The sequence below is a fragment of the Diabrotica virgifera genome, chromosome 1 (genome assembly GCF_917563875.1).
Source record: "Diabrotica virgifera virgifera chromosome 1, PGI_DIABVI_V3a".
Classification (NCBI taxonomy): domain Eukaryota; kingdom Metazoa; phylum Arthropoda; class Insecta; order Coleoptera; family Chrysomelidae; genus Diabrotica; species Diabrotica virgifera.
The window spans coordinates 143,106,509-143,683,224 of record NC_065443.1 but is presented as its reverse complement, the minus strand read 5'-3'; the positions used below and the strand labels follow the sequence as shown (position 1 = coordinate 143,683,224).

At 33.5% G+C, this 576,716-nt stretch overlaps 1 protein-coding gene and 1 long non-coding RNA gene across 3 annotated transcripts; one reads left to right on the top strand and one right to left on the bottom strand.

The window, feature by feature from the left end:
- Positions 1-145,288: 145,288 nt before the first annotated feature.
- LOC114329203 (alpha-actinin, sarcomeric) lies at positions 145,289-522,600 on the bottom strand. 2 transcript variants are annotated; one of them, XM_028278239.2, is made up of 14 exons: positions 522,293-522,600; positions 233,341-233,575; positions 218,801-219,136; positions 199,595-199,680; positions 194,161-194,253; positions 183,678-183,908; positions 182,869-183,167; positions 178,889-179,168; positions 173,092-173,220; positions 172,493-172,577; positions 161,720-161,951; positions 156,410-156,588; positions 151,058-151,287; positions 145,289-147,300 (listed from the first exon to the last, which is right to left on the bottom strand). In XM_028278239.2, the coding sequence occupies exons 1-14, from the start codon at positions 522,410-522,412 to the stop codon at positions 147,142-147,144; spliced, it is 2,694 nt and encodes an 897-aa protein (XP_028134040.1). In that variant the 5' UTR covers positions 522,413-522,600; the 3' UTR covers positions 145,289-147,141. The 2 variants fall into 2 exon arrangements, with proteins under 2 accessions (XP_028134040.1, XP_028134041.1); XM_028278240.2 differs by lacking the exon at positions 199,595-199,680 and adding an exon at positions 195,454-195,539.
- On the top strand, positions 196,911-255,110 carry LOC114329204 (uncharacterized). Its single transcript, XR_003652283.2, has 2 exons — positions 196,911-197,390; positions 254,820-255,110. It is a non-coding gene; the product is annotated as an uncharacterized LOC114329204 (long non-coding RNA).
- Positions 522,601-576,716: the final 54,116 nt, after the last annotated feature.

Sequence of the window (576,716 nt, the reverse complement as noted above, 5' to 3'; positions counted from 1 at the left end):
ATCTAGAAATACTAGAAAAATAAAACAGAAAAAATGGCATATAAGGTACGAATATAAATAAAAAATCAGAATAAAGTAAAAATAGTACTCACCTTACTGCTATGTTGACTGCAATATACCAAATGTACTTAACTGCCTCGAAATCTCGAATACAATATTTTCACTACTTTTCTCGTTTTTATATCAAAGTCCAGTAATTATATTGATGGGTCTTTAATTACTGTATTTTCTCCATCAATTAGTGTGACGTATTTTTTAAATTACCTTCTAATTGCTTTGCTATTAAGCAAAGTTTCTAATATTTTTCCATATATCATTTAGCTATTAAATAAAGTTAAATAAAGTTTCTAATATATCTTTCCATATTAGCAGTGGCGTATCTACGGAGAGGTAAATTTCATTTTTCTGTGTCAATTTATTCTGTTAAATAATCATGTAGACTAATAGGACTGAAAATACTAAAACCTTTTTACATGCTGTTGTATACAAAATACTGAAATGGAAAAATACTGAAATGGAAAAATACTGAAATGGAAAAATACTGAAATGTAAAAATACTGAAATGGAAAAATACTGAAATGGAAAAATACTGAAATGGAAAAATATTGAAATGGAAAAATACTGAAATGGAATAAAAATGGCGGATTGGTGTCATCTAGTGGAAAATAACTATGGTAGATTCCATCGCTGTGACGTCAGCATCTTTCTCACTCTTACTCATTGGAAAGGTACTTCTCTCTCTAACACATTGATTTCCCTATCTCTGTAGTGAGGGAAACTTTGGTTATCTACTGACGAACATCCTGGCTTAAGAACTTACGGGAATGGTTCCAATGCAGTAGTGCAGAGCTATTTAGAGTGGCAGTCAACAGGATCCGCATTGCCATGATGATTTCCAACCTTCGACAGAAGATGGAACTTAAAGAAGAAGAAAGTACTACATTGAATAATTTGTTAGTTTACTTTTTGTTTATTTAGAATATATATATATATTAAAAAACAGCGGTATAAAGAATCAACAAATTTTAATTAGTTCCTCAATTTCCAGAGATTTTGTTTAATTAGATCCGTAACACCCCCTTGGCTATCTACGTCCTTGACTGCGTTTAATTCATGGGAAGCAGTTGCTGATAGAGTCAGATTACCGATTTTTTCCGGAATGGAGGAAAAAACTTCGAAGGCAATAAAAACTTTATTCACTTGTTTATGAAATCCAACACCATGTTTATTTCATGACTAAATATTTTAATTGTGGAGGGTTTGTTCTCATGCATATTTATAAACAATTAAATTCACTTTAGTTGGAGTTTAATGTTTATTTACTAATCTTTACAGGTTTTTAATGCACTTTAACGAACTGGACTATTAAAAAATGGAAAAGTTACGATTAACTTAAATTAGTTCGATCGTTTTCTTGGTATTTGTCAGGTAGATTAACTTAGACATCAATCGTATTGATTATTAATTCAAGATGACTGTAAGGACAAGTCTAAAAATAATAAATACAATTAAACTCATTTTATAGTTCTGAAAATGTTTTCTTGCGGTATGTCTACTTTAAGTATTATGTTCATATGGGATGGGCCACAACTATTGGTGTTATGAAAATTACATTTTTAATTAACTAATTGTTTGACGTTTCGATTTCTACTCAGTAAATCGTTCTCAAAAAAGATTATTCTAAACATTCGGGGAAGATTATGTAACCTAGATTTGTTGAAACACCTAGTATGTAGATGAAAAAAAAACATATTTGAAAGTGATGCTATTACCCTAAGCCCTAAGTGTATCCAATTCTGAATGTTTTTGTGTCATTTTATGTTAATTTGTTTATGAAATCCGTAACATAGATGTGATTGTAGAAATTAAGTTTTTAAATTTTTGAACATAAAGTGTGTCCGTGTATTGTGTGTTGCATATGTATTGTGTACATAATATAAATTTTGTTATAATAATAGTATATAATTCAACGAGCATGTAATGATGGCTATTACTCACGATGATGAAGTTTGCGACACGAGCCGTAGGCGAGTGTCGTAATTCATCAGAGTGAGTAATAGTCATTACATGCGAGTAGAATACTATACTTTTTCTACGACCCTTTTTTATTTTAAAAAAGTAAAAAATTTAATTATCAACTACTCGAGATTTAAATTATAATAATTTACAAAAATACCTAAATGCTATTTACCCCTAGTACGTTGCTGAATAATTGGTTGCCTACTATTACTAAATTCTTATTTATTGTAAAAATACAACTAGAAATATTCAATATAAGTTCTATTCGTTTCCGAAAAAGTATAAGCTTAAATTTGTACCTGCTGTCAGTGAATCTAATAAATAGGAAATGGCTGTTGTCGGTGGACGTATTTCATTATAGTTATAAAGTATATTTACATTTAACTATACATAATATGTTATAACATATTTAACACAATATAACTTTAAAAACAAACACAATAGTTAGTAGTTATAAATTCCAATTAACATAAACAAAATGCGCTAATATCACTGACAATAAATTAAATGATAAACGTCAAAATTTTTAGTAAACAATATATAAACGTAAAAAATATACTGATATTGTTACAGTTAAAATTCCTTTAAAAATTTTTCGAAGGTAATTATTATTGGTAGAAATTACAATAACTATTGTATTAAATAAATAAGTTTAAGTAATTTTATTTGCAGTTTATATACGATTAATATTAAATTGAATCTAACTTCAGCCCGTGAGTAATGACCCGTGAGTAACTTCAGCCCGTGAGTAATGAATTATTACTCACGGGTACAGTAATGGGTGCTATTATCTATGAAAATATAGCGAATAATGAGCATGTTATTAAACGGTCGTAGAAAAATTAATTTATTATAAAAAAACAAAAGCAACTTTGACATTTAATAATGCGTTAGTTAGATGGCTCTCCTAGAGTTACTTGGGAACTAAAAAAAAGAATGCAAATTTCTCTATGGGAAGCCGAGAAAATGTATATTTTTAACGTATAGGTACCGATTTTGAACTTTGAGATTACATTTTCTCCAACCTGATTTTTTATTGAAATTTTGGTATTTTTGGTATTTTTGACTTATAATACCGATAGTTTTTATTATTATAATATATGTTATGAGTCTTTTAAAGATATGGAAATTTGTGTGGAGAAGGAGGACCGAAATAAAAAGGTGATGGTTTGAAAATTACCATTCTATTGTTTATATCTTCGCCGTACGTGTCGGTCAATTTTGACCAATTGTATCTCAGGAACCACTTATCACAGTTAAACGCTTTTTCTTTTCAAAGAAGTTTCCTGTCGTGTTCTTTTCAATACAGTTTTCACAATTTAATTCAAATTAATAATTCTTGAGATATTATATTTGTTTATAAGTCAAAAAATTGTTTATAATTTCTAAATATTCCTCATGCCGCTTAAATAGTCCAATTTCAATTCTGTAAAGTACATTCGATAGGTATTGTACCTTTTTATACAAAAATGATAATTATTCTTTTGCATCGTAATTATTGTGGTTATTATCGCGACCGTACATTTTTAATTGACAATTTAATTGTTGCTAAACTGTTCATTCAATTTTTATCGGCTTCTGGAAATATAAACTATACTAAAAGAGCTTTTATATCACTAAGTATTTTAATTATTGATAAATAATTACTTACCTAAAATTTTAGTTGAAAATTAAAGATTTTCTTGAAAAGACCCGCATTTTGCGAAGAAAATTTTTGTCAAAATAAATCGGTAAAAACATGTCTCTATGCAGAATTTAATTACGGTAAATGTTTATTTGGATGTTTTTGGTGTAAAGTTAAAATCTTTGGCGTTATGGAGCAAAAATTGAAAAAAACACGATTTTCGGGCGCCATTTTGTTTATAGAAAAAGTAGCACACTATCTGCGGACTTTGCATGCCTATATTATTAATATATAGAATCATAAGATTCGGTTCCCGCAATAAAATTGCTGGTAAATAACTTTTCCCAAAAATGGCCTATTCTCTGATAATCTCCCCAGACTAAAAGTGAAGGATGGCACATTAAAGTGAAGAAAGGGGAAAAATATAGCAGAAGAAAAATTAGCATGAACTGCTACAAAAAAAAATTCTGAAACATACGGGCGAAAATATGCCATGAACAAAACCAAAAGAGTCGACACATATTTTGAAAATCAGACACATTTTTGTATAGATTGTTTTAGTGAGGTTCACGCGTAATTTTTTATGTAGGTATTTTTATGTAAGAGTTTACACATGTATGTAAGAGTTTCTAAATACATTTTACCAAAAATTCAATGTTTTTTTATTTTTATGACTTCCTGGAGAAGTGATATCAGATATCAAATAACTGGGACCACGAGGTACTATACAGGGTGTTTCATTAATAATTGTCCATATAGTAACTGGAGAAACCTTAGCAGAAAATACGAAGATTTAACCCAAAACATCTAAATAAAATGTGGTTCCTTACTGAGTTACAGGGTGTTTTATCTAAAAATTTAAAAATTATTTTTGCTCAACATTTTAAAACTATTCGACGTATCCTTTTCATACTTGGCAGAAAGTAAAGGTACTGCATACACTACTAAATTATGTTAAACAAACGTTTCTGGCTATTACCAGAGGCGTGCGACGGGGGAAAGTGAATGGTTGACCCTTCTCAAATTCTACGCCACTGGCAAAATTGCTATTTTAGTTAAATTTTTGGATTCTCCAATACTTTCTATGAAAATAATATACTCTTCATTCGTAACGATCAAGTCATTACGTTTCGAGAAATTTGAAGTTAAAAATGAAACGGCACGGTTATTTTAATTAATGTATTGTGTCGCTTCATTTTTAATTTCAAATATCTCGAAAACTAATCATTTTATCGTTACGAATGAACAGTATATTATTTACATAAAAAGTATTGCAAAATCAAAAATGTACACTAAAATAGCAATTTCGTCAGTGGCGTAGAATTTGGGAAGGGTCAACCAGTCACTATCCCCTGTCGTACGCCTCTGGTAGTAGCTAGAAAAGTTTATTTATCTTAATTTAGTAGGGTTTACAGTACCTACATTTTCTGCCAAGTATGATAAGGATACGCCAAATAGTTTTAAAGTACTGGGTACAAATAATTTTTAAATTTTAATCATATGAATCATATATCATAAATTAATCAAAATAACTGTGCCGTTTCATATTTAACTTCAAATATCTCGAAAACTAATGACTTTATCGTTACCAATGAAGACTACACTATTTTCGTAGAAAGTATTGGAGAATCTAAAAATGTCACTAAAATAGTGATTCCTCCAGTGGCGTAGAATTTGAGAAGGGTCAACAATTAACCATCCCCTGTCGTACGCCTCTGGTAGTAGCTAGAAACGTTTGTTTATCGTAATTTAGTAGGGTGTCTAGTAGTCGCACTTTTTGCCAAGTATGGAAAGGATACATCGACTAGTTTTAAAATGCTGAGCAAAAATAGTTTTTAAATGTTTAGATAAAACACCCTGTAACTCAGTAACGAACCACATTTTATTTAGGTGTTTTAGGTTAAATCTTCGTATTTTGTGCTAAGGTTTCTCCAGTTACTATATGGACAATTATTAATGAAACACCCTGTATTATTAAAATAATTTAATTGGCCATTCTTACAATATATACCTTCTAGGATACATGGATCTTTTAGTCTGAGATATGAGGCATTATTATGAACCAGCAGCTTACTGAGCATTAAAAAAGGCGTTGTCCCATCGGACCAACTTGGTGCGTTAAGGCAACACTAGTCTTGGTCCCATGGGACCAACGTGGCAGGGAACAAACAAATTTTAAAGGTTAAGAGGATGGGTGCGTATTTTCGGATGCAATGCTATTCAAATGGTGATTAATTTTTTTCGAATCCTGAGAAAACTATAAATATTTTTGAAAAATTTAAACGCAGAATGAAGATTACGTTATTGGCGAGGGCCGAAAGTCCGTGAGAACTTCTATAATGTTTATTTTAATAAGTTACAGGGGTGAAAAACTAAGAGAAAATGTAGTGTGATATTTAATTTAAAATATCTCATTCAAAATAAACTTTTTATTTATTCTAAGGGACTTTCGGCCTTCGGTAATAATATAGTCTTTTCTTTCATTCTGCGTTTAAATTTTTTAAAAATATTTATTGGTTTTTTCAGGATTCTAAAAACATGAACACAATGTGCGTGGTAATATTTCCAAATCTATCTTTGTCATACAACGCACTCAGTCGAATAGAATATTGTCAGCATACTGTCAGTCAGACAGTGACAATCAGTGACAATTTTAAATATTTGACATGGCGTCGGGAATATTTTGAGTTGTTGATTAAATAATATTGATATATAGTGTATTTGATAAATAATTTATTTAAGACGTGAACTTAATAAAAAGTTATTTATTGTGTATTATTTGTGGAAGATCCAAGCAGAGAATACATCAGGATAATATTATATTCTGTGATCCAAGTATTTTGTTGTTAAAGATGTTCAAAATTGTAAGCGTTCCATATTTACAATATATTATTAAAAAATCACTTAAACACTTTTCCTCTTTTCTCGATTGAGTATTAGATTTTGTTGTACATATAAATTATTACAATCACTGAATACATAGTTAGTGAAAAAATTATCACATTTATTAACTGAATTAATAACAAGAATAAAAAACCGCTAAACGCCGTAAAAATGAGTGGCGCATAAAATATTCCAGCTACAAAAGATCTGATATGAATATTACGTGGCGCGAAAATGGATTTTCATTTGATGCAAAACAAAATTCTAGTTTTATTTTAAAAGATTTTTCCATAATATTTGCTAAATTTGAAGTAAACGCGCCACAAAAGAGTAACTTTGATACAGTTTGAATTTTGAAAATCTTTTGTGGCGCGTTTACTTCAAATTTAGCAAATATTATGGAAAAATCTTTTAAAATAAAACTAGAATTTTGTTTTGCATCAAATGAAAATCCATTTTCGCGCCACGTAATATTCATATCAGATCTTTTGTAGCTGGAATATTTTATGCGCCACTCATTTTTACGGCGTTTATCGGTTTTTTATTCTTGTATCAGGAGTTTTTCAAAGTTATTTATAAATTAAATGTATGAAGTTGAATACAATGTTCCTCTATTACACGTCAAGCTTTATAAATGGTCACCTTTGTTGCATTATCTCCCAAATGATCTAGTGTCCATCGAATGTAAAATGGATTTTCATTTGATGCAAAACAAAATTCTAGTTTTATTTTAAAAGATTTTTCCATAATATTTGCTAAATTTGAAGTAAACGCGCCACAAAAGAGTAACTTTGATACAGTTTGAATTTTGAAAATCTTTTGTGGCGCGTTTACTTCAAATTTAGCAAATATTATGGAAAAATCTTTTAAAATAAAACTAGAATTTTGTTTTGCATCAAATGAAAATCCATTTTCGCGCCACGTAATATTCATATCAGATCTTTTGTAGCTGGAATATTTTATGCGCCACTCATTTTTACGGCGTTTATCGGTTTTTTATTCTTGTATCAGGAGTTTTTCAAAGTTATTTATAAATTAAATGTATGAAGTTGAATACAATGTTCCTCTATTACACGTCAAGCTTTATAAATGGTCACCTTTGTTGCATTATCTCCCAAATGATCTAGTGTCCATCGAATGTACACTAGATTTTTTTTTATTCGAAATAGATTGAAAACAAAATATTGAGATGGCCGGTAAATGAAGTAGGATTGCCCGTTGCCAGATCAAATTTAGCGTCGTAACCACTACAACTACATAAATCAATTCGGGAATAATCGTTAATTGGATTATACTTTTGTAGCTTAATAACTTCTAAACGGCTTAACCGATTTTGATTAGTAAACATGAGTTTGAAACGTATTGACCAGTAGTATCTGATGGATCTACGGTCAAGTATGATAACTGAAGCTATTACAGGAATTATTGAGTTTGAGAAACCGTTTTTCTCACAGGAAATAGATTTTATCATACTTATGAAGCCTATAACCTAAAAAATTCAAATTTTCCGGGATATGAGGTATACACCGTTAAATTCGTCTTGAGTCCTTCTTCAAACGCTAAGTTATTGGCGCAATTCGTAGGTTGAAATGTTGAGTAATTGTCGAAAAACCAAAATTTTCAAAGTTTAGTTTTTCAGTTTTTCGGCTATATTGAGCCGTGTGTATGTCTGATCCTGACGGCTTAAACACCATTTGAAAGCTTAAGTCAACACTATTAATTTGATGTATTTGCGGTTCTCCTGACTCTTCTTGATCCGAATATATATACCCCCAAAACATATGCCATTTTGTACCTACCAAGTCCTATAGCTGGCTTATGGGTGGTCAAAAGTCACAAACTACACCGGTTCTAAATCGGCCCTGACCCCCTCTTCAAACACAGAGGAAAAATATCAAATCGGTTTAACTTTCAAACACACATACATATACAGCGTGTCTACTTGAGTTGGAAACATATGGGAAACTTTTTTATTATTAATTTTACGAAAAAAAGTTATTCTTTATAAAAAGTTCTGCATGCCCCAAAACCTAAGATTCCATTATCAGATATTAAATTTTCTCAATATTATACGAGGTATGTCAAAAAATATGAATTTCGGCTAAGGGTAAAGTACCTTTATTTATCTCAATATCGAAAATTCTTATTATGAAAAGTTGTTTGGAAATAAAAACCAAGCTCAAATATGTAATTACATGCTTCTAATTGGAAAAAAATATTTTCCAAATTTTTCTCAAATTTTTGATACTAACTTCGTTTTTATTCATTACACATACGATAACTCTTTTATTATTACTTTTACGAAAAAAAGGTATTCTTTATAAAAATCTCTGTATGTCCTAAGACCGAAGATTCAACCAACAGATATGACATTTTATTAATTTTATACGAGTTATGTCAAAAAATATGAATTTCACTCAAGAGTAAAGTACCTTTATTTTTCACAATATTGAAAACGGTTATTAAAAAAGTTGTTTAGAATTAAAAGTGTCAATATGCAATTACATCCTTCTAATTGAAATACTGTGAAATATAAAGGTGCTATAATATTGAGCGAATTTCATATTTTTTGACACACCTCGTATAAAATTAATAAAAGTTGATATATCATGGTTGTGTCTTAGATTTTAGACCATGCAAAGTTTTTTATGAAGAATAACTTTTTTTCGTAAAATGAATAATAAACGAGTTATGATATTTGTAATAATTAAAAACGATGTTGGGTATCCATAAATTTGAGAAAAATATTTTTTTTTTCAATAAGAAGCATGTAATTGCATATTTCATCTTAGTTTTTAATTCCAAACAACTTTTTATCATAAGAATTTTCGATATTGAGAGAAATAAAGGTACTTTACCCTTAGCCGAAATTCATATTTTTTGACATACCTCGTATAATATTGAGAAAATTTGATATCTGATAATTGAATCTTAGGTTTTGGGGCATGCAGAACTTTTTATAAAGAATAACTTTTTTTCGTAAAATTAATAATAAAAAAGTTTCCCATATGTTTCCAACTCAAGTAGACACGCTGTATATCCACAAACATTTTCCCTTTTTTAAATAAAAATTAAGTCACATTTCTAAGCTCTATAACTTTTGAATGGTATAACCGATTTCCAAAATTAGACATGCGTTGGAAAGGTAATGATCAGTTTTATTAGAAGCCGCAAAGGTTAGACTTAAATTTTTAAAGTTTTTGGGAGTTGTGGGGACGAGAACGAAAAACAGACCCTAAATAGGAAGGGCCGTAAAATCTACACTCTTGGACCAAAATCGATGGTTGACATATAAATGGGTGACTTTTTTTTCTGAATTTTAAGATGGGAGTTGGCCCAATTTTCAATTCAGTCAGATTTAGAAAATCGAAAATTTCGTGTATATATAGTGTCGCGTGTAGGGGGGTGTATTTCTGCGCCACTGGCGAGAACTGCCGTTCTCTGGTAATTTTTTCGATATAAAACTAACAGCTTCGATAACCAATAAATCGAAAACTATTAATTTTATCAAAAAAATGTATAATGAACATTTTTTGCTTATAATTAATATTTTTACCAGCATTTGCGGTCAAAATATAATAAAAAATTTCCACCCTCGAGATGAGGTGGCAACCACCCCATGGTAAAAGCGTCTTTCGGCATCATATAGATTTTGATCCTTGGACTATCCACTACTTGTTGTCAATTTTTCAAGCAAATCTATCCATTCTGTAAAAATTGCGAAGTGAAAAATTTCAGTTCCTGGACTAATTATACTTTTGGAGCTCTATAACTTCTGAACGGTTTACCTGATGTTGATCACTAAACATGAATTTGAAACGTATTGACAAGTAGTATCTGACGCATCCAAGATCTAGTATGATAACTAAACGTATTACAGGAATAATTGAGCTTGAAAAACCGTTTTTCCCATAAGAAATAGATTTGATTATACTTATGAAACCTATAACTTAAAAATTCGAATTTTTCCAGATATAAGGTATACACCGTTAGACGCGTCCTGAGTCCTTCTACAAACGCTCAGTTATTGGCGCAATTCGTAGGTTGAAATTTTGAGTAATTGTCGAAAAGCCAAAATTTTCAAAGTTTAATTTTTCAGTTTTTTGGCTCTGGTTAGCAGTGTGTATATCTCAGCTTGATCGCTTAGGCGCCATTTGAAAGCTTAACTCAACCCTATTGATTTGGTATATTTGCAGTTTTCATGTCTTTTCTTGAACCTAAGATATATACGCCCAAAAAATATGCTATTTTGTATCTACCTAGTCCTCTAGCTGGCTTACGGGTAGTCAGAAGTCAAAAATTAAACCTATTCTGAATCGACCCTCACACCTTCTTGAAACACAGAAAAAAAAATTCAGATCGGTGCAACTTTTCCACACACATACATACATACATACATACATACATATCCACATTTTCCATTTTTTAAATAAAAATTGAGTCATATTTCTGAGCTCGATAACTTTTGAATGGTATAACCGATTTTCAAAATTAAACATGCGTTGGAAAGGTAATGATCTGTGCTATCAGAAGCCGCAAAGGTCGGGCTTAAATTTTTGAAATTTTTGGAAGTTTTGGGGACGAGAACGAAAAACAGGCTTTAAATGGGAAGGGCCGTAAAATCCACACCCTTGGACCAAAATGGAGAGGTAACATATGGATGAACGAGTCTTTTCCTAAACTTTAAGATGGGATTTGACCCAATTTTCAATTCAGTCAGGTTTAGAAAATCGAAAATTTCGTGTATATATAGTGTCGCTTGTAGGGGTGTTGTGCGCCACTGGTGAGAACTGTCGTTCTCTGTGGATTTGCAATTATTAAAGTAACAGTTATCCAAGAACATTCAAAAGCCATCTCTTTAAATTAATAATGACATTTTCAAGTAGAATGACATTCTAGTAATGTTTACATATCCATACCAGTGTAAATTTTACTACACGTAATTTGCCGTGTAAAGACAGAAAAAGTAGGGATACCCGTAAAATATTTGCGAATTATGTACCGATGGCCTTAAAAAATTTTTTTTCTGTGATGTATATATGTAAATATGTAGCTGGCCTAAATTGGGTTTATAACGATAATATTGTTATTTCCTTTGTTTATAACAATATTTGTATATCTTAGGCGAGCTGAGTACGTCATTATACCATTAAGTGTACCTAATGCATAAAAAATTGTAAAAGTAATAAACGGAGAACTCTCAGGAATCACATTATTTTCAATGTTTCAAAAAATATATATTTATCTGGCTTTCATTAATCACATTGTTATCCTTTACGACCACACGAAACAGCTTTTAAACTAACTCGTCAACAATCTCCGGTTAACTAGAATACGCACTCTACCAAAACAAGGATTTATCCTTATTCTTTATTCCCTCTTAAAGAGCTTTACCCTTTTAAGTGGATCACATACCTAATTAAAGAAGCATTTCACCCCGGTGTATAAAAGAGTATTAGATAGAATTTGTTCTAGCAAATGAAAAGGACCCTTGCGTAATCCAGGCTGCCGACCAGCGTCCCTTAGTCGGTCCAGGTCCAGGGCTCAACTAACCAAGATTAACGGCCTGATGCCCAAAGACGATCCATCGTTAGGTGCCCCTGAACTGGCGTATTTTATCATTCCAACCGCATCTTATATAGATGCCTATATATTATTTCCTGACGGTTATCAAACGAAAAGTTCCATCAAATAGAACACAAGGGCTTAGTCAGTTTTAGAGCAGAGTATAGAGAAAATACTCGTAGCCGTTTTTCGGGTTTTCAGCTATTACATTATATCTATAATTAGTCCATTTACTCAGGGTTTTTGCTTCGAATTTTAAAGAACCGCTTGGAGTGACATGAAATTTGGCATACACATAGCTAATGTGAAAATGAACAAAAAATAAAATTGGGCCGATATGTGCTTTTGCCCTAGGGATGAGTTTCAGCCCTTTTCGGGGGTAAAAAGTGTATGTTCAAACTAAGTCCGGATGTAGATAAACTGACTGATTCTAAGCAACTTTTGTTCTACAGAGTTTTTTCACAAGTCAACACTTTCGAATTATTTGCGAATGAAAATGTTCATTTTAATACAAAAAATACACGTTTTTAGACAGTTTTCCGCAAATAACTCAAAAATTAAGTATTCTATCGAAAAAAACATTCGTAGCAAAAATATATCTTATAAAAAGTGAAAAAAAAAACGTTTGTATGAGGTGTATATACCTAGTAGAAGCAGAGTTGTAGCCAATCAAAATAGGTTCTTATTCGTCGAATTCCAAATCGAATATTTCAACGTGAAATAACCAAAAAACTAAGCACTTTTCGGGGAAATATCATCACAAGTCTTTTAGTGTTTAAAAAATGGTTTATTTTTGTTTTTTAATAAAGTTTCTAGCACAAAAGTAAACAGGTTACGCTCAAAATAAGGTTGATTTCTTTTTTTTTTGTAAAAAAAATCGTGAAAATCACCTCCTAATTAGCATTCCAAATGAAATTATTCGTTACTGTACCGCTTCACAGGACGCTTTACTTATGTATTATTTATATAAATATGATCTGCAAATTTCATGGTTCAAAGCGCTTAATTTTGAAAAAATTTGGATTCAAAGTAAATTTTTATTTTTTGTAATTTAATTTTTAATAAAAATGTCTTATTTTCAAAATAACTTAAAAATTATTAGTGATACCAAAAATCTCAAAAAGTAAAAAAAAAGTAGGTTTTGCTTTTGTGAATATTTTGGCTATTTTGTTGTTCTGTAAGACAAAAATTGGTTAAGATATGGCTGTTTAAAATTTGCTACTCGAGATTAGTGAATCGTGCAAGTCCTTTCAACTACAGCCCTTTCAAAAATAAACATTTTTTACCGATGAAACTTACAGATCATAATATAAACAATACATAAGTAAAGTATCTTGTGAAGGGATCCATGATAACTATAGGGTGATTTTCAAGATTTTTTTTTTCAAGAAAAAAGGGAACAACTTGATTCTAAAAACTTCTTTTTCTTCTTGATCTGCCTATCCGTGACGAATGTTGGCGATCATCACGGCAATCTTCACTTAATCTGCAGCAACGCGGAAAAGCTGCACAGATGTTGTGTTGAACCAGGTTCTGAGGTTCTTTAATCAGGATGTTCTTCTTCTTCCTGGACCTCGCTTTCCAAACATTTTTCGCTGCAGGATACTTGTAGGAGGGTATATCTAAATTCATTTCGCATAATGTGTCCAAAGTATTCCACCTTTCGAGATTTGATGGTGGATAGTACCTCTCGGTTCTTCCCCATTCTACCAAGGACCTCCTCATTTGCGACCCGATCAGTCTACGGGATTTTAAGAGTTCTCCGATATAGCAATATCTTAAATACTTTCAATTTTCCGAACACATCTTCTTTCAAGGTCCGTAATTCAACACCATAAAAAAGGACAGAGCATCTCAGCATTCTTACTTTTATACTAAGAGAAAGGTTGTGGCTCTTGAAAAAGGCCCCCATGGCCCCATACGACTAGAAACTTAAAAAATAAATAAAACTTTTTTAAACACTTTACAAAAGTTATGGCAAGTTGGTTATTTCACGTTGAAATATTCGATTTGGAATTTGACAATAAAGAACCTATTTTTCATTAGCTACAAATCAGCTTCTAGTGGGTCTACACACTTCATGTATACACTTTTTCACATGTATACACTGTTTACATTTTTTCACTTTTATATAAGCTATATTTTTGCTAAGAGTTTTTTCGATAAAACATTTACTTTTTGAGTTATTTGTGAAAAATTGTCTAAAAACGTATTTTTTTTTTGTTGAAAGACTAACATATTCACTCGTAAATAACTTAAAAGCTATTGACTTAGTGAAAAAACTCTATAAAACAAAAGTTGCTTAGAATTGTTTATTCTCTTCGGGACTTATTTTGAAAGTATATTTTTTCAGGTTTTCACCCCCGAGAAGTGATGAAACTCACCTCCAGGGCAAAAGCACACATCGGCACAATATCACTTTTTTTGTTTGACTTGTTAGCTGTGTGTATGCCAAATTTCATGTCAATCCAAGCGGTTCTTTAAAACTTGTAGGTTTTGCATAATTTTACCGTGAGTGAACGACTAAATATAAACATAACATTTATACAGTAATGAGTGCGCTAATAACCAGCAAAATAACGCAAAAGACGGAAAACATAATACGTTGAGCAATAAAAAGAGAGAAACTAGTAGAGGTGTGAAATTATCAATAGAAACCTATAAATTTACATTAGGTATATTGATAGTTTCACACCTCTAGACGTATTGGAGAAGTTTGGCAACTGCCACTTTGACAGGAGAATTTTATAAAATTAGTAGTCAGGGCCTAGTACTCAGCACTCAGGAACTAATTTTAGATCTGTATTTTTCTTCTGTTGAGTCTCGAAGTTTTCTTTGGTTAGAGTTTCTTTGTAACTTCCGCCCTCTATGGTATTCAAATGCAGAATCTGGCCTTCTGGATTCTTTATTGATTCTTTTAAATTTTAAAATCTTCTACAATATTTCAATCTTGGTGGATGCCTTGGCTATCCAAATATGGGACGGCGAAGGCCACTCCCTGATTTCTTTATTTCTTGTTTTTAATTTTAGAAACCACTTTCCTTTTTTTGGATAAGCAATAAGCTATTATAAAAAATGTCGTGTGCACTAGGGCCACCTAGATATTATTCGGCCAGTCTTTATATAGAGTGATCAACCTGTTGAGACTGTATTAGAGCAGCTTTGAGTGAGGATGTATGAGGATCCTCAACGTAACTCTGTAGTAAAAGTTGACCTGTTCGAATGTCATCTTTTACTCGTCTAGATTTCTAAAAGCGTTTGACAATTTTTTGTGCTGTTGCCTGTTGGATAAGAGAATGGTTTGGAAAAGTGACGTTCAACAAGTTGGCTGCTTCACTATAAGATCTTTTTCTATCGTGATAGTCCCATATCATTAAAACAGTATTTCGCTCTATTTCATTAAAAACCATCCTTAGTGTAGAAATTTTAAAAGGAAAAACTAATGGCTTAAGTTATTAACACAATTTATATTACAAAATTTTCAATAAATGTCAAGCTATTGTTAGTTTTATGAATTAATGCTGAAATCCCAGCTGAAATTACTGAATTACTTCAAATTCAAAACTGTATGGCACGGCAAAGTTTTATTCATTTAAGAGCTTCGTGACTAGACAAATTCAAATTCAAATTCTTTAATTTTTTTCTGACAAACACAGTTTGTATAGAATTAGTCATAAATACACATTGCTAAAAACTAAACACTAAACTAGACTAAACAAGACATAAAATAAAATGAATTTAAAAGTTAAATGAAATAGAGCTAATCTAAGATCTAAAAAATTCTTCGACTTTATAAAACACTTTTTCACATAAAAATTGCTTAAGATTCCTCTTAAATACATTTATTGAACTGGTGGACTTTACAACTGTGGGCAAATGATTAAGGTGAAACAGTAGCGATCAACAGGTAGCTAAAACGCGTTCCAAGATTGCGGCTGTAATTTTGAATATTTTTTCGAGATATTTGGCACGCGTATTCGTAATATAATAAAGAATGGCGGTACAGAGCCCAATTTGAAAAATATATTAATATGTGGAAATTACTCTGTAATTAAATACAATATTAAAAAAACGAGCCTGTACCGCCATTAAGAAGAACAAAAAAATACACTTTCTTCAAATAAACTTTTTTATCCGATGCCTAGATTTTGTGTCATTTTGGAACTACTAAGGCATCTTAAGGCAGAAATCTAGGCATCGGATAAAAAAGTTTATTTGAAGAAAGTGTATTTTTTTGTTCTTCTTAATGGCGGTACAGGCTCGTTTTTTTAATATTGTATTTAATTACAGAGTCATTTTCACATATTAATATATTTTTCAAATTGGGCTCTGTACCGTTATTCTTTATTATATTACGAATATGTGTGCCAAATATCTCGAAAAAATATTCAAAATTACAGCCGCAATCTTGGAACGCGTTTTTGCTACCTGTTGATCGCTACTGTTTCCTCTTAAATACGTATACCCTGGGCGATTTAAATTTAATGTTAACTTTTGAAAATGGTATATACAGAGTTTATTACAATATCTATAGTATTTAAATTATGCATATCACCACTCGTTTTAAACTGATGTAAGTTATAAAAAATAAATACACATAATTCAAAAATGTATAGACACTTCAATGTTAAAATTTTATATTGCTTAAAATATTCTCTACAACTTATTATTCGGGAGACACCAGCGACAAAACGCAATATTTTCTTTTGTATGACGAAAATACCATTTGTATAACCAGACATACCCCAAAAACATATCCCGTATCTTAGCCTGGAGCCCACAAGAGCATAATATATCATAATTAGCTGATTTTATGTCAACACATATTTTAAATTTCTCATTAAATAGTTAATGGAACTCAACTTCGAAACAACCGCTCCACAATGCAACTTCCAATCAAAACTTTCGTCAATCGTTATTCCCAAAAACTTGACTGACGATGACGACACCGTAGCTATTTGCATGTTGTTAAAAATAAACTGAAAATTTTCCAGGTATTTTTGTTTATTGTGAAAATGTATAACTTGCGTTTTTCTGCATTAAGATGCAACAAATTATCGCAAAACCAAGAATATAAAGATGAAAGAAAATCATGACATTGATGTTGTAGGATTACGTTGAATTTGTTTGATAGAATAATTGACGTAACATTCGCATATATAGTGAAATTTACCGCTCTATCCACTTGTACGATGTCGTTAATGTAGACTACAAAGAGAATTGGTCCCATAGATCTTTGGGGAACACCCATATTTCTAGTAACAAGACTAGATCTACAACTGGTCACACAATCCTCGCTCCGGATCTGTAGGCTTATATAAATTACCAAGTGTTAGATATATTTTCGTCACAGTATAAAGAGGGAACCTCTATATACTGTGGTTTCGTATTGAAGTGAGGATTCCAATACTTACTTATATGTATACTGCTATTGCTCTTTATTTCTTTCTGTTATGAGATTGATCAGCAAATTCTGATTTTGATTAATTACTTAATTCTTTTAATTATTACTTATGTAAAACAAAACCAAAATTAAATTAAATTTTCTGATAAATTTTATTCTCAGGGCTATTTTAATTTTAATGCACTACCTTCAGTTTGTGGCTTCTAGAATCTCTAGATGCTTACTTCATCCAGGGACAAAACAGGGAAATTAAACACTCTCGATGTCATATAAATGTTAAAAATATTTTTTATTTATCCAATATACCAATTAAATTATACTAAAATTTAATTCTGTTGCAACTATTTCTCATCTAATAAAATTAAGCTTTAATTCTGGTATCTCCTTTATTTTAACAACAATTTTATTTAAATAATTCGTTAGATTATTCTTACAAAAAAATACTAAAATTTATTTTCTCCTTTTGAATATATTACTTATTTGTTCTTTAAATTTTGGAATGACTAAATTATGCTCTAGAACTGTTCAATACAAAAAAACAAATATGGTGTGGATATAAAACAAACTCTCTCCGTTTCACAAAAATTCTGACTAACTTTTTTGTTTCTTCTTTACTTCTTCTTCCTGGATTGCGTAGTCCTCGATTCTCCCACACGTACTCCTAGGATGTAGCGAAAGGTCCTTCTCGTCCAAACTGCTTTACAAACAAACACACATATTCTCCTCGAATGTTCACATCAATCAGTAAATATAAACAAATTTTATGATAATCTTAATATATTAAAAATTCCACTTCCCGTCTACCTGAACAATTTGATATTTTCTGAAGATATTAATATATTAAAAACAATTTACGAGCATATCAAAAACTGTAAATATAGATTGTAGCAATAAAATTTACCCTGCATTTAAGAAATTTTGTTAAAACAAAGCAGGCATGTTTGTTAAAACATAACAAACATGTTTGTTTTGTTCTTATTTTGTTTTAAACCCTGTAGATTCAAGTAATTATTGTATATTATAATTGAAAAAAGAAAAGAACAAAAAAAGAGAAAAGAAAAGAAAAAAAACAGAAAAAATAAAAAAGCAAAAAAAAAAAACTAAGATGTAAACCTCCGCGAGGATGAATCGGGTTTACGTCTTAGCGTAGTAAAAAAAAACAATTTATAACAATAAAAAAATAATAAAAAAACAAATTAACAATATAAAAAAATGCAACAAAAAATACAAAAAAAAAATTTACAAAAAAAAATGAACAACCAAAACAGAGTATTATTTAGATAATAATTGTAGATAATAATGTTAGTTTGTTATGTATTTAGAGTTAGAAATACAGAAAAAATTCCTCTGATTGAAAAATCAAATTTGTTTGTTTTTAAAATAACAAAATATCTGGCTAATTGGCTCGGCCAAGGCCATCAAATTCACTCAAAAAAAAAACAAACACACAACGGGACTCGCTCGAAATCTCTATTCAGTTTTCTCTTAGCTCGATATATTGTGCAAATTGATACCCACCGGCTACTCGTTCTAGACAAAAAAACAGGAATCTCCTCGGCCACAAGGAAAATTAACTTCTCAACTCGGTCAACGATTTCGCAACCACGATTCTGCTCGCAAAGCCCAATTTCACCACTTTACACCGACTTCTCACTTTTTAAAAAACTGGACTGTACTCTCCAGATATTCATTACACAGTGTTTATTTTTTCTCTCCTCAAAATCAGACTCAACACTCTCATCCCCACCATCTATCTTTCTCCGCCAATCACTAACATCCACTCTACCCACTACATCCATATTTTTATTTTTTAAGAACCAATTTATTTTGTATACAACTTTTCCATTTTGTTAAATTCTAGGAGACACCAAATTACTTTCGTTGTTTCAAAATGCTAAACAAAAAACCTTATATTCTAAACTCAATAAATTTGCTAACTGCCTATCCTTCTAAGAAACATTTATAAAACGTCATTGTTCATTTCAAAGCGAAATAAATGTACTTTCTAATTTTTATTGCACCATTGTTTGAGTCCGCTCCGAGATCCATTAAAAACCACCTTAACGATTTCACTTTCCGCGAAAACACTGTCTACTAACCAAATTATAATATTTACAATTTTTGGTCATATACAGGCGATGAAAATCTATGATCTAGTGGTCTCTGATATAAAATTATTTTCTAAAATTTTCCCATAAAAATTATACAACAATACAGAGTATCATATTTAAAAACCCAAAGTGACTAATGATAACAGAAAAATGGTAAATCTGGCAACATTGCAGGGATCAAATTTAAAATGTCCATATTGCAGAATAGTCGTATCCCGATTTTTGTACAATTCGGACCATCCACGAGATAATTACCCACTACCAGACTGTTGGTCCCCTCTATATAAACATAATATCTGGAAGAGATTGAAGATAGACCCATAAATGAGGGGAACTGAGAATGATCGAGCAAGATGGAGAAAGAAATGCAGATTGCGGCAAAATATGTAGGACCGCCGCTCATACATACAATATAAAAATCTATACCAGAATTTTCAGCACCACCCTATGGCAAGAGTCCATCAAGATGCATTTTTAACTTTACGACTTGCAATATGCAAAACAGTCATATAAATCAAACATATCACTAAGATTTTAATTATTTTTCATTTCATACTGCTACATACAGAAGACTTACAACCCACATTTAATATTTATGGGTTTAATCCTTATTAACTAGGCAATAAAGATGATTGAGAGATCCTTCTAATGCTAGACGAGGATAAAAAACACGGTACGTAATTAATTTCAATATGCAAATCGGTAGCGAAACGTCGGAGAAATAACAAAATGTAATAACCGTATTAATTTGTTTAAAAGTGAAAAGCGGCATAAAAAAATTAGATGCTAGTTAAAGTACATCGCATCACTAAGTAATAAAGGCATAAGCGTATCTAAAGGGATTAGTCGTTAATATATTATTAACAGTGAAAGAAACCACACTTTGCATTACCTAATAGTAGAGGATCCGATATACAGGGTGTAACAAAAAGGCAGGTCATAAATTAAATTACATATTCTGGGACCAAAAATAGTTCGATTGAACCTAACTTACCTTAGTACAAAAATGTGCACACAAAAAAGTTACAGCCCTGTGAAGTTACAAAATGAAAATCGATTTTTTCCAATATACCGAAAACTATTAGTGATTTTTTTATTTTAAATTGACATGGCCCATTCTTATGGCAGCAACATCTTAAAAAAATAACAGTGACATTTGTGCACCCCATAAAAATTTTATGAGGGTTTTGTTCCATTAAACCGCCCCAAATATTTGTGTATGTTCCAGTTAAATTATTATTGTGGTACCATTAGTTAAACATAATATTGTAAAAACTTTTTTGCCTCATAGTACCACCCTCGTTTCTGTCCATCTCGATATCTCTATCTCAAATGTGGTGGGAGAATTTAACATTTATTCTTATTTAAGGAGATGTCTCTTTGTTAATTTTTTTATTTTCAAACAGACGTTCAAATTGGGTTTTGGGAATAAATTAACTGAGCAACCCCTCGCCTTTCGGGAGGAATCCTGAAGTCTCCTCAATCGCTGGCGATACTACAACCACGATGAGTTCAAGATGCAACTGAACATCAACCACCGACTGCAACTGCACCAATAGACCTGAGGCCATATCGGAGCCAGGTCAAGAACATCAAGAACCAGCTGTCACCGTCATCAAGAAGCTACCGCTGTACAAAATGCCATAAGTATAATCGATTGAATTTAATACAGTATTTTATTATATCTTTAATGAAGAATAAAAATAATTAGTTAAGTTATTTTTTTATTTTCCTCCATCTAGATCTTCATCATTCGTATTTTTGATTAAGACAAGACGTACTACCTGAGAGACTGAGCTAGGCCAACATAAACAATGACTCATAGTTAATTGAAATAATATTTTACGGTAGTATGGTGTATTCCACGAATATACGACTGTTTTGGATTATCGAGACAACGAATATTTTGTGTGCAACATAAGAAGTACGAAGGTATTTTGCTCTAATAATTTCTCCAATAAACAACAATATAATTTTCAATTTACTTTCGTTCATCATATTTTGCACAGTAAAATATTCGTTACCGCGATAATCCAAGAGGGTCGTATATTCGTGGAATGGGGTATATTTTCTGTGGTAGTTCATCGTTACACAAATGGTGCCCCAACGTTACTTGTCTTATTCAAAGATTTGAGCTTTGAATTTTTAGTTTGGTGGCGAATATACAAGCATTAATAAAACCTATTTTAATTTTATATTCAGATTTTGTCGTAAATGTAGATATTTGTACAATTTTTTACACAAATACACAAATTTTTTTGCTGTTTTTTAACTTTTATATATTAAACCCTAGTTTTCATATTATGTTGCGTTAAGAAATATTACCATTTTCATATATTTAATAAATATTTCAGCATATTTGAGTTACACTTAATGAGTTGATTTTTTGCATAATTTTTTGGCTCATTTTTATTATGGTACTTTTATAGTGATTTAAATGGTCTGTTCTCTTTTTTTTAACTTAACCAGTTTTTATGGATAGCGTACTTTAAATACTTTCTTGTTTTTTTAAGAATTTTTCTTTAAGATGAAAGCTAAACATCTAAACACAGATGAATTAGCATATGAAATTCTAAATAGGAATGTATCTGTTCCTGATACAGTTGATGAAAAACGAAAAATTCTTACGGGTCTTCTTTCTCAGGAAACTAGTAACCGTAGTTTTCAAGAAATTTCGGTCCTTTTGTATTTTGACCATAAGCAAGCTTCAGCCTCTTATACTGACCTTCAGACTCTTATAATATCAGATTTTTCGGGAACGAAATCTGACTGCATATATTAAAGCCTTCAATTCTCGTCTAAAATATTTATCTGGTATTTCTGGAGGAAGCAAGAAACATTAGGAAGAAGGAAGAAGGAAAAGAAGAAAAGGAAGAAAATTTAAAGAAAGCTATTCAGTAATAGCTATATTCAATTTTGTTTTTATGTTATGTGAAGTAAATGTTGTTCTGAAGCTATTTCCTTGTGGCATTTTTATAACTATTTAGATGGGAAATAAGCCAGAATTAAATTGAAAAAATTAATGTATTAACGTTTCGACGCCCAAATCGGGTGTCGTTGTCAAAATACAAAACACTACTAAATTAGACAAAAATTTTGTTGCTAAGTAACAAAATTTTTCTAATAATTTATTTAATCTGACTCATTTATATTGGCAATATGGCAATTCAGACGTATATTATACATTTTAAAGTAGAAGACTTTAAAATGATATCTCCAATATTTATGAGTTGCGTTCCTGGGACGACTTTACTAAAAGATAGTTCCTTCGATTACATGAAATCAATCCCAACTCAAGAATATCCGTCACAAAAATTGAGATTGAGATCTATTCTATCTAAAACTAAACCTAACAATGAACAAGAAAGAACAAAGAATTGCATTTATAAAATACCTTGTGAATGCGAAGAATTTTATTTAGGTGAAACATCAAGACCATTAAACGTTAGAATAAGTGAACATCAGTCTTATATTAGAGAATTTGATAGATCTCAAATATGTCAACACGCATGGGATAATGAACATAGAGTTCAGTGGAGAGATTCAAGTATAGTCCTGAAAGAATCAGATAGTAAAAAGAGAAAAATCAAAGAAGCGGCTCTAATTATGCTAAATGAAACCAATTGTGTCGCAAATCCCTCGGTAGAATGCAGTAGGATGTGGTTACCCATACTGAAAGAGGAAGTCAACAGAAAGAAAATACCACGATTAGTGAGTCAATAACATAGAATTAGTAAATATTTTATATTTTATTATTACTTATTATATATCTATCTCCTTCTTGATGTACCTATCCGTGACGAATGTTGGCGATCATCATGGCAATCTTCACTTTATCTGCAGCAACGCGGAAAAGCTGCACAGATGTTGTGTTGAACCAGGTCCTGACGTTCTTTAGCCAGGATGTTCTTCTTCTTCCTGGACCTCGCTTTCTAAATATTTTTCCTTTCAGGATGGCTTGTAGGAGAGCATATCTGGATTCATTTCGCCTAATGTGTCCAAAGTATTCCAACTTTCGAGATTTGATGGTGGTTAGTACTTCTCGGTTCTTCCCCATTCTTCTAAGAACCTCCTCATTTGTGATCCGATCAGTCCATGGGATTTTAAGAATTCTCCGATATAGCCACATCTCAAATGCTTCCAATTTCCGGCACATATCCTCGTTCAAGGTCCTGTATATCTATGTATTATTAATATTATTTATAACTTAAACATATTAAAGTCAGAATTTGGTATTAGTTTTTTGAAAGTAAATTAAATGTATGACCAAATTCTTACGATGTCGGAAAAGTATCACAAGGTTTTTTCCTGGTTTTCCTTCGTGATTGACTATGGAATCTCTAACGCGAGAATTTTACTGTCATCATTGCATTTGGTTGTCTTTTTAAAGACAGATCACATGCTATGATTTTTTTGTGACGGATATTCTTGAGTTGGTATTGATTTTATGTAATCGAATGAACTATCTTTTAGTAAAGTCGTCCCAGAAACGAAACTCATAAATATTGGCGACATCATTTTAAAGTCTTCTACTTTAAAATGTATAATGTACGTCTGAATTGCCAATATAAATGAGCCAGATTATAGTTATTTATGTACCAAGTCAGTAAAGTTACTCTTTGTCGAACGAGTCTGATATTATGAGCAGAGCGAGCGTTAGTGAGCGAGGCAAATAACAGACGAGTACGATAAAGAGTCTTTACTGACGTGGTGCATACAAATTTTTATCGCTAACAATTTGATATTGGTTTTAACAGTTACTTACAATTTACAATTTAAGAACGTTTTTAAATTGTAGACGTAATAAAAATTGCATGACAGTAATGACAGATGACTTTTGCATGATGGCCGCTCTCGATTTTTAATCGATTGTTATCAATATTGAATAATTACTAAATCGGTAAAATTTTGATTTATTTTGTATGAATATAATTACAAAATACTACAGAATTTCACTTTTTGACATAAATTTAATTAACAATGTCGTAAATTTTGTACAATATTTTTACTAATTAAAGTATATAAATTGTAAGTTAACTCAAATACATAATTGATTACTGCCATCGACCACTTACATCGAATCTCGATTAATCGCGGCAGGTAAAGTAAAATTCTTCTTTCAGTACAATAAAGTGTTACTTTACTGCCGCAAATGAGGGCAAATGAGTACAATAATGAATGACTTTAGTGACGGTTGGCGATAAAATAAATTATTAGAAGAATTTTTTTACTTAGCAACAACATTTTTGCTTAATTTAGTAGTATTTTGTATTTTGACAACGACACCGGATTTGGGCGTGGAAACGTTAATAAAATTATTTTTTCAATTTATTTGTGGCTTATTTGCCATCTAAATAGTTAATCATGTGAAGTAAAATATGAAATCTTGTATCACTGATGTTACATATGATTACGCCCATCGAAACATCCATCCCTCGGGTCAGAGGCCCTCTGGCTGGATAATCATCTTAAGAATACCATTGGTTCATAAATAGCTATTTAACGAATCAAAATATACTATTATGATTATGTTTCATTTATTTTTATTTATATTTGTATTTCATTTTTAAACAGATTCACGATACAATCTAACTTATTAAAATACACTGAAGGTAACATTTATCATTCCCTTTAAATGTTTTTCCAATAAAATTCAATAATCTTTTAATGCATTACGTAGTCTATTTATTAGATATTTTGTTACGACATGTCAATTCTGGAGAATTTATGTTCTGCAATAACTCTCTATTAATAATTCATAGCTCAAAATCTATTTCTGAAACATCAGGCTCGGGAAATGGAGCTCATAATTATTGATAAGTTTCTTTACACACGTAACACGATCAACTTGAATTCTACATATATGGCAACACTAAAGATAACAAGATAAACTTCTTCGGAAAGAATTATTGAACGAAAAAAATATAATTTCTTCATATTCTGCTATACCACATGTCATTATGAAAGTATATGACATTTCTTTGATTTCGCTTTAATAGGTTTATATTATACAAGGTGAAGAACTTTATAATAAATATTTAGTAGGTACATTTTATTGATATTGTTGGTTCATTCGTTTATTGTAGTCGGAGAGATAGAAGCGGATTTTGTGCGTGATAAGTAATATGGAAAAATTATACGGGGATATGTTGAATTAGTTGTGTACATGACTTTTCATAACGGGCGGAAACCAGAGTTAGGGATGTGGGTAGTTTTAAGGGGTCAAATTCGCAGTTTGTATTATTTTTTTTGTGATGCAGCACAACATTTGTCCCTCACGCAGCGTTCCCCCCTGGAGATTTTACTTAGTTATGTCATGAGCTATCTATATACTTATTCATAATTTTTGGTATACTATGTGGATCACGAACGGCAATAAAAAACCCTTATATTTTTATACTCACCCCTGCCTACCACCCCTTAGAAGATAGAAGCGGATTTTGTAAGTGATAAGTAATATGGAAAAATTATACGGGGATATGTTAAATTAGTTGTGTACATGACTTTCCATAACGGGCGGAAACCAGAGTTAGGGATGTGGGTAGTTTTAAGGGGCCAAATTCGCAGTTTGTATTATTTTTTTTGTGATGCAGCACAACATTTGTCCCCCACGCAACGTTCCGCCCCTAGAGATTTAACTTAGTTACGCCATGACCTACTTATTCCCAAATTTTGGTGCATTATTTCCATATTATATTTCCATATGACGCTCACATATACAGGGTGTTTGGTAAAGAATGGGCCATAGCTTAACCTCTGGTTCCTGAGGTTAAAATAGGCCGCTTTAAGCTAACTTACCTTAGTATAAAGTTTATAATATCTGAGATGCAGAGTGTCAAAGTTAAACTTTTTTTTATTTATTATTGAATATTTCCTGACAGGTATGGGATAACAACATGAAATTTGGTATGTGGGGGTTTTTTGGGTCGAGAAAACGAAATTTCCTACCAAAAATTATGTGTTGCCAAGAGGGCGCCACATACGCCTTTCAGCACACATTTATTACGTTCCATTTTTTTTATCCCTCACTCTGTATAATTTTGACATTAAAATTTTTATTCGCCTATTAGTTTTACTTAAAAAAGTATACTTCTTTCATCTCCCTAAACTCAACTGTTTTCGAGATAAACGCATTTTAAATCTGCGATACACCATCATTTTTAGCATATATCATTGTAGTTACACCCGAAAAATAACTTATAACCAAACTATAATAATTTTGCCAGTTCTCAAATTTATGTAATTGTATCCCAAATTCCATTTGAAGAAATTTGCGATACATTTTTGGATAATTTTATGGTTTTAAGTTATTTTTCTGGTGTAACTACAATGATATTATGCTAAAAATGATGTTGCACCGCAGATTTAAAATGCGTTTATCTCGAAAACGGTTGAGTTTAGGGAGATGAAAGAGGTATACCTTTTTAAGGTAAAACTAATAGGGGAATATAAATTTTAATGTCAAAATTATACGGAGTGACGGATAAAAAAAAATTGAACGTATTAAATGAGTGCTGAAAGGCGTATGTGGCGTCCTCTTAATGATAATTATGACGCCTGTGGCGTCATAATTTTTGGAAGGGAATTTACTTTTCTCGTCATAAATATTCAATCATAAATAATAAAAAAAAGTTTAACTTTGACACCCTGTATCTCGGTTATTATAAACTTTGTACTAAGGTTAAATCGGCCTATTTTAACCTCAGGAACCTGAGGTTAAGCTGTGGCCCATTCTTTACCAAACACCCTGTATATGTGAGCGTCACAAAAAAAATAATAAAAACCGCGACTTTTACCCCTTATAACTACCCTCTTCCACCACTCTGATTTCCGGCTCTGGGGATTTTACTTAGTTATGTCATGTCTACTTATTCCCAAATTTTGGTGCACTATCTAGACTAGGAACGTCACAAAAACCCCTTATAATTTTTATATTCACCCTTCCTTCACCCCTGCCCTCACCCCCTTGTTCTCCAATGTTCTAAGTTCTACAATGTTGTATTGTTGCGTTCCAACGTTGGTCTTTTTGTCTAGCAGTGTGGCCTGCGAAGCCCCATTTAAGTTTGGCCTTAAGTTTTAAGCTTTTGTTGTTATGTCCTCGACTTTTGTTTTTGTTCTTACCCAGTCGTTCCTCTTTTTATCTGACATTCGTATACCTAACATTGCTCTTTCTGTTGTGGCTAGTTTATTTATATTTTCCTTGGTTAGGCTCCAGGTTTGACATCCATATGTCGTGATAGGAAGGATGCACTGGTTGAACACTTTGCTCCTTAAGTATTAAGGTATTTTGCGGTTCTTAAGTATCCAACTAAGTTTTCCAAATCCTGTCCATGCTAGTCTTGATCTAGTAATTTCCGCACTTTGGTTATCTTTGTCAAGTTTTAGGATTTGGCGTAGGTAGATATATTCCTGGACTTTTTCTATCTCACTGCCATTTATAGTTATACGTCTGGGGTCATCTGTGTTTGTCATTATTTTTGTTTTTCTCATGTTCCTTTTTAGGCCGACGTATTGGGAGCTGCCTGCGAGTTCCTCCATCATAATTTGCAGTTCTTCGAATGAGCTCGCTATAATGACAATGTCGTCAGCGAATCTGAGGTGGTTTAACTTCTTGCCATTAAGGTTAATACCATAGGTTGACCAATTTGTCGTTTTGAACACGTATTTAAACACGTGTCATATGTATATGTTACACGTATATGTTATGTATTATTTGTCTATATCTCGAATCTATTCTACAATTATTAATAGCTTGTTCTATGGCCCACATCTCGATACTATCAAACGCCTTTTCATAGTCTACGAAGGCAAGAAATACGGGTAGTTGGTATTAATTTGCTTTCTCTATCAATGTTCTCATTGTAAGCAGATGGTCTGATGTACTATATCCTTTGCGGAAACCAGCCTGTTCCACCACTGTCTATTTTGTAAGTCAACCGGTTGTTAACATTTCTTATAAATAGTTTGTATACTTGACTGAGCAATGATATAGGTCTATAATTCTGTAGGTCACATTTGTCCACTTTTTTGTGTAAGAGTATTACTAGACTTTCGTCCCAGTCTTTAGGGATCTTGCTATTATGGAGACATTTATTAAATAGCTCTGTCAGTATAGGGATTGTTACTGTTTTGCTTGTTTTCAAGAGCTCAGCAATTATACTGTCGTGTCCTGGAGCGATATACCAGACATTTATTAAATAGCTCTGTCAGTATAGGGATTGTTACTGTTTTGCTTGTTTTCAAGAGCTCAGCAATTATACTGTCGTGTCCTGGAGCGATATACCAGATATTCCAGATTAGTATTTATCCCCATGCATCGCTCCCTCAGGGATATTCCGGGTTTTAGTTGGTAGGCGGCGAGTCATGTGGGGCATGCTGGACGCATGGACTATACTGTGGTTGGGACTAGGGACTCCTGCCCTAGTCTGCTAAGAGCATTCCACCTCAGTCCAAAAAAAAAGATTAGTATACCATAGTTATATAAATGCGACAAATGTAACAAAGATACATGAAAACAATCATCATCATCATCATCATTGGCTCTACATACAACCCATAGTTGAGGTCTTGGCCTGTTCTAGGACCAGCTTCCATTCCTTCCTATCCTTCACCGTGATTTAACAATTTCGTACTCTTAAGACTCGTAAGTCGTCTTCCACCTGGTTCTTAAATAGCGCTATGGGCCTGGCTTTTCTCCTCACTCAATTCAGTCTTTTTTAAAAAGGTGTCTCGATGGCTCCGTCTTGTTCATTCATTTTAAGTGGCCTAGCCACCATAGTCTGTTCATTTTTATGGACCTAGCAATACTAGGTTCACTATAAAGGCGGTAAAGTTCAAAATTCTAGCGTCTAAGCCATCATCCGATTTCTTACTTGCCTTCACTGAAAAAAATATTGTAGTACATAGTACCAATGAACGCCAATCATAGACTTTTTTTACGTTGATTTAATGAAATTTTTGTTAATACAATAAACACGTAGTCATTAAGTAATGACCATATTCATTATCACAATGCAATTCTATTCATTAAAAAATAAATAATGGAATCATTAATTCAATTAATCGTTTTATCGATCCAATGACTTTTTCCGTAATACTATGTAATATTTTGTTCATTGTATATATGAAACTATACATCAGGATTATGCGGTTAAATTGATGAATATAAAACGTTGCACTAATGTACAGTGTTCTTCAAATTATGACCTCGTTTATTGAATCAATGAACGCATTTCTTGATTTAATGTTTAAAATAAAATATAATTCTGTTAAAGTAAACCGAACTGATGTAAAAGTGCATCAATTTAATGAAGCGAGATAATTGTTTTAATGTAATATACCTGAAGCAGTAATCAATACATTGTAGCAATAATCTTGTACATAAACCTGTACATTTTTTGAAATGTTTTAAGTGTTTCTACTGGTGCAAAAAAGTCACGTGACAACAGTGAATCAACCCTGTAGACTCCTAAAACTGGTTTGGCACTAGAAATTGGTCGGCTCAACGTGCACAGACCACATTAATAGAGAAGAAAAGTTCTGCGATTTGGTTGATTTTTCTAAGGTATGTATTTACATAATATATTGTTAACAATTAATAAATTATTAAGCTGAATTTCTGTAAAAAAAGTTGTATTTCTATTTTTACTTTTGCAGATTGATATGGATTTTGGAGTGGCATTTGGAAATGGAAATTGACTTATTGATGGATGGGACAGCAATTTCGAAAGAATTATTTCCTTTCTTCAGTGTGAAAGTCATATCAAGAAAAAACAAATAAATTTTATTTGAAAAGGCTACCCAAGAAGACATTACGGAAGGTAAATATTTCATTATTCAATCCCACTTATCTAGTATTAATTAATTTTTGTTCTATGTAAATTTTTTGAAAAGCTAATTCGACACATAGGTAGAAGACAATAGGAACCATTTGAAAATATTTATAAATGTATAATCCTATAAAAGATTTGTAAATTAAATTTTTATGTGATTAAACCGTAAATAATTGATAAATATTATTAACTCCTGCAGTCGCAGTCGGTAGTATCAAAATAAATTTTTTTCAAGATAAACTAAAATATTTCTGTAATAAAAATGACACCCTAAAATACAACTATTTACCTACATTATTTAGATTTATGTTTTTATAATAATTATAATTATTAATTGTAGATGGCAAACATGCAGTTCTTCTTTGGGTTATACATGGATCTTTTGTGCCAACTAATAAAATGGTTAAAAAGAGATATTAATGGACAAACAAATATAATAAAGTATTCCATCAGAGATTCCCAGGAATCATTGTTATACGTCGGGAAGACCCAGCAAGAAGTGTAAGACCATATTACATTTTTGAAATCAAAGAAAAATGACATTCAACCATTAATTACTGCCAGAGGGATGTGTGTATATTTTGACAATATCAGGTATACATTTTTTATTTATTTAATCCGGATTTTCCTTCCGAGTCAGAAATGTTCTGGAATTTTATTGAATATTATATATTTTTTAATACAAGGTAATTGCTCTTTTTCTAAAGTCTATATAAGATCTGAAGCTTTGACAGAAAATCCAGAAAAATAGTTTAGATAATCTAATAACAAATAAAGTCTGAAATTATCTGCAATAAATATTGATTCTAGATATTTATAATTTTTTATATTGTTCATTATTATTAAAAAATAACACAAGATATATACAATATACCATTTATAGAGGATAAAAAATTTGCTGAAGTTTCAGAACTTTTTAGATATTTTTATCCTGTTTGATTTTTGTATTAAATAAGAAGAATCAGTTTATGCTACATTTATTTAGTTATTCAGTTTTTTCCAAATTAAATTATAAAAAGTTCTGTATTAATTAAAAATATATGTTCTTTTTTCTTTAAACTTATAGATACTTAATTATAATTTGAGAATCTGCATAAAATCGTTGCTTCAACCTATATTATTTGTAATACTTATGTAGATATTAAGTCGTCACTTTGTTTACTTATTAAATATTTGTATGTTACTCAGTGTACCTGTTTATAGTTATATTAAAACTTCTAAACCTTATTTTGAACATTATTTTCATCAAATCTATTTCCTACGTTCCGTTTCCTATTTATTATGGCTTGACAGTAATCACATGTGATCATATCGATGTCTTAACATATTTAATCACTGTAAACGTCCATTATTTTACTGTAAATATTTTATTATATCTACGTACTCATACGACGAAACAATGTAAAAGAGCATTTAATTCAATAATTACATTCATTAATTTAATACATATATTTCACTGTATCATGTACCGATACATTGATTTTTAACTAGAAAATACATTGAATATACCGGCAGGGCCGGCGATAACGGGCCTGCAAGGGATGCATTGCAGGCGGGCGCCCCTGTTTGGGGGGCGCCAGAATGAGTTTTTTTTCTGCTGGTATTATGTAAAATACTAAAATAGAAAAATTCATATTTTAAATGTGAAATTCGTCATAATATTACCCTAATCTGTGTTAGTTTGTTAGTTTTGCTTATCACATACTCGTAATATACAAAAATATGCAATGCCGCATAGAATTCTACCATGTAGTAGGTATTTAATATAATTTATTGGTCAAAGATATCATATTTCAACCAAACAACTTTGCTCTGAGAATGATTTGTTTATGTTCTTCAAATTTCTTGCAAGTTGTTAGTTTTGTATCAGCAGTTATAAGAGGAAATGAATATAGTAAAATAAACAAGATTGTGATAGTGTTTTCTTGCCGCCTGCGTCTATCTAATTTAAGTATTATGTTCCTATTAATAGGTATCAAGTTAAGTATTAATATAATCCCATAAAAACATAATATTTAAAATAAACATTTTACATAAAATTTAGTTTAGAGCTCTTTAGATTTAGCATTATTTCATGTGATTATAATACAGAATAGTTTGTCAGTTGTACTCTGCAGTTAAAGAATCTAGCATTCAATTAATATGAAATTATATTTGTTTAATACTCAGTACTATTATTAATTTACGGTTAAGTTATTATTTTTATTTAGTTAAATAAAAATGGATTCAAAAAAACTTATCTGGGGCACAAATCGAAAAGGAAAAGCCGAAAAAGAAGAAATGACACAAAAAAATCTTAGTTCTCTTAGCCAATATCTTAAAAAAGTTAAAGTGAAGATGTTTTGTCAGATAATAGGTCCAATAAAACTGTAACCAAACTTTATTTACCGGGGACATTTGCGGATAGCGGGACACCGACTTAAGTCGGTGCCTCGCTGCCCGGAACACACATTTTTTAGGACACAAGTCCAAAATCAAGTCGTTAATAGGGAGAAAGCTCTTCTAGCTACCCCTAAAATCAGGTGGTTTAACCACGTACAGTAATACAGAGGATATTCTATAACCCAGGGCATCCAAGGTAACGTTCAGCACAAAGCCTCCTTATTCGTTATGTACTGCGATGGGGAGGGGTGGTGATACAGCTTGGGGGTCAGATAGATACGGGGTCAGGTTACGCAGTGTGACTGGTTTGATCTTCGGACATGTGGATCTCATTGTTTCATTTGAACACACATAATTTTCCCGAGGCTGGGGTTGTACGAGTATCTGTGTGTATGTGTGTGGGGTGGGGGCGCCTGTGCTAGTTTTGCAGGCGGGCACCTCATACCCTAGCGCCGGCACTATATACGTACAAATTCATTAAATTAAAAAATATTGTTCATAGAATTAGTGAACTAATTCGTTAATCTAACGAACATCATTATTTGGGTTAATTTATCCAATACGTAACATTAACGAACTTTTTATTGGTTAATGTTTTTAAGCATTAGTTAATGTATCTATGTACTTGCATTGGACCAATGATACTGATCTTTGGACGAAAATTAATGCTCACCGTTTTTGAATCAATGTTTTTTTTTCATTATACAGGGTGAGTCATGAGGAACTGTACATACTCCTACCTCGTATAGAGGCTCCTATGGGGAATAACAAATGACCATTAAAAAGTGTCTGCTCCCATTGTTTAATAATATACAGGGTGAGTTTCGCATTTTGACAGAAAATTGTATTCGTCATAATTTTTGAACGGTCAGATCGATGTGTCTCTTATTTTGGCCAATCGTTACACTATTACCACATAATCAATTAATTTATTCAAACTAGAAAAAAATCAGGTCCGGCTTTAAAAAAATTAGTTCGTTTGGGTCTTAGAAAAAATTTCACCCTGTATAACCTTTTTGAAAACTCTAATATGAATTTTACAAATTAGACAAATAGGCAATTAAAATGGCATATTTGTTTTTTTTTTTCGCACACGATTACTTAATTTTTTATAAAAAAATAAAATTTCACCATGAATTAAAAGTTTGGTAAAGTGAACCATAGATTTAAAAAAAAAACTTTTATTACAAAAATTAATTTTTTTTGCACAAATAAGTAATTTATGTTACCATCCAATCAACTGATTTATTCAAACTAGAGAAAAATCAGGTTCGGATTTAAAAAATTAGTTTGTTTTGGTCTTAGAAAAAAATTCACCCTGTATACGCTTTTTGAAAACTCTAATATAAATTTTACAAATAAGACAAATAGGCAATTAAAATGGCATATTTATTTTTTTCTCCACACGATTACTTAATTTTTTATTAAAAAATCAAATTTGTTAAAATCGGAATTTTAACCTAAAAATGAAAAAAAAATGAAATCACGGTTTAACTCGCTACAACTCTGTTCCATTTTAATATTTTTTTTCTGAAATTTTTACAGCACATACCTCTTACCATTGTGAAGACTATGAAAATTGTTGTAGACTTTCAGTCTTCTTCTTGTAAAAGCTGCAAACTTGTAAATCGCAAAAATTAGGTGGAAAAATTTAAAATTTATCAATTTGATCACGTCTGTGTTAAACTATAGAGTCCAAAAGAAGTGTTATGGGAAGTTTTAGATCTAGACGTGTTATAGAAAAAAAAAATGGTAAAACTTTTAATTTTAAGAAAAACGTTGTTTTTGTAAATTAATTTTTGTAAAAAAAGTTAATTTTTTTAAATCTATGCAAAAACTTTGCCAAACTTTTTATGCATAGTCAAATTTGATTTTTTAATAAAAAAATAAGTAATCGTGTGGGGAAAAAATAAATATGCCATTTTAATTGCCTATTTGTCTTATTTGTAAAATTCATATTAGAGTTTTCAAAAAACGTATACAAGGTGACATTTTTTCTAAGACCAAACAAACTAATTTTTTAAATCCGGGTCTGATTTTTTGCTAGTTTGAATAAATCAGTTGATTGGGTGATAAAATAAATTAAATATTTGTTCAAAAAAAATTCATTTTTGTAATAAAAGTTATTTTTTTTAATCTATGGTTCACTTTACCAAACTTTTAATTATTCATAGTCAAATTTGATTTTTTTTATAAAAAATTAAGTAATCGTGTGGGGAAAAAATAAATACGCCATTTTAATTGCCTATTTGTCTAATTTGTAAAAATCATATTAGAGTTTTCAAAAAGTGTATACAGGGTGAAATTTTTTTCTAAGACCAAAACGAACTTATTTTTTAAATCCGGGCCTGATTTTTTTCTTGTTTGAATAAATCAGTTGATTGGTGGTAACATAAATTAAATATTTGTTCAAAAAAAATTAATTTTGAAAATAAAAGTTAATTTTGTTAAATCTATGGTTCACTTTACCAAACTTTTAATTCATAATCAAATTTGATTTTTTTATAAAAAATTAAGCAATCGTGTGCGGAAAAAAATAAATATGTTATTTAATTGCCAATTTGTCTAATTTGTAAAATTCATATTAGAGTTTTCAAAAAGCTTATACAGGGTGAAATTTTTTCTAAGACCCAAACGAACTAATTTTTTTAAAGCCGGACCTGATTTTTTCTAGTTTGAATAAATCAGTTGATTAGGTGGTAATAGTGTAACGATTGGTCAAAATAAGAGACACATCGATCTGACCGTTCAAAAATTATGACGAATACAAATTTCTGTCAAAATGCGAAACTCGCCCTGTATATTATTAAACAATGGGAGCAGACACTTTTTAATGGTCATTTGTTATTCCCCATAGGTAGGGTTACCATACGTCCGGATTTCGTCCGGACAGTCCGGATTTGAAAGGCATGTCCGGATTGGCGTCCGGATATGAGAAATGTCCGGATTTTTTGCTTTACTAAAAAAAATGGAAAACACTTGGCCCAACGGTGGGAAATTTCATTCTGCGCAGCACCTAGTTAAGTTCTAGGTCTAAAGTATGTTAAAACATAGGTGTACATATATGTATTTTAAACTGGCAAAGATTTTCGATGTTAGTTGCATATTGTAGCGAAACAGCTGTACTTTTAATATTGTGCCATATGCAGTTCGCATATACAGTCTGTTCCATCGAAAATCTGACCACCCCAGAAACTCAGAAACCAAGAGCTTCTTCAAAATTTAAAGAAATGCGTCAATTTATAATGGGACGGGAACGAATTTTCCTGCAAAATTCATGTCCTCAAATGTAACCCTCCACTGCCCGGCATCAACCCCCACTTTTTTTTTAAATAGCAAGTGTGATCGAATGGCACATCATTTGAAAGGTAATTTTTTTCTCTACACGACACTCTATTTTTTTTTAATTTACATAACAAGTTTGAAGATAATTTTGAACTTAACAAATGTATTATAAATTAGTTAAATCCAAAACTGTCTTTAAAGTTATTTAGCAAATTAAAAAATAGAGGGTCGTGTAGAGAAAGAAAACTACCTTTCAAATGATGTGCAACTCGACTACACTTGCTAATTAAAAAACACTGGGGTTCAGTAGGGGGTTCACTGGGTATGCTAAATAACCCAAAAACGGAGCACTTTTCGGGGAAAATTCATTTCGACTTTTTTAAAGTGTTTAAAAAAAGGTTTATTTTTGTTTTTTAAAAAAACTTTTAGCATTAAAAGTAAGTGAGTTACGCTCAAAATATTGTTGGTCCCTTTTATTTTTTGGTAAAAAAATCGCGAAAATCAGCCCCTAATTAGCAACACAAATAAATTTTATCATTACCACTTCACAAGTTACTTTTCTTATGTATTTTTTTTATATCATCTGTAAGTTTCATCGGTTCAAAGTGCTTATTTTTTAAAAAGCTGCAGTTAAAATTGCTTGAAGAGTAACTAATCACGAGTTTAGGCAAATTTTGAACAGCCATAGCACAACCAATTTTGGTCTAACAAGAAAACAAAAAAGCACATATATTCAAAAAAGCAAAAAGTACATTTTATTACTTTTTAAGATTTTTGATATTACTTATAATTTTTAAGTTAATTTCATGAACAATTCCATTTATTTTCAAAATTAAAAAAATGTTTTATTTTAAACCCAATTCTTTTCAACAATAAGCACTTTGAACCAATGAAACTTACAGATAATATAAAAAATACATAAGTAAAGTAACTTGTGAAGCGGTAATGATTAATTTTATTTTGGAAAGCTAATTAAGGAGTGATTTTCGTGATTTTTGTACCAAAAAATGAAAGGGGCCAACAATATTTTGAGCGTAACTCACTTATTTTTAATATTAAAAGTTTTTTTAAAAAACAGAAATAAACCATTTTTTAAATACTTTAAAAAAGTTTTAATGAATTTTCCCCGAAAAGTGCTCTGTTTTTTGGTTATTTCACATTGAAATATTCGATTTGGAATTTGACGAAGAAGAACCTACTTTTCATTAGCTACAACTCTCCTTCTGCTAGGTCTGCAGACCTCAAGCGTACACCATTTGTTTTCAATTTTTTATAAGCTATATTTTTATTAAGAATTTTTTTTCGCTAGTATACTTACTTTTTGAGTTATCTGCGAAAAACCGTCGAAAAACATGTGTTTTTTTTTGTTAAAAATGAATATACTCACTCGTAAATAACTCTAAAAGTATTGACTTGGTGAAAAATATCTATAGAACAAAAGTTGCTTAGAATTAGTCATTTTATCCAATTCCGAACTTATTTTGAACGTATATTTTTTTACTCCCGAGAAAATATTTTTCACCCCGTATTTTCCAATTTTTGCAAAATGGAGTGGATGTAGAATTGTAAACTTTTTCTTATATAATAATAGACAATTTCAACTACCTGTTCCCAAATTTTCATCCTTCCTTTATTTTTTTGGAGGTTTTCGTAAAATTTTGTGTTCCCTGATCGGGTTATTCTGTATATCAATAATTTCGTTCTTTTTGTGACTGTGTTTGATGTTCTTTAATCCATAGAATGCTCTATTTGCTCCTTCAATAGAATGGTAAGGTGACTCTTGAATTGGTATTGGTAGACCCTCAATAACATGGTGAGTGTTAAAACAAGCAGAATGGTAAACAAGATGGATAGGATAAACATATCCAAGTTCCATAGAATAGATAGTGTCAGTCCCCTGGATTCCGTTGTGGAGACAAAAATTCACTAGCAATGCGTAAGATGAAGACTACACAACACAGATCGCCTACATGTAAGAACGAGGACGAACTATCTTCTATCAAATAGGATATTTTGGGTCTATTAGAAACTAGAATGGACGATAAAAAAACTATAATACTTAAATCAGGACACCTTCTTTATCAATAATATAATATCATACAAGTGGCGTAGCTTTTTGGTCAATGGAAAGATTAAAGATTTACTAAATAAATTAAATGTTCTTTCATTTTACACCTGTAGAATGGTTCTAACATTATTTTTTTCTGACTTATGTTATTGCAAAAAAAGCTCTGTGGGATAAACAATTTGAATAAAATTTAAACAATTGAATGAATCGCTTTGAAATTTTTGTTACATATTAAGCACCAAAGAACCCCCATTTGATAAAAATTTTAAACTATATTTCCGACCGACATTTCCTAGTCAAGCAGGATAATGAATACACAAGCCTAAGACCAATAAAAGCCGAAGTACCACAAGGAAGTGTCTTGGGACCGATATTGTACTTGCTCTACACTGCTGACCTACCCACAAGTAACAGAACAACGTTTGCAACTTTTGCTGATGACACTGCGGTACTAGCCTCTCACCATGATCCAAATGCAGCATCCAGAACCCTTCAGAAAGACCTTAATAATACACAAGGATGGCTTAAAAAATGGAAGATAAAGGCGAATGTGAGTAAATCCACCCATGTAACATTCACCATGAAAAGACAAACATGTCCATCTGTAACACTCAATGAAACGCAACTCCCACAAACCGATACTGTGAAGTACCTAGGAATCCATCTTGATAGGGGATTAACTTGGCAAAAGCATATTTTTACAAAAAGAAAACAACTACTAGGAATAAAATTCCGAGAAATGTACTGGATCATCGGTCGTAAATCTCAACTATCTCTTGAAAACAAACTGCTGATATATAAAACTATATTAAAACCAGTGTGGACCTATGGTATCCAACTTTGGGGGACAGACAGTCAAACTAACCTAGAAATACTGCAGAGATTCCAGAACAAAGTCCTTAGAACAATGCTGAATGCCCCTTGGTACGTGCCAAACTATGTGATAGAGCGAGACCTCAATGTGCCATCCATAAAACAGTAATAACAGAATATTACAAAAAATATTCTAAAAGACTAGAATCTCATCCAAACGAGTTAGCCAGCAACCTCACTGATGACCACAATGATGTACGACGCCTGAAGAGATTCAAAGTAGTGGGCCTAGCAAGAAGATTCAAATAATCTGTGATAACTAAACTTATTTTAACTTGTTTTAATTTAATTTATGTAACGAGGGTGATCACTGAATCTCCCTCTACAGGTCAAATGTTCAATTTTTGTCAAATAATTTACTTGTTGTTCTTGGTTAAGGACAGATTATAAATATTACAACATTAAAAAAATAAAAATTTCGAACTTTTTCTCAATTATATTAACAATAAATGAGTATATTAAACTTTATAATACGCCATTTTAAAGCTTTTTCCATTCTCTCGAAGATTTTTGTACTAAGAAAATCATAAGTCTTACTGTTTTCCATTAAAATGAAAAAAAAAGGAAAAAGGGCCGTTTTTGACACTAAATTGTTTATAAATAAAAATGGCCGCCAGATCCTACGCAGGAAATAATAAATAGTTACAATTGTTTCTTATAGGTTTTACCTGTCGGAAAAACGCTTCAGTACTGTTGAAGTGTCATGAACCTTATTACCTACCCTGGACTACATTTCGCTTCGAACCGATTGTAGTACATTAAAGCTGCAAATAATAAATATCACTCTGGGCTAATTAGCAAAATTCATGGAAAAGTTATTTACCAGCAATTTTATTGCTGGAATCGAATTATAAGATCCTATATATTAATAATATAGGTATGCAAAGTCCGCAGATAGTGTGCTACTTTTTTTATAAACAAAATGGCGCCGACAAATCGTATTTTTTTCAATTATTGCTCTATAACTCCGAAGATTTTAACTTTACAACAAAAACACTCGAATAAAAATTCACCGCAATTAAATTCTGCATAGAGATATGTTTTTCCCGCTTTGCTCCGACGAAAATTTTCCTCGGAAAATGCGGGTTTTCCCAACAAAATCTTCAATTTTCAAATAAAGTTTTAGGTAAGTATTTATTAATCAATAATTAAATAACTTAGTGACATCAAAGCTTTCTTGGTATAGATTGTAATCCCAGAAGCCTGTGAAAATTAAACGAATATTTTAGCAACAATTCAATTGTTAATTAACAATTTACGATCGCAATATTAACCAAAATAATCATGATACATTGATCAAACTTATAAATATTATAAAGATGAGATGCTTATTTAATATTTTATCGACAAAATATAAATTTTTCGTTTTTTTGCATAATCTTTAAATTTTGAAAAAAAAAATATAGTTATAATAAGCTGGTCTAATTAGTAAAGTACAAAGAAAGATTATTTACCAGCAATTTTATTGCTGGAATCGAATATTATGATCCTATATATTAATAACATAGGTATGCAAAGTCCGCAGATAGTGTGCTACTTTTTTTATTAACAAAATGGCGCCCCCAAATCGTGTTTTTTTTTCAATTATTGGTCTATAACTCCGAAGATTTTAACTTTACACCAAAAACATTCAAATAAAAATTCGCCCCAATTTAATTCTACATAGAGGCATGTCTTTTCCGATTTGCTCCGACGAAACTTTCCTCGGAAAATGCGGGTTTTCCCAACAAAATCTCTAATTTTCAAATAAATTTTTTGGGCAAGTAATTATTTATCAATAATTAAATAACTTGGTAAAATAAAAGCTTTCTTAGTATAGATTATAACTGCAGAAGCCGGTGAAAATTAAACGAATATTTTAGCAACAATTCAACTGTTAATTAACAATTTACAGTCGCAATAACAACCAAAATAATCATGAAACATTGATCAAACTTAGAAAGATTATAAAGATGTGATGCCTATTTAATATTTTGTCGACAAAATATAAATTTTTCATTTTTTGCATAATCTTTAAATGTTTAAAAAAATAGTTATAAACAAATTAACATTTCTCAAGAAATTGTTTATTATATTATAATTTTAAGAAATACTTAAAATGCGTACTTCAAAGGTCTTGAAAATGAATGCTTTAAAATATTTTTCCAACCATTTGCAAAAAAGTTATGAAACAGCAAAGTAAACATACGATTATTCCGTTGTTTATAATTTGTTTTAATTGTTTCAAAGCTTAAAAGTGAGTTTATGTTACAAACTAATTACTCTCAAAAAATATCAAACATTAGTTTAATGGTTATAATATAATCCAAGATTAAAAATGTTTTTTTGTAATTTTTAGCGCGAAAATAGGCTTGATACAGAGCAGGAGATAAAATGTTCACTCGAAACGACTGACACGATTTAAACTCGCGCGAGTTGTGTATGTGGACGGGTAGCTACGGTACTGTACTAGTCTACTTTCGCGCGTGTAAATTACAAAAAAATATATTTATACTATTTAATTAAAATATAACCATTAAACTAATAATTAATATTTTTTGTAATTAGCTTGTACTTTAAACTCACTTTTACGCTTTGAAAGAATTAAAAAAATTATAAACAACGTAGTGATCGTATGTTTACTTTGTTATTTCATAACTTTTTTGCAAATGGCTGCAAAAAAGTTCTAAAGCATTCATTTTAAAGATCTTTGAAATACGCATTTTACCTATTTTTTAAAATTAGAATATGATAAAAACTTTCTGAGAAACGTTAATTTGTTTATAATTATTTTCTTTTTAAACATTTAAAGATTATTCAAAAAAATTAAAAATTTATATTTTGTCGACAAAATATTAAATAGGCATCTCATCTTTATAAGATTTCAAAGCTTGATCAGTGTATCATAATTATTTTGGTTATTATTGCGACCGTAAATTATTAATTTACAATTGAATTGTTGCTAAAATATTCGTTTAATTTTCACCGGCTTCTGAAACTATAATCTAAACCAAGAAAGCTTTTATGTCACCGAGTTATTTAATTATTGGTGGAATTTATCTAAAACTTTATTTGAAATTTAATGATTTTGTTGGAAAAACCCGCATTTTCCGAGGAAAATTTTCGTCGGAGCAGATCGGGAAAACATGTGTTTATGCAGAATTTAATTTCCGTGAATTTTTATTTGAGCGTTTTTGGTGTAAATTTAAAATCTTTTGAGTTATAGAGCAAAAATTAAAAAAAAAACACGATTTTCGGGCGCCATTTTGTTTATAAAAAAAGATAGCACACTATCTGCGGACTTTGCATACCTATATTATTAATATATATAATCATAAGCTTCGATTCCAGCAATAAAATTGCTGGTAAATAACTTTTCCCGAAAATGGCCTATTCTCCGATAATCAGCCCAGACTATAAGTATAGTACATTATTCAACGAGCATGTAATGATGGCTATTAAGCCGGCCACTCTCAATACTGCGGCTTCGTTCAATTTTGTCGAAATCGCCTAATTGACAAAAATTTTGATCAAGTGTGGTGCAGTCAGGAAAATCGGTAAAATTTTACCACAGAGAGACTGGGCCTCGATTTTTGACCCTTCGCTTCGTTATCGAACGTATTCGTTTCGTATCTGTTTAGTATACGAAGCAAATACGTTCGTAACGAAGCGAAGGGTGAAAAATCGAGGCCCTGGACCTCGATGTTTGACCCGTCGCTTCGTTATCGATCATTCGCTATCTGTACACTGAACAGATACGAAGCGAATACGTTCGATAACGAAGCGAAGGGTCAAAAATCGAGGTCCTGCCTCTGTGCTGCAGTACTGCAGAATTGATATCATCGAGGATTTTGTCGAACGACACCGCAACCGCAGTACCGGCCAGCTCTACTCCCGATGATGAAGTTTGCGACACGAGTCGAAGGCGAATGTCGTAATTCATCAGAGTAAGTAATAGCCATTACATGCGAGTAGAACTACACTTTTTCTACGAACTTCTATTTTTATTAGTAGAAAAATATAATTATCAACTACTTACGATTAAAATTAAAATTTACAACAACAAATGTAATTCACCAATAGTACGCGGCTGTGAGTAATGAACTATTCCTCACAGGTAATGTAATGGGTGTTATTATCTATTCAAAAATAATGAGTAATGAGAATGTTATTAAACGGTGAAAAATGAAATGAAAGGAAACGGTGAGAAATGAAAACGAAAAAACATAGATTTTTGGGATTTTGATTGACTTGTCCAGTTATGTACGTCTTTTTTTATTAACTAGAAAACATAATAAACTAGAGTATTGAATAATAACTTGTTTAAATTTTATTATTTTTATAACTAATACTTTTACCGCTTCATAGTTCAGAGTGCAAACCACTCAATAATAAAAGTTATGTAACGTCAAAATGCATACCTGCAAGACTCCAGTAGTTTGAGCTTTCATATTTACATTAATACGATCCATTTCTACTCCTGAATATTACATTAAAGACACAGACACTAACTAGTCTTAAATTCTATACCTTAGTGGGATAAATGCTCCATTACGTTTGACTCTATAATGGCTACTAGCCGTATCCCGGTGATATAAAATGTTATGTTTGTTTTATTTACCTATCAAAAAGGAAATCAGTCGCGTATTTTTATACTTTCGGATAAATAAATATCTGATGTTAAATATTTATTTGAAACGTAAGGTTAGGTCAGTTTTGTTTGAACTTTCTAGTAAAGGAATAGGAAAGTAATAGGCCTGTATCCCGCGTACCAAAAAAGAGTTTATTGATAATTCAATAAAATTGTGTTTTGTCTAGGAAAGTTTTGGGGTAGTTCTGATTTTTTCCATTATATATGTATTTTGGGCTGCTGAATCCGAATATGAAGTTTGCGGACAAAATTTTGTGACGGAACATTAAAAAAATAGCGAAAAAAGTGTAAAATTTCTGTTTTTTCTCGCTTTTTTTGCTTAAATCTGGAAAATATTAACTTTTAGTTAATGATCTGTTAACTGAAATTAAAGTACTTAAAATTCTCTACAAATATAACTATTTACTTTTATTTTGAGACGAACCGTTTGTCTAAAATGCAAGTTGAAAATTGCCAATTTTTAACGGTCTCGGAAAACCCCACTTTTTATATTCCAAAACTTTATTTTTGAAGTTACACTTCTTTACGATCGAGGGTGAAATTTTATAATTCCCTGGAGCATGCGCAGACAGACAGTATGTAGTTCGTTGCTAATCTTTCAAATTATGTATGTATCAGCGCAAATAAGTCATTAAAAGAATATATTAGTGTTCTTAGTAAATGTATTATTTATTATAATTTTTGTGTCTTTGGATTTGTCTTCCTCGGGCGTAAGATAATAAAATATCTATTTTTATACTTCACTTTGATCTATTTGTCACCGTGATGTGTAATTATATCCGACACGTCAATAGCACGGGGCTTGATAGCACGGTTGGTATAGCATTGGACCAGAGATCGAGAGATCGCGGGTTCAAATCCCGGACGATTCATATTAATTTTTTTATTTTTGGTATTGTTAAGTTTTGGTTAATTTTTGGTAATTATTGTTAATTTTTGGTATTCTAACTGTTAAGTATATTTATTTCGTTGAAATTATATAATAGAAGTATAACTTCTTACGTGCATACAAAGTACACACACATTCTTTTTTTTTTATTAGAATGCTGTCATCTGATAAATTTGTCCTAGTTTTCTGCACAAATAATAAATGATAGTTGATTTGGTATGTTTCTTGTGAAAGCTTCCATGAATCCATTCCATCCTAAGGCTACGGCTCCACGGGCTGGAAATTGACGCTAGCAGTAGCCGCAAAACGAACTTAAGGTTCCGCGGAACGGAATAGGAATAGCCGAACTGTACCGACTACAGGACTTGTGCGTAGTCGGTTCAGTTAGGCTATTCCTATTCCGTTCTGCGGAACCTTAAGTTCGTTTTACGGCTACTGCTAGCGTGAATTTCTCGCCCGTGGAGCCTTAGCCTAAGAAGCCGGGAATGTCTCTGCTTTTCTCTTAGAGCCACAGAAGATCAGGCACAGATGGAGTCACAGTTTCAGTTGGTGTGAACATTTCCTTCGGATCTGTTATCTTGATTTCTGATAAACCTTGAGGTTTTGTCCTTTTAAAATGAATTATTTGAACAGCTCCCTGACTTCCATAAACCTCAGGCGCGGGTTTCGTTTTTAACCGAGGAATGGATTGGTTAGGAGCTACTGCCCGTTTTAGTGCAATACAAGAAATGCCACTTGAAAAGTGTGGTATCCGTCAATTTTATGTACGTTAAAATCAGTGTTAGCTTACACCTGCTGTGTAAAGCACGGCAGGTCAATTTTCTGCGGATCGCCTGCAAATGCTGACACTTCCAGGCGAACAGCTTCTGTATAGGATGAACAAAACCCCAAAGAGGAAACTAAATCAACCTATTTTCTTGAGCCGTACTTTTTGTAGAGAAAACGTCCAACCCTGCAAGGAATGGTGAGACGAATTATCTGGGCCTTACTGCCGCTACAAGACTTTGAGCAAGCGCGTTGCTTGTCTGGAGGTGTCAGCAATCGCAGGCGATCCGCAGAAAATTGACCAGCCGTGCTTTACACAACAGGTATACGATAACGCTGATTTTAACGTACATTAAATCGACGGATACCACACTTTTCACGTCATGGGTGGTATTTCTTGTTTTGCACCAAAACGGGCAGTAGCTCCTAATCAGTCCATTCCTCGGTTAAAAACTAAACCCGCACCTGAGGTTCATGGAAGTCAGGGATCTGTTCAACTAATACATTTTGAAAGGACAAAAGACAAAACCTCAAGGTTTATCAGAAACCTAGATAACATATCCGAAGGGAATGTTCACACCAACCGAAACTGTGACTCCATCTGTGCCTGATCTTCTGTGGCTCTAAGGGAAAAGCAGAGACATTCCCGGCCTCTTAGGATGGAATGGATTTGTTGAAGCTTTCACAAGAGACATACCATATTCATATTATGAACTAACATTTATTATTTGTACAGAAAACTGGGAGAAATTTACCAAATGACAGCATTCTAATAAAAAATAAAGTTTTGAAATGTAAAAAGTGGGTTTTGCCGAGACCGTTAAAAATTGGTAATATTCAACTTGTACTTTAGACCGAACGGTTCGTCTGCAAAAAAAAGTAAATAGTGATATTTGTAGAGAATTTTAAGTACTTTAATTTCTGTTGACAGACCATTTACTAAAAGTTAATAAATGTCCATATTTTAGCAAAAAAGAGGAAAAAAGTAGAAATTTTTCGTTTTTTCCCCATTTTTTAAATGTTCCGTCAAGAAATTTTATCCGCAAACCTCATATTCGGATTCAGCAGCCCAAAATACATATAAAATGAAAGAAATCAGAACTACCCCAAAACTTTCCCACTAGGGAGCTCGTAGAGTACAAATTGACTGAATTATGAGGGGATCGGAGCAAAATGAAAAATTTTGACGCGTGTCAAAATTTTCAATGAGTTTTAAATGTATTCATTTTTTTCGAATCCTGAGAAATCTAATAAGAATTTTGAAAAATTTAAACGCAGAATAAAAGAAAACCTACATTATTACCTAGGGCCGAAAGTCCCTGAAAACTTCTATAATGTTTATTTTAATAAGGGATGAAAATAACAGAGAAAATATAGTGTGATTTTTAATTGCAAATGTTTCATTCAAAATAATCTTTTTATTTATTCTAAGGGACTTTCTTCCCTTGATAATAAAGTAGTCTTTCATTCTGCGTTTTAATTTTTCAAAAATATTTATTAGTTTTCTCAGGATTCGAAAAAAATAAATACATTTAAAATATATTGAAAATTTTGACTCATGTCAATTTTTGCTCTGTTCCTCTTAATAGCAAGCCGAAAGTTTGTTAATAATTTAAAGGTGTCTAGTCGGACAAACTTTGATGGACGGTAACAGTGGAACAGAAGAAGTTTTAATTGTGGAACAGGTTACAGGTTTTGCGCGTCAGACTACGAGAACATCCCATGTATTTTGTAGTACAGAACTTCCAATTGATTTGTTACCTTTTCATTCAACTCACATGCAAACATCAGACTGCTATTTATCTCTAACATAATGCCTGTCATTTGACATGTTCTACGTGTCGGACTTTTTAAAATGCCCAACATATTTGTCGGACAAACATTTTTCATATATTATATAAAGTTTGTTATTGAATAAACTTAAAAACAACCTGCTAGTTTTCACAATCATAATCTTGTCAGGATGACAAGTTCCACAATTAAAATCACGTTCCACAATTAAAACTTCCCCTGTTCCCGTGTTCGTAAGAATTCGTAAAAAAGGTTTTATGGTGTCTTGTAAATATGTTTTTTATAGGTTTGTTCGTAGTACGATCCAATCGATCAGCAACCGTTGCCAACCATCAGACGCATGCGCAGTTAACAGTTAGCGCTGCGCAGTTAACAGTTCGAGTTCGTAGACTACGAACGCGCTTGCGTCTGACTATTTATTAATTAATTAATTAATTAATTTATTTATTTATTTATTTATTTATTTATTTATTTATTTATTTATTTATTTATTTATTTATTTATTTATTTATTTATTTATTTATTTATTTACTTATTTATTTATTTATTTATTTATTTATTTATTTATTTTACAATAATTTAATGTATTTTACCTAACAAATTTAAACATTGCATCACCAACATGGCAGAGAAGAGGTGTCTATCTTCCTATTTTATACGCCTTCTGCTGACGTAGTTTTTTTTTCATTTCATCCGCGATTATTACGAGAAAAAATGGTCTTGTATTCGGTTTTAATTAACTCAGATTTCGTAATATTTTTCCGAATCGAGCACCCTGTGAGATTGAACTCGCATGTAGATTCGTCACGGTGAGCTTGAAATATGCTATTATCTAATTTACGGTATCTTCAACTTTTTTTGTTGGACTATCTTCTAAAACTCAAAAGTAAACAATACAAAACAAAATTTAAATTAGCTAAGCGTCCTTTGTTTAAACAAAAAACGATTGTTTCTAAAAAAATATAAATTTCGGAAAAGTAACATTGTACATAAATGGTTTGCAATCACTATTGTTATAATCGTCTGCAAAGTGGGGAGAATACAGCAATGTATAAATATAAATAAATAAATATATTACATCTAATTTTTTTCTTTTGTCCACTAGTTTGAAAATTTATAAAGAAACGCAGCGGCTGGAGCACATGCGGGAGGGTTCAAGACTCGATTATAATATATTATTATACGGTGTAATATAAAGTGGCCTTGACCTGATTAAGGGGCGCCAAAATAAGCTTGTTTCTTCTGGTGCTATACAAAATACTAATTTAAAAAAGGACCCGAGGCCGCGTATGCTAGGTTTACAGGCCGACTCCTTATACCCTAACACCGGGACGGCAGAACAACATAAAAAAATCGAAAGTTTCGAGATGTGGTGCTACCATCGAATGCTGAAGATAAGTTGGGTTGAACAACTTTGAAGTAATATGAAGGATAGGAAAAGAAATATTGTTCATTGTCAGGTCGTTTCCTTATGGGATTACAGTAGTTTATCTTTACATTATTATTACTTTAAGAATTTTCTATATTTGACTAATTAACAATAGCCCTAATCTACTACTAATTATGAAAACTACAAATTGTAAATAATTCTAATGAACAATTATAATGAACAAATAATAACAACTAAACAAAAACTAATAAACAAAAGATAAAGTTTTTTGAACATATAATTTTTATAAAAGTGCTCCCATTTCTCATTCTCAGATGAGCAGCACTATTCATCTAAAAATAGTTACGAATAATTTTAAGTGCAGGTCTAATCGACTTTTATGATATTCTCAATGGTATTTCGGTGAGCCTCGGACCACTGAGTTTTAAAATTTCAGGTTTTTAGTTTAATTTTTTTTTATTAATAATTTTTTGATTTTTGATTTATTTTATTTTATTTTATATTTTATATTAATTTTTATATTTTTTAATTAATTTTTTATATTTTTCGTCAGGCCATGATGTCGGGAATGTGTGGGCTCCAAAATTATATGGGAGTGCATGCATTTCGTTGCATCATGCTATGGTACGATGGACAAGCCATACAGTCTGTGTCAACACCCCGATGTATGAGCGGGAACAAAAGGTGAAAAATACTCATACTCTCATGAGTCGCATCTGGCGAGTCATGACGGCCTTCACATTTTACTCTCTTTCAACTTGTCTTGAGTAAAATTTCTTTAATCTTTCCTATCGGCCTCACTTGGCCAATTCTTACTTTTTCCGACCCCGAATCAGGGGCGGCCCGTCGGGGTAGGCAAGGTAGGCGCCGCCTACCCTCTTCAAATGTAGTACAGTAATATAAATTATTAATATAAATTACTTATTTCAAAATTGCAATTTATAAATTTTGACACAATACCTACAATAAAAAAGCAAAAATTATCCAAATTATTTTTAAAAATATCCAAAAAAAATTTATCCGAAGTTATAATTATTGTACGCTCCTTGTAGTATCAGTAAGTGCATTATTATTCCTTGGTCAGGCACTCGTGAACGTAGCCTGAAATAGAACGACGCCAACATCGAATTGACGTGCGATCTCTCTTTGTTTACACGAACTAAAGGCCTGGTACGGGCCCGATTTCTACGAATTTTGAAAGTGGATAGGCACAGAATCTTGTAGCCGAACCTACAAAACTTTATCAGTTGCTTCCATGGTGTGTTGTGAAACTGTTTTAAAAAATTGTTTTTTTAATTTGGCTGTTATTAGTAGGTTAACAAAAATAGGTAGGACAATTTAAATTTGTTTATGAAAACTGAATAATAAACAGGTAAATTTGAGATCGGTCTATTGAAGGGCATTTTAATTTTATATTAATATATTAACGACAAATAAATATGTGAATAGTTATTTGTCAGTCATCCATTATATTTGTATTGTGTTTCAATACAATTTGGATAATTTAAAGTTAAACTGACGAATTGTGTTATTAGATTATATAGATAATTAAAAATTTAAAGCGAGGTTAATTGTTAACTTATCAATTTATTCGAAGAGTAAATTATTATTTCATACATAAATAAAATAAGTAATATTTGACGTTGTGGAAACGTAGGTGTGTTAGTTTTATTGGTGGAATAACATTAGTCATCGAATATGAATATTTTAAACGATGTAATATGCAGTTTGATCGAGACGCCTTTTTCAAGGCGCCAAAATCAAGAAAGATCAGAAATTATTTCAATGGGCCGGCCTTTACCAAATTTAACAATTTTATCAACAGATAAGACAAAAGACAATCGACCATTTTCGAGATCGTATAAAACAATATGGTATGAAAACCATAAATGGCTAAGCGGAAGTTATTTTAAAAATTCACTTTTTTGTTGGCCTTGTCTGTTGCTCTCAAATATGAAGCAAAATGTTTGAGTGAGTCAGGGATATTCAGATCTGAAAAATTTATCAGCTAGTGTAAAAAAACATGAATCTTCGAAAGAACATTTAAACAATTGCTTAGGTTTAAAACGGTTAGAAAAAAATAAACAAACTATTGACAGTGCTTTAGCTGGACATATTTCTCTATCTAATGAGATATATAATGAAGAAGTTAGAAAAAATAGAATTTTATTAACATATTTAATTGATGTTACAATTCTGTTAGCAAAACAAGAACTTGCATTTCGCGGTCGTGATGAGAGCCATAATTCTTCAAACATGGGTAATTTTAAAGAAATTTTTAATTTAGTAGTTAAACGCGATCAGGAAATCCAGGATCATGTTAAAAAAATAGAAGGGGCGTTCACGGGTTTGTCAAAAACAATACAAAATGATTTAATAGATTGTCTTGCCGATTACGTAAAAAATGATATTTCAAGAGAAATTAATGAAAGTCAATTTTTTTCTATACTAGCGGACGATACTACTGATATAACCGAAAAATCACAGTGTACTTTAACAATCCGTTTTGTTAACAAAGTTGGTCAGGTAACAAAAAGATTTTTAGGGTTTTTTGTTATTAGCGAGAATAGACCTGCAGGCGCTCTATATAGTTTAATTTCAAACGTGCTTGAGCCATATGATTACAAAAATAAATTAATTGCTCAATGTTACGATGGTATCAGTGTAATGGCCGGCTCTTTAAACGGATTACAATCAAAAATTAAAGTAGATGCTCCAAAAGCAATTTTTACACATTGTTGCGCTCATAGATTAAATTTAGTATTGCAAGACGGCTCAAAATGTATTAGAAATTGTAGGATATTTTTTGCAACGGTTACATCAATTCCTGGTTTTTTTAATCATTCGGCGAAGAGAACCTTTATTCTGAATTCAATTCTAAATCGAAGTATTCCAACAAACTCTGAAACTAGATGGACTTCAAAGTCGAAAATTGTAAACGTTCTTAATTCAAAATGGAATGAGTTAATTTCAGTGTTTAATAAAATTATCGAAGACGAAAATTCGGGAGCCGAATCTATAAATGGTGCTCGAGGATATTTGCAAAATTTAAAAAATTTTGAGTTTGCTTTTCTTCTGTGCCTTTATAATAAAATATTTAATATAACTGACATATTGTACAAAATTTTACAACTGAAATGCTTAGATATAAATTTCTGTCAAAAAGAAATAGATATAGCCTTGGGAAGAATAAGACAACTTCGTAATGATCAGGATTTTAATAATTTATTTTCTGTGGCTGAAACAAGGGTATCAGAATTTAACTTAAACCCGCCTAAAAGAATAAAACAGTCGTCCGATGTTGACCGGACGACAAAATATAGAGCTTTATATTTTGAAATTATAGATAATATTATTATGCAACTTGAAGTTCGCTTTAGAGATTTAAAAGAATTACATTTTTTTAGCCTTGCAAATTCTTCACATTTTCAAAATTTTTCAAAAAGTTTTCCACATAATTTAATAAATAGTTTAATAACACAATATTTTGGAATATTTAATAAACAAAAACTAATTAATGAGCTATGAGACTTCAACTCAAAAGTTGGTGCCGAAATCACACAAGATATAACCGGAAAGTATGGACTTGGAGAAAGGAACGAAAGAGGGCAAAGACTAATACAGTTCTGCCAAGAAGAGAAATGCATTATAGCAAATACTTTGTTTCAGCAACCTAAAAGACGACTATATACCTGGAAATCTCCAACTGATCAAGAGGGAAAGATAGTCAGAAATCAAATTGACTACATTATCATTAATAGAAGGTTTAGAAACAGTATTACATCTGCAAAAACATACCCAAGTGCAGACGCAGCAACTAACCATAATCTGCTCTGTGCTGGATTCAAACTAAAACTAAAAAGAATAAAAGCCCCCACAACGCAGAAGAAACCTAATACTCGACTCCTAAGAAATGCCGTAATAGCAGATGAGTTCGGAAATAGGATAAATCGTGAGATTAAAAAACAGTTAGAAAGATATGAACAAGAAAATATCGGTCAAAATCTAGATATCATGAATTCAGCCATGGTCACCATAGCAAACGAAGTTTTGAAACCAGAAAAAGACCCAATAAAGAAAAAGGATTGGATGACCGATAAAATACTAGACCTTATTCAACAAAGAAGAAATGGGAAAAACAAAGACGAGATTCGGTATAGAGAGATATATCGACAAATAAGATATGAGGTTAAGCGAGCAAAAGAGGACTGGATGGAACAAAGATGTCGTGAAATGGAAGAACTACAAAGAAAACATGACGAGTTTAATATACATAAAAAGCTTAAAGAAATTACCTACACTCAGAGAAAAAGAACTCCTCACTTTATGAGAAACTCCAAAGGTAACATAATTCTCGACTTGGATGAAAAAAAGGAAGAATGGACTAACTATATAAAAGAGCTCTTCCTGGATACGAGGCCACCACTTAACACCACAAAGTATACGAATACTGGTCCTAGTATTTTAAAAGCGGAAGTAGAGAAAGCCATCAAACAGAGCAAAAATGGGAAATCTCCAGGCCCTGATCAAATACCATCAGACTGGCTCAAACTTCTGGATGACGATAATGTCTCACAATTAACAAACATTTATAACCATATATACGAGACTGGAATGATACCACAGATATGGTTGGAGTCTACATTTATTCCACTCCCAAAAAAACCTAATACGTCATCATGTAAAGACTTTAGACTAATTAGTCTCATGAGCCACTCTCTCAAGCTACTTCTTAAGATAATTCTTAATAGAATCAAGCAGAAATGTGAAGAGACAATGGGAAACAAACAATTCGGTTTCAGAGAAGGATTGGGAACAAGGGAAGCTTTGTTCTCAATGTTAACATTACTTCAACGATCATGGGAAGTACAGAAACCAATTTACGTCTGCTTTATAGATTTTGAGAAGGCGTTTAATAGAGTTCAACATGATAGGTTGTTTGAATATCTAGAAATGATTGGAATAGATGATAAAGATCTGAGACTTTTACAACATCTATATTGGAATCAAGAAGCTTCTATTCTGGTAGACGGCAAAGAAACAGACAAAATTTGCATTCAAAGAGGTGTCAGACAGGGTTGTGTGTTATCCCCAACTTTGTTTAACGTATACTCAGAAATAATTTTTAATGAAGCCTTGGAAGGACAATGTGGAGTTCGAATCGGGGGAGAAACTATTAACAACATCAGATATGCAGACGACACCGCGATCATGGCTGAAAATATCGAAGATCTTCAATTCCTTATTGATCGAGTCACTAGAGAATGCTCCAATAACGGACTTAACATAAATGCAACAAAGACAAAATTACTTGTGGTTAGTAAACAAGACGTCGGCCCTATGCAACTAATTGTCAGTGATGAATCAATAACAAAAGTTAACCATTTTAAATACCTAGGATGTTGGATAAACGAGACACTAAATCCGGATGAAGAAATTAAAACTCGTATAGAAATTGCAAGAGGAGCATTTATGAAACTTAGATCTATTCTGAGCAACTCTCAGCTGAATTTACAACTAAGAATCAAGTTCCTAAAATGTTATGTGTATCCTGTATTACTATATGGATGTGAAACCTGGATCATGAAGGTTAACATGATGAACAAATTAGAAGCCTTTGAGATGTGGTCGTATCGTAGAATGCTCAGAATATCTTGGGTTCAACGCATTTCAAACAGAGAAGTCTTAAACAGAGTAGGTCAAGGCGAAGGTGACTTAATGAAGATGATAAAAAAGAGAAAACTTGAATATCTGGGGCATATAATGAGAGGTAGCAGATACAGGATGCTGCAGTTAATACTCAATGGAAAGATCGACGGAAAAAGAGGAATTGGTCGAGAGAAATATTCATGGCTCCGAAACCTTCGTCAATGGACTGGCTTATCAGCAGATCAATTGTTACATGCCGCACAAGATCGAGAACGATATCGGCAAATTGTTATGGAAGCTACCCACGCCTAAAAATTTGGGCACGGTACTTAAAGAAGAAGATTAATTTTTAATTTTTTATTATCTAAATAATTATTTAATTATTCCAATAATTTATTTTATATTTTTATTTGTAATTTTAACTTTCTTTTGAAGTTATACTTCTTTACGCGCGATATGAGGGTGAATTTTTATATGTTAAAACCTACGATCCCGGTACATTATAACTTTGTTCTGATTGGATGTTCAAATGACATGTCAAAAATTATCCAATATGGCAGCTGTAGCGCAGCTGTGGTTTGGACGGTTGACGGTTTGTTTATGTATGGTTGTTGCGTTTTAAAATTTGTGGGAAGAGAAACAACAAAGGTTAGTTAATAGTTATCCTGCCTTTTTAAATAGATTTCATATTATATTTTTGAAGTTATACTTCAAAATGTTTTAATTTATGTATGTATCAGTCCAGAAAAGGTGTGGCAAGAATATATTAGTGTTTTTAAATATATTTTTCTACAAACGTGTTAAAAATGCAATTTTTAGGACTCCATAGGAGCGTTAAAAATGCTACTTTAAGGCACTAGTGCTTTAAAAATTTTTAGGCACTGCAGTTAAAAGTGAATTGTCAAATTGTGAAACGTCAAAATATTTATATTTCATTTATTAACATTAATATTAATAATACAACTTGCGCAATTTGAAAAAGGTAGTTTAAAAGGTTTTTTATTATAATTTTGTGTCTTTGGATTTGTCTTCCTTGGGCGTAAAATAAGAAAACATCTATTTTTATATTTCACTTGTCACCGTGATGTATAATTATGTATATCTGAAAGGTAAGTAGCATGCGGCTTGATGGCCTTGTTGGTAGAGCATTGGACCAGAGATAAAAAAATCGCGAGATTGCGGGTTCAAATCCCGGACGATTCATATTTTTTTTCTTTTTTTTTTAATATTTGGCATTGTTAAGTTCTGGTTAATATTTGGTAATTATTGTTAATTTTTTGTATTGTAACTGTTAAGTAGGTATATTTATTTCGTTGAAATTATATTATAATAGAAGTATAACTTCTTACGTGCGTACAAATTACACACACATTCTTTTTTTTTTGTATAATTTCTTATTCAAATTCATTGAGGTTGGATATTATTTACTTGATTTCTTCTTCGTCTAATATTATATAATTCTAATTGTTTCTCTGATATTATGTCCGCTAAATTATTTAGTGTATTAAATAATTCTTCATCATGGTCTTTTAAGTTAAATTTATGTATACTCCATCTAATTTACTTACCGTTGCATGTCATCCGCGTTATAGCCCAAGACGTCACATGATACCAACGCGAAATATTTAGGCGGTAGGTGTGTTCTTTTTTTTTTTAGAATCACTTTGCCGAGTACACTGGCACAGCCACTAGACATATTTTATTATATACGCGTAGAAATTATATTTAAAGATTTATATTAATGCTAAATTAAATAAATACACAATAATATGTTTCATTTAATTTGTATAAATGGATTGATTATAAAGCGTTTTTATGAAGCACATTTGTTCGGAATACACTGTAACTATAATCGAACGCAGGTGATATTTTGGCATAAATTGGTAACATTTATTTGATAGTTGCGGTGATGACACTTCATATTTATTTATATTATTTACTAAAGTATTTGTTTCATTATATTTACTGTTTTTATTATGTACTTTAACGTAAGACTATAACAACTATTATTTTCTATTTCTAAAGTTTTTATTTATTTACATTGAATATTAATTTGTTTTGCTGTATTGTATAATCCACCTCCGCAAAAATTGTGTGATGTATTTGATTTAAAATGAATTCAAGAATTTTTTGTAATTAGGCAAGAATGTCAACTTAGATCTCTAACGTAGATACTGACGTGCAACGGTAAGTAAATTAGATGGACTGTAGGTTTGTAGGGTACGGACCGTGCCCTGTAATAAAATGTATTAATCCTTTTTTGGGTTAAAATAATTTGGTATATTATTTAAATTTGTAATAAAATTATGGAGACGTCTTGCTTTAGGGGAATTATCCCATTCGTTTTGCCATTTTCTATTTAATATTTCTTCTAATTCTCTTTTTGTTCTGATTTCTATTCCCATTAATTGTATTATTTTTTCATAATTTTCTTTTCTTTGCCAATATCTACATGCAAGTTTTTGTGCTTCCAAGTGCATGGGCATTACACCAGCCAATACTGTTAAAGCTGATGTTGCTGTAGTACTGAAGGCTCCTGTCATTCTAACAAGGAAACCTCTTTGTGCTTTATTCAGTTTTTCAATATTTGTATTATTTGTTAGTCTGTGTGCCTATACACTTGCACCGTACCCTACAATTGAGGCAAGTATCGTATATATAGCATATCTTATCTGATAAGATATGCTACTCTGTCTGATATGGGCTTGAATTCTTCGATACACTGTGTGAGGTTTTGTTTTACCAAGAATCCCACTCCAGTGTATTCGCCACCTTTATACATAAAATGTGTGCCATTTTTTAGTATTACATACTCATCACATTTTCTTCTGGTTTCGCATATACCCAGGATATCCCATTTTATATCCTTTAGTTCATTTTCTATTTCTGGGAATCTATTGTCGTCCGTCAATGTTCGAATATTGTAAGAACATGGCCAAATTGTCATCTTGTGACAGCCGGGTCCTGCCCAGGACATCTTGGCACCCCTCTTCTGTCTGTTGTTTGATCGCTGTCTTGATCTAGACTTTGGGAAGTGCTGGGGACTGGGGGCCTTTTCTTTTTTGTGCTATCCATTGACTTGAAGGTTTGGACCGTTATCTCCTCACGCTGGTCTAGTGCGGGTTGAGAAGGGAAGGATTTGGCTAGGTTTGGGTTGGTGGGTAGGATATAGGGGCAAGGATCCGCTTCTCTCCCGGAAGAGGAATGGAAGAAAAAGTCGAGCTCGCGTAGCAAGGGCAGGGGCGCATCCCTGAAGCAGACCTGTCTTTACTGGGATCGTAAAGAGAGTCTACCCGCTACCCCACATCGAAAATTTAGCCAGACTAAAATGGAGGTAGGCAGGACACATAGCTAGAATGGCAGATAAGTGGGGGACAAAGAGGTTGTTGAGATGTAGACCAAGGGAAGACAACAGAAGTGTCAGGCGACCATCTACACGATAAACTGACGATTTGAGCAGGCATAATAAAAACTGGATGAGAGTGGTGTAGGATAGACTGGGTTGGAAACACGAGCAAGATGCCTATATTTAGCAGTGCGATTTTAGAGGCTGGATAATGAATAAATCTACAAATAAAAATATGGCACTGCCCTCAAAGTAGAGACTTTACTAAAACGGACAGAAAAAGAAGACAGTGATTTCAGCGATGTTAATAGTGATAGTGAATTTGCACTACGTAAGCACGATAAAAAATATACAGACGATATAAAAAAGAATTTTAGCCTGAACAAGAACCTCAACCTGAAGAAAAACCAGAATAACGTTTTTACGGTAAAAATCGCTTTAGATGGTCTAAAACACCTATAAAGGCTAGAGCAATTCGCACTTTACAACATAATCATCATCATCATTATAATATCATCTACACTCCTAGCGGAGTGATTGCCGCCCTTTTTGGGCTCTTCTTTTTCGTTTTTCGCGGTGAATCAATCCGTATTAACATTTTGGTTTTACAATTGATTGTGTAACTTGGCATCTTCTACAATTTTTCTCCATTCATTCCTGTTTTTACTTATGGTTACCCATTCTCTGATTCCCATCTTCTAAAGGTCCTCGACTAACTGGTTCTACCATCTAGTTTTGGGTCTTCCTCGGGGTCTGCTTGATACAGGGCTCCATTTGGTCATTTTCATTATACCGGCTTCTGGATTTCTACTTTCTCTATGTCCCATCCATCGGAGTCTCTGTGCCTTGATAAATCTAACGATGTCTTCCCCTTTCAGAAATTCTCTTACTTCGTGGTTCATGAGTTTTCTAAATTCATTATTACCTAAGTTTAGTGGGCCTGCTATCCTACGAATTATATTCCTCTCTAGGATCCTCAATCTCTCTTCCTCTTTCTGTGTCAGACACATTACTTCAGCATCATATGTGATTACTGGTCTGATTGTTGCTTTGTAAATTTTCAGGTTAGTATTCTCAGTAAGCTTCTTATCTTTGAGGAAGTTATTGTATTTCCAGTAGGTTCTGTTTAATGCCTGGATTCTTTCATTAATTACAATGCTTCTATCATTAGTAACATTAACTGCGACACCAAGATATTTAAAGTGTTCTACCTTTTCAAATTTATATTCATCAATATTTAAACTTGTCACATTAATTGAATCTTTTCTTAAGCTTATTAGGTATTTTGTTTTGTTTTGATTTATTTCTAAACCCTTTTGGATACTTCCTTGCATAACTTCGCAAATTCTTCCTTTAAACTGTTTACAACATAATATTGTAGTAAAATATCCTGTACTAAAAAATGTTCCAAGAACTGATTTTTCTAATCCTGAGAAAGTTTGGAATATTTTGTTTGACAGCGAAATTCTTGCAGTTTTTTTAAATGGACAAGTATACGTATTTCTACTCAAAGAGAAAGATTTCACAACAGACTGTCCAGTATTTTATTAATGTCTGATTTTTTGCTGAATTTTTCTAGCTTGTTTAAAGAAACTTTCTAACCGTTCTGTACACCGCTTCGACCTTCGTTTTAGAATCTTCTTTTTCCATCCAGTCGCTCATAAATGAGTGTGAACAAAAACTATGAAAAATGTCTCTTATACAAAAACAGGCCTGCTGGCAGGCTGACTGATATAAATGCCCCGTCTTACTTATAGAACTCGATTCAACATTTTTAAATCTTACCAATTAACATGGACAAAAAGATGTAAAGAAATGGTTCTCATGCAATAAATTTTTGTTGGACGTAAATAAGACAGGGCATATTAATCTCTGGTGACAATTTTTGGAACGCGCCCGGGATGGACCGTTGGGAATTTCGTACCGTGAAAAATGAAAATTAATAAGCGAGATAATTATTTGCTTCTTAGTTTCGTCTTTTTTTATTTTATTTTGAAATATGTGTGGCCGAATTGCGTTACAAATATGCAGGTGTACGAATACTTATAATCTAGTCAATGTAGACTTTATCAGTTTTACTGTTTTACTGTTTTTTACTACGATACCTATTGAAAGGAAAAATTAAATTTATGCATGTGTAATAAAATACTTCAAACTAGAACTTATAAACATATTTCTTATTAAAAAAGTGAAAATTCATCTAAATGGAAATGGGTTCATCCAAAGTTCTTCAGAACAATTTTGATCCGGTCGGACCATCATCAGTGAAAAATTCTATTAGTAGTTGAAACTAGCCGACATTTTGGTTAATAAAACCTTTAAATTACATGGTAATAATAACAAATTGTAAAATTGATATGACATTTTAATTCTACAATTGGATAAATTTTAAATATTTTAATAAAATATGCCATCATACATTCGAAGTTTATTACTTCATTGTATGTAATGGTCCGAGAGCTGTTAGACATTTTTGAGTAGGTATTTTAGGCAAACTGAAAATTTTTCAGGTGACTCTTCCATGATAGCTTGATATAAAAATGCCGATCTGGCAGGAGGGTAGCGGTTATTTTTCCAAAAAATCCCCCCCCCCAGGGTAAAAACTGTTATTACATAAAATATCATTGACGTGACTTTAAAGTAAATTTAAATATTCAAATATAAAGAAAATAAACAGGCCAAGCGATTTGTGGGAGATTTTAACTCTGCAAGTTGCTTGCATGGGCGCCCCAGAATTATTTTCAGGGGGAGCATCCGAACTTCTGAAGATTGCATCTGAATTTGTACATACTATTAACCAGTATATAATATACAACTATACATGCATAGCTATGTATTTTCTTTCCGGACAGGGGGGTGCAATTGTTATTTTGACAGGGTATTTTTTAATATTAAAAATAAATATTCTAAAAAGACAGGTTTTTTGGTGAAATTTTCTAAATGCCAAGTGATCAAACAAATTATGCGTGCATGTGAATGAAAAGCGCTATCGGTAAGCAGCCGTGTGAGAAAGAGCGTACAGCGACAGCTGTTTGCGTCCTCTATCGCAGCGAGTATGTTCGCTCGAGCAAAATATTTTCTGTGGAAAGATAGGAAGGGGAAAATATTGAGACGTTTATTAAGAGGAGAAAAGACAGAGCACGGGTAGGAGGGAAGAACCAACAACGAACTAATTATTAGTACAACGAACCGATTATCACCATCACCACGTTCGTCAAGTCACAAAGAATCAGATGGTTGAGACATGTAGAAAAAATGGCAATGAACATACTGCCTAAACTACTGATGACCAGAAAACTAATCGGTCCCAAAAGAAAAGTACGAACCCGGTATGAACTGACTAGAAAGGAAAGCACAAATCAGAAGTGAATGAAGAAATGTTCATCACAACCTTCAGATAGACAAGGCGAAAACGGCGGGTTCGTTGGGAAAAATATTCCCATGAGGTTTTTTTTGCATAATCAAATTCGTGAGACACCCCAGAATAAGGTTCAAGACGTCGCCCACGTGAAAAGTGGTCCAAATTTTTTTTTAACATTTTTTTAATCAAATTTTAAAAATCAATATTTTTGGACCAGACATTTTTTTTATAGGTTTTTTGGACCATTTTGGAGAAAAACGGTCTCTTATAATTTTTCTCTAAAGTTGATCGTTTTCGAGTTATAAGCAATTTAAAATTAAAAAAAAAAACGAAAAATGGCGATTTTCAAGGCTTACTCGGTTAAAAGTTATTATTAGGAAAGTCAGAAAGTGACTAAATCAAAGTTTGATGCACCCCCTACAAGATCCCGAAGAAATTTTGTCATTATTTTATTACTAAGCTGTTATTTTTAAGTAATAGTAAGTAGTTGTCATTATTTTGAACATAGGCTTCCCCCAGTTTCCTCCATTCGCTTCTGTTTAGTGCTTTCTGTTTCCAGTGCGTTCCTCCTATCTTTTTAATGTCGGGTCCCCATTCATCTGGGATCGTCCTCTTGCTCTCTTTCCTGTCCATGGTCTGCATTGTTGTATCGTGCTATTCCACCTATTGTCCGTTTGTCTAGCGTTATGACCTGCGAAGCTCCATTTTAGTCTGGCTATATGTTGTCCTGCGTCTTTGACTTTTGTTCTATTTCTTACCCAGTTGTTTTGCTTTTTGTCTGTCAATTTTACTCCTAACATTGCTCTCTCCATGGCTCTTTTTGTCTTCATTATTTATCCATGTTTGCCTTGGTCAAGGTCCATGTTTGGCATGCGTATGTGAGAATTGGGAGTATGCACTGGTCAAACACTCTTGTTTTTAAATATTGTTGTATTTTTTTATTCTTTAGGACCCATTTTAATTTTCCAAATCCTGCCCAGGCTAATCTGACCCTTCTTTTTACCTCCGCTGTTTGGTTTTCCTTATTTATTTTTATCATCTGTCCCAAATATAATATATTATGTATATAATCATTAACCGCTTCTATTGTGGTGTCGTTTAGTATTACGTTTCTATTATCTTGTGTGTTTGTCATTGTTTTTGTTTGTTTCAATGTCATTGTTTAAGTAATAATAATGAGCGCCATGTACGTGTTAGGCAGCCGTAAATGCTGAGTACGAGAGAGATGCCATTCCGGCAGTCCAATTGTGCATCTTACTTGCACTCACATTTACAGCCGCGTCAATACGATCTAACCGCCCATTGTTATTAATTAAAAATAACAGCTTAGTAATAAATTTATAACACAGATTTCCTCAGGATCATATTAGCGGAGGCTTTAAATTTTGATTTAGTCACTTTCTAACTTTCATAATAATAATTTTTAACCGAGTTATTAAGTCTTAAAACGGGTCATTTCGCGTTTTTCAAATTTTAAATTGCTTATAACTCGAAAAATATCAATTTTAGAGAAAAATTAAAAGAGACCTTTTTTGTCCAGAATTGTACAAAACACCTAAAAAAATTTTTCAAGACAAAAATAACGATTTTTACAATTTTATTAAAAAAATTTTTTTAAAAAAAAGTTGAACCACTTTTTACGTGGGCGACTTCTTGAACCTTATTCTGGGATGTCTCACGAATGTGATTATGCAAAAAAATCTCATGGGAATATTTTTCCTAACGGACCCGCCGTTTTCGCCTTGTCTAAGAGTAGTTATGAATATTGTGTAAGTACTTAAGTTTCAGTTTTGTTTAAAATAATTGTAATTAGTAAATCTTATGTTTTATGTTTTAAATTATGTTTTAATTTATGTTTTTAATTATGTGTTAAAATAAAGACCTAGGTCTTAATGGTCTGTTGTGCGTATCATAAAAATATTAATCTCTGGTGACAATTTTTGGAACGCGCCCGGGATAGACCGTTGGGAATTTGGTACCGTGAAAAATGAAAATTAATAAGCGAGATAATTATTTTGCTTCTTAGTTTCGTCTTCTTTTTATTTTATTTTGAAAGATGTGCGGCCGAATTGCGTTAAAAATATGCAGGTGCATGAATATTTATAATCTAGGCAATGTACCTAAGCTAATTCAGGCTTTGTTAAACAATTTTAGTTTGTTTAATTGATGTTTGTTTTAGTTTGTAAAAACAATTGTTTAATTGTTTTTTAGGTTTCTTAGTATTTAGAGATTCTTTTAATAAATGTTTTAAGAGTTACAAATGTTAATATATTAAATGTTTTAAAACATAATATGACATTGCACAGGTTTAACACTTTCCACTTTCAATTGAACTTAATTTCTAAGCAACTTTATCAAATAGCGATTTTCACTTGAAACTTCGAATATCGACAGTAACAAAATGGATTAGTGTCTTCGAAAAAATGTCTGTTTAGACGTGTATCTTGTAGAAATATTAAGACAAAAAATTTTTCTTAGAGAAATTGAATAAAGAAGCTCCTTTGGAAAATTAAGCACAACAAAATGCACTTACCTATCAACCAAGACTAAGTTACAGATTCCTGGATGAATAGAAAAACATCAACTTATTTCATGAATATGCAGTAAGCAGTCCCTCTTACTTTATGACACATAGAAGTTTTATAACAGTGTTCATTGTTATAATTTCATATTATTGGCTGATTTTTTGTTATACCTCTACATTCATTCTTCTATCTGATATCCACCTTTCGCTAAATATGTTCTAAGTATTTATATGTTATTACTTTTTATATTTACATTTTGACTGAGTCAAAGCATAAACCTTGTTTTACGGTATTTGTTTACACTTGCTGACCAGCGCCTGTTCTAAAGCCGGACTCAAACGACTTGTGTACTTGGCGAATAATCGTTACTTGCGTTACTTACTATGTCTTTGGGAGGGTTACTAGAACAATTCTTTGACAATTAATAGTATAGTAGTAGTAGTAGATTAATAGTATAGTAGTAGTAGACAATTGATAGTAGTATTAACATTATTATTATTAGTGTTTGACAAATAGTACAATAATTGTACTAGTAACCCACTCACACAGCATTGCCAGTATACGCAAGTGACGATTATTCGCCAAGTACACGAGTCGTTTGAGTCCGGCGTAACACTACCACTATTTGAAACTCGCCATAAAGTTTTCCTGCAAATGTTTTATAGGGTTAACTTCTGAACTTTTAAAAGTCCAGGCTAGTAGGTACCTAAATAACAACATCTGTAAAGTTACTCTGGCTATGTGCGACAAAGTATTATCCGGCATCAGGAGAAAATTTCATTTGCAAAATGCATAAAGTACCACATAATCTTACAGACATTTCATAATGTACGCGTTAGTATAAAGGTCACCTCCATTTAACAAGATTTGTATGTGCTTTCAAAGATATGCCGACCCATACCATTTAAACTCCACCAAACTATACTTACTCTAGGTAAGAAGTAATATGGGGCATAGCATTCCACAGACCTCCTCCACACTCTTTATCGATCATCAAGTAATCAAGATCAAGTAATACCATGGACAGAAAGAGTAACAAATCAAGATGTTTTGCTTTGCTCAAGATGGGGAAGGAATGCGAAGTCATAAAAACCATACAAACGAAAAAACTGGAGTATCTAGTAAAAGTACTCTAGAAAGAGAAAGGTAGGAGGATTTCCTGGTTGCGAAATTTAAGAGAGTGGTATGGGTGCAGTTCAAGACAGTTGTTCAGAGCTACAGCCAACAAAGTTAAGATTGCTGTGATGGTAGCCAACCTTCGATAGGAGACGGTACTGCAAGAAGAAGAAGTAATCAAGTGAACATCTCGTAAAATGACACACGTCTATAAACAGAACCTTTCTCTAATATTCCATATCCCAATCTGTATCTTCCTCTTTAGCCCATTTCGATCCAACTTTGGACACAGGCCTTCCCCAAATTGTTTCATATCTGTCTTTGGCTGCGCTTTTCCAGTAAGTTCCTGCAGCTTTTACAATATCGTTCTTCCATCACCTCTGAGGTCTTCCTCTTCTTCCTGTCCACGATCTCCAATTTTGTATTTCAGCATGCCATCTTTTATCTTCCTGTCTCGAATTGTGGCCCGAAAATCTCCACTTTAACCCTTATATATGTTCAGTTACATTTTTTTACTTTTGTTTTCTCTCTTATCCATTTGTTTGATTTTCTGTGTTGCAGTTTTATTCTCAACATGGATCATTCCATTTTTCTCTAAGTCATTTTCATTTTATTTCTGTTGGACTTTGTTAATGTCCATGTTTCTGGAGCCATACATCAGTACAGGAAGGATGATGCACTGATCAAATATACAGGTGTTTAGGTACTGTTGTATTTTTGTGCTTTTTAGTAGGTACCTGTATAAACACAAGATAACCCGAAACCTTGTCTTTGATAAGCTAGGTCCAATAAAGGGCCTGTAACAATGAACATGTACAGGATTATTCACTATACATTTTGACCCCCCCCCCCCCCCCGTAAACCGCTTGATTTACAGAATTAGAAAAAATGTAAAATACATAAATTATTTGATTTTTAAATTATGATTTGTTGACATATATATCGTACTACTGACGTAATCCATCTGGGCGTAATGACGTAATCGACTATTATTTTAAATGAGAATAGGGGTCGTGTGCTAGCTCGTTTGAGAGGTTATTGAATTCTCTTTTCAGTAATATAAACATTAAGATAATTATTTATACAGGGTGTGAAAAAAATTTTTGAATTAAATTAATTGACAAAAAACGAAGAATGAATGTAATTTATTTAATTCAAAATATCTTCTACTGCTGTCAGAAAACAGAAATAAATGTTTATTGAATAAATAAACATTACAAACTTTCATTTCTGTTTTCTAACAGCAGTAGAAGACATTTTAAATTAAATAAATTACATACATTCTTCTTTTTGTGTCAATTAATTTAATAAAAAAAAATTTTTGACACCCGGTATAAATAACTATCTTAATGTTTATATTATTGAATAGAGAATTCAATAACATTTCAAATTATCTAGCACACGACCCCTATTCTTATTTAGAAAAATAGTCGATTACGTCATCACGCCCAGATGGATGACGTCACTAGTATGATATATACGTCAAAAAATCATAATTTAAAAATCGAATAACTTTTGTATTTTACATTTTTTTCTAATTCTGTAAATAAAGCAGTTTAAAGAGGGGTCAAGATATAGTGAACTTATGTACATAAGATCATAAATTTTGTTCGCTTAATCCTCTGCGAACGGTATTAAGTAAAATTATTATGGTACCTGCCATCATCTGCTACGTCTCCTACTTAAAGCTGTAGCAGGAACACTTGAAGTCTAAGAAGATCATCCACCAATATCTAATTATGTGTGGCACTACTACAAAGAACACTACAAATAAGAAGTAAAGAAACAAAAACGAAATTCTATAAAATGGTGGGAGCACAAATATTGACATAGGGAAGTGAAACTTGGACAATTCGAAAGCAAGAGAGTCAACGTATACAACGTTGATAAAATAAAATGTTGAAGAAGAACAAAAGATTGCACTCTGAAGGATTACTAAGAAATAACGATAAAAAGGCGGAATTGAACACCTAAAAGAACGACGGAATATTCTTTAAAATGTAGAGAACACGACATTGTGAAAACGAATGAAGACAGATTAGTCAAACAAGTAGTTAACTATAAACCACTTAGGACAAGAGAGTGGGTAGGCCAAGAAGCAGATGGCTAAAAAGAAGACGGAATAGCTACAAGCTACAAGCCTAGTTCTTGAGGTGTAAAAGAAGAACAAAGTGATAATATGTTACCTGCTTTGTTCTATTAACTAGTTAAATACAGTGCGTCCATAAAGTAACGCATAAATTCATTATTTCGTAAACCAGCGACATTAATGAAAAATCCTGAAATGGGTCGATTTTTCGATTCGATTCATACTAGTGACGTCATCCATCTGGGCGCGATGACGTAATCGATGATTTTTTAAATGAGAATAGGGGTCATGTGATAGATCATTTGAAAGGGTATTCAATTCTCTATTCACTTATATAAACATTATCCTAATTATTTATACAAGGTGTTCAAAAAAACATTTTTTTAATTAAAATAATTGAGACAAAAAGAAGAATATACGTAATTTATTTAATTCAAAATACGTTTTACTGTTGTCAGAAAACAGGAAAAAAATGTTTATTTGAGAAATAAATATTGTTTTTTGCTTAAATTCAATGTTAAAGTGCCACCCACCTGTCGCTTGGCAGTTTGAACATTTCGTTTAAGCGAAAATCAATGTTAATTTGTCAAATAAAAATTTTTTCTGTTTACGACAGTAGTAAAATGTATTTTGAATTAAATAATTACATTATATTCTTCTTTACGTCCCACTTATTTTAATTTAAAAAATGTTTTTTGAACACACTGTATAAATAATTATGTTAATGTTTATATTATTGGATAGAGAAATGAATACCCTTTCAAATGAGCTATCATACGACCCCTATTCTCATTGAAAAAAATCATCGATTACGTCATCACGCCCAGATGGATGACGTCACTAGTATGATATATATGGCAAAAAACCGTAATTTAAAAATAAAAATCGACCTGTTTCTGGAATTTTCCTCTTAAAGTAACCGGTTTACGAAATAACGAATTTATGCGTTACTTTATGGACGCACTGTATTAAATACATGAATGATATAGTAATTATTGTATCAGACAACGTTGAATGCATTTTGTTTTATACACGCTTTATAATATACACCTGTATTGGTTTTTTAGTATATTCCCAAATATATTACAAACTTTCCAATATAATATTCGTTCTGATCTTGTTAAATATCGATGTCACATCAATAGGAAGTAGAAATTATATTATCTTTAATTAAAAACTCCATTAAAGTTTCACGTAAGAATAATGAATTTCATAATTTTATAGAAAATGGACCTAAGCTAACTAATAATCTACATCGATAAAAGTGATTTATTGATAATGTCGATCGTTTAATAAGCAAATGGATAGAAGATAACAGCTAGCGATCAGTTTAAACCAGAGCTGAAAGTGTAAAATATAAATTGGCCGTCGAAGATCGAGACAAAACCTATTAAATTGCCATAATGCTTGTAACTAATCAGAAATGGCGAGGTGTTTAGATAGTGGCTTATGTTTGCCAACGAAATGAGAAGATACGTGTATATTTTCCGGTAGTGTCTAACATTACGATAAAGTCCGTCATTAAAAACATTTGCAGGTATTTTTTTCACGTATCTATACTTTAAACAAAATAATATACAGAATAATAAGATATCAAATCCAGGGCCGGATTTAAGGGAGGGCAGGCTCGGCAGCTGCCCTGGGCCCCCATATTCCGGGGGACCCCACAAAGCGCCAAATTTATTAATAACTGTGATGTCTGTGATACTTGTGAATCATTTTTATTAACCAATTAACTGTGATATTTCTTTACATGGAAGGTTTCACTCCCGTTAAAAGGTTTCTCATATTTTTGCCGAATCACGGTCATAGAGCAGAAGATATATTTAATTCTCTAATGACATTCTTGCAAGAGCATGATATCGATTTGAAAAACTGCAGGAGACAGTCCTACGACAACGTGTCAGTTATGAGTTGAAAATACAATGGTGTTCAGGCTAAAATTAAAGAACAAAAGATCTTGGCGTTGTGGATCCGTGTGTCGCCCACTTTTTAATTTAGTTGCAAAAGCTGCAGCTGTTGTCCTGCTGCCATATCATCATTTGATTTCTTAGAAGAACTTTACGAACTATATGTATTTTTCACAACGCCGACCGTGGCAGAAATATTATTCTTCCTAAAAGAGTAAATACTACTAGATGGTCATCTAGAAGTGATGTCGCAAAAACTCTAGTTAAAGGTTATAATCAGCTCCATCCAAAATTTCAGAAGACGATGGGCAACAATTTAAAACTCGTAGCGGTGCAAATGGTTTGTGTAATCGAATGTGTTTATTGGAAACAGGAATATTGGTAATATTTTGGAATGAAATCTTAGAGAGGATAAACAGCAAAAGTCGTATTCTCAAAATCCAAATCTTCTTCTTCTTCTTCGTCTTTCTTTTATAAGCAATTCTGCTTGTTTATTGGCAGATTGATATCTCTGTGGAAGGTTGTCACTCCATCTTTTGCGCGGTCAGCCGATACTTCTTCTACCGATTGATGATTTATCTCTTTCTATTTTGACCACACGTGTCTCCCCCATTCTGGTTATGTGGTTGTTTCATTCTTTTTTTCTATTTAGTGTCCACTCGTCTATACACTGTACGTTACATTGTCTTCTGATATCTTCACTCCTCTTTCGATCTCTCAGTGTATTTCCTGTAATTCTTCTCAGTACTCTCATATCTGCCGTTTCCAGTAGTCTTTGTGTTGTAGCTGTATCGGGTCTTATTTCTGATACATATGTCATTATTCGTCTTACACTGGCTTTATAAATTCTTGACTTCATCTCAGTGTTAATATGTCAGATTCGCCATATAGTGTTATTAAGGCATCCGGCCAGTCTATTTGCTTTTTGGACTTGATTTCTGACTTCTCTGTCTAAGTCTCCGTAACTTGACAATGTAATTCCAAGGTATTTTACTTCCATTACTTGTTCTATACTGATACCATCAATTTCAATTTTACATCTGATTGGTTCTTTACTGATTACTATTGTTTTGGTTTTCTGAGATGAAATTGTCATATTGAAATCTTTTGCTCTTACGTTAAATCTGTGGACTAATCTTTGCAGACTATCTTCATCTTGGGCTATCAATATTGCTAAATCCAAATATTGGACTTAATTCAGGATTGGCTGCACTTAGATCACTTAAAGAATTTATATTCTTTTAGGAAATATTCGACTGACTCGACTGGATTATGGGACATCTCCAGAGACTGAAATGACAACATCAGAGAAATTTAGGAGTCAAAATTTGATCGCTATAATATATCACTTCATTTCCTCTTCAAGATAGATTCTTCTGCATATGAATCCATTCATTCCAATTTTGGATTTATACATCATTTGGAAAATTTAACTTCCAATGAAATTGAAGCTCACTCACTGAAGCTTACCGACATTTACAGCAATGATTTAGATAAAACCTAGGTGTCGAACTGGTACAAATTGTAGAATTTTTAAATTCGTTTAAAGAGGAAATCGGCTCATCAAATATAAGTAAATAACTTCAAATGTACCGACTGCTAAAAGAAAAGAATGGGAATGATGTGTTTCCAAACACTGAGGTGACACTTTATATTTAGTTCTGATGCTAACTAACTGCAGTGGAGAGAGATCATTTTCAAAACTTATGTTAATTAAAAATCGACTTCGGTCTACGATGGGTCAAAAGCGTTTGAATCATCTCTCTGTAATGAGCATTGAACACGATTTGTTAAAGCAACTACACATGTTCGACATAATCAAGGAATTTTCAGTTAAAAAAATCTTGAAATTTACCCTTTAACCATACATCTAACTATGTTTATTTTTAATATTTTAGTGTAACAAATTCTAGTATTTCTTATTATTTAAAAATATATTTATAAAAGTAGATCAACATCTTTTTTTTAATTTCTAAAAGGGAAAACTCTGTAGTTAGCTGTATATCAGTTATAACAACAATTTTTTAATGGTATGAGGTCTCACCAATTCTGCCCAGGGTCTTAAATCCGGCTCTGATCAAATCCCATCAAGATCTTAAAAAAATATCCACAAACAGTAAAAGTGAAAGAAATTTCTGCAATTTCATATAAACTAGCCCTGCATAATAATGTTAACTTTATTATTGTTGTTCTTCTTCTCCTTCTTCCTACTTCCTCGATAGAATTACACCTGTTCCCTTGTGGAATGCCATCTATTTGGTTGTGCAGCCTATGACTCCATTTTCGCTTTCTTCATTTCTTGACTTTGCTGTACTTGTTAGATTGAAAAATACTTATGTTTTTTTACACACTTATGACAAATGAATGAATGGATAAAGAAAAGTGTTTTTAAAGTGTAAAAATAGTTAATTTCTAGCTGAGAGCTTTTGCTTACAAAGCCATCTTTAGAGCTATGGTCAAAAATTATAAAGTTAGAGTACCACCATTAAAGAGAGTTCCAATAAATTGCTTATATAATTCTTCTTCCGACGTTAAAAACTTGGAGGATGGTTGAAAAATTGATTTAAAAATTGAAAAAACATCTACAAAACGGCACATTCGGACTTCACATTTATTTAGCGTATGGCTACAGCACAGTTTTTGTGTATAAGAAGAGAGGACAATATATTACAAACAATAAATAACTATGGTAATAACAACGTATGTAGCACCTAGTAGATCATAGCCAGGAAGTTTTCTTCTTGAGCTCTATTGGACTTCATTTTCTGTATGTTTCTTGTTAGTATCGTTTCTTGTCAATATCGTTTTATCTCTATGCAAAATTTGACATTTTGACACTTGTCCCGAGTTCTTTAGTTAATTGGCACTTAGAAGGTCCATTTTTTAGTATTGTAATCTTTAATAACTTTGAAAACTGTGATTTGTTTCTGCCAGGAGATCTTGTGAAAGATTGTCTGGCGCTTCCTGTGCTAGTTAGTTTAGATTACTCAGGGTGCACGTGCAGTATTCTCCTGCGGACGCGAACTAGCTTTACACCCCCTTTAGAAGTAAAAAGTATGTATATGAATTAGATATAAATAACTAAAATATATTTTAAACGGTTTTTTGACACTGATTTACACATTTTGACGGTAGTTTTGACATTTTGACGGTACGGGTAAAATTTATTGGATAGGGGATTTTTGGAAAGGGGAAAAACATTGAATTCGCGACCGTCATCGCGACCTTCATCGCGACCGTCATTGCGACCGTCATCGCTTATGCTATATATTATTTGTATGTGTATATAAATTGTATAGAAGTATTTAAATTTAAAATAAATGTAAAACCTATTTTTGGATGGGGAAAAAGGATTTATTTCGCGACCGTCGTCACGACCGTCATCTCTTCGGCGAAATAAATTTTGTACGTACCTATATTATGCGATTCTATACATAAAGTGTATAGAAATATTTAAATTTAAAATAAATGTAAAACCTATTTTTGGATAGGGAAAAAGGATTTATTTCGCGACCGTCATCGTGACCGTCATCTCTTCGGCGAAATAAACTTTGTACGTATGTATATGTATTGAAGTGAAATCTTCTTTAGTCTAAAGACTTTAGGGACGTTGTGCACTTTTTGGATGGGGAAAAGTGTTAAATTAGCGGCCGTCATCGCTTCGACGAAATAAATTTTTGAAGTGAAAACTTCTTTAGGTTAGGAACCTTTTGCACTCTTTGGATGGGGAAAAAGTATTAAATTAGCGCCCGTCATCACTTCGACGAAATAAATTTTTGAAGTGAAAACTTCTTCAGGGACGTTGTGCACTTTTTGGATGGGGAAAAAGTAATAAATTAGCGAATGTCATCGCTTCGACGAAATAAGTTTTTGAAATTAAACCTTCTTTAGGGACGTTGTGCACTTTTTGGGTGGGGAAAAAGTATTAAACTAGTGACCGTCATCGCCTCGGCAAAATAAATTTTTGAAGTGAAAACTTTTTAGGGACGTTGTGCACTTTTTGGATGGGGAAAAAGTATTAATCTAGCGACCGTCATCGCTTCGGCGAAATAAATATTTCAAATGAAAACTTCTTTAGGGACGTTGTGCACTTTTTGGATGGGGAAAGAGTATTAAATTAGCGACCGTCATCGCTTCGACGAAATAAATTTTTGAAGTGAAAACTTCTTCAGGGACGTTGTGCACTTTTTGGATGGGGAAAAAGTATTAAATTAGCGACCGTCATCCCTTCGTAATATAAATTTTTGAAGTGAAAACTTCTTTAGGGACGTTGTGCACTTTTTGGATGGAGAAAAAGTATTAAACTAGCGACCGTCGTCGAAAAACTTCTTTAGGGACGTTGTGCACTTTTTATATGGGGAAAAAGTATTGAATTTGCGACCGTCTTCATCTCGCCGAAATAAATTTTGTACGTATATATTTATATTATGTGTATGTATACATAAATAGCATAGGACGTATCTACGCAACGCGTATATAATATGTATATAGGTATATCATTTCTTTTTGGATGGGGGAAAAGCATTGAGCTCGTAATTCGTAATTGATATACTATAAGAAGTTTTCACTTCTGTCGGCACTCCCACGAGTGCCCTAAATTTGACGGTACATTAAACCATCTGGAGTCAAGGTGGCAGACAGATTCTGTAATGTTAACCACAACAATATTTTTTTGTAGTAGGTACATTTAAATAAAAAAAAAATTATCCAAAATAAGTAGGTAAAGCAAACATGTTTGGTCCTATAAGACCATCATCAGTGAATATTCATTATAACATGAAGCTATATACGTATAATTAAAACTTCCCCTGTTCCAGTGTTCTCATACATCAAAGTTTGTCCGGATAGACACCGTTAAGCTATTAACAAATTTTCAGCTTGCTATTAATAAACTTATTTTTGTAGTCGGGATCCAGGTCATAAAAGGATTGTTTCACGAAGACTTGAGCTGCAGACTCTGTTGCAGAGCTGCAAACATTTGTTGGAGATAACCAAGTGACTTCAAAAATATGTGATATAGTCGCGGTAACATATATTGTAGCACGCTTTAAAGGCAGCGACATTAATTTGATACCATCTTGTTTACAATCGACCCGATGCTGTTTTAGTATGATAAGCGTTTAGGTTGAGAAGCAAGAGTAGAGTGTAGGTAGGGTGTTGTTTGGCATTCAGAAACTTTTTTTGTTCAACATAATGTAAAAATAGGAGGAACCCTGTAAGATGAAATATAAATAAAAAACGCTAAAAATTAATTATACAACATTCATATATCCTGCTTTAACGGTATATATCTAAGTAAAACATAAATATTTTTACTCACAATCGGTTAGTAATTTATGGATTTCTAACCTTTGAAGTAATCAGGAAGCGACTTATTACTTACTTTACTTTCCCAGCTAGCCGGGAAAGTACTTTCCCGGTTAGCATCTGTCACTTTTCTACCTGCAAATGTCAATGTCATTTTTGATTAAAAGATGGTTTAGAAAGAATAGAATCCACTCAACATTTATTTAATTAAGAAACAACAACAACAATAACAAAAAGAAAACTATTTGGAATTATAAATATTAATAGTTACATTAGCACACCTTTAGCCACGCACCATTTACTGTATAGTTCATAGGTGTTTTCATACCTCTCCCTGCTTTTTTCAGGAATTATTCCTTCAGTAGCTCTCTCTGCAGCTACCCGCAGTTCTGGTGGCGTACATTCAAATTCACTATCAGACATTTTTGTAAAATAAACACAATTTGATTATATGTACAATTAATGGCGTCGTGTATCGCCTAAATGTCAGATTCAACAAACTTGTTTTGTTACCTAGCAACGATCTCACAGGTTAAAATTACTTAAAATAATTCATCTTATCACATAATGAAAATGGATACAGATATTTGAAACGAAATTATTATTGGTAGATTGTGAGTATTAGAAATCCATAAACTACTAACCGATTGTGAGTAAAATAGTATACAAACCTCGCGGGAACTCATTCTAGCCTCGCGTCTGTAGTTTACCTCGGTGCTTCGCACCTCGGTAAACTACCTTGCCGCTCGGCTGAAATAGAGTACTTTTCCGCTAGGTATGTAATATACTATTAGTTACATATTTAATTACCAGTACAACGAGATAAATCTGATCATTCTACTATATTTCTTACTTCAACTGTATTCATACAATAACCTGAAGGTCAGGTAAAAGCTGCTACAGTGTTGAAATATTCTGGAATGGAAGACATACAATAAGTCAATTGGCCTCAGTACGACCTGTTTATAACGGACGGCTTCCAGGAAAAAAACAATAATAAAACTTATAAACAGAACTTGTAAAAGAGTTTGGAATAAAACTTAAGAATTAATAAAGACGTAGAATACTAAAAACGGAATTACTTACTTAGAACGAGTGGCAAAAATAACGTACCTGATATACAATTTAAATGAAACTTGGGAACACTCAATAGAATTAAAGGCATGTTTTCTATAATATGGCATAGATACATGTTTGTGGCATAGATACTCAGTGGATAGAATGGGTCAGTCGTAAAACAAAAATTGAAATCATCCAAGAATAGATAAAAGGAAGATCTAATCTATATAGCTAAAGAAAAAAAACATTAAATGTGGGTCACCAATATATTTGGTCATTTATACCAATATTCTCATTCTTTGTCACTATCGTAGGACTATTTTTTGTATCGTAGGATTTTATTAATGTTCTTATTATTTTACTTTTTTCTTTGTTTTCGCTTGTGCTTTATAACTACATAGATAATAAATAAATACATAAAAAAACATTGACATATTTGAAAGGAAATGTGATAATGTCCCTATATCGACTTCAGCGCAATACTAGACATTACCGCTTTAAATGCACAGTCTACGATGATACTACGCGAGCTCCAACAGTAGTCCAAGATTTGCCGAACAAACATTGATCAAGATAGCTGTGAGTTGTGTTAGTTGTTCCACGTGTGACGGCCACCTAGGGAGTGCTACGGACTGCCGCACAGTCGCCGTCTTGCAAAAGGCCTTCTTAATCTTAAAAAGATTTATTATCATTTCCTCCGGGCAAATTTTGGCCACATTGGCCCGTTTCCCCCGTGTTAGGATGTCTTGTTTATATTCGTTCTATGCATAAAATTTAAAGGGTTTTCGTATTTCAAATAGTAAAATAAAAGTCGGGTTCAAATTTTATTTAAGGCTTTTAAGGCGGATCCACATCAATAAAAATTTATGTTGTACGTTGTATTTGACACAAACTTTTTGTTGATGTGGCTATGCGCCGCATGGATTTATGCAAAAGTATTTTCGTGACGAACAAAGCACGCTATCCGTCGCCCTGACGGTTTTTCAGTCGGCTTCAAAGAGATTTTCGCCGCACAGCAGTGTTAATGTGGACTTGATTATCCATTTGTCGCTAAGTCAGTGATTCTCAACCATTTGGGGCGCGCCCCCTAGGGGGGCGCGCTTTTAGTAATGGGAGGCGTGAGCATATAAAAAAACACACGTTGACTAAAATCAAAGCAAAACAAATTCTAATAAGCGAAATAAAAAAATAAAATATACAAGAACACTGATAAGGAGCTACGAGGTGTCCCTAAAGTAGCGGAACAGTCGAATATTTCGCGAAATGAACATCGGATCGAAAAACTGAAAAATACGTATTTAATAGTTTTCAAAAATCTATCGAATGACACTAAACACGACCCCCCATTCTACCCCCTGTAGGTGGGGTGGGAGTAACTTCAAAATCTTAAATGGAAACCTCCATTTTTTATTGCAGATTTAGGGCCAGCTCATACGGTGAAACGCAAATGTAACGAAACTGCAACCCTCAGTTACTTTTGAGTTTCTGCCATAGACGCATATGAGAGACCACACATGATGCAACTATTTTGACCGTTTCAAACCGACGGTTTGAAACCGACCGACGGTTTGAAACTCATACAGATCAGTTTAATTGAAACCGGTGTGCAAGAAACTTGTGTTTGCGTTTCATTGAATTTCGCGTCTTTGTGGCTATAACAAAATGGAATATCAACAGGAATCCTATCAAATTCTATAGATTACCCTTCTGTGAACCAAGACATGAATTTTGGAAACTTACTACGAATGCGTTGCATGACAAAAATGACTTAGCTCATTTAATGTTTAATTAATATTAATGTATAAGTAATAATATTGATAAAGATTATTTGATTTTATCACTTCATCGTTCTTATTTAAATCATTGATATAAATAAATATTTTAAAATACAAGTACCTATGTATTATTAAAATACTAAGTTTTATTATTAACCGTTCTTGAGAACTCACACATTCCCTCATATTAGTATTGTGTTTTTACAGCGGGAATGTCATTATTTCACCAAGTTCAAGGTATGTAGTTTTGCGCATACAATAACAATCCATGAATTTTCTATCAGTTTTTTGTTTTTTACATACAACTGATATTCTTCTCAATGTACAATGTAGGGATGTATCCACATTGCTTCTATTTTCTTTGTCGAAGATATAAGTACATAACCACCACTGCTTCATCACTTGAACAAGACATTTTACAGACACCTGTTCACAGAAATCTGAAATGATTGTAAGGTGTGGGGTTGCGGCGTGTGTGGTATTAAACGATTCAAACAAGTTTCAAACTAATAATTTCAAAAGGGTTTCGTTGCAGTTTCGTTTCACCTTTCGTTTCACCTATGTGATGCGCCTTAGATTCCTTACGTAAAAGTAAGCAACTTTTATTCGAGACATTTTTTCGAGTTATAGATAGATGGCGCTATAATCGGTAAAAACGATTTATCGTCATACCAAAGAAGAACCGAGAACATACCGAGAAATACACTTCTAAATAAAAAAACAAAATACACGTTTTTAATATTTTTCAAAAACCTATCGAACGACCTCAAACATGACCCCCACTCCACACCTCAAGGGTGTGGAGTGGGGGTAACTTTAAAATCTTAAATAGGAATCTCCATTTTTTATTACAGATTTGGATTTCTCATATAAAAAAATAAGTAACATTTATTCGAAACATTTTTTAGAATTGTTAATAGATGGCGCTATAATCGGAAAAATGCGATTTATTAGCGCCATCTATCAACAATTCTAAAAAATGTTTTGAAAAAATGTTACTTATTCTTTCATGAGGAATCCAAAATTGCAATAAAAAATGGGTGTTCCTATTTAAGATCTTAAAGTTACCCCCACCCCACCTCCAGTGTGTGGAGGGGGGTCGAGCTTGATGTCTTTCGATAGGCTTTTGAAAAATATTAAATACGTGTTCTTTGGTTTTTCATTTGAAAGTGTATTTCTCGAGATATTAGACCGTTTCTATAATTTACCTATGGTATCACGATAAATCGTTTTCACCGATTATAGCGCCATCTGTCCACAATTCGAAAAAAGGTCTCGAATAACAGTTACTTACTTTTACATAAGGAATCCAAATCTGCAATAAAAATGGGGGTTTCCATTTAAGATTTTAAAGTTACCCCCCACCCCACCTCCAGGGGTGGAGTGAGGGGTTGTGTTTGGTGCCATTCGATAGATTTTTGAAAAATATTGAATACGTATTTTCAGTTTTTCGTTCCGATGTTCATTTCGCGAAATATTCGACCGTTCCGCTACTTTTGGGACACCCTATATAATTATAGAGATCACTGAATACTAAATTAATTATCAACAAGTTTATTGTAAATTAGTGACTTTCTTGGGCATGTTTTACAGAGCAGTTTATCGAAACAGGGTGTAATATTAGAAATAGGCGCTCTCAGTTATTTTTCTATATTTAGCTGCGATCTATAATTTGGTCTTCAAATTAGCCATCGCGGAAAATCCTGTTTCGCAAAGGTAGGATGTTGAAAACGGTAATAGTATACGGAGCGCTCTGGTTTTCAGTGTTGAAAACTCATTATTTATCCCTGCCAAAATTCAAAGAGGGATTTATTGTTCAATTCTTCGGGTGTAACTTAAAACGGATTCCTGATTCGTAATTCCTACTCGTAACTACGTATTAATTGGTCATCGGCAAAAAAATATCTTTTAAAATTTTAAAACATCTCTAAATTATGTGGAATGGTTACAAAAACATTTTTAGTTTGTTTTGCTATAAATTTCTGCTTCACACTTCCAATTTTCTACAGAAAGCGTTAACTTTATCATTCGTATCCAATATACTGTGTATTGGCTCCTTGAAGTTGTAGGTGTAGGTTCAAAATATGTCAACCAAGTAGCTCAAGTTCATCCAAAAATAAATCAACACATTGTAAAAATTTCCCACGTGATAAATACCTTGCCTCACAACGAAGTAATAATGCTAAATGTACTGCATTCATGTCTTTACAAAGTGCAGAAAAGATTCTAGTTTTCAAAGGTTCTAATTTTTCAAAGGTTCTCATTTTTATGTAACTAACTACTGTTACAACCATATTTAGCACTATATTCAGGCCCAGGAGACATTTCTTTGGAAGCCAGAGCTTATCTGTGAATCATACAGTGTGTCTATACACACATTGGAGACTTTTGTTTCACAAGCGCTTGTAGACTTTAAAACTTTCCGGACATTGCACGAGCACAATCGATACATATTCCGACGAAATTCTCCCACTCTATTTTTGCTTCATTTGTGTAATCATTTAAGATTAGTATGGTATAACTAGACCCAAACCCAGACATCCAAAGTGAAAGTTACCCTCCAACACCAAATTGTTGTATATGGTCCACATAATGTTCAGAAAAAAGTCACACCATTTTAAGCGTCGGGTTTGGGGGGGAGAGGGAGGAGAAATCGGTAAATTCGTAGTTTTTTAAGTTTTTCGTCAATATTTCTAAAACTATGCGGTTTAGCATGAACAACCCTCTATACAAAAATTTTCTACATTAAATTTGAAATAAAAAAGGTCCTATGCATAATCCTTCTAAAATGAACGGTACCAAAGTTACGGAGGTAGTATAGTATAATTGGTCCAAAAAAAGGCCTAACCCAAACATCCAAAGTAAAAGTTTTCCTCCAACACCAAATTGTTCTATATGGTCCACATATTGTTCAGTAAAAAGTTACACATCATTTTGAGCGTCCGGTTTGGGGTGAGATGGGAGAGAAGTCGGTAAATTAGTAGTTTTTTTACGTTTTTCGTCAATAGCTCTAAAACTATACTTTAGCGTAAACAATGTTCTATATAAAAATGTTCTACATAAAATATAAAACAAAAAAGGTCCTATTCAAAATTGTTATAAAATCAAGGTTTCCAGAGTTACGGAGGGTGAAAAGTGGAGATTTTCGATTATGTTTTATATTCTTTGGACAATTTATAATATTATTACTGATGAAAGAAATTTTCTTTAACAGGATTTTGTTTTGTAAATAAAATTTGCTATTTCAGTGGCCGATGGTGATAAGCCCTTAAAGAAACGTCAACGTCACCACCCAAAATCATCATCAATTGCCAAAAAAATATAAAAAGTATCGAAAACCTACACTTTTCACCCTCCGTAACTCTGGAACCGTTGATTTTGTAACAATTATGCATAGGATCTTTTTTGTTTTAAATTTTATGTAGAACATTTTTGTATAGAACATTGTTTACGCTAAAGCATACTTTTAGAAATATTGACAAAAAACTTTAAAAAACTACTAATTTACCGACTTCTCCCCCATCTCCCCCCTAAACCGGACGCTCAAAATGGTGTAACTTTTTACTGAACAATGTGGACCATATAGAACAATTTGGCTTTGGAGGAAAAATTTTACTTTGGATGTCTGGGTTTGGCCTCTTTTTGGACCAATTATACTATACTACCTCCGTAACGTTGGAACTGTTCATTTTAGAAGGATTATGCATAGAGCATTTTTTATTTTAAATTTAATGTAGAACATTTTTGTATAGAAGGTTGTTCATGCTAAACCGCATAGTTATAGAAATATTGACGAAAAACGTAAAAAACTACGAATTTGCCGATTTCTTTCTCCTCTCCCCCCCCCCCCCCAAACCCGACGCTCAAAATGGTGTTATATGGACTATATAAAACAATTTAGTGTTGGAGGATAACTTTCACTTTGGATGTCTGTGTTATGCCATCTTTTGAATCAATTGTATCATACTACATATATAACAAATAATGCAAGCGACGCTGTTCTCAATTCTATCGGTTTGCAGAAAAGTAGTTCTTCTACTACTAACGTGTTATCACAAAATCAAACATAGGAGCTGATCTTGTACCTACATCTTCAGCTATATCACCAATTCGACGGGCAACAGTATCATTCGAGAGAGGTATAGACTGCCATTTTTTGTTGTTCTGAAGCTATTTCCTTGTGGCATTTTTATGATTAATTATTTATATGGGAAATAAGCCACAATTAAAATGAAAAAAATAATTTTATTAACGTTTCGACGCCCAAATCGGGTGCCGTTGTCAAAATACAAAATATTACTAAAATAAACTAAAGTGTTGTTGCTAAGCAAAAAAATTCTTCTAATAATTTATTTAATCTCACTCATTTATATTGGCAATTCAGACATATATTATACATTTTAAAGTAGAAGACTTTAAAATGATATTGCCAATATTTATGAGTTGCGTTCCTGGGACGACTTACTGAAAGATAGTTCATTCGATTACATGAAATTAACCCCAACTCAAGAATATCCGTCATAAAAAATTATAGCATGTGATATGTCTTTAAAAAGACAACCAAATGCAACGACAGTAAAATTCTCGCGTTAGAGACTTCATAGTAAATCACAAGGGAAAACCAGGAAAAACCCTGTGATACTATCCCGACATCGTAAGTATTTGGTCTTACATTAATTTACTCTCAAAAAATAATACCAAATTCTGACTTGTAACATGTTTAAATTATAAATAATATTAATAATACTAGATATATAAGTAATACTAAAATATAAAATATGTACTAGCTCGATATTATTGACTTACTAATCTTGGTATTTTCTTTCTATTGACTTCCTCTTTCAGTATGGGTAACCACATCCTACTGCATTCTACCGAGGAATTTGCGACACAATTGGTTTCATTTAGCATAATTAGAGCCGCTTCTTTGATTTTTCTCTTTTTACTATCTGATTCTTTCAGGACTATACTTGAATCTCTCCACTGAACTCTATGTTCATTATCCCATGCGTGTTGACATATTTGAGATCTCTCAAATTCTCTATTTTTAATATAAGATTGATGTTCACTTATTCTAACGTCTAATGGTCTTGATGTCTCACCTAAATAAAATTGTTCGCATTCACAAGGTATTTTATAAATGCAATTCTTTGTTCTTTCTTGATCATTGTTAGGTTTAGTTTTAGATAGAATAGATCTCAATGTGTTTGTTGTTTTGAATGTTGTTGAAATGTTGAATTTATTTCCTATTGTTTTAAGTTTCTCGGATAGTCCTTTTATATATGGTATTGATATTTTCCTCGTATTATTTCTGGTGAATGTTGTAGGATCCCGTTCTAAGTTGTTCTGTTCCATTCGATCCAATCTTGACAATTCCTTATTTAGTTTATTTTAGTAATATTTTGTATTTTGACAACGGCACCCGATTTGGGCGTCGAAACGTTAATAAAATTATTTTTTTCATTTTAATTGTGGCTTATTTGCCATTTTTTGGGAAAATTATCTCCAAACATAGTTTCTACAAATTGCAGGTGGCAAAATAAACTCTTCACCAATAGTGCGAGGCTTTTTAGATCTGTCTATTTCATATGCAGGGCCGCCGAGAGGGCGGTACAGCCGATACATTTTACCGGGGCCCGGCGATGTAAGGGGCCCGGCGTCGACCGGACCAAAGACGTAATTTTTCCCGTTTTTTTTTGCTTTTCACTTTACGTCCATAATTCGTTTGATTTGGTTTAAAATTTTAACAGCAATAAATCACATGAGTCAAATATTACAGTGCAGTCAGATTAAACTATGTTATGGATATGCAGATTAAAAATATATCATTGCTTCTAGGAAATTTACAAAAAATCAGAAGGATCTATGTTGAAGAATCTAAATTAATTACCAGCAACTGTGGAATAAATCCAGAATTTACATCAAATAAAGAAAAACGGCGCAAAAAGCCTGTGAGATTTTTTGATGATTTGCCTGGGTCTAGTAGTGATGCGACTGATAATTTTGAGCTCGACGCAATATTTTGCTGGGAAATATTATTAATATTGTTATATAATAAATAATTTAACCAAAAGATTTAATGCGGAAAATAAAGTTCATTCGCTATTTAACATTTTATGGATATTCCGAGATGAAGGCAACAGAGCCTATTTTACTTCAAATCAGGCCCGAGCGACTACAAAATTTTCGGGCCCCTAAATATAATTTAATAATGATAAACACTTTTTTAAATGTATTAATTACTTATTTAATAGAAATATAGTTAAACCAGAAATTTAAGTTTTTATTAACACATTGTTTAATGATTAGATATAACTTTTATTCTTATCATTTATCATTTCCTGTTCGTAAAATATAAGAATTTTGAAAATTAATTTTGTTATTGTAATACATTTTTTTGGTGTTCTTTCCGGGTCCCAATAAAATGCGGGCCCGAGGCAGATGCCTCACGGGCCTAGTGGTAAAATAGGCCCTGGACGGCAATATTAAGAAGAAAATTGATATATGTATTGCGATAGTTTTATAAAGAAGATATCAGTGAAGAAATGGGAGATGAAATTTTTCATTTGAGAGCGATATACAAGGATAATATTGGTGAATCTCAACTTTATCCAATATATTTGCTTAATAAAATTAAACATCTCAAATTTGAATCGTTATTGTGTTAAGAATATTTTGCACATTACCGGTGACAGTCACAGAAGCAGGAAGATCCTTTAGTTTTCTTTTTCGCATAAAAAATGCTATGAGGTAATGAATGAAACAGGATCGGTTAGCTGCCTTTCAACTTTGTGAATTGAAAATGATTTGGTATAATCATGCGATTTTTGCCAAATCAGAAAACTCGAAAAGCACCTGTATTATAAATATTTTCACTGTTATAAATTGAATAAAATTTTGTATAATCAAAATTTAATAAAATTTATATGTATTTAAAATGTTTCTTATTATTAATAATTTTATTTCTATAAAATTAAACAATTTTTCGCTCTTCACTTTTTGCCGGGGGCCCGCCCTTCACTTTTTACCGGGGCCCGCTCATCCCTCTCGGCGGCCCTGTTCATATGAGACTTTATAGGAGGCAAGTAAAGCTTTTAACACACAATTATCACGCAAACTAGAACACACACGTCCACAATAAATTAATTTAACAGTTACAGAAGGACTGACTGAACTGACTCGACTAACGAAAAGGCTGAAACGACTAACGGTCAGAACTGAGAAGTCTGTTTTAGACTATACCTTTTTTTGTTAACAGAAAATGGTATCACAAAAACTTACATGAAATGATTGTGTACAATATTAATACAAGAAGTTTTGTGTATTACATTGTCTCGTTTTCGTAATAGAATGTTATGTGATTCTGCGCATTACATGCTAAAAAAGTACTTTTTATAGCCCCAGTACACGTTGGGCCAATCAGTTGGCCCAAATAGTTGGGTGCATAGAGCTCACCCTAATGCACCCTGTGCCTAGGAACTAATTCATACCTTTCTCAAAAACTCACCCCTTTAAATGGTAACACTCCGCGGATTTTTCATATTTAGAGGTCCATAGACCATATTATGAAACAATAAAACCGCGTTAACGTTGTAGTTCCTTTCTAAAACATATCATCAATAGCCAATTGGATCTGCGTACATCCTTAATGTAATGCTTATGATCATTCAAAAACAACAATTTCCATAATTTCCTGAGAATGAGTATTTTTCTATTTTCAATGCTGATACCGACGCCACGAAAATATCATGTAGAAGATTTTTATATCGAGTTAGCCGTTGGATTGAACTCAATTCTATGGATGTAACAAAAACTTTTAAACCAACTCACTTCTTTACGCCTGGTCAGACAATTGAAAAGTTTCGGAATGTTTTTGACAATTTGTGGATTGTACCTACCCTTTTGCTTGAAAGTTTTACCACTCTTTCGTTAGATAGATTCGAACTTGTTGGGATATATCTTTCAAATTATGTCGTCTAGACTTTTACAAAACAGAGGCGTGGTTCGGTGAAAATCGTTAGATTGTACATAGTTGCATTTTATTATGTCTCAACATTTTATAACAATATTGCTATTTATTCTTCTTGTAATATTATTTCTGCTATCGATTCTCAACAGAAATGGGTGTCCTGTGATTGGCCTGAAGATTTAATCTAATCTTCAGTCGACTTCGCAATCTTATCCGAATAAATGGTCAAGGAATTTAGACACGAATGGTATTTTGTCCATCTTTAAATTGAAAACTATAAGGCAGGCTAAGATAAGCCTAAGTATATATCAGGTCTTTGACTGAAAATAAGAGAAAATATCTTCGTCTTCTTTAGGTGCCGTGTCCGTATTCAGACGTTGACCGTCATCATGTTTGCAATTTCCTGGAACCGCTCTCTCTCTCTCTCTCGGCTGCTCCGAGAAATAATACTCCTACTGTGGAACCACACCATTGTCTAATATTACGCAGTAATGAAAATTTCATCCGACCAATCAATCTCTTTCCCTCCACTTGTGTATATTTATTGTGGATTATAACGTCCATGTGTCACAACCATACAATAGGATAGACATAGACCACACATAACATTTCTGGACCTTCTTGCAAATATTCATCGACAGGTTTCTGTTTTCTTCAAAAAGAGAAAGCAGACATTGATATATATTAATCTTTCCAACTGCCATCCACTTTGTCTTTGAAATATTGATTTTAAGGCCTCTCCGATAACTTGCTTCAGTGACTAGATTTACTAATGTCTGGAGATCTTGTAAATTTTCTGCAAGAATGGCTGTATCGTCAACGTATCTGATATTGTTGATTACTTCTCCGACTAGTCTTACTCCCTCTTGTCTGTCATCCAAAGCCTCAATAAAGATTAAACAGACTGTGTGACAAACACAACCCTGTCGTAATCCACGTTTCATTGGTAGTTTTTCAGTACGTCTATTTTCAACTTGGATAAAGGTTACTTGATTTTAATATAATATTATATAATATTATAATTCTTCTTCTTCAAGTGCCGTCTCCTAATCGGAGGTTGGATATCATCATCACTATCTTTACTCTATCTACCGCTGCTCTAAAGAGTTCTATAGAACTGCATCTAAACCAGTCCCTTAAATTCTTTAACCATGACACTCTCCTTCTTCCTATACTCCTTCCGCCTCTTATCTTTCCCTGTATTATCAGTCTTAGCATTTCATATCGCGGTCCCCTCATTACGTGTCCCAGATATTGTAACTTTCTTATTTTTTATGTATATTATATATTATATTATAGATAAGTATTTTAGCAGTCTTACATCGTAGTGGTCGAGTTCTGCTGCCCACAGGCAATCGAAAAGTGTATCGTGTTGTATTCGGTCGAATGCCTTCTCGAAGGCATTCTTACACATTCTTAAATATTACACATTCTTTCGGATTTCAACTTTTTTGTAAGATGTAACGTGGTTGTTGTGTTTGTTGCTCCAGGTAACAACATCAGCCGAAGACAAAAGTTCACTTTTTAAGACAATTTTATTTGGAATCAAAACATACAAGGTTTTGTATATTTAAAGGATCGTTTAAACACAGCGATATATCAAACAACTTATCAAGGTCAATCGAGTTGTTGCAACTTATCATTGTGTGTAAACGGTGCATCGCACGACTTATCAAAGTTGGAGTTGGGTTGAGGTTGGTATCAACTTATCACAAGGATCGAGTTGTTTTAATTTATCGTCGTGTCTAAACGGTACAGCGATTTATCATTGGACTTGGGTCGTATCAATTTAGGAGAATCTTACCGTATTAGAATTTATTTACATATAATTAAATAATGTACAGGGTGATTGATTAGTGGGGTAAAGCTACGTAGATCCGTTATAGTAATAGATAGCAATAAAAGTTAATAACAAAAATTGTAGCCAACTTTTAGATTCACATTTATAAAATTAATTAGAATGTTACATAGGGTGTTCGATAACATAGTGGCAGAAATCATAGAGCAAAACAGCGAAACCAAACAAGTTTGATTTCTCCGCTCGCACTCTTTGTTATTTTTCCGAAAAATGAATCTCGATGTCCTGATATCTGAAGTGTTTCAAAGAAAGCTGTTTTTGAATCAGTAAGATTCCCTATTCAGATGACGACGATGGCTTTTTAAATTTATAACTTTATGCAATTTTATAATTAAATAAATATTATGTAACTTAATAATTATTATTAGTTCTACGTTCTACAGTGTGGCAAAACCAAATGGAATAAATTCATTATTTCGTAAACCGACGACTAAAAAATCCGGACATATTTTTAAATTATGATTTTTTGGCATTTACATACTAGTGACGTCATCCATCTCGAAGCTGAAATAAAAAATATACATGCGGACCAATGTAAAAAAGGTCATTTCATTGTTGTCTTCTTACCGGCGTGAGAAATACAAAATAAGATTTACTATTTTATTTGGACATAAGTCACAATTCGAGTTTGAAATCAAGTTTACTTGACGTTTCGAGTTTCACTTCGGAAATCGTTATCAGTATATAAAAAAACATTCATAAATTAAAAATTTAACTTTTGTTTCTGGTGAAGCAACGCAGTTGGAACAAGCAGAATATTATAATTATTGTCACCGGAAAGCGAAAAAGGTAACGCACAACTTGAAAGAACTTATATATTTCTAACTTCGTTTCTGGTGAAGCAACGCAGTTGGAACAAGCTGATATATTATAGTTGTGTCACCGGAAAGCGAAAAAGGTAACGCACAACTTGGGAGAACCTATAGATTTCCAACTTGGTTTCTGGTGAAGGAACGCAGTTGGAACAAGCAGATATATTATAATTGTGTCACCGGAAAGCGAAAAAGGTAACGAATAACTTGGAAGAGCCTATAGTTTTCTAACTTCGTTTCTGGTGAAGCAACGCAGTTGGAACAATCAGATATGTTATAATTGTGTCACCGGAAAGCGAAAAAGGTAGTCCCTGAAAACTATAGGTTTTTCCAAGTTGTGCGTTACCTTTTTCGCTTACCGGTGACACAATTATAATATATCTGCTTGTTCCAACTCGTTGCTTCACCAGAAGCGAAGTTAGAAAACTATAGGGTCTTCCAAGTTGTGAGTTACCTTTTTCACTTTCCGGTGACACAATTATAATATATCTGGTTGTTCCAACCCTGTTGCTTCACCAGAAGTGAAGTTAGAAAACTATAGGTTCTTCCAGGTTGTGCGTTACCTTTTTCGCTTCCCGGTGACACAATTATAATATATCTGCTTGTTCCAACTCCGTTGCTTCACCAGAAGCGAAGTTAGAAAACTATAGGCTCTTCCAAGTTGTGAGTTACCTTTTTCACTTTCCGGTGACACAATTATAATATATCTGGTTGTTCCAACCCTGTTGCTTCACCAGAAGCGAAGTTAGAAAACTATAGGTTCTTCCAAGTTGTGCGTTACCTTTTTTGCTTTCCGGTGACAATTATAATATTATATCAGCTGCTTTTTCCAACTGTGTTGCTTCACCAGAAACAAAGTTAAATTTTTAATGTATGAATGTTTTTTGTTGATATTTTCAACTCAGGCGCTCCAAAACCAACAAACCACTCGCAAACCCGTCCAAATACGTATTGCGAACCATCAAAGCTTTTGTTGAAAAACCGACAGAAGTTGACGTGCCTGATCCCTTGATCACGCATTTTTAATTACTTTTTCTTTTGCGTAGACAGACGAATAGGGAATGTTGTATACAGATTAAAGTACGGTAATGGTACTTTTTAATAGTGATATAAAATACAGGGTATCCCATTTAAATTTTACTGAAAAAATAATGTACCTACCTACTTGAGTTTTAACTCACCCTTTATTAGATATAAAGTAAATTAGCAATATCAATCATTTTTAAAAATTTTGACAATAAATAAAATATGGCATCAATAAACCATTGCCGTTGTGCTTATTTTTATTTATACAGTGAGTTGAACTTGTTACGATTTTCATATAAAATTGGTTATAACTTTGTAAATACCCTGTATAACATACCCAACCTTTATATTTTGAAAGTAACAGGATCTATTTGTTTACGATGAAAACTAGTTATAATTCATTGAAGGGTCTAAAAGGGTCTAATGTACACAATGGTCTCCTCTTCAACTTGTTGTGGTCAACTTATCGCAGCGTCTAAACAGCGTTTCAACCTCAACAAATCACAGCAACTTGTCATCACAACTAGTTGCTGGACTTATCGCTGTGTTTAAACGCCCCTTAAGGATCGTTTAAACACAGCGATAAATCAAACAACTTATTAAGGTCAATCGAGTTGTTGCAACTTATCATTGTGTGTAAACGGTGCATCGCACAACTTATCAAAGTTGGAGTTGGGTTGAAGGTGGTATCGCATTGAATCGCAGCGTCTAAACAGCGTTTCAACTTGTCATCACAACTAGTTGCTGTGACTTGTCGTTGTGTTTAAACGACGCTTAATTCGTAAAAGTATCTTTCGTGCGTGACTCACCATACTGATTAGGCCGCACCTACATTGGATCCGATTTTCTCCGATCAGATCAGATCCGACGTCGGCCGACGTCGGAATAGAAAATAAACCCATAGTATTAAATGGGGGTGCCTACATTGGATCCGTTTTTCTCCGATCCGATCAGATCAGATCAGATCCGACGTCGGCCGACGTCGGAATAAAAAATAAACCCATAGTATTAAATGGGAGTGCCTACATTGGATCCGTTTTTCTCCGATCCGATCAGATCAGATCAGATCCGATATCGGCCGACGTCGGGAGTAGCTTCTCCTATTCTCATCGAGAAGTGTTTGGTTTCATTCCGATTGGTTGCAAGTTGAGTTGCAATTTTAGTTGCAAGTTGGTTGCAAGTTGGTTGCAAGTTGGTTGCAAATTAGTTGCAAATTGGTTGCAAGTTGGTTGCAAACTGGTTGCAAACTGGTTTCAAACTGGTTTCAAACTGGTTGCAAGTTGGGGGGTTGCAAGCTAACATGTTTAAATATATTAAATTCATCATCTCCTTAAGGCCGCACCTACATTGGATCCGATTTTCTCCGATCAGATCAGATCCGACGTCGGCCGACGTCGGAATAGAAAATAAACCCATAGTATTAAATGGGGGTGCCTACATTGGATCCGTTTTTCTCCGATCCGATCAGATCAGATCAGATCCGACGTCGGCCGACGTCGGAATAAAAAATAAACCCATAGTATTAAATGGGAGTGCCTACATTGGATCCGTTTTTCTCCGATCCGATCAGATCAGATCAGATCCGATATCGGCCGACGTCGGGAGTAGCTTCTCCTATTCTCATCGAGAAGTGTTTGGTTTCATTCCGATAGGTTGCAAGTTGAGTTGCAATTTTAGTTGCAAGTTGGTTGCAAGTTGGTTGCAAGTTGGTTGCAAATTAGTTGCAAATTGGTTGCAAGTTGGTTGCAAAATGGTTGCAAACTGGTTGCAAACTGGTTGCAAACTGGTTTCAAACTGGTTGCAAGTTGGGGGTTGCAAGCTAAAGGGGCGTTTAAACACAGCGATAAGTCCAGCAACTAGTTGTGATGACAAGTTGCTGTGATTTGTTGAGGTTGAAACGCTGTTTAGACGCTGCGATAAGTTGACCACAACAAGTTGAAGAGGGGACCATTGTGTACATTAGACACTTTTAGACCCTTCAATGAATTATAACTAGTTTTCATCGTAAACAAATAGATCCTGTTACTTTCAAAATATAAAGGTTGGGTATGTTATACAGGGTATTTACAAAGTTATAACCAATTTTATATGAAAATCGTAACAAGTTCAACTCACTGTATAAATAAAAATAAGCACAACGGCAATGGTTTATTGATGCCATATTTTATTTATTGTCAAAATTTTTAAAAATGATTGATATTGCTAATTTACTTTATATCTAATAAAGGGTGAGTTAAAACTCAAGTAGGTAGGTACATTATTTTTTCAGTAAAATTTAAATGGGATACCCTGTATTTTATATCACTATTAAAAAGTACCATTACCGTACTTTAATTTGTATACAACATTCCCTATTCGTCTGTCTACGCAAAAGAAAAAGTAATTAAAAATGCGTGATCAAGGGATCAGGCACGTCAACTTCTGTCGGTTTTTCAACAAAAGCTTTGATGGTTCGCAATACGTATTTGGACGGGTTTGCGAGTGGTTTGTTGGTTTTGGAGCGCCTGAGTTGAAAATATCAACAAAAAACATTCATACATTAAAAATTTAACTTTGTTTCTGGTGAAGCAACACAGTTGGAAAAAGCAGCTGATATAATATTATAATTGTCACCGGAAAGCAAAAAAGGTAACGCACAACTTGGAAGAACCTATAGTTTTCTAACTTCGCTTCTGGTGAAGCAACAGGGTTGGAACAACCAGATATATTATAATTGTGTCACCGGAAAGTGAAAAAGGTAACTCACAACTTGGAAGAGCCTATAGTTTTCTAACTTCGCTTCTGGTGAAGCAACGGAGTTGGAACAAGCAGATATATTATAATTGTGTCACCGGGAAGCGAAAAAGGTAACGCACAACCTGGAAGAACCTATAGTTTTCTAACTTCACTTCTGGTGAAGCAACAGGGTTGGAACAACCAGATATATTATAATTGTGTCACCGGAAAGTGAAAAAGGTAACTCACAACTTGGAAGAGCCTATACTTTTCTAACTTCGCTTCTGGTGAAGCAACGGAGTTGGAACAAGCAGATATATTATAATTGTGTCACCGGGAAGCAAAAAAGGTAACGCACAACTTGGAAGAACCTATAGTTTTCTAACTTCGCTTCTGGTGAAGCAACAGGGTTGGAACAACCAGATATATTATAATTGTGTCACCGGAAAGTGAAAAAGGTAACTCACAACTTGGAAGAGCCTATAGTTTTCTAACTTCGCTTCTGGTGAAGCAACGGAGTTGGAACAAGCAGATATATTATAATTGTGTCACCGGGAAGCGAAAAAGGTAACGCACAACCTGGAAGAACCTATAGTTTTCTAACTTCACTTCTGGTGAAGCAACAGGGTTGGAACAACCAGATATATTATAATTGTGTCACCGGAAAGTGAAAAAGGTAACTCACAACTTGGAAGAGCCTATACTTTTCTAACTTCGCTTCTGGTGAAGCAACGGAGTTGGAACAAGCAGATATATTATAATTGTGTCACCGGGAAGCAAAAAAGGTAACGCACAACTTGGAAGAACCTATACTTTTCTAACTTCGTTTCTGGTGAAGCAATGGAGTTGGAACAAGCAGATATATTATAATTGTGTCTCCAGAAAGCGAAAAAGGTAACGCACAACTTGGAAGAATCTATAGTTTTCTAACTTCGCTTCTGGTGAAGCAACAGGGTTGGAACAACCAGATATATTATAATTGTGTCACCGGAAAGTGAAAAAGGTAACTCACAACTTGGAAGACCCTATAGTTTTCTAACTTCGCTTCTGGTGAAGCAACGAGTTGGAACAAGCAGATATATTATAATTGTGTCACCGGTAAGCGAAAAAGGTAACGCACAACTTGGAAAAACCTATAGTTTTCAGGGACTACCTTTTTCGCTTTCCGGTGACACAATTATAATATATCTGATTGTTCCAACTGCGTTGCTTCACCAGAAACGAAGTTAGAAAACTATAGGCTCTTCCAAGTTATTCGTTACCTTTTTCGCTTTCCGGTGACACAATTATAATATATCTGCTTGTTCCAACTGCGTTCCTTCACCAGAAACCAAGTTGGAAATCTATAGGTTCTCCCAAGTTGTGCGTTACCTTTTTCGCTTTCCGGTGACACAACTATAATATATCTGCTTGTTCCAACTGCGTTGCTTCACCAGAAACGAAGTTAGAAATATATAAGTTCTTTCAAGTTGTGCGTTACCTTTTTCGCTTTCCGGTGACAATAATTATAATATTCTGCTTGTTCCAACTGCGCTGCTTCACCAGAAACAAAAGTTAAATTTTTAATTTATGAATGTTTTTTTATATACTGATAACGATTTCCGAAGTGAAACTCGTAACGTCAAGTAAACTTGATTTCAAACTCGAATTGTGACTTATGTCCAAATAAAATAGTAAATCTTATTTTGTATTTCTCACGCAGGTAAGAAGACAACAATGAAATGACCTTTTTTACATTGGTCCGCATGTATATTTTTTATTTCAGCTTCGAGATGGATGACGTCACTAGTATGTAAATGCCAAAAAATCATAATTTAAAAATATGTCCGGATTTTTTAGTCGTCGGTTTACGAAATAATGAATTTATTCCATTTGGTTTTGCCACACTGTAGAACGTAGAACTAATAATAATTATTAAGTTACATAATATTTATTTAATTATAAAATTGCATAAAGTTATAAATTTAAAAAGCCATCGTCGTCATCTGAATAGGGAATCTTACTGATTCAAAAACAGCTTTCTTTGAAACACTTCAGATATCAGGACATCGAGATTCATTTTTCGGAAAAATAACAAAGAGTGCGAGCGGAGAAATCAAACTTGTTTGGTTTCGCTGTTTTGCTCTATGATTTCTGCCACTATGTTATCGAACACCCTATGTAACATTCTAATTAATTTTATAAATGTGAATCTAAAAGTTGGCTACAATTTTTGTTATTAACTTTTATTGCTATCTATTACTATAACGGATCTACGTAGCTTTACCCCACTAATCAATCACCCTGTACATTATTTAATTATATATGTAAATAAATTCTAATACGGTAAGATTCTCCTAAATAGATACGACCCAAGTCCAATGATAAATCGCTGTACCGTTTAGACACGACGATAAATTAAAACAACTCGATCCTTGTGATAAGTTGATACCAACCTCAACCCAACTCCAACTTTGATAAGTCGTGCGATGCACCGTTTACACACAATGATAAGTTGCAACAACTCGATTGACCTTGATAAGTTGTTTGATATATCGCTGTGTTTAAACGATCCTAAGCTAACATGTTTAAATATATTAAATTCATCATCTCCTTAACACATCTTCATCGGAACTCATTGTCGGTGGTCGGTGGTCGGAAGATTACTGAACCAATGTAGGCACCCTCGCCGGAAAACCGGTCTGATCGGATCTGATCTGATCGGAGAAAGACGGATCCAATGTAGGCACCGCCTGTCGGATCGGATCGGATCTGATCTGATCTGATCTGATCGGAGAAAATCGGATCCAATGTAGGTGTGCACTTAGTAATGTTATAAACAGTGACTCCAACCAATCATCTGGTATTTTCCTTCGTTGTAGATTTTTTACAGAGGAACAAAAACCAAGATAATTTTTGAAGAATAAGGGTTGCAAAACACCTGGGTGTTGATGAAATAGTGATGCACAAGTAACAGCCTCTTCTAGTCAACTGTCAACCTCGCCCCCTGTCCAGAATATACTTTTAGACCTTCCTAAAACAAACGAGGCACTGAAAAAAATAGAACAATTTTACACTTAACTTGAACAGACACTTACTTACTTACTTACTTATTCCTCTTCACTCCATGCGGAGCATAGGGCGTCAACTGTCTGCCTCCATTCTGTCCTATCCTTTGCACTAATCTGTATTTCTGCCCAGGTTTTCCCAATAGCATTAATTTCTTTGTCCACACTTCTTTTCCACGTTTCTACGGGTCTACCTGGTCTTCTCTTGCCATGTGGTGTGTATTCTAGGGCTTGCCTCGCTATGTCTGTATCAGGTCTTCTTAGTGTGTGCCCCATCCAACTCTATTTCCTTTTGCATATTGTCTTAGATATAGGTACCTGGTTAGTTCTTGTCCATAATTCTTGGTTTGATATGCGGTTTGGCCAGTAAATGTTAAGAATTTTCCTTAGGCATTTATTTATAAACACTTGCATCTGTCCGATACATTTTCTTGACACTTTCCAAGTTTCTGCTCCGTATAATAACACAGTCTTCACGTTGCTGTTGAATAATCTTATCTTGGTTTTACTTGTCATCTGACGTGAAGACCACATTTTTCTTAGCATATTGAATGCGTTTTGAGCTATTCCCATTCTCCGTTTTACGTCCTCCTCCGTTCCTCCTTTGTTGTTCAAAATACTGCCCAAGTAGTTAAATTTCTCTACCGTTTCTAATTCCGTGCCTCCCAGTGATATTCCCATTTCTCTTGGTGTATTTATTTTCATTATCTTAGTTTTTCTGACGTTTATGTTAAGTCCGACCTTCTTCCCTGCCTCTGCTACTTTTTCAGTTTTGCGTTGCATGTGTTGTCTTTTTTCTGTTAAAAGGCATATGTCATCTGCAAATTCCAAGTACTCAAGTTGGTTAAAAACATTCCATCTTATTCCAGTCTTATTACTTGTAGCCTTAGACATGATCCAGTAGATTACTATCAGGAATAAGATTGGAGAGAGCACACAGCCTTGCCTTACTCCTGTACCAATATCTATTTGTTCTGTTATTTTGCCCTCGTGGACTATGCGTGCTGTGGACCCTTCGTAGAACAGTTTTATAATTCTGATATACTTGGGAGGCATTCCGTATTTCTCTAGCAATTTTCATAAGGCTTTGCGATCTACACGATCAAACGCTTTCTCGAAGTCTATAAAGTTCACATATAGCTTATTCTGCCACTCTAATGATTGCTCTATAATCGTTCTCATCGTACAAATAGGGGACATGAAAGGAGCCTCCACGTAGATTGTGATCACTTGTGAATACAATCGGGCGTCCCCTGGAAACGAGTAATGTCTTTATCAAGGCCATTTTTGATGACGACCTCAATTAATATTGAAGGACTATCAGCAGATAAAGAAGACCTATTGTCTAATATGTGCAGAGAACATGGTTCGATGTTCTACTGGTTCAAGAAACCCATAGAGGTACTGCAAGCCGCAGACCAAGGATTCGGGGTATGAAGCTCATACTTTAGAGACCACACGACCAATGTGGTAGCGCAGTCTTCGTCAGACCAGATATCGACGTAGCATCCACATCTCTAACAGATCAAAATGACATCGAGATCCTCACAGTGGAGATAAACTCCTGTACAGTAACGTCAATCTACAAACCACCAAACGCTGACTTTGCTTTTGAGGAACCGAATAACTTTCAATCACAGCAAATCAAATTCGTACTGGGTGACTTCAACTGTCACAGTGTCGCGTGGGGTTACAACGAAACAGATTCCAATGGCGAAGAACTAGAAAAATGGGCTGAAAGCATGAACCTAAAACTTATTCACGATCCAAAGCAGCCTGCGTCGTTCAACAGCGGAAGATGGCGCAGAGGTTACAACCCAGACAATATATTTGTCAGCGACAGAATTGGAGACCAGGTGACAAAAATCGTTGGAAGCGCCCTCCCAAAGACACAGCACAGACCAATAATTTGTCTTTCCAACGCGGCAATCAGATACGAAATTGTTCCTTTCAAGAGAAGGTTCAACTTTACTAAAGCAAAATGGGAAAAATTCTCTGAAACATTGGATCAAGAAGTTTCCCAGCTAGAATCTTGCCCTGATTCATACGATAAATTTGTAGAAATCGTAAAGCAAGTATCACGGAAATTTATCCCTAGAGGTTGTCGAACTGAGTACATAGCGGGGCTCAAAGAAGAATCTAAACCCCTACTTAAAAGATACGAACAGCTATATGAAGAAGACCCTTTCTCGGAAGCGACAATACAGGCTGGGGAGGAAATGTTACATGCGATATCCGCCAACAGAACGGAAAGGTGGTGCAAGCTGGTCACGAGTCTGGACATGAAACAAAACAGCAGACGTGCCTGGAAGCTGATTCGGAATCTTGGCAACGATCCCGCTGCTCCGGCAGTCAACATGACAGACGTCACACCCGATCAGATAGCCCATCATCTTCTAATGAACGGTAAGACGACATCAAGAAAGAACAAGGTGAGAGCTCAACGGAATATCGACGAAGAAAGAGATGTTCTAGGTACCTCTTTTTGTCTAGAGGAGATGAGAGGCGCGATCCATCAAATGAAAGATAATAAAGCGACTGGCCTGGACGACATACGAACAGAGCAAATAAAGAACTTTGGACTAAAAACCGTAGAGTGGCTCGTAAAAATGATGAATTGCTGCATCCGTACATTACAAATCCCCAAAATCTGGAGAAAAGCTAGAGTGGTAGCCCTCTTAAAACCAGGGAAGGATCCGGCGGATACAAAGAGTTTTAGACCTGTATCTCTCTTGTGCCACCTTTTCAAGGCCTTTGAAAGAATGATACTGAACCGGATCGCAGAATATGTGGAGACTAAAATTATTCCAGAACAAGCAGGATTCAGGCCCGGAAAGTGCTGCTGCAGTCAAATTCTTAATCTCACCCAACATATTGAAGATGGTTTTGAACGGAAGGAAATAACAGGAGTAGCGTTCATAGACCTAACTGCCGCCTATGATACAGTTAACAATCAACGGCTACTCGCAAAACTCTACGAAACTACAAAGGATTTCCGACTAACAAGGTTAGTGAAATGTCTCCTCCAGAATAGACGCTTCTACGTAACGCTCCAGTCCAAGAACAGTCGGTGGAGGGACCAAAAAAATGGGCTACCACAAGGAAGTGTCCTCGCGCCGATTCTATACAACATATACACCAACGACCAACCCATACACCAACAAACAAGGCAATTCATTTACGCTGATGATACAGCGGTGGCAGCTCAGGGAAGAACCTTCAATGAAGTCGAAGTGAAACTGACAGATGCCCTGGGAGACTTAGCTCTATACTATGATAAAAACCATCTGAAACCCAATCCCACAAAAACCCAGGTATGTGCTTTCCACCTGAGAAACAAGCATGCCCGAAGGTCGCTGGAGGTGGAATGGCGTGGTCAGATGCTGGAACACAACAAGACGCCAAAATACCTTGGCGTCCGTCTGGATAGAACTCTGTCTTACCGATACCACTGTCAAGATGTCAAGAAGAAAATAAGTGCCAGAAATAATATCCGCAAGCTAACTAATACAAAATGGGGAGCACAACCACACACTCTCCGCACTTCTGCCTTGGCATTATGTTTTTCGGCCGCGGAGTTTGGAGCACCAGTATGGGCAAACTCTGCTCACGCAAAGAACGTCGACGTGGCTCTAAATGAAACGGTTAGTATAATATCGGGTTGCCTGAAACCGACACCTATCGAAGAGGTATACCCCATTGCTGGAATTGCTCCACCACCTATCAGGAGGAAGGTCACGTCAGAGGTAGAACGGAAAAAGCAGGAGACGGACCGAAGACACCCCTTATATGACCACCAAACTCAGCCAAGCAGACTAAGATCTCGGAAAAGCTTCCTGAAAACATCAAGATCCATCCCCGAAGCGCCAGAGACGCGCCGAATACACCTATGGCAAGCGTCAGCTACCGCGACACATTTTCCTTCCTCGGAGGAAATGGCTGCTGGACACAATTTACCGTATCCGACTTGGAAAGCGCTAAACAGACTAAGAACCGGCGTTTCACGTTGTGCTAGTAACCTGAAAAAATGGGGATACCAGGAGGACGATACCTGCGACTGTGGCGCGGTTCAGACCAGCCGGCATTTACTATCATGCACAGAGATGAGAGAGACCTGCACAGAACAAGACTTAATTATAGCAAATAACAGGGCCATCTATGTGGCCAACCATTGGAAATACAGAATTTAAAGTTGTTGGTGTTCCGGACACGGAAAGTAAGTAAGTATCGTACAAATGTGGTCAATGCAGGATCTTCGTGCCCGGAATCCAGCTTGGTTTTCCCTTATAACTTTATCAAATTCCTTCTTCATTCTTTCAAGCATGATTCGGGTCATTATTTTGCTTGTTGTGCATAGCAGGGTGATCGGCCTCCAATTTTCACATTTGGATGTGTCGCCCTTCTTAGGAATTTTTACAATTAAGCCTTGCGTCCATTCTCTGGGTAGCTCTTCGGTTCTCCAAATTTTATTTAAAAGTGTGTACAGTATAGAGGTGGACGTTTCGATGTCAGCTTTGATTAACTCAGCAGGGATATTGTCTATTCCGGCAGCTTTTCCTCTTTTTAATTGATTAATTGCATCTTTTATCTCTTCATGGGTGAATTCTTCGGTGTTCATGTTCATTGGTTGTCTGTTAGGTTCCTCTTCTATTTCGTTTATTATATTCTGTTCTTCATACATTTCTTTGAAATATTCCATCCATCTAGTAAGAATTTGTTGTTCTGTTTTCAGTACGACACCATCTTTATCTTTTATTTTAGTGGTACCATTTCGGCTTGTTCTTGTCAAGGTTCTTGTGATGTCATACAATTTTTTTTAGGTCGTTTTCTCTTGCCGCATTTTCAGCTTCATTAATGAGTTCGTTTTGGTATGATCTTTTGTCATTTCTTGCGCTTCTTTTGACTTCTTTATTTTTTCCCAATATTTCTATTCTAATCGTTGCTTCTCATCGTCGTCTTTCATTCCTAGTAACTTGACTTTAATTTATTTACGTTCTTGTATCTTGTCCCATGTTGTTTTTGTCATCCAGGGTTTGTTACTGTTTTTCTTGTAGCCAACTGTTTCCACTGCCGTTTTCTTTATCGTCTCTTTATACTTGTTCCAGAGTTCCTCAACAGTGGCTTCCTCTATGTTGCCGACCGTTCTCCAATTATTCTGCATTCGCTCTCTGAATTCATTCTGTACGTCATTTCCATCTCTGATCCAGTGAACATTGTATTTTTCTCTATTCGGCGTTCTCTTTGCTGCTGCTCGCAGCTTAACTGTAAATTTCGCTCTCACTAATACATGATCGGACCCTACATCTGCCCCTCTCATAGATCTTACATCCAGTAGTGATTTCCTCCATCGTCTATTTATTGTAATGTGGTCTATTTGGTTTTGTACTTCACCTCCTGGAGAAATCCACGTTATCTTGTGTATGCGCTTGTGTGGAAAGATACTTCCGCCAATCATTAAGTTGTTTTGGGCACAGAAGTCAGTAAACATTTCACCATTTTCATTTATTTCTCCTAAGCCTTCCCTACCCATTACAAACTCTTTTCCCTCATTTTCTCCACCTATTTTGGCGTTCATATCCCCCATCACTATTAAGATATCACTTTTATTATTTGCCTCCATTCTATCATATACAGCTTGCAGTTGCTCGTAAAATTCTTCTTTCACTACCTGTGCTTTGTCGTTGGTGGGAGCATAAACATTTATTATTGAGAGGTTGCGAAATCTTGTTTTAAACCTTGCTACTATAATCCTATCTGTCACACCCTCCCAATCTATCAATGCTCGTGCTGCGTTTTTCCCAGCATTGTGGCCACTCCGCCCTCATGTTTGGCAGTTTACTGTGTATGTCCCGAGAATAAGATTGTTTTTCCATTTTGTAGTCTCGTTTTTCCACATCCTTTCCACCTTACCTCGCTTATTCCTAGGATTTCTATTTTGTTTTTGTCCATCTCAGCAGCTACCTGATTAGTTTTGCCAATCTCATACATAGTTCTTACATTCCAGCAGCCCATATATATAACCTTTCTCGTATCCATTTCCATAGCACTTGTCATCGTTTTATTCAGGCCAGTTCCGAGGCATCTTGACGATTCCATAACAAAATACTTTTTACGTGGTTGGGTTGTTAGCCCAACGCACAACCCTCCTCCTTTCTCATCCTGGACTTGGGACCAGGCAATGGCGGAGTTGAACAGACACTACCACTCACAAAATCTCAAGACATTTATAACACTAATCATGGGAGATTTTAATGCCAAAATCGACGAAGGTAAACGTGGATTTATAATAGTGGACTTGGTTTTCACGAAGACAGAGATGAGCGTTTAATAAAATTATGTCAAGAACATGACCTAGTAGTAATAATACATTGTATACATTACCTAAAAGATACCTATGTATACATGGAAGTCTTCAACAGGAAGGATAGCAACATAGCCGGAAATCATATTGACTATATTACATATACTAATAAAACGTATAGACCTGGATCCCGCGTACCAAAAAAAAGTTGATTAATAGCAAGCTGAGAATTTGTAAATAGCAAGCTGAGAATTTGTTAATAGCTTAACGGTGTCTAGTCGGACAAACTTTGATGTATGGGAACACTGGAACAGGGAAGTTTTAATTGTAGAACAGGTTAAAAATTTGGAACATCAGACTACGAAAAGGTTCCATGTATTTTGTCGGACAAAATGTATACGCGTATACTTACGCGATGTATAGCACCGCTGTCGCTCGTGCTCTAAACATTGCGTCCGTTCGCAAGAAGCATACTCCACGAACTGTTTTGTTTCATAACAGTTATTTAGTGAAGTATGCTTTTTGCGAACGCACGCGATGTTTAGAGCACGAGCGAAAGCGGGGCGAGTTCTATACATCGCGTAAGTTCGCAAAAAGTACTTCACGCATAGTTTCATACAATATTTTATCTACGATAAACAAATAAAAAAAACTGTAACTCCTTGTCAATGGAATTCATTTCTATTCTACAATTTTTAGAACTTTGACATTTAAAAATTCTAACTTTTTTCAAACCACAAAACTGTCAAAACTTTTGTTGTAATTTATTACTCACATGTCATCACCATGACAACGCGAAAGTTAAGGATATTTGATTATATGAAAGTGTGCCAAAAAAACAATCCGAAAAGGTAAATCCCATTTAAAATACTTTGTTACTTCACGCACACTTTAAATCCTTCACGCACTGCTATCTATAATGACAGCTTTCACAAACTAAAAACTGATACATAATATGAGATAAAGTAGATAAAAGTTCTTTCTTAAAGTTCTTATCTCACCTATTTAAATATTGTGTTTACATATTGGATTAGCCACAGTTGATTTTAATGACAATTACATTTTTGTCTAAAAAGATTTGACGTTTCTATAAAGATTCGATTTCCACTCTGGATTTGAAAATGGTTATTAAGAAAATTATGTTGAAAGAGTGTATAACCGCCAAGGTGTTAAGGAGGTTATGTATGATGAGAAGTTGACATACTTGGCCATGTTGTTGTAGGCAACAGCCATGCTTTAGCTGAAAATATCTCTTTAGATATCAAATCTGAAAAATAAACGGAATCTAGGGGAGCTAGAGCAATCTGAGATGAAAATTAGGCTATCATTATCATTATACTCAAGAATATTGAGGTTGATACAATATAATGATTCTAGGTATTCTAAGTATAGTAAGGGCTTTGAAATAGGATAGTGTAATAACTCTGGCAGAAACAGTGACATGTGTAATTTACAGAATGATAAAATAATAAGAATCCGAATTTACACCGTCTCTTGTGTTAGATCACGAAGTCATTGAACAATTTTCGAAAAACAAGCAACTCCCTGCAGATATTCGGTATGTACTTTCATAATAGCACTAATAATCTAGAACATTAAGAAGCGAAACATGGCCATGTAATGAGAAGTTCAAAATAGAATCTCATTCATCATCATTATCATTTAACACGAATCTATCCTCTGCTGGATATATCCCTCAGTCTTTTCCATGTATTCCTGTTTTGTGCTGTTTGCATCCAATTTTTTTAGATCCGTTTGATGGTATCAGACCATCTTATTGGCGGACGAACTCTTACTCCGATATGCTTTTTGTCTTGGTCTCCAGTGTATTACTCGCTGTGTCCATCTGCTGTTATCCGACATTCTAGCTATGTGTTCCACCTAGTTCCACTTAGGGATCATAATTCTTTCTATGGGATCTGTCACTCCTTTTATCCATCTTAGTTCCTTGTTCGTAATCCAATCCCTACGAGAAATGCCTAACATCGAGCGTTCCATGGCTCTTTGTGTAACAAATTTTATTTCTTATTTTCTTGGTTACGGTTAAAGTTTCTGCACCTTATGTAAGTAATGGCAACAAGCACTGATTAAAGATTTTTCTTTTGAGGCAGATAAGTGAGTCCTATGCCACCTAAGTGAGTCCTATGCGGCGGCTTAGTTCTCACGTTTGATTATCTCTTCCTATGCGTATCTCATGTCCTGAGTACTTATAAGAGGTGGTTTCTTCAATATGCATGCCATTTATTGAAATCTTTTCGCTTAACACAAGATTTCTCATGATTTGTGTTTTTGTGTCGTTGATTTTTAATCCAAATGTAGTGAGGCTAGGTATAGTTTCTCCAGTTGCGATACTGCATCATCAATGCTGTCAGCAAAAAGAACAATATGGTCAGCGAACCTCAAATGACTAAGTATTTCTCCGTGACATTAATTCCTTTTTCACTCAGATTTGCGTTCTTAAACATATTATGCTCTAATAATGTTGTAAACAATTTTGACGAAATTGTGTCTCTCTGTCGCACTCCCCGTTTTATTTTAAATGCGTTGGTCGTATTTTCTGCCAGTTTCACGCTTGCTGTCGCATTTTGATATACAGTGAGCACGTAAAGGTTGGAATAAATTTATTTTCTTGAGAATGAACGATTTTGGAAAAAAATCCCGAAACAGGTCAAGTTTGGTTTTTAAATTACGACTTTTTGGCATATATGTCATACTAGTGACGTCACCCATCTGGGCGTGATGACGTCATCGATGATTTTTTTAAATGGGGATAGAGGTCGTGTGATAGCTCATTTGGAAGGTAATTCAGTTCTCTATTTAGTAATATAACCATTAATATAATTATTATTTATACAGGATGTCCAAAAAAATTTTGTTGGATTAAATTTACTGTCATAAAAAGAAGAATGCAAGTAATTTATTTAGTTCAAAATACATTTTACTGCTCTCAGAAAACAGAAAAAAATGTTTATTTGAAAAATAATCCTTGGTTTTCGCTTAAATTAAATGTTCAAACTGTCAAGACGAAGGTAGGTGGCTGCTTTAATACTGAATTTAAGCAAAAAATAATATTTATTTGTCAAATAAATATTATTTCCTGTTTTCTGATAGGAGAAAATGTATTTTAAGTTAAATAAATTACACACAGGTATCACACGACCCCTATTCTCATTTAAAAAAATCGTAGATGACGTCGTCACGCCCAAATGGGTGACGTCACTAGTATAATATATATCCCAAAAAGTCGCAATTTAAAGATAAAAATTGACCTCTTTCGAATCTTTTTTCCAAAATCGTCCATTCTCGAGAAAATTAATTTATTCCAACCTTTACGTGCTCACTGTATATTATAATAAATTCATTTTCTCGAAAATGGACGATTTTGGAAAAAAATCCCGAAACAGGTAAATTTTTATTTTTAAATTACGACTTTTTGGCATATATGTCATACTAGTGACGTCACCCATTTGGGCGTGATGACGTCATGGATGATTTTTTTAAATGAGAATAGGGGTCGTGTGATAGCTCACTTGAAAGATAATTCAATTATCTATTCAGTAATATAAACATTAACATAATTATTTATACAGGGTGTCGAAAAAAATTTTTTTGAATTAAATTTATTGGCATAAAAAGAAGAATATGTGTAGTAATTTATTTAATTCAAAATACATTTTACTGCTCTCAGAAAATAGAAAAAAATGTTTATTTGAAAAAAAAATCATTGCTTTTCGCTTAAATTAAATGCTCAAATTGTCAAGAGGCAGGTGGGTGGCTGCTTTAATATTGAATTTACAAAAAACAATATTTATTTGTCAAATAAACAATTTTTCCTGTTTTATGATAGCGGTATAATATATTTTGAATTAAATAAATTACACAGATTCTTCTTTTTATGCCAATAAATTTAATTAAGAAAAAATTTTTTGGACAGCCTGTATAAATAATTATGTTAATGTTTATATTACTGAATAGAGAATTGAATTACCTTTCAAATGAGCTATAATACGACCCCTATTGTTATTTAAAAAAATCATCGATGACGTCATCACGCCAAAATGGGTGACGTCACTAGTGTGATATATATGCCAAAAAGACGTAATTTAAAAATAAAAATCGGCCTGTTTCGGGATTTTTTTACAAAATTGTCCATTCTCGAGAAAATGAATTTATTCCAACCTTTACGTGCTCTCTGTATGTATCTGATCATGTTTATATAGTGATGACCTATACGACACGCAGTTAAAGCTTTTAACATTTTTTGATGAAATGAATTTCGACTCGATCCAAGTTCTCTGTTTAACCCAGGTATGACAATACCAGAAGGCACCGTTAGGAAAATATTCCAATTTACAGTTCAGAGAACCTGTATGAAACGAGTCTGTGTATTCTAATACAGAGTATGGCAGTAGTAAAATAAGAAAATCTACGGTTTCGTTTTGATTTAAATCTGTCTCCCTCCATCCTCCGATAGTACTATTTCTAGGTCTACCTGTTGTCAAGGAGGCTCTGAGGAAGACAAATTTACACCAACACGACGTAGTTTCTCGATATAAATTAAAACTATTTATATCGCATTATGGTTAGAACGCCCTCTAACGGGGAATAAGTGAAATGAATTTCGACTCGATTCAAGTTCTCTGTTGTTTAACCCAGGTATGACAATACCAAAAAGCACCGTTAGGAAAATATGACAAAGGCACCTAACGGTGCCTTTTGGCATTGTCATACCTGGGTTAACGAGAGGACTTGACTCGAGTCGAAATTCATTTCACTTATTCCCCGTTAGAGGGCGTTCTAACCATATTGCGATATAAATAGTTTTAATTTATATCGAGAAACTACGGTCGTGTTGGTGTAAATTTGTCTTCCTCAGAGCCTCCTTGACAACAGGTAGACCTAGAAATAGTACTATCGGAGGATGGAGGGAGACAGATTTAAATCAAAACGAAACCGTAGATTTTCTTATTTTTTGATGACTTATTGTTTCGAAAGCTTTTTCATAGTCAACAAATATCAGATATTTGTTGATATGATATTTGATATTTGAATCTCATTCAACTGATATTTAATAACAAAAATCCGGAGAAAATCCACACGAAAAATGAATGAGTGTGTGCCGTGTGCGGCGTAAAATAGTAAGGAGTTGCCTTGTGCAGCCAGGGCCGTGCGGTGCTATGATGCGGTGAGGCAGTCGCATCAGGCGGCATCACAAGGAGGGCGGCATAATCAGTAAAATGAAAATATATCAAAATAATCATAGGAATAAGAAAGGGTGTGCAAAATATAATATTTGAAAATATCTGATGGCGTATATCACTCGAGTTTAAAGAGTGGCGCATGCCACTCTGTAAACTTACTTTTAAAAGTGAAAGCGTCTTCTACAGAAACAACAACCTTTTTTTGTATTATACAAGAACTTTGCACTTTTTTTCTGGTTCTACAAAGCGTTGGGAAGTTCTGATAAAACATGTTTCACAACTCTAAAACTGTTAAGCGATACTAGATGGCCAAGTCGAATACGAGTAGATGCATGGAAACCTTGATTTCAATTTTGTGATATATGATGTATTATTCAAAATAATAGGAAGAAGTCAACAAAAATACAGAAACTTAAGTCAAAGTACGAGGATTAGCAAAAAACATTAAAAATTATAAATTTATATGCGGTGTAGTTCTTTGGCATGATATTTTATTTCATATAAATTCAGCCTCGAAGATGTTGTAACATATAACTATAAATTTGTCAGATTGTGTAAAAACGTTGTCAGAAACGATAAAAAATTTAAAAGTTACACACAATTTGGCTATGACATTGAATGAATTCTAGACATTGACATTAATTCTTTGATTGGTCGATTTCCTCTTCTAGAAATTCATAAATAAATAAATTTATGATATTTTTAAATTGAGGGAAATAAATGACTAAACACTAAAAAAATATTGTATGAATCTTCATTCAATACTTTCAATAGAAAAAGAATCTGATATACATGCAAATGATCTTCTAGAAGAATTGCGTGGTATATCCCAAATGATAACATAGTCCATGAAACATTTAGAAGGTTTGAACTATTTCTGTATACCCAAATGTAGTTGTATCGCTAAGAATTTTATTAACACTCCCTGTCTCGGTAGATAGTGAGGAAAGAAGTTTTTCAAAATTAAAAATTATTAAAAACTATTTACGAAGCTCCATAAGACAAACAAAACTAAAAAATATAACACTCATTTCAATAGAGTCCTCACTAGCTGCTACTTTAGACTACACCAGTCTGATTGACGAATTTGCCAAAATTAAAGTCAGAAGGGTAAAATTGTAATTTTTTTAAATGTTATGTAATGTTAATACGATTTCATTTAATTTAAATTATGTTCTGTTTTTAAAATAAAAGTGTGTTCATTTTGCGCAGTTGCATTTAATAAAAATAAAAGTTAAGTTTTAATTATATTTTTCTACAACCGTGTTAAAAATGCAATTTTTAGCACTCCATACGAGCGTTAAAAATGCTACTTTAAGGCACTAGTGCTTTAAAATAGACAATTTTGATGTAATGTCAAAAAATTTAAAAATGGAATGTCAGTCAAGATCAAGTAAAAGTTTTTGTAGATATTGTCCTGTAATTACGTTTGTAGAAAAAATATTATATGATATGCGTGTTAAAAAGTACATTTTTAAGGCACTCATGTGAATTGCAGAACTCGCTATCGCTCATTCTGCAAACTTTCACATGCGTGCTTAAACGTGTACTTTTAACACTTATATCATAAATAACTATTAAGGGGCGGCATTTCGAAGAATGGCATTATATTGAAAAAATGTACCGCACGGCTCTGTGTGCAACTATACTTTGTTTAATGGAAAATTCATGTGGCTAGAGCGCATCGATGCGCCTTTCGCACTCTTTCAGGAATGAACAAAGCGTACCGGTGCGTTTTCCGCATTAAAAGGGATACGACTTTTATTTGACTATTATGGTACTTTTGTAGATACTTCAAAATAGCAAAGCAAAAAAGAAAAACAAAAAAAAATACAAAAAAATTTTTAATGAGAACTTTTCTATTTGTAAAAATTGCCCCTTTTACCGATGCTGCCTGCCCCAGCAATGGTATGTACTCTGAAGAGGTTAAAAGTTTTCAACAAAAAACCACTGTGTAAGCCAGAGAGTTAGTTGCAAGACAAAGAGAAGTTTGTTAAAAGACCCAATGAACTGAATCATAATGGTTTTTATCAACCCAAAAAGAAAATGGGGTTTTCTAGTATTCCTTGTAAAATTAGCCTTTGTCTCGAGTAATTGTAAAACGTTCTTATTCTAAATAAAGACTTCTCTAGACGACTCAAGATATCGTTTGTTTTTAAATAGTATGTTTTTGGCGTTAACATACCTATTTAGGTACAATTTGGAAATAATGCACAGAGTAACTATTATATCGTATTAACGGTAATGTAAAAGCAAATTAATCTATTTTAAAATATTCTGTTAATATTTTCCTAATTTCTAAAAAAAATGGAACAAGATGGACTCAGATAATGCCTCAATAAACTATGCCTATACCTAATGCTCTATGTAAAAATAAAAATTTTAGAATTTGAAATATTGAATTAGAATGAAAGATAGATCCAAAAAAAAAAATTATAGCAATTTATGAAATATATACGAAATAATCGAAAAATAAAAAATAAAAACTATAGAATACAATAGACGGAGAGGCAGCGCTGAAAAATCTCTTTGAATATACTAAAGCTAGATTTTTCACAGTTGATTACTGTGATTGTGTAGAGAAACATACTGCGGTCGGTCAAGCGAAACGTAGAACAGGGGTTACTGAGAGGGTATCAAAGTTGCTTTCCTACGAAGGTAATTAAATCCATTTACTAAGGCTGAAAATCAGTACACACATTCCAAATTAAATATAAATAAAAGTTATTATAGTCGGTCAGCTGTATGACGGGACAGAGCCGGTCGGTCGGCCTCAATAATAGTCGATTGAGGAAATAAACCATTTTGGCTCGCAATTTTTTCGTCCGGCATGGATTTACTTGAAATTTTCACAGAAGGTAGGGAATAGTCCAAGGATCATTTTCTGTATCATGCCGCTATCATACGCTAAAACCTTGGGGGTGGTTGCCACCCCATCTCGGGGGTGGGAATTTTTTATTACATTTTAATCATATCATTCGATGAAACAAGTGATTCTAAGAAAAAAATGTTTTTTACATTTTCTTCGTAAAACTGATATTTTTAGAGTTATTCGCGCTTGAAAATAACAGTTTTTCGACGAAAAAACCGATTTTTTTAGAGGGTTTTTTGAGAATACCTCTCAAAATATGCATTTAATCAAAAAAACTGTAGATATCAAAATTATATCCTTTAGTAACACAAACCAAATTCTTTTCAAATAATATCTTTAAGACCAATACAAACCAAGATACGGCATGTTAAAGGTTAGCTCTTTTCGTCAAATTCATAATTTGAAATATTTAAAGCCAAATAATGGGAAAAATTTGCATTTTTCGAGGAAAACTTAAATAATCTTTTTTCAAGTATACAACTAGACCTTTCAAAAAAATAATAAAAAGTTTCTAGCATGAAAATTAAGCGACTTATAATCAAAAAAATTTCGGTACCTGCTTTTCTCTACGAAAAAATCAGTGAAAACAACCCCCTAACTACCTTCCTAATTCAAAATTGGTCTTCATCTTTCTGTAGTTCCTTTTATATTTATATTATCAATACACTCAAGGAGTTTGACCTATTTAAAATGTCTAATTTTGGAGAAATCCCGTGATACAGCCCGTGTCTGTCCCGTGATACAGCTGACCGACTACAATAACTTTTTTTTATTTTTAATTTAGAATGTGTGTACTGATTTTCAGCCTTAATAAATGGATTTAATTACCTTCGTAGGAAAGCAACTTTGATACCCTCTCAGTAACCCCAGTTCTACGTTTCGCTTGACCGACCGCAGTATGTTTCTCTACACACTCACAGTAATCAACTGTAAAAAATCTAGCTTTAGTAAATTCAAAGAGATTTTTCAGCGCTGCCTCTTGGTCTATAATGACCGTTTTACCTTTTTTGGCCGATTTGATATTGAAAACCACCGAAGTAAGATATTTTTATTGATAATAAGATAAGTAAATAGTCTGTAAGTCAATTAAGGTTAGTTAGGTACCATCCAGTGATGGTTCACTAAGTATTATTGTCATAGGTCTTCTGGCCATACTCTCTTCAGTCTTCTTTCAGCGAGTGGTTGGGTGAATAAATTATTTATTAATTCGTTGTTGTAGTCAGTGGTGCGATCTTTATTTTCTATTGCCCGATTCTTTATTTATTGTGTCCTTGATAAGTGGGATATCCAAATCATAATGAAGTGTCTGGTTAAAAACGGATCATGGAGCTTTACTTATCATACGGGGTATTTTGTATTGGAATGTTTGTAGTTTCTTCGTAGTTGAAGGTTTACTGCATTAAAGTAAGATGAAACTGTCAATAAAATTACTAATAACCAGAGTAATATTTTCTCAATTAAAATTAATCAATCGCAATTTAATTATAAATACGTAGGTCCAGATAACTATCTATATGCCAAAAATCAAGCTATAAAAAATGCAAAAAGTCGATTATAATACCTACCGGAGAGACCGCAGACGAAATTTTTGTCCAACATAATATGAGCATGTTGTCAGTGAGGTTAATTATCTTTCTACAGGGGATAATACTTAGGTCAGGCCATAGAGTGGGGTGCTACATTGTAAATAATGACGTGCACCCTATTATTGATGCTATGGCATGCTGGACGAGCCATACAGTCTGTAGTCAACACCCCGACGTATGAGCGGGAACACAAGGTGTATTAATACTCAGACGCTTATGAACCACACCTAGCGGGTCATAAGGGCCTTCACATTTTACTCTTTTTCATCTGGTCTCCTAGCAGCCTCTTTTGGCTAACTCTTGTTTCTTCCGACCCTGAATGGGTATTAGGTTTACGAGGGCAGACGAGTCACTATACAGGGTGATTGATTAGTAGGGTAAAGCTCAATAGCTTCGCTGTAGTAATAGATAGCAATAAAAGTTAATAACAAAAATTTTAGCCACTTTTGAGCTTCACATTACAAAATTAGTTAGAATGTTACCATCTGCAACTGTGTTCGAGAACACAGTGGCAGACCAAACTTATGTTTTTTTTAAATGGAACACCCTATATTTTATTTTAAATTCGAAATCCTGTTAACTTCTCCATCACAAAAATATAAAGGTTTGTTATGTTATACAGGGTATTTACAAAGTTATAACCAATTTTATATGAAAATCGTAACAAGTTCAACTCCCTGTATAAATAAAAATAAGCAAAATAACAATGATTTATTAATGCCATATTTTTTAACGTATTGTCAAAATTTTCAAGAATGGTCGATATTGCTAATTTTCTTTATATAAATACAGGGTAAGTCAAAAGTTTTTTCAAAAATCCACCATTTTTCTTTTCGTATTTGAAAGCGATATAAAAAATTAAGTCCATTCAGACAAAACTTTTACTAAAATAAAACATTTCAGCGAAAACCGCATATTTCTATCTTGAGCCGTTTAGAAGTTATAGGCAGTTAAAATGGGGGAAAATATAAGTGGACACCCGGTATACTATTACGAATCTGAGAGATATAATACAAGCACCTGTGTGTAAAATAAGGGTGCGAGCAGCGAAATGGTAAAAACTATTTTAATATTAAAAACTTAGTACCTACATATTAGGAATTATCATAAAATTAATAGTAATTACTTTAGACTAGGCTTAAACATAAAAACGTAAAGAAAAATAGTTATTTTCCTAACTAGTGCGGAAAGTGATACTTTCACGCACGAGACTGCCGTTGACCCGAACGACGCGATAGCGGAGTTCGGGCAAGCAGTAGAGTGCGGGGAAGACACTTTCCGCATGAGATAGGAACAATATTTTTTCTGGAGCCGTACGTTTGGAAAAAAGCCACAAAAAATAGAGTTATATTAATTTTTATTTAGAAGTGAAAATACACAAATTAATTCTTTGACAAGGTTGTCAAAACCAAACTTTCAATATAATGGGTTACCACGACGACGATATTGGTTTTCATGACGACGATTCAAAGCCATTGTAATTGTCTACTGATCTGACTTTTAAATATGATGTCAAAATAATTTTATTTGATCGAATTATCGTGTATCATATTATATTTAATTTCATTAAAACATGAACACAATAAGATAAATTTGAAATAAATTAGTAAATATGTAAATATTAGTTTATTGCATGTATTATAATATATTATAATGCCCTATTACAAGGTATATTACTTTCCCGCACGCCGTGCGGCAAAATTTACTTTCACGCACGCCGTGCGGGAAAGTGCAACTTTCGGAAACGAAATGCGTGCGTTAAAGTGGCTCTTTTAGCACGGTCGTAGAAAAATTATATTTTGTATCTTTATATTTGATGCCGCCTTACTAGTTACATTGTGTAAATAATACAAAATAATAAAAGTTTATTCGTAAGAAATAAACAATTTTCTTCCTCTTAAACCAGTATGATATTTCATTGTTTCGCAAATTCTGTTTAAACCGCATACAGATGATCTGCTGATATGTTTATTCCATTAATTAATAACTTTCTGCAATTATCCACCCCAAATAAACCACAGCTCCCCCAGAGAGCGTATCAACGCGAAGAATGTTGACTGAAACGATAAAGAACGATAACATCAAATACTTTTCCATCTCAGAAATGAGCACCATTCACACTTCTCACTTCTGAAATATTGCCACCACATTATTAGGGATCAAATTTCACATACTTGAGGGAACTTTTCGTAATTTACGAGTGATAGCTGATGGTTATTCATAGGCAATTTCTTCCACACACCTCTTAAATCATAGCCAGTTCCTTCTGACCTCTTCCTATAATTCACTGCTGTCAAATTTTATTACCCCGATTATTTTAGCTGTCTTTGCCACATTATAGATATTTTTTCAGATGTTTTAATTACTAGCACACGGAGTGATATTTTAGTTTTGGTCTCTGGGGTTAGAAATAGAAATGTTTACGATTTACTTTAATGGTTTTTTAATGGGATAGGACATAAAAATATGGTAAATTTAAATTATAAGAAGTCTGTTTCGCGGTAGCTAACATTTTACTACATAAATTTTTTATCTGTTACTAACTTAATATAATTCTTGTACTTAAAAAATAAGTCATCACTTTTTGAATAGATGTGTGTATTCAGGGTGTAACAAAAATACAGGTCATAAATTAAATCACATGTTCTGGGACCAACAATAGTTCGATTGAACCTAACTCACCTTAAAATATGCTAATATACACATAAAAAAGTTATAGCCCCTTGAAGTAACAAAATAAAAATCGATTTTTTCCAATATATTGAAAACTATTGAGTTTTTTTATTGAAAATAAACATGTGGCATTCTTCTGGCAGGAACATATTAAAAGAAAATAAAAGTGAAATTTGTGCTTTGTTCCCTTCAAATATTTGTGTACGTTTCAGTTAAATTGTTATTGTGGTAACCTTAGTTAAATAAATTGTTTTTAAAACTTTTTTGTCTCTTTGTAATTTTTCCATAAATCAGTTTTTATCGAGGTATTTTGAACATTTGTAAAATCCAACACAAATTTTTACATGGTAAGTAAAAGACCTGGCAATAATATGAAAATTTATTGTGAATTTACATTTTTTAGGTATATTTTGAAACATATTAATATCCAAATAAAAAATCGTTGTATGGTACCACAATAATAATTTAATTGGAACATACACAAACATTTGGAGCGTTTAAGGAAACAAAACCCCCATAAATTTTTTATGAAAACATATTAAAAAAGAAGCCGCATCTCGATAAAAACTGGCTTATCGAAAAAATACTAAGAGGCAAAAAAGTTTTCAAAATATTGTGTTTAACTAAAAGTTTGGAGGAGTTTAAGGGAACAAAACCCCCATAAAATTTTTATAGGGTGTACAAATTTCAGTGTTATTACTTTTTTGAGATGTCATTTGAGATGTTATTACTTTTTTGAGATGTTTAAATACCACATGACCATTTTCAATAAAAAATCTCTAATAGTTTTCGATATATTGAAAAAAATCAATTTTCATTTTGTAACTTCAAAGGGCTGCAACTTTTTTATGTGCACATTTGTACTAAGATAAGTTAGGTTCAATCGAACTATTTTTGTTCCCAGAATATATAATTTAATTTATGACCTGCATTTTTATTACACCCTGTATATTTGTTCCATTTTATCTTTACCCATGCGTCATGATTCATTTTAAAACAAGTTAAATCAAAACATACAGTGAAACGTACGTCGATGTGTAGTATCATTAATACGTACTATCAGTGGTAATAATAATTAGGAAATGGCTATTATCCCGTTGACGTATTTTATAAAGTTATTTTATTGAAGTGTTTAATATTTTTTCACTATTGAGGAGATTGATGGACTCAACATTAAACAGCTTGTACATAATACCGACTATTCTAGTATAAAGATAAATATAGAACGGTAATAAATAGATTAAAAAAAAAAACAAAAAGTTATACAGTAATCCCGAAAATAAACAAATAAGTTTCCATTCGACAGAACTATTGCCACACTCATAGCGTAAAAAAAATAAATAGGTACTTACCGGAAGTAATGAAATTAAGACAAAACAGTAGTTAGTCGTTCTAATAATAATTATTATGTTTGAAAATAAAAATTACAATAATGTATATAAAGACTAAAAATTAAATAATTTAAAAAACCAAATAAACACTAAATTCAAATAATAACCAACAAATGCGCTAATGTCACTCTCACTTAAATTCATAAACGTTAAAATTCATAGTAAACAAGATATCAACGACATGCCATATTGTTTATCTTTGTTTAACTTAATGTAATTTCTATGGACTAGAGGCCTAATTTTGCGATACTAGTTTCTGTGAGTAAAAAAGAGACCTAGTATAAAAAGTTTTTCGTGAATAATTTCATGCATGGGCAAAGTTAAAGTGAAAGAACAATAAAAGATATCCTAAAACTCTCGGTAATAATTGAATTAAAAGCCATTCGTTAATAAATCATTATCAACAAGAAATACAAGAAAAGCGACAACTAAAATTTAGCAAACAATATACAGGATGATTCATTAAAAATATCCAATCTCTGAGTTGTAAATTATTCTTCTGCTTTGGCTTTTCCCATTATGAGTTCACCGTTTCCATCCTCTACAGCACTCTATTCAGTATATTCTCCTAGTCACCTTCCCTGAGGTCTCTATCTATCGTAGCATTTCCTATGTAAGTTTTCCATCTCATAGCAGATCATCATCTCCGTCTTCTTCTCGGAAGGTCCCTGTCAAATATTCTGTTCGGCTACCTGTGCTCTGGCATTCTTTGTACATGACCGTACCACTGCAGGGCTTTGTTTTTCAACTTTTTTGTAATTGAGCATTCTACTTCTATTCTGTTCAATATTTCCTCTGTTCTTATTCTATCCTCTCTGGTAATTTGTAGCATTGATTGGGATATTCAATCAACGGTTGTACACAGCTTTACATAAAGTGGCGATAATGTCGCTTATATACGCTATGAGCTCGTAGGTAGAGGGGATAATTAAAAATTCGCGAGCGCCAGTAGTAACAAGTCTGTAAGCTTTTAGTGGAAATTTGACATAAATGTCAAAGTGATTAATTTAAAACATTGCAATTAAAAACATTAATAGGAAATAATATTAGTTGGTCAAAGCTGTGGTGTATATTTTTACCTTAAATATACTTACGTTTTAAATAATGAATTTAAGTTTTTTTAATATTTCGTAATATGTAATTATAAATTAATCTAAGCGCCATCTACACGATAATTGTGAAAGTATCCGAAGTAAGAAATTAATATTTCATTAACCTTTCAGTGCTAACGTGAAGTATTTTGACAGAAGTGCTAACGTCCGTCTCTGGGACCGTATGTTTTTACATGCCCTAGTACTGTAAATTTTACAAATTTTTTAAATTTAATTACTTCAAGGGTTTTATTAAATACTTTTTTATTTAAAATAAATGCAGTTTTATTTAAAAATTATATTTATAAACATTTATTTGGACAAAAATAATTCTTTAACAAAAACAAGAAACTATTCTAAAAAGTGAGAAAAAAAACCCTAAAATCTTAATTTAAACAAAAAATTTGCTGAGGTATTTTTAAACTAAAGATGAAATTATCCACTTATAATAACCATACTTAAGCAATTCTAATAATACGAAGTAACTTTACACTTAAAAAAAAGTCAATCTTTTTCTGAACATTCTACACATATACCCTTTATGTGTTCTAAGCACATAAATTTATTACATGAGTAACAACTGTACTTTGTTTTTCGACTTTTCGTAGTTCATTTCTATTTCTAAAAAGTAAAAAATAATAATATTTTATTCACTAAAAATACAACGCTAAAAGTTACAATCCTTACCTTTAGCACAGCCGCAAAAGCTAACATCCGTCTCTGAGACCGAAATCTTGTGTAACGAACGAACTATGTATCTACGTTCAACAATATTTTAATACTATCAACGGTTAGGTAAAATATGAAGCTATTGAATGACCTAGCCCGAATATCGAAATAGATCGTTAATTATCGGTATGAATAGGTTAGCTCCGTCTGTGAGACCATGCGTTAGCACTGAAAGGTTAATAGAACGTTAAAATAATTAGCAAAATCTTTAAAAAATCGATTACAATTTAATTACTTTTTTGCGTTGTAAATATTAAGCGATAACAATTAAATAATAAATTTGAAAATTAGCGGCGAAAGTTGCATTAGTAATCCGCTAGGAGCGACACCAGCGAAGCTCAGAGCGTATAGGGTAATATTCAACACTATTCTCTGAAATATTATTTTTGTTTTCTTTGGTTAGAGTGTTGTTCCACATCACTTCATTGAGTGCTTTTGTAATATTTAAAAGTCTTACAACCCTTAATAGTTGTAGATTCTAGACCTCATAATATGATGATTCTGCCCAACATGCCTTATACTATAGTTTCCGAGATATCGAGGGTTTAAAATTGAAATATGGATTTGTTCCGTGGTGGTGGTGTTGCGTGTAATAACCTTATTGTCCACGGTAACAATTAAATTAAATTAAAATAAATGTAAAAACAACAAACCGTCTGTCAATAATATATTTATTTCAATCGGGAAAAAGAACGTGAAAATGTCTCGAAAGAGGGGTTGTTATTCTAGCGAGAGTGTGAGCGCACGGAGTGCCCGCTATGACTCTACTGAACTAGACCACAAACACTAATCAGTCGTTATGTGGTTCTTCCATATGGCCAGACAGGCGACAATTTATTAGATCTGGTGTTTTAAAAACTGCAAAGGCATTTTACCTGAATTGGGATATATTTCGTTTCTTAAAACTTAACAGGCCCTTCTATGCATATGGTTTGTATATTAAATGTGAATTTTAAATGGGACGTATTATTTCATTTTGAAAAAGTTATTAAAAATTAAAAATTAAAATTAGCATTTAAAAAGTAGTACATAATTAAAACATGTCGCCACAGATTTTAATTTTCAATAGTAATTACACGAGAGCTCTAAAATTATCAATTTGTATCCCGAGTGGCATTTTGACAGATTTAATTTCACGACCCGAAGGGGAGTGAAATTATGTCAAAGTGTCACGAGGGCAAAACAAATCGATAATTTTGAGTTCGATACTTTGATAAGATTATTTCATGAATAAAAATGTTTTTTTAAATAATTTTAACTAATATTTTATTAATATCTTCGCCTGAATATTTGCTAAACCTGTTTCTGGTGTTCTCTTTGACAAGTTGTAAAACATGAATTGTCATTAATGTCACTGAATGTTCACTTTTTCCTAGCAACAAAGGGCATCTGACGTAATACTTGACGACGGGAAATTATCAGTAGTAATTGCACAAGAGCTCTAAAATTATCGAATTTTTCCCGAGTGATACTTTGACAGTTTTAATTTCACAACCCGAAGGGGAGTGAAATTATGTCAAAATTATGTCAAATTTGCTGCGATTATTTCATGAATAAAACTGTTCAAAAACAAAATTTTATTGTAATTTATTTAAGTAAAAATTACTACAATAAACACACAGTTGTTATAAATATTTGACGGTTGAAAGTCATCACTTTTATAACTTCTAAAACAGTAATTGTCATTAATGTCACTGAATGTATTTTTTTCGTAGCAACGAAGGGCATCTGACGTAATATACTTGACGACGGGATATTATCAAAAATTATCACTTTAATTTTTATTTCTGTAGCTTTCTATTGGTCAGAATCTCCTATGAATGAAATAATGAAAAATTTTATTTCTGTAGCTTTCTATTGGTCAGAATCTCTATGAATGATATAATCACAATAATTTTGTATGCTTTTACAAATTCTATTTAAACATTTGCAATTTTACGTTTTTTTGGCGTGAGGATTGCTAATTTAGATTCTAATTTAGTATTGCTAATAGAGTGCGCTAGCTACATTTGGTTGTGTTTAGTAAATTAAAGCAGTTTTTTTCGGGTGAACTATGGGTAAAATAACATTCTACAAAAAAATTACTCGTGTTTGATTCATGTAATTCGGTCGGTTATCGAGTTATCTGTTTGCTTCTAAAAAGTTTAATGAATTTTAATTTTGCAATGAAAAGTTTTATTCTCTAAGCGTATAACTTATGATTCATTGGACTATTTAGAAGCAAATAACTCGAAAACCGATGGAATTACATGAATCAAAAGGAATAACTTCTATTTGTGAAATATAACGCTTTTTCATATTTTTTTCATTATTTTGCCTATAATTCAGCTGAAAAAAGATTGTTTTGATTTACTAAATACGACCAAGTTTAACAGTGCTCTCTTTAAGCAATTAGGTACTAAATTAGAGCAATCTAAATAAGCAATCTTCAGACCAATAAACGAGTAAATACTTATTTGATAAATAAATAAATAAAATATTATTTGACGTTAGTGAAACGTAGATGTGTCAGTTTATTGGTCGAATAACTTTATTCATCGAATAAACTATTTGTCGTTGGTGAAACCGCGGCCATAAACTATTCAAACATGGTTTATCAATAGGCATAAAAATCAGGTGACTACGATGTTATATCTTCCCTATACTGGTGTACGGACTCTCACAGAGACGCCATCTGCAAAAAAATTGAGGCTTTTGAAATGTGGCCTTATCGTCGAATACTGAAGATGTCTTATACCCAGGTACATGAATTTTATTATAATTCTTAATATGTACTTACTAAGTTTTTAATATTAAAATATATCTTCTGAATATTCCCTTACTAATCAGGGTGTTTTATTAAGAATATAAAAAGAAAAAGAGCTCTTAACCCCAATAAAAACAGCCAAAATCGAATATCTCGGTCACATGGACCGCTAAGCTATCACTAAGGACTGCTGCAAATAATTCTACAGGAAGGCGGAAAATTTCTTGACTGAATAATTTACGCATATACGTGGTTTAACACAACAACCACAAGTCTTTTCAGAGCAGCAGTGCGCAAAGTACAGATTGCCATAGTAGTCGCCAACATCCGAAAGAGATAGGTACTACAAGAAAAATAATCTCAAAGTGAAACCACAAATTGTAAGAGAAAATTTATTTAAAAAATTCAGGACGTTTTGGACGTAAGTCATCTTCATCTTTATAAAATTAGGAAAAGTATATGGAGTCTAGTTTAAAAGAGAGTAGCAGGGACGATTTCGAATTCATCATCGATGTAATCACAGGTATAATAAAAGAGAGAGCAGCGCGAGAAAGGGCAGAGCAGGCCGGTTAAAAAACAAAAAAAAAAAAAAAATAAATAAATAATAATAAATAAAAAATTCTACGTTTTTTGGTGGTACATTATACTTACTCTACTGAATTTAGGTATGTAGGTATATGCGTAGGTAGGTAGACAAAGGTAGAAAATTGCATCAACTCTTTGAATTTTGGTATAATTAGGTATGCAGGTAAGCAAGGACAAATGTAGAAAAAAAAAATAAATAAAAAAAACTCTACGTTTTTGGCGGTACATTATATTACTCTATTGAATTTAGGTATGTAGGTATATACGTAGATAGGTAAGTAAAGACAAAGGTAGAACGACCCTCCCGTTGAGGGCCGCCCCCCAGTCCCATGAATTGTCCCAATCGTGTTTTCGATCCCACATAGGGATCAAGTACCTCAATTACGGCCCTATCGTTTCCGGTAGGAGCCTAGGAAACCCCCTCCTTGTAGGGACAGACACTCCAACTCTCCCCCTACCGCTTCTAGGTAGTGGGGAGGATATAGGCCATGTTCAAGAACTAAGAACACTTTACTTTAGACAGCGCGGAATGTCCCCATGTATCGTTCTCTATAGAACACGTCCAGGGACATTCCGGGTCGGAAGAAGGGGTGGTTTTAGTTGGTAGGCGGCTGGTTATGGGGGGCACGCGGGATGCATTGACTACGTGTGGTTGAAGCATCCTAGCGTGTTCTCCTCTCCTGTCCGAGTCCAACAGTACTAGGGACACCTTCCCTAGTCTGCTATGAGCGTTCCCCTCAGTCCAAAAAAAAAAAAAGTTTAAAAGAGAGTGGAAGAGTGGCTGCGTTATCCACATTATAGGGACCTCCCGAACACAAATGGTTGTATAAAAAACATTTAATTAGGTTTATTAGAAACCCAAACCAGTTCAAGCATACTCCACTTATGTACCATTTTAAAAATTCCTCCTGGCAACGACTTTTTCTGAACACATAATATGTGCAGTATTAATTGGGCATTTTCAAAATGGTACCCAATGGAGTACGTTTGAATTTGATTAGGTTTCTAATAATCCTTAATTAAATGTTTTTTATACAACAATAATTGTGTAGTCGGGAGGTCACTATGACGTGGATAACGCAGTCATTCTCCCACCCTCTTTTAAACTAGGCTACATTATACTTATGTAGGTACTTACTTACTTAGTCGTAAGCCTTTCTACCTTTAGGTGTAAGGCTGGTGGAGTTAAGTTTGGCATTGTAGTCTCCATGCTCTCCGATCTTGTGTTAGGTTTCTTGCACTTTCCAATGTCAATCCTTTCTTCTCGACTTCTATCCTGATTTCATCCACCCACATAACTCTTGGTCTTTCTGTTTTGTTTTCCCCTGCACTCTCGTTCGACATTCTACACACGTGCCCGAACCATCTAAATTGTCCCTCTACTATTTTTCATCGATTGGTTCTAGTTTTAGGTTTTGTCTGATTGTTTCGTATTTTGTCTGTTCTCTTTCTGTTTGCTATTTTCCTCAGGAACCCCATTTCCATATCATTGACTCTGGATTTTTGTCTCCTCGTTAATGTCCATGTCTCGCTGCTTTACATGATTGTTGGTCTAACTACTGATCCAATGACTGTCGTTTTTACTTTCTCCGGTATCTCTTTTTTTCCCAAAAATTTTGTTTTCTTAGTGTTAAATAAGTTTCCTGTTCGTCCCATTTTCTCGTTTATTTCCATGTCTTGTTTACCATTTGATTCACATATTACTCCTAGGTATTTAAAATATTCCACTTGCTCTAGTTGTTTCCCGTCTAATTCTATTACGTGTACGTGTGTCTTCCTAGTACATATTTGAAATTACATATCATTGTTTTTGTTTTCTCTATATAAATTTTCATATTTATCAAACTAATACAGAAGTAAAAACTTCAATTTATATATTGTTATAAAAAATTTTATTAAAACTTTTTAAAAGTGTCGCCTAAATGGATTAAACCATAACGTTTTCGATCTAATTCAGATCCTCAGTGCATTCTGTTACGTACATGAAACTAGCACACTAATGAAAGTCGTGACATCAAAATATATGGTTTGTACATGTTATAATTGTAGAAAGTAATGCGACTGTAAGTCGATGGTCATGGATTCTATTCTAATACTTAATAAAGATCAACATGGTTTCTTGCTCGATTGGAACACGTGGTTCTTGCCAGTTCAAAAGACACAGACCAACAATCGAGCAAGGAACCATGTTTCTCTTTAAGTCTTAGAATAGAGTCCATTACCATCGACTTAGAGCCGCATTACTTTCTACAAATATAACATGTAAACCGTATATTTTGATGTCACCACTTTCATTAGTGTGTTAGTGTTAGTTTCATGTACGTAACAGAATACACGGAGGATGATCTGAATCAGATCGAAAACGTTATGCTTTAATCTATTTGGACGACACTTTTAAAAGTTTTAATAAAAAAACTGGTATCTACCTATAACTCGCAGGAAGATTTTCAAAACGTGACTCATCAGACTTATTGTTCGATAATCACTGCAAGCCTTTGGATGATGTTTCTTTGGTATTGTGACAAATGTCGACTTTAACTAATCAGTTGGTAATATCCCAGTGTCAGAAATTCTGTTAAAGAGATCACACAGTGCTTTAACTCCATTTTCTCCCAACAACTTTAGTATTTCAGCACCCACTTCATCGGGACCAAGTGTTTTTCCATTTTTTGTCGTTTGTATTGCACGTGTAATTTAATTTTCTGTTATAGATGGATCTGTTGTAGGAATCGGTGTCTAATGTTCTTCTCTCTCATCTGCAAATAATTCAGAAACGTAGTTTTCCCATTCTTTTAACTCCTCGTTGTGTCCGTTTCTATCTTCTAAATTTTGGGTTTATTGAATATTTTAATTATTTCCATTGGTTTGCGGCGGCCTCTTTTAATTTCTTGAGCAGATGAAATGTATCATGTTTCTTTCATATTGTTAAATTTCATTACATTCTTTATTATGAGATTGTGTTTTGCGTGTGTTCTTATATTCTGTGTGATTATTGCGTGGATTTTCTGTGGTTTAAAAGACCACAAACTCACAAATCACAATACATTCTAATAACTTGTTTGAATAAGTTGTTGAGTAGTCGTTTCATGTATATTATTTTTTTTCTCTGCTAATTTTATACTCGTTGCTTATTTATACTCTGTTAGTTGTTAGTTACCAGATGTCTGCAATATGTTGTAGATGTAAATATTCATACTTGTTTTAATAAGATATTAGTTAGAACAAAGTCTTTTTCGTGACAAAATCGATAGAAACTTTCGATCCTTTCTGATCCAAAAGGGCAGTTTGAATTTGGATTGGAGCTCAGTTTCTCTTGAATATCATGTCATCAGCATTGCAGCATTAAAGGTTTTATTTTACCATTTGTGACTTTGTACTTGTGCGAAACAGGCTTTTCTGCAGTTGTAGCAATATAGGTAGAACAAGTGCAGGTTAAAAATAGATGGAGACAAAGAAATGAGAGTGGCAATTTCAAAATTGGAGCCTTGGTTTTAGAAGCTAAACATCCCTTTTTATTTTTCTGCTTATGTTTTGATTTTCTTCTTATTTTCTAATAACCTGTCACAATGGGGGCTGGGTCGAGGGGCGTCTTAAAAAAATGGCGAAATCCCAAGGACGTCGCAGTACAAATAAGTTTGGGAAGCCCTGAGCTAGTAGGTACATTGCAAACGCCACACTTTGCCAATGTTCAAAGGTCAATTTATAAAAGCTGTGCCTGGATTATTAGAGAGTTATTGCCACCGGCAAATAAAGGACCCTTTATTACAGGATACTTTAATAAAGGACAAATACAGGACGGGTCTAAAAGAGTGGTATTGCAAACGCAGTTAAAGTGTTAAAGAATCTTTTATTTTGACAAATGACATGAAATATTTTTGTAAATATAAAAATAACCTATAAAATTCCATTTGTCGATATAAATTAAAATAAGATAATTGAAGAGTAAAACGTTAAATTTAATTATTTTGTCATTTAAAGATGTTTAGAGAACAACATAATATATCCCATAATACTCATCGTTCAATAATATGGAAGTGCAATAAATTGGAAATACTATTTTAGGAGTTTTTAAATACTTTTGCATTATGGGTATATGTAATGGGGAATTTCTGGAGAATATATTATTAGGGAATAGTGGATATCCATTCCTCAACTACAACTACCGAATGACACCATTCCAGAATTTTCAGACAGAAGTTGTGTTTTTATAATCCATCACAAATCCCTTCAAGAATTGTTATTGAAAGAACATTTGGTATTGTGAAGAGATTTCCCATTTTACCATATGTAATGAGATGCAAGTTACCTTTTATTCAAAGAATAATATCAGCTTGTTCAGTTTTACATATTGCAGTAGTACATAATAGAGAAAACGTTGAAATACTGGCAAATGAGTGTGTTGTTGATATTGATATAGAAGCTGAGGCAGTACATTTTCAACCAGGAGCTAATCTAATGCGACTAAATTGTGTGTGTGTTTGTTTAAAATTATTGTTCGACATTTAAAGCTAGCGCTTAAACTAATTTTATTTTTATTGGACTGCAGTTTGTTAATAAATTTATAAATAAATATAAATATTATATTGGTGACTGATTTTAAGTATTTTATGATCATTAGCAGGTTTTAAATAATAAATTTATAAATATACATGCTATTGGCGTTTGATCTTTTATCCATTTGGCCCTCTCTTTCTTTCTTTTCACCTCTGGATAACTAGTTATCAGGAAGTTTATCTGACAGATTAGATACTAATAGATATCTGACAGAGAAAAACTTCCCGTTAACTAGTTATCCGGAGCTGAAAAGACAGATACTAAGGATACTGTTATATAAACTTCCCAATAATTAGTCATCTGAAAATGAAAAGACCTCTAATCTGTCAGATAAACTTCCGATATACAAAAAGATAATAGAAGAATTAAGCTTTATGCTGGTTTTTATTAATTTTTTTGGCAATGTTTAAATAAACAAATACTGATGGCATGAAATGGATCACGAACAAGGAGGAATGAACCATTAAACGCATAAAACTGCAGTATCTGGGACACATATGATAAATCAGCACCGTTACTCCCTGCTGCAGTACATATTGCAAGGTACAGTCAAAGGTAAGCGAAGACCTGGTAAAGGGAGAATATCAATGGAACTGTTTCGAATCGCAGCTAGCAAGGTTACGATTGCTATATGATTTCCAACATTCGAAACGGATAAGAACCAAAAGAAGAAGATGGCATGAAAATGAAAGTGTATTAATACTTTTAATTAAAAACTTTATAGATTCTAATCTATAAAAGATTAAATTTTCAAAAATAAATACTTGAACCTTTGTTTTATTTTGTTAACCTGTTGTTATATATCTGTTGAATAGAACTCTATTTTGAATCTAGAATTTTAACAAATCCTAACTTTCATTAAAATTTATTGATCTTATATCTTCAATCTCTTATATCTTCAATAAATATTTATTTCTATAGAAAAATGTAAAATATATTGAGTTTAATAAATGAGTTACTGATATTTTAAGTCTGATCATTGTAATTAGTAACAATTTAAAATTATTTATGTAATATTCCTTTTTACAACTTCTTGTAATAACTCAAGCTTCAATAAAATGTTCTTTTCTATATTCGTTTGGGTCAAAACATCAATAATCTATATCTCAGAATATTACTTAGAGTTGTTTTTAATAAATAAAACCCAACATACAACTTTAATGATGAAAGTTTAATCAAATATCAATCCCACAATACACAAATTATCAATCCAAAGAAGCGACAAGATAAATTCAAAATACAAGTGAAGTTAGACCTTTCTTCACATTTTTGACACGTTATGTCAAAATAAAGGAACTTTTATTAAAATAAAGGTGTCCTCTAATTTTCCTTAAATACAGGCGGCCTGTATTTTATTAAAAGACAAAAATAAAAGACGCAATACTGCGCATGCTTGTATGTCAAAATAAAGGATCTTTTATTACAGGTCGACTTAAAAGACGTTGGCAATAACTCTCTAGTAAAACCAAGATTTTGTGCGTTTAACAGAATTGATTATAACTTAAAAAAACAAAGACTAACTGGAACGGGAGATCAACGAAAGAGATCTACTATAGGGCTTTTCATTCACAGTCATTTGTTTCGAGCTTCTGTCATGTGTCACAAAATATAAATACGTCTACGTCATACGTTATTGGTATCTACCAATGATACAATCCAAAGACGTATGCCGTAGCTATATTAATATTATGTGACACATGACAGAAGCTCGAAACAAATGACAATCGATGAAAAGCTTCGCTGGTGTCGCTCCTGGCGGATTACTAATCAACTTTCACTGGTAATTTTTAAATTTATTATTTAATTGTTATCGCTTAATATTTACAACGCAAAAAAGTAATTAAATTATAATCGATTTTTTTAAGATGTTGCTAATCATTTTGACGTTCTATTGATAAAATATGAATTTCTTACTTCGGATACTTTCACAATTATCGTATAGATGGCGGTAAGATTAATATATTAATTTATAATTAGATATTACGGAACATTAAAAAAACTTAAATTCGATATTGAAAACGTATTGTATATTTAAGGTAAAAATATATAACACAGCTTTGACAGACTAATACTTTTTATAATTAATGTTTTTAATTTTAATTTTAAATTAATCACTTTGACATTTATGTCAAATTTCCAGTAATCGTTTACAGACTTGTCACTACTGGCGCTCGAGAATTTGTAACTATCCCTTCTACGTACGAGCTCACAGCGTATACTAAAGATACACTACTCGTGGGCTATCTTTCTGATCGATAGTTGGGATTTTTCTGATCGATTCGTATAGGAGAAGAAATCTTCATCCATCGAGAAGTACACACATGTCCAAAAGTTTGGAATATATGTACAAATAATATATCTACGCCTACGGTGGTTTCAAAACTGTTGTTGATATTCATTCTAGAGAGTTTTAAATGAAAATGATAAAAAAATTGAATCGTTTTTGTATCATTTTAGTCACATTCAACTGATTAGTGTATTTACACATTATTTCAGTTTTTGTTTAAATTTGAATTGAACCGTTTAAAAATTCCTAGAAACGTGATATCTTATTTTGACAGATCTAGAGTACCTAATTGCTTTCTGATAACATAGACAAAGCGAAAACGGCGGGTTCGTGGGAAAAATATTCCCATGAGATTTTTTTGCATAATCACATTCGTGAAACACTCCAGAATAAGGTGTAAGAAGTCGCCCACGCGAAAAGTGGTCCAAATTTTTTTTAACAATTTTTTTAATCAAATCGTAAAGATCAATATTTTTGGTTCGGATAAATTTTTTTTATGTTTTTTGGACAATTCTGGACAAAAAAGATTTTTTAGTAATTTTTTAGTAATTAATAAGTAATTTTTCTCTAAAATTGATCGTTTTCGAGTTAGAAGCAATTTAAAATTTGAAATACGCGAATATTGCCATTACGAAAGTCAGAAAGTGACGAAATCAAAGTTTAAAGCCCTCCCTACGTGATCCTAAAGAAATTTATGTCATTAATTTATTACTAAACTGTTATTTTTAATTATTAATAATGAGCGGTAACATCGCATTGACGCGGCTGTAAATGTGAGTGCGAGTAAGATGCACCATTGACTGCCGGAATGGCATCTCTCTCGCACTCACCTTTGACGGCCGCCCAATACGTGCATGGCGCTCATTATTATTACTTAAAAATAACAGCTTAGTAATAAAAAAATTACAAAAATTTCTTCAGGATCTTGTAGGGGCGGCTATAAACTGTGATTTAGTCACTTTCTAACTTTCATAAAAATAACTTTTAACCGAGTTATTAAGGTTGAAAATCGCCATTTTTCGTTTTTTTCAATTTTAAATTGCGTATAACTCGAAAACGATAAACTTTAGAGAAAAATTATAAGAAACCTTTTTTGTCCAGAATGGTACAAAAAACCTTAAATTTGTCCGGGCCGAAAATATTGATTTTTTCAATTTGATTAAAAAAAATTGTTAAAAAAAATTTGGATTACTTTTTGCGTGGGCGACTTCTTCCACCTTATTATGGGGTGTTTCACGAATGTGATTATGCAAAAAAATCTCATTGGAATATTTTTTCCAACGAACCCGCCGTTTTCGGCTTGTCTAACAGGGCTTTATTTAAAGTGATATCGCGAGTATTGTTGATGTTACTCAGAGTGCTGCATCGAAAATTAAAAAAAAATCCAAGATACAAACAAATGACTTAAAGGATCGGCTCAGAGGTGGTAGAAATAGATGTACAACAGAAGCACGAGACCGGGAGATAACATTGATAGCTCGAAGAAATTGTCTGGAATCTACAAGTGGTATATCCAGAGAATTGCTAGACTTCAAGGACTGAATATTTCAAGGCAAACAATATCACGCAGACTAAATGCGGTAAATTTGTATCGTAGAAGACCCTTACATGTCCCTGAACTAACCTACCAACACAAAATAGTAAGGTTGCAATGGGCTAGAGAAATGGTGCACCATGGTCCTAACTGGAATAACGGGATGTTTTTGATGAATCAAAAATTGGCTTGGTTTCTGATTCGCGAAGAACACTGGTTTGGAGAGCCTTAGGATGAAAAGTCCGACTAGAAACAGTCCAACCGCGAGCCCCATTGGAGGTAGCAGTATTATGATTTCGGGTGGTATTATGGGTGGTACACGGACGCCACTGCTAGTTCTGGAGAGAAGAGTCACTGGTGTTGTGTACATCGAGAAAGTTTTAAATCCTGTCGTGCGTCTATTCCGAGGGGCAGTAGGTGATAGATTTGTGTTTATGCATGACAACGCACCTCCTCATCGAACAGCAGCAGTACATAATTTTCTAGAAAATAAAGGAATATCTACATTACAGTGGCCCACGAATTCCCCCGACATGAACGTCATTGAACATGCTTGGGACATTATCAAAACACGCATCAAGAAGAGAAACAATCCCCCTATTACACTTCGAGAACTAAAAGATGCTGCTCGTGAAGAATGGGAGAACTCAAGCCCAGCTCAACCAGTTAATCAGCAGCATGCCAAATCGACTACAGGCATGCATGCAGGCCAATGGATGAAATACTGATTATTAGTTTTATTAAAAATTATTTTTATCTATATCAACTTATTTTTAAATGTAAGCTGTACGTATAAGTTTTTCGCTCAAAGAGATTAAATCATTTTTTTGCATATCCTTTATCTGGTTTTGGAATTTATTTAGTATTAATGATAATTGAAACAAAATGATGTTTAACTATTAAAAAGAGTTTATATTATATAAAAATCAATAAAAAGATGAAATATTCCAATATTCCAAACTTTTGGACATATTGACGATTTATCTAATTTTAGTAAATTGTAGTTGTTATTTGTTATTGATATATATTTTCCTCCACCGAAAGTATACTTTTCCGGACCTGATTGTAGGGAGCAAAGTTGTACTTTTCCTCCCTAGGGAGGAAAAGTAAAAGTGACGTCATGGTATTTCATTCATGAAATATAACTTATTGACGTCCTGTACAATATCTATTTTCTATTACGTAAGTATCTATACATTTTAACGTTTATTTATAAAACACCCTGTATTTTGCAGAATGGTAAAAAACAGTATAAATTGTTATTTTGATTTAACAATGTTTACATTAATAATTTGACTTACTTTGACAGTTGACAGTTATATTGTACCTACTTGTTAGTTTTAGTTTTAATAAATTTTGTTGGTTAGTTACATAAATAAATTAAGTAAAAATGAAAAAATGACTTGTTATTTGAGGAAGGTGGAAAAACCATATGTATAACATGGGAGTAAAGTGCCTTTTCCTCCCTTGAATGATTGAAATGATTGATGAAGTAAACTTCATTCTCGGGAGGAAAAGTAGCACTTTCCTCCCTTGTTATACAAATAGCTATTCATTTGACTGTATGTAAGCTTTGTCCATAAAATTGTAAAAATTGTCAGTGACAATAAAGCATATTTCTATTCTATTTTATTCTATGTGTGTATAGATTAAACTAATATACGTTGTTTAGTGTACAAACTAAATACAGAAAATCTTCTTCTCCTAAAGGTTCTATTGTTGGTGACCACATTGATCCATCTTATTCTATTCACAGCAGCTCGAAATAGATCAGTTAGCTTTAGACCATTCCACTTCCTAAAATTGTCTAGCCAGAATATACGTCTACGTCCAGGGCCTCTCTTGCCCCTCATTCTTGACTTATAGAATCAACTGTAGAATTCGGTATTTACTATTACGCATAATGTGGCCAAAGTAAGCCAATTTTCTGGTCCTTACGGTGTTAATAATTTCTTTGTTTTTTCTTAGCCTATGGATAATTTTCGTAGTTATGTTAGTTCTTCTTCTTCTTCTTTTTGTATAGACATGGCCAGTGGCGACGCGTGACTTTTTCTGAAGTGTTACCAAAACCAGATGCAAAAAATCTTATTTAAAAAAATGAAGATATGGCTAAATGTATATATACACTCACCGGCACAAAATTCCGCCACCCAAAATTTTTGATTAAGTTTGACAATCTATAACTTTATTATTTGTACTTCAATTTTCAAGATTGTTGCACGAGTTTGTAGGTACATGTATTGATGTCAATTGCTATTATTCCAGTAACAAAAATTTTTTGCTTAGATGGCATTATACGGGGGTGAATGTAAGCGTTGTTTTTCGCCTAACTTTAAAAATTTTTGTGGAAAAATTGGAGAGCTGATTTTGTTTCATACTCTTTTTTTATCATCCTGGAGGTATCACTAAGGTCTTGTTTTTTGAATTATCTAAATATATCTTTTCTTGTAAGAGCTGTAATTAAAAACACTGGTTTGAAGGTTTATTTAATTAAAAATATCAAACGCACTAAAATTAACAAAACAAAACAAATTTAACAACAAAACAAAACAATTCAATAGCGGTTATGTCCACCTCTTGCAGCAACGACTGCTCGCAATCTGTTTAGCATCTAATAAAGATGTGTTTTCCTTGCCTGGGGAATAGCCCGATATTCCTCTACCAGGGCCATAACTGTACCAAATTTTCTGGAGGCCTAGGATGACGGCAAATAGTTTTTTTTATTCATCCCATAAATGATCAATATAATTGAGATCTGTGCTTCATGCGGGCCATTCTAATCTTATCAAGCCAACCTCAATTGTATGAATCAATCAGTGTTTTTATTTACAAAAAATGGTACAGCTCTTACCAGAAAAAAGATATTGGGATAATTCAAAAAACAAAATGTTGTTGATGCATCCGGGAAAATATGACAGGAATATGAAACAAAATCAGCTATTCCATTTTTCCACAGAATTTTTTAAAATTAGGAGAAAATACAACGCTTCCTTTCACCCCTGTACAATGACATGCAAGCAAAATTTTTTGTTACCGGAATAATACCAAACAATATAAATACATGTACTTACAAACTGTTGCAAGAATCTTGAAAATCGGAGCACAAATAATAAAGTTATAAATTGTCAAACTTAATCAAAAATTTTGTGCCGGTGAGTGTAGCTTCAATAATATCATTTTGTATATCACTTGAAACTCTCTAAAAAACAGATGTTTCTAGATGTTAACAAAATTTTTGATCTTTTTTGGCAATTAATGTTAACAATTCCCTGTAATTGCCTGTCAGAGTCGTCGCACTCACAATGACCACGAAACGCTAGTTCTTGTTTGGCCCAAAAACATACAGTATCTATTATAAGTGTGCTAAGGATATACCTATCTATTTTGTTAACAAACTCATTATGTTTAGCAATATTTGCTTTAAAAGCTTGGTAAAGAGAACTTTTGATTTTTGTTTTGCCAAACTCAATCAAATTGGGTATACATCTTAAATGTAGGAAACGGAGAAATTTCATGTTTCCTTTTTAAAAATCTAACCCTAACACTATTTAAATCGTGAACCTGGTCCACCCATTTTTCTGTAGAAACCAGAAGACATGGCCAACAATACAGTATATTTTCTTGCAACCATAATATAACCAAGGATTTTCACTGTACCAACTAAATTTAACATATCGAACTAATTTTGTTGATTCCTTTTTTAAATTGTTTAAAATAGGTCTTTCATTTTTAATCTCATTTTTTTCTTTAAAAGTATACAAGGAGAATTACTTTTCAAGTAGTTGATCGATTAAGAAGCGACACTCATCCATGGTTAACTGCACGCACACTTTTTATAGGTACTGTCACCAATTAAATCTGGTAACAGCGCTACTGATACACAGCGCGCTTATGCCGTCGCTTCTTCAAAATTTTCAGTCACTAGCCGGTCGCGAGCGCCAGCATGGGTATATAACCATTGTAATCAGAAATGAGTCTGGTAACAGAGTACATATAATAAAGTGCAACTGAGTCACATAAACTCGCCAATATTTTCGTGTCTACGAGTAGTTGGCTATTTACTGAGTTCTGTACTATTACCACATAATATAATAATATATTTATGGAGGAAAAAGAGGAATTGGTCGAAAGAAATATTCATGGCTCCGAAACCTTCGTCAATGGACTGGCTTATCAGCAGATCAATTGTTACATGCCGCACAAGATCGAGAACGATATCGGCAAATTGTTATGGAAGCTACCCACGCCTAAAAATTTGGGCACGGTACTTAAAGAAGAAGAAGATATTTATATTGGTAAAAATATTGCTAAATAGAATTATTCATCGTCATAAAATATTTATTTGCAAGATTTTTAACTGTTACCAATGGTAACAGTGGTTACATGGACGCTTCGCCAGTGGACATGACTCTGTTTTTTCAATGTGCCTCTAATAAGTTGTCGTTCCATCGTTTTCGTGGTCTTCCCACTGATCGTCTTCCTATTGGGGAACCGTCTCTCGCTGTCCTGACTACCCTATTTGTTGTCATTCGGCTTATGTGGTCATTCCATTCTATTCTTCTGTTTCTTACCCAGTTATTAATGTTATCCACCTTGCATCTCCTTCGTATATCTGCACTTCTAGCTCTATTCCACATCGTCTTACCATCGATTTTTCGCAATGTTTTCATCTCTGCTGTTTCTAGCATTCTTTTTGTCCTTTCTGTATCAGGTCGTGTTCCTGCCGCGTATGTCATTATTGGTCTGATGACTGTTTTGTAAATTCTGCCTTTCATTTCTTTTCCGATATTTTTATTTCTCCATATTGTGTCATTCAGGCAACCTGCGGCTCTGTTTGCTCTATTCACTTGATCTTCCACTTCTGTTTCGAGCCTTCCGTAGCTAGATAGTGTGATCCCTAGGTATTTAAACTCCATCACTTGTTCTATTATCTGACCTTCCAGCTCCAATTTACATCTTATTGGATCTGCTGTTATAACCATGCATTTTGTCTTTTTTGAGGAAATAACATGTTAAATTTTCTGGCGATTATGTTGAATTGGTGCAGCATACGTTGTAAATCATCTCCACTTTGAGAGATTAGTATTGCATCGTCCGCATAGCAGATTATTTTTAAGTTGTTTTTCTCCCATTTGGTATCCTTTTTTAAGTTGTGTGGCATATATATGAGACCCTCAACATACGTCGGGAGCACCACATTTCAAATGTCTCTAATCGTTTTATGATATCTTCTGTAAGACTCAAGCTTTCTACTCCGTAGAGGACACTAAAGACGTAATATCTAAGAATTCTTATGCGTTTCTTCCTAAGATCTTCTGGCTTTTTAATAATAGTTTTTATTTCGTAGTTATGATCCCAAGTATCGTTAATACTGCAACCCAAATAACATATTTTCTCTGCATTGAGTATATTACTCTCTCTAACGGTGTATTGCTTATTGTAATTTGGGCGTTTGGGTTGGTGATCTTATTAACAACATTATTTTTTTCTTCTTACAATCTAGTTTCATAGGAAACACGCTAAGAGACCCAATAAGCAGTGACGATATCAGAACAAAGCAGTGGCGGCTGGTCAGAGGAGGCAAGGGAGGCTTAGCCTCCCCATAAATTTTTTACACATGCTACACTGTTTTGTTTACTTTGCTATTTTGCTTCGCGTTGGAGATATCGGAAAAAGTTATTTGAACAAGTTGTTCCAAATAATGTTCTAACCCCACATAAAAAATTTCATCACAAAATTCGCACTTTTAGTTTTTTCATTATTTGTAATCAGGATCCTAAAATTGGAGCGGAGGCTGCTGGCCGGAAAGTCTCACTTGCTAATGCTCCACGCAGCCCATCAGCGTTTAAGGAGACCCGGTCTCCTTAGCGCTGCATTATCGCTTACGCACACGCTGCCCGGAGATTTAGCAAGGGCGGCTGATCGGCCAACAGCCAATTTTAGGATCCTGACTACAAATAATGAAAAAACTAAAAGTGCGAATTTTGTGATGAAATTTTGTATGTGGGGTCAGAATAATATTTGGAACAACTTATTCAAATAACTTTTTCCGATATCTGCAATGCAAAGCAAAATATCGGTAATTTACCGTGTTTTTGGATTCGCAGTAGGCCGCTTTTAGAACTAAAAAAATTCAGTCGAGTATCTTAAAAAATCTGAAACTTGGGTCAAAAAAATGGGGCCTTAAATTAGATTTTTTGGCGGATTTTTTTGCTAGTGCAAATTTGTCTAGATATTTTACAATTACTTAGGTATAGCCTCCCCTATTGTAAAAATCACGAGCCGTCACTGGAACAAAGTATATCGTGCAGGGTGTAAGCAAGTGGACACTATAGAGAAAAGAATGGAACAATGTGTCTGTTTTGTGTTTTATTGTCACTGGTTTTCACAACCAACTGGCCAGTCAATTTCATAATTGTTTTTTAGACTATAACTTATCACTAACTCGGGGGAGTAATGTGTAGTGTATGTGATGAGTAAGTGTCTTGTTACTTTGCAAAGTCGACGTCATTGTCTTTGCAAAGAGACGCTAATTGAATGGAACAATCACATTAGAAAAATGGCAAACGACTTAAGCAAGAAAAAAAAATTCAGATATCTTGTTTTTTGTATGAAATGATATAAAAACAATATTAGCTCTGTTGCATATTAAATAGGGCTCATGAAACAATTTGTAAGGACCTTAGACCAGAATGGTCCTTGTTTTGAATACTTGTCCGGCACATTCACTGCTCTGTAGACAAATTGAAATCCGGAATATTTTATGGGCCTCAGATAAGACAACTTATAAAAGATTTGCATTTTACAGACTGAAATTGAGTCTTAATACATAGTGCTCTTTTGTTGTGCAATATTTTCTTGGAAACGATAAATCGGAAAATTACTGATATATAGTGGAAACCATGCTCAACACTTTTAAAAAACGCGGTTGTCATATTCGTCGCCTTAGTACTATAACTTGATAACTCCAAAATTGACGTTTTTGAGATAACTAGTTCACAAGATGTATTTTATTTGCCTCCATATTGTGTAAAACCTTGATAACTCGCTCCAAACGAGTTAAGTATTTATTTATGATTGACGAAAATTGATAAAACTCACATGCCCCTAATATTCAGTGCTAAAACTTGACAATATAAGTTATCAAGCTATTTTTTAATCGAACTAATGGTGAATATGACATACACTGAATGCTACAACTAGCTAACTCTAGTTATCTAGTTGTAGCACGTATTTTTCTGAAACTATTGAGCTTACCACGTAATTGCTATCTGTTTATTCGGTTCATGTTAATGCAAAAATTCGAGAATTGTCAGCAGATCTGCCAACCCCCATGGCAGGGGGCTAATTTTCACCAAAATAATGCTTAAAATATTAGTTTTGTTAAAAAGTTCACTTAGATACAACTTGGCACGACATGCGACATTACCAAATGTTAACATTGTGGTAGTGCTAAAAGTTGATAACTTTAATTTTTCATGTTATTTTCCATATTGGAAAACAAATTTGCACCGTATTCCTAAATAGATCAGTAGCCAAAAAGTTAAGGAACAGTATTTAAAGCTGCAGAGTGAATACCGTATTTACCAACATCATGGTAGCAGCACAAATATCTTTAAAATCTTTAAGCCCGTTTATCTCAGAACTACTAATTTAGAGTTTTTGACTTAAAGTTATAGTATTAAGGCGACGAATATGAGCATTAAAATTTACTACCTCCACAGCCACTTAGACCGTTTCCCACAAAATCTTGGTGACCTTAGTGAAAAACAGGGTGGAACAGATTCAACAAGATACCAAAACGATGGAAAAGAGGTATCACGGAAGATCATTAACAAAATGACCGATTAGTGATGGAGTATTCAAAGGGACAGTCCTTTTAAAACCTGTACAAGAAAATCACCTAAAAGAAGTGTTTAGGTGACGCCAAAGAACAGCTTTGTGCTGCGATGCTGGTTAGGTTAGATACTAAGTTTCAGGTTCTTTTGGCAGACATGTTTGATTATTCTTGTAACTATATTATTGTACAATAAATTCCTTTCTATTTATTCGTGGCTTGTTTCTTTGATGTGTAGCAGTATGTACTACAGAATATGTAGGTAGAGCTGCTTTATGTTACCTGATATATTAAAAATGCGATCTATTGTTGTATTTTGTGAAAATGATCTGACGAAACATACTTTGATTCAACAGACCCAAATTACCTCGAAACAGTGAAAAAATTTCCGGCAACAGATTGTGTGTTTACCAGTGTTATTTTTTATTAGATTTTAGGATTTCTTACTTACTTTCTCGTGGTACGCCCATGAGTTTGGCCGTTAACTGAACAATAATTTGTTTATTATATTTATAAATTCTGGAAATATGCTGTTTATTGAATACTGTTAATAATAATATCCCTCCAATGTTAGCTTATATGCATTATGGACTAGATTGCATTCCATCGGTTTTCAATTTTACAATTTTTCTTCTCACTGTAAGTTTATTGTATACTTTTTCTACTAATACGTTTTCGTAAGTTAATAGTTTTTGGTGTTTTATTGGTTTGTACTCACTAGCTTATTAGGAGAAATAAAATAGAAAATTTTTATTTATTTAAAAGGCGTGTTATGTGATTTTTAGAGATCTCTTTGATTTTGGTATAAATTAGGACGAGGTCTTTCATTAAGGAGATTGTCAGTGGTAAATTTGCTGGCTTCGATTAGAGGGACGTTGGTGCCAAAGGAGTTTTTAAGAAATGCCATAAGAAAGATTATGTTAAGTTGTTACATTATTTCAATAAACAACTTGTTTTTCATGTGTTTTTATAATTTAAATCTGATGAATCTTTAACTTCAATTTCTCTTGAATGAAAACAGTTTATGTAAAATGGTTAATGTTATTGATATTTCATTTCATTTAATTTAAATACGAATATAAATAATTTTATTAAAAATTAATATACAGGGTGATTGATTAGTGGAGTAAAGCTCCGTATATCTTTTATAGTAATAGATCGCAATAAAAATTAATAACAAAAATTGTAGCCACCTTCGAGCTTCACATTTCAAAATTAATTAGAATGTTACAGGGTGTTCGATAACATAGTGGCAGACCAAACTTGTTTTTTTAAATGGAACACCCTGTATTTTATTTGTTCGAAAATATGTTCAAAATCTTCTTAACTTCTCCATTACAAAAATATAATGGTCTGTTATGTTATACATGGTATTTACAAAGTTATAACCAATTTTATATGAAAATCATAACAAGTTCAACTCACTGTATAAATAAAAATAAGCACAAAAGCAATGGATCATTGATGCAATATTTTTTTATTTATTGTCAAAATTTTCATAAATGATTGATATTGCTAATTTTCTTTATATTGAATACAGGGTGAGTCAAACGCAAGTACATTATTTTCCAAGTAATTTTAAATGGAAACACCCTGTATTTTATATCACTATCGAAAAGTACCATTACTGTACTTTAATTTTTATATGACATTCCCTATGTCTAAATTTATTAGTTTTCGAGATATTTTCATTTTTCAGAGCATATTATTAATTACGGGTCTCATTCTTTCAGGTCCATAGATACAGGGCTCATTCAGGTCTTTCCAAATTTTAAGTACTGTCTATCCAAAGTCAACTGAAAATTGAAATTTTATGAGGAGGTTCAAATATATATTAATAATTAACAAATCTATTTTACTACACAAAGCCACAGCATAATAAACGAAACCAGCAAGGACACTCCCTGATGCCGCCTTTGAAGTTGAAAAGTACAGGGTCGCCGTTTTTCGCGTAGTACATCTCAGTGGTGATGTGATGTGTTAGTTCATCAGTGTTGCCGATGTCACCAACTTTATTACTCGTGAGAGATTCTTTTTGAATAATTTCTGGAATTTATGCAAAAGATTAACAATACAATCTCCATTCATCGTCAATATTTTGTGTTATGTCCCAATTATTGACATAATTCTTACAGGCATACGTATAAAATTATGTTAAAAAATATTTAATATTATCAGAATGTCATAAAAGTTCAGTAAATCTGATACTTATGTACAAATCGGCAACACTGTCGATTTTCTACATTGTCTGGTACTACGCACAAAATGGCCGACGATCTGCGCCGTAATAGTGCGCGAACTTTTCCCGCCTACTAGTGTGTCACTGCTGTTGCGTTTTCTATGCTGTGACAAAGCGCTGTACGCAACATAACCAAGCTATTACAAGATATCCTCGTATTACCGTTGTCAAACAGATCTGTTAAATAATATATTTGGCCCTCCTCGTAAAATTTCTATTTTCAATTGACTTTGGATAAACAGTCAGCCATGGCTGAACTGTCTAAAATTGACAATTTACGATTACTGATTATCAATCTGGTAATAAATGTAACAATGTAGCAAATACAGAAAGAAATATAATATATATAATAATGCCTAAAAACAGCCATTGAATGTTACACTACAAAGCATTTGTAAATTAACACTTCAAAATACACTTCGTATTCTATTTTTCATCTCATCTCTTGTTGTTGGAGGCATTTATAACCTTCATTCTTAAAGTAACCCCAAAAAAATGGGCCCAGTTTATTAAACTGCCAGTCTGGGTGACCACGCTACTGGTCCATGGAAAAATGAAAATATCTCGAAAACTAATAAATTTAGACATAGGGAATGTTGTACTTATACAAATTAAAGTACTGTAATGGTACTTTTCGATAGTGATATAAAATACAGGGTGTTCTATTTAAAATTACTGAGAAAATAAGGTACTTGCGTTTTGACTCACCCTATATTCAATATAAAGAAAATTAGCAATATCAATCATTTATGAAAATTTTGACAATAAATAAAAAAATATGACATCAATAAACCATTGCCGTTGTGCTTATTGTTATTTATACAGGGAGTTGAACTTGTTACGATTTTCATATAAAATTGGTTATAACTTTGTAAATACCCTGTATAACATATCAAACCTTTATATTTTTGTAATGGAAAAGTTAATACGATTTCCTGTAACAGTCCAGTTAAGAACACCCTGTAGCATTTTAACTAATTTTGTAATGTGAAGCTCAAAGTTATCTACAGTTACTGTTATTAACTTTTATCGATATCTATTACTCTAACGGATCTACGGAGCTTTACCCCACTAATCAATCACCCTGTATTATATCGTCAATATTTTTACCAAAATAAATCCAAGCACTTACCGTTTATACGAAACAACCGCTACACTATAGGTATTCACTGAACTCGTCATAACTGCGTAATAAACTTAGGTACACTGTTACTAATAAAACACTCGTATTCTAAGGTTATTCCGTATTTATATCTAGAATAATTATCCTAAGTATAAGGTAGATATAGAACGAAAATAATTTGTTACTAATAAACTCGGTATAAGTTAGATATAAGTATTCCCACTTAATTCCGAAATAATAGTTTGGCAACGTTGCAATCTTCTGCACAAATACATAGAACAACGATATATTGTGTCAAATATGTCAATTTTGATTTTTCTCTGTAACTGACAAACCAAATTAACCTAGGCGAAAAGTTTTTTCTGAAAATTCGTTTATATAAAAATACCAACTTTTCAAATCCCAAAGTAGATTTAAGTCTACAGTCAATATTAACAGTTATTCAAATTGTTTATAAGCCAAAATTGACTCTTCTTTTGTAAAATGTTTTCGGAATGATAAAAATGAGTTTTTATTGCAGTATTATGTTTTCATATGGTTTCCACAGAATTACTGTATCATTATTTTTTGAACTCTTGGGAAAAACAAATTTTCTGGGCATTATATGGACTATTTGACTTAACTTTTCATGCAATATCAAAGTCTTAAATTCATTTTTGCAAAAGTTATAGCAAATTTTTAATTTTCGAAATTTTAGTCTTACTTTGCAATTTTCGAAGCAACAAATAATCGGAGCAAAATTCAAAAACTGCCATTTTAAATCTTTGCTCGTCTGCTAAAAGATCAATACCCCAAATAAGATATTTAATTACCCCATTTTTGCCTGTAGCGATTTAAACGAAAAACCTGCCATTTTTGTATTTATATTGTATTAGCCTATATAGTACCCAAAAAACCCACCTGCAACCTGGCTGCTCAAGTTTCCCGACAAAAACCTTATTTCTCTGAACTTAAAAATCTTAGTTTATTCCTCTTTAGAAAAACGATATTTAATTCTGAATTCCTTATCGGTGTTTTGTGAAAAGGGATTTATTCTATCTTTGAAAAGTTTCCTTTTTCGTGTATTTTCTACTATGTTAATTAAATTATCAACTTCTTCGACAGCCGCAATACCTTTTAACACATTTTTTATTATATAATTACTCACAAAACAAATCAAAAGATAATATATTTTTGCCTTTGATGACATTGACAGTCATAAAATAGGTTATACCAGACTTAAACAAGGGTGTGGGTCGGTATAAATTTGGACTAAATTCTTATACCAAGTATAACCTATACATATCTAAGTTATTCCATGTTTATTGGTAGTGATTTTGCCTATACCTGACTTATTCTCAGTATAACTTTTATACTTGGTTTATTAGTAAGTGTATTTTTTTGTGCTATGTTGGTCAAATTTTTATTTCAACTGGAAGTGACTACTATACAACCACACACGTGTGCTCTTAGCCAATATTAATTGTAACATATTATCCACATGCAGTTTCTCAACAAAATAAAATTTATCAAAAAATTTCGTAGTGAAGAAATGGTAATACGTAAATGTCTAAGCATTAGTGGAGTTATTCTTTTACTATGTGCAATATCTGTTGAGGTATGGCGACCACAATGGCAAATTATTTGTTTTGGGATATTGGGACCGTGCAAGTTCGGAAAAGCGACACCTGGTTTCATAGCTCAGCAACATTTTTAGAATTTTTATTCGATCGTTTCTCGTATCCCCTCAGAGTACTTGCACATGGCCAATATGTATAAGGTTGTTTCCGTTTGTTTGTACACTCCTTTAAAATTCTTAAGCATTAATTTTTTAATTTTTTCCGACTCCAGTTTCCAGTCTACGTTTTTTCCAGGTATAATTAGCTGTTTATATTCTGGCTGGCACATTAATGCCTGGCTGCACCAACAAATCCTAAGCTCCAGCACAGCCCAGCTCAGCTTATAGATAGGGCCGGTTTAAGTCTAACGTAGGTTGCACCATAATTTTCGATTCTTATCGATCCAATCCACGTGGCAATCCATCATGACAAGCTGAAAATTGATCCAAGACTGGATGGTACAACGCGTATGTTTTGTAAGTTGAGCTTAAGCCACGTCATAAGCTTAAAATCTGTTGGTGCAACCAGGCATTAGTGCTACTGCTTCATTTAAATTACTAAGCATCTTCCTTGTGTTTAATATTTCATTCATACGATATGTGCGCCTTCTCTTGTAATTATGATGTAATATGATTTAACCAATTAGTCCAGAAAGCCACTGCGCATCCGCTAGGAAAAATATTCTAATTCGGATTTTTTGCACAATCTTACACAAAAAGGACCCCTTTTAACAAATTTGCATGTTGCCAGGACCAAAAGTTGGTCAAAAATTTTTTAATCGTTTTTTTTTTTGTTTTTTTCCTAAAATTATTTTTTTGCATGGAACAAATTTTTTTTAGGTTTTTTGGATCATTCCAAACAGAAAAGGTCTTTAGTAACTTTCCTCTAAAGTTGATAGTTTTTGACATATAAGCGATTAAAAATTGAAAAATTGCGAAATCGGCCATTTTTAACCCTCAAAAACTATGTGAAAAACTGAAAATTTGAATATTGCCAAGGTAGGTAGATATTATTTAAACATTGATTGATGAAATGCCGAAGAGTTTTTTGCAATACAATATCAAAAACCCCTTTGTTTTTTAATTGCCAATCAAGCGTGCGCGAAACTATTTTCCACCGTTGCATGTGTATGCAGTATGGTGCAAATGAAAGGAATAAATTCGTTATTTCGTAAACAGGCGACTTTAAGGAAAAATAGGTCGATTTTTATTTTTAAGTTATGATATTGTGACATATATGGTATACTAGTGACGTCATCAATCTGGGCGTGATGACGTAATCGATGATTTTTTTAAATGAGAATAGGGGTCGTGTGTTAGCTCATTTGAAAGGTTCTTCAATTCTCTATTCAGTAATATAAACATTTGCATAATTATTTATACAGGGTGTCCAATAATTTAATTTTTTTGTCAATTTGCCAAATGATTTAATTTAATAAAAATTTTTTGGACACCCTGTATAAATAATTATGTACATGTTTATATTACTGAATAGAGAATTTAAGAACCTTTCAAATGAGCCAGCACACGACCCGTATTCTCATTTAAAAAAATCATCGATTACGTCATCACGCCCAGATGGATGACGTCACTAGTATACCATATATGTCACAATATCATAACTTAAAAATAAAAATCGACCTGTTTCGGGATTTTTTCTTAAAGTCGCCGGTTTACGAAATAACGAATTTATTCCTTTCATTTGCACCATACTGCATACACATCGATGGCTTAACTTGCACAGCGGCTAACTCCGTTTTTTAAAACTTTACAGGAACACAAAAAACTTCTTAACTCCTCAATTCACACAGTAAATAGTTACGTTAAAAATGGACAACTCCATCATCAATATATTATGTTATAACTAGAATATTTCTCAGAAAAAGTTATATTATTTCATTAAAACTACTTACCGCCACTCTTATACACTGTATCGTTATCAAATCAGCTTTATTTTATTTGTTAATTCACAGTTTTCTAAAAAAGACCGCGCACTTAAAACGTGGCAATTTGTTACTCACCGTCAAGTACAAATAAACTGGCGGTTGACTTTGGAGTTAGCCACGTTTCGGAGTTGTTATGCTAGTGTTAGCAGCTGACCGTTTTACGTGTTCGCCGTTTTCTCCGTAATTTTAAAAACTAGGGAGATATTTTATTGAACATAATGTGAGAGACAACTAGACGCAGTCAACAACGCCAAAACCTGTATTTCGGTAAAAAAATGGAGTTAGCCGATTTGCAAGTTAAGCCATCGACATGCAACGGTGGAAAATAGTGTCGCGCACGCTTGATTGGCAATTAGAAAACAAAGGGGTTTTTGATATTGTATTGCAAAAAACTCTTCGGGATTTCATCAATCGACGTTTAAAGAATATCTATCTAGCTTGACAACATTCAAATTTTCAGTTTTTCACATAGTTTTTGAGGGTTAAAAATGGCCGATTTCGCAATTTTTCACTTTTTAATCGCTTATATGTCAAAAACTGTCAACTTTAGAGAAAAGTCACTAAAGACCTTTTCTGTTTGGAATGATCCAAAAAACCTAAAAAAAATTTGTTCCATGCAAAAAAACTAATTTTAGGAAAGAAACAAAAAAAAACGTTTAAAAAATTTTTGACCAACTTTTGATCCTGGCAACATGCAAATTTGTTAAAAGGGGTCCTTTTTGAGTAAGATTGTGCAAAAACTCTGAATTAGAACATTTTTCCTAGCGGATGCGCAGTGGCTTTCTGGACTAAATGTAATATGATATGAAATAATTAGGTTGCTAATTATTCCACCGTTATTAATCATTTCTACTTTAATATCATATTTTCCTAGTGATTTGTTATTAGCTCCTCTAGATTTATCTCTTTTTTTCTAATTTCCTAATCTCTGATTGTACCTCATATTTCTTATTTTGGTTTTCATGGTTGGTTACTGTTGGTTAATAAAAATACACTGTTTCTTTAACAACTTCATGATCACAATGAAAAGGGAAAAAAGGTGTGAGAGAAGGAATATTAGATTAATTAAAAGGCTATTTAAAGTAAAAGTTTTCATAGTGAGGTTTAGTTCTAATATTAAAAATTCGGTATTAAAAGGGGAAAAGTAGTATGGACATATTAACAGAATGTAAGAAGGAAAAATGGTGACAATCGCTCTAGATAAATTACCAATCGGAGCGTAACACTTTCTCAACAGAGATGGAGCAATGATCTAAGCATTGTGGTGTCGAAGTATGAGGATAAAACACACACTTTTTAACATTCTCAAAATCACTACTCGATAAATCACACAATGTGAGACTCTGAACTTTGTCAATGAGTTTTTTCTATCATCATCAGTGGTACAACATTCCTTACAGGACTTCCACTTTGTTAATGTGCCATACTGTTCTGTTCTTGGATTTTCCAGTTAGGAGTATCCATCTAAGCTTTAACCTACTCCTTTTTCTGATGCCCACCGGTATAGTGTCCTGGCTACATGTCCTGTCCATTCTAGACATATTTGATTATTTGTAGTAATAATGCCCTTTCTACTGAAATTGTGTCTGTATAAATTATATCTGCAACTACTGAAATTGTATCTGTATATATTATTGTCACATTCATATGTTGTCTTTATAAATCGCTCGAAAGACTTTGAGTAGTATCTTCCTTTCAAAGATTGCGAATATTCATTGGATTTGAAGTTATGGCGTTGATTGATAAATACGGATATAGTATACTTATCAGTCAACGTCATATATACTTACCAGTATACTTATCAGTCAACGGTTATGGTCCAATCCTTTACTACTTTGGAATTCGCCAATTGGTGTAGGTGCGGTAGATTTATATTTGCCCTATCTACGATCATTATTTTTCTTTTTCCGGTGTTTTTCGCATTGTCATATTTAGAAATATAGTTTTTTGCGTCTCCTGTAAAATTTAGATAAATGGAGTTACGCAGTTTACACATTAGGTCGATGATTTTTTGCTTATCCGGCTTAGCCGCCCGGTGAAAGTAATTATTTTGATTTCATTCGCTGCTAAAATAAGTGTATCATCGGTTTATTGCAGGTTACTAATTTTTCTGCCTTCTATAGTAATTTCTCCATCCCATGCCTCTAGTGCTGTCCTCATTATACAGTAATGAGCGCGCTAATAACCGGCAAAATAGCACAAAAGATGGAAAATATATTAAGTTGTGAGATAAAAAGAAATAAAACTAGTCGAACTGGGAAATTTAGCGATATTAACCTATTAATTTACATTATATTGATTGTTTTCCACCTTTTACACGTATCGCACCAGTTTGGCAAATACCACTGTCACATTGACAGTTTTAGTTGACATACTCCTCTGATACGTGTAAAGGTGGGAAACAATCAATATAATGTAATTTTAAAGGTTAATATCACTAAATTTCCCAGCTCGACTAGTTTCATTTCTTTTTATCTCACAACTTAATAGGTTTTCCATCTTTTGTGCTCTTTTGCCGGTTATTAGCGTGCTCATCACTGTATATGCAGAATATGTTGTAGGCATTCTAATGGTAATAGTATTCAGCCCTGCCTGGGATGCATAATTCAGATATAAAGTATATTTATTAAAATTATTATTTATTCAGATTAAATTTAGAATTAAAAAGGAAACCGAAAGAAAGAAACCGTTGAGCTGATAAAAATGCATAGCTTGACAAATATAGACAGAGGATTTTTTTCCAGCAGCTAAAGAAACTTCTATCAAACTCGTTGAATGGAAAGACATGAAAGAAATAAGTTGGACTCAATGATTAAGAGTGATTGAATATTGATAATGATTAAGAAAGATTTAGTACTAGAGCATTAGAATAATAATTATCTGTATACTTTTTGCTAAGCACTACAAGAAAAATACCGAAGAAAAATTTAAAATTACATATATTAAGATATAGACGTAAATTAAGAAATACAAAGTTCTCAATATAAGGTATATAGCACTGCATACACATCACAGCATCAGCTGCTCAACTCTAAAAAATACACAATCAAATATACAGGATAGCTGATTTTGTTGGTGTGCTACATTTGCCAATTCTATTCAACTTCAGACAAACACAGAGTACTGTGAAAATAGACTACTTTACGATTGCAAAATAATGGTAGAGACAGATCATTTTTAATTTTTTGTTTTTTTTTAAACTATCAAAATCTAAGAATATCTGCTCTAACTGAGATAATGTCAGCGTTGGCATTAGTTTGGAATTGAAAAAATGTCCATTTTTCTCAGAAAAATAATCTGCATATCTTTTATACTAGTTTATATGTCTGTTCAATAAATTTGAATGTTTATGATGTTTTTCAAGAAACCGCAGATTTCACAAGTTATTTTATACACAGGTTATTACTGCACCCATTTCAATCCAGCTAGAAAGATTCGAATGTACAAGTACTAGCTAACCATCGAACCATAGATAAGTCTACCACCTAACTTATGAAGGTTGAATCATAGAGAAAAACTAACACTCTTTTAAATTTTAAGAGTATATAATTTGATGAAGGTATTATCAATATTTACAAGATAAAAACAAGTATTTTTATTATTGTTTTTAATAATGTACCTAAACGGATTGGATATTTTTTATAATTGAATAAATACCTAAGTTGGATAAAAAATCAGACGCCTAAGAGGGCAAAAAGAGATGAGATGTTATTTACATTTTCAGAATTTTATAAGGCAAAATACACCATATAGCATTAAATTCAATCATGTATTTGTCAGAGACACTATTCTGAAAATAGCTATCGTTCTTGTAGCTAAGGGTGCTTCCTTACATTGCTATTAGGCTGCAGTGATAAAAAGGCAAAGATAGTATTCTAACAAAATCATCGACCCCATAAAATTAAAAATAAATTATTTCGAATCAAATATATTTTATTTCTCATTACTTATATAAGTTAGTATACTTTGGGCAAATACTTTATTTTACATTACATAAACTCCAACCAAAAAATAATATATATAATAGTAAAAGCTCTTTATTACATTCCATGTTTGAACTAAAAGTTATAAGGTTGAGCTTAAAATCTACGATAATAAAGAGCATTTACTCAAAAATAATAAAATCTGTACACTTCAAGCCTAAAAGTAAATAAATAAATATCTGAGCACTTGCAAAAAAAGTACATAATAAAGGTGGTCTATACGGGAGGGAACAATGATGAAACGGTGAACGTGTTTTCAATCTGAAAGAAAAAAAAAGAAGCCAAAACAAAAAAAAATTCGATGAATTCGATTTTCAACTTGATTTTATCAAGTGTCGTTTAGCTGGCAAGCCTGTTTTAAACAAGGGACATCCCACTAAACAAGGTAATATCACAATGCAACAACTATACCGTTTATACCACGCTATATCATAGCAACATCATCTTACGAAGACTTAATTTAACATAGACAATAACAATTTTTGCAAAAATCAAAAAGTATTGGCACAATATCTGATACAGTTGGTATCTATCAACACTAGTTTGTAGAAACTCGTTGGTAGTGTAGTTGTCTCACAGCAATATTACAACATTCAGTAGGTTCTATCACTACAACTGATATGTGTGAAATTTAGCATTACAAATCGATATTTCAATATTTTTTAAGAAAAATAAATATATGTAACATTTTTTGTTAATGTAAGGGATCTTTTGACAACCCTAATATGGCTTTGATAATATCACCGTGAGTACGATGGGTGTTTTTGATATATTTATATTTAAAACAACGTTTAAAGGTCTGATTCTCCATAAAGAGCCGTTGAGAAGGACATGTAGTCAAGAGCTCCGGGAACACCGTTGGGTCCCTTGTATGGGGGCATACGTTGGATGCAGTATTCAGCTTGGTCTGGTGGTAGTTCTCTTCTCAATTCATCGGGCAAGATGTATGGCTAAAAATAAAAACGAAATTAATAATTGACTATCGAAATTAATAATTATTGAATTAAGCAATTTTCATCATCACTAGACTTAGGCAAATATGCAAATTGCATATTTTGCATATAATGCATAAAAAATGCAAAAATTTCCATTTTTGAATTTTTTTATATAAGTGTGCATAAATTACATATAATTTTAAATTTTGGTTGTAAATATACATATATTTTTATATTACTGTAACAAGTAGCTTGGAAATCTCAATATTTAATTTTGTTTTATAATCTCTTGGTACATATTCAAATTTTGGGTACCTGAATGTAGTAACTAATAAAAGAGCGGCTTATTATATGTACACAGTTTTGTCACGTTTTGGTTACAAAGGTTCCAAAATCAGCCAGTTTATATCTCTAGGTAAAAATTTTTATTTTGACGGCCCATTTCGCTTTTGTTGTAAAGTAAGCCGTGAACACGTGTCTTCGTAATTGTGAATAATTATTGTGCTTTGAAAATGCCACAAATAGACAGTTCTGTGTCGTGGTGTCATTCATAAAATCAAACTATAGTTTTGTTCAGAAAACTATTACTCAATTTGAATCCTCCAAATAATTATCATTGTTAGACAGTACATTTTAAATAAAAGAATTTGAATCATTGTTTCAAAACGTTAAAAGTAATACATATTGGATAGGAAATTTTTCAAAAAAATAAAGCAACCATGGAAAAAAACAGTGGTTATTACCAGATTCTTTCTCAAGTGGTTCAAGTACTAGCTGGGACATTTTTCGAAGCACTTAATTTAGAACCAACTATTATCGTAAATTTGAACAATGCCCCAATTACATCAGTTAATATCGAAAAAAGTTTTTCTATGTAATCAGATAGAAGCCATAAGTATTTGTTAGAAAATTTTGAACAGCATTTGATAATTATTTATTGTTACCACAATTCGAAATAATATTAATTATATATTTGTTAAAATACTTAATTACTTAAATATTTCATTAATTAGCTTAGTTAGTAAAATATATACATGTTAATTAATACACCATGTGGAGATATTGTAAATATGTTTGTAAATAAAAAAATACTGTAAATATTTTTTTTATTTACATGCATATTTTCTAGATAAACGTGCATATTTTTGGGTAAAATACTGCATATTTATGCGCATATTTCATACCTTTTTATTTGCATATTTGCCTAAGTCTAATCATCACATTCATACACATCACAGTCTACATCCATTGGGTGTATTTGCCATAGCTCCAGTTATTGAAATAATTTATAATGGGTACTTTTTTGAGTGTTGACCGTCACATTTTGTCACATTTTGTTGACGGTCAACACCTTCAATTTCGAAAGAGTACAACGTTTTAAGTATCTGAGGACCGCAATCACAGCTGACAACGGTGTTACTGAAGAAATAAAAGACAGAATCCAATCGGCAAATCGCTGTCAAAAAATCTTACAATGACCAAATCCATCGTAAGCCCTGTACTAACATATGGATGCGAAACGTGGACCATGAGCAGGCCACGTGCACAGACTTCTTAACGAGAGACTTGTAAGACTGGTATGGGAAGAGATTCCTACAGGCAAAAGACCACTCGGACGTCCCAGAATGCGATGGAGAGATAACATCCAAGCAGATCTCCAGAAAATGAATACTCCATTTGAACCTAGGTTGATGGAAGACCGAACAAATTGGAAAAAAGTTGTACAGTCAGCCAAGACGCACCTAGGGTTGTAGCGCTATGTGATGATGAGTTTTTTGATATATTTTACTTATATAAATAAACACGACAAGGTAGCACATTTTTTGCCAAGTGAATGAGTTCTATTCCCATGAGCTTAACGAGCGAAAAGTTTCTGTAGGGACCCTGCGGATCTGGCAAGTACTCGTATATCAATGTCGTCTGCATATTCAACCACTTGTACGAATTTGTTAAATATTTTACCACTTGTATTAATCTGGGAATTACGAATAACGTTTTCCAGTGCAAGGTTAAAAGGAGGCACGATAGCCTGTCACCTTGTCTTAATCCGTTTTTGCAACCGAAGGACCATAAGGTGTCGTTCTAGACTCTGACTATACTATCTGTACGGATAAGAGTTATCAAACCGTCATTCCGTGAATAAACTGGAATGATATTTGGAATTCCACTATAGCCTGGAACAGCTTCTGTCTATATAATGAGTCATAGGCTGCCTTGAAATCGACGAATATATGAGTGTCGGCGTCAAATTCTGAGGTTTTCTCAAGAATCTGTGTCAATGAAAAAATTTGATTATACTCCACTATTTTTTTTTTCTTTTTTGGCATGGGCTGTCGCCACTCAGCCAGTCACAATAAGTATATTTTAAAAACTAAAAACATTTCAAAAATATAAAACAACACAAAAATAAGAAAGATAAAGAAACGTTACCGTAAAGGTGGTTGTTAATATTGTAATTATTGTATTCAGGAGTTAAGGTAGGAAGAAGACAGGGTCAGTTGCTTCTTCTCGTCTATACTCCACTATTTGTTTGACGTATCGGAGCATTCTGCTGTATCCACCTGTTCAATATATATTTTTGACACTATATAACACACAGCCACCTATATATTATATTTTGTCACTAGTTGTCTTTATTTTTACAGGATGTTATTCTAGGTTTGAATTCCTTACAACACCTGTTACCAGTTGGTAAAATTTTCGTGGATCTTTGATAGTGATGAATAAAGCGCGGAATATCCGCTTTGACAGTTATTCATCACTGATGAATAACTATTTCATTCAGGGCATTTTCGTACTGCTCTTTTTCTTTTTCCTTTGAAAGTTTAATCTTTTCTTCTCGCCTAAGATTTTCATATTCTTCCAGGGTCAATCGCATTCTGTGCTGCTGAAGTCTGTTATACACTTCTTTTTTTGCCGAAATTTGGGGCTGCACTCTTCATCGAATCATTCTTCCATAATTTCTTCTAATCTTATGAGATTTAAAAACACCTTTTGCCGCGGTGCACATTGCCTCTTTACATTTAGCCCAGCATACCTCTATGCATAGATTTTTATCCATCCTTGGTAGGTTTTCGTGTAGATTTTGCACGTAGTTATGCCCAACTGTTACGTATTTTAGAGCATCAGTGTTGTATTTTGTGCTTTTTGTATCGTGGCCTTTTTTTGAACGATACGAGTTTATATTCTTCTTCTGGTAGCACTACAACCCTGGCTGACTGCACAACTCGATTCCATCTCGAACGGTCGTCCATGATAGTTGGGTCAGTGGGTAGCTCCATTGTTCTTAAATCTGACTATATATTGTCTCTCCATCGCATTCGTGGGCGTCCTAAAGTCCTTCTTCCTGTGGGGGCTTCTTCCCAGATCAGTTTGGCCAGGTTATTAGGGAGTCACCGTATTTTTTAAATGAAACTGTATGTAATGTGATAGCATGAAAAATTGAAGATATGGCAACGGTGTCGTATTTCAAATTTAGAACCAGTAACAAGCAAGCCACAGAACACTAATTTCACTTGACAATGTGGGGTTGCCACCCTCTCCTGACCACGTGAAATAGAAATTGCCGATTTCGATTTACCTTTATTTCGATGTGAGTTACAGGATGCCAATCCAAACACGAAAATGACGCGATAGATATCAAACATTCCGATTTCAGGTAATTACGATTCGACTTGATCATTTCTATTCGATTTGATAAAAGTTACAGAATAGGGCTGAATAATATCGACATGACAATATTACATTTTTAATAGTGAGTTGTGTTACTTACCTTGTCTGCAGCTAAAATACGGAAACTATCAATGACTTGTTCAGCTGTATCTGTGTCTGTGCTCTCCCTAGTCATGAAATCTAAGAACGCATCGAAGTGTACATATCCAGTGCTATTTGGATCTACGACGGCTAAAATTCTCTGGAAATCGATGTCTCCTTGTCTGTCTTTTCCAATGGAATAGCCCAAAGAGACTAGGCACGATTTGAATTCTTCGGGTGTCAAGCGACCTGAACGTAAAATAATATAAATAAATATGTATCAACATGTCAAGAATTCATAAGTATTTAGGATAAAGTGAGAAAACTGTATTTACTGTACTATAGAATTTAGTTCTAAAAACAGCATATGATTGTAATCATCAGTTCCTTTGATCAACGACATTGGAGGATAAAAAATATATATATTTTTAACTAAGCTAGCCTGTCATCTATATAAATTTGATGCTCTTATTACTACCTCCATGACTCCTGTCCTGTTGAGTAATCTTTTTTTTCTATAACATTGATTTTTTTAAATACGTTTGAGTTACTTCTAATTTTAAAGCATATGTATCATACGTTGTATCAGCATGCCTACGTGTGCATAATTTTTCATGTTTCTCTAATAATAAAATTAACCCATCATTATACAGGGTGTTTGGTAATAGGTCTGGATCCCGCGTATGAAAAAAAAGTTGATTAATAGCAAGCTGAAAATTTGTTAATAGCTTAAGGGTGTCTAGTCGGATAAACTTTGATATATGGGAACACTGGAACAGGGGCAGTTTTAATTGTGGAACAGGTTAAAAATTTGGAACGGTCACACCACGAAAACGGCACATTTATTTTGTCCGACAGAACAGACTTAAACTCTTCGAACAGAGATTAAACTCTCATGCAAAAATCAGACTGCTATTTATCGCCAAATGGGCGTTTTAATGAGTGGAACATGTAGAATATGTCAAATGACAGGAATTATGCCAGGTGATAAAGAGCAGTCTGATTTTTGCATGAGAGTTTAATCTCTGTTCGGAGAGTTTAAGTCTGTTCTGTCGGACAAAATAAATGTGCCGTTTTCGTAGTGTGACCGTTCCAAATTTTTAACCTGTCCCACAGTTAAAACTGCCCCTGTTCCAGTGTTCCCATATATCAAAGTTTATTCGACTAGACACCCTTAAGCTATTAACAAATTTTTAGCTTGCTATTAATCAACTTTTTTTTCATACGCGGGATCCAGACCTATAAAGAATGGGCCATGGCTTAACTTTAGATTCCTGAGGTTAAAATAAGTCGATTTAAGCTAACTTAACTACCTTAGTACGAAAGTTGATAATAACCGAAATACAGGGTGTCAAAGTTAAACTTTTATTTTATTTATTATTGAATATTTCCTGACAGGCGTGGGGTAAGTGGTGCTGGTATTGTACAATTTACTAAATTATGTTAAAAAACGTTTCTGGCTACTACCAGAGGCGTAAGACGGGGGAACATGAATGGTTGACCCTTCCCAAATTCTACGCCACTGGCAGAATTGTTATTTTAGTGCAATTTTTTAATTCTCCAATACTTTCTATGTAAAAAATGTACTCTTCATTCGTAACGATAAAGACATTAGTTTTGAGATATTTGAAGCTAAAAACGAAGGAGCATAATATATTAATCAAAATAAGTGTGCTTTTTCATTTTTAACTTCAAATATCTCGAAAACTAATGATTTTATCCTTACGAATGAAGAGTATATTATTTGTATAGAAAGTATTGGAGAATCTAAAAATTATGCTAAAATAGCAGTTTCATCAGTGGCGTAGAATTTGGGAAAGGTCAACCATTCACTTTTCCCTGTCGTACGCCTCTGGTAGTAGCCAGAAACCATTATTTAACATAATTTAGTAGGGTGTACGGTGCCTACACTTTCTGCCAAGTATCACACGGATATGTCAAATGATTTTAATGTATTCTTTTTTTTTTTTAATAATTTATTCTTTATTTAAAACTTTAAGAACTATGTGTGCCCGGTACTATAAAACTATTTGACATATCCTTATGGTACTGGGCAGAAAGTGTAGGTACTGTACACGCTACTAAATTATGTTAAATAATCCTTTGTGGTTAATAACAGAGGCGTACGACAGGGGAAAGTGAATGGTTGACCCTTCCCAAATTCTACGCCACTGATGAAACTGCTATTTTAGCATTAATTTTTAGATTCTCCAATACTTTCTATGCTAATAATATACTCTTCATTCGTAACGATAAAGTCATTAGTTTTCGAGATATTTGAAGTTAAAAATGAAAAGGCACACTTATTTTGATTAATGTATTATGCTCCTTCGTTTTCCGCTTCAAATATCTCGAAAACTAATGTCTTTATCGTTACGAATGAAGAGTACGTTTTTTACATAGAAAGTATTGGAGAATGAAAAAATTGCACTAAAATAGCAATTCCGCCAGTGGCCTAGAATTTGGGAAGGGTCAACCATTCATGTTCCCCCGTCGTACGCCCCTGGTAGTAGCCAGAAACGTTTTTTAACATAATTTAGTAAATTGTACAATACCAGCACCACTTACCAAATTTCGTGTTGTTGTCCTATGCATGTAAGGAAATATTCAAAAATAAATAAAATAAAAGTTTTTGACACCGTGTATTTCGGTTATTATCAACTTTCGTACTAAGGTAAGTTAGCTTAAATCGACTTATTTTAACCTCAGGAATCTAAAGTTAAGCTATGGCCCATTCTTTACCAAACATCCTGTATATAGAACAGGCCAACTAAAAACGGAACATACGCAGTTAATACAGTGTATCGGAACTACGTTTGAAATAGTCGACCAATATAAAAGTTCAAAACACATAAATCATAGCAACGTTAAGATCTGCATGTATAAAATATCGTTCAACACGGTTCAACTACCATTCTCCTTTTACGTGCGAGCGCATAAGCCGAGCCGAAAGTAACCGATCGCATGTCGCATATTGCGGATCGCTCGTAAACGAGCTCGCACACCAAAACAATATCCTACATCGCATAAACATTGCGGAAAGATACGGCAAGCTCAGAGGCGGGTCTAGCCCATGTAGCGCCCGTGTGCAGTCGATGCCCTGGCGCCCTTTGGTAGACACACAGTCAAAATGAAATACATAGTTGAATAGGTACCTACCTAGTACTAGTATAGTCGGTTCGCTAAACTCGGACACAACTGGCTAGTGATTTTAGTCGGTAATTTTTTTGTTTTTGGCCAATTTTGCCAAAAATGGCAAAATTACTAACTATTTAGTAATTATTAACTATTTTTAGTAATTATTTTTTTGCCAATTTTACTAAATTGACAAAATTAGTTACTAAATTAACTAGCCAGTTGTGTCTGAGTTTAGCGAACCGACTATACATAGAGTATTAGAGGGTATAAGGTACGCTTATAATGTAAACAACAATCCGGATGCAAATAGTGCAATATTAAATGATGTTGGGTGCCAATAGGTATTCAGGGCATCAGAACAACCTAACCAAATCTGTTAAAAATATTTAATTAAAAATGAACTTTTTTTATCTATGAGGTAAGGTTGAAAATTGGTTGAGGAAATTTGTTGACAGGTTTGAGTACACGAGTAAATAGTATTTATAGGAAGGAATTGGTTAGATGAATTAAAAAGAACAAATTTGTGATTTGTGATTATTTAAAAAAATAATAATTTAGTAACGAATTATTACAGGACTCACATACTGCAACATTGTCACGATAATTGAAATATCATTGAGATACATTACAGAGTAAGAGAATATGAAGTATGTTCAGTATGACTTAGATGTTAGATGAAAAGAGAGATACGAAATAGATTATAATAAAAGAGGGCACCAAACGAGTTTTTAATGGGGAAAACAGGTAAAACCAATAGAGAAGATAATTATTAATGAAATATTAAAGAAAATAAAATAAATTAATTATTTAAAAATAAAATAGCAAAGATGTGACGTTTGTAACATTACAACATATACTTATAAAAAAAGATACCTTTCGTGTTTTTGCATTAGTAAAATCTTGAATAATATCATTTACTTCAATTTTCAGTCCAAGCAATTTGACCTTTATAGGTTCCACAACTGATTTAGGAATCATTGTCGGTAGCCACTCAAAAGATTGCCGCCCGTCCGATGGACGCATAGCCGGGCGGGCGGCAATCTATAAATCGCGCTTAAGGGCCAAATGTAATTTTTCATTAATCGTTTTAAAGCATATTTTATGTTAAAACAAAGTAAAGGACCCGCTCTTTGGCGCTCGGCGCCCCCAATATCCCGGCGCCCGTGTGCACCGCACACCCTGCACAATAGGTAAAGTCGCCTCTGGGCAAGCTTGAGTGTCACATTTGGTTTTCGGTGAACAAAATTCCAGCGAAAACCAGATGTGACACTCAGTGCGTATCATTTCACAATGTATGTTATCGATGTAGGATATTGCTTTGGTATGCGAGCCCCCTAAAGGAAACAGGTAGTTGAATAGTGATTTCTACATACCGATGTTAACATTACTAAGATTTAAGTGTGTCGAACTTTTATATTGGTCGACTATTTAAAATGTAATTTCGATACACTGTATAAACTGCTTATGTCCCATTTTATTTGGCTTATTCTGTAGACATCACCCACAAGATTACTTCCATTTTTATCGTTGTTATAGACAGGTCTTCCTTCGAGACTAGCATCGAGGAACATTTCAGAGGACTTCCGGAGGATCAGTTCAGGTAGTACCAGGACGATCTCGGAGCGAATAACGCGTCATCTGCAAGCACACCTTTGCCGACATACGGTTTCTATGTTTTCTTAATTTCTGGTTTATCTCTTGTTATCAAGATGTCTTTTTAGCTGTCTTTTTGCAGGAGAACGAATTTACGCAGTGTCCCTCTTCGATGGTTTCCGATGGCAAGCTTTAGCCTGGAACCTCTGGAATTACCAGGGTCAGCGATAACGTGTCTGCAAGGGATGTGACGCCCTGTTTGTGGGGTGCCAAAATAAACTTTTTTCTGGTGGTGTTATACAAAATACTAATTTAGAAAAAAAGCCGAAGGGTGCATATGCTAGCTTTGCAAGCAGGTTCGTTATACCCAAGCGCCGGGACTGTGGAAATCAGTTCAATTAGTTTGACCATGTATTCGTCATTAAATAAACTACAGCCACAGTGTATGTTGAAACAACTATAATTTACTGTAAGGCATTTTTATTATTTTTGTTCCATACTAAAGAAGATTAACATAAGCTAAAATTTCTTAAAGTACCCTTTAAAGTATCCAGTGGCCACTAAAGATTTAAAAAACTCTATCAGCAAAAATTAAACTATTAAGAAGAGAAAATTGAAACAATTGAATATCTTGACTTACCAGTTCTGTTCTTATCGAAGTGATTGAAGGAAGATCTGAATTCGTTGAGCTGTTCTTGTGTAATACCCTTAGAATCACGGGTCAAAATTTGGTTTTCGACTTCATTGATATTGCGGTTGATTGAGGTTAGGAGTTGCTCCCATCCGACACGGAGAGTTTCCATTGTGTATTGAGTATATCTGAAAACATTATTTTGATTAGCATACTACAAGCTACAGTCTACAAACAAGTTACACAAAATCGGAACACATTAAAAACCTAGTATGTTAACCATAAATTCTTTACCTTAGATTCATGAGCTTAAAATAGGTCGATTTAAGCTAACTTACCTTAGTACGAAAGTTGATAATAACTGAAATACAGGGTGTCAAAGTTAAACTTTTATTTTATTTATTCTTAAATATTTCCTGGCAGGCATGGGACAACAACACGAAATTTGGTAAGCGGGGGTTTTTTGGGACGAGAAATCTAAATTCGCCACCAAAAATTATGTATTACCCAGAGGGCGCCACATACGTATTTCAGCGCTCATTTAATACGTTCAATTTTTTTTTATCCCCCACTCTACATACTTTTTGAATCGAAACTTTTATTCTCTTAATATTTTTACTTAAAAAAGATATTACTACATTCATCTCGCTAAACTCAACTGTTTTCGAGATAAACGCATTTTAAGTCTGCGATACAACATAATTTTTTGCATAGTATCATTGTAGTTACACCCGAAAAATAGCTTAAAACCATAATAATTGTGCCAGTTCTCATATTTATGTCATTGCATCGCAAATTCGATTTGAAGAAATTTGCGATACATTTTTGGAAATTTTTATGGTTTTAAGTTATTTTTCGGGTGCAACTACAATGATATTATGCAAAAAATTATGTTGCCTCGCAGATTTAAAACGCGTTTATCTCGAAAACGGTTAAGTTTAGCAAGATGAATGTAGTATACCTTTTTAAGTAAAAATATTAAGAGAATAAAATTTTTGATTCAAAAAGTATGTAGAGTGGGTAATAAAAAAAATTGAACATATTAAATGAGCGCTGAAAGGCGTATGTGGCGTCCTCTGGGCAATACATCATTTTTGGTGGCGAATTTAGATTTGACGTCCCAAAAAACCCCCATTTACTAAATTTTGTGTTATTATCCCATGCCTGTTAGGAAATATTCACGAATAAATAAAATAAAAGTTTAACTTTGACACCCTGTATTTCGGTTATTATCAACTTTCGTACTAAGGTAAATTAGCTTAAATCGACCTATTTAACCTCATGAGTCTATTTAACCTCATGAGGTTAAGCTATGGCCCATTCTTTACCAAACACCCTGTATATCTAAGTATTTTGCAGCCAAATAAAACCAGTAGAACTATGATAGCAAATAAATTAAAAGTTGCTTTTAATAAAGCAAAATTGATAATTGGAAACATAAATTGCAGAGGCGAAGATATGTCCAATTTTTGTTATCGAGTCTGTCGGAGTTCTTTATTCATCCAGCAATATGTCATAATAAATAGTTAGTAAGTAACTAGGTACTTGGTACTATTTTTATTTTCTTGATAACCTTCCCTTTTCTTGGACAATAAATAAATATTTCTAATAATTTTTACTAACCAGCTTACTTAACTTAAGGTAAGTGTAATTAAACAAAAGAGAAAAGAAAAAAATTATCTTTTAGCCATAAAAATGCAGTTCTTGGTGACAAATCTGGGCTTATTATAATTTATAAAGCAAACAGACCGATAAATAGCGGGCACGGGAGAATCTACAATTTCCATTCATTACCTGTCCGCTTATCTAGATAAAATCCAACAGAATTATGCTTTCTTAGTACTCAAATATGAGTAAAATCAAATAAGGTGATAGCTTTAGATTTAATTCGATTCAGGGGCCACCAATATCAGTTGACATATGTTTCTTCTTTTTGGAGTCATCGGAACTGCCAGTGGTGTACGCTGAAGTGAAATAAGTCTGACTGTCTACTACGCAAAATAATAAACAATTATTTGCTGCTGGATGCATTAGCGACATCTGTTTAAACAAAAGAGAAAACTCTCTTTTAGGTCGGAATGCAGTGTAATTGTTTCTGTTTCTTTAGATATATACTGGTTAGAAAAAGACTAAACCTATTTGTTAGGCTTTTATATTTTTTACTTTTTTACAAATCATTTAACACCTAGAATACTCGAGTTTTCTTTGTCACTTTTTTAAAACGATACGGTCGAACACTTTTATTTAGTTCAATATTTTTTATCTACTTCCTTTTCAGTTAGTAATATTCTCTTTATTTACTGTCTTTCTGACTTGGTTTTGTATAAACCGCTTCAGTATCTTCAGTGTAGATATGTCGAACCTCCCAACGTTCGCCATTGTGTCCTTTAAAGGACCTGAGAGCCGGTAGCATTGTGGATGTATTTCAACTTCGGTTTCTTCACTTAATCTAAATTCAAAGACAGAACTTCACCTTGTGTTAATTTTTACGTTACCCAGAATAGCGCCCAACTGCTGGGCCACTTTTTTAGTCGTCCAGGTTTATTTTACGTTCAAAGAATATGAATGTCGCTAAATAATACATAAAAAAAGCAGAAACAAAACCTATCAATTTTTTAGCCTATTTACCCGACTTTAAACTTTCTTCAGTGTATCTAATTGTTCGTATTGTTAAGCCTGCTGATAAGTAATTTAACGAAATAAATAAATTATACAAACCTCTCGTCTTGACTGAGAGCATGCAAAAAATATATAAAGTCAGGTAAAGGAAGGATCTACAATTAAAAGTAGTAGACCATGAGTAGGTGGAGAGCTTATCTAACTATTTAGTGAAAATAGAACAACCGAATTCCACTGCAGCTTTAATTTAATACTCCTAGCTTAAAAGTAAAGGTGAAGATTTTAAGAATGATAGCGGGCGAGACTGATATCCGTTATAGTCGTTATACAGTAAGGAACGAAGAAACAATAAGAAATACATGCGGATTTAATGACATAGTTGGATGGAGAAGGTAATAGCATTGTTCGTGATATGAACATAAAAAATTGCGAATATTACTTGAATGATTGGTGCGAATATTACTTGAAGACAAACCAACAAGCCGTAAATTCGAAAGAAGTAACGAGATAGCCATCAAAATCGCAGAAAAGCATGCTCTGAAGAATGAAAAATCCATAATTATAAACGCAAAACAAAAAGAAAAAATCTAAAAGTTATTAAAGAATATGAACATATTGATTAAATACACAGTCAGTTTTATATATGGAACGCCTCGATTATTTCAAAGACGGCTTGCACGATTTATAAAGATTATTGTATGTAAGGGTCCTTTGATGCGGCCGATATTATGGTGGTATTTAAATTTTTGTTAGATCTTCCGTTTTTCTGGACATCTAATGAAATTTCTTATTTCAAATAAAATACCCTGTATATTTTTGCGTTTTGAAGTGCTTAAGAAATACTGACCATTTTTCATGTAATGTTTCCTATACCTAAATTCAATACAGTGGAACCTCGATTACCCGTCAGGGTACCGGACCAAGGGTATGACGGATAATCGAAAAGACGGTTAACAGAACATTAAATAAATTAAAAATTGATAATACAACTCTCAAATTTTATTTGTATGTTTTGTTTGATAATATACTTAAGGGGAATTTGTGTTCGTGTTAATCTTGTCCAATTTAGTTTAAAATATTCTGACATCTTTCTTAATTAATTTCTTAATCGGTGTAAGATCATGCAATCTACTTTATTGAATTCTTCTTGTTGAGAATACCACTCTTTGAATGGTTGCATGTGCGATGCAACTTCTCTAGCGTCTTTAGGCAAATCTTTGTCAGTTGCAAAATCATCATCGACATCGCCACCGTCAAATTCCAAGTTTGTGTCAGCTTCTGAACCTGTTTCGTCAGCCTCTGTTTTGCCATTTCGATAGCCGCTTGCGTAATCATCACAAATTAACCATTCCTGTAAGCTGTAAGTCATCTTTAGGCAACGAAAACAAAACAGTTGATTCAGCCATAACTTCATTTGTTACCGCATTTTACATTTCAGCGAATTTCGTCTGGCTTATCGCAATGCTAAAAAAAATGAATTGATGACTCAAATTTTTTCTTATGTACTCAAGTTCAACTTATGTACGCACCCTGACGGTTAACAGAGGTGACGGTTAATGGAGAGACGGATAATCGAGGTTCCACTGTAATTTCGGAGTTATTGGTACATTTCTTTAAACAATTCTTTTTAAACAAATTATAATACTCAGTTTTTTAGGCCGGGCCAGATATTATTTTAGATTTTTTGGATCCTTCGAAATTCGGAACAAAAAAGGTCTCTAGTAATTTATCTCAGTTGATCGTCTTCGAGATATAAAGAAATTAAAACTGGAAAAAACGATAGAATAAGATATAAACTTTAATTTAGGCAATTTGTAATTTAAAAAATATTTTTTCTTTTTTTTTTGTGAGCCTTGAAAATCGTCATTTTTCATTTTCTTCAGTTTTAAATTGTTTATAACTAGAAAACGATCTACTAAAGAAAAAAAATTAAAACATACTTTTTTGTTCCGAACCAAAAAAATCTAAAATAATATCTGCGTAGACCGAAAAAATTAATTTTTATAATTTGTTAAAAAAGTTTTTTTTAGATAAATGTACCAATAACTCCGAAAGTATGGCATTTAGGTATAGGGAATAGTACAGGAAAAATAATCATTATTTCTTAATGACTTTAAAACGCAAAAAATATACAGGGTATTCCCTTGAAAATAAGTTCATTAGATTTCCAAAAAATGGAAGATCTGACAACAATGCAAATCATTACAAGATCTTTACAGACCAAAATTTATAAAATCATACAAGCCGTTTCCGAGATAATTGAGGCCCATACATAAAACTCACTCTGTATAATTTGAATTCGGAAATTTTTTGAACATTAACATTTTGAAGATACTTCTCTAACAGTGTTGGGAAGAAAGAGATCGTGGTATATTTTTAGATTTCAAACAACTTTAGTAGAATACAACATACTAAATTAATAAAAGTGTCGCGAAAGTAAAAATGCCCACAAAAAGTATATCTTAAAAACAACCAACAGAGATCACGATTCTATGAGGAGTAAGGAAATGCTACAGTCTCACACTCACTTTAACCCTAAAGTGTCAAACACACAGAAATAATGTTTCACACAATCAGATACTTTTATAATATTGGTGATCTACATGAAAGTGCAAAAAATTGTCTCTTAAATTGTAACGGAAGTATGAAAGGTGGTAATATAAGTATTTACAAACTCAACAATAAAATAATATTCCTCACCTGTTTTCAAAGATCATGCTTTCTTGTACGGCTTGATGGATCTTCTCCAATTCCTCAATGTGTGGTTTGTAAGCATATACACCCTGTTCGTATTCCTTAAGTCTATGCAATTGATCTTCTAGTGTACCGTGGAGTCCCATACCGATAGCAGTTACAGCGTCCAATTGACGTTCTATCCATGGTCCAACACCGTTAGCCTTCTCGGCGAATTGACGCCTGAGCATTTCATTATCTGTGTTTCAGAATAGTTAAGGAAAATAATAAGAAAATTTGTAAGGTATGTTAAAATTGTGTGCAGTTTTATAACTGTTAATTTCTGTGACAATCTCAGTCTGCTAGAAAAAAAAAATAGTTGCACTTAAAGATAGGTAAGTACTTCTATGAGTAAGCATATTGGACCACTAACAGGGAATTAAAGCAAACTAGTCCATGAAAAACCTTGTCTTTTACAAACAAACTATTAAAATACCTACACCAAAATCATCCATTTGATTTTTCGGACAGTAAACGCATTATAGAATTCAGTAGAGTATAAAAGAGAACAATAACACAAAATTATAGAGTATAGATTTGTTAGACTGAGAATATAATGTAGAAAACAAGTCAAGTCCGTAATACTTATGCAACTGAAATGAGTACTGAAACGTAGCCAACCGAAAGATTGATATCTGATACGCATAACAAGAAAATGAAAAAAAAAGGAAGGATATAAGAGGATTGGAATAGGAAAAAATCTAAATTGGATTTAAGAAAAAACCAAACCTGAAACAAAAAACTCAGCAGTGAGTCAATTCAGCAGGCGTTGAAATGCTGACACAATGATATTTTATAAGAAAGCATAAAATCCAGAAATTAGTTAAAAGGTTTCATACAACTGACCACGATCATTGCTGTTGATATTCACTTTTCCAATGAAAGATTCAAAAGAAGAAGCTACGGTTTATGAAGGCCTAAAAGTAGCAGGAATTTGATGAGCTAAACTACTTTACAATTACAGCCAGTTGTCTATATTGCGGCTATGCTGGATCAAAAAAACTTTTAAGAGGTTACAGTAGCGATCAACATGTAGCAACAAACGCGGTCCAAGATTGCGGCTGTAATTTTGAATATTTTTTCGAGATATTTGGCACATATATTCGTAATATAATAAAGAATGGCGGTACAGAGCCTAATTTAAGAAATATATTAGTATGTGGAAATTACTCTGTAATTAAATACAATATTAAAAAAACGAGCCCGTACCGCCATTAAGAAGAACAATATAATAAAAAATACACTTTCTTCAAATAAACTTTTTTATCCCATGCCTAGATTTTGTGTCATTTTGGACCTAAAATTTTTTATTTCTAACAAGAAATCGAACATATATTAGACCTAATAACTAATTAGGCAACATAGAGAAATTGTCACTGTCATTTTGACAAACCTGCGTCAGATTTTCTCTTATCTGTTCTGTTATCTTTATCGATATCTCTTCAGTGCAGTAGTGTATTATTTTAAGAATTCGTTATTGTTGTTTCATATTAAAGTAGTGTTTATTTATAGTTTTGTATAATAGAACGAGGTTGTTGGCCTATTTGAAAAAATAGATTTTTGTTAATTGTGAGTTTTACTTATAATATGTAGGTAGGTAAGTATCTTTTATATAAAAATATTTCGAATTCTAATGCGAGTATATAAAGTTAGAGTGCCTTTGGCGCTCTATGAACTAAATAAAATAAGACGACTCTTGTTTCGCTTCACAACGAAATGATTATTTATCCAGATTTAGCCATACGGCTCACACTCCCTCTAAGGGGAAAATTGACTCATCCCAGATACCTACGGTATCAAAAGGATTGAGCTCTGGTGGGACTCTTTCCGTGTTATCGAGCCCTAGGTGACTTGGAATGCAGGTGTATCTCCCAAAAATTTTCGTACACTTCTGGCCGTCGCAAGTAGTACAGCTTTCTGCATGGTCTTATAAAGATGTTCATTGAGACCCAGCTTTTTTATGCTTTCGAGGAGGGTCTTCGGAATGACTCCAGTAGTAGATATAACAATAGGTATCGTCTGGGTACTTTGCATTCTCCACTGTCTCCGTATTTGAATTTCCAGATCTCTATACTTGGCGATCTTTTCAGTAAATTTACTACGTAGATTATTGTTGTTAGGTATCGCCACATCAATTAGTGTTGTTTGTCTTGTTAATTTATTAACTAGTACGAGATCTGGTCTATTATGTGCCACTGTTTGGTCTGTGAGCACACTGCGGTCCCAGTATAGCTTGTAGTTGCCATTCTCAAGCATACTCTCAGGAACGTATTGATAATATGGGAGATGGTCCGTTTGGAGAAGTCCCAACTTGTTAGCTATCTCTTGATGAAGGATTTTTCCCACTGCGTCATGCCGTTCCTTATATTCAGTTGCAGCAAATGCCTGGCAGCCCCCTGTAATATGTTGGATGGTTTCTTGGGCTTGACATCCATATCGGCATCTGTCGTTTTGAACCTGAGGGTCTTTGACGATATATTTCAGGTAATTTCTGGTTGGTATAACCTGATCCTGAATGGCCAGTAATGAACCCTCCGTTTCAGGGAACATCTTTCCTGATGTCAACCAATAGTTCGACGCTATATTGTCGACATAGTCTTGGCTAACTTCATTGGGATGTCGCCCGTGCAGAGGTTTACCCATCCAGGTGCGCAGTTTTTCATCCTTAGTAAGGTGGTTTATGCGCATTTCTGGTTCCCTCAGTTTGATCGGTGTTGTGTCATCTACTGCGCAAATTGCGCGGTGTAGAGTAGATGTCTCAGCCTGCATCTGAAAATAAGTTCTTAAATTAGCAATCTGTTTATCTAATTGCTCACCTATATCCATAAGTCCTCTTCCTCCTAAATACCGGGGTAATGTCGTTCGTTCTACTGCACTTTTAGGGTGGTGTTTTTGTGCCTTTGTGAGGTGTGTTCGTACTTTTCGCTGAAGATTTTCTATATCCGTTTTTGTCCACTTAACAATACCAAATGAATAGCTAAGCGCGGAACAAGCGTAGGTGTTCAGTGCCTTAAACAAATTTTTACTGTTAAGCTGTGAACGAAGCAGCTGTTTAACCCTTCTTATAAACTCAGTAGTTATCTCAGTTTTCATTTGCTTATGGTCAATTTTCCGCGCCTGCTTTACTCCAAGATATTTGTACATATCGTTATCGCCCATGGCCTCGATGTTCTGGCCATTTTGCATATCGAATCCACCGGGCTGTACCTTTCCTTTGACTATATTCAAAACACGGCACTTGTCTAGACCGAACTGCATACTAATATCATTAGAGAATGTTTCTACAGTTTTTAGCATCTCTTCTAGGTGTTCTCGAGTGGAAGCCATTAATTTCAAATCATCCATATACAACAGATGATTGAGCTTCGCTACTACAGTATTATTGCTTTTAATGCTAAAACCTGAGTCTGTGGAGTTTAATAGCTGGGAAAGGGGGTTCAAAGCTAAACAGAACCACAGTGGACTCAACGAGTCTCCTTGAAACAGGCCCCGGTTGATTGCGATATTTTCGGTTTCAATATTGTTTTCACCAGGTATTTGGAGGTGAATTTTAGTCTTCCAATCTCTCATTATATGCCTTAAAAAGGTCACTATGTTATCATCGACCTTGTATATTTTCAAAATATCTATTAGCCATTCATGCGGTACTGAATCAAAGGCCTTTTTATAGTCAATAAAAGCAGTAAAAAGATTCCTTTTTTTAGTGAATGCCTGGTTAGAAATGACTGAGTCGATGATAAGCTGTTCTTTGCAGCCCATGGAACCCTTAGCGCATCCTTTCTGTTGAGGCTCTATGATATTGTTTAGAGCACAGTGTTGGTAGATACGCCGGGTTACACAGGATGTGACCAATTTATACAAAGTTGGAAGACAAGTAATTGGGCGGTACTTGGATGGATCTTGGGTGTTATTTTGATCCTTGGGTATTAAATAAGTAGTTCCCTGAGTTAGAAATGATGGTAATTCCTGCGGATTAGAAATAACATGATTAATTAATGTTGATAAGCACTCATGAATACTCCAAAACTTTTTAAGCCAGAAGTTCTGAACTCCGTCTGGTCCAGGAGATTTCCAGTTATGAAGCTCTTTGATGACATTTGAGACTTCTTCAGTCGTGAATGGTTCGTAGTTAGCAGCGACGTAGTGGTGACAGTTGTGCGTCGTATCTTCTATCCAGCCAGCATTGTTGTTAAAAGCAGCTGGTGTGGAAAGTTGATTTCCCCAAAACTCATGAATTTCTTCTTGGCTTGGGTAAGACTTGTCGACACTTTCTACGGTGGAATTGAGTTTTCGGTAAAACGCCTTCTCAGAGTTCTCAAAAAGTGCATTGTCACATTTTCGGTTGCTACTAACTTTATACCTTCTTAATCGTCCTGAATAGACAGAGAGTTTTTGTTTTAATGTATCCAGACACTGTTGGGCTGTGTTATTTTCTGGATCGTATCTCGAGTGTCTTGCAGTGCTCCGCATTATTTCTTCAGCTCTCTTAATGACTTTTCTACTTGTTACACCTCTTATATATTCTGTGACTTGACCAATATCCCTACGCAGTAATTCAATTTTTCCGAGAAGTCTTTTTTCCCATGGTGCAATTCTGTTACCAGTCCTTCCGTTATTAGTACCCCGTCGTGTTCTGATCTTAACGCCCATTACATTGGCAATTGCTGTTGCTGCACAGTAGATTAGCATATGCAGATATTCCAATGTGTGGGCTTCTACGATATAATTGGGTAGGACTTCGGTGTTCACAATTTGTAACAGCGCACCTAGTTTCTTACAAGAGTTTATTCGTGGTAGCGGTGGTCTGCTAAGTGGATTTGTTCCATTAAACTCTTGTACGGCACGAGCCATTTCGTTTTCTAGACTATCGCGCAACTCGTTGTTTTCCAGCTGTGTATTGTCAGGTTGAGTTTCTGGTATGGGAATCTCAGGAATCTGCTCCTCAAGGATTTCATTAGGGACTTGATCTAAAACTAGCTCTTGGTTATTAATCTCCCGTTCGACTTCGCTTTTGATGGCATCGCGTCTAGTCTCTGGGATAAGATTATTTCTTATGATTACCCGGTATTGATCTGATACTCTTTGCTCCGATACTTGAATATCTGGGTACTCCCTGCAAAATTCGGCATACAGCTGTTGTCTGTAGCCGATCGTTTCTTGACCGAGGTTTGTCACCTTATAATAGAAGCGCAAAATGCTTTCGTTGATGGACACAGTCCATTTCATGCGCTGCCTCGGTCGTCCCGATTATTTATTATTATTATTTAGTGCAAATACCTACGTTAACATAAAATTTTCACCCATTTTGGTTTATTTTTATAAATATTTATTTACTAATAACAAAATTGCTTTCTATTACTTCCATTTAACGCGCCTATAAGTATAATTGTCAAAATATTGATCTTAGATAATGTCAAAGATTACCACTGTTGCCAAAGTTTCGCAGACCGAAAAAAGGTATGATATTATCTCCCGAAGTTATATTGATGACGCGCTACTGTATGCTCTTAATAGTATCCAGAATTACCCCTTAAAGTTTGTCGCACTTATTTAGAAACACCCTGTATTGATGAAGAACATGGCTAGTTGTCAAAGTACCTAACTTGTTTATTATCCAACATAAGTGAATTAGTCAAAAAGCAGAATGTTAAGAAAGCCTAAGGCTACAATTGAGTTTAATTTCAATATTTTTTAAATGTTAGAATATTCCACAGGGTGTTACGAACTTTCAGGAAAAACACAGTATTATTGTTACACCCGGTATACAATGACATTTACCTGTTCAGCAACACTATTACTACATCCATATTCTTAGAGAATAAGGCTATAACATATTAAAAAAATCACTAAAATCGGACAACAGGTTTAGGAGATTCGAAACATCAAAAATGACACATTTTTATGGTGTCCCGTTTTTTTTTTGTCCAGGAGTGTATAAATAAACAGTACTTTCCTATGAAACAACAATAACGAATTTTTAAAATAATACACTACTGCACTCAGGGCCGTCTTAACCATACACGGCGCCGGGGTGCAAGACTCGTCTTTGCGCCCCTTTTTGTCAGAAGATTATATAGGTTATGGGTACGCTAAAATTAAAACTAATTATGTTTGCTTTCTTTATTTTTATATTAAAAAACTTGGTGTTAGTATTAAAAAACATCAATCTTATAACACTATACCTACCATACTTTTTAAAGTATATCAAAGTCAACTTTTCTAGCTTTTAAGTTGGCAAAAAATTTTATTGCTTCGGTGACATCTATTTTTACTTGCTTTTCTCTACTTATTAAAGCCAGGTTTGTTAATCTGTCTTGGTCCATTGTTGAGCGCAGATAATTTTTGATCAATTTAAGTTTAGAAAAAGACCTTTATCCTGCAGCTATTGTTACTGGAAGTGTTAAATAGAAAGATTTGGGAAAACGGAGAGTAAATTATTAGAATATAATATTATATAACTTAAAATATCGAGTGGAGTTGTGTCTATATTATTAAAAAATATTGGTAACAATTCTAACTCATGGAATAGATCTTCGCCATCTATATTAGATATATTTCCATGCGCTAGTTTTTTTTGGTAAATTTAAACACTGTGTTTTTTAAGTTTTCTTCAGAGTTGCTCCAACTCGATATATTTTCCACGAAAGATAAATTTTAATTAGTTCCCTCAACATTTCAAATCTTTCATTTAATTTTGTAACGGCAACGTCCAATACATAATAATAGAATTTAACTTTAAAATTTTGTTTTGGGTCTTAAAAGGCTCATCTGCAGCCTCGTTATTGAAATGTCTTTTTCGGGGACGTGGACGAAGAGTTTCAGAAAATTTAGTTTCTAGCGCAATCTAGCGATAAAGGCCAATATGTTTTCTCTCATATTTGCCCAATTATTATACCCTTGGCCTCGTAAGTCATCTAAATCAATATTCAATAATTTCAAAAATTCTAACAAATAATTTGCTAATCCTTGTCCGGTAGTATCAGTAACCGGTAAAAACCTAGAAAATGCTGTCTAACTTCCGCAAGCTTTGTTGACGAATTGAGATAAACGAACCTAACAACAATAGTACATAAGTTGTTCCTTGTGTGAAATATCAAGTGTGCAATCTAAAAAGAATAGAATAATATTTAGATTGTTTTAAAAGATCAACAATTGTGCATTTAATTTTTTCACCAATTACACTTATCAATTAATTTTGAATATTATGTCCAAGATAATATTCTCGTGATACGAGGTATTAATATAATACGAGGCCTGAACACTTTGAATTCGTGCAATGTGTTCTGATAGCGTAGTATCAAAATTGGAAATACATTCTATTAATTTTAAAAAGTTACCGTTATCCGATTCACACAACCTTTGACTGGTTCCTCTTAAGGACATAGGCGCAACATGTCCCCTGTCAAAATGTTCAATGTGTTTTAAATGTATTAATTTTTTTCGAATCCTGAGAAACTAATAAATATTTTTGAAAAATTTAAACGCAGAATGAAAGATTGCATACTGAGGGCAGAAATTCCCTCAAAACTTCTATAATGTTTATTTTAATAAGTTATAGAGGTGAAAATAAAAGAAAATTTAGTGTGATTTTTAATTGCAAATATTTCATTGAAAAGAAACATTTTATTTATTCTAAGGGACTTTTGACCCTCGGTAATATCGTAATCTTTCATTTTTTCAAATGTTTCAAATTTTTTAAAAATACTTATCACTTTTCTCAGGATTCGAAAAAATGAATACATACATTTAAAACACATTGAACATTTAGACAGGCGACATTTTGCGCCTTTCCTCTTAACGGTAAATGTTGTCGTGCTAAAAATGTTATTATTTCGATAATTCTTTCTAAATCCGCCGTTTACCTTTTTCTTCCGCGTTAAACTGCTGCTGAATTGGCAGAGTCTACTGTATGACTTTCTAGTAGGTCTTTTTTAGATTTTTTAAAAATACTTATCACTTTTCTCAGGATTCGAAAAAATGAATACATACATTTAAAATACATTGAACATTTAGGCAGGCGACATTTTGCGCCTTTCCCCTTAACGGTAAATTTTGTCGTGCTAAAAATGTTATTTCGATAATTCTTTCTAAACCCGCCGTTTACCTTTTTCTTTCGCGTTCAACTGCTGCTGAATTGGCAGAGTCTACTGTATGACTTTCTAGTAAGTCTTTTTTAGATCTAAGTACATATTCTTTTACAGAAATTAAAAGTGACTACAACTTTTCTCGTGTCTTTGTAAAAACGTAATGAACGTCTTTCTTGTCGCAAACGTAATGAAGAAAATTAGGTTTTTGAAAATCAGCATTTATATTTTCCTATTATAAAAGATTATACCGTCATACGACATTCAATATTAGTCAAAATAGTGTATTATACGTGTCACCTTTTTGAAATTATTATCGGAATAATCTAAATGGGTTTCATTTGTATATCGTAGCATTAATAGCCTTTTTAAAAAATACCGAAAGTGCACTTGTATGTTCTTGTTATTTGTAGTTTTTTAAGGACAAAAAGAGCAAGTTTGAGCTTAGCAAGTGTTCGGCTTGCGCCCCTTGGACTTGGCGCCTGGGTGCCCCGCACCCCTTGCACCCCCGGGTTAAGACGGCCCTGACTGCACTGGACCACACTGAACAGATATCGATAAAGATAAAAGAACAGATAAGAGAAAATCTGACGCAGGTTTGTCAAAATGACAGTGACAATTTCTTTATGTTGCCTAATTAGTTATTAGTTATAATATGTTCGATTTCTTATTAGAAATAAAAAAATTTAGTAGGTCCAAAATGACACAAAATCTAGGCATGGGATAAAAAAGTTTATTTGAAGAAAGTGTATTTTTTTGTTCTTACTACAGGCTCGTTTTTTTAATATTGTCCAATGTCCAATTTTAAATGTCCACAGAAGTCATGACACCATTTTCACTCACCAACATCTCTCTTTAAGTGTCACTTCAAACGTCCGTAGTCGGTGAACAAAAAATAATAGAAATAATGGACACAGGAAGGTTCTCCAGTATCGGTAAAAGTAGAAAACAATGAATGGCAGTTAATATGTCAATTTGCTGCAACAATTTAGCCACAACATAAGAAACGACACAAACAGGAACATATTCGTAAATATAACATGCTTTTTATCAGGATAACGCACAAGTCCACGCTCACGTGGATGTTCACAAGTGAGCGATTGAAACAGTCAAAGTTAATAAAACGGCTCAACGGTAAGAGATTCTAGTCTAATTCTAAGGCAAGTACTGCTGTGTCTTGATGATATGGTATTATCCATAATTTGAGAAATTACTATTCTCCTTCTTCCTCTTTGTAAGCAATTCTGCTTGTTCATTGGCGGATTGATACCTCTATGGAAGGTTGTCACTCCATCTTATGCGCGGTCGGCCGATACTTCTTCTATCGATTGGTGATTTATCTATTGCTATTTTAACCACACGTGTCTCTCCCATTCTGCTTTTGCGGTTATGCCATTCTTTTTTCTATTTAGTGTCCACTTGTTTGTACACTGTACGTTATACTATCTTCTAATGTCTTCACTCCTCTTTCGATCTCTCAGCGCCTTTCCTATAATTCTTATCAGTACTCTCATCTCTGCCGTTTAAAGTAGTGTTTGTGTTGTAGCTGTATCGGGTCTTGTTTGTGATGGATATGTTATTATTAGTCTTACACTTCTTATTATTAAGACATTCTGTCCGTCTATTTGCTCTTTGTACTTCTTTGTCCAGGTCTCCGTAGCTTGACAATGTAATTCTAAGGTATTTTAATTACTTATTTAATATTGACACCGTGTGTTTCCTTTTAAATTAGAAATGGGAGCACACCCAATACATGGCAACACTGCTTCCCCGCTTCCCACACACGAGTCGCGTCGATTTATTTAGTCATTCGTCGATTCTACATTGGCAATGTAACTCATTGTCATAAGCGATGTTGCCGATTTTAGCGCTTCCTTCAGTCGTGTATGGTATCATCAATTTCTATTTTACATCTGATTGGTTCTTGGCCTTTACTGGTTACTATTGTTTTAGTTTTCTGAAATGAAATTGTCATATTGAATTATTTTTCTCTTATGTTAAATCTGTGGACTAATCTTTGAAGACTATCTTCTTCATCTTGGGCTATCAATATCAGCTCTTCCTTTGTTGATGCTTTTGATGATTTCATCCATGATTAAATTGAAGAGCATAGGACTCAATAAGTCTTCCTATCTTAATCCGCTGCTTATGTCTATAGGTTCTATAAGTTGTCCATCTATTCTGACTTCCATTTTGTTGCTTTGGTAGATGTTTTCAATAGTTTTTAAGATATCTAGGGGGATTTCTCTATTATACACAGGATGGATTACATCTTTGAGTCTTGCTCTGTCAGATGCTTTCTTCAAGTCAATCAGACATAGGTCTATTATACTCTAGTGATTTCTCAGTATTTCTCGCTTTATGACGAATATTGCATCTGTACAAGATCTTCCAGTACGAAAACCCTGCTCATCTTCTAAACTTATCCTCTGATTCATTACAGAAATTATCGATATGTGTAATAAAAGTATAAACTCTAATAGAACACTCCACGTAATACTGTGAAACAAAAAATGTATAAATAAAAATGCAATCTCAATACTTTACTGCACATAATGGATTTTGCGCTAAGGCGCATGCGTATTGTATTAACTTCTCTTTTTATCATGATTATTGTATTTAACGCAAAAACCTATAAATTCTTTAAAAAGGATACTCTGTTGTTTCCTAAGTTCGGCTTGGAGTGTGGCATCTCTCTGAGGCACCAACTGCCTAACTTCTCCCCATTTTCTGGTCAAATCCTAAAAAATAAATGGAAAAATAAGTATTTGTTCGATTTTGGTCTTATAAAACCGACATTTTACCTCTAAGTCACAACCAAATCCTTCCTTATTTAGCACAAAAGATTGAAAAAGAAACGCATATTAATAATCTACGAAGGTAACTACAAGAAAACTCATGAAATGACTGAAAGAAATGAAAGAATCTACAAGAAATGAAGATAATTTTTCTCATCTATTTAAGCTTTAGTAATCTATGAAATCTACTAAACTAGAAAGTAAAAACATGCATAGGTCAAATTTTCAGAACATGAGACATTTGGTCACTGCTTAAGTATGGTTTGTTCTCATTGGTTATAATAGATTTAGTATTTTTTAAGTAGGTGTATCTACAAAACCAATACACATGCAGGATCTAAAAATCACTAGATGTATCTAAATTTCTTGTAGGATGGATGCGGTGCTTGATTGATACCTGATGGATATTTAATGGATGATTTGGTATGAGGATCAAATGAGCTATCAAAATACTTACGTGAGCTGTCAATGTCGTGTAGGGATTTTCTAGTCCACCAGGTACTTGATGTTGCTTAACAATAGATTCTACTTCTCTAACAAGTCCTACAATGCTTTGGTATTCTTTGTCGGCCTCTCCTAGTGTTGCCTACAAACGAAATTTTACTATAATTAGTAACAGGAACCATTAAACCTATCATTTTTTTCTATCTTTAATCATTTTAAGAGATGTTGTATCTATTTAATTTAGCTTCTATATCATTATCATTATTAAATATCTTATGTAAATAGGTAACATTTATTTTGATTTTAGTACGGTCGAACCCGCTTATAAGAAATTTATCCGCTTATAGGAATACGTTTTAATTAACTAATATCGCTTAATCGAATATTATTCAAGTGGACGAACAATTTTTTATTCATATTTTCCAAAAAAATTAAAATTATGTCTGGGTTATTATATTTTTCAGATAATAAATATTTTATTACGCACCAGTTGGACCCTTTTACGAAATACAACAGGCCATGAAATACCTCTTTTACTTGTCTCACAAGACTTGTAAAAATTTATATTGCGACCTACCTCGTTGCAGTTATAAATTTTATTGGTTAATGGTTTATTGACTTCGACAATACAATGGCAGACAAGAATAGAAATGTTCTCTTTTATTGATAACCGCCCTGTCCATAAACCAGACATAAGTTTGAATATTTTAACAATCCGTTTTTTGCCTGCCAATGTGCCAATTCATCAAAATACAGAATTCGACAAATTAAAGGACGAATATTTTTAAGAGTTGTTTCTTTTATCGATAATTTATCGGTTTTCGAAGATACTGAAGATTTATAACAAAACAATGAAACCACCCAACTCAATATTAAAGCGAAAGATGAGGCAAAATATGAAGATTTTTTCGATGTTGTGGATATTCCATCCAGTTTGGTAAGTCCTAACCGTTTGTAATATTATAAGAACATTTCTAGAGGGCCAATTCAATGTAATTTTTTCTAATTTGTATAACTTAAAGATTTTTCAAAAAAAATGAGAAGTAATTTTGGCGTATGCATTTTAAATAAGATAATATATCGTCGGTATACTGCGAAAACCAGGTAAATGACAAATTTTAAAATATTGAGTTAGGTATACCAAAATTCTCAGCTTTTTACGCTCTACATACAGGTAAAACCCAGTAAATGATACGACTTACCATTCAGCAGATAATTTGTGTGATAAACAAATAAATTACATATAACCAACTTTTCATTTCCAAGTAAAACAATATATCGCTACTTACTTCCACAAAATTAAAGTTCTGTTGCATGAAAAAGCAAGTAAACGCACATACATTATTTTTCCGGACAAAAATATATCTCTACTGCTGTATACCATATTCAGTAAAAAGGTGATAAATGTCTTACATTTTACATGTATATTATATTAAAATTTCTCATTCATATCGACTGGTAAAACCGATAGTATCGACTATGTTTCTTTGAATGGTCAAGAGGTACAGGTATGTGAGAAATTTTTTTTTGTATGACACTTTGTATATCAACGTCGTTAATGCAAGATGTTGTAAGAAAAATTGATATTCTATGTTGTTATGCAGATACGGGCAAAAGAGGCAAGAATATACTGCCAAATAAAACAAGCAATGAAAACCGAAAAATTGTGAAGGCTCATATTGAATCTTTTTCAACCATGGTCCCACATTATATTCGCCAAAGTTCGAAGCGTAGATATTTGGACAAAAATTTGAGTATAAGGAAAATGTATCAACTTTCTTTATATAAATGATTGTCAGCTGAAGAAACTAAAAGGTACTAGCGAAATTACATACCGAAGAATATTTTCTAACGACTATAATTTAATCTTTTTTGTCCTAAATAAGATCGATGTTTAGTTTGTAATAAATAATATTTATTAGCCCTATCATATTATGAAATGGCTAATGCATCAGAAACAAAAGTATGAAATCTCGAAAAACGAACTGATAAGAAAAGCTCTAATCAACAACGGAACTTTGTTTCAATCACCTTCGATCTACAGGCTATACTACAGATTCCAGATTAACTGAACAATTCATATATTCTTCCCGAAAATTATGGGTCTACAATTTGTGTGTAAATGAAGTCGCATTACCAAATGTAGCTTACCGTTTTGCCTGGTCAGAAATTAACGGTAGAAGAGGAAGTTCTGAAATACAAAGCATTATACTCAACTACTTATCAAAATGTGTCCCAGAATATGCAAGCAAGTGAAATAAGTGTATTTTCTTATACCTGTGGAGGACAGTATCGTAACATAAAATTTTAGAGTCGGGACATTCTTGTATGGTAGTTGACTCTATACATAGCAGCATCTAAACCGCTAGAAATCAGGTCTCTCTATGGTATGCCAGATTACTTGTCTGTTAGTGGTAAAAGGTCAGTGATAAAAAAGTATGTATAGAACTATACAAGTGTAAAGATTTTAAATAGGTACTACGACTTTTATGATTTAAAAAAATTGTCACACACTCTAATTAAAAACCGAACAAAAGACCAAAACGGTGAAAAAATAATGTGGTTAAAGATAAAAAGATGAGATTCATAAAAGAAGGGACAAACAGAATCCATTTCAATTATGACGCGTCACCAAGCTTCATTTCCTTATTGATACTGCACGGCAGTCAATAAGAAAAAAGCAAGCTGAGTTATCAACTAACATAAGCATGCTTATGTTAGTCGATAAAAACTTAAGCAATTTTATGATAGAAGTTCGCCAACTACCATAGCAAAAAACAGAGATTTGTTACAGCTATTTTGATATGGGAGTGATACCTGAGGAATATAACAGGTGGCATTGTATTTTACTATGCCAATGGTATCTTGGCAGATCCTGCTTTCAGTGACTAATATGACCAGTAATACGCATAGTAATATTATTTTCTTGTATCTATAACACATTCAAAATAAATTTGTTTTTTCTATAAAACTGCCTATCATTTATGTAAATAGTATCCATATAACTACAAACAGCTCTGAATAAAATGTTCAGGGAAAACCAGTTAAATGTTATAATTATCGACTAATCCCTTAAAAACATTGTTATTAACTAGTTAAAGCCTCATATTCCGATCACAAAACTACAAAATATTATATTTGATTTATTATATTTGTTATAAATGTGTTATTTTAACGATAACTGATTAATTTAGATTTACAAGTAAAACCAGGTAAGTGACCGCATCTCCATCTTAAATTTAGGTTTAATCAGCTAGGTGTCTTAACTTTTTCAAACTAATGATAGAATATCATTTCTGATATATGCATCTTTCACTGGAATACCGAATATCAAACACAAGTTGTCCTCTTAATTCAAAATAAAACACTAAACTTTAAAAACGTTTTTTCTCGGTTTCAGTATTTCGGCATTTACCTGGTTTTCGCAGTATACCGACGATATACATGTTTACATATTGCACAAATTTCATGCTTATTAATGGATTTATGCACAGAAAATGTAATTTGGCTTTTTAATAAAATAAGTTACACTGCTGTATCATTGACATAAAAGGACCTAAAACCATATAAATATAATGTAAATGTAGGTACATACATAGTATGTACTATTATTATGTAGGTCTATTCAGTAGGTACACTTATTTCTACCAGCCATCAATGATCGGGTATTAGAATATCCCGGTTATAGAAATATTTTTGCTTGGCACGAAGGCTATTCCAATAAGCGGGTTCGACTGTAGTTTGAAGTAGTTCTGAAATAAATTGGTAAAAAGTTCAAATACAGGTAAAATCCCTTATCATAGATCAGTATAATTATACAGTCGCCGGTCGCCGTCCTTATTACTTTATTTATTGTCATCCGGCTCATGTGGTCATTCCATTCGACTCTTCTGTTTCTTTCCCATGTTCTCCACCTTACATATCCGTCCCTTGTATACTTGTATACTGTAGCTTAATTTCTTTTATACTTTTTGATCATAGACTTTTAAGGATTTTTTTTCCTTGGGTTTGTATGACTGCGGACCTTAGGGTCCATTCGCTCATCTAACCGATTTTGCTCATTTTTACATAATTTTCACTAATCTATGTTTGTTTTCCTTTCCTATTAATAATTATAATATCATATCATTATGTTTATTATTATACATTAACATTTTTACTTCTATTTTTCATTATATTATTCATTTTTTATATTCAATTACATATTTTTTTTCCTTTTTTGTTGTTTTTTTTTGTTTTTTTTTTGGTTATTTTTTGTTTTTTTTTTTTGTTTTTTTTTTTCATTGCGGTAAGGCTAAAACCCGATTCAACATCTCGGAGGTTATTCGTCTTCTTAATGGTTCATGTTTAATTTTTTTAGACTTATTACAATGTTTTTACATTTTTTTACAATATTTATATGCTTCTAAATACAGATAGTTAACTATAGCTACTCATATTTTCAGTTTAATATTTTTAATATGCTCACATAATAAAATGACAACTTGTGGATTATTAATTGATTTATTAAGAACCTTAAATTAATTGGATGTGTAACATCATTCAACTTATAAATTTTGTCCAAAAAGATTTTCACTTGAGCTTGTATTAGAGAGCAATTTAATATTTGATGCTCTGCGTCTCCTATTTCTCCACAATTGCAATATGGATCGGTTTTTAAACGAATTTTAAATAGAAATTTGGGAACAGGTACGTGATTAAACCTCAAACAACAAATTTTTCTTATTGCATTTTTGGAAAGATTCCCCTTTATACACCATGGTTTTTTGGGAATCGTTACTTGAATTTCTTTGTAATGTTTGTCTTTTTGATTGTTTTTATTATCTTCTTCCCATTTTGTTTTCCAAACGTTGTTAATAACTGTTTTTATTTCATTTGTTGTACATTTGTATTTTGTTCCTTCTCCTTCGTGTATGGCCCTTTTAGCTAAGACATCAACTGTTTCATTGCCCAGTATTCCACAATGGCTTTTGACCCATATTAGATGTATTGTTTTAAAATCTTTATTTAATTCTTCAACTTTTTGTAAGATTTCTAAGATGATATAATTTATTTTAGATGTAGATTGAAGGTGCTTAATTTTTTGCAAAGCACTTTTACTGTCAGAGAAAATATAAATTTTCTTGTTTGGAAGATGTTGGCAGTATTTTAGGGCTTCTAATATGCCTATTAGTTCAGCTGAGTATATGCTACTATTTTCGTTTAATTTAAACATCTTACTCTCATTTGTTTGAGGATCGTATATTGCACATGCTGTTCCTTTAGTACTTTTGGAAGCATCGGTGTAGATTTGATAAGCATTTGACTTTTAAGGATAATCTCCATTTCTTTTTTAATGAGATAATTTCTTTTATTTTTAGTTAAAGGCCGTATAATATGTTATATAGAGAATACAAAATAATTCCTAATGCCTAACCCTCTCACAATTATTATTGTCACTGATACAATAAAAGATTGAGCTCTAAAGAGAATTTTACCAAGACAGCTGTTTGATGTCTAAGAAATTCTTCGAAATGGCATCAGTTGTAGAGAGGACAATAGGTACCGTCTGAATACGTTCCATTCTCCAATATCTTCTTATTTGCATGTCGAGATACAGTATCTCGAGAAAGAAAATAGTTTACCACTATTATTATTAGTTTTTAAATTTCACTTTATTTTCTTCTAAGTTTAATTTTAAATAAAAATAATAAAAAATGTTTCTCCGGTTTTTTCGGAATAGTAAAAACTTAAGGTATCATAACTTTTTCTCGTATAACTTTTAATATAAAATATAATAATTGATTTAAACTTATAAACTCTTAGCGTACCTTAAAGTGATGGTGGGCATCAATCAAGCCTTGAATTTCTTCGACCGTGTGTACAATGAAGATGTCAACCAAGTCTTCTCTAGTACCGTCCAACCAGTTGTTGAAAGGAGCTGCACGCTTGGCGAATTCGAGATGGAGGATGTCGATCTTCTCCAAGATTCTTTCTGCTTCATCTAAAGCTTGGCGACGACGTTGGGTTAGAGCTCCGAGCCTGTCCCATTGGTCGCAGATACGCTGGCATCTTGCATTGACGCTCACGCTGTCGTGGTATTCAAGAGTACTAAAAAAACATTACATTAGAAAATCCATGACTAACGAACAAAAATACAAAAAAAAAGTCATGTGATACTTCAAGAGAATTACAAAATAAGTATGAGCAGATTTTTACTTGATTGGAATACATCAAGTAACAGAAATCCGACTTATACTGTCGAGTTTGGCAGATTCGTTTCGAAGCAAATAGTTTATTAAGTTCTCAACGTAGATAAAACTAAAGCCCTAATACAAGCAAGGAATCAATGAAACTTGCAGAATTTGCCAATAGACGACGCTAACATTAAAGGAGTAAAACAGTACACATAGGTACCTGGGTGTACAGATAACTAAGCTTGCTATCAAAGCAGACCTCTCTCTGTCGCAGGTATTTGAATCCAAAGACATCCATTGGGAAGTAAAGTTAAAAATATATAAAACCACCATACGACCAATAGCAACATATGGCGTAGAAACATGGACCATGACAGAAAAAACAGTAAACCTTATTAATACTTCTGAAACAAAGATATTAAGGAGGATATTGGGACCTATTTGCGACAATGGTATACGGAGAATAAGGTTCAACCACGAGTTACACCAATATTACAAAGAACCCTCTGTAGCAAATGATGCAAAAATGCAAATGTTGCACTGGGCAGGTCACCTCATAAGAATAGGCAATGACAGAACATCTAGTAGAACGCTTAGTGGAACCATGGTGAGACGTTGGCCAGTAGGAAGACCAAGGAAGAGGTGGATAGAAGAAGAAGTGGGAACCGATGCTAAAGAGATATTTAAGGTGGATAACTGGAGGAGATACTTGGAGGCGGGGGGAGGACAGGGCCCGACTTGAGCTGTAGCACCATAGGAGAGAGAGAGCGAGAATTTATTAAGTTCATCTGTCGAGACTGATGCCAGTTACAGAAATATCTGAGGCTGAAGTATTGGGTTTCAAAAAGCTCTGTTTACAATGAGTGCCGCGTTCGCTAACCTCCTCCTCAGTCGTTTCCTCATTGCTGAGTGTCGTGATTCCCTATAATACGAGCAACTATCTCTTTCCATCGGCTTCTGTCCTGAGCTTCTCTCATGGATTCAGAGAATGTTTTTCCACTGACTTTCTGTACTTGATCCGTCCATCGAGTAGGTGAGCGACCTCTACTTCTGCGCCCTTCAACATTTCCCGAAATTATAAGTCTCTCAAGATTATCATCACTTCTTCTTGCAATATGGCCGAAAAATTTTAAGACGGTGGAGAGGCAAATAGAGGAAAGTCGAGTATGAATATTAAGCTCTTGGAGGATTGAGTGATTTGTTCTGTGTTCCGTCCATGAGATCCGAAGCATTCTTCTCCAGCACTACATTTCAAAGGCGTCAATCCTTTTTCTGTCGTCCGATTTCATGGTCCATGTTTCGGATCCGTAATTAAATATGGGAAAAATTAAGGCACATACTAATCTTATTTTGGTGTTCTTCGACAAGGAGCGATCTTTCCAGATTTTCGATAATCGACTCATAGCGTTTTTGGCCATGCCTATTCTTCTACGTATTTCTGTTTCGCAAGATCCTGTATTACTGATGTAGGATCCTAGATAATTGAACTCGTTAACCACTTCAAACTGGTCTAAGGCTCCTGTTGTCTGAAGTGAATTTGAATAATCTACTATCATAATTTTTGTTTTTTGTTTATTGATCTTGAGACCACATCTATTGCTTTCGGCTTCCACTAGCTGCAGCAGGCTGGACATTTCTTCTTCGGTTGCAGTTATTAATGTTGTATCATCTGCATATCTGAGATTTGAGATCTTCTTTCCTGCGATAGAAATACCGCCATTCCATTTGTCGAGTGCTTTTCTCATTATACAGTGCTAGTCAAAAGTCTGTACCCCCCCCCCCCCCATCTTATCTTTTGAACGGTTATACCTATAATACTGAAATTTGGAGAGAGGAAATAAACCGACGTAAGCTTCTTAACTAGTCATGACAGTTGACGCAATAGTGACAGATGACGTTACAGAGCCACTGTGACCGATAATTTTAAATGGGACCTACCTTATGGCAAGTGATACCTCGTTTGAAAGGTTTTCAAAATACCTATTTAGTCATACTAATTTTTTTGGATTTTAGTTGATTTTGATTGTGGTGAATAAATTAAATGAATATAATATTGTAGTTTCGCATTTAATTAATAAAAATTCAAATGTCTGCCTATGGTTTTTTTGTCAAAAAAGTTGACGTTTTTCAATTCTCTAGTAGTTTTTACGTCAACGTCAACCTTTTTGACAAGTAATCATATGCGGAATTTTGAATTTTTATTAATTAAATGCGAAACTACAATTTTATATTTATTTCATTTATTCATCAAAATTTGCTTAAAATCAAATTAAATTAGTACGACTGAATAGGCATTTTCAATACCTTTCAAACGAGGTATCACTTGCCATAAGGTCCCGTTTAAAATTATCTGTCACAATGGCGCTGTAAAGTCATCTGTCATAATTACGTCACTTGTCATGACTAGTTAAGAAGCTTACGTCCGTCTATTTCCTCCCTCCAAATTTCACTATTATAGGTATAACCGTTCAAAAGATACGAGGGGGGGTACGGACTTTTGACTAGCACTGTATATTCCCCATAGAAATTAAAAAATTCCGTTCGCTAACAACGGAACACAAACACATTCGAATGCGCCTTTCTCAGCAACAGAGCGTTTTCGACAGGATAAAGTAGGTTTTGTGCGTCGATTCACCACAATGGATGAGACTTGGTCTATCACCATGCTCCTGAATCAAAACAAGAGGATAAAGAGTGGTAGAACCTTGTTTTTCGGCTGCGAAACGAGTTCGTATCCAGAAATAGGCCAAGTTGGTTTAGCATCAGTTTTTGAGATGTGAGAGTAATTTTTTGTGGATTACTTTCGAACTGATACAATAAATTTTGGATACTATTGTAATCTTTTAGACCAGCTCGAGGAAGAAAATCGTGAAAAAGACCCGGTTTGTAAAAAAAAAACCTTTTTCATTAGGACAGTGTAGATTGTCATATGAGCATTTTACCAATTACTAAAATCCATAAATTACCGTTCGAATTGTTGGAGCATTCACAGTATTAGTCAGATTTGGCTCCTAACGACTTCCATTTCCGTTTGAATACCTTAAAAAAATTATGCATGGAAAGCGTTTTTCATCAAATGATGAGTACATAAGAGCTGTGGAAGCGTATTTTGCAGTCCTTCCAGATTCTCCCTTCGGGAATGGAACTTGTAAATTGGAATCTCGTTTGAACAAGTGTATTGATGTTCAGGGAGACCATACTAAATAATATAGTGTATGTATTTCAAATGATAATATTACGTTTTTCCTATCGAACCGCAAAACGTACTGAACAACCTATACTAAATTTACAATCAAGATGCAGTAGAAATAAACAAACCAAGACACGTTAAATGCTATAGGAGCACTCCCGAATCATAATTTACAATGTACACATATACATTGTAAATCACAAATCATGATTTCCAAAGTTTATACATCGTAAATTATGATTCGGGAGTGCTCCTAGTAGCATTTAACGTATTTTGGTTTGTTTATTTCTACTGAATCTTGATTTTAAATTTAGTATAGTATATAAGTGGAATAATATTATGTCCATGCGTTAGATCATATGTAATGCATGGAATGCACCTGAGGTTTCACCAGATCTAAGAACGCAATTAACACAATACTTACTTTAATTCCTGTGCAATGGCGGCGATCTGTTCCACTCGGTCTTGATGGGCAGCTAAGTCAGATTCGAAAGCTTCGTGCTTCTTCTTCAACGCCTTCAATTCGTTAAGACGGCATTGTCTGAAGTCTTGGCTCTGGAGCATTTCTTCTTTTCCGCGGGTCCATTCTTCGTGCGCATCTGCCTTGTGTTTGAATTTCTGGGCTAAATGTTCCAAACGTTCTAGACGCATCATTTCAGATAAGAGCCATTCTTCGAAGGATTTTTCGGCATGTTCAAGGCCTTTCCAGGCGTTAGCAATATCCTAAAATACAAGTAATGAGTTAATGAGCAACCATATATGTAAAAATATAGCAAAACCTTTTCGGACGCTTATGGTCGAAGTCAAACAATAAGGCTCGCACGCAATTTTTCCCTTGTTGCCATCAGCGCTTTCCTGCTAAACTTGATGTTAGCGAAAAAACTAATATATGAGGAAAAATTTGTTGAATTTATTTGCCGTCAAGTTTGTACCGGTGGGTTATGATGTCATTAAATCTATGATGTGCATGCCTAATTTTTTTACTTTTAGTTTATAATAAGTTTGTTCTAGCATCGGTTTCAAACGGTTTGAAACCATCAGCGAATAGTGGACCAGCGCGAGTAGAGGGGATAGCACTGGTGACTGTATTATGTTCTCTCACTGACCAACTGTTTGCTAACGGTTTCTGACTAGTTTCACTGTTTACTAGAACAAACCTATTGTTATAATAAAGTGGCCTTTGTATTGGTCGAAAATTATTTTATAGTTGAAATAACACTAATTGGTACTTACCGAAACCATTTTTCCTTCTGTTGGCATGTAGGCGGGTCTGTTTGACAGTCTTAACTTGGTTTGGAGGGTGTTGAAGTTAGTCTCCAGTTTTGCTTTTTGTTCCACACGTGGTGGTTTATGTTTGCGACGATACGTACGGTACTCTTCTAATTTCTTCTGAACGCCAGCGAGTGAATTATCCGTCTGGCGGGAATTCAACCATGGCATGGTACGACGAATCCATTCCAAAAGCTAAAATAGTCAAAAGTGTTATAAAACAAGAAGCTTCCAGTTTATGATATATATTTTTAATATTACCTAATTGTAATAATCAATTAAACATATATGTAGGTAGATGAAAATCTGAAGTTGAAAGATGATACATTAAACAACTTTTATTTGTTACATGAGCAACAAGAAACATTGAAAAATCACTGAAGTATAACGAAATATAATAAATGAAATCACTGAAATGAAAAGTCCAAAATTATTATGTAATATTGCTGAAATATGGGGTATACAAGAATTTACAAACTCACCCCCTCCAATCCCTACCGTTATCATCATATCCCGAATTTCAGAAAAAGTGGAAATAGCCAGTTTAAAGACCTAAAAGAAAGTTGGTATTTTTTTTCTAATGAATTGCTGCAGGTATATGCCAAAAATTAATTTTTTGCTTCATCCCCTAACGAGTACTAATAAATGGCTACTGCGGTTTAATACTTAAGCTACAATACCCAACACTCCTATTTCAGGAACGAAAGCAGATAGAGGGTCGCTTACGGCGGCATATTTTATTGCTAATTAATTGCTGAAAGATGGGGTATACAACAATTATATAATTTACAAACTCAACCCCTACCGTTATTTTTATTCCCAGAACGTGCAACAATGGCTATTGCGGTTTAATACGTAAGCTACATACAATACCCAACACTCAGATTTCAGGAACGAAAGCAGATAGAGGGTCGCTTTCGGAGGCATATTTTATTGCTGATTAGTTGCTGAAATATGGGGTATACAAGAATTTACAAACTCCATCCCTCCAGCCCCTACCGTTATCATAATTCCCCGGATTTCACATAAGGTGAAAATAACCAATATAAAGACCTAAAACCAAGTGGGTATTTTTTGCTAATTAGTTGCTGCAGATATACGCTAAAAGTAAATTTTTTGCTTCATCCCCTAACGAGCACCAATGGCTACTGCGGTTTAATATTTAAGCTACAATACCCAACACTCCTATTTCAGGAACCAAAAGCAGATAGAGGGTCGCTTTCGGAGGCATATCTTATTGCTAATTAATTGTTGAAATATCGGCTATACGAGAAATTACAAACTTACCCCCTCCAACCCCTACCGTTATCATTATTCCCTGGATTTCACAAAAAGTGAAAATATCAACTTTAAAGGCCCAACGAAACGAAAAAAATAGCGCCCAATGTATTAATGTACATTAAAGATATATAATAAATTAAAATTAAATAAACAACGATTGCGTTAATTTTTTGGTACCTATGCTTAAATTCTTTCGCAGCTTATTATTAGCACGAATAAATGCACAAATTATGGTCAACTCCCTTAGCATATTCGTTTTTTAAGGACGTTGTATACTTTATTTTCAATCTAAAGATTGTAGAGAATCTGCCAATACATACTACCTTTTAGTTATTAAAAAAACGATATACATTTGTGCATTGGGTCACATGCTACAAATATGTGATAATGGAAATCCACAATTTAACATGGTCTCTTGTGGGACGGTATAAAAAACTCTATAAAACCAATGTTGAATTGTACAGATATTCTTAATGGGCACTTAAGAAAATTATCAACGAAATATGAGTGTTGGCTACAGTAGCTTAAGTATAAAACTGCAGTAGCCATTGTTGCTCGTTAGGGGATGAAGCAAAAAATTCATGGAGGAAATCAGTTTTTGTTTTAATTTGATTCAGAGTTGGACCATTATCTACAGATGGCTATTTCTGCATCTCATGCTTCATCAGTGTAGCTACGCAGTCCCAACTCTGAACCAAAAATCAACAAGCCTGCCTTTTAAGGGAAATCACTGCGATGCAGTAATTCCACCTTTGAGAAGCAAAACAGCGACATCTCTAGTAAAACAAGGAAAACGACGAAAAGACCCAGATGCAAAGTTTACTGTAATAAAACAATTAAAATAATTGAAACAAAATAATAAAAAATATTTTAAATCCAAGAATTTTCGTCGAAAGAAACTGCTTTCTGGTTACATCCTGAATCTCCGGCTTTAACAATTTATAAGCACGGAGATGACGAATATAGAACAAAGTAGAAAGGACAACGGTCACGTATCAAAAAACTGCCTTTCCCCCTTGTTCTTATTTACTCAGATTTTTGAGTACTTGGAACTGTCTTTCGGCACTTTTTCCTAGAGGACAAGGGAGTAGATACGTGACCGTTGTCCTTTCTATTTTCTTCTATATTCGTCGTCTCCGCGCTTATAAATTGTTAAAGCCGGAGATTCAAGATGTAACCAGAAAGCAGTTTCTTTCGACGAAAAGTCTTGGATTTAAAATATTGTTTATAATTTTATTTCAATTATTTTAATTGTTTTATTACAGCAAACTTTGAATCTGGGTCTTTTCGTCGTCTTCCTTGTTTCAAAAAATTCATATTTGGGGTAGACCTACAGTAATTAATTAGCAAACAAATACCCACTTGCTTTCAGATCTTTAAACTGGTTATTTTCGCATTTTATTAAATTAGGGGCATGAAAATATCAGTAGGGTTGGAGGGGGAGAATTTGGAGATGTTTGTATACCCCATCTTTCAGTAATTAATTAGCGATAAAATATACCGCCGGAAGCGACCCTCTATCGGCTTTCGTTCCTCAAATATGAGTGTTCGGTATTATAGCTTAAGTATTAAACCGCAGTAGCCATTGTTGCTCGTTAGGGGATGAAGCAAAAATTCATTTTTGGCGTAGGCCTGCAGCAATTAATTAGCAAAAAATACCCACTTGGTTTTAGGTCTTTAAACTGGTTATTTTCACTTTTTGTGAAATCCGGGGAATGATGATAACGGTAGGGGTTGGAAGGGGTGAGTTTGTAAATTCTTATATACCCCGTCTTTCAGCAATTAGTTAGCAATAAAATATGTCGCCAGAAGCCACCCTCTATCTACTTTCGTTCCGGAAATATGAATGTTGGCTATTAAGTAAGTCTCATACCTGCCTTATGAAATGGCTATTCTAGCTTAATAGACATTAATTTTTCACCACCCGAGATTTTGATCGAAATCTACGATATCGCATAAAAAAATGATGCTATGCTATACTTATGAAGCCTGGAAGATTTAGAGATGTTAGAAATGAAAAAGTTTTAGGACGTATGAATAGCAATCGTGACAGAGCGCATTAAATCTCAGAAAACATCTTATAGCCCAATAAATGACCGTTTTTGAGTGTAATTTCCAGGGGCAACTCCGAATTGCATGAAAATGTGGATTTAGGTTCTACTTACCCTCCACTTCAAAGTTGAATTTGTGCCGTTGGTTGCTTTTACTTGGGGGGTGGCATTTACCCCTCCTCGGGGGGGGGGGGGTGAAAAACGCGTGTTTAAATTAAGGCCGGAAATGGATAAATTGACTTATTTTAAGTACGTTTTGTTCTATAAAGTTTTTTACGTAAGTCAATACTTTTCGAGTTATTCGCGATTTAAAATGTTGATTTTTCGACAAAAAAACTACGTTTGCAGACCGTTTTTCCCAAATAACTCAAAAAGTAAATATTTTATCGAAAATAATATTTTTAGCAAAAGTGTAGCCTATAAAAAAATTAAAAAAATGGTGTACCAGTAAAGTCTACAAATTGAGTAGAAGCAAAGTTGTAGCTTATGAAAAATACGTTCTTATTTGTCTAATTCCAAATCGAATAATTCAACGCGAAATCACCGAATAAAGAAGCGTTTTTCGGGAAAACCTTATTACCATTTTTAAAATATCGAAAAAAAAGCTTATTATTTGTTTTTTACAGAAGTTTACAGCTTCAAAAATAAACGGGATACACTGAAAAAAAAAGTTGGCCCCTTTTTTTTTGGTAAAAAAAATCGTGAAAACCTGCTTCTATTTAGCACCCTAAATGAAATTAATCGTTTGGCTTTACCATCTATTTTAACTGTATGTGTATTGTTTATATGATCTGTAAGTTTGATTGGTTTGAAGTGCTTATTTTTGAAAACATTTGGTTTTATAGTAAAAAAAATTTTTCTAAAAATTTTTTGAAAAATTGCATTTTTTCAAAATAACTTAAAAAAGTATTAGTGATAAGAAAAATCTTAGAGAGTAAAAAGATGTAGGTTTTGCTATTATAAATATGCTAATTTCATTTTGTTTCTCAGTAAGACAAAAATTGGTTAAGATATAGCTGTTCAAAATTTGCATACACTCGTGATTAGTGAGCCATTCAAGCTTCCTCAATTATAACCCCTTCAAAAATAAACAATTTAAACCGGTGAGACTGACAGATCATATAAAAAATAGATAGGTAAGTAAATTGTTTGTAAAGCGGTAGCGATTAATTTCATTTGGGGAGCTAAACACGGCGAGATTTTCATAATTTTTTACAAAAAAAAAGAGGGCCAACTTTATTTTGAGCGTAACTCGCTTGTTTTTAATGATAAAACTTTTGTTAACAATTAAAACAAAGCTTTTTATAAACACTTTAAAAAAGTTTAAATGGGTTTTTCCCGAAAAGTGCTTAATTTTTCGGTGATTTCACCTTGAAATATTCGATTTGGAATTAGACGAATAAGAACGTACTTTTCATGAGCTACAACTTTGTTTTTATTTGATTGATAGACTTCACTGATACACCATTTTTTTGGGTTTTTTATAAGCTACACTTTTGTTAAGAATATTTTTTTCGATAAAATATTTACTTTTTGAGTTATTTGCGAAAAACCGTCTGAAAACGTAGTTCTTTTTGTCGAAAAATCAAACATTTTCAATGGCAAATAACTCGAAAAGTATTGACTTACGTAAAAAGCTTTATAGAACAAAAGTTGCTTAAAATAAGTCAATTTATCCCTTTCCGGTCTTATCTTGAAGGTATGTTTTTTCACCCCCGAGAAGGGGTGACTGTCACCCCCCCAAGTAAAAACAACAAACGGCACAATTTCAACTTTAAAGTGGAGGGTAAGTAGAACCTAAATCCAAATTTTCATTCAATTCGGAGTTGCCTCTGAAAATTACACGGTATCGCCGAATTTCCCGTTCATTTACTGGGCTATTATCTTGGACATATATTCAGACACGGGAAATATAACTTTCTTCAATTAATAAGGGAAGAAAAATAGAAGGAAATCGCGGTCCTGTCAGACGACAAATGACATGGCTGCATAACATCAAGGAATGGACTGGACTAGACCTTCAAGCCTTTATAAGAAAAGCCTAAAATAGAGATGGATTTGCAGAAGTCATCAGAACCTTCATCAGAGACGACATGAAGAAAAGCTTTCTATAGATTTTTAACATCAACAATTTCTAATCTAATCCCAGAAGACCTGTATATTTTGAAATTTACGAGGTTAAGACAAATTGATTCCACATGTAATTCCTTTCTACACTGTGGGCCGAAATAAAGGAGTACATTTTTTTGTTGAAAATAACTTTTTTGTTTTTTGGGCGATTTAATTTATTTTTGCAGGGCTAATAGCCTAACATGTCCCCAATATGACTGCAAATTTGGAAGCAAAAATAACGTACAAGGTCGGACTTATAAAAAAATTTATGTAACAGTGCATTTGAGCTCGTTGCAAATAAAAACTGTCTTAGCTAAAATTGAACTGATTGCTCTTTTCGTAGGTTAACTATCCAAAACACGTCAATAAAAAGGATTTTTTTTCAAAATTACCGGATTCGCAAAATATAAATTTTTTATTAAATTAGGAAAATTTAACATTTTAACAAATAACACATTTATTAAAACAGTTTAATAATCTAAAAATTTAGACTAAAATATTATGAATATGGCCACCATTATTGTTTACCCCTTCTTAAAGTCGTCTGCGCCATCCATTGATAGCTCCATTCATTACACCCTGTTCAAAATTGTTCCAAACAAACTGCATTCTTTCTTTGAGTTGTTCTTTAAATTGTTGTCCGTTATACAAATTTTGTTCGAAATTTCCCCAAATTGAATAGTCAACCGGCTCTGGCTCAATATAGTCCGGACAATTTTCACTCAAGAATATCCTTGTATTGTGGGAAGTGTGCGAAGGAGCACCATCCTGCTGGAAAGTGTAATCATAACATACTTCTTCAATTTCAGGTAATCGGTGTTGCGAGATTTGTTCTTGATATGTTTCTGAACTAAGCTTTACCCCGGCATCGACAAAAATCAGACGATATTTTCCCAACATGGATACTGCAACAGAGACCATTACACCTTTTGAGAAATGACTGTTTTCAATTGAAAGATGCTCTAGTGAAATGTCTCTCTTAAATAGAACGTCAGAATACACCCTATTATTTTGGGTATTTTTAGAAGGCTGTAAATAAAACATTTTTTCATGTGAAAACCAAATTTTTTTAATATAAAGTCTTCACGAGAGCGAAATCTTCTTAGTAGCAAATTACATATTTCCAGTTGTTTTTCTCTTACATTGGTAGTAAGTCTTTTGACAGTAAACTTTTTTAAATACTTTAACTTGGCAATCTTCTTTAATGATTCTTGAGCTTCGCTTCCTTTCTCTTCCACTTTTATGTTCAATAGACCAATGGGTTTCCCTTAGATGTCTTAAGAACTGTCCTATCGTTCCAATATGCCAATTTTTCTAAGGAAATGCATTTACAATGTTTCTTGCACCATAATTATATTTTTTCACGGTAATATTTAATTAATAATTTGTCCTCTTTGCTTAAAAGTGACATTATGAATTGGCCAATTTACTTATTTAACTATAAATGTCAAACAAATTCCATCATAACCTAAGCAGTCATGGCTTACTAAGTAAAATTGACATATTAGAGCGTTGGAGAAATTCTTAAGACATTTACAAAAATTACTGCTAATATGAGGCAAAAACGATGGAAAAGATGTAATTTAGTGTTAAGAGGGTTTGGTGTTTCGTTCTGGTGAAAATATTAGAAAAGTACTCAAATAAGATTTCCTAATTTAAGTAAAAAAATGATATTTTACAAATTCGGGATTTTTTAAAATGTTATTGCGAAGGCCTGTTCTGAACATTATTTTAAAAAAAAAAAGAAAGAATGTGTGTGTACTTTGTACGCACGTAAGAAGTTATACTTCTATTATATGATTTAAACGAAATTAATATACTTTTTATTTATATTTTGTTTAAATATTAAACTAATTTATACTTACTACTTCTCAAACATTTTTATTAGAACAGTGCCAAAAATTAAAATAATAAAAGAATAAAACACACACAAACACATTAAACAAGCCACAAATGATGTCTGAACATTAATTGTCGAAATTTTTTTTAACTAAATATGTATTTTCTGAAAATACAATTATATAATAAATATACTTACAATCATAAAATGTATTAAAAAAACAAAAAAGAAAGTTTCTATTGGGACTCGAACCAGCGCTGATAAGCGCAGTTGGTATTGGAATTCATTCGCCTTCAACGCTTAGCCACGGGCACTATGTGTCATTATTTACGAAGATCGACTAACTAAACGGATTAAACTTGTGATATTTTGATATTTTGAAAATTTTGATCAAATTATTTTAATTTTGAATTGAAATGATTTAGAATTGAAAAAATACAACAAAACATAGAGTAACAAAACAATATATTAGGTGAATATTGATAGAAATTTTTATGGTAATCAAATTATATAAATAAAAGTATTACGTACTATGTATTTTGGCAGATCAAATAGGTAGGTTTATACTCATGATACATTAACAATTATTACGTACCTGTTGCTTTTAAAAACTATTTAAAAGTCACTACAATATTATAAACTTTTTTGTTTCTGTCCTCACAACAATAAAACTAATATATTATACATTTGTTTACCTTTACCTTTACCTCCAAACCACAGCTGTCCTACAGCTGCCATATCGGCTAATTTTTGACATGTCATTTGAACATCCAATCAGAACAAAGTTATAATGCGCATGCGCCGGGCTGATAGGTTTTAACATATAAAAATTCACCCTCTATCGCCGGTAAAGAAGTATAACTTCAAAAAGATATTTTGCGAATCCGGTAATTTTGAAAAATTTCCTTTTTACTGAAGTGTTCTAGATAGTTAACCTACTAAAATAGCATATCAGTTCAATTTTAGCTAGGACAGTTTTTATTTGCAACGAGCTCAAATGCACCGTTACATAAATTTTTTTATAAGTTCGACCCTGTACGCTATTTTTGCTTCCAAATTTGCAATCGTGTTGAGAACATGTTAGGTTATTAGCCCTGCAAAAAGAAATTAAATTTCCAAAAAAAAAAAAATTTATTTATTTTTAACTAAAAAATTTACTCCTTTTTTTCCGCCCACAGTGTATATTATGTGTCCGTGTCGGTATTTTAAAATTATTTTATCAATCTTTTGGAATTTTTAGTGCCTATTTCTGTAAACGTTGAAAAAAAATTGCAATAAGTTATTTTCTAAATCTAGTTCACTCAAATATTTTTTGCTCTCTAGAACGACGAACCTTCTACAAAATGGATATTTTATGATTTACAGATCGTCGTATGTAATTTTAGTAATTTAATAATAGATGTATTCTTGGCAAATCATGAATGTGGGACCCGTCCTCGTAAATAAGCTGTCAACGTCAACAGACAATTTTTAGAATTTTTTTATACAATTATTATACTGTTAATATATGTACAATGCGAGTTATTTCAAATATCTATGAAACTGAGAGGGTCAAATCTATTTAATTTTTTTTTTATAAAAAATCGGTTATACAGGGTGTCCCGAAAAGATTGGTCATAAATTATACCACAGATTCTGGGGTCAAAACTAGGTTGATTAAACCTCACTTACCTATATACAATAGTGCACACAAAAAAAGTTACAGCTCTTTGAAGTTACAAAATGAAAATCGATTTTTTGTCATATATCGAAAACTCTTAGAGATTTTTTATTTGAAATGGACATGTGGCACTCTTATGGTAGCAATATCTTAGAAAAAAATTAACGTGAAATTTGTGCACCCCATAAAAATTTTATGGGGGTTTTGTTCCCCCAAACTTTTGTGTACGTTCCAATTATTTGGACCATTATTATTGTGGCACCATTAGTTAAACACAATATTTTTAAAACCTTTTTGCCTCTTAGTACTTTTTCGATAAGCCAGTGTTTATCGAGATATTTTGAATATTTGTCGAATCCACCTCATATTTGCATATGGTTAAGTACGATTGTAGCGACCTGTTAATAATCTGAAAATTTATTTATAATTTACATTTTTAGGTATATTTTGAAAAAGAAGCCACATCTCGATAAAAGGTGACTTATCAAAAAAAGACTAGGAGACAAAAAAGTTTTAAAAATACTGTGTTTAACTAATGGTACCACAATAATGGTTTAATTAGAACGTACCCTAACATTTGGGGGGTTTAAAGAAACAAAACCCCCTTAAAACTTTTATGTAAACATATTAAAAAAGAAGCCGCATCTCGATAAAAACTGACTTATCGACAAAATACTAAGAGGCAAAAAAGTTTTAAATACATTGTGTTTAAGTAATGGTACCACAATAATGAATTAATTGGAACGTACATCAAAGTTTGGGGGGGGGGGGGTTAAGGGAACAAAACCCCCATAAAATTTTTTTGGGGTGGACAAATTTCACTATAATTTTGTTTTAAGATGTTACTGCCATAACAATGATACATGTTCATATTCAACAAAAAATCTCTAATAGTTTTCGTTATATTGAAAAAAATCGATTTTCATTTTGTAATTTCAAAGGGCTGTAACTTTTTTTATGAGCAGATTTGTACTAAGGTAAGTTAGGTTCAATCGAACTATTTTTGACCCCAGAATGTGTGGTATAATTTATGACCAATCTTTTCGGGACACCCTGTACATATATTACAATATTTTACATAATCGGAGCTATTCAACACACACATTTTTGAAATTGAAAAAATCTAATGCACGCTCTATTATCCCAAGAATAGAGTTTAAAGCGGGGAAGTCAGAAAGAAGCCAAAGACACACACGCAAGGCTGAAGGTAATAAAAAGAAATAAGAGTAAAATGAGCACAATGGAAAAACGAAGATTAGGAATAATGGCCCGGGATAAATCACCAGATATCGGAGTGTGGGCCGCCTGCGATAGAGGTGGCGCGATGACCTAAGCACGGAGAGAACAGGCGTGCGTAGGTTATATGAAGATAATACAACTTGCCTAAAACCTACAAGGAAGAAGGAGAATCATTGGAAATATTGTATACTATTTATAATATTTAATGAAACTGAACTAACTTTATCTAATCTACTATCTATCTACAAATATAAAAATACTTACATCGCTTGCCAAACGTTCGTATTCTTCCATAAGACGTTCATTTTCTTGGTTGACTTTCAGTACTTTGCAGATTCTGTTCGCGGCGGTTTCGGCCTTAAAAGTGAACAAATAATCAATAAATGTTTTCTTTGACAAATAAAACCTGTACAAAAATCATCACTTTTCAAATCTTTTGGTAATTTAATTAGATTTTGAGATAACTATACTGTACATTAGTGTACATCTTGGTAAGTGGGGTGTGCATGTGAAAATTTTGTGTTTATTCTTAATAGGAGCCATTTTGTACGAATTTAGCTTATGTTGTGCCAAATCTTTTCTCGCTTGTTCAAGTTTTAGTATCAACTACCAATTTTTGGATTTAGCAATTGTGTTTTGCTTTTTACATGCACATAAATATTACCACCTATCTTTGTATTTGCAGTTCTTTGGACACTAAATTTTGAAGTCGGCATGTGCACTGGATGCTCGTACGCAATTTCAATAACTTGACTGTTCCCGGTCTTTCTCGGCCTAATTTTTTTATTATTTATCTCCACTTTATTAATAATGTGTTATCAATCATAACAGTAAGTCAATTTCGTGTTAGTTTTTTTGTGATGGCATGTAGGAATTGTCAACATCTAGAGATATCCTTTAACAATATAATACTATTGCCAGTCAAAAAGTGATCGCAAATACATATAGTTTTAATCAAATTAATACTATCTAATTTATTTTTGAAACAAAATTTCGTTCATAACGTAAATAGGCACATGTTTTTTATATCAAATTAAAGCTTTTTTTTTCTAATGCATGATCATGTAAGGGTGCATGTGAAAAATGCCCCAAATTATGGTTGCTACATTGCCAGTTGCTAAAAATGCCAGGTATCAGAGATAAGTGAAAGAAAGCTAGCGCGCAACGCCACTGGTTTGACAAGATGACCGCTTTAACAACTCGTATTGGTCATCAAACATTGTCAATCTTGTTCCAGCCAAAACGTGCTACGAAGTGACAGCTCCCAAATTTGTTTGGTTAGGTTATTTGGGGAGGGGGGTTGTTCCAAATGATGTCACATATAATGTCACATATTATAATATCTAATAATGAAGTCACCAGCTTTAGGTACAGGAATCGGCCGGAAATGCTAGTTTTTGAAGCTCTCGTTTTGTCCAGATTTCTATGAGAGATATTACTGGGCGACCACCGTCGAAATTAAATAATTAAAATTTAGATAGTCTTTTATTAGTTCGAAAAGTGATGATTTCATCGTTTGTCAGCATATTGTTAATAATATTAATATCAGAAAATCACCTTCTGTGCACCTGAGAAGCGATGGTAATAAGAAGACACGTACGTCATTACGGCTCTTTCATCCGGCATAGCTGTGTTCTGTAAGTCTGCATGCAAACAATATCGGGTAAAGGTAGAGCCACAACAAAACAGCTAACAATTCAAGTGATAAATATAGTAAACTAGATTAAATAAAAGAATGAGTTTTTTTAACAAATAAAACATTTCCAATTTCTTATTTCTTTTTCAATTCAAAAATTGCAAATTTTTTGATAATTTTACTAGATTATTTTGTTTCATTTGAGAAATATATGTTAATGAAACTGTTACTATTAGGGCCGGTTGTTCGGACGCTAATCAACAATGATCATTATCAAATAATTAATTACTGTCAATGTCAACTTTGTTTGGGTTGTTAAAAAGTCTGTGGAGTCTATAATCGATTAATATAACAATAATTATTAACATAATTAATAATAAATCTCATAATTGTAATTAATTATGTTTTCAGCAACCCAAACAAAGTTGACATTGACAGTTTTGGTGACAGTAATTAAATATTTGATAATGATCATTGTTGATTAGCGTTCGAACAACCGGCCCCTAGACTGTTAATGTTGAAATCTACTATAAAATTTTAATAGTATACTTTTCTATCAATTTTACAATTGAATAAACAATTATTATTGAACAATAAATTCGTTATTTGATGCTTCAGCTTAGAGATTGGAAACTGAAATATTAAATAAACATTATTTTCTTCTTCCTTAAGTACGGTTTAATATCATATATCGCTTTCTCTAAATACCATTCTCGCAGACTGTGCCCATTACTATTCTTAGTAGGTATCTTAATTTCGAAGATGAGCAGATCTGCATCTGTTTTGGAAATGGTCCATGTTTCTGACCCAATGCAGGATGAGTTTTCTATCTATTATTTATTATTAGTTATTTATCTCTTGAAAAACATCCTTGGTTGTTTTGTTCTACCTCCAATATTGTATTATTCTCTATCTCCACATTTCAAAATGACTGCAATTTATTTATATGATTTTGTTTACGGGCCCAAGATTACTTCTTTCACTATTAGGTTCAATGTAAGATCTTTGCTATGATATAGTATTGTGTTCAATTCTATGGACGCCGTTTTATGCCGTTTGTATAAATTTTTTTCTGTTATTACGATATATTTACGGTCTTTGGTATATTAATTATTACTCCAGTATATAAGGTGTACTACTGCTTAGTTGTTCGTTAAAGATTACCGTAATCACTGTGTCATCGGCATATTTTATGTTGTTGATTGTTTTACCGTTTATTATTATCATGTCAGGTCCAGCTGGTAGTGCTTCTTGAAAAACTAATTCATTATATACATTGAACAGTAAACAACCAAGTAGCTTTTTGCCTCATTCCTCTTCATTATATACCTAAATTTGTGCAATTTGGTTTCAGTAAAAGTATGATATTATTCTTAAGTATATAGGTACAAGCCTGTTTTTATTTGTAGAGCATTTTCGTAACATTTGTAATTTAATTCTAATTATATAATTGATAAAAAACCTATAATGACATCAGAATTTACTTTAAAAACATTCTTTATGTTGTTGATATTAATTTGGAAACTAAAATAGATAATATTTTCAACCCATTTATCACTTAAATCATTAGCTAAATATCAAATTCAAGTATAAACATAAAAATCATACAAAAAACAAAAATCAGTGTGCTCACACGGTATTATATTGTGAGTACAACAAAAATGTTAAACAGCAATTGCAAAACAAATGTCGGATGGGGAATAAGCAATACATACAATGTGGATGCAGTTTACATAAAAAATTTTACATATGCCAGCTGTGAAAAACAAAATTGTTTCTGGCATATATCAAAAAAGGAAGTAAAATAGGAGTACGACCGTTATAAAAACTAACTTACTTCAGTTTTTTGTTCAAAAAGGTAAGAATTTATGATAAAAATAAGGTCGATTGATATTTTTTGTTTTTCGTGAGATATGGGGCATTGGTATCTCTACCCTAATAGTACTTTTTAACGCTTCTGTCATATGTCGTATATTAATATTATACACGGATTATACGACATATGACAGAATCTCGAAACAAATGAAAAGCGTTGAAAAGCCCTCTTTTAATTAAAAATTCACTTTATTTACGCAAAGGTAGTATGATACAAAAGTTTGAACAATTTAAAAAGAATAATTTTAAAAACAAAATTTGGTTGCAGTGAAAAAGTAGTTTTGATATTTTTAAAAATGCCATTTTTTTTTCAAAATAAGTTCATACCTGCAAAACTAAGAAACCATTGTATTGTTTAATTTAGGAATATCATTAAAATATCGTTTTTTTCAGTTCAGTTTCAGTATAAATAGCATTGTAGCAAGATTTCGCGCCTATCCCCTTAAATACGAACTTGTCACCTTCAATGAGACATAACTCGGTTTGTATTACGCCTAGAGAAAAATAATAATCTCTTTGATTTTTATAAGCTGCATTTTATCAATTTACAGTTGGTTTAATAAAAAGGTTAAAGTTTTTGAGTTATTCTTGAAAAATCGATTGAAAACACAAGAAAAAATTGAAATCAATCCCGAATCAGTTTAACATTGATTTTTCGAAAAAAAAACCATTTTTGTTTAGAATATATTTTTCTGACGATTCTTGAGGATATTTTCAATATAAAGGTTCCCATCCCCTAGTTGGGTGGATTCCACTACCAAGATAAAACACACTTCGGCATAGGGTAGATTATGCTTCATAAGATAGTTCCTACGTTAAAATTTTCAAGAAAATCGATGAATCTTGATGGAATTCGGAATTACCTTGATACACTATCACCATACTATACGGGGTGGGCCAAAGAAAACAGCCACCTCGATATTTGGCAGTAGTTATTAGATTTTAAAGAAATGACGAAGCAGGTCGATTTTTGTTCTAAGGGGGACACATTTTTACGGTACATACATCTGTCATTTGTCAACCCTCTCCCTTCCACTTCCCCAACCCCTTATTTTTAAATAGGGAATATACGCTGTGAGCTCGTAGGTAGAGCGGATATTTAAAATTTCGCGAGCGCCAGTAGTGGCAAGTCTGTAAACGTTTAGTGGAAATTTGACATAAAGTCAAAGTGATTAATTTAAAACATTGAAATTAAAAACATTAATAGAAAAAATATTAGTTGGTCAAAGCTGTGTTATAAATTAATCTAAGCGCCATCTACACGATAATTGTGAAAGTATCCGACGTAAAAAATTAATATTTCATTAATAGAACGTTTAAATGATTAGCAAAATCTTAAAAAAATCGATTACAATTTAATTACTTTTTTGCGTTGTAAATATTAAGCGATAACAATTAAATAATAAATTTAAAAATTACCGGCGAAAGTTGCATTAGTAATCCGCTAGTAGCGACAACAGCGAAGCTCAGAGCATATACCATATGCGGCACATCAATAGAAAGGCATTAAGATGGAGTATTCAGACATACGATTGTTCACGATTTTTTTTATATTTGCACCGTCTTTGCAAAAAAAACTGTCAATTCATTTGAAGTACATCACCTATTAAAAAAGTAACGTAACGTGTATGGTTTGCTAACATGTAATTTTTCCTGTCATGTCATATTTACTTTTGATGTGACAGAAAAAATGACATATTAGCAAACCATAGGCTTTACGTTTCATTTTAAGAGGTGTTGTACTTTAAAAATGAATTAACAGTTTTTTGCAGACGGTTCAAATACCGAAAAAAATCTTGGACGGTCGTTATGTCTGAATACACCATCTATATGCCTTTTTAATGATGTGCCACACATGGTATATTCCCTATTTAAAAATTAGGGGTTGGGGAAGTGGAAGGGAGGGGGTTGACAAATGACAGATGTATGTATCGTACAAATGTGTCCACCTTAGAACAAAAATCGACCTGTTTCGGCATTTCCTTGAAATCTGATAACTACTGCCAAATATCGAGGTGGACTGTTTTCTTTGGCTCACCCTGTATATATTTTTAAAAACAAAAAACAATAAGTGCCTATATAGGTATAATTATATCTAAAAAAAATGCATCCAACATTGTATGTATCACGTAAACACACGTATTAGGCAGGTTTCGTTAATTTTTGGAGTTTTTATGCAACCGGTACCTGTTGTGCCCCTTGGAAAGCGTGATAATAGCATGACACGTAAGTCATGATAGCACGCTCGTCGGGTTTAGGAGTGTTGATCAGATCTGTAATTATTTCATTATAAATACACTTTTTCAGATATCAGATTTTTATAAAGCTTTTAGAGAAGAGGATTAACTCTGTAGGGTATATACGGTTACTATTATTTTTCTTTATGGGCTATTCCACGAATATACGTCTGTCTTGGATTATCGCGACAACGAATATTTTAGTGTGCAACATAAGGAGTGCGAAAATAAATGGCTTTAATAATTGTTCCAATAAACAACAATATATTTTGCAATTTACTTTCGTTCTTCATAATTTGCACAGTAAAATATTCGTTGTCGCGATAATCCAAGACAGGCGTATGTTCGTGGAACAGGGTATAACACTGTTTAATATGGTCAGTGAAAAAACTATGGAGATATAAAACTATCAACGAATTATAAATTTCTTACAAAGATGTTGTTCTGAAGCTATTTCCTTGTGGCATTTTTATAATTAACTATTTAGATGGGAAATAAGCCACAATTAAGTTAAAAAAAAATAATTTTATTAACGTTTCGACGCCCAAATCGGGTGTCGTCAAAATACAAAATACTACCAAATTAAACAAAAATGTTGCTTAGTAAAAATTCTTCTAATAATTTATTTAATCTGACTCATTTATATCGGCAATTCAGACATATATTATACATTTTAAAGTAGAAGACTTTAAAATGATATTGCCAATATTTATGAGTTGCATTCCTGGAACGACTTTACTGAAAGATAGTTCATTCGATTACATGAAATCAACCCCAACTCAAGAATAATAGCCACAAAAAAATCCTAACATGTGATCTGTCTTTAAAAAGACAACCAAAGAATTTTACTGTCACCGTTGCATTTGGTTGTCTATTTAAAGACAGATCACATGTTAGGATTTTTTTGTGGCGGATATTCTTGAGTTGAGGTTGATTTCATGTAATCGAATGAACTATCTTTCAGTAAAGTCGTCCCAAGAATGCAACTCATAAATATTGGCAATATCATTTTAAAGTCTTCTACTTTAAAATGTATAATATATGTCTGAATTGCCGATATAAATGAGTCAGATTAAATAAATTATTAGAAGAATTTTTACTAAGCAACAACATTTTTGTTTGTAGTATTTTGTATTTTGACAACGACACAACGTTTCCGGTCTAGTAAGACCATCATCAGTGAAACATTATACTTGTAATTGAAACTAGCCTGTAACTAACTTTATAATTGTTAAAACCTTTGTATTGCATGTTCATTCTATCAAATTATAAAATTGAATTGAATTTGCATTCAAGATGCAGTAGAAATAAACAAACCAAGACACGTTAAATGCTACTAGGAGCACTTAGGAAACATAATTTACAATGTATAAACTTTGAAAATCATGATTTGGGATTTAGAATGTATATTATGTACATTGTAAATTATGATTCGGGAGTGCTCCTAGTAGCATTTAACGTGTCTTGGTTTGTTTATTTCTACTGCATTTTGATTGTAAATTTAGTATAGGTCAATGTTAATGTTTTAATTATAACTATGCATATATAGAATATAATTCAGTAACTATGCATATATGGAATTCGAAATAATTATCATATTAATTAAATTTTGTTGACTAAAAAATTATTATTTTCAAATTGAGTTAACCAAAAATAAATATTAAAGATGGCAATCCATTGCCATCAACTTTAAGTCGCATTATTTTCTTTTATTTATAATGTAGATTGAACATTTAATCCAACCAGTGTTTGGCGTTGTGGCTATTTTGCAAGGACACGGAGTTCACTGATGATGGACTGATAAGTCCGAAAACGTTCGTTCTGAACAATCAATGTAATGCTTTTGGATTTTTAAATTTTTTATTCGTAATTAAATTTTATACCAACTACACCGTGGAGTTTTTATTTCAATTTAAAAGTTACTTAACTAGATGGTATACAGCCAACTTTCAGGAACTATCCCGTTTTATTTAAATATCAAAGAAACATTTTCTTTAATAAAGTCTGGTTTGTATCTTGGCATATATCTTTATGAAGTAAAAAATAAAAACGTAACTTTATATTAATGATATGATATTATGTATATGATTTATTATATTTTAATGATTAAAATTAGAGGAGCCAATATCCAGACAAGCGGCATGATTCTTATTAAAAGACAAGAGGTTTTGCAGATGACTTGGTGTTTTTGACAAATTCAAGAGTATATCTTAGAAAAATGTTCAAAAAATTTGAAGAAGCTAGAAAATATGGCGTGACTATAAACCAAGACAAACCATGTACATACATGGAAATGAGAAGAGAAAATGCAGAAGAAAATAAATGAATCACTCTAAGGCCAAATGACAAAGATTATAAATTTGAGAAGGTAATTGAATTTGGGTACTTTGGAGTAACAGTTACAAGAGAGAGAGAGAGAGAGAGAGAGACAGAGAGACAGAGAGACAGAGAGACAGACAGAGAGACAGAGAGACAGACAGAGAGAGAGAGAGAGACAGAGAGAGAGAAGAGAGAGAGAGAGAGAGAGAGAGAGAGTGAGAGAGAGTGAGAGAGAGTGTGAGAGAGAGAGAGACAGAGAGAGAGAGAGAGAGAGAGAGAGAGAGAGAGAGAGAGAGAGAGAGAGAGAGAGAGAGAGAGAGAGAGAGAGAGAGAGAGAGGGAGGGAGAGAGAGAGGGAGATAAACGGTTGTTGAAAGGTAGCAAAGCAGTAGGTTCATTAAATGCACTGTCGAAGGCAAAAAAACATGTCCAGAGTAGCTAAGATTCGCATGAAACAATAGTGAGACCGACGGTCATATTATCCGTATGCAGGCCAATGTTTAATATAAAATTCTTAATTGTATGTCAAAAAATGCGCAATAACTACCTTTTAAACCTCACCAAATTTCATTTGCATATCTCAACCGGTTTTAGAGCAACAAATAAATCGTCAATTTGTAAGAAAAATTTCAACACCTCGTATCCTGATAACGAAGGATTTGCGGACATAAGTTTATAAAGCAAACTGTCATTTCTTTTTCATGTAGAATTACCCTTTAAAGTTTGTTGCACACACTGTATTATTGAAACACAAGGCTAGTTGTTACACATTGAAACAGAATATTAAGAAAATCTGAGGCTTTAGTTGGCTTTTAATTTTATTATTTTATAAATGCTAGAATATTGCACAGAGTGTGGTGAACCTTGAGAAAAAAAACACAGTTTCATTGATACACTCGATATACAATGACAACTTACTTGTCTAGCAACAATATTATTACAGCGATATTGTTAATGAATAAGACTATAACATATTAAAAAAATCACTTAAATCGAGTACAGGTTTCGGAAATTCGAGAAATAAAAATGGCCCATTTTTAAGGGGTGCCTTAATTTCTTGGAGTAGTGTATTATACTATATATGTGATACGACCAAAATACTAAGATACTATCATTGAAAAACAATTCTGAACAGTTATAATTACGACTAAAACTATGTCAAACAAAATGGACAAGAAAAGAAAACAAAACCAGTTCACTGAGCAAAACAACTAGAGAACAATTTAAAAAATAGGGAAAAACCTAATGAGAATGTTGATGCTAATGATTAGTTCATTTTATATAGTTTTTAGTTATATCCTTATCCTAATTATCTTAATTTATCGAGCAATAGTACATTAGAGTGTAATTGAATATAAAAACTGAAATAACGCTATTTCTGTATAATCACTTGGTATGTTAATGAAATCTTCCTACTCAACCAATCAAATGAGTTAGTTCTATAAAAAATTATTTAATATTTATTTGCCATTAGTACAGTCACCAAAGCAGTTTTAAATTCTTATAAAATAATAAACTCTTTGGTAGATAGTTAAACGACGCGACGTAAAGGTATCATGGATCATAGCTCATAGCTATCTAATCTTATAAAATCCTAATGGGATAAGTCACGCAATATGTCTGGTACGGATTCAACATGTAGACATTGAATGACATTTAATAAACCTCATTTTATTTTGTCCAGAATGACTAAATCGAATTAGCTAACTTCGATTTTGAAACATTTGTAGAAGTCCACGAAAGGTTTAAAAGGTGATAAAATGTGATGTAAAAAACAACAATGTTATTGTCATATACACACAGTTATATTATACTCCTTTAGATTTACGTCACTAAATAGTACATTATTTCACGGTTTTTGCTCTAAATGTTAAAGAACCGCTTGGAATGACATGAAATTTGCCATACGTATAGCTTACATGTCAAAGAAAAAAAATGATATTGTGCAGATGTGTGCTTTTGCCCTGAGGGTGACTTTCACCCCCTCTTGGGGTTGAAAAAATATATGTCCATAATAAGTACGGAAATGGGTAAACTGACTAATTTTAAGTAATTTTTGTTCTATAGAGCTTTTTCGCCAAGTCAACAGTTTTCGAGTTATTTGCGAGTGAATATGTTCATTTTTCAACAAAATAACCACATTTTTAGACGGTTTTTCGCAAATAACTCAAAAAGTAAGTATTTTGTCGAAAAAAACGTTCTTAGCAAAAATATATCCCATAAAAAAGTAAAAAAAATGGTGTACGCATTAGGTCTCTGGATCTCGTAGAACCAGAGTTATAGCCAATGAAAAATAGATTCATATTCACCAAATTTCAAATAGAATATTTCGACGTGAAATATCCAAAAAATTAAGCACTTTTTGGGGAAAACCCGTTTTAACTTTTTTAAAGTGTTTAAAAAAAATTATTTCTGTTTCTACAAAAAGTTTCTACCATTAAATTTAAGCAAGTTACGCTCAAAATAAAGTTGGTCCCTTTTGTTTTGGCAAAAAAAAATCGGGAAGACCACCCACTAATTAACAACTTAAATGAAATTAATCGTTACCGCTTCACAAGTTACTTTACTTATATTGTGTTTATATGATCTGTAAGTTTCATCGATTCAAAGTGCTTATTTTTGAAAAAATTTGGTTTCAAAGACAAATTTTTTAAAATTTTAATTTTGAAAAATATGTTTTTTTCAAAATAACTTAAAAATTGTTAGAGATACCAAAAATCTCGAGAAACAAAAAAAGTCAGCATTGCTTTTCTGAATATCATGTATTTTTTTGTTTTTCTGTTAGACAAAAATTGATTAAGATTTGGTGTTTCCAAATTTGCATACATTCGTGATCAGTGACTCGTTCAACCCCTTTTAACTACAGCTCTTTCGATAATAAGGACTTTGAACCGATGAAACTCACAGATCATATAAACAATACATACACGAGTCAAGAAACTTGTGAAGTCGTAACGATTAAGTTCATTTAAGATACTAATTAGGGGGTGAATTTCTCGATTTTTTTACCAAAACAAAAAGGGAATAACTTTATTTTGAGCGTAACTTGTTTACTTTTGATGCTAGAAATTTTCTTTATAAAACAAAAATGAAGCTTTTTTAAACACTTTAAATAAGTTGTAATGGGTTTTCCCCGAAATGTGCTTCATTTTTGGTTATTTCACGTTAAAGTATTCCATTTGGAATTTGACGAAAATGAACCTATTTTTCATTAGCAATAACTCTGATTCTGCTAGGTATAGAGACGTCATATATACACCATTTTTTTTTAATTTTACAGGCTATATTTTTGCTAAGAATGTTTTTTCGACAAAATACTTACTATTTGAGTTATTTGCGAAAAACCGTCTAAAAGCGTGGTGATTTTGTTGAAAAAATGAACATATTCACTGCCAAATAACTCGAAAAGTATTGACTTAGTGAAAAAAATTCTATAGAACAAAAGTTACTTAAAATTAGCCAGTTTATCCATTTCCTGACTTACTTTGGACGAATATTTTTTTTCGCGTTACACTTTTTTTCTTTGACTTGTTAGCTATGCGTATGCCAAATTTCATGTCAATCCAAACGGTTCTTTAAAATTTAGAGGTTTTGCAATATTTTACCGTTAAAGAACGGACTAAAAACTACGGTCAACTTCGGGTCTATTTACTTTTTACGTTTCCCGTGAAATCCATGATTTTCGCACTTCGTTTGATCTAAATTACGGTATTTAGAGTTGTTTCATTAAATTTATGATTATTAAAAGGTATTGCATTAATCCACAAACTTGAACTTTCAACTTTATCTAAGAGAAAATGTTGAAAAATAGTTTTTATTATTGTAAGTAAATAATATTTTAAAATTATTTTTAATTATTATAAACATAGCGTATTTTCTGTATATTAATTTTCGATATTGTCAAAAATAGAGATATTCTTGAGCAAGAAGCACATTTTTACACACTTCCTATACAACTAATGACATTTGATATCTGATGGGATATTGTAAAGATCTTCCTTAGACTCCTACAAATATTTCCAAAATCACAAAAGTAACCAAATCACTCCAGTCCTTCTTGAGTTATAAATTAAACGAAATATAAAAAACTAAGAGTGCTAGAAAAAATTGAGAGACCCAGAAAAAAATGGAGGGTGTCAGAAAAAAATGGAAGGAGATACGATAAAATAGGATGTCACAAAAAATTGAGTGCAGTGACTGTAGAAGGCAAATGATTGTATTCCCCGTCACATGGCGACGGGAAAAATCACTAGTGCAGTAATAAAAGAATAATTGAAGATAAATGTAGCACGATTTAGAATGGTAAAAAATTAGAAGGGTAAAATGGAAGAAAGAAAATACAGTCCCTGGCCAAATTATTAGACGCACTATAAGATTTTATAAAAAATGTTAATTATGACGCGATACTACGTAGGTTTTTTGTATGTACCAGACACAATGTATGTTGTTTGGTTGTCCATTTAATTGTCTATATTTGATCACAAATAAAACAACATTATTATTGAACAAATCTGTATTTATTGACTCTTGAAGGAAAACAAAAATGTTATTTTGTTGAGCCGCCTTTAGCCACTATTAGAGCTTTAATTTTACAGGTATCGTAGTACAGGTTTGCAGTGATAGTATGCCGCGCATAATTAAAGCTCTAATAGTGGCTAAAGGTGGCTCAACAAAATATTTAACATTTAATTGTCGTTATTTTTGTTTTTTTCAAGAGTCAATAAATACATATTTGTTAATTAATAATGATGATTAGTTTGTGATAAAAACTAGACAGTTAAATGGACAACAAAATAATAGATATACATTGTGTCTGGTACATACAAAAAACCTATTTAGTATCACCTCATAATTACTTTTTTTATAAAATCTTATAGTGCGTCTAATAATATGGCCAGGGACTGTATGTATAATCATAAAAAACTAACGAAACTTCACATGTTCCGTACTACCAAATCGTGCCATTCTATCTTGATGTGATAATGGGGTTTGAACCATGCAGATTGCTGTCAGTGAGTCACAAGAACAGTAATACGCAAAGTAAAAGCTGGGACTCACGCTGGTAAACAAAACTGCAAGACAGAGTTGGGTGCCTAAAAAGAAAAAAAAAGAAAAGGGGATTCTAACAACGACGAAAAACTAACAAAACTACGGCCAAAAAAATATGTTCAGCAAAAGGGGATTCTAACAAGGACGAAAAACTAACAAAACTACGTCCAAAAAATATGTTCAGCAAAGGAAGAGGCAGTTAGTTACCAGTTCCCAGAAGGTCGGGACAGAAACCCACATTAGAGGATGAGTTCTGTAATTTACAGATAACGCCGTAAAACTTAAGGTATATATCGGCAGTGCTTATCTGGAGTTCAAAAAAGAAGCAAAGGAACATTATGCAAAATGGTGTTGATGCCAACAATATCACTATCACTATACCAATGAAACTTCCAACTACTTGTCGAGAAAGAGCATGATGCGACACTGGCTGATAATTACAGATAAATAGTATGTAGATAGATAAAACACGTAAAGAAACAAAATATTTTATATTACAAGAGGCTATATTAAATCTAAACGTTTTCATAGGATTAGAATAGGACTTCAAGTTGTCCAAACATTACAGTAGACAAGTTGAGATTGAAAATGAGAGATCAAAGTAAATATAAAGAGTCAACACGAAACAATTTCAGAAGAAACAACAGAGACTCTTTAAAAGAACAGTTACTTCTTTTAAAATATCACTAATGTGCTTCTCTGTATACTTTAAAGGAAACGCTTTTCACAAAGGAAATCATTTAGAACTGGACCATATAGCTATAAAATCGATTACTACATATTCCAAATACCCATATATGTGACAAATTGAAGAATGTGGAAATACGATCAGTTTTTCAATATTTATGAGAGATATATTAACAATAATCATAACGAGTAACGGCATATCATCGGAAAAAGGTCGGTAAAAACATTTACTGAGTATCTAAAATCATTAGGTGTAGGTGCTATGACTTTCTACTTTGTAGTACAAAGTAGTGTTGCGCGTGACACATATTTTATTTATTCAGTTTTGGAAGAAAAACTAGACAAGAATACACGAAGGAGTCAAATAATGCATAATTACATTTATGTTCAGTATCTTTGCTATTTGAGTTGATTTTGTTTTTGTGGTGTTCAAGCAGCTATTTTTATTGGTTATTTAATAAATGATAAAGCTTTTTAACTCTTCTAAAAATGAGCGGAAAATCTTAATAGGAGAATATGATACCCTAATCGTAGTATGGATTAATCCATTTTTGTGTTGTTCTACTTTTGTGTTGTAATTTTTATTAATATTAGAAGTAGTAAAACAAATATGTGGATATTAAAATAAGATGCAATATGGACTATGTATATTACTGTACGGATTGACGGCCTGGTATCAGTGCCGGATTAACCATTAGGCGGACTAGGCGGCCGCCTAGGGCCCGGGCACTTGATGGGGCCCGCATCCTACACAAATGCATTAATTAATATTTAATTATTTAAGCAGTTATTTAAAAAAAATTAAAATGTGAAAAACATCAAATAGGGCTGACTGAGACAAAAAAAAAAAAAGAAAATGGTTAATTTATGATTTCCAATCAGTTTTTTGCTTTGTCTTTTGTCAAATATCAGAAAAATACAACCGACTTCAAGACAAATTAAGCAGTTATCTTCAAATTCATTTTTATATTCCATGTTCTAATCATTCCCTAAATTTTGTAATAAATATTGCAAGCAAATTTTGATAAAAGCTGGTAATTATTTTGGTATGGTACGCTTTTTTTTTCAATTTCTACCCACCGATGGGCCTTAATAGTTCATTCACTCACGGTAAAATATTGCAAAACCTCCGGAGTTTAAAGAACCTTTGGATTTGAAACAAGAGATTGGATTGACATGAAATTTGGTATAAGCATAGCTAACATGTCAAATAAAAAACTGATATTGTGCCAATGTGTGTTTTTGCTCTACGGTTGAGTCCACCCCTTCTCTGGGGTTAAAAATATACAGTCAAAATACGTCCGGAAGTGGATAAACTGACTAATTCTAAGCAACTTTTGTTCAGTAGAGTTTTTTCAGCAAGTCAATACATTTCGAATTATTTGCAAGTGAATATCTTCATTTTTCAACAAAAAATAAAACGTTTTTAGACGGTTTTTCGCAAATAACTCAAAAAATATTCGTAGCAAAAATATAGCTTTTAAAAAATTGAAAAAAAAATGGTGCATGTATACAGGTACAGTCTGTAGACCCAGTAGAAGCAGAGTTGTAGCTAATGAAAAGTAGGTTCTTATTCGTCAAATTCCAAATCGAATATTTCAACGTGAAATAATCAAAAAATGAAACACTTTTCATGGAGAACTCATCATAACTTGTTTAAATGCTTTTAAAAAAGTATTATTCTTGTTTTATAAAATAATTTCTATCATAAAAAGTGAGCAAGATACGCTCAGAATAAAGCTGGTCCCATTTTTTGGTAAAAAAAACTGGTGAAAATACCCCCTAATTAGCATCCCAAATAAACTGAATCCTTACCGCTTCACAAGCTACTTTACTTATGTATTGTTTATATGCCCTGTAAGTTTTATCGGTATAAAGTGCTTATTTATAAAAGGGTTGTAGTAGAAATGGCTTGAACAAGTCACTAATCACGAATGTATGCAATTTTTTTTATTTAGCTTAATGTCTCGACAACTAATGGCCATTGACATGGTACAGTGGATTTTTCCAATCAGGTACCTAGTGTAGTGGGTAGTGTGTGTGTTAAGTAAATGTCTTGTTATTTAGCAAAGTCGTCATTGTTTTTGCAAAGAGACGTTAATTGTATCCGAACGTCTGCGGTCCCTCCGGTGAGTACCGATTCCACACGGATAGAAACTATTTTCATTTATTAATTTTTAATAAATGAAAAACTATCTACCCAGGGTATGCAAATTCTGATTAATATCTTAACCAATTTTTATCTTCCAAAAAAGTAAAAATCTGAAATATTCAGAAAATCAAAACCTATATTTTTTACTCTTTAAGATTTTTGGTACCACTAATAATTTTTAAGTTATTTTAAATAAAAAGACATTTTTTTTTCAAAATTTAAAAAAATTTGTTTTACTTTAAATCCCAATGTTTTGAAATATAAGCACTGTAAACCGGTGAAACTTACAGATCATATAAATAATATACTTTTATAAGTTTTTTCAAGATTTCCATAAATTTTCAAGATTTTTGTGCCAAAAAAAGGAACTAACATTATTTTAAGCTTTACTTGCTTAATTTTGATACTTGAAACTTGTTAAAAAAAAAACAAAAAAAACTGTTTTAACACTTTAAGAAAGTTGTGATGATTTTTCACAGAAACGTGCTTCATTTTTTGATAATTTACGTTGAAATATTTAATTTGGAATTTGTCAAATAAGAATCTACTTTTCATTAGCTCCAGTTCTGCTTATACTGGGTATACATACTTCATACATACACCATTTTTTAAATTTTGTTTACGCTATATCTTTTATCGCTATATTTTAACGATAAAATACTTAATTTTGGAGTTATTTGCGAAAAACAGTCTAAAAACTTGTTTTTTTTTCTTGAAAAATGAACATATTCACTCGCAAATAACTCGAAAAGTATTGATTTAGTGAAAAAACTCGATAGAAAAAAAGTTACTTAGAATTAATCAGTTATCCATTATTTTGAATGTATGTTTTTTCACCCCAGAAGGGGTGGCACTCATACCCAGGCAAAATCACATATCGACACAATATCCCTTTTTTTCTTTGACATATTAGCTATGGAATATTAATGAGAAGTTGTTGCGAAATGTAAAAGAAAGAAAAATGATCTTTTTTACATTGTCGTAATTTATTTTTGGAGTAACTACTTCCCAAAACAACATAAATATCTGTAAATTTGTTTTAAGTAAATGGTCGATATAAAGGGGCCTACTACTTATGGCCACCTAGGGCCCCATGATGCCTTAAACCGTCACTGCCTGGTATCTATAGGAAATTAGCGATGTCTCATACAATAAAAACCTTGGAAATTCAAATTCATCGCTGCATACTAAATAATAGTTCCGTTGACAAATACTACAAACTAACGGAAACTATGTTAAGTAGAAAGTTGAATTGAGAGAAATGTAGAGAGAGAGAAAATGGTAATCAAGAAATAACAAAACAAAAAGCAGTTTTCTTTATCATTAATTATCATATTTTGCAAGAACGTCGACAACTAATAATTGCATGATCCTATGTGGTTATATCTACTCTTGTTCTGGAAATAATAACTCAATTTCATTCACGTAAATTCTTTTCTGCCTTGATTATGTATGTGTTCAATTAAATTACTCTTTTTATTTAAGTGCTGTCGATACTTCTTTAGTGTTTTTGGTGACTAATATCACAAAACTTTCTCTTTCTTTCGTTGCTCATATAATTTCTTTGAAGTCTAGCCCAGTTCATCGACTGATATTACTCATACAGGGCATGTTTTTTCTTCCTTTTATTTTATTTATTATAAGTAATTGGGTGATGTAGTATGTATCACAACCGATGTCCCAAATCACTATGTTCTTGTTTATCAATGAAACGAGTTCTGTCTTTATTATTCGTTGCAGAACTTCTTCATTACACATTCTATCCAAGATATGTTCAAATTTCGGCAATCTTGAAAACTTCTAGGATATTATTAACATCACTGTCTTTAGCGTAGATGTCACGGCTTCATAAAGTAATGTTAACCATGTATAACATCTTATAAAGAAGAAGACGTACTATAGAAGAAAGATGTAGAAAACCCTATCAGCAAAATAAAACTATCTCAAATATGTGAAATTCTGGCTTCTATTTATTGTTCAGGACAGAACTTGTTAATCCAACAGACCGAGTATGTATGACAATCAGACAACTACAGAGTAACATTCCTTGACGCTTAATGTATGCTGATGATGTAGTGTTAGTAGGAAACACTAAAAGGGATTTATAACAAAGACTGGAACAGTGGATACAAGCTCTTAAAGAAAACATAAGTAGACACAACAAAAACACAATAAATATGTAGAATGTTCACTTAAACATTGAGTTACTACTTCAAATAAGATGATAACTTTGGAATGGTAAAACTATTGTGAAAATTTAGGAATATTTATTGTTCTGGCATCCCTTTATCATTAGAGGTAACATAATATTTTGTTTATTCTTGATCACCACCATATTTGTGTTTGTTTCGTTTATCTTCATTTAGAACTCATGACATGCCGCATTTAAATACACACACCGGCAAAATTAGCCGAACACCTTAAAAATGGGACACGTTTGATGTCTCGAATTTCCTAAACCACTGGTCCAATTTGAGTGATTCTTTTAGTATGTTATAGCCTTATTATTTAAAAATATCTTTGTAGTAATATTGTTGCTATACAGGTAAATGTCATTTTATACCGGGTGTTACAATCATACTGTGTTTTTTGCTTAAAGTTTGGAGCACCCTGTGGAATATTCTAGTATATGTAAAATATTAAAATTAATACTCGACTGTAGACTTAAAATTTCTTAACATTTTCCTTTTTGATTCATTTACTTATGTGAGATAATAAAAAAGTTATGTGCGTTAACAACTATCCATGTTTTTCATCAATAAATCCTCATAGTAGGGGAGGAAACTATACTAAATTTGCAGTTACTCGAGCGTTATGGGGACCTATTGGATTGTGAAGAGTATGTGCTAAAATCAGAAAAAGGTTAAGTTAAGTTTTCCATAAAGTGGGGGACTTTCATCTGTTAATTTAATTTTCCGTTTGAAACAATCATTTTTCTCCGATTATAGCGCTATCTGAGTAACTATCCATAATTCTAAAAAATGTGTCAAATAAAAGTTGCTTATTTTTACGTGAAGAATTAAAATCTGCATTAAAAATTGGGGGCTCCTATTTAAGATTTTAAATTAAATCCCCCACCCCACCTCCGTGGGGGCTCGTGACACAACACGGAGAGGGGTGGGGGGTAAAATAAAAATTTTAAATACGAACCCTGCGATAATGAACATCAGATCGTAAAACTGCAAAATACACCTATTCAATATTTTTCAAAAATCTACCGAATGGCACCAAACACGGCCCCACGGAGGTGGGGTGGGGGCTTACTTTAAAATCTTAAATAGGAGCTCCCAGTTTTTATTGCAGATTTGGATCCTTGACGTAAAAATAAGCAACTTTTATTCGCAACATTTTTTCCAATTTTGGATAGATGGCGCTATAATCGGAAAAAACGATTTGTGGAAATGGAAAATTAAATTAAAAAATGGAGAGTCCCACACTTTATGGAAAACATAACTTAATTTTTTTTGGTTGTACCACCCACTCTTCACAGTCCAACAGGTCCCCATAACGCTCGAATAACTGCAAATTTAGCATACTTTAGCAAATTTAGCATACTCCCCTACTATGAGAATTTATTGATAAAAAACATGGCTAGTCGTTAAAACACATAACTTGGTTATTTTCCATCATAAGCAAATGAATCAAAAAAGAAAATGTTAAAAAAGCATAAGTCTCCAATCGAGTTTTAATTTTAATAATTTATATATGCTAGAATATTCCACAGGGTGTTCCGAACTTTAAGAAAAAAACAGTATGATTGTAACACCCGGTATAAAATGGCATTTATCTGTCTAGCAACAATATTATTACACCGATATTCTTAAATAATAAGGCTATAACATACTAAAAGAATCACTCAAATCGGACAACAGGTTTATAGGAAATTCGAGACATCAAACATGTCCCATTTTTAAGGTGTTCGGTTAATTTTGCCGGTGTGTGTAGTTTAAGATAGTTTGTAATTCGAAGTTTTATCATCTGATGCTTAATATTTAGATGGTATTAACCTTTATTTTGGCATTTCAACTAATGCTAGTTATATTCTGAAGAGTAATTCTTACTACAGGTTATATATACCCATACCCATGGGCAGGGGGGGCCGTGCCCCACCCTTAGCTTTTCGCATTAAACTGTATATGGTTATCCAAAACATATTGTGCAATATCTTCACGCCTGTCCCCCCTAAAATTTTTTATATGGGGTCCCGTGTATGCAGCATTACCTTACTTTTCTTCTTATGGGTTATTTCGAGCAATTTCTTATGATCCATATGGTCTAACACCTTTTGGAAATTAACGAAGCATAGAAACATAAATTTTAGTTGTCTTTGAGATTTTTTGTCCATTTTTCATTCATTCATCCACATTTTCCTTGTCTTCTTTATTTTTGATTGCATCTCTATATTATGTCACTACCACTACCTGTTATTTACTATCTTTATTGGGAGTTAACCTCAATTTAAGTTGGAAATTCGTTTATTTTGACCTTTCAAAAGCATATCTATATTCCTGGTGGCTTTAGTTTATTTTGCAACATATAATGAATACTGTTTTCTTGCGGCCTCTCTACAGAAATATGGCCTCATATAGATAACCATTTCGGAACATTCTAGTTCATTACACATTAAGACCAGCATCCATACTCATACAGACTATAAGGATATTAAATACATTTCTGAAACAAACAACAGACAAACCTCGTTCTGAGTGAGCTGGAACAAGTATAGAACAAACATCAGCATACAAATATCTGGGGCACGAAATTCGCTTAAGTAGAGATAACCAGACCAATGAAATAATACGTAGAATAGGGTTGACTTGGGCGGCTTATGGAAAGCTAAGAGATGTTTTTCAAATCAGCTCTTCCCATCTTCTTAAAGAGAAAAGACTTTGATCAGTGTGTGCTGCAGGTGCACCTATGGTGCGGAAACGCTCACTAAGTCGTCCACAAACAAAATTCGAAAAACACAGAGGGTAAAATGGAACGGTCCATGTTGGAATTAACCCTGAGAGACCGAATAACTAACTAGTCGAAGCAATAAAGCACTATACCTACGAAAAAAAAAACGACAACACGGATCTTAATAATTCTTTCTGCATTCGATTCGTGAATGCGCCAGGAAACTTTGTGACCTCGAGCCATAATATAATATTGAAAAACAGCATTAAAGTGCATCTCAAACAGACAATAAAAAAAATTCAGAACTCGTCAATTATCGGCGGAAATGAGTTCAATTTGGTTACTCTGGGGTTTTTGGGGTCGCTGAAAACGAATATGACGTAAGTGATCTCCGGAGTACCTGGTGCCAAGGGTACCTACTGTTTACCCCGTCATTAAAATTCATTAAAAAATTAGTCAAAATCATTACTCGGGGGGTTTTTAGGGTCACTAACGACGAATATGGCATCGGAAGTGATCTACGGAGTACCTGGTGCCCAGGGTACCTACTGTTTACCTCGTATTATGGAGTTTTCGGCAAAAAATTTATTAAAAAACTAGTCAAAATCATTACTTGGGGGGTTTTTGGGGTCGCTAACGACGAATATAACAAATTTTCAGTACATATTTACCGATGGGTCAAAAGACGCAAATGGAATGGGCTGTGCAGTATTCCACGAAAATAAAAATTACCATCATCAATATAGCCTACCTATTGAATGCTCAATATACACAGCAGAAATGATAGCAGTAATGTTTGCTGTTCAGTATGTACTACTGAATCCAACTAGCAATTATGTTATATTTACTGACAGTAAAAGCGTGTTGGACAGATTAAGTAACATTCAAACAGTCAAACACATAAACCACATTGAATTGAATATACTTAAAACTCTGTTTGAAATTATACAATTAGGAATAAATGTAACAATTGCTTGGATTAAGGGTCATTCCGGAATAAAAGGCAATGAAATAGTTGACAATTTTGCTAAGTCAGCTTGTGTGATCAGAGAAAAAATAAACAAAAATTTAATTCCAGCTTCAGATATTGATACTTTTAGCAGACAAAAACTTAAAAATAATTGGCAATTGCATTACAGAGAATGTAATAGTGGCTCAAATTTTGCTCATTGTAACCCTAGGATATTCTCAAAAAGATGGTTTAACACAGAATATAACAGACATTTTATAAAGAACATTAATCGGCTGAGAGCCAATCATGCTCTTACGCCATATTACATGCATAGAATCGGCTTGTCAGATACTCCCAATTGTACTTGTGGCAAAATCGGAGATCTAAGACATGTCATATTAGAATGTCATTTAAACATAAATAACATAAACGACCTTCATAAGGAATTAAAAGATTTAAAATGTTTTTTCCCAATAAACCTTAATAATTTAATATTTACAAATGATATGGAAATTCTTCATCTCATTTATAAAACATGTTAAATTATGTAAATACAAGTTGTAAACGTAATATAATAGGCATAATTTGTTATTGTGGTTTGAAAAAATTAAAAAAAAAATATATATATAAAAAAACACATAATAAAATAATAAAAAAAAATGATAAATAAAAAAAAAGAAAAAAAAATAGAAACCAAAATAAAAAAAGAATAGAAAAAAAAAGAAGTAAAAAAAGTGTTTCGCACAAATTAAAATATATATTAAAAAAACAGTAAAATAATTAAAAAAAAAAACAAAATAAAAAAAAGCTACACAATGTACCAATGTATCTATAAAAATAATATTGTAGAATGTACTTATGTTTATAAGAAATTTATGACTATGGATCTACAATCAATCACAAACAAGTCTGGCTAATTGGCTCTGCCAAAGCCATTTTTCAAAAAAAAAAACATCGGAAATGATCTCAGGAATACCTGGTGCCCAGATTACCTACTGTTTACCTCGTCTTCGGGAGTTTTCGGCAAATTCATTAAAAAATTAGTCAAAAATCATTACGCATGGGGTTTTTGGGGTGGCTAACGACGAATATGACATCGAAAGTGATCTCCAGAGTACCTGGTGCCCAGGGTACCTACTGTTTATCTCGAGACTAATGATTTTTGACTAATTGTTTAATGAATTTGCCGAAAACTTCGGAAGACGAGGTAAACAGTAAGTACCCTGGCGATCACCTACTCCGGAGATCACTTCCAATGTTACATTCGTCGTCAGAGATCCCAAAAACCCCCCGAGTAATGAATTTTGACTATTTTTTTAATGAGTTTGCCGAAAACTCTAGGAAACGAGGTAAACAGTAGGTACCCTGGGTACCAGAAATTCCGTAGATCACTTCCGATGCCATATTCGTCATCAGCTAGCCATAAACCTCCAGGTAATGATTTTTGACTAAGTTTTTAATGAATATGCCGAAAACTCCAGAAGACGAGGTACCCTGGGCACTAGATATTCCGGAGATCACTTCCGATGTCATATTCGTCTTAGAGACCCCAAAAACCACACAAGTAATGATTTTTGACTAAATTTTTTGCCGAAAACCCCACAAGACAGGGTAAACAGTAGGTACCCTGGGCACCAGGTACTTCGTAGATCACTTCCGATGTCATATTCGTCGTTGGTGACCCTAAAAACACCCCAGTAATAATTTTTGACTATTTGTTTAATGATTTTGAATGACGAGGTAAACAGTAGGTACCCTGGGCACCAGGTACTCCGGAGATCACTTACGACGTCATATTCGTTTTCAGCGACCCCAAAAACCCCAGAGGAACCAAATTGAACTCATTTCCGCCGATAAATGACGAGTTCTGAATTTTTTTTGATTGTCTGTTTGAGATGCACTTTAAGAATGCATTTATTGTATGCAGTTTTTCAATATTATATCATGGCTCGGGGTCACAAAGTTCCCTGGCGCATTCTCGAATCGAATGCAAAAATAATTATTACATAATATCCGTTTTGTCGTTTTTTTTTTCGGATGTAAGGCCGATCTTAGTGCTTTATTGCTTCGCGTAAACACTTTGCGCCGTAGATCGGAAGCATCGGGAGTAACCGACGCAATCAAAAGAATGTCGACCTTAAAATGGATGGAACTGGGAAGGGCACGTCGCAAGAACGAATGATGCCGGATGGACAAAACGTATTCTCGAGTGGAGATCCAGACAAGACGCCTTTTGAAATAGAGAACAACCACCGAACCACCGACAAGATGGATAGAGAACCTGAAGCGGTTTCGCCAAAATTGAATGCAAGCGGCTCAGGACAGGGATTTGTGGGGTGAACTAAGGACGTCTGCGGTCAAAGTATAGGCTGAATGATGATGATGATGATGATGAAATACATATCTGAATACCCCCACAAGAGAAAGGACGGGCGTCCAAAATTTCTGAGAATGTGTAGGCCCAATAAGAAGTGTTTTATTAAAAAAAAAAATTCCAGTATCACACTTTGTTTCTTCTTCTTCGTTACTACAGATCTGTTGCTGATAATCTAGGTTTCACAAAATGTTTTTACACGTAATGTATTAAATATTTCACTACTTTGTCTCTAGATTCAAAGATCAAGAACATATTAGTGGAAAGTTGGCATCACATGAAAAGAGATGAATTTTTTAAAATAGTATTTTTATTTAGCGCTGATTTGTAAACATAAACATCTATAGACTAATTTGGATACAGCAGAAAAGGCGAGTTAAATGTTTTAATAAATTCTGAAAAAAATTACAATCCAGGTGAATAGACAACTAAAATGAGTATATGAGCATAATCTATTAAGTAGAGTTATATCTCCCTAATTTCTTATCTCTAACCATTTTGATACTTTTCTAAATTTTAACAATGGTCAATTTTTTGAATTCCAGTAAAATAATTAAATATTAAATTAATAAAGAAAACCCTTAAATTAAAAAAGCTTCTGATCTGATCTGTTTGCAGATTATAATATACATATTTTACCATGAATTAAGATATTTTTGTCGTAAGTAATCCTACTTACTGCAACAGACTAAGTGTGACAGCTCTAAAGAATTCAACTAACTTACCATCTGGATCCAACATCCTTGGAATGTCGAGATACTTCTCGGCAACATCGAAGGCAGTGTTGAGGTTTTCTAGAGGATTATCTTTTGACAGTTTATTGTAGTCAATGAGATCTGGTCGGTGACGATGGATAAGAGCGCAGAATGCCAAACCGTCTTTGAATGACAGGTGGAAGTTTTGTACGTTGACGTTTTTATATGGGGCAGTCTTTCTTTGACACCATAACAGGAGACCTTCTTTGGCAGTCATCTCTTCGACGGAGATATCCTGGATGGCGAATCGGAGAATGATAGTCCAAATCATACCAAGTGTCATTTTCAAGTTTCCGTCAACAATTTCTGAAAAAAAAACATATTTTGTTTACACTACTGTATTCATTATTATTTCTAAAAATTATTTCGAATATAATGGCAAACCCTAAACCAGTAATTTTTGTTAACCTGTACATATTTATGACCTATCTCTGTTTGTTACACTAGTTTGACACCTAAAGCATAAGGAAAACGAGTAAAGGCAGTTACATCAAGTCCAAATGATTTGCACGCACATAATAAACAAATGAAACTTAGAAAAGGCTCAACATAAAAAGCTTGTAGTATATTAAAGAGCAAAAATATTGATAATCGCGAGATGAAAATTATTATCGTAAGAGTTGACAACCAGAACACCCAAAATATCAAAATACAAAGAGGAGTCCGTCAGGGTTGCGTGCTGTCCCCACTACTCTTCAATGTCTACAGTGAAGCGGCATTTCAAGAAGCGCTCTTAGATTCAATAGAGGGTATATCTATTAATGGAGAAGTTTTGAATAATTTACGTTTTGCAGACGATACAGTAATAATGACGAATAACAACAATGATTTACAGAATGTAATGCAACGCCTTAAGGAATGCTGTCATGAGTACGGACTGAAGATGAATTTAAAGAAAACTAAACGCATGATAATTACTAAATCAGCACATGCAAACATCCAATTGACCATTGGAGATACTGTAATTGAGAGTGTGGATAACTACAAATACTTGGGAACATGGATGACATCAAATATAGACCAAACCAAAGAAATTTAGACACGTATTGAAATAGCACGTGCATCATTCATTAAACTTTGTTGTCGGAATATAAGGTTAGAACTACACCTAATGATGCTTCGGTGTTACGTGTTCTCTACTCTTTTTTGTGGATTGGAAGCGTGGACATTAAAACAAGTCCAACAGAATAAAGCACTTGAATTTTGGTGTAACAGAAGATTCCTACGAATATCATGGATTCAAAGAATGTCAAACGTGAAAATAACTACAAGGATAGGAAATGAAAAGGAAATAATATTAACTATTAAAAGACGAGACAAAATCAGAAACGAAGAAATCAGGAGAAGAACAAATGTGACTGATGTCATCGAGAGGATAGCCAGGTTGAAGTGGAGATGGGCAGGACACATAGCCAGAATGACAGATGGGCGATGGACGAAGAGGTTATTGGAATGGAGGCCAAGAGAAGACAAGAGAAGCGTCGGTCGACCGCCTACAAGATGGACTGACGACTTAAGAAAGGTAAATAAAAACTGGATGAGAGCGGCGCAGGATAGATGGGGTTGGAAACGAGGGGAGGATGCCTATGTTCAGCAGTGGACTTTTGAGGCTGGATGATGATTAAAAGACGAAAACTTGAGTACTTAGGACATCTGAAGAGAGGACAAAGATACTCATTATTACAACTTATTATGCAAGTCAAAATTCGAGGAAAGCTAAATGAGAGAAGACGAAGAATATCCTGGCTTAAGAATTAAAGGGAATGGAACAATCTGAAAGACTAATGAAATAACTACGAATAATTTTTGAACCGAAAAACTACCAAGAATGGATGAAAACCTAAACTTAGAAAAACATTTGAGCAAATGTAAAGAAGCAATGTATCCAGCAGCTAAAGGTATTTAATAGATAAATCTAGTAAGAAAATTGAAAATGAGGAATAGTTCGAAGCGTCTGGAGCCAAAAATCAGTGGAAAAACAAACTGAGCTAAACTCCACGAGGAAAATAAAATTCCTATCATTTGTAAAAGGTATATTTAAAAGACCCCAATAAGGGTTACATCACATTAACAAAACGTTTTCGGATTAACAAATAATCCATTATCAGAAAGGAAAATGTAAAAAGTTGACTAGGGTTAAGAATTGCCAGAGGTGATACTTACATACAATAGCATGCATGCGTGAGCCAGCAAAATTTTATGGGAAAAAACCCTTTAAATGTTACAAGATCTTAAATGGTACTACATATTGTTAATAATAATATTGGATGTTACAAATATTCCTGGATATTACCCAGGGAAACACAGGACTCTAACCCACGTGGATGTAATGTGAAAGGGATGAACCTCATATATTGTGAGTTGAATGTCAACTAAAAGTAAAGGAACTTTAGAAGTATGTCAAAGACAAACTGTCAATGCAACGTTATGAACTGTTGTATTGTTACTTTAAATTCTTTGGCTGAAGTAACAATAAAACAGTTCATAACGTTAAATTAACAGTTTGTCTTTGACATACTTCTAAAGTTCCTTTACCTTTAGTTGACATTCAACTCTCAATATATGAGGTTCATCGGTTCATCCCTTTCACATTACTTCCACGTGGGTTAGAGTCCTGTGTTGCCCTGGGTAATATCCAGGAATATTTGCAACATCCAATATTATTATTAACAATATGTAGTACCATTTAAGATCTTGAAACCTTTAAAGGGTTTTTACCCATAACATTTTGGAGGCAAACGCATGCATGCTATTGTCAGTATGACTGCTGGCAATTCTTAACCTTAAGCAACATTTTCCTTTATTAATTAGGTTATACTTATTATTTTAGAGCTTTTATTACTGATGATGGATTATTTGTTAATCCGAAAACGTTTTGTTAATGTGATGTAACCCTTACTGGGTCTTTTAAATATACCTTTTACAAAGGATCCAGTATTTTTTTTAGCTAAACTATGCACAAGACATCAATAGCGCAGATCGTTGTGAGCCTTGGATGATTAGGAAAATTTTGGGCGAGTAAAAAAGGAGACATTCAGGAGGAAAAAGAAAGTGGATTATGAAAAAACGCCCTATACGAGTTAGACAACCGCCATAATAGAAAATAGTCAAATTCTACCAATATATCAATAGTTATGGAAAAAAAAAATAACAAACCTGGAATATATAGAATAAAACAAGCCTATACAGATAATAATAGTTCTATAATAAGTAACAAAGAACACATATTGAGATGAGCAAACCATTTTGAAGAAGTGGCAAGCATGAAGATGTAAAAGTTTCTACCTTCTGGCAAATGAAAGACAAAGTAAAGAAATACCTGCGGACTATATAGAAACTAGGTTTACTACTTGACAAAAAGGTAGACAGTATGTGGTAACTATAGAAGAATCACCAACATCATCATCAACCCGTACTCGTCCACTGCTGGACATAGGTCTCGCTCAGCTCTTTCCATCTTTCTCCGTTTTGTGCGGCTTGCATCCAGTTGCTGACAATACGCTTCAGATCGTCAGCCCATCTGGTTGGTGGTCGTCCTCTGCTCTGTAGTGCTTCTTCTCGTGGCCTCCACTCGACAATACGTTTTGTCCATCGGTTGTCTGACAATCTGGCGACGTGTTGTACTTAATTCCACTTGAGCGACGCGATTCTTTCGACGACGTCCGCTGTTTTTGTTCTACGACGTATTTCTTCGTTTGGGATTCGGTCCCTCAAGGAGACACCCAGCATCTGGCGCTCCATAGCCCTCTGAGTTATGCGAATCTTGTTCACTACCTTTTTTGTGAGTGTTAATGTTTCCGCTCCATAAGTGAGTACAGGCAATACACACTGGTCAAAGATTTTCCTTTTCAGGCATATGGGTAAGTCCGATTTAAATACATAGCTCAGTTTACCAAACGCTGCCCAGGCTAATCCTATGCGACGTGGGAGCTCGCACGTCTGGTTATCTCTTCCCAACCGAATTTCATGTCTCAAGTACTTATAAGATGCAGTCTGCTCAATATCCATTCCATCAACAACAATGTTACGATTTAGCACCAGATTAGTCATTATTTGCGTCTTGTTGATGTTAATCTTTAGTCCGACCTCTAAAGTCGCGTTTACACGATGGCAATTGGCGAGACCATTGTCATTGGACAATTGTCATCACGTGGTTGCGGATTGTCGGAGGCCAGTCCAGTTGGAAGAGAAGATGTTTACACGGGGCCAACTATTGCCATGACAGTAGACAGCTAAAACATGGCCGACTGCTCGTCATCTAGAGGGAACTGGCAAAAAACAAGACAGCACTACTGTCCTACACCGTTCACACGGCGCCAATTGTCGCGACAATTGAGATTTCGAGTGGTGGGGGGCTCACTGGGCGCAGCTCATTGTCCTCAGTCTACTCCCGGAGACAACTGAATTTTGGGCCAATTGTGAGGGCAGTTGGCAAGGCAATTGGCCTGAAGTGTTTACACGAAGACAATAATTGCATGCCAGTCAGTTGTCTTCTGACAATTGTCTCGCCAATTGCCATCATGTAAACGCGACTTAAGGAAGCGTGATATAACTTGTTCAACATTATTATTTCATCACCCATACGATCGGCTATAAGAACGATGTCATCTGCGAATCTCAAATGACTGAGTTTCTCTCCATTTATTTTGATACCATATTCGTTTAGATCTGTCTTCTTAAAAGTGTGTTCTAAAAAGGTTGTGAACAGCTTTGATGAGATGGTGTCTCCTTGCCGTACTCGTCGCTGCATACAGAATTTATTAGTTTGTTGATCAGAGAGTCTTACGCTAGCCGTTGCATTGTGGTAGATATATTTTATCATGTTAGTGTAGCGATGGTCTATTCGGCATTCTGTCAATGCTTTTAGCATTTTCTGCTGGTCTATGGTATCGAACGCTTTCTCGTAGTCCACGAATATCAGTGGCAATGGTTTGTTGTATTCCGCCGACTTCTCTATCAAGTGTTTTATTACCAGTAAGTATTCGTTAGTGCTATATTCGGATCTAAACCCAGCTTGTTCTCTAGACTGATAGAAGTCTAACTTAGCCTCCAGTCTTTTTTTGATAATTTTTGTGAAAAGTTTATATACAGTGCGGTGGAATAAGTGTTGCCCCCCTGCCCCTGTTAACTTGTTTATTTTAAGAATATAAGCAAAACGCTCGGACAGGTCGATTTTTAAACTAACCATAGTATATTATAGCATCAACACGTTTCGAACTTTACGCGATCCCTCTTCAGGTGACAGCCATAACTTTGATTTTTTTAAATGAGAAAGTATCATGTGACACCTCATTTAAAAGCTCTTAAAATAATGATTTCAAAAATGTATAATACTTTAATTCTGTTTGAGAGCGTAGGCGCAAAATTTCGGTCGAATTCTTTCTAAATGCAATCATTTTTTTCGAATCCTGAAAAAACTTATATATTTTTGAAAAATTTAAACGCAGAATGAAATATTACAGTATTCTCGATGGTCCAAAGTCCCTGAGAACTCCTATAATGTTTATTTCAATAAGTCACAGTGGTGAAAAAAAGATAAAATTTAGTGTGATTTTTAATTTCAAATATATCATTCAAAAGAAACTTTTTGTTTATTCTAAGGGACTGTCAGCCCTCGGTAATAATATAATCTTTCATTCTGCGTTTGAATTTTTCAAAAATACTTATTAGTTTTCTCAGAATTCGAAAAAAATAAATGCGTTTAAAAAGTGTTCTACCGAAATTTTGCGCCTACGATCTCAAAAAGGATTAAAGTATTATACATTTTTGAAATCAGTATTTCAAAAGCTGTTAAATGAGGTGTCACGTGATGTACTTTACCATTTAAAAAAATCAAACTTATGGCTGTCACCTGAAGAGGGATCGCGTAAAGTTCGAAACGTTGATGCTATAATATACTGTGGTTAGATTAAAAATCGACATATCCGAGCGTTTTGCTTATATTCTTAAAATAAACAAGTTAACAGGGGGGGGGGCAACACTTATTCCACCGCACTGTATGTGTGATAGTAGACTGATAGGACGGTAGTTTTTTAGATCTGTTATGTCACCTTTCTAATGCAATAAAACAATGACTGCATTGTTCCATTGAGAAGGAGTTTTTTCTTGGTAAATGCATTCGGTGAAAAGTTTGGCTAAAACCTGGATAATTTTATTTCCACCTTGTTTAATTGGCTCGATCACTGCTCCGTCATCTCCAGGGGATTTATTATTTCATTTCTGAAAGTGTCTTTTTAACTTCGTATGGTATTACTTCTGACATTAATTCTGATCCCTGGTTTGTGATTTTGAGCAGGGCCTGATCTTGCCTTGCGTTCGTGCTCTCATATATTTCGCGATAAAACGATTCGACAACCTTAAGGATTTCGGATCTATCCGTAGCAATGTTGTTTGTATTTGTTTCTTATTCTGTACATATTTTTGTTGCCAATGTTAATCGTATTTCGCCGCAAAACTTTTAAATCACCAACATTGTATATAAAATGCTGTTCAATTTATTGAACAGAATGTTTCCCTACGCCGCACAAAGAGTGGGGGATACCAGTGCGGCTTTTGACGTTATACGTCAAAAACCGAACAAATCTTTAAAACGATTCTCTACAGGGAGAGAAAATTCGAGAGTTCGGCATTGATATCCATCATTATATTCGTGGATTTCAAAACGGCTTGGAACTCAGTAAATAGACACAAATTGTTACAAACTATGGTGGAAAACAAGTAGGTGCAGATAGCAGAATCTCAAACAACGGCTTTTTAAGATACTTCCATTGCCAAATCGACTAAGACAGGATAGGATTTTGGGTTTCCCAGAAACCTGTATATTTTGGACTAAAATATAGTATAAGATATACACACAACCAAAGATAAACGTTGGACGAAGCGAATTGTTGAATGACGACCAAGAGCAAGTACAAAAAGTACAGGCATACCTCAAACAATATGGACTGATGACATCAATCGAATGGCTGGCTACGAAAGGATGCAAAAAACAGCTAACAGAAATGAATGGATACACCTAAGGGAGACTTACATCCAACGATGGATGCAATAGCTATTGATGATGATACACACATATCTTTCAGGTCGCATTGTGGAAAAGTCTACAAGACTAAACAATTCCTTTGAAATCCATAATAATATACAGTGTCACCACGCGTTTTTGGAACACTCAACAAACAAAAAGAAAATATTTTTTTTGCACGATTGATCATTTTTGACTGTTTACCGTGACAGATTTTACGTCAGTAGGTGACATTTACTAGCAACTCGACGGTAAGTAATCCAACTCGACGGTAAGTACTCCAACTCGACGGTAAGTAATTCACTTACCGTCGAGTTAAAAAATCTCTTAATTTTAATTTATTAAAATTATTGACAACTAAATAAAAACTCAATTCTCCATTGTTGTTATGCACCCTAGTTACTACCTAACAACCAAAGTATCTATCTTGATAAAATGAATGAAACTAGTCAATATGACGAAAATGTTTAATTTTATAATTTATAATGGTATCAATCGTGCAAAAAACGTTATAAGCATGTCGAACGTTAAGGGTAACCGATCTCAGGCAATAATTGGAGTCGTCGCTCGCTCCTCCTCCAAACAATTGTCTTCGATCGGTATAAAACCCTTACCGTTCTCCATACTTAATATACTATAATATGCCGTTAAAACTGTATACAATTTCTTTTAAACTGCGGCATACTTTTTCGATATTCACAAGGAATACATTTTTACTCCATCTCGAAATGCGTGACTTAAATCCTTTTCCCACGTTTTTATATACTTCGCCTGTTCTTTATCTGTTTCTTTGTCACTTTGTCCGGGAAAAATCTTGTAATCGATTTTAAATATACAGTATGCGGCAAAATAAACAGTACTGAAATGAATATTGAAATGTTTATGATGATTTACATATCTAGTATACATGATATAGCCTTGCAAACTTTATTCACGACGACGCCCGTTCCCGATAAAACAAATCTTAAAGATGCCCGCTGGCCAGTGGCGGATCTACGGGGAGGGAAAATGAGGAAATTGGCCCCCTACCAAGGTCCAAAATTAAAGAAAAAATTGTTCAAACATAAAAATATATTGGCTGACATGAAACCGAAACCACAAAAAGAAAAATTCAACCCAATAAATACGCTAGATAGGAAAATAAAGGGAACTTAATGCCTATATAAGTTATTGTTTATGTCTTTTATGTAATCTGAGTTTATCTTTTTTATGTCTTTTGGTCGGTTTTGCATTGGAAGTTCCCCGTAAGGCAAACTTCCCCTCCCAAGGCAAATTTGTAGATCCGCCACTGCCTCTGGCACGAAAAAATCTTTATAGTCTAAGAGCTAGTGAACCCTCCGAGTAACAGTCTTCCTGTAAGGCTAGAAATTTGTATAGTGATAATTCATAGCACACCAAGGCTAAAAACCATGACCTGGCAGGCATCAGCCCTGCACGTGTATCTACCAGGTGAGTCGAAAAGTGCATAGTTCAGGGGGTAAAATAAACTTTCTCCTATAAAGTTTAAATTTAAGTGTGTGTGTCTAATAAGTCATTTAGAAGAAATGTGTACAATGACAGGCGATTCCGAACAGCATAAGACCTTGCCAGGCAAGGGGAAAGATTAGGGTTTTTTCCTAAAATTATTTTTTTGCGTCGAACAATGTTTTTTTAGGTTTTTTGAATCATTCCAAACAGAAAAGGTCTTTAGTGACTTTTCTCTTAGGTTAATAGTTTTTTACATATAAGCGATTAAAAATTTAAAAATTGAAAAATCGGCCATTTTAAACCCTTAATCGGACATTTAACTGAAATTTTCAATGTTGCCAAGGTAGGTAGATATTCTTTAAACATCGATTGATGAAATCCCGAAGAGTTTTTTGAAATACAATATCGAAAACCCCTTTGTTTTTTAATTGCTAATCAAGCGGGCGCGACACTGTACTATAAGTGAGGACGTTTGAGTTTGCATAAATTCATTATCTCGAGAATGGGCAAATCTGAAGAGAAATCCTTAGACAGATCGATTTTTATTTTTAAATTAGGACTTTTTGGCACATTTATAATACTAGTGACGTCATCCATCTGGGCGTGATGACGTAATCGATGATTTTTTTAAATAAGAGTATGGGTTGTGTGAGAGCTCATTTGAAAGATTATTTAATTATCTATTCAGTAATATAAATATTAACATAAGTATTTATACAGGGTAAACAAAAAAAATTTTTGTTAAATTAATTTACACAAAAAGAAGAAAAATACACACCCTGTATAAATAATTATGTTAACGTTTATATTACTGAATAGAGAATTAAATAACCTTTCAAATCACACGACCCCTACTCTAATTTAAAAAAATCTTCGATTACGTCATTACGCCCAGATAGTTGACGTCACTAGTATTATATAGGGTGAGGCAGATAAAGGGCCTATTAGAAATATCTCGATAACTAAAGGTAACTGAATTATGAAAATTGGAATAATGAGGTTTTGAAGACTGATCTATTTAATGAAAATATTTTCATCTACTTGGTACTTCCGGTTATACCGGAAGTTGCTTATAACTTCGTTTTTTTCAATGGGACACCCTGTATATTTTGACATTTTTGGATTCTCCTCGATTTCTTCTTTCTTAAAATATAATGTTTTGTAACATTATACAGGGTAGGTTAAAAGATATTTACGTTTTCTTATTAATTTCATAGCAATATTCACACCCTGTAGGATTGTAGTAGTTTGACATAATAAACTTTATTTATATTCAAATGATTTTTAATATAGTCTACTATTGTTAGCAATTATTAGTATAGCCAAATTTTTAATATTAGTATACAGGGTGGGTCTAAACTCGGAATGAGTATTTTCTGAGTTTTCTTAAATGGAACACCCTATATTTTAGTATTGTAATGAAATGATATTTCATGGTACTTTTTTATTTCTTAAGCATTCCCTATATCTAACTGCTTTAATTTGTGCTTGATTGTTAATCGCACCAATAATCTTAACTTCGATGGTATTTTGACAGTTCAACAATTATTGGCAATTTTAAGTATCAGTCTAGATTAATATGTATTTATTTCCAAAAAATTATTTGTGATTGAATATTTTCACGGCCAACCTAATACAATTTCACATATTTTGTGTTGCAATTAATGTTTTGCTTCAATCACCAATAACTCACAAATTAAAGCAGTTAGGTATAGGGAGTGCTTAAGTTTTTAAAATGTACCATAAAACAACATTTCATTACAATACTAAAATACAGGGTGTTCCATTTAAGAAAACTCAGAAAATACTCATTCCGTGTTTCGACCAACCCTGTATACTAAAACGAAAAATTTAGCTACACTAATAATTGTTAACAATAGAAGACTATATTAAAAATCATTTGAACATAAATAGAATTTGTTATGTCAAACTACTACAAGCCTACAGGGTGTGAATGTTGCTAAGAAATTAATAAGAAAACGTAATTATCTTTTAACCTACCCTGTATAATATTTAAAAACCTTATATTTAAAGAAAGAAGAAATCGAGGAGAATCCAAAAATGTAAAAATGTACAGGGTGTCCCATTAAAAAAAACGAAGTTACAACCAACTTCCGGTATAACCGGAAGTAGCAAAGAGACCAAAATATTTGCATTAAATAGTTCACACCTCAAAACCCCTATATAACAATTTTCATGATTTTCTTACCTTTAGTTCTCGAGATATTTCTCATAGGCCCTTTATCTGCCTCACCCTGTATACAGGGTGCGCCAAACCTCTGGTCTTCTTTGATTACGGCTAAACTATGAGATGTACAAAAAAATGTTTATAACAAAACTAATGTGTATCAAAGAGGTCTATAATTTAAAATTATTTTAAATTATACAGGGTGAGTCAGAACGACGGTATGAACCAAAGTTGCATTTTTTTAAATAGAACACCCTGTATATTAAATCATTTTTGAATATATTATTTAAAAATATGAAAAATTTGTATAAGGTCTTATAGGCCTAAAGTTAATAATTTTCGAAATATTTACATTTTTATTGAGAAAAATGGTAATATTTATAGGGTTGTGGATTATGTTTCCAAGGAAATAAAAATTTGGATGAAAGGTCAAAGTTTTTAAAATATATTCTTATTTTTAAATAATTTAATATTTTTTACTTTTAGCCATAAAATATACAGTGTGATCACTATTTGCAAATACAAAATTTTCTCATTTTTTTTAAATGGGACACCCTGTATATTAGTTTTGCGTTTTGTAGTAAATATTACAACCTTTCTTTTGGTATAAGGTTGTATGTATCTAGCATGTTTCGTTTTGTAGATATTTTAAAAAAAATATAGATTTTACGTGTTTGCGGATTTTTTATTTAAAATTTTTTTGCAAAAAAAATAATTATAATCTGGTTTTAGAAACATACACTAAAATATAAAATATGAAAATAAAAACGTAATTAAAGATTAAAATAAATCGTATGCTAGTACAACTCAATTGAATTTAATAACTTTAAATTATTTTACAAAAAATATTTTACCATATTAATGAATGCATAAATTAGTTACTAAATTAAATAAACAACCAAATTTTAAATCAACCGTAGTAATTTTTCTACTACAGCAACTTTCCTGTACCAAATTAATTGTTAGTTAAATTGTATTTAGTTAAACTTTTAATTTACCTTACATCTTGAGAATATAAAAATTATTATAAAGTATGCTTTGAAACAAATGAATGTTAAATGTATCATCCAAATTATTTATTAATATAAATAGTATTTACTGGTGTCACAAAAACTGGTAATACTTTTGTAGTTGAAATTTTTGTAACAATTTTTTATATTTTAAATTTTAATTTTTTAACCGAAAAATTTTTGGATATGACATTTGTTTTGGGCGAAACCATTAGAAATTATTACCAGCTTTTGTGGCACGAGTAGGTACATAGATACTATTTACTTCTTAATATACTTCCATAACGTTCATTTGTTTCAAAGCATACTTTATACGTTCTCAAGATGTAGGTAAATTAAAAAGTTATTAACTGATCTTACTCGTAAATACAATATAACTAACAATTAATTTTTTACAGGAAAGTTGCTGCGGTAGAAGAATTACTACGATTGATTTAAAATTTGGTTGTTTATTTAATTTAGTAACTAATTTATGTATTCATTAATAAGGTAAAATATTTTTTGTAAAATAATTTAAAGTTATTAAATTCAATTGAATTGTACTAGCATACGATATATTTTAATCTTTAATTACGTTTTTATTTTCATATTTTATATTTTAGTGTATGTTTCTAAAACCAGATTATAATTATTTTTTTTGCAAAAAAAAAAAATTTAAATAAAAAATCCGCAAAAACGTAAAATCTATAGTTTTTTTAAAATATCTACAAAACGAAACATGCTAGGTACATACAACCTTATACCAAAAGAAAGGTTGTAATATTTACTACCAAACGCAAAACTAATATACAGGGTGTCCCATTTAAAAAAAATGAGAAAATTTTGTATTTGCAAATAGTGATCACACTGTATATTTTATGGCTAAAAGTAAAAAATATTAAATTATTTAAAAATAACGCTATATTTTAAAAACTTTGACCTATCAACTAAATTTTTATTTCCTTGGAAACATAATCCACAACCCTATAAATATTACCATTTTTCTCAATAAAAATGTAAATATTTTAAAAATTATTAACTTTAGGCCTATAAGACCTTATACAAATTTTTCATATTTTTAAATAATATATTCAAAAATGATTTAATATACAGGGTGTTCCATTTAAAAAAATATAACTTTGGTTCATACCGTCGTTCTGACTCACCCTGTATAATTGAAAATAATTTTAAATTATGGACCTCTTTGATACACATTAGTTTTGTTATAAACATTTTTTTGTATATCTCATAGTTTAGCCGTAATCAAAGAAGACCAGAGGTTTGGCGCACCCTGTATATGCCCAAAAAATCCTAATTTAAAAATCAAAATCGACCTGCCTAAGGATTTCTCTTCAAATTTGCCCATTCTCGAGATAATGAATTTATACAAACTTAAACGTCCTCATTTATGCTACAGTGTCGCGCCCGCTTGATTAGAAATTAAAAAACAAAGGAGTTTTGATATTGCATTGCAAAAAACTCTTCGGGATTTTATCAATCGATGTTTAAAGAACAACCTTGGCAACATTGAAATTCTCAATTAAATTTCCGATTCATGGTTAAAAATGGCCGATTTCGAAATGTTTAAATTTTTAATCGCTTATGTCAAAAACTATTAACCTAAGAGAAAAGTCACTAAAGACCTTTTCTGTTTGGAATGATTCAAAAAACCTAAAAAAAACTTTGTTCAATGCAAAAAAATTAATTTTAGGAAAAAACCCTAATCTTTCCCCTCGCCTGGCAAGGTCTTATGCTGTTCAGAATCGCCTGTCATTGTACACATTTCTTCTAAATGACTTACTCAAACACATACTTAAATTTAAACTTTACAGGAGAAAGTTTTTTCCCCTTAACTATGCACCTTTCGCTTCACCTGGTAGATACACGTGCAGGGCTGATGCCTGCCAGGTCATGGTTTTTAGCCTTGGTGTGCTATGAATTATCACTATACAAATTTCTAGCCTTACAGGAAGACGAAATGGCAGACGGTGGATTTGTCCGACTCCTTCAGCATTCCCCATATGTACGCATCTGGTGGCGTTAGTTCTGGTGAGTGGCAGCTCCCAAAATGATCGCCCAGTATTCGAAGAAACTCCCTGGCAGTGTGACAGGTTGTCCCGTCCTGCTGAAACCATTGTTGATTTTAAGCTTGGACCGTTTTCGTGATCTTTTCCGTATGACCGAAAATAGTACTCCACCATAAAAATTTTTTCTGCAAAACTGAAAAAAATTCTAGAGCACGAACATTATCACCACATTCACACAACGACGTTCTAAAACAACTCAGTACGTTTAGGCGCCTGACACATATAAATTTGAGGCATACGAATTTCAGTACTGTTTATTTTGCGGCATACCGTACTTCCGATTAGCTAGAGATCTGAAATTTTCAGAATAGCTCAGAACTCGATGACAATGCAATATTCAAAAGCTTTTACATGGATACGTTGAGTTTTATTTGGACTTTTAAGCCATTTTAAATTTTATATGGTAAAATTAGTTCTCACTTTTTCAAAAGATGGCGCTACTAGTTTTATCAATAGATGGCGTTGCTTTCTATGTCATCTGAAATTTTCTATTCATTTGTAATCGCTACTTTAATTATTTATCTTGTGTCCTATAAATAATAAAAACGTGGTATTGTAAAAAATTCTTTTTTATAAAATTGTAATTATTTTTAGTTTTTATTAAATGAAATATCTCTCCCAGACGGTTAAGATTGTCGAAAGTTTTAATATCGAAGGTTATTTGTCAAATACCAAAGATTAAAAAGTGTAATATAAACCGAACTTTATGTGAGTATTTCCAAACAAAATCTATCAAATATTTAACAAGAACATCTCACCTTCTGCGCCGATTGATACCAATTTGACTCCCTTGCTAGCGATGAAATCCAGGGCCTTGTTGACGTTGGCGATTTTGTGGAATCTCATCTTGCCACGGTCGGGCTTCGGTAGTGTCTCTCCGGATATTACTTCCAACAGCAACATAAGTTTCAGACCATTTCGGAAGTCTTCTTCGATGTTGTCGATGCCTGTGCCGGCCTTTCTCAAATGGCTGTTGCACCATGCCGTGAATGTCTGTAAAAGAAAACGAAAGCATTGAAATAACATTCTGGAATTTATTATTTGTGTCTTAAAAATTACAATGATTTTGAGAAATCAACTATGTCTCATTTATTTTTGTAACGTTATAAACGTTATATATATATATATATATATATATATATATATATATATATATATATATATATAACGTTTAAATATAAATATAAATATATATCCACATTCTCTATTTCATCTATTTTATATATATATATATATATATATATATATATATATATGAGTTAGTTAGAAGCAACCTACCTTGCTCGTTTCGGTACGAAACCGATCTGTGCCTCTACTTTGAGGCCACGAGATGTCACCTGGTATTTATTGAAAAATACCTACGGCGTCAAACAAGCAGGAAATAATCGCAACTTTCTACTTTTTAAAAAGTATGAAAATAATATGTAAAATATTATACGGGAAATAAATATTCTACCTTCGTCTGTGCTGCCATCTTGGGAACGTTTTCGCTGTCTACAGCTCATCAGCCAAGCTCTCAGAACAGACGAAGATGTAGAACAATGTAGAACTCAGAACAGCTCGTCTGTTCTGAGAGCTTGGCTGATGAGCTGTAGACAGCGAAAACGTTCCCAAGATGGCAGCACAGACGAAGGTAGAATATTTATTTCCCGTATAATATTTTACATATTATTTTCATACTTTTTAAAAAGTAGAAAGTTGCGATTATTTCCTGCTTGTTTGACGCCGTAGGTATTTTTCAATAAATACCAGGTGACATCTCGTGGCCTCAAAGTAGAGGCACAGATCGGTTTCGTACCGAAACGAGCAAGGTAGGTTGCTCCTAACTAACTCAGATTGCGCTAGTCCCATAAGGACTGCATGGCTGTCTTACGGCCTCGGGTATACGGAGGAAATGTTCTACATCTTCGTCTGTTCTGAGAGCTTGGCTGATGAGCTGTAGACAGCGAAAACGTTCCCAAGATGGCAGCACAGACGAAGGTAGAATATTTATTTCCCGTATAATATTTTACATATATATACAGGGTGGTTCATCTTATTCGCCTCGGTCTCTGTACGGAAAACCACTTGATATTTTAAAAAAATTTCTTCACAGAAATATACAGGGCCTTTAATACTACAATGTAAAAATAATGTGAATTATACAGGGTGCTCCAAAAAAGAGTGGTATATCAAAGTTTTATTTTTTTTTATGGAATGCCCTTTATCTGATGACATTACTGAATTGACCTTAAAAAATAAGCTATACTTTCATAAGGGTTCCCTATACCTAAATACAGGGTGTTTTGATTTATGTCGATTTTTATGAAAATGTAAGGTTTTAGAAAAAAATAAATATCTACGAATTTAAGAATCAGTAACAAATTCTTTCTTGGATCTTAATAATAAACTATTTAGCATACTTAAACAGATGCTTACTTCAACAAAATTTCTTACAGGGTGGTCAAAATATGAGATTGTTCTATTAACAAATTCAAGCTGTAATAACTTACTTATTTTAAATAGAACACCCTGTATCTTACTAGTCCCATCGCGTAGAAAATTTACGTAGCTTTCAATTTATATTAGGGTTTCCTATACCTATCCTTTACAGGGTGGTCAAAATATTAGATTGTTCTATTAACAAATTCAAGCTGTAATAACTTACTTATTTTAAATGGAACACCCTGTATCTTACTAATCTATTGCGTAGAAAATTTACTTAGCTTTCAATTCTTATTAGGGTTGCCTATACCTATCTCCCTTCTTTTCTTAAATATTTAAAGATTTCCTAATTTGTAAGCTTTAAAACGTAAAATTAAGTACCTATGTGTGGTTATGTACAACACATCACCAACACCGGAAATATACTTAAATACCTTAGTCAAGATACTTTCGTTAATAAAATTCACATTTTTGTCATTTAATCACACAGATTGTTCTTATTTTAAATGACATACTCGATATTCTATTCTTTATAATGGAAGATATTTAAAATCTCTTCAATTCCATGTAAACATTCTCCATATACATGTTATCCTGTAAATATATTTTTCCATGTTATTCTGTAAATACCCATTTTTACATATTTTTGTACAATAGGCTCGTTATCGTCATAGTAGCCATTGCATTTAATTGTTTGTAAATGCGATTCAAAGATTCAAACAAAAAGTGGTGTACAAATTAGGAAATCTTTAAAATATTTAACAAATGAAGGGAGACAGGTATAGGAAACCCTAATAAGAATTGAAAGCTAAATAGATTTTCTACGCGACAGATTGGTAAGATACAGGGTGTTCCATTTAAAATAAGTAAGTTATTACAGCTTGAATTTGTTAATAGAACAATCTAATATTTTGACCACCCTGTAAAAAGATAGGTATATAAAACCCTAATACAAATTGAAAGCTAAGTATATTTTCTACGCGATAGACTAGTAAGATACAGGGTGTTCCATTTAAAATAAGTAAGTTATTACAGCTTGAATTTGTCAATCGAAAAATCTCATATTTTGACCACCCTGTAAGAAACTTTGTTGCAATAAGCATCTGCTTAAGTGTTGTAAATAGTCAGTTATTAAGATCCAAGAAAGAATTTGTTACTGATTCTTAGATTCGTAGATATTTATTTTTTTCTAAAATCTTACATTTTTATAAAAATCGAAATAAATCAAAATACCCTGTATTTAGGTATAGGGAACCCTTATGAAAATATAGCTTATTTTTCAAGGTCAATTCAATACTGTCATCAGATATAGGGCATTCCATAAGAAAAAATTTAACTTTGATATGCCAGTCTTTTTTGGAGCACCCTGTATAATTCACATTATTTTTAGATTGTAGTATTAATGGCCCTGTATATTTCTGTGAAGAAATTTTTTTAAAATATCAAGTGGTTTTCCGTACAGACACCGAGGCGAATAAGATGAACCACCCTGTATATATATATATATATATATATATATATATATATATATATATATATATATATATATATATATATATATATATATATATATATATATTTCCTGTATATATATATTTTCCTTATATAGTTATTTCCTGACCGTAAATTATTAAATAGAAATTTTTTAATTCCTGGGTTTTCGGTCTGATAAAAATAAAACACTTTATTATGGCTTAAACGTTTCGGCTAATTGCCATTTTCAATAAGCACTTTAATGAATAATTGTAAACATTACATAAAACAAACATTACATTTTTGTTTTATGTAATGTTTACAATTATTCATTAAAGTGCTTATTGAAAATAGCAATTAGCCGAAACGTTTAAGCCATAATAAAGTGTTTTATTTTTATCAGACCGAAAACCCAGGAATTAAAAAATTTCTATTATATATATATATATATATATATATATATATATATATATATATATATATATATATATATATATATGTATATATATATATACTTTGTGATTTTATTTCCAAATAATTATTTTATTATATCTTCTTTAATAATTCATTAATAATAATATTCTTGTTTTCTCACAGTTTTTCCTATTCCGTTACGGAAAACCCACCCATACAAATCGGTATCTCAATTCCCAGTCCCAGTCACATCATCAGCAACAACAGTCGCATCATCAGTCCAGCAACCTATGTTTTTTCTCAACAAAGCGGTAGCTATAAAAATACAAAAAAGACAAAATAGTAAATGAGCTAGATTTTCAAGATCCGCTTCTTACTGACAATAACATTTCTGAGGTCAACAAAGAAAAGATTGCGGAGTAGATGATTAAAAAGGAAGTGGATCTATCTGCATAAAAAACAAAAAATGCAGTATTCTTAGTAAGGAGACAGAAGCTGAGAAATTCTGATTAGCATATAAATTAAATGGGTGTGCATAGTTTTAAGAGAGTGCGGTATTGGACGTCCTGGATAAATACATGGTTGGCGGATTCAGAACAAGAACTAGGAAACTGCTTTGCTTGGTGGTACATGGTGTACTCCCTACTCTTGAACAGGACGCAAGATTGGACATACAAATGGTACACCTCTAAAATTAAAGTTTGGGCAGTATTGTTTGGGCTGCAACTGATAGTTGTCAAAACGGAGAAACGCATTAGACTCGAGAGAAATAGATAAAGTGATGGATGAGTGGCAAAGGAGACTGACGGAAAAGAGGGGTAGACTGACTAGAACAATCATCTTGTCACCTCAAAGCATGGAAAGGTCGTGTAAATAGGAAGGTCTACTATCATCTAACTTAGGTATTCTCTAGACATGAAAATTTTGGTTCCGATCTGACACGGATTTCTAAGGAGAAGACTAATGGGTGTGTACATTGCCAGGGAGATACAAAGATACTGCGAAGCAAGCTCTGTTTGTATGCGAGGTTTAGGTGAGACAAAGACGTGAATTTGAGATTGTATTATGTGAAAAGATCACAGTGAGGGGCTTGGTTGACTTAATGCCATTAGTGAAAACAATTGAAACCTTGTGAATGTCATAATCGTGTCCTCAACAACTGAAGATTTTGAGTGGGTAGATATCTCACACTACTATCCGGCAAAAATCGGATGGTGACTTATAAAGATTTTCCACTTTAGGTATAAAACATAGTAAATTTCTATTAGGTAAAACGGGACTAAAAAATAAGCAAACATACCAAAAAGGTAAAATTTAAGGACGGCATAAAAGTGATGGAGGGCTATCTAATAGGGTTAAAAAACGAACACATATATTATAAGAGTAAGAAGAGCAAAGCGATATTTACACTGGTATACCTATATCATGTTTGGATAATACATAATATGGATTAATCAACCCTAGAATTTATCAAAACCATAAAGTAGTTGGCCTGCACTTAAAATGGAAAATGTAGACTTGGGATGGAACACTTGGCATAAATTTATAATAAGAAGCAAAAAGGATAAAAATGCTAACAAGTAAAGAGACGCTAACAAGTAAAGGATTATAAATAAAGCTATTGACAACCCAAAAATATCGAGAAAACCCAAGTCCAGGATGGCTTAAATTAGAATAGATAAATGAATATGACTTCTTGAGCTAGTACAGTCCTATTAAATTAAAAAATCAAAGTGATTTTTAATGTTATATAGTACTACGCAAGCCAAATGTGCATTTAGAATTATAAAACAAGTTATTAGTAGGTACATTGTAACCCTTTAGTTTGTTTAAACGTATTAGACTTTAGACTACCAAAAATTACCCATTTGTATCTACCGGTCTATTAGACATTTCCATAAAAAGTTTCCCTGTGATGTTGATATTTTCAAAATATGCATCACATGACTATGCTCTTGATTATGCAATTCAATCATGTATCATTTAAGTATTTTTTAGAAATAAACGTACATTTAATCTATTTTTAATGCACAGCAAATTAAAAGTTATCATTAACTATTTGTTTAGATAGTAAAATTCCTCTGGAAAACACATACACCAAAATAGTAACAATGACGAAACATCTATCCCGTATATTTACTCCAAACATTAACTGGGTATTAATAGAACAGAATTTTATCTCTGCGGGGCAAGTATTGTGCAAGACACGGAATGCCATAGAGCTTACGTAAAAAAATTGACAATGTTTTTCCAAGAAATACAGGGTGGGGCATTCGTGTGACAAAGTCCAATTACTCATTTGTCGTAAGAGATACGAAAAAAAGATATTTAGGTAAAAGTTGGGGCACAGATAGGACCATAATTTAAAAATATTTTCAAATATACAGGGGGGTGCGTATTGACAGGGTGACACGAACTTGTTTTTTTTTAAATGGAACACCCTGTATAGTTTTACATTTTTGGATTCTCCTCAATGTTTTCTTTCGTAAAATATAGGGTTTTGTAAAAAAATTTTCAAAAAAAAATAATCATAATACTAGCCTGATCCTTAATTTATTAATATTGGATGAGATATCCAAATAATAAAAACATACAATATTCTACCTAGTCAGCTATGACACTAAATTTGCTTAAAAATTTGACATTATACTATTTTTATAGTTCCAATTGCTTTGTTACCATTACTAATATGAATTTTTCTAATGAGGAACTGATTAATAAGATTTTTGTGCTAGTGGAGTATAACAAAACTGTGCTACTAGCAATAAGAATTTTTCACCAGAAATTCCCTGATAGACGACAACCAAGAAGAGAAACGTTTAAAAATATACTAAAACGGTTTCAACGGACTGGACACTTGATGATAAATCTGATAAAACAAAAATTATTGTAAATGAATAAAACAGGAATTAAATGTAATCCTTATTGTTATTGAGGATCTGCATATTAGTACAACCGTTCTTACAATCTAATCTAGTCTGTTGAGACCGTTTTAGTATACTTTCAAAGTTTCTCTTCTTGGTTGTCGGTTGTCGTCTATCAGGGAATTGCTGATGATATATTTTTATTGCAAGTAGCTCATTTTTGTTATACTCTCCTAACACAAAGCCATTTTAATCAGTTCCTCATTAGAAAAATTAATATTAGTAATGGTAACAAATCAACTGAATCTATATAAATAGTATAATGTCAAATGTTTAAGCAAATTTTGTGTCATAGCCAACTAGGGATGTTTGATTAATATGTTAAGTACCAACAACTTCAACTACTAAGGATCAGGCTAGAATATTATGTTTTTTTTTTCGAAAAATTATTTTTGATTGAATATTTTCACGGTCACCTAATAAAATATCACGTAATTTTTGTTGCGATTAATGTTTGGCTTAAAGAATCACGAATAACTTACAAATTAAAGCACTTAGGTATAGGGAATGCTTAAGAAATAAAAAAGGACCATAAAATATCATTTCATTACAATACTTAAATACACGGTGTGTAAATATATTTTGTTGTAAAATGTGTTTTGTAAAAGACTCCTAGAACACCATCTGTGTTACGTTACCTTCATGTAGTGTGTAATTGTACATGCTCTCAACTGATACAGTTTTAGTAGGGTTTACTTTTTGAGCTACGTTGACGTAGCTCAAGTTTGTATCAGGTACCCCATGTTAGTGTTTACGTTTCCACAGTTAAAAGATGTCCAGTATTTTTTAGCTATTAGTACGGTAGCAAGTACATCCAGTTGTTCTACTTTCAACTGCTTTCGACATTATTTTACTATCTTTTAATTACCAATACAGTTTTTTTGTAACTCAGTTTATAAAGTATTTTGTAAGAACCTCCACCATTTTTTAGTATTATGCTTATGCATGCGTTCATAATTTCCTTGAAAAAATAAAGTTTATTTTATTTGGAGCCGTATTTTATTCTACAGGAGTGTGAAGGATCATTCTGTAGTTGATGTCAAAAACAAATACAGTGATATAAGACAAATGCATATTGAAAGCAAAGGAGAATAGGCAACGGTGTGACATACCGCATGTCGGAGTCTGCGTCCTGAAACATCCACGTGAGTAGTTAAGGGTTAATACACAGGTGGCTTTTGTCGAAAAGGGTTGATTTCACATCAACAAGCTAAAACTTGTTTTAATCGATAGATTACGATGCCAATGTGCTATGTTCAAAAGTTTACCGAAAATTTTTCCATGGCAACCTATTTATTTACAACATTTATTACAATATTAACAAATTATAAAAAATTGCTTTTTCTCTTCTTAACCACAATTTTTTTAATAATTTGGATTATTAGACAAATTTATCCCAATAATTTTTTGCTTACTTTAACCGTAATATGCAAATAAACAATTAAACCGAAAGAGCGAATGATAGAGTTTTTCGACGCCATTTTTCAATAGGTTCGACTTCAAATTAAAAAAAATATGAGATAAAATATTAAATCAAGTAGTTTCAAAATTCACAATTTCAATTTGATTTTATATTGCAAAAGTCTGTTTAAAAAAACCATAAACAAATTGAGATACCTTTGCGTTTCGGTATCTTATAGACAATATAGACTTAAAGAATGTCTGAATTTTAACGTTCGAAACACATTGTTTACTTCTTATCCACAAGCTGAATTACAACGTACAGCAAGGTATATTACAACCGTACATTACAACCGTATCTTGGTTTTGAAATGTCAGTTGGAATATGTCAGTTGAAGAATTTTATTTTTTGATTCTGCAGTTTTCTTGCTGGGTTACAGACAAGAAGGATATTGTGCAGAGACTTTTTATCGATGTATTCTCGTACAGTAAAGCGATACAATGAGATTGGAGAATACAAACGGCGATCGGGACAAGGACGAAAAAGATGTACAACGCCAAGAGATGACCAAAATTTGACTTTAATATTTGCGAAATGGCACACTTAAAGCTACCAATGTCAAAAATGAATTACTGATCACAAAACAAGTTAATGTAAGGTTACATTACACGTTACGTTACACATAATACACAGAATTATTGCTCAAAGGCACAGAATAATCAGAATTTTATGTATCGCACAGCATAAAAACAGCCACCCTCATATCTTTCCACCTTTCCAGTCAAAGCTGGCTATTACCTACAATCATCATAGGCAAAGTACAATATTTTGTTGACTGGAACATATCATAACCTCAATATTAACAACAATTGACGGATGTACACACCTCAACAAATTCCTCGTAATTTTCTTTTGATAACGATTTCCGGAGTGGAAATCGACACGTTAAGTATTTTTAGGTAAAATATGTCATTGGCATTAAAATCTAACCGTGCATAATCCCATATACACATTTAAGTATCAAAAAAGTGACGAAAAGATTTAAAGAGTTTGGTTTAAATCCTAAACGGCCAACCAGATTTCCACGGCTTTTCCCACGGCACAAAACCCAACGGTGGCAATTTACAAGACCTCATGTGAATTGGAACGAACATCAATGGGGAAAAGGTCTTCACAGATGAAACAAAGATACAATTATAGAAGCCAGATAGACTTGGTCGAGTATACATAATAGGCCAGGGTAATAAGGTTTTTTCCATGACACTCGAGCAGCCAGGGTACTGAAGCGTTTTTTCGACAGGTAATACCTATAAGAGCAAATTGTAACTATTTCCTGCGGTTCTGGCGGCCATTTTTATTTATAAACAATTAAGTGTCAAAAAATGGCATTTTTCCCTTTTTTTTCAAATCAATGGAAAACAGTGAAACTTATGGTTTTTTTAGTACAAATATCTTTGAGATTATGGAAAAAGCTTTAAAATGACGTATTACAAAGTTTGATATACTCATTGTTAATATAATTGCGAAAAAAGGTCGGAATTGCAAAAAAAATTAATTTCGCAATATCTATTGTAAAAATTAGTGTACAGCTTTGAAATTTTTGTCATATAAGGGTTCTTTGGTGCTTAATATGTGATAAAAATTTCAAAGCGATACATTCAATTGTTTAAATTTTATTCAAATTGTTTATCCCAGAGAGCATTTTTTTTGCAATAACATAAGTCAGAAAAAAATGACGTTAGAACCATTCCATAGATATCAAATGAAAGAGCATGAGGTGTTGCCCTGTATAAGAGAAGTTTGTGCCTTTGTTGTATTTATTCCATGCCAACTCAAAATTGCCTGTAAATAAGATATAGAAGAATAAGATTGTGTAATGGTCGGCAGTTACCCCTGAGAGAAAAAAGTTTGTGTCTTGTTATATTTGTCCCATGCCAACTCAAAATTGCCAGTAAACTCAAAAAAAAAGTAGAAGAATAAGATTGTGTAATGGTCGGCAGTTGCTCCTGAGAGCAAAGTTTGTGTCTTTGTTGAATTTGTCCCATGCCAACTCAAAATTGCCAGTAAACTAAAAAAGAAGTAGAAGAATAAGATTGTGTAGTAGTCGGCAGTTGCCCTTGAGAGAAAAAAGTTTAATGTCGTTGAAAAAAAAAGTTAAGTTTTTGTATTTGTCCCATGTCAACTCAAAATTTCTACTAAATCAAAGAAGAAAAAGAAGGTTGTGTATTGATAGACAGTTGCCCCCTTAGACAAGGAAAGAGAGGTTGCCCCTAGCGTGAAATTTTTTTTTATCTTGTCATGTTTGTCCCACACCAACCAAAATTACTAGTTAACTAAAGAAGAAGAAGAAAAAGATGAAGAAGAAGAAACAAATTGTACAATGTACTAACTCCAAATTGTAAGTGAATAAGGGATTTTTCCCTTGTTCCGAGACGATGAGCTGGCCAAATACCCAAGTAGGTGGAGGCCAATAAACTGAAGAAGAAGAAGAAAGAGCATGAGTTATGTTTATGTCAACTTGGTTTAAAAAAAGCGAATAAAAAATGTATTTATTAGTAATAAATAATTATTCAAAAGTATCGTAAATCTTTCCTTATAAACTTTTTATTTTGTTATATAAGAAATTATATATATTTATTACAATTTTTTATCAATTATGATAAAATAACATTTAGGTCTGGATCCCGCGTATGAAAAAAAAGTTGATTAATAGCAAGCTGAAAATTTGTTAATAGCTTAAGGGTGTCTAGTCGGACAAACTTTGATATATGGGAACACTGGAACAGGGAAAGTTTTAATTGTAGAACAGGTTAAAAATTTGGAACGGTCAGACCACGAAAACGGCACATGTATTTTGTCCGACAGAACAGACTTAAACTCTTCGAACAGAGATTAAACTCTCATGCAAAAATCAGACTGCTATTTATTACCAAATGGGCGTTTTAATGAGTGGAACATGTAGAATATGTCAAATTACAGGAATTATGACAGGTGATAAATAGCAGTCTGATTTTTGCATGAGAGTTTAATCTCTGTTCGGAGAGTTTAAGTCTGTTCTGTCGGACAAAATAAATGTGTCGTTTTCGTGGTGTGACCGTTCCAAATTTTTAACCTGTTCCACAATTAAAACTGCCCCTGTTCCAGTGTTCCCACATATCAAAGTTTATCCGACTAGACACCCTTAAGCTACTAACAAATTTTCAGCTTGCTATTAATCAACTTTTTTTTCATACGCGGGATCCAGACCTAGGATTACTTGGTAGTCGTCCACTTAAAAACAGGGTAAAAAAGTTAATTTTTTTGGAAAAAGTTATTCAAAAAGTTTATAAGGAAAGATTTACGATACTTTTGCATAATTATTTATTACTAATAAATGCATTTTTTATTCGCTTTTTTTAAATCAAGTTGAAAATATAGCTCACGCTCTTCCATTTGACACCTGTGGAATGGTTCTATCGTCATTTTTTTCTGACTTATGTTATTGCAAAAAATGCTCTCTGAGATAAACAATTCGAATAAAATTTAAACAATTGAATGGATCGCTTTGAAATTTTTATCACATATTAAGCACCAAAGAACCCTCATTTGACAAAAATTTCAAACCTGTACACTAATTTTTACAACAGTTATTGCGAAAATATTTTTTTTTGCAATTCCGACCTTTTTTCACAATTATATTAACAATAAATGAGTATATCAAACTTTGTAGTATGTAATTTTAAAGATTTTTCCATAATCTCAAATATATTTGTACTAAAAAATAATAAGTTTCACTGTTTTCCATTGATTTGAAAAAAAAAGGGAAAAATGCCATTTTTTGACAGTTAATTGTTTATAAATAAAAATGGCCGCCAGATCCTACGCAGGAAATAGTTACAATTTGTTCCTATAGGTATTACTTGTCGAAAAAACGCTTCAGTACCCTGGCTGCTGAAGTGTCACGAACAGGGTATATTTTTGTCTTGTTACCCTGGCCTATGAGGAGTGGGTAACGTGTCGCAGAATGTAATCTTGTACACAATGTTAGCTTTGGTGGAGGTTCCATCATGCTTTGGAGTGGCATTAGTTGGGAGAGTCGTACGGAGCTTATTGGGGCGAATATTCGAATAAATGCTAACTGGTACCATTGGGTATGACTGGCTTCATTGGGTATGATAAGTGCTAATGTATGACAATAATAATAATAATGCTTATAGTTTTAATGCATCACAATGCGTGTGCACATGCAGCAGGAGCAGTCATACAATATTTTGAGGATGTTGGGATTGAGACCCTAGACTGACCACCAACGAGTCCTAATGCAAATCCCATCGAACATGTACCGGGTGTCCCAATAAGAATGGCTCTCGGCCATATCTCAGGAACCGTTTATAGTACAGCGTTGAGAAAAAAATATTTATAAAAAAGTTGCCTCGGGAAAAGCCTGAAAATTATTTTCATATTTGTAGGTCCACCGCTAGAGGGCGTAATTGAATATCAAAAATTAAAAAATCAAAATTTTACAAAATTTACCTAATGAAAGGGCACTAGAAATCCAATCATCGTATTCTTCATAAAATTCTGCGCATATTTGATTTCACAAGTTTAAGTCGACCTTTGCAAATAAGAGGTGGGGGTGAGAGGGAACCTTCTTATGAAATAATGGCTTTAAGTCCGGTTCTGCTAAATCGAATTTTGCAAACTTGGTCTTATTGAAAACAGCTCTTTTTCGTCAATGTAAGTGTCTTATTTTCGAAATAGCCTAATAAGTAATATGCAAGCTAGGAGGCGTTATTTCATTATTTTCAGAAATCTGGTTTTCTTTGGAAAATACTAAATAGAAGTATGCATTTTTAATTCTGTATTACAAAATTACACCAAATTAGCAACATAATACTGAAAACCGCATGTCGATACCTTTTTTCTATCTCGAGATATCTTATGAGATGTGTAAACTTTAAACATAACTGTTACTGTCACCGGTAAACGAGGTTAAGGAAAAGTAGTGTGCTATGGAAAAAACAAATAAACATTTTCCAGATGTAAACGTATATAATTAATTAAAATAACAATAAGACAAACAACACTATAAAATATAACAAAGAAATAAAAGCAACTACTTACTTAGTCTTAGTGACTGCCTAAATGTTCAAATTTTTGCCCATAGTTTTCGAAATCTTTCAAGAGTAGATTGAATAGCAACAGATTTAACTGTTTTGGACTTTTATTTATGGGGACGGATTAAAGACCTTGTTTTTGCCGCTAGGCTCACTACTCGAGAAAACATGATCTAGAATCTAGAGAATACGAAACGCCATTCAAAGCATTGCGAAAGCAGAAATTGAGACTGCTGTTCAATCTACTCTTGAAAGAGTAAATGCTTGCATCGAAAATAATGGGCAACAATTTGAACATTTAGGTCGTCACTAAGTAAGTAGTTGTTTTTATTTCTCTTTATATTTTATAGTGTTGTTTGTCTTACTGTTGTTTTAATTAATTATATACGTTTACATCTGGAAAATGTTTCTTTGTTTTTTTTCATAGCACACTACTTTTCCTTAACTTCGTTTACCGGTGACAACAGTTGTTTAAAATTTACACGTTTCTTAAGATATCTCGAGATAGAAAAAGGTATCGACATGCGGTTTTCGGTATTATGTTGCTAATTTGGTCTAATTTTGTAATACAGGATTAAAAATGCATACTTGTATTTAATATTCTCCAAAGAAAACTAGATTTCCGAAAATAATTAAATAACGCCTACTAGCTGGCATATTACTTATTAGGCTATTTTGAAAATACGACTCTTATATTGACGATAAAGAGTTGTTTTCACAAGACTAAGTATGCAAAATTCGATTTAGCAGAACTGGACTTACAGCCATTTTTTCATAAGAAGGTTCCCACTCACCCCCACCTCTTATTTGCAAATGTAGACTTAAAATTGTGAAATCAAATATGCGCAGAATTTTATGAAGAATACGATGATTGGATTTTCAGTGCCCTTTCATTAGGTAAATTTTGTAAAATTTTGATTTTTTAATTTTTGATATTCAATTACGCCCTGTAGCGGTGGACCTACAATTATGAAAATAATTTCCAGGCTTTTCCCGAGGCAACTTTTGTCATAAATATTTTTTTCTCAAAGCTGTACTATACACGGTTCCTGAGATATGGCATAGAGCCATTCTTATTGGGACACCCGGTACATCCTAAAACGACGTATACAAGCAAGAACACTGAAATTGCAGAATTAAGAATTGCTGCACAGAAAATTTATAATCAATGACAGAAGGAATGGAATCGACCTGACAGAAGCCTCCCAAATCCTTCTGCGAAGCATGCCTAGAAGGATGCACCCTACGGCTAGCACTAGGGGAGTAAATACTAAGTATGTACTGAGTTGTTAAAGTGTTGCCGTAAAAAGTGTTCTATTTTCGTTGTTGTTTCCCTTCAATTGTTGATGACGTGCATCGTGCAACAACTGTAATGTTCATCTCTGTATAAGTAAAGAAGAAAATCGTTTTGTAAGTGTAAGATAATCATACATTACTTATTGAATACCTAAAATACTTTAATTTTTGTTTTTTGTCGGCATTTAAAAATATTGAGTGAGCATTGGCTCACAATGTCCTCATATGAGGACATCTTGTAGTGACCAAACTGTGCATTTTGAAAATCTAAAACTCATACCAAAAATTCGCAAAAAATCATTCTTGCTAAGTTGCAAATTTCAAATTTTTAGTTTAAAGAAATTTAATTCGTGAACGAAAGAGTTAATGAATATACGTAGAATAGTCCAGCACAACCTATTTAGCAATAAAAAGGACATATTTTTCAAAGAAAAAAAATATAGAAGTCGTAAGTTTTTCAGCCTAATAAAAATATTTGTAAACTATTTTTAAAAGATATTTAATTGAAAAACTTTTTGGACCATTTTCCTGGTGACACCTCCATGACTTCTAAAAATTGCAAGCCAGATGGATGCTGCATTGAAGACAAGAGGGAATTCTAAAAAGTTGCAATTCACAACCCCGTCTACAGCTTGTTAAGTTCCAACGGAAAATGGACCTAGTTACTCTATAGGAGTAATACTAATATAAAATAAAAATGTATACCATTTTTATTCAGTTGCAATGCGAGGCCAAAACTGTCTTAATTTTTACTTAGGTTAGAGAGCGCGGCCAGCACTCTTATCGACGATTTCACCTCTTGTTAGAGGCTCTTCAGAGAATGCATAGGCTGCTATCTCTACTCCAAGTAAAAATTTTCGACATTCATTAGTCCCCCCATTGCAACTGACGTGAAGGTAGTAGGTGCGTAGCGGCATCTGCTAAATGAAAGTCTAAGTTTTTCAACCTAATAAAAATATTTGTAAAATATTTTTAAAAGATATTTAATTGAAAAACTTTTTGGACCATTTTCTTGGTGACAAGAAAAAATATACTTCAAAAACAGACTTAAAATAAAATATGCAATATTTTTGTCTGTGAGTGTAATTTTTTTGGTGTGAATTTCCTGTATCTCAACTACTTATATCAGTCTAATCTCGATTTCATTCAAGCGTTTAATAAATCCTATTTTTGAATTTATGTCTCAATCTATTTGAACATGACTGTTTTTACTATAAATTGTTTTCCCTGATATTGGTTTATTGGCCGTTACTGAATCACGATGAAAGTATGCAACGCTGCCTGTGTGCTGGCTATCTGCCAAATTTCAAAAATATATTTTAACATCGTCCCACAATTTTGTGTAGGTACAGATTTATGTATTTTAAGACATAACCAGTACAATATAAAAAAGATTTTAAAGAAATTATTTTTGTGGGAGTATATAAAGTGGATTTCATTTCAGAATATGTTTGTCGTTTAAATATTTTATGAACCAACCTGAAATAAAAGAAATAAAACGATTATATGTATGCAAAACTGGAAGAAATAAGATAAAGAACTGGCATAAGCAGCAGATTTGCACAGTCCGCAAAAGGAAAAGAATAACACTTTGAAAAAAAAAAACTTTTTACTTTGATGGTTAGCATGTTAGCGATCGGTCATCCGATCGAAAAGTAGTTCTGTTCTGTGATGTAGTCCTGTATAGGGATTTTAACAAATATATCTTTTATAAAGGATTTTATCGTTTTTTTTTTAATAAGACTTTGATCAAGGGGCGATACTTACAGCGCTGTAAGAGCAGTAAAATGAAGCTCGAAAAATGGGTCGCACGGTGAGTATTCGCGGTGTGACAGTACTTGGAGGATACGAGAAACGATCGTGCGCGGACAGCGGAGAAATCTTGCAACTTTCTTAAATAATTCATATTGTCAATTGAAATTGTCAAATTGACGTGTATTTCATACCTACTATCATTGAAGAAGAAAAATTATATGTTGCTCACAATATTGATATGATATGCAATTATATAAAAGTATATTTAATTAATTGTATTTTGCTTGAAGTACTGCATTTTAATAATTAATTTTATTTACTACATACAATTGTTTACGTTTACCTTTTAATAACATAACCTAAATCTTACTTTTTCTTCTTATAATCTTTTTTGGGCTACGGCCTTGACAATTATCCAGCAACCAGGACAATATGATTGGTCAATATAATTAAAAGTGCGAAACAATTTGCCGAGCTATGAAACCAGGTGTCGCTTTTCCGAACTTGCACGGTCCCAATAGTAAATCGCTGCAGAGATATTTAGAGCGCTGCCTGGCCATCCACTATACTCACTGTAGTACCCATTTTTCGAGCTTCATTTTACTGCTCTTACAGCGCTGTAATTGTCGCTCATCTGGCCGTAACCTTATACTCAAAGACCGAAATAGTTGGCAGTGAATTGTTGCATGAAATGTTACTTATTGCTTACTGAAATAATAGTTTAATTATAAAATTATAGAAATATAAACGTAAAATTATAGTATAATTTTACACGCCACTGAAATTACTCCTCTTTCTCCTCAAATTCCGTAATAATCCACGAACTTCGAAATTAATCAAAACTATTTCGTTCTCTGACTAAAATTGAAATTTCTGCTTTGTAAGTTTTATTGCGTCATATTTGTTTGTTTTCCTTGATTATCATTATTTTACAATAATTAATAAATCCATTAAAATAGTTTCTAGAAACGGCATATCACTATACACTATTTAAATATTGAAATCACATAGTAATAAAATATTTTTCTACATATTTTCATTACTTGGCTATTCTTTGGCAGCTGTGTTTTTAATTTTCAGCAGAGCATATTTTATTTTTTATACACCTCTTGACCTTATTTTAATTTTGCATACTTAATATGAAATTGAGAAAACAAAAACTTTAACCTGTTTCTTTATCAATTTAAATGGAAGTATATATCATAACAACTATTATAAATTATAATTATATTCCGTATGTAGTATCAACGATATAAATATAGTGATGGCCTTTAAAATACATCAACCTGTCAAATGTGTCGATACATATCAAAAACGCCTAAGTCACGAATAAACGTTTTTGAGATATAACAACGAAATAATAGAACAGTACCTACTACAATTGAAACACTTTGGACAGAATACCAATCAAAAAACGTCCAGAGGATCTTCAAACCGAAAGGTCGACGAAATATAAAAACACTGAAAAGTAAAAGATAACTGAACTTTGAAGTCGAAACTCTGAAAGTGAGGAAGACGTAATACAGACAAGATTAATAGACGACAACTCTAATAAAAGTGATATTTGCCCGTTCGCTACCAAGGGGTTATTTAAGTTTCGTCCTCATAGGCCAGAGCTTTTTAAATTGCAATTATGTTCAATGCGATCCCCGACTCACGAGTGAGACGCTGGTCTATGGGAAAATCGATGTGGCTCATATATGTGTCGCTTGGTAGCGAACGTGTTAAGTTCTGGAATAGGAGATTCAGACAACCAAAGTCAGCCAAATGAGTATTATTGAAGAAAAATAACTTTAACAATTATGTACGTTTTAAAATTATTTAAAAATATATATTCAATCTTATAAACTCAAAATATAAATTATTCCACCAAAACATTCTGTTTGTTATGACATTCTCTGGAAACGCTGATAATATCCAAAAAAAAAAGCATAAAAACCAAGAATGGGATTCAGCTAAGGACAAACCTACATTATCTATGAGAAACATACCCTGCTCTCAATGCACCGACAATATGACATATTTTGTTACAAATTTTAAATTATGTATAAGACATTATAGTTACATACTCAGCCAAACCTATAGTAAAACTATGTGTAGACCCCATAAAAATCTTATGGGAGTTGTGTTTCTCTAACTTCCACAAAATTTTCAGTAAGTTACAATTAAAATGACAAGCGCTTAACGCGCGTTAACAAGTGCATTGCCTGAATAAAATGTATGTAAATTGTATATTAGGGTGCATCGAAAAAGGCGAAAAAAATTTTTTTTTGCGATGGAAAAGTAATACCTCACAAAAGTTGCCTAATCAACTGTTAAGTATTCTGGTAAAATTTTTTCGAAATTGGAAAATATCTTCTGCCCCCCCCCCCCCCCAAGACAATTAAAATTTTTGAAAAAATGTTAACAGACGACAAAAATTTTCGAAACGAAAATGTAATAGCTCATAAAAAGTTGCCTAACACACTATTTAGTATTTTAGTCAAATTGCGTTGAAATAAAAAAATATTTTCTGTCCCCCACGGCAACTAAGAATTAGAAAAAATACATTATTATGCGTATTTATTTTGCAAGGGAAATGTAATACCTTATAGAATTTGAATAAATAAATTCGGTTTAAATTGGAAAATATTTTCTGGTTTCACAACGCAATTAAAAATTTTACTTAAGAAAAGTATACTAAAACATTCATTTTATAACAAAATAGCCTAACTTATCCGTCTCCCTGACGTCACACAAGTTTTTTAATACTAAAATAAATATAAAGCAAAGTACAAAATTAGGTATATAAATATTACAAAAAAATATGGTAAAAGCATTCTATTCGAAGATGTCTTCCGATTTAGCATTAAAGTGGGGCATAGTTTTTCTGGAATTAATTCGAGTTTTTATAAATCCATCCCTCGAATACGCTCCACAAACTGCTAGAGAAGCTTATGTCACAAGTTTGACACATCGTTCTACACACTGTTTGTGGCAGTGATTTTTCTCAATCTCAATGTTAAAAGGGTCTAAGTTAGGATTCTTAATAAAATCTCGCAGATTCTCACTCGAAAATCTAGAGAATATAGATGGTTCTGTAAGGTGATGTTCTTGTTAGTTAATTAACTCAAAGTAGTCGTTTGAATCAAATTTTTTAAGGAGAAAGTTTGAAGACCCTCACGTTTTTTGATTTGGTCACTGGCAAACTTCTTTTGATGTCCAAGGGGTAGATCATTTGAATGTCGCAGACATACAAACCACTGAAGCGGTTTTTTAAGATGTTCTTCTAACAGCCGTATTACATCACCCTTAACGCCAGTATTTAGGACTGTTTCGTCACATGCAATAGCTGGATTTGATACTTTCTGATATACCAGACAGCGGATACCCATATCCGAAATATTTGCACCCTGGCTCATGCACAAATGTTATTTGTTCTTAAAGCATTGAATTTAATTTTTGTAAAATTCACTGTTTTGCCTGTTCTTAAATGGTTTCATGTTTCATATATTTGTCATGGTAGGCTTTTAAAAGCTGAATAATTCTTGTATGTTAAATTATTGGAATTAAAGCCTTTTTCCATATTTCCTCCAGTTTAATTGCAACATGTTCGGCAATACCAGAAAATTCTGGCTCTTTCTTGCTGAGTTTTTTATCCTCTTGCAACCACAAAACTTCATCAACCACAAAACTTCATCGCTTGTTTGTATTTCGGTAAAACATTTTCAGGTATATTTGGCGGTTGTCCAAAAATGGGGCGGTTCACAGCACATCTTGATTTTATTCCCCATGGTCCTGGTTTATCCATTTTAAAAATCTTTAATTTACAAACAACAACAATAACAAAGTAAGGCATCGCACCAAACATAAGTGAAAATTACATGCACGGACTCACGAAGCGGGACATTTCAAAGGGGCTGGGGAGACTGAAAAAACAATAAAACTTTAAATATCGTTTAAATTTGTAATTGACAACATTTTAAGTTTTCTTTAATTGATCTTAGATCGACTTAGCACATATTTTATTCCAAATAATATAAATTGAAATTTCCATAAAACTCAGATACTTAATAAAATTCAACGTCGGCAGAAAATTCGCTCAGAAAAAAAAATTAAAAATACTAATATGCTGAAAAATAACACTAGCAACTTTTTCACGCTATTAGATATAACATTTCCAACTTTTATTTTTTCGATGCACCCTATTGTATATACATAGTGGTAGGGGAGCAAAGTATGCTAAATGTGCAGTCACTCGAGCGCTTTGGAGACCTATTGGGTTGTGAAGAGTAGGTCCTAAAACCAAAAAAAGTTAAGTAACATTTTCCATTTTAGTGGGCGCTTGCCATTTTTTAATTTAATTTTCCATTTCCAACAATCGTTTTTTCCGATTATAACGCCATCTATACATAATTCGAAAAAATGTTTCGAATAAAAGTTACTTATTTTTTCGTAAGGAATTCAAATCTGCAATAAAAAATGGGGGCTCCTATTTAAGATTTTAAAGTAACCCCATACCCCACCTCCGTGGGGGGTCGTGTTTGGTGCCATTCGATAGATTTTTTAAAAATAATAAATAAGTGTATTTTACAGTTTTTCGATCTGATGTTCATTTCGCGAAATATCGCGGGATTCGTATTTAAAATATTAAATTTACCCCCCACCCCTCTCCGTGGGCAGTCGTGTTTGGTATCATTCGATAGATTTTTAAAAAATGTTGAGCACATATTTTTTAGTTTTTTGATCTGGCATTCATTTCGCGAAATATTCGCTTTTTTCTTGTGAAATTTTGGGACTCACCCATTTCCTTACGCCCGGCTCAAATCGTCAGATTTTTTAAATATACACTCTTTTCCATGTACTTAACTTACCTTATCTTAATCTGACAATTTCGAGTTTTTTTAAGGATAGATTTTTTTTTTCGGGCCCCCCTTAACGAACTCCCCTGTGTTAAGAGCCAATATATGGTAGAGGCACATCTGCAGGGTACCAGGTTTCTCCCCATATGATAATCTGACGCGCTCGAGTAACTGCAAAAATCCCCGCTTGGGCTCCCCTACCATAGTTGTAATTGCGCGTTATCAAAACGCGCGTTACCAAAACGCACGTTAAGCGCTTGTCATGTGCCCTTAGTTTAAAACACAATGTTTTGCTTTTTCGAAAAGCCAGTTTTTATTGAGATAAGATTTATTTCTCATTATACATTGTAAAAATTCTCTAGTTGGCTATAATACTTGTCATAAAACTTTATGCAGTTAGTATCTTTAAATACATTGAACTAATTCTGTTAATAGTAATTCTATTCACTTGATTCTTGTCAATTTGCTATTTTATTTAATAGTTTTCTTATAATTGTAATTTTGCAAGATATGGTAAGGAACTTTTGAAAACGTTTGATGCCTCTCTAATACAGAGTTTGCTATTCTAGTGTTTAGGTCCAATTAACTAATTTCTGTTCCTCCTTCTCGTAGGGATCTTTCTTATCTTCATCGTCGATGGTGGGTAAACACAACGAGGATAAACCTACTTAAGACTGCAGCTATCTTCAAGACCACAACGGCTACTTGAACACCTTCAAATGGCAAACATCTAAGACCTATTCACATCATCTGGAGCCAACAACATCCACCTTCATCCTCCACAGCAAGCAAGTCAACAGTGCCATAAGTATCATTTTATTGTAAAGCTATAGGCAGGATTTGCTTGTATATTTAAGTATCATTTCATTATATTTTTTATCCTAAATAAATATGATTAGTTAATTTTGTTCTATTTGTCCCTTCCAAGACTCATTGTTACATTTTCGACTAAGATAAGACGAATAAGACCTGAGCACAGTCAGTCCCGGATTAAGAATCTCGAGGCCCCTAGGCAACCCAAACTATGAGACCCCTTAAGAAACCTCCCCCTTCTCCCTCTAAAGCCTCGGATAACCACCGCACGTCCATTCGAGTTTGTTCTCATAAATAACCTAAAATGACTGTGAATCAGGAATAAATTGTTTTCCCTGTAAGTCTTGAAGCTGGTATAAAATATTTGAACTGCACTAGTTCGTCTTCAATTTCAGGTTGAATATAATCAGAATAGTTCTCATGCAATTTTGAAGAACACTCCTTTATTTGAGTATCACTCATTTTTGGAAAAACACACAAAACACCAAATACTGAGTTAATTGACCCGTACGCTGTCAGCCGACGACTCACGGACTGGGACGTTTCGCCGTCGCCGTTTCGCCGTCGCCATTTCGCCGTCGCCTTTTCGCCGTCAAGCCACTTCGCCGTCGGCCGTTTCGCCGTTGAGCCAGTTCGCCGTCGGCCGTTTCGCCGTCGCCATCCCTGCATTGGTTAAGTTTACAAGAACGTTATAACATACTAACTTTTTTTATGCTAAATGTCGCAAGAATGTGATAACATACTAACTTTTTTTTATACTAAATGTCAGTGTAAATAAAATGCTGATGTTGCTAGTAAAACCAAGTTATATTTTCGTATTCAACTATACATTGTTTTCGTCTGAGAATACATCATTAAATAGATAAATATGACTATTATCAGATTCCCGGAAATAAACAATATTGAGAAAAGGGATTTCAATTTCAATTGTTTTTACTGTATCAAAAATAAAAAACTTCATTATGCAAAAGTGATAGTATATAATATGATCGTTCGAAAACCATTCAAAACTTATATACAAGTAATGATCATCCCGAAATTATAAGTACGAATGCTAACAACGAAATGGCGACGGCGAAATGGCTCGACGGCGAAACGGCGACGGCGAAATGTCCTAGACCCGACGACTCAGTTGATTAATTAGCTTATCCAAAATTGGTAGATACGTTTAAACTTTCAACTTTTCTCCAACCTGTAGAAAAACTTCATTGGAATTTAGCATAATCAAAATGTAGTTTTCTTGCTCGCTCTCATTTACTCCTGTCGAAATATTCAAGGAATTGTTCTACTCGAAGCAAGCAAAATTATCTCTTTGCGATTGTAAGAACTCCAAAAGTGAATTTAGAAGCTGAACTGCAGTTTGAAGTTCAATCTATTCTCTCTGTAATGATTTACTGACTGCGTTGATTGATACGTTCTAAAATTGTTGTCCAAAACCCATTCACTATAAATGTTTCTTTTTTTGACATTTCTTTCAACAAATACTTAGCCTCATGAACAGTTTCAGCTTTCTGAATAGTATCTTCAGCAAGAGTATGAAGAGCAGATTTGAAGGCATTGTAACCTTTACACAATGCTCTTGTTTCACCAGCCCTTACACTCATCTAGTGCTGCTTGTTCTTTTAAAGACTAGATCGTGGCGAATGGGATCGCTAGTGTATGGTAGCATAGTTTCATTTAATCATTTGATCATAACTTCGCAACGGTGAGTAGAGGCTGAGAAAAAGTTGTACACGGACTGAACAAACCGAAAATACGATATTGCTTTAACGCAACTTTCAGCAGCACTTGTTCCAACCAAATTAAGCGAGTGTTCGGCACAAGGAATGTAAATTGCAAGTTTGTTAATCTTAGATAAATGAGCCTAGAGAGTATTGTATTTGCCTGACATGTTTGCAAGATTGTCGTATAATTGTCCCCTCATGTCGTTTACATCAATGCCACAGTCGTTTAAAACGGTTAAAACAGCAGATGAAAGATAGTATGGCTACTTATGGGTATGAATGTGAGAAAACGCTCATATACTTTACCATCAAATGAACTAAAATATCTTAACATTCCGTCTTAGTATTCCGTCAACTGGTCAATATGAGAGAAATCTTGTGTTGAATCGACACTTTAAGAAGAAGAAGAAGGTTTTCCATTACCCTTATTGCCATACTTAGATAAATGGGAGCTTAAAAAAGGATCGTACTCTGCAAGTAGCTTTAAAATGCTTCCCATTATTCCCAAAAATTCCCATTATTTTGTATCACCTTTAAAAGCTAATCCTCGAGTAGATAGAAACTTAACCACAGAGACTAATATTTTTAGAATAGGCTTTCTATGTGAACAAAAGTATACATTGTAATGTAGTTTTATACTTTATACGTCCACCATAGCTTTTATGGTATTGCTCGAAATTTGAATTTTCCAACTTAATATTATTTATAGTTTTTATTTAATTCTAATTATTATTTTTTCGTTTTGGGCCCTGCGAGGCCCCCTTTGGGGCCGAGATCTCTAGGCAACTGCCTACTTTGCCTAATGGTTAATCCGGCACTGAGCACTGACTTACTGAGCTAGGCGAAGCCTTAACAATCGGCTGCCATAGTTAGTTGGGGCTTTACTGTTAGACCATTTTCTGTGGTAGTTCCACTGTTACAAATATTACTTAACACAGCTGAACAAACAGTAAATCTTTATGAAGAAGGAATTACATAGTTATAAATTAAACACACTGTATCACTTCAACTTCTTTAAACATTGCAAAACTATTTGGCAAGGTGAATTCGATTTAACCTTGATGCCAAGAATTTTAATACGGTCTATATACTCCTAGTACATGTATTTGAAAAAGTGCATTAATGTTTTTAAGTCGTTACATATGATGAAACAGATGAATATTTGTAAAGTATCAAATATGATTTGGATGTGATTCAAATGATCAATTAATTTTATACTAATTAGTGGTTTAAGATAAGTTAAATTTTATGCTCGGAAAGACTACAAATTGGGCGTTACTGGGTTAATCTTACGCAATAACATAATAAATTTGGCCCATGCATCTGGAAAATACTTAATTTTCCAAGCCAAAGATAGAGAAACATTGGCCATATTGGTTCCAGACTAAATCGAGAAGGTTCTTATGAGGAGGACGTAGAATAAAAAAATTTCAGGATGATGTCAAGAAAAAAGTATACAATAGAAATATGGTTGGAAATGCATAGTTGCATATTAAATCTCATAAAATGCATCCAAAAGTGCATAAACATGTCAAAATAAGTATATTAATGTTACTCGGAGGTTTTTGGGATAGTTGAATACGAAATCGTCATCATAACCGACCAAGTGGTGCCCAAGTTCACTGCTAAGGCACGTCATATGGAGTTTCGACGACTTTCGGCATTAAATTGATGCAAACAGATTAATCGACGGTTTTTGGGGTTGCTGAAGAAGTATGCGCCATCAGACCAGACCCCGGAGTACCTGGTACCCAGAAACCCTCCAAACTCCAGAAGATAACATGCCTTAGCAGTAACCTTGGGTACCAGGTGGTCCGAGGGTCAGTTCTTATGACGTATTCGTATTCAGTGACTCCAAAAACCTCCTACTTAGTCTATTTGCATGCATTCAGTGCCGAAAACCCTCGAAACTCGAGAAGGTCTGCCCTCATAAGTTAAAAAGCCTTATCCCCAAAGAACAAAATTTTACAGGAGCCAAGGAAAACCAATTTTTTCTCCAGCATCACAGTTTTGATATTTTTAAATGAATTTAATGTGTAAATGGTTTTGTTTCAATGTTAAAATTATGGTTTTAACGTTAACATAAGAATATTTAAATTTAGGAGAAAAATGGATTTAGGGCTTTTTATTTTAAAGTTGGATGCTGACATATCAGATTCTAAGAAGCCCTAACTCCCTCGTACAGGCAAGAATGTGTATAAGGTTGCCTTCGGTCACAATGAAATTATTATATAGGGTGTCCCAAAAGTAGCGAAACAGTCGAATATTTCGCGAACTAAACATCGGATCAAAAAACTGAAAAATACGCGTTCAATCATTTTCAAAAATCTATCCAATGACACCAAACACTTAACTTAAAAATCTCAAATGGAAACCCCCAGTTTTTCTTGCAAATTTGGATTCTTTACGTAAAAGTAGGCAACTTTTATTATTCAAGACATTTTTTCGAACTGTGGATAGATGGCGCTATAATTGGGAAAAACGATTTATCCTGATACCATAGGTAAATTATAGAAAGGGTCTAATATCTCACGAAATACATTTCCAAATGAGAAACTAAAAAACAGATTTTTAATCTTTTTCGAAAACCTATCGAATAACACCAAACATGACCCTCCAACCCACCCCCTGGAGGTGGGGTGGGGGGTAACTTTAAAATCCTAAACATCAACCCCCACTTTTTATGGCAGATTCGGATTCGCCATAAAAAATTAAGCAACATTTATTCGAAACATTTTTTAAAATTTCTGATAGATGGCGCTAACAAATCGTATTTTTCCAATTAAAGCGCCATCTATTAATAATTCCAAAAAATGTTTCGAATAAATGTTGCTTAATTTTTCGTGACGGATCCGAATCTGTAATAAAGTCCCTCCAAGACCCTCCAACCCACCCCAGGGGGTGGGTTGGAGGGTCACGTTTGGTGTTATTCAAAAGGTTTTCGAAAAAGATTAAAAATCTGTTTTTTAGTTTCTCATTTGGAAATGTATTTCGTGAGATATTAGACCCTTTCTATAATTTACCTATGGTATCATGATAAATCGTTTTTCCCTATTATAGCGCCATCTATCCACAGTTAGAAAAAATGTCTTGAATAAAAGTTGATTACTTTTACCTAACAAATTAAAATCTGCAAGAAAAACTGGGGGTGTCCATTTAAGATTTTAAAGTTACCCCCCTCCCCACCCCCAGGGGGTGTAGTGGGGGTTGGTGTTTGGTGTCATTGGATAGATTTTTGAAAATGATTGAACACGTATTTTTCAGTTTTTCGATCCGATGTTTAATTCGCGAAATATTCGACCGTTCCACTACTTTTGGGACACCTTGTATTAACAATATTTTGAACTGTCAGTATTTTTATTTTATCGATTTTATTGTTTAAAAATTCTAACGACATTTATAAGTGTATTTTTATACGCCGATTCATAAATGCTCATAAAAGACACAAAAATTTTGGAGTTAGGGCCTTTTAGCTTATGAGGGTAAAGGTGACGTGCCTTAGTAGTGAAACTGAGGACCAGGTGCTCGGGGAGTCGGTTATGATGGCGTATTCGTGTTCAGCGACTCCAAAAACCTCCAAGGACCAATCTGCTTGCATCAATTTAGTGCCGGTAACCCTCAAACCTCCAGATGACGTGCATTAGCAGTGACCCTTGACCCTGGGTACCAGGTGCTCGGAGGGTCAGTTTTGATGGCGTAGTCGTGTTCAGCGACCCAAAAACTCCCCCGAGTAACAAAATCTTGCCTTTAATATGTTTATTTTTTGACATGTTTATGCACTTTTGGATGCATTTTATGCACTTTACAATGCAACTGTGCATTTCAACCAATTTTTCTATAGTAGACTTTGTTCCTGACACCATTCTCTATTTAAAAATCGATTTATTCAGGCGTTTCTAGTGCTACCTAAATGCCCTGGTCTATAATATCTAATAATTAATATTTCACTATACAGGGTGTCCAGAAACTCTACCGACAAACGAAGACAGGAGATTCCTCAGATAATTTTATGACAATTTAACCCAATTCACCTAGTCCGAAAATGCTTCCTAAGGGAGCTAGAGCTCTTTGAAGATGGCGTCATGTAATTAGTTTTTCTTAAATACCTCCAGAACGCTTCTATTTAGAAAAACGAAAATTGGTATACATATTTACTTTCCTGAAATGAATCGATTCCATCCATTGCTAATTTCTAGTACCGGTCATAGGCGTACGTTTTGGGTAGGGCAACGGTTATTTTATCGCATAACTTTTTTGTCTTCAACTTTTAAGCATTTTTGATACTGGATTATTAAATTGTGAGGTATTCTAGTACTAAAAGGTACTCTTACTTTAAGTCGATAGGATACACCGTTTTCTAGAAAAATCGATTTGAATGTTTTTAGTTTTGGGAATTTGAAAAAAAAATTAAAAAAATTAAAAAAAACCGATGTATTTTACCAACTTAAAGCAAGAGTAACTTTTAGTACTCGAATATCTCATAATTGAATAATCTAGTGTCAAAAATACTTAAAAATTAAAGACAATAAAGGTATGCTATAAAATAACTGTTGACCTACCCAAAACGGACGCCTATGACCGGTACTAGAAATTCGCCATTAATGAAATCGATTAATCTCTGGAATATAAATAAATGTACCAGTTTTCATCTTTCTAAATAGTTTTTTTTTGTATCTTTTTTTTTAATTCAAGGAACGAAAAATTTTCAAATCGATTTTTCTAGCAAACGGTGTATCCTATCGACTTAAACTAAGAGTACCTTTTAGTGCTAGAATAAGTCACAATTAAATAATTTAGAGTCAAAAATGCTTAAAAATTAAAGACAAAAAAATTATGCGATAAAATAACCGTTGCCCTACCCAAAACGTACGCCTATGACCGGTACTAGAAATTCGCAATGGATGAAATCGATTCATTTCTGGAAAGTAAATATGTATACCAATTTTCGTTTTTCTAAATAGAAGCGTTCTGGAGGTATTTAAGAAAAACTAATTACATGACGCCATCTTCAAAGAGCTCTAGCTCCCTTAGGAATCATTTTCGGACTAGGTAAATTGGGTTAAATTATCTTAAAATTATCTGAGGAATCTCCTGTCTTCGTTTGTCGGTAGAGTTTCTGGACACCCTGTATAGCTATAACCAGAAAGCACTCTTAAACAGAAAAGCAATAATATTTAATAAATGGCATTCACTTTACCATTAAAACATAATTATTCAGGTTCACGTCCTTGTTTTTATAGCTCTTTCCACTTGCTGTGAGTAGGCATAACAGATAAAATTATAAATAGCAAGAAAAAGTCATTAGCGAATGACTAGACGCACATGACGGGTAGAAAGAATCGTGCAAATAAACAGTAAATGACATATTATTGCAATTGAAATCGGTATACTCCGCTATTGTTTACTGGATACGTAGTTGGTATTTCTTTGGTAACATCACGGTTCTTAGACATTACTACGGTAGCCTAAATCGACTAACCAATGAACATTAAGGGTGAGATTACGTCACGAGAGTTTACTGTCATTTGAATCGTAATATGATTTTTTTCGAATCCTGAGGAAACCAAGTATTTTAGAAAAATTTAAACGCAGGATGCAAGATTACATTATTACCGAGGGCGGAAAGCCCCTATAAACAAGCAGATTCTATTGAATGAAATATTTGAAATTAAATATCACACCTCTCTTTTATTTTCAGCCCTGTAACTTATTAAAATAAACATTATAGAAGTTTTCAGGGACTTTCAGCCCTCGGTAATAATGTAGTCTTTCATTCTGAGTTTAAATTTTTCAAAAATATTTATTAGTTTTCTCAGGATTCGAAAAAAATGAATACAATTAAAACACATTGGGAATTTTGACATGCGTCAAGGTTTTGCATTAACTCAATGTAAAATTCTGAACTGTTGAATTCCAGCTTCCCTAATAATTATTTTACATCAAAAGACATTAGAAACTATTTGAAGAGGATTGAAATCTGTATTGGAAATAACTGTTAAAATTGGTCTACGTAATTAAACATATTCCAAAATTTTGTAAAAATGTAATACATTTTAGTTTTCAGCCCAAACTTAGGCCACACACAATGCAATAATCTTCACATTTTTGAACTGTCAATATTTTTATTTTATCATCTATTGTTTAAAAACAATACAGTTGATAAGATACCCTCAGTTGCGGAGAAAGGATTAATAATAAAGATTTTTTAATTCAGTCAATGGTGTGAGCACTGTCAGTTAAATAGTAACGTGTGGCCTTACTTTTACACGCATACCTATTGTGGCAAATGTATCATATTTTTCAAAATTTTGGAATGCATTTAAATCGTAGAACAATTTTAACTTTTGATTTGAATACAGATTTTAATTCTCTACAAGTATTATCTCATGACTTTTGATGTAGAATAATTAGGGAAGCAGGAATTCGACAATTCAGAATTTTACATTGAGTTTCCTATGGCCCTTTTTACGATTCACCACCCGGTATAAGATAAAATGTGTACTATTTGTCTTATTATTTCATAATAACACAAATAATACACATATATACACAATAACACACATTCAATGATCGAAAATAATTTAAAAATATGGGAATATAAACTCTTGTGACGTAAGGTCAAAAATATAAGTCTCCCCACCACCGTCGGACAAGACAACCGTAATAAAGTCTAATAACCGTGTGGTAACATCCTTTTAAAATATCGAGGGTATACGAGCAGATTGCACAAGTCAAAAATCACTGTTTTGAGAAAATCAAGTTTTAGTAAAATTTTTAAATATAAATCAAAATTACACAAAAAGTATTACTTTTAGTTTACAGTAAAACCTCCGTTAACCGAAACAATTGGGGGGGGGGGAGACTGTTTCAGATAACAAGAATTTCGGTTAAAAATAACATTGTTTTTTGTATTCTTCTTTTATCAAATGACATAGTATTGGCGAGATATAGCTGCAAAACATTGTTGTCAAAAGAAAACACAAATGAAAATAGAAGATTTCTTAAAAAAAACAAGCTTAAACATGTTCATTTTCCTTAATTTTATTGCTTTTTTTAAATTGACTCTTTATTGACGATATTATTGAAATTGTCAGCCATTTCGGTTAAACGATGTTTCGGTTAAAACGGTTTCGGTTAAGGGAGGTTTTACTGTAATTCTATTACTTGTATACAGAGTTGGGATAAAGTATGGAACCAAGCAAATATCTTTGAAACGAAAAGAACAATATTTATGAAACTTTGCATGCAAGTACAGTGAGCAAAAAGGCATCTGATGCCATATTTTTTGTTACTACTCCACTTCCGGTTTCACCGGAAATACCCCTAACTTATTTAATTTAAATGGGACACCCTATATATTTTTGCGGATTTTAAAAGAACTTGTTATTCTTAATTCATACATACCAAATTTGGTAGAGAAAATTTGTTAAAAAGTGTCTGTAGATAATTTGTATGAAAATCGTAACAAGTTCAACTCCCTGTATAAATAAAAATAAGCACAACAGCAATGGCAATGGTATTGTCAAAATTTTCAAGAATTATTGACATTGCTAATTTTCTTTATATCAAATACAGGGTGAGTCAAGACGCAAGTACATTATTTTCTGAGTAATGTTAAATGGAACACCCTGTATTTTATATCATTATTGAAAAGTAACATTACCGTACTTTAATTTTTATATAACAATCCCTATGTCCAAATTTATTAGTTTTCGAGATATTTTCATTTTTCAGAGCAAATTATTTTAGGTGTCTAAATTTATTTAAATTTTAAGTAAGCCATGACTGAATTGACAATTGACGATTACTGATTATCAAACCGGAAATCAATGTAACAATGTAGCAAATAAATAAATAAAAAATAATTTATTAGTAATACATTTTACAAAAAAAAAACACTACCACAACATGCAACATTTTTGAAACAATTAAAAACTACTTTTTATGTAAATGTAACAATGTAACCAATAAAGAACGAAAAATAATTTATCGGTAATACATTTTGCAAAAAAAAACATGTTTGAAAAAATTAGAAGCTACTTTTAATAAAATATTTTTAATATTTAATTACATAAGGTGTTCAAAATTACCTCCTAACACATTTATGCACACCAAAAACGATCATTGAACGAGCTACTTACTCTACGAAGCATTTGTAAATTAACACATCGAAATACACTTTGTATTCTATTTTTCATCTCATCCCTTGTTGATGAAGGTATTTTATAAACTTCATTGTTAACGTAACCCCAAAAAAATCAGTCCAGTTTATTAAATTTTGGTGATCTGTGTGGCCACGCTACTAGTCCAATGAAAAGTGAAAATATCTCGAAAACTAATAAATTTAGACATAGGGAATGTTATCTAAAAATTAAAGTACGGTAATGCAATTTTTTAATAGTGATATAAAATACAGGGTGTTCCATTTAAATTTACTGAGAAAATAATGTACTTGCGTTTTAACTCACCCTGTATTTGATATAAAGAAAATTAGCAATATCAATCATTCTTGAAAGTTTTGACAATACGTAAAAAATATGGCATTAATAAACCATTGCTGTTTTGCTTATTTTTATGTATACAGGGAGTTGAACTTGTTACGATTTTCATATAAAATTGGCTATAACTTTGTAAATACTGTGTATAACATAACAAACCTTTATATTTTTGTGATGTAGAAGTTAACAGGATTTAGAATTTAAAATAAAATATAGGGTGTTCCATTTAAAAAAACATAAGTTTGGTCTGCCACTATGTTATCGAACACCCTGTAACATTCTAACTAATTTTGTAATGTGAAGCTCAAAGGTGGCTAAAATTTTTGTTTTTAACTTTTATTGCTATCTATTACTATAGCGGATCTATTGAGCTTTACCCCACTAATCAATCACCCTGTAGAGCTTTAAAAACCATTGTGACTGACAAAAATAGTTGTTATTATTCTAATTTTAATAGTTTTTTTAATTAAACCCCAAAATGGTGTAGGACAATCTTTAAACGTCGCTCGGTAGTTTTCTTGAAACTCTGCTTTTTTACTTATGACTCTCTTTGAGCGGAGGGGCGATATTTCCAATGAATTAAACATGTTAGCACCCTTTTCTAATATAAATTATTATAGTTCTTATACCGAATCACCTGTCTAAAATGTTTGTTATTTCACAAACGTAACAATGTTGAATCACATTGGAATCCATTAAGTAACCAAAGAAATTAGTTATTACCTAATCGCCGCTATTATACGACAACAAAAACTTCTGGGCACGTTCTCGTGATTAAGTGTTACAGCTATTTCCTCTCGTTTAGGAGAAACTAGTGCAAATATCAATTAGGATATTTCCTGTCAGTAAAATGTTAAACGGTTTTGCGATTTTCTTGAATGGATTTTTATCTGGGAGTGTAGTTTGGTGATCCGTACGGAATGAGTTTATTTAGACTCGGCCCAGTTACAATTATAGATCCACTCAATGACGTCACAACAGTTAAGTTTTATACTAAAGAATCATAATATGCATTATAGGTTTTACACGTATATAAATATCATTCATGAGTCCTTAGAACCTTTGGAATTTTTAAAGTGACAATGTATCGGTGTTAGCAACGTATGACTAATGTACCAAGGTCGCACGGTAAAAAAAAGAATTTTTGGAATCCACCAAATCGTTCTTTCTGGTCATTCATTGGCCTCTTTTTGGAAGCGATTTTTGCGATTTTCTTGAATGGATAAGTTTGCCTAGTTAAAGAATCATAATGCAGTAACATGAGTCGGTTTTACCCGTATGCATCATTAGCACTAACAAACAGTACCTAGGTCGCATGGTAAAAAAATAAACAACATTTCATCATCATCATTTTTTACTCCATCCAGATTAGGACTTGGTCCCTTCAAAAATCCTCTCCATTCATTCCTATTTTTGTTCATTTTTCAATAAAAAACCACGTTTTTAGACGGTTTTTCCCAAATAACTTTTAAGTAAGTATTTTATCGAAACAAATTCCTTAGCAACAATGTAGCTTATAAAAAAAAACGAAAAAAATGGTCAAATTCCAAACCGAATATTTCAACGTGCAATAACCACTTAAAATGAAGCACTTTTCGGGGAAAACTCATCAAAACTTTTTCAAAGCGTTAAAAAGAAGCTTTATTGTATTAATATCAGTATCCCAAATGAAATTAATCGTTACCGCTTTGCAATTTACTAAGATATTGTTTATACAATCTATAAGTTTCACCGGTTCAAGTATGTCATGTTAAATACAAAATTTGTTGTTGGAAATATTACACCTGAAGAAAACAAATATTAAAAAAATAAATGATGTATAATAAAAAAAAAACAAATTTTCCCAATAGTAGCGTGCTTTTACAATAAAAACATTTTACCGTAACATTCAGATCATCCCTGTCGTCCATTTCCAAAACATTGTTTAAATGTGTCCCAAAATTCATCTTCTATATTTAGGGATTTAATATGCCTTCTTATCGGAAGTAACTTTTTCGCACACATCACATACACATACAAACTAAAAGTAACTGACATAAAAAATAATATGCCAATCATTCGTTGACATTTCATACAAACAGTAGATAATCTTCTTTTCCATTTCCCAATTAGGTATATCTTGTTCAACGGCACAAAACCAAGTACTTTTTGTAAATGACGACTCCGATAAAATAAACTGAAGTTAGATTGGAATAGAATATGTCAATATTTCAAAAAATCAATAAAATTGGTTTTGTGGCTCTTTTAATCGAAGACATTATATTTTTCTTCTTAATATACTTGGATGTTCCATGCTTCTCTGCAGTGATGCGGTGAAGAAATTAGAAGAAGAATTGCATTGGACAATCGGAGCCATAACAAAACTTAAGTATGTACAAAGATTTGGAAATATCGTCGTATAACGCATTAACACCAAAGTACGAATACACTGATATTCTATATTCCTATATACAGTGCGTCCATAAATTAACGCATAAATTTATTATTTCGTAAGCCGGCGACATTAAGGAAAAATACAGAAACAGGTCGGTTTTTATTTTTAAATTACGATTTTTCGGCATATATATCATACTAGTGACATCATCCATCTGGGCGTGATGACGTAATCGATGATTTTTTAAATGAGAATAGGGATCATGTGATAGCTCATTGGAAAGGATATTCAATTATTTGTTCACTTGAGAACATTCACAGTCTATTGAGAACAAAGCTTCCCTTGTTCCCACTCCTTCTCTGAAACCGAATTGTTGGTTTCCCATTGTCTCTTCACATTTCTGCTCGATTCGATTAAGAATTATCTTCAGAAGTAGCTTGAGAGAGTGGCTCATAAGACTAATTAGTCTAAAGTCTGTACATGATGATGTATTAGGTTTCTTTGGGAGTGGAGTAAATGTAGACTCTAACCATATCTGTGGCATCATTCCAATTTCGTATACAGTAAGTAAATCGTTCAGCTGGACATAGGGAACATACATTGTATATATTTAGATACATATACTCCATCTAATTTACTTACCGTTGCACGTCATCCGCGTCATAGCCCGAGACGGCACATGATACCAACACCAAATATTTAGGCAGTAGTTGTGTTCTTTTTTAGAATCACTTTGCCGAGTACACTGGCGTTACAGCCACTAGGCATATTTAATTATATACGCGTAGAAATAATATTTAAAGATTTCTATTAATGTTAACTTAAAGAAATACACAATAATATGTTTCATTTAATTTGTATAAATGGATTATAAAGCGTTTTTATGAATCACATTTGTTCGGAATACACTGTAACTATAACCGAACGAAGGTGATATTTTGGCATAAATTGGTAACATTTATTTGACAGTTGCGGTGATGACACTTCATATTTGTTTATATTCTTTACTATAAGCATTTGTTCCATTATATTTACTGTTTTTATTATGTACTTTAACGTAAGATTATAACTTAATTCTTGTTTTATATTTCTAAAGATTTTATTTATTTACATTGAATATTAATTTGTTTTGCTGTATAATCCACTTACGCAAAAACTGTGTGATGTATTTGATTTAAAATGAATTCCAAGAATTTTTTGTAATTGGGCAACAATCAACAATGCCAACTTAGATCTCTAACGTAAATAATGACGTTCAACGGTAAGTAAATTAGACGGACTGTAAATACATACATTATATTATATTGAGATAATTGTGGCAACTGAGCTCTTTCGATGACAATATGGTTGTTAGCATTAAGGGGCATTAACCTCAAAATTGACAACTCATTTCGACTGACACACATAAACGTCAAAGTATGACAATGTAGTAGCTAAATATTTTTGGCCTAATCGAATGGGAAAACTGTTTAGTTTTAAAATTAGTTTTTAAATAAAATGTATTTTAAAAATTAAAGTAAAATTATTAACTCATTAATCATAAACTTTGTTTTTGATTTATTTATGGACAGCCTTGCTTCAAAACTCGCACGCATTATATTCGTTCTAACAGCTCTATTGCACCAAAAACTCGTTCTTGAACAGAAGCTTCAACTAACACAGGTTAGCGCAGTTGCCACAATTCTCTCATTGTATATTCCCAATGTCCAGCTGAAGGATTTACGTACTGTACATGTGGTTAAAAATGTTTGTTACTTCTGAGACATTGTCGTCATCTAGAAGTTTGAGCCAGTCTGATGGTATTTGGTCAGGGCCTGGAGATTTCCCATTTTTGCTTTGTTTGATGGCTTTCTCTACTTCCGCTTTTAAAATACTAGGACCAGTATTTGTATACTTTGTGGTGTTAAGTGGTGGCCTCGTAACCAGGACGAGCTCTTTATGTAAATCCATTCCTTCCATTCTTCCTTTTTTTTCGTTTAAGTCGAGAATTATTTTACCTTTCGAGTTTCTCATAAAGTGAGGAGTTCTTTTTCTCTGAGTGTAGGTAATTTCTTTAAGTTTTTTGTGTATATTAAACTCGTCATGTTTTCTTTGTAGTTCTTCCATTTCACGACATTTTTGTTCCATCCAGGTCCTTTTTGCTCTCTTAACCTCGTATCTTATTTGTCGATTTATTTCTCTATATCTAATCTCGTCTTTGTTTTTCCAATTTCTTCTTTGTTGAATAAGGTCTAGTATTTTATCGGTCATCCAATCCTTTTTCTTTGTTGGGTCTTTTTCTGGTTTCAAAACTTCGTTTGCTGTGGTGACCATTGACCATGGCTGAATTCATTATATCTAGATTTTGATCGCCATTTTCTTGTTCCGACCTTTTTCTTTGTTGGGTCTTTTTCTGGTTTCAAAACTTCGTTTGCTGTGGTGACCAAGGCTGAATTCATTATATCTAGATTTTGATCGACATTTTCTTGTTCCGACCTTTTTAACTGTTTTTTGATCTCACGATTTATCTTATTTCCGAACTCATCTGCTATTGCGGCATTTCTTAGTAGTCGATTGTTAGGTTTCTTCTGCGTTGTCGGGGCTCTTATTATTTTTAGTTTTAGTTTGAATCCAGCACAAAGCAGATTATGGTTAGTTGCTGCGTCTGCACTTGGGTATGTTTTTGTAGATATAATACTGTTTCTGAACCATCTATTAATGATAATGTAGTCAATTTGATTTCTGAATATCTTTCCCTCTTGATCAGCTGGAGATTTCGAAATATATAGTCGTGTTTTAGGTTGCTGAAACAAAGTATTTGCTATGATGCATTTCTCTTCTTGACAGAACTGTATTAGTATTTGCCCCCTTTCGCTCCTTTCTCCAAGTCCATACTTTCCGGGTATATCTTGTGTGATTTCGGCACCAACTTTTGATTAATTCGTTAGTGTTGGTTTATTCTTAGAGGTTAGGACAAAGTAAGTTTTCCGGAGGACTGTGCAAAAATTACAATGATAAATTAAACTGCTAGTAGATGGGGTGCAAAAGATTTACTAGAAAAAACATCAAGACGTGGTTTTTATTTTCGTTTAATTATAGCTGTCAATTTTTACAATCAATCAATTAAGTCAATTTATAGTTCATTTCCAAACAATATTTTATTTAAAAAGTCGGAATATAGTTGAATAGAAACTGTATCTTTCTTTTGTATGTCCTCCAGAAGCTGTTCGAGTAATGACATAACGGAACAAAAACTTTTGTTGTTTCTGAGAAGTGTGTCTTTGATCTAAAAAAAGTCATTGAACGTTCATTTTTAACAAACTATTTCTAATTCACAACTGTGATAGATTATAATCTTTATAGTATTGCTTATATAATTTCTTTAATAATTCAAACCATTTCATGTATTAACAAACAGTTTGAATCATTAACCGAGAACCAGAACCGTGGAATTGTTACATATTTAATAGCTCGTATAATTGTAACATTCCTCCAAGGACGTATTAAAATGTAAGTCGTTAAAATACAGGGTGTCTCATTCAATTGTAACTAAATTATAATAACAGTGACCCATTTTCCGTTTTTTGTTGATGGGGTTTGTTGATTCTTTCATTCATTCGTTCATGGGGGTTCATTCTTTGGGATAAGAATATATTTTCTTAGAAGTAAAACTTTTAACCAAGTAAGTTAACAATCGAAGTAGTACAGAAAACGACAATAAATATCGTTCCCATACCACCAGATTAACAACAGGTGGAATACTTTCTTTGGTTACACCTCCTGAGATTTTCAAAATTTATAAATCAAACAGGATGCGAGGAAATTAAGATGAGAGAATTTTAAATAATTCAAAACTCATCTGCTCAGCGTGGTAAAAGTTCCAACAAGAAAGATTCCTTAATACTCATACAAAAGAGTAAATGAATAAAAATGTATGAACATTTTCAATTTCTTTGCAACACGAAATTTATTAAAACACTTTTAACCAGAGTATTATGCAGCTGCTGCATTTTCGTCGATATAACTTTTAACCTATGAAATGCCAATAGTGTCAAAATTTCATAACAGTGGAGTAAACTTGCCTGAGGTTGGACCAATTACAAACAAGCATTACGGCGCGGTAAATTTGAATTACTCCTCCTGGTTTAAAAACAGGGTATAGGAGGAGTTAATATCCAACATATATCAGGAGTGCAAACTACAACATGTTTGGTGTTATCTTCTTGTTTTACTTTTTTCTGTTTCGTAATGTTTTATTTACTAGCAATTATTGTAATACATAAAGAAGTGACCCTATTTTTTGCCCGCCCAGCAACATACTTCTTTTAAAATCTAATTTCTTCGATAAACAGATTTTCTTATTAATTAATCGGTAACATAAATCAACTTTCTATATTAATAAAATGCGTTTACAATGTGTATTTGTAAAACAGCATATTTAATTTGATTTAGTGTACTAGATGCCTACCTAGAAAAACCTACTGTTTCCTTCTAGAAAAAGATAATACTGCTATTTATTGCTTTCTATTCATTTAAATTATATATGAGAGAAAGCAACAATCCTTAGGACTCATTGAAGTTGATAACAGTTATTTTAAGAATCAATCCGCCATCAAAATTACCATATGGCGTAAGAGTATTAAAAACGTTTCTTTATTAGACAAATCTGTGTAGTTGCCTGCAAGAAAGACCTTTCGACGCACTTAGTGGAGACGAAGTCAACGCGTGGGAGATATTTTTTTTATAGATACAGTCGAAATAAAAGTATGTGTTTCAAGAACGACTGATTACAGAAAAGGTATGCGTTGGAATGTATTAATATATTATGATTTTAATACTGTTAGTCCAAAGAAATAAGATTTTTCTCGTGACACATCCCCCTCCAGGACGAATCCAAATTTTTTGAGTAGTATGGATATCTATATCAATAACCTATATGTTTCCTGCAGCCGATTTTGATGATATACATAGTTATAAACAAATGAAGATCAAAAAACGGTAAATTTTCGCTTTTTTCGTCTATTACTAAAAAGTGAAGCATTCTAAACAAATTTGAGAAAAAGAAACTCGTAAATCATATAAAAAAAACTTCAATATGGCGTTTGCTGAATATGTCTATTTTTATTTGTTTCTTAGAAAATTGCAAAATAAATCATACATTTTGACATTTTATAAATGTTCATAACTTATGTAAAAATTAAGTTAGAACCTTCTTATTGCAGGGAATGCTGAGACTTCTTGTGCGCAAATTATATTTTAAATTTCAAAACAATTGGCCGAATAGTTTTAAAGTTATTTAATTTGTTTATTACAAATTCATTTTTTTGCAACACTTAAGTCCAAAAATTATGAAGTTACAGTAATACTTCGGACAGTTTATGAAAGAAGAACATTTATACTATTAACTTTAGTTAAAAAAATGACGAAAAGTAATTTTAAACAGTGTAAAATTATTTTGCAAAAACATGTCGATTTTTTGCTTACTTATAAACAATTAGAATAACTTTTAACCGTTACCCGTAGAATAATTATTTTTTAATATTTAGAAAGACTGAATTTTCATACACATTTAGAAAGAAAAACAATTGTCCTAGGACAATTAGGGACGAAGTTAGCCCCTTTTTAATTCACATGTTCTTGCCAAATAATTTTGCAATATTTAAAATTCTTTTTTGTCATTTTTTTTAATTAAATTAATGGTGTAGATCTTCTTCTTTCATAAACTGTCCAAAGTATTACAGTAACTTCATCATTTTCTGACTTATAGTGTTGCAAAAAAAAATGAATTTGGGATAAACAAATTAAATAACTTTTAAACTATTTGACCGATTGCTTTGAAATTTAGGGTATGATTTAAGCACCAGAAGTCTCAGCATTCCGTGTAATAAGAACGTTCTAAGTTTATTTTTACAGAAGTTGTGAATATTTATAAAAACTCAAAATTTATTATTTATTTTGCAATTTTCTAAGCAACCAATAAGGATAGACATATTCAGCGAACGCCATATTGAAGTTTTTTATAAAATTTATGAGTTTCTTACTCTCAAATTTGTTTAAAATGCTTAGCTTTTTGGTAATAGACGAAAAAAACGAAAAGTTACCGTTTTTTGATATTCATTTGTTTATAACTATGTATATCATCAAAATCGGCTGCAGGAAACATATAGGTTATTATTATAGATGTCCATACTACTCAAAAAACTTGGTTTCGGCTTGGAGGGGGTTGTGTCACCAACAGGATATTTTTTTTTTCTCTGAACTATATAGTTAGTTTATTACTAAACTTATTAAAGCGATCAAAGAACTGACCGCAAAATATTGGGAACCCTCTTAAAATGTTAGAATAATATCTGAAAGATGAAGAAACAGTCTATTATATGAGACTTACTAAATTAAATTTGACCCTTAATTTATTTAAATAATTGTAAATCAAAATTAAAAACAAATTTCCAAAAAATATTATTTCCAATATAAATAAGCACTATAAAATATTTTGTTTCGCAGAAAAAGTTGCGCTATGATATCACTATAAATTGATAAAAAAATTGGTTGATAAATATTGCGTTGTGTTGTTTATGAGATATTTAATTTGTCTATAAAAAATTACCATTTTTCAATTGCAAAAACGCGGTTGTTGCCGGTAGGGTATACAAGTTTTTAAGAAGGTCTTATTTGTTTTGCTTTTATGTATATTTTCCATAAATGTATTGACAAATCAACATTTCAATTGAAGACCACTCCAAAATACCGTTTGAAATTGGTGTAATTTGTTTAAAACTTATTTTTTTAATAACATCGCCGGGATTAAACATTTTTATTTTTCGATATTCGTTTTCTTGGTAATTTTTGACATATTCACAAAAGAATAAAAATGTTTTAAAAGCATTTTTCGCTGAGATAGCTTTTCCCAGTTTAAAAATTCATAATTTGTTTATTTGTCGATATTGACATTTAAAAGAACGTGAGTACATCTATTAACCTTAATACTTAACAATGTCATTTACACACATAATAAAAATTGTACAATATTTTGAAAAATGATGATATGAAAATTGGCCCTTGCTTTTTACAGGGCCTGAAAATATTTGCCATTTTTTATGTTGGCAGCCATTGGTACTACTGTCTGCGTTAGTTCCACTGATTTGTTGGCAAATTCTTTGTTTAGCTGTCAATTTATGTATTTTATCGCCTTTGAACACAACACTCTTTTTGTACACAAGTAAATTCGTCCAAGGGTCATAGAGAACAATAATTGAATTAAAACACTCGAAGGCTTTGTGTGTGAACGAGATGAGAAAGGCAATGGGCAAATTCACTGAAAAAGAAGGAGCTACCTTCTTTATTTCCGAAGAAAATAAAACTTTTAATGAGACCAAGTGTCTGGTTACGGTTTCGTGGTTTCTATTGCTTGCAAATCATAAATAGTGTGACCAATTATCCCGAAAAATCCGGGACACGGCCCGAATTACGAAGTCGTGTCCCGGCGTCCCGGACAAGGCTTTCGGGCCATCCGAATTTTCAACTATTTGGTAAAATTCTATTTTGAAATTTTGAATACGTTATTCTTCTAAGAATTCACATCAAATGAGTGTAATAGAGTCAGAGTGTAATACTAATACCAGTATTAGTGGACTTTTTTTCATTTCTATATTTTAATTATCGTCTTCTGAAAAGACAATAATTATATTTTTGATGCGATTAAGCCACAATTGGTTGTAATGATAATTACATTTTTATATTAACCTAAGGTGATATATATTTACATGGAAATCCAAAATCAGTTTATTTTCAAATTTTTGCTTTTTTGAGAACGATTTCCTGATTGGAAATCGAAACGTCAAAAACTAACAAAAATGTAATGATCATTACAGCAAATAATTGTGGCTTAACCCCATCAAAAATATCATCGACAACATAAAAATGTTAAATAATCAATAAAATTATGATATTAAAATTCTACATTTAACAAAATGGCCCGATTTTCATTGAAAAGTCCCGAATTTTAGATATTTTTTTCAGCCTTGTCCCGAATTCGACAGAATTGGAGTTGGTCACACTAATCATAAACCATACGAATGTTAAATTAAAGAAGACTAATTGACGTGGTACTAGGTCTGGTGGCTGAGCTATTGTGCCCTAAGTGCGGGATGTATAATAATATACCATTTTCACTTTATGAATATATTTGAACTTCACAGCGTTCGTTTAAACAATTAAACAACAGTATATATGTAAACAATAACTAAGGTATTATTGCTTCATCGTGACTAATCGATTGATCTGAATGTCTCGTCAATTCTTTGGTTCGTTTATATACAATAAATCATAAGGTCAATACCGGTCAATGCCGAAACATATTTACATTACTATAAACTATACTTATAATATTTTATTCAATGCTAAGGGTTAACGTACTATGTTACATCATCCCCTTTTAGAGAGGAGGGCTTATATCGTCAGATATAAGTCCTCAACTATATTATCACCCTAACTTAACAGAAAACCTATTTTTATCCAAAATATAGCAATAAAATATTTATATTATTCCTTATTCTAATAAATTGGTACCTATTTTATAACCAGATTAAATCTTATTTACAAATTAAATATATTTTAGTCTTTCTTTCACACTAATTCACTTCTTGTATGAATATAGCCTATTCTTATGAACTTCCTTTATTTTTCCCGGTTTTAACTCAATTTTGCAATTTACTTTACCTATCTCTGATATCCTATATGGACCGTTGTACAATGAATCGAATTTGGTGTTCTCTTCGTTTTTAATTAAGACTAAGTCACCTACTTTGAATTCCTGAGGTGATGCTACGATTTGGCTTTGCCCCTGCCTGTTTATTTTTTGTTGTATTAAAATTTTGCGGGCTCTGGTATGCGCCAACTGAAGTTTATACTTAAGCTCATTATAATATGCGTCTATATTGTAGCATGGTTGGATGTTAGAGGTGAGGTTCTCAGGTATATTTGCTGGCCTCCCATATACTAATTCAAAAGGTGTGTACCCATGGTATGAATTGGGGGTGGTGTTGTAACAGTATGTGAACATTCTACACCACTCATCCCAGTCATCCTTACCTTCGTTGATGAAACACCTGACGTACTCGTTAAGTGTGCGATGTAATTTTTCGCAGCTTCCTATCGATTGAGGGTGGTAAGCTACCGAGAAGTTATGTTGGATGTTGAGCATTTTCGTCAAACTCGACATTATTTCGTTTTTGTATTCCGTCCCTTGATCCGTCCTTATTTGTTTCATTAGCACGTACGTGGGTATGAAGTTTTCGAATATACCCCTAGCTATTGTATGCGCCTCCTTGTCCTGCACCGGGATACTTACTGCGTATTTCGTCAGTTCGCAGAGCATTGTTATGCAATACCGATTTCCTTCTCTGCTCCGTGGGAATGGGCCTACCGTGTCAATATACACTATATCCCATGGTTTCTCGGAAGTGTCCGTTACTATGAATTCCTCTGTATGGCCTTTCTTTGGTTTGTTTACTTGACATTTGTGGCAATTCTTGATATACAGTCTTACTTCGTTTTCCATATTTTTCCATTTAAAATTGGCTTTTAGTTTCTTTATTAGTCTATTATTCCCTACATGGCCTCCAAACATCGGGTGGTTATGATAGGTCTCTATTAATTGCTTTTTTTCTTTTTTCTCCCTTATTGTTCTAGGTACTTCGCAAATGCATATTTCTATATTTTTTAATACTTTATTTCCTTTCTCTATAAATTCTGTGATTGTGCAGTTTGTAAAAATAACGTCATTCGTATATATTTTTATTCTTTTGATTCCTCTAGCCTCCGCAAGCTTATTAAGCTTTCCCAACGCTTGACCTAAATCAAAGTTGGTAAAATTGGTAGGCAGTCTTTCGCAAACCCGTATCCTGTTTCTGATCCGTATGTTGATCTCGAGAGAAATACGGTTATCTACAAAAGACAGAAGTGGTAGCTTATGTGCTTCTAAATTATTTAGTACCTTCCTTACAGCTTTTCCCTGACTGTGAGTGTTAATCTTTGCTTGATTCGGGACGGGCTTTCCGCACTCTACCTTAGACCCTGCATTTCTTTTTGCTTGGGCCCTTGTTATTGCCAAGATATGAGTATTATCAATATATAAGTCTTTCAGCTGATCCACGGATATTCTTGAAATACTATCCGCGTAGTTATTATTTCCTGTGATGTAGTGTATGTCAAAGTTGTATTCCTCCAAATCTAGCCTAATTCTTGTAAGTTTAGATGTAGGTTCTGTCATGGAGAAGAGATGGGTCAATGGTTTGTGATCTGTTTTAATAATAAATTTCGGTGCCCCATATAGATAGCATTTAAAATGATTTATGCCCCAATGTATAGCTAACAGTTCTTTCATAATTATAGGCTTATTGATTTCACTTTTCTTGAAGGCACGTGATGCATATGCTATGGGTAGATCTATACCATCATAGTTTTGACTCAGAATTGCTGAACATGCTGTATTAGATGCATCCGTTGTCAAAATAAATTGTTTGTTGAAGTCCGGATATTGAAGTATAGGAGGGTTTGTTAATGCCAGTTTTAGCTTCTGAAAAGAATTTTCGCACTCTGTCGACCATTCAAATTTCACTTTTTTCTTTGCCAATCTATTTAGCGGTATACAAATTTCTGCAAATTTCCTAATAAATCGTCTGTAATAATTACAAAAAGCTACAAATCTTTTTGCTTCATCAGCGTTTGTAGGGGTAGGATAATTCTCAATTACCGAATATTTTGCTTTATCTGGTCGTACGCCGTCTTGAGATAAATCATGCCCTAAGTAAGTAACCTCTTTTCGGAAGAATTGGCATTTTTCAGGATTTAGCTTTAGGTTGAATTTCCGGCATGTTTCGAATACCTTTCTTAAGTTAGTTAAGTGATGATTTTCTGATATGCCTATTACAACTATATCGTCCATATATAGGAATGCTTTTTCGGGTGTCAATCCTGAGAATGCTATCGACATCATTCTTGAAAAGCTATTTGGGCTTATGTTTAACCCAAACGGTAATCTTGTGTACTGAAATGATCCTTTCTCTGTACTGAAGGAGGTGTATTTTCTTGAGGCTTTTTCTAGTGGGATTTGGTGGAAACCTGACATTAGGTCCAGGACTGAAAACCACCTAGATCTTCCTAATTGATCTAGAATTGCATCTATGCGCGGTAACGGGAATTTATCTGTGACTAACTTCTTATTAAGTTGTCTAAAATCAATGCACAATCTCCACGCCTTGCTTCCGTCTATTGATTTTTTAGGTACTAAAACTACTGGACTGTTGTATTCCGACGTTGAAGGTTCTACGATACCTTGCTTTAGCATTTTGTTTACCTGCGCGTTGACTTCCGATGTTTGAAAATGTGGGGTACGATAATTTTTAATATATACTGGGGTAGTATCCTTCACCCGTAGCTTCTGTTCGTAAAAATTATTATGTGTTAATATGTCGTCTTTTAATGCAAAGATGTCTGCAAAATCTTCACACAAGGCTACTAGTTTCTCTTTCGCATACTCAGGAACTTCTAGATTCAGTGATTCCTGCAATATTTTCTTCCTGTTTTCCATAACATTCTCCACCTTATATATGTTGAATAGGTTCAGCTCCAATGTTTTGATGTCATTTGTATTGATAATCGCACTCTCATAGTTTGTATTCAAAATTTTGATATATGGGTTTCTCCTTGAAATGATCGATCTTGCTATGAAAACTCCTTGTATAATTTCCTGTTGTTCTACGACTATATTCTCATTTATACCTTTAAATCCATTGATTAATCTATAAATTTCGCATCTCGGTGGAATTGCTATGTTGTTCTGATTTGTGTTATCAAGAATATTAAGACTAATGTAATAATCATCGTCAGTTTTTACGTGTAGTTTCAGGTTGGAATAGTCTAACATACATTGATATTTGGTTATGAAGTCTCTCCCGATTATTCCATCTGTGGGTATCGGAAAGTCTTTCCTAACTACCTGGAAGCTATGAAGAAAAGTGTTTCCATTTATGTTTAGTAAAGTGTCTACTCTCCCTAACGTTTGTAATTCTCCTTGCGTAACTCCCTTTATTTTGACTATTGAGTTTCTTTGTATTGCTTGGCGTGGGAAATCATCCTCAATTTTTAATAAGGAAATATCTGCTCCTGTATCCAGTATAAATGTGTGTATTTTATTCGATATTTTTGTGTAAATTTCTACAAAGTTAGAGAGTGTTAAGTCAAAGTTGTAAATATAATGGCTACTTTCTTTTGTGAGACGGTTGGGATTGACCCTAACCCTATTTCCATTCAAAACCCCAACTGCGTTTCCTCAGGCGAATTTTCGCTTGTACTCTCGCTTTCGCAAGTTCTAATATTGGCATTATTTGCTCTGTTAAAATTTGATCTACTGTTTCCCCTATTATAATATTCCTGATTTCTCCTATATCTTGGGTCTCCTCTATATCTAGTACCGTTGTTATTTCGCCATTCTCCTTGCTGTCTCTCATAATTGTTTCTATTCCAATTTCTGTCCTGACCTCTACTACTGTTTCCTCTAAAGTTGGTCTTATAGTTCAGCACTCTATTCTGCTGCTCATCTGACGTGTCTATTGACAAAAATTTTGTCAACGCCTCCTGTGGTGTGTCAAACTTCCCTGCTTCCATTATTATCCTTACCCTTTCCGAACTTGCATTTCGCGTCAATGTATTGACTGTTGCTTCTGCCGCGTATTTTCTAACCAGGTCTCCGGGCATTCCTTCCGCTATGTACGCTGTTTTCAGTTGTTCTACCAATTCTTCTATTTCTGTAGCGTATGTTGTCGCGTCCCTATGGGCTTGTTTCTTCCTATTCAGCTTGGCTATTACCAATTTAGGACTATCTCCTTTTATATTTTTCTTTAATGTGTCTATAATTTTTTCGATGGAATCCTCTGTCGTGATTAGACTTCTCGCTTTTCCAATAAGCCTTGATTTTACCAGTGTTATTGCTGTATTTTCGTGCCCTTCTTGTATCGATTTTACGAATTCTAATGCATCCACGAATGCTTGCAACTTCCCGATTTCTCCATCGAATTCTCTGGGCAACACCCTACTCGCTGTAGTTAGAAAGTCGTTCATATTTAAGGCCATGTTTTCCTCAGTTTCGCTGTGGTCCTGTGCTTCCACTATATCTTTTCTTATATGTTGTGTAATCGTCTCGGGAACTATTATCCTTGAGTCTAGAGCTTGGAAAGTTCTGATAACCTTATCCCTGATTTTGCAGAAATAATTGCTACAAATAGTACGCTGAGCGTCGTTAAGGATTCCTTCGTTTTTGCTTACCAGTGCAATGAACTCGTTATATGTAGTGATTAGGTTGCTGATTATGTCCAATCGTACTTCTATATTTTTGGGTATTGCTTTTTTCAATGCTCTTTTACTCTGTTTATCACTTTCTTTTAACAGGCTATCTAATTTATTTTCAAAAGTTTCCCAATTAGCCGACATTTAAAGTAAATCTAATCATTGCTCATTATATTAAAAAAAAATGTTATGTTATATTAAGTTAAATCATTAGTAAAATGTCATGTCAATGAATATTAAAGAATATTATATTTTAGAATCCCTATAAAATAATGTCAATACCTTAAACTCGGTCCATCATGATAATAAAAATTTGAAAATAATAATAAAAGTTCGATAAAGGAAGTATAAAAATAGGATAAATTCTTACCTTGTCTCTTTACACCTGGATTGCTTCTTTGGATTGTCCTCTTAAAGTTTCTCCCCTGTGTCGACTTTGGTTCGTTTCTCTATTGGATTGGTTTTACTTCCCATTTCTAGTTTATAACAACCATTTTCTGCGTACTTTCCTTCGGGTCCAAAAGGCTGGAGCTTAGCATGCTTTTCCAATTAGGCAGATGATCGCCATGACGTGGTACTAGGTCTGGTGGCTGAGCTATTGTGCCCTAAGTGCGGGATGTATAATAATATACCATTTTCACTTTATGAATATATTTGAACTTCACAGCGTTCGTTTAAACAATTAAACAACAGTATATATGTAAACAATAACTAAGGTATTATTGCTTCATCGTGACTAATCGATTGATCTGAATGTCTCGTCAATTCTTTGGTTCGTTTATATACAATAAATCATAAGGTCAATACCGGTCAATGCCGAAACATATTTACATTACTATAAACTATACTTATAATATTTTATTCAATGCTAAGGGTTAACGTACTATGTTACATAATGGAGGTCTATAATTTGCACCTTACTTCCCGCCTATTCAACGTGGCAAAATTCCAACGAAAACATGGTCTCTATACTCAGGAGTAGAACTAATACAAAAAAATTTCGCCGTGAAACGAAAACAAGAGACGTATTATACTTCAGTTCGTTCAGGGACCGCCATAAATACCCTAACTAGTTTCATCCTTATTAGAAATCATCAGAGAGTGTATATGGATATCTCTGAAAAAAAAAATGAAATAAACCGAGCCTGCTAATAACGAATCACGACAAAATACCAAAATAGGGATGCCGTAGCGACATCTGCCTAAAGCAATTCAAAGTTTTATTTCCGAAGAAAATAAAACTTTTAATGGGACCAAATTTCTGATTGCGTCTTCGCGGTTTCTATTGCATGCAAACCATACGAATGTTGAATTAAAGAAGACTATGGAAAGTCTATAATTTGCACCTCACTTCCCGTCTATTCGACGTGGCAAAATTCCAACGAAGACATAGTCTCTATATAATACGTTTCTTGTTTTCGTTTCAGGGCGAAATTCCATTAAAAACCAATTTAAATAAAATAATAAAAATGTATACCATTTTTATTCGGCTGCAATACGAAGGAAAAACAATCTTACTTTTTAATTAGAATAAGGAGTGCAGCCAGTCCCTTTAACTGCAGTTTTCTGCTCTTATTGGAGCGTCATCAGAAGGAACGTAGGCACTGTTCTCCTTAATCCAATCAAACCGCATCGAAAGGTTTTCCCAAATATTGCAGCCAAAGTGATGGTAATGGGTGGCTAGCGCCATCTGGCCGTAAAAATACGAAGCAAGTTTTCAATCCTAATAGCAAATAATTAATATTGAAAAATATCAAAAATCACTAAAAGATTTTTAAATTGAAAACTTACTGGTACATCCCCATGTATACGCCTCCAAGACTTCTACAATTTGCAAGTCATATGGATGCTGCAGTAAAGACGATAGGGAAGGAATTCTAAACCTTACAATTCAAATCCCCCGTCTGCAGCCGGCTAGGAACTGAAAGATGCACCATAGTTACTCTACTGAGTAATACGAAAATAAAATAATACAAATGTATACCATTTTTATTCGGCTGCAATACGAAGGAAAAACAATCTTACTTTTTAATTAGAATAAGGAGTGCAGCCAGTCCCTTTAACTGCAGTTTTCTGCTCTTATTGGAGCGTCATCAGAAGGAACGTAGGCACTGTTCTCCTTAATCCAATCAAACCGCATCGAAAGGTTTTCCCAAATATTGCAGCCAAAGTGATGGTAATGGGTGGCTAGCGCCATCTGGCCGTAAAAATACGAAGCAAGTTTTCAATCCTAATAGCAAATAATTAATATTGAAAAATATCAAAAATCACTAAAAGATTTTTAAATTGAAAACTTACTGGTACATCCCCATGTATACGCCTCCAAGACTTCTACAATTTGCAAGTCATATGGATGCTGCAGTAAAGACGATAGGGAAGGAATTCTAAACCTTGCAATTCAAATCCCCCGTCTGCAGCCGGCTAGGAACTGAAAGATGCACCATAGTTACTCTACTGAGTAATACGAAAATAAAATAATAAAAATGTATACCATTTTTATTCGGCTGCAATACGAAGGAAAAACAATCTTACTTTTTAATTAGAATTGCAGCCGAATAAAAATGGTATACATTTTTATTATTTTATTTTCGTATTACTCAGTAGAGTAACTATGGTGCATCTTTCAGTTCCTAGCCGGCTGCAGACGGGGGATTTGAATTGCAAGGTTTAGAATTCCTTCCCTATCGTCTTTACTGCAGCATCCATATGACTTGCAAATTGTAGAAGTCTTGGAGGCGTATACATGGGGATGTACCAGTAAGTTTTCAATTTAAAAATCTTTTAGTGATTTTTGATATTTTTCAATATTAATTATTTGCTATTAGGATTGAAAACTTGCTTCGTATTTTTACGGCCAGATGGCGCTAGCCACCCATTACCATCACTTTGGCTGCAATATTTGGGAAAATCTTTCGATGCGGTTTGATTGGATTAAGGAGAACAGTGCCTACGTTCCTTCTGATGACGCTCCAATAAGAGCAGAAAACTGCAGTTAAAGGGACTGGCTGCACTCCTTATTCTAATTAAAAAGTAAGATTGTTTTTCCTTCGTATTGCAGCCGAATAAAAATGGTATACATTTTTATTATTTTATTTTCGTATTACTCAGTAGAGTAACTATGGTGCATCTTTCAGTTCCTAGCCGGCTGCAGACGGGGGATTTGAATTGCAAGGTTTAGAATTCCTTCCCTATCGTCTTTACTGCAGCATCCATATGACTTGCAAATTGTAGAAGTCTTGGAGGCGTATACATGGGGATGTACCAGTAAGTTTTCAATTTAAAAATCTTTTAGTGATTTTTGATATTTTTCAATATTAATTATTTGCTATTAGGATTGAAAACTTGCTTCGTATTACCAATTTAAATATTTATTATAGAAAACATCAAAAATAAAAATTTCCACAATTCACACTTCTTAAAATATTCCCCAACATCCTTAGCAGAAGACATTGAAGTCCAGTAGGAATAGAATAGAATAGAAATATGCTTTATTGTCATGAAAAATTTTAACAATTTTATAGACAAAGCTTACAAGAATCATAAATAAGAACAATAACAAATACAATTTACTAAAATGATATAAATCGTCTATATAAATAAAAATAATGAAGAGAAACAAAAAAAAAACAGTAACAATCTATTGCAAAATTTAAAAAAAAATTGCAAATTGCATATTCTACCTTAAGAAATTTAATAAGTTAAGTTAAGCTGCTGCATATGACACTCAAATATAGATTAAGATTATACTTATAAATAAGAATACTGTACTTTCTTAGTTATTGGTTAAGAAACTCTGCTGTTGAATAATATGGTCTTTCAGATAAATAGGCTTTAGTCATTTTACGGAACTTGGGGAAAGATGTTGCAGATTTAAGTTGTAGAGGGAGATGGTTGTAAAGTTTTTTTGCAGAATATAATATAGATTTCTTTACTAACTCACTGGACGGGATCGGTAAATAGATGTCAAAGGTAGAATTTCTGGTGGAATAGTCATGTCTAGGTCTTGCTGGAAAGACATGTAGATGTTTACGAATTAAGCAAACAGTTTCTAAAATATATAAAGAAGGTAGTGTTAGAATCCTGTGATCTTTGAAGTAGCTTCTGCAATGTGTTGTTCTTCTGAGGCCAAACAGATATCTTATTGCTCTTTTTTGTAATTTAAAAATAACATCAGTTTGGGCAGCCGTACCAGAACCCCAAAAAGGGAGACCATATCGAAGATGTGACTCGAACAAAGAAAAATATGTTATTTTGGAAGAGGCTAAATTCATTTCCTTCGAAACAGATCTTATTGCAAAGCAAGCTGAGGATAGTTTCTTGCTTAACACATGAAGGGACCATTTCAGATTCCTATCTAAAAAAATACCAAGAAACTTTACAGAATCAACGATACTGATCTGGCTGTTATGAAGAGGTAAGGGTTGAAGAGCTCCTTTATAGGACAATGCTACTGTTTTATCTACGTTAAAAGAGAGTAAATTTGAATCGGACCAAGATTTTATTGTAAGTAGATCAGAAGTTATAGTAGCATGAAGAGTTGCGATATTTGAGTTGCTCCAAGTGATACTGGTATCATCAGCAAAAAGAAAAACTTTTCCATCGATTTTTAAGCTAGTGATGTCATTAATAAAGATAAGGAAAAGTAGAGGACCCAATACTGAACCTTGTGGTACCCCACATACAACATTTTTGAGACTAGAGTCTGTATCATTTGCTCTAACCAGTTGTTTCCTATTATCCAAGTAAGATTGAAACCAGTTCGAAGAAATACCTCGAATTCCATAGAAATCTAGTTTTTTTATCAAAATGTCGTGATTCACACAATCAAAAGCTTTGGCATAATCACAAAAAACAGTGGCAGTGTGCAGATTATTGTTTAATGCTTGATAAACCTCATGTAGTACTGAAAACATGGCATCTGTGGTACATTTATTATTTAAAAAGCCGAACTGATTTTGTGATAAAATATTGTTATCAACGAGAAAGGACATAAGTCGGGCTTTTATGAGTCTCTCAATAATTTTGGAGAGTACCGGTAGTAATGCAATAGGTCTATAATTGCAGGCATTGGATTTTTCACCACCCTTATGAATAGGAATAATGATGGCCGTCTTTAGGCACTCTGGAAATTTACCTTTCTCAAAAGAATCATTAATTAGAGAGATAAGGACTCCCAACACACTGTCTGGGAGATTTGAGAAAATTTTTATGGATAGTCCATCGGTACTACAGGAAGATTTGCTTTTGATATTATTGATTGTCTGAATCAGTTCAGATTTATCAACCGGTCTTATAAAGAATGAATTCGAGACCTTTCCTGAATTAGGGAGATAGGAAATGGGATCTTGTTGTGACACAATAGTCGATGTTATATTTTTACTCACATTAACAAAGTATTCATTTAGATTTTCTGGGTCTGGAAGGGAAAATGTTTGAGCTGTGTGAGTTTAATTACGAAGATCGTTTATTATGGACCAAGTTTCTTTTGCAACACTTTTAGAGCTTCTCAGACGATTTTGATAGTACAATTTTTTAGCTGATTTTATAAGTTTTAAATAGATTGCCCTGTACTTGGTGATATATTCAGTAACAGAGACGTTGGTAGTAAATTTCTTGATGTACAGTAGTGAACGCATATTTTTGGCTGATATGCGGACACCTTTGGTAGTCCAGGGTTTGTGATGTTTTGGCTTAATTGTGATTAAAGGAAATGCTTTATTAAAGATACAGACAAGCTTATTCAAAAAGTCACTGAAATTATTATCGACGTTCTTAGAAGGAAAGGGCCACTCAGAGGTTAAGCATAAATTTTGGAATTTACGAAAATTCCGAGCGGAAAAAATCCTGCCTAAACGTCGAGTTTTCGAAGAGTGCTTACTAAAGATGTTAAACTTCGTATAAACCGCTTCATGATCAGATAGTCCCGCATTAACAGTTGTAGCGCAGACATCACGGGGTGAGAAGTCTGAGACAATATAATCAATTATGGTAGATGAAGTTTTTGTAATCCTTGTAGGAGAATCAATGTGCATTGTTAGACCATACGATTCAAATATGTTGACTAGGGATATTTGTGTAGCACAAGCAGCAGCATAATTAATGTTAAAGTCCCCGCATAAAATTTTTCTGCTTTTATGGGGCAGGTCATCTAACAAATTAAGCAGGTTCTGAAAAAAAGAAAAAGCAGGAAGACTGAAGAAAGAAACTGTATTTATATTGTCTATTTACCAGCGGCGGCTCGTCACGAGGAGGCAACGGAGGCATTTTATGTGATCTCTGGGACATAATATTTCTATAATTATTATTGATGAAATGTCACTGTTTTGTTTATTTTGAATCACGAGAAACAACAAGCGCTCGTACTAAAAATTATTGCACACTTGTAACTAAACGCATCTGGAACGTATCTATATACCCACCTATACGCTGTGAGCAGCTCCTCATATCCCTACCAAGGGAGGCAGAAACCAGACTCCACTCCGTTGTTTCCTATGCGTCTCGTATAGTTTCCTATGCGTACAATAATACTCGATAGAGAAACGTAATATTATATCGCTTCACGTCATACTACCCAGAAATATAAGGCAAGGGAGGCTAAACCAGAATTAGGCTCCCTTGTGTTTTTACTTATATTCTATAAGGAAGTATAATAGTCCGGGTATTTCTTGGTGTGATTTTATCATTTTTTTTTTAATTAGTGTTTGGTGAATTTTTGTATTTCATATATTTTTATTTGTGTTGTTATTGGCTTGGTAAGGTTATTTTTACAATTTATGTACCGTTGTTTGTTTATATAAAATGGATAAGTTAAACGAAATCAAAATATCTGAAGATATAATTGACTGGCTGCTCAAGAATAATTTTAATACTTTAGTATATTTAATAAAGCTTATATTATTAAAACCTTAGGAAGACCACTGCCAAATTTAACTATTATTAAATCCTCAGGTAATCGTCAAATCGTGAATTTAATATTAATTGGTTTAATAAATGGGACTGGTTAACCGGGTCTAAGAGGGGAAAAGTTTTTTGCTATCCTTGTAAATATCTTATTTTCAACACAAACCGAACATAGAACATGGTCTGAAATAGGATATTCAGATCTAAAAAATTTACCTCGTTCAACTGAATGACATTCCAAATCTAAAGATCACATATTTTCGTCGTGTAAATTAAAACTTTTTGCTAAACAAAATATAGTAACTACTTTAGATACAGCTCAAAAAGAGGCCATAATTACTTACAATAATCAGGTTTTGGAGAATAGGATGAATTTAAATAGGCTTATCGATATAACAATATATTTAGCTTCGCAAGAATTAGCTTTTCCCGGACACGATGAAAGTGATGATTCCATTAATCGCGGCAATTACAAGGAACTTCTATGGTTGTGGGGTAAATATGACACAAAATTCGAAAAATTTCGTTAATTTTAGATTTAATCCTGTTTTTATAAAGTCCTTTTAGTATCGATAATTCTAACAATATTATTATTATTAATTACAAAAGCTATTCTACATCTCAGTTATCAATGCAAGCATGCGGAAGAGGGAGGGTCCCCGTAAGGTGAAATGTAAATAAAAATGGTCAAAAACAAATGGAGCCTCAAATTACATTTTTTGGTGCATTTTTTTGCTAGTGCAAATTTGTCTAGATTTTTTATAGTTAGAGCCTCCCCTATTGTAAAACTCACGAGCCGCCACTGCTATTTACATTGTTCTTGTGTAGTTTATGATTGTTTCTAAATGATGTTATTTATTGCTGTATATGTATACATATTAGTAGGTATGGTTGCCATTTAATAGTGGGAGGGAGATACGTGGAGGAATTGTATCTCTCTCACATTATCGATTTCCTTCCATTTTTAAGACACCCATTAGGTACCAGTGAGGTCTTAGCTACACTAGCAATCCTTAGGTGCCTAAATGTGTGATCTGATCACTTAACACAAGATAAATACTATCTTTACATTAGTTATTTCTAAGGTATTTATTCATATACACGCATACAGTTGCTTCACACCAACGAAGGGAGCCTATTTAGAATCTAGGGCCTTTCTGAACATCATCTAAAGGGTTTAAGTGCAGTTTTGGTAGTTCTGAGATAATCAGCTTCAAAGTTGTTTGAGTTTTATAAATTCTAGAAGTCATTAAATTAAAATAATCGTGTACAATGTACTATAAAATGATAAAGGATATATAACGATATATTATTACTCTTACTATATCCTTCCTTTTTTCAATTAATAAAAAAATGTACTTGAATCGGTACATGGTGTTGATAAATGTTACTGGTAAAACGGTTCAAGTGCAGATGTTAACTACATATTACTAATTATTTTTGTCCTAGCTGTTATCCACAGTGTAACTACAACTGACACGTTGCATAATACTTAATTAGTCTTCAAAATTGGTCACAAATATAATATTTATTTACTTGAAATTAATCCAGTATTAACATGTGTGTTAACAGAATACTAAAAATAGTTTCGTGGTAAAATGGTTCCAGCGCACTTAAACCCGTTTATTACTATTTGTTTTTACAGAATACTAAAAATAGTTTTGTGGTAAAACGGTTTAATTAAGCGCACGGGTAAACCTGTTTACTACCAAAGCAAACTGCAATTGTTTTTAGTGAACTAAATGTAATGTCGATAGATGGCGACTGTAGGGCGAAATATGCTTAAATCGTTTTACGATCAAGTTCTAATACCATTTAAGTATGCGAATCTGTACTTGAAGTAAAATTTTAAAAAAGTGCACTTAAACCCTATTACTTCTAACCCCCTCAATTATGTTTTGTTGTGGTTTATAGCAGCGTTTCCCAAATGGTGGGTCGCGACCCGGTACCGGTCCACGAAAGAAAAATGCCGGGTCGCGTCGTCTCGCCGTCTCACATATTGCATTTTAAGGCCACTCTCTGACTGACGCCACCGCTATCTTTGTGATATTTTTGGCTTCTTGAACAATGTAAATATGACATTACAAGGTAGCAATGTAAATGTATTTAGAGTACAAGAGAAGGTGGAAGCTGCAACAACAAAACTTAATTTGATGTCACGTCACGCGCAAGCAGGAAATTACAAAGCTTTTAAAAAGCTAACAGAACTACAAAAAGAGTATAACGTGAATTCGTTGTAGGATGAGATTTCAGTAGCTTTCAAAGAATAATTCAAATCTGAAGGAATATTCCCCAATCCACAGCAACAAAGTATGGATAAGGAATCCATTTACAATGGACAAAGAATCCGAGACAGTCCTTCCTGATTTAGATGATTACGACTGATAGATTATTAACTGTTTTGTCGCCAGGAGTACCCAGTTTTAACAGGAAAAGCGATAAAATTTCTAATTTCTTTTATTATGACCTATAGGTGTGACGCGGGGTTTTCAATACTGGTTTTCCTCAAAAATAAATACATATAGAAATCGTCTGGAACGACCTGATGATAATATTAATATTTTTCCTCCAAACGTGAATTTTTTAGTTAACTAGAAACAACTGCATACTTTTCATTAATAAATTATTTGATTTTTATTTTGTTTTATTACATTTTTGTTTGAGCTAATGATTCTTTATTAAAATACAGTGATGAGCGCGCTAATTAGTTGTGGATGTGGTGAAGAATTTTCAGAATTTCACGTAAATTTTAATACAACAGATCTAAAACAAATTACAATAACTTGAATGTAAGGAGTAAAAATGTTCGTTCATCGAAGCGTTGGTTTTGTGTGTATTCTCGTCGTTATGTACTTTTTCGTCACCCAGTAACCCTGGCAAATGAACTTGGGTCACTTCGTTCGGCAATCTTCGGTAATACGCACTTGTACAATAATTGGCAGAGTCTAATAAATTTCAAAGTCAATGTACTTAACATATACTCCCCCACCTTGAAACCCCAAAGACCGGGTTTCAATAAAAAGTCTTAAAGAAAAAGTCAAAGATCATATTAATTATAGTTTTCAAACAAAAGTTATTGATCTTGGTTAGGCAGAACACATAATTTCACAACCGGTCGTTTAATCTCACCAGAGTTTGTCTTTATCACAACCGACCGCACAATATTGTCACTTCCGGTGTAAGTTTTTAAAATTCTGCCTAACTGCCACTTCAAGGGAGGAAGTCCATCATCCTTTACTAGAACCATGCGTCCAGGCTGGATCAGCTGTTGGCAATTCTCCTTCCACTTGACCCGCTGCTGAAGATGGGATACATATTCTTTGGACCATCTTGTCCAAAAGTGCTGTAATATCTGTTGCACCCTTTGGAATCTTGAAAGACGATTTTCATTAATGTCCATTAAGTTTTGTTGTGGTATACTCGTCAATGAAGATCCAATTAATAAGTGTGCAGGAGTAAGAGGGTTAGGGTCATTTGGGTCATTAGAAAGAGGATAGAGTGGTCTAGAATTGAGACAAGCCTCTATTTGATATAAAACCGTGGTAAATTCTTCAAATGTTAAAATTGCATTACCTACTACACGTTTCATGTGGTGCTTAACTGATTTAATGTTTGACTCCCATAATCCACCGAAGTGGGGAGCACGTGGAGTAATGAAATGCCATTGAATACCGTCGATTGAGAGGTCTGTAATAATGTGATCAGCATTTGTGTTAAAAAATTGTCTGAGTTCATTATTTGCTCCCACGAAAGTGCTGCCGTTATCTGAAAATATTTCGGAGCATTTACCGCGTCGGGCCGTGAATCGGCGTAATGCCGCTAAGAAGCATTCTGTCGTGAGATCACTGACAACTTCTAAATGTATAGCCTTACTGGCGAAGCAAATGAAGAGAGCAATATAAGCTTTAGAAGTTTTGTAATTACGACCCTTTCTATCTCGTAATAAAACGGGACCAGCATAATCGACACCAGAAACCGTGAAGGGACGTGAAGGGGTAACTCGTGACTCCGGAAGATTGCCCATAAGATACTGTTCGGGTTTATTGTTAAATCTAAAACATCGGACACAATCACGAACAATTTTTCGAACCAAATTGCGCCCTGATATTGGCCAGTAATTTTCTCTTAAGGAAGCAAGAAGTGCTTGAGGACCAATATGTAAAAGTTTCAAATGCTCATGGCGAGCAATGAGTATCGTGAGGTGATCTTTCTGAGGTAGGACTATGGGGTGTTTCTTGTTAAAATCAAATGACGAATGATGTAAACGACCGCCAACGCGTATTAATTTTGTTGTTGTATCAAAGAATGGAGTTAGGCCAAGAAGTTTACTTCTTTTGTCAATTTGGTTGGAATTGGAAAGTGCATCATAATCATATGGAAATGACTGACGTTGTACGAACCTAATTAAGGTTAAAAGGGAATTATTGAGTTCTATTGTGGTCAAGGGACCTGTTATTCGTAAATGTTTATGAATCAACAGATTGTCTTTAAATCTTAAGACATAAGCAAAGACGCGTGTTAGTTTATTTAATGAAGAATATTTGTAGTAAAAGGTAAATTCGTTGTTGATGTGATGAAACACAAGAGTTTTGTTACGCAGTTCAGGTAATTCAGAAGTTATACAAACTTCTTGATGTTTTGTATATTGAGGCCATTCTTCTTGAGGCAAAGTGAGCCAAGAAGGGCCATGAAACCATATGTGGGAATTACTGAGCGAAGAAGGACTTATACCTCGTGACAGTAGATCTGCTGGATTATCATAAGTATTAATATATTTCCAAAATTCAGGGTTGGTCAGTTTATGTATTTGTGAGACTCGATTTGCTATAAAAGTCTTAAGTAAATGGGGAGAGGTGTTTATCCATGAAATAACAATTTTAGAGTCAGTCCAATACGTAATGTTTTTAAAGGAGACATTTACAGATGAAGTGACCTTTTCGACAAGTTCAGAAAGTAGTGATGCCCCACAAAGTTCGAGTCTTGGAATGGTTACAAGTTTCATAGGAGAAACTCGAGTTTTAGCACAATAAAGATTTGAAGTGTAATTTCCAAATGTATCTGTGCAGCATATGTAAATACATGCACCGTAAGCCGCCTCCGAGGCGTCAGAAAACCCATGAAGTTGAACAGAAACTGGGTTAGAAGAAAGTACATGTCTAGGTATTTTTAAAGTGTTTAATTTTGTAAGTTCGAAGTAGTATTTCGACCAAAGTGTGTAAATACTTTCAGGAACAGATTCATCCCAACTTATCTTGAGTTTCCAGAGCTCTTTAAGAATAATTTTCGATATAACTGTTACGGGTGAAAGTAACCCCAAAGGATCAAATATTTGTGCTGTACAGGATAAAATCTGTCTTTTGCTAATCTTTAAGTTAATTGTGGAGATATTTATAGAATATTGTAGGGAATCACAAGACGGATTCCAAAGTAATCCTAGTGTTTTGTTATGTTCGTCAGAACCAAAATGCAAAAAATCAGGATCAGAATGATTTTGTAGAGACGAATCATTGGTAGTCCATTTTCTCAGAGGAAAACCGTAGGAAGATAATAAATATGAAATAGTTTCCTTGATTTCTCGGAGTTCTTCCGATGTGTCACAACCAGTTAATAGATCATCTACATAAAAATCGTGCAAAATTATAGAGGAAATTTTTGGGTATTCGGAAATATGTCGATGAGCAATTTCATGAAGAGACCTCATGGCAAGAAACGCTGCTGATGCAGTACCGTAGGTAACAGTATTCAGTGTATAAGCAGAAATTTCATCATTTTTATTAAATCTCCAAAGGATCTTTTGAAGGTAACGTTGTTCAGGAGTAAGGAAAACCTGACGATACATTTTAGTTATATCTGCACCCAGTACGAATTTATGTTGACGAAATCTAAGTAAAATGTAAAATAAATTATCTTGTAAATGAGGGCCGACATACATGATGTCATTTAATGAATAGCCTGTGGTAGTTTTCGCACTACCATCAAATACAACTCTTAACTTTGTAGTGGTTGAAGTTTCTTTTAAAACGCAGTGATGAGGTAAGAAGAATCCAGAATTATCATTAGTGTCATTTATTAGGGACATGTGACCAAGTTTAATGTACTCACGTATGAAGTCATGATATTCTAATTTCAATTGAATGTTATTTTCAAGTTTTCTCTCTAAGTTTAAAAAACGTTTTTTGGCAGTAGTTAGAGAATCCCCTAAAACTGATGGAGATTCCTTTAGTGGAAGAGTAGTGATAAAACGACCATCACAATGGCGAGAAATATGCTGCTTAAAATGATTTTCACAATAGATGTCTTCTTCGGAAACAAACTTAGTTTTAGGACACTCCTCTAGTTCCCAAAACTTTGTGAGCTGTGAATCTAATTCACTGGTAGAAGAAAAGTAACAATTATGTTGGGGGTGGTGTTGAATATTTGTTGGAATTGGGCCAGAAATTATCCAACCAAGAGTGGTTTTTTGAATGATCGGTAACCCAGGACCAAGTTTGATTTGTCCCACGCTTAAAATATCCCAAAATGTGTCAGCTCCAATAAGAAGGTCTACTGGACCAGGTTTTTCAAAATTCTGGTCAGCTAGAAGTAATTTTGTTGGAATATTGAGCTGGGAACGATTGATCTGTATGTAAGGTAAATTACTTGTTATGTTGGGCAAAATTAGACAAGATATTTTTTTCGAGAAATTGTTAATATCTGATTTAAATGTTAGTGATGTCCGGAAGTTAATATTGTGAGTTAATTGATTAATTCCCGAGATCGAAGTGTTGATTTTTTCCTTTGAAAGTTGTAAAATATCACAAAATTTCTCAGATATAAAGTTGGATTGACTTCCGTTGTCCAAGAGTACTCTGCATTTATGTGAGTTGCCGAACTTGTCAAAAACGTTAACAACAGCAGTTGAGAGTAGAATATACGGTTTAATAGCAGTGTGAACACTTGAGCTTATATGATGTGTTGAAGAGAAGTTAGAGGTAGAAGTAAATTCATTTGACTGCAGCTCAGTGTTTGGAACATTGGAAGGTAATGAAGATTGAGAAGAATTGTTTTCTGTGGAAACTGAATTTGAGGATTGTGAATTCTCGAAGTGTAACAGAGTGTGATGGATCTTTCCACATTTTCTACAACCAGTAGAACGACAATCCTTAGTACGATGGCATGTGCCAAGACAATTAAGGCATAAACGTAGACGTTTTGCATTGTTTAACCTATTAGTAGGATTTAGTTTTAAGAAGTCAGGACAATAATATATTTTATGTTCCTTATTACAAAAGTTGCATTTAAACCTATTCTCTGTATTAGAAACAAAGGCTCTTGTTTCAGACTTATTACCTTTGTAACGTGGTGAATTTTGATCCTGTTTATTATCATTGTAGTTATCTAATAACTCTAAGATACGACATCGTTCTTTTAAAAATTTCAGTAAATCATCTAAAACTGGTAGGTTGTCTTTACAATTTTGTGACTCCCAAGAGCGTCTTGTTGAGTTATCAAATTTTGTTGTTAACAAATAAATAATCAAATCATCCCAGTGTTTAGTGGGGCGTTTTAAAACTTCTAAAGCACGTAAATGTTTTTGTGTATTATCTAGAAGTTGTCTGAGACCTTGATTTGATTCTTTTGTAACTAGTGGTAGGTTAAAGAGAGCTTTAATGTGATTGTTTACAAGTAACTGTTTATTTTCAAATCTTTCGATCAATAAACTCCAAGCAATGTCGTAGTTTGCATCGCAGACTTGCAAAGATTTAATGTGTCGGCAGCTATGCCACGTAATGACAGACGTAAGTAATGAAACTTTTGTACATTGGAAAGTGAAGTATCATCATTAATAATAGAATTAAAACTGTCGCGAAAGAAGAGGAATTGATCAAACGATCCATCAAATGTAGCTAGATTCAATGGAGGTAACTTAATGTTGCTTGTATTTGTAGGCCTAGCTGCTATTGAACCATTGACACTACGTGAATCAGACGTTTCAGTAGGTCGTCTAGATAAAATAAGTTTTTTGATGTCAGATATTATTTTAAAATATCTGTCCTCAAAAGTCTGCCTTTCAATGGCATGTATTGTGTCATAATTTTCCTCGCAGTCAGGATCATCAGTTTCAATAAGCAGCTGAACCTCATTAAAAACATCTAAAAGCTCTTCGGCTTTGGATAATCGCATTTCTAAATCTACGAGGTCGATAACTTCATTATTTTCTACACTTCTAAAATATGTTGTTAAACGTGTAAGAGCACCTTTAGTGGCCATTCTCTTTGTTTTGTTTTGGTCTGACATTTTTGACAATTTGACCAAAATTTATGAGGATGCAAAATAATTAAATATTATGTATGTATGTGGCGTATATTATTATACAGATATAAACAATCAAAATGTGTTTGATGTTTAAAGAAATAAATATTTGATCTTCGATGAATGTAATTAAATAAAAAGAAATGATTTATTCAAGTGCAGAAAACGGAAATAAATGTTTTGTAATTCAATTATTATGTACGTAAGAATTATTATTAACGTTTAGTTACGATCTGTCAGAATAAAATAAAAAATCAGCTAGCACATTCACAATGAATACGAGAGTAGGTAAAACGTCAAATATGTCACTATTCGAAATAAATATATTAATTTAGATTAAAACTCATGTACTTACAATATTTATCAAATAGAGACTGAAAAAATGTGAAATTATAAAAAGGATTCAGTATTCAGTGTTGTAAATAATGTAGCTTCCTGGGGTTGATACAGCGGGTCAAGTACGACGTCGGTTCGTAGAATGTAAAGCTGCTATTTTCTTTTGTAGTTCTGCTGGCACTGTAGATTCGCAGTTCGAAGGACCAATAGTTGTGGATGTGGTGAAGAATTTTCAGAATTTCACGTAAATTTTAATACAACAGATCTAAAACAAATTACAATAACTTGAATGTAAGGAGTAAAAATGTTCGTTCATCGAAGCGTTGGTTTTGTGTGTATTCTCGTCGTTATGTACTTTTTCGTCACCCAGTAACCCTGGCAAATGAACTTGGGTCACTTCGTTCGGCAATCTTCGGTAATACGCACTTGTACAATAATTGGCAGAGTCTAATAAATTTCAAAGTCAATGTACTTAACACTAATAACCGGCAAAATACCGCAAAAGATGGAAAACACATTAAGTTTGTGAGATAAAAAGAAATGAAACTAGTTGAGGTGGAAGATTTAGCGATAGAAACTTAAAATTATACATTATATTTATTGTTTCTCATCTTTAGACGTATCTGACGAGTTTAGCAACTGCCACTGTCACAGTGACAGTTTTAGTTGATATACTAGTCTAATAGTTTCATTTCTTTTTATCTCACAACCTAATGTATTTTCCATCTTTTGCGCTATTTTGCCGGTTATTAGCGCGCTCATCACTGTATATAAAACTGTAATAAATATTTCAATATATGTTTTCTTGTACACACATACCAGGGTATAAAAAAAAATTTGTGGGTCACGAAGGATAAGCACAAAAATAACCGGGCCACAGAAAAATAAGTTTGGGAAACGCTGGTTTATAGCATTTTTTCCGAATTTAAAATTTTATGCAAGTTCCCTATTAAGATCATTTCGTATTTGGATGATTTTTAAAAATATTTTTAGTAAGAGACATTCTGCTATGCTAATTTTTTTTTGTTAAACTAGTTTCAAGGAAAATTCGGATTTCTTTCCACTTTCATTCTACTAGTAAACTACATTAATTTTTTTATGAAAAACCGCTCGATATGGTAACTACATTTCCAATAGTTAATTATTAATAGCATAATAATTAATTGTGTACACAGTCCTTTACTATCACCAATTTCATTAACTATCGAGAGAAATAGCCTATTGACATGATGACACCGTAACATCCTGAAAACAGTTAAAAATATTACTGGTCAAACAGAAAGAGCAAGCTGATCTGACATGAAAATTATACCATAATGTCAATGTCAGAAGTCGAACTCATCGACAGATGGTCAATACAAACATTTGAATCATCTCTCATGAGACTTGTGAGTTGGTTTGACGCACATCTCTAATGGAACAACTGTTTCTTAAATAAAAAATGAAGCTTTTAGTTGAAATATCATAGCATTTTTCTAAATATATTTACAAAATAATAAAGATAACCAAAAAGAGTTTTCTATTATTATGGTTAGTTTTGCTAAAGCAAAATTTCAGTGTTTTTCGGCTTTTAAATTTTTAATTTTAAATTATCTCTATACTGTCTATACAGTGTATGGGCATAAAGATTAAGGCACGCAGAATAATAAATTCTTAACAAAATTAGATTGATATATTACACATTAAAACGGATTTCATTGCGTAATACGCCTTTCTGATCAAATCTAACCTAAGTCTTTCAGACATCGCCTTTACTATGCCCTCCATCTTCCATCCATTTTGTTGCCGGTGGTCCTCGTTTCTCCGTTTCTCTTTGTGATTACAGTCTAATATTTTTTTGGGAATTCTGCTTTCTTACATTCATCTGACGTGCCCGTACCATAGAAGTTGCAGTTGTTATGTCTTCTACTATATTACTTTGTATTCTCATTTGTCTCCTAATATCGTCATTTTTTATGTGTTCTATCGGAGGTCCATTTCAGTACTTAATAGTTTGGTGTTAAACACTTCTCCAAGAAATTAACGCATCATCTTAAAAATGGGCCATTTTTGATGTCTCGAATTTCCTAAACCTGTTGTCCGATTTAAGTATTTTTTTAATATGTTATAGCCTTATTCTTTAACAATATCGCAGTAATAATAGTGTTGCTAAACAGGTAAATGTTCATTGTTTACAGGGTACACCAATCCAACTGTGATTTTAAGTTCGCGTGACCCTGTGGAATCTTCTAGCATTTATAAAATACTGAAATTAAAACCCAACTACCTATATCCTCACATTTACTTAACATTCTGTTTTTTTGGTTCATTCAATTACGTTGGATAATAAAAAAGTTAGGTACCTACTTTATCAACTAGCCTTGTTTTTCGTCAATACAGGGTTCTGTTTCTAATATGTATGGCAAACTTTAAGGGGTAATTCGGCATGAAAAATTATGAGAGTTTGCTTTATAAACGTATGTCCGCAAATGCGTCGTTTCCAAGATACTGGGTGGGGGTTGAAATTTTTCTTACAAACTGACGATTTATTTATTGCTCTAAAACCGGTAAGATGTGCAAATGAAATTTGATGGGTTTTAAGAGATAGTTATTGCGCATTTTTTGATATACAATTAGGAATTTAATATACATTCCATTGGTGCGCATACGGGTAATATGACCCGTATGTGCGCCAATAGTGAACATAAAATTCTTAATTGTATGTAAAAAACTGCACAATAACTACCTCTTAAAACTCACCAAATTTCATTTGCATATCTCAACCGGTTTTAGAGCAATAAATAAATCGCCAGTTTTTAAGAAAAATTTCAACACCCCCTATCTCGGAAACGAAGCATTTGCTGACATACGTTTATGAAGCAAACTGTCATTATTTTTTTCATGTAAAATTAACATCAAAAATAGACTTGTTTCGGGAATTTCTAATAATGTTGTTTATTTACTGTAGTATAGGTACATAACCATGTTGTTAACTGATTAAATTTGTAAGTGCGTTCCAAACAGATTAAAGTTGGGAACCCCTGTTTTAACCAGTAAACCAAGAAATACTGATAAATGGTGATCAATTCGTATCTTTTTAAATCTAAGAATCCTTACAACCTATGAGCACACTTTATTTCAAAGAACGTTGAAGACCGTTATGGTTGAATAGTAATTTTTAAATGAATTTTTTACTTGGCAAAACCAATTATTTCCTTGACAATTGCGTTTAATTTGAGGGAAATATTTACAGTAGTTGTTTTAATGAGAGCTTTATCAGGAAATTCCTCATTTGTTTACTTACATTTCCAAATCGTTATCATTATCAGTTGAAACTAGTTTGCGTCATCTATTACCTGAAACAAAATAGTTGGCGTTAAGAATAATATGAACAATAATTGTAATATCGATAATGTACGCAAACAATTTATACGCTATTAGATCAGGGCGCATCTGTAAAAATATTAGTACATTTGGACGTTGAGAGGTGACTCAAATTTTTTTGCAGAAATTTCTTGAAAATAACTCAAATAATAATATTTGAGTTATCCTCCCTCTCAAAAAGGTCCGGAACATTGTTTAAATAATCAAAATGTCAAAAAATAAAGGAAAAATTCGATTTTTTTCTTCGTTTTTTGATTATAACTTTAAAAGTATTCATTTCCGAGAAAAGTTGTACTGACATAAAAGTTGCGTAATTAAATTTCCTAAAATATAGAATTAGTTGAAAATTTAAAAAATAGTCACCCTTGTTGCAAAATAGCAATAATTGCGAAAAAAACCATACAAAAACAAGTATTCGTATTTTACGTTTTTCAACCATTTATGCTACACTTAGGACCTTCATGTTTCACCCAGAAAAACTTTATGATACAGTAAAACAATACTGTAAATTTCATTAAGATCGGTTCAATAGATTTTGCAAAATAAATTTTTAAATCCAGCTTTCGCAAAAAAATTCATTTTTTCAAAATGTTACAGGACTAAAATAAAGCAGATAGCAAGTTGAAATTTTTTTTGCGTATAGAAGTGTACTGTACCTTTCATTTGCAATTTGCAAAATTAAAATCGATTGACTACCACGGCGTCAGGAATTTTTTAAATAAACATTAATTTTTGGTGCTAAGCGCAGGACAGCGGATAGTTTGCTCTGATTGGGCATTCCAATGACCTTTGATAATGATTGATACATTTTAATTTTTATTACATTTCGATATAAATAAATAAATTTGTTTATTGCAAAATAAAAACACATACTCTATCCTTTGAAATAACACTTTTTTTAGCAAAAACTTTCTTTGTTCATATATTTTAACTTAGAGAATAAAAGTTAATTATTTTTAAACATATGCAATTGTTTAAACAATATTTCACAAACAATAATAAAATTAGTTCGGTTTTTGTGGAATTAAAATATTAAAATACAACAAAATATAGAGTAAGAAAATAATATATTAGATAAAGATCGGAAGAAATTTTTGTGGAAATCAACTTGTGTGAATCTAACACCGCTGCCCTGCGCGTAGCACCAAAAATTAATGTTTATTTAAAAAATTTTACGCCGTGGTAATTAATAGACTTTAATTTTGCAAATTGCAAATGAAAGATACAGTACACTTCTATAAGCAAAAAAATCAACTTGCTGTCTGCTTTATTTTCAGTCCTGCAACATTAAAAAAAATGAATTTTTTTTGCGAAAGCTAGATTGCAAAATTTATTTTGCAAAATCTATTAAACCAATCTTAATGAAATTTACAGTGTTGTTTTAACTATATCATAAAGTTTTTCTGGGAAAAATATGAAGGTCCTAAGTGTAGCATAAATGGTTGAAAAACGTAAAATGCGAATACTTGTTTTTGTATGTTTTTTTTCGCAAATATTGCTATTTTATAACAAGGGTAACTATTTTTTAAATTTTTAACCAATTCTACAGCGTGTCTACTTGAGTTGGAAACATATGGGAAACTTTTTTATTATTAATTTTACGAAAAAAAGTTATTCTTTATAAAAAGTTCTGCATGCCCCAAAACCTAAGATTCAATCATCAGATATCAAATTTTCTGAATATTATACGAGGTATGTCAAAAAATATGAACTTCGTTCAAGAGTAAAGTACCTTTATTTCTCTCAATATCGAAAATGCTTATTCTGAAAAGTTGTTTGGAAATAAAAACTAAGCTCAAATATGCAATTACATGCTTCTAATTGGAAAAAAATATTTTCCAAATTTTTCTCAAATTTATTGATACTAACTTCGTCTTGATTCATTACACATACGATAACTCTTTTATTATTACTTTTACGAAAAAATGGTATTCTTTATAAAAAGCTCTGTAGGTCATAAGGCCGAAGATGCAACCAACAGATATCACATTTTATTAATTTTATACGAGTTATGTCAAAAAATATGAATTTCACTCAAGAGTAAAGTACCTTTATTTTTCACAATATAGAAAACAGTTATTAAAAAAGTTGTTTAGAACTAAAAACTATGTGTCAATATGCAATTACATCCTTCTAATTGAAATACTGTGAAATATAAAGGTGCTATAATATTGAGCGAATTTCATATTTTTTGACACACCTCGTATAAAATTAATAAAAGTTGATATATCATGGTTGTGTCTTAGATTTTAGACCATGCAAAGCTTTTTACGAAGAATAACTTTTTTTCGTAAAATGAATAATAAACGAGTTATCATATTTGTAATAATTAAAAACAATGTTGGTATCCTTAAATTTGAGAAAATTTTTTTTTTCAATAAGAAGCATGTAATTGCATATTTGATCTTAGTTTTTAATTCCAAACAACTTTTTATCATAAGAATTTTCGATATTGAGAGAAATAAAGGTACTTTACCCTTGACCGAAATTCATATTTTTTGACATACCTCGTATAATATTCAGAAAATTTGATATCTGATGATTGAATCTTAGGTTTTGGGGCATGCAGAACTTTTTATAAAGAATAACTTTTTTTCGTAAAATTAATAATAAAAAAGTTTCCCATATGTTTCCAACTCAAGTAGACACGCTGTATATTGTAGGAAATTTAACTACGCAACTTTTATGTTGGTACATCTTTTCTCAGAAATGAATAGTTTTAAAGTTATAATGAAAAAACCAATAAAAAATCGAATTTTGCCTTCATATTTTGACATTTTGATTATTTAAACAATGTTCCGGACCATCTTGAGTGGGAGGATAACTCAAATATTATTATTTGAGTTATTTTCAAGCAATTTCTGCAAAAACAATTGAGTCACCTCTCAACGTCCATCTCAAAACAGATGCGCCCTGGACTATATTGAAATAGGAAGGAATAGGAAAATAATAACATTTAAAGTATCCTACATTCACAAACCCCAATTCCCAGGTTACAACAATTCATTTTTTAAGGATATAATAGTATTCGGTTATATACTACTAACGTGGCTTTGGGATTAAGCTGGGTGGTCTGCTATCTCTAGGGCCTATGTTATACAAGGAAGGTAACAGGGCCAGTGCTACGCTTCAACCGCCTATTATTACCCCTAGTTTTACCCTAAGTACTCATTTTACTCAGATTGAGTCGACCTGGGGCCTGTGGCTTATAGACATTTTTAAACATGTCTAGGTCTATTAGATGCTCTCGCCGGCGGCGCTGGGATTCGATCCCCGATTCCACCTGCGTGGAAGTCAGTCATCCTACCGCCTAAGCTACCCGGTCCATTTTTTATTATTTTTTTGTTAAGTAAAGCTATAATTATTAAGTCAGCGAACAGAAGGCAATTAAGGGTCGTCCAATAAAAACTGAAGGAACAGTGGAAATCCAGGTTGACAAAACGAAAAATTACTAGAATGGTTATTCACTTGTTTTACATAATGATACCAAATACTATTGACTGTAATACATCCAACTCCCACGGAAATGTCCCTCAACTCAAGCCACCCACTGTCGGCTTGAAGTGAAACTACGTTTTGAAAATGTAAAATTTGACGTAAACATTCTAATTTAATTTTATAAATTTTTGAATAACGAGCTAATTTTGCTAAATTAAATTAAAATTAAAATAAAAATAGTTCAAACACTTATACAAAAACAATAATAAAGCAATTTTATAAATGTGTGGTCAGATTGCTCTGGTTATCACTGCACACCACTAGATGGCGCTATATTGTTTGCTTCCTCAAATGTAATGGGAAATGTCGAGTTGTATGTATTACAGTCAATAGTATTTGATGATGCAGATATTGATACATTGACAGGAAGATGACCTGCGGGTCGTTCAAGAAAAAATAAGTCACAATTAAATTCAGTCCTCTATTTGTCTCGCTGGCGTCGTAAAGTTTTGCGGACATATTCCAAGAAAAAGTAATGATAATCTTGAAAAACTTCAAATTTCGTGAAACGTTGGAGGTTGCGCAGGTAGAGGTCGCTCACCTACTCGAGTACTCGATGGATAGATCAAGTGCAGAAACTCATTGGCAAGTAATTTCCTGACTCCATGATGGCAGCCCAGGATGGAAGCCGATGGAAAGGGCCAGGGAGTTGCTGGTATGGTAGGAAATCACGACCCTCAGTACTGAGAAAACCCAGGTTCATTTCCACTGTGGCTTTTTATCGATAAAGGTATTTATTGCTTACAAACCATGTTGCTCAAGATGGTTAATAGTCTAGTTTCTCATTTATTTATTTTTCCATCTCTACCCACCGAAGATTTAGACGTATCTTGTCTGCCTATTTTTGCGTTAAATCGCCTTGGTATATAGTGGGTTGATTTTCTTGCAGGACTTCAGTAACATCCTCATAGAAAAGTTTGAGTTCTTCAACATTAAAAGGGAAATCCCTCTAGTTGGCTGTATACCATAGTAAAAATACTGAAGAAGTAAAAAAGACTTCCTCTTGTAACTGGTATATATAAATTTTTTATTAAAATTTTTTCAAAAAGATCCAAATTGGAATAAAATTACATCACAGAACGAATAAGTCTACTATAATAAGTCTCTTAGTTTTTTTGTCCTTCTTCTTCTTCTTCTTCGTCTAGCCATTCACGTCCACATCTGAACATAAGCCTCTTCAAGTCTTCCTTTCCATTGTTTTTTGTTGTACGCTACTTGTAGCCAATTTTTCCCGGCAGTTCGTTTCAGATCATCTGTCCATCTTATAGGAGGTCTGCCTCTGGGTCTTTTGTGTTCGTATGGTCTCCAGGTTAGAATTGTTCTGTGCCATTTGTTAAGATCGCTCCTAGCTACATGTCCAGCGTATTCCCATTTCAATTTTAGTGATTTTTGTACCACATCGGTGACTTTGGTTTTCTGTCTTATCCATATGTTTGTTTTTCTGTCCTTAAGTGATATGCCAAGCATTGCTCTTTCCATCGCGTGTTGAGTGACTCTGAGTATGTTCATATTCTTTTTTGTGATTGTCCATGTTTGTGCCCCATATGTTAATATCGGAATAATGCATGCATCAAAGACTTTAGATCTAAGATGTAGTTGAATTTGCTGATTTCTGAGTATATAGTTCAGTTTGCCGAATGCTGCCCATGCTAACTTTCTTCTTCTTTTTATTTCTTCCGTTTGAATTTCCCTATTTAGTATTATTTTTTGTCCTAAGTATATATATTCTTCAACTTTTTCTATAACTTTGTTGTTTATTATTGTCATCGTTTCTTCGGAGTGCATGACTTTTGTTTTGTTTAAATTCATTTTCAGTCCTATTTTAGAAGATTCTGTGTGTAGTTCTGAAAGCATGGTTTGCAGTTCTTGTAGGTCAGTAGCTATCAGGATTATGTCATCCGCAAATCGTAGATTACTGAGATAGCGGCCATTGATGTTGATTCCCTTATATTTCCAATTTAGATTTTTAAAAACGTCCTCCAAAACTAAGGTGAACAGTTTGGGTGATAGAGTGTCTCCCTGTTTGACTCCCCTGTTTAATGGTACAGGGTTCGAGTATCCATTTTCATTTAGGTAGTATGTAGCTGTAGCTTGGTTCATAGTTTCTTTTATTAAGTTAATATATCTGCTGTCTATTCTACAATTTTGCATTGCGTTTATTACGGCCGTGTGTTCTATAGTGTCGAAAGCTTTTTCGTAGTCTACAAATGCTATAAAAACTGGAAACTTGTATTCGTTACATTTTTCTATTAATATTTTTGTGGTTAACAGGTGATCGGAAGTTGAATAGCCTTTTCTAAAACCTGCCTGTTCATATGGTTGGTATTCATCTAATTTTCTTGTTAGTCGGGTAGTTATGACTTTGGTGAGTATTTTAAATAGGTGTGACAATAGACTGATGGGCCTGTAGTTTTCTAACTTTCGATTATCACCTTTCTTGTGTAATAAGATTACTTTAGAGTTGTTCCAGCTCTTAGGGACTTTGCCCTGGTGTGAACAACTGTCTATAAGTTACAATTGCAATGAGTTCCTTACCTCCTTTTAATATCATATCTGTAGTAATACTATCTTCTCCTGCAGCTTTATTTCTCTTCATGTTTCCCAATGCTGTAGTTACCTTTTTTGTCCTAGTATGCATTTATAAAGTCTACTTATATTTTTATTATAAAATTGGCAGTTTATTTTTAAACCTCTTCCTTTCTAATAGCTTAGTTATTTAACCACATTCTACAATCTTACTATTTATAAAAATAGACGTGTCACCAATTGCAATGAAATTCAACGTAATTCTATTTTGTAAAGGTGACACTTCTCATGAATGAATTTGTTGATATGTTAAATTGCGATAAAGCAATTACTCATGCATACTTCCCGTGTTTGTAACCGATGTTTACACATTTAATGTATCAAATATACACCAATGACAAATAAAAAGGCTCAACCAGAATAGGAAATTCATGGCATCAAGATACTAAACCTGTATCAGTTTCTTGTAAGTCTTTTGCAGCAGCAAATGGTCTGCATTTCATATTGTTTGCAATGTAGGAATGAACCGAATACCTTCATTTTTTCTGCCTTTTGGGTCTTCTGTTACAATAATAAAGGATAATATCTATATATATAAATCCCGTTCACAGCGTAATACGCCTTTGGGTTCCCGTTCGCCAAGCCTGTCTATTCTGCCAGTCTTCTTCAGATAGATTTCTTGCTGACATTGCTTTTGAGATTCCATGGATCCATGTTGTTGGTGGTCGTCCTCGTTTTCTTTTCTCTGGTGGTACCCATTCTAATATCTTTTTGGGTAGTCTTTCTTCCCCCATACGTCTAACATGTCCGTACCATATTAGTTGTTGTTTTTCGATGTCTTCTATAATTGATCTTTGTACTTTCATTTGTCTCCTGATGTCCTCATTTTTCACATGTTCTAATCTAGACTTTCCCGCTGCTCTCCTCCAAAAATCCATTTCAACTGCCAATAGGTTACCTTTAAGTTTTTGTGATAACTGCCACACTTCTGAGCCATAGACGATTACTGGTTTTAATATGGTATTATATATTCGTTTTTTCGTTTCCGGTCTTATATTTTTTTGCCATAATACTGAATTCAACGCACCTATAACTTGTTTTCCTTTGGTTATTCTGTCTTTTATGGCTTCATCACTTCGTCCTGTCTTTGTCAGTTTTACCCCCAAATATGTACATTGGTCACATTTCTTAATAGTTTCATCTTCTAAGTCGAGGTCATCTGGATTATTTTCTCCTCCTACGCAAAGATATTGTGTTTTTTGGACATTTACTTCGAGGCCCCATTTTTTGTACTCTTCCATTAGTTTTCTAGCCATATACTCCAGGTCTTCTTTGTCTTGGGCAATAACTACCTGGTCATCTGCATAGTGCAACGTATATAACGTTTCATCCCCAATAGATAGCCCCATCCCTTTACACTTCTTCTTCCAGTGCCTGAGTGCTTCATCGATATATATGTTGAACAGTATGGGAGATAAACAACAACCTTGCTTAAGTCCTTTTGTTACCTGAAAACCATTAGACACCTCTTTTCCTATTTTAACTTTTGCTATTGTGTTCTTATAAAGCTCTTTAATAGCATCGATTAGTGTAACGCTGATACTGGTTTTCTCCAATACTTTCCACAACTTCGCAACAGGCACGGTGTCATATGCTTTTGTTAAATCGACTAAGAGTAAATGCACTTCTCGAGATCTCAGTGTTCTTTTCTCAAGTATTTGGGATAAGCAGAAAATACTATCTATTGTGGATCGTCCTGCTCTGAATCCGTTTTGTTCTTCTGACTCAAAAGGGCGGTATTCTTCGCATATGCGTTCTTTTATAATTCTTCCATATAATCTGCTAAGCGTACTCGTAACAGTTATACCCCGATAGTTATTGCAATCTTCCTTATTTCCTTTCTTATGGATAGATGTAATCCATCCTTCTTTCCAACTTTGTGGCACTGGTTCTCCATGCAAGTGCCTATTGAAAAATCAGGATAATATCTTCTTCACTTAAATCATTAGACATTTTTAACGCAATAATAACAATCAATTTTTAATATATATTTAATAAAGTTTAAAATTTAAATACCACATTTAACAACAAAGCTATAATCTAGAGTGACTCGTTTTTATCAATTTTCAGTTGCGTAGTGTGCGATTCGTTGTTGGTAACCAGTTGTTGATTGCAGTGGCGGCTCGTACCACTTTAAGAAGGTAGTGCCACAACTCTGGCAGCCGCCAAAATTTTTAGTGACGGATTCACGATATTGTCAAAAAAAGGTATACTGACAACAAAAACTAAAAAAAAATATGCGCGGATACTTTTATTTTATGTACATATCTTAAGTTTATTGATCTGAGGTGCCAAGCAATTGTCCAACATTGATCAAAACAGTTCCGTAAATTAATTAATAATAAAAACCTCTTAACCTACCACCATCATTTACTGCTGATAGTGCTTGAAAATTGTTATTACGATTTAGTCTCTATTTACCAATTTATAAAAATAATACTATTTCATTATTCACACACATGCACAAATTTTTGTAATGTCACTTTTAAAGTTTACTATATATGAAGTTCATTCTTCTATTTTTTGGTTGCAAAGTTTTCAATGACTTTATAATTAAAATTATCAATACAATTTACAAAATGCTTTTCTGCAGATAACATACCTAAAGCACTAGGTTTCGATGTAAACATCGAAAAACAGCGTTCTGCTTCAGATGTTGATATAGGAATGGTAACTAAAATACTTAAAAGTTTAATAGTTTCTTCAAATGTGCTTTTTAAACCTTCCCTCTACAATAAAACCGATAGCGAAACAGCCCCAGAGGTAGTACTTAATTCGTCTCGCTAATACAGTACCTACTTCTAATTCAGTTTTAAACCGAGTTTTGCTTAAAAATTAAAATTGTCTCCATGGTTCATTAAGAAATGATTCGGAGAACTGATGCTTATAAGCAGAAAACTTCTCCGACATAAATAAATTAGAAGCAACTAAATGTCCGGAGAAGGTAGACCTTTGAAAGATCTGGTACTTTAAATAATATGAACCTTTAAGTCGTTGTCTAATTCGGCGCTAAAATTGACCAGCTCCTTAAATAGGCCTCTATTTTCTGAATTTTCTTTTTCGTCGTGACCTCTTAAAGCTAACTCGAAAGCTCCACAACACCTTATAACATTTGTAGTTTTTTTTCTAGCGAAAAACCACCAAAAAAAATTTTAAAATACTAATCTTTATTGTCAATTAATAAATTAAACTTAATAAATAATCAAAATATTATCAAAATACCCACGATCATGATGCACTAAAAGTTTAAAATACAAAAACTTTTTAACAGAAAATATACATAATAAAAGCGACAAACCAGCACGTAAACAAACTCAAAATAAATAGACCTGGCTTCATACCCTCGTGCCTGGCACAGAGATTCTAATGGCTCCAGTACACGTTGGGCCAACTAGTTGGCCAATGAGTTGGGCCAATAAGTTGGGCCAAGTAAGAACAGTGAATACATGGTGATTACACGTTGGTGGAGTTATCAGTCTGCATTAACCTTTCTTAGTGGATAAACAAAAAACAAACTCTGATTATGGATATGGATGTGGAGACTGTAGCAGCTGCCGCAATTAATTTGTACAATGCGTTCAATGCTTATAGAAAAGTGTACCAAACAAGAGTGATTAAAAAACAATGGCGCAAACGACGGTGCTTTTACACCGAAAAAAGTATTCATATTAAAACACAACCTTAAAATTAATACTTATAAACAGTATCAGTATTGTGAGAAGAGAAAACAAATATTTTAAACTCAACGACAACAACGTGTTCAGTGTTCATAACCAAACAGCTGTTTGGCAGATCGCGCAAGTCCCAAAAATCCTTTGATTTGTGCACCAAATACCGACAAAATTCGGTTTGTAGACCAACGCTGACCGCCAATCGCAAACTCATGCCAAGTGGCCCTGTACACGTTGGCCCAACTTCTTGGCCCAACTGATTGGCCCAACGTGTACTAGCCCCATAATGTTAAGGTATACTAATAGTCCAATATAGCACTTTCTCTGTCACTTACATATAATGCTCGTAAAATCTTTCTCTCTTTACTCGTGCCAGTACTGACTTCGGCTCGAAGGAGATTCTCCTGTCGAATACTCTCCGCTGTCGGCAGGGATTGTATTGCGCCCATAGTTGCCATATTTTATATAATTTATGAAGATCAAAAGAAATACACACAAAAAAATTAAAAAGTTTTATATGTTTATGGATAGTTAGCAAGGTAGTGCCATGGCTCTATGGCACTACCTCACGGGCCGCCACTGGTTGATTGTAGTTTTGGACTAATTTAGTTTCTTTTTAGTAGCTTTTTTGCGGAGGGCCTAATGGTAAACCTCACTATTTATACTCTGGATAGCAACTGAGTTGTTATCTAGACTCGCTATAGAGCATTATTTTTGGTACAAATCACTCCAACTGGTCCAATACTCCACCAAGATTCACTTGCAGTTTCTATATTCATTCTGTAACGATGTCAGGACTCCTAATACATTTTTTTATTTCGCGCTAGCCGTGCTATATTATGTGGGATTAAGTCCTACCTACATACATGGCCTCTCATACATTCGCTCATGGAGCTCAGATTTGCTACTGATATATTATTTCCTGCTTCATGGAGTGCAGTAAAACAATTTTGTTGTTTGTTCACACCACTCACTTGAGCAAGATATAGTCCTCGCACGATTTAATAATTTTTATAAATTCTCTATCTTTCTTGTCTATCTTTCCTTGCCTTGTCTATCTTTTATATACATACATCTTTTGGTGCTACTATAGTATGCGGTCTACCTCGAGGGTGTAATCTACCTAAAGAATTTGCACAAAATAATGAAATGCAAGGAAACTCTTGTAAAAAAATATTTACTCACCAGTAATAAACACTAATTTTTAAATAAAAACTAATTTCTGTAAATCTACCAGGCCATTCTATTTGAAAAGAGGGATTGATATTTACGCGTACTCTGGGAAAATATTAGCCGGCCACAGTCGCCCATCTGTTATGGCGCTAACGGTGTTATTTGTATAATACTAAAGAAACTAAATTTGGCTAAAGTTTATTGTATATTCATAAATAGCAGTAGTCGGATAAATGTTTATTAGTACAATGTTTATTAACAAAAACATACAATTTTAATTACAATCATTGTGGTTTATTCCCAAAAAATATAATACCTATTCAGTGTATGACATGCTACGAGAAAATATGTTTCAGAAATATATTTACGTAATTTTTAAGTTTTAAGGGCGCAGGCGCAAAATTCTGCGCCAATTCGTTTTAAATGCATTAGTTTTTTTCGAAATCTAAGAAAACTAATGAAGTATTTTTGAAAAATTTAAACGCAGAATGAAAGATTGCATTATTACCGAGGGCAGTTTTCTCAGGAGTCGAAAAAATGAGGGCATTTAAAATATATTTGCGCGAAATTTTGCGCCTACGCCCTTAAAGAATATGGTTCCAAATTCGCGCCATTTCATTCTAGTACGTACAAAGTAATGTAAATCTACGTTGCGGATATTTTGCAAAAACAAGATCAACAAAAATGAAACAGCTATCTATCTATCTATGGGTTCACGTGTTGAATTGCATATTTCCTGTACAGTAGAAAGAAAACGCTAGTCATGAACGCAATCAAACAATTGCACACAAATCAAAGAGACAAAGCAGACATTAAACGAGTCGGGTCATGGATCTAATCAACTCCAATTCCAATGTCAATTTCAATTAAAGCTTGTTTTAGAATTAAACTGTTAGTTAAAAACATCGATCAGTATGCTTAGATGACTTTTATTGTCTAATTTTACTACAAAGAAGCTGCTCGTTCTAAAATAGTAGATAGTAGAAGAAAGCAGACTTACTTGAACAGAGAATGTTTTCCCTATAAGTAAGGTAGTTAAAAAATCTTAACTTGGGTAATCCAAATCATTATTCTTCCAGTTTATTTAAACTTGCACTGTATGAAGTTCTTCTGAATAGCAAAGCAAACGACACGATTCGGGTAAAAAGCCATGCATGTATGTATAGTAAGTAATGAAAAAGATTAATCAGTTGGCTAAAGATGGAATCATAAATGGTGAGACCTATTTTATTTTGTCGAGAGATATAATAAACAAGTAATTGGATTTCGTAAGTCCTAGGTTTTCACCCAACCCGACCCGAAATACAACGGGAAGTCTTTTACGGGAATTTTACTCTTCGTGTAACCTTGCGTCGATTGATATACGATTTCACTAATTTTGAGTCATTTTTGCCAAACTTTCAGTCATAACTTTTTAACCGGAAATGATGTCAAACCCGGAACTAAAGATTCAAGCTCGACTTTACAATACGCGTATTTGATATATCACATGTACTATTTCTGCGACTATAATATGCTATTTCCGGTTAGAACTTTTTAACCACAAAAGATATAAAAACCAAAACTATAATATATTTATTCTCATCTTGCTAAGACGCGTCGAATAATATATCACCTATAATATTTCGGCGACTTTAAAACAGTATTTACGGTTGCAACTCTGAAACCGGAAATCCGAGGTCAATTTCTCACCTCTAATAGCATCTTTAAATTATAAACTCTCATTGGACAGGTGGTTTGTCATTCTGTTTTAATGACGTATGAGTTATATTGACTGACAGAGAAGCACGAAACCGGAAGTATATATTTATTTTCGCGTTGCTAAGGCGCGTCGAATAATATATCGCTTGTACTATTTTGGTGACTTTAAAACAGTAATTCTGGTTGCAACTCTAAAACCGGAAGTCCCATGTCAAATTTCTCACCTCTAATACCATCTTTGGATTATAAGCTCTCATTTATTCTACACTTCATTTTCCTGCTATCTGATTTAACAACAGAGGAGTGCGTAGAATTCGCCGGGTGTCACCCACACGGGGGGATCACCAACAGATCCTCATACTGCAGTGTGAATGAGAGTGGACTCAGGAAGGTTGATGACACTGAGCGAAAAGTTTTGGACGTCACAGCGGAACCACATAAAGCGACAAGATCGACGATTAATGTTCATTAGAGACAGATTCAGTAGTACTTAAGCCATCTCAAATGAGAACCCTTCCATGCTCCAAAGGTGGTTGATATACGTACAGTATATCGTCGTATGCGACAGTTTAGCCTTTTTTCTTATCATCCACATTCGTTGCTACTTCTCACAGTTGGACATCGGTGTAACCGTTTCCTCTGGTGTAGAGAAAGAATTCTGTGGGACCGGGAATGGAATCAGGTGGTCTTTAGTGACGAATTCCGCTTCTATCTGCACAATGGTCGGACAAGAGCGAGAAGGCGAAGTGGTGAAAGATGTGATCCACAATTTGATAGAGAGAGGCACGTTCACGACACCGTGGGAGTTATGGTATGGGGTGCTATTGTTTGTGGATGCAGATCACCACTAATTTTCATCAGAGGCAACATAACAGAACATCCCGACGCTATGTTCAGGATGTAGTGGATCCTCATCTTATTCCACACCTGCATGTTGCCAGAGAATCGTTAGCTTTCGTGGATCAACATCATGGATCAAGCATTTACCTTGGCCACCAAGATCGTATGATCTGTCTCCAATTGAACATGTCTGGGACATGATAGGTCATAGTCTCTGGGATTTGCAACACCCTCCACCAACTTGAGCAGCTCTTACGCACGAAGTTGCAGTAGCCTGTGCCTGTAGTCTATATTCAATTTTGTAACATGTTTGTTCAAAGCGTCGCTCCATTTCGTTTACTTCGTTGTACATTTAATATTAAACCTGATCTGTTACATTACAAACTTTGGCATAAAATAATTATTATTACAATAGGTCTTAAAATTCTTTAAATCTTTCGTATAGGGAAGGGAAGTAAAGGGAGTCAAGTTCGTACTAATAATAAATAAAAGATTTTCACATCTAAACAAGCAAAATATGAAGTACGTGCTATGCCTGTGACTAGCATATCAAAACTAAACCAGGAAACGCAATAATTATAATCTGAAGACATGAATTTCTCAGCAATTGTGTAAAAATTAAAGACATTTAAGCCAATTCGCATACCTTGCACACAATAGAGAAAGTTATTGTTTTTATTAAGTAACAGTTACTTCGCAGACGGAATATTAACTATAAATAAGGAGATCTCCTTTCGTTCGTTTTACAAATTGTACCTTATTAAGCAATAAATACCACAGATATGACTAATTCTTGATAAATTGAAAAGAAACTTCTTCGAGAAACAGGATTTAACTATATAGGAAGACAGCGAAAAGCAATAATAATGGCTAAGGAAATATGTGTAATTGAGATGCGTAATAGCATGACAATCTCAACAGTAGGAATCTAAACATATATGATTAAATTTATTAGCTAGATCTTCTTGATGCCTGGTTAAAATAATAGGGAGTATAATGTAATCATTAGTTTTATAAATGTAAACGACTTCTAAGAACGAATAAAATGTTAACAAGCAATTGCACTTCGTAAGTCCTAGATTTTCACCCGACGTGACCAGAAGTGGATATTTGAACTCTTCATGTAACTTTGCGTGGATTGATTTACGATTTCACTAATTTTGAGCAATTTTTGCCAAACTTCCGGTCATAACTTTTAACCGGAAATGACATCAAAACCGGACCCAAATATTTTAGCTCTACTTCTGAATACGCGATGATTGATAGTATATCACATAATATGCACTATTTCTGCAACTATAGCGTGACACTTCCGATTACACCTTTTTAACCGGAAGTGATAGAAAACCCGGAAGTATATATTTATTCTCGTCTTGGTAAGGAGCGTCGCATAATACATCGCTTATACTCTCTTGGCGACTTTAAAACAGTAGTTCCGGTTGCAACTCTAAAATCGGAAGTCCTAGGTCAAATTTTTCACCACTAATACCATCTTTGGGCTACGAGTATAAGCTCTCGTTCGACACCTCATTTATCATTCGATCTGTTTTAATAACGGAGGAGTTATATTCGCGGACAGACATACAGGCATGAAACCGAAAGTTGCGCTTGCAATACGTACTTATTTGTTTGGACTTATTTGTCGTTAACTGTACTGTAAAATTAATAGTGCTCTACTATTAAAACTTTTATAGTAGGGTATTATTTCCGATCATACGAAAATGGACATGGACAGAATACCTTAATGGTCCAAGTTTGAAACAAGTGTGAAAAATATCTTTTTGCTGATGATACCAGTATCACTTGGAGCAACTCAAATATTGCAACTCTTCACGCTACTATAACTTCTGATCTACTCACAATAAAATCCTGGTCCGATTCTAATTTACTCTCTTTTAACGTAGATAAAACAGTACATTATCCTATAAAGGAGCTCTTCAACCCTTACCTCTACATAACAGCCAGATCAGTATCGTTGATTCTGTAAAGTTTCTTGGTATTTTTTTAGATAGCAACCTTAAATGGTCCCTTCATATCGATGTGTTATAACATTAATAACTGGGTGAAAAACAGAAGAGTAGAATGGAACGACCACATAAGCCGAATGACAACAAATAGAGTAGTAAGGACGGCGAGAGACGGTTGACCAATAGGAAGACGATCTGTGGGAAAACCACGAAAAATATGGAATGACAACTTACTGGAGGCACATTGAAAAACAGACAGTTATGTATTCATAAAAAAAAAGAAGAAGATATTGATGTGTTAAGCAAGAAACTATCCTCAGCTTGCTACGCAATAAGATCTGTTTCGAAGGAAATGAATTTAGCCTCTTCCAAAATATCATATTTTTCTTTGTTCGAGTCGTATCTTCGATATGGTCTTCCTTTTTGGGGCTCTGGTACAGCTGCCCAATCCGATGTTATTTTTAAATTACAAAAAAGACCAATACGATATCTGTTTGGCCTCAGAAGAACAACACATTGCAGAAGCTACTTCAAAGATCACAGGATTCTAACATTACCTTCTTTATATATTTTAGAAACTGTTTGCTTAATTCGTAAACATCTACATGTCTTTCCAGAAAGACCTACTCATGAATATTCCACCAGAAATTCTACCTTTTCTACCAAGTTCCGTAAAATGACAAAAGCCTATCTACCTGAAAGACCATAAAATATTATTCAATAGCAGAGTTTTTTAAGCAATAACTAAGAAATTACAGTATTCTTATTTATAAGTAGAATTTTAATCTATATTTGAGTGTCATATGCAGCAGCTTAAGGCCATCGGTACATAATTCGCAAATATTTTACGGCTATCCCTACTTTTTCTGTCTTTACACGGCAAATTGCGTGTAGTAAAATTCACACTGGTATGAATATGTAAACATTACTAGAATGTCATTCTACTTGAAAATGTCATCATTAACTTAAAGAGATGGCTTTTGAATGTTCTTGGATAACTGTTATTTGTATAATTGCAAATTATGAATTCAGTTAATAAATATGATAATTTTTCACTACCTAACTATGTATTCAGTGATTGTAATAATTTATATGTACAACAAAAACTAATACTCAATCGAGAAAAGAGGAAAAGTGTTAAAGTGATTTTTTAATAATATATTGTTACTATGGAACGCTTACAATTTTGAACATCTTTAACAACAAAATACTTGGATCACAGAATATACAGTGATGAGCGCGCTAATAACCGGCAAAATAGCACAAAAGATGGAAAACTCATTAAGTTCTGAGATAAAAAGAAATGAAACTAGTCGAGCTGGGAAACTTAGCGATATTAACTGATAAGTTTACATTATATTGATTGTTTCCTACCTTTAGACGTATCGGACGAGTTTGACAACTGTCACTGTCACAGTGACAGTTGTAGTTGACATACTCCTCTGATACGTGTAAAGGTGGGAAACAATCAATATAATGTAAATTCATAGGTTAATTATATCGCTAACTTTCCCAGCTCGACTAGTTTTATTTCTTTTTATCTCACAACTTAATACGTTTTCCATCTTTTGTGCTATTTTGCCGGTTATTAGCGCGCTCATCACTGTATTATCCTGATGTATTCTCTGCTTGGATCTTCCACAAATAATACACAAAAATAACTTTTTATTAAGTTCACGTCTTAAATCAATTATTTATCAAATACACTATATATCAATATTATTTAATCAACAACTCAAAATATTCCCGATGCCATGTCAAATATTTAAAATTGTCACTGTCTGACTGACAATATGCTGACAATATCCTATTCGACTGAGTGCGTTGTAAACCAAAGATAGATTTGGAAAATATTACCACGGACATTGCGTTCATTTTTTTTCGAATCCTGAAAATACCAATAAATATTTTTGAAAAATTTAAACGCAGAATGAAAGACTAATTTATTACCGAGGGCCTAAAGTCCCTTCGAATAAATAAAAAGTTTATTTTGAATGAGATATTTGAAATTAAAAATCACACTAAATTTTTTCTTAGTTTTTCACCCCTGTAACTTATTAAAATAAACATTATAGAAGTTCGCAGGTACTTTCAGCCCTCGCTAATAACGTAATCTTTCATTCTGCGTTTAAATTTTTCAAAAATACTTAGTAGTTTTCTCAGGATTCAAAAAAAAATTAATCACCATTTGAATAGCATGGCAACCGAAAATACGTACCCATCCTCTTAACTTGACATTAAATTTCTTAAGGTACAGTTGAGTCCCTGAATCTTTACCCGTGCGTCATCATTTAAAGCATACGAAATAAGTCGATGATAAGTCGGAAATTAAAATTTACTAAACGCAACAGCAAGTCACTTACTGTCACTAGATTGTTATTGTTTTGTGTTTCACTTCATTATATTTTATTTATATGTATAGACGATTTATATACTTTTAGTAAATTGTATTTGTTATTGTTTTTATTTATGACTCTTGTAAGCTTTGTCTATAAAATTGTTAAATTTTCCATGACAATAAAGCATATTTCTATTTAGTTCAGAGAAATAAGGAAAAATATAGCCTGTTGGTGATACAACCCCCTCCAGGCTGAAACCAAATTTTTTGAGTAATATGGACATCTATAATAATAACCTACATATTTCCTGCAGCCGATTTTGATGATATACATAGTTATAAACAAATGAAGATCAAAAAACGGTAAATTTTCGCTTTTTTCGTCTATTACTAAGAAAATAGTCATTTTAAACAAATTTGAGAGTAAGAAACTCATAAACGGTATAAAAACCTTCAATATGGCGTTCGCTGAATATGTCTATCCTTATTGGTTGATTAGAAAATTGCAAAATAAATCATAAATTTTGAGTTTTTATAAATATTTATAACTTATGTAAAAATTAACTTAGAACTTTCTTATTACACGGAATGCTGAGACTTATGGTGCTTAATTCATACCCTAAATTTCGAAGAAATTGGTCAAATAGTTAAAAAAATTACAAAAAATAATTATAAATATTGCAAAATTATTTTGCAAAAACATGTGAATTAAAAAAATGGGGGGGCTAACTTTGTCCCTAATTGTCCTAGGACAGTTGTTTTTCTTTCTAAATGTGTATAAAAATTCAGTCTTTCTAAATATGAAAAAATAATTTTTCTACAGGTAACGGTTAAAAAGTTATTCTAATTGTTTATAAGTAAGCAAAAAATCGACATGTTTTTTCAAAATAATTTTACACTGTTTAAAATTATTTTTTGTCATTTATTTTTAATAATGGTAATAGTATAAATGTTCTTCTTTCATAAACTGTCCGAAGTATGATTGTAGCCTCATAATTTTCTGACTTGTAGTGTTGCAAAAAAATGAATTTGGGATAAACAAATTAAATAACTTTTAAACTATTTGACCAATTGCTTTGAAATTTAAAATATAATTTAAGTACAAGAAGTATCAGCATTCCGTGTAATAAGAAGGTTCTAAGTTAATTTTTACATAAGTTATGAATATTTTTAAAAACTCAAAATTTATGATTTATTTTGCAATTTTCTAAGCAACCAATAAGGATGGACATATTCAGCGAACGCCATATTGAAGTTTTTTATACGATTTATGAGTTTCTTACACTCAAATTTGATTAAAGTGCTTAACTTTTTGGCAATAGACGAAAAAAGCGAAAATTTAGCGTTTTTTTATCTTCATTTGTTTATAACTATGTATATCATCAAAATCGGCTGCAGGAAACATATAGGTTAATAATATAGATGTCCATACTACTCAAAAAATTTGGTTTCGGCCTGGAGGGGGATGTGTCACGAGAAAAATCTTATTTCTCTGGACTAATTCTATTCTATCGACATGTGTTTATCAAGACCCCCTCAGTGAAAGTGTATGTTAGAAATCGTTGAAAAAAATATCGTAACACTGGTAGTGTATTGTGTCAGCCCAAGGACTCTCCCGGTCATCCAAGAACATTACTTATCAACAATAATCAAGGATGCGGTCTCGATCAGATCTAAATGCACGTATCCACTATGGTGGCGCTCCGCGCTCCTTCCACTGCGCTCCCGGTCCGTGCAACAGTGCGCGCTTGCAACCGCAATCGCTGGCGGTTTATATGTACAGGAGCGCATGCCGTATCGATTGGAGCAGTTGCAGGGAGCGCAACCCTAGTAGATACGTGCCTTAACAGTCTACAAAACAATGCTAGTAATATCGAAGCGAAGATCGGTGGGATATGCGCATTTTATCAATGAAATTCGATATTTTTAAGACATTCCAGAAGCCGCTACTGATAAAATGTTTTAACAACCCATTAATAATTCCGAAGTACTGGATGGATATTAGTAGAGTTAAAATAATTAAGACGATAATGATTTAATGAGTGAAATTTAAAGTTTTTTCTACTTTAATTACAAAAAAAGCAAGCTCATTATCAGAACTCAATTAAAAATTATTTTGCACATCATATTTGAAACATTTGGTTGAAAAATCTCATTTTTGTTGGCAAAAAAATATATTAATTTGTCTGGACTAAATTACAGTTCTGTTTATCTTAAAAGAGATATGTTACTATCAACATTAACACAGTGTTGCCAAACTGAATTTTGTTATTTTGAGTGTAAATTTTCCCAGCGATCTCCGAGGGTTCAATACGGATATAACCTAAATTAAATATCAGTGAAACATCCACACGTCGATTGTTCAAATCTCTTGGTGGTTATCCTTACCGCATTCAGATTGGACAAAGACTAAACGTTGCAAAGAAACGTGCTAGATAAGTGATGACTGTGAACTAGATTTGATTTAGTACAATAACCCTCTTTTGCAAACGAAGAAATCCTAAACCCATGACAATGTTCTTTTAGTATTTTATTGTTTTAGGGCCCAATTAAGCAAAAATCATATTTAAAATTATTTCCGCCTCCCCTCTCCCACATATGCTTTCCAATGTGTACTGGAAGATACATTGTATAAAAGTATATTGCAAATAAACCAGAAAGTATTAGTGCCTAAACCTTGTGAATAATTAAACTTAAATAACATAATAAGTTGAATAACATAATAAGTGACATAAGTCACTTGAATAGGTTTTCATAAAAAAAATTTATTAGAATACTAACAGTAGGTAAACTGAATGTACCGTTTGTGTTGATGGCTTGAAAAACGCGCACACTCACAGAACAAGAAAATAAATCAACATAACTTAATACTTTGAACCCGTTTAAATCAAAGAAAGATAATTGTATATAGAAAGAACAGCTGATTGTGACAACCAAAGTTTGAATTATTGAAATATCCCGAAATATTTAAAAAATCAATTATAAAGTCATGTATCTTGTTAGATACATTGGGCAAAAGAGGGATAAGAAGCCCAATTCCTTAAGAAGTATATGGTTTTCGGGCAAAAGTCACATTTAAAGCTTGTGTCAAGAGGCAAACAACTCGAGAAGTCAGTCCGTAGTGAACGAGTTACTTTAGGCATGGAATTCTTGATCCTTATTTTGTTGAAGATGAGAACAAGCATCCAGTTACTTTTAACCGAGAGTAATACAGATAGAACACTATTTTACTTTTTGTTAGAGATTTACGATATTTTTGCTACACACGAAAACTGTTCTACATCTAAAATTGAAGTAGAAGCTTTTAAGTCAAGTATACACGGCTTTGGCCACACGGGCGATTTTTTACGGCGCCGTAAGAGCAGTAAGCGCCGTAAAATTACGCGGCACTAAGCACTGTAAAAAGCATGGCCACACGTGGATGTAAATTATGGTGTGTCGCCAATAAAATGAATTCGTCCCTTCGTTTGTGACACGACGCCAAAGATGGGCCGGTTCGATGTTGCTGCGCGATATTTTACAGCTCAGTCTGGCCATCTACTATTCTCACCGTGGAACCCATTTTCGCGTTTATTTTTATGGCTCTTACGGCGCCGTAAAAAATCGCCCGTGTGGCCAAAGCCACGAGTATATAATCCTCAAAAATTCATTTTTGTGACCTGCACCAACATCCTGATTTGTGGCACCAATTGATTTTGTTTTTGTCGTAGTCAGTGCTTACTTCCCGAAATTTTGGCTTAGGTCCTTGCTAAATTAGGTCTTTAGCTACTAAAAAAGTTATGTTTTTTAAGCGACTTTTTGGACAATCGAACTTTTTGTGGCTTACCACCAAACAATTAAAGAGTTATGGCCTAGAAACGGGAGAATGAGACCATGGCCTAATATTTAGTGTTTATTATAAAAGAGCATTATCCTAAATTAAGACTATTTTAAGATGATTGACAAGAATGAATCACATTTTTAAATATTAACAAAATAATATTTATTTGTAAATATGTCAAAAGCCACAATGAATAAATATTTAAAAAATACGCTGTCCTGATTCACTCAATACACACACCTTGGTATTTTTATCTACCATATCCTCTTTAAGCAAAATCGTAGCATATAATACATTCAATGTCATTACAAATTATGAAACGGTAAGATTATACAATGAAACATTAAATAATTAAATAAATTATGATAATTATCAAGCAAAGTAAATAGATTTCTAATAAGTAACTTTTTAATGAAATTACTGATTTTTAAAAGGATAATGTTGTCGACCTACATTTGCTGCACGTTCTTTAAAAACAAAAAAAAATACTGTTTTCTATAGATTTAGAAAATTTATTAATAAATTGAGAGCTCCTGTTCTAGTGCTAATGTCACTTTCTCCAGTATAGTACGTCTCAAATCAGATTGACGTTCCCGTAAGTCTCTATAGTGACGTTTCTTCTATATTCACTTGGCAATACATTCTCATGTTATAAATGATTTTTGAACGAGCCTTCAATATTTTTGATTATTTTAATATTTGGAACAAGGATGCGGTGTTTTCTAGCGCCTATAATTTTATTAGATGAATTGCATCTTACCTGAAGGTTATTTTCTAAAATTTCATTTTAATTGTAGATTTACTATGTTTAAGTGACAGCAGGAAAAACATTGCTTTATGTCTGGAAAGGATTCACAACAAAATACTATTTTCCTGAATCATACACCTAACAAAAACATTTGACAGACTTCAATTCAAAGAATTGTTCCAAAGCATCGAAGGGAGAGATTACGTTTTGCCAGAGAATACGTTAATTGGTCAGAGACTGATTGGGAACGAGTGCTATTTACTGATGAATCCCGATTTTGTTTGTACAATAACGACAGATGTTCTCTGGTTTTGCGACGACCCAACGAACGATATGCTCTAATACTCTAATGTAACTTTTCACTCGCCACATTATTTGGTGAAAGATCTGTTATGGTCTGGGGTGATATTTCTTTGACCGCACATACGGACCTGGTGGTCATAAAAAATGGAACTGTTACAGTTGAAAGGTACATATTGGAGATCCTGGATCAACATGTAGCGAAAATGTCTCCAAAACCTTACGTTGCACAGATAGTCAGAAATTATCTAGAAGAGGTAGAGATTAAACACTATGAGATGACCAGCATGTAGCCCGGGCTTAAATCCGATCGAAAATCTCTGGAATATCCTTGGTAGGCGATTAAGAGCGACACCGATCCAAACAAACAACTTACAGGAAATGGGAGAGAGGCTGATTCAGATTTGGAGAGAACTAGGCCAAAATGAAATACGGCAAGTAATTTTAAGTATGGGCCGATGATGTGAGGTTGTTATACATGGTACGAATGGAGGTGGAAACACTTGTTATTAAGACTTTTTTCATATTTTAGTTTACTTTTCTTAGAATTAACATTATTTTTCTTAGAATTTTCCGTCTTTTCTCTTGTGCTTCAACAAAATGTAGAGTAGATCTGAGAAAGTTTTATTTTTTATTCTTTGCCTGTTTACAAATAAAATTTATTTATTGAAATTGTGCGTTAATTTCTTGGAGAAGTGTATGATTTTCTCCTATTTTCTCCTTTATCGGTCCTATTTCCTACAGAAAACACCTATATGCAGAGATGCAGATTGCATTATTAGGTCTCACTAAAGATTCTTCCTAAAACCTTCTTTCTACGACGGTTGTCACTACCCCCTAATAGATATAATAATATAAACCGTAAGACTAAAAAGAATATAGCATATTATATCATGTCAATAGAATGACAAATATTTTGCTTACAACTTTGGTCCATCACCGGAGGAACTGCAGAGGTTCGGATACAATTAGCGTCTCTTTGCAAAAACAATGACGTCGACTTTGCAAAGCAACAAGACACTTACTCAACACACAGACTACACATTACATTAGGTACCTAACTGGAAAAATCCATACAGTACCATCACCATCACATTAATGCTGTGTTGATTAAAATTATAAACTAAAAAGTTCGTCACAGAACTTTTTTAAGCAAACATGAAACCTAACGAAATTTGACAACAAAATGTTTAAAAATTAACAACTTCTCTTTTAATTTGTTTAAACATCTCGGACAAATCTCATTGTTATCTAAATTCTTCAAGGATGACACAATAAAATTTTCAAAAGGGAATATTTACAGCGACCAAAGATACAGCGAGGTAAATATAAAAAATCATCAAAATTGGTATTTCGCATTTTTTCATAAAATTTGATTTTTGGGCATGTTCCACCAATTCTAGATAAAAATAAACTTCATATTCGGATTCAGCGACCTCGAAAATATAAAGTAGGACCAACATTTGCCATTCACCTATCATGGTCGCTTTTTCGATTTCTAAGCCCCAAATTAGGGGTGTGCCGCTTGCCTATAAAAGGTTGTAAATTGAATGATCGCGTCAATGGGTGGGGGTATGGTTTGAAATCAACATGTCAAGGACATTTTTGTGAATTTTTTCGAAGCTATGGTAGAAATATTTTATTTTTAAATTAAATAAGAATGTTAAGTACAATTCAAAGAATATTTAAAAAAAAAATTCAATCCAAAATATTGAAAAATAAGCCATACATGGACATCATATGTGGACATCAGAACTCGTCACTGGATCATACGAAACAAAAAATTCAAAAAGATTTAATTTGCTTAGGAGTTTCACGAGGTAACAACATTGAGTTTTTTTTATTGTTAATGATTTTTGAATTTTTGGTATCACTCAGAAGTCAAAAATACGAAATTTTGGTAAAAATTTTATGAAAATCAACAGATTTATTATTAAATGAAGTATTTATTATTGATTTATTATTGTTGAACAAAAAATAAGCATAAAACGAAAAATATCTCGACGGTGTTACCTCACGAAACGTCTAAAGAAAAGATATGCAAAATTTCAGGTAGATCGGTCAAGTAGTTTTGCAGTCACAATGTCCACCGCATTTGAAAAAGCAGTTTTGAGAAAAATGACCTTTAAAGTTTTGACAACTGCATCTTCATTAGTTTCTTCATTTCCAATACTAACCTATTTCAACTGATTTTCATGATAAAACAAATGTTGGATATAAACAAACTATTTTTACCGTATTAAAGAAGAAATATAATCAAGCCACATACCAGATGTTTCCATAAAAATAGCGTAGATCCGTTAAACTCTTCATTCTTGTTAAATCGGTTACATTAGATACCAAATACCAACTACTATGATTAGTTCGCGATTAGATTGAAGATCGTATTAGGGAGACATATTGGTGGCATATGATACATTCGATTAGAATAGAAGTAAAACATCTGATATCATGTTTGGGATACTATTAGTTAAAATTATATAGAGTGGACCAAAAGTCTGGAAACTTCTAATTATCTCTTTAATGGATGGTCCAAATTGTACAAAAACAGTAATACACACCTATTTTGCAGTGTGAAGATTTGAAATTTGATGTTTGTAGTGTTGCCAGATTTACTATTTTTCTTCAGATGTATTTGGTTTGGTTTTCTTAAATTAACACCCTGTATATTGTATCTTTATTGAAATCTCCATTTCACTACTAGTTTAATCGTATAGGTACAATACTTTCGATATTATGAAGTCAGGAACATCTTAAAAAGATAAACCAAAAGCCTAAAAACACCCATATACTAAAATCACAATCAAGATGCACTGGAAATAAACAAACCAAGAAACTTGAATGTTACGAGGGGCACTCCTGAATCATGAATTTGGGAATTATAATGTATATAGATTGTAAATCATGATTTGGGAGTGCTCCTTGTAATATTCAACGTGTCTTGGTTTGTTTATTTCTAGTGCATCTTGATTGTGATTTCAGTATAAGTAGCCGTCTCAATAAATTTTTTGATTCAATCTATGTACAACCAAATTTGAACATAATGATATGATCAAAAATTTACTACATTGCTAAATTAATGTCTAGCTAATAAAGCGTTTAAGATGTCTTCTGTTGTTAACTTGACATTTTAACCGATGGTAGAGTTCATTTCTTCATATTAGAGGTGGTCAAAAACACACACTTTACACGAGAAGACTACGCACACCTTTACTCAGAGAGAGAAGCTTTATTCGGTTTTATTCATCGGAAACAGCGCTTAAGAAATGTTATGTTCTAATCGTTGTGGTCTCCCAAAATTCGGCCCAGTTGTCCCAGAAAGCGTTCAAAATCCACAAAATCGTTGTAAATTGAAGTTGCATGAGTTACACGATTTTGCATGAACAAATGCCAATAAGATAGATGTGTTCAAAAACACAAGTGAAATAGGCAGTGACTTGTTCTGAAATAAACTGCAAGGTTTATAATAATTGTGAAAAAGAAACATTCATCAATAGCGAGAATGTTATTTAGCGTGACATATATTTTAGAGAAGAGATTTTGGGAAAACAGTCACAAATGAAGAAGAAAAGAATGCTTCTTCGCCAATCTAATACACCATGTTACAAGTTGATGGCAACTGTGACGGAAGTACCTGAATTTCACTTCTAAATTCACCGCATCTACTGAATTCTTAATAATATTTAGCCCTCGGCAACTGATTATTACACGCTATTACAGACTTCAAGGGAATACACAATGTTATTGTAGAAATTTAGGCATATTTTGATGCCAAAGATAAATAATGGTACAAAAAAGATATTTAATTGTTAGGTTAGGTGGAATTCGTGTATCACTATGTTGATGAGTAAGGTTGAGTTTTTCCTAAAAGTTATTGTTTTATTAGGTAAGCCCACGACTTATTGAGTGAAGTAATATAAAAGCTCTAATTTAAATTTAATACAGTTGAATATTGGTTATTGCAGTGCAATTTACGTTTACTATTTAAAAAAAATAAAATGTATTTAGTTAGTTCTCTTTTCTACTTGGCCGGTTTTATCATTAAGAAAGAATGTCGTTTGCACGTTGCTCGAACAATAAAATCCAAAGTAAATGTAATAATAGCCCATGTTTTATTATTAAGTCAACCTTCAAACTAAACCGATAAAATATAATTTTAGTGACCATTGTTTGATCAGTAAAATTAGAACAAAATTGGCATTTTATGGGAATTTTGTGCATCAATAAACTTCAATCTACGCGACACAAATTAATATATCGATACACTTTCTGTTTAAAAAGTTAATTTTTGCATGAATAAAAATATATTTGCAATTTCTTTTTCTGACAATGCAGGATCAATAAAGAAGTAGGGGTCATTCCATTTCAAATCACTCAATTTTGGAGCAAAAAAAATTTTGGACCTCCGTCCGATTTGTCTGAAAATTGGTATATAGCTTCTGCGGGACGTAAAAATAAGATATTTAAGGTCAAACAATTTTCTTCTTCTTTTTTTCTCAAAATGTTATTTTATGCGATTTTACAGTGATTTGGTGTTTATTTATACAAATTTGCATTTTCTATGGTAAAGTATCAATGGAAAACATAATATTTTAATAGAAGGGACTCAAAAATGTCATTATATGGCATTATAACAAGTTACTTTACCGTTACTTTACATCATAATCGATTTGGCTGAACATTTGCCCACAGATAGACAAAACATAGGACTTTAAGTGGTGAGAAGGATTTGAATTATATTACAATACCAAAAAAGTTACATGCAATATTATAGTCAAAAATATAGGCGTCTACTGTAAGTACAATTAACTCTAAAATATCGACCTCACGACAAAAATTGTTAAAAAGAAATTGTAATAATTGTAAATACGATTTATTTGGAACAATTTCAGTTCCTACCATTTTTATCGAAAAGTTAAAAATGGCGGAGATATTGAGCAAAACAGGTTCTCCTTTAAAATCAAGATGGCGGCGAACGTAACAGAGGAATTCATTCGTGATTTTAAATTTAGGCTACTATTGACTCCCCTAAAGATCAGAAAAATAAAATTTTGGGCAGCTCGGCATTCAAGGTCAAATGCTATCCCGACTGGACTCAAGGTCCCTATACCATAGGTTGTATGGTAACTTTGACATTGACAAATGAAATATTGTCATCGTGACGTCACCCAGACGATCAATTTTACGAATTGTTTGTAAACATAATAGGATACGTGGTTTGGAGGCTATATTTTGTTATTAAATATCGTTAGTGTTTTAATTTGTTGTTATATCTTCAGATATAATGTATCTATAGATATCATTAAGTGTTTTTAGTATAATAACTTAAACCCAAAACTCTTTTACAAGTGTTAAGATACATTTTAATGTGGTTGTAAGTACATACTTACTTACTGGATTTTCTTTCTGCTGTATTGTATAGTAAAGGACATTCTTGTATAGAGACATTACAGTTCTGTAATGTCTCTTGCGGTTCTTCACATCAAGTTTACATCATCTGTGTAGGTTACAATCTGCTTAGACTTATTGAACAATATATCTAATTGTCTATAGATAATAGATCTTTATATGTAATTGTTTCATATAAAATTATAACCAATATTGCAGCCATCTGAAGATCGTTTGAATAAACAATTATAAACTAAATGAATATATAAAATGGGGAAAATTCCCTTTATTGCACTGAAATTGTATTTTTTTATAATTTACTGTTAATGTAAAACTTCACAGGTACCTATTGAATGGAATCATAATGTTTTAATAGTTTTAGATATTATAATCCAGTACCTAACGTAATCAGATGCTCTTATGTTAAACTTAAGGGGAAAACTACTACTTTTGATACATAAATCTTTAGTTGAATCTCTTTTTCACCATGGTTTACATGTTAGGAGGAATTTATAATAATGTACTACATGCATTATCCCCAATTCAAAATTATTATATACCTACTCAAAATCATTTAAAAAGTAAATTGTATTCAACCCATTATTAATATACCTAGGATATTTGTCCCATATATACACAAGAAAGAATCTCCTTCTGCTTTAATTAAGTAGTAATGCTATTCTACTGCATATATTTAATTGCAATTATATTCTATGATTTTTGTAACTCTACAGGTATCTATCACATTTTTTAAAGAATATATGAAATAAATAGTCATTAAAAATCCAAACGTATTTTTTTTAAATATACACGTTTTCAATACATTCCTACTTTCCGAGTTCATTTCAATGAGTGAAGTGAATGAATTTGAATGCAGCATTCTGGGTGACGTCACTCCCGCCATTAGATTCTCGACGCTGATTGGTGGAAAGTTACCATGCAACCTGTCTATTTATGAACCTTGGACTGGACTAATATATATACTTTTGAGTCTGATATTACTGCATATAACTTTTTTGGTATTGTAATATAATTCAGATCCTTCTAACCACTTAAAGTCCTATCTATTGGTTATCTGTGGGCAAATTTTCAGCCAAATCGATGATGATGTATTTTGGGAATGGAGGAAGATGTAAAAAACGATATTTTAACGTTTTTTACACTATAAAATTTGATCAAAAACTTGTTTTGATTCAAAATAACTTGTTATAATGCCATATAATGATATTTTTGAGTCCTTTCTATTAAAATATTATGTTTTTCATTGATGCTTTACGACAGAAAATGCAAATTTGTTTAAATAAACACCAAATCACTGTAAAATCGCATAAAATAACATTTTGAGAAAAAAAAGAAGAAGATTTTTTGACCTTAAATATCTTATTTTTACGTCCCGCAGAAGCTATATACCAATTTTCAGACAAATCGGAGATCCAAAATTTTTTGCCTGAGTGATTTGACATGGAATGTACCGTAGCAATTGGCCACCCAATATAATAGTCCACAGTACATCGTCCTTTTTGGAAGATGATTACAAAAGTCTTAAAAATGGTCTTAAATGCTTCGTTTGAGCGAGTCTACCACTTTCTGAAAAATTTCAGAGTGCAGGTTGGACGCGTTTCCGCGTCCCTCGTCATTAACATATTTACGTTGTCGGACTAACGAAACGCGGATGTAAATTTGTCGGACAAGAGATCGACAATCTTTATTAATTAAATATAAGTACATACATACTTTAAATTGAAAATTAAGAGTTTTGTAATAACAAAATCGTAGAGTCAGACACCCGCAATATGTCACTCTAGCGAGGTAGTTTTGTTATTACAAAACTCTTAATTTTCAATTTAAAGTAGGTACTTATATTTAATTAATAAAAATATTGTCAATCTCTTGTCCGACAAATTTACAGCCGCGTTTCGTTAGTCCGACAACGTAAATATGTTAATGACGCGGGACGCGGAAACGCATCCAACCTACACTCTAAAAGTTTTAATAAAGTGATAGACTATCATTCCGAAGACCCTCCTCGAAAGCATAAAAAAGCTGGGTCTGAATGAACATCTTTATAAGACCATGCAGAAAGCTGTACTACTCGCGACGGCCAGATGCGTACGAAAATTTCTGGGAGATACACCTGCATTCCAAGTCACCTAGGGCTCGATAACACGGAAAGAGTCCCACCAGAGCTCAATCCTTTTGATACCGTAGGTATCTGGGATGAGTCAATTTTCCCCTTAGAGGGAGTGTGAGCCGTATGGCTAAATCTGGAAATAGTAATAATAATAATAACACATTACATATAATAATAATAACACACATTAGAATATTTGCACATGCTAATCTACTGTGCAGCAACAGCAATTGCTAATGTAATGGGCGTTAAGATCAGAACACGACGGGGTACTAACAACGGAAGGACTGGTAACAGAATTGCACCCTGGGAAAAAAGACTGCTCGGAAAGATTGAATTGCTACGTAGGGATATTGGTCAAGTCACAGAATATATACGAGATGTAAGAAGTACAAGAGTCATCAGGAGAGCTGAAGAAATAATACGGAATACTGCAAGACACTCAAGATACGATCCAGAAAACAACACAGCCCAACAGTGCCTGGATACATTAAAACAAAGACTCTCAGTTTATTCAGGACGACTAAGAAGGTACAAAGTGAGTAACAACCGAAAATCCGACAATGCCCTTTTTGAGACTGCTGAGAAGGCGTTCTATCGGAAACTCAATTCCACCGTAGAAAATCTCGATAAGTCTTACCCAAGCCAAGAAGAAATTCATGAGTTTTGGGGAAATCAACTTTCCACACCAGCTGCTCTTAACAACAATGCTGGATGGATAGAAGATACGGCACAGAACTGCCAACACTACACTACTACTCTCTACGAACCCTTCACCACTGAAGAAGTCTCAAATATCATCAAAGAGCTTCATAACTGGAAATCTCCTGGACCAGACGGAGTTCAAAACTTTTGGCTCAAGAAGTTCTCGAGTGCTCATGAATGCTTATCAACACTAATTAATCATGGTATTTCTAATCCGCAGGATATTCCATCATTCCTAACTCAGGGAACCACTTATTTAATACCGAAGGATCAAAATAACACCCAAGATCCAGCAAAATACCGCCCAATTACTTGCCTTCCAACTTTGTATAAATTGGTCACATCCTGTGTAGCCCGGCGTATCTACCAACACTGTGCTCTGAACAATATCATAGAGCCTCAACAGAAAGGATGCGCTAAGGGTTCCATGGGTTGCAAAGAACAACTTATCATCGACTCAGTCATTTCTAATCAAGCATATTCCAAAAAGAGGAATCTATTTACTGCTTTTATTGATTACAAGAAGGCCTTTGATTCAGTGCCGCATGAATGGCTTGTAGATATTTTGAGAATATATAAAGTCGATGATAATATAGTGACCTTTTTACAACATATAATGACAGAGTGGAAAACTAGAATTCACCTTCAAATACCTGGTGAAAGTAACATCGAAACTGAAAATATCGTAATCAGCCGGGGCCTGTTTCAAGGAGATTCGTTGAGTCCTCTGTGGTTCTGTCTAGCTATGAACCCACTATCTCAGCTATTGAACTCCTCAGATGCAGGTTTTAGCATCAAAAATAACAACAATGTGGTGGCGAAGCTTAATCATTTATTGTACATGGATGATTTGAAATTAATGGCTTCCACTCGAAACCAACTCGACGAGATGCTAAAAACTGTAGAAACTTTTTCTAATGATATTAATATGGGTCTAGGACATTTCGCCGTCGCCGTTTCGCCGTCGCCATTTCGCCGTCGTCGCTTCGCCGTCGAGCCATTTCGCCGTCGCCGTTTCGCCGTCGAGCCATTTCGCCGTCGCCATTTCGTTGTTACATAGCATTCGTACTTATAATTTTGGGATGATCATTACTTGTATATAAGTTTTGAATGGTTTTCGAACGATTATATACTATCACTTTTGCATAATGAAGTTTTTTATTTTTGATACAGTAAAAACAATTGAAATTCCTTTTCTCAATATTGTTTATTTCCGGGAATCTGATAATAGTCATATTTATCTATTTAATGATGTATTCTAATTATACTCTTGTTTATTGTCCTTAATTTGTACTGACTGATTTGTACTGAAGTATTTACCCTGATATTTAGTATAAAAAAAGGCTAGTATGTTATCACGTTCTTGCGACATTTAGTATAAAAAAATTAGTATGTTATCACGTTCTTGTAAACTTAACCAATGCCGGGATGGCGACGGCGGCGAACTGGCTCGACGGCGAAACGGCCGACGGCGAAGTGGCTCGACGGCGAAACGGCGACGGCGAAATGGCGACGGCGAAACGGCGACGGCGAAACGTCCCAGTCCGTATTAATATGCACTTCGGACTAGATAAGTGTCGTATTTTAAATATAGTCAGAGGAAAAGTACAGCCCGGAGGATTCGATATGCAAAATGGCCAGAACATCGAGGCCATGGGTGAAAACGATATGTATAAATATCTTGGAGTAAAGCAAGCGAGGAAAATTGACCATAAACAAATGAAAACAGAGATAACTACTGAGTTTATACGAAGGGTAAAACAGCTGCTTCGCTCACACCTTAACAGTAGAAATTTGTATAAGGCACTAAACACCTACGCATGTTCCGCGCTTAGCTACTCATTTGGTATTATTAAGTGGACAAAAACAGATATAGAGGCTCTTCAGCGAAAAGTACGAACACACCTCACAAAGGCACAAAAACACCATCCTAAAAGTGCAGTAGAAAGAACAACATTACCACGGAATCTAGGAGGAAGAGGACTTATGGATATAGGTGAGCAATTAGATAAACAAATTGCTAATTTAAGAACTTATTTTCAGATGCAGGCTGAGACATCTACTCTACATCGCGCTATCTGCGCAGTAGATGACACAACACCGATCAAACTGAGGGAACCAGAAATGCGCATAAACCACCTTACTAAGGACGAAAAAGTGCGCGCCTGGATGGGTAAACCTCTGCACGGGCGACATCCCAATGAGGTCAGCCAAGATTATGTCGACAATATAGCGTCGAACTACTGGTTGACATCAGGAAAGATGTTCCCTGAGACGGAGGGTTCATTACTGGCCATTCAGGATCAGGTTATACCAACCAGAAATTACCTGAAATATATCATCAAAGACCCTCAGATTCAAAACGACAGATGCCGATATGGATGTCAAGCCCAAGAAACCATCCAACATCTTACAGGGGGCTGCCAGGCATTTGCTGCAACTGAATACAAGGAACGGCATGACGCAGTGGGAAAAATCCTTCATCAAGAGATAGCTATCAAGCTGGGACTTCTCCAAACAGACCATCTCCCGTATTATCAATACGTCCCTGAGAGTATGCTTGAGGATGGCAACTACAAGCTATACTGGGACCGCACTGTGCTCACAGACCAAACAGTGGCACATAATAGACCAGATCTCGTACTAGTTAATAAATTAACAAGACAAACAACACTAATTGATGTGGCGATACCTAACAACAATAATCTACGTAGTAAATTTACTGAAAAGATCGCCAAGTACAGAGATCTAGAAATTCAAATACGAAGGCAATGGAGAATGCAAAGTACCCAGACGATACCGATTATTATGTCTACTACTGGAGTCATTCCGAAGACCCTCCTCGAAAGCATAAAAAAGCTGGGTCTGAATGAACATCTTTATAAGACCATGCAGAAAGCTGTACTACTCGCGACGGCCAGATGCGTACGAAAATTTCTGGGAGATACACCTGCATTCCAAGTCACCTAGGGCTCGATAACACGGAAAGAGTCCCACCAGAGCTCAATCCTTTTGATACCGTAGGTATCTGGGATGAGTCAATTTTCCCCTTAGAGGGAGTGTGAGCCGTATGGCTAAATCTGGATAATAATAATAATTCAACTGTTTCAAGTAACTAGTGTCGATGTACACTATCCCAGGGGGACCGATGGCTTAACGTGCTCTCCGAGGCACGGTGAAACTGCTCGTATCATTTTTAGAAATGAAAAATTGATTGTCGTTGGCAGGGCTCGAACCCGTGTGCTCTGGCGTATGAGGCCAGTGGTCATGCCGTTGAGCTACGGCCGTTCACAAGAAAATGCTGGTTCGTTCGGAAAAAAATGCTCTAGTCATTACGTACCTTTACAATACATACATGTATCGATGATTGCATGCAAAATAATATGTACTGTACATGAACTAGGTATGTACTCGTATAAATACCTGAATAAGGAAGTACATAAAGCATATAATTAACATTTCAGGTGACAATGCCATTTCTTATCGGACAAATAAATACTGTAAATGTACCCGCCGAACCATAAAATAATATGCACAAAATTAGCATGGTGTGACGCACGTCTTGGAGATAATGAAGGCAAATTATTGTTTGAAGAGGACAGACATTAAGTTCATAAAAGAACAGTGATGGCTTCATTTCGAACTGTTAAAACGACAACATGTGGCAAATGCTACAATTCTAACGCTTGTTTGCTGTATCATTCAATTACATTATAAAACTGTGTCGGTTTTACAGATGTATTCAAGGGGGATTAATCCTAGGTCAGTATTTGATTTAAGTTAATTGTAAGTAATAAAGTCATAGTTACTTACCAAATGACACATCAAAATAACCGAAAAGTACGTTGGATTTATGAAAACAAACCTCAACAATTATGAAGATCAAGAACATGTGAAATTTTTATTCTTTTAGCTAATGAAGCTGATGATAAATAGTGAGTTCAGAAGTACAGAAAATGATCTTGAGAAATTACTGCAGGATGTCGTTGTTCATTTTTAATTTTTTTTCAAAATAAGATATGTAAAATTTGCTATATATAACAAACTGTCACAGCCAATTTTACGTATCTTAGATAGTTTTGAACCCATATTTTTTTCACTGTAACCATAATTTTTTTCAAAATTATCCATTTTAAATTTTTTGAACTTTTGGATCCTATTACTGATGTTTAAATCAAGTAAATTTGAGTGAAGTTATTTTTATTATAACCCTCTTATTTAATATTCTAGTCTAGAGAGTTCTACAGTTTCATTTTAATGTTTTTTAATTACTTTAAAAAATATATAACAAACTCTTCCAGAAAATTGACCGTTAAATTCTATAATTATATCTTGAATTTTAAAAATAATTTCTCGGTAATAGTGCAGTCGGGTTAGACGAATAACAGGCCTAACCTTGCATTAGGAGCTGCCCCAAATTTTATTTTTCTGATCTTTAGAGGGGGTCAATAGTAGTGTAACCTTAAAATCTCGACTAAATTCCGACGTTGCATTAGCCGCCATCTTGATTTTAAACGAGAACCGCTTGTGCTCAATATCTCCGCCATTTTCAACTTTTCAACAAAAAGTATACCAACCAAAATTGTTCAATATGTTATTTTCTATAATTTTTATTATTATAATTTTTTCGTGCGGTCGATATTTTCCGAGTTATGGCGGAAAATAATGACAGTTGGAGCATAATTATTAAATTTTCTCGTTTATTATTAGTTTTACGACAAAAATGTACCTATACAAAAATAGAGAGAATTAAATTCTACACAATTTTGATCTCCTTCATTTTTTTGCTAAAATTAATATTTAAGGTAGTACGTATGCGTTAATTGTGCGAGAGTAAGACCTGATTGATTTTATAGCAATTGTTTTTGTTCAATATCTACGCCATTTTTAACTAAAATTGTGCCAAATATGATTTCCTACAATTTATTTTTAACAATTTTTTTCAGGCGGTTGATATTTTCCGAGACAAATGGGAAAATAGTAAAAAGTGGTGGGGAGAGCATCTTTATTGAATTGAATCTTGTTTCCGAGATTCCTCAAATTTTATAATTGTATCCTTTAGAGGAGATCAATAGTAGCGTAAATTTAAAATCGCGACTGAATTCCGCGGTTACATTAGCCGCCATATTGATTTTAAAGGAGAACCGTTATGACTTAATATCTCCGCCATTTTCAAATTTTCGACAAAAACGGTACGAAATAAAATTGTTGGAAATGTAATTTCCTACAATTTCTATTGCACAATTTTTTTATCAGATCAATATTTTCCGAGTTAAGGAGGAAAATATTGGAAGCGGAGGGGAAGCATAATTATTGAATTGTCTCATTTATTATTAACTTTTCGACATAATTGTACATAAACAAAAATAAAAAGAATAATATTTTATACAATTTTTGAAACTTACAATGAAACACCAACCAAACTAAGTTAAAGACATAAATAATAACGTAAGTCCACTTCATTTTATTAACTAGCATGTTTTATTGGTTGAATTTGTCTGTCGACATTTACAGTTTCAGGTCAGCTAATATATTTTTATATTCCAATAATTTTTTTAAATTTTGAACCCTGTTGGGGGAATTTCTCCATCCCCCCTCATATACCCGCCACTGGTTTTGTCGAAAAATTGTAGTAAATCGTAATTGCAACTATTTCAGTCGTTACACTTTTTGTCAAAAAGCTGAAAATGGCGGAGATATTAAACAAAAACAATTGCTATAACATCAATCAGGCCTTACCCTCGGATCTTTACCGCATACGTACTACCTTAAATATTGATTTTATCAAAAAAATTAAAGAGATCAAAATTGTACAAAATTGAATCCTCTTCATTTTTGTATAGGTACATGTTTGTTGTTTAAACTAATAATAAACGAGATTATTCAACAATTCAATAATTATGCTCTAACTGTCACTATTTTCCCCCCATAACTCGGGAAAATATCCATCGCAGGAAAAAAAATATAATAAACGAAATTATAGAAAATCGTATTTTCAACAATTTCAGTGTCTACACTTTTTATCGAAAAGTCTAAAATGGCGGAGATATTGAGCAAAAACAGTTCTCAGTTAAAATCAAGATGGCGGTAACGCAACGATGGAATTCAGTCGAGATTTTAAATTTACACTACTATTGACCCCCTCTAAAGATTAGAAAAATAAAATTTGGGGCAGCTCCTAATGCAAGGTCAAATGCTATCCCGACTGGGCTATAAGTACGAAATTATAATCTTCAAACAGTTACAACCATTTACAACTCGGTTTGTATTCGGCTTACCGCGAAATAAAAAAAGCAATGTCTTTGATTTTTTTAAGCTACATTTTATCTATTAACATTTTTTCGATAAAATTAAGTTTTTGGGTTATTCGTGACAAATCAATTAAAAACATAAAAAAAGTGGAATTTTCAATGAGGAATAAGTCTAAAACGATTGATTTATCGAAAAAACGATTTTTTTGCTTAGAATATATTTTTCTAGCGATTCTTGGTTAGGATATTTTCAATATAAAGGTACTAACCCCCAAGTTGGGGTGGATTCCACACCCAAGCCTCCAAGGTAAAAGCAAATTTCGGCATAGGATAGATTTTGAAGAAATCATGCAGCAAAAAATAAGATTGTTTTTTGCATGTGAAAAATTGAACACGGACAACAAAGCAGAAAGTTACTTATTAAAATTTTGGAACATGAAGAACAAAAAAAAAGAAACGGGAAATACAAACGAAAAAATAGAGACTTTTATATTAAAACTGCACATATTGTAAGTAGTTTAAATAAATATAAAGAAACTAAGTAGTATTAAAGAAACAGTCTGTCTTAACAAATGAACAGTTCTTTTGACACGCATCACTTTTCAGAAATCCGTCTCTGTTGGTATCATATACGAAACAATCTAATTAAGGTAATCTTCACCTATCCTAACTGTATCTCTCGAGTTGGGAATTTTATTCAAATATACCACATTTCGCTTGTGAACATTATGACAAAGGTCAGCGCTGTTCAGCTGGTATAACTTGGCATTTTTCTATCATACGTATCCGTTTTGCTTTCGTAGCGAAGATAAATTGCCGTTTTTGTTTCATAAATTCGTAGTGTGTTCTAATTTCGTGACTTAAAGAAATAAAAGCGTGATTTAACCTTTAATAGTAAGGTCTCATCGAACAGAAATGACTTCTATTTATATATAAGATGTTCTATATAATACACCTACATAGTTATTTATATCAAATATTTGGAGAGAAAATAAAATCGATTTTTGACAATTTTTATTATGTATAAATGGTAACAGATGCCACCATCAAGATTCAGTCCAAAATCCACGCTTATACAAATAATATATTTTCAAACTTGACATAAAATATAGACAATGGAAGGTGTCAAACGAGAATATCCATGTTACATTATCAACAGATATAATAAAATAATCACAGAATATTAAAAATTGCTAACCCAAAATGAATAAGGTACCGTAAAATGGGGTGAGATTGATCTCCCGGGGTGACATTGATCATTTGTCGTTGTATCACATATATGTAGATACAACCGGCAACAATGTAAAATTGTTTCTGGGCGTGGCACTATTCATTTCTTGGATCTTGACAATGATCAGTTCACGTCGTTGTTAGTTTGCAATTGGCATTGGGAAGACGTTCTGTGGCTTTGAAATTAACCATAATTTTTGGCCTATTTTTATAGTTTGTGTACTTTTGATGGTAGAGAAAGAACAGAGGTAAGTTCGCTATTTCTAGTGTTATAAAATTATTTTGTATGGTTCTGTAATAATAATTTTAAGTATCTAGCATTTTAACTAACGCCAGCTTTTTTAAGATGGCGGATAATATTGAATGGGGTGACATTGATCAAGTGATCAATCTAACCCCACGTTACGTGTGTTCCAGAAATTAATTTATAATTTTTGTCACAGATTTAAGAATATCAATCACAATGGGAAGAACGTACAAAATACAATTAGGCAGTAGAACGTATGGAAATTTTAATGAAGAACAAGTTAATCAGGAGCTGCACAATGTATTGGAAAATGGATTATCGCTAAGAAAAGCCGCAAAAAAATACAAATTGTCCTACGGAACTTTAAATAACAAGTACCATGGAAGGAAGATTAAGAAAACAGGTGGACAATCTGTATTCACATAATATGAAGAAGAAGTAGCCATTATAGAAGTAGCCATTTTAACGTGTGCAGATTAGGGATATCCTCTAAGTGCAATGGATTTGAGAATGTGCGTCAAAAGTTTTTTGGACAAAACTGGTAGAAGTGTATCTAAATTTAAGGAGAATATTCCTGGAATTGACTGGGTAAATAGCTTGTTGAAGAGACACGGAGATATTGCTGGTAAAAGATTAGCAACTAATATTAAAAAAAGCCGAGCAGAAGTATCTCCGGACCTGATTAAAAAATACTTTGACAATTTACAACAAACGATTGAAAATGTTCTAGTTGAAAATATTTTTAATTACAACGAGTCCAACGTCTCAGATGACCCCGGAAAAAAATTGTGCATCTACCGAAGAGTGTCTACCTATGTCTGTCAGGTAAAAGGAGTTTTAGAAGGAGAAGAGATCGAAGTTCAAGGCCTTAAATCAGTAGAATCGAGGAAGATTTTCAAAATAATTAAAAATGACATATCCACTGTTCCCTTCAAGAAAGTAGTTGCCTTACTACACAGATCCAACACTTAAAACTATTTCTGATAGGATAGAAAAATATCATTTTCGGGGAAATTAATATAAAATAATGTTAAATCAAATTTTCTCTTTTTTTATAAATTGTTCTGAATTACATTTTTAGTTGTTAAAATATGTTTTTTTTTTGTATAAATAAAGAATAGTACAATAAAAATAGTGTGATCATTCTCACCCCGCATGATCAATCTCACCCCTTTGTAAAAATTCGAAAAACTGTCTGACCGAATTAGTCAGGGTTAAGATTGATCATATTCTATTTAAAAGCACTACTATTTCATGCTATAAAATCATCATAATCAATCTCCCCCAGTCACTGGTCTAAGATTGATCACCCTTTTTTTATGAGATAAGTGGATTTTCTTAATAATTAAAAAAAACTAGTGTTAAATCACTACTCTTTAGATATTAATATAACACGTGAAGTGATTAAATATAGAACAGTAACAAAAACGTTTAAAATATAAATAAAATAAAGTTAAAATTGATCAATCTCACCCCATTTCACGGTACCTAATAATGCCAAAAGAAATGTAAGCACCCTAAACAGAAAATAAAGAAAAACATTATTTTGTTACTAATATAAAGGAAATATAATTTATACTAACATAAATTACAAAACGTTTTCCCTCCCCCAAGTATTTTCTACAAAATTAAATTTTTAGTAAAAGATCTAAGGCATCTGTATTATACGTTTTACATGTGTGTTAGGGTCATCATCAAAAATTTCGAATTTTGAGAACGATTTCCAAGGTGGAAACCAAACCATCAAATATAACATATTTTCAATTATATTTGTGGTCTATTCTCATTAAATATAATAGATAATATTTTTTTAAATGATTCATATGGCAGAAATATGCTCAGAATAGCATGGACACAGAAGAAAACGAACACGGAAGTATTGCGAGAAATGAGCAAAGAATACGAAATATAAACAGAATAAAAATAAGAAAATTACAATATTTGGTACACGTAATGAAGGGACAGCGATATGAAATGCTACGACTGATAATACAGGGAAAGATAACTGGTTTAACTGCAGTTCTATAGTACTCTTTAGAGCAGCGATAGATAGAGTAAATATAGTGATGATAATATCCAACCTCCGATTGAGGACAGCACTTAGAAAAGAACATACAGCAAGTAATACCGTATTCGAAAAATCTTGCGTCACTCAATATGTTCTTAAATTATAAGATTCTGTGAACGTTTGAACATATCTATTAGTTTTTACAGTTCCACATTTTTCTATTGACATTAAATCAAAATACATATACTTCGTCCAATTTACTTACCGTTGCACGTCATCCGCGTCATAGCTTGTAACATGACACCAACACGAAATATTTAGGCGGTAGGTGTGTTCTATTTTAGAATCATTGTGATTCATCGGACAACCTTCCATAGAGGTATGAATCCGCCAATGAATACGCAGAAGCTTATAAAGAGTAAGAAGAAGAATAAGAAAATATATGGCATGCAATGTATCAGTTAAAAGTTCTTTGTGTCCCTTGGCATTTAGCGTGGCTATCATACTTTTTTATATTTCCTTTTTTAAACTCGGCGTTGACCATTGAACAGTCGCCATGTTGAAAGGGCCAAAACTTTGTGAATGATATTACTTCAATATTGAAAAACAGGGAGAAGCGTACTTTTAAAGTCTGTAAAATATATTTACACACTTCAAAAGTACGCTTCTCCCTGTTTTTCAGTAGTCATAAATGTGTACAAAAACTATTTCAGTCTTTACATTTACTTTAATATGCCGTTAAAATTATCTTACAAACATACAAACTAGCCAATGTCCGCCATGTTGAACGATTATGTCACTGAAACATCATTTTCTTCTTCTTAGCCTTCTATCGTCCATTTATGGACATAGGCATCTCCCAACTATTTCCATTCTATCTCTATCATGAGCAACATACTACAAATTTGTTCCGGCTATTGTTTTTATGTCATCTACCCATCTCATATTATGTGGTCTTCCTCCTGGTCGTGTACCTTCCATCGTGGTTCGTGGTATTCCAACGTTGGTCTTTTTGTCTTTATAGCAGTGTGGCCTGCGAAGCTCCATTTGAGTGTGGCAATTTTTGTTGTGATATCCTCTTTTGTTTTTGATCTTACCCAGTCCACAGTATATCTTTATACTGTGCCCAGTCGTTCCTCTTGTTATCTGACGGTCGTATAACTAGCATTGCTCTTTTCGTGGCCATTTCTGTTGTGGCTAGTTTATAAAACAAAAACTTATGTAACAGAAATACAAAAACATAGAAATTGTGTAATTATATTTGGGACAAAATTGAGAAGCGCACTATGAAAGTATATTTACGAAGGAAATAGATGTCTTATTAAAGAAACGTCAAAGCCAAAGGTGTAGGCTTTATATATTATACAATAATATATGACTCATATTAAATTCCAGAGTGACATTTTACCTAGACATTATCCAAACCAGAAAAGGTAAATACAATAAGAGATCTAAATTTAAAACAATCCACTCCTCCATCAAACTATCGGTAAGTTACCGAACTATTGGCGGTTACATTATTTCCTAAAGAAATGGGTTTTGAACTTTTGTTTGAATAGATAGTTGCTCGAGAAAAACCATGGTTAATAAACGAAGCGTGACTGCCTTCGGGAAAATGTCAAACAAGAATCTTAAATAACACGGTATTTGCAAGAGGTTGAATTGCAAGCGCCAGTGTCAATAAATGAGAGGTTAATTGCGATATTCCGGATTTTTTTCGACATGATTCTGATTAAATCGTGTTGGATTTGGGTGTGTATTCAGTCTGTTTAACTCGATATTACACAGTACTTTGGTAATGAAAAAAAGATCACTACTACAATTTGTAAAAAAGAAGAGAATAGAATATTAACAGGAAAAAAAAAGAAAGAATACCGAGGAAAAAATTAGTAGTAAGTACGAATCATTAGAAAATAATTTAAAGATTTATATAGTAATATTGCCATATAAATATTATTCTTCTTGACATGCCTATCCGTGACGAATGTTGCCGATCATCATGGCACATCTGCAGCGGGGTGAAAAAACTTCACAGATGTGTTAAATCAGGTTCTGACGTTCTTTAACAGCATGTTTTTCTTCTTCCTGAACCTCGCTTTCCAAATATTTTTCCTTGCCATTTTGCATAAAATGTCATTCGTCGAAAGTCCGAAGTATTCTAACTTTCGAGATTTTTGATGGTGGGTAGTGCCTCTCGGTTCTTCTTCATTCTTATGAGAACTTCCTCATTTGTGACCCGGCCAGTCTACGGGATTTTATGAATTCTACGGTATAGCCGCATTTCAAATCCTTCAAATTTTCTGCAAATCTCTTCGATTAAGGTCCACGATTTAAGACCATCAAAAAAAGGACAGAGAAGACGTAGCATCGCAGCATTCTTACTTTTATGCGAAGAGAGAGGTTGTAGCTCTTGAAGAAGGTCCCCATCCGGTTGAAGGTGGATCTAGCTTTTCTGATGCGCTTTCTTATCTTTTGGTTGTTGGTCCATTCTTCAGTTATTATGGTGCAGAGGCAGTTGTATTGAAAAATAAATATAAAGTGTTTAAAATCATACCTGGCAGAAATAAACATTATTAGCCAAAAAATCAGGAGCGCTTTTATCAAAATTTTCGAGGTGAATTTGAACATGAACTTGAAGAGAATGATGAATTGCACAAATTATGTGCTTTTGGGGACCACGGTTCTACTATCCGCTTTGTGTATTAGTTTTCAGGATGTAGAAAGGTGTAAAATCTGCTACTACTTTAAAATTTTAATATTACTTTAAGGACCTTTTAGAAGCATCCTTTGACCTGACTGGTCACAGTTTTTCAAGCAGATATGTTTATTCTGACGGTTGTATCGAGGCATAAAGTGTGCGCTCGTCGGTCTTAAAACGTATGTCTGTATATCCATTTAGAGTACTAAGAGCTTAACATTCAGATTCAACTTTTCTCTATTTGTCTCGCAAATTCTTTCTCCAATAGTTTTTGGTCATATTACAAGAAGAAGTAATGATAATCTTGCAAGACTTATAATTTAAGTTGCAAGTTGCAGAGGAACTACAGAACGCCAGTGGAAAAACATTCTGGAGTCTATGAGAGCAGCCTATGATAAAAGCCGATGACAAGGGATAGCTGCTCGTATGGTAAAACTCATAAAAAAATCATAACACTTCGTAATGTGGAAACGACTAGAGAGAGAAGCAACCGTCAAGCTACTGGCCTTTGTTGGTCCAGTACAATCAGCTTGACCTTGTTGGAGGGTTGTAGAACAAAGTTGGAGAACTTATAAATAACAAGGAATTCCAATTACTAAATGATGGGTTATATCGTGATTACTATGCAAATGTATGGATACAGCGGTCAAAACTGGCGCAAAAACAGCCGTTTGTTGAGTTATGAGAAGTGGCACCGTCTGACTCAGATTAAGAGCAGAGAAGTGGTGAAAGACAGTGAACTTGATAATATCGAGAAATATTTAATTTCTAAAAACTATACGAACCGTTAACGTGCTTCGGAGGGCACGTAAAGCCGTCAGTCCCGGCTACATAAGTGGTCGTTAAGTCACGTTAGGGGTGCTTGCGCGACTCTAAACTCAAAACTGCCTAAACGTGACAGTTTAGGCAGAAGCTCACACGAAATTTTTACTGGCCAATTACACTAGTCAACAAATAAACAAAAAAAAGTTGCGACTGATGTTAAAATAGCTGTATAGGGGAGTTTAAAGCGTCCTGAATGCGAATTCAAACACCAAAATGTTCCACAACGTATATATTTTGAGTTATCTTCTTCTTAATGTGCCGCGCATTTCTGCGTAGGCGTCCGCCGTATATTGTCTGGTCAGGTGAAATATTAGATTTGGAGTTATAGAATGCATCAAATATGGCTGTTTATTATAAAAATTCTTATATACTATATACACATAAGTTCCGAACTGGAAACAAAGACTATATTAAGTCTTTTGTACACAATTTTGCGCATATCCCAATTTTTCTATAACACTATTTGGATTAATACAAACACACACTAATTTTATCCTGCATAGTAAAAAACAACGAGGATAGCTCCTGGTTACGGTTTCTAAATATTATAAGTTGACCTGGCTAGTAAATTCCATTTAAAAAAAAATCCATTATTGTAATCTAGAACCTAAGGGTTAAGCATGTCCTTTGAACAAGTGAAGGTCTCGAACTAAATCATGTAATTCGGCTTGTAGGATGCAATACGGTGCTTTTTCGTCGCTTTCGGGAAAATAAGAATCATTCTTTTCTGATACATCATCAGGTTCACTTTTTTCACCATACATTTCCAAATCTTTCTCCCAATTAGCCGAGGTCCTGAAACTGGTAAATCTTCTCCATGAAAAACCGGCTTTATTGCTGAGATAATATCTGGATATTCAATTTTATGCTTGCTCTTCCTTGAAAACACAGACACTTTTGTCATGCAGGAGTAACAGTCGTTAAAATGGTTTAGAACTATATAAGTTTAAATGGTTAGGTTTACTGATTAAGGACTACCTTTGGTTTGTTCTTTATTTAAATGTTAATGTGTTACTCGTAGACATTATGTAGATATCCCAGTGTTGCCAAATTATGCATAATTTTTTAGGAAAAACGTTAATTTGATAAGATCACGCCGCGATATATTACAAATGACTGTTTTAAAAAAAAATTAGTAAACTACTCATAACTTAAAAATCATAACTCATTTTTTTGAACAAATCATAACTCAAAAGTCTTACGTGTTAGGAACTTTTTAGCATCATAATCATATTCAGAGAGAAAAATTAAGAAAAAACAGCATTTTGCAGTCGAGTCGCAAATTGGTTGTAAACTAGTGTTATTGTTCAAGCGCCACCTATAGCGGCTGTACTAGGTGTCTAAAGGAACAGGTCTATACCTTTTAGGGCTATGAGAAAAGCAGACGGGAGACATTTATTTAATCTACATTGTAGTTATCATAATATATCTATTAGAAGGAAGACTGGGTGTTCTGAGTTTAGCAGATGTATTGTCTGACCAAATACACTTTGTATTTGTGATGCGCACAGATAAAGGAAACCCTGGAACACGTAAGCGAGACAGGAAACGAATGTACACTCCGTGTGTATATTTTACTTGGCAAGACGTTACCGAAATAAAATTCAGAAAATTTTGAAAAACCGAAGGTCAACACCAGTGCGCATCCAAATCTCAAATACAAAGTGAATTTGGTCAGACTTTACCAGTTTTTGGAAAAGTTGATTCGTCTTAGTACGAAATAGTGTGTAAGAACCGGCTCTGGAACTTTTTGGCTTAAGAGGAAAGGAACATTTTGACGCCTGACAAAATTTTCAATGTATTTTAGATGTAATCATTTTTTTCGAATCCTGAGAAAACTAAAAAGTATTTTTGAAAAATTTAAACGCAGAATGAAAGATTACTTTATTACCGAGGGCCGAAAGTCCCTTAGAATGAATAAAAAGTTTCTTTTGAATGAGATATTTGAAATTAAAAATCACACTACATTTTCTCTTAGTTTTTCACCCCTGTAACTTATTAAAATAAACATTATAGAAGTTTTTAGGGACTTTCGGCCCTCGGTAAGAACGTAATATTTCATTCTGCGTTTCAATTTTTCAAAAATACTAATTAGTTTTCTCAGGATTCGAAAAAAAAATGAATCCCCATTTAAATACCATTGCAGCCGAAAATACGTACCCATCTCCTTAATAATTTCCATGATACTTTAAATAAAATAAAAACAAAATCGTTTGTTTTTATTTCCGATCCACAACCATCTTTATTTTACGTAACGGGTTCTAATCCTCTCCTTTGTAAACGTGTTGTGCCCAATTTTTATTAGTTCTTACTTCTATCCGTATATTTTTTCCCAACAATTTTTTGTTAGTCCAGGTGCAGTCCACCAATCCAATTTATCAAAAATCTACACACACCGGCAAAATTAAAGGAACATCTTAAAAGTGAGACATGTTTGATGTCCGATTTGGGTGATTTTTTAAGTATGTTATAGCCTTATTATTTAAGAGTATCGGTGTGATAATAGTGTTGCTAGACAGGTAAATGTCATTTTATACCGGGTGTAACAATCATCCTGTGTTTTTTCCTTAAAGTTTGGAACACCCTGTGGAATATTCTAGCATATATAAAATGTTGAAATTAAATCTTAATTGTAGCCTTAGGCTTTCTTAACATTCTCTTTTTTAATTCATTGGCTTATGTTGGATAATAAAAAAGTTAGGTACTTTAACAACTAGCAATGTTCTTTATGAATACAAGGTGTTTTTAAATAAGTGCGACAGACTTTAACAGATAATAATTCTGCATGAAAAATTAATGACGGTTTGCTTTATAAACGTATGTCCGCAAATGTTTCGTTTTCGAGATATGGGATGTTGCATTTTTTCTTACAAAATCACGATTTATTTATTGCTCTAAAACCGGTTGAGATATGCAAATGAAATTTGGTAGGTTTTAAGAGGTAGTTATTTCGCATTTTTTGACATACAATGAAGAATTCTATATTCACCATTGGCGTGCTTACGGGATATATCTAAAATGTTGAAACCCGTATGCACGCCAATGGTGAATATAAAATTCTTAGTTGTATGTCAAAAATGCGCAATAACTGCCTCTTAAAACCTACCAAATTTCATTTAAATATCTCAACCGGTTTTAGAGCAATAAATAAATCGTCAGTTTGTAAGAAAAAATTCAACATCCGGTATTTCGGAAACGAAGCATTTGCGGACATATGTTTATAAAGCAAACGGTCATTAATTTTTCATGCAGAATTGACTAAGAAACACCCAGTATTGACTAAGAACATGGCTAGTTGTTAAAGTACCTAACTTTTTTATTATCCAACGTAAGCAAATAAATCAAAAAAGAAAATGTTAAGAAAGCCTAATGCTACAATCGAGTTTTAATTTCAATATTTTATATATGCTAAAATATTCCACAGGGTGTTCCAAATTTTAAGGAAAAAACACACTATGATTGTTGCACCCGGTATAAAATGACGTTTACCTGTCTAGCAACAATATTATTACACCGATATTCTTAAATAATAAGGCTATAACATACTAAAAAAATCACTCAAATCGGACAACTGGTTTAGGAAATTCGAGACATCAAACATGTCCCATTTTTAAGGTGTTCCTTTAATTTTGCCGGTGTTTGTAGATCAATAGAAAAGATATGATGAACACTTTTTTTACAGTTTTTGTCTTTTTAGTTAACATTCCTATTGTTTACTCATTATCTTAACCAAACACAGTCAATCTGCTTTCTAATACTGTACATCTAAAAATCAAGGGCAACGAGATACATTGTAAATACAATGTCAAGGTTGTGAATTCATTATGCAATTATGTTTTCAATGAAATGTTTTCAATATAGATTAAATAATTATTAACATAACAAGAAAATATGTATGGTCAATTTATACAGTTTAATCAATATTATAGATCAGTTTTTAATTAAGAGAATGATAACATTCATTTTCCGTCAAAATAATAAAAAGAAGTTTATAGTCTAGCTATTTATTCAAGCGAAAAATATCGCTGGACGGATGGATAAACACTGTTAAGATACAATGAACAGAATATTTGATTAACAGGTGACGTTCACAGTTAAATCTTATTTAAAAAATGTCTGATATAAAATATTATATCTCGGTCAATAAGAATCGGCTAAGAATCGGTCAATATTTAAATTAAGCGAAAGGGCACACGGGCGATAATTTACATTTGACTAACCAATTGTAGATAAAATAGGGAGTTAGTCAACGAATGCCTCGTCAGGTTTACTGCTCTTACGGCGCCGTAAATTATCGCCCGTGTGGCCTTTCGCTTAAGGGCTTGTCCATATGTGGGCGGTTTGCCAACGTCGACTGCGTGGTTTACCCGTTTTACTTGATCTCACTCTAATGCCGCCTTTGAAGTTTCACCCTAATACCAAGAAAAACAGGGGGAAAACAGGTAAACCGCGACGTCGACGTTGGCAAACCGCCTGCATATGAACAAGTCCTAATCCTCAGGTTACGTTCACTACGGAAACCATCGCATGGTATCCTCGCCTAGAACAGAGTATCCTACTCTTCATATTCGTGAATTCTCGCATATAAAATAATGCATTTATTTTACCTGGCGATCGAAACTATATTATCGATCGCTATGTAAAATAAATGCATTATTTTGAATGCCAGAATTCACGAATATGAAGAGTAGGATATTCTGTTCTAGGCGAGGATACCATGCGATTGTCTCCGAAAGGGTTACAGTACTTCAGAGAGTTTAGATAGGGTAAAATCATTGTGGAGCATCGCACCTCACCAGGCGCATTGCTACGCACATCGCATCCTAAAAAACAAATAATTATTTTGTTAAAAAATGAATAACCATTTTAAATTTTGTTGCAACACGAAACTACAGCCGCATTATTATTTTAGTTCAATCAGAGAGTGCAGCAAGCACCTCTACCGGTTTCGAAACTTATTAGTCTCTCACCAGGACGCACATATGCTGCTCTCTCTGACCCAACTGGGACAAACCCCGGCGTGAAGTCACGGATTGCAACGAACGAAAAGGCAGGGATGCCCTAGCGGCAACTGCTAGCAAAAAACTAAGTTTTCAATCTAATAGCACATAAAACAACATCTAAAAATGTTACTCTACATCCTACCAGATTGAAAACAATATGAACCTTCTCTGGTAACACCTCCGAGGCTTCTACAATTTGCAAGCCATAACGGATGCTGAGACTAAGGAAGATGCGGGAATTTTACAATTTTTGGTAATTATTTTGTTCTTTAAAACGTAGCGAGGTGCCTGGCGAGGTGCAGTGCTCCGTGATGTACACTGCTATTTAAATGCATTAAATTGTTTCTTCATCGGCAATCCGCGATGTGCGTAGCAATGTGTCTGGCGAGGTGCGATGCTCCACTTGTTTTTACGCTTACAATAAGAAGGTAAAAGAAAATGGATGTAGCTTTCATATTGACTGCCGAATACTTCTAGCGTGTATTATCCTACAAGACACTTATGCATACGTTGGTAGTTCTATACAGTACCACGACTGCTCTTAGTTTACTGTATAGATTTTTGATTAGAATAATATCCTTAGGATCTAAGTTGATGTTTCTTATTGCGGGTATAAGTTTACCGGGTTGAACTCGGTCAAACGCTTTTTCAGATAACAAATTATTATTTAAAAAAAGTTGTTTTTAGTTGGTAACCCTCATTGAGAATACGTAAATTCAAGTTAACAATGCTAATAGAATAGAAATAGAAACTAGAAGGTACAAACTCATCACCCCAATAAAACCAGTCAAGTTTATTAAAATAAACCCGGAGAGATTTGCAAACTGATCACTGGCCTACCTACATCCCGTGGCAGGAAAGGACCATGAAAAAGATAGATTTCTTCATTTTCATATTGGCGAAAAAATTTAAATTCAGTTTGGAGTTTTAAGATATTTTTTTTTATTTTTTTTTGTTTTCACATGACGGTGTCATGAAGTAGGCTTTGATCGTTTCTAAAAGCCAGGAAACTGCACTTGGGCATTTTGATGCGTTCAATGGTAATATTGCTAATTACATCTAAGGACACCTCACACCTCTTATGGAAAATATAATGTCACTCAAATGCAATAAAATTTACATGAATCGATTCAGCCCAAAATTACAATCACTTTATTTCATTGCGACAACTCTGAACTTCGATGAATAACTGCGTAAATTGAATTAAATAAATCTAAAATCAAATGGGTAATATATGTAAGTTAAAGAGAGAAAAGAGATTTTATGAATCGTAAGTTCATAAATCTTCCTGGAGATATTAAGGCAGAGGCTTACTGTTATAGATAATAAAGTAGGCATAATTTGGTCAGTCGTAATAAAGTATGTAGTTCCTCTAATCGACTTAGCTAACGCTCGGTTAAGCTGTTTTCAATAGCCACTAGACTAATAGTATTTATGAATGACAGCTTTATCGATATTCAAACATGTGATTTCCATAAACTTAAATTACAATTTACGCCGTTTATCAAAATTAAGAGTTGGCGCAATAATATGAAATGATTGTAATTTCGGGACGAATTTATTCATGTAACTTTTATTGCATTTGAGTGACATTATCTTTTGTGTGCCGTGTCCTTTAAAAATTCCCGCCAATGCTATCACGAACCGTAGAGCTTTGCGCGTGTGGAAAATTAAATATCCTTCGTCTTTTCCTGTTTTTCGGGATATTTTAAATTTACCTAGTGTCCAAATCGTTTATATTTCCAAAAAAAAGTCAAATAACGCTAAAATGGTAACACTTAGACCGAATGTATGCCCAACAAATTAACAAAGTATCCCTAGGATTCAATGAGAAATTGAAAAATGCAATGCAAATCAAATAGCGAAGTCAGGGACTAGTTTCGATATAACCGAAAAGAGCATATTATGCTATTTTGGCACATACTTCTAATAGACAATCAGGCCTATTACGCTAAGCCAATAGGCTCAGCGTAAGACATCCAATAGAAATGTATCAAGTTAAAGTTTAAAGCAATTTGCTTAAAATAATTTCTGAGTATAATAGATTACCACGTAAAAAATAAGTGTAACAGGTAACAGGCAATATTCAGCATTCACTACCAGGGTCTTGGGGCCAAAATGATGGTGATACCTATCTGTGGTGATGAATTTACGGGTCTCCAAAGGATGCCCGTGATCAATTTGTACACGTCCCCTTAATTTCTAGGATAAAAAATTTTATACTTACAGAAATACACTTTTTCTCTTATTGTGAAGTATATTCTATATTACCTGAAACAAGAGAAATATACATTAGAAAACAAAAAAATTATTTTTATTTAGAAAAGTATTTGTTTCTTTATTTCAAACTAAAGAATATAATGTGTTGAAATACGCTTCCATTATCATTCACTTTGAAGATAATGGAAGATTAAGTGTATAGTTACTACGTGCGTCTTTCTAATTGTATTATATCGATTATAGAAAACCATAAACTTGAAGTACATACTGCATAAAGATTTATTAGTATTATTATAACATTGAATGACTACATACATAATTCTAATTTAAACGTGCCAGATTTCATGAGAGGACATGTAGAAAAATATTAGGTAGCCGTAGTTCTCATTCAAAAACAGTTTCAAAAGTGATAGTTTACTAAGTATAGCCCACACGAAAAACAATAAATACCAGTTAAACGAAAACTATAATAAAGACAGATAAAAACGTTTGATTATAATAAAAAGGAACTTGTAAAGATCTATACAAAGGCATATACAAGTTTAAAACCCATTTAGCGCCAAAGGTGCGAAAACGCACCATTTTTTTGTAGATTTTTTTTTTGACAATTCGTTAATTTTTTTTAAATCTTTGTATTTTTTAAGCAACCAGAAGATATAAATGTAACTAAATTTAATTTTGTTTAATTTCCAAACTCATGCTTTCATCACAAAAATATTTTCTAAATGTCCGACATTTTCAATCCTTCGACACAACTTTATTTTTACTGTAGTAATTTTATTGACATAACACTTTTGTGGTCAAATAAATTAAAACATTATTTTTTTAACCTATTTGTACACCAATTGTTATAAAAATACAAAAAAAAAATTTCTGAGTCATCAAATCTCGTGTTTGAAAATAATGGTTCGATAACGAACCATTGGGAATAGTTCAAGGTGATGCACAGGCAGTAATTTGTTGGGATATTTCTTTATTATGTGTAAAACACGTATCCACTATGCTTTTGCTCCGAGCTCCTGCAACTGCTCCACATAGTGGACACGTTTGGCGCTCTCGGATTGTGCAATTGCGCGCACTCTGCCTCGGCGCTCCAATCTGTGGCAGTTTATATGTAAGGGAGCGCATACCGTATCGATTGGAGCAGTTGCAGGGAGCGCGGAGCGCAAGAAGTTCGTGAACATAGTGGATGGTTGGCGCTCTCGGACCATGCAACAGTGTGCGCTCCGCCTCAACGGTCCAATAGGTGTCGGTTTATATGTAGAGGAGCGCATACTGTATCGATTGGAGCAGTTGCAGGGAGCGTGGAGTGCAAGAGGTTCGTGAACATAGTGGATAGTTGGCGCTCCCGGACGGGGCAACAGTGCGACAGTGCCTCGGTGGTCCAATATTACGAACGTAGTGGATACGTACCTTTATAAAGACGGGCATTCTGGTATTCAGTTTTTGTTATAATCTAGGAGGGGGGAGGGGACTACATAAGGGAGGTTGTGTAGTGTTGTAGACAATATGTCAATTTGTCGAATCTATGCAACTGGCACAGTGCAAGATACAGGATTGGAAAGTGTAAACTGGAAATATCTAAAATAATTTCTAAAGAAGATAGAGGGCCGTTCGACTTCGTTTTTGAGAAAGAAGCTGAAGAAGGTGTAGGTAATGTTCTAACCATACTATTTTTTTTATCAAAACTTCCAGGTCCATTTACACTCTAAATATTTTGAGACTTTTCACAAAAAATAAAATTTTGTATTTCAATTTTTATATCTCATTTCCGCCAAAGGTTCGAAAACGAACCATTTTGTTGTTGCGACACCTGCCATTATCAAAGTGTAAAACAATTTTTTTATGTCACAATAAAACACTAAAAAACGTTTGTTTTTCTATACTTCCACAAAATTTATTACAACTATGTTATTACTACAGCTGTTTCGGCAAAGTGCCTTTCTCAAGTGATATATTTTACAATGTGTTTGCCTTTTTAAGTCTTTAACTGAAGATGTTGAGGAGTGGGGAGCTGTTTGTCTCGAGTTGGTCATTCAGAATTATATCTGTATTTTTCAATTTATTAATTTCCATTGATTCTAAAAGTGATAGCTTAAGGCCTTTATTTTGAATATGTAGAATTTGAATTCTACATATTCAAAATAAAGGCCTTAAGCTATCACTTTTAGAATCAATGGAAATTAATAAATTGAAAAATACAGATATAATTCTGAATGACCAACTCGAGACAAACAGCTCCCCACTCCTCAACATCTTCAGTTAAAGACTTAAAAAGGCAAACACATTGTAAAATATATCACTTGAGAAAGGCACTTTGCCGAAACACTGTAGTAATAACATAGTTGTAATAAATTTTGTGGAAGTATAGAAAAACAAACGTTTTTCAGTGTTTTATTGTGAGATAAAATGAACTTCCATCAAGTAACGGTCGAATCCATCAATTTTTTTATGAATGTTTAAGTTTATTTTACTCTAGTTAATCAAATATATTACATATTATTGCAGTATTTCTTTGCTTGGCGGTTAATGGGTTAAATACCTGTGTATTCTGACGACATTGACTTTTTAATCTTTATGGAGAAATAAACTATGTGGAATTAAAAAGAAAAGTATCGTGTTCAGTTGATTTCACAGGCAGCAAATAAGACCTATAAGATCTATAAGAATATAAGATATACACTACACTCAACCAAACTTATATGGAATCACTATGTATTTGAAACCTGCAACTTTTGGAAGCTATAAGTGTAAATATTTTAGTTGAAACGATAAGAAGAAGAGTTGTCGTGCCCAAGGACTATATACCATGAGGAAGTTATGGGATCCCGAGTAAACCAGTCAGCAAAAGATTGATCAGCTAAATTGGTGTCTTCAACACCAAATCTGGAACATTGGAAATTAAAAAAGTGTGCTATTTTCAAACGAAAGTAGGATGTGTAAAATCAGATGATTGACGGATTCGTGTACTTAGAGGGCGAGGAAGACAAACAAGAGCGGAAACTGTCAGATTTGTTGCAATATCACAGTAAGGGTCATGTTCTGGGGAAGAAGAATTATGATCGGTAAAAAAATCCTTTCATTTTCTGAAAATGGTTATTCATTTTTGATTTACATGTTTACTCTGATTGGAGTACGAAGGGAACCATTCTCGTTGGAACTTTACCGCGCTGAGCAGATGGGACGTGAATTATAAATTGTAAAATTTCCTCATCTTCCTTAGTCTCAGCATCCGTTATGGCTTGCAAATTGTAGAAGCCTCGGAGGTGTTACCAGAGAAGGTTCCCATTGTTTTCAGTCTGGTAGGATGTAGAATAACATTTTTGGATGTTGTTTTATGTGCTATTAGATTGAAAACTTAGTTTTTTGTTAGCAGTCGCCGCTAGGGCACCCCTGCCATTTCGTTCGTTGCAATCCGTGACTGCACGCCGGGGTTTGTCCTAGTTGGGTCAGAGAGAGCAGCATATGTGCCTCCTGATGAGAGACTAATAAGTTTCGAAACCGGTAGAGGTGCTTGCTGCACTCTCTGATTGAACTGGAATAATGATGCGGCTGTAGTTTCGTGTTGCAACGAAATTGAAAATGGTTATTCATTTCCCTTTCATTTTCATCCAACTAACTCTAATAGCTCTTAGGTATGTTGATTGGTTCTATAACCTGTTAGTCCAGAAAACCACTGCGCATCCGCTAGGAAAAATATTCTGATTCGGATTTTTTGCACAATCTTACTTAAAAAGGACTCCTTTTAACAAATTTGCATGTTGCCAGGACCAAAAGGTGGTCAAAAAATTTTTAAACGTTTTTTTGTTTTTTTCCTAAAATTATTTTTTTGCATGGAAAAAAGTTTTTTTAGGTTTTTTGGATCATTCCAAACAGAAAAGGTCTTTAGTGACTTTTCTCTAAAAATGATAGTTTTTGACATATAAGCGATTAAAAATAGAAAAATTGCGAAATTGGCCATTTTTAACCCTCAAAAACTATGTGAAAAACTGAAAATTTGAATGTTGCCAAGGTAGGTAGATATTCTTTAAACATTGATTGATGAAATCCCGAAGAGTTTTTTGCAATACAATATTCAAAACTCCTTCGTTTTTTAATTGCTAATCAAGCGTACGCGACACTATTTTCCACCGACAGTATGGTGCAAATGAAAGGAATAAATTCGATATTTCGTAAACCGGAGACTTTAAGGAAAAATCCCGAAACAGGTCGATTTTTATTTTTAAGTTGTGATATTGTGGCATATATGGTATACTAGTGACGTCATCCATCTGGACGTGATGACGTAATCGATGATTTTTTTAAATGAGAATAGGGGTCGCCGGTCGTGTGCTAGCTCATTTGAAAGGTTCTTCAATTCTCTATTCAGTAATATAAACATTTACATAATTATTTATACAGGGTGTCCAAAAAATTTTTATTAAATTAAATTATTTGACAAAAAAAGAAGTAGAAGGACATCCTATATAAATAATTATGTAAATGTTTACATTACTGAATAGAGAATTGAAGAACCTTTCAAATGAGCTACCACAGAACCCCTATTCTCATTTAAAAAAAGCATCAATTACGTCATCACCCCCAGACCGATGACGTCACTAGTATACCATATATGCCACAATATCATAACTTAAAAATAAAAATCGACCTATTTCGGGATTTTTCCCTAAAGTCGCCGGTTTACGAAATAACGAATTTATTCCTTTCATTTGCACCATACTGTCGGTCGGTGGAAAATAGTGTCGCGCACGCTTGATTAGCAATTAAAAAACAAAGGAGTTTTGAATATTGTATTGCAAAAAACTCTTCGGGATTTCATCAATCGATGTTTAAAGAATATCTACCTACCTTGGCAACATTCAAATTTTCACATAGTTTTTGAGGGTTAAAAATGGCCGATTTCGCAATTTTTCTATTTTTAATCGCTTATATGTCAAAAACTAACATTTTTAGAAAAATCACTAAAGACCTTTTCTGTTTGGAATGATCCATAAAACCTAAAAAAACTGTTTCCATGCAAAAAAAATAATTTTAGGAAAAAAACAAAAAAAAACGTTTAAAAAGTTTTTGACCACCTTTTGGCCCTGGCAACATGCAAATTTGTTAAAAGGAGTCCTTTTTGAGTAAGATTGTGCAAAAAAATCCGGATCAGAATATTTTTCCTAGCGGATGCGCAGTGGCTTTCTGGACTATGTAGTTAGACTCCTGAAAGGTGCAATGGAAGAAAAATTAATTTAGGATTAATTCGCTTAAAATAATAAAAAATATCGGATGATTCCATATAAGTTTGGTTGAGTGGTAAGTTCCAATTTCGCTAGTGGCAAAATAACACAACAAAAAATCTCTTTTAGTAACCGATAAAAATAATAGGCCTGGATCCCATGTACCACAAAAAAAAATGATTAATAGCAAGCTGAAAACTTGTTAATTGCTTAACGGTGTCTAGTCGGACAAACTTTGATGTATGGGACCACTGGAACAGGGGAAGTTTTAATTGTGGAACGTATCATCCTGGCAAGTTTATGATTGTGAAAGCTAGCAGGTTGTTTTTAAGTTTATTCAATAGCAAACGTTATATATAGTGTTGCCCAAATGCAAGACCAAGACGAGACAGACAGTCTTGGTCTTGCACCAGTACACCTGGTCTTGGTCTTGGTATTGCGCTCCCGGTCTTGGTCTTGCAGCAAGAGTCTTGCAAGTCTCGCAGTTGCCTATTAGCCTATTGCATATCTTTGAACGACGTGACAGAGATGTACATTAAGCTAGAATACCATAGCCACAGTAAAGACCAGCCAAATTAATAAATATCTAGACCAGCGGTTCTCAATCTGGGGTGCATGTACCACTGGTGGTACATATCATTATTTGTGGTGGTCCACAAAACGCAAAAACAGCTAAAATCAGCACCACAATTATTATTATACTTAATTTGATTACCTAGCTAGATACCTATTTCAGTTAGGTGGTAACAAAAATAATAAAAAGAATTTTACTCACAATCGGTTAGTAATTTATGGATTTCTAACTTTTGAAGTAATCAGGAAGCGACTTATTACTTACTTTACTTTCCCAGCTAGCCGGAAAGTACTTTCCCGGCTAGCATCTGTCACTTTTCTACCTGCAAATGTCAATGTCATTTTTGATTAAAAGATGGTTTAGAAAGAATAGAATCCACTCAACATTTATTTAATTAAGAAACAACAACAACAATAACAAAAAGAAAACTATTTGGAATTATAAATATTAATAGTTACATTGGAATTATGATTACTATTAACGGTTAAAGTAAGACCGTGTTGCTCAAAATTATGAGTTTCAGAAATAGATGATGACGCCGACGTTTCTGGATTTTCTACATGAGACAACATATTATTATTATTTATTATTGGTAGATTGTGAGTATTAGAAATCCATAAACTACTAGCCGATTGTGAGTAAAATAGTATACAAACCTCGCGGGAACTCATTCTAGCCTCGCTTCTGTAGTTTACCTCGGTGCTTCGCACCTCGGTAAACTACCTTGCCGCTCGGCTGAAATAGAGTACTTTCCCGCTAGGTATGTAATATACTATTGTAGTTCTTGACTCAAAAAGATTGAGAATTACTGATCTAGACAACTGATACCGGGTGGAGTTTGAACCCATGATCTAAATGATCCGTGCCTATGTTCTAACTAACTAAAGTTTATTAGAAACTTATGTATTTTATTATCCAATATAAGCGAATGAATAAAAAACATAATGTTAAGAAAATAAATATGAGGTTATCGTTGTAATTTCAGTATTTTATAAATGCTAGAATATTCCACAGAGTGATGCTAGCTCTGTGAAAAAGCACACTTTTATTGGTACACCCGGTGTACAATGACAATAATTGACCTGTCTAGCAACAATAATATTACACCGATACTTATAAAAATAAGACAACATATTAAAAAAAATTACTTAAATCGGACAACAGGCTTAGGAAATTCAAGACATTAACAATGACCCGTTTTTAAGGTGGTGAGTAAATTTTTTGGAGAAGTGTATGTATATCGTTAATTTCGGTATTTTATTTACACTGTTCTTTTGTCTCGATATCATACTTTTAAATATTAGCCGCGCTGTTTCGGCAAATTTTGTGTAACCCAGTGATCTCATAGCATAGGGCAAAGCACATTCAGCAAAAACAATACATAATAGTCTTACTATTCTATATACCGATAAGATTAAATTTGTGGTGTTTAAATTCTTAGAAAACTAATAATGAAAAAAATTAATTACTTATTTAGGTATATTTTTTATCAGCAAGGTGACATATTTTTAAAAAGTTTGGATACGATATTTCATATTACCATCGGCGTCGCAAAGCAAGAATGTTATGTTATGATTAGAAGGCGACTATTCTCATAACCCGGACAACTAATTTCAGAGAAGTCGTCTGCTGGGAAGGAATGTATAAAATATTTTATTTTTACATTGTAATACTGACCTGAGTAGGTGTCAAATGTGTCAAGTGTTCTTTAAATGGATATTTTGACTCGCTATGTATGTTTATGGTATTGTTCGTAGTGAGCATAAGTCCAATTTTCAAAATTTTTGTTACAATTTTTTTTTGTTTCTCATAAAGTATCTAAGAAAATAATAGCCGAACTAATATACTCCCTAACACGACCCTCAGTTCTAACTGCAAGACGCAAGAGTCTCGCAGGCTAAGTCTTGTTCTTGCTCAAGTCTTGCACGGTAAGTCTTGGTCTTGGTCTTGCTAAAATTAGGCGGTCTTGGTCTTGCGAAAACGCAAGAACAAGCCCAAGACACCAAGACCAATTTTGGGCAACACTAGTTATATAATATATGAAAAAATGTTTGTCTCGACAAATATGGTGGGCATTTTAATAAGTGCGACACGTAGAACATGTCAAATGACAGGAATTGTATTGGTAGTAAATAATAGTCTCATTTTTGCATGAGAGGTTAACAAGTCAATTGGAAGTTCTGTCCGACAAAATACATGGGACGTTTTCGTAGTCTGGCGTTCGAAACATGTAACCCGTTACGCAATTAAATCTTCCCCTGTTCCAGTGTTCCCGTACATGAAAGTTTGTCCGACTAGACACTGTAAAGCTATCGAACAAATTTTCAGCTTGCTATTAATAAACTTTTTTCCAGGGCTATAATATAATGCGTATACATTTACATGTATTAGGCAGGCACTTTTCAGTTCCTATAAGGGAATTTATATTAATACATATAACATTGTTAGGAGTACTCTATAAAAATAGTTTGTTATCGGAAGGTAAGTGACAGATCAGTACATACATGTTATTTCTATCTGAGTAATTGCAACTGTCAGATATGTGTCTCCCTCTAAATATCTAATATCTAAATTATTAACGACATATTTTATATACTGTGTGTTATTATTACGTTACATTAGGATGTTCCATTTTCATTGTACATTGTTCCTACCGTTATTCTCCATATTGTATAATGATTCAGATAATAATTATTATTCTTTCTTATTTCTTAGTAAGCATGAAGTTATTACTGACATTTATGTGTCGACTTCAGTCGTTGTTCCGAGGATTTGGGTCACATATCTTCGTTGGAGTCACTTTGATTATTTGTTGATAGTCATTGAAAATGTATTGAGCACCTACTTGCAGCCAACAACTGGTTTCCTAGTCTAGTGGCTGGTTCGACTAGTTTTACGATATTTGTTGGAAATAAATGTCTCCTGATTATAAATAGAATGTTTAGCTTGTACTGAATGTAGAATAATGGTGTGTTAACAGATTCAAAATAAAGTACATAAAATGGAATGTCTATTCGTACAGTTGGCTCGATGGTTTGTACCAACATTATATAAAACATACTAAATAAATAGAGCTAAAGCAACGTCTATTTAAAAATTGCAATCCACCGTATTAGGTACAAGATACGACAGTTGTTCCAACCAAAGGACACAATGTTCCATGAGATACAACAAAGAATGTCAATAATAATAATTGTATTAGGAGTACACTCAACGAAAAAGGTACGTAATATCAATAAAAATGTTAATTCAGACAACAAACGCAATACTTAAAATTTGTCCAATTCTTGGTTTTATTGGAACAACAAAACGATGTTCATCAATTCATTATTTTCGTTAGTTGAGCCAATGTATTACGTTTATTGAATGGATGAACATTCATTATGTATACCATAATATCATTTTATTGGTATTACGAACTCTGTTCACTGAGTCAACGAACACTATTTATTGATATTACGAACTCTGTTCACTGAGTCAACGAACACTATTTATTGAAACAACAACGTCGTGAATTGACCGACGAAGACTATTCGTTGTGTCAATAACAGTGTTATTTCTCCTAACGTATTTCGTTTATTCCTACAATTATTTCTGTTTATTGTTACAATTAATTCCGTTCATTCCCACTATAAATACGGTTTTTCTTACAAGCAATTCTATTCATTCTTACAATCAGTTTCGTTCATCCCTACTATGAACGTATTTTATATTAATAACTACTGAATGGATTAGCCCAATGTATGATATTAATTGATTAATAATAATTTTTTAAATCCCCCTTTTTTCTCCTTAACCTAATGGACTTTACACTGTGTGATTTCTCATATGATTTCACTTATACAGGTGCAGTGGAATAAGTGTTACAGTCCCCCCACCCCCTTATTAACTTATTTATTTTTAGCACATAAGCAAAACGCTCGGACAGGTCGATTTTTAAAATAATCAAAGTATATTATAACATCAATGTTTCGACCTTTACACGATCCCTTTTCAGGTGACAGGCGTAACTTTGATTTTTTTAAATAGTAAAGTACGTCATGTGACATCTCATTTAAAAGCGTTTGGAATAGTGGTTCCAAAAATGTATAACAGTTTAATCCTTTTTGAGAGCGCAGGTGCAAAATTTCGATCGAATTCTTTTTAAACGCATTCATTTTTTTTTGGATTCCTGAGAAAACTAATAAATATTTTTGAAAAATTTAAACGCAGAATAAAAGATTACATTATTACCGAGGTCAGAAAGTCCCTTAGAATAAACAAAAAGTTTCTTTTGAATGGTATATTTGAAATTAAAAATCATACTAAATTTTCTCATTTTCACCCCTGTGACTTATTAAAATATACATTATAGAAGTTCTCAGGGACTTCAGAACCTCGATAATACTGTAATATTTTATTCTGCGTTTAAATTTTCAAAATATCTCACGATAAGAGACACACGAAAACTTCCTTCTACTACGGACTACACTTGGAAACGAAATGAAATTATTATTCGGCACTTCGGTAGAGGTAACAGCATTGTTTAACAAAGAATTCTTTTTTAAACTTTTTTAAACACAGAGAAGCTAGGGGTATCACGATAACGAAAAGCCGTTACATTTTAAATGGTCAAGCAAAACATTTATTGTCTCAACAACTACGATTATTGTCACAATCAACGCATTGATTGTGGGTATTAAACGCAGTAGTAGATTGATTAATGCATTTGTTGCCACAACAATCAGTTTACATCTACACAATAATCATATATATATTAACAACATTTGTACATTGTTTTAATGAAATCTGTACGTTGTCACGATAAACCAAGGTAATTGCTTGTCATGTACGAAATCAAGAGAGTCGCTGCCACAATTAACATTATTTATTTATTAAATATACGAAACTAAGTTATTGGCTGAATAAATTGAGTGTTATTGATTAATGTACTCTAGTTATTTTCACAATTATTATTCAATCATTGTGACAATAACCAAATACATTCGTCAATGTCTAAAAGTTCGTTGGAACAACAAATTAAATTGTTGTTACAACGAAATACTATTCAATAATCACTGTTAATCAATATTACGAACTAAATTTTTTTGAGTGTATACTTAAAGATAAATCGATTTTTAAATAGAGCGCCTAGAGACTTACACTTTTTGCATTGTGTTCAGGATGATGTCAGTAAAAAAGTCTACTATAGAAACATCGATGGAAATGCATGCATTTTAAAGTGCATAAAATGCATCAAAAGTGCATAAACATATCAAATTCAGTATATTAATAAAGGCCAGATTATGTTATTCGGGAGGTTTTCGGGGTCACTGAACACGAAAATGCAATCAGAACCGACCTGCGAAACACCTGGTTTTCAAGGTTACTGCTAACGTACGTATTTGTACATCATCTATAGTTTCGAGGGTTTTTGCCACTTAATTGATGTATACAGATTACTCGGGGATTTTTGGGATCGCTGAACACAAATACGTCATTAGAACTCCGGTGATCCGAACCGAAACTGAACCGAACTGGTGATCAGAGTCACTGCTGAGCTGAGGCATGTCATCTGCTGGAGGTTTTGAGGGTTTTCGGCACTAAATTAATGCAAACAGATTAGTCAGGAGGTTTTTGGGGTTGCTGAACACGAGTATGACATCAGAACCGACCTACGTAAACCAAAAAACCTCGAAAATCCAGAATATGACTTAGATATCAGTCAAGATGACGTGTGTCAGCAGTGACCCTGGGCACCAAGTGCTCCAGGACTAGGTTCTGGTGACGTATTCGTATTCAGTGACCCTAAAAACCCCCGAATAATAAAATATGACCATTAATATACATACTGATTTTGACATGTTTAGCATTTCCACCCATTTTTCTATTAGACTTTTCCTTCTGTCATCCTATAAAGCGCTATATTTCTTTTTGTAACCATAAAAATCATGCTCCATTTCTTTTGAGAAGCGTTCCCAACGCTCCTTTTTAATTATTCTTACAAGTGCATGTGTTTAATTTCTTATTCTCTTCTAATCTATCGTCATACCAGACTTCAGGTAAGCTTTTTCTTTTCCTTGCATTTTTCCTTCACTTCTGTACAGAAAGACGGAATTTTTCGCTTTGAAAGAGACTTGCTTTTGCTTTTGTTTACATTTCTTTCTGAAGGAAGAGGGTGTTGCAATCTGACAAATGTATGGCACAGAACCATCGAAATTAATATGTCTGTGATTTAATTAGCTGCTGCGTTTCAATGCGGGGAAAAGACAAGGATAGAATATTTAGCGGAAAAATAGAGGGAGGGAGGGAGAGAGATGGCACCAACTATTTTTGGAAGAAAAGTAGTAAGACGAAACTACATTGCGCGTCATAGAAAACGGGCACCCTAAAAATGGGTCATTTTTTATGTCGCGTGTCTCCTAAACCTGTTGTCCGATTTAAGTGATTTTTTGAATATTATGTTATAGCCTTATTCTTTGTCAATATCCCTGTAATAATTGTTTTGCTAAACAGGTAAATTTTCATTAAATACCGGGTGTACGAATCAAACTGTGTTTTTTTCTCCAAGATCGCAACACCCTGTGGAATATTCTAGCACTTATAAAATACTGAAATTAAAACCCAACTATAGCCTCAGGTTTTCTTAACATTCTGTTTTTTGATTCATTCTCTTATGTTGGATAATACAAAAGTTATGTACTTTAACAACTAGTCATGATCTTCATCAGTATAAGTTGTTTGTAAATAAGTGCGACAAACTTTAAAGGGCAATTCTGCATGAAAAAACGGTATTGCCAAAAACCGGTTGAGATATGCAAATGAAATTTGGTAGGTTTTAAGAGAGAGTTATTGCGAATGTTTTGACTTGCAATTAAGAATTTTATATTCACTATTGGCGTGCATACCGGTAATATGACCGATCTTATTACCCGTATGCACGCCAATGGTGAATATAAAATTCTTAATATGTCAAAAAATGTGCAACATGCAAATTTCATTTGCATGTCTCAACCGGTTTTAAAGCAATAAATAAATCGTCAGTTTGTAAGAAAAAATTCAACATCCCGTATCTCGGAAACGAAGCATTTGGGGACGTACGATTATAAAGCAAACTGCCATTATTTTTTAATGCAGAATTACCCCTTAAAGTTTGTCGCACTTGTTTAGAAACACCCTGTACTGAAAAAGAACATGGCTAGTTGTTTAAGTACCTAACTTTTGTATTATCCAACATAAGCGAATGAATAAAAAACAGAATGTTGAGAAAACCTGAGGCTATAGTTGGGTTTTAATTTCAGTATTTTATAAATGCTAGGATATTCCACAGGGTGTTGCGAACTTTGAGAAAAAAACACAGTTTGATTCGTACACCCGGTATACAATGAAACTTTACCTGTTTTGCCAAAATATTATTACAGGATATTGACAAAGAAAAAGGCTATAACATATTCAAAAAATCACTTAAATCGGACAAGTTTAGGAGATACGCGACCTCAAAAATTAGCCATTTTTTAGGGTGCCCGTTTTCTATGACGCGCAGTGTATATTTATTTAAATATAAATTAATAACCATATGACGTTTATAACGTTAAAAGCTTTCTGTTTGCCAGTATATTTGGGAAAGTTATCACCGCCTATTTCCACGTAAATAAATTTTAATTACAATTTCTGTGAATCGATAAATATGATTATTATTTTCCACATTTCTGTTAATAACAGAAACAAATAAATGACTAATCACCATCACGTGACAAGACTGAATAGCGGAAAAAAACAAAATTATTTCTTTTCTAACAGCAATCTCAATCTCTATGGACTATAAGAGTTGAAAATGTCCTTACTGAGAACATCGTATGAACCAGCAAGATTATAAATCCAGTCGTTACTTTATTCCCTATAAGGTTGGATGGCGTATTTCATTTCAAAGAGGACGTGTTTAAATAAAAAATATGGAAAAAATGTTTTAAGCTGATGTATATTTATCTGTAGTTGATACAAGTTTATTCATCTGAAAATGACAAACCGGTCCCTCATAATTTTTAATAAAGATGAATTAATAATAAAATATACGGGTTGAAATAAATATTAGTGTATAGGTAGGTAGGGACATAATATATTATCTTTTAAAAACAGTAATAAATAAAAATGGTTTATAGACAGGAGTAAGTAGTTCGAAAAACACAGAGCTACTTCATATGGAATAACAAAAGAAAACACATTATAATATTATAATAGAATAGAAAACAAAAAAAAATATTTTTCCCGTTAACCACTCTTCGACAGCACAGTTTGGCAAAAGCTCGCAGTTTATAGGGTGACTGGACGAAAATGAAACAAAGGCATTATCAGGAACTACAAAATTTTTGAAAAACTGCGACAGACCATTTTTTTATTAAAGGGGGCACATTTTTCCGGTATTTTCGATTATTTTACTTTCACACCTGTATACGGGGATTGGTCATTAAATAACGTCTTCTAAAATCGGACGTAATTAAAAAAATAAGGGTGAAATGGTCGTGTTTGTGACACCATTTCACTGTATCTAATGAAGCTAGTAAAGCATGCAGTGACCGATCCACAGTTTTGCTTTAATATTTTTTATATGATGAACACTATTTTATAAATTAAGTGTAAATCGTCACAATTGGCGTTATTGGTCTAAATAAAACCCCAGGATTTTCCACGAGTTGCATACACAGTAACCGCAAAAATTAAATGTATTATAAGTCTCTGTAGATCCTACTAAGATCTTCCCAGTAAATATGTTACTACTGCCTCCTGAGAAATGCCCATTTTCAATAATCCGATTTGTTATCGATGGAAGGAATTCATTTTTATCCGCTTTCTAATCCAACTTGAAAAATATTCTCAATTTGCATAAATCGTAATCGTAACTAATAATATTGATCAGATTATTAACGGTATCGCTCAAATACCGCACCTTGGCTAATGGCTAACTTTTTGTTTCAAGTATTGACCCTGACTCGGTAACGAATTTAGAATGGAATCATAAATTAAGTTACCTAAGTATGTTTCATATTTTTGCTCCAGTATTATTGCATATTTTACATAAACATAATATATGAGATCGTTATGTAAAGTGTTCTTTCATCGAATCGTAAATTTAGAAATGGTGTGTGATGTAGTTAGAAATGAAGATGTGGGCAAATTTTTGCATTAAAAAAGCATTTTAATGAATACACGATGTAGATTAATTTAGAATTTCAAGGTCATCTAGTTTATTGATTGTTTGTTGTAAAATAATAGTTATTTATGTATCAAGGGCATTAAATAGATGTTTATACCCTAAGGGCGACAAGCCCTCGGTCGCTAGTGATGTTGAAAAAGTATCTATTCGTTACAAAGTAGGTATGGTTTGTTCAACAGTAATTGGTTTGAGTTCAATTAGTGCGGTCGTAAATATTATTAAATTTATCTGACCTGGCCCATTGTTAGACCCACCCGGAGCGATAAGCCACCGAGGTAGACAGAGTTGGTCTTTTGCAATTAACACTGACTAGACGGTACTCCCATAATAAAGCCTAAAATAAATTTTACCTGAAACCGGGCCTTTTATACTATTATCGGTTAATCCGGGCTGTTTATAGTGGTAACTAATTGAACTTAACCATTTACTGTTTAACATACCATACTCGTTACTTACGAATACCGAAAGTAACGATTACTATCCAGATAGGCAAATCGTTACTTTGATTACTCTGATTACTTCGTTACTTCGTACCAATCGTATCAGAGCGAGTAACGGACGGGACCGGTATTTTACGAGTGTTATCGAATACCGTTATAGGTATGAAGCGTTTTAAGGGTGTGAGGGTGAGGAGAAGATAGAAGATGAAACAGAGGGAGGTGTAATGGTATACGCAAAATATGTAATGTATGTCATTAACAAAGATCGAATGCGAGAACTCTATATTTTTATCTAGATCAGTGAAGGTCGTGGTATATCGTACAAAATACCTACCTACTGAGAAATACGATTCTCGATATGATTACCGGTACTCAAATACAAAAGTAACAAAAGTAATCATAGTAATCATAGTAATCAAAGTAACGAATACTGTAAATTAGTGTAAATGATTACTTTATACAAAAGTAACGATTTGTAACGAATACTTGAAAGTAACTATAATCAACATCACTATCGGTCGCCCGAGGGTATAAACATCTAATAATGCACGTGGTGAATACAAAACTTTATGTCATACCGGTTCATTGCATCAATGAAAGTTTTTATTTTATATTAATTAGAAGTAAAATATTGTATCGCAGCAGGTATTTAGTACCGTTGCTAGGAAAGTGATGTTGGTTGGCAATTTGTTATTAACTTAAACAAAGTTTTTCTATGTGACATTGTCAAAAAAGAATGTGTGTGTACTTTGTACGCACGTAAGAAGTTATACTTTTATTATAATATAATGTAACTTCATATTATGATTTCAAAGAAATCAATATATCTACTTTAAACAGTTTTTTTGTATTGTATTTAAATATTAAACTAATTTTAGAAAGAACTAAAAGAATAACAAAAAAATATGACTTTGTCCGGATTTGAACGGGGGACCTCTCGATCCGTAGGCGAATGCTCTACCGATGAGCTACCACCGTTCTGTATGCAGACGATCATTTCTCGGACATAATTACAATCACGGTGACAGATAGATTAATTGAAAATAAACTTTTTCAATAATACTTATTACGAGGAAGACAAATCCACAGATACAAAAATTATAATAAATATGTATATTTACTAAAAACACTAATAATATATTCTTTTCATGCACACCTTATTTGCGCTACATAACTTAAAAGATGTAGTGACTAATACCATACTGTCGGTGTGCGCATGCGCCCAGAAAAATAAAAATTCACCCTCGTTCCTAAAGAAGTATAACTTCAAAAAAAGTCAGAATGTAAGAGAAATTCGATATTTCTGAAGAAATAGTTAACCCTCGTAAGGCGGTGCGGGGTGCAGCTGCACCCCAGACCTCGTTTTTCTCACCTCTCTTTTTTAATAATTTTTTTTGATTTTTGTCCATTTTTGTATTCGTATTAAATTTAATTCTAAACGTATTCCACTCATTACAGCATTTAAAACTCTTTGTGTTTACATGCTTTTTTGAAAAAATGACTTTTGGGTGCAAATGATGAAAACATCGTATCCTGAAGTTGCCCATTGACTATTTGACAATAATTGAGGGCAACATTATGAGCATTTGCTTAATTGAAATAATTAAATTCAATTATTATTTGATTAGGTACTTGTTTTTTATAACTTTGTTATTTTTTATTATCTTGTAAATGGAAGGGAATAAAAATTTGAAATTTTGTAGTTACGTATAACTTTACACACCCTATCAAAATATCGATCAAAATGGCAGTATTGCCATTTAAGAAAATCAACGAAGACGTCATATCTCTAAATTGGGACACCCTGTATACATTATTATTGTATGTCAAAAAGGACAATTTGAAATACTAATCGACGGGTCTGAGCATTTTTCAAAAAAAAAAACGATTAGTATTTGAGATATTGAATTTATTCCAAATTACAGACTCACTCTGTATAATCAAAACTTAATAAAATGTATATTTGAAATGTTTCTTATTATTACTGATAATTTTATTTCTATAAAAATCAAACAATTGTTTTCGCTCTTCACTTCTTTCCGGGGGGTCCGCTCTTCACTTCTTACCTCGGGGCCTGTCCATTCCTCTCGGCGGCCCTGTTTGTCTGTGATGACATAAACTTTGCTATTGTTGTTCAAAATGCAATAATATATACTAAATTTACAATCAAGATGCAGTAGAAATAAACAAACCAAGACACGTTAAATGCTACTAGGAGCACTCCCGAATCATAATTTACAATGTACCTATATACATTGTAAATCCCAAATCATGATTTCCAAAGTTTCATCATCATCATTCAACCCGGATTTATCCACTGCTGGATATAGGTCTCCCTCAGTCTTCTCCATGCATTTCTGTCCTGTGCTGTCTGCATCCAGTCTCTGTCGATCCGTTTTATGTCATCAGATTCTGGTTGGCGGACGACCTCCACTTCGATATGCTTCTTGGCTTGGTCTCCAGTGTATTATTCGCTGTGTCCATCTGTTATCCGACATTCTAGCTATGTGTCCAGCCCAATTCCACTTTAGGATCATAATTCTTTCTATGGCATCCGTCACTCCTGTTCTCCGTCTTATCTCCCTGTTCGTAATTCGATCGCGATGAGAAATGCCTAGCATTGAACGTTCCATGGCTCTTTGGGTAACACAAATTTTATTTCTATAATCTATAATCTTATTTCTAATATCTTTAAAAAAAATCCAAAGTTTATATATTGTAAATTATGATTCGGCAGTGCTCCTGTAGTATAATATTAGCATTATTTAAAGTGTCCTGGTTTGTTTATTTCTACTGCACCATGATTGTAAATTTAGAATAGTGTTACAAAACTGACTTGACTTTTCTATGATCTTTTAGACACTAATGTTTAATTTTAGCTGACTTTATTTATTTTCAATAACTTACTTCTAAACAAATGAAAGACACTGAATTTGTATCTTTTATTTTACCAACTACGATATCTAATTTATTTATTACACCAAATCTATGAATTTATCTAATTGCAAATTCAAGATATTGTAAGATGGGGAAGGCAGCGCAAGAGGATGTGGTACAACCATGTAAGACGAATGGATGAGAATAGACTCCCAAAGATTGCCCTAGAAAACAACCCGCCCGGTTCAAGACCGGAAGACCACCTAAAAGATGGAGGGATAGTTGGCAATCTACCTCCCAGGAAATTAACCAGAGGCAGCTTCAGAATTAAACAGATCGAAAGATCTCCAAGAAATAAAAGAAGAAGAAAAAGACAAATTCAAAAAAATATACCTCGCCCGTTACATATCAAAGTACACCGACGGTTTCAAATTCACAACTGAACTCTAATTCCAAAAATGTCTATTTATACAGTCTACTGATTTCCAGAAAAATCGAAAGGTAACTATTATTTACAGAACAATAAAAAAAGGTTTATCGATGGCCTCATAGATACGCCGATTGTAAACAAGTTTCTCTTGTCTCGCCCACAGAAAGGGTCTCAGACAGTTCGCCGCCAGAAGCTTCCGGAATTGACAGGGCCGGCCTGTGACCGTGACAATAGTGATAAAAATAATTTCCATACTTGTAATACCATCAATGAGGAAGTAGAGTCTGACAAAATACCTAAGATAGTCATTAATATTCAGCTGAGCGGAGTACTATTGTCCGAGTTGTGCAATTCCCTAAACAAGGGATCTACCTATTTTATAAAATGATCCTTTGTTTATATAATTTCACAATTAGGGCAATAGCACCCCGCTCATATGAATAGATTAATGACTCTCTTATAATATACCTTGTTAGATTCAATTAAGAAGAGCGGACTTCCAGGATAGGGAACTTTTTAACTATGTAAGAAGTAAGAAGACTGCATACTTAGGGCAGATATTACGAGGAGACCGATATAGTAGAGCAGGGGTCACCAATTAGCGGAACGCGGTCCGCATGCGGACCGCGATTAAATTCAGAATATAGTGTTTTACAATTTTGAACATGTTTGACCATGAAATTGTGTACTATGTTTGGCTCAACTGATAATATGTGCGAAGCCGCCTTTAATTTCAAAAATAAAATTTATTAAAAATCTTTACAGATCTAAGCTAACAGATGAATCTCAACTCTCTAATGAAAATCAGTTGCGCTAAACTCATTCCAGACTTCAAACAGGTTGTACATTTTTTTACATAGGAAACAATTTTTTAAGTAAATTCAAAATTATCTTTTTGCCCCGAAAAATGTATTTTTAGGTATATTGGGCGATTCTAAACAAACAAGGTATCTAGTCATTTTTCTCAAAAGTTGATAGTTTTCGCGCATAATATTTAACAATTAAAAACAACGGTATAAATTGAAATATACCCCGATTACTCATCAAAATCTTGAAAGTTAATGTTTAAACTTCAATTTAGGCACTTAACAACCTCAACAATAATAATTTACACATGAGTTTTCAAGCTTCGAAAATGCTTATTTTCGCATTTTTCAGATTTTAAATCGCTTAAAACTCGAAATCTATCAACTTTTGAGAAAAAAGATCTTTCTTGTGTAAGATGACTCAAAAATGCTAAAAACATATTTTCTGGGGCATAATGTTTTAAATTTGTTAAAAATAGTGTTACAAATTTCTGCCTAAAAAGTTGGCCCGGCACCCTTCTGATTTGTTGAGAGGGATGATATTTTTTAACAAGAATCCGCAAAAAAACCGAATCAGAACAACCGGACACAGGTAGCATTAAGTGCGGACCCCGGAAGTGTTATAGGTTTTCGAAACGGACCCTCCGGGAAACTAATTGGTGACCCCTGTAGTAGAGGATCCGATAATATAAGGTCGATTTGCACTTGCACCGATCTGTTTAATGGATAAAAATTATTGGATAAGTAATTTAGCATGTTAACAATTACAAAAAAAACAAGGGTTGCCCGATCTAATCCTAATCTTGTTCTAACTATGAATTAATTAATAATTAAAAAATTACATTTTTTTATGAATTTAAAAAAAAAACTTTCGACCCGGGCAGATATTATTTCAGATTTTTTGGATCATTCTAAACAAATGTAAATGAATTTTTTTGTAATTTTTCTCTAAAGTTGATCGTTTTCGAGTTATAAACAATTTAAAACTGAAAAGAGAACGAAAGATAACAATTTTCAAGGCTCAAAAACACAAGTAAAAAATATCATTTTTGTAATCATCATGTACATAAATTCAAGTTCAAACCTTTTTCTTTCATGTCTCGATAAGAATTTTAGCCATATTTTATTCTTAAACATATTTTTTTAATTGTTAATGAGTAAATGAGGAACGTTTCTTATGGGGAGACGGGCTTAACAACTAAAAAACAATGTTTCAGAATAAAACAAGCCCAAAAGAACTGATAGAATAAGGTTTGAACTTGAATTTAGGTACTTCGAAATTTCAAAAATGATATTTTATACTTATGTTTTTGAGCCTTGAAAAATCGTCATCTTTCGTTCTTTTTTCAGTTTTAAATTGAAGAGCTCAGGGCTAAAAGGATGAGGTTCCAAAAAAAATGTTTTGAGAAATTAGGTTTTTAAGATTTAAAACTAAATATAAAAATAATTAACAGAAAGGGCACTTCATTTTGGTTACTAATTCATGTAGTAACTTACAGGGAACGTATAGGTTATGTTTATGGGTTATCAATTTACAAATTACTATAAATATAAATTTATTTATCTTTTTATGTCATGAAATCTCAGGCTAAATGGATGAGGGTCCACTAACGTGTCTTTAAATGAAACTAAAAATACAGATAAGGTAGTCTATATTTTCAAAAGTAATATCACACAGATCTGCTCCTGTTGATTACACAAAGCTACAAATACAGTAGAACATTGTTAGTAATGGATACAATGAAAAGCTTTAAGCATGTGGCAGTACGTCAAAATATTAGCACGGAAGTTTACAGAGCAAAATGCTGGATATCGTCGTATTATGCTTTATTTAAAGGAAAAAGTCCACAACATGATGGCAGGTGAAAACAGCCTTCTGCTAGTGCTGTTTGTTTCCTCTTGGGCTAAGTAACAATACTTTCTTAAATGACTTAAATATTTCCTGGTGCTCCCAAGAAATAACTTTAAATAGCGTTGGTTTGGATCTAAAGTTTTCAATAATTTCGTTCCACTCGGAAGGAGTTTCAACCACAGATTGTTGATTGATTAAGCCCATGTTCCTCTCACACTCGAGGTACGAGTGGCCTCTGATTGGAAAAGACATTATTATTTTATTAAGTCTATTAGTATAGTGTACAATGTAGTGAAGCATACGGAAACGGCGTAATTTTTGTTCCAACCTGCGCAGGAATCGCAAAAAATTTTAAGCTCTTTTACTTGCAAGTAAAGGTGATTTAAAAAATCCCAAAGCAAGGAACAATACCTGTGAGCAGCAAACAGCACTAATAGCAGAGACCTCTCTGGTCAGCAATCTGAACTAGGTAGACTATCATCCTTTTAGCCTGCATATGTAACACCTTCATTCTTTTAGCCTAGAATCCATATTTTCCAAAGCTGAAGAGCTTGTATAGCTCCATCTTTTTTGTTTAGTTAGATACCATGCCATATTTTATATGAGATAAAGTATGTACAAGAAATTAGTATTATCTCTATAATGACAAATAATGGACCCTCATCCTTTTAGCTTTGAGCTCTTCAATTGTTTATAACTAGAAAAAGATCAACTTTAGAGAAAAAATACAGAAGACCTTTTTTGTTTAGAATGACCTAAAAAATCTGAAATATCTGCCCAGGTCGAAATTTTTTTTTCAAATTTATAAAAAAATGTAATTTTTTAATTTTTAATTAATTATAGTTAGAACAAGATTAGATCGGGCAACCTTTGTTTTTTGTAATTGTGAATATGCTAAATTACATATCCAATAATTTTTATCCATTAAACATATCGGTGCAAATCGACCTGATATCGTATCTTAGACTAATCCACTTTTCAGCAACTGGTATTCGAAGCAAATATAGAGGCGAAGAAGGGCTAGGACGTAAAAAGATGTCATGGCTGCAGGGCCGTAACTACCATTGGGGCAACCGGGGCAGTGCCCCGGGGCCCCCGGCCAAGGGGGGCCCCGCAGGTGCCCCTTTTTTGAGCGTGCATAGAGTTTAACGAGGAAAATAAAAATTGTATTTTAAAAGCCGATCCCAACGAAATATTTTCCAATGACACAATTTTAAAAAGATCTTACAGGGGCACCCTAGAATAGAACATAAAGTTTGAATTTTTTTACTGGAGAAATTAGTATTTTCGACCAAAATGCAATTGAAACAGAACCCTTAGAAGGGGCCCCTGAGGCCTGAGCTAAGCCGGGGCTCCCGAGAACTTAACATAAAAATTTAAATTAATACTTAGGAAATTAGTTATTTCGGCGTAATAAAACCTAAAATGGCATTGGAAGAGGGGCCCGGGCTAAGCTGGGGCCCCCGAGACCTTTCGTAAAGATATAAATTGTTACTGAGGAAATTAGTTATTTTGGTGAAATAAAAACTAAAATGTAACCGGAATAGCGGCCCCCGGTCCCAGCTACTTTGTCTTAACCAATTTACCCCAGACCACATCTTGGTACGTGAACGGAACCACATGGTACCACATATTGAAAAGAAAGGTAAGGGTACGATGGAATGAGCACATTGGAATCAGCCCTACCAGTACCACAGCATGATAAATCTAACAGCAGTGACGGTATTCTCCTTCGAGAGTGTCACTGCTGAAGGTACCGGATATCGTTTTTTAATATCCTCGTCAAATAGGATTCTGCTCTCATTAGAGCTGTATACAATTACTTCTCGACGGTCTCCTCCTTTTTGACATTTTCCTATCTCCGTCAATTTTCTTCCACTTTTTCCATATCGAATTTTACCGCATTCTTGAAATTTTCTTCCACTTTTTCAATTTTCTGTTTCTCCTCAGCAATCTGATTTACCTATTCCTACATTTTCTCTAAATAAATCTTCATATCTTCATATTTTTCCATTCGGTTTTTGAAGTTTCAAGAAATTGTCTTTTTATTGTTTCATTATATTATCTCATTTTGTTTTACTAGCTGTTCATTTTGTTGTTTTTCTTTTAAATTTTTCAAAGCGAATAAAAAATAAGGTGATTTTAATTTTTTTTTGTGTTGGTCAACTTAAATAGTAATATGTAGGTTCAAGAAACTTTAGTCATAGAATCCATTAAAATGCGTTTTCAAGGGGTTAAATATCAAACATTTTTCCGGACCCCGCCTTCCGCTGGGGGTAAACCCAGACCCCCGGCAGGGGGCCCCCAGATCAACTTTGCACCGGGGCCCCTAACATCGTAGTTACGGCCCTGCATGGCTGCATAATATTCGCCAATGGACAGGAATCCACAGCTATGAAAAATGTATCCACATCTATAAAAAATAAATTATTGAAAAAATTATTTTTTTTTGTATAAATATATTATGTCCTGACAAGATAAGATAACAAGGTTATCACACACAATAGGTGATTCCACACTATTTAAGCAAAAAAATCAACAATAATTGTTCAATCTCATTATCTTTGCGAATAAATCAACACTATTGTATGTACAAAGTAGAAAAAGATAATTATTAGGTACTCAATTGACATTATCAATTGAATTAATAGGAGTAATCTGAACTAGGTTGTTACTCTTCAAAGATTAAAAATAAATCAATATATAAACACTTTTATTTATACTTATCATAAAAAAATTGCGTACCTGATTACAGGCGTACAGTTTATATTTTATTTCTAAAAATACAATGGACATAATTTCTGCAAATGCTCTATAAATATCTGTATAAGGAAGAGTAACAAAAATTGGCTATTATCCCTCTTTAGTACGCAAATCGCAGAATTACAAGATTAAAACGATCAATAGTTTTATTCGAAGTGCTCCTTTCTCCCTTGTCTCTGCCAGTCCAATAATGTACCAATTTATTCTGTTGATTTTTTCTTCAAGATGGAATACTTACAGTGAAGTAAGGTGCATGCACAGTGATGTGTGTGGAATAATAAACAATTGAAAAGGACAAGATAATGGAATAAAGAAGTAAAGGCAGAAATAAAAAGAAAAAAATGACATGGAATACATCGAAACGGGATTAAAAGATAAAGAAGAATAGTACAGAGTACAGGCAGAGAAGTTACTAAAAAAGACAGTCACACAAGCAAAAGCAAAATCATGGAAAGAATTTTGAGAAGAACTACAAGAATGATATGTAACAAATAATAGAAACTTTTGGACGACAATATGGCACATGAAGGGAGGAAAGCGAACGAAAATAAACGCAGTAAGAGATACATCAATACAACTCCAAATAAACCCAGAACAAATAGCTAGGGTACAAATATCATTAGAAACCTAATGCAAAGCAGCATAGATACGGCGGGAAAATTGGTATTAGCATTCATAGACCTAAGAGCAGAATTTGACACGACAGAAAGACAAATTATAGGGGAATGCTTGAGGAAAATAAATAATCAAATACACGGGTAAAAATTAAACCAAGTATTGTACTTACAAAGAGGTAAAAGGAATAGTACAAAGAGGTAAAAGGAATAGTACAAATAACACAGGAGAAAGGTCAGAACAATTTAATTGGAAGGGAGATATTAAACAAGGAGATGGTGTCAGCCCTTTGCTATTCATAATACTAATGAAAAAACTGTTAAGAAAAACTAGAGTAAGAACCAGCCAACTACAGACAATAATAGGACACCATGGATTACAAACGGTAACAATAGAGTCCTTAATGTATGCGGGCGACATAGTACTAACAGCACATTCCGATAATAAAATGCAGAAACACATGGGTAGAGCAAATAGAAGAACTAAAAATGGAAATAAACTAGGAAAAAATAAGATAATGATAATCGCAACGGCAAACAAGATAATGAAATAAGGATAAAATGTAAAACTAAGACTTTTCTTTTAGCTCCTAGATTTTTCGTCTTCTCTGATTGTTCGAACATTGTGTGCGTCGATGTTTAATATGAGCATACGCGAAGTTTTGCCTCCCCCATATTTTATGACTGATTTTTTGCAAGCGGTTTGTTATTTCCCATAATTTTATATCACAAAGTAGGTATAATACGATATGAGTCCTCATTTTCCACATTACGTCAAAGAGGGCTGTATTCATCTTTTAATTTCAGTATTTTTATTAGTTAATAGGTTTCTTTACACCTTCTTAGCTAAAAAGGGAAGGTAATTTGAATCAGTCCTACGTATTTAGACTTTCTATTCAATCAAATCAATCACATATTTATGTAGTTCATGTTTTTAATTGTATTGCACACTGAACTTAATTTAAAAAATATATTGACTAGGTCAAATGCACCAAGAAAGGTCAGTAATGAAGTCTGACTAAAATCATGAATAATATCATTCAATGATTTCATCCTTTCTGTACATTAATCATTAGAACGTTATGAACGGCTTGGTATTTATATACCTCTTGTTAGGAAGGCATTCACACGGAATATGATTTCATTCAGTATGTAAACAAACTAACAGTTTTTAAAGTCTGTTGTTTGCTTTAATAATTAGGTAAAATATACAGGAATTATACCAGAATTTGTAACAGAAAAACAATGTATGCATAATAATCTATTTCAAATGAGAGAGCATTGGCTTTGACTATTGAAGAAAACCTACTTCCGAGTTGAATGCCATTAATTTTGATTAACATATTAAGGGGAGGGTACTTACTTACTTAGTCCTAAGCCTTTCTACCTTTAGGTGTAAGGCTGGTGGAGTTGAGTTTGGCATTGTAGTCTCCATGCTTTCCGATCTTGCGCTAGGTTTCTTGCACTTTCCAATGTCAATCCCTTCTTCTCGACTTCTTTCCTGATTTCATCTACCCACATAACTCTTGGTCTCCCTCTTTTGTTTTTCCCCTGCACTCTCGTTTCGAACACTCGTTTTGTTAGCCTCTCGTTCGACATTCTACACACGTGCCCGAACCATCTAAGTTGTCCTTCTACTATTTTTTCATTGATTGGTTCTAGTTTTAGGTTTTGTCTAATTGTTTCGTTTCGTATTTTGTCTGTCCTTTTTCTGTTTGCTATTTTCCTCAGGAACCTCATTTCCATAGCATTGACTCTGGATTTTTGTCTCCCCGTCAATGTCCATGTCTCGCTGCTATACATGATTGTTGGTCTAACTACTGATTTAACGACTGCCGTTTTTACTTTTTCCGGTATCCCTTTTTTCCCAAAAAATGTTGTTTTCATAGTGTTAAATAAGCTTCCTGTTCGTCCCATTCTCTCGTTTATTTCCATGTCTTGTTTACCATTTGATTCGATTATTACTCCTAGGTATTTAAAATATTCCACTTGCTCTAGTTGTTTCCCGTCTAATTCTATTGCGTGTGTCTTCCTCGTATTTGAAATTATCATTGTTTTTGTTTTCTCTGTATTAATTTTCATATTTATGTTTGATAGTTCTTCTTCTAGGATTTCAAGATTGTTCTGTAAGTCTTCTCTGTTTTCTGCTATCAATACCATGTCGTCTGCAAATAGTAGCTCCGATAGTTGAGTCTGTTTCATTTGCCAGTATCCTAATGTTAGTTTTCTCATTCTTCTCTTGGCTTTCTTTATCGCTTCATCCAGTACCACTGAGAATAGCAGTGGACTCAGCACGCATCCCTGTTTGACGCCTTGACTTGTAGAAAATTCTCTGGATTCCTCGTTATTGGTTCTTACTGTATTTGTATTATTTTTGTACATATCCTTTATTACTTCTATTATGTGTCTGTCGACTCCCCTTTCTGTTAGTGTCTTCCAAACGTCCTTTCTTCGGATTCTGTCAAACGCCTTTTCCAGGTCAATGAAGCACATATGTATCTCTCTATTTTTCTTGATTACCTTCTCACTTACTTGTCTTAATGTGAATATTAGGTCTTGCGTGCTTCTGTCCTTCCTGAATCCACACTGTGTGTCTTCCATAGTTGTTTCTATTTGTGTTTTTATTCTTGTCTCTAGTATTCTTGCTAATACCTTCCCAGGGATACTTGATATGGTGATACCTCGGTAATTATTACAGTTTCTCTTGTCTCCCTTTTTGTGTATTGGTAATATAATGTCTTTTTTCCAGTCCTTTGGTAATTCTGCTCTATTTATGATATCATTCATTAGTTCTTTCATGCTAACCATTCCCTCTGTCCCCATGAATTTTATCATTTCCGGGGTGATATGATCCTTGCCTGGTGCTTTGCCCAGTTTTACTCTTTCTATTGCTTTCTCTAATTCCTCTCTTGTTATGGATTCCACTTGTTGTTCTTCATTCCTTTCTTGTATCTCCCCTATGTTGTCCTTGTCTACATGAGTTAGCTCTTTGAAATGTTCTCTCCATCTTTCCATTATTTGTTTTTCTTCTGTTAGTACGTTTCCATTCTTGTCTTTTATATTCGGCATCGTGTGCTCTTTCTTTTGTCTGAGTTGTTTTAATGCGCCGTAGAAGAGTTTTTGGTTTTCCCTATAATTTTTTGTCATTTTTTGTCCAAATATCTCCCATGACCTTTCCTTTCCTGCTTTCACCGCTATTTTAACCTCTTTCCTTTTTTCTTTATATGCTTCGTAATCTTCCGGGTGTTTTGTGCTTAGGTATCTTTTCCATTTGTCTTTTTTGTTCTTTATTTTCTCTCGTATTTCTTCCGTCCACCATTCTGTTCTCCTCATGTTAGTGTTTGCTATTTTTGCTTTCCCGCAAGTTTCCTCAGCTGCTTTGATTATGCTGGTTTTTAGATATTCCCATTTTTTTTCTATATTTGTATTTTTTGCCCTACCTTTCAAAGTATTATCTAATTTTTCTTGGAATTTCTTCTTATATATTTCCTCTTTTAATTTGTAACTTTTTATTTTTTCATTTACTACCTTTCTTCTCTTTTCTTCTTTTTCCTCTGTTGTTCTCATTCTCATTATTACTAGATGGTGGTCACTGCCAATCTCCGAGCCTCTTTTCACTTTCGTATCCTGTACTCTTTTCCATTTGTTGCTGCTTACCAAAAAGTAATCTATGATTGATTTTTCGTTTCTGCTGTCTTGTACTCTCGTGTATTTGTGTACTTCTTTATGTTTAAATTTTGTATTTGTTATAACTAGTTTATTCTCCATACATATTTCTATTATTCTTTCACCATTTCTGTTTAGCATTTCTTCTCCTTCTTTTCCCATGCACTCCTCTATTCCGCTGTTGTTGTTTCCGACTCTACCGTTTAGATCTCCCATTACAATTATGTTTTCTTCCCCATTATCAATTTGCATTTGGAGCTCCTCAAAAAATTTATCTTTCTCTTCCTTTCTTGCATCTTCATTTACTCCGTAGGCTGTTATTATTGTCCATATTTCTTCGTCCATCAGTTTAATTTTCACCGATAATATTCTCTGGTTAACATATGTTTCTTCTATAACGTGTTGTAGTCTATTCGGTGCAATTATTATCCCGACTCCTTCTTTTGCTCTCTCTTTTGTATCCGCTCCTACCCAAAGTAACCAATATCCTTTGTGTATTTTCTTAAGACCTTTTCCTTTCATCTTCGTTTCTGTTATTCCTAGTATTTCTATTTTTTGTCTTATCATATCTTCTACCAGTTCTTCCTCTTTTCCATTGATGCTTCTCACATTCCATGTTCCCATTTTTATCTCTCCTTTTTTCTGCAATCTAGCTTTCCCCTTTTTCCTATTTTCATCCTTGTTTACCTTTGCATCATCTTTTTCCCTATCGCTTTTCCCATTCATTGCCTTGGTTGTCATTGTTGTGGGTCCGGTCTCATTATTTTCTTTTAGTTTTTTGAAGTCCCTTCCCCGATATTTCTGTGAGTTAGTATAAGTTTCTCTTTATTATGGTCCCATTTCCACTCCTTTCCATTAATCTCCAGTTTCATATATCCTATCTTCGTAGTATTACCTTTGTCTTTTTCTTCTTTTGCCATTTTCCTAATTTTTGCTTGTATTTCCCTTTCCTTTCTTGTTAAATCTGATTCTATATACACCTTTTGTCCCTGTAGATTTTTCAGTTTTCCTTTGTTTTTTAGTACACTCATCTTATCCGTTAGGTTTTCCATTTCTGCTACAAAGATTTGGTCGCCGATCTTCACCGCTCCTCTCAGTCTGACCTCTAATTTCAGATTTCTTCCTATGAAGTGTTCTACTGACTCCTTTACAGGCTTTCCGTCGGTAGCATCTAGTGTTAGGCCTTTTAATACTATATTATTTCTCCGTCTATCTTTTTCCAATTGTTCTATTCTATTGTTTGCCATTTTTAAACCTTCTTCCAATTTTTCGTTTTTTTCTTTCAGCTCCTTAATATATTCCATCGTTTCTTTTTGGTCTTTCCGTATGGTTCTTATTTCTGCCATCATTTCATCATTTTTCCACATAACTTCCCGCATCATTTTTATCATCTCTTCATTTGTGTCGTTGCTTTTATTCGGTGTTCGTCTCGTCAGGTTACTCTTTTCAAAATATAATTTATCTTCTTTATATTTGTTCTTCTTAGATTCTTCGTCGCCACTATCAGATATTTCTTCATTCTTTCTATAGGTTTCCTTTCGGATTGTTCCTGTTCCGCCACTGGCCATTTTAAATTAAATGTTAACCTCAGCACTAATATAAATATTATTATTATACACTTAGAAGTTTATTTTTATTTCGCACAAGAACGCTTTTTAAGTTTAACGATTATCGATAACGATAGGTCTTTTAAAAACCGGTGTTTTTATTGTGATAGGTTTCGAATTCGAAATTACCTTATCGCCAATACACCTGCCACACGACCTCTCGCCTCGCTTGCCAAACTCGAACTCCAAGGGGAGGGTACTTATGGTTTGATAATTTTGAAATTTTCAATTCTTTTATTATTTTAAATAAAAGTACGTAACTTCAAAAAATACTCTCTGAAAATTTCAGATTCATCTGAGCAAAGTTACTAGATATATTATTATAGCATGTTAAATATCAATAAAGAATAAATATGTTGATTTTCACCCTTTTTTACAAAATGATTCGTTATGTTGCCTTCTGAATAATCCCAAAAACTGAAAAATCGTTAAAACTAAAACTCTCGACAGCATTACCTCGAAAAACTCATAAGCTACCTAATGAAATCTTTTAGAATTTATTGTTTCACATTACATATTCCATGACGAGTTCTGATGTCCACCATGGGCTTATTTTTTTTAATATACTAAGCATCAAAATTAATGCACCACCTTAAAAATGGGACTTTTTGATGTCTCGCATTTCCTAAACCTGTTGTCCGATTTTATTGATTTTTTTAATATGTTATAGCTTTATTCTTCAAAAATATCGATGTATTAATATTGTTGCTAACTAAACAGATAAGTGTCATTGCATACCGGGTGTAACAATGATAGTGTGTTTTTTTCTCAAAGTTTGGAACACCCTGTGGAATATTCTAGCGTATATATAATATTGAAATTAAAACTCGACTGTAGCCTTAGGCTTTCTTAACACTCTGCTTTTTGATTTATTCGCTTATGTTGGATAATAAAAAAGTTATGTACTTTAACAACTAGCAACGTTCTTCATCAACACAGGGTGTTTCTAAATAAGTGCGACAAACTATAAGGGGTAATTCTGCATGAAAAAATAATGACCGTTTGCTTCATAAACATACGTCCGCAAATGCTTCGTTTCCGAGATACGGGATGTTGAATTTTTTCTTACAAACTGACGGATTTATTAATTGCTCTAAAACCAGTTGAGATATGCAAATGAAATTTGGTAGGTTTTAAGAGGTAGTTATTGCGCATTTTCTAACATACAATTAAGAATTTTATATTCACCATTGGCGTGCATACGGGTAATATGACCGGGTAATATAATGCTAGTTGTTAAAGTACGTAACTTTTTTATTATCCAACATAAGCGAATGAATAAAAAAGCAGAGTGTTAAGAAAGCCTAAGGCTACAGTCGAGTTTTAATTTCAATATTTTATATACTCTAGACTCTACAATACTCCACAGGGTGTTCCAAACTTTGCGGAAAAAACACACTATCATTATTACATCCGGTATACAATGACACTTACCTGTTTAACAACAATATTATTACATCGATATTCTTGAAGAATAAAGGCTACAACATATTAAAAAAATCATTAAAATCAGACAACATGTTTAGGAAATACGAGACATCAAATTAATATGTCCCATTTTTAAGGGTTTGCGTTAATTTTGATGCTTAGTGTATTTAGCCTGAATTTAGCCTTAAAATGTTAATTTCAAACCATACCCCCCTCTAAGAGGGGGGTATGGTTTCGTTCGTTCGTTTGAAGGAGAAAGAGATTCAAAAGTTTTGTTCCCCGTAGCAGTTCAAACAAAAGTCCAAGTGCTCAATCCACACTGAGTTAACTTAAGACATACATATTGTAAATTAAAGATATAATGAGTTTCAAAATCAGAGAGAAAGATAAGAAGAATGATATGTGATGAATAATATTTCGTCCCCCATTGTAAAAGTTGTTCTTTGAGTGACCCTTTTAAAATGGTACTCAATTCTTAATAATAAATGTCGGATTTCATGTTTCTCTACGGACAAGAGAATTTCATGTTCTCTAGAATGACAGGACCCGACCAAGGCTCATAAAGAAGCTATTAATAAAAGATACGACTCCTGGCTGGAACTGTACGCTTGATGGCTGTGAGTGTGTGGCTCTTCAATTGTGTCTTTAAAGAGATATACTTTCGGTGATAATGAGTCTTCTGCAGTCACGGACTGCATTGGAAAAGCATAAAGTAATGAGAAAAATAAGCGGGATCAGCCCAGAATCATAAAAGGTTTCCTTACTGCACATGCGCCAGCGCCAGTCAAGTGATATGATACCTGTAAGTATACAATGAGGCTATTATTTCATGGAGACTCTTACTTTACTGGTTTATTGATAGGGTCATGGATTTTGCATAAAACCTTTCCAACGGGCACCCCATTTGCCTTCTTCCGATTGGTGATCTGTCTCTTGCCATTCTTACTGTTCTGCTTTGCCATTCTTTCCGTTCCATTTTTCTTCTTTTCGTCCACAGATTTATTTCGCTATTCCAAATCTTATTTCCTCACTTTCTACTCTACATATATAAGCGTTTGGTTTGTTATTTGTCATAAGACTATTATTTGTACTGTCTCTTTAATCTTTCTGTTTTGGCCGTATCCGCCCTTGTTTTCGCTATGTAGGTTCGTCATTATTGGCCATATTACTGATTTATATAAAATCCTATCATTCGTTTTCATTGTAAAATATTTGTTTCGCCATATAGTCCAGGGTAATAAGGTTTTTTCCATGACACTCGAGCAGCCAGGGTACTGAAGCGTTTTTTCGACAGGTAATACCTATAAGAGCAAATTGTAACTATTTCCTGCGTAGGATCTGGCGGCCATTTTTATTTATAAACAATTAAGTGTCAAAAAATGGCATTTTTCCCTTTTTTTTTAAATCAATGGAAAACAGTGAAAGTTATGGTTTTTTTTGTACAAATATCTTTGATATTATGGAAAAAGCTTTAAAATGACATATTACAAAGTTTGATATATTCATTTATTGTTAATATAATTGCGAAAAAAGGTCGGAATTGCAAAAAAAATTAATTTCGCAATATCTATTGTAAAAATTAGTGTACAGCTTTGAAATTTTTGTCATATAAGGGTTCTTTGGTGCTTAATATGTGATAAAAATTTCAAAGCGATTCATTCAATTGTTTAAATTTTATTCAAATTGTTTATCCCAGAAAACATTCTTTTTACAATAACGTAAGTCAGAAAAAAATGACGTTAGAACCATTCCACAGGTGTCAAATGAAAGAGCATGAGCTACATTTTCAACTTGGTTTAAAAAAAGCGAATAAAAAATGCATTTATTAGTAATAAATAATTATGCAAAAGTATCGTAAATCTTTCCTTATAAACTTTTTATTTTGTTATATAAGAAATTATATATATATATATATATATATATATATATATTATTACAATTTTTTATCAATTATGATATAAATAACATTACTTGGTAGTTGTGCACTTAAAACAGGGTAAAAAAGTTAATTTTTTTGGAAAAAGTTATTCAAAAAGTTTATAAGGAAAGATTTACGATACTTTTGCACAATTATTTATTACTAATAAATGCATTTTTATTCGCTTTTTTGAAACCAAGTTAAAAATATAGTTCATGCTCTTCCATTTGACACCTGTGGAATGGTTCTAACGTCATTTTTTTCTGACTTATGTTAGTGCAAAAAAAATGCTCACTGAGATAAACAATTCGAATAAAATTTAAACAATTGAATGAATCGCTTTGAAATTTTTATCACATATTAAGCACCAAAGAACCCTCATTTGACAAAAATTTCAAACCTGTACACTAACTTTTACAGCAGTTATTGCGAAAATAATTTTTTTTGCAATTCCGACCTTTTTTCGCAATTATATTAACAATAAATGAGTATATCAAACTTTGTAATATGTCATTTTAAAACTTTTTCCATAATCTCAAAGATATTTGTACTAAAAAAATCATAAGTTTCACTGTTTTCCATTGATTTGAAGAAAAAAGGGAAAAATGCCATTTTTTGACAGTTAATTGTTTATAAATAAAAATGGCCGCCAGATCCTACGCAGGAAATAGTTACAATTTGTTCCTATAGGTATTATTTGTCGAAAAAACGCTTCAGTACCCTGGCTGCTCGAGTGTCACGAACAGGGTATATTTTTGTCTTATTACCCTGGCCTAATATTCTCTTGTTTAGACATACTACGGCTCTGTTTGTCTTAAACACTTGTTTTTATAGTTTGTACTCTTCCTATTTCCCGTAGCTCGACAATTTGATTCGTAAGTATTGCGTTTTCATCACTTGTAAAATAAAAACAAAAAAGATTACATTCTGGACAAATGGACAAAATTTTAACCTGAGCTGACAGAGCCCAATGGATTTCAAGTCCGTCTTTTTAACCTTTTATGTACCATAGATTGACGTAAAGGCTCATAATACAAAAATATCTAACAGTTTACGAGTAAATGTATTTGTCTAATTTCACAATTTTCAATGTCCAATATAATCCCATATTGTAGCATTGATTTTCAAAAGGATCCATTTTTGTATTGTTTCGAAAAAGCATTCTCAAACTTCTTAAAATTCAATTAACGTTTTCTTGATTTAATGAAATATTAATAATTGGCGAGAGTATTATGTCCACGTGTTGGAACAACATTCACTAAAATTTACGCCGTAAACAACAGTTTGTTAATAACACCGGAATACAAATGAGTTACAAATCGCAAATGGTCACGCAAATGAAATTAAAATATTCAAGAAAGTGAAATATGAAATGAACATATTAACCTCAAAACTCAACCATATATAGGTAAATACAAATCATATTGAACACTTTCAATATTATTTTGAATATTTATGGAGGGCCTACAAAATTTCAGATTTATGATGTGATATAACACGAAAAAAGAAACTAATACAAAAAATACTGGTTAGAAGCAGTAAATTATACCGATGTTGCTAGTGAAAAGCAGCATCAATTAAGAAGCAATAAAAACCTCACAAATGTCCATTTTCAATAAAAAATCTCTAAAGGCTGTATGACACTATGCATTTTCTTGTATCATTTCTAATATCGTTTCTGATATCGTTTCTTGTATACATTTTCTTGTATCATTTCTTGTACGTACATTTGTGCCCTGTATGACACTATGCAAGTTCTTGTATCGAAAACTGTATGAAATTCGGCACGTGATTGGTCGAAATTTTGTTTGTCGCCCTGTCACGTTACATTGGTATGGTAGTACTGCGTCTACAGCTGATTTTAAGGATTTTATAAAATTTATAAACTTTTAAAAACAAATATTTTAATGTTATAATAACTAGAATTTTTACGTTGACTGTTGATTATTTGTGTTTTTTATTTTGTTTTGATATTTGTGCTAAAATATTTGCATTTATAATTATCTTCAGTTTGATCCAAATTGGAACTATTGTATTTTCCTCTATTAAAAAATTATACAATATGAAACCCAAAGTTATTCTAAATATATATGGTTATTAGTAGAACAGTAGTCCATACCAAACGGTATATTAAGTATCAATAAAATATTTATAAATAATACCTACAAAACACAAATAAATTCATCAAGACATAAATCATATGATCTCATTTTCAGCCGCCATTATGACATTTAGAAGTTTTACCAGCAGGTTTTACGTTTTTGCTCTTTGCGCAGAAATTGGCGCAGTTATTGTACAAGAATCTGTGCCTGACACAAATTCTTGTATCGTTTCTGATATCGTTTCTTGTATCTGTGTATGACACTATACATTTTTTTGACATATCAGAAACGATATTAGAAATGATACAAGAAAATGCATAGTGTCATACAGCCTTAAGGCTGTGGTCTCCAATAGACGCTGAAGGCTGCGTACGTCACGTAGCGTCCTAGGAAAATTGTTCATTTTCGTTACCTACTTTTAATAAACTTTGAAGCACAAAAACTATCTTACAACCGAAAATAGTTAAAAAAGAGTAATTCTAAAGCAAATTCAAATTACAGGGTGAATTGAAGTGACCAACGACTTAGCCAGTGGTATCCAATAGACGCCGTAGACTGCGTACAGCGTGTATTGGAGACCATCGGGCATCGACTAATAGTTTTCGATGTATTGAAAAAAAATCGATTTACATTTTGTAACTTCAAAGGGCTGTAACTTTCTTATGAGCACATTTGTACCAATTTGTACTAAGGTAAGTTAGGTTCAATCGAACTATTTTTGGTCCCAGAATATGTAATTTAATTTATAACCTGCCTTTTTGTTATATATGTTGTATATTTAATTTTTATCATATTATGTTTAATAAAAAAATGTAATAAAAAGCTCAGATTTTGTAGAATTCAAAGTTGATCGGATATGTCCTACTAATAGAAATCCAACTGTCATTCATCCAACTCGCATTTTAAAAGACGATACCGTGTCTGTCTTACAGTGCGAGGTCTCCAGGAAGTGTCCAAAATAGAAATGTTTAAAAAAAGTTCACTAACCCTAAAGCTAGTAACTCTTCAAGAGATTATAAAACCATTAAGCTTAAAGGTATGTATTTAGATATATTTGTGTGTATTTGTATGTACTATATCGGTAAAAGTTTGGAGCGCCAAGGAAAACTACATATTATGTACATCCCACACCATGCACTTGAATACCGTCATTGATTACTACGATTTATTGGTTTTAACAAAAGTGTTTTATCAAAGGGACTATGGGCCATTCCACGAACATACGCCTGTTTTGGATTACTTCGACAACGAATATTTTACTGTGCAACATAAGAAGTACGAAAGTAAATGGCGCTAATAATTATTCCAATAAACAACAATGTAATTTGCAATTTACTTTCGTTCTTTTTATTTTGCACAGTAAAATATTCATTGTCGAAGTAATCCAAAACAGGCGTATGTTCGTGGAATAGGGTATATAATATAATATACACATCTGATAAAAATGTCAACTTTATGTGTTTGAACAAGCATTTCTCCTAAATGCAGAATAGAAAAAATTAAAACAATAAAAAGTACTTTTAGGGTAAAAACAGAACAAGTGGGTAGAGGTGGAGGTGTAGTTCGCGGTGGATGCTACTAGTTAAGTCGCGGTCGATCTCGACAGCACATAGCAAGAAGGTCACCTGCGCTGTCAGTCGAGCTAGAACCACTATCAAGTGAAGTAGTTTAATGAAATTTGAATGACAAAAAGACTGTGCTTTTTCGATGTTGTGTTAATCAAGTGATGATAGTGATGAAATGTCAGCTGTAAATAATCAGATCCTCCTTCATATTTCAAAACGTTACTGAATTTAATTACTTTAGAAATTCAAAAATAAACCGAATACAAAAAAGGGATGATATAAAAAGTATCAACTCAGATAGCGCAGGTAATGACAACTTGGCTTCGAACGGACCAATCACAGGGAAGCATCCTTGAATCCTTGTAGGCCGCACAGTAAACATCCATGTAAAACAAACTCATTTTATTTTCAAAAGCATCGATGTAAACCTCCTGGATGGCATCACGCTAAACCTCCACCGCGACTTACCTGCTCTGTTCTCTTCCATTCACTACAATGTGTTTGTTTTACATGGATATCGACATCGATCGCGACCTCCACCTCCACCGCGACACACTTGTGCTGTTCTTACCCTTAGGCTTTATACATATGCGGGCGCTTAACGCCGCGTTTTACCTGATAAACCTAAACGTCGTGTTGCTAGTTGCCAAGGAACAAATGGTATCGTATTGTTATCATTGTATGAATTAACCAACTTGCTAATATTTCTACCGCCAACACTGGTGGTGTACCTCGATACTCGAGGGGACAATCATGGTCCGACCGATTTTATCAAAAAGTAAATATTTATTAATTTCACAGTAACGTGGTGTGCCAAATGAGCTCTCTTTTCTTTTCACTATTATCTATTTACTATTTTTCTTTGACGACGTAAAATGACGAAGAGTATCACTCTACACCAGGGGTTCCCAAACTGGGGGGCGTGAGGACATATCGGGGGGGGGAGGGGGGAGGCGAGACAAGTTGAACATTAAATTAAATTTAGTTATTTTTCTAAAATTCAAAATTAACCGCTTGTTAGACTGTGTCTGGTAATGCAGAGTAAGCAAAAGTTATCTCAAATACCTCTTTTTGACAACACTGTGAAACGCCGCATTGATGATAATATGACCGAAGACATACAAAACCAGGTGGTTGATGCAGTCAAATAATCGCCATTTTTTGCTATTCAGCTAGACGAGAGTACTGACAGCACAATGTTCTCAGTTAATTGATTATGTTCGGTATCTTCAAAACGAAAGAATGAAAGACGAGCTACTCTTTTCTACAGAGTTGGAGACTGGAGACCACGACAAAAGCTATTAATGTTATGAAAGCAGTGTGAGAGGTTTTGGACAAACATGAACTCTCTTTGCAAAAACTGATCAGTTTATGTACAGATGGTGCACCTTCAATGATTGGTTTTCGCACAGGCTATTTGCAATTAGTAATAGAGAAAAATGCTAATGTGATTGGGATACATTGTTTTATACATCGACAAGCCTTGGCAGCAAAAACCCTTCCAAATGAACTTATGTCTGTCTTAAAGTTGTGTATTAAAGTAGTGAAGTACATAAAAAAACAGTGCGTTGAATACTCGACTGTTTAAAACTCTTTGTGAAGATTTAGAAAGTAATCCCAAAACACTGCTACTTCATACAGAAGTACGATGGCTCTCAAAAGGAAACATGTTGGCAAGATTATTTGACCTTTGAAATGAAGTTATCACCTTGGAACATCAAAAGCAAAATGAGCTAAACATGGCCTTCAAAAAACATTGTACCCAAGTAATATTGGCTTATTTGTCAGACATCTTTGACTCGTTGAACAGCCTTAACCTAAAACTGCAGGGTGGAGACTCAAATATAGTAGTTACTCATTGTGATGGAGGCTTTATTACTCAACTTTGGAGGCATGAAATATCAGCAAACCCCTGAAATTATTCAAATGTTTCTAAAGTAGAGCCAATCTTAGAAGAAACATGCTTCAAGGACATTTATGAAGGATCAAGTTTGAAAATCCAAATAAACCATTTGGAGAGCCTAATTGAAGAGTTCCAGAAATACTTCCCAAACACTTGTGACAATTTTATTTACAGAATGTCAATTGATCCATTCCATGTCAACATAGACACCCTGCCTGAATCACTTTAAGAAGATGCTTTGCAAATAAATCCAAATGATTTTTTGCATGATTACTCTGCCAAATAATTTGTTATAATTGACAAACCTTCAATCTTAGTGTATCACGGGAAGCTCTTCATTTATATTTGCCTTTTTCAAGTAACTGTGCGATTTTCAACACTTGTAGCAATTAAAACAAAGTATCGGAATAAACTTGATGTTGCTAGTGACTTGTGCTGTGCACTTACTAAAACTCAGCCACGAATAAGCATACTAGTAAATAAAACGCAAGCACATCCATCTCACTAACCAACCTAATCTATTTTTCTTTTATTAGTAATTTTTGTATTTTATGGAAACTGATATTGTTGTATCTTAATGCATAATAAATAAATGTTTTGTTTTGTTCTTGTTTAGACGCATACAATTTATTGAAAACGGGGGGGGGGCGCGAGAAGCTTTCATTTCAACAAAAGGGGGCGTGGTACAAATAAGTTTGGGAACCCCTGCTCTACACTCTACACTCCATTGGATCACGGCTTTACGTTATTTTTTCAGATAATCCGGGTTCTACTACTGTATTCTATTGTGGTAATAACTAAAAGAAATAATAGCCGGTATTGCCAATACCAATATACCATATAATTTTATTTTACAATATTTTTACTGTTTTCTATAAACCATTAAAACGATTTTAAAACTAACGCCAACGGTATACACAATCCAATGAAAATCCCTAAATTATCTTGAGCAGATTATAAATAAAATTGCTTATTGTTTGATTCCCGTATAAACATCTTCCCAAGACATGAACGCGAATGAACTATTGGGTTCCATAAAAATACATTCGCACGTTTCAAGATACAATTACCAACTTTCAGATAAATTACAGAAGTTCGCATAGTATTTCTGCTATTAAATTACTTCTTACGGATATAAAATAGGAATTTTATATGTTTCAATTTTCAAGGTTGCCATAACAAAGAATGTGATTCCAAGTCCAAGAGATAAATAGATAATTTTTATATTGGATTTGGATTAAACCACATTGGTTGTAACGAAAATTGCATTTTAATCGGTGGGCTGAAAATGTTCGTAGGCTAACATAGAAAGAATTTTTTTTTTGATAATATTTGATTTTATTATTCAATATTGTTACCTTCGACGGCGACACAGCGATTATAGCAGTCATACAACTTTTCAATACCATTTTTATAATAAAATTTTTCTTTGCCCTCAAAATAAGCCTCAGTTTCGGAGATTACCTCCTCATGGGTACTAAATTTCTTTCCAGCGAGCAGTGCCGGTTTATGCACTGGGCGCTTGGGGCGGGCGCCCAGGGGCCCGGGCCCCGGAGGGGCCCGTAGAGACCCGTTCCTTTTCTTAATAAAAAAAGTTTAGTCCGCTAAATAATCTACATATTTTCCAAAATGGAAAAAAAAGACGACGAAATACCTGCGATTTCGAAATGGTCTGATTTTAAGACTGATGACTTTCTAAAAACTGTGAACTTTTAAACCAAAGAGTGATTTTAAACCAAGGGGTGAGAAAATTGTAAAACAATGTACCAAGATGGAGACAAACCTTATTATAGAAGATTAAATAAAAGCAACTTTTATAGAGGAAAACCCAATGAAAGGAAAGAAAATAGAGAGCTTGGCTAATATACGACGCAAATGTTTATTGTTTCCCGTGCAAATTTTTTTCAATTGAAAAAATAGTTAACTGATTTTGGACGGATTCACTGGAAACATTTGAATAGTTTGCTCAAATCTCACGAAGAAAGTAAATTTCATCTGAACTCTATGGTTACATTAAGAAAGTAAATTTTATCCAAACTCTATGGTTACATTAAGAACAAGATCATCATTAATTGGAGTTATAGTTATAGACGCTGGCTTGAAAGAGTAAGTAGAACGCGAAGCTGACTATTGGATAAACTTCATAAGAAGAGTTGTTTTCACTACCAAATTACTTGCTTCTCAAGGATACAATGAGGATTTAACAAGTCGTCATAAAGGAAATTACTTAAGTTGTCTTGTATACTAGGCTAAATTTCACTACTTTTTAGCTGAGCATTTACAACGGAATGCGAATAAATGAAAAAGTTAAATTAGCTATCTGTATCACTAAATTTGCAATGAATTCTTGGAAGTAATGAAATCAAAACTTGTACTCTTTTGACACTTTTGACTCTGTAAATGCTTTAGTTAAAAACTAGGGATCTATCATTCATCAAATCCATTTTTTCCAGTTAAGCAATAACAGAGACGAAAAATTAGCAATTAAAAATGAAGCCAAGACACTGCAGAATAAAATGGATACCTTTGAGACAGTTCTATTCACACTGATTTGGACAAAAAATTTGCAACGAGGTAATGCAACAAGCAAAACGTGAACGTGAAGAAACTGTGGACTTAAGCGTGTCAATTGAAGTAGAATTAATGACATCTATTTTGAGATTTGTTGAAGACGTAAGAAATAATATTTTAAGGGAAGTTGAACTAGAAGCCAAAAATATTTTTTACGAAGACGAGGATATCTCAAACATATTCTATACAACTGACCTTCAAAGAACAAAGAAGAACAAAACATTTTTCGATGAAGCAGGTGAAAGTGAAACAATTCAAGAGGAAAGAAAGATTCGGAATTGAAGTATTTAATGTTATATGCTACAATAATTACTCAAGTTCTTTTAAAGAGAATTAAATGCTACAAAGATGTTACATCAGCTGTTAGATGTTTTTCTACGCTAAATAAAGAAGCAGTCAAGACGTCAATTAATACTTTATGTGTGAAATATAAAAAAGGTATTGATAAAACCAAAGAGAATTTGCATAGTGAAATTACTCATTCTATAACATGCCTATAATATAGTGGACTCACGCAGATGACATTGATCTCGTTGGAGACTCCATATTGTCCACAAAAGACATTTTCAACAAGGTGGAAGGAGCAACAAGCAAAGTAAAGCTGAGGATTATTGAAGAGACGACGAAATATATGTGTATAAATAGATCGACACGAAGAGACAGGATAGGACAAAATGTGACGGTCAACACCTTTAACTTCGAAAGAGCACAACGTTTTAAGTATCTGGGGGCCATAATTACAGCTGACAACAATGTTACTAAAGAAATAAAAGACAGAATCCAATCAGCAAATCGCTGTCTATTCGCACTGGATAAGCTTATAAAATCAAAAAATCTTACAAGAAGTTCCAAGATCAAAATCTATAAATCTATCGTCAGACCTGTACTAACATATGGTTGCGAAACGTGGACCATGACCAAATCAAACGAAGAAAAGCTCAGACGTTTTGAACGAAAAATACTTTTGGACTAAGATGGGCAGGCCACGTGCACAGACTTCATAACGAGAGACTTGCAAGACTGGTATGGGAGGAGATTCCTACTGACAAAAGACCACTCGGACGTCCCAGAATGCGATGGAGAGATAACATCCAAGCAGATCTCCGAAAAATGAATATCCCATTTGACCCTAGGTTGATGGAAGACCAAAGAAATTGGAAGAAAGTTGTACAGTCAGCCAGGACCCACCCAGGGTTGTAGCGCTACGTGATGATGATAGCATGCCAAAAGTTGAATAAATTTATAAAATTTGGTGTCATCCAGGATGTAAGGATTGTAGGCAACATTTCCAAGTATTTTACCTTTACTGCAAGTTTATTTCACGATACCAACTTCTACTGTGTCAGGCGAGCGGTCTTTTTCGGCTTTAAAAAGAATAAAAATATATTTAACGCTAAATTTGGGTCAAGAAAATCTAGGCGCATATCACTATTGTATTATAGGAAATGTTGGAGCAACTAAATTGTGATAGTATTATATGACAGATTACTAATGCCTAGTCAAGAAAAAGTCATCTAATCTTTGTCATATGTATTTTTTTAAATATATTTTTTTGTTTGTCATGCGTTGTTTTGTGTAACTTTCTGTTTTTTTATATATTTTTGAATGTACTTTTTCGAATATTTTTTACATTTACTATTCTTCTTCTTCTTGTTTGGTTTAAAAAAATATTGTATGGATTGATATTGTATGAATGAAAATATTGTAAGTTACAATAAATACATTTATTTTCTTGTTAAAAAAACTGACAACGAATAACAATTAAGGGGGCCCCTAAATATTTAGCGCCCAGAGCCCGAAGTTAGGTTAAACCGGCACTGCCAGCGAGCATTCTCTTGAGGTCAGCGAACAGGTGATAGTCGCTGGGACCCATATCTGGTGCATACGGTGGCTGCAGAAGCAATTCGAAGCCCAATTCATGAAATTTTGCAATCGTTTTTGATCGATGGCAAAATTAGAATTGGTTGTTGTTTTTGATCGATTGTGAGCTCTCGCGGCACCCACTTTGCACAGAGCTTTCGCATACCCAAATATTCATGCACAATATGTCCAACACGTTCCTTTTGATAACTTTAGAGTCTGAGCTATCTCGAACAACTTCACTTTACGGTACTCCAAAATGATTTTGTGGACTTTTTTGATGTTTTCGTCGGGAAGAGCCTTTGTTGCGTTCACTGCGTGCATCGTCGTCGGTGCTCATTTCGCCTAATTTAAACTTATCAAACCATTTCTCAATTATTGATTTTTCCGGTGCAGAGTCCGAATAATGTTTATTAAGCCAAGCTTTGGCTTCAACAGTATTTTTTTTTCGCCAAAAAGCAATGCTTTATTAATACACGAAATTCCTTTTTCATTTTTGTTAAACTAACAAAAGTTCCTTCACTCAAAATGCTATATCTCATAAACTAATAATTCGACAGTGTCAAATTTAAACACGCATCTTTTGAAGGTTAGGGCTGACTAAAAATCATATGGATTTAATATCAGTAGTGCCATCTTTGTGTCAACCTACGAAATTTTCAGCCCACCTGTTATATATTTGCTTGAACGTTTCGACTACCGTATAAACGACAGATTCGACTACCTTTTGACTATTAACAAGAATACACCAACAGTAACGAGTCAATAACAAGTCAGAGATGCATCATCTGCTCTCTGCTGCTCGCTGTATGGCTCAGTAACTGGGAGTGGCTGTGCTCAGAGACGTGGGTGACAAATAAAAGAAACAACAAATGGTGGCAAACAGAACAAATGCAGTGGAAATGTTGTTTTGGAGAAGAAGCTGCAGACTAATACTGTTTAGTGTTGGAATTCAACTATAAATTATTGGAGTCTTTCTTCGTGGGCGGGCTATTCTCGGAACTATTGGGTCGTATACACTCTTACCTAAAATTACATAAAAGTACATATCATGTTACAAGACATGTGAATGGGAGAACTGTATTTTAGTTCTGTGTTTGACATTTAGTCTGTAAGAATATTTCGTAGTAGAAAGAAACACGTATCTTAATTTCTTTGTTTGTATATTATTATAATACGGTTCGGTTAAAATAAATAGTTTGTCTACTATTAGTTGTACCTTTTATTATCTTCTATTTCTAATATTTAGAACACTTCACCAGTTGTTAAATTGACTTGGTGAATGTCTCTCGTTCTTCACATAAGACGGGAACCAGCTTCTGTAGTGGTTGATTACGAAGACTCTGGTTTATCGAGTCGAAGCAAGGTGTAAATCGGTGTTGAAATGAATAAAAAATTGAGATAAATGTTTTATTTTATAACACAAAACACTTTTTACAAACACTGTACAATAATAACGATTAGACACTAATTTTAATACACAACTTTGCTATGTCTTAACGAACCGTGAGTAAACTAGGACCACCATCTGAGTGTCAAACTTAGACATGATAGTGAGAGAATCGAGAATAATTCGAATAATAAACGTATGCTTGTCCAAAGTATGGACGTACGAGAGCAATAATAATAGGTGAGAACTGAGTGTCTGAGAAAGAGAAGGGATTATGCCACAAAATTTTTTTTGAGTAATTAAATGTTTTGTCTTTCTCAACAAACAGCTGACGCTCGAACTGACGGATTTTCAATTGCATTTTAGACAAACAATGGGATATGCCGCACTTACAAGAAGTTCATATTATTGTTCCTTGATGGCAGCACTATGCAGAACGACAAAAAAACCAACATCTCAAGTTGTGTGGCATAGCCCCTTCTCTTACTCAGGCACTCAATTGTGAACTGCTTGACACTCGGGAGACTACATTCTGAGTTGTATTAAACGCGTCTGACTAACTCTGCGATTGGTATCTAACTAAGCTGACTAACTGAGCAGCATCAGAAATCGGCTTCTTTAGACTTTTACCACGAGGGGAAATCAATAATTAATTTTTGGACACTAATGGACAAAATGCAAAATGAACAAATTAGAGAACTAATGAATGTAAAGGAGACAGTAGATGACGAAATAGAAAAACGAAAATTACTCTGGTATGGACATATGCGAAGGATGGATGAAACAAAACTACCGCTGAGAACTTGGAAATGGAAACCACACATACGGAGGAAAAGACGACGCAATAGGTTAGAGTGGAACGGACAAATAAAAACAGCATGGAAAAAAGAGATCTCACTGAAAAACATATATGTGACAAAAAGAAGTGGCAATTGGGATGTATTAAAAGGCAAACATTCTGTGTAAAGCAACAGATAAGTACAATTATTGTAATCTGAAACCGCGAATGTCACTCAGGTAGCAAATCATGGAGAGTGGACTTCAGTTAAACGCGTTGGTGCGAAAAGTAAATATCCATTTAAAATGCAATGTGCACGAAGTCAGTGGTTTTGTAATATTGCCAGGTAAAATCATCGAATAGTTGTTTATTTAGAATATTTTTAATATATTTTTTATAAACATGAATATTACAAGTGTCGTGAAATATAGGACACTAAGTGCACAATCCCGTGAAATAATACACAATGCTTTAAAATTTACGCAGGAGGAATTTTACTGTGAAACATGTAACAAATAAAAAACCAAATAACCAAAGTATATGATCTTCATTTGGCATCTTCATATATTTCTTTCAACTTGTAATTTGAATTTTATATTGTTGCATTTGAAAATAATCTGATTGAAGCATGACTACCAACTATGGTGATAGATAAATAAAAAAAAACTGTGAATGTGAATTGTGAATTCTTTTGTGAAGAAATATAAAATTGAACAATTGAAATTAAAATATAACTTTTTTACTTTATCTTTATTTTTAGTAACAATAAGTTTCCAATGTCACAGTTTTTTTTTATTTATCTATCACCATAGTTGGTATTCATGCTTCAATCAGATTATTTTCAAATGCCACAATATAAAATTCAAATTACAAGTTGAAAGAAATATATGAAGATGCCAAATGAAGATCAAATACTTTGGTTATTTGGTTTTTTATTTGTTACATGTTTCACAGTAAAATTCCTCCTGCGTAAATTTTAAAACATTGTGTATTATTTCACGGGATTGTGCACTTAGTGTCCTATATTTCACGGCACTTGTAATATTCATGTTTATAAAAAATATATTAAAAATATTCTAAATAAACAACTATTCGACGATTTTACCTTGCAATGTTACAAAACCACTGACTTCGTGCACATTGCATTTTAAATGGATGTTTACTTTTCGCACCAACGCGTTTAACTGAAGTCCACTCTCCATGATTTGCTACCTGAGTGACATTCGCGGTTTCAGATGTTCCTGTATAATAATTGTACTTATCTGTTGCTTTATACATAATGTTTACCTATACACTTTCAATGCTGATTTAGTTGAATATAAAAGCAAAAAAAACACTTTCAATGCTGATTTAGGTGAATATAAATGCAAAAGACAATTTTCTTCAAAAACATCGGAAGAAAATGTCTTAGCTGCCAACCAACCATGAATGGAAAGAATGTGGTTCACTCACAACTAACCGTAACTAGGAAAAAAATTGGTAGAGCTAAAATCATAAATATAGTCGGTTCGCTAAACTCACGACACAACTGGCTAGTGATTTTAATTTTGCCAAATTCATGAAATTTCCAAAAAAATGATTACTAAATAGTTAATAATTACTAATTAGTTAGTAATTTTGCCAATTTTGGCAAAATTGTCAAAAATCAAAAAAAAATACCTACTAACATCATTAGCCAGTTGTGTCTGAGTTTAGCGAACCGACTATATCTAGGACTTAGCACCGACTCTAAATTGGTGCAGACCAAGACTCTTCATGGAATATTTGGCCTAACATTCTCACAAATGTTTCTGCTTCAGAAATATGTGTAGGTACCTCACTGTTGACGTTCATTAATGCCCGGTTGCACCAACAGAGCTTAAGCTTAAGTCGAGAATATCAGAAGAATTAATATAATATAATTATAATATATTACTATAAAGGGCCGGTTGTTCGAACGCTAATCAACAATGATCACTATCAAATATTTAATTACTGTCACCAAAACTGTCAATGTCAACTTTTATTGGGTTGCTGAAAACATAATTGATTAAAATTATGAGATTAGTTAATCAATTAACATAACAATTATTAACATAATTGATTAAGTAATTTCATATTATGTTTTCAGCAACCCAAACAAAGTTGACATTGACGGTTGGTGACAGTAATTAAATATTTGATAATGATCATTGTTGATTAGCTTTCGAACAACCGGCCCTAAGAATACCATAATATAAAAAAGAATGTGTGTGTGTACTTTGTACGCACGTAAGAAGTTATACTTCTATTATATGATTTCAACGAAATAAATATACTTAAAAGTTTATTTGTATTTTATTTAATTAATAAACTAATTTTGATATTACCACTTTAAAAAAAATATATTAAAAAAACACCAAAAATTAAAAAAAAAGGATAACAATCGTCCGTGTCAGGATTTGAACCCGGGACCTTCGCGTTATATAGTCGAATGCTCTACCCATCAGGGTTTTGTTTTTACGACTTCTGGGACGTAATTACAAACGACGGTGACAAATAGATCAAGTGAAGTATTAAATATAAAAATGTTTAAAATACTTATTATCTTACTCCCAAGGAAGACAAATCCAAAGACACAAAAATTGTAATAAATGTATTTACTAAAAACACTAATATATTATTTTCAAACCTTAGTGGCACTGATAATACATACATTATAACTTGGATGATTTAGCAACTAACAACATACTGTCAGTGTGCGCATGCGCCAGGGAATGTAAAAATTCACCCTCGTCCCTAAAGAAGTATAACTTCAATCACACATATAATTGATAATAAGGTAAGAATCTAAAATTATGGTGCAACGTAAGTGATACTCAAGGGGGCTCTATCTATAAGTAGAGCTTAGCTAAGCTGGAGCTTAAGATCTGTTGGTGCAACCAGGCATTAATGTTACGCATGGTCTAAACTGATACATGGATACGGAAAAATATTCCACGCTGATAGAAATACAGTCAAACCCGCTTATTAGAATACCTCTTGGAATATCCCGGTTTAAGGAATAGAAATTTGAGGTCCCGAAACGTTTCTACTAGCAACCATTGATCGGTTATTAGAATATTCCCGTTATAGGAATACTTTCGATTGGCACGAAAGCTATTCCAAAAGTGGGTTCGACTGTATAAACATAAACAAACGGCTTAACTCACGATATTCTTTGAGATGCTCTTATTGGAAGACTAAAATAAAAGAAGTGTCTGCAAAGATCTCGGCGGTGGAAATACAGAATGCCACGAATGTATAAAAGAAGTACCGAGCAATAACTCTCAAACATACACGCACAGGAGAAATAATACAACCCATGACATCAAATGGTTATAATATATTATAGATAAAAGATAAATATTTAAAAAACATCTGATGAAATTAAGCGGCAAGATTATTTAAGTGTTTAGAAAATAATTCAGAATCATAATCAGAAATAATAATAAAACTAGCAATTAATCCTACAAAAGAAAGATTCTTGGATAAAGTGGGATCAAGAGCGTAGCTCAAAAGTTTGGTAATATCGACAAGCAGTCGATGTAAATAAGGTTTCCAACAGCAGTTAGAAAAATAAGAATGAATTATAATCGTCGACATTTGGAAATTAATAAAGTACAGGGATATTGCCTAGAATATTAATCAGCAGGAAAAATACCTAAGGTGAAATGTTATCTACATGTATGTTTCAACAATTACTTCACTTTCAGGATCTAGCGGTATTACAACTTTTTTACATTTTGTGTTAATTCTATCATGTGAAACATTTATTTAATTAGAAGCGATTCCTTTTAAGGTAACACCATCCAATTGTGGAATAGTAATTTGTACCTCTGTTCTCACAATTAATAATCTTTTTTATGAAGTTGCATTCTTTTGCTTCAAGGTGCTCCAATTATCGTTATGGTGTATTGTTTCTAGCTTGTAGGTAGCTAGTAATTTATAACGATGATCGTGATGGATAGTTTACCGCTTTGGTGAGTCCATTAACTTACATACATTAGGCAAACGTATGAGTATTTTACCAGATTTTAACACAAAATTTATGCTATTACATATCGTCGATATGAAATTAAACCAGCATATCTCCAAAAATTGAGTTTTCAAGTTCTTGGTGTCAAAAAATTTCTTTTTCCCTTCTTTTTTTATACATATTTTCATTTGTTTTTTTATAAGCTAGAGATTGTAAAGTAAACTTGTATAAATAAATAAATAAAGTCGTATATAAATACGAACCGCTCGTTTTTTTAACTGTAAGTTCGGTACAATACATAGATTATAATAATATGAGCATTATATAGGGTGTTGAGTAGCTTGCGTTCGTGAAAGAATTTTACACACACCCTGGATATCAGGATAACGCTAAATGAGTTGGTGTGGCAGTTGGAGTCTCCTAGCCATTGAAATACAATATAGTCGATTCGCGTTAATTCAAACCTGCGATAATTCGAACCTCTCTATAATTCAAAGTTGACACGAGTTCCCTATAAAATCTCTTTATATTTCGAACTAAATCAATACATTTTTATGCACTTGGTAATTCGAACGAAAAAAATCATTGCTATATAACAAAACGACGCGTTACTTCGAACTCATCAGCGTCCAGCACTCAACAATTCAAAGTTGCAGATAGAAAGATGTGGAAAGATTGTAGTAAGTACAGTTTTCTGTACTTTTTCTTCTGTACTTTCTTTTCTGCACCTGCTTCAAAAAATCCGGTTTCTTAAAAGAAGATCAGGAAAATCTTCCAATGCTTATGGATGATGAAGAACCAGCAATAGAACCATTAGTTGACATCAGCAGTGTGAGTTTTTCTGACTTGTTCAAGTACATGAAGATGTTGCTGTCTCAGGTTCACTAACCGATGGCGAAATTTTATCTGCGACAGATACGAATGAAAAAAGTAACGATGAAGATGAGTACGATACATAAGAACCTTTTTCAGAGGTGTCAGTTAAAGAAGCAAGATCCTCATTCGATACCTTACAAACCTGTCTACAAAACGAAAGTGATGAAAAAGCATTTCAGGCACTTTTTTCTCTAAAAAAAAAATTATTGAGCACTCGGAGCAGCATCAATGTGCTTTGAAGCAAACCAGTATAATACAGTTCTTTCGAAAGATTGATTAATTCACATTATGGATACATACATGTATGACACGAATGTACCTCCAATCCAAACTTTTGTCATCGTTATAGAATAGCAGTTAATAAATAATAATTGATCAACACTTAATAATTCGAAGATTTATTTATTTTCTCTCACAAATTTCGAACCACGTGATATTTCAAACACTCAATAATTCGTAATATTTTAAGAGTCCCTCGAATTTCGAATTAACGAGAGTCGACTGTACATATTTATAGAAAAAATGTGAAGCAAATGTAAAATACAAATGTGAAACCTGGATAACGCTAGAAAAATGCCTATATTTTTTACTTTGAATTTTTTATTCAGTGTATAGAAAACAATTAAAATTCTTAGAATAAAAATAAAAGCATAAAATTATGAATCAAACATAATTTGGGTATTTTTAGGAACATAGGGTCCAAATATCTCCTCGGTGTTCTCCGCAAATTGGCTTCTTGCACTCCTTACAATAGTTGGTGGTCATGCGCCTTTTTTGTCTGGACAGTAGAAACAAGTCTTCCTCATCTTTTTCTGGGTCATATTCGCATCATCTCCTTTAGTTATGTTGAGGATTTCAGCTATGTTTTGGCGAATATTTCGACGTAAACTTGCGAGGTTGTATCTGTTTATCGCCATGACTATGACTGCTATGGGAGCCATAGGATTCAGTTTCCAAATTGTCCTCTTTTACCAGTCACTATCACTATCTTCAAACGGATCTGGATCACTCTCTTCCCCGTTCATAATACGTGCCGCTTCCAGTTGTTTTGCGGACAAAAACTTTGTATTTGACATTCTAATAAGAAAAGCTCAAATATTAAATAGTATATTATGTAATGAGAATGAAAAAACAATTTACCTTAATTTTTTGTTACTACAACACTTAAAATCAAAATATGGTCTTTTTCATGAGCATTTTTCAGTGCGTTCACAAATGATAGAAAAAAAGGTAAGTCCGTGATAATACACATTTATGACATTTATTCTAACATGACATTTTAGTTAAATCTGACGGTTGTCACATTTTATTTGCAATTTGGCATAAAAACAAATCAATTGTGTTTATTGCATTTATAAAATGGTATTTTCTTTGATTTGTATAGTCTTATAAATTGTACAGATTATATTCGTAGATATATTATACCGGGTGTCCACTTATATTTTCCCCCATTTTAACTGCCTATAACTTCTAAACGGCTTAAGATAGAAATATACGGTTTTCGCTGAAATGTTTTATTTTAGTAAAAGTTTTGTCTGAAAGGATTGAATTTTTTATATCGCTTTTGTTTGCGCCATCCCGTATAAAAAGGTAGAAATGTGTGTGTACGCAGCGAGCTGCTACTTGATTGATTGCAGAAATCATTATTATCGACCTGTGTAGGGATCTGCATGGTAGCGTCGCGCGCAGGCGTGATATGGGAATGTAGACCTTAATAATATCCATGAGAGAATGGTATGTACTTGTAACCGCTAAAAATGTAACCAAGTTTGTGCTTAAAATAAATTGTGTTTGCATCCGGATTTTGGTAATAATACACCCTACCAGTGCACCCATCCTTCCGTCGACGAAGTTGTTCAAGGGAACCATCCATTTGACAGTCCACTGCCTCACCATTTGGTCATTCGAAGCCGTATCTTTTGAACGCATCGCCGGCAAGCTTTCGCCATTGTGGAATTCACGTTTGTAAATAGGTGAGTACTTGTCTCAGCTAATGTTATTAAATGATCCGAGTGTTTTATTACCATATCCATAATATCCTTTGCTTGTTGATATCCACTGTAACCGTATTTAATACCCAACCAACCTTTTTTCCAATTTATTTATTTTATTCCCGCCATTTTAATACCAGATTTTGTCCTAGTTCATTCCACCAAAAATTTATTACAGCAATTTTAATATTCCAACAACAATTTTGATAAATGCATAGAAATTCTTGTTTAAGCTCGAGTTGATTCCACCAAAAATTCCTATTTTAATAATTTAATTTTTAATAAAAGTTTCGTAGTATTGCAGTATTATTTTTTGATTTATCTGCAATTATGGCTGAAGCAGAACAAAGTAATGTTAATTTATCCGAATTAAATAATAAAAGAGGTTCTGCCAGAAGGTTTTTCACTATTTTAAGTAATACCATTGAGAAAGATCCACAGAATGTGCATATAATTTTAAATTCAATTAAAAATGCCGAACGAGCTTTAAATTCATTTTTTCTGGCAATTGAGAGTAATTATGTTGAAGAATTTGATAAGGAATACGCTCCTTACTTTGAAAGTCATGCCGAACTAGACAATAAAATTCTTAAAATTAAAGATGGGTATTCTTCATCCTCCCGCGAGACGGGGTATACGGGTTCCGGAATTGGGTTGCCAGTTCTATCCTTGCCTAAATTTTCGGGAAAAATAACCGAGTGGGCTTCCTTTAAATCCAGATTTGACACACTAGTAGATTGTCGCGGTAGTTTGTCCGAGATTGACAAGTTGCAATATTTGCTATCCTCCCTTTCCGATGTCGCGCTAGACGTAGTTCGTGGTTTAGACGTTACTCCTGGTAGTTACAAGATTGCGATGCAGTCTTTGATTGAACGTTTTGACAATGCCAGGGTCACAGTGTACGGTCACGTAAAGGCAATATGTCATATCCCACCTATCCAAAAGGAGTCATATGACGCCATCAGATATTTGTTAGATACTTTAGTTCAAAGCCATAGATCTCTTAAAAATTTAAAGCGCCCAGTAGAGCATTGTGATGATTTTATTATCCAAATTATCCATGAAAAATTTCCTCGTTCAATGCAGAATGAATGGGACGCCACCTTGAAGGGTAATGAGTTTCCTACCTTTGAACAGTTGAGATCCTTTTTAGTGAAAAAATGTCAGCTCCTTGAGACCACTCCAACCCACACTCGTGACAATAGTACTAAAAATTGCAAGTCTTTAGCATGTATAAATTCCGATCCTCCCAGTGGGAAAATTAAATGTGCCGTATGCATGTCTCCTCATTTCACGCGTTTATGTCCTGATTTGTTGAAATTAAATCCAAAAGAAAGAGTTGCTTTAATTATAAGCAAGCGTGTTTGCCTAAATTGTTTTAATGCAGGACATTTTAGTAAAAAGTGCAGAAAGTCAAAATGTACTATATGCAGTGGTCGACATAACACGGTACTGCACGTAGACAGAACTCCGCCGGTTAATTCGAACACGGTTAATTCCAATACGGCCAATAATGATGTGAATAGTACTACACCAACCCCCGTAAGTAATGTTTTATCCAGTCTTGGTGTACCAAATCAAAACATACTCCTCACCACTTGCATAGTCGGGCTAAGGGACCACACCGGTCAAATTCACGCTGCGCGCGGTCTCTTGGATTCCGGTTCACAGGTAAACGTGGTCACTTCCAGATTAGCAAATCGCTTAAACTTATGTCGCCATCCTGCGAAGCTGTCCATACAGGGTGTTGGAGGTAAAGCTGTTACTGCTGCCCAAATCATCAGCGTTGAAGTTTCATCCTTTTCTGAAAATTTCTCTGCCTCCTTGAATTGTTATATATTAGATCACATCACAGATTGTATTCCTGCTAAACCAGTGGATCGCAGTGTATTCAATATTCCCGCTGAAATAAGGCTAGCAGATCCTCAATATAATTTATCCAATGAAATTGACTTATTGATAGGTGCTCAGTTATTTTGGAGATGCCTCAAACAAGATAGACTCGTTATCGACCCAAATTTATTACTTCAAAACAGTGTTTTTGGCTGGTTAATTAATGGTGCTGTGAACACTGAAATTTCCCAATCCCATTCTAAGTGTCACTTACTAAATTTATCTCAAGTAGAGAAATCCATATCCAGATTTTGGGAAATAGAACATTTCGTTAACGTAAGCCCTATCTTAGCCGTTGAAGACAAGATTGCTGAAAGTCATTTTTCCTCACATACTCATCGCGATGATTCCGGTCGGTTTGTAGTTGCGCTGCCCTTTGTCGAATCCCCCGAAAGGTTAGGAGATTCTCTTACTGGTTGTAAGAAGAGATTTCTGAATCTCGAAAACAAATTAGAGCGTAATCCGAGTCTTAAGTTGCACTATGACGAATTTATCCTGGAATATTTAAAACTTGGTCACATGTCCCTTTTATATGACATTTCGTGTGCGAGTGATTCTGGTTATTATATTCCACATCATGCTGTCTTGAAAGACGGTATTGAATCCAAAATCCGAGTTGTTTTTGATGCTTCGTTTAAAACCTCCAATGGTGTCAGTTTAAACGACATATTGTTGAAAGGTCCTGTAATCCAAGATAATCTATTTGTATTATTATTACGTTTTCGTTGCTACAAGTGGGCTGTGACCGTAGACATTCGCAAAATGTATCGACAATTTTTAATAAGAGAAGGCGACCGAGTTTTCCAAAATATTTTATATCGATTTAATACTGACCAACCAATCTCAGTATATCGATTGAATACCGTAACTTATGGTACCAAGCCCGCTTCATTTCTTGCCACAAGGTGCTTAAAGGTCTTGGGTGAATCTGTTCTTCATTCTGACGCTGATCTAGCTAGATTAGTCTGTAATGATTTCTATATGGATGATGCTTTAACCGGCTCTGATTCCGAAGAGGAATTAATCTCTTTGTGTAACCGTTTGGTAAGTTTATTCTCCACAGCTGGTTTAGAATTGAGTAAATGGTGTACCAATTCCACCAAATTTGGTGAAGCCATACCCTCCAGCGATCTAGCTACCGAAAAAATGTTGGATGCGTCGGAAAATGAATTACCGAAAGTCTTGGGGGTATATTGGTCGAATCGTGGTGATCATCTAAAATACCATTGTGACATAAATTCCAGATCTGCTCGTACAAAGCGATGCATGTTGGCCGAAATATCCCGACTGTTTGACCCTCTTGGGTTAATCGGCCCAGTCATTGTTCGTGCCAAGTTATTCATGCAGAAACTTTGGAAATCTAATTACTCATGGGATGAGGTATTGCCTAAAGATTTATTATCCGAATGGTCAGATCTAAGTCTAGATTGGTCTTCAGTAAGTGAAATCACGATCCCTCGATGCATATCTTGTTGCTCCAGTACCTATGATTTAAGGGGGTACTGTGACGCCAGTGAAAAGGCTTACGGTTGCTGCATTTATCTTGTTTCCTGTATCGGTGACGACGTCACTCATAGCCTTATATGCGGCAAATCGCGCGTAGCCCCACTTAAAACTATCTCCGTTCCCCGGTTAGAGCTCTGCGCGGCAGTACTGCTAGCTGACCTCATGAATGTAGTCTCTAACGCCTTACCCTTAAAAATATCGAGAAAACGTTATTTTTCCGACTCATCAGTCACACTTTCTTGGATTCGCTCTTGTCCAAGTCGTTGGAAAACTTTCGTTGCTCATAGAGTAAGCCATATTATTGATTTATCCAACCCAGATGATTGGTTTTTTGTTCCCGGTCGGTTGAATCCAGCAGATCTAATCTCTCGTGGATGCTCGGTTTCGATGTTACAGGATTCCGAAATTTGGTGGAACGGTCCCGATGAATTCCCCGATAATCCCGTCCAGATTCCGCAGGAATTACCTGAACTGCGGGTTCTAACCGTGGCTACCAAGTCAATAGATTCTTCTTTCATCGAGAGAATTTCAAACCTAGAGAAACTCATACGAGTAACTGCCTGGTGCTTAAGATTTTCTCACAACTGTCGTGTTAAACCTCCCCTATTCGGTATACTCTCTGTCCCAGAACTAAGAAGTGCTGAACTTACCTTAGTTAAGTTAGTTCAAGGTTGTGCATTCCAATCCGAAATGGATGACTTAATGAAATCCCGAGATCTACCAAAGAGTTCATCTTTATTATCCCTGAATCCGTTTGTCGACTCTGCGGGTATTTTACGCGTAGGAGGTCGTCTTGCTTTGTCTAATCTGACCGAATTCCAAAAACATCCTATATTGTTACCGAAAGGTCATTTTTCTGAGCTGATTATTCGCAGTGTTCATACTTTGAATGGTCATATCGGTGCTCAAACCACCTTAGCTCTAGTGAGAAACCGTTTTTGGATATTGAACGGGCGTAGTTCTACTCGGAACGTATTAAGAAACTGTATCTCCTGTATCCGTTTTCGTCCTCGTTTCACATATCCTATAATGGGACAATTGCCGCTTGAACGCGTCAGTCTCACCAAACCCTTTACTAATATTGGTATCGACTTCTTTGGTCCCTTTAATGTAAAGGATTATCCTAAATCTAAGCGAATTTATAAAGTTTATGGCTGTGTCTTCGTTTGCTTAAGTACGAAGGCTGTACACTGTGAAGTGGTGGACAGTTTGTCCTCGGACTCGTTTTTAGCGGCCCTCGGAAGGTTTTCCTCTCGACGTGGGTTGCCCTCGTGTATATTCACTGATAATGCGACTAATTTTGTAGGTGCTCGCCGCATTTTGAATGAAGCCTACCGATTCCTATTAGATAATTTAACGCTTTTAAGGTCGGAAGTATCACGACTTCGTATAGACTGGCAGTTCATTCCTCCCCGAGCCCCCCATTTCGGCGGAATTTGGGAAGCCGCCGTAAAGGGCTTTAAAAATATTCTTAACAGAAAAACTGGTACTGCCAATTTGACATTTATGGAATTAACAAATATATTAATAGATGCTGAAGCTATCCTAAACTCCCGACCTTTGTGCTCCCTCTCCTCTGATCCTAATGACCTACAGTATTTGACCCCGGGTCATTTTCTTGCATTCACTGAGTTAAGGTCAGTACCTTGTACAAGCTATAATGAGCCAAAGGAATCGATCACCATTCGTTGGCGCCGAGTTCAAAGGCTGCAACATGAATTGTGGTCAACCTGGAGCAAACATTACCTGACTCAGCTACAAGTTCGTCCTAAATGGCGAACATCCAAAGGCCAACCTGTGGCCGTCGATGATTTAGTCTTGATCCATGAAGACAACGTACCGTCCCGATTATGGCATCTAGGCCGTATTAAAGCTGTCCATCCTGGAAGGGACGGCATAATTCGTGCTGCCACCGTCAAGGACTCCAGTGGCACCTTATTCAAAAGACCTGTGGTGAAGTTAAGTGTTTTGCCTCTTGGCGATAATAAGGTGTAAAGCGTTTCCAAGTGAGGCGCTTATAAAGGACTAATACTTACAAGCGTCTCTGAATGTACTTTTAATGATAATTTAATGTTAATTTTGATTTTTATTCAGGGGTATAAATCTAATTTAATTTTTTCTAATTTTTGGCTAATGTGACAATTTTGCTGTATAATGCCCAAGTTTTTTGTATTTTATTGATATGCGCACATTGTTAGTTACGCTTTGTCTAGTTTTATTTTTTCTGAAAAATGTACGACATATCAACGTGGGGGCCATGTTTGCGCCATCCCGTATAAAAAGGTAGAAATGTGTGTGTACGCAGCGAGCTGCTACTTGATTGATTGCAGAAATCATTATTATCGACCTGTGTAGGGATCTGCATGGTAGCGTCGCGCGCAGGCGTGATATGGGAATGTAGACCTTAATAATATCCATGAGAGAATGGTATGTACTTGTAACCGCTAAAAATGTAACCAAGTTTGTGCTTAAAATAAATTGTGTTTGCATCCGGATTTTGGTAATAATACACCCTACCAGTGCACCCATCCTTCCGTCGACGAAGTTGTTCAAGGGAACCATCCATTTGACAGTCCACTGCCTCACCAGCTTTCAAATACGAAAATAAAAATGGCGGATTTTTGAAAAAAACGTTGTTGACTTTTTTTTAATGGAACACCCAGTATATTTTTTTGTAAATTGAAAGAAACGTCATTCACCTATCCAGCGATATAAAGTTTTTCAAAATCGGTTGTCAAATCACTGAATAATTAATTTTTAAAATGAGAGGTACAATGTGGATATCACATACCTAAATATCATAACGAAGCAAATTGATATTATGTTATGTGATTTCCGTTGTTCAAGGGAACCATCCATTTGACAGTCCACTGCCTCACCATTTGGTCATTCGAAGCCGTATCTTTTGAACGCATCGCCGGCAAGCTTTCGCCATTGTGGAATTCACGTTTGTAAATAGGTGAGTACTTGTCTCAGCTAATGTTATTAAATGATCCGAGTGTTTTATTACCATATCCATAATATCCTTTGCTTGTTGATATCCACTGTAACCGTATTTAATACCCAACCAACCTTTTTTCCAATTTATTTATTTTATTCCCGCCATTTTAATACCAGATTTTGTCCTAGTTCATTCCACCAAAAATTTATTACAGCAATTTTAATATTCCAACAACAATTTTGATAAATGCATAGAAATTCTTGTTTAAGCTCGAGTTGATTCCACCAAAAATTCCTATTTTAATAATTTAATTTTTAATAAAAGTTTCGTAGTATTGCAGTATTATTTTTTGATTTATCTGCAATTATGGCTGAAGCAGAACAAAGTAATGTTAATTTATCCGAATTAAATAATAAAAGAGGTTCTGCCAGAAGGTTTTTCACTATTTTAAGTAATACCATTGAGAAAGATCCACAGAATGTGCATATAATTTTAAATTCAATTAAAAATGCCGAACGAGCTTTAAATTCATTTTTTCTGGCAATTGAGAGTAATTATGTTGAAGAATTTGATAAGGAATACGCTCCTTACTTTGAAAGTCATGCCGAACTAGACAATAAAATTCTTAAAATTAAAGATGGGTATTCTTCATCCTCCCGCGAGACGGGGTATACGGGTTCCGGAATTGGGTTGCCAGTTCTATCCTTGCCTAAATTTTCGGGAAAAATAACCGAGTGGGCTTCCTTTAAATCCAGATTTGACACACTAGTAGATTGTCGCGGTAGTTTGTCCGAGATTGACAAGTTGCAATATTTGCTATCCTCCCTTTCCGATGTCGCGCTAGACGTAGTTCGTGGTTTAGACGTTACTCCTGGTAGTTACAAGATTGCGATGCAGTCTTTGATTGAACGTTTTGACAATGCCAGGGTCACAGTGTACGGTCACGTAAAGGCAATATGTCATATCCCACCTATCCAAAAGGAGTCATATGACGCCATCAGATATTTGTTAGATACTTTAGTTCAAAGCCATAGATCTCTTAAAAATTTAAAGCGCCCAGTAGAGCATTGTGATGATTTTATTATCCAAATTATCCATGAAAAATTTCCTCGTTCAATGCAGAATGAATGGGACGCCACCTTGAAGGGTAATGAGTTTCCTACCTTTGAACAGTTGAGATCCTTTTTAGTGAAAAAATGTCAGCTCCTTGAGACCACTCCAACCCACACTCGTGACAATAGTACTAAAAATTGCAAGTCTTTAGCATGTATAAATTCCGATCCTCCCAGTGGGAAAATTAAATGTGCCGTATGCATGTCTCCTCATTTCACGCGTTTATGTCCTGATTTGTTGAAATTAAATCCAAAAGAAAGAGTTGCTTTAATTATAAGCAAGCGTGTTTGCCTAAATTGTTTTAATGCAGGACATTTTAGTAAAAAGTGCAGAAAGTCAAAATGTACTATATGCAGTGGTCGACATAACACGGTACTGCACGTAGACAGAACTCCGCCGGTTAATTCGAACACGGTTAATTCCAATACGGCCAATAATGATGTGAATAGTACTACACCAACCCCCGTAAGTAATGTTTTATCCAGTCTTGGTGTACCAAATCAAAACATACTCCTCACCACTTGCATAGTCGGGCTAAGGGACCACACCGGTCAAATTCACGCTGCGCGCGGTCTCTTGGATTCCGGTTCACAGGTAAACGTGGTCACTTCCAGATTAGCAAATCGCTTAAACTTATGTCGCCATCCTGCGAAGCTGTCCATACAGGGTGTTGGAGGTAAAGCTGTTACTGCTGCCCAAATCATCAGCGTTGAAGTTTCATCCTTTTCTGAAAATTTCTCTGCCTCCTTGAATTGTTATATATTAGATCACATCACAGATTGTATTCCTGCTAAACCAGTGGATCGCAGTGTATTCAATATTCCCGCTGAAATAAGGCTAGCAGATCCTCAATATAATTTATCCAATGAAATTGACTTATTGATAGGTGCTCAGTTATTTTGGAGATGCCTCAAACAAGATAGACTCGTTATCGACCCAAATTTATTACTTCAAAACAGTGTTTTTGGCTGGTTAATTAATGGTGCTGTGAACACTGAAATTTCCCAATCCCATTCTAAGTGTCACTTACTAAATTTATCTCAAGTAGAGAAATCCATATCCAGATTTTGGGAAATAGAACATTTCGTTAACGTAAGCCCTATCTTAGCCGTTGAAGACAAGATTGCTGAAAGTCATTTTTCCTCACATACTCATCGCGATGATTCCGGTCGGTTTGTAGTTGCGCTGCCCTTTGTCGAATCCCCCGAAAGGTTAGGAGATTCTCTTACTGGTTGTAAGAAGAGATTTCTGAATCTCGAAAACAAATTAGAGCGTAATCCGAGTCTTAAGTTGCACTATGACGAATTTATCCTGGAATATTTAAAACTTGGTCACATGTCCCTTTTATATGACATTTCGTGTGCGAGTGATTCTGGTTATTATATTCCACATCATGCTGTCTTGAAAGACGGTATTGAATCCAAAATCCGAGTTGTTTTTGATGCTTCGTTTAAAACCTCCAATGGTGTCAGTTTAAACGACATATTGTTGAAAGGTCCTGTAATCCAAGATAATCTATTTGTATTATTATTACGTTTTCGTTGCTACAAGTGGGCTGTGACCGTAGACATTCGCAAAATGTATCGACAATTTTTAATAAGAGAAGGCGACCGAGTTTTCCAAAATATTTTATATCGATTTAATACTGACCAACCAATCTCAGTATATCGATTGAATACCGTAACTTATGGTACCAAGCCCGCTTCATTTCTTGCCACAAGGTGCTTAAAGGTCTTGGGTGAATCTGTTCTTCATTCTGACGCTGATCTAGCTAGATTAGTCTGTAATGATTTCTATATGGATGATGCTTTAACCGGCTCTGATTCCGAAGAGGAATTAATCTCTTTGTGTAACCGTTTGGTAAGTTTATTCTCCACAGCTGGTTTAGAATTGAGTAAATGGTGTACCAATTCCACCAAATTTGGTGAAGCCATACCCTCCAGCGATCTAGCTACCGAAAAAATGTTGGATGCGTCGGAAAATGAATTACCGAAAGTCTTGGGGGTATATTGGTCGAATCGTGGTGATCATCTAAAATACCATTGTGACATAAATTCCAGATCTGCTCGTACAAAGCGATGCATGTTGGCCGAAATATCCCGACTGTTTGACCCTCTTGGGTTAATCGGCCCAGTCATTGTTCGTGCCAAGTTATTCATGCAGAAACTTTGGAAATCTAATTACTCATGGGATGAGGTATTGCCTAAAGATTTATTATCCGAATGGTCAGATCTAAGTCTAGATTGGTCTTCAGTAAGTGAAATCACGATCCCTCGATGCATATCTTGTTGCTCCAGTACCTATGATTTAAGGGGGTACTGTGACGCCAGTGAAAAGGCTTACGGTTGCTGCATTTATCTTGTTTCCTGTATCGGTGACGACGTCACTCATAGCCTTATATGCGGCAAATCGCGCGTAGCCCCACTTAAAACTATCTCCGTTCCCCGGTTAGAGCTCTGCGCGGCAGTACTGCTAGCTGACCTCATGAATGTAGTCTCTAACGCCTTACCCTTAAAAATATCGAGAAAACGTTATTTTTCCGACTCATCAGTCACACTTTCTTGGATTCGCTCTTGTCCAAGTCGTTGGAAAACTTTCGTTGCTCATAGAGTAAGCCATATTATTGATTTATCCAACCCAGATGATTGGTTTTTTGTTCCCGGTCGGTTGAATCCAGCAGATCTAATCTCTCGTGGATGCTCGGTTTCGATGTTACAGGATTCCGAAATTTGGTGGAACGGTCCCGATGAATTCCCCGATAATCCCGTCCAGATTCCGCAGGAATTACCTGAACTGCGGGTTCTAACCGTGGCTACCAAGTCAATAGATTCTTCTTTCATCGAGAGAATTTCAAACCTAGAGAAACTCATACGAGTAACTGCCTGGTGCTTAAGATTTTCTCACAACTGTCGTGTTAAACCTCCCCTATTCGGTATACTCTCTGTCCCAGAACTAAGAAGTGCTGAACTTACCTTAGTTAAGTTAGTTCAAGGTTGTGCATTCCAATCCGAAATGGATGACTTAATGAAATCCCGAGATCTACCAAAGAGTTCATCTTTATTATCCCTGAATCCGTTTGTCGACTCTGCGGGTATTTTACGCGTAGGAGGTCGTCTTGCTTTGTCTAATCTGACCGAATTCCAAAAACATCCTATATTGTTACCGAAAGGTCATTTTTCTGAGCTGATTATTCGCAGTGTTCATACTTTGAATGGTCATGTCGGTGCTCAAACCACCTTAGCTCTAGTGAGAAACCGTTTTTGGATATTGAACGGGCGTAGTTCTACTCGGAACGTATTAAGAAACTGTATCTCCTGTATCCGTTTTCGTCCTCGTTTCACATATCCTATAATGGGACAATTGCCGCTTGAACGCGTCAGTCTCACCAAACCCTTTACTAATATTGGTATCGACTTCTTTGGTCCCTTTAATGTAAAGGATTATCCTAAATCTAAGCGAATTTATAAAGTTTATGGCTGTGTCTTCGTTTGCTTAAGTACGAAGGCTGTACACTGTGAAGTGGTGGACAGTTTGTCCTCGGACTCGTTTTTAGCGGCCCTCGGAAGGTTTTCCTCTCGACGTGGGTTGCCCTCGTGTATATTCACTGATAATGCGACTAATTTTGTAGGTGCTCGCCGCATTTTGAATGAAGCCTACCGATTCCTATTAGATAATTTAACGCTTTTAAGGTCGGAAGTATCACGACTTCGTATAGACTGGCAGTTCATTCCTCCCCGAGCCCCCCATTTCGGCGGAATTTGGGAAGCCGCCGTAAAGGGCTTTAAAAATATTCTTAACAGAAAAACTGGTACTGCCAATTTGACATTTATGGAATTAACAAATATATTAATAGATGCTGAAGCTATCCTAAACTCCCGACCTTTGTGCTCCCTCTCCTCTGATCCTAATGACCTACAGTATTTGACCCCGGGTCATTTTCTTGCATTCACTGAGTTAAGGTCAGTACCTTGTACAAGCTATAATGAGCCAAAGGAATCGATCACCATTCGTTGGCGCCGAGTTCAAAGGCTGCAACATGAATTGTGGTCAACCTGGAGCAAACATTACCTGACTCAGCTACAAGTTCGTCCTAAATGGCGAACATCCAAAGGCCAACCTGTGGCCGTCGATGATTTAGTCTTGATCCATGAAGACAACGTACCGTCCCGATTATGGCATCTAGGCCGTATTAAAGCTGTCCATCCTGGAAGGGACGGCATAATTCGTGCTGCCACCGTCAAGGACTCCAGTGGCACCTTATTCAAAAGACCTGTGGTGAAGTTAAGTGTTTTGCCTCTTGGCGATAATAAGGTGTAAAGCGTTTCCAAGTGAGGCGCTTATAAAGGACTAATACTTACAAGCGTCTCTGAATGTACTTTTAATGATAATTTAATGTTAATTTTGATTTTTATTCAGGGGTATAAATCTAATTTAATTTTTTCTAATTTTTGGCTAATGTGACAATTTTGCTGTATAATGCCCAAGTTTTTTGTATTTTATTGATATGCGCACATTGTTAGTTACGCTTTGTCTAGTTTTATTTTTTCTGAAAAATGTACGACATATCAACGTGGGGGCCATGTTTGCGCCATCCCGTATAAAAAGGTAGAAATGTGTGTGTACGCAGCGAGCTGCTACTTGATTGATTGCAGAAATCATTATTATCGACCTGTGTAGGGATCTGCATGGTAGCGTCGCGCGCAGGCGTGATATGGGAATGTAGACCTTAATAATATCCATGAGAGAATGGTATGTACTTGTAACCGCTAAAAATGTAACCAAGTTTGTGCTTAAAATAAATTGTGTTTGCATCCGGATTTTGGTAATAATACACCCTACCAGTGCACCCATCCTTCCGTCGACGAAGTTGTTCAAGGGAACCATCCATTTGACAGTCCACTGCCTCACCAGCTTTCAAATACGAAAATAAAAATGGCGGATTTTTGAAAAAAACGTTGTTGACTTTTTTTTAATGGAACACCCAGTATATTTTTTTGTAAATTGAAAGAAACGTCATTCACCTATCCAGCGATATAAAGTTTTTCAAAATCGGTTGTCAAATCACTGAATAATTAATTTTTAAAATGAGAGGTACAATGTGGATATCACATACCTAAATATCATAACGAAGCAAATTGATATTATGTTATGTGATTTCCACATTGCATCTCTCATTTTAAAAATTAATTGCTCAGTCATTTGACAACCGATTTTAAAAAAATTTATATCGCTGGATAGGTAAATGACCGTTTTTTTTTTTCAAGTTACGAAAAAATATACTGAGTGTTTTAATAAAACAAGTCAACAACGTTTTTTTTAGATCCGCCATTTTTTATTTAAAAGCGATATAAAAAAATGGTCATTTACCTAAAAACTTGAAAAAACGGTCATTTACCTATCCAGCGATATAATTATTTTTAAAATCGGTTGTCAAATGACTGAGCAATTAATTTTTAAAATGAGAGATGGAATGTGGAAATCACATAACATAATATCAATTTGCTTATTATGTTATTTAGGTATGTGATATCCACGTTGCACCTCTCATTTTAAAAATTAATTACTCAGTGATTTGACAACCGATTTTGAAAAACTTTACATCGCTGGATAGGTGAATGAATTTTCTTTCAATTTACAAAAAAATATACTGGGTGTTCCATTAAAAAAAAGTCAACAACGTTTTTTTTTCAAAAATCCGCCATTTTCATTTTCGTATTTAAAAGCGATATAAAAAATTCAATACATTCAGACAAAACTTTTACTAAAATAAAACATTTCAGCGAAAATCGCATATTTCTATCTTGAGCCGTTTAGAAGTTATAGGCAGTTAAAATGGGGGAAAATATAAGTGGACACCCGGTATAATTCGTAAATAAGTTTTTTTCGATTATAGCGCAATCTATTGACAACTAGAATAAATGTTATAAATGTCTGTAATCACAGACGTGCCTTTTTTCTGTCACATATAATTTAATGCGTTAGAAAGAAATCGAAAAACTGTGACGCACTGAAAGATGCTGATGAGAAAAAGAATACAAACAATAATAGCCAGCTGATTTATTATATGACATAAACACGGGACTTTCGTAAAATTTACGAACCAGGTGACGAAAAATGGTCTTAGAATTGGAAATTATAACAACCGTCTGCTACATTATCAAGCTCAATTCTAATAAGGAAGGTTGACGCACTGAAAGATGCTGATGAGAAAAAGAATACAAACAATAATAGCCAGCTGATTTATTATATGACATAAACACGGGACTTTCGTAAAATTTACGAACCAGGTGACGAAAAATGGTCTTAGAATTGGAAATTATAACAACCGTCTGCTACATTATCAAGCTCAATTCTAATAAGGAAGGTACTCAATTTGGGAAATCGTTAAAATAAAAGAGAGTGGAAAAAATGCCCAATGTATTATGAGCGTCGTAAAATTTACGAATGACCCGCCTAGGGTTAAGTATGTATTTTTATTTTCACTTTTAATCATATTATATTTTGATATCTTACTATACATTTTACAGATATATTGATCTTTTTAATGTTGGCTATTTATTTCGTTTGTTTTTGTTTTACAAGCCATTTGTTTCTATTTACTTTTAGTGGCGCCACATTTCTATATATTTATTACTATATAAACTATTATACAATATTTATTACTGTATAAAGCGGTTTTCCTGTTGTGTAGATGCGTTTTGTTATTCTTTGTCGTAATTAACAGAATATAACATCATCAACTAATGAAAGGAGAAGAAGAATGAAACCTTGTTAAAAATGTCTATGTTTATAATTAGATTTATTCATTAATCATCAATAGACTTGCTGCCTTTTAAGCTGTAATAAATCAATTAAGTGCAGCATTATATGCATGTGTCGCCAAATAACTGTCGCAATGAGCTGTTAGATGTCCTTTAAAACTGTACTTCTCACAATACGTTTGGTAGAACTGAAAGTTATTTCAGCTCCGTCGACACCCACGTGCCAACGGAACATATATTCTCAAAGACAAACTAGTTCTCCGATGATCAGTGAGTAGGCCAGTCTAAACAAATACTTCAATAAAAAACATACCTCCAAGCTTTAGGTCTTTAAATTTTAAATCAATTCGAGGAAGTTCCTCAATATTACAAAAAAAAATTGATTAGGTTTCATAATGATAATCTGACAAAAGGTCTTTGATATTCATCAAATTTATGATAACACATCCATCAACAATAAATTAATTAATAATTATTTTTAGTCATTTAGGTGGTTTTGATGATGAAAGGTACCTTTTCCTATTGTGCAGCATTAATAAACTTGAATTAGGTTTTATCAATAATATTGTCGATATGTTGATGAATGTTAGCATCAGGCACTGCTTATCTTTTTCTTCATGTATCATGTCCTTTCAGAACGTTGGTTACCATCATAGCTATCTTGATTTTATTCACTGCCACCCTAAATAGAATGCTTGTATCAACCCCATATAAATTCAACCATGAGGTTCTTCTTCGTCCTGGACTGCGTTTGCCTGCTATTTTCCCTTGCATAACATTTTGTAGCAACCTATATTTGTGACCTCTCATTACATGTCCTAAATACTCCAGCTTTCTCTTATTGATGCTTTTTATAATCTCACCTACTGCCCAGAGTGACTGATGATATGCACGTCATCTTCTGGAATTTCAAGGGATTTCGGTTTTCGGAGGTCGGTGCTGATGGCGTATTCGTGTTCAGCAACCCCAGAACTTCCCGAGTAATCTATTGACATCAATTTAGTGCCGAAACCCTTCGAAACTCCAGAAGATGACCTGCCTCAGTAGTGACCTGCGCACCATGTACTCCGGAGGTCGGTTCTAATGACGTATTCGTATTCAGCGATCCCAGAAACCCTCGAGTAAGCCGTTTGCATCAAGTACGTGCCAAAAACCCTCGAAACTCTAGATGACGTACCCTAGCAGTAACCCTGAACACCAGGTGCTTCGGAGGTCAGTTCTGATTGCACATTCGTGTTCAGTGACCCCAAAAATCTCTTGAATAACAAAATATGCCCCTTAATATATATTGATTTTGACATGTTTATGAACTTTTGGATACATTTTATGTACTTTAAAATGAAATTCTGCATTTCCACCCATTTTTCTATTGTAGACTATTTTTTCCTGACGTCATCCTGAACACAATGCAAAAAGTTGCAAGTCTTCGATTTATTTTTTTTAATGCCCGGGTCTAAGTGAAAGATAATAAGAAATAGAGTAGTTTTTTTTTAACCTTCGGATGGCCAAGCGGATTATTGAAAAACAGAGATATAGACAGACGAGACTTACGAATTATCATCAATCTGTATTGGAATCAAAAGGCCAATATAAAGATAGACGAACAAGAGTCCGAGAATATTGATATAAAGAGAGGGGTAAGACAGGGTTGTGTACTGTCGCCGCTACTGTTTAACGTGTACAGTGAAGCCATATTTCAGGAAGCGATAGCGGAACTAAGTGATGGAATCTCTATAAACGGAAAAACAGTAAATAACATAAGATTCGCTGATGACACCGTTATAATGGCAGACACCCTTGAGTCGCTACAACAATTGTTAAATAGAATTAACGATTATTGCATTCGATATGGACTCAAAATAAACAAGAAAAAAACTAAATTTATGATTGTCTCAAAAACACAACATGGAAATGAAAGGTTAATACTAGAGCAAACCCAAATAGAAAAAGTAAAGACATACAAATATCTGGGAACCTGGGTTGATGACAAAAATGACCAAAGCAAAGAAATTAAAGTCCGAATTGAAACTGCAAGGCAAGCATTTATAAAAATGAAGACACTGCTTACAAACAAAGACCTTCAGTTGCCTCTCAGATTGAGGGCTCTAAGATGCTACATATTTTCTATATTACTATACGGAATGGAAACTTGGACATTGAAAAGGCAACATATAAGAAAAATAGTAGCGTTCGAAATGTGGTGTTACAGAAGAATGTTGAAAATTCAGTGGGTTCAAAGGATTACCAATGTTGAAGTGCTACGACGTTTAAATAAGGAGTTAGAAATTATGAACAGTATAAAAACAAGAAAACTAGAATATTTGGGTCACATTACCAGAGGAGAGAAATATGAGCTGCTGAGAGTTATTATGCAAGGAAGGATCCAAGGAAAAAGATGCATCTCCTGGCTGAGGAACCTTAGAGAATGGTTTAACTGTAGCTCATTACAACTGTTCAGAGCAGTAGCCAACAAAGTGACCATAGCCATTATGATATCCAACCTCCGCTAGGAGATGGAACTTTAAGAAGAAGAAGACCAAGCGGGGGAAATTGTGACCGGCAGCGTATGTTTTTCTTTACTAAATTCAAAAGTATTTTCAATTTTTAACTCATTATTTTTTTATTTGACTTTAATATCATTCCAGATATCCTCATATTTTGAAATACAAAAAATTCCCAATATTTTACGAATAAAAAATATATTCTGAAGTTGATGTTTAGTAAAATAGCGTCTATTATGTGTAATTCCAAGTAGTTTTACGCTAATGACGTCGACTTTGCAAAGTAACAAGACACTTACTCAACATACACACGACACATGACACTAATACTCATGTTGTGACTGGCTGAATGACATAAGGTCCATGCCATAAAAAAAAATTTTAAAAAAAACTTAATTTTTTTGTTAATTGTCATTTTTGACATTTTTAACCTGGGATCATTTCCCCCCCCCTTGGTCATCCGTGTAACAAAAAAAGGTTGGTCATCGGAAGGTTAAGCAATTTTTCTATTAAAGTTTTTATGACAAAATTATTTTATCAGTTGTCATACAGAATTCCAGAAGTGATTTTAGTGCATTTTTAAGATAACAGATAAGGTGTACATATTGGAGGAGGATTAGTTTTTCTGAGCCACAACCGGGACACTTTCAACAATCTTCATCTTTCAACATTTAAAAGGCAGTAAGTAAGTAGTCCGTTCAAATTCAGTGTCACTCCACAGGTTGTCAATGTAAATTGTCATGGAGCTACCCACGTCTAAAATTTGGGCACGGTACTCAAAGAAGAAGAAGCAGGTGGAGAGTACTCGTTTAAGTACTCGTTTAAGTGTTCAAGTGTTGTGAAACAAAGATCAAGAGACGCTTGTAGTCATTGTATTTTTGCCTCGGAGAACAAAAGAAATATATAAAAATGGGCACAGCGATCTATTAACGGAGATACGTTTTGAAGAAAATAATTGGTAAAGGGACGAGAACTATCTTAAACTTCTCAGATTAGAGACCCCGCTTGTTCTTAAACAAGTTACCAGAGCAAGATACGTCGGAAACTTTGTATATTAGGGTGGTGCGAAAAAAGTCAAGTTGATAATTCCGTATCGCTATAGTGCGGAAAAGTTGCGATTGGTAATTACAACAAAAACAAAAAAAGAATTATTCAAATCGGGCTTTATCTTCCGATCCCGCAACAGGCCTAAAGATTATGAAAAAAAATGAAATTTTATCTTTTTTCAAAAATTTTTTATTTGTCCTTCGTGTGCGTTTTATTTATCTCTATAGTAAAATTTATTTACAGTTTGCATGGTAGAGTAATAAAAAAATAGATTTACGCATTTAATGAATATCTTCCGATCCCGCAAGGTCAATCAAAATCTATAAAAATTTGAAATTTTTATAGATTTTGATAAATTAAAAAACATTTGGTTATCTCATTTTTCTGTTACATCGTGAAGCTCTTCGCTTGTTTAGATATTGTATGACAATATTTAAACAACCCAGAACTCAAAACGAGGAGGTGGTTTCAGTTCTAGCTACACACGCACCCCTCTCTCCAACCAACCAATGAGTGTGTGTTTTTTACATTATTTACATATGTACATTTATTTTTCATCTGTTTGTGTCCAGCTCTTAAACATCAACTTTGTATTGTGATTTCTTAGTAAAATCTGGCAGCATGGACCTTGATTTAAATGTTTTCCTTATGAATCCATCTGTTGATTGGGGCCCACATACATTGGCATTAGACGATGCTTCCGTGGGCAACTTTAGACACCGTTCGTCAGGTTGCATGTGGCAGGGATAGTTTTGTACATTCCAGTCTGTCATGTCTCCCGATGTAATGCAAGAAGTTTTATCTTCATTTAAAACTCTTGGAAGAACTGGTGGAGAAGATAGTTTTGTAACATTCCAGTCTATTATTTCAGTGTAGTCCTGTGCTTGAAAATTTAAAGCAGGAGGGATGAAATTTCTAATACTTTTGCCCTTGACTTAAGTCTGTCCGGCTTTTAACACTCTCCTTGTCCCTAGCTCTCTAATGTGTTTCCTTTCTCCCTACTACTCGAAATTTTGAAGCACAGGACTAAACTAAAATGATAGATTGGAATGTTGCAAAACTATCTTCTCCACCACTTCCTCGAAGAGTTTCAAATGAAGATATAACTCCTTGTATTACATCGGGCGACATGTCAGACTGGAATGTACAAAACTATCCCTGCCACAAGCCAGCTGATGAGCGGTGTCTAAAGTTGGCCACGAAAGCATCGTCTAATGGTAATGTATGTGGCCCTCAATCAAGAGATAGATGCATCAGGACAACACTTAAATCAAGGTCCATGCCGCCAGATTTTACCAAGAAATCACAATGCAAAGTTGGTGTTTGAGAGCTGGACACAAACAGATGAAAAAGAAACGTACATATGTAAATAATGTAAAAAACACACACTCATTGGTAGGTTGGAGAAATGGGTTCGTGTGGAGCTTGAAGTGCAACCACCCCCTCGTTTTGAGATCTGGGTTGTTCAAATATTGTCATGCAATAACTAAACAAGCAAAGAACTTCACAATGTAACAAAAAAATGAGATAACTAAATGTTTTTTAATTTTTCAAAATCATCAAAAATTTCAAATTTTTATAGATTTTGATTGACCTTGCGGGATCGGAGAATATCCGTAAAATGCGTAAAACAATTTTTTTTAGTATTGAACCATGCAAAGTGTGAATAAATTTTACTATAGCGATAAATAAAACGTACTCGAAGGATAAATAAAAATTTTTGAAAAAAAGGTAAAATTTTATTTTTTTCATAATCTTTAGGTTCGTTGCGGGATCGGAAGATAAAGTCCGATTTGAATAATTCTTGTTTTGTTTTTCTTGTAATTACGAATCGCAACTTTTCCGCACTATAGCGATACGGAATTATCAACTTGACTTTTTTCGCACCACCCTATTGTATATGACTATAATCAGACCTCTATAAACACCTGAACATCTGCTGAAGATGCTGACGATGAAATTATTATAGTTGATACACAAAATGATACTAAAATATGCTTGAAGAATTAAATCTAGGAAGCGACATCTACATCGATCTACAACTCAATTTCGTTCCATTTACATAAACTATTCATTAATATTTAAACAGTTAACACTTTATTACTAAAAAAATTTGAAAATATTAAGATACTTTTTATAAATTCAATCAAATTCACAATTAACTTTTTTTATACCGAAATTAATCTCAGGCACCTCAACAAACTATTTTAACTTATCCAAAAAAAACACGTTTTTTACCAATGATGCTAGATTTTTTCCTTAACTACCGTTGGTCGTTGACGGAGCTTTACCAAGTCTGATTAACAGTAAACATACATAAAATTTCTTAGTAATTGTTTACACAGGCATTACTAAACACGATATTTTGGGATGGCCTCACATATGCTTCACAGTTGGAGGTACAGTGAGGGAAAATTAACGATCTTAAGAATCACCGTATATCTTAAGAGATTGTGAACTTGGAAAATAAAAAAAGGAACTGTATCACAAATTCAAGGTCACAGCCTATCAAAACACAAACAAATTGTGATATAAAATTAACTGAGACCTATAGAATCAAAACCTGCTAGATCCATTTTTTTGAAATTTTTCAGGAGACTAAAAAAACATTAAAAATGAAAATATCACAAAAAGTATCCGGCATTTCTTAATCAAAGTGGCATTAATAAAGGTCATAAAAAGGCACACGAATTTGGTATAGTCATTTTTCTACATGCCCCTTACATCTTTAGATATTGGTACTTTTATTTTGGATTTAGCAGATTTTGATTCTGAAGTCCACATAATATTGCTCATTTTCAACTGCTTTTAGGCGCAATTAATGCACTAAAAGTAGGTAGTGAACCATTTTGATAGGAAAACATACAAAATGTACAACAAAAAGAAGTATTTTATTGTTCATAAAACTATGGACATAGCAGGGTTTGATTCTACGTTAACATTTCAGTGGTATTTAGAAGAGGATTTAGAAAGTTTTGAGCTGAAACCGTATGCCTGTAGATTAATAGATACTTGAACTTTGAAACTGTGTAAAAAAAGGGAAAACGAAATATTTTGGATTTAGCAAATTTTGGATTTGATTCTGATGGGCTCAATTGTGTAAAATTGAAATTTTACATTCGCTACAATCACCTACAATACAGTATGTCCACGGATGGGGTGCCCAAGAGGAAAAACTTTTTTATTTTCAATTTTAGCGAAAAATGTCATTCTTGATAAAAAGTTTTGCTGGTTCTTAAACCCCTTAAAACGAAGTAAAATTTAAGTTTTTCAAAACCCTTTCAAAATTTTTAGCTAATTTTATGCAAATCCCTATAAATTTTTGTACTAAGTTCGAAGTCGTAGCAATAATCTAGTGTTGTTAAACTACAATGTAGCTTAGTAGCTGTCAACTCCGATAAATAATTTGCGAATTGTCATTCTTGTTCGACAAGACAATGTTAAGCATCCAACAAAGAATTTATCTTGTAAATATTAAAGACTAGAAACAAGCAATCATTAATGCCGTCAGAGGAATCACCCAGACATGCTAATAAAGGCTTATAAAGAATTTAAAAATAGGATAGATGGATGTTTTGAAGTTGGTGGAGGCTACGTCGAATAGTTGTTTTATTTACTGTTAGTATTCCTATTTTCCTTTGTTATTGTTCACATTATCTTGTTCACAAGATAAATTCATTGTAGAAAAAAAAATGACAATTCGCAAATTATTTATCGGAGTTGACAGTTACTAAGTTACATTATAGCTTAACAACACTAAATTATATATTGTTACGATTTCGAACTTAGTGCAAAAATTTATAGGTACAGTAGAACCCCGCAAATCCGAACTAATTGGGGGGACAGCCTGTTCGGATTCCGAAAAGTTCGGATTATCCGAAAGTTAGCCTAAGAAGCTAACGAAGATGATTTTTAAAAGATTTGGACTGCCACCGATCCCTTTATGAAACTTTATCCGCACGTTTATGCCTCCAATATTCTAAAGCTGAAAAATATTTAGATTACTGAAATATTAAATCGCTAACGCCAGTAGTTTTGTTTCGTCACGGGACATGGGAATTCGACCATGTAAATGATTCATTTAACCCGGCACCTGCCACGTGGGGTGCTACCAGCACCCCATAACACATTTTTATCAAATATTTGGTATTTCAAGTTTGGTAACCAAGCTGTGCGTCATAGTAGCTTTCTATAATATTATATGTGTTAGTGTTTGAAGTGGTTATTTAGTGTCATTCTGAACTTATAGCTGTAAAGTCGAATTGGGGTGTCATTATCTGGCACTTTAAGTTTTAATTTTTTTTGTATTTTTGATAAACAGATCAAATTTACATTTTTTATTGAAATAACTGATTTAAATTATTAATATAGACTCTATACTCACTAAATCTTAATTTTTTTAGATATTTTACTTGACTTCATTTATTATGGCTTGGTACTTGCTAATTTGCTTATAACACCTTTTTCATTTTATTTTTTAACTTTTGTAACATATTAGTATCTAATAAGTTAATAAAACATGTTTATTTATATTCTTGTGTTACACAACACATTATTCTGTTTTTTAAACAAGTAGATCACAGAAAATTTTTAAGGGGTGCTGTGAGCACCCCACGTGGCAGTTGGCGCCTTGCAAAGCCACGTGGCAGGTGCTGGGTTAATTTGTAATCTGGATATTGATTACACTATGTTTCTCATGTTTCTTATCTTTTTCAATGTTTTCGTTCATAGTATACCATAGGAAATGTGTATTATGCACATTCCTTTATTGTTGTGTTTAGTCTAACTCGACACTTTTATTCACCCATTAGTGTTGCAGTGTTTATTACTGTAGCATCTTACGTAATTACTTTCTCACATAATAAACATGTTTTTAAATTTTTATTTTGAATTTTTAAAAAATTTTTCACTTTCCGTTGGTTCGGATTTGCCGAAAGTTCGGATTTGCGGGGTTCTACTGTATTTACATAGAATTGGCTGCAAAATTAAGCAGGTTTGGAAAAACATGAAATTTCATCGTTTTATCGGGTTTTACAATAAGCAAAACTTTTTATCAAGAATGACATTTTTCGCTAAAATTGAAAATAAAAAAGTTTATCCTCTTGGCACCCCAACCGTGGACACACTGTATATTATTATAGGAGAAGGTTGAATGCTCGAATTCTAGAATATATGAAATTTATGGAAATAAAAGGCAGATATCGAGCACCTAGTTTATTAAATTGCCCAAGTATGCTTTCGCTCCTAAAGCATAACCAAGGGCGTTTCGTCAAATCAGGAAAATATCCTAGTAGAACGTCGTTGAGCTGACATGGGAGCCCGGTGTAGCCTGGACCCCAGAAATGTCGAAGACCAGGTTCTTATGGACGTTGTTCCTATGATAGGGGTCATACAATGGATCCGCCGTGGGAGGTCTAAGTGTCTTAAGAGCTCACAAGTGGTGAAGCTTAAGAAGTAGCTTCTATTGAGGCAGATACGTTTGAGAATGAATAATTTCAGCGAATTTCCATTCTCTATAATTCACGATCACTTTAATATATCTAATCTATAGTTACTTCTTCTTCTTCTTTAAGTGCCGTCTCCCAATCGGAGAATGGATATCATCATCACTATCTTTACTCTATCTACCGCTGCTCTGAAGAGTTCTATGGAACTGCATTTAAACCAGTTCCTTAAATTCTTTAACCATGACACTCTCCTTCTTCCTATACTCTTTCCTCCTTTTATTTTTCCCTGTATTATCAGTCTTAGCATTTCATATCGCGGTCCCACTGTTACGTGTTCCAGATATTGTAACTTTCTTATTTTTATTGTGTTTATTATTTCGTATTATGTGCTCATTTGTCGCAATACTTCCGTGTTCGTTTTCTTCTGTGTCCATGCTATTCTAAACGTCCTTCTGTAACACCACATTTCAAATTACTGTAGCTTATGTATGTGTTCTTGCTTCAGTCCAACTTTCAAGAACATATTACAGTATCGAAAAAACGCAGCGTCTGTTGTTTGTTGCAGAGAATTGTTTTCATTTTTACAAACGCATTTCTTGCTATTTCTATCCTGGCCCTTATTTCTATTGTTTAATCATTATTGTCTGAAATCCAGGTTCCCAGAATTCCCAGGGATTTCATCTACCATTTTATTAACAGAATAATCTAATACAATTAATATGTTAACGTAATATGAAAAAGTTCTGGATTCAAAAATATCCAGAAGAGAACATATCAGAAATGAAGACATTAAAAATCGAATGGGAATAGAAGGAACGATAATAAAAGATATAGAGAGAAGACAACTGATCTGGTATGGACACGTAAACAGAATGAATGACGAGAGACTTCCAAAACAATGTCTGGAATGGCAATCTCCTGAACATCGGAAGCGAGGGAGACCGAAAGTTAATTGGACCACCGGCATCCGGAAAGCGATGAGCGCGCGAGACCTCAGGGATGACCTGTGGCAAAATAGGAAGGAATGGAAATTGGGAATCGGACAACGCCGCAAGACGTTCTAAACTCTAAACCGACCATATACAGTAGAGCGTCGATTATCCGAACTAATTGGGGGACAGGGGTGTTCGGTAAATCGATTTTTTCAGATAATCGAACTGTATTGATATAGCAATACTATTTATCCATAATGTTGTTCTGAAGCTATTTTCTTGTGGCATTTTTATAATCAAGTATATTCAAATGGGAAATAAGCCACAATTTTACCTAAAAATGATTTTATTAACGTTTCGACGCCCAAGTCGGGTGTCGTTGTCAAAATACAAAATAATATTAAGTAAACAAAAATGTTGTTGTTTAGTAAAACATTCTTCAATAATTTATTTAATCTGACTCATTTATATCGGCAATTCAGACATGTATTATACATTTTAAAGTAGACGACTTTAAAAATGATATTGCCAATATTGATGAGTTGCGTTCCTGGGACGACTTTACTAAAAGATAGTTCATACGATTACATGAAATCAATCCCAACTCAAGAATAGCCGCCACAAAAAATCATAGCATGTGATCGATGTCGGGATAGTATCACGAGGTTTTTCCTGGTTTTCCCTCGTGATTTACTATGGAATCTCTAACGCGAGAATTTCAGTACCACCGTTGCATTTGGTTGTCTTTTTAAAGACAGATCACATGCTATGATTTTTTGGCGGCTATTCTTGAGTTGGGATTGATTTCATGTAATCGAATGAACTATCTTTTAGTAAAGTCGTCCCAGGAACGCAACTCATCAATATTGGCAATATCATTTTTAAAGTCGTCTACTTTAAAATGTATAATACATGTCTGAATTGCCGATATAAATGAGTCAGATTAAATAAATTATTAGAAGAATTTTTTACTAAGCAACAACATTTTTGTTTATTTAATATTATTTTGTATTTTGACAACGACACCCGACTTGGGCGTCGAAACGTTAATAAAATCATTTTTAGGTAAAATTGTGGCTTATTTCCCATTTGAATATATTTGATTATTTATCCATAGGCGAATGAAAGCCTTATTTACATACATTTTTACACACGTACATATTATATATCTTTAGTGACAAATAGGATAGAAATTAAACAAACAAGTGCTGTCTGTATTTGCAACAAAATGAAGATTTTTTCAATTTTCTTTCGACAAAGCAATCCTACCCGCTTACGAACGGCCGAGTTACGTGTTTTTTAACCATGTGTCTTTGGCATCACAAACTATAGGTAACAAAGCTAAAACTCCCTGGAATCTAGGTAGGTGAAATAGGTTCTTCCCGGGATCTTTTTTGAGTAAACCGCTTATATACAGCATCATCTAATCCGTGTTTAAGGCAAATTTTATCGCATTACGATTTGTGGATCCGTCAGAAGAATTAAGCCGGAACATAAAGTTACTTATGTCCGTCGTTTTGTTTTTTTATCCGTCTTACCAGCCCACCAACTTTGTATTTATTGGATAAATTGGTTGCAGATTCACCTCCCTCTAACCGTTTGTTAATCTCGTGTTTATTTTTCATAGGAAGGACAATACGCTTACATTTAGGAATTCTCAATCGAGTTTTTACACGACAAGTCGGGAGTTCGGATAAGCGGTTGTTCGGTTGATCGACGTTCGGATAATCGACGCTCTACTGTATATAAATATATATAATATGAAAAAGTTCTGAAAAGTTCAAATGAATTGAATAACAGCTTTCCGCCATTTTAATGCTTTCACTTTTCTGGAGTGAATGAAGTGTGTAATAAATAAATATACACACTGTATATTTTTATTTATCGATTAGAAGTCAATAAAAAATCACAGCAGAAAGGTTTCCATTCGACGTAGTTCACTGTCCAGATTAATAAAAGTATTATAGGTACAACTAATTGAATTACTACAGCTTCTGCCACTGTTTATTTATAATAATCCTGCATAGCACATTCTACACAATATTTATTTAGGCCAAGCGCTTTTAGCGACTTATATTTAGAACAAAAATACGAGTTTGAATTTTTGCAACCCGCCTAAAAATATATCGTCGACGATGTAATATCGTGATCTTTTAGAATAGGAGTGGGACCACAATAATAATTCTGGCATTTTCAAGGCTTCACAGTTAAAATTTCTGCTACTGAAATACAAAAATATTTGAATAGAAATAAGTAACAAACCGATTTAAGTAAATTAAAAAGTTCTAGAAAAAATGTGGAAGTTTATATTTTTTTTCTATATAACTTCCTCTGCACGTCACCACTGAAAGAACCGCGTGATGGGAAATATTATATGTATAAACACTTTATGAGGTTTATAATATAAGAGAGTTAATGAAGTGTTCGTTGGTCGTAACTTTTTGTCCGACTATTAATAACATTAGTATTGAATAGGTTTACATCACTAATCTATGAATCTGAGAGAAGTTTCATTTGAAGGTCAAACTAGAATCTCAATTATTTTGCTTGGAGTAATTCTATTATCTGTCTTTATAGTAAGGAGGGCGAATAAAGTCCCACAGCATATATGCCACAATCCAGAATATTGACCCGTTTTGCATCCTCCCGTAGAGTTGTCGTTCTTAGCTCCTTATCTATGCTGCCATTTCCAGGAAGGTGGACAAGTCACCAGGGGACATTTCCCTTATGTGGGAGAGTGTAAGCCAGGATTCGCTGAACGCGTATTCTCGTATTGACGATAACTCCGGAGGACATGACATGCTCTACAGTTTCGTCGTCTCGTTCACACTTGCTGTATAGGTGTGTCTACCAGACACAGTGTGTGGTGGTGTTTGCTTAGTTGACAAAAACCAGTTAAAAAATCAACTGTCAAGCGTAGATTTTTCCTGGTCATTCTCAAGTACTTCTTTGATGATGACTTTCCAAGGTTCCTTAGTGTTACTTTAGCAAGTCTACATCCTTGCCCTTCTTCCCATCTTAAAACACAACAGCAGAATATACAACAGTATTTTAACAGCATTGCTCTTCAAACTAATGAGATCTTTAATTCTTGTTCAATATAGCAGGTAGAAAAGAAGATCAATTTCATTTGCATATTTTTTGAACGAAACACAATGCGAAACACAATACGTATCGAATCACAATGCGAAGCATGGACGAAGAAGTTATCAAATGACAGAACAGAATCACCTTTAGTAAAACCTGATAATATCAATTCATATAAACAGTTACTGAAAAGGTCCAAAAACACTACAACTAACCAATAAAAATTATTTTATGGGACCATAACCAGAATACTACATGGATTAGGTTAAAACAATAATTGTTCAAATAAATCCGTTCGAACATTTAAAACTATTCAAAAATTCTTATAATTTATCAGTAGAAGTTTAACTCACATAAGTGCCTAACAGTCTGCAGGTTTCAAAAGACTCCCAAACACCAAGCATTCGTCTCATCAGAGCAAATTAAGACGTTGACCAAGCAACATCTCTGGTGGCAGTTTTCAAAAATCGGTCAAGGATTTTACTGTAATACACTGTACTTTTACTCCACGTGCTCTCCAATATGCCAAAGAGTGTCCCGCTTTTGTAGGTTCAGAGCAACTTTAGTGCCCTTTTTATGTAAACCATCAGAAAGTCTTGAGAAGTTCAGGATTGCCACACCCTCACACCTCTACAGTCAGGATATACGTAATAGTGACTTAGATGGACAATATTGCACACAGACGTTTGAAAGACTTATAGTATGATCTATTTATGATATACAGTAAACTCCCTCTATAACGAAAACTGAAATGACTAATCACCTCGTTATAAGCGGATCTCGTTATATCAGACAACAATAATATTAAAATGTTTTGATGCCTCTTACGTAGCTTATTAGGTGTCGATGGTCGACCTGAACAATGGGACTTCGTACCATAGTAAATTGTAAATTTCCTACAATATGTATTCAATATCGGTCGATAGATAAACAGAAAGAAGTTTATTGCAGGCGGTGGAGTTTATTACACCACTGACCTCGATAATAACACATATGTTGGGCATTTCTATATACAGGCAATTAGGTTTATTTATTTATAGCCATTACTTCGCTAAAACAGGAGAAACATATTCTTCGATTTCATTTTTCTTCGTTATAACCAAATATGCCTCGTTATAGAGGTGTTATAGTTCAATAGGAATTTCATTGGACATCTAGCGTACCTCGTTATAAGGAAAACCTCGTAATATCCGTGTTCGTTATAGAAAGAGTCCACTGTAATTTGTTTGAACTGTTTGTATTTTCCCTCTTTAATAAATTCTTAGTACCTTTGGATAGATTTTTAGAGATTACAGATAAGAGTTCTTATATTTGTGACCAGCCACCTATGTTATACACTCTCTCTCATTTTAGGACATTCTTGATGTCTGTTCTAGTAATTTTATCTTTTTTTACAACATAGGATTTTTTACAACAATCTATAGTAGTGGAGGAAAGTATGCTATATTTGCAGTTACTCGAGCGTTATTAGGACCGATTAGGTTGTGAAGAGAAGGTCCTAAAACCAAAAAAAGTTAAGCAAAGTTTTCCATAAAGTGGGAGACTTTCCATTTTTTAATTTATTTTTTCATTTCCAACAATCGTTTTTTTCCGATTATAGAACCACCTGAATTCGAAAAAATGTCTCGAATAAAAGTTGCTTATTTTTACGTAAATAATCAAAATATGCAATAAAAATTGGGGCTCGTATTTAAGATTTTAAAGTCCGTGGGGGGTCGTGTTTGGTGCCATTTGATAGATTTTTCAAAAATATTGAATACGTGTATTTGCAGGTTTTCGATCTCTCATGATCTCTCTTTGATGCTCATTTCGCGAAATATCGTGGGGTTCGTATTTAAAATTTTAAATTTACCCCCCACCCCTCTACGTGGGGGGTCGTGTTTGGTATCATTCGATAGATGTTTGAAATTATTGAACACGTATTTTTTAGTATTTCGATCTGACGTTCATTTCGCGAAATATTCGCTTTTTTTGTGAAACTTTGTGACTCACCCATTTCCTTACGCCCCGCTCAAATCATCAGATTTTTGAAATATACACTCTTGCATGTGCTTAACTTACCTTATCTTAATCTGACGATTTAGAGTTTTTCTAAGGATAGATTTTCTTTTCGGACCTTCCTTAACGAACTCCCCTGTATAAAGAGCCAATATATGGTAGGGGTACACTTGCAGGGTACAAGGTTTCTGTTCATGTAATAATCTGACTCGCTCGAGTAACTGCAAAAATCCCTTCTTGGGCTATCCTACCACTACGCGTAAAAAGAGAAATATACACAAGGACTTTCGTTTGTATGCTGTTTTTTTTTTGTGTGACTCAATGTGAACTTTGACTTTGTTGTGAACGACTGGGCTATTTATTATGTCTCAAAAAATTATGCATGAAATCGATAATCTTTTTGCAGCCCATGCTGCTTTTTTTGTTATAGTATGCCTTAATCTAAGAAGTTTCTACTATGTATTAAGTGTACTAGCTAGAAGATGTCTATTTCTTGTTCAGGTGCAATGTTTCTTACAGCTTTTATCGTTCACAAAACCTGTCAATTATTGTATTCTTGTAACAGTATATTTAGTATGTTCTTGACTCTATCTTGAAAAGTATATTTAGTTTTTAGAAATTTTCGTTTTTCTTACTTAATTTTCTGTTATTATTACTCAAATTATATTGCTTTCAATACATTGTTTGATTTATGAATGTAAATCATTCAAAACTTTATGGAGTGCGCATATGTAAGCACATCAGTTGATTCGATTTTGATCAGAGTCGGCTAAACTTTGATTTCAATTATGTTTAAAACAAGCTGCATGTAACATTGAACAATTTTTCTTTAGAGCATACTCTATTTTCATGGTATTTGACTAAAACTCAAATCCCAATTACCCAAACTATTTGTTTAGGAAAAAAGTTGGCAACTATTGTGTTTTTCTTGTCTACACGAAGGATGCGCTAATATCGCTGACAGTGAAATTACAACTGTTCTTTCACATTTTTATATTTTTAACTTTATTAAAAGTGACATGCAACTAATGTAGCATAAAAAAATTGGCAGGCACTTGAGAATGTCGTCGACAGTGTTGTAAAACACTAAGTAGAATAAAATGTAATTTATAAGTAGGTTTCAATATTTTTTTTGTTTAGAATTTTAGTTGAATTGGTGTAAACAACGGAAATCATTGATAAAAATTTATTTTATATGAAATTCATAGTTTGTTGATTCTAGATCTGTTGATCTTTAGTTACTATCTATAGTCCATTTAGGGAGGCTTCCCTCAGGGTCAGCAAGCCACATAGTTGGGAGTACTGCGTTGCCATGTTATTAATTTGTCTCGTTACTTTTCAATATTAGCCCCGTTCTTTCAGCAAATTTTGTTTAACCGAATGATCTCCTCGCACACTCAGCAGAAACGATTATTGGTCTTAGGACGATAAGATTTGTGGTATTATACATAAAATATCATTTAGATTTCTACTAACTAATAAGGAGAAAAATTTAATTGAGTGGGTGTCCTTAACAGTAGGTATGCTAACCTTATTATATTTTTTATCAGCTAAGGTGACATGTTTTTAACAAGTTTCGATACCATGTTACTGTCGGCATCGCGACACAAGAAGATTATTTTATGATTAGAGGGCAGCTATTCTCAAAATCTAGACAATTACTTTCAGAGCGAAGAAGACGTCTGCTGGGAAAGAATGTACAAAATATTTTATTTTTATATTGTATTTATGACCTCTGATTACATCTCAAATGTGTCAAGTGTTCTTTCATTCGATAATTTGTTTTACTATGTACGTTTACGGCATTGTTCGTAATGCGTATAAGTTCAATTTTTCAAATTTTTGTTACATATTTTTTTGCATCTCAGAGTCTCTAAGCTCTAAGGCTACGGCTCCACGGGCTGGAAATTGACGCTAGCAGTAGCCGCAAAACGAACTTAAGGTTCCGCAGAACGGAATAGGAATAGCCGAACTGTACCGACTACAGGACTTGTGCGTAGTCGGTTCAGTTCGGCTATTCCTATTCCGTTCTGCGGAACCTTAAGTTCGTTTTGCGGCTACTGCTAGCGTCGATTTCCAGCCCGTGGAGCCGTAGCCTAAGCAATACCCGAACTACTATGTATACTCCCGAAAACGACACTCGGTCCTAACTACAAGACGCAAGAGTGGAAGAGTCTCGCAGGTTTAGGTTTAGTCTTGTTCTTGCTCAAATCTTGCACGGTCAGTCTCGGTCTTGGTCTTGCAAAAATTAGGCGGTCTTGGTCTTGCGAAAACGCAAGAACAAGACAAAGACCAAGACCGATTTTGGGCAACACTACTAAGAACGTTCTGTGAGGTCTTTTTTTAATAAATATACCTTTATATTATAACAATAAAACACTGAAAACGTTTGTTTTCTATACTTCCACAAAATTTATTACAACTACTTATGTGACTACAGCTGTTTCGGTAAAGTGCATTTCTCAAGTGATTTATTTTACAAGGTGTTTGCATTTTAAAGTCTTTAACTGAAGAGGTTTAGGAGTGGGGAGCTGTTTGTCTCAAGTTGGTCATTCAGAATTATATCTGTGTTTTCAATTTATTAATTTCCATAGATTCTAATAAAGATAGCCTTTATTTTGAATATGAAGAATTTGAAACGGTTCTGCCAGTTTGACCGATGTAAGTTCTCGGACAGTCAAACATCGGTCAAACTGGCACAACTTTTGACAAACGGATAGCAGAACACAAAAGGGCTTTCAACAATAAAAAACAGACATTTCTACATACGCATTTCAGATTCTAGATCATAATCAATCTTTTAACGAACAGTTTCAAATTCTTCATATTCAAAATAAAGGCCTTAAGCTATCTTTATTAGAATCTATAGAAATTAATAAAAAAAATTTTATTATCCTCCTTTATTGACAATCAGATATAAAACAAACATCTATAAGACAATTTGTTGGTCTTACATTAAATTAAATTATTGTAAATGTGGTGACGTGGAGAGGTAAACATCCAGCGATGTTTCCTCAGTTACCTCTTAGGTCGGAGGGCCAGCTTCTTCTGAGTCTTCTATTGTGGACAGGTTGCAGTAGTGGATGAAGTAGTGGATTAGGATGGTCTTCTAGTTTGTTGTGGTGTTTTCTGTTGTTTTCTCGGATGACTTCGGTTACATATGGAATTTTTAGATCTGTGTGTAGAGTTTGGTTTGATACACACCATGGTGCATTAACTATTGCTCGAAGTATCTTGGATTGCGCTCTCTGGATAATCACAGTATTGGATTTGCTAGCACAGCCCCACAGTTCAATGCCATAAGTCCAGATTGGCTTTATCACTGCTTTATATATTAGCAATTTGTTTTCTATTGAAAGGTGGGATTTTCTTCCAATGAGCCAGTAAAGTTCTTTGGTTTTTAGGTCAAGTTGCATTCTTTTCTTTGTCATATGGTGTTTCCAGTTGAGTTTATTGTCAAAGTGTAGCCCTAGATATTTGACTTGATTACTTTGTGGTATTTTTATTTGACTGATGGTTACTGGTGGGCAGGTTCCAGTCCGGAGAGTGAATATTATATGGGATGATTTTGTTTAGAACTTCCACTTCTTTCAGCCATATTTCAAGTGAGTTTAGATGCTCTTGGAGATTTTGTGTTGCTGCAATAGGATCGTCATGCTTGGCAAAAATAGCAGTGTCGTCTGCAAATTGTTGATATCTGCAATAGATATTGTCGTCTGCAATAGATGGTTGTTTTATCATTTGTAGGCAAGTCATATGTATATAATATGTACAATAATGGCCTTAGTATGCTCCCTTGTGGTACGCCAGAGTGAATAGGCTTGTATTCCGAGACTTCTTCATTAACTTTTACTTTAAACTGCCGTTCGTATAGGTAGGCTTTCAGTAGGTTGTAGTAACTTGCTGGGAGAATTCTTTTTATTTTGCATAACAAGCCTGGATGCCAGACTTTGTCAAAAGCCTGACTGATGTCTATAAAGGCTGCTGTGCAGTACTGCTGATTTTCAAGTGACTGGTTGATGGCGTTGACAAATTAATAAATTGAAAAACACAGGTATAATTCTGAATTACCAACTTGAGACAAACAGCTCCCCACTCCTAAATATTTTTAGTTAAAGACTTTAAAATGCAAACACATAGTAAAATAAATCACTTGATAAAGGCACTTTGCCGAAACAGCTGTAGTCATATAGTTTTTTAAATCTAAACGGGAACTGGTGTATGTTTTCAAAGGTGTATCACTGGTGTATCAAATCTATTTTTTCTCATACCAAAGATAAAATTGGAAAAACATCAAAAAGTGGTATATACAAATTGTCCTGTGGAGACTGCCCTGTTACTTATGTGGGGAGAACTATGCGACCTTTGGAAACACGCATCAAAGAACATTTGTCTAAGATTGACAAATCTAGTTTTGGCAATCACTTACATGCTTCTAAACATAACTTCAGTCCCCAAAGAGATAGTAGGATTCTACATAGTATACCCATTAACAACTATACAAAAATGAATTTATTAGAAGACTTAGAAATTAGCAAGGAATTAAAAAGAAATCCTCAAAATTGTGTTAACACCCAGGTTCAATTAAATTGTAAATTTGATCCAATCTTTAAGAAGTTTCTTTAATACTGTTATATTCAGCATGCCCAACAATTGCTCTAGTTTTTTGAACATTACTTTATAACATATTTGAATTTTCTTTCATTGATTACAATAAGTAAATATTTTCGATTTGCCTTTTAATAATAATATTGTTTTCAAACAGTTTTGGAACTCTGAGCTTGTCCAACGGTGCTTCTCCTTGGTTTTCATATCTCACTTCTATATTTGGTCAGAACTGACTGGTTGTTTGGTTTTTTAATAATTAATAATACTTTGATAACTTGATTATTTTCACATTTAACTTTACTTTAAACTTAACAATTGTCATTTAAATTTAACTTCAGTTTTCATATTAATTTCATTAATTAGTAACCTACATATGACAACTTAGTCATTTTCAAAAAATTTTAAATAATTTTAAAAACACAGATGTCGCTAGGAACTATTGTTTCCGTCAGCAGCCTGTCGTTTTTGAATATTGTCAGTAACAGCTGTTTGTAAGAATGGTAGCCATTTTATAAAAAACACATTAAATGTAATTTTTAAACATTTAAGGGTTTTTACCCTAACCAGTGGTTATATCCCTGGGTTTATTTTAAACTAAAGAATGTGTTTGTTCGAAGTTTTCTCTTCTTTTGAGGTTTTTACACCTATAAGACGTAAGTTTCACTTTATAATTTTTTATGAATAAGATTTTTCAACTTAGTCTTTTTATAGGATAGCTCTGATGATGGCATAATATGCTGAAAGTACTTAGCTGATTTAATAAATTATTTACACACTATCAGTCTTTTGAAAACATACACCAGTTCCCGTTTAGATTTATATAGAAGTGTGTACAAATCAAACAGTCTTTTTCTATTCTAGTCTTTTTCTATTCTATTTATATAGTTTTTTAATACATTTTGAAAAAGTATCGAAAACCAACGTTTTCAGTGTTTTATTGTAAGATAAAATGAACTTCCATCAAGTAACGGTAGAATCCATCAAATATACCTTTTATAAAGGATTCTTAATAATTTTTTGTGATTTATGGTATACACAGCCACTACAGGATTAATACAAATAAAAAATCCATCGTCATCAAACGAATTTGAAAAGAACAATATCAAATGACACAATTTTTTTTAAAAGAAACTTAAACAATGTTACAATATTGAATAAATACTTTTCATGAATCATACTTTGGAAAAAATATTTTACCAAACTACCAACGTGTGTGCATAATGACATTCCAGTGGTATTTTAATGGCACCACAATGTAAGGCATTGAGGTCAAGTGCAAAAATACCGAATGCCACATTTTTGTTTTAAAAATTAAAGATGCTCCATTTAATAACTCGGTCTGTCCGTTTTATAGGTCAGTGTGTAAATTAAAACTTATAATCCGAGATCTTGGCGGACTAGAAATAAACCTGTTTTTACATATCTATAGGAATTTTAACTTTTCCGACGATTCAAAATGAAATTTAAAACCTAAAATAAATCAGGCACTCAAGCTTCGGATTAAAAGATTGTGTGTTGGTGAGAAATAACGGAAGGAGTATGATATTTAAAACCAGTCAGTGATCAGTGTATGTATTATTATAATCTAAAAAACATGAAAGTAATAATATCTAAGCTAATCCTTAATCTGATCATGAAAAAATTAATATATGTAATGGGAAAACCGAATCCTGATAAAATATGATTTTTAAAAATTGCCTAAGATTACGGAAAAGCTAAAACTACTGATAAGTTAATCCAAGAAACTTAGCGGGTGTTTAATAATAAAGAATAATGTTCAAGGGGAATATTGAGAATAAAATTAATGCATATTAAAAGAAGTGCAAGAAGTATTTACAAGTTTTTACCTATACATACAGTGAGTCAATTTGAAAAGTTGCCACTCTCTATAATTCGGTCCCTACAGAAAATCTAAAAATATGCAAAAACACCTCAAACTTTTTTGTGAGGGGGACATTTTGTAGACCAGTTTTCAACTAAATTATATCAACCCTCTAGCGAGGGCGGACCCAACCCCCAAAATATTTAATAGAAAGGGGGTTAAGTGACACCTCATTCTAATAGTCGTTCAACTACCTTTTAAAAAATACCACATGCATTAAATTTTTTTCACTACTTTTGGAAAAATCAAGTAAAAGCGTACAGTCCAGTCAGGATAGCATTTGACCTTGCATGCCGACCTGCCCAAAATTTTATTTTTCTAATATGTCAATAGTAGTGTAAATTTAAAATCGCGACTGAATTCCGACGTTACCTTAGCCGCCACCTAGATTTTAAAGGAAAACCAAGATGGCGGTTTTTGCTCAATATCTCCATCATTTTCAACTTTTCGAGAAAAATCAGTCCTCACACTTTTTGTTTAAATGACGGCTAACGTAACGGCGGAATTCAGTAGCGATTTTAAATTTACACTAATATTTTAAATTTACAATACTGTTGCCCCCCCCCCCGAAATATTTAAAAAATAAAATTTTGAGCAGCTCGGCATGCAAGGTCAAATGCTATTCCGACTGGACTGTACGCTTTTACTTGATTTTTCCAAAAGTAGTGAAATAGTATATTGTACAACAACTGAGAAATATGTCATTTTCTCACGTGTTGTACACTGTACTTTTTCTATGGATGCGTTTTTGTCAAGAGTTCAAACTTCAACATTAAATAATTTAGGTGCTTTTACGTATATTATATGCATAATTTGAAATAAAATGCATTACATATATGTAGGTAAATAGATATTTAATATTCTTAAAATTCATATACTTTATTTATTTAAAATTATAATTAACAGATATTTTTGAATAATTCTGAAAGGTAATTCCTGGTAATGTTTGAAGATTAATTGTGTTTGTATTGTGCATGTTACACAAAAAATAAATCACTTATACGCTGTGAGCTCGTACGTAGAGGGGATATTTACAAATTCGCGAACGCTAGTAGTGACAAGTTTGTAAACGTTTACCGGAAAGGGCCTAGCCGGGTAAGATGGTGAAAAGTGCCCCCAACCCAATCTAAATTCCATATAGGCTACTTTTTAGCACATATAGAGGAACTAACTTTCTGAAATTTTTAGCCCCCTAGGTGGTCACGTGACCCCCCTAGAGCCTAATTAGGCTTTTTATGTTATTATTTTTTATCTCAGCCGCATTAAGAGCTAGCCAAAACTTTATTTAAAAAAGTTGTAAGTTTTAAAAAGATCTATATGAAATTTTTTTTTTATTTTTTTTGGCGGGAAATTCGAATTTTTAGAACAATTTTAAACTTTTAAATAAATCTGAAAAAAAAACTAAGACACTCGTTTTTACGAAAATTAATTATAATGTGTATTTTTGCACAATCTTTCACCCTGATTTTTTTCAGATTTTTAAAATTGGTGAAACGTACCTTTAAAAATAAAAAACCGCATTTTTTCGGTTTTTTTTTCGTTTTCTTGATACAATTTTATACATATTTTTCAAAAAATTTAACACCGTCACTAGAATAGGTAAAAAACTGAAAAATAATTGGGATTTGCTTCATAAAAATTTTTTGTAACGCCATCCATTTTCAAGATACAGGGCGTTGAAGAAAACAAAATTTTACATATTTTTTACGATTTTGCCGAAACTACTGGCAACATTGTAATAAAACTTGGCGGGTTTTAAGAGGTAGTTATTGTGCATGTTTTGACATACAACTAAGGATTTAATATTCATCACTGGCGCGCATAGGGGTAATGGTCTGAACTTTTCAAAGAAAAAAAGATAGTACGCCACTGACATATTTCAAATTAACAATCATTTTTGAATTCCTCGTTCAATTTGCAATAAAAAATCTATCTTCTCATTTTTTCATACGACGCGCTGTTTTGCTGCAAAAAATAAAATATCTTAACGCTTCCAAAGTATTCGAATTAATTTTGATAATGGATGTATGGAGTTTATTATGTATGTAGATGTAGAAACTACTAGAAGTTCGAATACTTTGTAAGGGTTAAGATCTTTTATTTTTTGAATAAAAATGGCGCGTCGTATGAAAAAATAAGAAGATACATTTTTTGTCACAAATTGAACGAGAAATTAAAAAACGATTGTTAATTTGAAATATGTCAGTGGCGTACTATCTTTATTCTTTAAAAAGTTCAGACCATTACCCCTATGCGAGCCAATGATGAATATCAAATCATTAATTGTATGTCAAAATATGCACAATAACCAGCTCTTAAATCCCGCCAAGTTTTATTACAATGTTGCCAGTAGTTTCAGCAAAATCGTAAAAAATGTGTAAAATTATGTTTTCTTCAACGCCCTGTATTTTGAAAATGGATGGCTTTACAAAAAATTTTTATAAAGCAAACCCCAATTATTTTTCAGTTTTTTACCTATTCTAGTGACAGTGTTACCTTTTTTGAAAAATATGTATAAAATTGTTTCAAAATACGAAAAAAAAACTGAAAAAATGCGGTTTTTTATTTTTAAAGGTACGTTTCACCAATTTTAAAAGTCTGAAAAAATTCAGGGTGAAAGATTGTGCAAAAATACACATTATAATTAATTTTCGTAAAAACGAGTGTCTTAGTTTTTTTTTCAGACTCATTTAAAAGTTTAAAATTGTTCTAAAAATTCGAATTTCCCGCCAAAAAATTTAAGAAAAATTTTTTCTTATAGATATTTTTGGAACTTACAACTTTTTTTAATAAAGTTTTTGGCTAGCTCTTGATGCGCCTGAGATAAAAAATAAAAACATAAAAAGCCTAATTAGGCTCTAGGGGGGTCACGTGACCACCTAGGGGGCTAAAAATTTCAGAAAGTGAGTTCCTCTATATATGCTAAAAATTGGCCTATATGGAATTTAAATCGAGCTGGGGGCACTTTTCACCATCTTACCCGGCTAGGCCCTTTGACATAAATGTCAAAGTGATTAATTTAAAATTAAAATTAAAAACATTAATTATAAACAATATTAGTTGGTCAAAGCTGTGGTATATATTTTTACCTTAAATATACTTACGATTTAAATACTGAATTTAAGTTTTTTTAATGTTCCGTAATATCTAATTATAAATAATCTATTATAATCTTAGCGCCATCTACACGATTATTGTCAAAGTATCCGAAGTAAGAAATTGATATTTTATCAATAGAACGTCAAAATGATTAGAAAAATCTTAAAAAAATCGATTACAATTTAATTACTTTTTTGCGCTGTAAATATTAAGCGATAACAATTAAATAATAAATTTAAAAATTACCGGTAAAAGTTGAATTAGTAACCGCTAGGAGCGACACCAGCGAAGCTCAGAGCGTATAGGCTATTAATTATGTATTTTAGAAAGGAACTAGAACGTTAACAGGGTTTTATTGTTTCATATAGTCAATGGACCTCTATATTTGAAAAAACCACGAAGTGCTACCATTTAAATGGGTGCGTTTTTGAGAAATGGGTGAATTATTCCCTAGACACAGGGCGAATTAGAGTGAGTTATATGCACATTTAGTGAAAATACGTCTATAGGAAAATTGTTCCAGGTTAAATTTACTATCGAAATATCACATTTTAAAGTCAAAACATGTTTTTTTTTTAAACTATATCCAAAAGAAAAGCAAGAAAAAAACATGAAAGATAGCAATTTTGTGTTTTCCCCATAACTTTTTTCCACGGGGATATAGGTATAGGCATTGCTTCACAGAAAAAAAAAACTTACATCCTTCCTCTTTAAAATGGCGTTTGGTAGAAGTCCCTGTGATTTACAATTTCCAAAATATGATTTTTCAAATTTCGCCACTCACAGCGATTTTGGGATATTTTCCTTGTTACTTCGCGAACATTGTTCTGTAACTTTTTTTCTACGCATTTCTAGTTATACGCAATGGTACTTTTAGTAGAAAGGAAGTCAATTACCTTTAAAATGTTCTATCGTAAAAGGTCGTGTGGCTATATTTAAGGAAGATATGGTTTTTAAAAATTTTATACATTTTTTTTTTATTTTTGATTTGATTTTGATTTTTGATATATTTTACGATTATTTTTAAATTTCTCATTATAACTTTTTTTATTGTATATTTGGGTATATACATTGTGTAATAAAAAGGAAATCTCATTTTCTTTACTTTAAAATGGTCTAGGACTATTTTTAAACAAGATATGTGCTTTTTCAAAGTGTGACATATACACATGCAATAGTTGAAACCATATGGAAAACTTTTCTAGTATTAATTTTATGAAAAAAAGTTATTCTTTATAAAATGTTCTGCCTAGTCTGAAACCTAAAATGAAATCATCAGATATAAAATTTTATTAATAGTGTACGACGTTTGTTAAAAAATATGAATTTGCTCAAGAGTAAAGTACCTTTATATTTCACAATATCGAAAAGTGTTATTAAGAATAATTATTTGGAATTAAAAGTTATATTATAATATGCAATTATATTCTTCTAATTGAAAAAAAAAATTTAAAATTTTTTCAAATTACGGATACTCTTGGATATCCTACGGCTATCTTGTTTAAAAATATGTAGTCCTAAATTTTTTTGGAATACACCATTTTAAAGTAAAGAAAATATGCTCTTTTCTGTTATACAATGTATATCCCCAAATGTATAAGAAAAAAAGTCATAATGAGAAATTTAAAAAATAATCATAAAAAATATCAAAAATCATTAAAAGTATAAAACCTTGAAAAAGCAGAACTTGCTTCAAAATAGTCAAGCAACCTTATACAATAGACCATTTTAAAGGTAATTGACTCCTCTTTCTAATAAATGTACCATTGCATTTACCTAGAAATGCGTAACAAAAAGTTGCAGAACAATGTTTGCGAAATAATGGGGAAAATGGCCCAAAAATGCTGTGAGCGGCGAATTTTTAAAATCCTATTTCGGAAAATATAAATCCTAGAGACTTCTACTAAACCTCATTTTAAAGAGAAAGAATGTAAGTTATTTTTTGCTGAAGCAATGTCTATACCTATATCCCCGTGGAAAAAAGTTATGGGGCAAAAAACAAAATTGCCTTCTTTCGTGTTGTTTTTTGGCTTTTCTTTTGAATGTATTTTTGTAAATTAAAATATTTTTGACTTTAAAATGTAAGTAATATTTCGATAGTAAATTTAACCCTGAACAATTTTCCTGTAGACATCTTTGTACCAAAAGTGCATAGCACTCACCCTAATTCACCCTATGCCTAGGGACTAAATCACCCCTTTCTCAAAAACGCACCCGTTTAAATGGTAGCACTCGCGGTTTTTTCAAATTTAGAGGTCCATTGACTATATGAGACAATAAAATCCCGTTAACGTTTTAGTTTCTTTTAGCTCTCTTATTTTGAACATAATCAATAGCTTATTAGTATTAGAATAAACATTCACTTGTTTGTTTACACAAAATAATATCGTTGTTTAATGGCGCCCAACTAGAATGCCATTTAGAGGGCGGGGGGAGGTTTTATGAAAAATAACACTGTAAATTTAAATTTACGATTAAAAATTGCACATTTGAACTTACAAGTTGACGTGCCCCAGCTTTTTTTATAGTTTTCTAAAATAAGGAAACAAACAGTTTTATTCTATATAAGTGGTTTCCACTGTTTAAGTTCAAAATTTCAGATTTTAAAAATATAAAAATATACAGGGTGTTCCATTAAAAACAAAGCTTATGGACTATGCTAGGCTTTCGTGAATCACCCTATACATTTAAATTTATATTTAAAAAACAAATTTATATACATATAAAAATCGACGGGTCTCAGCATTTTAGGTCAAAATGCGTCAGAAACAGATTAAAACTCTATCAGAAAATGACTGTTAATATTATGTCTTGTGTAAAAGTAATTGGGAAGCAGGTGCATGTACCCAGTAAGTAACAATTTTGCTGTATTTTATATGTGACTAACACTTTTGCTACATCTTGCAGTATAAATAGAACGTTTAAAGTAATTAAATATGAAAAGTGTTTACTGGTTGTTTACCAGAGCTTCAAATTTGTGGCTAAATTAATTGACTTGGCAAAGAGCATGTCACAACTTATCGTTACTCAGGCGTGAGATGCCAAGTTTTTTCTTGTGAGGATAATACTTCAGTAATTCGGCATTAAGATGAAACATGGTTGTATGTTAAAACCAACATGATTATGCCAGGAAGAGGAACATGAGAGCTCACGGAAAAGTGGGACTTATCTCAGGAGATAATAATTTATGAACAAGCAACAGATATTAACCAACAGAGAACTAAGAATTCTCTTAACAACGTGGTTTTTACTTTGCTATATCTTCAGCACAGGGTTGGCAGGTTTAAACCAACATGCTTAAAACCTTGGTCTAAACCAACTGGTTTTTTTCTTAAAAAAACCAGTTAGTTTAAATCTGGTTTTTTATTTTTATTTTTATTTTTTTACTCAGCCTCCAAACTGGTGTTTTTATTTGAAGTTTTTACTACAGCTGCCGCAAATGCAGAAAATTAAGATATATAATTTCTATTTTTTTACTTCTGAACTTATGGTATTTTGATTATTTCATTCATAGGAGATTCTTACCAATAGAAAGCTACAGAAATAAAAATTAAACTGATAATTTTTGATAATATCCCGTCGGCAAGTATATTAGTATTTATTTAATTTAATTGTACTAATTTGTACTTACATAAATAAATTGCAATAAAATTTTGGTTTTGAACAGTTTTATTCATGAAATAATCGCAGCAAATTGCACTCGATCTCTAAAATTATTATCGAATTTTTGCCCTCGTGACACTTTGACATAATTTCAGTCCCCTTCGGGTCGTGAAATAAAAACTGTCAAAGTGTCACTCGGGAAAAATTCGATAATTTTAGAGCTCTTGTGCAATTACTACTGAATATTATAACGTTTGATGATGTTTTTTTATATTAATTTTTTGTGTGTGTAAATAAAAATAAAAGTTGTCTTAATCATTTTTTTCATTGTTTATTAGTTAATTTTATAAAATAATTTATTCATTTTTAAAGTTTTTAGACTTATTATACTTTGATCAAAAAAACCTGGTTTAAACCAAATAAACCTGGTTTAAAGCAAAAAACCTGGTTTTATTGGTTTTTTAGAAGCCAACCCTGCTTTAGCATTCTGTTATATGGAATGGAAGCATGGACTCTCGCTGAAACAATGTGAAAAATCATTGAGGTTTTCGAGATGTGGGCGTACCGCTGAATGTTGAGGATATTGTGGATGGACAGAATGCCGAATGAGGCAGTTTGACCGCACTAAAGAGGTTCTGAACACCGTAAAAAGCAGAAAATGGGATTACTTTGACTACGTAGTGAGTAATACTAAATACGAATTATTACATGTAATTATTCAGGGATAAATAGAAGGGAAACGTGGTCCTGGAGGACGCAGAACATCCTGGTTCAAAACCTTCGGCAAGAGTACGAAATCAGCACCACGACACTATTTAGGTCACCTGTGGCCAAAGTAAAAATCATGCGACTGGTCGCCAATGTTCTTGGAGGACAGAGCGCTTGAAGAAAAAAAAACCTTTGTGTTATTGAGAGGCTGTAGCCTGCTGAGACCCGGTCGTATACGAGATTTCCGGTCTAAACACCGTTTTATAATGTTCTGGGATTTACTTCTGTTAATTAATACTCATTTCTCCAAACATCATGTTCGATTTAGTTATTTGCTGTTTTACATGCTATATTATTCCACTTTGCTGTCACTAGATAATTTTATTCCTAGAGATAGTCCACCATCATAACTTGTTTAATTATTTCATTTATTTAATTGTGAATTTGGACAGAATATGGTCTTTGAGATCATCAGTTTTTGTTAATTTTTTTATTGAAATTATCATGTTATCGTAAGTGGTTGAGTAAAATTTCTGCAGCATCCTCTAGAGTAGAGGACATTCCTCACTTTCTGATTTAATTATTGGACCTCACGATGATTATGTTTCGACGAATTGTTAACAACAAACGCCATTTTTAAGTCACATCTGATTATATGTAATTGCTTCAAAGTCTAACCTGACCAAAGACGAGTTTCAATTGAACAAGCGTATATTTAAAAATATGTATGAAAAACGATTTAGAAACAGAATAATTATTATGATATCTAAACCTTTTGATGCACAATGTGGATCAAGAAGGTATATGATGTGTCTCACACATTTAATTCTGAGAAATAATTTGGGGACTATCTGACGATTATAAATTTAAGATATTCTGTTGATATGCCAACTAGGACCCATCTATACAGAATACGGAAATTGTTGGATGATGTGCTTAATGTCTTATACATGATACGATACACGATAGCATGATACTTAATAAACACAAGAAAAATTAAGGTTAGGATTTAATATTACAATTTTACATTGTTTAAAAGCTTCTTTGCGATCTTCAAATTTGCTACTGAATGAAAATAGAAAGCAAAAAATGATGAATGGGAAATGCGACTTCCTTGGTAGAAAAAGGTTTGAATATCTTATTTTTTGTAAGAAACTGTTCACTTTCTAATGCATTTCATGTTACTAATAAAGCTATTACTGTTATTGGTAAAAACAGCACGAAACCGTCAAAGTGTCAAAGTAAGTACATATTTTTGACTACAGATCTACTTACTATTGGATCAACCGTAGAGTAAACTTGGATTATAATTTGGAGAATATCTTACCTGAAAAACAAAAAAATATTGTTAAAATGCAGAATTTTTTTAGAGTTAAAAATAAATAAGTATTTTTGGTCGATGTCATTTGGTTATTTTTCTTTTGAATGGCCTGTTTAGGGAAACTACAGTGGGAGAGATAAAAGCAGACATTTACGCAAATTCCTCACTTCAAACAGCGCCATCTAATCTAGATGACAGAAATGACGCCACCAAGACGTCTTTGAACTACTTAGAGCCCACTGAAATATTTGACAATACACATGTATCTTCCAAAAATAATTTTACGAAAGACAGGCATTTAGGCTCTTGGGTGCATATGTCTTTCCTAAAATGAATTACAGAACTTTGTTTCTGGAACATAAAGCTAAGCCAAGTGAAAAAAAAACAACAATTAGATAGGAAATGCATGCACACTAACATCTTAATAGTTCATATAGGCTACCTCAATTTGAGTAGTGTTTTAACTTATGTGATTTTTACAAGTTAAAAGACAACCGCTTCACATTGAACTATGTTACCAAAATACCTCATTACTCATGACTGTTACTAGGGAGGTGGGCAGCCTAAGCATTGAAATGTAGATGTGAAAAACAACAACAAGATAATGCTATCTTCCTCATCACAACTCGTGGGTGCGTTAAGGTAGAGTGGGATATACATGCCACGTCTCTTGAAACCTACTTAAGTTAATGCTAACCGATGGGTCAGTTCATCTTTGAGCCTATCTAGGTTCAGATATTTAATTGACCCAGACCCAACGTTTGAAAGAATTAAAATAGGTTTTTTTGGATGATACTCTTACGTGTATTGGTTTTTGGACCGCATTATGAGTATCCCAACATACCATTAATCTCAATGCCTAACAGAGCACTTAGGGAAAGGGCCGATTGAAACTAACTCAACAATTCACTTGATTTAACACTACTACATGTCGGTCTATAACGTTGTCCGGTTGTTCCATAGATCCTCTTCTATACTTCTTTCTCTCAGCTCTTTGTCTATTCCTTCGCTCCAACTTGTTCTCGGTCTACCTCGTTTTCTCTTTCCTGTTGGTTCTCATTTTAGTACATATTTACTTTGGCATTCGTTGTTCATCCATTCTTTGTATAGGTTCTATGTATAATATCCAAACCAGATAAGTTGTTATGTTGATAAGTCATCCGTAATTGTTCGTTTGATTCCTATTATTTCTCTAATGCGTTTGTTGGCAATCCTTTCTCTTTAAGATCTTCCTGCTGCTCTTCCCAAAAATCCATTTCCGTTGTTCTCAGAGTTGCCAGTGATCTTTTTTTCAGTGGCTATACCTCTCAGTTGTATTGAGTGATACTTTTCACTTTATTTACATATATTTATTAAATGTACATAGACATTAATGATACGCAATTTGGGTTTCGCAAAGGTCTCTTTTTTCACTTAACATACTTACACAAAGGTGCCTGGACGTCAATCGAGATATATAATATGCGTGTTTTATTGACTATAATACAGCATTCGACAAAGTTCGACATGAACAATTAATGCATGTCCTGGAATCAAAGAAGCTTGACTCAGGCAATGACCTCAGGATTATATCGAATTTATACTATAAGCAACGAGCAAAAGTACGTGTTAACGACCAGCTGTCAGAGGAAATTGAAATCAGACGTGGAGTGAGACAGGGATGCGTGTTGTCGCCAATTCTTTTTAATGCCTACTCGGAAGAGATCTTGAAAAAAGCTCTTGAGGGTGAAACAGCTGGAATAAAGGTAAATGGAGTTGCCATTAACAACATCAGATATGCGGATGACACTGTCATCTTAGCTGAAAATATTGGGGATCTTCAGAGGCTGGTGACCAGAATAGCAGAGTTTGGACAAGAATACGGGCTAACAATGAATGTCAAGAAGACAAAGTTTATGAGAATATCGAAAACTCAAAGAAATAACGAAAATCTCTTCATAAACGGAGCCAATATCGAACGAGTCAACCAATATGCATACCTTGGAACAATGATCAACTCCACAGGAGATTTCTTACAGGAAATCAAAATCAGAATAGAAAAGGCTAGAGCAAATTTTAACAAAATGAGAAAAGTGCTCTTCGCAAGAGATTTGAAGTTGGAGCTAAGAGTTAGGTTGGCTAGGTGCTACGTTTTCTCGACTTTGTTTTATGGAATGGAAGCTTGGACCTTGAATGCTGCATCAATGAAAAAACTAGAATCATTCGAGCTGTGAGTGTACAGAAAATATCGTGGACAGAACACGTCACAAACAAATAGGTTCTGAGAAAGATGAATAAAGAAATGGAAATCCTAAATACCATCAAAACAAGAAAATTGGAATATCTCGGACATATTACACGTGGAGAGAGATACAGCTTGCTCCAATTGATTATGCAGGGAAACATTCAAGGAAAGAGAAGCATAGGAAGACGCGGAATATCGTGGCTGCGCAACCTGAAAGAGTGGTACGGATGTACATCAAATGAACTTTTCAGAGCAGCCGTCTCTAAAATACGAATAGCTATGATGATTGCCGACCTCCGCCGCAGAGATGGCACTTAAAGAAGAAGATTAAATGTGGAGATGGGCTAGACATATTTTATTTCAACGAACAATAGAATCACAACAATATAAAAGATCATGAGTAAATAAATAAATCCAGAATTTAGGAATATTATGTACGTGGAATAATAATATATTAATAATTTATAATATTATTTTAGAATATTGTGTACGTGGTCATTTTTGGAAATTCCAGAACTGGTTCATTGGTGGGTTATTTACAAATTTTACGTATGTAATTAAATGGATATTTAAAAGTGCTTAAACAAAAATCAATTAAAAACTATTTACAGTATCCATTAGACAGATTATTTCAAAAATTACAGCGTTCGAAGCGTAATTAAAAATAGAATTTTTCTTAAAAGTTTTAAAAATGTTAAAACTAAAACTACAAGTACCAAATTAGGGTTAAACGTGACCTCTCCACAATATGCTCATTTTATGGTAGGGGAGCCCAAGCGGGGATTTTTGCAGTTACTCGAGCACGTCAGATTATCATATGGAGAGAAACCTGGTACCCTGCAGATGTACCTCTACCATATATTAGCTCTTAACACAGGGGAGTTCGTTAAGGGGGGCCCGAAAAAAAAAATCTATCCTTAAAAATACATACACGAAAGTGTCAGATTAAGATAAGGTAAGTTAAGGACATGCAAAACAGTATATATTTCAAAAATCTGACGATTTGAGCGGGGCGTAAGAAAATGGACGAGTTAAAAAGTTTCACAAAAAAAAGCGAATAATTCGCGAAATGAAAGATCGAAAAACTAAAAAATATGTTTTCAATATTTTTCAAAAATCTATCGAATGATACCAAACATGACCCCCCACGGAGACGGGTGGGGGGGGGGGGTGGTAAATTTAAAATACAAACCCCGAATACACTTAATCAATATTTTTGAAAAATCTATCGAATGGTACCAAACACGACCCCCCACGGAAGTGGGGTGGGGGGTTACTTCCCCAAGTTTTTATTCCAGATTTGGATTCTTTGCGTAAAAATAAGCAACTTTTATTCGAAACATTTTTTCAAATTATGGATAGATGGCGCTATAATCTAAAAAAAACGATTGTTGTAAATGGAAAATTAAATTAAAAATGGAAAGTCCCTACTAAAATGGAAAACTTTACTAACTTTTTTTGGTTTTAGAACCTACTCTTCACAACCCAATAGGTTCCCAAAGCGCTCGAGTGACTGCACATTTAGCATACTTCGCTCCCCTACTATTATTATATAGTTACTTAACTTTTTTTGGTTTTAGAACCTACTCTTCACAACCCAATAGGTTCCCAAAGCGCTCGAGTGACTGCACATTTAGCATACTTCGCTCCCCTACTATTATTATATAGTCCCCTACGGTGTGTTTATTCTAGTTTATCCCTTTAAAGCTTTACCTAAATGCTGCCAGGATTTCCAATACAGTGTTATTGTGAAATTATTCTAAATAATTCAGAATACCGTTATGACTATCCATAAATTGTCGTTCTAGGTGCCCACCTAGCATAACAACTAACGGCACTTTTATCCATTTAAATACGCTTCTATAAAAGACCTACTTCTCCAATTTTATTTAATTTTCTGTTGTGCAGACGAAATCAACGTATCAATGTAAGATACGTCTGTTTGCGAGACCTCTGTTAAGGGTAAGAAGGGAAAGACATTTTTTGTACCTTTTGCCATTCAATATATTTTTATCTTTTGTTTCTTCGCCTACATATTTAACTGTTTATTTTCTCATCTAATTAGGGTCCAAAATTATCCCGTTAGAATTTCCAGTTTATCCCATCCTAGTCAAAGTTTCTCCTTAATTAGAGGCGACCTTTATCCTGATATGAAGTCATAAATCCAATCGCAATCGTGGATAAAACCACAATCCGAGGTATTTTTATTACACAGACTACTTTAATTAGATTTTTTGGATAGTTCTATATTATTGTGTAGAGATAATCTACAAGCTTGTTCAATTGAAACATATCTTTGGTCAGGTTAACCTTGGAAACAATTGTGATCACCCAACTGACGTTCTGAAATGTTACAGTACAAAGATTCTAAAGGTACCGGTGGGGGATGGCGTCTATGCGCAGTATTATAGTCGGTGTATGAAAGAGAAAAAGTAACTATTCGAAATAATGAAATAGCAAATTCATTCTAAAGGTGCCGGTGGGGGATAGCGTCTATGCGCAGTATTATAGTTGGTGTATGAACGAGAAAGTATTCGAAATAATGAATTTGCTATTTCATTATTTCGAATACTTTCTCTCTCACACCGACTATAATACTGCGCATAGACGCCATCCCCCACCGACACCTTTAGAATCTTTGTACTGTAGTTATGTTTGTACACATCACACTGATTAGTTCCTATCATTTATTTATTTAAATATTTATAATAATTTATAATTTATTCCTATCATTTATATATTTGACTTGACTTCTATTTTAAGTATAGTGACTTCAAAATGGCATTTGTTGTTAACAATCCGTCCAAATATAATTAGCGTGCGGCCATCCCAATTTCAACCTTTTGCAGACAAGACAATGTTAACATGTTTTTCAACCATGAAGGACCCTTGCTCATTGAGTTTTCGGAACCCGTGTTGAGCTGGCCCCCCCCACTTGCAAAAATTAAAAAACAAATAGCCCTGATTTATGAGCTATTTATGAGCTCTTGTATTCCGCAAACTAAAAATTTTGAGCTCGTTCCACTGAGCAGGAATTTAATACCCTAGTGGGGGGGGCTGAGTCAGCCCCCCCCCCACTACTTAAAAATAGGAATATTGAATCGGTTTTTGCGGCAGAATTACGAGCTATTTATGAGCTCTTGAAATTATATAGTTTCGATTTTTGAGCTCATCCCCTTCACCCCCAAACAACCCTTTAATTGATTTAACTTAAGAGAAAGATGCTGAGAAAACTTAAAATATATCGTATTGCGGATATAATTCCTATAGCTTATATACTCTAAGAATAAACTATTAAATCAAGGGCATTTCGATTATTGAGCTACAACCCCTTCGCAAGAAAACCACCCTATCTTCCCGGCTTAAGAGAAAGTTGTACTTAAAATGCGTTAAACTAATTATTTGGCGACTACATATCATTTAATAATTTATAAGCTTCCAAATTACGCGCATTTAGATCAGTAAATTGCAATTTATTTTGTATAGTGCAGTCACTGAAGGTAAAAATCAACGATTACCTTCAATTTCGGTGAACCTTCATCGATTTTCACGAAAATTGGTCAGTGGTTAGAGGATACGTCAAGAAACAAAGGTGACATGGTACCACCTTGCGCCTTTACCCTGAGGGTGGATACCGCCCCTTCTCGGGGGTGAAAATTATTTTATAAAAAATAACTGCACAAATCAAAAAAAGAACAAATTAAAAGCAAAATTTATTATATAAAGTTAATAAAATAAGTCAATACTTTTTAAGTTATTAAAGATCAAAGATTTTAATTATTTGTGAAAAAATGCATGTTTTGAAGAGGTTTTTTGTAAATCACTGAAAAACTGTAAGTTTTTACAAAAAAGTTAATAGTAGTTTAATTCGTATAGCTTATATTCTAAGAATAAACTCTTAAATCACGCACCTTTCGATTATATAGCTACAACCCCTTCGCAAGAAAACGACCCCATTTTCCCGGCTTAAGAGAGTTGTTCTTAAAATAATTTACCGAAATCGAAGGTAATAGTTGATTTTTACCTTCAGTGACTGCACTATAGAAAGAAAATGGCAATTCAATCATTGACATGCGTATATTTTGCAAGCTAATAAATTATTAAACGATATGTAGTCGCCAAATAATCAATTTAAATTATTTTAAGAACAACTCTCTCTTAAGCCGGGAAAATGGGGTCGTTTTCTTGCGAAGGGGTTGTAGCTAAATATATAATCGAAAGGTGCGTGATTTAAGAGTTTATTCTTAGAATATAAGCTATACGAATTAAACTACTATTAACTTTTTTAAGAACAACTCTCTCTTAAGCCGGGAAAATGGGGTCGTTTTCTTGCGAAGGGGTTGTAGCTATATAATCGAAAGGTGCGTGATTTAAGAGTTTATTCTTAGAATATAAGCTATACGAATTAAACTACTATTAACTTTTTTGTAAAAACTTACATTTTTTCAGTGATTTACAAAAAACCTCTTCAAAACATGCATTTTTTCACAAATAAGTAATTAAAATCTTTGATCTTTAATAACTTAAAAAGTATTGACTTATTTTATTAACTTTATATAATAAATTTTGCTTTTAATTTGTTCTTTTATTGATTTGTGCAGTTATTTTTTATAAAATAATTTTCACCCCGAGAAGGGGCGGTATCCACCCTCAGGGTAAAGGCGCAAGGTGGTACCATGTCACCTTTGTTTCTTGACGTATCCTCTAACCACTGACCAATTTTCGTGAAAATCGATGAAGGTTCACCGAACTTGAAGGTAATCGTTGATTTTTACCTTCAGTGACTGCACTATACAAAATAAATTGCAATTTACTGATCTAAATGCGCGTAATTTGGAAGCTTATAAATTATTAAATGATATGTAGTCGCCAAATAATTAGTTTAACGCATTTTAAGTACAACTTTCTCTTAAGCCGGGAAGATAGGGTGGTTTTCTTGCGAAGGGGTTGTAGCTCAATAATCGAAATGCCCTTGATTTAATAGTTTATTCTTAGAGTATATAAGCTATAGGAATTATATCCGCAATACGATATATTTTAAGTTTTCTCAGCATCTTTCTCTTAAGTTAAATCAATTAAAGGGTTGTTTGGGGGTGAAGGGGATGAGCTCAAAAATCGAAACTATATAATTTCAAGAGCTCATAAATAGCTCGTAATTCTGCCGCAAAAACCGATTCAATATTCCTATTTTTAAGTAGTGGGGGGGCTGACTCAGCCCCCCCCACTAGGGTATTAAATTCCTGCTCAGTGGAACGAGCTCAAAATTTTTAGTTTGCGGAATATGAGAGCTCATAAATAGCTCATAAATCAGGGCTATTTGTTTTTTAATTTTTGCAAGTGGGGGGGGGGGCAGCTCAACACGGGTGTTTTCGGAACCTAGAGTGATTAACGAAAACCTTTATGGGGAAACTTAAAACAAGGTTTATCAAGCAATATGACCAAAACGTTCACAAAACCTTATCATTCTTCTGCATGACAATGCTACAATCTACAACGAAAGAAATAGGGGATATTAAGGCACGTATCCATTACGTTGGTACTCTTTGTAGCTGGTCCACACAGTGGATACGTTGGTGCTCCCGCTCGGCGCTCACCCTCGGCAATCCAATCGCTGGCGGTTGATATGTAGAGGAGCGCTTGGCGCATGCCAATCCATTAGATCAGTTACACGGAGCACCAACGTAATGGATAGATACGTACCTTTAGTTAGAGTATCCACGTTATAGTTCCGATTTATCGCTCTACGATTTTCACATCTTTGGGCCACTGAAACTGGCGTTAAACATAATCGTCTTTAGATGGACGAAGAAATATAAAATGCCGTTAAATAATTCCCATTGTTATTCAATATGGTGATGAATCAAATAATTCACGAAGTAAGAAAACGACATGGATACTACATGGAAGCGCATAAAATTACGATACTATGCTATGCCGATGATGCAGTACTAACTGCTGATAACGAGGATGACCTACAAAGGCAGGTCCGCACTTTCAATATCACAGCAAATAAACTGAATATGAGAATATCAGTACAAAAAACTAAATGTATAGTGATAAGTAAAGAGCCGCGTAGATGCAAGTTAGAAGTAGACGGCAAAATTGTAGAACAAGCAGGGGAGCAGGAGGCTAGTTGTAACAATTTTCATATAATCAAATATATCTTGACAGCGATTTTCTTAATTATCATTAATTAAACACTAAAAGCTAGTTTAACTCTTTCTGAATAAAATTGAACTGAAGAAAAGTTAAAAAGACTGGTATTTTTTAATCAACTAGGATTTTACCAAAAAAAGTGCATTGTACAACTTACCCCGCGCTTGGGGCTAGTTGTAACACCTAATGGGGCAGGTTGTAACAGTAGGAATATTCGAATTTTTTGGTATATTTCGAAGAAAATGCCAACGTTGGTCCTGTTGAAAGATGTTGCTCGACTGAATAACGTGGCTTTCGGTGTTCTTAAATATAATTGTAGATGTCTACGCATGAAATTTTGGACCCAATCTGGACCAACTGGATAATTTTGATACCAAGAAGAAGGAAGTTGCTTAGCACTGAGTTTCACGGCACATTGGTAAGCCAGTTTTCGCATCTTCATTGGAATCAGTCCAAAATATATTTTGACGCACTTAAGAAATTTAGTAAAATTCAGCGCAAGTTGTAACATGTTACAACAAGCCCCAACGTTTTGTTACAATAAACCCCGTAGCACACTTTTGTATATTTATTAAAATAACTGTAAAAATAACTTCCTAATCTTAAAATTGGTAAGCAACATCAAAGTATAACTAAATTTAGAAAAGAATTTAACACCGAAAGTTTCATTTCCGTTTAAAACAACAGCGATAACCAAAATTTTATGAGTGTCAAATTTTATATTACCTCATCCAAATGAGCACGTGCACAAGACTATTATTTGCAACTATCGGAGGATGACTGGCTAAACGGTCTCATTTGCAGGGCGATAAGAGAATAAGATTGAGTCAGCTAAATTAGATAAAAACGTTCAAATAACCTATGAAAAAGCCGTGTTACTACTTACCCTGTTACAACTAGCCCCTTGTTCCCCTAATAAAATTCAATTACCTAGGAGTAGAGATCACCAGTGACAGGAATATAAGAACAGAGACCACAACACAAGCAACAAAAGCGGCAAGAGTAAGTGGTTGCCTCCGAGAAACCATATGGAGAAACAAATATCTGCATGACCACGGAAAGCAAAATAAAAGTATACAAGACAACAGTAAGACCTATCCTAACATATGCAGCGGGGACAAGGATCGATACAAGAAAGACGAAACAACAAATCAACAATATCGAAATGAAGGTATTAAGATCAATAGCGGGCATATCATTAAGAGACAGACAAAGCAACGGAAGTATACGAGAACGATGCAAGATTCAAAATATTAACAGGTGGATAAAAACAAGAAAGAAAAACTGGAACGAACATGTAAACCGAATGGAACCAGATAGATTAGCGAACATCTGTAAAAACAACAAGCCGTATAGCAGAAGACCCGTTGGAAGGCCGCTGAAAAGGTGGAAAGACAATGTACAGTCAACAACAACTGAAACAGAATAAGAGGCAGACAAACAGGAGTAATCCTAGTCACACGAAGAAGAAGTTAAATAATTCTTCGACCTACAGCCACAAAAATTATTTAAACAGGATATGCATCAGTTGGTGGAACAATGGAATATGTGCCTTAAATACAGTAGTAATTATTTGTAGAAATGCCTACACATAACTTTTTTCTGGATCAAAGATGCGTTTCAATTGAACAGCCTAGTAATATTATACACAATGTAGATATTGATATAAAGTGTATAATACAATGTAGATATAAAGTTTAAAAAATTTTATTCCTGTTTCTTGTACATTAAGATATTTTTTAAACTTTAGTGATCTATGTTACTTCGATAGTTTTCCGAACACCGAAGATCGAATCCAAAAATTTCGATCAATAGGCAATTAATGTTCCAACAATTTAATCCAGCTGAAAAGTAAATTTATTTACGAATATAAATTTTAAAAATTGTAAACAAAGAGAAATTGTTCAAGCACACCGGTCTAAAATCAAGCATTTACCAAAAACAAATTCAAACCCACTCACTCAGGGCATTCACTTCCAGCGCGCTACACGAAAATATGTATTTGCATTTTTAATCGTGGATATGCAATTATGTAAATAGTGTCATGTCAACGAATACTTTCAAGGTTAAACTCAAATTTGCCAACAGGAGGTGCGGGACACGGTGCTTCAACACAACAGACCCCTTCGGCAAGAGGGGTGTCCCACCATCATATTGTGACCAGAATGTGTGGGAGACCCTTTTATTATATTAGTGCGACATTGACACTGCACCGCCCGTATGTACAATTTAGTTTAGAAAGGGTGGAAAGTATCTGGCGGGTGTATACAATATAAATCCACAAATTTGTGTACAGGTTTAGTTAATAGAGTTACGATATTAGTGTGAAATACGAGGTTGGTAAAAGAAGTACCCAGGCTAAAAAACCAAAACAAAATTAAATATGTATCTCTATTTATCCTATATGTATTTATTACTTTGGCTCACTTTACAGGTCAATGTTCAATAGATTCGATAATCTGGATTTAATTGGTATGGCTAATCTTTTATCATCTTGCCCTTTTTACAATCGCCCTGATGTAATCCTACTTTCAAGTGAAAACCGGTCTCTGTCGGTCTAGCACTCGTTTTGTCCTAACAGTAGCTGTTACTCCATCGTACATATATTATGTTACCGTTAAAACCCGATTTCAGTTAAACCCGAATTTACTAGGAAAAACACCAGTTTTAACTAAGCGCTATAGACAATTCTAGTTTTAACTAATCAAAACTAGATTTGACTGCTAAATTCAGTTAAAACTAGAAATCGCGAACGGATTTCATTTAGAGTAGTTTATATGCGATTCTCTTGTGATTGCATATCGATCAAATCTACCTGACAGCGACTATTCATTTCTGAATGCAATATAGGTTTGGACACAAGACCTCTCCTCGTTTTTATATTTTTACTCTTCTTCCGTTGGCAGGTTTCACACATTGGTATAAAAGTATTGATCATATCAATAAAAAGTTATATTTGCCTATTTCCTGGCTGTTTCAGTCTTCAACCTATCAAGATTTCCATGTAAAATAGCAACATGGGCACAATTCAATTATGCCAAAAATATTTTCGACAGGTACATAATATTTGATAGGGTTCAATTTTAGAAACTAACTTTTTTATTTCGCCAACTTCAACAATTCTAAATCATCTTAGTCTTCAATTTTGTAATGGTGTTTTCTTGGCAGACAGTTCCGCATCTTTTACTTCGACCATTAATTTATTAATATATGCTTTTGATCATATCGTAGTGACTTTCTTTCTTTTATGTCTCTTCCATTTGTAAAATCATTTCCAAAACACGTTCTTTTCACGTTCTTATATCTCTGCTCTCAATCTGATCTTCGATATTATTACTAATGGTGAATAATACACAGTGGTGTAATATAACCAATAAAAACGATGCAAAACAATCAACAGTTTCACACACTACTTTGCTACCGACCGGCCGCCTTCGTCATTAACACTACCCCGAACAAGCCGTAATCGTAATACATACTTGTCTCTTGCAACAATTTTAACTGGTATTCGCCAGTAATTCCAAAAAAGCTACTTTGAACTAGTATAAATTACTCTAAATGAAATCCGTTCGGGATTTCTAGTTTTAACTGAATGTAGCAGTCAAATCTAGTTTTGACTAGTTAAAACTAGAATTGTCTAAAGCGCATAGTTTAAACTAGTTTTTCCTAGTAAATTCGGGTTTTAACTGAAATCGAGTTTTAACGGTAACATATACATATAGAAGTCCCGTCAATTGGGGACGGCACTAATTTGCATATTACTGCACTTGTATAAAAGCCAAATTTGAAGTTTCTTCCTAAACCTGTAACGATCGGATGAACAAGAGGTCATGAAAGCTGAACCAGAAGGATCCGGAAGATATTATCCTTAGATGGAATAAGGATTGACCGAAAGTGGAAAGGTCTAATCGCTTACATTGGCGATACGAAGACCACATTGCTCAGTCGGAAGAGATGTGGACGTGATTCTTTGGATTGGGCTGATGTTGTCATAAAAGATGTTAAATGGATAAATAATGATATGTGAATAGGGCTAATGAAACGACAATAGACAAAAGATGGATATATACCAGTTAACTGATGGTTTGACACATGGGCTCAAAGAAAACGAGACTACTGAATACATAACATACAACAGAAAGATGGGCGCCAGGAAATTTTGACCAATTAAATTTACAAAGCAACAATTAATGAAATAGACATAATACAACAACAGAAAAATTAGCAACAGTGCTACGACAGGCAAATATTCCAGTCTTGAGCTGTAAATAGATAATTAAATAAAATACGACATCGTACACTTTAATAAATCATTAAATATTTGTGCTGTTATCCTTAGCCTCCCTGTATCAGGGTTAGGAATTCTTTTCCGAATGCGTTGTTATAAAGTATGTATCATATAAATGCTATAATCAGATTTAGATCTGATCTGGGCTTTATGCTGGCCAGTATAACTTTTAAATTGAATCTCATCAAGGTAAGTGTTCACTATGCTAGCGACACGAAGACGTGCATGTCATATCCAATATGGCTTTCAAACGGCAAAACATGATCTTAAATGTTTTCAATGTACACATCAATTGATATTCGCCTAATCACCTCAACGTGTTCAGTATGTCCTTTTAAAGCAATACCGCTCCGTAGCACTATGCCGCCACCACCAAAACTAACCCTCTGTATGAGGTTACAACTGACATACTGTTCGCCAAATCTTGTGTAGACGAAGTTTTATCCATAATATGATGAACGCTATACCAGATGTAACCTCATACAGAATGTTAACTTTGGTGGTGGCGGAATAGTGCTATGGAGTGGTATTTATTGGAAAGGAGATACCGAACTTGTGGAGGTGATTGGTTGAATGACAGCTAATAAGTACATTAAAACCATTTTAGAAAATCATGGTCATATTGGATAACAAATTAGTGTTAATGCACCATGACGCAGGTCTTCATCTCGGTAGAATAGTGATTCTACCACCTTGATGAGATTCAATCTAAAAATTATATTGGCCATCGTACAACCAATATCAAATTTAACTCCGATTATACCATCTATACCAATAACCAGTAAAAGATAACCTAGCAAATTTACAGTATTTGATGGAAAACATAAACACTCATACCAATAAGGATGGTCTAAAACTGAACATCAAAAAGACTAAATTCATGATTGTAACAAAGAAGCTATACACCAATGTGAATTTAACCATAAATAATCAGCCAGTTGAAAGAGTTACGTCCTACAAATATTTAGGGGTTTGCTTCACTGATACTAATGACCAGACAAGAGAAATCAAGAGGCGAATTCAGATAGCGAGACAATCGTTACTCAAAATGAAAAAGTTCCTATGCAGCCGGGACATAAATATAAACTTAAGAACGAGAATGTTAAGGTGCTATGTTTTCTCCGTACTTCTGTACGGCATGGAAGCTTGGACACTGAAAAAGACAAACATCAAAAACATTGAGGCATTCGAGATGTGGTGTTACAGGAGAATGTGAAAAAGACCATGGACAGAAAGAGTAACAAATCAAGATGTTTTGCTGAAGATGGGGAAGTCATAAAAACCATACAAACGAAAAAACTGGAGTATCTAGGCCACATAAGGAGAGGAGAAAAGTACTCTCTGCTAAGACTTATAATCCAAGGAAAAATCTCGGGAAAGAGAAATGTGGGACGTAGGAGGATTTCCTGGTTGCCAAATTTAAGGGAGTGGTATGGGTGCAGTTCAATACAGTTGTTCAGAGCTGCAGCCAACAAAGTTAAGATTGCTGTGATGGTAGCCAACCTCCGATAGGAGACGGTACTGCAAAAAGAAGATACCATTTATATATGATACTTTAAAACATCACATTCGGGAAAGAAATCCCATTTCTGTGACACTGGGGGCAGCACAAAAATAAACGTTAATTTCAAAATATGCAATATTTTTGTCCGTGGGGTATATTTCTTTCGCTCCCTCTGGCATGTTTATAAGCTTCTGTTTTAGCGTTGTTTACCACCCCTTTTGCATCCTTTTTGGCGACCTTGTAGTTTTGATGGTTTGTATTAGACCTATCGTCTTACCACTATTTATAGTTTCCTCTTTTCTTTTATTTTTTCTTGCACTTCATTATTTGACCACCACTAGACCTCCTTACTCGTATATTTCTTTTTTGGGCAATTTCGAAATTCAAAATTATTGTAGCATCTTTAATAGTGTTATACATATCCCCAAGTTGTACTAGCACTCCTTTTCATGTTCTCATCCATAGTTTCTATTATTTTTATCCTAAATTCACCTTCTTTAATATCTCCTTTTAACATCCACATCTCATGTTTTGTAGTCTTTTTCGTCAGTTATTTTCAATATTTTGGTTTCGTTTCGCTTCTTACTTCAATGTCCAGCAAAAGCAATTATCATTTACAGACTTTGTATTACCTTACTTTCACATTGATCTTCTTTTCTTATGACAAAAATATAATTTACTTGAAAATTATTTTGAACTTTATGTTGAACAACGTACACAATAATTAGGTACATATTTCAACTAACAGACTAAAATTGTTATTGTTAATGTGTGTTATACTATGAGTTATACTTTTATAATTCTTGAAACCTTTACTTTAAGTCATGAGTCATTTTTCCTTTGTCAGTTTACTGATATTCCAAGAAAGCTTGTTTTATTTCAAACGTCTAAATTCTAAAGCTAATCCTAACGTTTTCATTTGTTTTGTTAAATGTTCAAGAATCTCTTCCTACAAGTCTTTGATTAAAGTCAATTCTTTTATAGTGCACAATGTAATGGCAATTCAACTATTTCTTATTTTTAAATCTAAGAAATTGTAATGGATACTTAGAATAGAGTACTTATCTGGTTTGACTTGAGTCTTGTTGACAACAGCAGCAAAGCGGAACATACCGACTTCATTAGTGATTAAAGAGCCTCATTAAATCTAGAGGTTAAAATCCAGAGATACATTAAGCAGAAACGATAGACAAATAAGAACTTTTAACTAGTTGGATCTATACAAAACGAATTCTATAAGTTATATTTTACGAAAATCATTCGTTATCCAATGTTCCTTTTAAAGAGATAGTCAATAAAAACAAATGTGTATTTATAAAAAGTTAGGGTTACCTTAAAAACCAAAATTGAAATAAAAAACTGTTCGAATAATTATTATTCCAACATTTAAAACTATTATAAAATATTTTTAATTTCGCACAAAGGGTCTAGCCCAGTGATACTCAACCTACGGCCCGCGGGCCGCATGAGGCCCTCCAGCGTTTTTATGCGGCCCGAAGGCTAACTAAAGGGCCCTGTGATCAAATTATTTGTCAAATTTCACTTGTTTTTCAAATTATTTGATAGTGTGCCGATGTGTTTGAGGCGTGAGGAAAACAATTGAATGCCTTTAATTTCAAATTATAGTGAAATTTTTAAGAAGTCCATTAAAAAGCAATGTATTATTACTTTTAGTAATAAATTATTAAAGTTATTGAACAAATACTTATTTTCAAAATAATCAATACTTATTTACTACATTGCAACGACCCACAAATAATTGTGACCTTCAAACAACACCCTGTGTATTAAAATTTTCAAAATTCGTCTACACACTTGAAAAGGGCACAAAAAGCTAAGTTGAATAGCTTTAGAACAGATAATTTAATGACATTAATTTTGAAATTATATCGAAATTTTTCTTTTGAAAGTTCGAGTTCTTAAAAATTTCGACATGATTTCAAAATTAAAATCATTGAACTGTCTGCGCAAAAAATGGAAGCCCCATTAAAGCTCTTTCAAATAATGTGCAAACTGGTTTTGAAAATTTCAATATACAGGATGCTGATTCAAGGTCACAATGGATTTATAATTTTGTTTACTCCGGACCTGGATTTTTTTGTGATTAGTAATTGAATGATTTGGGTTCTAAATGTGACATATGTGTATCAAATATCAAAAAAATATACAATGTGGTTCTAAAGTAATGGGCAAAATCGATAAAACACCCTGTAACTCGGTTATAAAGTCGGTGGAGCAATAAATTTAGTATGTCTAGGACCGCCTCATTTACCTCTATTCACCATTCAAGCACGTGGCAATAGCTACTATGTGGCCCAGGAAAGAAAAATGTTGAGTATCGCTGGTCTAGCCGGTAGTGAAAAATGTCCGCAGCGCTATTCCAAAAATAAAAACACCCTTTGATCTAGGGGTTTTGTTCTATACTCGTAAAGTCGTAACCTCAAAAAAAAATTAAAAATGAGTATCGTTATTTGTCGATATCTTTGGTTTGAATCAGCATAAAAACTTCTTTTTTCTTTCATTTTGTATTGTAGTTTTTATTGCCTATAGCGAAATATTAAAATTTTAGCGCGGAATTCAATTTTTTTGCTTGTTTTCAATGTTTTATGCTTAAAATAAAGCACTGATGGTAACCGATAAAACTAAACTTTATCAGGATTACTTCGCATTCCACACTTCAAAACACAACAGAAATGAAGCATATTATCGGTTATTCCAGTAAAAATGTTAAATTAATCCTTGTACAAAACAAAATTACATACAAATAAATGCAACTAAAATGATCTAAAACACATTAAGAACTGATAGAATAACATTTATGTTTCCCTCCCAGTCGCCATATTGACATAATCTTGACAGCATGTTGGAATGGTCTATTAATTGAAACGTACGTCGATGTGTAATATCATTGATACGTACTGTCAATGTAATAATTAGGAAATGGCTATTATCGGTGGACGTATTTTATAAAGTTATATTGTACATTTATATTTTACTATGTTATAATATATTTAACACAACATAATTTTATAAAATAAACACAATACATATAAGTTATAAATTCCAATATCGTCGCCTCAAAGTAACAGTAGGATATGTAAAAAAATGACTTTTGTGATATTCATGTCAAGTGATTCGAAATAAACCCTTCTGTTGAGTGTAAGACTAACATAAATAAAAAGTGAAATACTTTTTTCATAATATTACACATCCTTGTGTAGCTTAATTTCTTTTAGCCCAAATTCTATAATGCAACACAGAGACAACTTACATATACCATTATATTTTGTCGTTTACCCATTTTGGTCATCAATATTAATGCAACACTAAGTTATCTTACGCACATATCCTGCTGTTGCCATGTAGTTATTGCTGAGTTGCGATTATGTTTTTGTTTGTATTATCCAGGTTGTGGTCACAATTTTATCTTCAGTTTCAGTACTTAATCTTAAACAATAGTTCTATTACAATGATGTTAAAAGGTGTATGTTAAGAGTAAAAATGAATAATTCAGCCAATTTAAATTGTAAAAATTATGGGTATCTAGAAGAAGTCAGTACATATTTAGTTTATTTAGCGAACAAAAATAATACCTACTGATTCTGAGTCGTTATCTGGAATTTATGAAGCAAAGGAAAAGGTAAGTTAAATTCATGATAAATTCCCCTTTGGAAATTTAGGTCTGAATAAGAAAATGCAATAAGTTTTTACTTTCACAACTTTCAGCATCCGCTATTACCAAAACTGATTCTGATGATTTTTTCATTTTATTTTGTTTACTATCTTGTCAAATTTTTAAATTTTTGAAAAACAATTTTTTCATGTTATAATTTATGTAATAACATGTTTGAACCACAAAATTGTTTTGTTTTTTGTATTGAAATGTGTAAAATTTTAAACAAAACTTTAGTGCAATATAAGTTTATATAACGAAAATTTACGGATATCGTTAAAAAACATTATCTTTGAGGGCAACAGTAGGACAACTAATTTTTTTCCAATTATTTTTCACTCTTTTACGAATTAATATAAATTGTTACGTGACGCATGCAAAGTTAGGTACTCAAACAAAATTCCATGTAAATCGATTCAAATATAAAAAAGTTATTAATTACTCTGAAGTTTCGTAAAATTTTCAATTACGTTTTTTTCGAAACTACATTATTTTACATATCCTACTGTTGCTTTGAGGCGACGATATAGGGCTTTTCATCGATTGTCATTTGTTTCGAGCTTCTGTCATGTGTCACATAATATTAATATATCTACGTCATACGTCTTTGGTTTGTATCATTGGTTATATCAATAACGTATGACGTAGATATATTAATATTATGTGACACATGACAGAAGCTCGAAACAAATGACTGTGAATGAAAAGCCCTATATACAAAAAATGCGCTAATGTCACTGTCATTGAAAATAATAAACGTCAAACTCAAAGTAAACAACGTGTCAAAGACTTTGTTCTTATTGTTTATCCTTGTTTAACTTATTGTTGTTTCTATGGACAGGCGGCTTAATTTTGCGATGCTAGTTTCTGTAAGTAAATAAGAGACCTAGTATAAAAAGTAATTCGTGAATCATTTCATGCATTGGCAAAGATAGAGTGGAAGAACTATATTTTGGCATGGAGGATGAAGGAGAAAAAGGACACTGAGCTAGATTATATGTTTAGGGCCCCTAACTGAGCTAGATTACACCCTTAGTCGTTAGGGCACCCGTAGCCCTTATGCCAAAATTTTTAAAAATAGAACCAATACTTCTCTATCGATTCGTAAAATGGCATAAGGTAGAAAATCGTCGCAGCACATGACATTTTCTTTACAAAAGAAAATTCAATTTTTACGCAGATATCTTTAGGAAACCCTACAGTTTTCACATAGTTTATATTTTATCGCCAACCGTCACTACACTAAAGTCATCCCCCCCCCCCCCCCATTCATTATTGTACTCATTTGCGGCAGTAAGGAACACTTTATTGCACTGAAAGAAGAATTTTACTTTATCTGCCGTGATTATAAATTATTCGAGATTGGATGTACAAGTAAGTGGTCGATGGCAGTAATCGATTATTTATTTGAGTAGACTTTGAGATTTATTTACTTTAATTATTAAATATTGTGTACAAAATTTACGTTATTGTTAATTAAATTTATGCCAAAAAGTGAAATTCTGTAGTATTTTGTAGTTATATTCATACAAAATAAGTCAAAACTTTAAAGATTTAGTAATTAGGTACCTATTCAATATTGATAACTATCGATTAAACATCGAAACCGGCCATCATGCAAAAGTCATCTGTCATTACTGTCATGCGAAATGTTTATTTCGTCTGGAATTAAAAAATTCTTAAATTGTAAGTAAGTGTTAATCTTTTTAATGATTGGCGATAAAATTTTGTATGCATCACATCAACTTTTATCGAACTCGTCTGTTACTCGCCTCGCTCACTTCGCTCCCTCTGCTCGTAATATCAGACTCGTTCGATAAAAAGTCACTTTACTGACTTGGTACATAAATAATACTAAATAATAATAATAGTCCAGGGTAATAAGGTTTTTTCCATGACACTTGAACAGCCAGGGTACTGAAGCGTTTTTTCGACAGGTAATACCTATAAGAGCAAATTGTAACTATTTCCTGTGTAGGATCTGGCGGCCATTTTTATTTATAAACAATTAAGTTTCAAAAAATGGCATTTTTCACTTTTTTTTCAAATCAATGGAAAACAGGGAATAGTATATTACATACCTAGCGGGAAAGTACTCTATTTCAGCCGAGCGGCAAGGTAGTTTACCGAGGTGCGAAGCACCGAGGTAAACTACAGACGCGAGGCTAGAATGAGTTCCCGCGAGGTTTGTATACTATTTTACTCTATATGTGATAAGTAAATTCATTACATGGACAAATAAAAATTGCTAATATGTTGTCTCATGTAGAAAATCCAGAAACGTCGGCGTCATCATCTATTTCTGAAACTCATAATTTTGAGCAACACGGTCTTACTTTAACCGTTAATATTAATCATAATTCCAATGTAACTATTAATATTTATAATTCCAAATAGTTTTCTTTTTGTTATTGTTGTTGTTGTTTCTTAATTAAATAAATGTTGAGTGGATTCTATTCTTTCTAAACCATCTTTTAATCAAAAGTGACATTGACATTTGCAGGTAGAAAAGTGACAGATGCTAGCCGGGAAAGTACTTTCCCGGCTAGCTGGGAAAGTAAAGTAATAAGTCGCTTCCTGATTACTTCAAAGGTTAGAAATCCAAAAATTACTAACTGATCGTGAGTAAACATGGTTTTTTTAGTACAAATATCTTCGAGATTATTGAAAAAGCTTTAAAATGACGTATTACAAAGTTTGATATACTCATTTATTGTTAATATAATTGCGAAAAAAGGTCGGAATTGCAAAAAAAATGATTTTCGCAATAACTGTTGTAAAAATTAGTGTACAGCTTTGAAATTTTTGTCAAATAAGGGTTCTTTGGTGCTTAATATGTGATAAAAATTTGAAAGCGATTCATTGAATTGTTTAAATTTTATTCAAATTGTTTATCCCAGAGAGCATTTTTTGCAATAACAAAGTCAGAAGAAAATGACGTTAGAACCATTCCATATGTGTCAAATGAAAGAGCATGAGCTATATTTTCAACTTGGTTTAAAAAAAGTGAATAAAAAATGCATTTATTAGTAATAAATAATTATGCAAAAGTATCGTAAATCTTTCCTTATAAACTTTTTATTTTTTTATATAAGAAATTATACATATTTATTACAATTTTTTATCAATTATGATATAGATAACATTACTTGGTAGTTGTGCACTTAACAGGGTAAAAAAGTTAATTTTTTTGGAAAAAGTAATTCAAAAAGTTTATAAAGAAAAATTGACGATACTTTTGCATAATTATTTATTATTGAGAAAATATTTTTTTTTTGCAATTCCGATCTTTTTTCGCAATTATATTAACAATAAATGAGTATATCAAACTTTGTAATACGTCATTTTAAAGCTTTTTTCATAATCTCGAAGATATTTGTACTAAAAAAATCATAAGTTTCACGGTTTTCCGTTGATTTGAAATAAAGGGGAAAATGCCATTTTTTGACAGTTAATTGTTTATAAATAAAAATGGCCGCCAGATCCTACGCAGGAAATAGTTATAATTTGTTCCTATAGGTATTACCTGTCGAAAAAACGCTTCAGTACTCTGGCTGCTGAAGTGTCACGAACAGGGTATATTTTTGTCTTATTACCCTGGCCTATAACTATTACACTCAATAGTACATCTCTCAACTGAACTTCTATTGAAATCCGATGGTGTAAATATAAAAATGCTAAAAAACAGTTTCAGAACTTCATCTTAGTGAAATCAAAGAGTAGGGTCACATAAGTAAAATCAGGATATTACATATTTGCTGTCAGAAAATCATTGCTCTAGCGACTAAAATGAGTGATAAACATGAGATACTTTGATTTACTTGGGTACATCTCACAAGGATTTGATGAATTGCTGAATTTTTAAATAACGGGTTATACTTAGTGTGACCAACTAGCCCGAAAAATCCGGGACATGGCCAGAATTACGAAGTCGTGTCCCGGCGTCCCGGATAAGGCTTCCGAGCCATCCGAATTTTCAACGTTTCGGTAAAATAATTTAAAATTTTGAATACATCGTTCTTCTAAGAATTCACATCAAATTGAATTGGTGGTACGAAAAAAGTCGACAATTTCTAGACTATTATACTAATTAATACCTAGTGTGACCAACTCCAATTCAGTCGAATTCGGGACAAGGCTGAAAATACCCGAAATCCGGGACTTTTCAATGAAAATCGGGCCATTTCTTTAATATAGAACTTTAATATTGGCATTTTGTTTATTATTTAACATTTTTATGTTGACAATGATATTTTGGATGAGATTCAGCCACAACTGGTTGTAATGATAATTAAATTTTTGTTAGTTTTTGTCGGTTTGACTTCCAATCTGAAAATTGTTCTCAAAAAAAGGAAAAAATTAGAAAATCAACTGATGTTGGATTTCCATGTAAATATAACCGTAGGTTAATATAAAAATGTAATTATCATTACAACCAATGGTGGCTTACTAATCCCATCAAAAATATAATTGTCAAACATGCCAAAAGAAAACCGCTTCAGAACATTTTTATGTTGATTACTTCTTACTATAATTGTAGCTTGTTTGTTAAAATCATAATATTTGTCTTGCGATGAAATATAATACCACTATATAAAATGTAAGCATTTTGGATGTGGTATTAGCATAATTACTGTCTAGAAATTGTCGACTTTTTCGTCCCACCAATTCAATTGGATGTGAATTCTTAGAAAAATGACGTATTAAAAATTTCAAAATAGAATTTTACCAAAAACGTTTTAAATTCGGATGGCCCGGAAGCCTTGTCCGGGACGCCGGGGCACGACTTCGTAATTCGGGCCATGTCCCGGATTTTTCGGGCTAGTTGGTCACACTACTAATACCACATCCAAAACGCATGCATTTTATATCGTCGTATAGTTCTACGAAAACTCAAACTCTTGACTTTTTCCGGTTTCTGTATTTTAATTATCGTCTTCTGAAGAGACGATTTAAAAACATGAATATCAAATAATGATAAATCCAACATTAGTTGATTTTCTAATTTTTCGTTTTTTTGAGAACGATTTCCGGAGTGGAAGTCGAAACGTCAAAAACTAACAAAAATGTAATCATCATTACCATTACAACCCATTCCATCAAAAAAAATTTGTCAACATAAAAATGTTAAATAATCAATAAAATGATGATATTATAGTTTTATATTTAAAAAAATGGCCCGATTTTCATTGAAAAGTCCCGGATTTTTGGTAGTTTTTTCAGTCTTGTCCCGAATTCGAGTAAACTGGAGTTGGTCACACTACTTATACTCCTAAGAACGTTTTCAAATCAAACACAGAACCTAAATCAACCTTTAAAATAATGCAGATATTATAACAAGATATTGAGAATTTCCTATAGGTATAATTAGAGAAGAATGGATAAATAGGAATAGGAAAAGAAAAAATACAGTTCTACAAATCGCCGATGTTTACAGTTAGACGTACAATCGTCAAGTGAAACCATTTTTGGTCAGGGCGTCCAGAAATTCGACGCCTTGTGGTTTTTGTCTCTCTCACTCTCGCTGAAATTTTATGAAAACTTCCGACGCGCAGCTGCCGCTTCTAGCAGATACACATCTACAACTCGACTCACTTTTCAAATCTTAGCGGAGTTGCCGGCTTTCTATTGTCATCAAACGATCTGCGATCTTCGGAAAATGGGGAATCTAGATCGTGAGAATAGATTTATTATGTATCATAGTTTTATAAATAGTTGTTTCGGACAAGTTAAAATATTTAGGTGGGAAATGTGTAGATTTATAGTGGATGTAAGTCAACTGTGGATTTTTTAGGTCGATGATCATCAGAATAATGTAGGAAAGTATTTTTATATGATTCTGCTGACAAAGTAATGAGCATTGATACGTCGCAAAAAAAGAATCCTTGTAATGTAAATTTTTATTGGGCAGATGGGAAAGTAGCTCAAGGCAAAACATCATTATCCCCTTTGCCTCCGCCCCTATTCGGGGTATGTTTTTCTTTAATATGTCCAGCTGAAATACAGCTTGGCTCTTTGAGGTAATAAATATTTTGGGCGAAATGAGTACTGAGTACAATAAGTGAAAGCACCTCGTGTGATTTGAGCAATTTTGTTTTGTGTTAACTCAAACTTGTTTATATTCAGTTTGCAAAAGATTATGCAAATATTGTTGTTCTAGCACTTTAAATATTCAGATCTCCAGTCAGGTTGCCGGGTTAAACTGCCACGAAGACTGCATGAGACACGACCTCATTACATCCGCGATTCCTGCACAAGCGCGACTTTGCACTTTTGTACTGTTATTGCCCTTTGCTACATTGTTTTGTTACAACAACCTAGCGCAGCATTATGTAGTATTTATAGGTCTGATAACTGTTATACAACCAATAGATCATTTTAAGTTTTAGACGCCATGTGTCGTCTTAGTTGGCAAGCATAAGTTGGCCGCCTTTGAATTTTGGTGTTACAGAAGAATCCTACGAATATCATGGATTCAAAGAATGTCGAACGTGGAAGTAACTAGAAGGATAGGAAATCAACCGGAAATAATACTAACTATCAAAAGACGAAAACTTGAGTACTTGGGACATGTGATGAGAGGGCAAAAATACTCATTATTACAACTTATTATGCAAGGCAAAATCCGAGGAAAGCGAAATGTGGGAAGACGAAGAACATCCTGGCTTAAGAACTTACGGGAATGGTTCGAATGCAGTAGTGCAGAGATATTTAGAGCGGCAGTCAACAGGGTCCGCATTGCCATGATGATTTCCAACCTTCGATAGAAGATGGAACTTAAAGAAGAAGAAGTCGTCTTAGTACCTACTGCATATCCAAACCACATTAATTTTTTCCATTTTGTGAGTTAAACAAATGATGTTCTATTAGAATTTACTGGAAGTTTCTTTCTAACGCAGGTTTCTTTCTAACTGGAATGACGCAAATTCTGAATGAACAAAATGCTTTGCCTCTTTGAAGCTTTGTTAAAATATCATCCAACCACTATTGACTACAGCAGAATTGATAAGACTCCTCGTTGAGGACATCGTTCTGCTGCTATTAGTGGTGGTCGACTGGTTTAATCAATTTGATGATGAAAGGTACCTGTTCCTATTGTCTATTTCTTCTTCCTCCTCTTTATAAGCAATTCTGCTTGTTCATTGGAGGATAGATACCTCTATGGAAGGTTGTCACTCCATCTTTTGCGCGGTTGACCGATACTTCTACCGATTGGTGATTTTTCTCTTGCTATTTTGACTACACGGTTCTCCCCTATTCTGCTTATGTGATTATTCCATTCTTTTTTCTGTTAAGTGTCTATTCGTTTATACTGTGTACATTACATTTTCTTCTAGTGTCTTCACTCTTTCGATATCTCAGCGTATTTCCTACAATTCTTCTCAGTACTCTCATCTCTGGCGTTTCCAGTAGTTGTTGTGTTGTAGCTGTGTTGGGCCTTGTTTCTGATTCATATGTCATTATTGGTCTTAGACTAGCTTTATAAATTCTTGACTTCATCTCAGTGTTAATATATCGGTTTCGTCCTATACCTATTATTATTAAGGCATCCTACAAGTCTATTTAAAAAAAAGTTTGTAACATCTACCCCGGGTTCCCCCTAAAACTCCCCATAAGAATCATAAAAAATGGCAATAATCGCCCAATTTTTATTTATTTAACAGCTATATAGAAACTGACTTCATTTGCGACAAAATTCAAAAATTTGATACGAAAGCTGCCCTTTTCACCTTTAAAAAGCATTTTGATTTTTGTCGATAGAACACTCTAATCAAAAGATATCGAATTTTTACTGTCGAGTTGATACACATCGAATTTAAAAAAATTAGATTTCGAGTGTGCAGATGACGTTCCAAATCGCCGGTCGCTTCAAGCGTTGTGTTAGAGACAATGGTACATTCTACACAAAAAGTACTAATAAACATTTTTGGTCAAAATTATCTCAGCAACATTTCTTATTTGAAACATTTTTTTCTACGGCATGCAGATTATTGCTAAATCGATGTTTTTCGTCCTCCACCCCCTTCGAGGGTTTTCGGCGGAAGCCCGGGAGTAGGAGTGGCAAAAATTTTTGCATCTTTTTGGGGGTCCCAAATTTAACATTCTAAGCAAAATTCAGCTTGCTCGTATGATTTTTAGACCTCAAATAAATATCTAACTATTAGACTAATCTGGCTAAGGTATTTTGCTTTTACAAGATTTTGAAATGAGTTTAATTCGTTGAATAATTTTAACATTTGTTTTTAATACATATTTCAGCCCTTAGAAATAGTTTCTCAGACTTTTGATGTAAAATAATTAGGGAAGCAGGAATTCAACAATTTAGAATTTCCCCATGAGTTTCCTATAGCCCGTTTGACGATTCACCACCCGTCACCTGGTATATAATATTACGAATTACCCCCAGAGGGTTTTAGCGAAAAATAGCCTAAAAAATAAACGTCTTCAAAACCGCCTTTCTAAAACTCTGTAATATGATATAAATTTACCGGATGCTAGTATCACCGGCCCTTGAGACTGAGGGGTGTAACATCCCTTAGGTCTGTCTAGTTAACATTTTTTGCCTTTGTTCTGTCTAAAACTTGGTTACCTGCTAATAATTCCACCCTAATTATATTCCGCATTCCATTTTCAGCAGATCGTCTGCTTACACAGATAACCGATGTTTATTGTTGTCGCTCCTCTGTGCCAGTCGACATCCGTAGTAACTTTGATGAGAGTTTATCTATTGCATAATAAATGATTTTTGGGTCTAATTAACTTCCATGTCGTGTGCGTACTCGTGAAATAGCTTTATACATAATAATTTCTATCATGGAATGGCAAAATAGAACAACGAAGTAACTTCGGTTAATGCATTATTGAAGACCAACGCTGACTTTACTTTCGATTTTAGTTTGCAGAGCTCGAGCATGAAATTATTTGAACTTCAATAAAATCGTTACTTTTTAAATTATTTACTTCATTGGAAAGATATTAACGACTGTTTTAAAATAATTTAGAAACTATTATGTACGTGTAGGTAAATACTATTAATAGTTATTTATGATATAAGTGTTAAAAGTACACGTTTAAGGCACGCATGTGAAAGTTTTCAATTCATATGAGTGCCTTTGAAATGTACTTTTTAACACGCATATCATACAATATTTTTTCTACAAACGTAATTACAGGACAATATCTACAAAAACTTTTACTTGAACTTGACTGACATTACATTTTTATATTTTTTTGACATTACATCAAAATGGCCTATACGGTCAATACGAACTGCAGTGCCTTAAAAATTTTAAAGCACTAGTGCCTTAAAGTAGCATTTTTAACGCTCGTATGGAGTGCTAAAAATTGCATTTTTAACATGGTTGTAGAAAAAAAATATAAAATTAAAGATTTCATTTTAAGTAGCACTGACAGTAACAGCAATTTAGAAAATCTGTTTTTTTTTCTAAATATCTAGCCGGCATATTTTTAACTATTTGAAAGAATTTTGAAATGTACATAACAACTACAAATATTTTACCAATTTACTGATTTTCTTGTTAGTTTCAAAGATGTAATTAAAAGCTGCCTCATCTTTTATACTCAAATAATCGTTTCTAGAACTGTACTGAAACCTTTCACTAAATATTTCATTTATTAGTAAATATGTTATAGTCAAAGGCCGAAGGTTTTGACTAGGCTGACGGTCTTGGTCAAAGCCCGAAATAAATTACAGTTTCGGCCGTTGACTAGTCAAACCTAGGAGAAAGTTGGTCAGGCATAGGTCGAAATTTAATTTTTTTTTATGAAATCGGGGTTTGACTAGATCAGCTATTAAAATGTCGTAATTTGTTAAATTAGGTTTAATAAAACGTCATTTTTTTAATTTTAATGTTTATTATTTTTATATTGTCGTAATTAATATAAAAAAAAATAGTGTTTATTCTCACATGTTGAGGCATTATGGCATTTCGAGTTGCACAATACGTTAGACCTTCTACACTTACATGTTTTTTAAGACCATTTCTTATTGCAGTAGCATTTTATAAAACCTTGTCCTCCAAATTGAGAATCTTTTGTACTAATTTCTCTTAGAGACAGCTTAACGTCTGGAACAACTCCGAAATTAAGAAATTCTCTTTGCATTCTTTTATTTGATTTCTTGAAAAAAGTGTGTTTATTGTTCCGTATTTCGTACCAACTCTATTAGGTTTATATAAACCGTCAATTGTTTTATCTTGTATGATACCCAAAATATTTCGAGCATCTCCTTTGGTTCCATCAAAGCTTTTTTTCACTTAATTGTTTCATAGAATTAGCCTGGACATGAAGACCTGCAATCGCCTTTCCTTTATTTATTTTAATCTTTTCTGTCTGTGCACAACGCATACATGTGACTTTTCTTTCAAAACCTCCATAGTATGCACCAAGTGTGCTGTTAGCGCACACAACATGTACCACCTGATTACAAAGTATGCGCGTATGTGCGCCAGACCTCTCTTTTTGGCAAATACAACAAACTACATCTAAAGAAGTAATCTGAATTGTTTGACAATTTTCTTCCTCTCCTAGTGACGACGGTCCAAGGGCTTCGTTAGTATTATGGTGATCCTTGAATCTTCGTTGGAGCTTCGTTAGTTCTTTCTCCGATTGCATAATTTGTAATCAGGTGATACATGTTGTGTGCGCTGACAGCACACTTGGTGCATACGCATACTATGAAGGCTTTGAAAGAAAAGTTACATGCATGCGTTGTGCACAAACAGAAAAGATTAAAATAAATTCCGATTTCGATCGGAAAAATTGTAACAATACCCATCCCCAGCTTTGATAGAGCCAAAGGAGATGCTCGAAATATTTTGGGTATCATACAAGAAAAAAAACAACCGACGGTTTATATAGAGTTAGTACGAAATATGGAACAATCAACACACTTTTTTCAAGAAATCAAATAAGAAAATGCAAAGGAGAATTTTCTTAATTTCGAAAATGTTGTATTTTATGTTTGTATAGCTCCTCTCCTGTATTTTACTATCGAGAGCTCTTTTCGGAAACCTTTCGGTCTCCATTCTCACTACATGACTAGCCAATCGAAGTTTCTGAAGTTTAACGAATTCTAAGATCGGAGTCTCTTTGAACAGTTATACTCCAGGCTGTGGGTGAAAAATAGGTCGATTTCAGGATATAATTCAGGAATTTTTGAAACCTATCAGGTGTTGTAAAGGACGATGCCAGGAATAACTTCTACTAAAATGTGACCAAAAATATTGTGAGCTTTTTTTGTTATTGCGATTTTCATTTGTTAAATTTGCAATTTTTAAAGATTTTTAATTTTGCAGCTTAGGATATTGATTCTAGGGAAAAACTTTTTAATAGAAAGTTGTAGTAAATTAAAAAACCTACAATTTGAGCTATGGTAAGTTTAATTTCGTTTATTGGTTATTGCAACACAGCCTGCGAAAGGTCCAAAATGGCCGTTTTTTACAATTGCGTTATTTATTGTACAAATAATTTTTTTTCATTTTTTAAAGCTTTAAAATGAAGATCTTTCAATTTCAAACATAAAAAAAAATTATAAGGCCGGATTAACGAATTTGTTGCTTAGATATTATAAATTGTTTATCCCAAGAGGTCAAATGTCGAAGGCTATAACTTTTTGAAAAAAAAAATCGTAGAGAGTTGGTTAAACATCCAATCTCCTTCTAAAGAGTTATATTTTCATATTCTGATGTAAATAGATGCGTAAAACATTTTTAAACTTCTAATTTTTGGGTTTGAAAATAAGGGGGCAAATTTCGTTATAAACATTTAGAGCTGAAGCGGACCTGTACATCCTATGAGTTTTTAACTTACAGATTATTGTTGCTAAAAAGGAAACGAAGATTTATAAAAAAATAAAAAATTTCTACGATTAACTGAAGCCGAGCTAAATGTTGGGCTTGAAAATAAGGGGGCAATATTCGTTATAAACATTTAGAGCTGAAGCGGCCCTGTACATCCTATGAGTTTCTAACTTACAGATTATTGTTGCTGAAGACGAAACGAAGATTTATAAAAAAATAAAAATTTTCTACAACCAACTGAAGCCAAAATAATTGTTTCTTTTTTCTTAAACCGTAGTGCCTTTATTTACAACAATTAAGAAATTATTTTTCAAACATAAATTCAAAACTCTGGTCCTCCAAGCTTGGGGGTTGAGGCAATGGGCTTGCTCCTCATTCCTCGGAAAAAGTATATTGCAAAAAACCCGAAAGTAAAGCCTCGGAAAAAGGACGGACATTCTGGAAAACGAAATTGGCAACGAAAACGGATATTGAATGTTGGAACGTGGAATATACAGGGTATTAAAGGAAAGACTGCAGAAGTTCAGCAAGAAAGTTTAAAAATGAACATGGACATTCTAGTGTTAACTGAGACCAAGAAGAAAGGACAAGGAGTAGACGATGTAGGAGAATATGTACACATATATAGTGGAGTCAGAAAGGATGAACGTGCCAAAAGAGGAGTATCTATACTCATTCATAAGAAGTATAAAAATCATATAACAAGTTGGCAAGCAATAAACGATAGAATAATAACAGCGAATTTGACCGTAAAGGGGCGTCGTTTATCAATTGTAGGGGTATACGGACCGACTGATGATGCTAAAGTGGAAGAGAAAGAACAATATATCGCAACCTTAGAAGACACCATAATAGAAATCGGTAAAAGTCGGGAGCTCTTAGTTTTAGGAGATATGAATGCACGAGTGGGCAAAAAAATAGGAAGTAATGTCATTGGAAGGTATGGAGAAGAAATCTTAAATAATAATGGGGAGCGGTTAATAGAACTTTGTACGCCAAATGAACTAAAAGTCATGAACGGATTCTTCAAACACAAAGAAAGATATACATACTTACACGTGGATTCAAACAACACGCAATTTGAAATCGATTATTGATTATCTAATTGTGGCCCAAAAAACTAAACTGAGAATCCTTGATGTTAGAGCATACAGAGGAGCAGAAACTGGAAGTGATCATTACTTGATAAAATCCAAAATAATACTGCCTTCATGGGCCCAACAGAAACAGGGTGTCTCAGACTCAGGGAATGGACAGAAAATTGAAGCGGTTCGATATAATCTAGAAAGTTTAGAGCACCACAGTACAAAAATGCTATACAGAAGCCGACTAGATAATATATTGGATGAAGGAACACTGACACAAAACATAGAAAACGTACACCAACACATTATTTCAAGTATACACCAAGCCGCCAAGGAGGCGCTAGGTATAAAAGAAAATAGAATACATAAAGGTAATAGCTGGTGGAACGAACATCTACAAACACAAAAAGAAAATAAACAACAACTATACCAAAAATGGTTAAACACTGGCCCGATAGAAGACAAGGAAAAATACAGAAACGCCCTCAAAAAATTTAAACAGGACGTATGGCAGATAAAAAATGATTCATGGGAAAAGAAATGTAATGAGTTGGAAACATATATAGGTGGTAGGAGAAGTAGAGAATCGTGGAGGTTTATCAAAACATTGAGATCAGATACAACAGAAAATGTAAGGCTTGACAACATAACAACAAATACATGGGAACAGCATTATAAATCCTTGCTGACTGAAGACCGCCCACAATACATACAAGAAGAATCAAGCCCAGTAATAGTAGAAGGTGAAGAAATAACAATAACAACAGAAATGGTACAGAAAGCTATCTCACAATTAAAAAATGGTCGGGCACCTGGCCCTGACAATGTTTCCGCAGAACTAATAAAATCAGGTTCAAAGAAATTAATCCGAATGATCACAGAATTCCTTCACAGAATTATTAACGGAGAACAAGTTCCAAAAAGCTGGAAAGAGGGCTAGATCTCTTCAATACACAAAAAGGGAAGTAAAAGTGATGTCAACAATTATAGGGGAATAAATGTAACAAGCACAATGAGCCGTTTATATGGCAGAATATTGAAAACCATTATTTGCGAAGAATATCAACCCTATGAATCCGAAGAACAGTGTGGTTTCAGGGCCGGCCGATCTACGATTGATAATATATTCTGTCTAACACAGGTTATGGAAAAAAGACTAGAACGTGGACAAGACACACATATACTTTTTGTCGACCTAACGAAAGCATATGACACAGTGCCCGTGAAAAAATTGTGGAAGGTTTTGGACAATACACACATATCTGCAACTGTCATCAAAGCCATACAATGCCTCTATAAAGATTCTATGTCAAGGGTAAAGAGAGGTAACCATCTGTCATCTAGCTTCCAAGTAACAAAAGGCCTTAAACAAGGGTGCTGCTTATCTCCCATTCTTTTCAATATATATACCGACGGTGCTCTCAGACTTTGGAAGCAGAAATGCAGTGGTATGGGTACACCAATCGGAGACATAACATTATACAATTTGAATTATGCAGACGACCAGGTGGTAGTTGCCCAAGATAAGGAAGACTTAGAATATATGACCAGAAAATTGATGGAAGAATACAGGAAATGGGGTTTAGAGGTAAACATAAGGAAAACACAATATCTACACATCGGTAACCAAATACAACAGGAGGACCTAGATCTTGACGGAAGTGACTACATCAGGGGTTGTACAGAGTATATATATCTAGGGATTAAATTAACAAATAGTGGAAGAACGGAACCCAGTATAGATGATAGAGTGACGAAGGCTAGAAAGGTTACTAGAACCCTAAACCCTGTCTTATGGCAACATAACATAAATTTAAATACAAAAATGAGGATGTACGACGCTATTCTGAAACCAATTTTAACGTATGGCTCCGAAGTGTGGCAAATGACAAAAAAATCCGAAAATAAGCTGCTTACTACTGAAATGGATTTTTTTAGAAGATCTGCCAGAATATCGAGATGGGACCATGTTCGAAATGAACAGATCAGAGAAAAAGTAGGTAAGCAGAAAACAATAGTGGACGAGGTACAACGAAACCAACTTACTTGGTATGGACACGTCCAACGAATGGGAGATGAAAGATTACCAAAAATTACAATGAGATGGATACCGCCAGAAAAACGGAAAAGAGGAAGGCCACCGACCTCCTGGAAACAAGGAATTACAAAATCCATGTCAGAAAGAAATCTTCAAGAAAATGACTGGCTAGATCGACAGGCTTGGCGATTGGGTACCGGAAGGCGTAGAACGCTATAGAACCGGTTATATATGTAAAGAAATTATTTTACAGTCATTGACTAAAGAAAGACTTATATTATCTTAAATTAAAAATAATTATAAAATATAGTTACATTTAATTATTAAAAATTATTTTTAAAATCGGTGCTTTTGCGAGCGTCCGAATTTTGCAAATCGCCCGGCTCGCTTCAAATCCGCGCGCTCGGAAAATGTTTACGTAAGTTGTATTAAATTTTGACCGAAAACAATTTAATAATATTACCATTATAATACAGTATATTTACCACTGTATTTGTTTTTCTTGATAAACTTTTATATGTGAAATCTCATTTCTGAAGAAATAATATTACAAAAATGATACATACATATATATGAAATATATAACTATATTTTTAATTTTTTCATTGTTATATAAATATAATAATAATAATGTTACTTCTTATTATACAATATAAAACTTTTTCTTCTTGTAGTGACTATCCGTTTTGGATGTTGGCGACCATCATGGCAATCTGTACTTGCATACTAAATCGGTACTGCTGCTCTAAAAAGATTTGTAGTTGTTGTGTTGAACGACGTACGTAAATTTTCTAGCAAGGTAATCCTTCGCCTTCCTGGTTCTCAGTTTCCAAATGGGGTTTGCCAAATTGCCATGATGGTCGCCAACATCCAAAACGGATAGTCACTACAAGAAGAAAAAGTTTTATATTGTATAATAAGAAGTAACATTATTATTATTATATTTATATAACAATGCAAAAATTAAAAATATAGTTATATGTATCATTTTTGTTATATTATTTCTTCAGAAATGAGATTTCACATATAAAAGTTTATCAAGAAAAACAAATACAGTGGTAAATACACTGAATATTATAATGGTAATATTAATATTAAATTGTTTTCGGTCAAAATTTAATACAAGTTACGTAAAAATTTTCCGAGCGTGCGGATTTGAAGCGAGCCGGGCGATTTGCAAAATTCGGCCGCTCGCAAAAGCACCGATTTTAAAAATAATTTTTAATAATTAAATGTAATTATAGTTTATAATAATTTTTATTTTAGGATAATATAAGTAAGTCTTTCTTTAGTCAATGACTGTAAAATAATTTCTTAATTGTTATAAATAAAGGCACTACGATTTAAGAAAAAATAAACAATTATCTCGGCTTCAGTTGGTTGTAAATTTTTTTATAAATCTTCGTTTCGTCTTTAGCAACAATAATCTGTAATTTAGAAACTCATAGGATGTACAGGGCCGCTTCAGCTCTAAATGTTTATAACGAAATTTGCCCCCTTATTTTCAAACCCAACATTTATCTCGGCTTCAGCTGGTCGTAGAATTTTTTTTTATATAAATCTTCGTTTCCTCTTCAGCAACAATAATCTGTAAGTTAAAAACTCATAGGATGTACTGGGCCGCTTCAGCTCTAAATGTTTATAACGAAATTTGCCCCCTTATTTTCAAACCCAAAAATTAGAGGTTTAAAAATGTTTTATGCATTTATTTACATCAGAATATGAAAATATATGTCTTTAGAAGGAGATTGGATGTTACAACAACTCTCTACGATTTTTCTTCAAAAAGTTATAGCCTTTGACATTTGACCTCTTGGGATAAACAATTTATAATATCTAAGCAACAAATTCGTTAATCCGGCCTTGCAATTTTTTTTATGTTTGGAATTGAAAGATCTTCATTTTAAAGCTTAAAAAAATATAAAAAAATTATTTGTACAATAAATAACGCAATTGTAAAAAACGGCCATTTTGGACCTTTCGCATGCTGTTTTGCAATAACCAATAAACGAAATTAAACTTACCATAGCTCAAATTGTAGGTTTTTAAATTTACTACAACTTTCTATTAAAAAGATTTTTTTTAAAATCAATATCCTAAGCTGCAGAATTAAAAAACCTTAAAAATTGCAAATTTAACAAATGAAAATCGCAATTAAAAAAAAGCTCACAATATTTTTGGTCACATTTCAGTAGAAGTTATTCCTGGCATCGTCCTTTACAACACCTGATAGGTTTCAAAAATTCCTGAATTATATCACGTTTTTTCACCTACAGCCTGGGGTATTAGTATAGTTCATGATTGTACATGGATCTCCATACTAAAATATCTTCCTTAGGACTTTGTGCTTTCTTTGCGTTTTTTGATCGCCCATGTCGACGCATCCATAACATACTATTGGTCTGATAATAGTTTTGTATAGAGTTGCACAAGTTTGACTTGAATGTTTAAAATTGACTTGAGTTTGATTTCATTTCAAGTCAAACTCAACTCAAGTCAAACAAATAATTTATGTCAAGTCAAACTGGTCAACCGTACAGGTTTGAAAATTCAAACTGTTTGTCAAACTAGTTTGAAAGAGTTTGAAAAATAATTTATTTAGTAGATATACTTTTTTGTCGAGATAGACATGTTGGTTGCCAATTAAAATAAGAAAATTAATAATACAATGAGTGCCATATAAAAGTAACTAGATATAAAAGTAACTGCTGGCAAGTTTCGTTTTATCGATATCACTTTTTTATATTCTTCTTTGAGTATTACTAGATTAAAGCAAAGAATTCGTTAGATGGTTTTTTATCATACCAAGTGTAATTTAATCTACTTTAACAAAAATTTCTGAAGGAACAACAAAAAAATTATATTTTTCGATAGGGTAGGTTTACCAACACCATCAAATTCACAAAAAAAAATAGAGCAGGTTTAATGAATTTTTTGCGACTTTGCAATGTCGTTTTGAAGAATTAGTTCACTATTTGTCATTTTATAACGCTGTTCTTTATTTTTGCATAATACAAGTATGCACTTTGCAATTTTCATTGTTTTGAAATCACTTGCCGCAGAATCAAAGAAATCAGTATATTTATTTTTGTTAATTAATTCTGATTCGACTACAGTTTTTTCTCTTAAGTTTTGCAGCGGGTATACCTTTAAAATCAGACTCAATTTGTTTTGATACTTATTCTGAGCCGAAAAATATTCAGGTTCAGATATTATCTCACAAAGCACACAATTAAAAACGAACGTAATAAACAAGCCAAGCATAGACTTCTAAATATGAACTACAAACTAATTGCCGGAGTAGCGGAGTACAGATTCAGATCTATCCAAATAAGTCAAAACAAAAAGAATTGGAAATAAACACGTTGCGCAATATGATATTCAAACTTCACTTCAAACTGTTTGAAGAAGTTTGATTTCAAGACAGAGGCGTAGCTACCGCCGTATCAGCCGTATTAATTATACACATGCAGGGGCCCCAACGCGGCATGTCGAAACAAAATTCCATTAAAAAAATTGAACAAAATATTCTGCAATTATTTCACTATTAAAACGCTTTGAAACAGTGTACGTATATTGTTGGGATATCGACATTTTCGTGTAATGGATTCTTTATTATAAACTATATTTATGTAATGTACAGGTACCTATCTATTTTCGACCTCTCGCAGTTCTATCACAACAGAGGTTTTTGTTTTCAAGCTACTTCTTATTGTCTATTTACCGTTGGCTGTGTGAGACATTGGGTGGAATGCATAAAACGTAGTACCTGCTAATACTTCAGGTACGTACTACATTTTTGAAGAATTTGCTACACTTACAAAGCATGTGCTTTCCTCCGTAGCATCTGCTACTATTTACCAGATATATAGAAGGATGTCCTACGCTTTTGAAGTATTTACTAGTTTAGTAGAATTTGCTTCAGTTTAGGTGAAGTTGGTGGATGAACGACTTCGGCGTAGGTGTTTTTTGTTAAAAAATGGCAGCATTTATGAATGTTTGTCGTAGAAAAATCTACAAACCAGGAAGAAGATACAATGACGATATTTACCGTAAAATATTTAGGTAATTATCATGAATCGTGCAGGTTTTTTCATACAGTGCGCTGGAATAAGGGTTACCCCCCATATTAAATCATTTATTTTTCTAGGTTTTTTTTCGATTATTTCATTAAAGGCAGCAGTTAGTTTATTCAATGCAGATTCTTTTTCATTTTTAATTTTTGGGATCATTCTTTTATCAAATAAAATTTGATAATTTTCAAAAAGATTAACAAACAATCTTTGTTCATTTTTGTCCTCGCCTAACTGTTTTGTCACTTCGGAATCTGAACCACTCATTTTTATTTGCAATTCACTTATTCTAATAATAATTAGGTGCGTAAAAATGTAAATTCACAAAACACAAAAGCACGTGGAAAACTAGTTCTAATACGATTGGTGTGATGTGTGATGCGCACAACGGCACTACGGCTGGTGCTACGTTTAGTAGTAGATCCTTTAGGTCAGTAGCAGGTACTTCGGTTGTGTAGTACGGCCTTCTCAACAAAGCACCTACTTTTATGTAAAATAAAATGCTACAAATTAGATACTATTTGCTGAAGCAATAGCATCTACTACATTTTATGCATTCCACCCATTGCATTGTATAATTTATAATGCGAAATTGCAATATTTGTAATCGCTTTACCTTTGATAATTTGAAACATTGAAACACTGTGTATTGTTTGCGTATATTTTCGTGTAATCTGTTCTTTATTTATAAATTGTATTTAGGTATATCTATTTGTCGGTTGCTCGCCGTTAAAAAAGAGAGCTTCTTTGTTTCCGCTCCTTTGCAATGTCTATTCACCCTTGCTTGAAAAAACTGAATCTGTTTTAAAACAATGAGTCTTCATTCAAATATGTTTTTTGACTTTGGATTATTAGAGTTTATTAGATGTGATTGGAGTGTTGGATTAATAATTGGAAATAATTTAACTGTAGATTCCTGGGCTCAAAATATGTATTAAGATTTAACCCAAATCACCTAGTCTGAAAATGCTTCTTACAGAAGCTAAAGCTCTTTGAAAAAAGCGTCTTGTAATTAGTTTTTTTAAATACCTCCAGAAGGCTTCTATTTAGAGAAACCAAAACTGGTACACCTACGTATCTTCCCTTTTTATATTTAACTTTTAAGCCTTTTTGACACTGGATTATTAAATTGTGAGGCATTCTAGTAATAAAAGGTACTCTTGCTTTAAGTAGGTAGGATACACCGGAAAACTGGTACGTTTATTCCAGAGATGAATCGATTTCATCAATTACGAATTTCTTCTTCTTCTTCTTTGAGTGCCTCTCCTATCGGAGATTGGATATCATTAGGGCGATTCTAATTTTATTTACTGCTGTTTTGAACAATTCGTTAGTGGTACAGCCAAACCACTCTCTCAAATTTCTCATCCAGGACATTCTTCTACGGCCTGGATTTCTTCGTCCTTGGATTTTTCCTTGCATTCTATTTTGTAGGAATGTGTCCTTTTGTCCCCTCATCAGGTGGCCTAAGTATTCAAGTTTTCTCTTTTTTATATTCAGTAGAACTTCTGGCTCGTTATTTATTCTGCGTATTACTTCTTCATTTGTAATTTTATCCACCCAACTTATTCTTAGTATACGGCGGTAGCACCACATCTCAAAGCTTTCAAGATTTTTAATATTCCTCTGTTTAAGAGTCCATGACTCAACACCGTAGAGCAAAGTACTGAATACATAGCATTTTAACATTCTAGTTCGTAGATGAATACTAATATCACGATTACAAAATAATTTTTTCATTTTTATAAAAGTAGACCTGGCAATTTCAATACGTCTTTTTATCTCGTGATTTTGGTCACCTGTTTCATTGATAAGGGTTCCCAAGTATTTGTATTCGTTTACTTTTTCAAGTTGGGTACCGTTTATTGTGATACTAGTGTCATTTATTGGATTCTTACTGAAAGTCATATATTTGGTTTTCTTGACGTTCATTCTTATGCCGTAGTTATTACATATCTCATTCATACTTTCAACTAGATGTTGTAGATCTTGCGCTGTTCTTGCCATTATCACAGTATCGTCAGCATATCGAATGTTATTGATAACTTCTCCATTGACTATTATCCCTTCGTTTGCATATGAGAGAGCTTCTTGGCATATTTGTTCGCTGTAGATATTAAACAAGAGCGGTGACAATATACAACCCTGTCGTACCCCTCTACGTATTTCTATTTCGTCCGATGTTTGGTCTTCTATTTTTATATTAGCTCGCTGATTCCAGTACAGATTTAATATTATTTGTATGTCTCTGGTGTCAATGTTCTTACTCTCCAGGATTTCTTTGAGTTTACTGTGGCGAACTTTGTCAAAGGCCTTTTCAAAGTCTATAAAGCAGGCGTGTACCTCTTGGTTAACATCTAGGCATCTGTGTTAGAACGTTCAAGGCAAAGAGAGCATCCCTTGTACCTAATCCTTTTCTGAATCCCATCTGTGTATCGTTAATATCGATGTCTAGTTTTTGATAGATTCGGTTGTGGATGACTCTAAGAAATATTTTAAGCAGGTGACTCATCAAGGAGATTGTTCGATGATCTGAACATTGCATTGCCTTAGTTTTCTTCGGTATGGTGACAAACGTAGACAGCAACCATTCTTGCGGTATTATACCAGTACTGTATATTGTATTGAATATATGTGTTACAGTTCAAGTTGATTCTCAGTTAGAGTTGACTCCAACTAGTTGGAGTCAACTCCAACTGAAACGAGCAGTAAATGTTGATTTTAAAAAATTAAATCAACTTTTACTAGTTGGAGTTGACTCTTTCTGGATCGATTCAGTAAATGTTGATTATACGAGAATCTCAAGTGCATTTTTGATGAGTGTGCGTTTCTTTGTTTTGACCGTTTCAACTACTTATTAGTATAGTCTGTAGCGTCGCCCCCGTTAGGTAAATTATTCTGATTCGATTTTTTGTACAAACTTACTCAAAGAAATACATCCGTATAACAATCCTTATAACAAATACACAGGGTGTCACGCGGTACCGCGGTCGAAAAATTGTTTAACCAATTTTTGTTAACCAAATTCACAAAAATAATTTTTATCTACTCTATCTCATATTATGTAAAATGTAAAGGTTTTATTGTGTGAAAATTGTAAATATAGATAGCAGTACATAAAGAGTTTAAAGTGTGTCTGAAGTAACAATGTATTTTAAATGGGTTTTACTTTTTCGCAATGTGTTTTAACACACTTCCATATAATTAAACATCCTTAACTTTCGCCTTCGGGAGGAAATCAGACACGCCCTTGCTTTGCAACTGAAATGCTCACAAAACAGCGACCACGGAAGCAAAGATGGATGACAGAGGAAATATTGGATTTAATGGATGAAAGAAGAAAATGCAAACAGCACAAAGCAATGTACAAAGCATTAAATAGAACCATTAAACAAAAAATAAAAATTGCAAAAGAAAAATGGATAACAGAACAATGTGAAGAAATCGAAAACTTGTATAAAAAACATGATGACTTCCATCTGTATAAGAAACTCAAAGAATTCACAGGCACGACATACTCACAAGGACCAAATAATCTAATCAACGCAGAAGGCAAACTGATTTCAAGCCATGAAGAACAAATAAACATGTGGGAAGACTATATAAAGGAACTCTTCTATGACATCAGAGAACCTCCTACATTAAATACCGAAAACGACGAAGGTCTTCCAATACTGAAGTCCGAACTGGAATATGCTCTACGTCAACTAAAAAACAACAAATCTGTAGGAAAAGATGAAATACCAGCTGAGCTATTGAAGTTAATCAACGAGGAAAACTTAGACTTTCTTCTTGGACTATTTAATAACGTTTACAATACAGGGACTATCCCTAAAATATGGCTTGGATCAGTCTTCATACCACTGCCTAAAAAGAAGAACGCCAAATTATGCCAGGACTTTCGCCTTATAAGTATATTAAATAATATTCTGAAGCTTTTCTTGCGTATCATACAGAAGAGAATATATTATAAAAAAATGTGATGAGGTCACCGGTCAAGAACAATTTGGCTTCAGGAAAGGTATGGGGACACGAGAAGCAATACTCTGTCTTCAAACTCTGGCACAAAGATACAAAGATCAGCAAGCAGACCTTTTTATCTGTTTCATAGATTTTGAGAAATCGTTCGATAGGGTGAAGCACAAGACCTTGATAGAAAGATTGAACGACATCGGAGTCGACAAAAGAGATTCTAAAATTATAGAGGCTATTTATTGGAATCAGACAGCAATCATAAAGACCAATGGTAATACGTCAAGGCCAATTGAAATACAACGAGGTGTTAGACAGGGTTGTGTGCTATCACCCATACTTTTAACGTCTACTCTGAGGTAATATTTGCGGACTCTTTATCGCACCCTTCAGAAGGAATCAGGATAAACGGTCAGAAAGTAAATAACATCCGCTATGCAGATGACACAGTATTAATGACTGATTCGGACCATAGTCTGCAGATACTGTTGGATAGGGTTACTGAGAGTTGTGAAAAATGGGAATGAAGATCAATACTGCGAAAACCAAAGTTATAAGAATATCAAGGAACAAAAATTTACCTCTTCCAATGAATATGTGAAACACCAACAGCTTGAATACGTAAGCCAGTACAAATATCTTGGTTGCTGGTTCAACAATCAACTTGATTATAAACAAGAAGTCAAGAGCGAGAATAGAGGTAGCCCGTCAGGGGTTTATCAAAATGAAAAGCTTATTTTGTAACAGTAGCATTAATATCAGCCTTAGATGTCGTTTTCTGCATTGCTATGTGTGGTCAATACTTTTGTATGGAACGGAGGCCTAGACACAACACAACACTGATGAACAAGTTGGACGCCTTTGAACTCTGGCTTTATAGAAGAGACTTGAAAATACCTTGGGCAACCCACACCACCAACGAATATGTTCTGAGGAGAATAGGTACAGATAGGGAACAGCTAAAAATCATTAAAGTCAGAAAAGTTAGCTACCTGGGACACATAATGAGAAACGAAAAGTACCGCCTCACGCAACTGATCATCCAGGGTAGGATTGAAGGAAAACGGGGTCCCGGTAGGCGCCAGATTTCATGGATTAGAAATATCAGAGACTGGACCGGCCTTGATTCAACATCTTTGTTTAGAGCCGCATTGGACAGAGACAGATTTGCCAGTGTAGTCGCTAACCTCCACTAAAGGAGAAAGCATCACAAGAAGAAGAACTTTCGCCTTGTCATGGTGATGACATGTGAGCAATAAATTACAAAAAAAGTTTTGACACTTTTGTGGTTTGACAGAAGTTTGAATTTTTAAATGTCAAAATGGTGCAATGATGCATCTCATTCGCACTCACATTTATAGCTGCGTCAATACGCTCCTAGCGCTCATTGTTAATAATTAAAAATATGTAACCGCTTAGTAATAAAATAATAACAAAAATTTCTTCAGTATCTTGTAAGGGGGTCGTTAAAATTTTATTTGGTGACTTTCGGACTTTCATAATAATAATTTTTAACTGAGTTATTAAGCCTTGAAAATGGTCATTTTCGTATTTTGCAAATTTTAAATCGCGTATAACTCGAGAACAATACATTTTACAGAAAAATCACAAACCTTTTGCTCCGAATGACCCAAATGATGTAAAGAAAATTGTCGTAAATGAATTTTTTTTGTGAGTTTGTTTAAAAAAATTGTTTAAACAATTTTTCGACCACAGTACCATCTGACATCCTGTGGATATTTTAAAAGGACGTCTTTTTGAGTAAGTTTGTGCAAAAAAATCGAACTGGAATAATTTACCTAACGGGGGCGACGATACAGCCTAGACTAATTTGAATATATTCAGTAACATTTAATTTCTAGAATCGGCTGTTTGTGTGAATCAGAATCAACTTTTACTAAATGACATTGGGAAGAGTATACTTTTCCTAGTTGGAGTCTACTTTTACTAGTAAATGTTGAATATAAATCTTCATTTTATATTTATAATCAACTTTTACTGAAACCAGCCGTTAGAGTTGACTCCAACTAGTTGGAGTCAACTCCTTTACTCCGTCAACTGGATTATCAACTTGAACTGTAACATATGCAATATTATGGTTACGGATTTATCATTCAAAAGCTTCAGCAGTTCTGTAGGGATTTCATCAGGTCCGTTTGCTTTTCCATTTTTAGCGTTTCTTATTGCGTATTCTACTTCTTCTTTCAATATGTCTGGCCCAGTTGCATTGATTATCTGAGTCAAGTTGTTTCTATCGTCTTCAAATAATTCATTCAGGTATTCTGTCCATCTTTTTATTTTATTCTCTAGATCTACAATAAGATTTCCATCTTTGTCTTTAAGTTTACCTATTTGGCATTTCTTTATGCTTCCTGTTATCTCTTTTACTTTTTTGTGCATATTGAACGCATCGTACTTTTTCTCATAAGTTTCCATTTCTTCACACTGTTCTTTAATCCACGCCTCTTTGGCTTCTTTTATTCTCTTTTTTATGTGTTTGTTTATTTCTTTGTATTTGTCTAAGTAATTCTTCATCTTTCTTCTTTGTTCCATCAAGTCTAGTATGTCCTGTGTCATCCACCCCTTGTTCTTTGTTGTCGTTTTTGTCAGATGTTTCTTTCCTGCTGTTTGTATAGCTGTATTTATGTACTTTAATTTTTGGTTAACGTTATCTGTATCGTTAATTTGTTGTTGCACTGAACTGAGGTTTCCATTTATTTCTTCTCCTGTTTCTTGTCGTATATTTTTGTTTCTAAGTTTATCTAAATCTAGTGTCTTTCTGTGTGGTCTGCTAATCTTTTTTGGTCTCGCCTCTATCGCAGTAACTACCGGGTTATGATCTAAGCCTATATCAGCTCCTGGGTACGTATTAGTACCGGGTGGCCAACTAAGAACGGCCGTCGGCTATATCTCAGAAACGGATTATGTCAGAGCTTCGGGATAAAAAATTTTATGACAAAAGTGACCTCGAGAAAAGCCTGGAAATTATTTTTAGAATTGTAGGTCTACCGCTAGATGGCGCAATTTAAACAGAAAAATTTAAAAAGGAAAATTTGACAAAATTTTACCAATTAACAGGCATTCAAAATACGATCATCTTATTCTTCATAAAATTATGCGTATATTTTGTAATACAAGTTTTGGTCAATCTTTTAAAATAAGAGGTAGGGGAGAGTGGGAACCTTGTTACGGAAAAGTGCTTGTAAGTCCGGTTCTGCTTAACCGATCTTTACAAATTTGGTCTTGTTGTAAACAGCTCTTTACTGGCAATGTAGGAGTTATAATGTCGAAGCAACCTAATATGTTTGGTACCTGCTAGAGGGCGCTATTTAATTTTTATTTTAAATCTAGTTTTCCTTGAAAAATATTAAATAGAAACATACCGTTTTATTATCAGATTATAAAAGAAGAATAAATTAGCAATAAAATACCGAAAACAGCATGTCGATATCTTCTTCCAATCCGGAGATATCTTAAAAAACGTGTTAAATGGGAGAAACTTTTATGCATATTCTAATTTCGACTTATTATGTTACTATATTATTAGGTAAGTAGGTATATTGTACCACCATTTATCTTATGAATCAAGGACTGATGAAAAGTATTAGGAAACTATTACCTAAGTCGATTAATCAGTAACAGTCAAATTATTACACTTCAGTAATAAGTATAAAATAAATTGCCCTTTACATACCTACAAGCAAGGCTATGATTAACAAATGAATATCGCTTCTAATGTCAAAACTTTTAATGGCGTTGTAATTGTGTCTATTGTTTATGTTGTTACCTTTTTAATTAATTACATTCGTTAATATAAATATAAAAATATGATTATTACAAATGAAGAAGCTTTTGACATGTTGGCAGTTTATTTTGAATGTATGAGAAATGCCACTGTTGCTGCTAGAGTATATGCACAGCAGTATCCCAACAGACGACATCACGGTAGACGAGTTTTTATTCGAATCGCACAACGTTTACGTACGACAGGAAGTGTGCATTTACCTTTGCATCGAAGACGTCGTATAGGTCGCACTGAGGAAAATGTAATAAACGTTTTAGCGTTTATAAATGTAAACCCCCATTTAAGCACAAGAGCTATCGCCAGAAGTTTGGGAATAAGTCGAACCACTGTCCAAAATATTTTAAGAGACCACAGGTAACTTTAGTAAATCATATTCGTTTACTTTATTCGCAATTAGAATACGCCATAATTTTTATAGTTCATCCAATATTTGAATGATAGTTTGTAAATATTTATATTTTCCACATTTTGCAAAATTTTAATTATCTCAAAATTTACTATTTTAGATTGCATCCATATCACCTTGTCCTACACCAACATTTAAATGCTGAAGATTTCGATACCAGGCTGGATTATTGTAACTGGCTACTAAATATGATAGACGACAACCCCGAATTACTTTCAAGTATTATGTGGTCAGATGAGGCTACATTTCGTAGTGATGGCCATGTAAATCGCCATAATATGCATTACTGGTCTGAAACGAATCCCCATTGGATGCAGGAGGTTCGGCATCAGGGTCGTTGGTCTGTTAATGTATGGTGCGGTATTCTAGGTGGACAAATAATTGGACCATATTTTTTTAATGAAAATTTGAATGGAGAAAATTATTTAGATTTTCTAATGAACCAATTGCCACTACTTTTAGAAGACGTACCATTAGCAACTCGTCGAGACATGATTTTTCAGCATGATGGGTGCCCAGCACATTACTATAGAGGTGTTCGGAATTTCTTAGACCAAACCTATCCTGATAGGTGGATAGGACGTGGAAGCCTATTTGCTTGGCCAGCAAGGTCCCCCGACCTAACGTGTTTGGATTTTTATTTGTGGGGAAGAATAAAAGAGATAGTTTTTATTAATAGACCTACGACAAGGGATAATATGATTCAAAGAATACGAGATGCAATACAAAGCATCCCAGTAGCAGAAATTGAAGCTTCCGTTTTATCCACTCGTCGGAGACTTTTGTCTTGTATTGCAAATGATGGACAACATTTTGAGCACCTTGGGCGCCATTAGTCTTAGTTTTTTCTCAGTAATTACTATTTTGGAATTTACTTAGGTACTTAGTTTGTGTATTATTGGTAGTAGGTAAGTATAAATTTTAATTTATGTAGTTAAAAGCCAATTGTATCTGAGCATTTTTTTTTATAATTTATGATTTACAATGTATTGTTATTGTAAATTAATGTAATTTGTAAGACCTATGCAATTATTAGTTAAGTTAGTGGGTTTATAACTACTGTTAAGTTAAGCATAAAAGTTTCTCCCATTTAACACGTTTTTTAAGATATCTCCGGATTGGAAGAAGATATCGACATGCTGTTTTCGGTATTTTATTGCTAATTTATTCTTCTTTTATAATCTGATAATAAAACGGTATGTTTCTATTTAATATTTTTCAAGGAAAACTAGATTTAAAATAAAAATTAAATAGCGCCCTCTAGCAGGTACCAAACATATTAGGTTGCTTCGACATTATAACTCCTACATTGCCAGTAAAGAGCTGTTTACAACAAGACCAAATTTGTAAAGATCGGTTAAGCAGAACCGGACTTACAAGCACTTTTCCGTAACAAGGTTCCCACTCTCCCCTACCTCTTATTTTAAAAGATTGACCAAAACTTGTATTACAAAATATACGCATAATTTTATGAAGAATAAGATGATCGTATTTTGAATGCCTGTTAATTGGTAAAATTTTGTCAAATTTTCCTTTTTAAATTTTTCTGTTTAAATTGCGCCATCTAGCGGTAGACCTACAATTCTAAAAATAATTTCCAGGCTTTTCTCGAGGTCACTTTTGTCATAAAATTTTTTATCCCGAAGCTCTGACATAATCCGTTTCTGAGATATAGCCGACGGCCGTTCTTAGTTGGCCACCCGGTACATTTAACAGCATTACGATACCTCCTTGCTATCAGAATGTAGTCTATTTGATTTCTCACTATTTTTTCTTTGGTATGTTGTGGAGATGTCCATGTATATAATCGCCGAGGAGGTAATTTGAAAAGGGTGTTTGTTATTACGAAGTCTTCGCTCTGGCAAAATTGAATCAATCGATCTCCTCTGTCGTTTCTGTTTCCAAGTCCATAGTTTCCTACATGTTCTCCTACCTTACCTTGACGGACCTTGGCATTAAGATCGCCCATTATTATGTTAATGTGTTGCTTTTTTATTGCTTTCGGCATTTCTTCTAAGTCGTTGTAGAATTGTTCTATTTCATCGTCATCTTTATCTGCTGTTGGTGCATAGACTTGAATTAGATTTATTAAGTTATGTCTTTCTTTAATTTGTATTAATATTAAGCGTTCTGAGTCAGGAGTACAGGTAATCAAAGAATTTTTCCATTTCTTTGAAATGATGATTCCAACTCCGTACCGATGGGTGTTGTTGTCGATTCCGGAGTAATAAAATACGCCATCATTTCGTGTTGAACATTTCCCAGATCCTGGCCATTGTGTATCGCTGATTCCTAAAACATCGATGTTTAGTCTATTCATTTCTTGTTCAACATTATCCAGTTTTCCTGCAGAGAACAAACTTCTCACATTCCACGTTGCAACTGTTAAAGTTGTTGGTTTCTGCATTTTTGTACAAGGATTTTGCAGGTTTACGACCGAGTGAGCCTTGTAGTCTTGTGCTTTTCTCTCTCTGCCGGATCTTGGTATCCGATTCCCATGATCAGTAGAGTTTCCACTATTTTTGGTGTACACCCTAATGACTTAACTAGGGGTACTCTATGAGTCTTTAATGCAGTGGTTCCCCGTTGCCTTCTGCATCCTTCCACCGTTGACCATCCTTGGTTCATCCGCCTTCGAGACCGATTTCTCGATCTCGGGACAAAAGAGTGCCCTTCCACATACTAGCTCATCCGCCCGAAGCCGTTGGCCAGTAAGTGGTGGGATTGCTTATACCGGCAATCATTCGGTAGATTTCATACGAATTTCTAGTACCGGTCATATGCATCCGTTTTGAGTAGGTCAACGGTTATATTATCGCATTATTTTTTGTGTCTTTAATTTTGAAACATTTTTGACACTAGATTATTAAATTATGAGGTATTCTAGTACTAACAGTTACTCTAGCTTTAGGTCGGTAAAATACAGTGTTTTTTTTTTAATTTTTTTTTAAATTTTGATTAAATTCAAAAAACGAAAAAATTTCAAATCGATTTTTGTAGAAAACGGTGTATCCTACCGACTTAAAGTAAGAGTAACTTTTAATACTAAAATACCACACAATTTAATAATCCAGTGTCAAAAATGCTTAAAAGTTAGAGACAAAAAGAGAACGCACATGACCGGTAATAGAAATTCGCAATTTATGAAATAGATTTATCTTTGGAAGATAAATATCTAGCCGTACCAGTTTTAGTTTTTCTAAATAGATGTGTTCTAGAGGTTTTCCATAAAAAACTAATTAAAAGACACCATCTTCAAAGAGCTCCAGCTCCCTTAGGAAGCCTTTTCGGAGTATGTATGTGATTTGGGTTAAACCGTAATATTTTGAGCCCAGGAATCTACAGTTAAAATATTTCCTATTATTAATGAAACACCCTGTACTGTTTTGTTTTATTTCATTATCTTTTATTTTGTAATAAATTGACGATTTGTGTAATTTCAGTAAACTGTATTTGTTGTTGTTTTTTTCCTACTCTTTGTACCTACGCTTTGTCTATAAAATTGTAAAATTTTCAGTGACAATAAAGTATATTTCTATTTTATTATATACACGCGTTTTTGCTGCTTTTGTTGAACATTTTTTTAGCGCAGTCGTGGAAAAGGGCCCCGCGATAAACGTTGATAGGGGGCCCTGTGGGGCTAGCTACGCCACTGTTTCAAGACAAACCTTATACCGCAATCAAGTGAAGTCAAACTTTTTTACAAAAAAAGTTTGGTTTTCAAGTCACGTCAAGTTTGTTGAATAAAACTAATTTGACTTGATGCATCTATAGTTTTGTACAACCTGGTTTTCGATCTCCAGTGTATGTTTTTAGAGCAGTGAACACATGGGCGAGTGAAATATAAGCTTTGTTTCCCTTTACTATTCTCCTTTGAATTTCTGGTTCCTCTATTCCATCCGTGTTTAGTGAAACTCACAAATATGAGTGCGTCTTTGTCCCCTAGCTCTTGCCTGTGTTAGCTTTATTGTCTTTTGAATATTTATTTCTAGCCCGGATTGCATAGGCGGCAATCTGTATTGATTTATTTGTAAGAGCTCTTCCTATATTCAACTGTCTTATCGCATATTCGAGAGGCAGGTTGAATAGTGTCAGTACCTGCCAGTCTACTTGCTATAATCCTTTGACTATTGAGACTTAGTGGGCTCATTCCAAAGCTTGTTTATGAGCATGCATTTGACATATTAGGTGTTCGCCACCTAATTTATATAGTTCAAAAAGGAAGATGTCAATACCCGGAGCCTTATTTCTTTGGGCTCGTATTGCTTGTTTTACCTCTTCCATCGTCAGGTGTTCTCTATTTTCTTTACCTCTTCTATCTCAATGTGATGCGTGTCCTTTGCTTGTGTCATTTGCTTGTGTTCCTAATAGAGTTTGGAAATAAGTTTTCCAGGCTGATTTCATTTCTTTTGGGTCGCTGGTTACCTGCTCTTCTTGTTTTCTGCATAGATATGTTCGGGGTTTGTATCCTTCTCTTATATTGCGTAGATATTTATGCGCTTCTGTTATATAGTTGCTTTGAAGATTTTCTTCCATTTTCTGTATATTTTCGTATTTTCTTCTCTCTGTTCGGCATAGTTTATCGTCCATCCACCTTTTATCGTCGTATTCGAATTCGATTGCTCTTCTTTCTCTGGCTCTTCTTTCCATTATATTTCTTTTGTTCTTTTTGATATCTTTTCTGTATGGTCTCTTTACACTCATCATTGAACCATTCTCTTTTTATTTACTTCTTTTTGTCGATTATGTTTCTTGCTGCGTCAATTACTTTTGTTTTGATTTCTTTCTAATATTCTGTTGCACCTAGACTGCCTGTATTTGTGTTATTTCTGTCTAATAGTTCTGTTTGATGTCATGTTATCTCAGTTTTTGTATATCTATTTGTTCTGTTTGTTTATGTTTGTACCTCTTTTCTCTGAATGCTCTGAGCTTTTATGTAATCTGGCTGTTGGTTAATTTGATTGGACATATTTTCACAGAATTCTAGTCTTCGGTCGGGGTCATCATCTGAAAGTTGGTGCTCAATTTTTAATTTCTATTGATGAAATTTGCTTTTAGCTAACACTCGGTGTACTGTCTCTTTGACTGATTCCACACATAGACGCAACCTGGGCTGTAGAAAAGGTAGGGCACTACCATTTCTGCAATTATGTCAATTTTTTGACATCACTAACTGTTGATCGACAAGATCGTTTGGCATCTTGAACACCACCTCTTTCTTCAAACTTTAAAGAAGCTCTCTCCAATAAGTCCTCGACATAGAACAATCGGGCTACATCTGATTAAATACATGTCCTGATGCATGAAAACTGTTTCTTCATTCACCAATCATTAAGACAGCTGCACTTTGTCGGCTACAGTACGTACCATTCTGCCTATGTAAACATTTAAACGTCTCGTTAACTTTCCTGTAAGGGGGTAAATTTTGACCCCTATGTATGTTTTATTTAATAAATTCAGAAATAGTTTCAATTTTAAACTCATTTTTTTTTTACTTTAATATCATTCTAGAGACCCTCATCTTTTGTAATAAAAAAATCCCTATATTTTACGAAAAAAAAATATTTTCTGAATTTGGGGTCAAAGACGAACTCCCTTGGCCTTCCATGTTCCAATTTTATAGTAAGTAAATACCGTCTATTATGTGGATATGTTAGTAAGAAACATTCCAATATTGAAAAAAATTGTTTGTTAAACCTGTGGCGACGTACATTAGTGTATATTTTAAAATTTCTTTAGTTCTACGTTCAGAATGATGATTCCTGTTTTTGTTCAGTTGTAAATAAAATATGTTTTACTAATGTTTATTTATGATTTATTGATACAATACTAACATTAAAATTATGAATAAATTATTTTATTTCTTAAAACAACTTAATGTTTTTGTCAATTGTCATTTTTGACTGACGGTCATTTTGGCCCCCGTTGGTCATTTTATAACAAAAAAAGGTTGGGTCATCGGAAGATTAAACAATAAATAAACTAAATATTCAAGGTAAACGCAACTTTTGCAAAATAAAATAATTTAAGAGACGAATCAAAAATTGTGAGTAGGTATTACCTAATAGGTCTCTTAATTTATTTCATTTCATTATGGACATACATATGCAATGCAACCCATTCAACTTTTGCAAAAACTTGAAGTAGCGAAGTAAAAACAACTGAAGAATAGAAAAACGTTTTTTGACAAATAACCAGAGGCGGACGTTAAAATCTTTATTAATTAAATGCGATACTATAATTTTAGTCTTTATGTTCAATACTTTTTAACCTTCCGATGACCAACCTTTTTTTGTTACAAGGATGACCAACGGGGGTCAAAAATGACCCCCAGTCAAAAATGACAATTTTGACAAAAAAAATTAAGTTGTTTTAAGAAATAAAATAATGTGTTCGTAATTTTAATGTTAGTATTGTACCAATAAATGATAAATAAACATTATGTAAAAACATATTTTAATTACAACTGAAGACGGATACGTAAGAGACCGACATATCCGAGAATCAATTTGGCTTTATGCAGGGCAGATCAACAACAGACGCAATTTTCATTATAAGGCAGTTAATGGAAAAATACAGGAGTAAAGAAACAAACGCTCATATGGTATTCATTGATCTTGAGAAAGCATGATAGAGTTCCTCGAGAGATTCTGTGGTGGGCACTCAATAAGAAAGGAGTCCCTGGTGCATATGTAAAATTTGTGAGGGATATGTATGAGGGAGTAACGACTAGTGTTAGGACAGGTGTGGGAGAGACTGATAAATTTCATGTGAAAGTAGGATTGCACCAAGGCTCGGTGCTTAGTCCGTATTTATTCTCATTAGTTTTGGACCAGATAACAGCGAAACTACAGGGTAACATTCCATGGTGCTTAATGTATGCTGATGATGTCGTGTTAGCAGGAAATAGTGAAAGAGACTTAGAACAAAAACTGGAACAGTGGACACAAGCTCTGGAGGAAAAAGGTTTAAAACTTAGTAGGACAAAGACAGAGTATTTGGAATGTTCATTTAAAGATGGAGTTACTACAAATAAAATGGTATCTTTGGATGGTGAACTGATTGTAAAAAGCAATAGTTTTAACTGTAAAGGGGATTAATATTGATATGACCCAGGATAGAATTGTGTGGAGAAATGCAATTAGGGAAGCCGACCCCGCATAGGGATAAGGCAAAGAGAATGATGATTAGAATGATATTAAAGTCAAATAAAAAAATAATGAGTTTAAAATTTAAGATATTTCCGAATTTATTAAATAAAAACGTACATTGGGGTCAAAACTTATCCCCCTTGGTCATCCGAAGGTTAAACGAGATATCACTTGCCATAAGGTCCCATTTAAGTCTCTGTAACGTCATAGATCACCCATATTAAGCTGCACCCCCCACCATGGCGAATAAAGTTCGGACTAGGCAAAAAATTTAGTGCTATTTATGTGCTAATTAGTTGCTCTATTCCGAATTTTGTTGCTCAAACCGTTTACCAGGAAATCGCGTTGAAAGTGGGGGGGTGCAGGTTAATGTAAAGCTGCACCCACCCACACCGAAAAAAGCTCAAACTTCTTGATTGTTTTTGGTGATAAATTTAGTGCTATTTATGTGCTAATTAGTTGCTCTATTCCGAATTTTGTTGCTCAAACCGTTTACCAGGAAATCGCGTTGAAAGTGGGGGGGTGCAGGTTAATGTAAAGCTGCACCCACCCACACCGAAAAAAGCTCAAACTTCTTGATTTTTTTGGTGATAAATTTAGTGCTATTTATGTGCTAATTAGTTGCTCTATTCCGAATTTTGTTGCTCAAACCGTTTACCAGGAAATCGCGTTGAAAGTGGGGGGGTGCAGGTTAATGTAAAGCTGCACCCACCCACACCGAAAAAAGCTCAAACTTCTTGATTTTTTTTGGTGATAAATTTAGTGCTATTTATGTGCTAATTAGTTGCTCTATTCCGAATTTTGTTGCTCAAACCGTTTACCAGGAAATCGCGTTGAAAATGGGGGGGGTGCAGGTTAATGTAAAGCTGCACCCACCCACACCGAAAAAAGCTCAAACTTCTTGATTTTTTTGGTGATAAATTTAGTGCTATTTATGTGCTAATTAGTTGCTCTATTCCGAATTTTGTTGCTCAAACCGTTTACCAGGAAATCGCGTTGAAAGTGGGGGGGTGCAGGTTAATGTAAAGCTGCACCCACCCACACCGAAAAAAGCTCAAACTTCTTGATTTTTTTTGGTGATAAATTTAGTGCTATTTATGTGCTAATTAGTTGCTCTATTCCGAATTTTGTTGCTCAAACCGTTGACCAGGAAATCGCGTTCAAATTGGGGGGTCCAGCTTAATGGCAAGCTGCACCCACACCGAAAAGAGTTCATACTTATTGATTTTTTTTGGTGATAAATTTAGTGCTATTTATGTGCTAATTAGTTGCTCTAATCCGAATTTTGTTGCTCAAACCGTTGACCAGGAAATCGCGTTGAAATTGGGGGGTGCAGTTTAATGGCCATCCTGACCCACCCACACCGAAACAAACTCAAATTTCTTGATTTTTTTGGTGAAAAATTTAGTGCTATTTATGTGCTAATTAATTGCTCTATTCCGAATTTTGTTGCTCAAACCGTTGACTAGGAAATCGCGTCGAAAATGGGGGGGGGGGTGCAAGTTAATGGCAAGCCTGCATCCACCCACACCGAAACAAGCTCAAACTTCTTGATTTTTTTGGTGAAAAATTTAGTGCTATTTATGTGCTAATTAGTTGCACTAGTCTAAATTTTGTTGCTCAAACCGTTGACCAGGAAATCGCGTTCAAAGTGGGGCGGTGCCAGCTTCTCATTAGACGCACAACGAAACACTTGTATGTTCACTAAAACAATGAGAAATAAAATCAGACAGAAGTATAGTTTGATGGTACGTGTTCCCTAAATTATTTTAGTACCAAATAATATGTACGAGTAACTTATTTATTTAACATAGAACAGAGACACATATGTATAGCGCGGAGCCAGGTCGGGTGGGATTAACTAATGCATTTGCAAGTTCTACGGTTAGCAACAAAATCGGATACCGATATATTTCGATAGTACGTATCATTATCATCATCATACAGCCCTTTTCGTTCACCGCTGAACATAGGCCTCCCTCATTTTTGTCCATTGTGCTCTATTTTGAGCACTTTGCATCCAATTTCTTGACATTTTCTTGAGTTCATCAGTCCAACGAGTAGATGGTCTTCCTCTACTTCTTTTGTCTAATCTCGGCCTTTACTCTTCGTCCACTCCCCATCACTGATTCGGGCGACGTGTCCGGCCAAGTTCCATTTCAGGGTGGCAATTCGGGAAATTACATCGGTAACTCTTGTTCTTCGCCTTAAGTCTTCATTTCTAACTCGGTCACGAAGCGACATACTCAGCATTGACCTTTCCATTTTCCTCTGGGCTATTTGCAGCATTTTAGAAGCTGTGGCTGTCAATGTCAAAGTTTCGGCACTATAAGGTCATCATAGGCAACACAAATTGGTCAAATGTTTTACGTTTTAGAGAAATTGGTATGTCGCTTTTAAATAGGTCTTTGAGTTTTCCATAGGCTACCTATGGTAGGTTTAGTCTTCTTCGTAGTTTGCATATTTGTTTGTCTCTTGTGATCTTTATTTCGTGTCCAAGGTATATGTATTTTTCCACTAGCTCTACTTCGTTTTCTGCAATATTGATATTTCCGCTAGGTACTAGGTTTGTCATGAATTTTGTTTTGGAGATGTTTATTTTGAGACACCTACACTGGCGTACACTAACTAAAGTTCATGTAGCATGGTACATATCTTCTTGAGGTTGTCAGAGAACAAAACTATGTCGTCTGCGAATTTCAAATTTGTTAATCTTCTACCGTCAATATTCAGGCCTCGCTCTTCCCAGTTAAGTTATTTACAAGCATATTCTAGTACTGCGGTAAAGAGTTTAGGCGATAAGTTATCGTCCTGTCGGACTCCTCTGCCGATTGGGATATGGTCCGTGTTTTTATGTAGTTTCACCGACATAGTTGCGTTCTTTTATGTATTGTAAATTAACCTTGTGTATCGGTAGTCAATGCGGCACGCTTGTAGTACTTCCAGAATTTTGTCACATTCTACCGTGTCAAAGGCTTTATGGAAATCTACAAAAGCCAAAACGAGTGGTCGATTGTATTCGATAGTCTTTTCTATTACCGTTTTAATGCTCTGTGGGTGATCATTTGTTCCAAATTGGCTGGTAGAAATCAAGTTTTTTCTCAAGACGATTCGTTACTATTCTTGTAAGGAGTTTGTATAAGTGACTAAGAAGACTTATAGGTCTGTAATTTTCTAATTCATGGGGATCTCCTTTTTTGTACAATAGAATTACTTGAGCATTATGCCATTTGTCGGGTATATTGCTATCTAAAAGGCACATATTAAAAAGGTCTTTTATTTTCTTAAGAAGACAAGTGCCTCCGATGTTTATTGCATCAGTAATTACACAATCTTCGCCTGGAGATTTTTTATTCTTATCTTTTCTTAGGGCTAGTTTACAATCTAGAAATATATGTTCCAGGGCAAAAAAGGTGGTCTTTTGTATTTGTTTAAAAAAATTGTTTAAACAATTTCTGCCCAAAAATTCCGCCATATATCCTTCTTCTCCTTCTTAAAGTGCCTATCCGTTTCGGATGTTGGCGATCATCATGGCTATCTTGACTTTGTTTACCGCAACGCGGAACAGTTCAGTGGTAGTGGTGTTATACCACTTTCGTAAATTTTGAAGCCAGGAAATGCGTCTTCTTCCCGGCCCTCTTTTACCATTTACCTTCCCTTGGAGAATCAGTTGGAGAAGGCCGTAACGTTCTTGATTTCTCATTACATGTCCTAGATATTCTAATTTTTTTGTTTTGATGGTTATGAGAATTTCACAGTCTTTCCCCATTCTACGCAGCACTTTTACATTATTAATTCGTTCAACCCAGGATATACGTAAGATGCGCCTATAACACCACATTTCGAAAGCTTCGATCCGATTCATAGATGCAACAGTTAGTGTCCACCTTCCATTCCGTAGAGCAGAACTGTGAATATGTAGCTTTTCAACAGACGGTATTTTATTTTTAATGATATGTCTCGACTGTTGAAAATTGGTCTCATTCTAAAGTATGCTGCTTTCGCTTTTATTATTCGCTGTTTAATTTCTGTCGAGTGGTCCCATTGGCTATTTAAATTCGTACCCAGATATGTATATTGCTCAACTCTTTCGATATTCTGTTGGTTGACTGTAAGTTGAGCGTTTAATATTGGTTTTTTACTAATTGTCATAAATTTGGTCTTCTTCTGTTGCTGACTTCTGTTATACGATTTGTTAATATCTGTAAATCATTCAGATTATCGTCGAAAACTATGGTGTCATCTGCATATCTAATGTTATTCAACCATTCACCATTTATTAATACTCCCTTCGCACAACCGTCTAAAGCTTTAGTCCTGTCGCCAGGGGGGGTACAACGGCCTCCTGTATTCAGATGGACTTACCCAAGTTTTTTTTATGTATTTTGACTTGTAGAACACGAATTTTTTGGGTAACAGTTGATCCGGATGTCGATAAGATTGTTATAAACCAAGAAGTTGAGGAATCACATAACAGCGATTTCTCGCAAAACAAAACATTTTTTTTGTATTTTTTGGGCCATTCTTACCAAAAAATGATCCTACAAATTTTTTCGTAGGATGCATAGTTTTCGAGATAAACGCGGTTGAACTTTCAAAAAATCGAAAAATTACAATTTTTGAACCCGAATAACTTTGGATTATAAAATAAAATAGCAATTCTGTTTACCGCATTTGAAAGTTCAAGTCAAATTATATCGGTTTTAATTATTTGTATTGCTAAAAATTTATTATTTTATTGTTAAAACAAAGCTATAAACACCTAGTGCTTGAGTGATGTTTTCAATGATTTCTCATTTAAAATCGAACGAGTAGATAGAGGAGGTAAAAGTGCAAGCGGGGCTATTTCTACGTAGCATGCGTTAAAATGCATGTATTAGGCACGGGAAACACTATGTGTGTTTATAGATTTTTTTAGCAATCAAAAAATAAATTTTTAGCAATCAAAAAATAAATTTTTAGCAATGCAAATATTCAAAACGGATATAATTTTACTCAAACTTTTAAAGGCGGTAAGCAGAATTACTATTTTATTTTTTATTCAAAGGTTATTCGGGTTCAAAAATTGCAATTTTTCGATTTTTTGAAAGTTCAACCGCATTTATCTCGAAAACTATGCATCATACGAAAAAACTTGCAGGAACATTTTTTGGTAAGAATGGCCCAAAAAATACAAAAAAATGTTTTGTTTTGCGAGAAATCGCTGTTATGTGATTCCTCAACTTCTTGGTTTATAACAATCTTATCGACATCCGGATCAACTGTTACCCAAAAAATTCGTGTTCTACGGGCCAAAATACATAAAAAAAACTTGGCTAAGTCCATCTGAATTAAGAAGGCCGTTGTACCCCCCCTGGCGACAGGACTACTTCTTTAAATATCCATTCAGAGTAAATATTGAATAGTAGTGGAGATAAAATACAGCCCTGTCGTACTCCTCGTTCTATTGCAATTTTATCAGTTAACTGGTCTTCTATTTTGATTTCTGCCGTTTGATTGTAATATTTGTTTCTGATAATCGATACCCTTCAGATTTGTTTAAAGGGGACATTTTTTAATAGGAATCCCCAAAGAAACCGAATCAGAAATGTTTTCAGACTCACCATATGGACTATATGGAACGGTCTCACCATATGGACTATATACATACTTCCACATTTTGTAATAAACATACAAACTTTCACCAAGTAACCATCATGTTGATGTAAGATACGAATACGAGTGTGAATTATAAATTTCTAAAAAAAATACAAAATCTTTGTGGCTTGTGAATGTTTTAAAAATAAAACAATTGAATATTAGTCTTAAAGGTGGTGTTGAAGCGGCTGAAGTTTCATTCTTCGGTGAGGTATCTTACAGTCTGACCAGATTCACTTTGTATTTGAGATTTGGATGCGCATTGTTGTTGACTTTCGGATTTTCCAAATTTTGTGATTTTTATTTTGATAACATCTCGTCAAGTAAAATACCTGCACCGTACCAAAATAAAATTCAGAAAATGTGGAAAACCCGAACGCCAAACATTAGTGCACATCCAAAATCTCAAATACACACTGAATCTGGCCCGACTGTACACTGGTGAGTGTTTTATAGAAATCACTAATATAGTTTTAAAAATTTTTATTACAAAATCTAATACAATATTTTACATTTATTAATTATTATATTAACAGAAATAAAATACATTTTGATACAGCACAAATTATTTGCGGTAAAACTCAAGCAAATCTATTAAATTTTTTCTACAATCACTTGATAAAGAAGAGTTTTTCGCTTGTCAATGGCAACGAAAAGTTAACGTTTACTGAGTACCGTCACTTTATAGCGCTAGCGCGTTAAAGTTTGATTACCGCGCGTCGTCCGTAGCAACCGTACAACCATACAATACTCGTACAATTTGAAAATTCAAATTGAATAGTTATTTATGTATTAAGAACGAAAAGTGATACATTATTCCTTGAGAGTAAGAGTTACCACTCGACCGTAGCGGAGAGCGGTAATTACTCGAAAGAAATAATGTCACTTTGCGCTTGTAATACATACAACATTTTTTCTACAATCACTTAATAAAATGAAACTATTTTTAAATCACTAACTTTATTGTAACTATTTTATATCTGTCGTTATAATGTCATAACATTAACTTTTATATCTTTCAGTTTGAATGTTCAATGTGATTGTATTGTATGGTTGTACGGTTGCTACGGACGACGAGCGTAAAATCAAACTACGCGCTAGAGCAGCGTTTCCCAAATGGTGGGTCGCGACCCGGTACCGGGCCACGAAAGCAAAATGCCGGGTCGCCTCGCCGTTTCACATGAACATCTTCTTTTAGACTGCGAAGTGCGTTGACTATCAAAAGGGAATGTTTAAAGAAAACTTTTTTTGAATTAATTGAATAATTCAAGGAAGAAATTTCAATATTCTTAGAACAACATCCACCAACGGCTAGGGATGCAATATTTCAATTTAAAGACAGTTTTCATGATGCCAATCGGTTAATCAAGGTAGCGTATATTTGTTATATTTTTGACTTCTTCAAGAATTTAAATATGACATTACAAGGTAGCAATGTAGTACAAGAGAAGCTGGAAGCTGCAATAAAGTTTGCAAGTTTGCCATACTTATTTAAAAACACCCTGTATCGATGAAAAATAAGGCGAGTTGTTAAATTATTACCTAACTTTTTTACTATCCAACATAAGCGAATGAATCGAAAAACAGAATGTTAAGAACACATGAGGCTATAGTTGGGTTTTAATTTCAGTATTTTATAAATGCAAGAATATTCCACAGGGTGTGGTGACTTTGAGAAAAAATTACTTTTTGATTGGTACACTACCTGTCTAGCAACAATATTATTAAACGAAAATGTTCAAAAATATATCGAAAACAGCTTTAGGAAATATGAGACATAAAAAATGACCAATTTTTAAGGTGATACGTTAATTTATTTTGGAGAAATGTAGATATACATAAATACAATAAAGATAAAGACAGATTATACGAACATACATAATAATATACCCGAACAATACATACTGTTTCAAATATTCAAAGATAAAGCGATTACAAAAATTGCAATTCGGCATTCTTCAATATACATTATACAATAACTCACACACAGCCAACGGAATTGACAATGAGAGATACCTTGAAAACAATAAAGCTCTGTTGTTATGGGGCAGAGAATAGATAATAGGTAAATATGATTTATATAGGTATATATAAAGAATCCACTACACCAAAATGTTGATATCCAAACAACATACACTGTTTCAAAGCGTTTTAATAGTGAAATACCTGTAGAATATTTAGTTCAATCTTTGCAAATGGAATTTTGTTTCGACATGTCGCGATGGGACCCTTGAATGTCGGGGGCCCCTTGAATGTCGGGGGCCCCGTATAATTGATACGGCTGATACGACGGTAGCTACGCCCCTGGCGTTAAGTAACAATGTATTTTAAATGGGATTTACTTTTTCGCACTGTTTGTAACTTTCGAGTTGTCATGGTGACAATCCTTAATTTTCGCGTTGTCATGGTGATGACAATATGAGCAATGAATTATAACAAGAGTTTTGACAGCTTTGTGGTGTGAAAGTAGTTGTAATTTTTAAATTTCAAAGTTCTAAAAATTGTAGAATAGAAGAGTTACAGCTTTTTTTATTTATTTATCGTAGATAAAATATTGTATAAAACTGTGCGTGAAGTACTTTTTGCGAACTCGCTCCGTTGTCGCTCGTACTCTAAAAATCGCGTGCGATCGCAAAAAGCATACTTCACGAACTGTTTCATTAATAACTATTTTAGCACTCCATTGGAGCGTTAAAAATGCTACTTTATAGCACTAGTGCTTTAAAATTTTTAAGGCACTGCAGTTAAAAGTGAATTGTCAAATTGTGAAAAGTCAAAATATTTATATTTCATTTACTAACATTAATATTCATAGTAAAACTTGCACAATTTGAAAACGGTGGTTTAAAAGGTTTTTTAAAATTTAATTTAAACTCTATTATTGCATTTTTAACACGTTTGTAGAAAAAACAAGTTTATATAACGGTATAATATTTTCGCTAAGAATTTTTAGATATTCCCCTCGAGTGTAGACAACCAGTTCTATCTTTTACGGGTGATAGGTTTCATGGTTTCAGCAATTAACAAAAATATTGTATTTTATATATTTATAACGTTTGTAGAAAAAATATTGTATGATATACGTGTTAAAAAGTACATTTTTAAGGCACTCATGTGAATTTCAGAATTCGCTTCGCTCATTCCGACTAAATATATTCTTTATATGCAAAAAATTTGAATGAATTTTGAATTAATTCGTTTTCAAGTAAGTACATTTATCAGCAATAGTCGTAACGTAAGTGTTGTAAACCATAGTTTTATTACTAATTAGCTAATTAGCACATAAATGACACTAAATTCTTCACCAAAAAAATCAAGCAGTTTGAGCTTTTTTCGGTTTGGGTGGGTGCAGCTTGCCATTAACCTGCACCCCCCACTTTCAACGCGATTTCTTGGTCAACGGTTTGAGCAACAAAATTCGGATTAGAGCAACTAATTAGCACATAAATAACACTAAATTTATCACCACAAAAAAATCAATAAGATTGAACTTTTTTCGGTGTGGGTGGGTGCAGCTTGCCATTAAGCTGGACGCCCCCATTTTGACCGAGATTTCCTGGTCAACGGTTTGAGCAACAAAATTCGGAATAGAGCAACTAATTAGCACATAAACAGCACTAAATTTTGCATCAAAAAATCAAGAAATTTGAGCTTTTTTCGGTGTGAGTGTGTGCCGCTTGCCATTAAGCTGGACCCCCCACTTTGAACGCGATTTCCTGGTCAACGGTTTGAGCAACAAAATTCGGAATAGAGCAACTAATTAGCACATGAATAGCACTAAATTTATCATAAGAAAAAATCAAGAAATTTGAGCTTTTTTCGGTGTGGGTGGGTGCAGCTTGCCATTAACCTGCACCCCCCCTCACTTTCAATGCGATTTCCTGGTAAATGGTTTGAGCAACAAATTTAGGAATAGAGCAACTAATTAGCACATAAATAGCACTAAATTTATCACCAAAAAAATCAAGAAGTTTGAGCTTTCTTCGGTGTGAGTGAGTGCAGCTTGCCATTAACTTGCACCCCCCCACTTTCAACGCGATTTCTTGGTCAACGGTTTGAGCAACAAAATTCGAATTAGAGCAACTAATTAGCACATAAATAGCACTAAATCACTAAATTTTTCACCAAAAAAACCAAGAAGTTTGAGCTTTTTTCGGTGTGAGTGGGTGCAGTTTGCCATTAAGCTGGACACCCCAGTTTGAACGCGATATTCTGGTAAACGGTTTGAGCAACAAAATTCGAAATAGAGCAAGTAATTAGCACATAAATAGCACTAAATTTTTCACCAAAAAAATCAAGAAGTTTGAGCTTTTTTCGGTGTGGGTGGGTGCAACTTGCCATTAACTTGCACCGCCCCAATTTCAACGCGATTTCTTGGTCAACGGTTTGAGCAACAAAATTTGGATTGTAGCAACTAATTAGCACATAAATAGCACTAAATTTATCACCAAAAAAAATCAATAAGTTTGAACTTTTTTCGGTGTGAGCGGGTGCAGCTTGCCATTAAGCTGGACCCCCCCACTTTGAACGCGATTTCCTGGTCAACTGTTTCAGCAACAAAATTCGGAATAGAGCAACTAATTAGCACATAAATAGCACTAAATTTTCACCAAAAAAATCAAGAAGTTTGAGATTTTTTCGGTGTGGGTAGGTGCAACTTGCCATTAACTTGCACCCTCCAATTTCAACGCGATTTCTTGGTCAACGGTTTGAGCAACAAAATTCGGATTAGAGCAACTAATTAGCATATAAATAGCACTAAATTTATCACCAAAAAAATCAATAAGTTTGAAGTTTTTTCGGTGTGGGTGGGTGCAGTTTGCCATTAAGCTTGACCCCCCCAATTTGAACGCGATTTCCTGGTAAGCGGTTTGAGCAACAAAATTCGGAATAGAGCAACTAATTAGCACATAAATAGCACTAAATTTTCACCAAAAAAATCAAGAAGTTTGAGCTTTTTTCGGTGTGGGTGGGTGCAACTTGCCATTAACTTGCACCCTCCACTTTCAACGCGATTTCTTGGTCAACGGTTTGAGCAACAAAATTCGGATTAGAGCAACTAATTAGCATATAAATAGCACTAAATTTATCACCAAAAAAATCAATAAGTTTGAAGTTTTTTCGGTGTGGGTGGGTGCAGTTTGCCATTAAGCTTGACCCCCCCAATTTGAACGCGATTTCCTGGTAAGCGGTTTGAGCAACAAAATTCGGAATAGAGCAACTAATTAGCACATAAATAGCACTAAATTTTCACTAAAAAAATCAAGAAGTTTGAGCTTTTTTCGGTGTGGGTGGGTGCAACTTGCCATTAACTTGCACCCTCCACTTTCAACGCGATTTCTTGGTCAACGGTTTGAGCAACAAAATTCGGATTAGAGCAACTAATTAGCACATAAATAGCACTAAATTTATCACCAAAAAAAATCAAGAAGTTTGAGCTTTTTTCGTTGTGGGTGGGTGCAGCTTGCCATTAACCTGCACCCCCCCACTTTCAATGCGATTTCCTGGTAAACGGTTTGAGCAACAAAATTCAGAATAGAGCAACTAATTAGCACATAAATAGCACTAAATTTATCACCAAAAAAATCAAGAAGTTTGAGCTTTTTTCGGTGAGGGTGGGTGCAGCTTTCCATTAACCTGCACCCCCCCATTTTCAACGCGATTTCCTGGTAAACGGTTTGAGCAACAAAATTCGGAATAGAGCAACTAATTAGCACATAAATAGCACTAAATTTATCACCAAAAAAAATCAAGAAGTTTGAGCTTTTTTCGGTGTGGGTGGGTGCAGCTTTACATTAACCTGCACCCCCCCACTTTCAACGCGATTTCCTGGTAAACGGTTTGAGCAACAAAATTCGGAATAGAGCAACTAATTAGCACATAAATAGCACTAAATTTATCACCAAAAAAATCAAGAAGTTTGAGCTTTTTTCGGTGTGGGTGGGTGCAGCTTTACATTAACCTGCACCCCCCCACTTTCAACGCGATTTCCTGGTAAACGGTTTGAGCAACAAAATTCGGAATAGAGCAACTAATTAGCACATAAATAGCACTAAATTTTTTGCCTAGTCCGAACTTTATTCGCGATGGTGGGGGGTGCAGCTTAATATGGGTTCATAGATCACTATCACGTCGCTTGTTATGACAAGTTAAGAAGGTTACGTCCGTTTATTTATTTCCTCCCTAAAAATTTGACCTAAATAAAAAATATAACCGTTCAAGGTACAAGGGGGGAGGTGACTTTCGGCTAGCACTGTATGTTTTTGTTTTTATACAATAGGCGCTGGTGGACGGAATTCGTTGTAGAGAATTTCCATACATTAACCAATAACCTTGGAACCACCGAAAAATCTACTTCCTAATCAATTCCGTGCCTCGCCCGTTTATTGTAATTACCTGGCAATTGTTTAAATGTTTGCAGATAAAATTATCGACTGAACAAAAGTATCAAACGAGCAGCTGTTATTTGATAGGTTACCGTGGTCAATCACCTTGGCATTTTGCAATGTATGCTGTTACACATTGCAACAAAAATACCTACATTGTTCATGAAATGCATCTATTTTGAAGTTTCTGATTATGACTTAAATTAGAAATTAGATTCATTATTTTTTATAATAATTGGATTACTTCAAATAACTAGCTACTGTTTACTATTTTAGAAAAAGAAAATCAGAATGCTTTTTCCATAAGATGCATATATGAACAAACAAAACAGCACAGAAGAACAACAGGTATATAACTATTAAAAATTCAGGACCACTATTTCATTAGAGAAAACAAAAGGGTATCGTCACGTCAAGCAATCTGCTAAAATTATGCACCATTGGCAGATATTTTAAATACCACTTTGAACCAGTCGTAGCGTAGATTTCAAGTATCTGCCATGTGGTGTTAAAGTAAAATACGTCTTTTGCATTGCGTTGCAAACTAGCAAACAATGCAGACATTTATATATTACCTAAATTGTATTTATATACCTAAAGTAATGTTTAAATAATTAAAGTGCTTATTGAAGATGTTGAAAATAGCCGAAATCTAAGCAATAATAAAGTGTCTTATTTATATCAGACCGACAAATCCAGGAATTAAAAAATGTTCTATTTAAACATTTACTCAGTAGCCCTAAAGTTGCATAGCTGCAAATTTATTAGAAGGCAGACGAACTGCACATTCTGCCTTGAAATTATCATTAAACATACAAATTTACAAATCAACGATACGCCATCTTGCCAATAATAACGCAATGGCGAAAATTTGACAGGTATGCAAATTAATCGTTTATGGCACATCGACCGAATTTATCCGTTCATGTTTTTTCGGACACAGACAGCGCAACACTTTAATAACTATAGTTGGTCGAAAAACGAGCAATATTGACTGCAAAAAATACAGATTCCGATGATCTTAATGTGACCACATAATATAATGTTCTTCCAAGAAAGTTGTTTTCGTTCAAAGCAAATGATAACCAGGATGACTTACTTAACTATCCCACAGTCTTTTCATTCATTGGAATTGCCTGGACCCCCACCTCACAATTTACTATTAAGAGTAATTTATCAGTAGTAATTGCACAAAAGCTCTAAAATTATTGAATTTTTCCCGAGTGACACTTTGACAGTTTTAATTTCACGACCCGAAGGGGAGTGAAATTATGTCAAAGTGTCACGAGGGCAAAAATTCTATATTAATTTTAGAGATCGAGTGCAATTTGTTGCGATTATTTCATAAATAAAACTGTTCAAAACCAAAATTTTATTGTAATTTATTTATGTAAGTACAAATTAGTACAATTAAACACACAATTATTATAATTATTTGACGGTTGACAGTCATCACTTTTATAATTTTTAAAACATTAATTGTCATTAATGTCACTGAATGTATTTTTTCGTAGCAACGAAGGGCATCAGACGTAATATACTTGACGACGGGACATTATCAAAAATTATCGGGTATAATATCACAAGACAGTGAGAATAAATTGAAAATAATGCGACAGTTTTTCGAAAATTTGTTGTCTGGCAATATACACGAGATCCCGCAGGGCTCGAGTGGCTATTGCCCAATGACAACAAATTTGAGTAAAAATTAAGCATTATTTTCTTAAAAATAATAAATGATGGTTTTACTTGTTTTCGATTCAGAGGGTTGCACACCAGCTAGACAGGCACTGTTTCTACCCTTTCAGGCGTCATCAGTAGCTTTCGATAGTGTGTCCACCTCTGAACCGAAAAACAGCTCCACCATCATTTTAAAGGGAATCTGAAAAATAATTCAAATTTCCCATCAGACGCGATACAGCGACATCTATAACAAATTGAAGAATCTCAGATGCAGAATCCACCAATTTAATAAATTAAAATGGTAGATAGTATTTTAAAACTGAGATTTTTCGTGTTTGAAAGTTCTTACTGGTACATCCTTAATCTGCGACTTTTTCAATTAATAAGACAGCAGACGACGAATATAGAAAACGAAAGGGAAACGATCACATTTCGCTTTCATTCGTCTAGGAAAAACGGACAGCAGAGGAACTTTCAGTACTCAAATCCGAGTAAAGGAAATAAAAATAATAAATGATGGTTTCGCTTGTTTTCGATTCAGAGGGTTGCACACCAGCTAGACAGGCACTGTTTCTACCCTTTCAGGCGTCATCAGTAGCTTTCGATAGTGTGTCCACCTCTGAACCGAAAAACAGCTCCACCATCATTTTAAAGGGAATCTGAAAAATAATTCAAATTTCCCATCAGACGCGATACAGCGACATCTATACCATCATTTATTATTTTTATTTCCTTTACTCGGATTTGAGTACTGAAAGTTCCTCTGCTGTCCGTTTTTCCTAGACGAATGAAAGCGAAATGTGATCGTTTCCCTTTCGTTTTCTATATTCGTCGTCTGCTGTCTTATTAATTGAAAAAGTCGCAGATTAAGGATGTACCAGTAAGAACTTTCAAACACGAAAAATCTCAGTTTTAAAATACTATCTACCATTTTAATTTATTAAATTGGTGGATTCTGCATCTGAGATTCTTCAATTCATTATTTTCTTATTTATTCTTACTGTCATGTCGTGTGATATTCGTAAGATTATTTTTTAATACGTATATTATGGATATTTTCTTAAATTTGACAGTTGTCAAAACTAGGAAACTGGTTGCCATTAAACAGAAACAATCTACTTAAAAAAATTCTATCGGTAATTTTCTACAGTAGATAATTCTCAGTATAATTTTAATCTGACTGGACAGAATTAAACACGTGACCAAATATCTTACTATACGGTTGGAAGTTAAAATCATTAAAAAATAATCAGTTTAATTTTTATTTCTGTAGCTTTCTATTGGTCAGAATCTCCTATGAATGAAATAATCAGTTATCATTACACTACGTAAGATTAATCAACCTCGACTGTGCAATGGAACGAGACTGACTGTGAAAAAGCTAATGAATAATGTTATTGAGGCAACGATCATCAAGGAAAAATACAAAGAAGAAGATGTCTTGATCCCGCGTATACCGATGATTTCAACAGACTTACCGTCTGATTTTAAACGTATAACAACTCTAACGTCTACAAATTCCCGAGTGTTTGGCTTAATTATTGCAATGACAATAAACAAATCATAATGATAGGGGAGGCCAAGTGGGAATTTTTGCAGTTACTCGAACGTGTCAGATTATCATATGTGGAGAAACCTTGTACCCTGTAAATGTACCCCTACCATATATTGGATCTTAATCACAAACCATACATACTTATAGACGTTTCACGTAAATTGTCAAGGTCAAGACAGCAAATTAGTTACCATTCCAATCCAGAGATGTCGCTGTCAGTCAATTCTCTTGTCATATTTAACAACTGACAGTTGACAATTAAATTAATTTATTATTTACTTTTTATTTTACAGTTTGTGGCTTAATTATTTTATTATAGTGGTGTTACGTTTTTAATTAGATTTAATCACAATTTTAATAAGTGTATTAACCTCCTCTCCATTTTTATGAGTAGAATTTTTAGTTTACATTGATCATCCCGTGTTGTGTTTCTCCACATTAAAAAAACAATATAATAGATCCTGAAACATATTATTATTCCAATAGACAAGTGTGTCATCAACATTTCGGACCTATACATTTTTGGAAGTTTGTAAAATATTATAAGGTAATATTTATCTAAACAGTCATCCTGTGTACAAGACTCTTTCAAAAATTTTCATTCAACTCCATACACATCAGTTCTTTCACCTGACACATAGCAGTAGGGTTTATCATTTTGAAAACAAATTGGAATATTTGAAGTTTTCAGTAAAATATGGAATAAAACATTGAATTGTCTTTCTGTTGTTTTAATTTCCTGCGAAATTTCATCAAAAATCCCGCAAAATTTATAATTTGAAATTCTCACGTAACTAAAATTTGTCAATTTAGTTCCCATTCCAATCAAGAGATGGCGTTAATTCGATCCGAAAGATTAACATGGTCGTGAAACGTCTATAAGTATGTATGGTTTGTGATCTTAATACAGGGGAATTCGTTAAGGGGGGTCCGAAAAAAAAATCTATCTGTAGAAAAACTCGAAATCGTCAGATTAAGATAAGGTAAGTTAAATACATGCAGAACAGTGTATATTTCAAAAATCTGATGGTTTGAGCGGAGCGTAAGGAAATGAATGATTCACAAGTAACAAAATTTTCACAAGGAAAATGCGAATATTTCGAGAAATGATGATGAGAATGATACCAAACACGATTTTGGCATCAATGTATCATTCAATTAGTATGTTGAAAATCAATAGTGACTCATTGTTTCCTCGCAATCCAATTGGTCTAATAGACATGTCATTCGTTCATTTATTGTATTTATGAAACACTTGGCTAAGGATATAGCTATGCACTATTGTTAGATTTTTTTGCATCAGTTGTTTTTGTCCACGTATAAATTTGGATTTTAACCGTCCTGTGATTACATTATCTTTGTTTATAAAGGCTGTTTTATTAATATGTGTAAATATTTTACTGTACAATTTTATTAACGCCAAAATGTGACGATTTAACTGAAATCACAACATACAAAATATTAAGATATACAGTAGAGCGTCGATAATCCGAACTAATTGGTACAGGGGTAGTTCGGATTATCAAATTGTTCGGATTATCGAACATATGTTCAAAATACATACAAAGATCATAAACATAGTACATGTACATATGTATGATACGTTTTAGTTACAAGGAATAAAACACCTGCATAATAAACAAATATATTGTATGTATTTCTGCATAAACAAAACAAAAATCCGCGGTCATATTTTGCCCATATTGTCATATTAAATCCAAAAATTCGGTCCGCGATCATATTTTTTAATTTTATAATTTTTTTTGCGTTCGGATTAGCGATCGTTCGGATTACTAGGGTTCGGATTATCGACGCTCTACTTTTAAAGACGTACTTTTATTGTACATACGTCCGTAATATAAATGTATGTCCGTAGATTCTTCGTTTGCCGATATACGTTCTGTTACGGTATGTTCTTCTTCTTCTTATTCTTTTTTTTTGGTGTATGTCCTTGACAATTTGCCCAATTACGTTATGTTCTTTAATTTGATATATCATATGCAGTACTTGGTTATGCCAGCTTCTTTAAAATTATTATTTGTGTCACGGACCAAATACACCCACCGGCACAAAATTCCGCCACCCAAAATTTTTATTAAGTTTGACAATTTATAACTTTATTATTTGTACTCCGATTTTCAAGATTCTTGCATCAGTTTGTAGGTACATATATGTTTTGATGTCGTTTGTTATTATTCCGGTAATAAAAATTTTTTGATTAGATGGCATTATACGGAGCTGAACAGAAGCGTTGTATTTCCTCCCAACTTTAAAAAATTCTGTGGAAAAATTTGAGGGCTGATTTTGTTACATAGGTACTTTTGTATTATCCTGGAGATTTCCCTACGATTTTGTTTTTTTGAATTATCCGAATATCTCTTTTCTTGTAAGATGTGTACAATTTTGTGTAAACAAAAACATTGATTGACTCATAAACATAAATATCTTAAATATAGGTTGTATTGATAAGATTAGAATGGCCCGCATGCACCGCAGATCTTAATCCTATTAAGAATTTATGGGATGAATTAAAAAATAGCTATTCGCCGTCATCCTAGGCCTCCAGAAAATTTAGTACAGATATGGCCCTGGTAGAGGAATATTGGGCTATTCCCCAGGCAAGGATAACACATCTTTATTCGATACCAAACAGACTGCGGGCAGTCGTTGCAGCAAGAGATGGATATACCCGCTATTGAATTGTTTTGTTGTTAATTTTAGTGTGTTTGATATTTTTAATTAAATAAACCTTTAAAGCAGTGTTTTTATTTACAGCTCTTACAAGAAACGAGATATTCGGATAATTCAAAAAACAAAATCTTAGGGACAACTCCAGGATAATACAAAAGGAGTATTTAACAAAATCAGCCCTCCAATTTTCCAACAAAATTTTTTAAAGTTAGGACAAAATACAACGCTTTCATTCACCCCCGTATAATGCCATCTAAGCAAAAAAATTTTGTTACCGGAATAATAACAAACGATATCAATACATGTACCTACAAACTGATGCAAGAATCTTGAAAATCGGAGTACAAATAATAAAGTTAAAAATTGTCAAACTTAATCAACAATTTTGGGTGGCGGAATTTTGTGCCGGTTAGTGTATTATCAATAGTTTATATCCATTTTTAAAAATTGTAGAAATAGGTACCTATGTAAAGGCCAATTATTTAATTTCAGCAATTCAAAATCAAATAAATGAAATCAAATCAAAGTACATTTTTCTGATCACCAAATTAACAAGCAGACTGAAGCAGATAGTACATATTTTTAAAAGTATAATTATCTAGGATCAAGGCGCACACAGTCAAGTGGCATGGCAAATTAAAAACTAATTTATCTACGCTTAAAATACAAGTAAGGCCAAAAACGCCAGAAGGCAAATAAAAAGGTAAGAAAATAAGACGACAAAAAGAAATGTTTCGATTTATAAGAATATAAAATGAACAACTAATAGAAACGGGAACATAAACCTTAAAAAATTGTCTCCTCTATCTTAAAATAGATCATCCATTCATACTTTCACATAAAGCCGCCCACGTGATAAAATATTTAAAAAAATGTAAATTGCCTAATAAATGTAAAAAGACATTTGATACAGCGCTAAGCATCTGCTTTACACTGTCAGAAAAATATGACAAAAGCAGGAAACTAAATGATACAACTAGAACTAATAGCATATATAGGTATAGTGCCTTTCAAGATATTTTAGAAAACCATATCTTAATCATATTACAAAGTCATTTGTATTATACTAGTCGAGGAAATGAAGCTGGAAAATGGCAAAACCTCGCAATTTTTTCGTCCAGCATCGATTTGTACAAAAATTTGGGATTAGGCTCATTTCACCCTCTAGTTTATTTTCTATATTGAGCCGTTGTACGCTTTTGGTTTTTTAAGGGTGAAAACCACCCCTAATTGTAAAAAATTACAAAATAACATTTTAAACTTAAATATTGTCAATATTTGCTTCTTATTAGTTACATAATTATTGTTTTATGCTTTAAGATATAATATCATAATATTTCAACCCTCAAAACCACCCTTGTTGGAGCTATATATAAAAAGTTTACTTATCTTAAAAGAATAATTTCGGCTTGCCATCAATTTACATAAAAGTTTAGGGTTAGGATCATCTTACCCCGTACTTCATATTATATATCAAGCTCAAGGGCGTTGATTATTTTTAGGGGTGTAAACTATCCCTTATTGTCAAAAATATATAAAAACATTGTAAACTTTAATATGGGTAAAATTTGGTTTTAACTGGTTAAATAATGATTGTTTTGTGCTTTAGGATATAATATCATAATATTTTAACCCTTAAAAACCACCCTTAATAACATTTCAATTTTTATAAGCAGATAATTTAATAGATAGATCTATACAGAAAAAAAGTAGTATTAAAGAATTACAAAAACATTTATTTACACAAAAATACGAATTTACAAATATGTAAAAGTACACTTACAAATAGTTTTTTAGTCATAATCCAGTATACGAACCGGTTCTGTGGTATTATATAAATTGAAAATGCTCTATAAGAGGACTATTCGAATTTTTCGAAAAAAAAAATTAGTTTTATAAACATAGCTCCTTTCATTTTTGGCGATAAAAAGTTTTTTCAATAATGGTTTTGTAGGATTTTTTAAGAGTTATAAGACTATGTAAATTAAATTCAGCAAGATCCCTTAATTTTTAATTGAGGTGGGTTTAAAGGGCTCGAATAAGGGGGTGTTTGCTCGTAAATAGATGTTGTAAACAGCTATATCTCGCTAACTATTCACTGTAATGAAAATCTATTCATAAGGAAATTTTAGTTATTAAAAAAGCTACAATTTAGTAGTTTATCATTTTTTCGTATCTCCAGTATTTTCGGAGATATTTTGAAGAAAATGATAAAAAATGCGAAATTGCAAAAAACCAATTTTTCTTTAAACTCCAATTTTTCTAAAATTAGGCCTTTTAAATAGGTCAAACTTCTTGGGTGTATTGAAAATACAAATATAAAAGGAATTACAGAAAGGCAAAGACCAATTTTTAATTACGAGGGTAGTTAGGGGGTTGTTTTCACTGTTTTTTTTTTCGTAGAGGAAAACAAGTACATACCGACTTTTTTTTGATCATAACTTGCTCAATTTTTATGCTAGAAACTTTTTATTATTTTTTTTTGACAGATCTTATTGTATGCTTGAAAAAACATCATCTAAGTTTTCCTGGAAAAATGCAAAGTTTTCCCGTTATTTGGCTTTGATTATTTTAAATTATGCATTTGACGAAAAAAGCTAACCTTTACCATGCCGTATCTCGGTTTGTATTGGTCGTAAAAATATTATAGAAAAACAGTTCGGTTTGTGTTACTAAAAGATACAATTTTGATATTTACAGTTTTTTTGACTAAATGCATATTTTTCGAGTTATTCTCAAAAACCCCTCTAAAAAAGTCGATTTTTCCGTCTAAAAACTGTTACTTTCAACCACGAATAACTCGAACAATATTGGTTTTACGAAGAAAATGTAAAAACATTTTTTTCTTAGAATTACTCTTTACATCGATTTACATGGTTAAAATGTAATAAAAATTCCCACCACCCCCGAGATGGGGTGGCAACCACCCCCAAGGTTTTAGCGTACAACACAACGGCATGATATAGAAAATGATCCTTGGACTATTCCCTATCTTCTGTGAAAATTTCAAGTAAATCCATGCTGGACGAAAAAATTGTAAGCAAAAAAGCTTCATTTCCTCGACTATACTGAATAGCAGGTATGATAATTAAAAGCACAATAGATTAAAATTTATTAATTCCTACCTGGGACGAAAACTGAACCACACCATTGAAATAAAAATGACTTTGTAATAAGTTTAACATTAAGGTGTTCTAAAATATTTTGATAGGCGCTATATCTATAATTGGACCAGGAATTTTTTTAAACACCCTCTTAAAGAGCAAAATTATTAAAAATTATATTATGTACTGACAATCATTTCTAACTGAAAAATATGAAAACGGCTCATTTTACTAGTTTTCAAACGGTCCATGAATGCGTACTAAAAATACCCAATGAATTCCCAAATTCTAAAATAAAAACTGAAAGTTTAAATTTAAATTTGAGTTGTATTAGGACAGTCACGTATCACATTCACTCGTGTTATCATTAGCCCGAACGTGGCAACGTTGTAAATTTTATATAAAACTGCAATTAAATCTTAATGCTAATGAGTCAAAATAATTATCTTAATAACTTGTTATTTATTTGATAACACCGCACTACAGAGATTAAGCAGGATAATCAGTAGTCTTATTATTAAGATTATCACATTTTTATGTGAGAAATGAATGAGTGAATAATAAAAAGTTCCCAAAACTGGAATGTTCTGTTTTTGATAACAAAAACTAGTCTTTTTTAAATAAATTACTATGTAGGAATAGTCTTTAAACATTATTATCGACAATATTTCTTTTATTATGAAACAGATTTCAGAGATTCCTGCCAAGCTGAGCCAAAAATAGTTTGGACGATATAATGTTACATACTCTCAAGGTTTCAAGCAAAACGGTTAATGAAACTTCATAAATATAGAGCAGGCCTATGGCCTACGCAATGAAGCACTTAATTATTGAATGAAGGGTTGACTGTATCATTCCCGGAAGTTATTATGAGGTTGTTTCGAGGTTAGGTTCCTGTGACATTCACAACAGTTGTTTACTAATCATGGCTAACGGGACAATATGTTTTATCACTTTATAGTTCTCACAGTAAATCTAATAACACGGTAGTAGATTATAGTAAGATGTTTCCTACCTTTTTTTGTTGTTTTTCCCAAGCTGGATCGAGAAGTCCTTCTCGTTCCCACTCTTCCTCTTGTTCCATGTAGCCATCGTAGGCTGCCTGATCGACGTTATTGTATCCGTCGGTCATCATGATTGCAAAAAATGCTTGCTATGCTAAAAGATTCGTTTATAAAAAATTCGTTCGACAGATGTAAAAAACCGCCGTGCTGAAAGCACACGACCTCACGCGCACTCTTCCCCACTTTGGCCCGAGCCCGACTGTAAACTGTATTCTCTCTCTAGCAGTTGTCTGAGGCTTGAGGCTTTCGGTGTGTAGCCACGTTGCCAAATCAAAAAATAAAAAAAGTAAAACTACATATTAAAAATACGCTAATCAAGTAGGATATTTCCATGTTACTTTCTTTTAAATTTCTCAAAACAGATTTATTTATTTTACTAGATATTTTATTCATAATCATTCGATCGATAGTCATACTCTTATTTAAAAACTTGAATGGAATAGGTATTACAATAATTATTATTACCAGTATTTTTTCATTTTCTTATAAATTGTATTTTTGAATGTAAATAATGGACGCCTAGGAGATTTTGTTTTCACCCATTTTTGAAAAAATGTGAAAACGTTGAATTATCCACGTCCGTCTGTCCGTAAACACAACTCCTCCGTCATTATACCAGGTAGAATGAAAAATAATGTGTCGAATAAAAGCTTATACTTAACTATAGGATGGTACTTAAGGTGAGAAATTTGACATAGGACTTTTGGAAATACAACCGGAAGTACTGTTTTAAAGTACAAGTAGCGGAATAGTATAAGCGATATATTATTTGACGCGCCTTACCAAGACAAGTACAATCCGACAAGCTAGAGGTGGCGCGTGACCTTGAGCGAAAATACACAGCGACAAATGCAGAATACAAGAAGGTCAGCCGCCAGCTCTCGCTTGTCGCATTGTACAAATATATACTTCCGGTTTCATGAGTCCGTCTGTCTGCGAATATAACTCCTCCGTTATATTAATACAACAAGCTGAAAATGCGAGCATTATCATAACGAAAACTTTGTTTATTTACGTATTTTCATAATATGGAAAATTGCTATTATGAAAAGTTGTTTAGAATTAAAAATTATGTTTTATTGTGCAATTATATCATTCTAATTTAAATGTGAACTATAAAGGTACTTTACTCTTGATCGAAATTCATATTTTTTATATACCTCGTATAAAATTAATAAAATTTTTAGATCGTGAAAAGCTTTTTATGAAGAATAACTTTTCTTCGTCAAATTAAAAATAAAAGAGTTATAAATGAAAATGTTGTTGGTATCCATAATTTGAGAAAAATCTTCAAATTTTTTTTCCGTTAGAAGGATGTAATTACACATAATCAGACCAAAATTTTTTATTCCAAACAACATTTTATATAGTCGCTTCGCTAAACTCATACACAACTGGCTAGTGATTTTAGTCAGTAATTTTAGCAATTTGGCAAAAAAAATAATTACTAAATAGTTATCTAATAATTACTAAATAATTAGTAATCCTGCCAATTTTGGCAAAATTGGCAAAAAACAAAAATATTACCTACTAAAATCACTAGGCTAGCCAGTTGTGTCTGAGTTTAGCGAACCGACTATAATAACAATTTTCATTTCATAACAAATGGAACAGTCCATTTATCATTAGGTACTCCCATTGAAGATGAGGCCGTATACTCGTATAAACCTTTTTAAATTGTTAATAAAGTATTGCTTTCAAAATATACTCAAATTGTATTTTTGAACATCGTTTTTATTTTATATAATAATTAAATCCACTATCAAATGTCATTGATATTTTATTAATATTTACTTTATTTAAAATTTAGTTTGACATTTACGAAGTGTCAAACTCAAATAAGTAATGTAAATAACCTATGCTTTGCTTAACAAATTCAGATTAAACAAGCTGAAAATGCGAGCATTATCATAACGAAAACTTTATTTATTTACGTATTTTAATTCATAATATGGAAAATTGCTATTATGAAAAGTAGTTTAGAAATAATAATTATGTATTAATGTGCAATTATATCATTCTAATTTAAATGTTATGAACTATAAAGGCAGCTCACTCTTGATCGAAATTCATATTTTTTATATACCTCGTATAAAATTAATAAAATTTTACATATGATGGTTGCATCATAAATCTTAGAACATGAAGAGCTTTTTATGAAGAATAACTTTTCTTCGTCAAATTAAAAATAAAAGAGTTATAAATGAAAATGTTGCTGGTATCCATAATTTGAGAAAAATCTTCAAATATTTTTTTCCATTAGAAAGATGTAATTGCACATATCAGACCATAATTGTTTATACCAAACAATATTCTTTCATATACTGTCGGTTCGCTAAACTCGGACACAACTGGTTAGTGATTTTAGTCAATAATTTTGCCAATTTGGCAAAAAAATAATTACTAATTAGTTAATAATTACTAAATAATTAGTAATTTTGTCAATTTTGCCAAAATTCGCAAAAACAAAAAAATTACCTACTAAAATCACTAGCCAGTTGTGTCGAGTTTAGCGAACCGACTATATTTTAATTTCATAGCAAATGGAACAGTCCATTTATCATAAAGGGGAGGCCGCATACTCGTATAAACCTTTTTGAAGCTGTTAATAAATTATTGCTTTTAAAATTTACTCAAATTGTATTTTTGAACAACTTATTTATTTTATATAATAATTAAATTCACTATCAAATGTCATTAATGTTTTATTAATACCTAATTTAAAATTTAGTTTGACATTCACGAATTGTCAAACTCAAATGTAAATAACCTATTATGCTTTGCTTAACAAATCGAGATTAAAAAACTAGCCTACTTAATAGCAACGATTTCAGCTGGACGTGTAGTGTGTCGGAAGAAAATAACCCGATTGTGACGTCACATTTTACACTTTGGGGTCGGTTATCTCGAAGACGGTTAGAAATATCGAAATGCCGTTTTCAGATTTGGATTCAGAAGAAAAACTGCATAAGAATCCATCGATAAATCTGATCTGAGTATTGCAGGAGCGGCAACGCAATAACACACAGACTTTTGCGAATTTATAAACGAAAAAAATGTTTTCGTAGAAAACTAGCCTACTTACTAGCAACGATTTCAGCCGACGTTTAGTGTGTGACGTCACATTTTAGACTTTGAGGTCGATTATCTCGAAGACGGTTAGAGATATCGAAATGCCGTTTTCAGATTTGGATTCAGAAGACAAAACTACATAAGAATCCATCAATAAATCTGCTCTAAGTGTTGCAGGAACGGCAACGCAATAACACACAGACATTGCGAATTTATAAACGAAAAGCTTTCGTTGATAATACAGATAGAATAACAAATAAGGTGTCGAATGACAGCTTATAACGTATTCAATCAGAATCAGAATCAGAACTTTGCTTTATTGTCATGGAGAATTTTACAATGTTATAGACAAAGCTTACAAAGAGCCATGAATAAAACAATAACAATCTATTGCAAAATTAAAAAAAAAATGCAAATTGCATAATCTACCTTAATTAGTTTAATAAGTAAAGTAAGCTGCTACATATGACACTCAAATACCTATAGATTACATTTCTACTCATACATAAGAATACTCTAATTTCTTAGTTTATTAGTGGTTAAGATGAGAAATTTTATCAAGATGAGAAATTTTACCTCGGACTTCCGGTTTTAGAATTGCAACCGGAAGTACCATTTTAAAGTCAACGAAATAGTATAAGCGATATATTATTCGACGTGCCTTAGCAAGATGTACACGTGCGAGAACAAATGTACACTTTTTTGTTTAAACAGATGACCGAAAGTTTAGTAAAAATGACTCAAAATTAGTGAAATCGGATATCAATCGACGCAAAGTTACACGAAGAGTTCAAATATCGACTTCCGGTTCTACTTTCGACTTTCGGTTACTTTGGGTAAAAACATAGGACTTATGAATGAAGCCTAATTACGTGTTTCAACGCTAATTTGAGAATATTGAATTATTTTACTTGACATCTATAAAGTTAACATATGTAGGTAGTTGCAAAAGTTATGCACCACCTAAAATTATGCTCATTTTCCGGCATATACTAGTTCGCTCCGGCGCGCGGTCAAATTTTAATGCCTTACAGAAAAAGGTCACAGGTAAATTCGCTCCGGCTATATTATATTTCTAACCTCCTTGAAGAGGCGAAAAATCCTAAACGCGGTCGTCATAACGAGTCTTGCCTTGTCTTACTCCGTGAAAGTGACAACCAATAGTACATTATTTCACGGTTTTTGCTCTAAATTTTAAAGAACCGCTTGGATTGACATGAAATTTGGAATACGTATAGCTTACATGTCAAAGAAAAAAAGTGATATTGTGCCGATGTGTGCTTTTGCCCCGGGGGTGACTTTCACCCCCTTTTGGGGGTGAAAAAATACATGTCCAAAATAAGTCCGGATATGGGTAAACTGATTAATTTTAAGTGACTTTTGTTATATAGAGCTTTTTCGCCAAGTCAACACTTTTCGAGTTATTTTCGAGTGAATATGTTCATTTTTGAACAAAAATAACCACATTTTTAGACGGTTCTTCGCAAATAACTCAAAAAGTAAGTATTTTGTCAAAAAAAATGTTCTTAGCAAAAATGTAGCCTATAAAAAAGTAAAAAAAAATGGTGTACGCGTTAGGTCTCTGGATCTCGTAGAACCAGGGTTATAGCCAATGATAAATAGATTCGTATTCACCAAATTTCAAATAGAATATTTCGACGTGAAATATCCAAAAAATTAAGCACTTTTTGGGAAAAACCCATTATAACTTTAAAGTGTTTAAAAAAAGCTTTATTTCTGTTTTCACAAAAAGTTTCTAGCATTAAACTTAATTAAGTTACGCTTAAATAAAGTTGGTTCCTTTTGTTTTAGCAAAAAAAAATCGGGAAGACCACCCCCTAATTAGCAACTAAAATGAAATTAATCGTTACCGCTCTATAAATTATTTTACTTACGTTGTGTTTATATGATCTGTAAGTTTCATTGATTCAGAGTGCTTATTTTTTAAAAAATTTGGTTTCAAAGTAAAATTTTTAAAAGTTTTAATTTTGAAAAATATGCTTTTTTTCAAAATAACTTAAAAATTGTTAGAGATACCAAAAATCTCGAAAAACAAAAAAAGTAAGCATTGCTTTTCTGAATCTCATGTATTTTTTTGTTTTTCTGTTAGACAAAAATTGATTAAGCTTTGGTGTTTCTAAATTTGCGTACATTCGTGATCAGCGACTCGTTCAACCCCTTTTAACTACAGCCCTTTCAATAATAAGGACTTTAAACCGATGAAACTTAGATCATATAAACAATACATACAAGAGTCAAGAAACTTGTGAAGTCGTAACGATTATGTTCATTTAAGATACTAATTAGGGGGTGATTTTCTCGATTTTTTTACCAAAACAAAAAGGGACTAACTTTATTTTGAGCGTAACTTCGTTACTTTTGACGCCAGAAATTTTTTTTATAAAACAAAAATGAAGCTTTCTTTAAACACTTTAAATAAGTTGTAATGAGTTTTCCCAGAAAGGTGCTTCATTTTTGGTTATTTCACGTTAAAATATTCCATTTGGAATTTGACGGATATGAACCTATTTTTCATTAGCTATAACTCTGCTTCTACTACGTATAAAGACGTGATATATACAGCATTTTTTTAAATTTTTTACAGGCTATATTTTTGCTATGAATGTTTTTTCGACAAAATACTTACTATTTCAGTTATTTGCGAAAAACCGTCTAAAAGCGCGGTTATTTTGTTGAAAAAATGAACATATTCACTGCCAAATAACTCGAAAAGTATTGACTTAGTGAAAAAACTCTATAGAACAAAAGTTACTTAAAATTAGCCAGGTTATCAATTTCCTGACTTACTTTGGACGAATATTTTTTCACCCCCAAAAGGGGGTGAAAACCACCCCCAGGGCAAAAGCACATATCGGCACAATATCACTTTTTTTCTTTGACTTGTTAGCTATGTGCATGCCAAATTTCATGTCAGGGTTTTGCAATATTTTACCGTTAAAGAACGGACTACAATCAAAAATAACAATTTTTATTAAAAAGATGATCTGGTACAAAAATTTGATGCTGTTTATTGTGTATCCAACTTAATATTTTTAAATAAATTAGAAGCAATTTATGTTTATAGAACTTTTAAATAGTGCACAATTTTTTAGCTAAGTATTTATAGTTCATGGACTCGAAAATGGATACTTGTGTTGTGCCATTGTCATTCGTTTGCTTTCAAATAAGCAAATAAAGATAATATGTGACTACCACAAATTGTTTAAAGACGGAGTGTCAAAAATTGAACCTAATCCCAAGATAGTGACAATCATGGTGTAAAAAATTCTAAAAGTTGGACTTTCCTAGATCCATTAGACGTAGGTGAGTGTTTTGCTTCAGACTTTAGTGAGATATTACCAACACAACACCAAGCCGTACAATAATTTACTGACTATGTACTTAGTGGAAAAGGAAAACAGTTCATTACTCGAGCGTACAACCATTGCCGGTGAAAGTTTCCATTATAAATTTAATTCATTATTTTACAATAGGCACCCTAATATATTTCAATTTTTAAAAGTTTTAAAAGATATTCAAATTGACACATAAAAAGACGAAGTTCTGTGAAAAAGTGTACCGAAAAGTACTTTAAGAGCGTCAAAAATTTGTTGATTACAAAATAGCGCAATTAAAGCAAAATTAGTAGATTTGATTTTGTCAAATGTATTTCATTTGGATTTATAGCAAAATCAACGCCTTATTTCAATTTTGCAAAGGTGGAGGAATATCATGGATGTTTTTTCACTTGCATTGCTTTGTCGTGTACATTTTCGAATTAGCACAAATTATTTCAGTAATTTTTAAAAATATAATTAATATCATATATATGTAGATAACAAAATTCCTAAACCAGATGAAAATTTCTTAATCAATATAATTACTAATATTTTTCAAATTATTGACAAAAATTAAGTGACTATAATCTAAAAAATCCTCTATCTCGTGTGTAAATATATGTAACAACTAATATTTTATACAAGGTGTCCCAAAAGTAGCGGAACGGTCGAATATTTCGCGAACTAAACATCGGATTGAAAAACTAAGAAATACGTTTTCAATCATTTTCAAAAATCTATCTACTGACACCAAACATCAACCCCCACTACACCCCCTGGAGGTGGGGTGGGGGGTAACTTTAAAATCTCAAATGGAAACCCCTAGTTTTTCTTGCAGATTTGGATTCGTTACGTAAAAGTAAGCAACTTTTATTCAAGACATTTTTTCGAACTGTGGATAGATGGCGCTATAATTGGGGAAAGCGATTTATCCTGATACCACAGGTAAATTATAGAAACGGTCTAATATCTCGAGAAATACACTTCTAAATGAGAAACCAAAAAAAATTTTCTAATACTTTTCGAAAACCTATCGAATAACACCAAACATGACCCTCCAACCCACCCCCTGGAGGAGGGGGGAGGGGGGTAACTTTAAAATCTTAAATAGTTTCCACTTTTTATTACAGATTCGGATTCGTCATGAAAAACTAAACAACATTTATTCAAAACATTTTTCAGAATTGTTGATAGATGACGCTTTAATTGGAAAAATACGATTTATTAGCGCCATCTATCAGCAATTTTAAAAAATGTTTCGAATAAATGTTGCTTAATTTTTCATAACAAATTCGAATCTGCAATAAAAAATGGGGGTTGCTATTTAAGATTTTAAAGTTACCCCCCTCCCCACCTCCGGGGGGTGGGTTGGAGGGTCATGTTTGGTGTTAATCGATAGGTTTTCGAAAAATATTAAAAACCTGTTTTTTGGTTTCTCATTTGGAAGTGTATTTCTCGAGATATTAGACCGTTTCTATAATTTACCTATGGTATCAGGATAAATCGTTTTCCCAATTATAGCGCCATCTATCCACAGTTCGAAAAAATGTCTTGAATAAAAGTTGCTTACTTTCACGTAACGAATCCAAATCTGCAAGAAAAACTGGGGGTTTCTATTTGAGATTTTAAAGTTACCCCCCACCCCACCTCCAGGGGGTGTAGTGGAGGTTGGCGTTTGGTGTCATTGGATAGATTTTTGAAAATTATTGGATACATATTTTTCAGTTTTTCGATTCTATGTTTATTTCGCGAAATATTCGACCGTTCCGCTACTTTTGGGACACCCTATAATATGTTCTGCATAAAATACAAAAATCGCAGTACCATTTTCGCCAGTATTAATTTTCCTAGAACTTAATCTGCTTAACCACGGGAGCGAACTAGTATACGGTTTTCGGAGTGAACTAGTACATAATTAAAAGGGTTTTGTGACCTCGGGAGCGAACTAGTGTGTTTCGTCATTTTCATAGTTGATTTTTTTATGAACAGATTAACGGATTCCGCTAATTTTTTTATTATTATTTTAGATTTTTCTTTGATATTTAAACACTTGGGGAACGGTTTACTCAAACTTATTTTTTGTACTTATACCGGGCGGAGAAAAGAAATGTTTTCTTATGTTAAATTTAAGACAACCTGTAGTAGGCTATTGATTATATTCAAAATAAGATAGCTAAAGGGAACTACAACGTTAACGGAATTTTATTATTTCATATGGTCAAAGGACATCTATATATGAAAAAACCGCGGAGTGCTACCATTTAAAGGGGTGCGTTTTTGAGAAATGGGTGAATTAGTCCCTGGGCACAGGTTACATTAGGGTGAGTTCTATGCACTTTTGGTACAAACATACCTACATAAAAATTGTTCCTGGTTAAATTTCCTATCTAAATATCACTTTTTAAAGTCAATGATACTTTTTTTTACAAAAATATATTCAAAAGAAGAAGCACAAAGAAACCCAAAAGAAAGAAATTTTCTTTTTTGTCCCATAACTTTTGTCCACGAGCATATAGGTATAGACATTGCTTTACAGAAAAAAAACCTACATATTTCTTCTTTAAAATTCTGTTTAATAGAGGTAATTAGGATTTATAGTTTTCGAAATATGATTTTTCAAAATTCGCCACTCACAGCAATTTTGGGCAATTTTCCTTGTTATTTCGCAAATATTGTTCTGTAACTTTTTTCTACGTAACTTTAGGTATGTGCAATGGTAAACGTAATAGGAATAGAAATCAATTACCTTTAAAATGGACTGCTGTATGACGTTGTACGACTTTTTTTTAAAGAGATTATGATTTTTCAAAGTTTTATACATTTAAACGATTTTTTATAATATAATATAAAAAAAATAATATTATTATATAATATATTATATATAATATAATATTATATTATATATTATATTATATAATAAAAAAGCTTATTTTGTTTACTTTAAAATGGTGTATTACAAAAAATTCTAGGATTATTTTTTAAATTTCTCATTATAACTTTTTTTTTCTTGTACATGAATATACTATATATTGCTCAATAAAGAGGGCTTACATTCTGTTCTTTAAAATGGTGTACCATCTATATTTAAATATTGGAAACCGAGTGATTCTTTGATATTTTTTTACTTGAATTATTTAAAATTATTTCTTTTAAAAAAATTACATAAACATTAGTCTTAGAAAACATCACTTTAGTTAAAATTATTTAAACGTTGAAATTTAAAAAATTTTCAAAACCAAAGTCCATCTGCTCGTTAGCATTAGCTTCAATATCTTCCTCTAACACCTCAGTTATCTTAGAGTTGCCACAATTAGTACCCATGTACATGCACCCTTTGCAGAATATTGAACAACTAATTCCTATCTTCCTACAACCGCAGATTTTTGTACATCCTTTGGTACATTTACATGCTATTTTTTCAAGCAAAGCTTGTGGTGCAGGAGCTTTGACAGTAAATATTGGAATTAATCCATATTTTGAAGTTTGCCCGGCCGAGTCAAGTGGATCCAAAGTATTACCTATAAAAAATAAGATTCAATCATAAATCAAAAATCGTTGAAAGTACTTATTACATTTTGAAAAAGCATATCTTATTAAAAAAAATCCTAGAATTTTTTATAATATACCATTTTAAAGTATACCATAAACAGAATAAGCTTTCTTTTTTATTATATAATATATACCTAAATGTAGAAAAAAAAGTTAGAATGGGAAATTTAAAAAATAATCGTAAAAAATATAAAAACTCCTTAAAAGTATAAAATCTTGAAAAAGATAACCTCTTTAAAAGAAGTCGTACAACATTATACAGCAGAACATTTTAAAGGTAATTGATTTCTATTTCTCTTACATGTACCATTGCATATGCCTAAAGTTGCGTAGAAAAAAGTTACAGAACAATATTTGCGAAATAACAAGGAAAATTGCCCAAAATTGCTGTGAGTGGCGAATTTTGAAAAATCATATTTCGAAAACTGTAAATCCTAATGACCTCTACTAAACATCATTTTAAAGAGAAAATATGTAAGTTTTTTTTCTGTGAAGCAATGTCTATACCTATATCCCCGTGGACAAAAGTTATGAGACAAAAAACAAAATTTCTTTCTTTTGGGTTTCTTTGAATATATTTTTGTAAAAAAACGTATCTTTGACTTTAAAAAGTTATATTTAGATAGGAAATTTAACCAGAAAGAATTTTTATCTAGACGTGTTCGTACCAAAAGTGCATAGAACTCACCCTAATGTAACCTGTGCCCAGGGACTAATTCACCCATTTCTCAAAAACGCACCCCTTTAAATGGTAGCATTCCGCGGTTTTTTCATATATAGAGATTCATTGACCATATGAAATAATAAAACCCCGTTAACGTTGTAGTTCCTTTCTATAGTACATAATCAATAGCCTATAGGGAGGATATGGTACAAGTGTGAGTTTGTGAGTATACATCGTAATCGTATTGTAGTTGTAGTCTTATATTTTGTGAATTTTTTGTTTTTTGAATGTCCCTGATATCTTTCGGAACAAAAAAATTTACAGTTTTATTCTTTAACATGTGTTTTAACTGAAACATGGAACAAACGTTTGAGATACTCAGTAGTGTTGTGTTGTAGTCTCATATTTTGTGAACATTTTATTTTTTAATTTCTCTGATATCTTTAATAACAACGAAACTAGACGGTTTTACTCTTCAATATGTATTTTAACTGACGACATACGATACGTGAGAAGGCCATGTCTTATCATACACCAAGATTAAATTATTTCCTATCTATAGTGCAAAAGGAACAAAGTGTTCAAATAAAGAAAATATGTGCAATGTACCTCTCGCTATTTAAAGAGCCTCCACGTATACACCAAATTCGTACTTACTCTCAAGGAAATTCCGCCCAAACCATCACAGAGCCACCATTAAACAATCTCATCTCTCTTATGTTGCGCTGTGAATACCGCTCACTTGGTCGACAAATAACTCTTAAGATGCCCACCAGAATTGTTAACGTTATTTGCCTTTCTGTTTTTAAAGTTTTGTTAACCGATTAACGCCCAGCGTACCTGCACGGGTACGGAAAATATAATTTTCTGCTGACGCCATCTATGGCTGAAAATCTCAATATCTGGGACACAAGACGCTTCTGCATAGTTTTATCTTTTATACGGTGTAACAGCTTACTGTTTTTTCGCGTGGTTTTAAGATACAGCACTTTGAAAAAGCCATTGCAGTTGTGATTTGAGGTTAAATTGTGGTACGTAAACATTTTTATCAATAACGTTCTCTATTCATGAATTTATTTTGTTGCATGCCTGAAATTTGTTTTATTATATGTGTAGGGATATTGAGTGAATATAATTTTATCACATATTTGTTTTAATTTTGAGATTAACCAACCTAAACTTCTTTGTACCTGCTTGGGTACATTGGGCAAAAGGGTATACAATATAATACATTTTTTAGGTCTGAAATTCTATGATGATTCTTCCTGAAATAACCATGTCTGCATTTTATGGAAAAAGGTATCAAACGCTTGCAGCAGCTGTAAATGATATTGAAAGTGTAGAGATTACCAATAGTGCTGAAATAGATCTGGTATTAATTCCACCAAATGTTGACTACCAAACGGATGAGAAGGAGTTTGATGAAGATGATTTGATAACAACCCAAATGCCTAACGATGTTCCTGGAGAACTTGAAGTTATTTTTGACGAGTCCGAAGATGAGGATGATCCTAACTACGATGATTTTGATAATAGAGATGACCCGGATGAAACAGATGATGACATTCCATTGTCTAAACGAATAAAGTCATCAAAGAGGGAACTGACAGCTAACAAACTTCCAAAAAAAACTTATTGAAGAAGCCCGGAGATCCCAAATGGTGTCGTAAAACAGTGAATACGAGCCTGAATGGTACCAATGGAAGCTATAAACGAATGGAAAAGGTAAAAGCTGAGCTTGCAGAACTAACTACATTACAAGTTTTTAAAAAGTTATTTGATTATGAAGTTATAAATCATATTGTAGAGCAAACCAATCTGTACGCAACAGCCTCCAATAATCATCATTTTATAATTACAAAAGATGAGATCAAACTTTTTGTTGGAATTCTTCTTTTTACCGGGTACCATAAATTACCCCGTGAAAGGATGTATTGGAATTTGGATGAAGATCTGAATGTTCCATTTATTTCCAACGCAATGAGCAGAAATAGGTTTACAGAAATTAAAAAGTATATACATTTGGCAGACAATATAATACTAAACTCGACAAAATTGATAAAATATCTAAACTACGACCGCTTATGGATTTACTGAATGCTAAGTTTCAACAAAGGGGCATTTTTCATAAAAATTTATCCATCGATGAGGCAATGGTCAAATACTTTGGCCACCATTCGGCGAAGCAATTCATCAAATCAAAGCCCGTACGTTTTGGCTACAGGGATTGGATGTTGTGCAGTTCTACTGGCTACTGTTATGCTTTTGATACGTACTGCGGAGCTAAGTCTTCAGCTAACGAAGAACAGATGAAACCGAAAAAGTCTAAACTGCCTCTAGGATCACAAGTTGTTTTAGACCTCCTGAGTATTATTACAGTTTCAACTGATCACATAACATTTTTCGATAACTGTTTTGCGAGTTATGAACTTTTAGTGACATTGAAACAAAAAAGTATCAGACTACGGGCACTGTTCGTGATAATCGTATCAAAAAATGTCCTCTTATACACGGCAAAGAGATGAAGAGAAAAGATCGTGGATATTATGATCATTACTACGATGAAGAAAGTGCTATATTATTTGTAAGATGGAACGACAACAGTGCTGTAACCATGGGTACCAATTACGTTACCATAGAGCCCCTTGCACAAGTGAAGCGTTGGTGTGCAAAACAAAAAGAAAAAGTAGCAGTGACACAACCTCAGTTATTCAAATCCTACAATTTATCAATGGGGGTTGTGGATTTACTCGATCAAGGGGTAAATAATTACAGAATCGGCATACATGGAAAAAATGGTGGTGGGTACTCTTTACCCATATGATAAATGTGACAGTTGTCAATGCGTGGAAACTAAATAGGATTACAAATGAAAATGACAAAATAGATTTGCTACTATTTCAAAGAAATATTGCCCGCCATTACTACAGAGCTTTCAACAAAGCCATACAAAGACGATCCACATGTATCAAACCATTTGGTTCGCTGCCAAAGAGTATACTGGATACTCCTAATGGCAATTTTCCTAAAAGAACCACGAACCCTCGAAGATGTCGCCAATGCCACATGAGAGTTAGATGGATGTGTGAAAAATGCAATGTAACTCTTTGCACTGAGCAGAGAGAGTGTTTCAAAATATTTCACTCATAATTAATTATGTGTTTTTTATGTATATGCATGTATTTTTAATAACTTGGTCTGTATGCATTTTTATGTTCATAATTTCTACTGGTTATATGTATATAATTATATTTTATATATTTTATACTGATTGTCCCAGTGTACCTGCTTGGGTACACCATTTTTTTTTCAAAAACCAAATTAAAAAAATGTACAAAATATTTTTTTATTTAATTATGATCGTAATTAGAAGCAACTCCTAAAGAATTTAGGTATTTTTAGTTTCCCTTTTGGCGGTGGGCATTAATGGGTTAACTGTTTTTTTTATTGTTAATTTAGTTTTGTTTCATAGTTAAAACACATCATGTTACAGAATACGACCGTCTATTTTCTTTGTTTCTAAAGATATCAATAACATTAAAACACCAAAATATTCACAAAACAGAGTACAATACGATTTTGATGTATTATACCTTGTCGTCCCTAGAGGGTGTGTCAAACTTAACATAAGAAAAACAATTCTTTTCTTCCACCCGGTATAAATTCAAAAAATAAGTTTAAGTAAACGTTTACCCAAATGTCTAAATAACAAAGAAAACTCTGAAATAATAAAAAAAATAGCGAAATCCGTATCTGTTCACGAAAAAATCAACTATGAAAATGAGCATAGTCCATTGAAATGTTACATTTTTTAGGCCATGGCTTGCATTTGTTAGAGGAGCCAATTTTATTTTTTTAATGTGTAGGAGGGGTCAGTAGAAGCTTAAGTTCAAGTTTTTGGGGTCGCCACCCTTGTCCCCCGGCCGCCATCTTGGAAAAAGGGGTGCAAAGGGCTTTCGCGCTGTATCTCGTAAACTAGCAACCCTACAGAAAATTTAGTTACACGTAAAATGTAGCAACTTAAATTTTCTATTACTTTTTATCGTCAAGCGACCAACAAAGAAGTTATAAACAAAAATAAGAGAAAATTTTGTAACAAGTTTCCTTTTGGAGGTTATAACTTTTTTTTTATTCATTTCACAATAAAATAACATATTAGCAATTTTGTAGAGGACTTTTCAGCGAACAATTTCCACTAGAAAGTTGTTTAATTTTATTTATTTATCTAGGTTTTACAGCACTCAAAACTTCAACAGATTCTCGAATGCTCATAGGAATACAATAAAAAAAAAATTAAAGCACTCATGGGAGTGCCGACAGAAGTGAAAACTTCTTATAGTATATAAATTACGAGCTCAATTCTTTTTCCCCATCCAAAAAGAAGTGCTATACCTATATTATATACGCGTTTCGTACGTTCTATGCTACTTATGTATACGTACACATGATGCTATAAATATGAAGATAATATATTGCGCATCCTGAAGGGAGGGGGAGTCGTGACGCAACTGGAGACCGGCACGTTCGTAATGGTTCGTAACATCTGATTAGATTGAATCTTTCGCAGTTGTAAGATAAGTGTATTTTATATTTTAGAGAAGCTGACCCTGCATAGGGATAAAGGCAAAGAGAATGATGATTCTATTTCCTTTTACACTGTATACCCCGTCATAATCATAATAAAATTCTTTCTGTTGGTATTAAATATTTTATCTTTGTAAAAATGAGATGTCTTTTATAAACAAATAACACAAAAAAGTCGTTTAATACTATTTCGCTAATTGAATAATTTCATGACAAAATGCATACAAATCCCATTTAACTTTAACAAGAATTCAAATTCAAATTGGTCTCCAGTTATGTCATCATGCGCGAACTTGGACGTATTTGGGATACGGGAACATACTATCTGGTTATTTTTAGTATCATGTACATACACATAATATATATAAGTACGAAATTTAGTTCGGCAAACGGTCGCAAACTCGATACTTTTTCCCTATCTAAAAAGTGCCTAAAAAGTGCACATCGTCCCTAAAGAAGTTTTCACTTCAAAAATTTATTTCGTCGAAGCAATGACGGTCGCTAATTTAATAATTTCCCCATCTAAAAAGTGCACAACGTCCCTACAAAAGTTTCGCTTCAAAAATTTATTTAGTCGAAGCAATGACGTTCACGATGACGGTCGCTAATTCAATACTTTTTCTTTATCTAAAAATGGCACAACGTCCCTAAAGAAGTTTTAACTTAAAAAATTTATTTCGTTGAAGCAATGACGGTCGCTAATTTAATACTTTTTCCCCATCGAAAAATGCAAAACGCCTCTAAAGAAGTTTTCACTTCAAAAATTTATTTTGCCGAAGCGATGACGGTCGCTAATTCAATACTTTTTCCCCATCTAAAAAGGGCACAACGTCCCTAAAGAAGTTTTCACTTCAAAAATTTATTTTCGTCGAAGCAATGACGGTCGCGATGACGGTCGCTAATTCAATACTTTTTTCCCATCTAAAAAGGGCAAAACGTCGCTAAAGAAGTTTTCACTTCAAAAATTTATTTTCGTCGAAGCAATGACGGTCGCGATAACGGTCGCTAATTCAATACTTTTTCCCCATCTAAAAAGGGCAAAACGTCCCTAAAGAAGTTTTCACTTCAAAACATTATTTTGTCGAAGCAATGACGGTAGCGATGACGGTCGCTAATTCAATACTTTTTCCCTGTCTAAAAAGGGCATAACGTCCCTAAAGAAGTTTTCACTTCAAAAATTTATTTTCGTCGAAGCAATTACGGTCGCTAATTCAATACTGTTTCCCCATCTAAAAAGCGCACAATGCACCAAAGACGTTTTCAGTTCAAAAATTATTTCGTCGAAGCAATGACGGTCGCGATGACGTCAATACGGTCAATACTTTGTCTCCATTTAAAAAGGGCACAACGTTTCTACAGAAGTTTTCACTTCAAAAATTTGTTTCGCCGAAGCGATGACTGTCGCTAATTCAACACTTTTCCCCCATCTAAAAAGTGCACAACGTCCCTAAAGAAGTTTTCACTTCAAAAATTTATTTCGTCGAAGCAATGACGGTCGCTAATTCAATAATTTTTCCCCATCTAAAAAGTGCTGAACGTCCCTAAAGAAGTTTTCACTTCAATAATATTACTATTATTATACGTACATTATAATAATATACGTACACAATTTATTTCGTCGAAGTGATGACGGTCGCGATGACTGTCGCAAAATCAATCCTTTTTCCCATTCCAAAATAGATTTTACATTTATTTTAAATTTAAATACTCCTACACAATATATATATATATATATATATATATATATATATATATATATATATATATATATTGTTAAGATATGTAAAATTTGAATTAATATGGTTTCGATCTTAATATTTTAGAAAAGTTAAAACATATAATAAAAATATACCAAAATTCATTTCGAAGAAATGAAAGTCAATTATCTTTGGATGGCCGTAGGTAAACAAAATTTAAATAGGGATTAAGTATTTTCTTTGTACAGTTAGTATGATAAGGAAGTGGTTATGTGTTTGGACAATGAGACCGGGTTAGGGAACAATTGTATTTAGAAATTTAAATGAATGTAATCTCCTTAAAAACCGATTGGCATGTAATTAGTTTTAGGAAATTTCTAATGGTAGGAAAAGTTGGTGTTGAATCTGACATTGACAATTTGGAATTTAATTCTTTGGAATCGTTGTCAGTGGACTTTCATAATTTTTTACATAATTTAATTTTACGGTAGAATAATTTTTTCAACGTTACTGTTTAGTGCTGGCCTTTAAACGAATGTGATTCTAGACGATAGTTGTTAAATGATCGTCAAGTCGAATAGTGGTGATCTCTGAGAGTCTCCTGAAGTAGTAAGGCAGATAAATGAATAGCTGTGAGTTTGTTGAAATAAGTGTCCTGACGGAGGCTCATCACGTAAAGCATTGTAAGTTATATTGTTCTACTTATATTCCAAGAGTCACCGTTGCATGCCGGAACGAGAAATAGATTCAGTTTATTGAGAGGAGAAAAGGCTAGCATTGTTTTTTGAAAGATACGTGCATCTGTAGGGGGTCATTGATGACAATAGGCTTGCAATAGTTTGTTGCGAGATTGCTGACTACATAGGGGGCTGCTAAGAGTAAATTGTAGGCGACCAGAGACAAGAATTTGGACAACTCATCATCCGAGAGACAGTTTTATTTTTTTTTGTAGAATTATTCATAACGCAAATTTCAATAAGTACTTTAGATAGTGGTAGGAGTATTTCAATAATCAGAATAGGAGATATTATTTTTAGAGGATATTTTGAGGGTGAATTTATTTCAATAGATGTTTTTGTACCATATATGTGTTTTATTCCGTTAGTCTTTGACCTTATTTATCATATGTAAAGCAAAGGAGATATTGAAGCACGAGAATATAAAACCCTGAGATTAGAGCATTAAATAGTGTGATTAAATCATAAGTGCATCATTAAAATTAAATTTAATTAATTAATTAATTATCTAATCAATTGCTTTGAGCACACCGATCTTTGAATATCACATTAATATATATATACAATATACATACACATAATAAATATACGTACAAAATTTATTTCGCCGAAGAGATGACGGTCGCGATGGCCGTCGCGAAATAAATCTTTTTTCCCCATTCAAAAATAGGTTTTACATTTATTTTAAATTTAAATACTTCTATACAATTTATGTATACATCCACATAATATAGATATGTACAAAATTTATTTCGCCGAAGAGATTACGGTCGCGATGACGGTCGCGAAATAAATCTTTTTTCCCCATCCTAAAATAGGGTTTACATTTATTTTAAATTTAAATACTTCTATACAATTTATACATACATACACACAATATACGCGTATATGTACAAAATTTATTTCGCCGAAGCGATGACGGTCGCGATGATGGTCGCGAAATCAATCCTTTTTCCCATCCTAAAATAAGTTTTACATTTATTTTAAATTTAAATACCTCTACACAATTTATATACATACACATAATATATTGCATGAGCGATGACGGTCGCAATGACGGTCGCGATGAAGGTCGCGATGACGGTCGCGAATTCAATGCTTTTTCCCCTATCCAAAAATCGCACAACCTCCCTAAAGAAGTTTTCACTTCAAAAAACGTTATGCTTACTTTTCTGTGTATATATTTTTTTATTTATACAATTTATTATGATTTTAACATTCCTATATTATTATTAAACTATTTTTGACCTTTCTCCTCACTACAAAACTTAGAACCCTAAGCATATAGAAAAGGCCCAAGTGGTTGTTTGAGGACAAATTCGCCGACCCAAAAGAAGAATGACGCAACCGCAAAATGCAAATTTCTTTGCATTTTGCATTTGAGAACAAAAGAAAACCATTTTTAAATATTTAAAATAGGGATTAAATGAAGAGTAATCGTCCAGAAGCATCGGTATGGCGTTTTTTTGACAACGATGGCTTTTTTTATCGATATTAGTTCGAACTTCATTATCTTAATTTAATCCCCCATTTTCAAACCTATCTACAGTTGCGTCATTATGCATCTGAAACTATGTCTAACATAGCGCGTATTTCAATAACGACGCAACTACCCTATAGTGGCTCAGCACATTGTTACAGACTGTCGTTTTTGTATCATATGTATATAGTGTTTTAGAAGTTATTTACGCAATAAACAGGAATTGACAAAATTTGCAGTTACGTCATTCTTCTTCCGTGCCGGACTGAATATCTGCATGCTTACTGCTATTACTGTTATTATTATAATTTATCCTAGGTGACACAGCAGTCGGTTCCCCCTTACTTAACGTATTCTTACAGTTGTGCTACCTATTTTGCCACGTTCAGTCGTATTAAAAATATTGTGAAAAGTATTTTGAGTTTTATAGATAATACTATTGAAAGTCTTGTGAGTAAAATTTATATTTTTTGATTAGATAAGCGTTTTGACTTTTTTTGTAAGCGTGCATCATGAGTCGTGGTTATTTCATTTGCAAGAAACCTCTGGGGAAAATTATTTGTCAGCGGGAAAGTCGAGTCATCTTTACTCAGTGTTGTTGGCGAACGTTTTTTCGTCTCTTTATATGGCGGAGATAAAAACGATTCTCTGGAAACCCAGAGAGACAAACGATTCACTAAAACAGTGACAAAAAATGCATTTAATCTCTTCTTACTTCTTCCAACACAAGATGCAGCCCGTTTCCACAAACTCCGAGTGTATCACCAGATTCAGTCATGGCTCGGTAAACATTGTTATCCAGAAGATTGGGGCTGAAAATATCATGGAAAATTTTGAATACCAATCCAAACTTCCCCAAATCCCCTTATATATACCAATCCAAACTTCTCCTTCCAAAATCCCTCGAGCTTATTAAATTCATCTTTTGCAAATGCAATGGAAACTGGAAGTGCGTGTGGTTGTCGAAAAGCAGACCTCAAATGTTCAGCAGTGTGCCTCCATTATGGTGGTGACAGCTGCAGCAACATCGTGGACATATCAACATTAATTATTGAAGAAAATGAATTGGAAGATGAATTACCGACAATGACGCCAACGCTAATTCTCATTATACCACAAAAGTTCACACCACAGAGTACCACACAGTACTACAAAAGTACCACAGCCTGGGTCATCGAAAAAAATGAAAAAATAATAACTATGATAGATCCCTTTCAACATATAATAATAAATAATATTATTTTGTCTAGAAATTGTCTGTGGATTAGCCTATTGGGAATACCACACAAAAAACGCGTCTCCAAACTCTACCTCATAGGTGGCGGGGAAAAGGGTCAAAATAGCTAATAATAGTATAGGAAAGTTAAAATCATAATAAATAAATATATAAATAGAAAAGTAGCCTATCCTAACGTTTTGTTTTTATTGTATTCATATGAGCATTCGAGAATCTGGTTAAGTTTGGAGAGATGTAAATCCTAGATGAATAAATAAAATTAAACAACTTTATAGTGGAAATTGTTCGTTGCAAAGTCCTCTATAAAATTGCTATGATGTTATTTTATTCTGAAATGAACAGAAAAAAGTTATAACCGCCAAAAGGAAACTTGTTACAAACTTTTCTCTTATTTTTGTTTATAACTTCTTTGTTGGTCGCTTGACGATAAAAAGTAATAGAAAATTTAAGTTGCTACATTTTACGTGCTACATTTTACGTGAAATTTTCTGTAGGGTTGCTAGTTTACGAGATACAGCGCGAAAGCCCTTTGCACCCCTTTTTCCAAGATGGCGGCCGGGGGACAAGGGTGGCGACCCCAAAAACTTGAACTTAAGCTTCTACTGACCCCTCCTACACATTAAAAAAATAAAATTGGCTCCTCTAACAAATGCAAGCCATGGCCTAAAAAATGTAACATTTCAATGGACTATGCTCATTTTCATAGTTGATTTTTTCGTGAACAGATTAACGGATTTCGCTATTTTTTTATTATTTCAGAGTTTTCTTTGTTATTTAGACATTTGGGTAAACGTTTAGTTTACTTAAACTTATTTTTTGAATTTATACCTGGTGGAAGAAAAGAATTGTTTTTCTTATGTTAAGTTTGACACACCCTCTAGGGACGACAAGGTATAATACATCAAAATCGTATTGTACTCTGTTTTGTGAATATTTTGGTGTTTGAATGTTATTGATATCTTTAGAAACAAAGAAAATAGACGGTCGTATTCTGTAACATGATGTGTTTTAACTATGAAACAAAACTAAATTAACAATAAAAAAAACAGTTAACCCATTAATGCCCACCGCCAAAAGGGAAACTAAAAATACCTAAATTCTTTAGGAGTTGCTTCTAATTACGATCATAATTAAATAAAAAAATATTTTGTACATTTTTTTAAATTTGGTTTTTGAAAAAAAAAAATGGTGTATCCAAGCAGGTACACTGGGACAATCAGTATAAAATATATAAAATATAATTATATACATATAACCAGTAGAAATTATGAACATAAAAATGCATACAGACCAAGTTATTAAAAATACATGCATATACATAAAAAACACATAATTAATTATGAGTGAAATATTTTGAAACACTTACAAAATTTTCTCTTATTTTGGTTTATATAACTTTTTTGTTGGTCGCTTGACGATAAAAAGTAATAGATATAAAATTTAATTTGCTACATTTTATGTCTAATTAAATTTTCTGTAGGGTTGCTAGTTTACGAGATACAGCGCGAAAGCCATTTGCACCCCTTTTTCCAAGATGACGGTCAAGGGGGACAAGGGTGGCGACCCCATAAACTTGACACATTAAAAAAATACAATAGACTCCTCTAAGAAATGTAACCCTAAGTGTAAAATTTCAATGGACTAATAATTTTAGGTGATGCATAACTTTTGAAACTACATTTGTATTATTTCACGAAAAGACACCTAGTCAAAAAGTGATGAAAAAAATACTTCTTCTTCTTCCTCTTTATAAGCAATTCTGCTTGTTCATTGTCGGATTGATGCCTCTATGGAAGGTTGCTACTTCATGTTTTGAACGGTTGTCCGATGCTTCTTCTGCCGATTATATCTCTTGTTTCTTGCTATTTTGACCACACAGGTTTCCCCAATTTGCTCATGTGGTTATTCCCTTATTTTTTTTTATTTAGTGTCCATTCCAACTTTCTTGTTTAGTGTCCAACGTAAATTCCAAATTTCAACAGGGCACAGAAATAAAGGCGGGAATAGAACCAGCTAATAGAGCAACATTTAACAAAATGAAGGAGCTCCTCATAAGCAAAGATTTGTCACTTCCCCTAAAAGTACGTCTAGTTAAATGGTACATTTGTCCGATCTTACTATATAGTGTAGAGGCCTAAACGCTGACAGAGACGTTTATAAAAAACTAGAAGCATTCGAAATGTGGGTGAACCGACGCATCCTTCGTATATCCTAGACTCAAACATGTCACTACAACATTGAGGTAATTTACAGAATCGGAAAAGATAAAGAAAAGGTGAGCACAATAATTGAATCGCTTATTGTATAAAGGGAATAAGTCCACTTCCGTACGAAATTAAAGTGAGATATACATTTTGTTAAACCAACGTCGACGGATCAACCGTACGCGAAATATCGCACGATAAAATTTTTATTGAGCGTATAAGGCCTATTTCATACTTTACGACTTTGGTCGTCACAACAAACGGTCGTACGACCGTTTGTCGTGCTCATCGGACTTTCACACTTTACGACAGTATTCATCTTATTGTCGTAGAAAGCACAGGGCGTAGAATGAATCGGGCAAAAATTTTGGCTTTATGGTTAATTTATCGCCGTAACAAAAAAACAGAGACGTAATCGCCTACATTGGGTGCATCCAATCAATGGAAGAAGAGAAGAAGTAGGTTTATATCATGCACTTTTTGGAGATTTAACAAATGACCAAAATAAATTTTTTTAATTATTTCCGCATGTCAGTGACATAGAGTTTCCTCGCCCTTTTCGGGCGAGTTTCGAATCTTTTGGGATCCTTTTCTCCTTCCATGCATCTTTGCATATTGTCTACAGCCAGTCTATCCCTTTCTCTCCTAAAGATTTGATTATTTCTGGTGGAATTTCATCCTCCCCTGGAGCCTGGAGCTTTACCTATCTTTAATTTTCGTATCGCTTTTACCAGTTCTTCTCTTGAAATCTCTCTTAATTGTTCCCCCATGTGATTTGTTTTTCTCAGCCTTTCTTGCGCTGTACTTCCAAATTTTTCTTCATACAAGTTATCAAAATACAAAACATTAAATTACATAAATGTTGTTTTTGTTCGCCCTGATCATTTTTTGTAATCCCAGCTTATTAAATTAAATGCTTGCTTTAAGGATTGTTGTACCATTTTTGTTGTCCCAGTCCAGTAGCAATATATAATATATATATATATATATATATATATATATATATATATATATATATATATATATATATATATAACATATGTTGTATAAAAAATATATAGAGTCCTTTTCAAAGGCATTTTTCAATGCGTCACAAATGATAGAAAAGTCCGTGATAATACACATTTATAACATTTATTTTAACATGACATTTTGTTAAATCTGATAGTTGTCACATTTTATTTGCAATTTGGCATCAAAAAATATATAATATATATATATATATATATATATATATATATATATATAAAAACATGAGATGTAGATCCTTGAAACACACTCAGTGATCAAAGGATCCAAGGTTAATGGTTTGACGACCACTCGTACGAAATCAAACAGATGAAATAGAGAATGTGGAAAAATCCCCTTACGAATGTAATTGGAATGTGTCTAAAGATATTCAACCTCTCATCTTTATTGATAAGCCCAGAGAGGTTGAAGAGGGCGAAACACATTTCTAAGAACTGGTGTTTGGATCTTTGATTCTATTCGAAAAAATTTTTCCCAACCCGAAATGGTGGATGTGTGAATTGTTCGTAAGGGGATTTTTCCACATTCTCTATTTCATCTGTTTTATATATATATATATATATATATATATATATATATATATATATATATATATATATATATATATATATATATATATATATATATATATATATATATATATATATATATATATATATATATATATAAACAAGGTTGAAATATTGGGGTAGCAGCAATCTCAAAGAAAACTCTTTATAATAATTCCAAGCTTTCGATAATGTTTATTATCATCTTCAGGAAAATTATTTGAGGATGTAGAGCCTAGTTGTTAAATACTGACATAACAATGAAATTTTGTCTTGGTAAATAGTAAATAATATAAATTAAAGTAAAAACTATATAAAAACTTATAAAAATCTGAGTATAAAGCGATAAAAGCTAAAATATTTTACTATTAAAAAATTATGTATGTCTAATTGGCATTTTACAAAATGTCTAACTAATGTTAGACATTTTGTAAAATGCCAATTAGACATACATAATTTTTTAAAAAATATTTTAGCTTTTATCGCTTTATACTCAGATTTTTATAAGTTTTTATATAGTTTTTACTTTAATTTATATTATTTACTATTTACCAAGACAAAATTTCATTGTTATGTCAGTATTTAACAACTAGGCTCTACATCCTCAAATAATTTTCCTACCAATATTTCAACCTTGTTTCCTAACTGTTCAGCAAAGATTATATACCTGTTATATATATATATATATATATATATATATATATATATATATATATATATATATATATATATATATATATATATATCATAAAGGAGTACGACCGTCAATTCCAATATAACAAAGGAGCACTCGTAAGTGTAGGGTTTTATCGGTCAAGTGGGTGAAAAAAGAGACAAAGAATTCAGCTACTTCATCTATTTATTGAAGACGTTTCGTCTACTGCTCAGTAGACATCATCAGTTCATCTTAAAAAGACATGTAGCAAACGATAAGATGTACATAGTAAAAAAACCTTATCCATGAACCAACGTAATGTAAAAGTATATAACATTTAAGTGTATAGTTAATATTTAAAAAACTTTAGTACAGCCAAAGACAAGACCATGTGGTAACAGTCATATATAAAAAAAACAAGTGAAAAAAAGCCGGCTTGCTTTTTTTGAAGTCAAGAATGAACCAAGAAAAAACCAGATTCACTTCCAAAAACTTAGTAGTATTTAAGCATACTTCATTTTAACTTTAGGTAACATCATTTAATGAGTAGAATGCTAATATGCAACTTTAAAAATTTAAGGTCAAATAGTTACCAGCAGGTCATCCTAGCCCAACCGACACACCTTTTTTTTTTTTTTCTTTTTTTTTTTTTTTATAAATTTTGTTCTCCTGCACTCTAGAAGGAAAGTTCTTCTTGCTTCAGCTGTAGCTAGTTTTTCGGTCAAATTGGTCCATCTCTTGAGCTTTTTCACTGGTAGTTCCCCATGGATGCGCCTGGTATTAGCGTAAAAACCCTCTGTAACAGAAGACATCATAAAGGAGTACGACCGTCAATTCCAATATAACAAAGGAGCACTCGTAAGTGTAGGGTTTTATCGGTCAAGTGGGTGAAAAAAGAGACAAAGAATTCAGCTACTTCATCTATTTATTGAAGACGTTTCGTCTACTGCTCAGTAGACATCATCAGTTCATCTTAAAAAGACATGTAGCAAACGATAAGATGTACATAGTAAAAAAACCTTATCCATGAACCAACGTAATGTAAAAGTATATAACATTTAAGTGTATAGTTAATATTTAAAAAACTTTAGTACAGCCAAAGACAAGACCATGTGGTAACAGTCATATATAAAAAAAACAAGTGAAAAAAAGCCGGCTTGCTTTTTTTGAAGTCAAGAATGAACCAAGAAAAAACCAGATTCACTTCCAAAAACTTAGTAGTATTTAAGCATACTTCATTTTAACTTTAGGTAACATCATTTAATGAGTAGAATGCTAATATGCAACTTTAAAAATTTAAGGTCAAATAGTTACCAGCAGGTCATCCTAGCCCAACCGACACACTGGGTTGGGCAAGGGTGTGTCGGTTGGGCTAGGATGACCTGCTGGTAACTATTTGACCTTAAATTTTTAAAGTTGCATATTAGCATTCTACTCATTAAATGATGTTACCTAAAGTTAAAATGAAGTATGCTTAAATACTACTAAGTTTTTGGAAGTGAATCTGGTTTTTTCTTGGTTCATTCTTGACTTCAAAAAAAGCAAGCCGGCTTTTTTTCACTTGTTTTTTTTATATATGACTGTTACCACATGGTCTTGTCTTTGGCTGTACTAAAGTTTTTTAAATATTAACTATACACTTAAATGTTATATACTTTTACATTACGTTGGTTCATGGATAAGGTTTTTTTACTATGTACATCTTATCGTTTGCTACATGTCTTTTTAAGATGAACTGATGATGTCTACTGAGCAGTAGACGAAACGTCTTCAATAAATAGATGAAGTAGCTGAATTCTTTGTCTCTTTTTTCACCCACTTGACCGATAAAACCCTACACTTACGAGTGCTCCTTTGTTATATATATATATATATATATATATATATATATATATATATATATATATATATATATATATATAAGTAGTGGGGTTCCTACGGTCTCCTCCGCATCCCACATTTCGCTCGCCATCGTTTTCTATCCACCCATTCGTTTTCGTCAATAGCTCTATCTGCCATAGACTGTTCTATGCCTTTCTTCCATGTTTCTGTAGGCCTTCCTCTTCTTCTTCTATTTATGGGTGTGTAATTTAATGCTCTTTTTGGCCATCTTTCCTCTGACATTCTCATAACATGACCATACCATAGCAATTTCTTTGTTTCTATATGGTCAACCGTGGAATATAAACTCTTTGTCCGTCGTCTTATTTCCTCATTTGATACATGTTCTAATCTAGATACTCTGCATGCTCTACGTAAGTAATCCATTTCCGCTACTTCTATATTTTTTCTTTCCTTTCCTGTGAGTTGCCAACACTCTGCTCCATAAGTTATAATAGGTTCCACAATTGTTTTGTAGATTGTTAATTTTGTGTTCAGCTTCACCTTGTTAGACCATAGTAGACCATTTAAAATACGAGTTGCTTTCCTTCCTTGCTGTATCCTATGCTGTATGTCTCTTTTTTGTAGTTCCTTCTTCTGATATTATGCTTCCTAAATATCTATATTCCTTACATTTCCTTATATTTCTTAACTCTAATTCCGGATCTTCGGTTTCCTCTCCTATTCTCAAATATTCCGTTTTCTCCATGTTCATACATAGGCCCCATTTTTCATATTCGATCTGTAACTTTCTTAGCATATAATCCATATCATGTTCATCGTTGGCAAGAATTACTTGGTCATCAGCAAAAAACAAAGTTGTTAAGCAGTTTTCTTCAATCATTATTCCCATCCCAGCAACTGTTTTCCTCCATTGCTCCAGAGCTTTCTGGATGTATATTTTAAATAGTGTTGGCGATAAGCAGCACCCTTGCCTTAAACCTTTTGTAACAGGGAATAGTTTCGACATAGATTTTCCCTGTTTAATACAACTTTTCGGATTTTGATACATATTTTGAATTGCTCGCACATATGCTTCGCTTATGCCTATCGTGGTCAAAATTTCAAAGAGTTTCTTTAAAGGCACCGTGTCGTAGGCTTTTTCCAGATCAATAAATGTTAGGTGAGTAGACAGATTCCTTGCTCTTCTTTTCTCTATTATTTGTTGCATCACGAATATGTTATCTGCGCACGATCTACCGGCGCGAAAACCACTTTGTTCTTCCATGTCCTGAATTTCTAATTCCACCCTTTTCTTTAATACTCGGCCATACAACCTCCCCATTGCACTGGTTATACTTATACCTCTGTAGTTTTTGCACAACGTTTTGTCTCCTTTTTTGTAAATCGAGCTAATGTATGCACAATTCCAGTCTTCTGGTATTTTTTCTCCCTGTAACATGCATTTGTTGAAGAGATCCGTCATTATTTCGTGCAGTATGTCTGGTCCATATTTTATCAGTTCGATGGGGATATTTCCAGGTCCTGATGCTTTCCCATTTTTTGATTCTAATAAGGCTTCTTTTATTTCTTTTGTAGTTATTCTTCTAACTTGTTCATTTACATTCGTCTGCATGTCCATTTCATTTACCACAAATTCGGGTCTAGTTTCTTTCAGTAGTATCTTATAGTAATCTTCCCATTCTTTGGTACTTATTAAATTTAAATTACTCTGCCCTTTATTTTGTTTTCTGATATTTTTTTTTATCGTTTTCCATGCTTCAGCTACTTTGGATCCGCCTATGTATCTTTCCACCTCTTCGCACTTTCTTTCCCATGTGTCATTTTTACTCCTTATTACTTCTCTTTTCACTTCTCTGTTCAGTTGTGCGTATACTCTTTGATCTTGTAAGTCCTGTGTCTGTAGCCATTTTTGGTACGCTGTCTTCTTGTTGTCTACTAAACCTTTTAGTTTCTCTGACCACCATTCTGGATTTTGTTTATCATCTTTTTCCAAATACCCTAACGCTTCCTTTGCTGCTGCGTGTATGCTTTCTTTTATTTGCTGGTACAACTTTTTGGTGTTATGGGTGTTACTTTCTATAAATCTTAAGCTTAATCTTGAGCCTAGAGCTTTCTCTTTGGATTATGTAGTCAATTATTGACCGTAGTTTTTTTGTAGGTTGCGTCCATGTGAATTTGTGGATATTTTTGTGTGAGAAGAACCCATTAATTATTTTTAGCGATCGGAATTGGCAAAAATCTCTCAGACGAGTACCGTTTTCGTTCAGTGTTTCTTCGCCATACCTCCCCACTACAGAGTGATTCTGCTCTCTTCCTACTCTCCCATTTGCGTCTCCTAAAATGTACAATTCATTGTCATTTTTAATAGCATTTACTACATCGGATAGTTTATTGTAGAAATTGTCCTTTGTTTGTTTATCTGCATCTTCATTGGGAGCGTAGATTCCGATTATTGTTATGCTGTGACAGTTTTTCTCTATCTCTAATGTGATTATTTGCTCATCCACTTCTTCCCATTTTTTAATGTGTTTTCTATAGTCTTTCTTAATTGCTATAGATACTCCCCTTTTGGCTCTGCAGTCTTTAGGTACACCACTATAAAGATGAATGTAGTTCCCCGTCTCTTCATTTCCTTTCCCCTTTTTCTTCGTTTCCGTGAGCACACAGATATCAATATTTTGTTTCTCCAGCTCTGAAAAAACTTCTGTCTGTTTAGTTCGTATCCCTTGTATATTCCAGGTTGCCATTTTCCATGTCCGTTTTCGTAGCAATTTTCGTCGTCGATTTGATCCATCCGGATTCCGAGGCGTTAAGTCGAAATTTTTAGCATATGTAACTTTTTACAAATGACAAGTTGCTAGCCCGTCGATTTAACCTTCTGACTAGAAGGGACAGAATTTTCTGTCGGGGTTTATTCCCTTAGCCGAAGTGTTCCAGTTATTTAAAGGCGCCAGAAGCTCGCCTTTCACCCTCTCCCGTTTGCTACACCCCACACATCCATTGTGCACACAAAAATATAAAATGGTATTTTCTTTGATTTGTATAGTCTTATAAATTGTACAGATTATATTCGTAGATATATTATATAATTCATAAATAACTTTTTTCGATTATAGCGCCATCTATCGACAACTAGAATAAATGTTATAAATGTCTGTAATCACAGACGTGCCTTTTCTCTGTCACATAAAATTTAATGCGTTAGAGAGAAATCAAAAAACTATGACGCACTGAAAGATTGATGCCCATGAGAAAAAGATTACTTATTTTGTTAATAAATACAATTTAATTAGTGAACAATAACTATTATTGTTATTGGGCTCAATTTTCATCTTTCAATATTTAAAAGATCTGTCTAATGTTTATGTCTATGGACACTAAACTGTGCAATAAAAGAATCTTTAAATTATTAACAACGAATTTTAGATATTCTCGATGAAACATTTATGATTTAATTTTTATAATAGGTTCATTGATAATAATGCATTTTATAATAGGGCCTATTCCTCGGCACTTTGACAAAGTCCTCACAAAGTCTATTGAAATTTTTGTCTTCACAATAAAATAATATCGACCAGATGCTTACCTATGTATTGTATCTATGTAGGTAAAAATTCCTCATCTATATTGTTTACCATTATGTACGTGCCACTGGATTCGCTGGTACTACACGACTAACTGTCGTTAAGTATGAAAGCACTAATTTATGCCCGTGGTTCACTGATAGCACGGCACGACACGACCGTCGTCCATTGCAGTGACATTAGACGACAGCCGAAGAGCAACGGCACGACAGTTAGTCGTGGTCGTCCTGTGTGAAAGGCTCCGTATATTGCTGTATTGGGCTAATGGAATGTACGACAAACTGTCGTTACGACCCTTTGTCGTGACGACCGAAGTCGTAAAGTATGAAATAGGCCTAAAGGGAACTAGTCCGGAACTGATTACCTTTATACAATAATTCTTCTGGCGCCCCCATCGTTTGTGGCAATTTGTCGTTTATTGTACTACTTCGGTTAGCTTACGTTAGTTAGTCTTAAGATGTATTTTAGGTCTTGTTTGTAATAATAAACCTTTTTTTTCTAAACAAATTATGAAGCAGCACTATTTCGTCTTTTATTCATTGATTGTATAAAGTTATCAAGTCCCAGCTTTTAAAAACGACTTTTTGACCTTAATCGTTTTCAAAGCGAAGTTTGCTGTATCACATGTCACTCTACTAGTCTCCTTCAACGTTTTATCTGTAGAACAAAATTTGATAGATCATCAAGTTTCTAATCTATAGTTTTTCAAAGTTTTTCAAAATAATAGTTTTTTTTCGTTTTTCTTAAAACTAAGTATTGTGGACTTATACCCTTTATACAATAAGGGCTTCAATTATTAAACAAAGAAAATTTGAATCTCTATCCGTTCCGGATGTTGGCGATCAGCATGGCTATGTATCCTTTGTTGTCGATGTGTATGGTTGTCGATGTATTGAACCACTTTCTCAGGTTTTGAAGCCAAGATATTCTTGTTCTCCCGGGTCCTCTCTTTCCAAATACCTTACTCTGAAGAATGAGTTGCAGCAAGCCATATCTCTGTTCATTCCTCATAACATGGCCAAGATACTTTAGTTTGCGCTCTTTGATGGTAAATCTCTCATTCCTTGCCCATTCTACGTAGGACCTCAACATTAGTCACACGATTCACCCGCGAAATTCTTAAAATGCGTCTGTAACACCACATCTCGAATGCCTCGAGTTTTCTTAAAGAAGCTTTAGAAAGTGTCCAGGCCTCTACTCAAAATAATAACATAGAAAATTCCACACCTGTAATTTTGAACCAATCAAAATACGTTATTTTGACAGATCACCATGGCAACGGAGGTATTTTATCGGAAATTTTTTGCTCGTGGGGTATCCAACAGCGAATTATAGTGGAAATTTTTTGACGTTTACAATAACAGAACATTTTTGACAGACTGGTTTTTATTTGTTTACATAATTTAGTTTTGATTCATTTTCTATCACTTGTAGTTACTCAAAACTTATGTAAAATTGAAGAATATACTATTTTCTATCTTGAAATGGTATTCCCATGCAACTACAATGAGTAGAAATTACGAATTTGAAAGCCTAAATAATTGCTGACAAAGCTATGGCGCGCTATTAATCTGTTCATGCAGCTTTGGATTTTCAAATGCAAATTTGGTGTGGAATTTTCTTACCGAATACCACGCGAAGTCAAATTAATATCCGGAATTTTTTTTTTGATCATGAATATTTTTAGAAAATTTCCGGAAATAATTTGACCTCTAGTGGTATTACTAGTGAAAATACATAGCATCTGATGATAGAGATTTTGGTAGCAAGTAGGAAATCGTGACTTCTGAAAAGAGACTTCATCATTATGAATGCTGATCTCGCTTTTTTTATGCGTTGTTTTATTTCGATTGAGTGGTCCCATTGGCTATTTATGTTGGTACCTAGGTATGTGTAGCTGTCGACCCTGTCAATTGGTTGTTGGTTAACCAAAAGCTGTGTATTTAATATTTCGCGCTTACTGACTGCCATGTACTTTATTTTATTCGTATCGAGATCAAGTCCGTGTTCTCTACTTATATCTGATATGCGCGACATTATTCTTTGTAAACCATCTAGACTCTAGACTATCTGCAAAAACTATTGCGTCGTCGGCATATCTAGTGTTATTTACACGCACTCCGTTGACTAATACGCCTTCCTGTAGTTCTCCCGGCGCTTGCTCGAACATATATTCAGAGTATATATTAAACAACACCGGAGACAGAATGCATCCTTGCCTCATTCCTCAATCTATGGAGACTGCCTTTGTCAATTGGTCATTCACTTTCATATCGGCAGTTTGGTTGTAATATGAATTAGGTATATAAAGTATGATTCTGAAGTCTCTATCATCTAATCCCGCTTCTTTCAAGATGTTTATGAGTTTTTCATGTTGTATGATATAGCAATTGATTAATTATCCAGGAAAATAGACAGTAAGTGCGGGCCAGGCAGAAGAAGACATTGTAGCTCCAAAATTTGGGGTCGAACTATTCAGAAGTGCCGTAGGCCGTAAGTAAGATCAGAATTGCCATGTTAATAGCCAACGTTCGAAACGGACAGGGCACTTGAAGAAAAAGAAGAAATGTTCATTCGTTTATACACTGTATCACTCACTCATCTCTTGGTTGTTGGCCATTCTTCATTTATTATGGTACCGAGGTAGTTGTAGTGCAGCACTTTTTCTACAGGGGTTTGGTTGATGTAGATTTGACCTTCTGTTATCTTTTTCTTGTTAATGATCATAAGCTTTGCCTTCTTTACGTTTATATTGAGTCCATATTATTGACTGTAATACGTGATTTTGTTCATAAGGACTTGTACGTCTTCTAGGTTGTCCGCAAATACAATGATGTCATCTGCATACCTGATGTTGTTTAGCCAGTACCCGTTTAGTAGAATACCTTTTTCAGTCTCGTCCAATAAATATTGTACTGATTTACGCGGTTGACTTTACTATTTCTGATTTAATTTATGTTCTTTTAGGCACTAATGTTTAATCTTAATTGACTTTATTTATTTTTAATAACTATGTAATATCTAAAATTATAAATGCGACAATTATAGCACTATTTCTCTTATATCATATGCCAGTAAAATAATGCTACATACACTCGCGATCATAAAAAGCGGGTCACTCGATGAGTTATTCAAGTTAGATGTCTCGAATTTTCTAAATCTGTTGTCCGATTTGAGTGATTTTTTAGTATGTTATAGCCTTATTCTTTAGCAATATCGCTATAATAATATTGTTGCTAGACCGGTAAATTGTCATTGTATACCGGGTGTAACAATCATACTGTGTTTATTCCTAAAAGTTCGGAACACCCTGTGGAATGTTTTAGCATAGATAAAATATTGAAATTAAAACTAAATTGTAGCCTTAGGCTCTCTTAACATTTTCTTTTTTGATTTATTTGTTTATGTTGGATAATAAAAAAAGTTAAGCACGTTAATAACTAGCCATGTTCTTCATCAATACAGGGTGTTTCTAAATAAGTGCGACAAACTTTAAGGGGTAATTCTGTATGAAAAAATAATGACAGTTTGCTTTATAAACATATGTCCGCAAATGCTTCGTTTCCGAGATATGGGATGTTAAAATTTTCCTTACAAACTGACGATTTATTTATTGCTCTAAAACGCAAATGAAATTTGGTAGGTTTTAAGAGGCAGTTATTGTGGATTTTTTTACATACAATTAATAATTCTATATTCACCATTGGCGTACATACGGGTATAAACATTTTAGATACATCCCGAATGCACGCCAATGGTGAATTTAAAATTCTTAATTGTATGTCAAAAAATGCGCCATAACTACCTCTTAACATCTACCAAATTTCATTTGCATATCTCAACCGGTTTTAGAGCAATAAATAAATCGTCAGTTTGTAAGAAAAAATTCAACATCCTGTATCTCTAAACCGAAGAATATACAGTCATACGTTTATAAAGCAAACGGTCATTATTTTTTCATGCAGAATTGCCCCTTAAAGTTTGTCGCACTTATTTAGAAACACCCTGTATTGATGAAAAACATGGTTAGTTGTTAAGGTGCCTAACTTTTTTATTATCCAACATAAACAAATACATCAAAAAAGAAAATGTTAAGAAAGCCTAAGGCTACAATCGAGTTTTAATTTCAATATTTTATCTATGCTAAAACATTCCACGGGATGTTTCGAACTTTGAGGAATAAACACAGTATGATTGTTACACCGGGTATACAATGATAATTTACCTGTCTAGCAACAATATTATTATGGCGATATTGTTAAAGAATAAGGCTATAACATACTAAAAAAATCACTCAAATCGGACAGCAGGTTTAGAAAATTCGAGAAATCTAACTTGAATAACTCATCGAGTGACCCGCTTTTTATGATCGCGAGTGGTAGAGGTACTCGAGAACACCTGTTGAATATGAGACAGATAATCGAAAAATTTAGGGAATTCAATATTCCACTGTACATATGCTTTATAGATTATCGTAAGGCGTTCGACAGGGTCAAGTGGAGACACTTATGGCGAATACTAAAAGAAGTAGGCGTACCCCAACACCTTATTTCGCTTATAACTGAACTATACGAACACACTACTGGATCAGTTAAAGTGCTTGACACACTTTCAAACGAATTTCATCCAGAACGGGGTGTCAGACAGAGACGTATACTATCTCCACAATTGTTCAATATACAGGGTGTAACAAAAATACAGGTCATAAATTTATTCACATATTCTGGGACCAAAAATAGTTCGATTAAACCTAACTTACCTTAGTACAAGTACAAATGTGCACATAAATAAAGTTACAGCCCTTTGAAGTTACAAAATGAAAATGGATTTTTCCCAATATATCGAAAACTATTACAGCTTTCTTATTGAAAATGGACATGTGGCATTATCATGGCAGTAGTATCTTAAGAAAAAATTAAAGTGGAATTTGGAAACCCCTCAAAAATTTTATGGGGGTTCTGATCCCTTAAACCCCCCCAAACTTTTGTGTACGTTCCAATTTAATTATTATTATAGTATCATTAGTTAAACACAATGTTTTAAAAACTTTTTTGCCTCTTATTACTTTTTCGAAAAGTCAGTGTTTATCGAGATATTTTGAATATTTGTCAAATCCACCACATATTTGTATATGGTTAAGTACGATTATGGACACTTGGTAATAATATGAAAGTTTATTTATGATTTACATTTTTAGGTATATTTTGAACCATATTAAAAAAGAAGCCACATCTCGATAAAAGGTGCCTTATCTAAAAAATACAAAGAGACAAAAAAGTTTTAAAAAGACTGTGTTTAACTAATGGTACCGCAGTAATAGTTTAATTGGAACGTACACAAACATTCGGGGGGTTTAAAGGCACAAAACCCCCATAAATTTTGTATGTAAACGTATTAAAAAAGAAGCCGCATCTCGATAAAAACTGCCTTATAGAAAAAATACTAAGAGACAAAAAAGTTTTGAACATATTTAATTTAACTAATGGTACCACAATAATAAATTAATTGGCACGTACACAAAATTTTGGGGGGGGTTTAAGGGAACAAAACCCCATAAAATTTTTAGGGGGTGCACAAATTTCACTATAATTTTTCGTTAAGATGTTTCTGCCATAAGAATGCCACATGCCTACTTTCAATCAAAAATCTCTAATACTTTTCGATATATTCGAGAAAATCGATTTTCATTTTGTAACTTCAAAGGGCTGTAACTTTTTTTATGTGCATATTTGTACTAAGGTAAGTTAGGTTAATTCGAACTATTTTTGGTCCCAGAATATGTACTTTAATTTATGACCTGTATTTTTGTTACACCCTGTATATGGAGAGTATATTATGAGAAGAGCACTTGAAGGATGGGAAAAAGGCATCCCAATAAATGGTCATAAAATAAACAACCTACGTTTCGCAGTTGACGTTTCTTGCAAATAGTCAAGCGGAGTTGATTGATCTTATACGACTGGTTGAAAACGAAAGTCAAATATTTGGTGTGCAATTAAACATATCAAAGACAAAGACCATGATAGTGGATAGACTACATAACAATAATCGACACATAACCACAATTGATCGGTTTGCGGTTGTGAGCTCATACTTATATCTGGGATCATTAATCACAAACACAGGGTCACTACAGGAAGAAATAAAACGTAGAGGTGATCTAGCAAAAATCGCTACTGCAAAATGACCACAATATGGAAGGACTGTCAAATTTCAAGAGCGTTAAAGATGAGGTTGATCAACTGCTTAATACTCCCAATACTGACCTACGGATGTGAATCTTGGACCCTGAGAAATTCGGAAAGAAGAAAGATAGACGCCACTGAAATGTTCTGTTGGAGACGAATGCTACGAATTCCTTGGACCGACCATAGAACAAATAATTCAATTTTAAGAGAGCTAAAAGTTAGCCAACGACTCTCCAGTAAAGTCCATCTCCAACAATTACAATACTTTGGACATGTTATCCGAGCAAACACAGAAAACATGGAAAGGCTCATTATATAAGGAAAGGTGGAAGGCCGAAGATAACGGGGAAGATTCCCAACAAGATGGATCGATCAAATTACTGGAATATACAAAAGACTTATGCATGAGTTAAAAGAAATAACCAGAGGCAGAGATCTTTGGAGACGGACAATACACGACATCACGTCGACCACTACACTCCCTCCGGGGGGTCAGGATTGAAGAGAGAGATCTAAACAAATGAAAAAGACTGAATTTATTATTAAATAAATAAAGACTTACTGTATAAATCCTCTATTTCACAACCACTTAACATTTAACTACAATACTAATAAAACAAATAACTAAAGACTCACAGATAATTTATTTTTTAACAGTTTATTTGATCCCGTACAAGAATCGTAAATACACTGAAAAAATCATTCACAATTCTTGCCTTAAATACCAAATACAATGTTCTCGATTATTCATGAAACAAACAGCCTTAAAATTATTTACATAATAAAGGTAAATTCAATTATCCAGAATAAAAATATTTACATAACAACGTTAAAAGAACTTACTAGTATTTTCGACAAAACCCATAAATCAAACAACATAATTAATATTCTTAGGTAAACAAAAAAAGGTTGTTGACATGTCATAAATAACTTAGCGGCGACGTTTTCGAAGGGCTAACCGGTGCGCGTAACATTGATCCCTCCTTAAGAGAAGGTTCCTCCTGGAACCTTGTCGGGACTCTAACTGGATGCTGGTATCTGCAACTGGACTCTCTTTTACAACTCCCAGTTGTATAAAAGTGGCAGGGGACGGTCTTCGCTCCGCACCAATAACTATGCGGATTGCAACAGATTAACACCTGGACCTCGGTGTCTTTAAAAATTTCTTCCACCATATTGCGGACAACTTTCCAGTCTAATTGGCGGCATTCTAACTTTGGCATGACTAACTTTTGCACGTCGTACTCCAACACGTGCTCTCTCAATTGGAATAATGCATCCCATACATATTGGTAGGTAGGTTGGTCATGGACAGTGTCTTTTGTTACCAGATAGAATAGGTCACGTGATGCATCTTGGAGTTTCAATGCTTTGCCAGGAGCCGGCAGTTGGCACTGAAGACTGAAGTTCTGCAACTCGACCAAACTTCCTTCGAAAGGCGGATGCCAACCCTCGTGCGTCTCGGATACTGGCCGGGATGGTATGGGCCAGTGAATAGTCATCGGGAAGTGCGAGGAGATCTCGCTTTTCTTCAATGGTAACACCATGTCTCGCTTTACCGGTACCTCCATAGCCCCCATGAACTCCTCAAACGTGAGGTCAGGTATTTCTCGGACTTGGTTTACTTCCACTTCTTTATCTGCGTTGTGGTCTCCCTCGTACGGCGCCAACCGGTTATGGTAGACTATCATCGGCTTTCCCCTAGAAATCTTGCTTATTCGGTAGATAATGTTATTAATTTTCTTCACAATGAGGTACGGGCCGCAACTTGGGAGAACAACCTGTTCGCTTCTTTGGATTATAAAACCAGACTTTGCAGTTCTCCTTGAAACATCCCTTCTCGGCTTGGGTATCGTACCGTTTCTTCATTCGGTCGCTAGCAATCTGAAGATGGGAACGGACCAACTTATGTGTATCATCCATTCTTCTTCGCAATTCATTCACATAATCCTCACCAGCCACATCTTCTCCAGGTCGACATCCAAACTCTAGATCACAGGGTAGACGCATATCTCGTCCAAATACGACTTTTGCTGGTGTTTGGCCCGTTGATTCATTAACAGCAGATCGATAGGTCATTGCGAAGAACGGAAGGTACTGGTCCCAGTCTCGCTGATGATTGGACACCATCTTTGTCAAATACTTGCCGACTGTCTTATTCATACGCTCCACCATTCCATCCGATTGCGGGTGATAGGCCGTGGTTCTTGTCTTCTTCATGCCTAGTCTATCACAGATTCCGTGAAATAGATCGCTCTCAAAATTCCTTCCTTGATCACTATAGATCTCCAGAGGCACTCCAAATCGGCTGATACAGTCTTTGATTAGCACATCTGCAATAGTGGCGGCCTTCTGGTCTGGAATTGCGTAGATCTCAACCCATTTCGTGAAGTAACCCATTACGACCAACATGTACTTGCATCCATTTCACTTTCTGAAAATGGCCCGGCAATATCCAAAGCTATTCTTTCAAACGGACTTCCAACATTGTACTATCTCATAGGAGCCTTTCTTTTTCGCTAAGGTCCGTTACTTGTAGCACAGGTAGTACATTTCTTGCACCAGTCCTTTATGTCGTCGGAACTATTCATCCAATAAAATCGTTCCCGAATTCTCTGAAGGGTTTTCTTTACACCAAAATGCCCTCCTGATGGACTGTCGTGTAACTGACGAAGTACTCCTACTATTCTGATCTTTGGGATCACCAACTGTGTTCTCCTTGCTGAACAATCATCATTTTCCAGTACTCGTTACAGCAAGCTATCTTCCAAGATAAGGGAGTCCCACTGGGCCCAATACGTCTTAACTACTGATCCCAGAATCTAGATTTGATATTTCTTGCCAAGATGGTCGACGATTTTCCTCCTTCCATTTTTAATCTTCTGTAAAACCGAATCTTTCTCTTGTTCTTCCCTGATGTTAGTAGATGTCCACTCGTCGTTGACTACTGTTGTTCTTAGTACTGCTGCTTCCTTTAATTCTGTTTTGTTGCAGTGGGAACACTCCGCTTGGGCATGGTCTTCTAGAAAGAGAATCAGCGTTCCTGTGGCCAAGTTCGGCCCGATGCTCGATCTTGAAATCGTATTCTTGAAGTCGTTCAATCCATCTGGCTCTCTGACCCTCTGGATTCTTAAACTGCATTAACCATTTAAGGGCGGCATGGTCGGTTCGGATTAGAAACTTCCTTCCATAGAGGTATTGAAAGAAGTGTTCTACTGATTTCACTACTGCTAGAAGTTCTCTTCTCGTGACGAAATAATTTCGTTCAGATTTTGAAAGCCCTTTACTAAAATATCCAAGGACTCGTTCCTGTCCTCCTTGACTCTGAGACAGCACTCCTCCAATTCCCACATTACTTGCATCCGTATCTAAGATGAACTCTCCTTCTGCTAGTGGATACCCTAGTATTGGCGCTGTGATTAAATGCCTCTTCAATGTATCAAAGGCCATTTGGCAGTCTCCATCCCACCAGTAATCCCTTGTTTCTTCTGTAAGTCGCGTTAATGGCTTAGCGATATCTGCAAACTTCTTAATGAACCTCCAATAGTAAGTACATAGTGCCAGAATACTTCCCACTTGATGTTTGTCAGTTAGTTCAAGCCATTCCTTAATGGAATCGATTTTTCCTTTATCCACGGCCACTTCTTCTTTGCTGACTATATGACCTAAATAATTGGCTTTAATTTGAAATAGCTGGCAGTTCTTGGGGTTTAACATTAGCTGGGCAGCATTAAGTCGATTAAAAACGTCTTCTAAATTCTTCAGATGGTCTTCAAACGTCTCTCCCAAAATGATTATGTCGTCTAAATACACCAGGCACGTTTTCCAAGATAACCTTCTTAACACATTTTCCATAAGCCTCTCAAATGTTGCAGCAGCATTACAGAGTCCAAACGGCATAACGTTGAATTCCGATAATCCAGATCCTGTAGTGAAATCCGCCTTCTCCTTATCCACTGGATCCATTTCTACCTGCCAATATCCAGACTTCAAGTCCAACGTAGAAAACAATTTACTTCCAGCCAATGTGTCCAACGTGTCGTCGATCCGAGGCAGAGGATAACTATCTTTCTTGGTAACATTATTCAACAAACGGTAGTCCACACAGAATCTCGTAGTTCCGTTTTTCTTCTGGACCAGGACCACCGGAGAGACCCATGGCCTCGTAGAAGGTTTTATCATCCCGTCTTGCTTCATTTCTTGAACAATCCTTTCAGCTTCCTCTCTCTTCGCCTGTGGTAATAGTCGAGATGTTTGATGAATTGGTCCAGCGTTTCCAGTGTCAATTTTATGTTTGACCACGATAGTTCTTCCTGTCTTTCCTCCTTTCGGTACGAATATGTCACGATACCGCAGAAGAAATTCCCTTAATTTTTTTTCTCCACTTGATTTAGAGGCTGGCCTGCAACTGCAACCATTTGGTCGAACTTGTCGTTGGAATTATCTGATATTGTCGTCTGACGGATTATGGATGTCACGGGTACACAAGTTCATACTTTTGTCTCCTTCTTGGTGGTCACTGGGTAGTCATTAATCAGTTTTACGGGAATTTCTGTAGCAGAAGTAACTAACTCCTTTCCAATTATGATTCCTCGGCCAACCTCCTCGTCGTGGTTCCATGGCTCCATAATAACAGGTGTTCCTTCTTCTACAATTCCCTGTAGCCGCGCTACGATGATCGTTTCACTCCTCGCAGGCACAACTGTATCTTCTTTAATGGCTGCTACTGCTAGCACAGTGTTGTCATTATGTGGATGAAGAAATACCTCCTCGTTGCCAACTTTGATTAGTCTATTCTTAAAATCCAATTGAAATCCATGCAAATTCATTACGTCTATTCCTAATATAACATCTTCTTCGATACCAGCAACTATGACAGTATGGACAAACTTTTCTGCTCCAATTCCTAACTGTACCTGGATTTCTCCGTGGGTGTTGGCATTTTCACTTGTGGCACTCCGCAGTCGCAACCTCGTTGGTAAGAGTTTCTTGCGGCTGTTTATAACTGACGGTCGTATAATGGTCCTGGTCGCTCCGGTATCCACCAACAATGTATAATTTTTACCATTTATTTTTCCATCTACATATACACTATCTTCACGACATTTCAAAGAAACTATTGGTATTAGATGGTCTTTAGAGAAGTTCTAAGTTGAAGCTGACCCCCTAGGGTCTGTCCGTTCTCTTATTTCTTGCTGGTGAGTTTCTTGATTTGCGTTCTTACTTAAACTCCGTGCGTGTCCCTTTTCGCCACAACTACAGCAATTCATGGTCTTCGTTTTCTTCGATGTGATTCCTTTCACCATATTAACAATCTGGTCCAGTTTGTCTTCATCCTCTTCTTCTTTCACAGTTTGAACATTACTATACCCACCAGAGGCCTGCGTAGCTGATTCGAACTCGAGGGCCGCGGACTTATGACGACCACGACCAGCGTCTTATGACGAGCTAATCGCAGTGTTCTCTGCATTTCAAAATCACGAAGACCATCAATAAATGTTTGAACAGCCAACATTTCCATCATGTTTTCGGGAGCTGTTGGATAAGCAAATCTTACTAAACTGGCAATATCTAGCTGAAATTCCTGAAGAGCTTCATCTTTCTTTTGTCTTCGATTTTTAAGCCGTGCCTGATAGACATACTCCAAATATTCGTAACCATATCGCATCTTTAGTCTCTTCATAAGCTGCTTAAAATTATTCGTTTCCTCTACTGCTATGGTCTCAAGTACATCCAAAGCCTCTCCTCGAAGAGCAATAACAAGGTTTATAGCTTTGTCTTTTTCAGACCATCCGTTCGCTCTTGCACCTGTTTCTAACTGTTTCATATAACTGTTCCAGGAAGACTTTCCGTCAAAAGTTGAAATTTTGACTTTAGCAGAACTTACACTCCCTTCAGTTATCGGCCGTGGCTCCACTTTGTATTTGGGCTCATCGTCTTCTATTTATTTTTCCACCTCTTTGATCTTTACTTCAAAAGCAAAGACTTTTGAATCGTTTGATACGTTTTTTATCGACGATACTAGTCCAGAAACTTTGGTCACATAGGAGGAAATTGATGAAATCAAAGCAGCATGCTTGTCCCCAAACAAGTAGGTTTCTGGATCATGTCCCTCTTCTTTTAGGGCGTCCTTCAGACGTTAGACTAAATCAGCCTTCTTTCCAGTAGAGTTCAGGTCCCTTTCTTCCAACTCAAGCCTCAAATCTCCAATTGTTAGCTTACACAAAGAAGACATGATAACACACTTTATTTAATGCGAATTTATGTTTATTTATTTGAAATATTCCACTTCGACACCATTTGTACTGATTTACGTGGTTGACTTGACTATTTCTGATTTAATTTATGTTCTTTTAGTCACTAATGTTTAATCTTAATTGACATTATTTATTTTTAATAACTTATATCTAAACAAATGGAAAACGCTGAATTTATTATTAAATAAATAAAGACTTACTGTATAAATTCTCTATTTCACAACCACTTAACATTTAACTACAATATGTAATAATAAAACAAATAACTAAAGACTCACACGTAATTTATTTTTTAACAATTTGTTGATCGCGTACAAGAATCGTAAACACACTGAAAACATCATTCACAATCCTTTCCTTAAATACCAAATACAATGTTCTCGATTATTTATGAAACAAACAGCCTTAAAATTATTTACATAATACAGGTAAGGGTCAAACCAGACGGGCCACTCTGCAGCGCTGCTCTGTGGATCCACAAAGCAGCTTCCGATGATTGGCCGTGGGTTTTTATATGAAGTGGACGTTGCACTCCAGACGAACGACTGTGGCCAGCCACAGTCGCCGAGTCTCACTGCTAGTGGCGTCCAGTAGCGGCAAAACCCATTCAGACGGACCACTTTTATACTACCTGCCACAAATATATAAACACAAACTAAAGAAAAGGTATAAAATAATAACTTCAATAAGTTCCCTTAATTTTCCTAACTAGTAGGTTAATTGGGTTGAATTCATCTGTCTGTGGTATAAGTTTCATGTCAGCTAATGCTATACCTCGTTTTTAAACTAGGAGGAGTAATTCGAATTTACCGCGTTGTAATGCTTGTTTGTAATTGAATTGGTGAGATCAGAAAGGGCATGAGTCATTTGGTAGACCTTTCTAGAAAATTGAGAAAAACTGTTCCGATCAAGCAAACCTTATTTATATATTGCAACTACAATATATTGTTGTGATCTTATTTTTGAAATCTGATGCTGTTCTCAGATGTAATTTATTTTAATTAATTAATTAATGATTATCTCATTAACCAAACAGATCAAATACCAATATAGTGTCAATCTCAGGGCTTAATTATAATATCAATTACTTACTTTCGTGGCTTCAAAATATTTCTTAGTGGATTCCTAATCGGGATAGATAAAAGAGAGTAAAATAATACACACATATGAATTTCAATTAGAAATTATAAAATCGTTTATTTTATCTAAATGGCATTCAATACTTAATATTTCTTATATCTTATCTTTCTATCTTTATTTAATATAACATTTACAAACATGGGAATCTTATTTCTTTTTGTCTCCAAAGTTATTTTATTTAAAATGAACTATTATGATTTATCAGTGATAAATTGATTTAGGTTTGATGAAAAATTTTTAATAATGATTGTGTGCCTCAATTTTTAATGTGGTATTTAATACATAAACCATACATTCATGTCATAACAAAATAGACTGACCTTTACTGATGATTTGACAATGTCTTCACACAAAACACGTTTCCTCCTATCTTGGGTTGCGATCAAACGACTCGTACCAGCTTCCCAGTAAAGCCTCTGCTCCTTTCTGAAAACTACGCCTCGTACAGCTCTCGTTCCTGCCTTCTCCTGATGCCGTGTTCTACCTTTTTCAAACACTTCAACAAAACCGGGATACTCTAGACTCAAGGAGTTATATACTATCTCGACTCGGCCTAACACTCGTTCCACAATATCTTACTTTTTAATTTTCACAAAAAAACAAACTAACTATACCGGCGTTTTACTTTTTTGTACACACCTCTCGAAAACTGGCCTTCGCCTTTCGATCGCCAAAAACATTCTGCCACACATCTCTCATCCATACTCCTACTTCCAAATTTCCCCTTCCAGCATTCAAAAAAAAAATCAACCAATCCAAAGCAACTTTCAATTATCCGTATTCATCAATACAAACTTTTCCTCTTTCTAAATATGTCTTAATGGATTTCAAGAAAAAATATTATTCCCCATTTCAATTTTACTTTCTACATTAATACAACATTTACAAATTTAATGACCTATTATCTAATTCACTAGAGTATTAGTTAGCGGTGGTTAATGACAAATCCTTCCGCGAACACTTTCTTTGTACACATCACTCTAATTGTTTATTTGAGTCGTATTGTTCCCGAGTTCGTAAACACTTCTCCGAATCACTCTCTTAAAATCTACCTATACATAATTTGTTTTATACAGGGTGTTCCAAATTTACATGCCCGTGGTCGAGAAAAATGAAAACCTTTATTTTAATTTGACTTTAATTTATAATTATAAACTTTTATTTCTTGTATCAATTAGGAATATAACAATATGTACATACCATAGATATATTTTTGTTGCAATAAATAAGATTTTTTTTGATCGGAACAGTATTTCTCAATTTTCTAGAAAGGTCTACCAAATGACTCATGCCCTTTCTGATCTCAACGATTCAATTGATCTAACCACAGACAAGTTTACTCCACTAAATTATGAAATTTTGATACTACTATTGACATTTATGAAATTTTGAGACTATTGGCATTTAAAATTCATCTATTAATCAAATAATATCGGCGATCTTTTGTGTTTGCTGCGTTATTTCTTTAATTGTAAGATTTTTAGTCTGCATTTATATAAAAAACAGTAGTTTTTGGAACTCCTTAGCCACATATAATGATTATGAATTACCGTCGAAGACCAACATGATCAATCGGAAAAGATGAACTTCGTGATGTTTCTAGGGATTTTTTATAATGATTTTAACCTCCAATCGTGTAGTAAGAATTTTCATGTGTTTAATTCTGTCCAATCGGATTATTATTATACCGGGAATATTCTACCTAGATTATTATACTGGAAATATTTTTAGATACATTGTTTCGGTTTAATTACAACGAGTTTCTTAGTTTTGACAACTGTAAATTTAAGAATATGAACCATAATAAACTGTTCTGAACCAATTTACTTCTGAATCTAATGTCAAATTGTTATAAGGACAACACAAATCGGCAACTTTAAGCGCTCGAGTGTACTTCGGGAAGATTATTTTTCATGAATAAAACTGTATTTATAAATAAGTTTAACTAATATTTTACTAATATCTACTAAATACTGAAACAGAGACAAAATGGTTATAATAAAGACAGAAATAGGTAAATGTCAAAAAGAAATTCTTACACCAACCAGATACAAAAAGAAAATGAATGACGGAGGAAATCTTAGATTTAATGGAAGAAAGACGTCAGCATAAAAACAAAGATAATCAGATGTACAAAAATGTGGATAAATAAATAAAATCCAAAATTAAGCAGGCTAAAGAACAATGGTTAAAAGAACAATGCGCAGAAATAGAAGAACACCAGAGAAGACATAATAATTTTAACACACATAAAAAAATTAAGTAATTAACTCAGAACAACAGAAAAATAAAACCGGGAATACTAAAAGATACAGATGGGAAACTTGTGTTGAGTACTAACGAAAAATTAAAGACATGGACAGAATACATAACAGAGGCGGCTCGTGATAGTATAAGGTGGTGAGGCACACTACACCTGAGGAATTTTATTATTACTGTTAGCTTCTTTTTAATGGTCAGAAGGTCGATTTTGTGACGTCAGAACGCTAGGACGAATCTATGACCAATAATCCTGGACAAAAAATCCTCACAAATTATCCCTGGACAAGAAATTCCCAGACAAATAATCCCCAGACAAATAATCCGCGGACAAAAAATCCCCACAAAAATCCCCGGACAAATAATCCCCAGACAAAAAATCCCCACACAAATCCCAGACAAATAATCTACAAAAATTTTTTATTCAGAATATCCCCACAAAGAATTCCGGACAAAAAATCCTCAAGGAATATTTGCTGTCGATTAGTTCTCTAAAACTTTTCCAGTGAATGTGATCGACTCAAATGTTTTCAGCCTCAGTGCATAGAGTTATTTTGAATTCCAATTCCATATTGAAAACTTCAAATTTTACATAACAAAAGAGTGTGCGTTTTTTCAAAAATCGTGGAAGATATGGGGAATGCGCTAAGGCTGTGGGAATCATGTTGCAATATTATTCGCTTAAATCTGTTGCTCACTCTGATTTGAATAAGTATGTTCAAAAAATTTTTACAAAAAAAACACAACCACAGCATACAACATTTTTGAAACACTGAAAAACTACTTTTTTTTGTAAATGTAACAAATAAATAAAGAAAAATAATTTATTATGTAGTTATATATTTTACAAAAAAACACAAACACAAAATACAACATTTTTGAAACACTTAAAAACTACTTTTGTATGTAAACGTCCGATGTGGAAGTGGAGACGTTAATAAAATCATTTTTTAAGTTAAATTGTATAATCTTATTTCTAATTTAGAATAATAAATTACATAAATGCCACAAAGAAAAAATAGCTTCAGAACAATATATTAGGTGATGATGAACAATGATTTAAAATGAACACTGTTTTAAATACATATCCATAAACGTCTAAATAATAATCCATTCGTATATACCGTGTGTACATAGAAAGCTATGATCTGCAATCGACTTGTGCTTGTACTAGTCGGTTCAGTTCGGCTATTGCCATTCCGTTCGGCGGAGCCTGAAGCCATTCGGCTATTCCTATTCCGTTCCGCGGAGCCTGAGGCCAGCCTCAAGGATGGATAAATTTTGTTCCTAGAATCGGTGGCGTATTTTTCAAATTTTGCCGGTTTTACTGTTGGCGTTGTCCTATACTGTTGCAGATGGTGTGAGGCTAGCTTCAACTGTAATGATTTCAGAAAGTTGGAATGGCACGTGGAAGACGGATATATAAGAAGATAAAGAGTCAGGGCCGTACCGATTTTAATTTTTTTCATAAAAATAAAGGTAGGTAGTTAGGAAATTTCAATAAGCTAAATTATATTTAAAAAACTGATTATAAAACAACGAAATAACGTAAATAGTTGATTTGATTGGTATACTGGTGAGGCACTGCCTCACCTGCCTCATAGGACAAGCCGCCACTGATACATAAATGAATTGTTCAAAGACAATAAAACAGAGCTGATGGAAGTCGAAGTAGAAGATGATACGGTTTTAAAGATATTAAAACAAGAAATTAAATCGGCATTAAAAAACAGCAAAAATGGTAAAGCAATAGATCCAGACCAAATCCCAGTAGAAAGCCTAAAATGCATAGATGATGAAAACTTAATGCATATAGTGAAGCCATTTTTGAAGAAGCATTGCTATCTGAAAGTGAAGGAATAATAATTAACGGAAGATCTATTAACAACATAAGATATGCAGATGACACGGTGATTATGGCAAGCTCTGCTGAACAACTCCAACTACTACTAAACAAAACAAACAATTTCTGCGAAGAATATGGACTAAAAATGAATATAAAAAAGATCAAATAAATGATAATAACTAAGAAAACAAACATACAAACAAGGATACATTTGGGAAATGTACCGATAGAAAGGGTTGATAAATACAAATACCTAGGAACCTGGATTTCTGAGAAAAATGATCAAACAACAGAAATAAGGACCAGGATAGAAATAGCAAGAAATGCGTTTGTAAAAATAAAAACAGTTCTCTGATTCTCTGCAACAAAGACCTTAGCTTAGAACTGAGAGTAAGAGCTTTGAGATGCTACGTGTTCTCGATACTACAATATGGACTTGAAAGCTGGTCATTAAAGCAAGAACACATAAATAAGCTACAGTCATTTGAAATGTGGTGTTACAGAAGGATGCTTAGAATAGCATGAACACAGAAGAAAACGAACACGGAAGTATTGCGAGAAATGGGTAAAGAATGCGAAATAATAAACACAATAAAAATAAGAAAGTTACAATATCTGGGACACGTAATGAGAGGACCGCGATATGAAATGCTAAGACTGATAATACAGGGAAAGATAAGAGGCGTAAGGAGTATAGGAAGAAGGGGAGTGTCATGGTTAAAGAATTTAAGGGACTGGTTTAAATGCAGTTCTATAGAACTCTTTAGAGCAGCGGTAGATAGAGTAAAGATAGTGATGATGATATCCAACCTCCGATTAGGAGACGGCACTTGAAGAAGAAGAACTAAATATTTACTAAACTGTGCTGTTCACTTTGACAAGTTGAAAAATGTGTGTCACATCTATCTATTTTCTGTTAGAATTGTGTTACAATAATTATTCAATTGTTAACAGCTCTTGTTGTATTCCCGTCATCGTTTGCCAAACCTCTCTGTCCAAGGCATCGTCTTCTTGTAAATTGTGGTCGTACATCGATCTCCTGACGCTCTCATTTCACGACTTTCGCGGTCTACAAAGCTTTCTTCTTCCTGGTGGTATCCACTAAAATATTTGTTTAGCCAACGTTCTTCAAGCACTCTTAATAAGTGTCCAAACCATTTCAATGATCTTCTTTCTATTCTATCTACTACCGTTTCCTCATCGTTCATTACTTGTTGTTACTCATTGTTCTTACTTCCTCTCTATTGTTCCTTTCTGATCTTGAAATTTTTGCACTTCTTCTTATATTCTACGGCTAGTAGCCTTCGTTTCAGATCTGCGTTGAGAGTCCATACTTCCGAGCCATAACACAATACCGACTCCACTAGTACTCTGCCCATCCTTTTCTTGTTTTTATTAGAAATATTTTTATCCCACCAAAATGAATTCAAGCTTCCCCCAATCCGGTCTTGTCAAACAATGCTCCCAGGTATTTAAATGTTTCCACCTGATTAATGTTAACGTCATCATTGACAATGACTTGAAACCGAGCCTCGCTGTTTACTACCAAATATTCTGTTTTTGTTAGACTCACTTGCAGTCATTAACTGAAATACCCATTCCGCCACATCTCTTCTTCCAGCTTCTAAGGGCTGCCTCAACTTACAAATTAAACAAAAGAAGAGACATACTACAACCCTGCCTAAGGCCCTTTGTGGCATTAATGGAGTGCGACAATATTTCTTCCTTTCTAACTTGTACTGTATTATTCCTGTACATTTCCATGATAATCTGCAAAACGTGGTTGTCAATATTCACGTCTTTCAAGGCTTTCCACGGCTTTGTTCTAGTAACGGTATCATATGCCTTTTCTAAGTCAAAAAACAAAATATAAACATAAACGTCTAATAAATTTTAATCGACGAATTCATTGATTTATTTGTTGTTGGTGAAACCGGACCTAAGGAATATAATTAAATCATTAATTTCTCCAAAACATTTGCTGGTGCGTTGACAATTTTCCTCACATTATTAAAAATCTGCGTGTTTGCAGTAATTTGTTGCGTTTGGCATCAATGGTGCAATCGCTAACGCTCGCTGCACGCTGATAACTTGAACCCCGGTATGCCTAGTAACGGCCGGTGTAAATGGGTAGCGGCAAATCTATTTTCAGTTGCGGTAGTTCGGGAGTAGGTATACACGGGGAGTAGAAAAAGTATCGAGAAAACTTTTGTGGGTGTAGGTAGACAGTAGCGTAACTTTTTTTTTAAACTGCCACGCGAGTAATCCTATTATGGGAAAACAAAATTTATTTAAATATATCTAAACTTTTTCTCAGAGGCTTCTTTCAGTCACAGTTTTTTGATTTCTTTCTAACGCTTTAAGTTGGAAGTGACAAAAAAAGCATTTATAACATTTATTCTACTTATTGATAGATGGCGCTATAATAAAAAAATAATTTACTTATTATCTCTATACGGCTATACAGATCAAAGAACATATCTTTTTATAAATGCAATAAACACGATTGATTTGTGTTTATACCAAATTGCAAATATAAGGATTATACTGCAATACATTCTTTACATTCTTAAAATCATATATGACGTCAAAATTAATGATATACTGAAAGACTAAGAAGAACTTTAGATTTTAGTCGTATAGATATGTAATAGGTAAATCATTTTTTTCCGATAGATAGCGCCCAGAGATAGCGCCATCTATCAACAACTAGAATAAATGTTATAAATGTATAATCACGGTGATACGTTTTTTTCTGTCACTTGTGACGCACTGAAAAAAGCATCTGAGAAGCACAATACCAGAAAATCTCTAAAAATTCACAAGGAAAAAGTTTTTCTGTGGTTGGCTGTATACCATGTAATACAAAAAAAAACAGTAAAATCCTATATAAAAGGTATATTTAAAAACCCTCAAAAGGGCCACATCAAAATCGCAGCATAACTAGTTTTCGACTGGTTTACCAGTCATCATCAGTGCTTACGTGCAATGTACATGCTAACCACCAAGATAGTATTTAACAAAAATATTTAACATATTTAACATATTTTTGTTAAATACTATCTTGGTGGTTAGCATGTACATTGCACGTAAGCACTGATGATGACTGGTAAACCAGTCGAAAACTAGTTATGCTGCGATTTTGATATGGCCCTTTTGAGGGTTTTTAAATATACCTTTTATACAAGAAAATCTATCTTTAGCTTAGATGTTAAAGACAGTTATGTCGCAAGGGCACGATTTGTCCATCTTGGTATTAGTACATCTTAAACATTTTATTTAGCGCAAAGGACATAAAACGATAGTTAATAAATTGAATTAAAATAAAGTGAATTAAAAGACAATTTATGTTTTATTTCGATTCAGAGGCAGGGCACAATCCACAGACAGCTGTTTCTGTATAGAACTTCATCAGCGTAGATGCTTGCCCGCCTCTGAATCAAAACGAAACGAGATTGTCTTTTTAAGGGGAATTTCAAACTTATATTGAAATCCACCATTAGAACGCTGCCGCGACATCTACACTGTGGGTCAAAATTAACCGCCCACCTTAAAAATGGGTCATTTTTGATGTCTCGTATTTCCTAATCCTGTTGTCCGATTTAAGTGATTTTTTAATATGTATAACAATAATATGTATAACAATAATATGTTTGTCTATGTATAACAATATCGCTGTAATAATATTGTTGCTAAACAGGTAAATTTTCCTTGTATACCGGGTGTACGAATCAACCTGTGTTTTTTTTCTTAAAGTTCGTATCACCCTGTGGAATATTCTAGTACATATAAAATACTGAAATTAAAACCCAACTATAGCCACATCTTTTCTCAACGTTCTGTTTTTTGATTCAGTCGCTTATGTTGGACCATAAAAAAGGTACTTTAACAACTATCCATGTTTTTCGTCAATACAGGGTGTTTTTAATGGTATGGTAAATTTTAAGGGGTAATAGAGAACTTGCATAAAAATTATATTCCAGAATTATTACTGGTAAAAGTCGTTCATTATTGTACTCATTTGCCCTCATTTGCGGCAGTAAAGTAACACTTTATTGTACTGAAAGAAGAATTTCACTTTACCTGCCGCGATTAATCGAGATTGAATGTAAGTGGTCCATAAAATTTTGTATGCACCACGTCAGTAAAGACTCTTTATCGAACTCGTCTGTTATTCGCCTCGCTCGCTATGCTCGCTCTGCTCATAATATCAGACTCGTTCGATAAAGAGTAAAACCTTAGCACAAAATACAAATATTTAACCTAAAACACTTAAATAAAATGTGGTTCCTTACTGAGTTACAGGGTGTTTTATCTAAAAATTTAAAAACTATTTTTGCTCAGCATTTTAATACTGTTCGACGTATCCTTTCCATACTTGGCAGGAAGTATATGTACTGTACAAACTACTAAATTATGTTAAACAAACGTTTCTGGCTATTACCAGAGGCGTACGACGGGGGAAAGTGAATGGTTGACTCTTTCTATTGGCGGAATTGCTATTTTAGTTCAATTTTTGGATTCTCCAATACTTTCTATGAAAATAATATATGTACTCTTAATTCGTAACGATAAAGTCATTAATTAATTAATGTATTGTGTCGTTTCATTTTTAATTTCAAATATCTCGAAAACTAATCATTTTATCGTTACGAATGAAGAGTTTATTATTTACATAAAAAGTATACAACATTTACATTTACATTTACATAAAAAGTTATGCAACAAGATATCTTCAATATATCGTCAGTTTTTTTTCGGCTGTTCCGATGATACTATTAAGGTTCAAGTTGAAGACTCAAATTCATCCGAGATAAAATTGGGATTACAAAGGCTATCTGAAAACATCAGCGAAATATCTAATCAGATAAGTAATCTTTCCAGCAAACTACCTGCTGTACAAACTGAAAAAGAGGTACCTAAAAAAAAGATAGTGTATGTCACTTCAAGCACCCAAACTGAAGGCCCTCAACATTTCCAAACCTGTCCAGAAAGAAAGTCAAAAGTTTCAGAAGATAAGTGTCATTTTGTTGTTATCAGTAACTTAACCGCAGCATACACCCCTATACAAATAGTACACTACATTAAAGAGAGGCTAGGTATCAAGGATTATATTAGATGTTACGCTCTCCCTAAAGACGCCAACACAGCAACTGGTTCCTCATTCAAAATAGGCATAAAATCCAAACCATCTATCGACTTATTATTTAATAAGGAAATTTGGCCACCTGGTGTCAACATTAAATGGTCTATAGAATCACCACACTCTGAACCAAAGACTTCATCTGAAGAAAATATGAATCCGAAGTACATCAGAAGCCAAGTTAGCTTGGAAAACCCAATTACCATTCCAAGCAACAACAAAAATGAAGTTGAAGACACCAATATATTTACAGACAAGCAGGCCATCACAATTTGCAAATCTCAAGAGCCTTTCCGTTCCCATATCAATTTTGTTAAGAAAGATACTTTGGAACCATCCATAAATTTGGATCCTTTAACACCACCAAGAGTTAGACTAACTAATAACTCGAACAGTCGATATCTTCTTGCAAGATTAAGGGAACCAGACATCTTAAAGGCAATTAAACTACATCTTGCTTTTCTTCACGATCAGCCTGCTTCTGTATTTTATGACGGATATACCAACACCAGCGTGAAACTCTTTTTGGCTTCCGAAGGATTACCTACTAAGACTGAAGAACTACGAAAAGTTCTTCTAGAATTTAACCATGCCTATGGAATTGGTCCAGCTGAAGTGGAAGCTGATCTTGCCGCTTATAGGTCCTATCTAACTTCGGAACGAATTATACACCTACAAAAGTCAAGGGAATGTCACCGAAGTTATTATTCCACTGGCTCTCCAAAGCGAAATTTTTAAACAACACGACGTGTTCTGAGGGACTAGAAACCTCAAATTATTTTAGTGATGACAACTTTGGCATGGTTCTGATTAATATTCGTTCTATAAGAAATAAAACTGATGAATTATTTTTGTTTCTGGAGGAATTAGGATTTCCTCCGATAGTTGCGGTTACAGAGCACTGGCTTGAAGTTAACGAGCCTTTTTTTGTAGAAAAATATACCGCAATTGCCAGGTATGATCGTCCAAGTTCAGCTCATGGAGGCACCCTGATTCTCTCTAGAAATAATGATTTTTCTCTGGTAACAAAATATGACTTTTTGTTAAGTGAATCCTTCTTTGAGTTTTCCTTAGTTTATAATAAAAATCTTAATCTTTACATTATTTGCATTTATAGATCACCTGATTCTACCGTGGAACTATTTTTTCAGAACCTGCTAAATTTGTTAGATGACCTGCCTCATAAAAGCAGAAAAATTCTATGCGGTGATTTTAACATTAATTATGCTGCTGCTAGTGCTAACCAAGTGTCCCTGGCAAACATATTTGAATCGTATGGTCTCTCAATGCACGTTGATTCTCCTACAAGGATTACAAAA

Excerpts from the sequence above, each read along its gene's own strand:
- LOC114329203 (XM_028278239.2), bottom strand. The coding sequence starts at position 522,412 with ATGATGACCGACGGATACAATAACGTCGATCAGGCAGCCTACGATGGC. Across the intron at positions 151,288-156,409 it reads CTTCGATAAGAACAGAACTG|GTCGCTTGACACCCGAAGAA; the intron begins GTAAGTCAAGAT and ends TTTTACGTTCAG. Across the intron at positions 147,301-151,057 it reads GTATTTTAGCTGCAGACAAG|CCATACATCTTGCCCGATGA; the intron begins GTAAGTAACACA and ends TTTTATTTTTAG.